This window comes from Neofelis nebulosa, chromosome 8, assembly GCF_028018385.1.
Source record: "Neofelis nebulosa isolate mNeoNeb1 chromosome 8, mNeoNeb1.pri, whole genome shotgun sequence".
Classification (NCBI taxonomy): Eukaryota; Metazoa; Chordata; class Mammalia; order Carnivora; family Felidae; genus Neofelis; species Neofelis nebulosa.
In genome coordinates this window covers 34,259,371-34,836,086 of record NC_080789.1, presented here as the reverse complement: position 1 = coordinate 34,836,086, position 576,716 = coordinate 34,259,371, and the positions used below count along the sequence as shown (strand labels likewise).

Below are 576,716 nucleotides of genomic sequence, written 5' to 3'. Positions count from 1 at the left end.
AGCAAAAGCAAAAAACCCTGAACTTTAGAATATGAGAAGGGACTGATGGCTGGAAGGGCTTGCCACGATCCATGGAAATTTGTTTTAGATGAGAATAAATCATCTACTCCACAGACTTGGGAGCAATGATACCCACTTGAAGTTCACACCTTAGCATGGCTAGTAAAGACGTGGGTCTTCAGATGCTGTGCTTTTTCACTGCCTGAAATTATCCTCAATGAAGTTTACACTGTGAATTAGCCCAAATTGAAAATAAATGTGATCCTGAGAGTAGGACTTATCAGATTATTTGAATCCTGAAATCAAAATCTGGATAGTTTTTGAGTGAATAAAACAAAAAATGATAATTTTTATTAACCAGGAATGTAAGGGGAGCTGGCATTGGAGCAACAGCCATTTAAGCCACAAAACATTCAACAGGGGTCAATACAAAATTTATTTTCCATACTTGAAGATGTAGTGGCAGTTGGCATATGGAAATTACCAAACAATGAGCTCCCCATAAAATTTTGGCTGCTGTCTTTCACTTTATCCATTATAGTCTTCTAATTAAAGATATTTTCCCTTTTTTCTATTGTTAGAAAAGCATTCGACATCTTGAGGTGGAGAACTGTATGTGAACTGTAAAATTCCCAAACGTTACATCATATGATAATAGCACATTTACTGGCTCTCACAGAGTTGAATATAACTTGTCTGCAGCTTCCAGCTGGAAAAATGGTAAGACTGTTTTGAAGCCCCAGTCACCACGGTACCTTGTCAGTAGATAATTTTTTGAGTTATTCATTGGTTTTCAGTCAGGTGAAAACGTAAAAAGCAGAGCAAAATACAAAGCATGTGCACTGGGAAACTATCATTTCTTTTTGACACTATGGTGCAAATGCATTGTAATGTGCTGTTAATATTTGACTAGGTTACAGTATAATGAGCTCCGACAAATATTACATGTCATTCTACTAAGAAACACTTCACTTATACAGTAGCTAATTTATTTTTAATACAGCTGCACTGAGGTATCAAAAGCTAATAGACAACAAGATTATGTTTAGAGCTCAGGCTCCAAAGACAAGGAGACTGGCTTAAAATTTAGCTACTGCCATTTACTAGCATGTGACCACGGTCAGGCTGTTAAAGTCCTGAAGCTTCAATTTTTCTTTAATCTTTAAGATTAGTATAATAATAATACCTATCAAATTCTATTTATGTAGGGGTTTTATTAAATAATGTATATAAAGTGCTTGTAGAGTGTGTATTACCTTTCAATAAGTAATTACAGCTTTTATTGGAACATGACTGTAACAGGGTAGAGGTGAGGCATAGGAGCACAATTAAAGTATTGTGGACAACACTTTAAACATCATGCAAAATTGTTTCCTTTCTCCTAAAAAATATGGCTGAATTTATAACAGTATGCTGTTAACTGACTCATGACGAGAGAATTTTGTTATTGGTTTTGAAGATCTGCTCAAATTGCACCTTTGAGGAACAACTCTTTTCTACATGTTTTATTTTCTGACACACTTCCCCCCTAATTCACAGATAGTAAACATCCCCCTTCACTGTACTTTCTTAAGGTGTAGATAAAGAATTCCAAGAAGAAAAATAGATTTAGCCACATAATATTAAGGTGATATTTGCCATCAAAGAATGAGTGTTATTTTGACAGCAGTTTTCCCTGGTGTCTGGTCATTTATCGTCCCTAGTGACACTAGAAATGCAATGTTATCAGCAGCCCCAAGTTAATTAGAAAGATTAGTAGAGCACTTGTTCAACAAATAGATTGACTTCAGAAAGATACACTTGAGTCCTAATTTGATTTTACACTTTCTCCATAAATTGTAGCTTTATTGGTTCAAGAAGCTATATTGATTAAATAAAGATAAACACAATTTCTCCCACTTCCACATTAGCAGTCAGAGAAAATCCTGCTTGAAACACACAAGGATCATGAGTTTATCCAGATACAAAGTATTAATGAAGCTTTAGGGGTAACGTGTCAATAATAAATGTGGGGAAATGCAGTAAGAATGGGAGGGTATTGAGTCTTGACCCATCAGCAAGTGCTAGAAATAAAAGGAAGGTCATAAAAAAGCAGTGATCTTCCATTGTCTAGCTTTTTTTCTAACTTATTTACAAAACTAGCTACAAAGAATATAATGTAAAAGCCCAGGATTGAGGTTTGGAGTTGTGTCATAACAAATGAGTCAAAGAACAGAGTAAAAGAGTGCTACAGGCTAAACATGTCCCCCTTCCATTCCTATGTTGAAGTGTAACCCCCAGTACCTCAGAATTTAATAATATTTGGAGATACAGTCTTTAAAGAACCAATTAAGTTAAATGAGGTCTTTAGGGAAGGTCCTAATCCAATAGGACTGTTGTTTTTATAAGAAGAGGAAATTTGGACACAGACATGCATACCCACAGATGAAAGACCATATGAAGACATAGAAAGAAGACGGCCATCTCCTGCAAGTTAAGGAGAAAGGCTTCAGAAGAAATCAACCCTGCAGACACAGACATCTTGATCTCAGACTGCTAGCCTCCAGAACTATAGGAAAACAAAGATTTAAGTCACCTAGTCTGTTTGTTTTGCTATGACAGCTTTATCAAACTAAAATGGAGAGAAAAAGAAGGGGCTGGAGAGGGGAGAAGCTGATGCCTCCCACTTCCTCCAAGGTCATCCTGTGCCATTGTCTTCTTGCCAAGGTGACCCTTATCTGGTCTCCAAGAACCTTAGGTCTTCAAGAGGTTATTTGTGGCATAAACCTGTTTCCTGATCTTCTGAGCATCTTTATTTAAAACTCTGTCTATGTTATTTTGGAACTGATCATAAACAATTCCTGTCTATTGAAAATTTTCCTGTAATTATCCTCATACAAAAGTAGAAGCCTTTGACCAGTTGAATGTTGGCACAAGAAATCATGGAGGTTGACCATGGAGGTTGATCAATATGTAGGTTGGCCTTCTCAGATGTAATAAAATTACTTATAAACACTAAATTATTCAATTATATATGTTAGTAAAATTTTTCAACTGTAAATTCGTTTTCTGGCATTCAAGAACAATGAACGAAGATAACTTATTGAAATAGTAATGTCTGCTAGTCTTCCTTTCCTTTTCTTTTTGTTTTTGTTTTTGTTTCTCTGCCACCTTTACTGTCTTCTACCAAAGTAGATAACCAGAGTTTAAAAGGCCAAAAGGGCACCTGGTGGCTCAGTCAGTTGAGTGTCCAACTTCAGCTCAGGGCATGATCTCAGGGTTCATGAGTTCAAGCCCGATATCAGGCTCCATGCTGACAGTACAGGGCCTGCTTGGGATTCTCTCTCTCTCTCTCTCTCTTTCTCTCTCTCTCTCTCCCTCTCCTTCTGTCTCCCACTTTCTCTCCCTCTCTCTCTCTCTCTCACCCTCCCCCCCATCTCCTGCCCCTCCCCACTTGTGCTCTCTCTCTCAAAATAAATAAATAAACTTTAAAAAAATGTCTAGGGATTTTGGTAGAGTGGAAAACTTCAGAAGTAAAGTGATATCATAGATAACTTTTTGTCTTTTGAAAGAGAAACTTTTAACTGGAGCTTAAACAGGCCAACAGGAGTGTTGACATAGTTAAAAATATGAGGTTCACAACAAGCTTCACCATTCTCTAATATATTCAGTCTGATTCCAAGAGATAAGTCAGCTCAAAATCTCTGGGCCCTAAGCCAATAAAAAAGATTATGTTACATAATATGGGCAGAGTTTGAAGAAAGAGTGTCTTTAAGAGTCAAGGGGCAGAGGAAATGGATTATGGAATGAAAGAAAAGATTCTAAGTTCTACAGGTAATGGTGATCTAAGGACTGTTCCATGCTAGACCAGGGGAGCTGACTCAATCTTTATAGAGATGGTTGTATGACATATCTAGGGAAGTGCTATATCTGTTACAGAAAGACAGAAAAACAGATCCAAATCTCGAACAGAAAGACAATCTATTCATTTACATGACTGAAAAGTTTAGGTGCGATTTTATCAGTAGTTGAAATAATGTCCCAGGATTCAGTTCCCCATTCTATTTCAATTCTATTCACCATAAAATCAGTGTTGTTTTCCAGCAAGCTCTCCCCTCTTTGTTTTAAAACAGAGTACACAGCTCCAAATTGTACATGCTCTGAGTTTCATATTTTGTTTTTTTTAAATTTATTTATTATTTTGAGAGAGAAAGAGAGAGAGAGAGAGAGAGAGCATGAACAGGAGGGGCAGAGAGAGGGAAGGAGAGAGAGAATCTCAAGCAGGCTCCACACTGTCAACGCAGAGTTCAATGTGTGTTTCAAACTCATGAACCATGATATCATGACCTGAACCAAATTCAAGAGTTGGATGTTTAGCTGACTGAGACACCCAGGAACCCTTGAACTTCATATTTTAAAGGAAAGAGTGAAATTTTCTCAGGCAGTACGCTTGGCTCCCAATAAGACTTTTCATTCAATTCAGTACCTCTGAGTATGTCACATATTCATCTATGAACCAATCACTGTAAACCAGAGGAATGTGCTGTGCTGACTGGCCAGACTGAGCTAATATGTATATTTATGGGTCTCGAGGATAAAGTCAGCTTTATCCAAACCTCATTGAATAAGACTAAGATAAGTGACAGTTTTTGTTTTTTAATATTTATTTATTTTTGAGAGAGAGAGAGCAATCAAGTGGGTAGGGGCAGAGAGAAAGGGAGAAAGAGAGGATCTGAAGCAAGCTCTGTGCTGACAAGAGAGAGCCCTATGAGGGGCTTGAACTCAGGAGCTGTGAGATCATGACCTGAGTAGAAGTCAGATGCTTAACCAACTGAGGCACACAGGCACCCCAGTGACAGTTTTTAGGGGCAAAAAATGGTTTCCGAAAAGAATAAATAGATCCTGTGTCCAAAGATTTCTATATCTCACGCCCAGCATAAAACAGCACTGCCTGACATCAAAAGAACAGTGCAGATTTAGACAAAAACGGTATTAGTAGTAAATAGTAGGCAGGAGCTTACAAGTCATTATCTCATTTTGGAAGTAGTGTATAGATCTCCTGACTTCCGAGTGAAAGTTGAAGCGGATACCCTTAAAATGTCGGAGATGAAAGTCCCATCCAGCCTGGGAGACGTACAGCTCTGAGATAAATCTAAATTGATTTAATGGTATATACAAAGTAATATTTCTTTTACACTTCACTTATGGAGTAAGATTAATATCCTTTCATAACTATCTTAGACTTGCATAGTAAATGCTATCCCAGAAAAATTTCTGAACTTGTAAGTTTAAATGTTGTCACTGGATTCATGGAAAGTCACCACAGAAAGGATGACATTTGATGACTATGTATGACCCAGGGTATTTTTCATTGTGACATATGCATAAATTAATGAATACACAAAACTACAGCCATCCAATAATGCAGCCGTTTACTGAAACCTTGCTTACAAGCTAGACTTTTGACTCTACAGAGTCATCACAAAAGTTAGAGAAAAATGAATAGAGTGGTTGGAGGGGGGTGTTTTACTTAAAGACAAAGCCTCTTTAAAGGAAAAAAGATTCAAAGAAGAAAACAAAATCTTGGATGATATATCATATGTTCTCTTGATACCTCTCTGATTTAACTTCTTTTTTTGGAAATATTAAAAGTACACATCTGTACTTCAGAGAGAAGAGATCCTTTTGTTACTAGCATTAAGGTTGTGCTTTAATGTAAAAACAATGAAAAACTATAAATATGGTTCTAACCGTAAATATATATGGAACATTTTAAGTACTAGAAACACACTTTTTTGCCTACACATTCCAGCAGAATATATAATGAAACCAGATGACCCTCAGTGGTGACAGATGGGCTCAGTTTTTGACAATGTGATTTTTACATTTGCTCTAAGCTACAACATCTTTAAACTTGATGAGGAATCAAATGAGAATTTTATTGCACAATATGAAATAAGACTCAGTCATATAAATTGAGCATGGACCTGGAGCATTAATTTACAATAACTTGAGCTACATATAATTATACAAACACTTATTCTAAGTCAGTAAAGCAGAAGAAATTTTACAATATAGTAGTTCAGTTTCCTAGAATTGTGCAGACGTGATGGTTAGTTTGCTCCTTTATTTCACAAGAATTTTTGAAAATTAATGTTATTTCTCTTGGTAACTTGGTTAATTTAATATCTTTGATATCTTTCTCCAGGAGGTATCTACCATGCCAAAGGTTAGTGCCTTCAAAAGTCTAAGAAAGTGTCTTCATTCGATTAGCTGTATGTTTATAGTTTAAAAATCAGTTGCTTCCTACAGGAAGTTTATTTTATCAATGATTAGGTTATGTCATTTTCTTTTTTCCTACTTGTACCTAATGCATTTATTTAAATTTTTTTAATTTTTATTATTTATAATGTTCTGAGTCAATAAATAAAAAGTCTAAAGAAACTAAAAGTTAGATGTTTTACATATAGTTTTCTTTACCCTTCAATATACTGAGATAGACTAACTGCCAAACATTTATGTATTTACTTCATGTCAAGATACTCAATTTTCCTTGTTTCTCCCAAGTTATTATAGCTAGCCAGAAATCTTTTCATTTTAGTTTTAAATTGAATCAATGGAGGGCAAATGTGCATATATATACATATATATATATATACACATATATATGTATATATATGTGTGTGTGTATATATATATACACACATATATATATATGTATATGTATATATATATATATCAAAGAATATGTCATGGAATGATTTTCCACTATAACTTCCCTATGGGGACAGTCTGCTACCAAAGAAGTGTTTAGCTGCTTTCCACCAGATCATCTGTACTCAGTTATACTATGCATAACTACTTTGAATCCTGGTTGATTTTTTTTATTAGGTTGAGATGTAGAAATGAATATCTTGGTTGCATTTTTAAAAAGTATGGATAAACCAAGTAGTTTGGTTTTTGTCTCATTTGAGCATATTATATGCAACAAATTTTGTGTTTGATTAATTGAAATTTTTAAGCTAAATCAACAAATTCAGCTTTCTTAATTCTTCTCTATTTCTTAGCCTTTACCTGTGCAGGGGAAGCTATATCCAATGGTGAATGAGAATATAAGTTCTTTAGGCTACCTGAGTCATAATGCTTATTTCCTACTGCATACTGTGTTAATCAGAACTGGCATGATGCAAATGAAGAAACCTAACTTCTTACAGAGAAAGAGAATTTATTGAATCCTATAACAAAAAAAGACACAATGTATCCAGGCACACAAAGTCACCAGAACTCTGTCTTGCCCCTTCCTCCAGCTTTTCTTCTTTCTATACTGTTTTTATTTTCAGTTTCACTCCTCATGCTATCAAAGATGGCCACTGGTTTCTCTAGGCTTACACTATACCTGCAACTCAGGGAAAAATATTTCTTGTGAATGAATGATTGGCTTGGAACGTTCTTTTTTGAAGTGAATCAGAATAGTTAGATGAAAAGAATGGTGGGTAGCATAGACCCAAATACTAGATTGACAACTTGACTAATTAACAGAGCAGTTCCAAAAAGGAAAAGATTGCAGGCAAATAAAAAGGCATAGATAACATTGTATGACAATCTTGAGCAAGTCACTGCACCATGAGAGTGACTCCCTCTTCAATATATAAAGAGAATAACTCCATAACCTCTATCATAGTAAAGAGAAAAGGAGAGATGGAGATCATCAGTAGAGCTAAGAGATATCTTTTTTTAACTCTGGGAAATAAAAGCAAAAAGAACACTATTAATGATTTAATAAAATGAGTGAAAGCACAAAGAAAATACAGAACGTGCCTTTAGAAAAAACAAGAGTGAATCTGTCCCCCTGAAAGAACCTTGGGCTTGAAATCATTGGAGAATTAGAAGAAGAAATAAACCCAAGAGGGTGAATTAAATGCATGCTTAAAAGGCAAGTCATGTTTCTACTTCTTCCTCTTCCCTAATCCATCTATTCTACCACCTCATATAAAATAAAATATAGGTACAAGGAGCTAAGTATTTACTCTTAGTCAAAGCGAACAAAGTTTTCCCTGAAGAAATGGGACAAACCTCTGGGGGAAAGTCAGAACAGGGTATTCCTGTCTCAGGGCAAAGCCTTCCCAATCTGGGTTAGGTCTACGCCATACTAAAGGCCAACCTGCATTGCATAACCTCAAGTGAAGCCTGCAATAGATCAGCACACAATGTGCACTATTTTCCCAGGCAGCCCCAATCTTCCAGAGGAAAGAACCCCAGAGAAAATAGAATGGCCTATACATACCCGCAAAGGAAACCCACGCCACTCACCAAGAATAATCAGCTCAGGTTCTTCTAAAACATGATGAAAGTATTAAAAATCACCAGACATATGAAGAAAATCCGAACTACAGGAAGACCAAAATAATATAGCAATTCGAGCCATACAGTATAGATAATTCAGGGAACAAAAACAACTTTAAAAAAAATCAAGCATCCTTGGGGATGCTCAGGCCAGAATATTGTGTCCTCATAAAACAGCAACAGGATATTACTTTAAAGCAACAATTTGGGAATAATAAATTCTAAAAAGAAAGGCTAGATACAATAGGAAAAACTATCAAAAATAACTGAAGAAAATATCCCAGGCTTAAGAAAATTAAAGTCTGAAGATTTTAAAGGTCCTTACAGTGCCAAGAAGGGTGAATAAAAGATACATCATAATGAAATTTCAGTATATAAAGAAAACACAGAGAATCCTATAGGCTATCAAAAGAAGAAAAAAGTAAATGCCGACTATAAAGGAATGAGAATCAAATTCCTATTATCCTTCTCAGTAGAATACCATATGGTTGAGGACATTGGAGCAGAGAAAACGAGTTTTGAACCAGAATAGTCTATTCAGTGAAACTACCAATTTAGGAGATGAAAATAAATACTTTTTTGCTAACAAATAATATACTTAATCTCATTTTCAGATAAGGTAATGCATGAAAACAAGAAATTAAGCTCAGTGGTTACCTACTCTATCCAAAAAAGAACAAAAACTCAATTCAGGGAAAAAAAAAACTAACATTCCAAGATAACAGCTTTGCTGTACAAATTAGAGCAGATATTTGGTGGGATCAAAGAATAGTGTCTTCACAAAAATACTGGAATAGATGTAAGCAATTGATAGTGTCAAAAGATATTTTTTGAAATGTAAATTTCACTGTCATATAAAATAAAATATGCCCAAGATTTCATTTTCTCATTAACTTATGAAGTAAATAAGATGTTACCAGCAATTCAAAGAACATATAAATATATGGACAATCAAAAATGCTAAAATGAATTTTTCAAAATGCAAAACCGTTCAATATCCACAGGTCAATAATTGATTTCATTCCACTTGATAAAACTCATTTATATTTTTATGGACATGGATGATATACTTTTTAAATCAATTTTATACAACTTGGAGCAGTAAAAGACCCCAAAGAAAATCACAGTTAACCTAGCAAGGTGAGTTAGACAAGATTTTCAGGAATCTTTTTTTTTTTTTTTTTTTTTTTTCTTTTTACCATTGCAGTCTCACAATTTTTCCTGACAATGGAATGGACAAGAAGCAGGAGCTTATTAATTGTTTGGTGGAAATAGCATGTTACACCTTCCAGATAAAGAAAAAAGTAAAGGAAGGATGGAAGAGGGCAAAAAAGTAGGACAGAGGACAGGAGGGGAGGAGAGGGAAAGAAAAACGGGCAGGCAAATAGAAACTTCACAAAGAAAAAAAAAATAATGGTCCAAATATGAAACAACTAAAATGTGGCATGACTGGAATGACAATGTGATGTAAGAAAAAATAATGGATTCAACCTTGACTCTAAGAACATTCTCTTTCAAAGGGCCATCTTGAATTTACCAGACCTTATCTGCAGTGGCTAAAGCTTACATAGTCATAATAACAAAAACAGAACTTATTCGTATTCACCTTTTGGGATCTGTTACAACCAAAGTGAAAGATTAATTCATGGCTGCCCCCAAATACACAAATGTTAACAAAAACAAAACACATTGCAGAATAAACCAGGTATTTCTTAGCGTTCAGAAAGGAAGATAACAAACAGTATTTCATTGTTAAGCAGTAAAAATAGTTCACATTTGTTTAACATGGGAAAGACACCTCAGTAAGCACTTTAGATTTATCATGTCATTTATTCCTCACAAATCCACTATCAGTAGGGTATATTTTTATTGCCAATTTGCTACTAAGGCAAATGAGACACAGAAAGGTTTTAGTAGCTGGTGATTACACAACGGAGTGTCAGAATCAAGTCTTCACACCAGGCAGTTTGACACCAAGGCTAATACAGAAGAAATTGGATACTAAGATTTCTCAAAAAAACAAAACAAAAAAAAGCTGCAAATACACTGAAACCTAGACATCTATATTATAACTCTTTTTGTAGTGAATACCAGGAAATAGAATTCAAATTGGATTTAGCAAAATGAAAATTTAGTGGCTAACAGATCTGACAGGCCCAAGAGTATATAAGAAACTTCAAGAATAGCTTGATTCAAGGGCACAGAAAATATTGTATCTCCCTCAATCCCAGTTAGTTTTCCTCTATCATGGCTTTTGTATATAGGTTTCATTTGGTATCTAGATGGTTCTAAGCAGTTAGAAGTCCACATCTACAGGTTTCATTCCAAAGAAAAAAGGAAGGAGGAGAGAGAAGGGAGAGACAAAAGAGTGATATTTCCACAGAAGTCCTAGCCTGTGTTTCTGTCAAATTGTTATAAAACCATCCTGAACCCATCAATGTGACTAGCACAATGTGATGTTCTGCTTGACCTGGTCTGATTTGCATGCCTTATGGACCTAGAATTTAAGCCAAAGCAGCTAAATCCTCACAAACTGAACTTGGACTTTTATTTCCTAGAGAAAACTTAGGATCTAATACCTAGAGTGCAAACATTAGTCAATAAAAAGGAGATGTCCAATAGACAGATGGATGCGATCTTGCTTTAATCTGTAGGAATGACAACTCTCTACTTGTATATATACTGGTGTCCTGGAAAATGCAAAGTGTTGACAACAATCAAAAGGTAGCCTTATATATAGAAGAATATTGGATTTTTGTTCTCAGAATCTCTAGCAGCATTGTAATTTCTATGTATGAAAACGATGAGAGTAACTTTCAAGCACTAGACTGATTACTTCTAAAAGATTATTGCTTGTACCTAAAAATAAAGGGCAATGGGATAATTTCTCATTTGACTCTAAGCACAAAATAAGAGAAGAGTCTTATTTTTATCAGTTCTTCACCATAGACACTCCAGCTCCACAGTTGGGAACATTTGGCCTGTACTAGTAACGTACTTACCATGACATAGGACATGTTACAAGAGTTAATCTAACCTCCCTTTTTGGTACACTACTTCCCAAAAGCACTCAGACTCTCAAACACTTCATCACTTTTAAAAAACTCTGTTCCTTCATGCCTTTATGTTTTTATACTTTCTGCTTATTTGGTTAGACAGTTCTTTTCTGTCTCCCTGTCTTCTCAACCAAGTGAATTGATAATCACTCTTCCTCACTAAGTATAGGCCACTTCTTCCTGGAAACTTTCCCAGACCAGACCAGGTAAGTTTAGATTCCTACAGAGGGGCCTCACGAGGCATGATTATATTACTGATTATACCTATGTACCTGGCATATTTCCTTCCCCAAATTTGCACTTTCCAATGGCAGGGACTGTGTTTAATTCATAGCAGGGTGTTGAGAGCATAGTAGGAAATAATAAATACCATATTTCATAAAATCTAAAGTGTCATTGGCATAAGATGAATCATTACATTATATACCATCAAAAAGGGAAATAATAACTTTAGCAATTAGAATTCTTATTTTATACTTTCTTATGGTATTTATTATATATTCCTGAAACATCTTCAGATCAAGTTTGGCTTTTCAGAATTTTTTCAACTCAGATAGATGTCTATTTTTTTCCGTGCAATATCAGCCTCTATGCCACTACCAACACTGATGATGAAACATTTTTAAAAAGGGTTCTCAACAATTACTCGGAATTTTCTTTCAAGTTACTGACATGCATTCTGCATGTTTTTGTACTGATCTTAATAGATCAAGGATTCTCATGCCACCTTCAAATAGTACTTAAATGTTTACTGATGAAAATAACAAGAGTTTACAATTGTCCTATTATCAAGAAGAATAACCAAGATAGTGCATTCATTAGGCTGAAGTATGTTCAAAATGAATAAATGACTAAAATAAAATTTATATTCTACATCCATTTCTTTTTTCTGACATAGTAAAAAACTTTTTAACATACAGGAAAGTTGAAAGATTTTTACACTATGTACCCATATACCTAGTACCGGGTGATACAATTAATATTTTATTATACTTGCTTCATCACATATCTGTTCATCAGTTCATCTCTCTATCCACCAACCTGTTATTTTTGATGCACTAAAAGTGAGTAGCAAACATCAGTAGACTTCCTTTTAAGACTTCAAAATTGATGTAATTATCTAGAATTTAAGCTGTTTCTTTTGAGATAAAACTTATAAGCAACAAAATGAATAAATATTTAGTTCACTTACCTATGCAATTCAACCAATGAAATATTACTACCTATTCATTTCAACCAATGAAATATTACTATCACCCCAGAAAGCTCCCTCATGTCTCTTCACAGTAAAGCAATAGGGTGACAACTCCTCAGAGACAAATACTATTTTGCATGTTTTTCTTATTATAGAATCTCTTACAAATGTAATCATGCAGTATTTGTTCTGTACAATTTCTCTTTTGCTCAATGTTTTTGAAATTCATCCATGTTGTTACATGTATCAATAGTTCATCCTTTTTATTGCCGAGTAACGTTCAATTTATAACTATATCACAGTTTGTTTATTTATTCTCTTATTGATGGATACCTGAAGTGTTTTCAGAAAGTTTAGGCTATTATAGGGGCGCCTGGGTGGCGCAGTCGGTTAAGCGTCCGACTTCAGCCAGGTCACGATCTCACGGTCCGTGAGTTCGAGCCCCGCGTCAGGCTCTGGGCTGATGGCTCAGAGCCTGGAGCCTGTTTCCGATTCTGTGTCTCCCTCTCTCTCTGTCCCTCCCCCATTCATGCTCTGTCTCTCTCTGTCCCAAAAAATAAAAAAAATAAGCGTTGAAAAAAAGAAAGTTTAGGCTATTATAAATTTAACTGGTTTACATATTATTGTAGGTGTTTTGTTGTTGTTGTTATCAACATGCTTTTAATTCTATTAGATAAATACCTGGGACTGGAATTTCTGGATCATGGGTAAATAATGTGTTTGGTTTTCCAATAAACACATATTTTCCAAAGCAATTGTTTCATTTTAAAGTAACTATAACATTTTAAGGGTTCCACGTTCTCCACAATCTTGCCAATAGTCGGAGTGGTCAGTCTTTTTCATTTTAACCATTCGGGTCATATGTAGTGATTTCTCTTTGTGGTTGTAGCCTGATTTTTTATGATTACTAGTGATACTGCACACTTTTTAATGTGTTTATTGCTTATTCTTATATGTTTTATTTGTGAAACATCTATTATTTTTTTGATAATTTATATTGTGTTTAGATAATATTTACTTTTTATTTTTGAGTTGTTGAAGATCTTCATATTTTCTGGATACCCATCCTTTGTAAGACACACATTTTGCAAATACTTTAAATATTTTTTTCCATGTCTGTGTCTTTTATATGCATTTCTTTAGTGACATCTTCTAATAAACAAGTTTTATTTGATAGGGTCTAATTTGTCATCTTATTCTTTTATAGTATGTTTTTAATATGCTAATAAAGCTTAGCCTACTTACCCACAGTTGTGAAGAATGTATCCCTTCTCTCTCTCTCTCTCTCTCTCTCTCTCTCTCTTTTTTTTTTTTTTTTGAGATTTATCGTCTGGTAAATATTTTGAGATTGTGTCTTGAACATTATGAATGAATGATACATGGTAGAAGTTTTGCTTTATATTCCTCCAAAGTTTTGTTTTGTTTTTTCACCGGGGACTTGATTTGACCATTAAAATTGCAAATTCTTGTTTCCCTTTTAGTGGAAGATAGACTAAATCTCAGATCAGTTCATTTGGCCCTTTCTGGGCTGCTTGGAGTCTTTCCCATACAGACGTACTAAAGGGTCAATTGAGATACTGGCACAGTTTGCACACAGAACTTCAGTTCCTCCTTCTGACTTTGCTCTTCCTAGGATATCACCTCTAGCTTTCCAGCAAGTTTGGCCTGATCCCTGTCCTCTTCTTCAAGATAGCAAGACAAAGGATTTTCCATCAAAGTTCTAACTGACCACAGGTATAGTCTAGGACATGTCTTCAGGTGAAAGCTATAAAAATAAAAAATTTACCCAATTCCATTCTCTTTTTTCCAAGTGTCACTTCTTTTTCAGAATCGACTTACTTTTGTCCACTCTCCAACCACAGGTAGTTGTTTTATACTGGATTTGTGGTTATTATCTGTTTGGTCCAACAGGAGCTACATCATCATAGCTGACATGGAACTCATGAATTCAGTTTTTACATACATTTATATGTAATTAGCTTTTTCCACCAATAAAACACATTGTGATACAGTGTGATTTTTTAAAATAAGATTGGTAATAATTTTATTCTGTTTCCATAAACCTAATAGGAAACACTAAATTAACAGAATATGAATGAGTAGTGGAAAGATGAGTTATTCAGAAAAAAGAGATAATAAACATTTTTTTGTTTTATTTTCTTTGATAAGTTTTGCCAATTGTGTGAAAACTCCCAAAACAAGAATATTCTTTGTTTTTTCTTCTCTTGGAACTGGAGATATTTCATATGCCTAATAGATAACTTTATGTTACTTTAAAAATTTCTCAGTTGTATGAAAGATTGTTTAAAGCCAATGCCTTTAGACAAGATACCAAATTTATCAAAATTTTTGAAATGTCTTCTTGTTTCTCTAATACTTCCTAATTTTTTAAAGTTTATTTGTTTATTTTGAGAGAGAGAGAGAGAGAGAGAGAGAGAGAGGCAGAGGGGAAGAGAGAGAGGGAGAAAGAGAATCCCAAGCAGGTTCCACACTGTCAGTGCATAGCCCGATGCAGGGCTCGACTTCACGAACCATGAGATCATGACCTGAGCCAAAATCAAGAGCTGGCTACTTAACTGACTGAACCACCCAGATGCCCCTGTTACTCTAACACTTTTGAATACTGAAGGATATCTTTAAGCCCTTTGTATACAAATGAATAACTTTTTGTAAATTTAACAGGGAAATAATAGAGTATTATAACAATAAAATCAATAAGTAATACAAAAGCCAGCTAATCTGCCATTATTAGTTACTTTTTATTGAATTACTGACACACAATATTATATTAGTTTCAGGTGTACAACACAGTGATTTGATATTTATATACATTATGAAATTATTGATCTTTTCTCTTAGCAATTTTGAAGTTTATAATATAGTATTGTGACTATAATCATTCTCCCGTTTATTGGATCTCAGAACTTACTCATCCTCTACTTGCAAGTGAGTGCTCTTTAACATCTGCCAATTACCTCACCGTTATCAATTTCATGGAGCCAGCGCCAAAACATTGGAATAAGTGTGAACCTATCAATCACATCTGTATAAATTTTACCAAAAAATGGCCAAATGTAGCTAAATAAGCATCTGAATGTTTTAGCATATTATGTAATAGTTGTCTTGGATTAGTTTTTGCAGTAATCCCATCAAGCAGCCAGTATTTTTTGAGTACTCAGCTGTGCAGGCAAGAATATATACAAAGAAAGGGTTACTAAAAATTTTTAAAAGCTAAAATATGATAAATTAAAAAAAACAGCAAGAAAGGACAACCATAAGAAACAAAATCACAAATGGCTTTCTTTTTTTTTTTTTTTTAAAGATTAAGACTGGCATTTGGAAAGAATTAGAAAACAGGAAAGGAAGTTATCAGCTTAAAAGTTTAAAATGTAAAAATAATGAAATACAAATAAATGAAATCCAAATAAGAACCAGCTTTGCCAGAATGAAATCAAATACCAATTACAAGGGGGAATTTGCGTATAACAAACCAACGGTCCATTGCAGGCCATGTGAATGTGAAGTCCAGTTGATACAAATACTTAATAAACAGATAACTATAGTGAAAATTGGAAAAAATAATTAAGACTAAATTGGTTAGAATATAGGTTTAAAAGATATCCACCAAATGAAATCAAGAGTAAATGGTCTATCACAGGTTGAAATAAATGGTGCTTGAAATATACCACTTCCAAAAAATACAAGCTGGAAGTTGACAGTGTAAAGATATACTCTCACTAGAGAGAGAAAAGAGTACAATTTGACATTCATTTCTTTCCAAACTGCATCCTTATTATAACATATTTATTTTTCTGTCTTGTGTATATAACTTAAATAAAAACCAGACACTTGTTTGTTCTTTTTTTCTATAAGAACTTATTTTTCACATATATTTGGCATGAAGTTATATTATACTATAATTTTTCTTAAGCTGATGATGTTAAAGAAGACTTCATTCCCAATCCTAAGAGAATTGAATGAAATTTTCTTTCTTGAACTCGTAAAAATGAATAACCCTAATCAAATAATGAAAACAATAAAACAAAAAGTGTTCCATTTTGAAAGACCTATAGAAAGATTTGATCTCTCTCTCTCTCTCTCTCTCTCTCTCTCTCTTTCTCTCTCTCTCACATACACACACACACACACACACACACATACACACACAAATCTTGGCATTTATATGCTCCTAGAATTTCCATCTAACTACTGTCTACATTTGATTTATGGACCTGCCTTAGATTTCATTACCTAAAGTAGATAAACTATGTAATAAATGATTTAGTTTCATTCTTCAGTATGATTTTTAGATAAGAACAATATAGCAAAGAAAAACAATGCAGCAAAAATATTCAAAAACAAAAATGAAAATAATTGTATTTTCTCTATTTATTTTCTTTCCTTCATAGTAACTGAAATATTATCACTATTATTGAAAATTAGAAAAAGTGTTTGCATTTAAATTAGTAACTAGACTAATTTATATTATTGCATATGCAGTAAATATACCTATCTATATCTATCTATCTATATCTATATTTATAGCTATAGCTATATCTGTATCTATATACACACATACGTATAGCATCTTATGCTGCTAAAGAGGGTGAGTTCTGAGGTCAGACATTTTGAGTTCAAATCCTGTCTCCAAATGCTTCTGCAAATTATTTAACTTTGTTATGTCGCAGCTTTTTACTTATATTGTAAGGATAATAATGTTATCTCATAGGCTTATTGTAAAGTTAGTGTGTGTAAAGGGATTACAGCAATGCTTCCTGTATTATTACTATTATAATAATTATTATAATTATTTGTATATAATACACAAGAAAATGGAATTGAAATTAAGAATTATGAACATTATAAATTATTGAGTATTTACTTATCAACTTTTTCTGATTTTCCTATCAGCATGTGATCTTTGAAACCAAGAGTGAGAAGGATAAGACATGTGGAGGAATATCAGAATCAATGGAGGGTTTTTTGGTTTTTTTTTGAAATACATTTTCCTGGAAGTCATATAAAGCCCACTGGATTAAAATTCAGAGTGGAGGGGCGCCTGGGTGGCGCAGTCGGTTAAGCGTCCGACTTCAGCCAGGTCACGATCTCGCGGTCCGTGAGTTCGAGCCCCGCGTCGGGCTCTGGGCTGATGGCTCGGAGCCTGGAGCCTGTTTCCGATTCTGTGTCTCCCTCTCTCTCTGCCCCTCCCCTGTTCATGCTCTGTCTCTGTCTGTCCCAAAAATAAATAAAAAACATTAAAAAAAAATTAAAAAAAAAAAATTCAGAGTGGAGATGAAGAAGAGAGGAGAGGTAAGTTGGGTGTGTCCCCTTTTCCTCCCCAAACTTTGAGCGCCATTTTTCAACTCTATAGATTCCAAAATGACTCACTCAGACACTGCCTGACTTTAGTCATTGCAACCTTACTTTCCTGTTTCTCCACAGGTAATCCAGAAGAACAAGGTGTGGCATATTTTCTGTTATTCTCTCCTCTATAAAGGCAAAGAGAAGAGGAATTTAATAGCTTATTCCTCTCTGTGTCTTTTGCTTCATCAAAGTCTCACCTGAATTATAATATTTCAAAACCCTGTGACTCTTCATCTTTGATAATAACACTAAGCACATTTCCTTTACGTTACATTTCATAGATCAAATGAATCACAGAAGTAGGCATTTGGGTTGCTAGCTTTAGATTTTAAAAAACAATTTTAAAAGATCAGTTAATCCGTAATGACTATTGGTATGATCTTTTGTGCTTGCTCTGAGAAAGGGAAAGCAAAACATTTTAACAGCAAAAAAGTGGAAAACTTGAAAATCTATGACTAAAGATATGATTAAGAGTGGGCACATAGGCTGTCTTCTCAAAAATGTTATAAATAATATTCAAACATGATTTTCTGTTTTAAAAATAATTCACAATAAATTTGGGTTATCCTGCTTATAAGCAACTTGTGTAACTAACTGTAACTCTATATTGAATTTTAAAGCAGGTTGCCTTTTCTATGCATTTAGAAGCCTTGTTAAATGGAATCTTTAACCTTAACCAGGAATTCAGAAATTAAATTTAATATCTACTCCGTGTACTGATAGACATGACTAAACAAAAACCCCCATATTTAGATGCAATTTATGATTTTCCTAACCTGTAGCAAATATATTATTTCCTCGAACTGACCATAAATAAAGTAGTGTTGGGCTCCTCTAATGCATATAAAGATCACTGATATGTTAGTTCCATTTGGTTCTCTGTTTATTTGGTGACTGTTTGGGTTCTGTTTATATGGTTATGTATGGATCCTTCACCCATGTATTCAAGAAAATAATTTGTAAGCCTATTATGTACCTGGCAAAACAAAGAAGAACAAAGTACAGTTTCCTGTACTCTGAATCACTGAGGGGAAAGCCTAAAAATCACTGGGAAGAAAGTCTAAACTTTTTTTTTTTAATTTTTTTAACGTTTATTTATTTTTTGAGACAGAGAGAGACAGAGCATGAATGGGGGAGGGCAGAGAGAGAGGGAGACACAGAATCCGAAACAGGGTCCAGGCTCCGAGCCATCGGCCCAGAGCCCAGATGCGGGGCTCGAACCCATGGACCGCGAGATCGTGACCTGAGCTGAAGTCAGACGCCTAACTGACTGAACCACCCAGGCGCCCCAAGTCTGAACTTTTAAAAAAGGCTAGAAGGCAATTCTCAAAGTAGACTTACTTGAGGGTATGGTTTAGTTAGGAACCGGGAATTTCATGTTAAGATCTAATATGAGGAGAAGCTCTCTAAGTCCAACGTTGTGAGGGAATTTTCTCCCCTGGTTTCTAGGGGTCTTTAGAAACAAGAGCATAGGAATCTCAACAGAATGAAGAGGGACAGAAGTAAATGTTTGTTTTGAATAGATTGAGGAGGTACATGGAACAAATTTTAGTGTTAATAAAGTACATTTAGTGAGGAAAATCCATACATTTTATTTAGCCAGGCATTTAACAAATGGTTTTGAGTGCCTGTAATGTTTGTAGAACATTCCTTCAAAGCTGAGGAAAAGATACCAATCAAGTAAACACACAAATACACACACCAGCACAAGCTACAAAAGGAAAGTATGGTGGGTCATGTGAGAGTACATTAGGGGTTAATTGACTGAGGTTGGGGATTTAGGGAAGATATTCCCGAATAAACGATGACCAAGCTGAAAAGCAAACCATCATCAAGAATTAACTAGTAAGGAAAGATGGAAACTGAGAGTGGGAGAAGCAGGCTCAGCCCAAGAAAAGACTTTTAGCTCCAATGAAGATAAGCTCCAATGGCCTGATCTAACACCTGCCAGAGCCTGAGTTCTAATCTACCATGTTGGGCCCAAACTTTACGGTCATTCCCCTTCACCTTGAAAAGTGAAAGGCTGGAAGAGACTATAGAAAACTAATATCTGGGGAGAAGCCATTCCTTGCAGAATTCTATATGGAGTCTTATTTTTTCCCCACTCAAAGCTATTAATGTGAGGTAAAAAGTCCCTTTGGGGTGGTATCAATAATGCAGGTAGCATACACTATGGAAATCTGGAAAAACAAGTGGATGCCCTGGTGTAGGTAAGGGTAAGTACTGCCCAATCCCAAGGTACTGCCCGGTGGTTAATGTTTAGCTGCTGAATCTCATATACCTGCTGGCAAAAATAAAAGGGAAAGCATGAAGCCTGACAGATTTTAGGATACCAGGTGACCAAAAAGTAAAGCATAGCTTATTAAATAGCAGAAGTAGAGTGCAGTGTGGGGCAATTAAAATAAAGCAAAAGCAATGCCATGTTCAAAGTAAAGAGGCCAAGCGAGCATATAGCAGCAGCAGCAGTAACACAAGAATCTGTGATGGAAAGGGAGGGATTTTATGGATTAATTTAGCAAGCCCTTGGACTATGGCAATTAGATGCTAAAGAAATTGTGTTGAAATTTGAAAACAAGACAATATAAAAGCTCCAGCCTTAACTGTAATAGATTAATGTATTAATTAATCAGTTTACAAATACTGGTTGAGTTCCCACTCTCTTCTAGGTACTATTTAGATATTAGGGATTCAATGGTGAACAAAAATAGTCCTTGCCTTCTTTCTATTAGAGAAGATCAATAGAAACAAATAAATCGTTGGTATGGCAGATAAATGATAAGTGGAATGGGGAAAAATGGGAGGGGTGGGGGCCAGAAAATTCTGGGAGTGGATAGTTAAGCATGCTCTATTGGCAATGTGGCATTTAAACAGGGGGGTTGAAAGAGGGGAGGGGAAAGGTGACAAGGATTCTTAGAGAAGCACCTTCTAAGAAGAGGAGAAGAAACAGTCAAGATCTTGACTCCAGAGCTTTTCTAGTGAGTCCAGAGATTACGTAGGTGGACAACACTAGAAAATAATCCTAATTATTTATGTAGCGTTTACTAAATGCTAGGTACTGTTCTTAGTGATTTATAGAAATATACTCTGGTGACTCACTGCAACTTCACGACAATCTCATAAGGTATGTGTTTTATCATCACCTCTATTTTATAGATGAGAAATGGAAGAAAAGAGAAGTTTAGCAGTTTGTCCAAAGTCCCACGGTTACTGGGGGAACATTTCTGGGATGTGAATCCAAACATCCTGGGTCCATACTCGTCTCCAGTCTTTCTCATATAACATCTCAACTGTTCTGTGCCCTAAACACATCTTTTGATTCTGTCTTCTTTGACTTCTTTTTCCAATTTGAAAGGCCTTTGTGATTATACTGGGCCCACCTAGAAAATCCAGGAAAATCTCCCTATTTGAAAGTCAGCTGATTGGAAACCTTAATTCCACCTGCAACCTTATTTCCCCTTTGCCATGTAGCATCACTTCTTCATAAGTTCTTGGTGTTAGGACATCAAAGTTTTTGTAGGGGGCATTATTCTGCCTACCAGAGGCTCCAAATCTGTATTCTCACCACTAATGACTCAACACTTACAAACATGGACAGAAGATAAATGGTTTCTGTTTGGGTCAGTCAGACTGTCTCATAGCCTGTACATAGTCCAGGATACTAGGATGATTGAAGCCAGACAAATCTGGGTATCTGAAATGCTTTGAGTCTAGTCATAAATTCAATAGGTACTGAGCTGAAATATAGGGGTGAAATATATAGTAGCCAAATATATTTGCTACTCACAATGGGTCTGGAATTTGAACCATAATGCAATTATTTAAAACATAATTTTATTCTTTCTATATTTCAAAAATATGCAAATATTCTTAATTTTTTAAAAAATCTGGTAGTATGTTCATTTTCCACTTCTTTTAGTCCTATTGGCATTGGTGTAAGTCGTTTCTTGTAGCCTTTTCTCAGTCTTTTTCTCTGCATTCATTCATTTCTTTTCTACCTGAGAAGCTCCTAATGTTATTCCTGTCCATGATCTATGTTCTTCAAGAAATTTAACAGTAGAAAAATTAAGAGTCTTTATCTACAAACATCATTTCCCTCCTAAATTGAGACCATTTACCTTTTCCTAAATATATCCTATACTTTGTCTTATGTGTGACCTTTGCTCATAGTTCCCTCATCCTCTCCCCAGTTCTCCTGGTTCTACCCATCTTTCGGGCCTGCTTCTCCTCTGACCAGCTCTTACCAGCCCTTTGTTTTCCTTTATGATGCCACATACTGTATTTTGTCATAATTTATTGTTGCTATGTGTATCCATTTTTATGTATTCCTTACCATATTTTATATGTAGCAGGATATGGACTTCCAAATAATTTTAATTCAAAATTAATGTACCTTTAAAAAATATTTTTGTTGACTCTGTACTGTGGTTTTTGTTTTTCAGATATGTAAAAATTTCTCTTTATGATTTTCTAATACCCCATTACATCCCTGAAATTAAGTTCATAGAAAAAATAATGATTTACCTGTAAACAATTTAATGCATGAGTTTTGGCATTTGTGAAATAAAAACAAAAGAATTTTATAATAAAAATAAAAATGTATAATAAAGCACTGCTTTCTTTCCCTCTGTCAGTGATATTTAGGGTGGCAGGTCTACCAGAAGTGATATGAAGTGGTCAAAGAGTTGAGCCTTAGGCAGACTCATAACTACAGATGTTGACCTCTACTGTGCCTATTGTCTTAAATAGTATCATTGGAGTTATTATTATTTAGTTTATCTCCCACAGTATGAAATACTCTTGGGAAATTCCAAAACGGAATAGTGTATAATTTTCCCTTGATTTTTACAATAATTCCATTTCCATACAATTCAGTGTAAATTAAAATTATGCAAAAAAAAAATGCTTCGTGTTTTTATGTAACACACAAGGAAGTTCTAGTCTCAAGTAATAATAAGTTTTTCATCTGAAAATTTGACTACGTACATGTTTAAAAGGCATTACGACACAGTAAAAATCGGTTTTGTGTGACACTCTCCCCACGCCCTTCCCGGATGTCTAGCACTCTGGCGGAAGGCCTGGAAGGCCAGCAGTGCCAAATAACAGTGACAACAAGAAACCTACTCCACAAAACTTCAACTCCTGTTTGGCTCTCAGGAGTGAATATGACTTTTTGAAGACCTTATGTTAAAATTAACTTTACTTTGGGAGAGGTGCCCCAACAGCACCATCACCATCCAGAATTTGGTAAAGATATTCCTTAGTAATGGGAAGGTCTTTGAAGACTGATCCCTTCCTGTTCTCTAGGAACTAAATACTTACACGGTAGTTTCATGGACCAGCAAGTCTATTTTGAAAGAGAAAGGGAGTATGCTTGTGGAGGGATAAAAAGAGTGTGAGACAGAACCCCAGCACAGCTTTCCAAATTGTGTTTCGGTAAAGAAGGAAAAGACATGGACTCTCACTGCTGGGGAAGTGCTGACTGAATGGAGCATTCATTCATTCATTCATTCACTCATTAATAATTAAGAGGCCAGGTTTACTCTGACCTGCTATCCAAGTGATCCAAGATAAAAGACATTCCATCTGCCTCACCCAGGCTGACCACGGAAGCTAACTAGTCTCCTAAACCACTCTCTCACTTGTTAGCTGCACAAGTGAGGCAGGAAAGCCGGGAGATTTTACTCTGATCTCTGGCTGGCTACCCTTGAGTACATTATTTCCATAATGTATCAGAATGCATGTCCACCTAAAAAGGGCTCCTGGATATCTAACAGTGCAATTCTACTGGGGGGCAATTCCCATATCTGCCTTTTTTTTTAAGTTTATTTTCATTTATTTTGAGAGAGGGAGCTTGTGTGGGAGGGGCAGAGAGAGAGGGGGAGAGAGAGAATCCAAAGCAGGCTCTGCACTGTTAGCACAGAGACCCATGAGGGGCTTGACCTCAGTATCGGTCAGATCATGACCTGAACCAAAGCCGCTTAACCGACTGAGCCACCCAGGCAACCCCTCACCCCGTATCTGCCTCTAAGAAGACACTGCAAAATTGAGTACATTGAGACCCTGGAGGTGGGATGTAACCTAAGTCCTCTTTTCATATGGATTGTAAACTCTTTGAAAACCAGATGATAATTTATCTTCATAATCCCATACCACCACAACCACCACAAAATCCTAACACACTCTGGCAAAGAGTAGATTCCAAATATATTTGTTTTTTATTTTATCATTTTAATTTTTTTACATTTATTTTTTAAATTGATTCTTTCCTGTCTCTTTTTGAATAGTTTATCTCCCTTTGCCAAGAAAGAGTGCTATAGACTGTGATTTTACATCATTGTCTCTTCATAACATTCTAGGATCTTTCTCCATCCAAACTATTGATAGATTTTAAATTCATGTGTATGCAATATGTAGCTCATAATTAGTCAAACCAGCCAACACCAATTTGTGTGTGTGTGCGTGTGTGTGTGTGTGTGTGTGTGTGTGCATGTGCTACATTTTGAGCACAAAATAGGTACCTTAATAAATATTTGTTGAACTGGATTTAAATTCATTATAATCATTTTCTCCATGTTTTTTTTATTATAAGTTTTTTTTCATATTTTATATACCTAGGATTGTTGAAAATTTGTCCCTAAATGCCTTGTACAACATTGTGTACATTGCAGGATTCACTAAAAATTCTTGAGTGAATTAATAAATGAATGGCTGAATAAATGACTACCAAATTTAGACAAGAAGCTTAGCAAAGAAACTTGCATTTAGCTCTTGTCTTGTCAATTCTGAAATGATCACTTTGATTTTAACTATTACTGTAACTTTAGAACATAATACGATGGGGTTTTGAAGTTGAAATTTAAGCCTCTTTTTTTTCTTATACATACTTGTTTTTGTAGTTGAATCAACAGAAACAATACATGCACATCTATCTTTGGATCTTTTGAACATAGTCTCCTGTGCCACAAATTGTGTAAATAAAACAACACAACTGGATGATCTAGGTCAGGAAACAACACACAGACACCAGTTTTAAATCTGGTTAGCAAATCTGTGCATCAATGTCTCATGTATGCCATGTTAGTGTGGGCAATTTTTTCAGTTACCGGGTTGCTAAAGTGCTTTATAAAGGAAAACATATATCTCTTTGGATCAAAAGTAAACAACTATGAAATAGTGACTTCTTGATATACCACAAGTGTATTTAAATACAAAAACATGTGATTACTTTAGCCAGCTGTGTGAATTTGCCTTGAGCAAAGCCAGACTCTTTGCAATGCCTATTCCTCACAAGCAGAACTGTGGGTATACATCTTGGGGTCAAGAAATGGGATGGCAGAAGTGGAGGACTCTGAACACCTGGGTGTTTTTGGACAAGCAAACCAATTGGACACAATCAGACTCTAAACTTTGCTTGGGAAAAAGATGAGAGCATAAATGTTGGGAATGAATGTCTAACAGATTTGTTCACCCCTGCTCACTTGAATAAAAGAGCCCTATATCAGACATCAGTGCTGGACAATGTTTTCTATCCAGAGAAATGTAAAACAGAAATTATTCATTACATTAAAGTAATGCAGACAAGTTAAAATAATATCTTTAAACTCCCCCTACCTATGTGTTTTAGCGTCAACCAATATTTATTACCCATCTACTCTGTGCTAGGAGGTGTTATGCTTGTTTAGTACATAACTCTGAAAAATTGCCACTATCCTTAAAGAATTTATGTTCTAATAAGAAACTTAAAAACAAAGAAAAATTAAATATGTGTATGTGGGGGAGGAGAGGGAGAGAGAAAGGATAAGAAATATAAAATAAAGAAATGTAATAGGTTACTACGGTAAGGAGTGATGAAGATAGAAGTTTGAAGGGGAGTGTTTCTTTTACTGGAACAGATAGAGAAGGACGGTTTGAAGTGACAGCTAAATTTATATACATTCATTCATTTATGAAACAACGTAGCATGGGATAGGCAGTTTTCCAGCAGTTGGACAATATCTGTGATCCCTGCCATCACTATCTTCTAGTGATGGTAGAGAAGAGGGGTGAGAACCAGGAAATGACCAGTAAACATAATCAATAAGTAATATGATAGAATGTGATATGTGCTATAGAAACATCATGTAAGTAAGGGGATTCAGAAGAGCTAGTAGAAAGTTGTCTTTTGAATAGGGTGGTCGGGGAGGCTTCTTGAGGAGACAATATTTGATCAAGTACTTGAAAGAGGTAAGAGATCTGCTGTGTTCAGGCTGAGGAAACAGCTAGTGCAAAATTTTGGGGTGGTATTGATTAGGGAAAAAATACTATGGAAGCCAGTACGACCAGATTTGGAGAAGGGCAGAGAATTGGGAGATGACTTCAGAGGTCTTTGCACTGTCTTCTTAATAATGAGGCTGTGACCATGTGTCAAATTGATTTTGCCTGCAAGTGCCTCTCTGGGAGGAAAGAAGCTCCGAAAGTGGGAGGTGTCCCTGCTCAGAATAAAATTCCCCTTCCCTCTCGTGACCTCCCCAAAATTTTCACCCCAAATCCTCATCCACGCACCTCCCCAACACACATATGTGCCTATGCTTACTCTTGGTAGAGAAACTCATTCATCTAAATCAGTGGTAGCTACCCTGGCTGAGACTCAGAATCGCTGGTCTTATTAACTGCACACATGTCAACGGCTCAACTGGGTGACCCAGATTCAGATCTAGGTTATGGCCCTGACCTTGCCTGGATGAAAACCTCCCTAAGGCAACTTCTCCAGGCAGTCAGGTACAGGATCCACAGTTCTGAATCCTAGGTACTCTGAGAGTGTTTTGAGCGATATGAGCATGCTCTGCAAGCGTGTTAGAAATGCAGAATCTCAGACCTCATCAGATAAACCATGGAAGCTCCATTTTAACAAAATCTTCAGGTGATTTGTATGCACATTCCATCTCAAGATACACTTCTCTAAGTAATTGCCTCAATTCTTGATTTTTTCACACTTAGTCTGTGTAGATTTGCCCAAGTACTGTAAATCCATTTCTTGGAAGTAAAGATAAACCAGTAGAATGAAAAAAAAAAAATCTTCCCATAGAAACTCTTCATAGGACTTCTTATGTAAATCTGTTCTGTTTTCTCACAGTATTTTTATAATCTGGAAACAATTTGCTAAATAGTTTAGGTGAAAAAAAAAATAGTTTCTGTGGCCAGAAATCTATCATACTAATTTTGTGATATATGATATCATAATTATATAATTATTTGTTAATTCATGGGTGAAACATTTTTTGTAAGTTTCTCTGAAGCATTCTTGAAATTGAATTTTTCTCTTCTAGCTTGGAAATATGAGTAGGCTCTTTTGCATGTTGGAAATTAGAAAATGATCAAATTAATATAGGAAAAAATTAAGGAGTATATTTCTCAGGGTCTGGAAAACAATGTAACTTCTTTGCATTTTGTTCTCTCTTTGTATGTAATCAGTAGACATGAGTATTGTAATTATGGGTTCTGAATTCTTCTCCACCTAAGTTTTTAGGAATAAATAGCAGCCTATAATTGAAATAAAATATTTTAAATTAAACAAATACATTGAAGAAAAGTAGGATTTCTTCATTATATATGTATATATTCTTATGTATGTATTTCATATACATACTGTGTTAAATGAAATGACATAGTCAGCAAAAATAAACTTCAAAACATATATAATTATACCCACTAATTTCCACAGCTGTCAGAGTGATATCTAACAAATCCCAAAACCACCACCAAGGGACAAAAAAATATATCAGAGAATATCTTTCATTTTAGCTTCATGGCAAAGAGAACTTATAATTATTATTTAAATACCACATCTGAAAGTAAAAATATTGCAGAAATAGCAACCTGCAATATTGGCCAAGGTTGAAAATAAGTTGGAGCCATTCTTGGTGACTCACATTAGTTTCTTCACCGACAGCCAGTTGAAAAACTGGTGGGTCTACTTCATATCTAATTTTGAAGCTGAAGGTGTTTCTTCAAATAGAGCATAGAGTCTATGCTCTATGACATGGGACAAATTTCAGTTGAAAAACGGACAAGGCTGATTTGTTAAATGATACCTAGCCCAATTCTGTAGGGTGTACTAAAGACTATCACTTGTTGGTAGGGTAATCTCTAATGATAAAGATAGTTAATTGAGCCACAAATCAGCAAAATAAGTAACTGATTCAGGAGAGCAAAGTACATAAATTATTTTGCAAGAGACATAAAAATTCAGTCACAAATGTTTAAAACTGGCCTGTACCTAAATGCAAACTTGACTTAAAACTTTGGTAAAATATATTGCATATAAAAAGTATTACTTAAAAACAATATTTTTTTCTGTCTTTTCTAGGGAGCTTTTATGTACAATATTTAATTTCAGCCACACTATAACTCTATGAATTTAGGAGGACTAAACTTTAGGATTTCCTTAGAAAACACATACTCCTGAACCATTTGTTAACCCGTCCTCCATCTGAATGTACACATTCCTGAAATAACTTCCTTGTACAGCCCCTTCCACATCTTCCAAAGACTCAGTGCTATAAGGGGCATGGAAAGATAAAAAGAATGAATATTATCTGTAACTTGATCTACTGGCATAGATTCAAAAGGAATCCTTCCATTTTTAAAACTACAGAAATTGTTTACTATAGTTAAATTTAAGTGTCCTTGATTTAACTAAAACCACCAGAAAGCCTAATGTACAATCATAATACCAGAAATTAGAACAAAACGAGCAGTTTCCAATATGGTATTAAAGTAGTTTTAATAATTCAGGCAAGAAACTTTTTACTGAATTATCTTGGTAAAAGAAAAGCATGGACTGGGGTGGCTCAGTTGGTTAAGCCCTCACTCCTGATTTCAGCTTAGGTCATGATCTCACGAGCCCTGCATCAGGCTGTCTACTGACAGTGCTGAGCTTGCTTGGGGTTCTCTCTCTCCTTCTCTCTGCCCCTGCCCTGCTCACACGCAGGCACACATACTGTCTCTCTCAAAATGAATAAATACAACTTAAAAAAAAAGAGAGAGAAAACTACAGTTTGTTTTCTTCAGTTGCATGGAAATTGAAAAGATAAGAAACAAATTAATGACTACCTATTTTTAGCAATTCTAAACAATATTATCAAATCTTTCTCCAAAATGAAACCTTTGCAAAACCATACATTTGATTGAGTCCCTTACAATCAGGAGGGTGTCATCTGGGGAAAAAGATTCAGGGAGGAAGTTCAGATATGTTGAAGACTATTCTTAAAGGAAAACAACTTCTTAGTAACACCGACATCTTTTGCCCTACCTTAGTAGTTCTCAAACTTGACCACACACAGGAGTTACTCATGTTATTTAATAAAAATGCAGAATTCAAAAGTTAATTTCTGGAGATTCTGATTCAGTGGAATTCTAGAAATGAAAAAATTTAAAACTTTTCAACAGATTTGGATGGGGCTAGTCTAGATATAAGGATATAGGATCTATGTCAAAAATACAAATGTATAGGATCAATGTTATAGAGAAAACAAACCACCACCAACAACAAAAACAACAAAATAGGTAATACATAACGGTTGCCTAAAAATCTACCATATTGTATCTGAGTGCCATTGATACTTGAAAATTCAGACAAATTATACTGTTTTTCCCCCATATAAACTATTTAACTTGCTTTAGACCATTTATTATCTCAGAGATCAACTGTATTGACCACTAAGTGCAAATGGGGGCTCGTGCCAGTGTCCTGTGGTAAAAGGAATGATTTCAGGCAAGAAGAAAACCTCAAGTAAATATCTTTGAAATTATTATTTTCCACACTACATTATGTCATATTTATTTTTACTAGTTTTTCCTATGAAATTGATTCATCTATGGTTATTTCAGGATTCTGCTTAGGAAACAAAGTGTTTGGTGTAGACATTTTAGGACTGTTTACAAAAAGCTTATTAAAATTTTTTCCAGGTTATTTTCTGGTTACTGGGAGTATGGATGATTTACTTTTATTATTTTTTGGTATTTTCCAAATTTCTATAATGTACATGAATTACTTCAATGATTAGAACAAAAATTAAATATATCAAATGGGAATTGTGAATGGTATGACCACTGTTATAATCATCAAAAATATCAATACCAGTAGATTTACTCAGGTGACATGATACTTTATTGATTCCATAGTTTGTGCATTTTTTATTCTTGCTAGTTCTCTTTTATCAAGTCATAACTGTGGGCTCCTGTGCCTCAGAAGCAATGCAAAAGTTGCTTGTAGTCTGCCTACCCTACTTTTCTCTCATGCAGAAAGTTTAGTTTATTGGAAGTGTAAAGATTTAATGTTTGAGGGTAGAAAGGAAGCGAGGGAGAGAATTAACCAAAGGCTGAACGGTGGATCTGAGGAAGCAAGATTCTTTGGACCCATCAGGGTTTTCTTGCAGTATGTTAGAACTAAGAGCATTAGGTAAAGTGAAATAATTTGCGTGTCTGAGTTAGTGGAACATGATATATACTCACTACACTGTTTGCTTCACTCAATTACTGAAGTTCATTTTATGTTTACACTCTCTGACAAAATGAAAGTAAATGAAGTCAATGAAGATCATTTGCATCCAGATCCCCAGAGATATTGGTTAAAAATCATGCTGATCTTGGGATGAGCACTGAGTGTTATATGTAAGTGATGAATCACTAAATTCTATTCCTGAAATCATTATTACTCTATATGTTAACTAACTTGGATTTAATTTAAGAAAAAAATCATGCTGATCACTGAGTTCCTCTCAGACTTCTTCAATCAGAACTTCTGAGGACCAGAAATCTATAATTTAAAAATAAGCTTCCTAAGTAATTTTACTCACATTAAAGTGTGAAAATTATTATTATAAAGACATAAACTAATATTTATTAAAGACTTTTGTTTTCATTAATTAACATCATATCATCACACATGTAATTTTTAATACTAGGAGCAAATCTTTCCTACTTCTGTCAGTCTAGGAGGAAATCTTCTCTGGTCCACTGTAAGATGGGAAAATGAGGATAATGCAGTGAGTATGTGTGTAATTGAGTGATCACCTTCTCCTTTCCCTTATTCTTGACCCATTGGGGAATGATTGTTGTGGACAGAAGGATAGTAAATCCTTATACTATCCCATTCACTTACATCAATTTGTTTTCCTCTAATCTAAGGTAAGTATCTCTTTTCTTTCTAAAGGAGTTTTGTAGAAGAACGTATCCACAGGTGACAGAGGCTTGCAAAGTTCATAGCAATTGTCCATAGTCATTGACTATTGACTATGTCTCATTGACCCATAGTCCTCTGTAATTGGGAGAAGGTGAATAGGCATGCGTGATAACATGTTAGCATCGACATGATAGGTGAGGTACCCTATAAAGAATATAGTATATTTAATATGAATCTGGACCATCCTGATCGTAAATTATTTCTTGTCAGGTGTGAGTTTATGATCATATAAACATTTTACATGAATTATCCACTAACAACTACACATCAGATTGTGCTAATGGAGGGGAAGAACTGATTTTAGAATGAGGTTTGACTCTACAATTATGGATGGAGTTTTCTAAGGGGAAGGAAATGAGACTATGGTAGCTTAAAAGGAAGTGTCTTTCAGGATATGGAGAAAGGAACAGTCTTTGAAATAGCAGAGCATGGCTAGGTTCTGAGAGTCAGTCCACAGTGGACTAGATTATTCTGAAAGGCCCTTGGTTAAATAGTTTATAATAGCATAGAGGTTTTCCTAACGTTCATCATACAAGAAAATACATTTTTTCCTATTCTCACAGGTTCAGGCTGGGATTTGACTTTTGATTATTGACAATTGACCTTAATATCTGCATAAACTTTTGCAGATGAAGGTAAATTAACCATAGTGCAAGCAACATGTATTGATTCCTTGCTATGTTAATGTCTTTGGAGAAAAAAAAAAAAAGGGACCACCTGTTCACTAACCCTGTCTCAAACGAGGTGATGGAATTATGGTTGCCTTTTATTATGACCCATTGTTTTTACCCAAGAGAAGTAATAAAAGTGGCCAAAATGCCTCCCTACTTTGTAACCGACTGTCACCTGGTTGTAAGCAAAAACACTACGGGAAACCTAGAACTGCTTAGAGTTTTAGAAAAGGAGAAGCAAGAGAAGGAGTTGTTTTTATTAAGGCTCAGGGCTGAAACATGGTAACAGAACCTGAATGTGTTTATAAACCGTGTGTGGGGTGGTAGAAGGGTAAATAATAAAGAAACACAGTGGATTGGTTTTTGCCTCTGTGTAAATTTTCTTCTTTAGAAATTTTCTTTTAGGGGCGCCTGGGTGGCGCAGTCGGTTAAGCGTCCGACTTCAGCCAGGTCACGATCTCGCGGTCCGTGAGTTCGAGCCCCGCGTCAGGCTCTGGGCTGATGGCTCGGAGCCTGGAGCCTGTTTCCGATTCTGTGTCTCCCCCTCTCTCTGCCCCTCCCCCATTCATGCTCTGTCTCTCTCTCTCTGTCCCAAAAATAAATAAAAAACGTTGAAAAAAAAAAAAAAAAAAAAAAAAAGAAATTTTCTTTTAGAAATAAAATTACAATTGTATGACTTGTGAGGTTTACTTTAAAATACTCCAGAAAAAAAGTTGTAGAAGGGAATAAACAAGATAAGCCAATCCTTTAAAATTATTCAATTATGGTGAATGAAATCCATGAGCATTTATTGTATCCTACATCTTCCTTGCATATACTTCATATTATATAATAAAAAATTCAATGTGTTTTCTACCATAAAATGGTACCATCTTTTAGTTTTAGTCAGCTTTAAAACAATGATCCTATTAAAGTTCTTTTTTCCACATTGAGCTATAGAAGAAATCATATTCACTGTGAAGTTTCATATTTTTTCTTTTATGCTTAAATTTCCTAGTTACTCCCAATTTCTCAGTAAAGTCTTATAAACCTATAGCCTTTAATAGGGAACACAAAGATAAAGCACAATAAAGTTTGACCTTTTGCATATCAATATGTCTTATAGGCAATTGTAGCAGCATTCTGGGGAGGCCAACGATCCATAAATTTTTGACCATTATCAGCAAAAAAGTTGCAACGAGAGGTAGTCACTTTAGAAGTGGGAGAATTGAGAAAAAACACTAAAGAAATCTGCTCTCAACTAATCTATAGCCAAACATATAACTACTTTTGTTCCCAAATAATGGAAGAGAATGATCTTTGAGGAATGTCTGTGGTATGTCTGCCTGTGTCGATGTTGAGTAGTAAGTTACTGCCATTTCTATAGAAGGAATGACTTCGATTTTGACAGTATTTTATTCCACCATTTATATTAAAATGATTTTCTTTATGAAGTGATGATGCTAACATATGGTAACATGGCAAATATTTTTCAGGTTTATTTTATATTAGCCTCCATAATAGTTTCAGATTTCCCCCCCAAAATCAAAACCTAGGAATCATTGTCTTTTTTTTTCAATCTCCATTTAATCTATTTCCATCTCTTCATCTCCTTTCTTTTTTTTTTTTTTTTTTTTTTTTTTTTATTTTTGGGACAGAGAGAGACAGAGCATGAACGGGGGAGGGGCAGAGAGAGAGGGAGACACAGAATCGGAAACAGGCTCCAGGCTCCGAGCCGTCAGCCCAGAGCCTGACGCGGGGCTCAAACTCACAGACCGCGAGATCGTGACCTGGCTGAAGTCGGACGCTTAACCGACTGCGCCACCCAGGCGCCCCTTCATCTCCTTTCTTTAGTCATCTGTTTTCCCAATGTCTTCACTTCTATGATCATTTTCTTTCTCTAGTCCATAAAGCTTAATTATGTTGACCTATTTATCATATCACAGATACCTCTCGCTCTTTTTGATGACTAGTGTCTGCAGTGCTTGTCAAAGACTCCTTGAGGCACACAATAAACATGTGCAACAGAAAGATGTATACTACATAGAATAACTTGATCTTCCATTTTGCAACAGTGAAGAATGGTGGACAATAAGCAAATATGTTCAACTCTGTACTTCTAACATTTTCCCAGATGCACTGGTTGATAGTATTATTAATAAAAGTATGTTTAAGAAAACAGAAACCACACTTATTATTTTATTAGAGGGAATTTAATATAGAGAATTGGTTGAAGAGATTTGAGAGGTTCAAAAGATATTTTGTAAAAAATATCACAAAGATAGTACATGGAGACAGCAGTTATCATTATTAACTTGGGGGAAGGGGAAGAGGCTGAAAAGATTAGAACCCAGTTAGCTTGGAGAAGAATTTATGCAGATGTCTCAGTCCTCTTAAAAAGGGAGTCGTCTATCTGGCCTGTAGGAGGGTCTCAGCACACCCAGAACCCACACCTTGGAATAGAAAATGCTGCCTGGCTGATGCTGGTACCTCATGACCTCAGAGCCATTGCTTTGCAAAGGTGAAGCCCAGACTTATAAGGAAAGAACTCTACTAAGCTGTAACTGGTATTTCTGAGGGGATATAATGAGGCTATTTTGGGAAATGTATATATAAAAAAAAGCTAGAAACTTGAATGAAGTGCTGTTCCCAAACTGAGAAGCTGGCATCACAGAACACAGAATGCAAGGATCGGTTTGGAGATGAGAGAAAACAGATTAATTACCAGCGTGGTGAATTCCCTCTGCTACTCATCACCTCTGTATACTCTTACAATACACTAGAATATCATATAACAACTTTAACAATGTTATGCTGTCACCTAGAAGTACTCAGTTGTCCTTTATACAATGAAGATGTTCTCATCTACTCCTCCAAAAGTGTGACACAAAATCCAACTGGTCATAGAATCTTCCGCTAGATTTTGTAATTACTTTCTATTTCCAATCATGTTCCTACTTGTATATTCCATTACCTAAAGACTATATTATAAAGTTAACCACACACAACAATCCTTAATAAATTCATAAAGATAGGAATAGAAATGGGACACAAAGTAATTAGCATACACAGACACAGCATACTGAAGAAGACAGGCATAGCTGCTACGATACTTGCCTTGTAATAAGTCATAAAATAATAAGTCGTACAGGCTCTACCTTGCAGCATTTGCTGATTTCTGTGGTGTAAATACTTCCAAAGGCTTATTTGAAGCTCACAAGGCTGTGTCACAAAATATGGAGTGAGGAATGATGCACATAGTCAGCTTTTGGGAGTCCATATGCACCTGCTCCACAGCACCACTGCTTTCATAGTCCTGGAAGTTGAAACCTGGCCATTTTGCACTCCTCATGTCACTCAAGCAAGAGGCAAAGAAGGTAGTATACTGGCCAGGTAGGAGTCCCTAATGAACAAGGAGAAGTTGTGGTTGCTGCTATACAATGGGGGAAAGAAAACCTTCTCTGGAATCTCTGGGCTTCTCCAGGGTTACTTCTCATTGCTTCCATTCCAATCAGTAAAGGTAATTGAAAATTAGAACAAAACGAAGAAACAATCAACCAAGCAAACAAACAAACCACAAAACAAACTAATGAGGCAGGTCCACTCATGACTCAGACGCTTCAGAAACAAACATGTAAATCACTATCAGGTAGAGACTTTCAACCAGCTGAGATCCTGACATTACATAAAGGGTATGGGGAATGTGTAATAGATAAAGATCATTGCCTATTAAATTTTGTGTCCCCAAAACCTAATAGAGTTTCCGATACATTTAAGTACTTAATAAATATTTGGCAACTAAATAAAATTCACCTACCAAGTCAATTATCTAAATTGTCATTAGACCAAGTTCTCTTTTCAGAACTAAATTATCAGATACATTAATGACTTGGGGTTTGAAATTCCATTGTTTGTTCCCCATAAATGTGTGCCAAGGTGTAACAGAATAGTGACTAGATTAACTTTGCCATTATGATAAAAATCTGAGTAATCCTTATTATATATTCCCCAGTTCCTCACTTTGCTTTTTCATTATAATGATATAAGGGATTCTGGAGAACTACAGACAAAACATTCACTTTCAACTGACTTTAATAGCAGGTGCAGAGAAATAACAAGCCATTAATTTGAGTATTGAGCGCAAAGAATAGCATCAATCTACCTGTGATAGATATCATTTGCTGATCCTCAGCACTGTCCTCACCCTTCAAAGATCTCCCAAAGAAAGCCAAGAGCCACATTTCCCAGACCTCTTGATCAACCGGGAGGTGGAGAAGGCGAGAAAAAGGAGTATTTACCACTGCAGACGGGTGTATGGGCATCAGTAGGCAAGTAGCAGATGAAGACTACTTTCAGCAGTCTTTGGATTTTTTCCTATTACCAAATTCAGTGTTCTATACCTTTAGGATCATTAATGGAAGCCCCCAGAGGCTTCCTGGAGTCCTCCTGAAAATAACCCACACTCATACTGCAGGCAACTGAGGTCACTGGTGATGATTTCCCTGTTCTACCATTATTTTTCCATTTCCTGAAAGTTCTTTTCCTGACGCTCACATCCTCAGGGGCTCGGAAAGCCTCTAGTTATCCATTTAAATGTATTTTCTGTATCACATTAATCTAGAATGACCGCTGAATGATACTGTTCTATCCCACACTTTTTCCTTATAAATCATGTGATCAAGATGGATGAAGCACAAAGAGGCAAAAAAAAAAAAGGCAGCAGAGATCAATATTTGTTGATTAGTCTTTGAAATTCATGCGTATTTCCTGGTACCGGGATCCTTAGAGAAGGATCAGATGAACATTTGTCAGAAAACACTGAAATAAAGTATTGTTTTAGTGGTCACTTGTAAAATCACTTTTAATGCTACCATATTGTAATTCAATGAAGCATCAGCTAGCAACTAAGGAGTGGGTGTTCTTAACCATCCTGGAATTGTTATTAAATTATATAAATGTCATAGAATGATGGTGGCAATCATACGGATAGCTTGCATTAGTACTTAAAATTTTTTCCAGGTAAAAAGTCCACACAATCTCTTCATAAAACATTCACCATAGAGGCATTATTCTATAATTTTGTCTGCCCCTCCAATTATTTTCAAATGAGATAAAATTATCAGTTAGCAGGGGCACCTGGGTGACTCAGTCAGTTGAGCCTCCAACTCGATTTCAGCTCAGGTCCCAACCTCAGGGTGGTAAAAATTGAGTCCCACATCAGGCTCTGTGCTGGGCCTGGGGCCTGCTTGAGACTCTTTCTCTTCCTCTCCCTCTGCCCCACTCCTGCTCACATGCACACAAGCTCTCTGCCTCTTAAAAAAAAATTATCAGTAAATAGATATAAAACACACAGGAATATTTCCTATATGCAAGGGCCTACACTATGCATGTAGCTTGGGACATACCAAAGAGCATAATTTACATGCTCCCTATTTCACAGAAAACCTCAGAGTCATTATTAATCCCTTCATTCAATAGATCAGCCTGTAGCTGCAGGTTCTAACTCCAAAATACACCTAAAATCGACTCCTTTTCATCTACCTTACAGCCACACTGGGTAAGCTAGCATCATCTCTCACAGACTTGCCTCCTTACCACAGCTTCTATACTCCTCACTCCAGCATCAACAACCCAGTTCACACTCAGCACACACAGTATGGTTTCAAAATGGAGATTGGGGTGCCTGGGTGGCTCAGTCGGTTAAGCGTACGACTTCAGCTCAGGTCACGATCTCAGGGTCCGTGAGTTCGAGCCCCGCGTCGGGCTCTGGGCTGATGGCTCGGAGCCCGGAGCCTGTTTCCGATTCTGTGTCTCCCTCTCTCTCTGCCCCTCCCCCGTTCATGCTCTGTCTCTCTCTGTCTCAAAAATAAAATAAACGTTAAAAAAATTTTTTTATATAAAAAAAAAATAAAATGGAGATCAGATCATGTCAATTGCCTGTTATACAACTTTCAGGGCTTCTTCTTTCTTTTATGATGAAACCCAAATGCCTCTGTCCAGCCTAGTCTTGCACAATAAAGCTTCTGCATAATTCCCAAGCTTCATCTGGTACTCACCACACACCTCTCCTCGCCATGCTCAGCTACCCTGCCCTTCCGTCTTTACCTTCCTTCTCTGCTCTAGCATCTTGCATTTGATGTTCTCTCACCCTGGTAAACTCTTCCCTAGCACTTTTTTTTTTTTTTTTTTACTTTTTATTTTGAAGAAATTTCAAATTTATATAAAAGTATCCGGATAGTATTAAGAGCTCCCATATACCTTTTTTTTTTTTTTTCAGATTAGGACACTTGCTTTCATAAGCACGGTAAAATCATTACAATCAGGAAATTACCATTGATTAAAACTGATTAGATATTCCCATCTAATTCACAAACTGCATTTGAATTTTACTGATTGTCCTAATAATATGCTATAAAGGCCTAAGATCCAATCTAGAATTTTATGATATGCTTAATGGACATGTCTCATTAACCTTTTAAAATCTGGAACAGTTCCTGGGGCTCCCTCATATTTCATGTCTTTGACAGGTCTAATGAATACAGGCCAGTTACTTTGTAGAATGTTTCATATTGATTTGTGTTCTCCTTAATACATTGTATTAGAAAGTACACCAAGGCTAATTGTATTCCTGGTGATGCTGACTTTTACTGTTTAAGATAGTCCCAGATTTCTTCACTATAGAGTTCATTACTTAATATATCTATTAAAAATAACTTCAAAGTATTTTGTTGAAAAATACTTTGAGATTCTGAAAATATTCTGTTCTTCGTTAATGTTTGCATCTATTTATGATTTTATATGAATTACTTGCATGATGGTTGCCAAATGCTGATGTTTCAATTCCAGCATTCCTTTTGCACATATTGGTTGGAATTCTACTGAAAGAACTTGCTGTCTCTTCAATTTAACATATAATTATATACTTCTGTATATATGCATTTTGAATTTCTGTTTTACCCAAAATGTTGACAATTGTTACTGTTGTTATTTAGATGCTCGAATTCTCCCCTAGTTGGTCACTGGAAGCCTCTTCAAAGTTGTTGCTCTATCCTTTTGACCCATTGATATCATTCTCAGAGCACTTCCTTTCTCCTAGCCCAATGAGTTTTCCTGAGCTCATCTTGCTTTTTCCCTGTCCAATCCCTGGAGTCAGCCACTTCTTCAAGAACCTCTGGTTCCTTTTAGCGGAGAATAGTATTTATAAACCAAGGTCTGGGTGCTAGTTGTGCTCATTTCAATTGGGACATCATTACCCATTGGCTGGCCAGTGGATAGAATTGGGAAATACATATGCACACACACACACACACACACACACACACACCTAAAGCTATTTCTACACCTCCTTATCTACCATTTATTGTTAAAAGTCATTTCACACTGTTACCTACAATTCTACCCTCCCCTTTCTATGTTGGTAACTCCATTTTTAACATCTTGGAATTTTATTCCCATTATCCTCAATTTATTTGCTTATTTTCTCCACCCCCCCCCCCCCCCCGTATTGTATCTACGAATCTTTCAGCACTCTTGGCAAAAGCTCACTACCGATGGAGGGGGAAAAGGGAGGGGGAATGGGAAAGGAAGAAAGGAGGAGGAAACCTCACTATGTCTTTTAACCATTTCAGTCTCATTCTTAGGTCTTAGCTCAAATGTAACCACCCTTTACACTGGATTCTTTTCACACAGGGACACACAGGTCATAAGTAAAAATATAAAAAGATTGCCTATCTAGTTTTTATAATCTCCTATTTTTTTAAAAAAGTGTCAAATGTTTAGTGCTTTATTCTTGCAAACTGGTTGAAGTCTCGGGCTCCTTGAGACCTGATTCTGCAAATTACTAGCATTGTGATTTGGGCAACAGGTTTTAATCCTTATAAAAAGACGATCATAGTATTAAGATGGCTAACTGAAAGAGAAGTTGTGAAGAATAAATGAGATCAGAACCATAAAATTCTGCCATGAGCTTTACCTGGCATGTAACAAGCACTTAGCTAAAAAATGTTGCCTGTTGCTGTTGAAATATATTTTGGGTAGTATTATTGATATCAAGTTCAATTCATGTTAATATTAACATTAACACTCCTCAGATTTATTTTCTTCAAGAATGTGTGTATCCCCCAAATCATACCTTAAACAACTACCATTAAACTGTCTGTACATTTTTAAAGAAACATTACAAATCTACATCAATGGAAAATATTATGTACTTGTCAGCATATTATACAAAATAATGTGAATACATTTATTTTGGTAAACTATCTATTACAAAGAGGTACTATTTATTTTCAAAGATGATTCCGGCATTCTACACACTAATACACACATACGCACAATAAATACCTAAACAATGATGGAAACTTATGTAATATTATTTAACTACTTCTATTTTAATTTAAAGTGTTTTTAAAATATTTTATTAATGTCCAGAAATGTTATTGGAATATCAATATATTATGTCAATTTTCTTGATGGTTGCCTTCATTTAAGAAGACAAGATTTTTAATGATTATTTGTATTTTGTTTTTAAGAATCAATTATGTTGATCTTGTAATTTTATAAAGGTTTATTTCAGCATAGAAATAAAAGCATTTTTCTTTAAATTTATAAGTAATAGAGATGTAAAACATAAAACTTCAAGCCTTAGAAAACAAGATTTTTTACATAAACATACACTTTCTAAAGCCCTGTCAATTTACTTGGACATAATGGGAATGAAAATATTTGAAAACCTTCTATTGATATGGAAATGTGCTACTGCCCTCTTATGGAACATACTTGAATGACAGTCAGGGATTTTACACCTCTCTTGAAATAGAGAGAAATAAAAAAATATTTTTAAAATATGATTCAATTCATTATACTCAATTCTGGTCATTTAGTATTTTCTTTTGTTAATTTCCTGACCACAACACAACACTCTTAAAAAACTTATTTGTATATACTTTTTTCCCTTGAGCTAATCAGTATAGAATTTCTACAGATTTCCTTCTCACATGGTATCCTTTGAATTTGTATCAAAATTATAATAGTATATTTAATGGAAAATGGAAATATAATATTTGACCATAAAGTTTTGAAGGTGGCTGAAAATACTCATTTTAATGTTTAAATACTGGCTGGTTAAGATGTCTAGTTAATCCAGATGGAAAAGCTAGATAAAATAAGAAAATTATGAAAATATTAATTATCATTATATAATGTACTGTTTGATATGCATTGATCTAGGTGCATGGCATTCTACATATATTAACTCACTGTATTCTCACATCAACTTATGAGTTAGGTGCTGTTATCATCCATAACCCACAGGTGAAGAAAAGGAGGCAAGGAGATGTGAATTATTCAAGGTCACTTGGATACTAAGTAGCAGATCTGGCATTTAAACCCAGGCAACTTGATTCCCTGTGTTGAATTCCAAAACTCTCCTGGTTCTCTATGATCAAGGTATTTTATTTTTTATTTTATTTTATTTTATTGTATATAATTTATTGTCAAATTGGCTTACATGCAACACCCAGTGTTCATCCCAAGTGCCTTCCTCAATGCCCATCACCCATGGGTTTCCATCCCAAGTGACTTCCTCTCTCCCCCATCCCCCATCAACCCTCAGTTTATTGTCTGTATTTAAGAGTCTCTTATGGTTTGCCTCTCTCCCTCTCTGTTTGTAACTATTTTTTTCCCATTCCTTTCCCCCATGTTCTTCCATTAATTTTCTCAAATTCCACATATGAGTGAAAACATATGACATCTGTCTTTGACTGACTTATTTCACTTAGCATATTACCCTCCAATTCCATCCACATTGCTGCAAATGGCATGATTTTATTCTTTCTCATTGCCATGTAGTATTCCATTGTGTATATAAACCACAATTTCTTTATCCATTCATCAGTTGATGGACATTTAGGCTCTTTCCATAATTTGGCTATTGTTAAAAGCGCTGCTATAAACACAAGGGTACAAATGCCCCTATGCATCAGCACTCCTGTATCCCTTGGGTAAATTCCTAGCAGTGCTATTTTTTTAACATTTATTTACTTTTGAGACAGAGAGAGAGACAGAGTATGAACGGGGGAGGGTCAGAGAGAAAGGGAGACACAGAATCTGAAACAGGCTCCAGGCTCTGAGCTGTCAGCACAGAGCCCGACGCGGGGCTTGAACTCATGGACCACGAGATCATGACTGAGCCTAAGTCGGACACTCAACCGACTGAGCCACCCAGGCGCCCCGGGTAGTTCTATTTTCAATTTTTTGAGGAACCTCCACACTGTTTCCCAGAGCGGCTGCACCAGTTTGCATTCCTACCAACAGTTCAAGAGGGTTCCTATTTCTCTACCTCCTCTCCAGCATCTATAGTGTCCTGATTTGTTCACTTTAGCCCCTCTGACCCATGTGAGATGGGTCTTTGACCCATCAGAGTGGCTTTGACTTGTATTTCCATGATGATGAGTGACACTGAGCATTGTTTCATGTGTCTGTTGGCCACCTGGATGTCTTCTTTGGAAAAGTGTCTATTCATGTCTTCTGCCCATTTCTTCACTGCATTATTTGTCTTTCAGGTGTGGAGTTTGATGAGTTCTTTATAGATTTTTGGGTACTAGCCCTTTGTCTGATATGTCATTTGCAAATATCTTTTCCCATTCTGTAGGTTGCCTTTTAGTTTTGTTGATTGTTTCCATTGCAGTGCAGAAGCTTTTTATCTAGATGAGGTCCCAATAGTTCATTTTTGCTTTTAATTCCCTTGCCTTTTGATACTATCAAGGTAATTTATATAAAGATCTGATATATTTATCAATGATCCTGAAAAGAACCTAGAAATTGTCAGCTCATCTCTATATAGATAATTTGCATAAGTTTAAAAAAATTGAATAGGTAGACTAGTTGATTCTATTTAATAAGAGTGTGGGCATTCAGATATATGTTTATTCTCTTCTGATGCTTCTTCCTCCTTCAATACCTCCTCCTCTCCTATTCCTCTTTCATTAAAAAAAAAAGTTGCATGTCTATTCTGTGCCAAGAATACATAACTTCAGGAAATATAATTCTGAATAATATAAAACATCTAACCTTTGGGAATTTATAAACTAATGTGGGAAACAGAGGACTTGAATGTAATGTGATGAGTGTTGTTCCAAAGGGAAGTAGAACATATAAATAGAGCAAACAAATCCACAAAGGAAAATACCTTCTAAACTGAGAACTGAAAGATGTGTTGATTCTAGCCAAAGACAGAAGGAGGAATGGGGAAGAATGGAGAACAGTCTGAATCCGTAAAACAATATGTACAAAGAAATGGGTTAGAAGGAATTTAGAACATTCAAAGAAGCATAAATATAGCAATAATATATGGTTGGGATGTAAAATGTGCTAGGAAAAATATGAGCCAGAGGTAAGGCAGAAACTTATGAAGAACCAGGTCTACCATTTTAAGTAGTTTGTAATTTATCCAAAGGAAATGCAGAGCCTTAGAAGGATTTTTAAGAGAAGGATCAGATCAGGATTACACTTTTACATGCTCTTGCTATCTGCATTTTTTCCAGAAATATGAAGGAAAATAGTGAAGTCTATTCTTTTATTATTACTCATAGCAGTATCAGATTTATATTTCATCAGGGAAACTGGACATAAATGAACACAGCCTCAACCTTCTCTGTTGTCAGTTGAATTGTGTCTCGCAAAAAGATATGTCGAAGTACTAACCCCTGCTCCTGATGAATGTGACCTTATTTGGCAATAGGGTTGTTGAAGATCAAATCAAGATGAAGTCTTACTGAATCAGGATGGGCCCTAATCTAAAAGCACTGGTGTCCTTATAAGAATAGAAGATATACAGACACATGAAGGGAGAACATCATGTGATAAAGGAAGTAGAGATTGCACTGATACATCTTCAAGTTAGGGAGCACCAAGCATTGCTCAAAAGCACCACAACTAAGAAAAAGGCATGGAGTAGATTATCCTCTAGAACTTTCAGAGTTGAAGTTTCCACAACTTCAAGAGAATACGTTTCTGTTTTTTAAGCCACCCAATGTGGTACTTTGTTTTGGCAGCCATAGAAAATGAATGCATTCTCTCTCCTAGTTCTGCCTTTATACTGACTTCATATACAGAATTTGCCAAGGGATAGTCAGTTAATTGACTTATGTGAAAAGGCCATCATTATATTTTGCAAGGCATTTTTATATAGTATTTTCCCCTCTCTGAATTTTCAATGTGGCTATCTATTTAGGTGAATGCAATTATCTAATCACTCAAAAGTTTTTATAAGTTAAGTCTAGTGTCTTCTCATTTGCCTGCCAAGACAATAGCGTATGAAGAAATATTCCTTGGCCATGTGATTCCCAAGACTTTATACGGACACAGATGAGATATTGTGCATGGATGTAGTTATAAGCCGGCAGCCTGTTAGCACAGTCTGGCCTTCAGATATGTGTTATTCCTTTAGCACATGTGAATCTTAGTTGCTTTCCTTTTTAAAAATCATTTTGAATGATTTAGACATGGAATCCAGTCCCTAACATTCCCTCCTGCTCTGTAGATTATCAAATAACTTGAAGTGTCTGAGTTTATCACTATCCAGCATCCACCTTGCTTTCCGTAGATGTACCTGTCATCCAGCCATATTATGCCAATAGAAGGCAAGGAGGGTTGGCACTGATCTGGTTTTTAAGCCAATGCAACAAACCATTGCTATTCCCATAGGAAGGGGACCTTGGTATCTCCATTCACAAAGCTCTGATCCCTCAGACCTTATTTTTTCTTCTGACTCTTAGCTCCCATTTCTTCCCTGGGGCTCTGATTCTTGACTTTTAGGCCACATCTTTAATCTTCAGCCCTGCATTCATTGGTTGGATATTATAACTTATTCTGTATCTCTAATTTGACTATAATTTACATGTGGCATGGGCTTGGGAAATGTATTTGTAATGTAACAGAATAGAAGTATGTAATGCCTTGGCCATTTCCAAATAAAGAAGCCTAATGTGTCTTGGCATCTCAAGACTAGTATTACACATAGGAAAAATAGGAAAATTTAATATATGGTTTGATTTTTAGGGATTCTGAAAAGCCTCAAGCTTGCAAAGGATAATCTTCAGCCTTTGATGAATGCCTAAATATAATGATCATTTCATATGGGCCAGCAACTGTGCTGAATATTGTATCTCATTATCTTCTTTAATTTTCAAAATAGCTATCTGTGGTAGACACTATTATCAATCCCACTTTACAGATAAGGAAACTGAGGTGTAGACTGGCTTGGTAAGTTGTCCAGAGTTACATCATAGTGAGCGGTAGAGCTTGTAATAAGAAAAAGAAAAATCCGACTCCAGAACCATAGTGTTATTGTATATGTGTGTAGTTTGCATATAGCCTCTTGTAAACTTGGAATTCATTTCTTTAATGAAATGTTGTCCAACTTAAAAAAAAAAAAAAAGTGAAGCTGCTTTAGTTGAATAAAAGAGGGGAGGTAGAGTTGAGTAGAAGCCCTATCCATTGCCTCCCTAGGCACTAGGGGCTTTACGGATTAAAGGTGGAACTGATTTGGGGCACCTGGGTGGCTCAGTTGATTAAGTGTCCAACTTCGGCTCAGGTCATGATCTTGCAATTTGTGGGTTCCAGTCCTGTATTGGGCTCTGTGCTGACAGTTCAGAGCCTGGAACCTGCTTCAGACTCTGTGCCTCCCTCTCTCTCTATCCCTCCCCCACTCACGTTCTGTCTCTCTGTCTCTCAAAGATAAATAAAATGTTAAAAAAATAAAATAAAAATAAAGGTGGGACTGATTTATGACTGTACTTGCTAGCAAACAGTAGGTGCCTATCAGAGCGGAGCTAAAACCTAAATTTTTTCTAGTTATTTATTCCCTGACTGATGGATAAGAGTTAAGGAAAAGAGGAGAGGAAAGAGCAGAGAACACTACCCTGGAAGTGGGCAAAGTAGGAGGAAAAAGCTGAGGGAAATTTGGTTAGCTTTGAGTTTAGGACTACCCAGCTAAACTATACAGATTGTCCCCTACCCAACGATGGTTTGACTTACGAGGATTCAACTTTATGATGGTGCAAAACCATATGCATTCAGTAGAAACCATACTTCTCCTTTTGAGTTTTTTCCAAGCTGGCAATATGTAGTATGATACTCTCTCTTGAGATGCTGGGCAGTGGCCGTGTGCCACAGCTCCCCATCAGCCATGTGATCGTGAGGGTAAACTAATCCACACATGACCACTCTGTGCCCCTACAACCATGCTCTTTTTCCCGTTCAGTACAGTAGTCAATAAACCATATGAGATATTCCACAGTTTATTATAAAATGGATTTTGTTAGGTGATTTTGCCCAACTGTAGGCTAATGGAAGTGTTCTGAACAGCTTAAGATGGGCTAGGCTGAGCTATGATGTTCAGTAGGTTAGATGTATTGGATGTATTTTCGACATATTTTCAACTTACAATGGGTTTATCAGGATGTAACCCCTTCATAATTCAGTGAATATCTGTAAATACCCATTTGAAGTGGTGTTCATAAAGACTAGGGATGTGATAGGTAAGTTCTCTATACTTAGCTGCCCAGGTCTCAATATTAGAGGTCTTACCTGGAATGTTTACACTTCACTGTTTCAAAAGTTTGGATGGTAATTTTCAGTACCTGAGTCTCTAGCCTTTCAAATCCCTATTACCTAAAACATATTGTGCTTCTTAAAATGTGAGTAACTTGTGGGAGCTACTTTTCCAGAATTTCCATAGGTTATGCTAAGCAATGACCCTGATCTCAATTAGTTCCTATGTGCTTTTTAAGATGCGGCTGCTGTTAGGGCTACATTCCTAGTATTCCCTTTGTGTGAAACCAGCTGGACAAATCTGAAACCTGGACAGCAGAAGCCTCTGAGTTAGCCCTGAGAGTTAATCAATAAAAGCAGACAAAGCTGCCATGCCTGGCTGATCAGTGAAAGGTATCACGGCATGGGAAAGGAAAGCCAAGTCCCACAGTCTGTTCATCCATCTAGTGCACACCAGGAAGCTCTTCAGCTGGAAATATCTCCCTATTTTCTCTGAACGGACCAGAGCCAATGTCTTTCTTTAATGATATCACATCGGCAATCTTTTTTTTTTTCCCCCTATTAAAAGACAAAGACTCATTCACAGATAAATTGCTTTCCCCTCTGATGACTGGAACAATGATGTAAAGACAGAGATTCAGAATTCATTTCAGACTATTGTCGAATAATAATCAGCATTATTTTTATTCGGAAATGGGACTGTTTAATGCCAAAAAAATTTTCTCCCTATTATAAGAACTTCCTTTATGCCCTTGACATTACCTGAAATTATTTGATTATAGTAAAGAAATACTTGTGTCTTAATCATAAACAGCTATTAAATTCCAATGAGACAAGCTACTTATGAAATTCTGGGTACTTTTTCATTTAATCATCGCAAAATCAAGACAAATTCTCTGGACTAGTGCTTGTCAGCACTGTATGCATTATGAAGTTTACTTTTGTAATAAGAATACCAAAAAAAAAAAAAATGATGCTTCTATCTGTCACTCCTATTCTAGAGGTATTTTGCTTACTCTGCCTAAAATAGAGAACCAGTTTTAAAAGCCTTATTTGAAAAACTCTGAAATGCAAAAGCTTAAAACTTTGAAAAATTCAAGTTTAGGAGACGGACCTAAAATAAAAAGAAGGTAAAAATGTGTGTGCTGTTTTGCTATTGTAATTCATCTGTAAAATTCAAGAGGAAGGCAGCTTAATCTATTGTTTGGGTTGGGATTTGTTTGAATATAAATATTTTATGAAGAGGTGGGAAAAAACTAAAAGTGAAAGAGTTTTGGATGAGAAAATGCTCTCTATTTTTAATGGATATGAGTCATAACTACAAGTTAAAAAGTGAAAATAAAATAGATAAGAAATTCCATATCATGATAAAGGGTGCATTATATCAATAATTAGATTTATTCTATTGAATCTAAGTCTCAGAATGAGTTTATCAGTGACCTCACTTGGACAAGGAAATGGAGAGAAGACATACTTATTTAGAACGGCTGGTTGGATAGTTGTTTGGTTGTCTACACTGATACTGCGTTACTTCATACGGTAACCCAGAAGAAAAGGATTGAGATGATTAAATCTCATATGATTGTTTATAAAAGGCTGAATTGAATGATTCTACCCAAAATTGTATTTAAAAAGTACATAATGAAGAAACTTTTATTTGATTAGCTAAGCAGAGAGATTGGGCCATCCGGTTCCCTCTTGCTCGGAGGGGGTATCTTCCTGGTTTAATTCTGCCAGATATTGACTTAACTGACCCTGAATGTTCTCGCATTGATCCTTTTAATAATTATTCAAATTACAGCAAAGCTTTAAAATGAAGGGGGAGGGGAAACATAATCTTGATAAGAGAGATACTACGCTAGGGAAAATGAATATAAGCCAGGCACCTGCATCTATGAATTCTGTTGACCTGGTCAACAATGTGGGTGAGTGCCAGTGATGAGCAGATCAGATGAATGCCACCTTGCTACCATGCTTGAAAATTTTAAGCTTTACTCAATCTTTTCAGATTGGTCCTGCTTTTTTGCTTTTTTTTTTTATAAGCATCCCTTTAAATAACAGTAAAATTGGGGCACCTATGTGGCTTGGTCGGTAAAGCACCTGACTTGGGCTCAGGTCATGAGATCTTGGTTTGGTTCATGAGTTTGAGTCCCACTTTGGGCTCTGCACTGACAGCACACAGATACTGCTTCAGACCTCTGTCTCCCTCTCTCTCTGCCTGTCCCCTACTTGCTCTCTCACTCTCTCTCAAAATAATAAACATTAAAAAAAAGAAAGAACAGTAAAATGATGTTTTTGCCACACTTTTAATGGATTTTTCTTAAGAAAATTGTATTTTCAGAAACATTAATGCCACTCTTCTCTAAAAACCTTTATCTTCCTTACTATGCAACTGAATATAGCCTGAAAAGGCAAATAGGGGGAAAGAAAAGCAGCAGGGATACCACCATTAATTCATCTATGCGGCATGGTTCTTTATACGTACATGGTACCTCACGTGGCACTGCCTGGGTACCACAGGGCATGTTTTTGCCCAGTCATATAAATCAGGTGTTTTGATTGTGGTATTTATTATTGGTGGTTGCGGTGGTGGTATGTGTGTGTGTGTATTCTTTTTAAACGTTTATTTATTTTTGAGACAGAGAGAGGCAGAGCATGAACAGGGGAGGGGCAGAGAGAGAGGGAGACACAGAATCCGAAACAGGCTCCAGGCTCTGAGCTGTCAGCACAGAGCCCGACGCGGGGCTCAAACTCATGGACCGTGAGATCATGACCTGAGCCGAAGTCGGACGGTTAACCGACCAAGCCACCCAGGCGCCCCTGTGTGTGTGTATTCTAGTGGGAGTGCTAGGAGTGACTGGTGTGTTAAAGCAATAGCAGAGCCCAAAGGGCACTGAATTTAGGACAAGATAATGTCCCAGGCTTTTTTCTCTTTTAAAGAAAACCTCCACATGATAGGCATCCTTTAGGCAATGTTTCAGATGGGGACATATGTCCAGTAACTAGACACAATGAGCCAATTTGGGAGTCAGTCATTTGAGACAAAACAACATATGAAACCTTTTACTTCAGTGGTAGTTATAAAGGTAAAGTATGCTATACTCAGTAATGACTAGCTTATGGAAAGTTTTATCTTTAATACTTCCAATAGTTTTCTAGAGTTTTACATTTTTTTTCTTTTTATCAAAACTTTATGGCCCCCAAAATTTATAAGTAAAATTTAGGGGAAAAATCCATATAATTGATATAATCAGTATTGATTTTATTCATATTCAATCGACATAGATATGGATCATTTCTGGGGAGTGTTCAGGCAACAGTGACTGGAATAAACTCAAAAGGAGAAAGATATTTTACTTTTCAAATTATTTTTCAAATTATGAATTCCAACTTCTATCCACATAAATTATTTTTCTCCCCAGTTCTCACAGCTATAGCATCTTCATTTTTATTCTGAGTGAAGACAATTAGAATTCACATTTACTTGTCCTTCTTCTCATTTTCTTCATATCCACAGTTCCTAACCAAGAATGCACACTGGAATAAGTTTAAAAACAAAAACCAAAAAAACAGTCATTGTTTTTTTGCATCCAATCCCGAAAGAATTCACATTCAATAGGTTGGAAATAGTGTCTTCAGTAACTGTAAGGCATAATTACAGTTAAGAAGCACTACATCTTACTCTTAAACTTTCTGGGATCACTTGCCCATTTGAAGATTCTATAATGTATCTTCCTCCTTTAAAAAATGCACATAGACATAACCACATGGAAATGCAAATATACTTTCAGAAAATTACATCCCAAGACTTTGTCGCATCAAACTATTAGACTCCCTCCTTATGATTCCAACACCTAACAGTGAGTACATCTTCTCCTTCTTTTTGCCCCACACTGAACGTTCTATTAGCCTTACTGTTCCACTCCCCAGCCTCCTTTCCATTTAAAAATAGACAACCTTGACTATGTTACATCCGAGCACAATTCAGGCCAGAGCTTACAGACATAGTGAAAATAATACGAAAACAAGTAAACCTCAAATTTTAGGGCACAGAGAAGGATAACTCGTACACACTACCTCTTATTGATTAAATACTGTGCTGTCCGGGAAAGCGTGGGAAAGGGGTCTCCCAGACAAACAGGAGAAAATAGGATCAAGATAAACAGTTCACGCTGATTACAGTAGTCCCTTGGCTTAGTACTAAGAACAGATTAGATGCTTGAAGAGATGCTCAAGAAAAAGTGGGCAAATGAGTAAATGAACGAACAGCTGAAGAACTGACGGAATAAAAGCAGCAGAAATGAGAGAAGACCTTGCTCTCTTCACTGTCCAGTTGCCTCATTTGCTAAGTGGGGGCATTAGAAACAGTTCAGATTCTCTTCCGTTCTACAGGATTCCTGCATTCTTCACATTACTGGGTGAATAGAAGAGAGGTCTATTCGCCAGCGGAAGGCAGGAATCCAAACTGTAGATAAATGGCTTATGGCAAGAAGGTGAGGAGCAAAGGGGGATGGTGCTATTTGACAATCTATAGTCACGACAAAGTAAAGGCCAGCAGGTAAAATAAGTATTTGGTACAAATTCTTTAATATTGGGGAAGCTTATAAAAACTATTGCTTCAACATAAAAATAAACAAAATTTATTACTTCAGCTTCTGAAATAATCAGGCAGATCTATGTGCTTTCACATGAAACACTGTCCAGAATAAATTATTCACTGAAATAAGATCCAGAAAACAGAACACAGAATGCTGTTATTTACCTCTACATAGAGCATCTCCAAAAGGACACATAAGAAACTGGTAATGGTGGTGCCTTGAACAATGGAATCGGGTGACTAGGAGAACTGTTGGAAGGGAAATTTACACTGAACTGGTATCAATTTTGAGGTCTTTATAATGTGCATACATTGCCTATCTATAAAATATTCCTAAGTTTTAAAGTGATACAAAATATAATATTTACGAAAATGTAAAAACAAAACCAAAAGTTTTGGTCACCGGCGGAATTACATTTTAAATGCTACGACGTGGTGTGATAACATAGTCTATAGCAGACCAAAAATATTTGACCATAAATAATACATATGGTAATGTGCCCTACCTCTCCTATTTTGCTGTTGTATTCATTGTTATTTTATAAATGCACTAATCTAGTGGTAGGACAGCTATAAATAAAAGCCTTTTAGTGATATGGTACTCAGTGGAGCTCTGCTTCATCGAAATTCATATATGCAACAGTTTCATTAAAAAAAAGTCACAATTAGGGGCGCCTGGGTGGCTCAGTCTGTTGAGTGTCTGACTTCGGATCAGGTCATGATCTCGCGGTCCGTGAGTTCGAGCCCCGCGTCGGACTCTGTGCTGACAGCTCAGAGCCTGGAGCCTGTTTCAGATTCTGTGTCTCCCTCTCTCTGCCCCTTCCCCACTCATGCTCTGTCTCTGTCTGTCTCTCAAAGATGAATAAACGTTAAAAAAAAAATGTTTTTTTAAAGTCACAATTTCTTACACTTCAGAGACAATACTGACCCTGCAAGCGGTCAAGTGTACACATGGTTTCCTAGGAGACTACTTTTTCAAGAATTGTGAGACTGCATCAGAACACCGTTTAACCATAGCATTCTATTTCTCCCTAGTCTCTAAAGTGGTGGTAGCTATATTAATCAATTTATTAATCCTTCTTGGAATGTGATGATTACTTATTATGAAATGCCTAAATCCTGACTGAAATGCAAGATAATCCAGTATAGGTGATACAAGAAAAATCAATGTGGAAAACAAATATCATTTTTAACTTCATTTATTTGTAGCTTAAAATGTAATGCCATACAATCTTAACAATCACTTAAAAAAGGATTTATATTTGCATAAAACAGAAGCAAAACAGAAAGATATGAAATAAAATGCCATCTTGCTTCAAGTTTTCAAATCAGTACTTAGAGTACTAATATACATATATACATTGCAAGTATATATAAATATACTATGAGTAATCTTGAAACCACAATAAATATCAAGTAGGTTTTTAGGCACACGGCATAGGAAAATGCAGAATCTGCATAATTCTTGAGAGCGCTGAGTGACTCATTCTTAGATCACTTTCACACACATATTTTACACAAAATATACAGCCATCGAGCACATGATCCCCAGTCACCTCTGAATCTAAACTGTCATCCAGCATTAGTGCCTTCTTATTCTTTGATACTATTGCTCTATACAGCTATTACATAAGAAAATATTTGCAGTCTTCTTCAGTTAATTGTCTAAGAAGGTATCAATGCTACCAAAATAAGTACAGCCTATCTACACAATATGTTCATGGAAATGTGCTTAGAGGCACCAACTTACAGAAATGTTTTTTTAATACTGGGATTTACCCTGAAGGCAAACTTATACATTTTAAATTATACCATTTTTGAATTGCCAATACTATTAAACCAGAAATCATTACAAACTGAGGTAACACCTGTTTTTTTTTTTGAGATAGAAATGCTTGAAAAAACACCAAAAGTATTTTTAAAAATTCTGACACACATGGACCTCAGTCACTATAAGCTTTATCTGTAACTCTTTCTGCGCAAATGTAAACCAAAGAATCTGAAGGAATGCTCTAGTTGAATTTACATGTACTTAGGATTAAAGATCACAGCCAAGGAACACCTGAGATCACCCTCTGATAAGTGAAGCCCAATGCTTCTCTTAGTAGAGCCCATGTTCATTCATACAAATGAACCAAATAGAACCCGCTGACGTTTTCCCCCTGGCTACAAGTCGGATTCTGGCATGTCCGGCATATCTGCCATTAAGTACCCTATTCCATATCGTCCATTGGGAGCAGTATCCAGAGTTGGTGATCCACTCTGTTTTCGATAAATATTTTTACCAAAATTTGGAGATGACATCTCGCTGGGTATCTTTCCATGAATGAGGCTTGCATCATCTCCCTCTAAGTTTACAGGCTCTTTCAGGACCCTTCCTCTCTTATAGGTCACAGATGCTAAATTGCCAGAGCTATTGTCTATCAGGTTGCAGCGACGAATGACGAAGACAGCTGGGACAGGGAGTATTGCCAGGACCATCAGCAAGATACAGACAACCATTCCCCAGGTTGGATAGCTCAGAAATTCTTCAGATGCCTGTTAAAGTCAAAAAACCCATTATTGGTTAACTTGCTCTAAAAGTATGTGGAAAAAAAAAAACCCTGTATTTATCTTGGGTTTGTAAGCAGAGTCTTCGGATGTGCTTTGACCAACAAAAGTGTCATCAATCAACTTTCAAGGCTAGGCATTACAAGCCTTGCAGTTTCTGCCTCTGTTTCTTAGAATGCTGTCCTCAGTCAATAATGCTAGGAAGAAGCCAAAAATGAAAGATTACATGGACAGAGACCAACCCTCCAAGTTTAATCAACTGTATGAGTTAGCTCAGGAAAAACCTAAAGAAGAATTGCCCGGCTCAACTGCAGAACCCTGAGAAATAATAAATCAGCATTGCTGTTGGTCATTAAGTTTGGGGATAGTTACATGTTACATGTGCCACCTGTCTTTCTAAAAACTGAAAATCTAAATTTTGTGGGTTTTTTTTTCTTTTTAAAAGTTTATTTATTTATTTTGAGAGAGGGAAAGCACGAGCAGAGGAGGGGCAGAGAGAGAAGGAGAGAGAGAAGCCCAATCAGGCTCCACGCTCACCGTGGAACCCAACACGGGGCTGGATCTCACAACCGTGAGACTATGACATAAGCCGAAATCAAGAGTCAGACACTTGACCGACCAAGCCACCCAGGCACCCCTAAAAATCTAAATTTTGGCCCCAAGATTTTTGTAAGAGTTAACAGACTTGTTTATGCCCCAGTCATGAATTTAATTGTTGTTATATAATTACTGACAATAGAAGAGTTAAAGGTCAGAAATATCTCTGAAAAATAAGGATTTTGGTTTTATAACAGCTAATATGTACCTTTATTATTATGTGGATAATTTGCACCTTGAAAACAGAAATTGAAATAGTCTTTGATAATATAAAGCAATTATAACAAAACTTTCCTTCAGTATTTACTTAAATTATGTGTACACGGTCACTGCATATTCTCTTATTATATAGTATCTGGGATATGATTTAATAAATTTATGTAGGCAGAAATATTCCTGGTGGTTTAGGCAATATGTTTTCTAGAGTCAAAGGCCCCATAATTATTGGTTCATCTGTGGTGACATAAATACAGTTACTTTAATGAGGACCAAATCAGTGTTTCTCATGTATTAAAAAAAAACAAAAAACAAACTACAATGTACAGCAAAATCATACATGTTTGGGGTCAAACAAAATATAAATCTCAAGATCCCTGCATAAAAACACCACCATTTATTAAACAGCAAAATATACTGTGAAGAAAGCAAAAGACAAAAACCCCTAAAATAATATTTTATGTATATTTTTCATAGCTTCCTTATTTTGTATTTTACCTTATCTTCAATCCATGCATTATAGCCAGGAGGACTTAATCCCATATTCACAACACTAGCTATTAGCAGTGATAATAGCATTAGAGGAGAAATATATTTCCACATATAGTAGTAATATCTGTTGGGAGCAAAGCCCAGCATATCTTTCAGGTCTTCCATAAACCTAAATAAAAAGAAAGTATTTAATTATGCCTCAGGTAATTATTTCTATGCCTTAAAAATGTGCATTATCCATAGTTTGACAGAGGTTTCATCGATGATACCCTATGACATTTTATACTGAATCAAAAAATCATATTGGAAGATTACTTACAAATTAAGAACATTTATAAAGTAAAATGGAACCAGTTAAGTACTATGATTTTCATTTAGCAAAAGCCTTCTTAAACCAATTACTGAAAAGTCTCCTACTGGTGACTTTCTACTCTATAAACACAATATTTGCAATACATTAAAAATTCCTAGTCTCTTTTTTTACTTAGCAATAATAAATTAGTATCATTCAATATTCAGTCTTTATATAATCTAAACTTTCACTTCTTTTCATAGTCTGTTTATTTGAATTGAAAGAAGGTCCACACACTGTGACTGACTGATGTATTTCTCAAGTCCATTTTTCATCTCTAGGTTCCTCCTACTTCTCTTTTTTGTTTCTTCCAATTATTTGTTAAATCAGCTAGGCACTTTATCTCATAGTACTCCTACAGTCTGGAGTTTTCTGATCACATCTCCAAGTGTTGCTTCACAACTACACTTGATCCTCCTGTTTCCTGTAAATTAGCACTTAGACCTAGTAATGATCAGGCTTATGTTGTTTTAAGTAAGGTTGTTGTGGTATCACTTACATGAAATAAAGTTCACCCTTTTAGGTAAATGATGTTACCATTGTCAAAGCATATAATCATTACATACTAGTCCATATCCCCTAGTATTTATCTAGAGATATTTACTGCCCACCCACCAGTCCTTGTAGCAATGTTTCTGCAGACTTTTTGATTTTGTAAAGATAGTTCTCTATTAGATTCTTCAAGGAGAGATCATAGTAGCTATATTCCCCAATTTCTTGTTAAGTTCACAACTGTCTGTGGTCACTACACTTGAATGTGAGTTTTGCAGGATTTAAAATCTTTGGCTTATGTTTTCTTTCCTTGAGAACTGTAAATATTTCTTAACTATATAATATTGTTACAAAAAAGTTTGTTGATTTTTCTCTTATACATAATTTTGATTGTTTTGTTTATTTGTTTGTTTTAAAGGAGAAAGTGTGAACACAGTCCCCTGCTACTACAAATTATGCAGTTGAGTTTCCCACGTTTGGGGAAATCACAGCGGTCAGCGCATCCAGAGTGCACTAAGTCTCTCCCTGGGAAAACAACCTTCATGATCATGGTATCTCCCCAGCCAGGTTAAGTATGATCGTTTTGTTTCTTTATTGTTTTTGCCTGGATAGCCCTTTATTTTTTCCCTTCTTTCTATCTTTGTGGGTTTTTTTTGTTTTTTCTTTTGTCTTGAAGTAATAACCTAGACTATGTCCTAGTGTTGGCTATTATGGGCATTTTTCCAAGTATATCATGTGCCTTTTCAACATTCAAGTTGTCACTTATTTCAGGCAAGTTTCTTGAATTACAGAGTTTGATACGTTCCAGCCACTGCATTTAGAGGACTTCATTGTACACATGTTGAGTCATCTTTGTATAACTCCTGTCTCTATTCCTTCCCTTTGCTCCTTTGTTATTTCTTCTTGCTTAAAAAAATAAACATTTACTCCTTTCTGGCTTCTAATTCTTGTGGAACTAGTCACTGTACTTATTGTTTTTGTGTTCATTTTGATTTGATCATCACTTTGGAAGTGTTTTTTTATTGTTATTATTCGCAATTATTTCCTGAGTTCTATCGCCTTGTTTTCAAATCTCCCTTTTCTCTAATTGTCATATTCTTTATTTTTAAAATATTTTGTAGCTTCTATCACTTAAAACAATTTATTTCAACTCATTTTGAAATATGGTTAGTTTTCCATCTATTTTGCTTGTGTGTTTTTGTTGTCTGCAGGGATTTATTCTCCTCCTTACCTCTTTAAAAAAAAAAATTTTTTTTTTCCTAACATTTTACACCACAATCAAGTGAAGTGAATTTTCCTGCGTTTTCATACACTAAGATATACACTGAAAGATGGCAGAGCATTTTTTTTTTCGGCATTTTAAAAAAACAGAATTTCTAGGGGCGCCTGGGTGGCGCGGTCGGTTAAGCGTCCGACTTCAGCCAGGTCACGATCTCGCGGTCCGTGAGTTCGAGCCCCGCGTCAGGCTCTGGGCTGATGGCTCGGAGCCTGGAGCCTGTTTCCGATTCTGTGTCTCCCTCTCTCTCTGCCCCTCCCCCGTTCATGCTCTGTCTCTCTCTGTCCCAAAAATAAAAAAAAAAATAAAAAAATAAATGTTGAAAAAAAAACAAAACAGAATTTCTATCGTGAAGTTATTGTTAGCCTCATAGGCAATGCGTGCAGAGCACACGGCCTCACATACAGTAGGAATTTTGTAGACACAAGTTTAATAACTACTATTAGTAGGAGTATCATTTCTCCTTCTGTTGTTAACCATTATTATTTAGGGACACTACTAAAAGGAGATATTTTGTACTATGCCTATTGTAAATGACATACTGTGTAAATGGAAATCTACATTATGATCTTAATTGATCCACAGATCAGTGCGATAATAATATCAAATGCCAACACAATGCAAGTTAGGGGTTGAGGGTAGCTTGGTAGAGATACCTAGTTTTAAAATTAAGGTCTAAATTAAAGTCCTGGCTCTATAACCAACATACTGTGTTCTCCTGTATAAATAAGGCCAATTTTCCATTTGTAATATGGATATTAGTTACTACAGGGTATTTTTATGAGGATTCAGATTTTAATGCATGTTAGACAGCTATTACTACTATCGCTATATAGTACATGACTACTAAAAGTCCCTCCCCATGCTTGCCTGGAGCTTTTGACAATAAAAAAAATATTTTCCAACCTTTGTCACAAAACTCCTTCAATACTGATAATATTCTCAACGTTGTTTGAGAGGACTCTGGTCTTCATGCAACACACTCATTCTTACTTTACATATACTTCCAATAACCTAATGATCTTAGTGCCTTAGTCCATATATGTTAACTAGAGGCAACAACTTTAAAAAATACTGTACAAAGCCTCTAGTAACCCTTTTCTTCTGCAATTACTCTAATGCCTCATTTCACGCCAAGTATATATACTTTTGGCATTAAGCAGGTATATAATTCAGAGGTAATTAGGAAGTAATTAGGAAGATAGGATTTAAAGTTAAGCAGAAATAGCTATGAATCCCAGATGTGCTTCTGTCCAGGTGTGTGATGAGTTAGTCACTTGGCGTCTCATAAGCCTGAGAAATGTGAAATGTGGACAACAATAATAACTTCAAACAACTTAAACTTGTTGGTTCTTGGACCATAGCCATTACTCATTAATCTTGGAAGTTACTATTTGATAACTAGAATTAAATCAAAGCTCTGGAATCCTAGATTATATTACTATCTACACAATTCTATCTAATCACCTAATAGGGGAATATACTGTATTCAAGGGATTGAATGAAAAAAGAGCCTGCAAAAGATCTGATGTTGTTGCAAAGCATTTTCCCCTCTAATCATTTCCCTCCTCTTCTAAATGAAATAGGTATTGATGATTGGTCTTTCCAAAATAGAGATGAAAAATGAATGCATAGATACTTACTTATCTATGCCATAAACAAAGGATACAGCAATATTCTCCAAAATGACTACAATTAGCAGAGGCAGTGTAGCAGAATAATCATCAAACATTGTAACGAAGTAATTTCCAGAACGTTGCACAAATATCAGGCCAATACAAAATGCCAGAAGACAACAGATAACTGTACAAAAGAAATAGATGAAAAAAATTAAGCTTTTATTCACGGGCATCTTTTAAATTTAATTATGAATTACCATGTTCAAACAGTTTTGTTTTCACTTTTATAACTTGTCAATCATATAAACAGGCAACACCTTTCTTGATACTATGGAATATAATACATTGGGAGTTAGTTAGCTGGAGCTACGCCCAGATTTAATAGGAATCCATGGTAAGACTCAATTCATTGCCCTGACTCTGCAGAAACTTACTTACAAGCACAAATAAAAAAGACAGAAAAACTGAGAAGATTTTAAAAGCATAAATCTCTGTAATATACTTCTCTTTATTAATAACAAAGTGACCTTTTCAGGGGCTCCTGGGTAGCTCAGTCGGTTAAGCGTCCTGCTTCAGTTCAGGTCATGATCTCAGGGTTCATGAGTTTGAGACCCGTGTCAGGCTCTGTGCTGACAGCTCAGAGCCTGGAGCCTGCTTCAGATACAGTGTCTCCCTCACTCTCTGCTCCTCCCCCACTCATGCTCTGTCTCTCTCTGTCTCTCAAAAATAAATGTTAAAAAAAATTATATATAAAAAAATAACATAGTGACCTTTTCAGGCAGCAAATGTTCATAGGTCTTTTCTGCTTTTAATAATGTTTTATAGTTTTGGAAGCTCTGTGGAAGTCTTAAATTAATAATGAGACTAATATAGCTCATAACAAGATTGTGATAACATATATATTTTTATATTTGACTGAAATACAGTTATTTTTAAAGCATAACTGAAGAAATCCGATCAGATCTTGCCTGAGCACCAACGCAAATCTCTATCTTGATATTGCATGAATAGATAAGTTGAGAATACAATTATGACAGGGTTGGGCAATCTCATTATCCAAGTAACAGAGAAGAACCTTCAAAAAGGAGTTTCTGGAGTAGTATCTAAGAAAGAGGCAAAAACTTCTGAGCACCTACAGTTAATATAAAAACTTAGAGAGGGGTGCCTGGGTGGCTCAGTCGGTTAAGCATCGGACTCTGGATTTCGGCTCAGGTCATGATCTCACGGTTTGCAAGTTTGAGCCCCGAACTGGACTCCATGCTGGCAGTGTGGAGCCTGCTTGGGATTCTCTCTCCCTTTCTCTGTCTCTACCCAGTTTGCTCTCTCTCTCTCTCTCTGTCTTAAGTAAACAATACAAAAAAAAAAAACTTTATAAAATTTTCTAAAAAACTTAGATTTCTGGAATCTATATAATATTCCCATATTTTCATTAGACTATTCTCTCACACACTCAGCAAAGGACCTGTCAAAAGTAAAAGATGACTATGTTGTACTTCTCAACCACCTTTTAGCAGAGGTGAGTGCAAATAATTGAGCAGGTAATGGCAGTTTGGGAGGGGAGAAAACAGACATCCTTGGGTTCAATCAGATGAGGGTTCTCTAACAATCCCAGTAAGTATGAATTAAATGAAGTCATTACCTCTATCTCTTAAGCACTATGCTAGTGGTATGAGTTACACCATATGGAAATGAGTATTATATATAAACATATAATGTAGAGAAGGAAAAGTAACATTTGTTTGGAGTCTGTCACACACTGAAATAGTTAAATGCTTGCCGTACTATTCTGTACTCAAAGTCTCCGGATGATGTAGCAGGGTTTGAACCACAGCCTGTGTCACTTTCACCCTCTCCTACCTACACCACAGTACACGGTAAATATGAAGAAAGCATATTGTAGGTCGTATAGATGGTAAAAGTTTTGCTGGAGATGTGAGAGGAAAAGATTATAAATAATTGACTCATCTAAGTCCTACTGGACTGTCAGGGAAGACAAAAACATGCCTGGCAAAGGTGATGGAGGAACATTTCTTCAAGGCGAAATATGACTTTAAGTATAGGTATGATCCCAAAGGACAGGTAATGGAGCAAGAGAGGACATTCGCTTTGCTCTGAGCAAACAGGTCCTCCAGTGGGATCACCAAATACTACCTTGTGTGCTTTCCCTCTACACTGTTGCTTTTCCCTTAATTGTGCAAGCCCTCTTACTACAGAAGGGGTTAGATACAGGGCAAAGATGACGAAAGCAGCAAAACGTTATTTAGCATGAACACCAGGCAGGATATTGATAGCCTTGAATGAAATAGAAACTTTAGAAGTAGAGACTGCCTTTTGGGAGAAGATAAGGAAGTTTCTCATTTACGTTCAGCTGAGTTGAGGGTATTTAGATATAAATATTTCACAAACTGCTGAAGTTGCTTTACATATACATACACAAACTTAGCAGAGTAGTAAGTGATAAAGATACATACTTGAGAGTTATTTACACGTAAGTCATTACTAAATCTTTCAGAGCTAAAAACTGAACTTTGAGGAGCTTGTATACTACTGCCCAGCATTCAATATCATATATGCATTCTTTTCCCAATTTGTGTTTGCATCACTTACCAACACTGCTCCTGCATTCTGGTCTGGCTGGCTTCCTTAACAGTTCTCTTTATATCTATTTATATATGCTAACCTAAAGCTATTACTAAAGCTATCCTCTGACACCAGAAGACCTTCCCCCTTTCCAATTTAACTTCCATCACTTTTACTGATAGTTCCATCATATATTTAGATGACCTTTGTTGCTTCCTTATTCTTACAGCATGTTAAATCACTGTTATGCTATCTATCAGTATATTACCTGGTGTAAGTCTTATCTACCCAAACTTGGTTTTAGTTATCAGTACTATTATTTTTGGAGACAAGGCTCTCCTATATCTCTGTATCTCTTTTCTAATTTCTCTTATATCCTTTACATTCTTCAAATGCAAGGATGATGCAGTACATAACTGGTATTTTAATAACTGCTTGCAGACTGGACTTATGAATAACTATAAATATTGGTAAACTGTTTTATTATCTTTCTTACTTAGAAGTATTAACTACTAGTAGGCCATAAGGGCTATTTTATATGAGAACTGAATTTAGATTTATCAATTTCAACTATGCATTTTTTGGAAAAGGAATATCAGATCTGAACCTTTAAAAATATTTGTCTTGTTGGGGCACCTGGGTGGCTCAGTCAGTTAAGCGTCCGACTTCGGTTCAGGTCATGATCTCACAGTTCGTGAGTTCGAGTCCCACATGGAGCTTTTTGCTGACAGCTCAGCGCCTGGAGCCTGGTTCAGATTCTGTGTCTCCCCCTCTCTCTGCCCCTCCTCTGCTTACACTCTCTCTCTCTCTCTCAAAAATAATAAACATTAAAAAAAGAATATTTGTCTTATTTACAAAGTTATGCATAAACATTCTATGACTTTATTCTAATGCCAGTAATTCATGGTAGTGACATTACTATTAATAAAGAGTGATATAATAAGTAATCATTAACAATCAATTCAACCTATTTTAAATCTATAATTTGCATAGTATATAAATACATAAATAACAAATAATAATATACATATTAATAGATAGGAATGAATAAAAAATTTTCCTAAAATGGCCTGTATCAGTTCAATGAAAAGTCAAATGCATAAAAACTCACCAGTAAGAATTTCTTTCCTCACTTTGAAAGTGTCCACAACAGGTGTGATGATCCCTTCAATGGTTCCAAACATGCTGCCAAGCCCTAGATTGACGAGCATGAGGAAGAACATCACTGACCAGAAGGGAGATGCAGGGAAATGTGTCATTGCTTCCGTAAAGGCAATAAAAGCTAAGCCAGTCCCCTGAACAGCCTGTAAAATATATATAAAATAGTGACATTAGTACCAAATAATATTAAGAGATAGCCATATATATATGTGTATATATATATATATATGTGTGTGTGTGTGTGTATATATATATATATATATATATATGTGTATATATATATGTTACAAAGAGGAGGGAAACACTGAATAATGTTTGGAAATACTGGAAATAAATAGGCTGATATCGTGTTGTTGTCTCCTAAGAAACTGTGTCTCCAACCAAACTTAAAAGTCAATTGTGTTATCTCATAAAAACAATATACCAGAATTAAAAAAAAAAAAGAACGTTTAAAAGTAAGTTGGTAATTAAATCTTTCTTTACAGAACTCAAGATTTTTATATAAATGATGGCTCCTTCCATAATTTCCTGCACATGATTCTTTATGCTTAGTCTCATGTATGGTTAACTGTCTTATGGCAAAGAATTAGTAGCCAAGCTCTCTGTTATATTTTCCTTTTTGGCAATACAGGGAAAAGGCAACAACCAATACAATGATATTTATTAATGTTCACCTATATCGTGTCTATTAAAATAAACGACAGTGCCTGAAGAAAAGGACTTAATCAGGACTTGTTAAACATAAATACTAAAATGGCCAAATATTCATGTGTCAAAGCAATTATGCAATATATAAATGATAGTCAAAATTCAAATTTTGTATTAAAATATGATACCAGGAAAAGTATCAGACTAATTTCATTTTCTATGATGAAAGTTTATATTTTATTTTAAATTATTATGGCTTAATCAATGGGATTGCTTTTTAAAGTAAAGCAATCCTTCATGATTTAAGAAAGTATGTTCTTTTGATTTCTCTCTTGTTTTTTCCCACTTCATTTGTTTGTCTTCTTTCTTAAATTCCACATGTTAACTGGTAGTAAAATAAAAACTTAAACAAAAAAAGAAGAAAATATCTTCTCTGAAATTAAAAATGTCAGTTTTGAAACAGCATAATCTTCCACAGGCATTTTAAAGGTCATTTTCCTAAAAGACGTTTTCTGGATAATGCATTAATTGATTGATGACTATTGTATTGCTAAATATAACCTACTAACTTTATTTAGCTCATCCTCAATTTGACAGGAATTGAGATGAAGAGCAGGAAACTCTTCTTCTTTCACTTTTTGAATGATGTCATAAACTAAATGATAATCTTCTGCAGTAACAGCTGACAGGTTGATATGATGAGGAATAATATCCTGACTAATGTTGCCCATTCTCAAAAATTTTACGATCATTTTCGAATTTCTGGAAAACAGAAAAAACGTATTAATGAACATTTATGGGCTTGGGAGGTTATACTTTTCATATGCTTATGCCATCAAAAGCTAAAGGAAATGAATATCCATACTCTGCGATGCATTTCTCATTTATGACATTTGCTTTGAAGCCCAGAACTGCAAACACCACCAATGTTGCCAGGACAGATGTAAAAAAATTAATGAAGGACACCAGGACAGCATCGAAGTGGCAATTGTTGTCTCTTTTGTTGTAGCTTGAAAAGGCGATGACGCCACCAAACCCCAGCCCTAAGGCAAAGAACACCTGGGTGGCAGCTTCTCTCCAGACCTTGGGCTCCAGCATCATTTCAAGCTGTTTAAAATTAAACATAACAGAAGTCAGCTGCAAAATAGTATTTAAGAATGCTCTACATGGAATCAGTTCTACTATTTAAATATATCATAATGATACTTATGATATATTTAAGGTTATTTAAACTGGGGTGATAATCTGTTCGTAAGTAGAAATAATAAATTTTTCACCTAGTAACGAAACAAGAAATATGAAGAAAGACTACACACAAACATGTAGATGGAAATTTTACTTACGTGGAGGTTTTCTACCTATAAGGGAATTTTTAAATATCTTTAAGACAAATAAATCAAAAGGACTATTTCAAATTAACTATCTTCAATCATTTCTTACTTATGCCTTTGTTTTCTTTCCAAAGTAAAATAACTTATCAATAAAATCTAATTATTTAACTAATACCCTACGTTTTGTGTTTTCTGGTGGAAGTCTAATAGTCAAAGCAGATAATAAGCAGATTATGAGCTTGGTTAGAGCTATTTGTACTTTGCATGTTCATATATGTATTGTTGATTCATTTCAACAGTTGCCTGAAAATGGAAGAAGTGTAACTATATCATCTCTAAGACACTTTCATATCCAAAGTTTTAAAGTTCTAAACCTGTGCTGAATATATATTTCAAGTAACCCAGCTTCACTTCTTAGGCAATTATAACTGTATATAACAATCAAACCTTTCAAATGGAACAATTAATATTACCCATATCTGACACAGATGTTAATAAAGTTAAGTTTGATTTCAGTAACAATAGTGTTTAAATTGGTATTGTATCTTTTTACCATTGCAGTGAAATTGTTCTCATTGGGAGCAATGTCAAACATGGCTAAGAACATGAGTTCCAGTTTCAGATCCTGATTCTGCCATTTCATTATCTAAAAACAGTGCAATCTACCGTAAGTGGCTGCTCTCTCTGAGTTTCAGCTTCCTCAACTGCAGACGGGGTAGCAAGGCATATACCACTCTGTCACATTCCTGACCTACCACACTCTAAGTGCTCAATCATTTTGGACAACTATGGACTGTACTGGTAGGCACACTGATAAGCACTTTATATGGATTATCTCATTTAATCTTCAGAACAATTCATGAAATTTGTTGCTACTATTATCTGAATGATAGAAAGATTAAGGAATCTGCCTGAGGTTACACAGCAGTTCTGGAGCAGAGCTGAAATACGAACTCAAGTAGATTCCAAAATGCCTATTTTCTCAAATACTAGGATTTATTGTTCAATTAATTTAGTGATTACTATTGAAATATAATGTAAATATAATATTCTCATGAAACATAATCATGATCATATGTATAATTTATGAAGACTTAACTAAAATATTCATATTGCTTATTGATTGTTGCTACATTACTATTCTATCATGAATACTGATCTAAAACACACTTAACAATCTATCTCTACTCTTCCCACTAGATGGCAGGCAATACCTGTTTACTAAAGATATTATTCAGATTACTTGTGTCCTTTACTTTCTCCCTTGGGCAAACAATGTAAACTAAAAAGTAATTGACAACTTATCATTATCAGAGTAACTATCACACCCACATCTATCCACAGTCAATGGAAAATGAACTGAAGAAAGAATTAACTATATTTTAATAGTGATTCCCCAGTCCTGGTTTAAAATGTTAATAATGCTACAGTTTTAAATATGGAGGCATGTAAAAGTGTCCTATCAAACTATTTACACTCTAAGATATTTATTTAAATCAAATATTCAGAATTATGTCACAAGCAATACCCAACTTATAAAAAGTGATATTCCAGAAGTTTACACCGAAGTTTGTTGTTTTAAACTCAAAAAGCTTTATTTTTTTTAACATTACACTATAAATGTTTTTAGATATTAAGTATGGCCCATTTGAAGCCGATTTAAATTATAATACAGCTGAAATCTATAAATCTTCAGTAGTTACTCACTGAGGAGTTCCAAAAACTCTAAATGCTAACCAGGACTTTTGAATTAGTCAAGAAAATCAGATATCAATGGCAGCATTTTTGCTACTAGAGAATGAATTCCAGGTTCCAGCTTGGGAACCTGATACCCAAAGAACACAGCCTCTTTTACATAGTATCAAGGCAGCTGCCAGGACTGACAAAGAATTCCAGGGAAGCTAATTTCTGCCCAAATCCCACAGCATGATGCTGGCTGCACATTCACCCTTCAGATAACTTCCAATTTCTGAACTAATTTTGAAACGGTATTTTTGTAACTCAGTGTCTGCCAATAAAAGTGTTAGCAAACTAATAGTGAGGTATAACTTCATTACTAAAATTATGTACATCTCAAAACTTGTTTTTGTTTCCTGCCAAATCAATATATTTAATCCACAAGGATTCATTAAACAGATTCAAAGGGCCCAGCATTGGGTTCAGCTCTAACATGAATTAAAGAACATAAGTTCTGAGCCTTTTATGGAGCCTCATGAGAATTCTTCTGAAATGTATATTCAGAAAACTTCCCAAACTTGCCACTATAAGTATTATTCTAGGAAGTACAAAACCTCAAAACAAGAACACTGATTTTCTCGAGACAGGATTTACAGCACAGAAACGCCCTCAGCCCCCATTCATGGATTTTAGGTAATCTGTCAATCTTCTAGATATTAAGCAAATCATTATGTTCCTTATGTTTTTCTGGTAAGAAGATCTTATTATCGGTTTTTTCAAAGCAGTCAATTACAAAAGGTTAAAAACCACTGACTTAGAGAAGGAAGAAGAGTAAAGATGGAAAAGTCCTAAAATGTCTCAGTGTAAAAAACTGGAAGTTAATTTACTATAAAAGAGGAATTTTTGAAGTTTACATAGCGAGTCTTACTCTAGAACTAAAATGGGACATATAAAATTGGAAATAGATGGATATAATTATAGATACATAAAAGCCATGTTTTTTTCTAGGCTGGTTAACATAACAGCTATAATTTAAAAGGCTAATGTACATATGTTAGAACAATTGTCCCTTAAGTCTAACTGTGGGAACATTTTAACAATGGACATAATGCTTTTATGATCATAAGCCTTGAATAGAAATGCAGTACATACCTTAGGGGTAAACATGTGGCGGATGCCATCAATTGAACCATTTAAAAGGAGTGCTCTGATTAGGAAGCATATAAGTACCACATATGGGAAAAGAGAACTAAAATACATGATCTACAAAGAAAAAAAAATATAGGTGAGACACACTAACATCTACAGTCCTTTCTATAGTTAAGATTATATGTCCTCTTCTATACTTTGGCAGTCTGTTTTTACAGCATGATTAATAATACTATTAACACCTTGTATAGCCATCATATTAGAATGGCTTATTAGTCTTAATGCAATGCAACTTAAGATCCTATTTGAGATATAATGAGAAATAAAGACTCTCTCTTACTTACACTCCTTTAAAATAGTCCATAGTTATCGTTAACTTGATTTCTTATAGTTCACAAAACAAGCAAGATTTAGGAGAAATTAATGGCCACTGACACCCTAATAAATCCTTACTTATATTGTTTTAGGTAAAAGAAACAGCAAAAAAGTCTTTATTTTTTCATTAATCAAAATCCCATTATAAGTCTGTAAAGCTTTTGGAGTAAGGAGCGGCCCGTTAAGTCTCCCAAGACTGAATAATTAGCAATGCCAAGGTTGTACTTTCCGCTTTACAAGTTTTCACGTTTAAAGTTAAGCAAATGTTTAACCATAGAAAAGCAATTGTCCTAACCAGACATTTACAGCTTCCTTGACATCTCCATGTAGAAGCCTAACAGGTCTCTAAAACTTTTCAGGTCCAGAAAAGAACTTCTGAATTTTCCCCACAGATGTCTCCACCCGTCTCCGCCTCTACAAATAGCCCAACCATCCATCCAGGTGCAAAAGTCAAACACCCAGAAGTAGTCCTGCACCACTGGTAATATTCTCCTAGTTTTCAGGCTACCACTCAGGGCATCTTATTCCTGCTTAACACATTCCCAGGATTTCTAATATAGCTGCAATACAATGTGAGTTCCTCCCTCTGACCTGCAAAGCCTCACATTACAGCACCTCCCTTCCCGGCCCCATCATTCTTCCTCCAGCTGAGCCCCACACCGAGGCCCTTGCTAGCTGCCTCAGACCCCTCTCTGCAGCTTCAGGACAAAGCAGGGCTGCACCCTCACTCTGCGGCACTCATCTCCTGAGCCTCATGACTCGCTCTCCTGTTATCTATGTCTCACCTCCATCTTCGGTGAACTAAAACATGAGGGTCAAGTGAATGAATAGCAAAAGTAAAGATTGTTTAGTATTGACACAAATTTCAGGAAAGATCTTTGATGAAATAAGGAGATTACGTAACTTCAGATTTCACTATCAAACACATTTTTATGGTCTTTCTTTAAACACATTTTTAAAAGCACCACTTTTTGCCAATCTGTATTTCCTAGAATGACATGGTACTTGTAGTTTGCCCAGACATTTATAGCAGAGCTTGAGGGGTGCGTGGAGGGCATGCAGGAGTGGTGATTAGCATAATCAGGAGGGGCTCTAATATACTAACTTTTCCAGAAGATTGAATGCCTTTGATCATAGCCAAGCAAACTACAACCCAGGCGGCCAGCAAGCAGACGGTCATCTTCCAGTTTAAGCCCCCACTTTCAGAAATGGAACTGGAAATATTCAGGGCTTCTCTATACCAGTAATAGGTGGTGGCAGAACTTTTTTCACATTCCGGCTCTACGACTGTACAAAGAAAGGTAATACAGTTATTTCAGACTAGAAAGAGGAATGAGGCATTTTTTTCTCCAGTAAGCCTATAAATCAGTTCTTAACATTTCATAGAAAAGTACTACTATTCTCGAGAAGTATTTACATTCACAAGGAAAACACAATGGTGCAAAATTCACAGACATGTATCCTTGTTGAAGTTTCTTTAGTTTTTTTTTAACGTTTATTTATTATTGAGAGACAGAGAGACACAGAGCATGAGCGGGGGAGGGGGAGAGAGAGGGGAGACACAGAATCTGAAGCAGGCTCCAGGCTCTGAGCAAGCTGTCAGCACAGAGCCTGATGTGGGGATCAAACTCACAAACTGCGAGACCATGACCTGAGCCGAAGCTGGACGCTCAACCAACTGAGCCTCCCAGGTGCCCCTTCCACATTATTTTAAAAGGAAAAAAATCTCAAAGTCTCACACTTTTAGCAACTTTATGATCTTTATATACAAAAACAGTACATGGTACATGTCTTACAAGTGTGTGAAGCATTTTTCACCAAAGGACATTGATCCCAAGGTAGAGGTTGCTGAAAAGACTGAGAAAAATAAAACAAACTCCAGCCAATGATGACATTGTAGTAGAGAGCCACAAAAAAGCACACCTGCAAAACAAAACAGTGTAATTACATCTCTCATGCCCCTTCCTTTGAACAAGATGAAATGCATACAACCCCATTCAACATTTTAAAAATCCTCATTTCATTTTTACTTGAAACACATCATCTTTTCTAAAAAGATGACTCCTATAGGTCTTAACAGGCATTATCAAGGTTGAACTGTATTAATATTTACAGCTTGGTTTGCATATTAGTGCAAACTCCAAAGATGTTTTTTAAAAACACGATTAAAGAGTTGAATAGAAATACACAAAGATTTCATATAAATGAAAACTGTACCATTACAAACCCTGTAAAAATTATATGGCATACACCATACCAGGAAACTTACTACACAACTTGCAAATCCAATGCCACCCAGTTTAGGGCTTATGTAATTCCATACACCAATGCTTCCTCGCCGAATTCTCTGACCCACAGAAAGTTCCAGGAAAAAAAGGGGAATACCTATTACCAGAAGCAGTATTAAATACGGCAAAAGATATGCACCTACAGAAACAAGGACAAATAAAATAGATTACATTTTTAATAGTCACAGTAGACAATGCACTAATTTTGAAAATCTCATAAAAGACAATATTTGAAATTCTATATAGTATAATTCTAAAGGACTTTGAAGAAAATGAAATTTCATCATTTTAAACTTTCTAGTATTTGAGGGGCGCCTGGGTGGCGCAGTCGGTTAAGCGTCCGACTTCAGCCAGGTCACGATCTTGCGGTCCGTGAGTTCGAGCCCCGCGTCGGGCTCTGGGCTGATGGCTCGGAGCCTGGAGCCTGGAGCCTGTTTCCGATTCTGTGTCTCCCTCTCTCTCTGCCCCTCCCCCGTTCATGCTCTGTCTCTCTCTGTCCCAAAAATAAAAAATAAAAACGTTGAAAAAAAAATTTTTTTTAAAAACTTTCTAGTATTTGAAACCCAAACTTGACTGCTACAAAGGGCGTCTGATAAAAAATAATTGTGATTAAAGTAAGAATACAGTTTTTAGTTTCATCTTATTGAAAGGGCATGACTTCATTTTCCATAAAAATAATTGATTTCTTAAAATTATTTTCTCAAGTAGGTTTCACAAACTCCCAAGAAATCTTATTCACACATTGCTCATCAAGTGATTTATTAAATCTTATTCAAACTCATCTAAATCATGCATTCCAAATCATATAAATTAGAGTGAACGAGATTTTCTAGTATTACAGCTGACTTTTCTCCCTAAATAACAACAGGGGAGAAGAGGCTGCCAAGATCGAAAAAGAAAAAACAAAATAGAAAAATAATAAGAACTTCTACCTCAGACAAATGTTATTTTTTCCCATATATACTTCATTTACAAGGTACATTTCAGGAATTTTTTTGTTTTCCAAAATTCTGTGAAGGGATGGTGACATTGACTGAAAAACTAAGATATTTAATATATATTGTAAAATACATGTGCAAATATATATGTATATATTATCCTTGAAGTAAGGTTTTCATACTTAAAAATTATTTTATAGCAACATCTCAAATTAAGACATATGACTAGTTATTTTAAAATGTGAATAAGTTTGACAATGTTAATATTAGATCCTATTAATTGATAAAGTTAAATGTGAAACATATTCATTCCTACATAAGAATACATATGCAAATCATTCATTAAATAACCCCTAGGATGGACTTCCTACATTCAAATTTCTTATCTGAAGTTTTGTCCAACCAGATACTGTCAAGTAAATCATGCAACTGGTGGTGTCAATGCATCAAATGCATTAATAATAAAATAAGAATCCATTTGTTGTATTTTCCCATTAAAAACACAACCTATTTAATGGAATTGAATAGATTTTGGAAGTTGTTCAAATTGTTCTGGTGGTTATTCTGCTGAAGAAGTAAACATTACTTTTTTTCAAATTATTTATCTTAGTATATATCTCTGAAATAATGACCACATACAAGAATTTCCGTAATATAGTGGTCCATAGAAAATCTCTACTTTCTTATGATGGATTTTCAGTCTTTCTGACTTAAGTTGATTCTACAAACGGGTATGTAATGTAAAGCATGGATTCATGAGTTTATAAAACAGAATTATCAAAAATCTAATTCTTTAAAAATTTATTTATTTAAGGTCAAGTTAATTAACATACAGTGGAGTACTGGTTTCAGGAGTAGAAGCCAGTGATTCATCACTTACATATAACACCCAGTGCTCATCCCGACAAGTGCCCTTAAAAAATGAACAATAAAAAAAAAATCTAATTTTTAAAATGATTAGTAACATTGAGGTGCTAATGACCTGAAAACGTTTCCCAAAGGACTGAAAGAGCATTTTAATACATGCGCTTAATCCTAGAATGTGAACGCATTGACGTATGTGTGCATGACTAGAGAGGGAGAGAATGAATTAAAACTGGATTCATTGTTGATAATGCCTCAATTATGTGTGCACGACATGCTATTAGAAACTTAGCTTTATCTTCTAACTGAAATTAACACTAACCTCCATGTTAAAAATAGTCATAGCTAAGATATAAATGAGCATTTGCTATTTGCCAGGCACATTTCTAAGCATGCTACATGTAGTTACTCATTTTTTCTTACAAGAATCCAATGTGGTAAGTACCCTTATTACCCTCATTTTACAAGTGTGGGAACTAAACCAGAAGTAAGTTAACTTGGAAAAAGTCATATGGCTACTGTGGGAAAGAGCCAGGCTTCAAGGCCAAATTGACTTCAAAATGTGAGCTGGTAGCTTCTATATTACACTATTTACTAAGCTTACCCATTGTACTTTAAATTTAATATCTTCAAACAAATCAACTTATGCTGGGTTTACCAGTTTTTAGTTCTATTATTCATAAAGTGCCTCAAGTGACAGATGAATGAGATTCAACTAGTCTCAGGTTATCTGACTAAACAGCCAGAAAATACAACTCAAATACCTGTAAGGCTCAATACTATACTGCATGTTGGGTACAGCCTTTTGTATTGACAGCCCTTTTGAAATGAAAAAGTCCATTGGCATTTTATATCGCTGTCCAGTATTTTTTTATTTGAAGAGAGGAAACAATGGTAGGAAGAACGTTTTGACTCCTATTACATATGACAATAAGGAGGAGGAGCCATTCTGTCTAATAACTAATCTCTAAATATGAAATCCTTTGAGTTCTCCACCAAAACAAAATTTGCATTAAATGGATGGCAACCTGACTTCAGGCAGTACAGCCTTCTTCCTCAACAGTATGGCCAGTAAGGCTCATAAAGTGAAAGGCTTAAGATCAGAATTCATCTTCTTCTAGTCTTGGCAAATGGGATGACTCAGGAGAAACAAAAAGCAGGCTAGTATACAGCTACTTATAGCTGATTTGATAAATAATTCCTATGTGATGTTCATGACTGGCTAAGGAGCATACGGTTTCAGTGGAGTGATGTGTAGTGCATCACATCACTGACATCAAGAGGTATCGATTCTTACCTCTCAGGCAGATTTGTCTAACAGGTTACTATTTCCAAACCTGTTGTTTTGTGCCTGGTTGAATTAACTAAGCAAGATCTTACATATATTTTGTCATCAGAACACCTTAGCTTTTTATCTTTTAATCCAAAAAGAAATTTCACAAATTAATGGTTATATTATCTCAATTGATTTGTACAGAAAGTATAAAACCATATTTTTGTCCAGTCAACTAAACTATCACAAATTGGAATGAAATACCAAAATAATCTTTCTACATTTTGTACGATGAAATTTAGTTAATATTTAGTTTTTAACCGCATTTATTTTCACAGCTTCCATGTACATATATAGATAATAAAGTTTCAACTCAAATGTTAGTTAACTTAATATTACTTGACTTTGGTACCCTATAGAGCTTGTGTCCTACATGAACAAGCCATTCCCTTGAATATGTTTTTTACTGATTTTTAAGACAATTTTTGCTAAGTAACCCTTATTATTATATGCACAAATACAAAAAGCTAGACTATTAGGTTGATGGATTTATTTTTGTTTAAAGTTATGGATGCTGATTTCTTTTTTAATTTAAATTCAAGTTAGTTAACATACAGTGTATCAGGAGTAGAACCCAGCTTGGCTTCAGGAGTAGAACCCAGCAAGGATGCTAATTTCTTTACAGTTTTTTTTGAAACTAAACATTGTCCCCAAATACTATAGAATTAGGAATCAAATATATATGGTATCTAAGGATGAAGAATGCCTAGCAATACATTAATTATCTGGTTAAATCCCTTCCACTGGGATCTACAAAGTTTTGGTCAGCATTTGAACACTATAATTACTCTAAATTAAATACAATTTTTGTGTGGTAAAATGAAATTATTTCAAATTCAGAGTTCATAAATTGTGTGGAAAAAATTCTTTGTGACTTGTTTTACCAGTATCGTCTTATATCAGAAACTTTAGGTTTTTCTCCAAAGAGAATAACTGACAGGCATAAGGAATGCCTGTAACATTTGTTAGAAAGTTCAGTAATTTAGAGATGTTTAATAACATCCACAGAAAGAATTTGAGAATGTATTACCCTTAAGAAATCTTTCTTTGAGTATTCATAACAAGCCATCTGCCTCTATGGAAACCTAATCTGAAAACAGAGGTGAGCTCACTTCCAACAAAGGAGTCTCCCTGGCTTTACAATGGAATTCATACTTTCTGAAATAATGAGACTGCAGCAACAACAGGAGCTATTTCAAACAGTCAATTACAATTTACTTAGCAACGTATCACTGAACAACAAAACAAAACCCCCCAAAACTTACCACCTCCGTTCTTCTGACATAGGTATGGGAATCGCCACACATTTCCTAAACCCACAGAAAATCCAACTTGGGCCAGGATGTATTGTAGTTTGCTGTTCCAAGCTGGTCTTTCATCTTCAACTTCTGATTCCTCTTCAACATCTATATCTTTTTCCTCCTGAACATCAACAATTAGTTCACTCTTCTTAAAAGCATCATCAGCTGAGTCTTCATTGGAAAGAAGGTCTTTGACAGACTCAATAACTTCATCATCTAATTCTCTTTTTACCACCTTGCTATTCTTCGGCATTGGAAAATGTGGGTAGTATTATTTTTTAAAAATTCCCTTATGGTGAATTTTTAATTTTTTTTTGAAAAATGTTAATTGATATGAATAAAAGATGGAGGAGGGTATCAATTAAATCCTTTTTTCAAGGTGATAGAGTCTTAATGGATCCTGGATCTGAATGTCCAATATTCTACAGGTACCTGTAAAATTTTAAGTTGAAAAACAATTATATTTAATGAGAAAAAATATTTAAAATACTGAAAACTCTTTATTATTAGTTTGTATGATGAAAACTCTCTCTACCAAGTATAAGACATATGATTGTCCTTGGCCCTTCATAGTTTAATGTTGCCAGAAGTATAAAAATTGTAAAGTACACATGTGCTTCAGACACATTTTCTTTTAATGTTTATTTTATTTATTTTTTGAGACAGAAAGAGAGAGAAAGAGAGGAGAGAGAAAGAGCGAGCACAAGCAGGGGAGGCACAGAGAGAAAGGGAGACACAGAACCTGAAGCAGGTTCCAGGCTCTGAGCTGTCAGTACAGAGCCTGATGTGGAGCTCAAACTCGCAAACCATGAGATCATGCCCTGAGCTGAATTCGGATGCCTAAGCAACTGAGCCACCCAGGTATCTCTGGACACATTTTCTTTTAACTAACTACTTCCTTCTTACATAAATCTACTTTGATTTCAGATATACTCCAATGCATAATGTATATGGCGTTCATTAGTACTTAAAATTTTTTGACTTTTTTTTAATTCTTCCTTTTCTCCTCTCTGACTAAAGGACATCCTTTACTTTATTCCTCATAGAATTACATACACAATTACATGTCATCCCTATAAATTTGTCTTATATAGACTCTCTTCTGTTCATGTATTCATCTGTTCACCCACTTGATATTAATTCTAATAGGGCTACAATTAAGGGATACAAACATTCACAAATTATACAATATCTGCTTTAAAGGAGCTTATATTTGATAGAGCGAAAGGTACATTCCAAATAATTACACTACATTGCATAATTTATATGACCCAACATCATTACTATAGGAGAGATCAGAAACGTTGCATAAAAGCAGCATTATAGTTGGGCAGAAATGGAGTTGAGGACACACCAAACATAAGGAGTAGGATAAAAAGATGCAGGAAAAAAAAAAAAAAGGAAAAAAAAAAAAAAGATGCAGGAAGCGGTAAAAATTATTATTTGTGTAAACATTCTCTCCAATGACCCAAAAAACATACTACCACCACTTTGGAATTTTCCCTTTATTTCATTTTAGGTTATATCTCATTTCCTTTTCTCTGTTCAAATATAGACCAAGTAAATCTATAGGGTATGTCTGCAGACTGATCAGATTGTCTATTTCAAAAAGTGCTTAAACATATCAATGCTTCTTTTCAAAATTAGGTCAGAAGACTTAGAAATAATATCCCAAGAAGTCTGCCATTTGTTGCTAGAAAAAAACAATTCTTTGATGGAACTGTATTAGATTTACATTCAAAGTCAAAGAAATAGCCCATCATACTTTAATTTATAAGCTTCATGAACAAGACAGGGGGCTAGATAACTCAATGAAAAAGAAAAAAAAAAAGAAGGAATTCATTAACTTGACCATGTAACTTTTACTGGTTGCCTTTAGGTAAACAACTTTTATTGGAGGTGTTCAATTGTTTCCCAATTAAAATATATACCCTAAGAGCAAACACTCATTTAGGATTTGGTGAAGATTAAGAGTTAGACTGTGAAGAAAGCTCTGAAAAACAGCATTCCCAAAATACTTTAAATAATAGATACATCTCTAGAATAAGTGAAAAACTTCTCATGGTAACTATCGTAAAGAGACCAACAAATTTTTTATGTGGAAATAGTTTTAAGAGGTTAGAGATTATGTTTGTTTAATTGCTTCATTTTTCCCGAGAGTTCAGTAAATATTAGTTGAGTAAATGAATAAATACAGCCAGTGAAAAATTGAAATAAGCTAATTATCCAAATAATTTTTGCTGAAGAAACAATCTGACATATAGGAAATTGTGAGACAAGAATTATGTAAAGATCTACATTTGTTGAATTACCTAAAGATAAATTGTTGGCCAGTGATTTAACTGACACACAGATAAGAGTATTGGCTTTAATCTGACAAACTAGGAGTTGTGTCCTAGTTCTTTTATTTCTTAGTTGTATAACTTCCCGTAGTTATCCCACTCAGCCCTAGTTTCCTCAATAAACTAAGGTTATCAGCTATTCTTTTCGCTTTTTCCACACAAATAAAAAGGTAAGGAATGTATCAAAGTTTAGAAATACTACTACAGTAAAAACAGCCACCATATCAGAAAAATTTAAGACAGTGTTACTCATGAACCTCTCCCAAATTAATTATCTCGGAAATTGTAGTATTTACTCTATGTATTTCCAAGTCTTTGTGGAAAAAAAATACACAAACAAAATGAAATGAAAAATAACAATGTTGGACACTGCTGAATTTTTTAAAAATATTAAATGAATAATCATATCAACGTACAAACAATATCCTTTGGCAAAGTTTACATTTAAAAGTTTCTATCAGAGGAGCGCCTGGGTGGCTCAGTTGGTTGAGCGTCCAGCTTAGGCTCAGATCATGATCTCACAGCTTGTGAGTTCGAGCCCAGAATCAGGCTCTGTGCTGACAACTCAGAGCCTGGAGCCTGCTTTGGATTCTGTGTCCCCCTCTCTTCCTGCCCCTTCCTCACTCGTGCTCTGTCTCTGTCTCTCTCTCAAAAATAAATAAACATTAAAAAAAATGTTTTTAACGTTTCTATCAGAGTACCCAGAGTTCATATTTTCCACGAAAAAAAATCGTCAAATATAAACAAAATTTAAATACAATGGTATATTATAAATGCCTAAAATATATCTAATATATGAAACCTATCTAACTATATATACAGATTATATGGTACAGTAGTCCTAGGCAACCTTTATAATATTAAACATACTAAAAAGGATGTTAAACAGGTTGTTTCACTTATTTAAAGCTCTCTTCACTAGGCCATAAGCTCTGCCTAGAGAATGGCTTTATCTTACTCATCTCACATTCTTAAGGTTTAAACTTGTCTGTGAAGTGAATGAACTCTAAGAAGTAGGACAGAATAATATTGTTATGATAACTACAAGTATTCTGCACTATTACACATTTGGTTGTTTTGGGGGGGGGGGGGTTGATTTTTTACTCCAAGGACCTATACTCATTGAGTCAGAGACATTCCTTTCAGAGGCTGCATAAAACCAAATGTAAAGATATAAATTGAATTTCTGGATGGATTTGTAAAAACTCAGTATGTAAGACAACAATTTGGAAAGTAAATTAACTTCATATTTTCAAGACCTAACTTTTCTAAATTATATCATTTTTTATGATGCTCAAAGCTTACCTGAAGATCCTAGTTAATAAAAGTAGGCCATATATATAGATTAAAAAGAGAATAAAAAGCCAGGTTGACTACTGCCAAAAGTATATTGGTCATTGCTACATCTGGGAAAAGAAGAAATGAAGCCGGAATGTCCAGGAAGGAAGTGAGATAGAAAGTAATAAAGTATCACTACTCTACAGGTCACACAGGAAGGTCACACAGGAAGTAGGATAATCAGTTTCAAGGAACTGCACAGCTTCTGCCAAGCTAGCACCAACCATTCCTGTGACAGAATCAAGCTATCATTTACTGCACTTCACTGTACCTATGAGTTGCATTATCAGTCTACATCACTACTGGGTAAAGGCCTCCTCTCTACCCCTGAGCAACAGATATTCAAGATCCAACATCAATAAAATACTGCCCATGGATCAAATACAACACACTGTCTGATTTTATAAATAAAATTCTATTGGAACATAGATAGCCATGCCCACACATTTACATCTTTTCCATAGGTAATTTTGTGCTGCAACAGCAGAGTCACTTTGTATGTACTGCAAAGCCTAAAATATTTCTCACTATCTTGAAAAAAATTGACAACCACTGTTCCAGAGAATAAATCTGAATTGAAGATGTGGAGTTTCCTAGACCACTCAATCTAGGCTCCATTTGAATGACATGAATTTCTTTATAAAATAGTGTGACAAGATAGAACTCTACACATTCAAAGGTAAGCAATTACTAAGAATGAAAGGGTTTTATATGGAACCAGGGAGATGGAGTGGTAGTATTTGAGAGGGGAAGAAACATAAGCAAAGACAAAGGTGGAAAATATATGTCAGGAAACAGAATGCTCAAGAGTTTCAAGTAGATTACTTATTAAAAAAAAAAAAAAACTCAGAGATTCAATAAATTAAAGATTAAAAAGTTCCCTTTTAAAAAAATCAAAGAAAAGATATTAAAGATGAATAGAAATAAAAAGTTAGGTGGATGAATACTAAATATAGAAATTGGAATATTCATTATAGGAATAAAAGGCATATTTGGAAAAAATAAAGGCTGCTACAAGTACATCCACAGACATCAGAATAGACTTAAGGAAACTTCTCAAAAAGAATGAAAAGAGTCAAATATTTTAAAGTAATTCAGAGAAAAAGCTAATGGAAATGGAAGTCAGATAAAGGTGATACAACAAACATAAAATTGGTGTACCCAGGAAAGAAAATAGAATTAATATAACATAAAATACTAACAGAAGTTTTGCTTATACTCATATTTTCAAATAATAATAATACAGAAGGGTCAACACTGAAAAATCTGGCATAAAGATTCCCAAGCAGAGTAGAAAGGGGAAATAAAAAGACTTCCCAGTATACTTAATAACCTCTAAAACAAAACAAAACTAAACAAAACTAAGAGGAAAAAATACTTTCTAATTTTTGTAATCAATTATTTTATATTCTAATTATAAAGGCCACAGGCAAATATTCTTATGTATAAGAGATCTGATGATCCCTATTGGGGAGGGAGAGAAACAGATTACATGATCGTGAACTTTGGCCAACCAAAAGAGAAAACAAAGTATCTCAGTAATAGAGAAGGCATGTTAAAGGATAGAAGTGAACATTAATTTAAACAAGAAATAAACTTTAAAATCTATATGAATTATGTTTAGGGGAAAATATAAATTAAAATTTAAAAAATAACTGACAAAATTGGGAATTAAATGGGAGAAGACAGAAAGAAATAAAAGTATGAGGATGTTCTCATCTTTCATATCAGGAAGCAACTCAGGGTACCTTCTAAATATGAAACCCATAGTTGAAAAAAATGATAATGCCCAACCTCTTCACATTTTCATATAATCCTCCTGATTTACTTTTAATGGGATCTTGCTGAAATTAATATTTCTTGCTGTGAAGAGACATGTATTGATGCCAAACACTTATATCTAGTTTCTAGAATCAGATTGAGTTCAAATCCTATTTCTATCACTTATGGTTCTATGAGCTTGGCTAAATTACCCTGTTACCTAATAATAAAGTGCTTGGGTACATGCCAGCACGTTGAGAGAACTCAATATACGTCTTCTTTCATTACTATGATTATCAGTCCTCTTACAGTTGTATTATGTTACAACTGGCTTGTTGCAAATTATTCTATTAAGAATAATGGTAAGTCCAGAGCCAATGCTATATGTTTAAATTGTTGTAACATCACTTTGTTGTCTAGTAACAGTTTTCTATTGCTGCATAACAAATTACCTCAAAACTTAATAAACAAATGTTTTAGTTGCTTATGATTCTGTGTGTTTGCAATTTGAACTAGGCTTAGATGAACAGTTCTTTCATTCGTCTTGACTCAGGTCATTTCTCCACTACAGTCATCTATCAACTGAAGTGGGGAAGGATGGTCTAAGATGGCCTCAGTCACATTCTAAGAGGAGGCAGTCTATAAGCCAGAGCACTTTGGTTCTCCTATATGTAGTCTCTACAAAATGCTAGCTCCAACTTGTTCACATTATAAACTCAGAGTTCCAACTCTAGCCAAAAGAAGTAAGCCCAACCTGTGGGTGCTAGTAAAGCCTCTGTTTGTTTAGCATTTGCTAATGTTTCACTGGCCAAAGCAAAATCACACATCTAAGTCCAGATTGATTACAGAATGGATAAACACCACTTTTTGATGGCATGAGCAACAAAGTCAGATTGCAAAAGTACAAGTAGAGAGAAGAGAAAAATATTGCCACCATCTTTGAAAATAATCTACACTTGTCCAGTTAGAATTCCTCTCTTTGGATTTTGATTCTTGAGGAGAGGAACAAAGAGATCAAAAGGTTGGCATCTCACTCAATTCCAAAGGCATTACGCCCAGGCTGTAATTACTACTGTAGTCATGGATTCTGGTTCCTATTTTTAAGAACTGTTTTCATTCTTGCCCTTTTCCATCTCATTGCCAAGCACCCCATTGTTCCTTTGAGCCCCTGAGCTCCTGAGCCTTGCCAGTGTTTCTTCCTTATTTTACTTTATTTTTACCTCTTAGCCAGCATCAGTTTCTGCAACTTTCAAACAAAGAACTCTGAATAATACAACATTATAAATGTAAAACAACTGGTGTCTTTCTATTCATCACAGTAAATGTTGGGGATGTTACATTACTTAAATTTGGACTTATATTTACATTTTTCTCATTCTCCTATCTTTGTATTGCTTTAATTATCTTCGTATGTAATTTTTCAGAAAAAAAGACTAAATCACTTAAAACAAGATTGAAAACATTTTTATATCAACATAATAAATGTATAACTCAGTGCTTCTCAACCCTAAGCATTTTTAATGTCTTTCTTTTTTGAGATTATTTCCTTGCCTTTCCCATAAATTTTGAAGTCAGCTGGTTAATTCTACACCCCTCCACCAAAAAACTAAAACAAAAACAAAAAAAAAAACCCAAAAAAACAAACAAAAAAACCAGCTTGCTATAATTCTGACCGGGATTGCATTGATTCTATAAACCCATTTGGGGAGCACTGACATCTTAAAACATAGAATTTTCCAATCTATGAACTTGGTATATCTCTTCATTTATTTATATCTTCTTTAATTTCTCTCTGGAAAAAGTTGATTTTAAATACAAGTTTCCTATCCTGCAACAATGCTGAAATTGAGCTGATGCTGTTTTAAGATCCCTTAGGATTTTTATATACACAATATGTTAAAGGTAAATAAAGACAGTTTGGGTCTCTCATTGTTTACCTTTAATTTCTTTTTCTTGACTTACCATACTGGCTGTGACATCCACTAAAATTTTGAACGGAAGTATTAAGAACAGACATCTTCATCTATGCCCCGATGCTAATCGGAAAGTACTCAATATTTTACTAAGTACAATGTTAGTTATGGATTTTTTTTTCATAGATGCCTTTTGTCAGTTTAGGACAGTTTCTTTTTATTCCTAGTTCAGTGAGGGTCATTATTATTTTTTTTAATCCTGAGTCACTATTTAATTTTGGTGCATAATTTTTTACCTGTATTAGGATAATCATATAACTTCTTAATCTATCAATATAATAACATCAATTGTTTTTGTATTTTAGACCAATTTTTCATTATGAAACAAACCCACTGGTCAAGATGTATTACCTTTTTAATATGTTACTGGAATCAGTTTGCAAATATTTTGGTAAGGATATTTTCAACTTTATTTATGGGAACATGGATCAATAATTTTTTCTCTTGGATTTTGCTTTTATGGTTTTGGTAGACTTATAAATGGAGTTTTAAAATGGCCTCTCATTTATTTTCTGAGAGAGTATATGTAGAATTAGTTTTATTTCTTCCTTACATGTTTGGCAGCACTCACCCATAAAGCCATCTGGGCCTGGAGTTTTCTTTCAGAGAATATTTTTAATTAAAAATTCGATTTATTTCATTGATATACAGCTACCGAGACTTTCTTTTTCATGTGTTATTTTTGGTGACTTGTAGTTTTCAAAGAATTTGTCCATCTCATTTAAATTGTCAAATTTGTTTGCAGAAAGTGATTCATAATATTCTGCAGTTTTTTAATAGCTGTAGGCTTTGTAGTCATATCACATTTTTAATTCTTGATATTGTTAATAGAATAGACAATATTCTCAGCATTTGTCTTAATTAGTCTTGCTAATATTTTCACTTCACTATATAATTAACTCAAAGTTTTGTGCAATTCTTACCCTATCTTTCAAGACTTTTTAGCTCCTAAACTATTGTTACAACCTCTTTGGTAACTTAATTAAACTCTAATTAACATTTCCAGTGAAAATATGCAGACTTAAAATAACAGGCAGGCACTTGCATCTTAGAGACAAGAGAGGACTCAAACAGACATGTCTGCACTGGCTAATTACTGGTACTTGCCACAAGCTTAATATTCTATTAATAAAGAACTAGAACAACAGCGAATTATCTCCCCGACTTGGGCAATTGCAAATTTTACTGAATAAAATTTTCTTTAAATACGAACCAATTATGAACACCGAGTCTGACATTTATTGTGGATCCAAATGAAATTTACTTTTCTAATTCTTAATATATAGGATAAAAAGTAAAGACTATTCGAATAAAAACAAAATGTGAAACCAATTGCAACACCCAAGAAAAAAATGACACATCTTGAGACGTTTATAGTTAGGGAATAATTGTGAGAGAAAAAAAATAAGAGATTCTACAACACACAGAATTAATGATCTTCATAAGTAATACAGAAAATTTCAACAATACAGAAATCAACCTAAGCATTTCTTTTGCAAATTATATCCCCTTTACATAAAATGTTTGCACTAAGCAAAAAGATGACAAAAATCACAGAGCCAATCAAAAGAAGAGAAACAATTTTTTGCAAATGACAATACAAAATCGTAACTTAAACTTTATATATTTTGCCCCCAAAAAGGTGGACTATAACACACCAATCAGGATGGCTAAAATTGAAAACAAATTTTAAAAAGTAAAGAAACCAAAAGTTGGTAGGCATGAAAAGAGGCTAGATCAATCATATGTAGCTGATAGAAACATAAAATAGGACAGCCACTCTAAAAAATAGCTGGCAGTTTCTTTTAGCACTAATAATAGAGTTATCACACTGACCAGCAATTTGCACTCTTAGACATATATCCCAGAGAAATAAAAACTTATTTTCAAGTAATAACTTGCACATAAATGTTCTTATCAACTTTATTTATAATAGCTCCAAACTGAAAACTACCTAAATGTCCATCAATGAGTGAGTGGTTAAACAAGTTGTAGTACATCCGTGTCATCCAGTATCAGCAATAAAAAGCAAAGAATTATTGATACGTGCGATAACTTGGATGAACCTCAAGGAAATGATGCTGCATGGGGGAAAAGCCAATATTAAAAGGATACATACTGCATAATTATTCACTTACATAACATTTGTAAGGTAACATAATTATGTAGATGAACCACAGAACAGTGGTTGCTAGCAGTTAGGGGAGAGAAGGGCCGGTGGGTGTGCTATAAAGGACAAAGGAATCTTGTGAGATGGTACAGTTTAGTGTCTTCATTGTGGTTAAGGATCACAGGAAGCTACACATTTGATAAAACTGCAAAAAACCATACACATATATACACACACAGGCAGGGACCCTGACAAACTCTCTGGCTATCCTAATATCAATACGCTGGTTTTGATATTGTACTGTACATTTATACAAGATTGTAAAATGAGAGAGCCCAGGTGAAGGGTACACAAAGACCTCCTTTTGTAACTTCCTGTGACCTGGCAATTATTGCAAAATTATAAGGTAATTTTGATAAATTGAAATATATTTTTTGTTGATTTCTATGAATCAAGGACAGAGTTTAAATCTCACTTAAGTATTTTATTTTTTTTAAATTTTTTTTTCAACGTTTTTTATTTATTTTTGGGACAGAGAGAGACAGAGCATGAACGGGGGAGGGGCAGAGAGAGAGGGAGACACAGAATCGGAAACAGGCTCCAGGCTCCGAGCCATCAGCCCAGAGCCCGACGCGGGGCTCGAACTCACGGACCGCGAGATCGTGACCTGGCTGAAGTCGGACTCTTAACCGACTGCGCCACCCAGGCGCCCCCACTTAAGTATTTTAATAAATCTCTTAAACATTGTAAAAATAGACAAAAGTTCTTCTGAACACTTAAATTACATATTGAAAACACCTCAGATTTAGACACTATATTCATTTCCTAAGAATGCTGTAACAAATTACTTCAAATTTAGTGGCTTCAAATAGCATAAATGGATTCTTCAAAGATCTGGAAATCAGAGATACAAAGTAATTTCAATAAACCAAAATCAAGGCATGGGAAGGTCCCTCCCTCAAGAGATCTAGGGAATAGTCTGTTCCTTGCCTTTTCTAGCTTCTGGAGACTGCCAGCATGCCTTAACTTATAGCCACATCCCTCCTATTACTACCTCCATCCTCACACTGTCTCCTCCTCTTCTGTGTGTATCTAATCCCCTTTGACTCTTTCATGTAAGAGGACATTGTGGTGACATGTAGCACCCATCTGTACATATCAGGATAATCTCTTCATTAGAGGATTATGTCTGCCAAGACTCTTTTTCCATATATGGTGACATTCACAAGTACCAAGAATTAGTAGGTAGACATATTTTTTAGCTGACTACAGACGTAGAATATTATATCACACTTATTTATATAGTTGTATTGTCCTATCATGAAAAATGAATTTGGAGGCAAATGTTTTATTCATCACCATGTTTTATTCATGACCATCATAAAATATCAAGTATGATCTTTCTTAGTTTTTCCCATAGTAGATTGTTTGCAAAAAGAATGTTTTTAGTTCCTCTCAATGCTGCGCATGTCTGCCTGCTACTCCTCCCATTAGGAAACGGAGCCTATTTCCTCCTCTTAATTCTGGGCTGTACCTGAACTTGACTTTGAATTCTGGAAGTAACTGAACCTGCTTGGACCAGTAGAAGGCAGAAGTGACACTGCGAGTTCCAAGGCTAGGCCTGAAGAAGCTTGGCAGTTTGTGCTTTCACTCTTCTGGAATTCAGACACTATATATAAAAGTCCATATGCCCTGCTAGAAATCTCACATGGAAAGAGAGAGATAAAGTCTCAGTCAGCCACCAATTGTTCGGCCATTTAAGCTGAAGCCCTAGGCACAAGAACAAAGGCACTGACATTCTAGCCCCAGTCCAGCTGCCAGCACATACCAAATGGAACAGATGAAGTACTCAGCTGAGCCCAGACAACACACAAAATAATAAGAAATAATAATTCATTATTGTTTTAAGTTATTATAATACCAGAAAGGTAACAGACGCTAAAGAGGCTAAATAAATCATTGTTTCAAATCTATTGAAAAAAAAAAAAAAAATGGCGTGTGTGGGGGAGGGGTGCAGTTTGCGATGTAGCAACAGATAATTTAAACATTTGCCTATGGGGGAGATAAACTGAATATTCACTGAATTTAACTGGAAGTATAAATATTTAACTCTACTGAAATTTAAAATATTGTCCAAGGAACTGTTCACAAAGGGGCTAGACCCATGCAAAAGGGATGCAACTTAGAGTTTAAACCCATGCAGTGATTTTCTTTTAACCATAAGATAAATATTAATCTTAAAAGACACATTTAGTTATTCTCATGTAAAGTTCCATGTGGTCAGCCTTATGTTTAAGGCAGTTATATATCAGAAATGAAACAGGAATTATAATAACAAAACCTGCAGACATCAAACTGATCATAAGGGAAGAGTAGCAAAACACTCTATACACATAAGTTAACAACTTAGATAAAGTGGACAAATTCCTTGAAAAACACGAACCACCACAACTTACCCAATATCAAACAGATCATGTAATAGCTCTATATCTATTAAGGAACTTAAATGAATTATTTTTAAACTCTCACAAAAGCAATCTCTAGGCCTACCTGGATTCAATGGGGAACCCTATCAGACATTTAAAGAAGAATTAACACCAACTCTGCACAATCTCTTCTAGACGATAGAAGTAATGGAACACTTTAGAATTCATTTTATGCAGCTAGTGAAGCTAGTATTACTCTGATACTAAAACTATAAGCAGATAATGCCAGAAAAAAATGTTTAAATGTAAAATATAAAACTATAAAGATGTCTTAAGTAAATCATTGGAGAAATCTTTGCAATCTAGAGCTAAGCAAAGAGCTCTTAGATATGTCATCAATAGCAAAATCCATCAGAGCAAAATTTGGTAAACTGGACTTCAAAACGTAAAACTTTTACTCTGTGAAAGAACCCATTAAGAGGACAAAAAAAAAAGCTAAAGACTGGAAGAAAAATATTTGCAGACCACATATCTGGGAAAGGGTCTGTATTTAGGACCTATAAGAAATTCATAAAACTCAACAATTAAAAAGATGGGTAAAAGACATACAGGGGCATTTCCCTGAATACAATGCCTGGATGGCAAATGAGCACATGAAATGAGGTTCAACATTATTAGCCATTAGGGAAATGCTAATTAAAACAACAATGAGATGTCACTGCATACCTCTCAAAACAACTAAAATATAGGAATGACAAAATTCTGGCAAGGATACAGAGAAATTGGATCATTCATACTTTGCTGGTGAGAATAAACTAAACAAGCAACTATCATATAACCCAGAAATTGCATTCCTGGGCATTTATGCTGGAGAAATGAGAATTTATCTTCCATAAAACTTGTAAATGAGTATCCATAGCAGCTTTATTCATAATAACCCTAACCTGGAAACAACCCAGATGTCATTTAATGGGTGAATGGTTAAACAAACTTTGGTAAATCCATACCATGGAGTACTACTCAAAAATAAAACTAAACAAACTAGTGACATACACAACTTGGATGAATCTATAGACAATTATGCTGAGTGGAAAAAGCCAACTTCAAAATGTTGCATATTATATGATTCCATTTTGATAACATTCTTGAAATGCAAAATAATAAATATGAAGAACAGAGTGATGTGGTTGTAGTTATAAAGGGTAACACAGGGATCCTTACAGTGATGGAACTGTTCTGCAACTTGACTTTATCAATGTCAATATTCTGATTATGATGTTGTAAAACAGTTTTCCAAGATGTTACATTTTCAGGAAATTGGGTGAAGAGCACATAGAGCTCTCTGTATTATCTTTGAGCAACTACATGTGAATCTATAACCCTCTAAAATAAAAATTGTTTTAAAACCCTACTCAACTCACTAAAAACAATTTTCTTTGTATTTTTATGCTAATAAAACTGGCTAAATTTAATGATTCCACTAAATCTCATCTGCTGCTCTAATATAATTTTACTATTAATAATGTTGAAAGTAGAGACTTTCTTGTAAATTCAGATACTAAAAAAATCATGGAGCCAAAATACTCATTGGCTTTTATACCTTACTCATTTGGCAGCATCTGATGCCTGGAAAGGCTCCACACCCAATGCCATGGGGCTTGAACTCACAACATGTTCTACCAACTGAGACAGCCAGGCACCCCAACTATTGTTTTTACCTTAGAATATATTTTAATCTATACTTGGAATAAGTAATACAGTTATATAGTATCAAACGGCATAAAGTGAAAAGTATTCCCATTATTTCCCTCAGCATATCAGTTTCACCCCCATCTCCCTGTAAGTCACCAAAGTCTTCCACAGGTATTGGTATATATTCAAGCTAATAGGTGTGTTCTTCCACCCACCCAACCTGTTTTTTTTTTTACACAACTGTCACTATATGTATAACTCTGCCTTTTCGTTTTTCACTTAAAAATTCTTCAAAAACTTTTGCTCTCATTACAATTGCTCATTTTGCCTTTTGTTTGTTTTGTTTTGTCTTAATAATTATATGATAGACCATGGCATGAGTATACATTTAGGTTATTTCTGATAATCTGAATCAATGTTCAAGAAACTGACTTTGTGTATCTGGCATTTGCATATCTACAGAATACGTTGTTAGAAGAGGAACTACTTGATAAGAGGTTATGTGCTTCTATAATTTAGGTAAATACTGACAAGTGGCTCTTTATAAAAGTTGTCTCAACTTGTACTACAACTAGCAATGTATGAGACTGCCTGTTTCCCTCTGCCCTCTTGAAGACAGTGAGTCATTTTTTTTTATCTTTGCCAATCTGACTAGTGAAACAACTCCCAGTGTAAGCATTTCATTCAAAGATAACAATCAATGAATCTTATGTGAAAGGATACCTTAGTGCATTAATCACAAGGAAATAATGTGACCTTCAAGACTGAAAACAGTTCTCTAACAAGTGATACTGTGCATTCAAAACCACCCTGGAGCCCAGTCTCTGGGGCTTGTTATTCACAGAGAAATATAAGTAAATCACTATTGGTCAAAGTTAATATTTAAGTCGATAAATTCATTAAAAGTTTACCATATGCATCCAGAAGAGTAGTTCGGGTTTATTTTAAGTTATAAGGGAAATTGGAAATAAATATAAAGAGTCCTGCCGTGTAACTTTAAATGTTTTCATGTGTCAGACTACGCCCATGGAATTCTGTTAATGGCATCTGCTCAGAAACCATTTTAATATTACTCTGCATAGAATATATTAATATATCCAATCATGCATATGTATGTAGTAATAAAGAGTTAACACATTACCCAAAAGAAGTGGAGAAGTAAATTGAGAAGCAAAAGTTTTCAGAGCTTTTGATAATCAGCAAGGTCTCTTTCAGGTCTATCATTCTAAGTCAATGTCTTTTTAATTACCTGGGAAATAAACCCAGAGTTCAACACAATACAAATTTCTTACCTATTTATACACAAGTTTTATTTTATGACAGGACAACTGTATTTTCTAACATGCACACAGCAAAATTTGAACACTGATCCCTGGGTAAATTAATGATTAGAAACATAGAGTTTAGGTTTTAGTAATTATTCTAACTTAAGTTGATAATTGACAAGTAAGGCATTTCATTTGATTATTAGTATCTCAAATAGCTATTAGCCAATTTAAAAATTCTTCTACTATTTGCTATGATTTGAATGTTTGTGTCCTCCATTCCAAATTCATATGTTGAAATTCTAACGCCAGGATGACTGTATTAGGAGATGAGGCTTTTGGGGGTAATAAAAGTAACTTCAGAGAGCTAACTAGCTCCTTCCAACATGTGAGGACACAGTGAAAGTTGCCATCTATGAACCAGAGAGCAGGCTCTCACCAGACACCAAATCTGCTGGTACCTTGAATTCTAAGCCTCCAAAACCATGAGAAATAAATTTCTGTTGTTTATAAAGCTCCCAGGGTATGGTATTTTGCTATTGGCAGCCTCAACAGACCAAGACGGTATTTCTTATTTATGTTATTTGGATGACATAGCACTTATTTTCTAGAAACACATAAAAATAGCTTTCTTAATGCCATTAAAATACTATCTCTTGAGTTAACATATATTGGAAGTACATAGTAATTCTGGAATCAAGAATACAACATACAATCAGAGAAAAGAAAACTTGTCAACATAAGAGACTGTCTTCCTTTCAGAATAGTGTTAATTGCTGCCTTCCTGGAAAAAAAGAACACATTACATGTTTCACTTGGATGAAAATGTCCAATGAATTCAATAATATATTTTACTCCAATAAATCAACACGGATCATTGATCATGTGGATACAAAGGGTACGCACACAAAAATAAAATATGATTCTCATGATCGAATATGCCGAATATAATGAGACACTCTTCAAGGAAAATTCATTGCATCAAGTACTTATTAAGTACTTACTACATAAGTCAAAACTAGTAGGAGGCGTCAAAGACAGAAGTAGGTCTGCATGTCAACACTGTTGTTGCGGAAAAGAAATGCGGCGGGGGAGGGGGGGTAAGAACCTCTACAAGGTTGCTTCGTCAGAGAACGATACTTCCTAAAGCAAACAGTTTGTTTCCTGTATCCCCGGAAAGCAACCAGGCATAAACAGTTTTTAAAACTGGGTGATGAGGCTCTTAAACGCAGTACACAAAGCGAACCCTCCAGTCCTCTTGGTGCTTTCGGGCAGTGAACCATACAAACGATGCAGGCTAAGAAAGCCTGGGTCTACCTTTAAGACCTGGAAGGAAACGACCCGGCTGGGAGCAACGAACGCAGCCTCATTTGCATAAGCACCCAAACACTGCTGACGTCACCGCGCCGGAGTGCGGACCCCGCCCCGTCTTACTCCAACCTTTCCCTGGGAAGGAAGAGGATGGAAGGAGGGAAGGGAGCGAGACGCCACGGAGCGCGAGCCTGGGGGCTTCCCTCTCCCACGCGCGGCAAACGCCGCTCCTCGGCTTAACGGAAAAGAATTCCCGTTCTTGCGGCCTCTGCGACAGGGTGGGTCCACACCTGTCCCCGGGATGTCTCGGCTCGGCGTTGCGATTCGTTCGTTTTTACGAGGCTGGTATGCCTGCATGTTTTGATCCGGAAGCCCCTCCCTGTACTCCAAACCGTCCTCTGCCCAGGCCACGCACACACGAGCCGAGCGAATGGTGTAGAAATGGTCTGGGTTTCCCGTTCCGCCCATCCTCTCCTTCACATCCCCGCACCACCATCTCACCGCCACACGCTCAAATTCCTGGATGCGCAGAAAAACACACAGGCTGCGCTTTCTTCTGGAGCCACGTGCCCCGTGCGGCGAAAGGCCCGCTTTAGGACCCTTAATCCAGGATGCCTCAGGCTAGGGGGAACGGGGGGTCACGTGAAAACACACAGCCTCGGGGGATCGCGTTCGGCAGTGGCCAAAAGCAACGAGAAGCGAATGAGAAATGAGCCTGGCTCCTCTCCCCGCCCCGCCGCCCACCCGCACGGGGATCGGCTGCTAACTCCCCTAGAACCTCGGAAGCGCCTCGCTCCGTCCAGACCCTACCAACTTTCCTCTCGGGCTTGCCCCAGTCGGACCCCCCGCCCCCACGTCCAGCCCTCACTGGACTTGGAAGCCACTAGTTTCTCGGGGATGCTGTAGGCGATTTCCACCACGAGAAGGAAGGATGGCGGAACGTTTCAACCCATGTGCTTCCCCTACTCGCGGCTCTCGCCTCCTCCCCCCATTGTGCACAGGTGCAAGACACAGCCTGGAGGGTCGCGCGCCGAGCCCAACTTCACCCTCAAAAGCTTTAGAGCCGCCCGCCCCCCCCCCCTCACCCCAGGACCCAGCTCGAGTCCTTCCCGGGATCCATCCATCAAGTCCGCTCGCGCCCCTGTCCCCGGGCTCCGGGGTGGCTAACGGGGAGCCCCGCCCTGCCTAAAACCGTGCCCTTAGCTGTAGGAGCGTGTCATTACCGTTCCCGTGTCTCCACCCGGCGCCTCTCGCTTCTCCCACGTCCCGACAGCAGGGGCAGTGGCCAAAGGGTCGGGTCCAAGTGGCTGCGACAGAGGCCGCGAAGGAGCTGTCCAGAGAGAAGCAGCCGCTGGCCTCGGGCGGGCCCTGGGGCTGGGCTGGAGCCGGGCGGTGGGGGTGTCGCTGCCCGGCGGGCTGGCTGCGAGGGACTAGCGAGCGCCGGTGTTTCGGCCAGGGAAGGAGCACGAGATGCAGGCGCGCGGGTGCGTGCGCGCGGGTGTGTGTGAGGGTGTGAGTGAGGGTGTGACGGAGGCGCCCACGTGCCCGGCCCGCCCGCGCTGCGGCCGCCGACCCGCTGCGGGGGAGAGGGGGAGGCTGCGGGCGCCGCGGGGGAAGGGAGCCAGGTCGTCCGGCTGGGCGCCGCACCTCCCCGCCCCGCCGCTCCTTGACGCAGAGGCCGCTGCGGCTGCCCAGCCGCGTCCACCCTGCGCCCCGGGATGGGCCGGCCGGGGCGGCACCGACAGAGCAAGTCCGCTCCGAAGCAAAACCGAACGGATCCCCCCCCTCCTCCGACCCCCTGCCATCCCAGCCTCCCTTAACCCATCCAACGCAAAGGACAGGCACCAGTTGCCCGCCCCGCGCCTTTGTCTCAAAGAGGATAACAATAGAAATGGTCCTGCCTCACACCCTCCAATGTTCTCTTAGAGTCACTGACGGGACTAGAAGAAGTGGGTGACCCAAAGAACCCTTTTCCCTGGCTGTGTCCCCAAGCCGGTCATTTACATCTCTTGCAAAAGAAAAGCAACCTGGGCATTTGCTTCTCCACCAAACGTTGGCCTGATAGCGCTCAGGGATTCTGGCCAGGTTAGGAAAGCTGTTTTAGGGAGCTGGTCCTCACCCTGTGTTGGTCCCTTAGCATCCGACTCTTCCTCTAGGGGGTCTCATTACAACACGAAGGCTGACTCACTTCTTGTAGCAAACAAGACGTACTCATAATTAAGCCACGTGGAGAATCTCTAAAATATACATCAATGAGCACAAAGCTTAGCTTTCTTTTGAAAATGGCTGAACCTTCCCCTAAACGGGGCATATGCTCTAGAGATTAAATTTTATGTCCTTGAAACTTTCAAAATTGAAAGAAATGCAAAGTAAGCCTACAACCAATTATAGTGGAAAGGTTCAGTGACTTGATGAAGGACATTTTTTCACTTCCAAACGATTAATGTTACCATTAAAAAATACCTTTGTGCACTTTTGGGGCTTTCAACAATCCCTCAGATTTTGACGGTTTGTATCCAATTAAGATTGAATTAAATAACAAGGCCATTTCAGACAGGTTTTTCATGCAGTGAGAAATCTCCTGGAAAGAAATCACAAGACCTAAATTTCAGGTCAGAACACTGCTACTAATCCTTAGCTTTTATTGCAGCCAAGACAGCTTTTTCTCAGTCTCTTCCAATCCCACCTTTAAAATATTTTTAAATATTAAATTAGATCTGATTCCCTGGATGCCCCTCTGCCATGGGTAAATAAATACTCTGACAGATGTCCCATTGGAAAAAAATAAAACCAATTCCAATAAACCTCTTATGGAACACCTTTTATAATTTGCTTTTTACTTCACATACTGGTGACAGGCAAATATTTCTGTTGATATATATAATTTTTTTATATTCTGAAACTGATGCACAGTAGAAATAATACCAATAACAACTGAGAAGAATTTAAGAAAATAAGTAGGGCTATGTCCCCCATAATCAGGATTAGGCTTATCTGTGGGAAAGTTTTTGTATGCTTGCAAGAATGGTTTATATAAGTACAAAGAAGGCCCACTTGCCTACAAATACTCCCTCCTCACATTTTTTTTTTCACTGAAAATTGACAGCTACCTCAGATACATGTGCAAAGCTACAAGTCACAAAATATTTGTGGAGTGATACCCTCAAAAATGACTAATACTAATTCATGTCTTGAAGCCAATGAGAATAAGAGCAGGTATTAAGTTTCCCACTAAGTACCTGGAGTTTAAACTAGCTCATTTAATCTTCTCAATTAATTAATGAGGTGATTTTAGAGATTAGACAGAGGTGATACTCAAGAGAAAAAAAATTGCAAAAAGCCACACAGCTATTTCAATGACAGAATGGAGATTTTAACCAAGATCTGGTTGGCTTCAGAGTTAATGTTTTTTAATGCTACCTTGTAAACCTTTAGTGAATGAATAAATTTTAACAGGAGGAAAATCTAGAATTAACACAAGAGCTAGGCACCTTTGAAAATAAGAAGTGGAGGGGTGCCTGGGTGGCTCAGTCGGTTAAGCATCTGACTCTTGTATTTTAGCTCAGGTCATGATTTCACAGTTTGTGAGTTCTCACCCCTAGTCGGGCTCTGAGCTGACAGTGCGAAGCCTGCTTGGGATTCTCTCTCCTCTCTCTGTCCCTCCTCTGCTCATGCTCTCCCTCTCTCTCTCAAAAAGAAATTAATTGATTAAAAAAATAAAATAAGAAGTGGAGTGAGACGTGGAAAGATTCCAAAAGAGAACCTAGAAACTCTAGTCAAAGAGATAAAAAAGTATCTATTTCTAAATTTTAACAATAAAGACACTTCAGTGATCTAATACCCACTTGCTAATATCTTTTAGCTAACAATTATTGAATGCTTTCTTTGTCACACAGGAAGACAAATGACCACATGGTGTTTTGTGAGAGAAGAGGCAGAAGGGAAAGATTAGAAGATTTGAACCTACAAGTAAAGGGAGATTAGTCTTTTTGGCCACACTGTATTTAATATTAGCAAGTATTGATCTGAGGTTAAGTATGTACATTTGCAATGTACAGAATAATTTAAATGCCATATTTTTCTTAACTCTTATACCAACCCTAAGCAGTAAATATAGTTATTAGCCACACATTGCAAAAGAAAAAAAAGACGAGACTTTGGTTGTCCATGTTTATAGTTAGAAGGCATCTGTTAGATACTGTAAATAAATACCCACCCCTATCTAGATCACTTTATGAATTTGATATCTACTATATAAGCACCAAATCCCTCAAAATGACAATATTATATAAAACCCCCCAAAGATATGGGCACCTGGGTGGCTCAGTTGAGTAAGTATCCAACTCTTGATTTCAGCTCAGGTCATGATCTCACAGTTCACAAGACAGAGCCCCACATCTGGCTCTGAGCTGACAGCATGGAGCCTGCTTGGAATTCTCTCCCTCTTTCTCTCCCTCTCCCCTGTTCAAGGGCACGCACCCTCTCTCTCCCTCAGCCCCTCCCCTCTCCAAAAATAAACATAAAAAAAAAAAAAACCTCTGGAAGATAAGCACCAGTGCTCAGAAATACAATGCAAGGGGCGCCTGGGTGGCGCAGTCGGTTAAGCGTCCGACTTCAGCCAGGTCACGATCTCGCGGTCCGTGAGTTCGAGCCCCGCGTCAGGCTCTGGGCTGATGGCTCGGAGCCTGGAGCCTGTTTCCGATTCTGTGTCTCCCTCTCTCTCTGCCCCTTCCCCGTTCATGCTCTGTCTCTCTCTCTGTCCCAAAAATAAATTAAAAAAAAAAAAAAAAAAAAAAGAAATACAATGCAAATATTTACCAAAAAAAAAAAAGATTTAAAAATTACAGTACTAAAAGAAAATATTTAAATCAATTTACACTATAAGTTTATGTTAATTCATTTTCTTATTTGTTATATATGTAGTATATTGTGGAAATTATTTTTTCTTCTGATAAAAATTTATTATATTATTTCCCATACTAAAAGTTATTTGATACATAGTTTCAAATCTTTTATGACACCAAAGTCTGCACAATCCCAAAATATCTGGTGAATATTCTAGTCATCCTACATTTTCTTGGCTGATGAAGAGCTAAGAGCACAAGCAAGGTTACTAGATTAACTGATCTCTCTATAGGTAGAGGATGGGGTAACTAAATTGACAAATGTCAAAGCAATCAAATCAGTTGGTATGGTTTACAAACTCACAACAATATTGTTTCAACAATTTCAACAGTCATTTGAGGAAAACAGGACAAATAAAAAGTTTTTTCTTTTGACTTTTATGAAAATAAATGCTTGCAATTTTTTTTCCTACATCGTTCATAACTCTATCCATCTTCTTTATATTCTCTTTCTAAATGTTAATGGCTTTGGGGCTCTGTCCTTGGTCCTTATGTCTTTTTTTTTTTTTTTTTTTTTTTCTTCTTTTCTCTCCGTACTCTCCTTAGGTGATTTCATTCAATTACCTTTTTTTTTTTTCATGTTTTATTTAAAAAATGGTGATATTAAAAGTATTTAATTTTCTGTAACTAATAACTATAATTGTCACTAACCAAAGGAAATTAAGCCTAGAGAGGACCAGTATCCCAGGAAGGGAGCCAGGGTGACTGAAGTAGCAGAAAGGAAGCACTTGGGGGACTTAGGCACAGCTATATTTCCAGCAGTATGAAAATATTTCAATATTTCTTCCACTGGTACAGCTGAGTAATGTGTGATAACTGAGAAATATTCTTCGTATTGAAGTGTGTTTTGGCATATACTATTTCTGATAATAACATACTGAGTTTTCAAATCATGAACTATTTCATCCAACGAATATTTATTGGGTACTTATTATATAGCAGGCATAGTCCTAGGTGCTTGAAATATATCAATAAACAAAAGAGACAAATATCTGTACCTTCATAAAATTTATAATCTAGTGGGGTGGGGCAGGAAAAGGCAAGCAATTTACAGTAAACATAATAAATAAATTATATGTTTAAAAGAGCTAAGTGCTATAACATTTAAAAAAAGGTAACATAGGCTAAGGGGGTTAGGAGATTCAGGGGGAGGAGGGTGAGCGTCAATTTTAAACTGAGTGATCAGGGTTAAGTCTCACTGAGATCTTATTAGAGCAGTGGTTAGAAGGACTTGCATAAGTTGGCCTTGCTTATGTTCAGGCAGAAGAGTCAGTCAGTGAAAAGGCCCTAAGAGGAGTTTACCTAGCATGTTTGAGGAACAGAGAGGAGACCCAGAGATAGCAAATTCTTGCCTTACTACTATTTTTTTTATTTAAATCGGTAAATCCAACTTTTTCATAGTTTTTCATCTATATAAAAATGAAGTTATTTGTGATTTGTTTATGTTCACCTTCCATTTTTTTAAAAATCAAGGTTATTCTAGCATTGTAAAGCAAGACACAGAGTTTACACTCTTAGTCTCTCAAATACTCTTACATAAGATAGAAATTGTTTATTACTCATCTGGGAAATTGAGGAGAGTAGGAAGAAGATGGTAAATAGAGACACTTTATTGTTAACTGAATTTTTCTGTTGGTTTATTTCAGTTAACTCTTCCATAATTGAGTAAATTTTGGTAATTCCTTTCTTTTAAATTGTTCATTTCACCTAGTTTTTTAGTGTGTTTCAATAAATTTGTTAGTACTATTTTATTTTAAATCCTACATTATACATGCATTGTAAATACATGCACTTCTCCATAGCACTATTTTTACCTTATCTCTTTCTTTTCTATCAATCTTGCTAAACTTTTATCTCTTAGTCTTTTCAAATAATCAATTTTTGATATTGTTAGGAATGTACTTTTTGCTTTCTTGTGAATTCTTTTCTCATTGTATTTATATATTTCTTCTAGTTGTCTTCTCTAGTTTTTGGATTTGAACAACTACTATTACATTGCTTCAACATTATAATTTACTCCATATGTACAACATTAGTTACAAACTACAAATTAATTAAGTGATCTTTTTAAGTAATTTCAATTCTTACCTGCATAATTTATAAGCACATCTTTAAAATTAATTTTACTACTAATCATTTATGTGGAGACTGTAGTGAGATACCTCGATCTTTGTATTGTCAATTCTTTTGGAATTTTTGAGATGTCTTTTGTAGTCTAGTATTTGTTCAGTTTTTAAAAAATACTTTATATTGAACTAAAAAGAGTATATATTTTATTTATTAGATTAAGCTTATTAATTATGGATTTTAAGTGTTCAAATATGTAGCATAAATGTTAATGTCCATATGATTGTATAATTCTACTCCAAATAGATTTTTAAGAAACTGTGTGTTTTGTTTATTTTTGTTTAGTTATTCTGGATCATGTTCTTATATCTGAGCCAACTAACATAGCTCTGGGAATGAGATTCATAGTTCCATAATGATCATATTGAGCAGACAAGACTTCTTCCAGTGAAAGAAGACACTATTAACAGAAAAGGGGTATGAATGAATAAAAACATTCTAAGTAGCCAAAAATATGGGCTAATAGAAGAAGCCCTATAAAGCATAGAATGAAAATAACTTCTCTAGGCAATATGGTTATTGGATTCTAGAAAGTAGGTGTTAAAAGAGGTCATTGAGAGTATGTGACTGCTGGTTGACCCATGAACTGGACCCAGGCAATCAGAGTCTCCTTACCTACAACCCTGTCCTTGGAATGTGTTCCCATAGCTGGAGACATCTCAAGAATTCAACCTCGAGAGAGTAGTGTGTTGTTGAGACCATCTGGAGCATATATGTGACTGAACCTCAGTAAAGCCTCTATAGAAACTTTTAAAATTCTGGTGGGCAGGGGCACCTAAGTGGCTCAGTCAGTTAAGCCTCTGATTTGGCTCAGGTTGTGATCTTGCGGTTCCTGAATTTGAGCCACGCATTGGGCTCTGCAGTGGTGGTGCGGAGCCTGCTTGGGATTCTCTCTCTCTCCTTCTTTCTCTACCCCTTCCCCACTTGTGCTCACTCTCTCGCTCTCTCTCTCAAAATAAGTAAATAAACTTAAAAAAATATGAAAATTATTTTAAAAAAATTCTGGTGGGCAACTTAGAGATTTACTTATCTTGTAGCAGTCTTAGGCAAGCCTCATATGTAAGCTTCCTTGTTTATTAAACTTGCCCTCCTACCAATCTGGAATAGTCTGCCTGTTTCTTGGGTCTCTCCTTGTACTCTGTGTATGGCAGCCTAGTTTCAGATTTCACCTGGGGAGCTCCTGAAGTTTCAAACCAACAATTGGTGACCTAGCCAGGGTCTGACATATGGGCCACCCCTCCTCACAGAGAGGCCAATGGCTAACCCAGCATTTTCCCCACAATACCTGTTTCCCAAGCTGCAGGAAGGGTAAGTAAAGTTGCATTATAACAATCTTCTATAGAGAATTTTCCAGGCCTTCCAATGGTAACTTTGTAAAATAAAGACATGATTATGACAGTCTCTGTTGTGTGAAGAACCCCAAGACAAACACAGGAAAAGTTACTCACTATGTGGTAATGAGAGATAAAGGGAGAAGCTTGTATTTAGAAAGGAGCCACATCATTCATGGGCAACTAAGTACGGAGCAAAAACAGTTGAAATCTAAATCAAAGACCGAATATTTGAGGTTCAAATATTGTAAATTTGTAACCCCTATAGCTTGAGTCCATACTACTCAGACTTCTCAGACTCAGTTTTGTCGCTGTTTTTTAGTCTCTTTCCTAATATTAGAGAGTATCAGAATCCCTTCTACCCATTGCAGGGGGTTTTGCAAAGCCCTTAAACAGAAGCAAATTCTAGAATCAATTCCAGACTACCCTCCATACGATTCCGTTCCCTTAGAACGACTCTGGTATGAACATTTTTATTAGTCTTATTTTGGTCAGCAGAGCAGAGCCGTTATAAACGTGGAAGGCATTGGGGCAGGGGAGTAAAGGTCTAGATCACTAGAGCCAGAGAATTAGAGAAACACTCACTAACAATTCAGCCTGAAGCAATGTAGCTGCTGGGGGTTTCCAAACTCACAAGGAATTCCAAGAAGCCGCAGCATCCGGCTGGGCGACCTGAGAGTGGGGATTGCCACTTCACTTCTGTTTTCCAAATTACACATGTGTTCCTCCTACTTGCAAACCCTCAGAGTCTTGAAAGAAGGAAATTCTTAGAAATGTAGTGCCCACCTTAGGGAAGTGATGATGGGGTCAAATTGAAAACAGCCAATCTACCATATAACATTTCTAACCATAAATGAGGTGTGTGTGTGCGTGTATGTGTGTGATATTTTTGGTGTTTTTTTCTGTGCCGACTTTACAAAATGAATTGGGTAGGTTTTACATTTTACTCATGTGTATATACCTTCTTGGAAGTATCTCTTCTTTAAGAGACTGAAATGAATTAGCTTGTGAAACCATCTGGGCCTCGTAATCTTTCAGAGGTAATTCATGGTTTTTTCCAAGGGCTTCTAAAAAATCTGCCTATTTAGGTTGTCTTCTTCCTTTTTCGTCATTTTGGAAAAAAAATTTTTCAGAGCCTATTCTTTATTTCAACCAAATTTCAAATCAAGAGTTGGGCATAACATTATTTTATACTTTAAAAATATGTTTCCTAGCTATGCTGGTATTAGTAACCTTGTTGTATAACTAACCACCCAAGAATTGCAGTTGCTTACAATAAGTTATTTCTTTTTTACTCATATTACTTTTGGACAACTGCAGTTAGCTCAGATTTTACTTCCCTAAAGCTTCATATAAATGAAATCATACAGTAGTAATATTTTATTATGTCTTCATTCAGAAATATACTTTTAAAATTCACCCATGTTGTGGGAGTAGTTCATTCCTTTTTATTACTCAGTAGCATTCTTTCGTATGAATATAAATATACAGTGTTTATCCATACATCTATTGATGGATACCTGGCCTACTTCCAGTCTTGGCTATTAGGAATACATTTGCTATAAATATTCTTTCACACTTGTTTTCATTGATATATATTTTCATTTTTCTTAGGTAAATTCCTAGGAGTGAAATTCCTATGCCCTACAGCAGATATATGTTTAGTCTCTTAATTATTATGAAATAGAGTGAAAATGAGACGTGCAAGAAAAATGGGATTTTTCCAGATAAGAAATTTAGGGAAACCTATTTCAGATTAAGAGAATGATATTAACAAAAGCACATAGTTGTGAGAATGAAGTTTATTCCTGAGAGGAAAATGAAATATGTGTCTGATATGGTTAAGAGATGAGATTGCAAAGGTAATTAAGTCATGTCCTGGTGATCTATTTGATCGCAGTACTAAAGATGTATGGCCTAAGGGCATAAAAAGGGGGGGGGAATCATGAGATTTTTGGAGAAAGAATAATCATTCATTCGTTCACTCTCTCCAGTAAACATTTGCTAAGTCTGTGCAAGCATCACAATGGTCTTTGCAGTGTTTTAAGAAGTGCTAAAGGTCTTCTAGAACAATGCCAGGAAAGGGAAAAACATCGCTGAGAAACACTGAAAAGAACAATTCCAAGGCATTTTGTGGTTAATAGACTTAGTTTCCCAAAGGAGAGTAAGGTCTTACTATGAGCCACAACTTGAATAATTGGAAAGTTGATATTGTGCTTCACCACAATAAAGAATTTAAAAGACAATCAAGTTAGGTCTAAGAAGCTGAAAGTGGAATATGTTTTTGAAGACATGCCTTCCAGAGAACACAGTAATTCTGTTACAATACCGAGTACTTTATCATAAAAAGTTCTAAATGTAACAGAGTTTACCTAGCCCAGGTTTTTACATGAAAAAAAAAAAAAAACAACAAAACTTGTGTAAACTACTCTGCAATAAACAGAGGGCAATTTTAATTCTAAGCTAGTATACCACAGTCCAATTACATTTACAAGTTCTGTCAAATAATTTCTTAGAATAGTATTGTTTGTTGTAGGAAATAAAGCCAAGAAGATCATATTTCCTTTGAAAATAACAATATTTGGGGATTAAAAATTGATTTCAGGGCTTTTAAATTAAATAATGCATAAGTATTGGTGCTGCTTTGGACTTAAGCCAAACTAATTTGCAGAACTTAAAAGTAGAGGGAGGTATAATAGCATATCTTTCAAGGAACAGCAGTGTGCAATCATATTTAATAATATGTTAGTTTAATGTTATGCCTATAAGGATCAGGGAAAATGTATAAAACATGAGTGAGTCAGATGAGACTCTATAGTCTAATAAAAATTCTTAACAGCAATTTTTCTCTTCTATTATTTTCACACACCCTTACTCTAAGTCTAATTGTCATATTTTAATCTCTTAGTTATTTTCACATACTTCTCTTATGAGGAATACTTGAAAATTACATTTCACACCCAGCAAAGTAGATTCTTACATTAAATTAAATTCTGCTTTTTTCTCAACTTCGGATTCTCTCTGTATTTGATAATGCTGGGGACCACCATTTGATGATCTCTCTCTACCTATTTGTACAGCTCTGTCAACTTCTGATTATGAAAAGAAGACTAATGGTCATAATTCAAAATAATAGCATGACAGGAGTAAATGAGAGAGGCTGGACCAATTCACTTGAAAGATAGTGCTAATTCAAGAATAAGTGAGAAGCACTGAGGAAGACAGTTATTGCCACATTAATATTGCAAAAAGCAAATCGTTCCCAAACTCGGTGGCTTAAAACTACAATCACTATCCTCATCACATATCTTTGGGGAGGTTACGTTATCTAGACTGATTTGGCAGCATTGGTTCTAAGCTTTATTCAAGGCTGCTCCACATGTCTCGCACCTACCTTAGACCATTAACTTCCAAGGCATGGTCTTCTCATGGTAGAAATGCAGAAGTGCAAAAAAGTTCCAATAGAAACTGGATTCCTCTTAAAGCCAGAATTAGAAATGGAACACCTCAAAACTTCCCACATTCTATCAGCCAAAGCAAATCACTTGGCCAAACCCATATAATGGGACAGAGAGGTGTATTTCTCCTGTAAGGTTAAGGAAAGGAGTGAAGATTATGAGAAATTAATCTAATAAAACCCAAGCACTTAAGTAATCTAAAGTATTTTCTGTAGTTAAACTTCTCTCTGGTTTTGCACCCATATATTGCCCTATCTAGCTGTCCCCCAGGTAGTTCCACTTCTCTGTCCTTGGCAATTCCAATCTTGCCCAATGGTATGCCTTAAAGACCTTCCATCTGTAGGTGGAGCCTTGCCCAGCCCAGTCCTTGAGTCATTATAATGAAGAAGGCAGTTTATTAGTCATTCCATTTCTATTAAGTCTTGCTATAGAAAGTATATATCATTTTGCCTGAGTTGGGACCTATAGGCTTTCTGAGCATTGACCTCTCTTTCTCTAAAAAAATGCTTGCAGGTGTGCACTAAAACTGCGTAGGTGACTGATGTCAGTCTTCTGTGACCATCTCAACTGACCTCAGGGAGATATTGAAAACAGGAAGAACTGGAAAATCAGTTAAGTGGAGGCATGCAAGCAATGTTTTGGACAATCAGATACGATAGAAACATAACGTATTAAGATGACCTAAGGGTCTTTCACGTGTCTATGTAGAAATCAGTAAACCTTAATTATTAAAACTGAACAAATTATACCTTGTGACATCCAAATATTTGGAGAACTGCTTGTAAGCACGTACACTTACTTCTTCTTTTCCTTACAGCTACTGAGCTTCAGAGAAGTTCTGCAGAGCAATCTGAAAGACTGTATCTGGGCTATACTCCCTAGTAAGATAACAAATGAAGCATTTACTAGCTTACTTTGAGGTTGACTTTCTTTTTGTCAACACAGGGAAGTGAGTGGCTTTTAAACTCTGACTCTGCATCAGTTTTCTTAACTTCCAAGAAGGAGGTAACAGTAATTCATCTTAAAGAATGCATTGTATGGTGTCAACATTTTAACACTATTAATTCCAATTCCAGTCCATGATCATGGAATATCTTTTCATTTATGTATGCTTCTTTAATTTCTTTCATCAATGTTTCACAGTTTTCATTGAACAGATTGTTCTCTTCCTTGGTTAAATTGATTCCTAAATATTTTAATGCTATTGTAATGGGATTGTTTTCTTAATTACTTTTTTGTACAGTTTGTTACTAGTTTATATAAATGCAACTGATTTTTGTATATTGATTTTGTATCCCATAACTTTACTGAATATATTTATTAATTCTAATAGTTCTTTGGTGGAACCTTTAGGGTTTTCTTTATATAAGATCATTTAAAAATAGTGACAACTTGGGGCACCTGGGTAGCTCAGTCAGTTGAGCATCCAACTCTTGATTTCAGCTCAGATCATGGGACAGAGACCAGTGTCAGGCTCTGTGTTCAGCCTGGAGCCTACTTAAGATTCTCTCTCTCTCTCTCTCTCTCTCTCTCTCTCTCTCTCTTTCTGTCTCTCCCTCTCTCTCTCTCCCTCTCCCTCTTTCTGTCTCTCTCTCCCTGTGCCCCTCTCCCCAGCTCACTCATGTATTCTCTCTCAAATAAAAATAAATAAATAAATAGATAGATAAAAAATAATTAAAAAAAAAAAAAGAGAGAGACACCTTAACTTCTTCCTTTCCTATTTGGATGCCTTTTATTTCTTTTTCTTGTCTAATTGCTTTGACCTGAACTTCCAGTACTATGTCGAGTGGAAGTAGTATGAGAGAGCATTCTTGTCTTGTTCCTCATCTTAGAGGAAAACTCATATTTTTACCATTGAATATGATGTTAACTGTTGATTTGTCATACATGCTCTTTATTATGTTGAGGTACGTTCTTTCTATACCTAATTTGTTGAGAGTTTTTTGTCATAAATGAATGTTGAATTTTGTCAAGGGCTTTTTCTGCATCTATTGAGAAGATGATGTGATGTGATTTTTATCCTTTGTTCTATAGTGTATCACCTTCATTGATTTGCATTTGTTGAAACATTCTTGCATCCCAAGGATAAATCACTGTTTGTTTAAATTTTTTTTAATGTTTATTTTTGAGAGAGAGAGACAGAGACAGAGAGAGACAGAGACAGAGTGCAAGTTGGGGAGGGGCAGAGAGAGAGGGAGACACAGAATCCGAAGCAGGCTCCAGGCTCTGAGCGGTCAGCACAGAGCCCATCCTGGGGATTGAACCCATGAACCGTGAGATCATGACCTGAGCTGAAGTCATACACTTAACCCACTGAGCCACCCAGGAGCTACAAATCACTGTGGATTATGGTACATGATCCTCTTAATGTGCTGCTGGATTCAATTTGCTAGTATTTTGTTGAGGGTTTTTGCATCTATGTTCATCAGGCAAATCTGTCTGCATAAAGCTTACAAAAACAAAAATATGCATTTCTATACACCAAAATAGCACATACAAAACTGAAAGTCATTGAAAACTAAAGACTGCATTGTTATTACAATGACAAGGAAAGAAACCATTTTTACTAATTTAATTGCTAAATATATATATTAAGAATCTAGCTTCTTATAGGCACTCTTCTAAATTCTAGGTTTCAGAGCTGGAGAAAAAAGCATTTGGACAAGAAGTGCATTTGGGGGCACCTGGGTGGCTCAGTTGGTTAAGCATCTACTTCTTGATTTCAACTCAGATCATAATCTCATGGTTGTGATACTGAGCCCCATGTTGGGTTTCCCACTGAACATGGAGTCTGCTTAACATTCTTTGTCTCCCTCTCTCTCTGCCCCTCCCCTGTTGATGCTCTCTCTCTCAAAAATAAAATTAATTAATTAATTAACTAACTAACTAAATGATAAAGAAAAAGAAATGGATCTTGAATCTGGGAAAAAAAGAAAAGCAAATGGTAGTGTCATTCCAAAAATAATTATTTGTTTTGGTTTTCAACTCAAACACACTTTGCTCTGCAGCAAGCTTTATATTATTCCACATCCAAATCTACAAAGTCAAATGCAGATTAAAAAAAATAATGCCTACCAAAAATATCAGTCAAACCCATGCTCTTTTTTAAAACCTCATCTTTGAATATTAGGAATGTATTTAATTATTCAAATTGGTGAAAATAAAATGTTCCTCTATACTTTAATTTAGAATATTGGTGTTTCATAACACACTCAGTGCATATTTGAGATGTCTATGATATTGAATCAAAGATAAATCTTTACCTTTGAATTTTGAAAGTCAAAAGTTATCCCTAGTCACCTTAGAAATAAGTGGATAAAAGGTACAACCCATCGTGTTTTGCAGAAAGATCTATATACTGTTTAGGTAAAATATAAATGTAACAATAAACTTTATTCCCTGTTCTGTGGTAAAGGTTGAGTGCATTTTCCCATCCTCTCTGAGGACACTACTGTACTCCAGGTATTAAATCAGGAAAGTAGGTCCATGTACACAAAAATACAGTCAGAGAACAAAGAGCCTATATGTAGTAAGTATTACACTTCATTCTCAAAAGAATGGTCATTTCATGGCGTAATAATGAAGTAACTTGCACTTGGTAAATAACTGGGTACATTTAATAGTTGCTTAGTTTGTGATTTGAAAAATATTGGCTTATAAAATTAAAAAGAATAATTTGCTTCAGCATCAAAAGTAGCATTTTTATTTTGTACTTTGCCTTTCTAAAAAATGATTGATGTGAATATACTGCCTTTAAAGTGGGTACTGCAAGAATATGCCAAACTCACTACATTTAATTAGTAAAAATGTATTATTTTATAATACTATTAGTTAAAAGGAAAAGTAAAGTGTACCTTTAGCCTATCACACCTTTAAAAACAATAGTTCTAGGGGCACCTGGGTGGCTTAGTCGGTTGAGCTACTGACTTCAGCTCAGGTCATGATCTCACGGTTTGTGAGTTTGAGCCCCACGTAGGGCTCTATGCTGACAGCTCAGGGCCTGGAGCCTGCTTCGGATTCTGTGTCTCCCTCTCTCTCTGCCCCTCCCACTTGTGCTCTGTCTCTCTCTCTCTCTCTCTCAGAAATAAATAAACATTTAAAAAAATTTAAAAAAAAAACAATAGTTCTGGCAGAATTTTTTTTTCTGTTTCATGGCAACATTTATTCAAATTAGAGACTGAATGAAAAGCAAGCTAAATAAATAGATTTTATGAAGCATTTTGCCATTAAAAAATTTACTCAAAAATTTAAAAAAAAATTCATTTTGTAGTTAAAAATTGATTAGAAAGATCACTGATTTACATAAAGACTGGCTCATTATCATACCAGCTGCTGAAAAATTTGTGAAACAAGTTTCATGTTGCCAAGCAGAGCTGCAGGCTGTCTTAGATGTAAAAATATCTGCAGGCATGAAAGATGTTCTATGCAATTAGAGTGGAAGGTACAGATCCAAATTTTGGAGCATTTCTCTTGTGGGTGATTTCCATTCCCAGTGAAGATGGAAAGTTATAAGGAAAGCTTACCTGACAAATGTGTACGTCTGGCAACTAAATTGACCTATTCTCAGATGAAAGTATTATTGTAGATAAGGGATCACAGAAACTTAATATAAAAATCATATGAGCTTAATGAATTGGCTTGCCACCAGATGTAAATGTGCATTAAACACTTTTCATAATAAGCTGGAATCAATGGGCGTTTCGGATTTTATTTCAAAGTCTGTATATCCTTTATTCCTGAAAGAGTTAAGGGTTTGGAAACATCGCCATGTGGCTCCACTTGAATTATTTTCCACTAGATAGTAAAATAGTCAAAGATTAACATATCTTTATCTATAAAACTTCTCAGATTATTTTGCTTTCAAATGGTAACACACATACATACATTCACACACATACACATACCAACCACACCAGAATGTTGCTAAAATAGCTTTATGATTTGCATAATGTTATTATCCATTCTGTGAAGGCTACTAAGGTGACTTTTCAGAAGAAAAAAGTGATGGAATTATCCAATGAACTCAGATTTTGAAAGAGCAGATGCTTCACAAGTATTTTTAAACAGAATTACTTTTGTTACATGAAGTTCTACAAAAACTTGTTATTAATCATTTTGTCCCGTGCCCTAAATAGCTCCAATCTATAATGTATAGTTACAAATGTTGTCATTTTTTTAACACGAAAAATTCTGGTTTTAATCACATTGAAATTTAAATAGGAATGTAAAGGAATATGTAAGCTGAGCTTCTATAGGTAAAGTGTTGTTATCCCAATAATCCAAGCAAGAGTTTTGCTTCTCTATTGGTTAGACATTATGTCAAATGTACTTTCTGCATAATTGTCTACATCCTTCAAATTCTTGGATTAGTCACCTTCACTAATATGATGGGCTTTAGATCAAAATGACGAAAAATAAAAAATAGATTAACTTAATTTCCATCTTATAAATTCAAATTATACTTTGTGTTGAATATTTTTTTACTTTAGAACAATGTGTATTTTCCCAGATCCAGGTTAAAATGCATATTGCCCTACATAGAGGGTAAAAACAGGGTATACATTTTCAATTTGTTGTCAGAATTGAAAGCAATATTATATCATTCATCTTGTTACGTGGCTTAAATTATAAGTTTTTGGACATTTCTGTCTGTTTTGTACTAAAGAATAATGTAACCTTATTTATTTAATTTTTTAAAAATGTTTATTTATTTTGAATTTGAGAGAGTACCAACGGGACAGGGCAGAGAGAGAGGGAGAGAGAGAGAACACCAAGCAGGCTCCACACTGTCAGTGCAGAGCCTGATGCAGGGCTTGATCTCATGAACTATGAGATCTTGACCTGAGTGGAAATCAAGACTCAGACACTTAACTGACTGAGCCACCCAGGTGCCCCAAGAATAAAAAAACTTTAAAATCAGTAGAGACCAATAAATTATATTTATTGCACTAATTTTCATATCTTTATGAAAAGAACTATATCCAAGCATGCTGTATTAACTGCTATCAGGAACTTCTCATGAACATAAATATACATCTCTTTCATGGGGCAAATTTGGACTTAAACTAATATTTTACTCTTTTTTTTTTCCATGTTTCTTTTTCACCGGTAGGTCTCCTTATTGATTGCATATTTACATGAAGAATACAAAGAATATTAAATTCTGTCACCATAAGAATATTACAATTGATGACAAGATTAAGTGAATTAACCTTCGTAATCACAATACTTTATAAAATAATGAGTATCTATTGCCATAAAACATATCCTTAGATCTCACATGGTTTTTTTTTTAATTTTTAATGTTTTTATTTATTTTTGAGACAGAGAGAGACAGAGCATGAGCAGGGAGGGGCAGAGAGAGAGGGAGACACAGAATCTGAAGCAGGCTCCAGGCTCTGAGCTGTCAGCACAGAGCCCGACGCCGGGCTTGAACTCACAGACTGTGAGGTCATGACCTGAGCTGAAGTCGGACGCTTAACCTAGCCACCCAGGCGCCCCAATAGTTTTGTTTTTGTTTTTGTTTTTAATGACAGAAGACTTGATAAGCCAGGGAACTACACAAAAGTGGACATTTTTATTAAGCTTTCTCAAATCTTCATTTAAGAAAACTAATCCAAGAATATTTACTGAGTACTTAGTACAATTAAGGCAGAGTTATACTTAAAATTTGTGTCATATCCTCAAGCAACTCACCATCCACATGTGAGATAATACAAATATACTTGAAAGGAACAGTAAGTGCAAAATTTTGAGGGAGTATTTTAGCATTACATGAGCCTTTTAAGACTTTCATGTCTAGCTGAGTTTATATAAGAACAAATTAAACAAATTAAACAAATGAAATCAAATTAAAATATGGATAAACCTTCAAAATATTTCCAGAAACTGGCTTCTTCTGTCTTCTATCCTTCCATCTCCCTGGTGTGAACCACCTTCTGTCTCTCGTCTATGCTACTCAAATAGCCTCCTACCTGGTTGACTTAATCTTGCTCTATCCCTCTACACTTCATTTCTAATAGTAGCTGAAATAGTACTTTGAAATATAAGTCATAACCTGTCCCTCTCATTTTTAAAAATCTGCAATTTCATTCAGAGTACAGTCAAATTCCACAAAATGTCCTACAAGGTTCTCCATCCCTGAACACACTGCACGAGCTTATGTGCAATTCTTGTTCATCCCCTTTGCTCACTCAGCTCCTACCATGTTGGCTTCCTTCGTGCTCTCAAATACACTAAACATGTTCCACCCTTAGGAGGGACTTAGCAATGGTTGTTCCCTCTGCTTGGAACACTTCACACCAAATATCTGCAAGTCAATGTCCTCATCTCCAACTCTGTTCAAGTATCCTTGATCATTCTGTTTTAAATTGTATCCTGCCCTTCAGCACTCTCAATTCTCCCTAATTATTCTTTTTCCATAGCATTTATTGTGTTCTAGTTAACTATAATTATTTGTTATATTTATTGTTTTTTTTCTTTACGCTCATAAGGTTAAGATTCTTTGTATTTCCAGCTGATGTATCTCAAGCCCATAGAGCAATGCAGGATTCATAGTGGGAACTTCATAAAAATGTGTAGGGTAAATAATCAAATGACTATGTAAACAAATAGGAAATACAAGAGGCTTTTTTTTCCCCCTGAAAAGGTCAATTTTTACTAAAATGGAAGTTGCCTATATTGTGTTTGGATTTTGTTTATTTTTTAAAAAATATTCTTTCATTTCCAATTATAAACTTTTGCTAGAAAGGCTAAAACACTTGCACCAATGCATGTAGAAAGGGCAAGAAATCATAGAAAAAATATCAATGAACTTCTCTTCACTATTATTGATCAAATTCAGAAGTTCAAAGTTAAAGTCTAATTATTTTGCTATTTACTATTCAAAAAGAAATATCTCTTGTGATGCTATATTAGATAAATTATTAGTTTGATTTTCTAACAGGTAGATCAAAGCTTGGGCTTTGGGCCACTTTCAGAGAGGAGACACCTTATGTAAGTTTATGGAATGAAGAAACTGAATAGCTTCTTCTTTTTGATGAAAACAGACTTCTGATACCTGTTCTGTTCCTATTCCCCTTTCACTGGTGCTGGCACTTCCATTTTTTTCCCATCAGGACGTACATCATGGGTATATGCTTAAGGATATAAACCGAATTATATGAAACACATCCTTATGTTAACTAAAACTCTACTCCTTTCTCTTCTACCAACCCCCCCCCAAACCCATATTGGAATACTAGTATAGTAAATAACTTTGTAGCTAATCTCATTTATTTTCATAAAAATATTTATAAATTCACAAACATTGGTTCTTTGCCTACCTGTGAATACAAGGGAGGGATATAGAATAGATGCCAAAGCAGCAGTAAAAAATCACTACTTGGTCAAATTCTGAGCATGTCTTTCAGAAGAACAAAAGTAGGTGTTGTGTTCAACTGCTGCATACTGGCAGCTGACTAGAACTTTGATTAATTGTTTGATTGATTGATGCATTTATTCAGTAGTTACTGATTTTCATGACTCAATATATTGTTTAACAGAGTGCAAATATAAGACAAGACATGGTCCTTGTTTTATTTAAATTTTTTTTTTTTTTTAGAGAACACAAGCCGAGGGGTAGGGGGGCAGGAGGGACAGAGAGAGAGGGGAACAGAAGATCCAAAGAAGGCTCTGAGCTGACAGCAGGGAGTCTGATGCGGGGCTCGAACCCACAAACCTTCAGATCATGACCCGAGCCAAAGTAGGACACTCAAACGACTGAGCCACCCAGGTGCCTCAACATGGTCCTTGTTTTAAAAGAGAAAAAAAAAATCATTAACTATTAAGAGAAGGAGGGGACATAAAAAGCAAAATTAGAGTATAACATACTAATTTCCAACATGTAAGCAAAAATTCCATAGAAGAAATAGAATGAAAATTTCTCCCTGCTGGAAACAAGGAGCCAATGTTCACTAAAGTTTAGCTCCATGGGTACCATATTCTGAGCATTTTATTATTTTGATTTTGTGATAACTTCTTTGCCTTAAATTTACATAAGAATATGCACTTGTAAACCAAACCTTCCATGCCGATATCAATATGGCATTTCTGGAATGCACACCTAAGTACGTCTGTGTGCTTAGAACCCTCCAATTCCTCCTCCTCCTACCAGTGACTACAGGCCTGTCCTAACTCAAACCTCAGCCTTTATGTCTCTTATTCCTCTATCACACTTTGCTTTTCTAAGATCAACCAGCTCACTTTTCCAAGGACTGTGCTCCTTTTCGGTTCAACAATATGGAAAACCTTATAGCTTCCTCCAAAACAAACCATGCTTTTTCGAATCTTTGCTTATGCTGTTTTTCTTGCCTAGAATAAAATCACAACTTTTTTCCCTAGTAAACTCTGTTTATCTTTTAAAATTTACTTATGTCCGTATTTTACGAAGCCTTCTCTGAGGCCACAGTCACGCATTTCTACTTGCACCCCTGGAATTGCATTTAAGTTTTTCTTTTACATTCATCATAATGTAATTTAAATGCTTTTTTTTTTTTTTTGAGAGAGAGAGAGAGAGAGAGAGTTCAGGCATGAACACACTAGTGGGGAGGTGAGAGGGAGAGGATGGGAAGGGGGCTCTTTGCTGGATTCAGAGCCGGCACTCAACAGTGAAATCATGACCTGAGCCAAAATCAAGATTTGGGCCCTTAAACGACTGAACCACCCAGGCACTCCTCATCACAACACATTTTAAACGTTTGATGATTTCCCTGTGTCTGGAGCACCTTGAGAACAAAAGGCATAACATTCATTTATATTTCCATTATCTCTCACAATACTGGCATACACTACCTGATCAATAAATACTAAGTAATTAAAATAAGTATAACTTGGCCATTTCATAAGTTGTTGTTGGTGCCAATAGAAATGTTTTTAAAGCATCTACGTTTATCATTTACCTCTCAATAAGAGCTAGTTTACCAGAATCTCCTGACCTAAACAAATTCATGATTTTATGTTAGATTCATAGGAAAAAAACCACATTAGTACATTAAGGTTACTCTTTAATTTTTTTTTAAATTTATTTTTATTTTTACATTTTTTTTTAATGTTTATTTATTTTTGAGAGAGAGTCAGAGCACAAGTGGGGGAGGGGCAGAGAGAGAGGGAGACACAGAATCCAAAGCTGGCTCCAGGCTCTGAGCTGTGCACAGAGCCCAAAGTAGGGCTTGAACCCAGGAATTGTGAGATCATGGCCTAAGCTGAAGTTGTATGCCCAATCAACTGAGCCACCTGGGAGCCCCAAGTTTATGTTTTATTTCTGAGAAAAAGAGAGAGAGAGAGACAGACAGGGAACAAGTGGGGTAGGGGAAGAGAGAGAGGAGGCAGAGAGCCCCAAGCAGGCTTTGGCTCAAAGAACTGTGAGATCATGACTTGAGCTAGAATCTAGAGTTGCCTGCTTAACTGACTGAGCCACCCAGGCACCCCTAAGGTTACTCTTTAAAACAGGAATTATGCCTTAGAGAATGTGATCTCCATGTAACTAACTACTTTTCAAGCTTACAACTTTGAAATATGTTATACACAATTAACTCTCTTCTATTATATCTTCATCTGGAATCACTTTTCAAAACTATCAACATTTATCTAACTTTCATTCACAACTCCCAAGTCAGGAAAGTATGTATCTTTGTTTCCAAGTGAAGTAATTGCTAGATACCCCATGAAATAGTTTCCAAGTGATGGAGTACCCAAGCTGGCAAAGAAAATTTGTTACTCTAAAAGGTGTATATTAGGGGCGCCTGGGTGGCTCAGTCAGTTAAGCGCCCAACTTTGGCTCAAGTCAGGATCTCAGGATTCCGGAGTTTGAGCCCTGCCTTGGGCTCTGTGCTAAGAGCTCAGAGCCTGGAACCTGTTTCAGATTCTGTGTGTGTCTCTCTCTCTCTCTCTGCCCCTTCCCAACTCACACCCTGTCTCTCTCTCTGTCTCTCAAAAATAAATGAACATTAAAAAATTTAAAAAATAAAATAAAAGGTACATATTAACTTTCTATTCGTAAGAAAGATTGACACCTGAATTGCCTAGATTGTTATTATTTCAGGTGGGAAAGGAAATATAAAAAAACCCAGTGATATTACAACAAAAGTTGATTCTACTGCTCGTTGTGTATTGACTTATTTCAGTGCATCATATTTCTCTAATCTCACTGACTTAACACATTGGCCCATTGGTCCGGGTTTACAGATCTTTACCTCTTGAGAAATGATCCCATATTTGTTGCCTGACAATATGTGAACCATTACTATTAAAGTAATTCATCTGCTACTGAGAATTAGTTTTGTAGTCATACCAGCGAAATAGTATGATTAAATTAGAATGTTGATTTCTAGGTCAGAGGTTTCTTTAGTTATTGTAGTGATTTGTCTGGGGGTAGGGAGATAAGTTGAAAGGAAGAATTCCTTACTGCCCTCATATTTTAAAAAATCGGGGGCAAAATCTTAATATTCCTAAATTACAGATTAATTTTAATACAAATAATAAAGTTAGTTTATAATACAAAGAAAGTGACACACAAAATCTATAGCTCGATGACAATATCCACTAGACGAGTCTGACAGGGGTGTAGGTCTAGTATAAACTTTAAGAGACAATTTATCTTACACTGGTTCAGTTTGGAAACTACAAAGTCGGTAGCAATTATGATTTCAACCTACTTTTGAAGACATGTATGAATCTACAATCAAGGTATAGCAAACATCAGCACATCTTTTTACCCTTAAACATGGTCACATTGGTGTTTGGAATTGAAAGCAATGTTTTGTGATTTTGGACGTGTGGCTGGGAAAAGAAAACAGAAGACTGTGTTAAAAAGCCAGTTTCACTGATCAACATATTAGTACTAAACAACGTCTGGACTCTGTGATTTTGTTTCCTTTCCTGTGTTAATATCACGATCTCCAAAATCTGTATTTGCGTCTGTAATTGTCATCATCCACCACCCAATTTCAAAAGCAATCTCTGCATATTCTGTGTTCCTCACTTTGTATTCTAAACCCAGATGCTATACTAATTTTACAATCCCATTTCCCAATAATATTATTGCCTAAAACTGGACACTGAATATGATTTTATATACAGATATTTATAGATAGAATTAAAAAAAAAAGAGGCTAGCGACATAGAGATGTTATTTATCTGGGCAATACAATAGTAAAAGATGGGCATTATAAATCCAGCTTTGTTACCAGCCCTTAAGTCAGTATTGAAAAATGTGCAGGTCTTCCCATATACCCAACATAATTCTCCATAAACATTTCTGCACATACATAGATGTCACTCTGGTAGGGGTATGTGTTGTCTATTAGAAATTAAAGCCTGTAAATGATGTTTGATGGAAGCAAATTAGGTAATTGATAATTAACCAGGAGCAGAGGGAGGGATAAAAATTGCTACAAATTTGTTGCCAAGTTCAATACCTCTGAAAAGGATGGATTTGTTAACACTACTACCTAGTGCTTTTTGCCACAATTATTTGTAGCCAAGCTTTCTAAGCATAGTTAAATAGCCCACTGTTGGCACTTTAATCCAGTGTTGTATTTTCTCAGCAGCCAAATGTGTTGAGTCTATACACAGATGCTGGCAGTAACCAGAGGCATTGGAAACAGTGAATGCATAATATCCTTCCTGATATAACCTCATAAGATCATCAAATATGGTTATAATTTTCACTCTAGAAATTAGGCCATTCTTTAATAACTTAAAAGTCCATTGCTAAGGAGATTAGTGCTAATAGAATACTTTGTATAATCAAAAAACACAAATGATCAAATGATCATGTATAAAACCACATGAAATCATTTTATCTCTACAGTGATTTTCACGTTTATACCATTTATATTATATATTACATTAAAAGTGATTGACCACATGAAGAAATAAAAAATACTATTTCAGTAAAGTTAATATAGGTTTAAAATGGAGCAATTAATGTGTTTGTCATATTGTGCTGGTACTTTTTAAAAATTTTATAAATGCATTTTCTTTTTATTTTAGTTAAATTATAACCCAAGCCATCAAATATGGTACACATTTCTTTTAAAATACAAATCATGCTTCCAGGAAAATTTGTACAAGCTCAAAAATTTCAGTTAAATGTTAGAAAAGATAAGAAAACCATAGTTGGGTAAAATGAACTTAACTATATTCCTATTACACGGCACTTATGTGAAACAAAATTAAGATTTTTAAATGAATGGAATAGTCAAATATTCTTATGGTGTGGTATACTTTCTTCTAAGACATGCCTCCTTTTTTCAGCTTAGTGTATACTTAATATTGCACAGCAATCACTTATGTAATAGAAATACCTTCGTTTATTTACCTATTAAGCTCATATTTATTCATTCCCTTCTATATGCCCTACATTGAATTTTTTTTAAGGAATGAAGTACATAGTGTGTGTCTTATGTTTTGTTTGTAGTTAGCATCAATTCCTTTGAGAAAAATGCTCATTTCTTATACCACGAAATTCTGATAAAGTGGCCCATTGAGGAGCCCTACCTCTCCCATTACAGTGGTGAGCATGTGATCCAGGCCAATAACAAAAAAAAAAAAAAAAAAAAAAAAAGATTTCATTTCTCTAGCTAATTGGCGTTCTTTTTAGGGTTTGATATAAGTGCTGAGAGAGAGCGAGAGAGAGAGATGCTCTCTCTCGCTCTCTCTCTAGGAAAGTAAGCTTCATAGATGTAAGCCCAAAGGTGCTAATAGCTGAGAGAGGTTGCCCGGGAATGAAGTCTACACAGAGGTAAGCTTAGACAAGATGTGCAAAAAGCAACTGCAGCCACTTGAGAATGATCAGAAGAATCAAAGAATTAGTCAAATTGGAACATGATCTTGAGCAATAAATAGGATACTAATACGTATAGATGAGTGGGAATATTTCAGGCCTGAAGGAAAGCACAGACACGTGTGGAGAAGTAATTAAGTTCCTTCCTTGTTTCCTTCTCTCTTTGCTGTCTGCCTTCCTGCCTTCCTTCTTTCCTTCTCTTTTTTCTTCCTTCCCTTTCTCCACTGCCCTATACATTCCCCCCTTTCTTCCTCCCTTAAGTATTTTGGGGATAACCATAAACCATAATGGATATTGAGAACAAAATTGGAGAGTAAAATTGAGAATAAACTTGGAGTCCCTAACCTCTAGGATTGTAGGGTCCAAATGCAATACCTCTGTATTTCTTTGATGGAAGTGAAAATGATTTACACAAATCCCCCCCCTTTTTTTCTGTCCCATCTAAAATTCAGGTAATAGAACAATTCTAGAAATAGAAATATATATGTTTTTAAAAGAACACATTTCATGGAAAGTGGTTTTAAGTCCTTGAGCTATGTCAAGAAACCACAATTTATAAATTAACTTATCTATTTAGAATAAGATAATTTAGATAAGCAGAAGATAAATGAATTGTTTTTTACATAAAATGTCTAGATTTCTTTGAAAGTATAATATAATTAATAAATGCTAAGTTCTTCTGACTCTACTGCTATGCCACATGACATGCATCTTGAAAATAACATTTTCAGAAACTTATTTAAAAACTGTGATGCTGATGATTTTTAATATGACTTAACTAGTTACCAGATGAAACTTGTGAGTAGAAAGTCAAGTAGAAAGGTATTTGTTTCCAAAAAGTGGATAATTTGATGATAAAAAGAGAGGAATAATAAATAAAAAAATTTTAAATTACACACACAGACACACACACACAGACATACACACACAGTGGAAATGTTTCCACACTGTTAAAAGATCAATCTCACCTTAATGTGACAAAAATTTAACTTCAATTAATTTTAACAATTCTGAGAAATTAAATTAATAGCCAAACTAGAGAGAGAGCCCAAATGTCCATTGGCTGATTAATGAATAAAGAAGATGTGGTATATGTATATGTATATATATATATATATATATATGATGGATTATTACTTAACCATCAAAAAGAATGAAACATTGCCATTCGCAACGATGTGGATGGAACTAGAATGTATTATGCTAAGCAAAATAAGTCAGTCAGAGAAAGGAAAATACCATATGATTTCACTCACACATGAAATTTAAGAAACAAAATGGTAAACATATGAAAAGGGGGGGGGAGAGGAGAGAGGGAAGCAAGCCACAAGAGACTCTTAACAATAGCGAAAAAAAATGAGGGTTGATGGAAGGAGGTGGGTGGGAGATGGGCTAGATGGGTACTAAGAAGGGTACTTGTGATGAGCACTGGGTGTTGCATGTAAGTGAGGAGTCACTGACTTCTCCTGAAGCTAATACTTGCACTAAAATTTAAATAAATAAAAAAATAAACAATAAAAACAGATAAATAGATCGATGATAGATAGATCTTCAAAATCGTGGAATCTTCTTTTTTTTTATATTCCCATCTATGAAATTGCTTGCATTTTATGGCCAGAAAATACTGACAGATCATCAAAAATGTTAATTTCATAACTCTTCATGATAAAATGGAGAATGGAATTAAGATTTAGATATTCAAAGTTATTTTTATTCAATATGCTTTGGTTTATTGTTTCCCCAATTTGACCTTGGTCTATAGCTAAAAGTATTTTTTCTATTATAAACTGTATTCTTAAAATATGCATTTCACAAATTTGCCTCTTAAAATAGAAAATAAATTTCCACGTAAATTACTCTACTTACTTACTCTACTTACTCTACTTACCTAAAAATAAGGACAGTAAAGTGAAAACTTTGCAATTAACTATTTCATTTAATATGAAATTTACACAATATTATTTTAACAGATGTTTGCTTCACCATTTACACTGTTTAAGCACACAATAACCAATTTTGTCAGGTTTGAACTGAAGTGTTTTCAATAAAAATTTAAGATAAAAATGATGTTTAACTATAGTAGAAATAGGCATTATTCTATTATTTAATGAAGTGCCCATAATTATACATATATAGGTAGTTCATAAATTATAAACATAATTTTTCCAAAACTTTACTTATGCAAAGAAAAACAATGGTGACTTTCCTAAACAACTCCACAAATATTTCATCCACAAATCAGATGTCCTAGAACACATGAATACTGTATTACTCTCTGTGTGTAGGGCTACTCAGAGAACATAAGATTAAAAATTGAAACTGTAATGGGGCACCTGGGTGGCTCCATTGGTTAAGCCTCTGACTTTTGATTTTGGTTCAGGTCATGATCTCACAGTTCCTGAGACTGAGCCCCGCGTTGGGCTCTGTGCTGACAGAATGAACCTGCTGGGGATTTTCTCTCCCTCTCTCTCTCTCTACCCCTCCCGTGCTTGCACACACACTCTCTCTGTCTCTCAAAATAAATAAACATTTTATAAATGAAAATTTAAGAACAATGTAGTTGAACAAAATGCAATAGGAATTACTGATGAGAAAGAAATTGCAAGGAGCATTTTATTTGGTTTTTCAAACATTTCTCTGGGTAAATACATACTATTAAAGCAAGGATATGTTTTTACAACAATATTACAGTATTGGACATTGTGGTAACCTCTAATTATCCATAACTTTCTTTCCAAAATGTTAGCCCAGTGGTTTGTAAGACTGATCTCAGCTCTAGTTAGTTCTGTGATCTGATTAGTCTAAGCACTTGTCCTCAATGCTGCCAGCACATTAGAATGAACAGGAAGGGTTCATAAAACTGCTGATGCTACAGGCTCACTTCTATGGCCTCCGATTAGTAGCTTTTGCTTCTCAGGTCTCTATTGTGTAGCCGTAAATGAGAATCACTGGTCTAAGTTAATCACAATACTATTAATCTACCCAGTGAGTGTTTTGGGAATCAGGATTGGTTCAGATCTGGATATGATTTGTAGGTTCTTGTTAGACCATGGCCCTTTGTCTCTCTGGGCAAGTCAGAGACCAGATGGCCATTACAGATGAAAGCTGTAATGCACTGTCTGTGGGTGAGGCTTAGTGACTACAGATAAACTGCATAAGACATAGAAAGATGGGTGAAGGTACATTTTTAGAAAATACATCTGATATTCACATTTTAGATCCCAATGTCATGGTTTATTAGAGCCAAATTTGGTAGTTTTGTAAGTTAAGGAAATGAGAACATCACAGTGAGCTGGAGAGGGATATAACTTGGTAGGCCCACCCTCAGGACTTCCCACAAGCTAGAAGGACTGTAGTATTCCACAACATGACCAGACACGACCAGGAAAACTAGAAGACATCACTAATTACATATCCCAGCTGATATCTCTCCTCAGTACGGGCGTTCTTCCTTGGTGAGCTGACTTACCTGACAGAGATGTGATGTGAAAGGTATGCTTACGCAGGACACGACCTTTTCCATCCTAGGAAGAGTTAGAAGACTAAGGTGGAGTTTAAGACAATACCTTAGTTACACGGAAGACTAAGTAGAGGAGGCCTAATTTATGATGAGCCCTAATATTAAAATATACATTTTAAGATTTCTTCCCAGGTGCCTGGATAGCTCAGTGGGTTAAACATCTGACTCTCAGTTTCAGTGCAGGTCATGTTTTCAGTTCGTGAGTTCGAGCCCTGCATCGGGCTCTGTGCTGATGGTACGGAGCCTGTTTGGGATTCTCTCTCTCTCTGCCCCTCCCACATCATTCTCTCTCTCTCTCTCTCTCTCTCACCTCCCCCTCTCTCTCTCAGGGGGAAAAAAAAAAGAAGAAGAAGAGAAAGAAGAGATTTCTTCCCCATGTCCTATGATTAGAGTTTTTCCAGGTCAACTTGTGACTGTTCTCAGGGATTTTTGAGGTGCCCCAAACCTGGTCTCCCAACTTCCAATGTTTGTCAAGCTGTTGGTTTTAACAGCTATCATAGTTGGGAAGCTGTTGGTTTTTCAAGGCTACCGTAGAGTTGGGAAAGGGAAAGATAAAATGCTGCAAAGCTCGCTGTTTTTCATCAAGATTCTGTAATTTCTCTTGAGTAAATACTCCTCAGATTACTGCAAGCCTTTAATTAATCATTGAAAACGTGATTTTTAATAATTACCTATAGTTTTCTCATTGCTCTTATGGAGAAAGAGATTTCCATTGTCTTTACTGCACCACTCCAGAAATACTGTGTTCCACCCATTTTGAAGGACTTTTATCTACTTTATCTCCAGTGGGAATTTGATATAAACATAGATGCTATCTCCTTACTCTAGATAGTTAGAGCCTTTCCTGTGGTTATAATTAAATCAAGACTTAAAATCTTTGTGTAGCTTCTGGGGTCAATTATAAAGAATATTTCAGTGATTATGGCATTAAATGTGATAGACTAGAAATAATTTTAGATTGCACTGACAGATGATGAATTTCTTTTTTTTAAATATTTTCGGAGAAGAAGGAATTGAGATAAGTGGGGAATACTATTTGTCAGAACACATATATAAATCAAGAATTCTAAATGAGAGAAGGCTGAAGTCTAGAGCTAACAAATTAAATAGAACCCCATATGATGTCATCAGAGCATTTCTTCCTGGAACTTATTAAGATGAGTATGAAAATTTGTGGGAGGAGAGAGCTACTCGGCACTAATCATCTAGAACGAATAGAATGAATAATCAGAACCTACTGATTAACAAAAATGACATAAAGAAATCATATGGCAGTAGCAATGTAAAGGCAAGGAAGGAAGTTATAATCAGAAAGGAATAAAAGCTTTCCCCAGGAGAATCCTGAGACGTGGACTAAAATAAATGATAATATCCTATATATTAACCAAAGTAATTAATACCAGTTTCTGCAACAGATCACCCCCAAAGTTTAGATACTTACCACAAGGTTTGTTTCTCATTCACATCATATCCAGTGTGGCTCAGGTGGCTCTTCTACAAGAACTTTGCTCTAACTAAAGTCTGAACAATCCAGACTGTTTCCGTTTTGCAACTCCACCTTCTCAAATTGTTTCCAGTGACACAGAGTAGAAAAAAGATGAAGTGAAGACACTCATGCACTCTTGGCTGCCTTAACATAAAGTGACCCATATCTTTTTTTTTTTCCCTCACGGTAAATTGGTGGCAAGTTATCCCATTTACCCTTTACATGTGAGTTTTCTGAAATATAGGGGGACACTTGGATATTCGATGAACACTGACAATCTCTACCAGACTTTTACAATCTAAAAACTGAACACTCAACAGTGCAACTAACTCTTCTATTGTCTTGCTGGTCTAATTTGATGTTTCCACCTTTCACCTTGTCATTTCTATTAGTTAGGGTCAGTTTCTGCTGACTTTCTCTTCTTAGTTGTTAATTGCTGAAACTTAAAAAAAGTATCTACTTAATGCAGCTTGATTTTTTCTATATAAATGATTGAAATGATTGTAATTATATATCTGCTCCTACTCTATAAGAAAAGTTATAGGAAATTAGATATCACTTTAAAGTAGGGAAGAAAGTAAAATAACATTTTGAGCATTTGATCATGTCTCTTATAATCTTTTTTATGCTACTGTCAATTGTTATTTGACCAAATCTACATTTTACACATGCAGTACAATCTTCTTTACCCTCCTAAATCTAAAAGATGATTTATACATTATACATTTGCTGAGACTCGTTTGTTCAGAGAATTTTTTTCTGTATATAATACTGTAGTAACAAGTTATTTCAGTAGACATTAACTCTTTAAGCTGAACAGATTCTAGACACTAATGACTCGCAGTTTCTAACTGCAGTAGAAAAGGTTATTTGATTTGAGCTTAATTTGTCATTGATACAAATCTGGATTGTAAGACTTAAAGGGGCAGGGACAGTGCCTCTTTTTACATTAAAAACTTCTTTTTAGATTATAGTAAAAACACGTAACATGATACCTACTCTCTTAGAAAATGTGAGTACACAACAGAGTATTGTTAACTCTGCACAACAATGTTGTACAGCAGATCTCTGGAACTTATATCTTACATAACTAAAAGTTTATACCCTTTGAACGACAATGCCCTACTCCAGCCCTTGGCCACTATTACATTCTTGGTTTTTTTTTTTTTTTTTTTTTAATGAGTTTGACTATTCTAGAAATCTCACACAAATGGAATCACGCAAGATTTGTCCTTCTGTGACTGGATTATTTCACGCAACATGATATTCTACAGGTTCCTTCATGTTGTCGCATATGTAATAATTTTCTTCTTTATCAGGGATCGGGCCTCTTTCCATTACTGTTATGTCTAACATAGTGCCTGGCATGTAAAATTCATTCTGTAAATACTTGTTGAACAAGTTAATTAATTCTAGATTAAATATGAATACCATAATCAGATCTATTAATTCTATGAGTCATTGTTCACTTTTTTATCTCATTAATTAGCTAAAGGTACGTATTTTCCTTTTTCTAGCTCCAAGTTTCCTTTGTCTTTTCTCCGAATCTGACTGACACTTTCTATCTGTGTCTATAACGTCATGGTGGTGAACCACAAATATTTGGTGTGATAGAGCAGGAGCAGTAGTTCACATACACACCCCATTTACTCTCTGTAGGCACTGAACTTGATGTAAATGAACTCATTCCTCCAGATGAAGATTGTTCTTAATATGCCCATTTCACAGGTAATATATCTAAGGTATGGAGACACTAGTAATGTGCTCAAGGTCACATAGCTAGTAAACAGCATGACTAGGATGTTAATCTCGCCTATCAGACTCCAGAAAGTGTATTCTAACACAGAGGTCTAGCCACTGTAATGTTATGCTGCCTCACTCCTACGCTGTGACTAAAACCATGATTTACTTTCAGTCAACATAATTCTCACGGGTGTCATAAGGGACTTTTCTTGGAGAGATGACTATAAAGAACTGATGTTTACATTTCAATTTGTTTTCTTTAAAAGTTAATGCCTCTATTTTAAAAGTTATGTTTTCTCTCTACGAAATTTGGAATCAGGCTCAGATTTAAAGCTTTAGATTTGCCTCATTTCAGCTATGCCCTTTTCAGTAGTTACTTATTTTTACCCCTTTTAGCACAATTTTTTTTTAACCTGTGACATAGCTAACTTGTAGGCTTTCTATGAGGTTAAATAAGACAAACAAACAAAAATGCCTTAAGTTTTAGCAGTGTGTGAAATGCAGCCACCTTTCAATAAATATAAGTCATAATAACAGTTCTTTAGGACTTCATCAACAAGTTTGGTTTTACAGTACTAGGTAGGAAAGTGGTTTTCAGCAGAACATAATATCCATTCCCATAAGGATTATAACATAATTATTATTTTTGCAATGTTTGTGCCAAATATTCTCCCATATTTAGTTAAGGTTTGTGGTTCAATATCCTGAGTAGCCTTCTATAAAAACTCATGGTTAAATAAATGGGTAGCATAGAAAGGTTACATAATGCTTTATTATTAAGTTGCAATGATACGCTTTTATTTCAAGGCAGGTGAATAAAAAGGCCTCTAAGTAAGCTTGTCTTTAAATATACGATATTTACATGAACACATAGTATTAAGTATCACATGAACACATATACTGAGATCATTACATTGATTCTTTAAAAGTACATATGCATCAACAGTGCACTTCTAGTTTTATTTCCATTGGTAACCTTGTTTAATGTCAGATTTATTCACATCTTTAAGAAAAAGGACATTAAAACCCCTTAATTCCATTTTATACTAAAAAAAAATGTCAACCAAAAAGCTGTCTCCTACAGGAAATAATAGCATGTTTAACTTGTAAATGCCACAGGATTTATTTTAGAATTGTAGACTAATGTTCAGTTATGAATGTACACTTTGAGGATTAGCCTGTGGGTACAGGAAACAACATGTTCAAGAGATCTCCTGTTCAGAACAGTAAAATACCTAGAGCATTATGAGGCTTAATTGAATAAAATTTCACCATAGACACACATTTATGAGCTTACAACTCTTGACAAGTTAAAACTTCATCAAGAATTCAACATCAAATAGAAATTAATTTCTACCAGCAACGTTGCGTGAAACCCTAAGCTAGACAGGACGATTTTACTGACACCTACGTTCTTTGTCCAAGTTGCAGTTGCCCCAAAGCTAACTTAAAAATGAGTCTCTGTTTTCTTCATTCTTTTTTAAAGGAGGTATCATAAATAACTGACACCACATTCTCAGGAGATTGTTTTCCAAAGGGCAAGATTTTTAAATTCTATCTTCCTAGAACAGAATCAGGATAGTAAAACATCCACATAGGTAGTTCCAAAATACTCTTAGTTCTTCATCAATTAATAGTAAGGAATGTAAGAATAAATATATTAGCTATATTAAAAATATTTTTTTGTTTAGACAAATTTAGTCCTTATTCAAAATCTCCTCGAACAAAACATGGCTTATAGGTTAAACAATCATTAAACGTCAGTTGTGTATTGATTGGTCTAGTATGTAAAGTGCATATTACTTTCTTATTAATTAAAAATCCCAAATGTCCATCATCTGATGAATGGATAAAGAATATGTGGTTTACATATACAATGGAATACTACTTGGCAATGAGAAAGAATGAAATCTTGCCATTTGCAACAAAATGGATGGAACTGGAGGGTATTATGCTAAGTGAAATAAGTCAGAGAAAGATAGCATATGTTTTCAATCATATGTGAAATTTGAGAAACTTAACAGAAGATCATGGGGGAAGGGAAGGGGAAAAAATAGTTTCAGAGAGGGAGGCAAAGCGTAAATGACTCTTAAATACAGAGAACAAACTGAGAGCTGATGGGTGGGAGGAGAGGGGAAAATAGGTGATGGGCTTTGAGGAGGGCACCTGTTGGGATGAGCACTGGGTGTTGTATGTAAGCAGTGAATCATGGGAACCTACTCCAAAGCCAAATACACTATATACACTGTATGTTAGCTAACTTGGCAATAAATTATGTTTCAAATAAATAAATAAACAAACATTAAAAAATATTATTCAGCCATAAGAAACAAGGAAATCCTGCCATTCATAATAACATGGATGAAACCTGAAGGCATTATGTTAAGTGAAATAAGTCAGGCAGAGATAGCAAAATACTGTATGATCTCAGTTGGAGAAAGGGGGGTCAAGATACAAACTCCCAGTCAAAGGACAAACAAATACTAGGAATATAATGTACAATATGGTGACTATAGCTAACATTGCTAAGTGATATACATGAAAGTTTAAGAGAGTAAATCCTCTCTCATTATAAGAAAAATTTTTTTTCTTGTTTTGCTTTCTCTATATGAGATGATGAATGCTAACTAAACTTATTACTGAAATTATTTCACAATATATATAAGCCAAACCATCATGCTGTACATCTTAAATTTATATGGTGTTGCATGTCAATTATTTCTCAATAGAACTGGAAAAAAGAAATAAGGATAGTACAGACTAGGGCAGAGCCTATTGAGTTTATGAGTTATAGAGCGTGATTTCATAGTTTGAGGTTTTAAAGACTAAGGTATTTTACTCAATCATATAATTGCTTCTAAACAATATAATATCTACCTTAAGATGGATTATTATGGGGGCGCCTGGGTGGCGCAGTCGGTTAAGCGTCCGACTTCAGCCAGGTCACGATCTCGCGGTCCGTGAGTTCGAGCCCCGCGTCAGGCTCTGGGCTGATGGCTCGGAGCCTGGAGCCTGTTTCCGATTCTGTGTCTCCCTCTCTCTCTGCCCCTCCCCCGTTCATGCTATGTCTCTCTCTGTCCCAAAAATAAATAAAAAGCGTTGAAAAAAAATTTTAAGATGGATTATTATGAACTAAAACTACTCATGTCACTATAGTTTTAATAAGTGCATTCTGTGTCACCCAGACTATCCATGAGGGGCAGGTGATGTTAAATACATGCAGTTGTTTGTATGAGAGAGTTTTTCTCCCTCTTGCTCTGTTTTGAATGTGTATTCAGCTTGATATGATACTGAGAGAATAGAGTTATTGTGACTTCACCTGTCTTACTTGTCAAATGATTTGAAGCAGACAGCAGGTCAACAGCACTTAAAATTCCAATTGAATAATGAACGGCTGAAGGAATTTTCTGATTAGGATGGAAAGAAATGAGTATACTCATGGAAAAGGCAGGCTGTGGAAAATGTTCTTTATCTTCCTCATACCTTTTTTTCTTTCTTTCCCCTATAGAACCTATTAAAAAATACGACTTTTGCTCTGTTTCTCTGTTTTTTAGGAAGAACTGTTTTTAGAATAAAAATAGGTCACTTATTAAGTCACTAAATCTCTCAGCACCTCAGTTTTCTTACCTGTAAAATAAGGTGGTAGGATTAGAACATGTGACCCACAAACTGGAGTGTGTGTGAGCCAATATGGGGAGCTTGTTAAAATGAAGATTCCCAAGACCTGCCTCAAAAATTCTCTTTCACTAGGACTGGGTAAGTCTCTGAATTTGCTTTTGTTAATAACCCCCTAGAGATTTTTGAAGCCTGTAATCTGAAGACCCCACTGTGAGATCCTGAAAATATGACAAATTCTCTCCAAGGCTCCTCCCACTTCTCACAAATCCCCAAGACATTGTTTCATAGAGATTCCATAAAAAAGAATGAGAACTGATTTTCTGGCCTGCAAAGGTAGACTAAATAATTTTCACCTATTATTAAAGTGTTCCAATTAATCCACTCAGCTTTTTAACACTTTTTTGAAGGACTTTCTTCAAGTCAACAGAATATTGCAAGATAAATATATCTTTGCACAGTGATTATATTGTAGTTTGTGAAGGATTTCGTTGAATATTACAAAACTATACAGGAGTGCTATTATGCTATCCAAGCAAGCAGTCTTTTTGAAAGTGCGTTACTCTCTTAATAGTGTCTGGGTTATAAAAGAAATAAAATTAATGTGTAGCTTGTCCTTTTCATTTTGAATTTCAGTTTGTATTGGAACATCAAGGGGAATCCAAATTACAATGTTTTAGAGCTAAAGTATACTCTGGAGATTATTGCAAACATTTCTGTTCCTTTAAAGTGTTATCAGTCCTATCATACCAACAATCACAATGTATTCATGTTTATATTCTCATTATACAGTGCCTGCTCATTGTGGACACTCAAAAAAGTCCACTAGTGAATAAATAAATGGAATAGAATGAATGAATTCCATCCTTGAAGTACTTAAGGAGAAGCTAAGTAAGGGATCTGATATCCCTCATTTGGCAAGTGGCAGTTTTAGGTTTAGAGTCCACTCTAACATCCCGAATCCTAAGTGAGGCCTTTAAATGTTGGTGCGTTGCTTCTGTGGATGAAGAGTTCTTAAGTCTTCAAAAAAATGCGTTGAAACCTGCTTCTCTTCTTCAACTCATTTCCACCTCCCACCTTTGGTAACATAGACTGAAATACCCAGGGCGGTGACGTTTTACATAAAACATCTTTCTCCTCATAGCCTGCATAATTGAAAACCCAGACAATTCCAGATTATAGTAGGTCTTTCTGTTTACCAGCTAATGTAACTCTATCATGTGACAATAATATAAATTCAGTTTGTAAATCATAGCTAGTAGCTTCTGAAATCGTGTGATTCTTAAGATTCCTTTTTATTTCTGGGATTTGTATTATGAAATGAGGCTTCGTGTTTTACATCACACTAGCTCAAATTTGCAGGATTCAAAGCTGCACAAAACGTAACCATGCAGTATCATCATTTTAATTCTGGCACAGTTTCAAAGCAAATGGGCTAAGTCTTTCTTGGCTGTCTCTTGTCACTCTACTGGTTTTCTACAAGGCCTTACTTTGATAGCAACATTTTTTTTTAATGTTTATTTATTTTTTGAGAGAGAACAGAGCACAAGTCGGGGAGGGTCAGAGAGACTGGGAGACAGAATCCAAAGCAGGCTCCAGCTCTGGGCTGTCAGCACAGAGCCCTATGCAGAACTCGAACCCATGAACCGTGAGATCATTACCAGAGCCAAAATTGGATGCTTAACCGGCGGAGCCACCCAGGCGCCCCTAATACCAACATTTGTAACTGGAGTGGATAGTTGGTTAATTTAGTTATTTGCCTCTGAGGAAAAGGGAATACTGTAGTCCATTTGGTCATGGTGTATCAGGGATGGGATTTTTCATGTGATATGCTATAGGTAGGTGACACTCACAGGTGAGGTAAAAAGTCAAGAACCAATTTAAAAAGTGATTTTATTTCTTTAACAATGGTAGAGCTGTTTATTTGTTTGTTTAAAAGAAGAAACTGAAATTCAACATATACAACAGGAGACAAGATTTAGGGGATTCTTACTGTTTCAGTTATCTACTGGTGTGTAAAAAGCCATCCCAAAATATAATGACTTAATATAATAACCGTTTTGTTCTCGCTCAGATTCTGTGGGTTACTTGGGGACCAGACGTGAACTTTCCCTACTGATTCTTCTTAGAGTCTTCACATAGCTATAGTCAAATGGTGGCTGTGACTAGATGTCTGGCTTGTCATTGGTTCTCCATGTGTCCTCTCACCCTCAACAGACCTACCTAAACTTTGTTGTGGGGATCAGTGCTCTAAGAGAAGGAAGGGGAAGTTGCAAGACAAGTTGTTTAAATTCTAGGGTTCACAAGTCCTAGAGCATCTCTCCTCTCATATATTGTTGGCAACTTTGGAATTGTTTCATGCTATCTTTGGAAACTAGCCACCTCACTCTGTGTTCTTCCAGCTAAATATATCGATACACTCAGATTATTGATGATCTGGAGACAGTTGTTGAATGTTCTCCAAAATTATTTTTTTGATTTTGAAACAGGCTATTGCAACTCTTTCTGGCCCACTTCTGTGGTGAAACTACACTATCCAGTATTAACCTGTGTATTTTCCCAACAACAACAATAACAACAACAACAATGGAGAATAGCTTTTATTGGTTGCATGGAGAATGTAAAGAAGAAAAGCTAGGAATCCCATTACCATACACATAAAAAACTCCAACCCATGCTAATTTTGTTTGATCCCACAGTGGAAGATTCTTGTGGGTAAAGGCACTCTTCCTCTTTGAATTTATATACTTTATAGAGATGTGATATGAAAAAAAAATGCTTACCCAATTCTTTCATCCTAGAAAGAGTTAGAGGAATAGAATAGAGATTAAGACATCATCTATCCTAGATAGATGGAAGAATAATTAGAGCATTCCTAATTTGTGGTGGGAACTTATACATTTCTTCCCCATCTCCAAGCAGTCCTTTTTAATTTGATCAAACCTACTTTAAATGGTCCTCCTTCATCAGAGCTATACCATAAGAAACTACATTTCTTTCCCTCTCTGTCCATCCATCCATCCATCCATCCATCCACCTATTTCATAGGTTTGCTTCTGTTTGAGACTAATTTGGAGATATTGGATGTATTTTGTATTTACTCAACTCTTGCTTCATAATAGGGAGATTAAGTTTAATATATCAGAACAATCATCTGGTGAGGTTTAGTTTACAAAATTGCCTGATTTAAAACACATTTCGAAGCAAATCATGTTCTTTAATACCTAATCATTAGCATTAAGTTTTCTTCCAAAGATATCTTCCAAAGATAAAAAATATTGTAGAGGAAAAAAATTCTCAAGGCATAGGCTGACAGCTGCTTTACTTTAAAAAAAAAATCTTAACTACCAAGAATACATAATCCAAAAATTACTTTAAAAATATGGTGTCAGTCCACATACACCTGAATGTAATCCTCTCCTTAAACCATGGAAGAGAAGAAAATAGCATGCTTGTATGTCTACAGTAGAAAAGTAAAAACTACCAATGTGCTCTGAAATCTTGGTGCTGTGATAGAACTGCACCACATGAGCAGGAAAAATGGCTGGAGCATGACCTCAGGAAACCCTGGATTTTTTGACGTCCTTCCTTATAACCTGCACATTGAACGAGTGGGTGTTATGAAATGTAATCAGAAAGCAGATTTGCTTTTGCTTCTGTGGGAGCATTCTTTCTTGCTTCTAGGTAAAAATGAGGGCAGTCTCATGATTTTACACCTTGCTCTTAGGTAATTACAATTTCCTTGGCTTCTCTAAATCACAGAAGAACATCAATTCAATATTTAGAACATCTGGTCCTATGTCTAAGTCAAAGCTGTTGGTTTCATTCAAGGATGTAGCCAATCTTCTTCTTGCCTTCGGCTTCTAAGTCTCTTTTTATTACAGCTGATTCCCCAGAATTGAAATAGGAGGAAGCAGGAAAGTGAGAGGAGAAAGCCAGGTGTTATTTTACCCTGGTTTCATTCTTTATGGGCATACCCGGTATTTAAAGCTGACAATATCCTTTTTAGCTGTGTTTGCACATTCTTCAGAGTCTCCCTTGTTTTTATGCGTTCCTTCCATCTGTTTAATGCTTCTCTCTCTCCCTCCCTCTCTGTCTCTCTCTCTGTCTCTCTCTCTCTCTCATGACTTCTTGCTTACTCTTGCAACCCCTGAGAATATAGTGATATTTGCTAGCCATTACTAAGGTTCTTTTGCTCCTCTAAAACTATCTTACTGACCAAGCCCTGAGATTATTTCCACACCAAATCTCTTTTACACGTGGTCCATGTGGCCCTCAAGAAACACATACACATTTTTGTTCCTATAAGTAGTGTGAGGGAAAGTACGTTCTAACTAGGTGGCAAAATCCTTTTACTCTTGCCTTTGGAGCAGCTGCCCAGCCCATTTCTGCCATTTAGGTCTACGTCAGGAGAGGCTGGAAGGCTTTCCTAACTTTAGGGGACAAGTAAGATTTCTCAGATCCATTGAAGCCTCTCTGTCTTGACTTGAGAGAAAGGGGACCCCAAACTAACTCCTGATTCTAGTCAAGATCTAGTTCCTCAGTCCTTTTATGTCTATTTGCCCAAAGGGTTAGGGGCTTCAAAATTCATATAACCTTGGTTTTTGGTTACAGCCCCTTTGAAATTCTTCAGCTCATTTGCCTTACTTCGGCATCTGAGAAGCAGAATAGTGTAATAGTTAAATAGTTAAATAGTTAAAGATTCTGGAACTCGATTCTTCAGCTTCAAATTCCAACTTATTTAACCTGGCTAGCTTCAGTTTCCTCTTCTATAAAATAGGCTTACCTGGCTGATATTAATAATGACTACTTGCTAAGTTCATTGCGATGATTAAGTAAGTTAATAGGATAGGACACTGAAAAGAATGGCCCGGAAGTCAAGACAAGATGAATATTATTTTATCAACCTGTTAATGGTCTCTTTATCCCTGGAAATGTCAATTAAAAGCTGGCAAATGCAATACATTGGAGAATTTACCTCTACACGAGGTGGGAAAGTGGGACTCTAAGAGTATTCCAACTTTGAGACTAAAATTCAATTAGTCAGGAGACTGACCAGGGATTCAATACTGGCCAGAAATTTAATACTGCTCATGAGTAACTTGTGAGGACTTCAGTATGTCCTTTAGTAACTTGTATGTTTGCTTCTCTCGTTTATATGTAGGATTAAAAATGTTTCCCGTTTCAGAACATGAAACTTCTTTGTCAAAGGAAATTTATTCCTTTAAAAAATACTTATTGGGGCGCCTGGGTGGCTCAGTTGGTTGAGCGTCCGACTTCGGCTCAGGTCATGATCTCACAGTCCGTGAGTTCAAGCCCCGCGTCAGGCTCTGTGCTGACCGCTCAGAGCCTGGAGCCTGTTTCAGATTCTGTGTCTCCCTCTCTCTCTGACCCTCCCCCGTTCATGCTCTGTCTCTCTCTGTCTCAAAAATAAATAAACGGTAAAAAAAAAAAAAAAAAAAAAAAACCAACTTAAAAAAAATAAAAAAAATACTTATTAAGCATATTCCAGGTTTTCTAAGTACTGAAGATACGGCAGTGAAGAAAAACTGAAAACAAACAAACAAACAAAAAACAAACATCCCTGCCATCATGGAGCTTGTATTCTATTAGTAGGACCCAAAAATTTAACTATGTGTGATGTCTTATAGTTGCCCCCCTGCCAATAGAACCACAAGGAGACTTGAACCAGGAAGAAGAGGGATGGTCTGGGTGTCCTCACCTCTTCGTGACACAAGTAATCCCGTGTTTAGGGCATAAGAAAATGAGTTCCGATCATCCCCATGCGGTCAGTGATGGGGAGGCTGTGAATAGTATTCAGCAAAGGAAAGAAGGAGGCTTTTGCCAGGAACATGCAGAATTTTGGATTCCCATTCATTTGCTGGATGGTGATGATATTGAAGCTAGCAAGAGGAGGTCTTACGCGGAGTACGCAAATATTCTGACCTCCCTTTTGGTCTCCCAGTGGAGTCTAGAGACTGAGAAGGGGCAGCCCTACCTAGAACTCCCTTATCCTATGTTCCCGTGTGATTCTTACAGCAAGAAATCTCTGAGTCGCTGTGGTGTCTTGCAGATGGTGGCATAAGGAAAAGGAAAAAGAATAATCAGTTTAATAAGATTATATGTGTTTGGAAATTCTTTCCAACTAGAAGGAAACACTGTTTCTATGACCTATAAAAGAACCTAGAAATACAAGTGACATTTAAAAAATCTTATATTTATCGGAATGTCGCACACTAAGAAAGACTGACAGCAACAAATGTGGATGAGAATGTAGATCAAACTGAATGCTCACTAGGGGAGTCCTGGGTGGCTCAACTGGTTAAGCGTCTGACTCTTGATTTCCACTCAGGTCCTGATCTCACAGTTTGTGAGTTTGAGTCCTGCATTGGGCTCTGCGCTGACAGTGTGGAACTTGTTTGGGATTCTCTCTTTCTCCCTCTCTCTGCCCCTCCCCCACTCATGCTGTCTCTGTCTCTCTCTCAAAATAAATAAATAAATTTAAGAAACCCCTGAGTGTTCATATATTCTTGGTGAAAGTGGAAAGTGGTACAATCACGTAACAAACGGTCTGCTATATTTATGAAATTAAGCCCACAACCTCCCCTGTGGCACAGAATTTACTCATGAGAAATGAAAGCATACGTTCAAACACACAAACATATGCAAGAATGTTCATAGCAAATTATTCAGAACAGCTCAAAACTAGACACAGCCCAGATGCCCACCAATAGGAGAATAGATAAACTGTGCCTTACTCACATGGTGGAATACTACTCAATAATAAAAAGGAAGGCAACAGTATAGAGAAATCTCAAACACAGAGTGCTAAGTGAAAGAAATGTTATATACATACTGTATGATCTATATGAAGTTCTAGAACAGAAAAATCTAATCTATAAAAAAAATTAAAACGAAATTGTTTCTGGGATGGTGGGAGCAAGAATGGATGGAGAAGGAGTATGAAGGAAATTTCTGGGGTTTCAGTAACCTGTATCTTGATAGGAATTTGGAGTTGCACAAGTGTATGTATCTGAACTTACTGAATGGTACACTTAAGGTATTTGCATTTCATTGTATGTAAAATTTAGCTCAGAAGAAAAATTTCTGTAAAACAGTAAATTCTGGTTAATGTTATACATGCTTAAACATTTAGGGAAATGTACTGATATCTGCAAGTTATTTGGAAAACCATAAAATAAAATGGTTTGATAAATGGATAGATAATTATGTTATCTAGCAAATATAGTAAAGAGTTTATATTAGAATCTAGGTGGTTGGTACATGTTTATATACTATAACCTTAATTTCTTTAAGCTACATAAGTTTCAAGATAAAGGTTTAGGGGAAAAAAGTCTAGTTTGAGGTGGGAATAGGATATTTTATTATCATGCCTCATGTATTATAAAATTTCAAACATCATGATATTTCATAGTTTTCTCATGTACCTCTCACTGAGATGGTAAAGATGATAAGATATGCATTTATTTGCTCAATAAGTTATTTATTCAGCAATTCATTATCAGTCCTCAATAGGACAGGCAAAAGGTAGTCTGTTCCTGCCCATAGAGTCTTTCTTTTTGTAATTTATTTCTGATATTTTATCCAAATGTGTAGTTTGTCCTTTTTATCTTTTTATTAAAAAATAATTGACTCACAACATTGTATTAATACAATAGTGATTTAATATATACATTACGAAAAAATCCTTAAAAAATATTTAGGGACACCTAGGTGGCTCAGTCAGTTCAGTGTCTGACTTTGGCTCAGGTCATGATCTCACAGTTCGTGGGTTCAAGCCCTGAATCAGGCTCTGTGCTGACAGCTCAGAAGCCTGGAACCTGCTTCGCATTCTGTGTCTCCCTCTCTCTCTGCCCGTCCCCTGCTCATGCTTTGTCTCTGTCTGTGTCTCAAAAATGAATAAACATTAAAAACATTTTTTTAAATAAAAAAAATTTATATACATTATGAAATGGTCACCACAATAAGTCTACCTACCTACCATCTGTTGCCACACCAAGTTGTTAGAATATTGACTATGTTCCCTATGCTGTACCTTACAGTCCTGTATCTTATTTATTTTATAACTGGAAGATGTACCTCTTAATACCTTTCACCTGCTTCGTCCATCTCCCACCCACTTCCCCTCTGGCAACCATCAGTTTGTTTTCTGCTTCTGCTTTGTTTTATTTGTTTGTTTGGTTTGGATTTTAGATTCCACATATAAATGAAATCGTAGTATTTGTCTTTCACCGTCTGGCTTATTTCACTTAGCATGACACGCTCTAGGTCCATCCATGTTGTCACAAATGGCATGATTTCATTCTATTTTATGGCTCCGTAATATTCCTTTTTATCTATATACACCACGCCTTCTTTATCTGTTCATCTGTTTAGGTTGCTTCTGTATCTTGGCTACTAGAAATAATGCTGTAATGAACATAGGGGTGCATATCTTTTTTGAATTAGTGTATTTGGTTTTTTGGATAAACACCTAGAAGTAGAGCTGAATCATATGGTAGTTCTTCTACCAGAAGAAGAATAAATCTTATTTTTTAATCAGTCTGTTAATAATATAGCATTTTCCTTTAAAACCCCCAATCCTGCTTAGATATGTTACTTGTATTCGATTTGAAAATTTTAAATAAAGAATAATGAATTATTATGAAAACCAGCTCTAGCAATAGATCTTATGGTGCTTTCTATATTTAACCAATAGCTAGCAAATTATCTCCAATTAATATTCTTCATGTCTTTCATGTAAAGTACAGCCATAAAATATTAGTTTTGGAAGTGAATTAATCCAAAGTAAAACCAGTTGAATAAGTAACTTTAAAAAAATTCTCCCTTTCTCTCTCTCTTTTTTTCTGAAACATAAGCCAGCAACATCACAAGGTTTTTTCTTAATACCTACATAATGTAAATTATATCTGGCATGTCTCCTTACTAAAACCACAGTGCCCAGACATAACTAAAGTAAATAGCTTTAAGCAAGTTAATTTATAATCTCATCCAGTGAGTGTATATGCAGCTGTCAAAAAACATTATTCTTCTAGTTACTGACTTTAAATACAAATCCTATTATCTCTATTATCGAAAAGCTAGAAGCAGACTTTGGGCCAGTTAAACCTTGTGTCCAGTCCTCAGTCTTCTTTCTGTTCTTTCCTTCTGTGAATCTACTTACCTGACCCTTTCCCTCAGCAATAGTTCTATTTTTCCTATAAAATACTGAATATTTTCTTTAAACATTCCCAGCTCCAAATTTTTAAGAAGTCATGCAACTTTCCTACTTTAATCATAGCTCTACTATTTCTCATCATCCACGTGCTAATAATCCATTCTTCTCTTAATCTAGTGTATTAAGCCACTGAATTTTGTTAGTTTTCCCCTCAAAAATTTCTCATCTCTTTCTTTCTCTTTATTCTCATTGTCAGCCTACTTCAATATACTTAATTAAACTATGGCAATAGCTTTTATTTTTAAATGTATTTATTAATTTCTGAGAAAGAGAGAGAGAGAGAGAGAGAGAATAGGGGAGGGGCAGAGAGAGAGGGAAAGAGAGGATCCCAAGCAGGCTCTGTGCCATCAGCACAGAACCAAACACGGGGCTTGAACTCAAGAACCATGAGATCGTGACCTGAGCTGAGATCAAGAGTCCTGCACTTAACCAACTGAACCACCCAAGCACGCCACAACAGCTTTTAAAAGTAGAAAGTAGAATTTATTGTTGCTTTTTCTCCAATTATTAAAAAAAGTCACAAAATAAAAAAAATTAAAAAAATAAATTTAAAGCATAATTTTTGGTGTAGCTATGAGCTAGGTAAAAGAACTATCCACATTTTGTTTATACGCTTCTGGTTGTTTATCACATGTTTTTCAAAAACATGTTTTAATTATGCATATTACTTTTTCAAAAACATACCCAAATTCATGCATTTAATCCCCACATTTGCATATTTATTTCATTATTAATTTCTTCTTGTTATAAACAACACTAATATGAGCATCTCTGTATATACGTTTTTGTGAATCTCTGATTATTTCCTACAGATAAATGCCAAGAGGTGGAAATAGTGAGTTAGATAGTATAAATTATCAAAACTTTAAAAATAATCTTTCCAAATGTTTTTTTTCTAAACCTACTTGCAGCAATGTATGAGTATCTGTTTTGTTACATTTCCAAAAAATCAGCATTATCATTTAAAAATTATCAGTTTTAGGGGCGCCTGGGTGGCTCAGTTGGTTAAACGTCCGACTTCGGCTCAGGTCATGGTCTCGCGGTCGGTGAGTTCGAGCCCCGCGTCGGGCTTTGTGCTGACTGCCTGGAGCCTGTAGATTCTGTGTCTCCCTCTCTCTCTGACCCTCCCCCGTTCATGTTCTGTCTCCCTCTGTCTCAAAAATAAATAAACGTTAAAAAAATTATTTAAAAATTATCAGTTTTATAGCTTACAATGGTATCTCAATTCTCAGCCCTATTTGGTAACAGATAAAGTTAATTTCTTTGTAAGAAAAAAATCTTTTTTTCTTGTCTTCACCCTATTTTCTTATTGGAGCTTTTATCTTTTTCTTATTCATTTTGCCATAATTTTATAATGTGTTTTTGTTTCCATTTTCTCCCAATTCCAAATACCCCTCACTCTCGCATACCTCCATTCCAGAGAAATATAACGAATACACCATTTGCTTGTCCAAATTGTAAACGGTTCTTCAATCCCCTACAGAATCAAGACTGACATTCAATGTTTTTAATTTGTCTGTCTACCTAAGCCTATCAATAACTATCATCATCCTCAACACCAGTGATGTGTCCATCCGTACCAAGGGTGTGTGCAAAGATATCCTTCCCTGATGGACTCCCACCCTGCACAAATCTTATCTATTTACCCCAGCTCACACCTATCTTTCCTGGCAGAGTTTCTATTTACTTTTCCAATATTTTACCTACATGCTCCTGCCAGAAATCTGGGAGCCTTTGCTGACACTTTCCTCTTTACCTCACATACTTGATCTATAACCAAGTACAGTTGACCCTTGAACAACATGGGTTTGAACTGTGGGGGTCCACTTATATGCAGATTTTTTTTAACAATACAGTACTGCCAATGTAGTTTCTCTTTTTTTTAATGATTTTCTTAACTTTTCTTTCTCTGTAGCTTAATTTTTTATGAGTATAGTGTACAATACATATAACATACAAAACATATGTCAAGCAACTGTTTCTCAGTAAGGCTTCCAGTCCACAGTAGGTTATTAGTAATTACGTTTTTGGGAAGTCAAAAGTGATATGCAGATTTCTCACTTGGGGGGGCGGTGTGGGAGGGTTGGTCGTCAGTGCTCCTAACCCCTGAACAGTTCAAGAGTCAGCCGAACTCTTAATTTCCTTCATAAATACAGTTTAAATTCTCTTGCTTATCGGAACCAACACTGCCACCATCCCAGGCCACGACTTAACCCTGTACTACCTAGAGTATGAAGAGCCCCTCCACTACCTATCATTCATCGCTTTTTAGTACGCCTGTGGGTATTTCTAAAAGGCAAAATCGATCACAGTTCTTACCCTGGCTTAAAACTCTATCAATAGATTTTTATCGCACTTGGGATAGAATCCAAGCCTGCTCTGTGTAGAGCAGGATCTGGTTGCTCTTCATCATCACCTTTCACTACTTCCCCTCTGGGCAACCTTGGTCACTGTCTTCTCAAATACAATACAGCTTCCTTCTCATCAGCACTTTCCTATATCCTTTGTTCCTCCCTGTTACTTCCTTCCTTGTACCCACATCCTATTCCTCCTGCAGTTACCAACTTAAATGTTAACTTCCTCAGGGCACAGCTCTCAACTGTCTAGATGAGGTTGAGTTACTTTCTTACTGAGTTTTACAGCAGGATGCTTTTCCTCTGCAGTGCTTATGATCATTTTAATCACTGCCGCAGTCTTGCAGTTTAATATTTGTTGCCTTTCACAAGGGCAAGGACCGTGTCTGGATTTTTCAGCATTCTATGCCAAGTATTGGGCAGAATGCCTTGCAAAAACAAGAAACTCAATAATATTTGTGGCCTGGAAAAAAAAAAGGAAAACCTGATTTATTCAATGGACACGGTACTTACTTGTTATTCCCCAAATTATCCTTGTGGTTAATTTTTATTTCCCCAAGTATAGTTCATATTTTTCAAGTCAAAGACCAGGTTCTATACTTCTCTACAATCCCCATAACAGAGAACAGTTTTGCAAAACAGCAGATGTTAAATATATAGCAGTTGAGATAAATGTGTGGTTGAATAGTCATAACACTGACCTCTTCAAAAGAAATTGAAGGACAGGTAGTCAAAACAAAATTTGGTACTGAGGGAAAATAGAAGAAAGGGGATAAAAACATCACTACTGGTCAACTGGAGGTTGATTGATAATCAAATTACGAGTATTGATGATGTTCTCAGTTTTCTAGTTGCTTATGAGGAAATCTGTTAATGCAGAAAAATCAATTTGCTTGAATGCAATTCAAATAAGAGTTTGAATTAATTCAAAACTTGCCATTTTCTCTTACATAATGATAAGCATTATTAGCTGTTTCTTATTGTCCCATCAAATGATTCTTTTAAGGAGCAGCTGAATCAGGTAAAGAGGCATCGGAGAGTAGGTAATAAGGTCAAGGAAAACCCAAAATCAAATTGTAAAACAAAAATACAGTTAAGTCTGAATTATTTAGCAGCAACCTAATCCAGTTAGAACATAGGCCAGATCTGATACCTTCTCACTGCCATAATTAAGCATAGGCAGGAGTCCAGGGCGTTACCTTCGTTTAGAACAGAAAGGCCAGGGGCCAGCCTCAATCCTCAGATCCCGGGTGGAACCTAAAATCAGCATCAACTAGCCACTGCCAAATTATTCACTATCTCTGGGTGTGTATTTTCCCCAGGTTGTACCATGTCTCAGGTTGGAACTTGCCCTTTCTTCCTGCCATCCACATCTACCTCAAAGAGTTTCTTTGTAATATGTGGATACAGTGCGAACCCTTCTTTTGAAACAGTGTAGTCATATGAACCCTTGACCCCAGTTGCTGAGTTCCTTGCAGGGTGTCAGAATGCAAATTTGAGTCCAGGGGCCAAAGAGAACTGATTTGCTCTTCAGAACTGAAGAAGAATTAAACACTGTAGGAGGGAACTTGAGGAGTAAAAGAGAATGGCCAAGCTGGCAGTTGGGAGGGAGGGAGGGTATGCAGGTGTTTCGGTGGCGGGGGGAGGGGAGGGGTTTGGAAGACTGCCACCTGCTTCAGCAATGATTCCTCCCAAACCTCTAGTTGAGTGTACCAAAGCCCATAAAACATGTCATCTAATGGGCTGATTGTGCAAACTATGGAAGGGCCTGAGAGTTACATCTGAGAGAAAACAGGGAAGCCAAAAGAGACAGAGTCCCTGGCAGAGAAGAAGAGAGTGTGTAAGCCTCCACAGTTTACGCTTAGTTTCCGTGGCTGCACAGGGGTCAGTGTCTAAAACTGACACTCCTCACTGAAATCTGTGTTTCTTTTCCTTTGAGAGAAAGTAAGACAATTTCTTAAGGGAAGCTGGGTGAAACTCAGTGACATTACGGGTAACTTAGTTAAAATAACAAAGGAACCGAATAAAGAAGCAAGTTAAAATCATGTAAGTTAATTTTAAGGGAAAACAATCCTATGAAAAAGTCAGTGTTTCATTGAAATATTATGCAAATTATAAAAATATAAATTATAATCCTATTTCTTCTGTTAAAGGTTTGATCTTGAATCCTGTTCAGACTGTTTTATTTATAACACGTGATTGATAATATTTGCAGCATTGTGACAGGGCTAGGTGATCTCCTGAGACCATTCTCTCTCTCAGAATGATGATGCTTATCTGCATAACTGAATTGAATCTTTAAATGTATATTTTGTTTCCATTACTAGGAATTCAATTAGCTAAAACAAGCCATACTGATTACTAAAATGAATATCATTAAATAGTTCAATTTTCTTAATTTTAGGAAAGAACTCATGAAAAATGGTATCTGGGAGGGCAAGGGAAAATAAAAGCATGTTTTCCAAGAGTTCTGAATTATAATATTATTTCCCATAAATAGATAATTATTTATTCTATCCTCATTTAAAATAGCTTTGCTATATTTTGAAATAAATCAACTCTGTCTAGCAACAAATACATGTGCACTTTTATCTGTTCAATAATATTTCAAATTATGCTTTTAAGCAATATTTTTCTTTCAAAACTTAGATAATGTTGTTAATTTCCGGTTTTCTGTTTGTTTTTGTTTTTTGTTTTTGTTTTTGTTTTTTCATTTTGATCTGATCCTATTTTTCTCTGAATGGAGCTACCTCTGTTACAGTCCTAAAACAGCCAGTACTTAACAATAATACATGTGCATGTGAAAAATGTATTCTTTAAAAATATATTTACATGTAAATGTTCCAAACCCATGTGTTATTGGGTATTTTTATTTACAGAAAAGGAAATGGAGAGAGGTTAAGTGAAGTTCAATATCATATCGCTGTCAGTGGGAGAGTAGAAATTCAAATCCTGATTTCTAACTTAAGTTCATCTTCTTCTGACTTTACCAAAAAATGGAGAACACAGACGTGATGCAGATATACATAAATGGCACCACAAAATCATTTTTTGTCCCCAAATATTTAGAGGTTTCAGATGATTTATATTTTCATAGTATTATTAATTCATATCTGCAACAGCATGTGAAAACCAAGTAACAACTCCGTGGGTTAGATTAGGTAATGTGCTCCATCACTCTCTCTTTAATTAGCTGAATAATTGCTTCAGCTTTTCAATTCTTTGTCCATAGAGACCTGAGATTCAACTTTCATTGCATGAAAATCACGTTCAGATTTTTCAAAGGTAATTTGTTCAATTTTGTTCACCAAAATGATTGACAGCTGTTCAGAAAGAACAAAATCCAGACAAAGCCAAGCACTGAGAATCACTGATCCATGAAAGAATTTTTTTTTTTTTACTCTGGGAAACACCTACCTAGATTTATAATTATTAATATTTTATGTTATTTTGTATATTCATATACTTATATCAAATGCTATCAACTTGCTTATATTTTTATTTTTATATATCTACTTCTGAATCATAATTAGTAAGTGTTTTTGAAAGACATACAGGATCACCAAGACTGAAACATATTTAGTCAAAGTAAAATCAGAAGGAAGGCAGCATGCACAATGGACTATGCAGAGATACAGAAATTAGAAATTCAAATGCAATATAAACTTGACCATACCCTTTTTTATACATGACCTTGTCTTTTATGTTTTTTATATATTCTTATTGTCTTTGAAATGAGGTTCAGCTTAATCATAAAGGCAATTAATTGATTCCACAATAACAAGAGAGGAAATAATTTTATTTAACTGGATTCGGCTCCATATTTGAAAGGTCGTATAATCACATAGCATATAAAATCCTAACACTTAGAGGCAAACTGCCTTTGAATGGTTTAAGCTGTTTCAAACCATCATGTGTTTGTGTGTGTAACATGTGACGTACAATAGCCAGTTTTGCCATCTGTAGTGTTGCCCTTAGCAACAGAAAAACATGTGACAGTGCTTATGTGACTCTGCTGGCCTGCAACAGTGTGTAGAAGGATTTAAGCAAAATGAAACAGACTGAAATATTGATCCAGACAACTGGAGTTTTCAAGTGTTAGTGCAATGATAATGCAGACTGTTAAGAGAAGTAAGGAGCAAAGAAAACAAGCAGGGAAAACTGAAGTGAGAGACTTTGGCAACAAAAAGGAATACGTAATTGTAAAGTTAAATTTAAATTCTGTACCTGTAGGGCAATGTGATCATTTTACTCCTTTGTCCCCATCGTTTTATAACTTATACTCAGCAAATAAGGCCAACCTGTATTCTGCTGCTTGATTTGAAATAGGGTAGTTCTAGAATCACAAACACCTTCCTCTGTTACCACCATAGTTAAGTATAAGACTGAGGATTCCGTTAACAACAACTATGTTCATTTAAAGAAATCTAGGGAAATACATTTTCAGGGGAGATTCTTTTTCTAGAGTTCATAGAACATCTCAAATTGAATAAAATTATGAAATTGCATATAAAAAGATATGTTATATGTATTATATAATCATGCCAAATGCAAAACCATAAGATGTTTTCAAATGTAATCTTCTAAAAAATTTTTTTGAAACAAGAACAAAACTATGAAAGGGAAGATTTTACAGTGCACATGATAAACTCAATTTTACTCTATTAAGACACTCTGGTTGGGGCTCCTGGGTGGCTCAGCCAGTTAAACGTTCGACTTCTGCTCAGATCATGACCTCACGGTTCGTGAGTTTGAGCCCCGCATCGGGCTCTGTGCTATCAGTTCAGAGCCTGGGGCCTGCTTCAGATTCTGTGTCTCCTTCTCTCTCTGTCTCTCACCCCACTCACGCTTTTTTCCTCTCTGTCTCTCAAAAAATGAATAAATGTTTAAAAAAATTTAAAAAGAGACACTCTGGTTATATGTCTTTAATCAGAAAGAAAAAAATGCAGACATAATGACGTAAGGACCAATGTTAGATACATATCATGTAGACATATAGGCTTCTGTGCTCTGTAATCCTTCTGTGTAAGTTTCAATACATTTAATATTCTACCTTAAAGAGAATGACATTGTGAAGAGAACTATTGTGAAAAGAACAAATCTCAAAAGGAAAAATACCCTCACTTTTACTCTCTTATGTTTACTGTTATAAAGAGGACAGGAAATACCTGAACTTTACACTTACCAAATAGTTCAATGGATGGGAAAACCAACAAATACTGAGCACGTGTGATATTTACATTTCTTTATATGATCTCATTGCAAAAGCAGTATGAAGTATGTGGTGTTATACCCATTTTATAGACGAGAAACTTGAAACTTTAATAGCTTAAGTGACTGTCCCAAGGCTATTACTTAAGAATCAAGTCTATATTTTCACCCAAGCCTTATACCACACCCTTGCTTGCCACTAAGCCACTTAGAAGGAAGTCTGTGTGTACTCACATTCAACATCATAAGGTTTTGCACAGATACAAGAGGTGGGCAGTATATTTTAACTCTGAGCTTCCAAAAAGTCAATCCAGTAACATAAATACATCATCAGTTATAATTCTCTAATTTTCCAAGAAATATTTATTCAGTACCTACTCTATGTGTACAGACATGCTACTAGGTACTAGATATACAATGGAGGGAAAGCAGACCGAGTTGTTCCCTTCTATACTAATCAGGGCTCTCCAGAGAAACAGAGTCAATAGATCTATTTATCTATCTATCAATCTATCTATCTATCTATCTATCTAATATATTATCTATCTATCTACCTATGTATCTATGTATGTATCTATCCATCTGTCTATCTGCTGAGATGTCCCATAATCTGTGCTTTGCATGCTGGGAACCCGGGAAGGTGGGTGATAGAGATAGTCTGAATCTAAAGACCTGAGAACCAGGAGCACTGGGGCAGGAGAATACCATGTCTAAGCTCAACAGTCAGAGACAGCAAATTCAACCTTCCTCCACCTTTTTGTTCTAATCAGGCCCTCAAGAGATTTCAGGATGCCCATCCACATAAGCAGGTGTGTGTGGGGGGCTGGATATTGGAGGGCATCTGCTTTTTTAGTTCACCAATTCAAATGCTAATCTCTTCCAGACACACCGTCACAGATACACCCATACATAGCGTTTAACCAGGTATCTAACATCCTGTGGCCCAGACAAAATGACAAATTAAATCAGCCATCACACCTTTCGAGCTTTGCCGCATGGAATCATGGCCTCATGGAATTACCATGCCCTGCCTTCTTAGTCCTCGCTGAAATGATGAAATAAAACATTAATCCAGTGTTTTATTTCTATCTCCTCAGTAAGAATACAATTCTCTAATTCACCACCCAAAACTCTGACCCCATAATTATAATTCAGTGAACGATTACAGTAATCACACCTAAATACATCATTATAATCTATGGAAGGAACTATTTTGGTTTTATAAAGTAGGGAGAAGGGGGTGGGGAAGAGAATGCCAGACAGCTGTAGGAATGAGAAAGAGGTATGAAAACAGAGATGGATTGGAAACAACACTTAAGAAGTTTGGCTACAAATGGGAAGAACAATGAAGTGAGACAATAGCTGGAAATTAGAGACAAGGCAAGCATTTTAAATGTTTTTGTTTAATTTTGCTTTGTTGTGACTTTTAAGGTGGGAGAAACTTGAACATGCTTACTTACATGTTGATGAAAGTGGGGCAGACTGCTAATGGGCCCTCAAAAGTTATTCTCTCCTTCCGCAGAAATAGAATTTTATAGAACTTCCCTACGACCTGGCAATTGCACTACTGGGTATTTATCTCAGGATACAGGAGTGCTGATTTGAAGGGGCACATGCACCCCAATGTTTAGAGCAGCACTATCAACAATAGCCAAATTATGAAAAGAGCCCAAATGTTCATCAACTGATGAATGGATAAGAGGTGATATATGCAATGGAATACTAGTTGGCGATGAAAAAGAATGAAATTTTGCTATTTGCAACAATGTGGATGGAACTAGAGCATATTATGCTAAGCGAAATAAGTCAGTCAGAGAAAGACAGATATCACATGATTTCACTCCTATGTGGAATTTAGGAAACAAAACAGATGAACACCGGAGAAGGGAAGCAAAAATAAGATAAAAACATAGAGGGAGACAAATTATAAGAGATACTTAATTTTTTTTTTTTACTGTTTATTCATTTTTGAGAGAGAGAGAGAGAGGGAGGGAGAAAGCATATTGGGGGAGGGGCATAGAGAGAGAGGGAGACACAGAATCTGAAGTAGGCTCCAGGCTCTGTGCTGCAGGTACACAGTCCGATGTGGGTCTTGAACTCACAAACCGTGAGATCACCACCTGAGCCGACATCGGACACTTAGCTGACTGAGCCACACAAGTGCCCCCATTAGCGACTCTTAAATACAGAGAACAAACAGGGTTGCTGGTGGAGTGTTGGGTAGGGGGATGGGCTAAATGGGTGATGGACATTAAGGAGGGCACTTGTTGGGGTGAGCACTGGGTGTTATATGTTAAGTGATGAATCACTAAATTCTATTCCTGAAATCATTTTTACACTGTATATTACCTAACTTGGATTTAAATTAAAAAATATAGTTAATATATGTATATATATTTTACAAAATAAAAACAATTAAAAAAAAAGAAGTAGAATTTGGCTGGGCACATGGTGACTCAGCTGAAGATTACGTTCTTCCCCTTGCCTTGCAAGCGTGTGGCCATGTGACCAAGCTCTAGCCAATGGTATATGAGTGGAAGGGATTTTTGCAACCTCTGCAAGCCTTCCTTAAAATGGAATTTTGTGCTCTCCACTTCTGATCTTCCCCACTACCGACAGGGGGCAACATGGAAGATGTGGTGACTTAATTCAACCATGTGGGACAGCATCAGCATGAAGGGAAGCCAGGTCTGTGAATGGATCAGAAACACTCTGCACTCCATCTGCAGACAAATTAGGGAAGAGAGAAATAAGCACTTATCTTATTGTGCCCCTTTGTGCTGGAGCCTCCTTTCACTAGATGCATAGCCTACACTTTAAGTAGTACTGAAAGGATTAAGTAAAGAGAGAGAAGTTAGAGGGACCACAGTAAAAAGAAGTAGACGAGATTCATAAGAAGTTACAAGAATTAAGAATTTAGAATTAAGAATGACACTGTAGGGGCGCCTGGGTGGCGCAGTCGGTTAAGCGTCCGACTTCAGCCAGGTCACGATCTCGCGGTCCTGAGTTCGAGCCCCGCGTCAGGCTCTGGGCTGATGGCTCGGAGCCTGGAGCCTGTTTCCACTTCTGTGTCTCCCTCTCTCTCTGCCCCTCCCCCGTTCATGCTCTGTCTCTCTCTGTCCCAAAAATAAATAAAAAACGTTGAAAAAAAAAAAAGAATGACACTGTATATTACCATATGAGTATTTTGGTACTCATAACACATAACAAATATATACCTTTCTGGGCTCTGGGACTTGAAAGAAGTTTTGGGGGAGATCTTCATGTCTTCATATATTAACAAACATTGAAAAAATACACATGTTGCATTTGGTACAACTGCTTATCGATCATTTCTCAGTGCCTATATATGAACTAATGTCAAAACCCTATTTAATAAATATTACTCTGTGAGGTTCCGAATTAATAAGGGTATAGATCTTTGATAATCTGGCTTGATATGACATATATTTGTAATATTTAGAGACACAGATGATTGCCTCTTTTTCTTATAAACAAGCTTTTAATAAGAATTAGCAAAATATTAGAGTGCCTGGGTGGTTCAACCGTTTAAGCCCAACTCTTTTTGTAAAAAAATATTTATTTATTTATTTATGAGAGAGTGAGAGAGAAAGAGAGAGAGAGTGGAGAAGTGTCTGACTGTTAATTTCAGCTCAGGTCGTGATCTCATGGGTTCATGAGATTGAGCCCCCCATAGGACTCCTCGCTGACAGCAGTTCGGATTCTTGGGATTCTCTCTCTCCCTCTCTATCTGTTCCTCCCTCCTCCCTCCCTCTCTCTCTCTCTCTCTCTCTCTCTCTCTCTCTCAAGATAAATAAATAAACATTACAAAAAAAGAATTAGCACAATGTTTAAGGTTTTATCCTTAACCAAAAATTAAAATAATTGAATTCTTATTTGAATACCAATTCAAATACCTATCTTCTTAAATCAAAGAGCTATCTAACTCAAATTTTATCTAATATACTATCAAGAAGTAGTTTAAAGAATATACTAATGGCATACCAACTTATAAAGGATTGCTTATTCTATCTCGTGCTTGTGATTATAGCGAATTCTGATTAAATAGGATCCTGACTCAAGACCAAGTCCTAAATCTAATTGTCTTTGTTTGCTTGACATGTTGCCCCAGGCAGCAGCCTCTAATTTGTTCGTTAAAAATGTCATAATCAGAAGCTCCTTTTTTAAACAAACTTCTCCAACTTACAAAGTTGCATAAATTTGAATATTCTGTCTATCACAAAAGGATGTCATCTCTGCCTGTCCCAGGTTAACAACATTAGCATTCACTAGTATGGTATTTCTATGGCGCTAGAAACAAAGGAATGAGGATATAACCTTCCATAAACTTTCATTTACCCTGTTCAGTTCAAGAGAAGATAAGCTTTTGTATACTTGACAGTTTGCTACAGTGTTTCTCAAATTTTAGTTGGTTACATACAAGTTCCATGACCCGTGTCTGGCTGGCTCCATGCAATATTCAGCACATAGAAGAAGCAAGCTTACTCTATAGCCAGTTTGCTTGTTCAAATCCCAGATCTTTTCTCTTCCTAATTACAAGTCATTGTGCAAGTTAACTTCATGGCTCCCTCCCTGCCTCAGTTTCCACATCTGTGGATAGGGAACCTACTAGAAAAATCTGTGATGAAAGTTAAACAAGATAATTTATAGAATTATAGTTGAAGAATATTCAAGAAATAGAGTGGTAAAAATATACAACATTTTTTACATACATACTGTCATTATTCATTCTACATATTTGTTTTTTTCCTTAGGAATAAATATTAGCTCACTCATGCTACACTGTGGTTGCCAAACTTTGTAATTTAAGAAGCAGTGTTAAAAATACCTTTGAACACATGAAATACTCCCCTAAAATCTTAGGAAGGGGTTTTAAAACATGTAGAAAGCTGAAAGGTCACATACAAAATAATATTTCTACGGGGTACCTGGGTGTCTCAGTCAGTTAAATGCTCTACTTAGACTCAGGTCATGATCTCATGTTTCATGAATTCAAGACATGCATCAGGCTCTCTGTTGTCAGCGCAAAGCCCACTTTGGATCCTCTGTCTCCCTCTCTCTCTGCTTCGCCCTTTCAAAAAATTGTTTCTATACTAAGCTTTAGCACTATCATACCTTTGTCATAATTTAAGCTTTTAAAATAATAAGTCTAGGGGTGCTTGGGTGGCTCAGTCGGTTGGGCGGCTCAGGTCATGATCTCGTCGTCCGTGGGTTCAAGCCCTACTTCTGGCTCCATGCTGACAGCTCAGAGCCTGGAGCCTGCTTTGGATTCTGTGTCTCCCTCTCTCTCTGCTCCTCTCCCATTCTCACTCTGTCTCTGTCTTTCAAAAATGAATAAATGTTTAAAAAATAAAAATAAATAATAATAATAATTCTAGGGGCACCTGGGTGGCTCAGTCGGTTGAGCGTCCAACTTTGGCTCAGGTCATGATCTCGCGGTCTGTGAGTTCGAGCCCCACATGGGGCTCTGTGCTGACAGCTCAGAGCCTGGAGCCTGCTTTGGATTCTGTGTCTCCCTCTCTCTCTGCTCCTCTCCCATTCTCACTCTGTCTCTGTCTTTCAAAAATGAATAAATGTTTAAAAAATAAAAATAAATAATAATAATAATTCTAGGGGCACCTGGGTGGCTCAGTCGGTTGAACGTACGACTTTGGCTCAGGTCATGATCTCACAGTTCATGAGCTCTAGTCCCGTGTCAGGCTCTGTGCTGACAGCTCAGAGCCTGGAGCCTGTTTTGGATTCTGTGTCTCCCTCCTTCTTTGCCCCTCCCCTGCTCACACTCTGTCTCTTTCTCTCTCTCAGAAATAAATAAACTGAAAATAAATTTAATATAATAATTCTAATAAATGTATGTAACACGTAGAATTGCATAAAACTGGGATTTTAGCTCAGTGTTCAATTACATCCATTGAGATTACTTATTGCTGTTTTGGGTGTGAAACAGACAGTGCTTATGTGTGCAATTTTTTCTTCTCATTTTTTCTAAACAAACTAGCTAAGACTTATGTAGAAGTGAGGAAAAAAAATTGCAGGCACTAACGTTGGTCTCTATCTGAATTTGGCAAAGTTTAATCCATTTGAAATCCACAGGTTCTAAAATTGCTGAAAACCTGTAGCTATTTTGCCCACCTCGTTTACTCGTTCTGAAAACTGGGTTTGTGCACAGACAGATGACTTAAGGCTCAGAAAAAATATTTTGGAGTTTATTCCGTCACATATCTTTTAACGCCATACTGCATTTTTGCTCTCTGGGGTAATAAAATCTTCATTTGGGGTTTCAGCCTGGGAAGTTCCACAGGTAGGGATGGCAAGAAGTTATTGTGGGCTTACAGAAGAAGAGACAGGAAATAATTCTCAAGGCCTTTTCAGTATTGATAGGAATCCTTAAAGAATGTATTGTGTATGACATCATGCTCTTTTTCCTCTACTGAGATCAACGTGCCAAGAGAAACATAGCAAAAAACAAACAAACAAACAAACAAAAAAAGATAAAATGATGCAAAAGTACATGGACAGAGAAAAATATAGTAGATAATTTGTGGGTGTTTTTTTTTTCTGGTTGAGAAAAAATGCAAGCCCCCTTTTCTCTCTAAACAAACAAACAAACAAACAAACTGTGGTGCTTTTAAAAACCATAAGACTTCTGATCAACAGTTTCTAGCACTAATCTAGATCCTGAAGTTCTAATGTTTGGTAGAGAAAAACAGAGTAAGTTTAACCTTTTCCAAGTTTTTTAAAAGGCTGCCATGTTTCTTTAGGACTTGGATGTTACGAATAATTTTATAGTTGACTTTTATTTTAATTTCTTGATCTTGGACTTTCCAACTTCCAGAACTGTGAGAAATAAATTTCTATTGTTTATAAGCCATCCAGTTTATGGTATTTTGTTGTAGCAGCTCAAATGGACTAAGAAATTGGATTAGGGCTCCACTCTTATGATCTCATTTAATCTTAATTACTTCTTTAAAGGCCTTCTCTCCAAATGTAGTCACTAGGGATTAATGCTTAAATATATGAATTTTGTGAGGGGACATAATTCAGTCTGTAACAATGGCTGATATATATTAAATTTCTTTAACATTTTAGTTTTCCTTTTCTTTCAGGTTGAATAAATGGAAATATTGTTAGTTTTAATCCCTCTACTGTTAGTAAATTGCCCTTAACTATGAACTATTTTTTATAAAGGACTCTATGTGCTTCTGTTATTTGGTGAATTTTTGATATCTATTCATTCATTCATTCATTCATTCATTCCATTCTCTTTCTCCAATCCTATTTCTTTTTCTTTTTTTAAGTTTATTTATTTATTTTTGAGGGAGAGAGAGCACGAGCTGGGAAGGGGTAGAGACGGAGAGAGAGAATCAAGAGCAGACTCCATGCTGTCAGTATGGAGCCTGATGTGGGTCTTGAACTCACGAACCATGAAATCATGACCTGAGCCGACACCAAGAGTTGCACCCTTAACCAACTGAGCCACCCAGGCACAACACCCCCCCCCCGCCCCCCGTTCCCCAAATCCTATTTCCATCCATGTTGTTTGCAGTTGTTCATCCTTGAAAAAAAAAGCTTATTTGTGAGCATCTAAATGCAGTTTACGTAAGTGGTATTGTGTTATATACCTCATTCTACTTCTTAATTTTTTAAGTTCAACATTGTATTTTTAAGTTCCACCCCTGATTCTCAATGGCATTGTTCTGCCTCCTAGGAACTACTTGGAAAACTGTGGCAACACTGTCATAATTGAGAGAACCATAGTGGTTTTTAGTAGGTAGGGTTCAAGGATGACAGATGCCATTATAATGTGAGGACAACCCACACAAAAAGGGTCCTATACTACTTTTGAATGTCCCATGTTTATAATTATCTGAGCCAGAAAATAACTGAGTTTTTATATAAGCTTGAGATATTCTATGTAGTTTTTTTTTTAATTTTTTTTTAACGTTTATTTATTTTTGAGACAGAGAGACAGACAGAGTATGAACGGGGGAGGGTCAGAGAGAAAGGGAGACACAGAATCTGAAACAGGCTCCAGGCTCTGAGCTGTCAGCACAGAGCCCGAGGCGGGGCTCGAACTTACTGGCCGCAAGATCATGACCTGAGCTGAAGTCGGACCTCAACCAACTGAGCCACTCAGGTGCCCCTATGTAGTTTTAATATAAACTGATTATTATTATTATTATTATTATTTTTTAGGAATGCTACTGCCACACAAATCAAAGGATATCTGTAATTGTGTTGATTAGAATTTACCAAGATTTGGTCACCATTTTGTAAAATTCTCTCTCATGTCAGTGCTGTCCATGGTATTTGAGTTACCAATGCAACAAGCCTATCAGTATGTGTTTGTATCTATCACATTCACAGTAATTGCAAGCATCTGACTGCTTTGTTATGTCTTCTCTTGTGGTCATGCATAAACATTTTCATATTGAAATACGTATTATTTTTTCGTAATTACGTTCCTGTCATTTCTTCTTTATTTTGTAATTAGGGAATAACATAATTTTCAAATAGTGTAGATGGATTTTCTTTCTTTCTTTCTTAGGTATCATGAACATTTTGTTACAAAAAGCGATATTGGGTCTGATAGGACTGCGAATCATTTATTTAATGCATTATTTCAAACTGTTACATAGTACTCTAAGGTGTGCATCCACCACGTTTGCTTATCAGCTCTCAAGTGATGGACACTAAGCTTGTCTCCCAACTCTCCAGAGACCCAATCCATGCTGAGATGAACATCTTGCTAATGTCCCCTTGTGCAGGCATGTGGGGGAAAAAAAAAAAAAAAAATATATATATATATATCATATTATTCTGGTCAAGACTATGTAATTCTAATTTTCATATCATCCTTTATGCCCCCTTTTTAAAAACAATTTTACATTTTCTTTGTAGAGCTTTCATGCATTCTGAATTATTTTATTTGAATCATAATTTGTAGTTATTTTTGTTATAAAGGGTATCTTTATTAGATTTTCTAATTCATTATTATTGGTGAAGCTGACAGTGCCCATTTTGCACCTAGAAAATTACCTCAACTATCTTATTCTAAAAGTATTGTCATCGGTTCTATTATTAAAAAATTTTTTTTTAACGTTTATTCATTTTTGAGAGACAAAGAGAGACAGAGTGTGGGCAGGGGAGGGGCAGAGAGAGAGGGAGACCCAGAATCCGAAGCAGGCTCCAGGCTCTGAGCTGTTAGCACAGAGCCTGATGCAGGGCTCGAACTCACAGACCACAAGATCATGACCTGAGCTGAAGTCTGATGCTTAACCCACTGAGCCACCCAGACACCCCTGTTCTATTATTTTTTTAAGCAGGTGATCTATCTTCTGCAAATTATGAAAGTTTATCTCAACCCTTTCAATTGTTGCATTTCTGTTTGGCACCCAATAAACACTTTACATTTTAGATATTTTACTCTGTTGAGTTTCTTGTCCTTTTGTTTCTCTGGGGCTATTTTCTGATGTCGGCACTTCTAATTTTACCTTCCGTATTTCTCAGGTTTTTTCTCATATGATATTCTTCCCTGCTCCTTCTCCAGTTCCTCAATCTGAATTTTCCAATCCTCTGCTTCATTCTTCAGCAGCATGTATCTTGTTTTTTCCTCCATTGATTCTGTTTATTTCAAAGACTGTATTTTTTATACTTAATGTAATGTATCTTAACTTGGAATTTTAGGGGGATATTTTGTTCTAGTCTCAAGGTGTCCTTATCTTTTTTTTTTTTTTTGTCTCCTTAAGTTTACTACCAAGCTTATTTTAAATTCTCAATTTGTCTGTTCTGATAATACTTTCTCAGATGACAAATATTATTCAGCTTTTGTCTTATTTTTGCTTGTTTGTTTTCCTTCATATTGTAGTAACTGTTCTTTTTTGGTTTCTGGTTATTTTTGTCTGTGAGGTCATATTATTCAAGAAGGCATCAGTTACTCTGTTTGGTAACAAATATAGGAAAGGGCCAAAAGCCAGGCCCTGGTCTGTGTCCACCCTGGTGAGTTTAATGAGATTAAAGTACATGACACCAAAAGTAGAATGCAAAGAACAACTGTTGTCCATTCCTAGTTCCTGATATTCCATACAGCAAATCTTTTATACTTCCTGATTTATCACCTTGGACAATCTCTTGTCTACGTCATTGCTTCCCATTTCAATGTAAAAGGGAAAATACTGATTATTTAAAGGAAATTTGCACATAGAAAAGAGCAGAACTAGTAATCAAAATGAGAAACCCAATCAGTGTGAAAAAAATAGAATCAAGAAAGAATAGTTCAAGAAGGAATTAGTGAGCTGGAATGCCAGATTGAGTAATTATTTCAGAGGTAGCAAGAAACAATAATGAAAATTTTTTGAAATTAGTTTTAAAAGCCCTGAAATACATGGAGGATATAAATAGAAATGTATGGGATATAGAATGGATAAACCACTTAGCTTATGAGCAGGCCAGCCAAGCACATCTAAACAAATATCAGAGTATACTTTAATTCACATGAAATTATAAAACTGCATTTCTTTGTAAAAAAAAAAAAATGAACAAGAAAAAAAGAAAATTCCAAAGGTCAATGATAAATATAAAATGAAAGTCAAGAGGTCAAAAAAATGGATACTTTTTAAGCTAGAAAATTTAAGTTTAAAGAATGGCATATCAAATGCCACTTCATTTGGGTGAGATTCAAAGAACTGTTTCAGAGAGCATTTCTTTCCTTGCAAAAGATGTTCAGCAAAGAAAAGATAGAATTTTAGTGATATTTAAAGTGTGGTTAACTACCTATATGAGGCTACATTAAATTTTAAAAGAAATGCATGAGTTTTCACAAATAATTCCATGAGACAACAAGATGCTAAATTTACTTGTACTGCCACTGAACTTTACTGTAAGTTGGTTTGAAATTTTTAATTGCTTTTGAGTAGACAATTTAAACCATAAAGAACTGGCATGTTGCCATGGTAGCGTTTCTTCCCCAGCTGAAGAAGTTACAGAGAAGAAAAGATATAGGACAGAAAGTGTTTACACTGAAAACAACTGCATTTTGTAAATGCTTTTGTAAATGTCATATACTAAAGGAGATCTGTGAATCCTGGTTTCAAGTTACTAAAGACAGACTGATTCATCTTCGGGAAGGTATACCAAGTTGTGCTGTGAGACATGGGCCATTCAAGTTCAAAAATATTCTCTTCCCTGCATATTGGTAGTTCAATAAAAAAAAAAATTGTGGCCATGATAAACTTTTTGCTACTGGTTTCATCTGTGTTCCTTGAAATAGAGATACATCCAATTGAAGAACTCTCTCAGAAGGCAATTCAGAAGGATCAGCTCTATGATCAAGAATTATATGTTGGTTATTCATTCTGTACCCTGATTAATGCCCAAAATTTTGGAAATGCAATTGAAGCAAGATATAACTAAAGGGAAGGAGGGAATAAGGGTGAAAGTTGCAGGAAGAAATAAAGTGAAGTTAGTCAATAATCCAGAGGCAGGAAAAATGAAAGAAAGATATAAAAATAAGAAGGAAAGAAGTTTAAAAAATGGTATATCAAATGCCAGTAGGAAGTGCAAAATAAAAAAGGAAGGAAAGAAGGAAGGAAGGGTGGGAGGGAGGGAAGGAGAGAAGAAGGAGGGAAGAAGGAGGGAAGGAAAGGAAAAAGAACATTGGGAAGTATCAAAATCCCTCTAATAAAAGAATGAATATAGCATTTGCAAGACAGTGGCTGAATGGAAATGTGTAGGCTACCTTCACAGCATCCACTGGTTTCCACAACACAAGACAACCATGACTTTTGTCATGGGGGAATTCACACTTTGCAGTTTTACTGAATTTTGTTTGGATAAGGTTAACTAGATGCCCAGTTTGAAGGGTAGAGTCTGATTGGCTTAAGTTAGTAATATATTCCATTCTCCACTGAACGAAGTGATTAATTCCAAGATTGGCAGATGATCCAATCTGAGCCAGTACTTACACATACTTTGAAGTTTCTAAAAAAGAAAAGCTCTTTTAACCTCCTAAAGTGCAATATGAAGACATGAGGTCTTTCTGCAGCCATCTTGGGACTACCAGAAAAAGGTTGAAGCTAACAGAAGCCTTCAGTGGAAGCTGGGGATAAAGATACCTCGGAGGAGATTGAACCAAGACATGGATTAAGTGATATTTCAACGTTGAACCAAAGCACACTAGAAGACAGAACTATGCAGAGACTTTTCAGTTGCAGGGGCAATTACATTCTTGATTTTCCCTAAGCCCTTTTGAACTGGATTTTCCAATTTTTGCTTTTGGGACAGAATTCTGATAAAATTTCCTGTAATTCCAAATTATTTCCTTTCCTTCAAGCCAAATGGAGATAACTGAAGTAAATGAAACACAAAACGCTTGTTACATCCTTGGGTTCAGAATCCATGAAAATCTCTGGAACATGCATTTATGACCTCCCTTGTGCAAGGCACTAGAAAGGATATAAAAATGAAAAAGACAAAGCCTGTGACATTCAGAGCACAAAAATGAGCATGGGACTAGAATAGGTAACACATCATTAGCAATGAGGTAGAGATTTTATTTTTATCATTTACAAATAAGAATAAGTTTAATTTAATTTAAGAATTAAATTCAGGCACTGAATTTAAGTACTTGCCTCAGGATGTGCACTAAAACTACAGTGGGTGGCTGATGTCAGTCTTCTGTGACTGTCTCAGGTGACTTCAAGGAAGTATCAAAAACAGGAAGAACTGGAAAACCAGTAGAGCAGAGGCACGCAGGAAATAATTTTGAACACTCAGAAATGATAGATACATAATGTATAAAGAGAGCCTAAAGGTCTTTCTCCTATGTGGAAATCAGTAAACCTTAATTTTTACATCCAAATTATACCTTACAACTTACAAGTATTTAAAGAACTGCTGCAAGAATGTTTACCTCTCTTCCAATTTTGTATATATAATCCCCTGTGGCTAACAAGCTTTGGAGCAGTTCTTCAGAGCAGTCTGATAGACTGACTTCTGGGCTATAATCTTCAATATGACAATTAATAAAGCATTTACTAACTTGCTTTGAGGTTGACTTTCTTTCAGTCTGCAAAGAGGTGACAGAGCTGATGAGGGATGGAGCTGTGAAGCAAGGCACTTTGACGTACAATTGCCGGCCAGTCAATTGTAGTCAATATTATGTACTGTCTATATTAAATTCATAATCCACAATTCCATCTGTTTATTGATACGTCTATCACTAGTAATAACAGCGTAACCTTTGTTATAAAGAATTTGACTGGTTTTTGTCTCTGGTTCCTAAGAGGGGAACTAAATCCCAGGGATTTCCTCTGTGATAGGACTTCTTTGTGATGCATAGTGAGCCCTGATAGTTATACCAATGACTCCTAGTGGGCCTCTAGTTAGTTTTTGCTAACAAGATGATTTAAGATAGGGCACTAAAGAAAAACCAACCATGTGATTAAAGGCTTGAAGCTTGAGCCACATAATAGCCAAAGTCCTTGACCTCTAGGAATGAGAGGGAGGCTGCAGACCAAATTCAACCAGGCGGCCAATTATGTAATCAATTGTGCCTCTGTAATGAAACTGCAATACAAAATCTGGGCACCGGGTGCTTGGGTGGCTCAGTCTGTTGGGTGTCAGACTTTGGTTCAGGTCGTGACTTCACCATTTGTGAGTTCCAGCCCCACATCTGGCTCGCTGCTGTCAACACAGCTTTGGATCTTCTGTCCCCCTCTTTCTCTGTTCCTCCCTCACTCATACTCTCTCAAAAGTAAATAAACATTAAAAAGAATAATTCTGGGTGCCAAAATCCTGTGGAACTTTCTATTTGGTGAATACAGTGATGTGCTGGTTGGGTGATTATACCCTGATTCACAGGGAGAGGACACAGATGCTCTCCGTTCCTTCCCAGATCTTACCCTCTGGGCTTTTTCCATTGACTGGTCTTCCTAATTTGTATCTTTCATAATAAAACTTAATCCAAAGTACAGTACTTTTGTGAGTTCTGTGAGTCATTCTAGCAAACTACCGAACCTGAAGGAGTCATGGGAACCTGCAAATTTATAGCCGTTCAGTCAGAAGTGTGGGTGGCCCCTGGTGATCCCTTAAGTGTGCTGGCATCTGAGGTAAGTTCAGTCTTTTGAGAGACTGTGCCCTTTAGCTTGTGGGGTCTTTGCTAAGTTTATGTGGCTAGTACCACAATTGAATTACAGTATATTTGGTTAGTTTTAGACCAATTAGTTTGACATGGAATAATAACATAACACCATAGTGAAATTTCAGGGCTAAGAAAATACTGTACCTCAAATAGTTTAATGCGTTAGTATTTAAAGAAAACAATAAGTTAAGTGTTCCTTAATCTTTTATTCAGTAAGGCATAGTCAGGGTTCCAGAAGACCTTGAGGGAATGTCTGGAAATTTTGAGAGATAATTTGATGAAAGATTTCTGAAGAGGGCTATATTTCAGCCGCTTCTAAGTTGGAGCTAATGTTGTTCAAAGTTAATAGTTGGAGGAAGAGAGACAAACAAAGGAATTACAGTTTCACATGAAGGCAGCCAGACATGAATTCCCTTCTGCAACTCATTCTGTAATGGGGACAGAATACTTTCAAGGTATTTTGCTTACTGTCAAAGTTAAATGAGGTAGGTTGGGTGGGAAAGGAGCTTCTGATGCTCAAGTGATTATGTGATTCTAGAGACTATATGGAGTAGATCAGAGCTAAATTTCAAGTTATTTAATTCCTAACCCTGTGTTTTTTTCTGCCATAACATAGTGGTCTAGGAATTAAGACAGGCTTGTGCTAAAGTCATAAACAGGGAACATGTATTTACACATTGATTATTTATGACCATTTGTATAGTTACTGAAAGAGTACTTCCTCCCTTTTCCATTCCATAATACCCTGCACTCAATCTTACTCCCCATGAGAGAGGGACATTACCAGAAAACCACTAGGCATTGCCAGAAAGTACTGAGTGCTGATTTGATGTCAGTGATCATGATTATATAGTGTTCTGTGCCATTATAATATTTTCTCCGGCCAACTTCAATTACACTGAAGCCAGCATAGACTTGGGTTCTGAGATTAAGATAGAGACAAGAGTGATTGTAAAAAAAAGTTACTAATGAATTACGAATATGATGAAATAAAAAAGAAGGTGAGGACAGGAGGTGGCTGTGAATAGTGGGGACATGGGGGTATCAATAGTCTAGAGAACTGCAAAGGTAGAAGAATTGATTTTATGTGACACTTACAGGCAGAGTGGCTTCAAGTGTGGGGCAATGCCAAGATATTTTTCTAGTCTCACCTTAAGTCTTCTGAGTTCGGAGTGCCAAGAGGCCCAAGCACCCTAGCTTGTTGCCTTTAGGAGAAAAGATTTATAACTAGAAGTCAAGACTGATGGACCCTGAAGTAAAAACTAAAACTCAGTTTATTTTCAATATTTTTCAGACTTGAAAAGCAAACTTTTTTTTATGTAAAGTTTTACACACTCTACAAATGTTGAATTAGTTAATCTTAGCATAGTATTACCACTTTTTTATAGGTTTATTTTCTTATTATATGCATCCAAATAAGGAAACTGAGCTACAGAAAGGAAAAATAATTTGCTCAAGGTTATAGCTAGTAACTGGCATGATTTGAGCCCAGAGCAGCTAATTCCAAAACCATATATTTTAACCACTCTACCTCTCTCAGTGGTCCTTAAAGACATTAGGTTTTTGCCAAAAGGAGAGTTGGAGGAGGCACTCAAGGTAATGGGAACAGAATGAATAAAGATAAAAACAGGAGTGAAAGAACTTATTTGAAAACTGCAGTATACTCAGACTGATTTAGTGACTTATTTTATAATGGTATAAAATAAAGCTGGCAATTAAAAAATAGTTGTATACTAGTAATGATGTTAGCTGTCAGAATAAACATACAAAGCAAATAGTTTGGATGAAGGTAATACATTTCTGTGTATTGACAGCATCATTGCTGAATCTCTGGCCTCAAGTCCTTTGCTAAAATAGAATTCTCCTTTTCAGGGAGTGTGTTGATGGTCACCAAGACTGATCTAGGTTCGGTGATTCAATAAATGGATTCACAGGACTCAGTATATAATTTTACCTATATCTAAGCTTTGTTACAGTGAAAAAATACAAAGCAAAATTATCAAAGGGAAAATGTGCATGGGACATAAGCATGGAGGAAACCAGGCACACATTTCCAGAGTCCCCTACCTGTGGAGTCACAAAGGACACAACTAATTCCTCCAGCATTGAGTTGTGATGACACATGTGAAGTATTTTTTACTAGAGAAGCTCATCAGATGCTCAGCATTCAAGGTTTAAACTGGGGACTGGTCACATAGACACATTCTGCCTATCATGTATCCAAATTCTAGAATTCCAAAGGGAAAGCAGGTCTACAGCATAAACCACGTTGTTTACACAAACAATGAGCCACTCTTATCATTTAAATAAAGTTTTGTATCAGTGTAGGAAACCATTTATCAGCCGAGTCACCAGGTGCAAGCCAAGGGTAACCTTGCAAGCAGGAATTTCTGAGGATAGGCAGTCTCAGGCCTGTTATGTTAACTCTTTTTTTTTTTTTTTTTTTGCACAAAGGGTCTCCACAAAAACGTTCTTTATAAGTAAAGGATATTGCTTTTTATTCTGAGGCTGAGATGTCAAGTGAAAGAGGCATCCATATTTTTTTTAATAAATTCGTTTCTTTGATGTATGCTTGTGAAATGATGGGGACACTAACTCACAATGCTCAAAGCTGGCCTACAAGTAGACTGAGGCCTCAGACCGAGAAAAATATCTGCAAAACACCCTTGCACTTGAAAGTATAATGCAAGATATTCTTTCAAGTCTTGTAGAAGAGGGTGGCCCAAGTGGATTGGGCAAACCTTAGCTTATCCCCACCTCAAGAGTTTATGGAGTTGTGGTGGTAGAGGGCTTAATTAGACTTGGATGTTCTTTTTCATTCTTTGGGCAACACATGGGTCTCCCTGTAGAGGCCTAGGGAATGGGAGCGGCAATCCAGCAATGGCTGTGATATTGAGGCTCACGGATTCAATTTAGAGAAAATGAAGATAGGTGGTGTTTCTGAAAGACTGAATTTTCTGATGACAAATCTACATCTGGTAGAATGAAGAGAAATATCAGAGATATTATAGAAAAAAAATTGGTTGGCTTTGAAATAGATTAAAACTGAAAGATGGAAAGATGGAAAGATTGGGCAAACCTTAGCTTATCCCCACCTCAAGAGTTTATGGAGTTGTGGTGGTAGAGGGCTTAATTAGACTTGGATGTTCTTTTTCATTCTTTGGGCAACACATGGGTCTCCCTGTAGAGGCCTAGGGAATGGGAGCGGCAATCCAGCAATGGCTGTGATATTGAGGCTCACGGATTCAATTTAGAGAAAATGAAGATAGGTGGTGTTTCTGAAAGACTGAATTTTCTGATGACAAATCTACATCTGGTAGAATGAAGAGAAATATCAGAGATATTATAGAAAAAAAATTGGTTGGCTTTGAAATAGATTAAAACTGAAAGATGGAAAGATGATATTGGTAATTTTTTAATCAACATGAATGAATATGTGATATGTAAATTTATAATATAAATATAAATGTATAATAAACTGGCATGATGGGATTCAGGGTTATCTGTTTCTTGTGTTTAGTAAGAATTTGTAATTAAATGCAGTTTCAGGCATCTAATAATAATTCAAGCAGATTGGATTTAAAAGATAAATTTTACACCTGAAAAAGCCAAACACCAATAGACATACAGATAAACACTAAACTCAGTATCCTCATATCATACAAACTTAAAAAAATAACCTTCCCAATGTTGTGATTGTTTTGCTTATAGTTCACTTTGAGGTTGTTGGTAATGTTTGACAAACTTTGTTGTAGAATTATGCTAGATCTTTTAAAATATGTTGTATCTTTTAATACAGAAGAAATTCTTACAATCTCAATTGGTTTAAATTTGCAGTCCCTGTCATGCTACATTTTGATTTACTGGTATTTAGAAACACTAGTAGTGTTATACTTAATATAGTATGAGGACTGCTGATTTTATTGTTAAATCTGATTCTGTTGTTTAAATATTTCCTAATATTTCCCATTTTTTGAATCTTAATAGTAATAGCAATACCATTACAAAGTGAAAAAAATAGCATTTTCTCCTGAATGAAATAAAATAAGTGATTAAGTAGTATGAATAAAGAAGATGTGGTATGTATGTATATATATATATATATATATATATATATATATATGCATATATATATATATATATATAATGGAATATTACTCAGCCATTAAAGAATGAAATCTTGCCATTGGCAATGGCACGGATGGAACTAGAGTATATTATGCTAAGTGAAACAAGTATGAGCAAGACAAATACTGTATGATATCACTGATATGTGGAATGTTTTAAAAGTTTTTTATTTTATTTTATTTTTTTTATTTTGACAGAGAGATCATGCACACAAGAAAACTGGGGAGTGGCAGAGAGAGAGGGAGAGAAAATCCCAAGCAGGTTCTTTGCTGTCAGCACATGGCCCAATGTGGACTTGAATACATGAACCATGACATTATGACCTAAGCTGAAATCAAGAGTCTGAGGCTTAGCTGAGTGAGCCACCCAGTCACCCTTTATATGTGGAATTTAAGAAACAAAACAGATGAGCATAGGGGAAGGGGGGGGTGGGGACAAAGAAGGAGGCAAACCATAAGAGACTCTTTTTTTTTTTTTTTTTTTTTTTCAACGTTTATTTATTTATTTTTGGGAGAGAGAGAGACAGAGCATGAACGGGGGAGGGACAGAGAGAGAGGGAGACACAGAATCGGAAACAGGCTCCAGGCTCCGAGCCATCAGCCCAGAGCCTGACGCGGGGCTCGAACTCACGGACCGCGAGATCGTGACCTGGCTGAAGTCGGACGCTTAACCGACTGCGCCACCCAGGCGCCCCAAAGAGACTCTTAATTATAGAGAACAAACTAAGGATTGCTGGAGGGGAGCTGGATAGGGGATGGGCTAAATGGGGGATGGGGATTAAGGAGGGCACTTGTGTGCTGAGCACTGGGTGTTATATTGAAGTGATGAATCGTTAAATTCTACTCCTGAAACCAATATTACACTGTATGTTAACTAACTAGAATTTAAATAAAAACTTGAAACAAACAAAAATAATAATAAACAACCTACATTAAAATATCAGTTACAAAAATCTGATTTGGTCACATTTTAATGTGTCTAGACCTTAGAAAATTAATCATAAAATGACTGAGTTTTTCATGTAATATCTTCTAATTCCACTACATATGATAATTTAAATCCTATTTACACACATATTAAACATATTACACACATATTAAACACACATATTCACACATATTAAACATTTGTTTAAGAAAGTTTCTTAAACTTTTTGTTTAAGAAAAAGTGACATTTTCTTAAAATACTGTAGAGATCTTTACAGGCATTCTGTTTTCCAGTATCTCTCTGATACAAAATCTGCAACTGTAATGAACTATTAATTCAGAAAATCAGAAATTCTGTATCTTCCATTCCATAAATCTTTTAAGACATTCAGGAGAATTTCTTCTGTACTTGAATGCAATGAGTAATAAGCTTTAATATTTTTAAAATGATTACACATTCATTTCACATTACAAAGCTCTTGTACAAAATTACTTCCTTTTACTTTGTCCCAAAATATTCTGAATACTAGCAAAGGCTTAATCCCTATAATTTAATTTATCAAGGAGTAGCTTCTGCTCTCCCAGGTTTTATTGTTTGTATAGGGTTAAAATCCTACATGGCTCAATAAATATTTATAGATTTACTGGATATATGACATTATCTTCTTTCATCTAATGGGTGACTTCAAAAATACAAAGGGATACAGAAGAAAAATAAATAACAGAGGATAAACTATGATAAATAACAGGTGGTGTGAAATGTGTTTTTAAAATTTATTTTTATTTTAATTAAGAACATTTTTTTTCCAGCCTTATATCATGGCAGCAAAAAGATTAGATTTTTGTGTTTTCCTTTTGCCAGGGACTCTTATGCTGAAGAATTACTCCTCTAAGATCAGAAAAATAAAACAAAGGTATAAAAATATTACACAGATGTTGCAAACATTAAACAAACACTTAGGGCTGCCTGACAGTATTTCTGGTGCAATATTTTTTTAAAAATGTGTTTCAGTGAAAACCTTTTACAGGAGATTTTGCACTGCCAACATCTCTTATTCAGGTTCCTGGAGAAATGAAATGTGGGTAGCAGTGACTAATTAAACTAGCAGCTACTGTTTCCCAAACAAGTTTGGACAGATTATTTTTACGATGCGATGGCCAGATGAAATCAAAACCATTGGGTATAGTCAAAGTGAGACAATCTAAGAGGGCAACTGAGTTTTATCTGATAGCATACTGATTAACCTGACTTAATAAAGTTCAATGGCCTTTGGTGGCCACCTACATTGTCAAGTGCAGAGTGAGGCCTTGGAGTTGCAAAGAGGACTCAGTGACAGATGGTGACTACACTTACCCTGGTGAGCAATGAGTAATGTACAGAATTGTGGAATCACTATTTTGTACACCTGAAACTAATATAACACTGTATGTTAACTATACTGGAATTAAAATAAATAAAAATGAAAACATTAAAAAAATAAAATATAAAACATTCCCAAAAGAATCTCTCTCAAAGAAGTGAAGGCATGTGCATTTACAGGTTGCTTTAGAGAAAATGGTTATTCTGTTTCTTTTTGCACTGCCTTGTAAAAAGTTCATAGGTCTCTGAAATATGAAATGTACTGAACAGATGGATGAAAAGACAAATGACTGAATTAGTAAATGACAGTGAGCTTTCCATAGGATTGAGAGCGATGCAGGATCTTCAGTTAATTTATCTTTTCTTGATTTCCTCAAGGTCAAGGTAGTCTTTTTGCTATAAAGAACAACAATGATATGGTAATGCCTTTCATTTGTATAGCACTTTTTATTTGTCAAAGGATTTTTTCTCCTGTTCTCACAATATCACTTTTAGGAAAATAGAACAGGTAGGCTATTTTTATACCCTTCAGAGAATTGTGCATGTAAGCCTGAACAAAATTTAAGGAAAAAGAAGAAAATGAGTAGCAAGTTGAGTATGGGAATCCAGTGATCATTTAGGACATTTATGCTACAGTTAAAAATTGTGATTTTAATATTTTATTACTGCCACTAAAGTATACCCAAATCTCTAAAATTTTATTATCCACTTGCAAACATTAATCAGAAGACAGAAATAAATGGTTAATTCAGTACAGAGGTCAGTGACATGAAGATTTTCAATCTTTTTTTTTAAATTTCCCACAAATCAGTATCGTTTTCTTAAAATTTGCAAATGCAAGGTAGATATTATAATTGTTTACTTAATTAGTGTTTTCTAAGCATCATATATATATCTTTTCTATATAGGAAACTCAAAACATATAGTGATACTTCACATTTTGAATTCAGTGTATATAATGACATCCTTGAATTCAGAAAATAACTCAAGGTAAAGTTCTGAACTGCAGAATTTGATATTTTGAAAAACAAAATGAGAATTTCATGGAGTGATTTCTTATAATATTCCATAATTCTATGTTACATATAACCAATGACTTGAATAAGTTCTAAACTTAATTAATGTAATTCAATTTTTTTTTTTTTTTGGAGTAAAAGAACACAATGTGCTTATTTTGAGAATTAGCTGGTTTCTTCTGGGTAAATTAAAGTCCAGAGATCACATTTTTGCATATACTCTATTCTTGATGTGTCTGAAGAAAGAAACAGTTAATGTGATTTGCAAAACCTAGAAGAAAAGGAAATGATAAGATATCAAAATAATAAATAAGAGTAATTCGCAAAGTTAAAACTTACAATACAATCCCCTACATGCATGTTTTATAGGGAAAGGATCAAAGAGTGGCCAAGTTTTGAAGTAAGGTACATATGGTTGCCAATAAGAAGTCTGCAAAGTGAGTCTTCTAGAGTAACCCAGGTGTCACCAAGTTCATTTATGAAGGGACTAACGAACAGACTTCAATTTTAATTACATGAGCTATCATTGGGCTAGGTGTCATGATGAACTGTGATCTGGTTTTTGTTCATCATCTGTGTCATCAGTCCTACAAAACTGCTTCATTTTGGTGTAGAATCATTAAAGGTGGTGTGCAAAGAGTAGATGATAAAATGGACCACAGGTACTATCTCCCATTTAGTCTTGTCTTAAATACCCAAGCATGAACACAATGGGGAATAAACATTTTGAAAGAACATCATTAATGCATATAAAAATGTTTTAATCACCATTCTGAGACTATAGTTGTTACCAGTTGAAGAAAATTTATGGAACCTCGGGCAATGCCTTTTTGGATCAGCATAAAATTAAACGCGGTATCCTATTCTGAACAAACCATGCATTATATATTCATTGCAGTGTTTTAGTCTACACTGTGATAATACATTCATTCTTCACAGTTTTGTTAAATCCATAGCCTTAACCTGCTTTCATCAGTCTGCACTGAGACTGGAGAATGAAGTTCTGCTTCTGAGTCTCAAATCTGTAGTTGGCACCCTACAGGTCAGCAGGTCATGGAATGTGTCTGTTTTGCTTCCCATTGAATCTCTGACCATTAATACAGTACCTGACACACAGTAGATGTTCTCCCTCCTCCAAATTTATTGACTGACTGACTGAATGAATGAATGAATGAGTATATGAGTAACTAGTACATTTACTAATGTCAAACATTGGTCTAGATTTCCAGAGTCTGCCAACTTGAAGACTGCCGAATGTGGGCTCTCACTGTTGAGATATGAAGTATTTTATATATATATATATATGTTATATATATATATATAAATATATATATATATATATAACATATATATAAAACATGTATATAAAACATATATGTGAAGTATATATATACTTATATTTATTATATAATATATATTTAATATATAAATTTATTATATATTTATATATTTATTATACAACACATAATAAATATATAGAATATGTTTATTATATATTATTATATATTTTATACATATATAAATACTTCATATCTCTCTCTCTCTCTCTCTCTCTATATATATATATATATATATATATATCACAAGGCAATGAAGTCACTACCTTCCAGGATGACCATTTATTAACAGGTCATCCAACTTGGCTGATTTAAGGGTATCGCCCCCCTAGTTGGGACCCATACCTCTCTCAGATGTGAATAGTCTCAAGGTCCTGACTCCTTTTGTATAATTTGTCTGATTAGGACTCCAGCTGGTTTTTCTGCAGTTTGTTATGTATGGTTTATACTCAACTATTTTTTATCTTTAAACATATGAACAAAAGCTTACCTCTGAAGCCAAAAGTCCGAAGTTAATTCCAGTTAGTGTTAAAGCATTAGCGTTATACCATGTGTTGATTTTATTTTCACAACCCTAATGAAAGAAAAGTTATTTAGACTGACTTGGGAGAGGAAAATGGTCTTATATAGAATTCTATCACAAAGAAGAAGAAACATAATACAGTAATTCACAAACTCTAAAAAGTCATTGTCTAAGTGGGGGCTAGACTTTTTAGTCCAGAGAACTTCCTCTCATAGCAGAACATCTCTGTTACTACTTTTTAAGTTGCTAAGATGTTGTGATGTAATTGAAATCAGAAATGTATTAAGTTTAGAAAGGGCTCTAATTTTCTGCACACTACTGTAATTCAGCAAGGTATGTACTATGACCGAAAATGATTATTTCCCAAATAGGAGAAGCTTAAAAAAAACCCATAATGCTCTATTTATCTGTGAATGAATTATGTAAATAAAAAATGTGTCTTACAATTAGAATAACATCAGTGTGTGAACTATATAAAATATTAGAAGTTCTTGGGATGGAAATCTTGTTGATCAGTATCCCATACCTGTAAGTAACAGACGAAACCCTGTTCTTGCTTCTACTACATTTATCTGAACGCTTGTTAACTGCTGGGGTCCCCTCACTTCAGTTTTTGCCGATGCTCATACCTTCTTACTTTTGGTATTGTAGCTACCTTACCAATCCTATATGCCAGAGATTGGCCAAAAGTGCCTCCCCTTTCTGCAGGGATTCAGTAAGGAGGGTTGGGGAGAAAGGTTGATGGTATCTCAAGTTCTAGGAGCACTTAAATAACATACTCTCAGAAAGTTAAAATAATAATTATTCATTAATTATGAGTTCAGTTTCATAAAGTAGCTTAAGAACTTAATCACTGTAAATAACAGTGTTTGTATATAAAACTTTTGTTCAGCATTCTAAATTGACTTGCAAAAACAAAACAAAAAAAGGCACTGTAAACACTTGGAAAGCCTTATCTTTACCTCTAGGTAAGTTGCATTCAGTGGCTCATCACAAAACCACTTTCTTAATGTAGAATTTGTGCAAGAACATGGCACCTGTTCTGAATTTTCTTTATTTTTATTCTTTATCCAGTCTGTGTAATTGTACTGGCCACAACACTGCAACTAGAAAAGAAATCTATAAATTTTACTATAAAATATTCAAAAGGCAGTTAATTGTGATTCCCATGTACGTTAAAATGTTTTTTCTGAAAAAGCTATTAATTCATTCTGCATTAAAATGCAGTGAAAATATAAGTATAGTTTTGTTTGTTTAATCCATTACTTTGTTACTGCTTTTGTTGATGTTAACCAGAACTAAAGATCTTTACAATATAAGTGGGCTATGTTTGGATGAAATTGTTAGATCTGAATTTATCATAAAGGAACCCAGGATGGAAGGTATACCTGATTTACTGAAGCTACAAACTATGTTTGGGACTGAATACAGAAAAGGAAATCACTGTAGGCATATCTTTCTCTCCACCATAGCAGTAGCTATATTTTTTCTCCAGAATATGCTGCCATTTTTATTTAATTATACATAAAGAGATTCAGTGTTATTTTTACTCTCTTAGGACTAATATGTTAACTTGCAATTTTGTATTGTGTGAAAATTTTCCACAGAGAGTCAAAAAAGATGAAAAGGCAAATTAGCCATAGAAATGATAAAACATTGGAAAGATCTCATTTCCAATCCCATCAAGTTGAATATGGAAGATGTGAAAGAATCAACATATATATTTATCACCTAGAATGTAAGACAGAGTTGAAGTGAATACTTCATTGTTTTCTAAACTTGTTGTTGAATGTTATAACATCAGTACTGCCTATGTCACAATATGTACCAACCATCATGGAAATGTTGAATGACTGAAATAATTCTTTAGAGTGTGAGTACTGAAAATGAGTTCAGTCAAATCTACATGTCTTGTTTCAATTATACTCAGGACTAAGAACTGTAAGCTTGATTCTCATTAATAATAGCAATGTCACACATAGAACTTTTTTCTTGTTTATCAGTTTATGACCATAGGAAGGTTTGGTTCTCTGCCATCAGTCCTAATGCAATCTAGAGAGGCAATACATGTACACATCATATGCGTCAGGGGAAAAACAGTACGACTAAAAGCATTTATAGTTATATTTCAACTCTCCTAAAATGCCTTTCTGTTATTACATATACTAAAAATAATAGCTATTTCTTTTTTTGAATTTTTTTATGTTTATTCATTTTTGAAAGACAGAGACACAATACAAGCAGGGAAGGGGTGGAGAGAGAGGTGGGGGGAGGGGTGTGGTGCACAGAATCTGAGGCAGGCTCCAGGCTCTAAGCTGTCAGCACAGAGCCCAACAGAGCGGGGCTCCAACTCACGAACCGTGAGATAATGACCTGAGCCACCCAGGCGCTCCAATGATAGTTATTTCTATGTGAGGCACCTACTATAGTAGTTAGAGTACAAAATCTAGTGCTACACTGTCTGGAATTGAATCATGTTTCTGCAGCCCAATTAGCTCTATGACCCTGGGTAAGTTACTCAATTTCATAGTCCTTCATCTATAAAACGAGGATAATAGGTCTTACTTCATTGGGTTCAGAGGAGTAAATAAGTTAATACATATAAAGCACTTACAAAAAGTAAATACAAAAATTATTTTCTTTATCAAGCATTTACTAAGTTCCAGCTGGTGATCTATTCCTGTAAACCATCTGGGCAACCATACCCATTCCTGTACCCTGACTAGAAATATTTGATGTGCAAAATAAGAATCCTAATAACATTAGCTAGCAAGTATTAATTGCTCACTATTTTCCAGATCCAAGGCTTTCTGTACATTCTATATATTATTTCATTGATTCCTGCCAACCAGAGGTAAGGGTTATTCTGTCCATTTTAAGAATATGGAATCTGAAATTAATAAGGATACTTGTCCAGGGTCAAAAAGCTAATATGTAGCAAACCTGACATTCAGGCTTAAATGGTAACTACCATGTTTCTCTACTGCTGGCAAGAACTGTGCTCAGACTTCTGTCCCACAGGTGCAGCAGGGAAGATTACCCCACCAACACTTTTATAGGTGAGACCAGGTTAAAATGCACATCAGTTAACCAAGAATCGAAGATCTAATTTACAAAAGGAGGATAAAACTCAAGATTTGTAACTGGGAACAGTGCTATTCCTCTCATTCCTCTGTCCCATCTCCCACCCTTCCCCATCTCCCTTACCCTATAGTGATCATGTTTGACACCTAATTTTTAGTTTTATGCTAATTTTCTCTTACTGTTTTCTGTAAAGCATTCAGAAAAGTCCACTTGGGTATATCTTCAGGCATATCTTTAGATCCATACTCAGCAATGATTAAGTCAACTTTATCATGCCATACTTGGTGAATCTGTTGAAAATTGCATCAAAGTCAAAATCTGAAATCCTATGGGATTTGTCTTTCTCTGATTTCGCTTAGCATAGTACTCTCTACTTCTATCCATGTCATTGCAAATAGCAATATTTCATTCTTTTCGATGTCTGAGAAATATTCTATTGTATATATAATCACTAATTTGTACACCTGAAACTAATATTACACTGTGTTTTAACTAACTGGACTTTATTTTTTTTTTAATTTTTTAAAAAATGTTTTTTTATTTATTTTTGCGACAGAGAGAGACAGAACATGAGCAGGGGAGGGCCAGAGAGAGAGGGAGACACAGAATCGGAAGCAGGCTCCAGGCTCTGAGCTGTCAGCACAGAGCCCGATGCGGGGCTGGAACCCACAGACTGTGAGATCATGACCTGAGCCAAAGTCGGACACTTAACCGACGAGCCACCCAGGCACCCCTAACTAACTGGACTTTAAATGAAAACTTGGAAAGGAAAAAAAGTCCAAATCTGAAGGAAACTTTCCTTATGGTTCCTAACAAAAGAGTATTCTAGTCATTTTGCTGTTCTCTGATTATTCCTGTGTTTTCTGTTTCTTTAACTACTTTTAGCAATCTCAGTGAGTGCTGAGGCATTTGGTCTTTTGCATTGTGACCTACAAGAGGAATATATGAGACTTATTTTATGACTGAAGAGAAAGTTATGTGCTATTCTCCTGAATGTCTAAGGATTCTGCTTTTCTTCTTGTACTCTCAGGAAAAATTGTGAAAAACTCTGAAATGGGCCGAAAAAGATTACTGAGTATCTTTTCAATGAAAATTAGGCTTTCTTTAGCATAACTTCAGGGTCTTCTTATTTCATGAGGGTCTGTATCTTTCTCAGTTTTTAACTTATTTAACAACTTTGTAAGTTGTAGGAAACTACTGACAACTGATGCTTTATCAGAGAAATGCAGATGAATTTTTCCTGGTGGGGAGCAAATGATATCTCCTCTACCAACTGTGTTTTGTATATGTTAAGAGATAGCCTTTAAAAGTGTCTTCTCTTTGGACTCTCCTTTGAACTGGTTTTTATTTCTTACTGATTCCCACATTAATCAAGATGTTAAATAAAATCACTGATCTGTGCTTGCTGTATATTTATACAAGAATTATGATTTTTAATTTAAAAAATTAAATTATGTTTTCACAATGCTATAACAAAAACAATCAGATTTGAAAGAATGGGGTGAACGTGTTATTTCAAAACCTAGATATTGCAAAGGTAAATTTTAATAGTAATCTACTTAAATATTTAAAAGTTCAGGTGACTTTCATAACTAAGGTAAAACGTAGAAAGAACAGATACTATTCCGTTTTATGAACAAGGAGATAGATCGAGAATTTAGTTATTTGCTCTGTTTACATGAATAAGGATGTGGAGATGAGACTTTTAAATATGGCTCATTTGAATTCTAGTTTAGTGATTTCTCATTGTATTATGCTATCTTTGAATAATGAAAACTAATTAACTGGTGGGAATACTACAACCATTAAACGATGTGTACAAGTTAACTCTAATGTAGTCACTTATATATCTATGCTTTAATGCATTTAAGAAGATTAGAATAATGTAGTGTTATTTAGATCTGTAAGTTATTTAATTTATTCTCTAAGTTAATTTTTCTTTATTTTCATTTTTAAATGTGCTTTTTTTTTTTAAAAAAAGTGTATTTATTTTAAGAGAGAGCATACGTGCACATGAATCAGGAAGGGGTAGAGAGAGAGGGAGAGAGAATCCCAAGCAGGCCCCATGCTGCCAGCATGGAGCCCTACCCGGGCCTTGAACCCACAGTGAGATCAAGACCTGAGCCAAAACCAAGAGTTGGATGCTTAACCAACTGAGCCACACAGGCCCCCTAATTTTTATTTAGACTAGAAAATATTTTTCCATTTTATATTGTTGTAGGAAGGGGCAGGCTTATGTCCTTATTTACCCTCTGAAGCATTATTTGGGAGATCCAGAGAGCAGATAAATCACATCTTAGTACACAAGAGTATCATATCTAATCTCCATGACTTCTATATAAAGAAAATCCCCTCATACATATTTATTTTGACAAGGATCCTTTGTAGCCCTAGTACACCTTGAACACTGTTGGGTGCTGTAAGTGGCATAAAAGACTTAGAAGCTCCTAGGAGCTTAATCTAGTGTGAATGTAGAAGGAAAATTGATGTAAACAGAGCTGTTACCTCTAGATTCAGTTAATAAGTGTTTGAGTCCAGACTCTGTCATTTGGCCATGATGCATTTTAGCAAACATTTCTCCTCTCAAAGCCTCAGTTTCCTGTTCTAGAAAGTAGGATTAACAATGCCTCTCTAGGGGTTGTTGTGAGAATCAAAAATCTAATGCCTATAAAGTGCTTATCACAGTCTCTGGCACATGGTAATTATTCTCAGGTGATCATTTTTATTCTTAAATTAAGTAGAGATGAATATGTGAATAATACTTAAGAGAGCATGGACAACACTGATAAACTAAATTTAGGTGTTAAGGATCCTGAGGTGTTATATTCAAGTTCTATCACCAGATCCAAAAGTTACAGGCCGATTGGTTGGGATGTAGTGCTTTGCCACCATTACAGCTTTACAGAACTCACATACTGTGCACACACATATACACACACACACACGCACACACGAGAAGACATTTTAGCTCTAAATGTCAGGCCATTAACAACAAGTCCTGGGTGGCTAGATATCCAGGATAGATGCCAAGCACAGGAGAGCAAATGAAGTTGGAGGGTGATGGTGTTCTACAGGAATGAGGTTTGGTCATTACTTAGGACTCTACATATAGAGAGATTTTTGAAGGCTAGGAAGTGTAGGAATTGATCAGGGGTTCCTTTAAAATTAATTAAGGAAAGAAAGGAAGTTCTTTTTTAAAATATTAAAAAAAATTTAAAGTTTTGTTAAATTCATTTTTGAGAGAGACAGAGTGTGAATGGGGGGGGAGGGAGAGAGAGAGAGAGAGAGAGAGAGAGAGAGAGAGAGAGAGAGAGAATCCAAAGCAGGCTCCAGGCTCAGAGCTGTCAACACAGGGCCTGATGTGGGGTTTGGACCCACGAGTTAGGAGATCATGACCTGAGCCGAAGTCGGACACTTAACCAATTGAGCCACCCAGGTGCCCCAGAAAGGGAGCTTTAAGTAGCTACTCAGTGACAGAAACTTTTGAAGTTGTCAGTTAGTGGTGACTCTCTAAGGGAGTTGGGTATTAACCATGCTGTACAAATTAAGACATAGGCTTAGGACTGCTAAGTAGCTTGTGGACCTCTAGTTATCTGCAGATCTGTATGACTTCAAGGCCATGCTCTTTCCTACAGGAAAATCTCCCATAATACAGAGACAGAGCATGACTGCACTGAAACAATGACATTTCTTTTTCTTTTTTTGAATTTTTAACTTTATTTATTTATTTTAAGAGAGACAGAAAGTGGGGGAGGGGCAGAGAGAGAGAGGGAAAGAGAGAGAATCCCAAGCAGGCTCCGCACTGTCAGTACAGAGCCCCATGTGGGGCTCCAACTCACGAACCATGAAATCATGACCTGAGCCAAAGTTGGATGCCTAGCTAACTGAGCCACCCAGACACCCTGAAACAATTAAATTTCTTTAAAAATAGAGGGTAACCATTGACCTTAGTAGGCAGTTTTTGTTACCCAAAGGTTTTTTTCAGGCAGTTTACTATATGGTTTTTTTCTTTCTTTTTTATTTTTTTTAATTTTTTTTTATTTTTGGGACAGAGAGAGACAGAGCATGAACGGGGGAGGGGCAGAGAGAGAGGGAGACACAGAATCGGAAACAGGCTCCAGGCTCCGAGCCATCAGCCCAGAGCCTGACGCGGGGCTCGAACTCACGGACCGCGAGATCGTGACCTGGCTGAAGTCGGACGCTTAACCGACTGCGCCACCTAGGCGCCCCTGGTTTTTTTTTTTAAACTTAATTTGATAAATATAAATCTCGTTGTGATTGATTATATCACTCATGACCATACCTGTACCAAATATTTGAATTATGCATTTCATTTCATTTAAATAACTAAATTTCAAATTCATACAAGTCTAAAGGTATTTCTTGACAAAAATAGAATATAGTAAGTCTATATAGAAAAATAGAATTGGGTTAATCATGGGAGCCAGGGTTGGCCGGGAGACAAATTTTGGATTCCTTACACCCACTATCACCCCCTCTTCCCCCATGTTCTTTGTTATTTACAACACTGTCAATATTCTGCTGAGTTAAAGACAAATTTCCTTATAGTCCACCTTTTTGATATGACCTTATATAGAATTCTGTAATATGTCCATTGAATCTTTTTACCCACAAAGACATTTACTTTTCGCTCTTAATATAGACTCATAGGTCTTAATAATTTAAGATGTCTGATTTTCTTTAGGTTTCAAATAAAAAGATGATCTTTCCATACCTCTTTTTTCTTTGTGAAGATGAATCCTGAAAGTACAACTTGAACACCAAAGGCCCACATTAACAGTGCTGCATACTAAAACAAAAGAGACATAGAGATGGTAACTGTGCTTCTACTAGGTACTTTAGATATTACAATGATGGGGAAATGCACATTATATGAAATATCCTGTCTTAAAATACACACAGGTATTGCTGGTTTCCAGCCCTCATATACATGAGTGATGTTGTTCAAACAAAAAGGCAAAGAAAAAAATCATTGAACATTTGGATTAGAGTAAGACAGAAGTGATAGTATTCAGTGGGCACCCTAACAGACCACTTGGTCTAATGAAATTGTTGATGATCTTCCTTCATTTGGATCTAAAACTGTCCTAGAGGGGAACTCACTTAGCTGGATCTCCACTTAACGCACCATGACACTCACACTAGAAAACTCACTGCATTGTGACCTATTAGGCGAATCCAAAATGGACAAAGTAACAACAACAACAGAAAATAACAAAAGTATCTGCTACAATAAAATTAAATTTGTATGTACATTTAAATTATTCCTTTGAAAACTGAAAATACTTCTCTTCAAGGCCAAATGAAATTATTTGCACATTTATTTAACTATATTTTTTAAACTTATGGCCACTGCAATCTTCCTCATCATAGCAGCCATAGTAGTATATATTATCTAGAATTTATAATGATCTAAAAAAATTAGCAGTCTGAATATTTTACTAACTAAAACATAAGAATGACTCACTGTTAGTATTCTTAATTTCACATATTTTAAACATTAATACTTTAAAATAGTTAAAATTTGTTTGTTTGATATAAGTTACAAATCTTATTTTTAGAGACAAATGTTTCAGAGACAAAAATACGGTCTTTAGATCTGTTTGGAAGTTTAGATTTCTAATACTTCTACATACATCATCTCACTTAATCTTCACTAAAAGGAGATTTGTAGAGACAGGAAAATTGTAAAACAATACTTCATTATAAAATATTGTAAGACAATATTTTAATGTAAAACAATAAAAAAAATTACTGGGCTTCTTTTTAATGGAAAGCTGGTTGTGGTCCAGTGGACCTTCCCAGTTTTCTGATCCTATGGACATATGCAATGTTACCTTTGACTAAACTATTATTCAACTCTGTATGGGGTAAACTTACAGAATTCTGGTAGTAATACAAAAGTTCCTCTTCTTCAATATTACTTTGGCTATTCGGGATCTTTTGTGGTTCCATACAAATTTTAGGATTGCTTGTTCTAGCTTTGAGAAGAATGCTGGTGTAATTTTTATTGGGATTGCATTGAATGTTAGATTGCTTTGGGTAGTATTGACATTTTAACAATATTTATTCTTCCAATCCATGAGCATGGAATATTTTTCCATTTCTTCATATCTTCTTCAATTTCCTTCATAAGCTTTCTACTGTTTTCAGCATACAGATTTTTACATCTTTGGTTAGGTTTATTCCTAGGTATTTTATGATTCTTGGTGCAATTGTGAATGGAATCAGTTTCTTTATTTGTCTTTCTGTTGCTTTATTATTAGTGTATAAGAACGCAACTGCTTTCTGTACATTAATTTTGTATCCTGTGACTTTGCTGAATTCATGTATCAGTTCTAGCAGACTTTGGGTGGAGTCTATCGGGTTTTCCATGTATAATATCATGTCATCTGCAAAAAATGAAAGCTTAACTTCATCTTTGCCAATTTTGATGCCTTTGATTTCCTTTTCTTGTCTGATTGCTGATGCTAGAACTTCCAATACTATGTTAAACAACAGCAATGAGAGTGGACACCCCTATCGTATTCCTGATCTCAGGGGGAAAGCTCTCAGTTTTACCCCATTGAGGGTGATATTAGCTGTGGGCTTTTAATAAATGGCTTTTATGATGTTTAAGTATGTTCCTTCTATCCCAACTTTCTCGAGGGTTTTTATTAAGAAAGGATGCTGAACTTTGTCAAATGCTTTTTCTGCATAGATTGACAGGATCACATGGTTCTTACCTTTCATTTATTAATGTTATGTATCACATTGATTGATTTGCGAATATTGAACCAGGCCTCCAGCCCAGGAATGAATCCCCTTGATCATGTTGAGTAATTCTTTTTATATGCTGTTGAATTTGACTTGCTACTATCTTGCTGAGAATTTTTGCATCCATATTCATCAGGGATATTGGCCTGTACTTTTTTTTTGCTGGGTGTCTGTCTGGCTTGGGAATCAAAGTAATGCTGGCTTCATAGAATGCATCTGGAAGTTTTCCTCCCCTTTCTATTTTTTGGAACAGCTTGAGAAGGATAGGTATTATCTCTGCTTTAAATGCCTGGTAGAATTCCCCTGGGAAGCCATCTGGTCCTGGACTCTTATTTGTTGGGAGATTTTTGATAACTGATTCAATTTCTTCACTGTTTATGAGTCTGTTCAAATTTTCTATTTCTTCCTGTTTGAGTTTTGGAAGTGTGTGGGTGCTTAGGAATTTGTCCATTTCTTCCAGGTTGTCCAGTTTGTTGGCATATAATTTTTCATAGTATTCCCTGATAATTGCTTATATTTCTGAGGGATTGGTTGCAATAATTCAATTTTCATTCATGATTTTATCTATTTGTGTCATCTCCCTTTTCTTTTTGAGAAGCCTAGCTGGAGGTTTATCAATTTATCAATTTTGTTTAATTTTTCAAAAAAACCAACTCTTGGTTTCATTGATCTGTTCTACAATTTTTTTTTTTTAGAATCTATATTGTTTATTTCTGCTCTGATCTTTAAACAAGCAATCCTAAAATTTGTATGGAATTGCAAAAGACCCCAAATAGCCAAAGTAATATTGAAGAAGAAGACCAAAGCTGGAAGCATCACAATCCCAGACTTTAGCCTCTACTACAAAGCGTTAATCATCAAGACAGCATGGTATTGGCACAAAAACAGACACATAGACCAATGGAATAGAATAGAAACCCCAGAACTAGACCCACAAACGTATGGCCAACTAATCTTTGACAAAGCAGGAAAGAATATCTAATGGAAAAAAGACAGTCTCTTTAACAAATGGTGCTGGGAGAACTGGACAGCAACATGCAGAAGAATGAAACTAGACCACTTTCTTACACCATTCACAAAAACAAACTGCAATGGATGAAGGACCTGAATGTGAGACAGGAAACCATCAAAACCCTAGAGGAGAAAGCAGGAAAAAACCTCTTTGACCTCAGCTGCAGCAATTTCTTACTTGACACATCTCCAAAGGCAAGGGAATTAAAAGCAAAAATGAACTATTGGGACCTCATCTAGATAAAAACTTCTGTGCTGTAAAGGAAACAATCGACAACACTAAAAGGCAACCATTGGAATGGGAAAAGATATTTGCAAATGACATATCGGACAAAGGGCTAGTATCTAAAATCTATAAAGAACTCACCAAACTCCACACCCGAAAAACAAATAATCCAGTGAAGAAATGGGCAGAAGACATGAATAGACACTTCTCTAAAGAAGACATCCAGATGGCCAACAGGCACATGAAAAGATGCTCAATGTCACTCCTCATCAGGAAAAAAAAATCAAAACCACACTGAGATACCACCTCATGCCAGTCAGAGTGGCCAAAATGAACAAATCAGGAGACTGTAGATGCTGGAGAGGATGTGGAGAAATAGGAACCCTCTTGTATTGTTGGTGGGAATACAAACTGGTGCAGCTGCTCTGGAAAACAGTGTGGAGGTTCCTCAAAAGATTAAAAATAGATCTACCCTATGACCCAGCAATAGCACAGCTAGGAATTTACCCAAGGGATACAGGAGTGCTGATGCATAGGGGCACTTGTACCCCAATGTTTATAGCAGCACTTTCAACAATAGCCAAATTATGGAAAGAGCCTAAATGTCCATCAACTGACGAATGGATAAAGAAGTTGTGGTTTATATACACAATGGAATACTACTTGCCAATGAGAAAGAATGAAATATGGCCTTTTGTAGCAACATGGATGGAACTGGAGAGTGTTATGCTAAGTGAAATAAGTCATACAGAGAAAGACAGATACCATATGTTTTCACTCTTATGTGGATCCTGAGAAACTTTACAGAAACCCATGGGGGAGGGGAAGGGGAAAAAAAAAGTTAGAGAGGGAGGGAGGCAAACCATGAGAGACTCTTAAAAACTGAGAATAAACTGAGGGCTGATGGGGGGTGGGAGGCAGGGGAAGGTGGGTGATGTGCATTGAGGAGGGCACCTGTTGGGATGAGCACTGGGTGTTGTATGGAAACCAATCTGACAATAAATTTCATATTAAAAAAAAGTTCCTTGTCCATAGCAATGCAATTCCTATTAATGGAAATGCAAACAAATACAGTCTATAGAGAATATAAATCTCCAAAATCTTATTCTCATTCAACTAGTTGTTACTTCTTACTGGTTCCCTTAATGATTAATTATTTAAATAAAGTCTCTGACACATGTTTGTGCACATATATATGAGTCATGATTTTTACCTTTGAAAATTCTCTTCTAGTAGTAGTTAGATATTTATAGTAATAAGAAAAATTCAGTGTTTTTTATTTGTTTTAGCACTTAGAGAGTACAGTGAGAGACTGCCCAAGAACTTCTAAAAGAGGGAAGTAAAACTGCCCCTAAGACTTAAATTGTGAAACAATATTCAATTGGAGTAAAGTTACGCAAAATCGCCATTAAGCCAAAGAAAGTGCTTAGGCGTATAAAATTTGCCCATAAGATGACTGCATGAATTAACATGGTAATGTATCCATCAGAAAAGTATTGGTAAATTCAGAGAATAGTAAACGTGACATGATTTCAAAAAGTAGTAGTGCCCTTCATTGGAGCCTCCAGACAAGAGTGTGGTGTCTTGGCTTCAGGACCTACTTTGTCCATTCCTTATGATGGGGTCTATCAGGCTTTCTCAGTTATAGGCCATTAATATCACAATCCCATAAGGCTGAAACTTATAAGATGTTTGTTTCCCTCCCTCTAGATTCCCCCCTTCTTTTGTTTTGTCAAACAAATACAATATTCAACTGCAGCCATTGTGTCTCTTACCAGGAAGAATGCAGAAATACTTAGCTTTTATGTAGCACTGAAAGGCTGGGTGGTCACTCTGGACACTGGTTATCAATCTACACTGGCTACCACAAAAACTCTCACTTTCCCAGCTCATGTGATCCTTCGGGGTCTACTCATTCTGCTGTTTGAATGGCCTAAGGTGGCAAAGGCAGATCTGCTCTTGTTTGGCAAGAGAGCTCCTGTGAATTAAAACTGATTTGATTTAAAGAAAATGGCAAAAGCCATATTTCATCTGAGCCTGTGAATCGTGATCTTTAGCTGCCACATGTGTGGTAAATGGCTCATGTTCAGGTCTATATTCCTAATTATAATTTATCTTTCCACATATATGGCTAGGGAGAGATAGTGTGCCAGCCAGATGCCAGAGTCTGGCCCTCTCAGCAGTTATATTTCCCTTTGTTAAATAATAAATTGCAATCTCAGTTATAAGTTAGCTTTCCACATGGCAGTCCCACAGGGAGATGTGCTAACTGAAGGACATGGTTTCTTTCGTCTTGCTAAGCTACATTGCTCATTGACTTTAATCGTTTATTTGGATTTTAGTCTTCAGATTGTTATGTTTGGTTAATTGTAGTTCACCCCAGGAGATGGATTCCTATTGACTTTGTTTGGAAAATTAACATCTAAGGGTGCAAGGGCAGAGGTCCAGATCCATGGAAAACTCACCAAGAACATTCTATCTAGGAAAGTTTCTTGAGAGGAGGTGCTTAATTTACCTTATTCCCTGGGAAACACTATACTGAGGTGTTATGGTGATGTAAATGATTATTGCTCATTTCGTGACTTGGACACTCTAAATCGAAGATACAGATTAATTCAGGCTGTTAAAATGAAATACATACCAGGATTAGGAGCCATCTGATTTCATTGCGAATTCCCAAATAACCCAAGAGACAAAGAAGAACAATAGCAGATCCAGTTCCAGTCAAAATTTGAAAAATATATACTATCAGATGATTATTTTTATCTGTGGAAACCACAAAATAAATGATTATCAAGTGGTATTAAAATCCTACTTAACAATATATACAGTAACCCAAGATTTCTGTAAGCAGTTGTCGCCAACCAGTAGGATTCTCTTTCTCTCTCTCTCTCTCTCTCTCTCTCTCTTTTTTTTACTTCATTCTGGAACCTCTTATTTAGTCTTGGCGACTTTTCTTCCATTAATGACATGATGAAAAAATTCTTCAATCTCAAAAGATCTCTTTTCTTTTATCTTATTGATCTTCACTGTCTTCTATGAAAGAAATTTTTTTCCCCCTAAGGTGAAACTCTTTTATGTTTAATGTATATCCAAACACTTATGAACTTATTTGAGTATCTAATATGTGTGGGTCAATTTTCTTACAAGAAACTGAGTTTATTGGTAAATATGACTACACTGAAATTGTATTTTATTCTCTCTCCACCTAGACTGAGCTCTCTGTGCTAGAGACTATATATATTTATACAGTCAACAGACTAACTGTTAAATGCTTAGTGTTATGACACAGACTGTGGAACACTGAGTGCTTACCAAATATTTGTTAAAAAAAAAAGGAAGAAGAAATAAATTAAATATGCCCTAGGTTTTATGGGAGAACAGTGGAGGCAGTGGTGTGCTGGAGCCAGTTTGTTCTGGCTCATAAACGCCAACTGTTAGATTTTCACAAAATTTGTAAGCCAACTTAGCTCACGGTGACACTGTGAAATCAGCCATCGTGACATTACGTATTTAAACCACAGAAATCAGTAAATACCATAAATCAAGACTTTCTCTCCCAGAACTGGTTGTTAAATATTTACCAGCACACCCCTGGGTACATGAGCATCTGATCCAGGAAGGGGAGGAGGTTGGAGAGTAAAGGTAGGCAAGATTGCTGGAGAAGGAACACTGAGCATGGGCTTTAAGTGATAACTGAATATATCTAGATTGGAATGATAGAAGCACAGTATGTGTAGGAAATTCAGCTTTGCTGGCACTTAGGGTTTGAAGCAGGTGAAATTGGGCAGGTTTTCAGGGGCCACATTATGCACACTTTGTATGCTCTAACCCAGCCTTTCTCACTGAAATTAAACTCCATGAGGACAAAGTATTTACCTTTCTTGTACACTACAGTATCCTCAGCTTACAGGATCATGCCTAACATGTAGAAGACACTCTGTAAATACTTGTCATATGAATGAATAAGTGCAGTGGGGAGCCAGAGAAAAGCTTTTAATGTTTTATGGATGGATTTTCATCTTAAATTATTTCACGGGCCTCTGGAAGATGGTTGAGGAAAGAGATCAGAACACAAGGCTATTGGATGCTATTACTATGGCAGAGGGAAGATGGGAACCTCATGTAGCATGGTGTTATTACAAATGGAGAGGTGAAGGCAGAATAGTGTTTAAAAAAGGGTAAGTTAATTTAAAGTTGCAGATAAAAGGGAGGGGAGGACCCAACCAGTTTCTTGCCACAAAATGGTTATTTTCAGTTCCATGTCTTGAAACCTTAACTGAGATTTCACTAAATACATACTTTCAAATATATAATTTTTAAGAGAACTATCTCTCAATTCCATAATGGAGGGAAAGAAAAAAGGAAATGACTTTTGCTCCACTGTAACTACTATGTTACCAAATTAGATGCTGTATGGGAAGTGCTTAGCCCAGTGTCTGGCACAGAGTCAACATAAATAAGTGGAAGCTATTATTGCCTCTCTTCTGGGGAAGGAAAGAAAAAGACAGAAAGGTTGTCGTAAGATCTCCACACACCCCTTTACTCTGAGCAAACCACTAATGCACTCAGACATCATGAATACTTTTCCATAAGCAAAGTATGCAAATGGAAGAGAATAAAGTTACTAGGCACTTAGGTGTAGCTGAAGTTTAAATTGTTCAATACTTTCTAGCACTTTATTACCTATTAAACATTTTTACTCAGCTTTCATTTTCCTAAAAACATATTTTATCTTACTTGAAATCCACTAAGAAAGACGTTGGCCTGCTTTTTGTCATATTTTTAAGGATTAACAGTACTGTTTAATAAAACTCACTGAGGTAATGGATATAATCTAACTCTGAACTTGTCTCATAAGGTAGCCATACCCAACAGCCACATCTGGCTATTGAGCACTTGAAACTGTGGCTCCCTTCCCTCCCACCAAAGATATGTATATAAAAATAATCTTTAGCCTATTAAACTTCAGTCCATAGTGACCACAGCATACCACAAAATGGCAAAATAAAGATTTTTTTTATCAAGTTACCTGCATTTAATTATTTTATTCATTTTGGATAATATTATATTTTATTTGTAACCATGTGATGGTGAGAGCAGATGGTAATTGAGTTTTAAAAGAAATTATTTAACCTGGGCACTATCAAATATGTGGATCTCCATTATCTTTTCATCCAGAGTTTATTAGAACAATCCAGTCTTCCATTTCTCTCATAGCTCTTGTCCAGCCAAAGTTCCTAGTTCTCTCTCACCAGCTTTATTCTCCTTTATGGTCTTGGTTTTAAGTCCTATTAGTTAGAGATGTTTCTAAAACCGATTGGCAAAGAGCTTCATAGGGAAAAAATTGAACAATACTCAATGAAGTTTAGAGAAATACTGCCACCTGCTGAATAAATCATGTATGCAATTATTTAAAATGGAATGCCTGAGTTCGCAAAGAGAGCAAAAGAAAAATAGATACATACCCAAAGCTGTGAAAAAAATATTTCTATCTAATAAAAGCCATGCACCAAATCCCAATAATAAAAGTCCAAGAACCTACAGAAAAGACAGTTGATTATATTTTTGGGATTGCCAATAAAAATGCATTACATTTTCTTTACTAAATAATTATAAAGAGTCTTACCAAGAAAGCTCCATTAATGAGATTAAGAAAGTATTTAAAAATTAATGTTTTGTTTTTTCTTAACATTCTTTTTCCCTCCAGATATTGGTGTTTCTGAAAAGATAACCACAACTTTTACTATTAAGTCACCACAGTACAACTTTAAATAGTTCTGCCTATTCACATCATTTATTTACACATTTTTCTTCTTATACCAGTTGTCAATGTAACATTCCCCTCCACCCTCCAGAATATAGGGACATGCTGAAGACATCTTGAAACGAGGCCTGTCTTTTCCATCTGCACCAGGGAGTTGAGAACAAGAATTTGTATAACAAATTGGCATTTGTATAACATGCCAATAGGCACCTTACTAAACTTCTTGCAGTTTTCAGAAAGTAATATATTTTATTTTGTTCTTATTTTAACACACCTTCCTTGCTGGGAAGCTTTCCTTCACCTCTGCTTGTCTCTCCTTTTTTTCCATAATAATGTCAATTCCTCAGTGAGGTCTCTGTGAGACCTCTGAATAGGTCTTGTGTACCAGTATACTCCCAGAGTTTAGCACATAGTAGCTACTCAATAGATATATGTTGAATGAATAAATGAGTAGATGAATTAGATTATTTTATTAGTGCATAATTTAGTTTAGTGTACAATGGAAGGAATAAAACCAACTTACGGCTGTGTTAATTAAAAGTTACTTATTTAAGGGTGCCTGGCTGGCTCAGTCAGTAGAGCATGTGACTCTTGATCTCTGGGTGGCTCAGTGGGTTGGGCGTCTGACTCTTGGTTTCAGCTCTGGTTGTGATCTCACAGTTTTTGAGATCAAGCTTTACATTGGGCTCTTTGCTGGCAGTGTGGATCCTGCTTGGGATTCTCTCTCCCTTTCTTTCTGCCTCTCTCAAAATAAATAAATAAACTTTAAAAAATCTCTAAAAATTATTTAATTTAGTTTCCTAAAACTTTTATGGGAAAGTCAACTCCTAGACCATTGGTTTTTGGTGCTTTATTAGATATGAATGCTTTAAATTTTCTTGGGCATGTTTCTGGGTCTTCTCTTTTCCTTCACTGTTTCAATTCTACCTAGTACCATAGTTTACAGCGTTTTAGCACATGCAGTGTATAATTAAGATGATGAAAGCAGATTTAATAAGACTAATTTGAAGCTACTTGTCTCTATTTGCTAAGATCTATTTGTTGAATTGAAGGATGCCCTGAAAAGTGGAGGACTAAGAGATGTCTAGGTTAGAGTCTACACACTTCCCCTCCCTACTCTCACTTGAGGTCACATTCCTCCCTAAAACTCCACAGTTCTTCTTCCCAGCTGAAGGAGTCTCTCCAGGTTTTGTCTTCTATCATCTTCTTTGAAGTCTCCTACTGCCATTTAGTTTCTCCAGTTTCTGTCCTCCAGTCTTATTTTTAGGTTCCTTCAGTGTCTGGCCTGTTTGGATAGAAGAATCAGTTGGAAAGACTAACTGGTTTTTATTTCAGTTTCTCCCTAAGATGCTGTAGATATATGATTGTGGCTTCACTTCTATTTACTTCAGCCTATGAGAATATTGGGATGCTCTCCTACAGCCTAAACAAGTTCTCAGGGCTAAAGTCCTGGTCCTCTGTGAATGAGAAAGAGAAAGTAGACTAGTGAACAAGAACACTGAAGTAACTCTGGTGTGAAGTACTGAGAGACAAAGATTTGGCCGTTGATTTGGTAATAATTAGTATGTTAGAATCAGGGCTAAAATGCTTTATCAAAAGATCCAAATACAAAAATAAACTGAAGCTTATTTCTCTTTCAGTCCAAGGTGGGTAACTTGTTCTTTTCTAGGAAATCATCTTAGGGACTTGGGGCTTGCTCCAGCCTATTCCATATCTGGCTCTCAGATTTGTTCACAGGGTCATGCTTTATAGCCAGCAGAAAGGAAATGGGGGGGGGGGTTGCACCTGGGTGGCTCAGTCAGTTAAGCATCTGCTTTCAGCTTAGGTCATGACCTTACAGTTCACAGGTTCGAGCCCCATGTCAGGCTCTCTGCTGTCTGCACAGAACCTGCTTTGGATTCTCTGTCTCATTCTCTCTCTCTGCCACTCTCTGCTCATGCTCTGTCTCTCAGAAAGAAATAAACAAGTAAACTTAAAAAAAAAAGAAAAGAAAGGATGAGCAAACTCGGCAAGCATCTTTTAATCAAGTGGGATGAAAGTTGCACACTTCTCTTCTGTACATATTCCACTGGCACATACTTAGGTCTCAATGGAGGTGGAGTCAACTATGTGCCCAAGATGAAGGAAAGAACTGAATTAGGGTGAAAAGAGCCAAACAAAATACCAAGCAGTTAGGGAAGGGCATTGTAAGAGATCATTATAGGGAGAAATGGAGGGCTTGGATACAGTTTCAAGATGCGTTACCATGAAAAAGAAAGAATCAGAGATAATCAGAATGATTCCTGTAGGATGGGTAAATAAAAGAATAGTGATAATCACTGGCAATAGAGAAATTGGGGGAAAATTATAAATTTCATTTTTAGTAAATGAGTTTGAATTAGAAGAAGATATCTCCTAATATATCTTGTGGTTAACCACTGGAAATGGAGTGCAAGTAAATAGATATCATAGGCAATGTGGGAATTATTCACAGGGAGCTGATGTCATGGAAATGAATGAAAGAGAGTGGGATTGACTACAGATAAAAGTGAGCAGAGATTTGATAATAAACAATGACATCATTAGGAATTTCAATTTTTTAATGCAGACTTCTACAAAATGAGAACATAATGAAAGTATGATCTCATGGAAATCAATAGAGGAAACATTTTCTAAAATAATGTTGCATGACATAGAGGTAAAAACGGTAAGAATGCAATATTCTCAAAGTCAGCCAACTTGGTAAGAAGGCTGCTCATGGTACCTTCAAAACAACAGTGTTTTAGTCTGTTTGGGTTGCTCTAACAGAATACCACAGACTGGGTGGCTTATACACAAAAGAAATTTATGTCTCACAGTCTTGGAGGTTGGAAGTCTGAGATCAGGGTGCCAGCATGCTTGGGTGGAAGCCTTCTTCCAGGTTTCAAACTTCCTCTTGTATCTTCCTGTGGGGAAAGGGGCTAAGGAGCTCTGTGGGATCTCTTTTATAAGAGCACTAATTCCACACATGATGGATCAACCCATGACCTAATCACCCCTTAAAAGTCCCATTTTCGAAAAAGTACCCTAAAAGTACTATCCCATTGTGTATAAAGATTGCAACATGTGAAGTGTGGGGGAATACAAACTTTCAGATCACAGCAAGCAGTTCACATCAAAGAGTTAGAAGACAACAAATAGGGTGTCTAAGCAACAAGTCAAGGAAGCCTGTAGCCATATTTGCACAGAATGAGAACAGGGGATGGTCATATGCTGATCTTTCCAGTCACAAGCCCCACATACTGGAAACAACATCAATGAAAATAAAGACGTGCTAACACAAAGATACACAAGTTCTTATTTAAATATTTGTAGTGTGGAAGAACTTTGTATTATTATCATTATTTTACTATAGACAGAGAATTTGTTTTTAACTTAATCAAATAAGGTCCTGGTGTGGCATTTCTTTTGTTCATTTCCTGATTAGTTAATTAATGGTCCAATAGCTGAGATATTTATTAGTAGTATAAAAGCTACAGGGAAAGACAATTTACAATGATTTACCTATTCATAGGTGTTATTTTTCACTAGTTAAGTAATAGTCTAATTACTTTTTATTATCATTTTTAAGTTGCTTCTGAGTGCCAGGAGATAGAGGCAAAAAAATGAATAAACAACCTGTCAGGGAGTCAAATATCAAAACCTGGGGCCAACTCTTAATTCTGTGTTTGAGGTGTGGGGACAGGGAATAAGCACAACTGGGAAGTTTCAGAGAGAAGATAAATTTGAGACAATCCTTGAAGGATGCTTAAGAAGGTCCCAGTCAGACAAAAATGGGGTAGACAAAGGAAGATTTCAAGACAGATGGGACACTGTGTTCACAAGCTTTACAATGAAGGGTGTGGGGGCATGGGTCGAATGGCAAGAGATGAACAATAAGGCTAGAGAAGTAGATTCAGTAAAGATTGTGAAAGATCAGGTACGCTTTGCTAAGAAATGACTTTTATTTTTCTGCAGGTATTGGAAACCATATTTCCATCATCAGCATGGAAGTCAAATTAGAAAAGAAACCTAAGACAGCGAGATACTTTATGAAGCTGATGTACTAGTTCACAACAAATGAATGTAGTCTAAAGTACAAGATAGTTGTGGCGATGGAGAACAGTACCAGGATGTGAGAGAAACAACAGGAGGTAGAATTGCCAGCAGTGGGATGTTAGAAAAAGCCCAAAACAACACTTGAAACCAGGTCTATAGAGCTTAAGTACTTGGGCTAGCAACATTATGCCTTGTTTTACAATATGTCATTTATATGGGTTGCCTTGACCATCAAAGTTTATCCCCAGGATTGTCAATGACCAAAGAGACTCAGGAAGGTAAAATAACCTTCGTGAGTTCACCTAGTTAATATTTGGCAGAGCTGAGAGTCAAACCCATAGATATAAACCACTTTCTTGCTACTCTTTCCAGGCCCCCATGTCATCATCTGCAAATGTAGATTATAGGAACATCAAAGGGATGTTGTGAAAACAAGATATGATGTGTTAAACAAGATTATGTTTGTAAAGCACTTAGTCTAGTACTGGGCTAAATGTTATTATGGTACAGTGATCTTTTCTTTGAAAAAATATATTAGAGAGAAAGAGAGAGTGTGAACAGGGGAGAGGGGCAGAGAGAGAGAGAGAGAGAGAGAGAGAATCTCAAGTGGGTTTCATGCTCAGCATTGAGCCCAAGGCAGGGCTCCATCCTATGACCCTGGGATTATGACAGGAGCCAAATTCAAGAGGCGGATGCTCAACCAACTAAGCCACCCAGGTGCCCCTAGAATAGTAATCTGATACAAGGGAGATGCACACGAGGTTGGGAAATGGGATGGGAACTGTAGGAAAGTGATGAACTCAAGTAGGTAGTCATGTCAGCTGCAGAGAGAGAGCACCAAAAGGGTTAGAGGAGGAACTTGAGAGTCCGCAATAGTCTTTAAATGGAAAACGAGAAGCAGAGGTCTAAGAATCCAACACTACAGGTCACATATTAAAACTATTATTACTCAATAGTCATCCTCAAGAAAATATAACAAACATCTGGTATGCAGCTATTTAAGTACTATAATGATACTCTGGGATATTTAAATTTTATCACTGCTGAATAAAAACTAAGACAACTGTTGAACAATGTTTTTAAACTAAAGTAATCTCACTACTCAACTAACATTTCCAAGAAATCTTTCCTTGTTAGGTATCAGAAGAACAAACAGTTCTCTTTCATCCTTTTATTTCCTCAATGAATATTATGTGCTCTCTAAGGGAAATATATTGTGTTAGGTCAATTGGCTATAGATACAATCATTCAGATACTTTTCAAAACAAGAGCAGAATTTAATGAAAAGAAAGTTATGTATTAAAAAGGAAAAAAAATGCAGGTGAAAATGTTATAGACAAACTAACCTGCTCAATTTTAGACTATGCTTTCTAGGAAGATTTCAATGAAATAAATTTCTTAAATGCTGCATAGTTAAGCAATAGTTTCTTAAAAAAATTTTTTTTAACGTTTTATTTATTTTTGAGACAGTGAGAGACAGAGCATGAACAGGGGAGGGTCAGAGAGAGGGAGACACAGAATCTGAAACAGGCTCCAGGCTCTGAGCTGTCAGCACACAGCCCAACGCGGGGCTCGAACTCACAGACCGCGAGATCATGACCTGAGCCGAAGTCGGTGGCTTAACTGACTGACCCAGGCGCCCCGTTAAGCAATAGTTTCAAGTTAAATTGACTTATAATCTATAACTATTTGGGGTGCTTGGCTGGCTCAGTTGGTTAAGCAGCCGACTTCAGCTCAGGTCATGATCTCGCAGTTTGTGGGTTCCAGCCCCAGGTCGGGCTCTGTGCTGACAGCTCGGAGCTCAGAACCCAGAGCTCAGAGCTCAGAGCCTGAAGCCTGCTTCTGATTCTCTGTCTCCTTCTCTCTGCACTTCCCCTGCTCTCTTTCTCTCTCTCTCTCAAAACAAAACAAAACACACAAAACATAATATGTAACTATTTGAGATAATTGTTGTATTTCATTTCTTAATTCGTGATATTAATTAATGACAGCTAAGTAATGACTAATTGATAGGGTTGTCAGTTTTCTTCCAAGGTAAAAAAATAACATAAGAATATAATAGGTGTAGTAACATGCACCATGGATGAATTTATCCTCAGAGGAACTCTAAATATTTTTCTTTTTTGCTAATCAGTTTGTTTGTCAGGGTAAGATTTAAGAAAAAAGCAATTTAGACATTACATTCAAATAAGTTGACTACTAAGTTAGCTATTTAAAATTAGTTCTGGAAATTAATTGATTACTAATGGATTTGATATTTTTTAAGAAAAGCGTGAATAGTTTCATAATTACAAATAAAACCAATCTTAAGATTTTTACATGTGAATTTCAATATGATTCCATAGCCTGAGTGTTTTCAATGAAGAATTTGAATAGTCTGCAAATTTGCAACAAAACTACACTAAAAACAAAAGAAAAAATGGCACTTGAGCATGGATTTTGATAATAAAAAATATCCTAACTTTTAATTAGATTTGAAACCAGAGGTAGTTTATTTTTCAAAATCATTACCGTTCTTGAGTGAGGCACTGTGTTTTTTAATATCAAAAATCTACTTACTTCTCATTGTATATTATTCATTCTTGTGTTGATGCAATGTTAGTTGTTACCAGGAAATAGTCTATTTTCTTTCAAAGTCTCAGTGAAATGTTTGCATTTAGTTTATCGTATGTCAGGTATCTTTTACAATTATGCTTAGACACTTCCTCTTGGAATTTAATACTTTGCAAACTTAAACAAAAATAAAATCAGAAATACCTGTTATTAACTAAAATAAAGTTCACATTTGTACACTATGTATTTGCTCCACAAAAAAAGAAACTTAGATGAATTTTAAAGTTAAAATTAAATAGCATGATATATACTTAAGCTTAAAATTTTATATGAAAATAGTGGGTGTCACTGTCAATATTTTACAGTAAAACATATTCCACAAAAGAATTTTTAAATATTTTCACCCTATACATTGAGAGGTTTTTGATAGGCATTGAGTGATAATTGACTTACTTTTCCTTTTAAAAATAAACTGCTGTCGTGTAAAGCAACGGCTTTATTGGATTCTTTTCCACACTTCCCGCCCCACAAATCACTATTCAAGATTAAGGTTTAGTGTCAGGACCAGTTTATACGTGGACAAATGAACATTCTCTAGATGGAAGTAATAAATATAGATCAGAAACAGTTAAAAGGTCAGGCTGCCTCCACTTGGCTAATTGTAACAAAATGTTTCTTTATTAAATACTTTCTAAAAGTGTTTAAATGTTAAAACTTACCTGGAAAAAATGTGAAGTTCCTCGTCCAACTCCTGAGATGCAGCTTTCGTTCCAATTTCGAGCGGAGACAGTTTGTCCTACTGGGGCACCGGTAAGAAAAGACCGGTCCATCTTCCTTGGGATTGGCTGTTGTCGTGGTTACGCTTTGTTTGGAGTCTCTGCGCGCTGTCTTCCAACCCAGCCGAGGGATTTAGCCGCTGGTGGGTGAGCCGGCACCCTTCAAAGCTGGGGTAAGTGGCGCGGGAGGCGACACAGAACTGTGGGAGCGGGGAGCGCAAACGGGGCCGGACGCCTCTCCGCCGAGGCCAGGCTTTAGGACAAACGGTGGGGCCCGCGGGCTGAAGGGGTGGCTGCGCGAGTCTAGGCTCTCTTAGATTTTGGAGATTTCGTGGCTCACTCAAAACTTGGAGATCCACCGTAACGATCTAGGGAGATTTCTATAATTACCTTTCTTCCCCCTCCCTAAATGACACTTCCTTTCTTCCCTCCTTCCCCTCCTTTCCTTTCCTTTCCTTTCCTTTCCTTTTTTCCTTCATAATTTGTAGTTGCCTTTTAAAGTAGATTTCCCTCCCTTATCTTTATAGTTGAAGAACAATAGTTGAAAGTGGAGTTCCTTAAGATTTCCCATCTTTGGCAGCTTTAAGTAGTTTACTGTAGCCCATTTACAGTGGGATACATCTAAGGCTGCACTGTCCCATCCTGTCACCACCAGGTGGCCGCTGAGGACTTGAAAGGTCTTGAATTGAATTGAGATGGACTGTAGGTGTAAAACACACAGCACATTTTGAAGAATTAGCATACAAAACAAAAATATAAACTTTTTACATTAATCTTAATAATTACTAATTTTTGTACTGACTACATGTTGAAATAATATTTTAGATATATTGGGTTAAATAAAATGTTATTAAAACTAATTTCACCTGTTTCTCTTTACTTTTTAAAAAGTTGTTACTAGACAATTTAAAATCACGTATGTGCTTGGATATGTAATTGGGCAGGCTGATCTAAACATCCAGGAGATGAGCAGAGAGGGACATATAATGGAAAAGTCTCTTACCTTTACCCTATTCTACTTCTTTTCTTTCTACATAAAGTTTTGTGTACCTGTGCATTTTGCTTTATAACTATGTTTTTTTAAAAAAAATCTAATTTTCCATCTAACAAATATTTTGAATTGCACTTTAAGTGAGTTTGATAACAAGATAGCATTTTACACTGGTTCTGTTTTTTGTTTTGTTTTCCTTTGGAGGAGGGAGATTATGGGTAAAATTGAATATATTAAAATGAGCTTTTAGAATTACAAAAGGAGTACCTACTCATGATTTTAAAAATCACTCAACATAAAGGTATGAAATGAAAATTGAAAGTTCCTCAAATTCTTCTAGAAAGTTTCTGTGTTTAAAAAAAATGTGTGAATGTGTGTATAGTTACACAAAAGAGATATTACTTTACATATTTTTTGGCCATGTGCCTCTTTTCAATTATTTCTTCCTTGTTACCTTTCCACAGGAGCATAGTAAATATACATATTTTTAAAAAGATTTGTATAGTATTCCATTCTATGAATCCATCATAATCTATTTAACTGTTTTCTTAGTATTTAGGAGTTTTTAATTACATGTTTTATTGAGATAATTGTAGATTAACACCTAGTTTTAAGAAATAATGCAGAAAAATCCCTTGTACACTCTGTCCAGTGTCTCCTCATGGTAACATTTTTTAAATAAATTTTACTTTTTTAAAAACGTTTCTTTATTTATTTTGAAAGAGAGAGAGAGAAAGAAAGAGAACGAACATGTGCACAAGCAAGGGAAGGGCAGAGAGAGAGGGAGAGAGAGAATCCCAAGCAGGCTCTGTGCTGTCAGCAGAGCCTGACACGGGGCTCGAACTCAGGAAACATGAGATCATGGCCTGAGCTGAAATCAAGAGTTAGACACTTAACTGATTGAGGCACGCAGATGTCCCCAGTGGTAACATTTTGTAACGATAGTCTGATATCAGAATATTAATATTGACACAGTCTGCTAATCTTACTCAGTTTTCCTCAGTTTTCCTTGTACTCATTTGTGTGTATGATATATAATTTTTATCATCTGAATATACTCACTTATCTATTACTACAATCAAGATACTGAGCAGCTCCAATGCTACAAGGATCTTTCATGTTGCCCTTTCATGACCATAGCCACCTTCCTCCAACTCCATCCACCCCTTACTCCTGGGAATCACTAATCTTTCCTCCACTTATAAAATTTTGTCATTTCAAAATGTTACATAAGTGGAATCATATAGTATGTTACCTTTTGGTTTGGGCTTTTGCTCAACATAGTTCCCTAGAAATTCAAGGAGATTTATCAATATGGTGACGTGTAGTAAAATCTATTCCTTTTATTTCTGAGTAGTATTGAATGGTATGGATGTGCTAGAATTGGTTTAACCATTCATCTACTGAGGGACATTTTGCTTGTTTCCAGTTTGTGGCTATTATGAGTAAAACCATCGTGAACATTCATGTACAAGTTTTAGTGTGTGAAAATAAATTTTTATTTCTCTGGAACAAATGCCCAATAGTATACGCAATAAGTGAAGATCAGTCCAATTAAATCATCTGTATGTGAAAGAAAGATATGTAATATGTATAGCTATAGGACAGGCAGGCACAGGTTGTTTGTTTGATTTTTGGATGGGGGTTAACTGATTGTGTTTATGTGTAGAAGAGAGGCAAGTGGAATAAAAATGTATGGTGAGGCAATAAACAGAATAGTGGATGGAACACAGTTCAATATGTGAGAAATTGTCAGATTCAAAGCATAGGTACAAGATTATACTTTATTAGGAAGGGGTTCCTCTCCAAGTAAGATGAATATGAAAAGATTTCAGGAAAAGAAATAGGAAAATGAGGATGTTTCATTTTCTTTGTTAACTAGATCATAAACTATGAACACAGGATACTGTCTTATTTAATCAATGTATTTCTATCCCTAGTAGTGATGTTAATGTACCTTGTGGGCTCCCAAAAACTTGATTTTGAGATGAGTAAAAGAAGGAAAAGAGGAGGGAAGGAAGGAAGGAAAGAAGGAAGGAAAGAAAGAAAGAAGAAAGGAAGAAGAGTCAAGAACACAGCACTGGAAAGGCCAGGGACCTGAGGAAAGAATTAAAGTTTGGAATAGTCTGGAAAACAAAATACTAGTACAGAATTTTTCAAACTTTTTTTTCTTAAACCAAGACCCACAGTAAAACAAATACACAACTACACTGCAGCTCATGTACACATGCATACATATATACCCATTTACAAGTGAAACAAAAGTTTTAAAAACTATTTTTATCTTTAACATATATAGTTAACTTATAGTTTCTTTTATGACCTACCCTAATTTTTCCTATCCTATTCCATCATTAAAACTTTATGATCAAGAGCCACTGAATTAATTTCTGGATTCACGAGTTATCATCTGAAATTTGTGTCTGGTGTAAGAAAGTGGTCCAGGTTCATTCTTCTGCATGTTGTACAGTTTTCCCAGTACCACTTGCTGAAGAGACTGTCTTTATTCCATTGGATATTCTTTCCTGCTTTGTCAAAGATTAGTTGGTCATATGTTTGTGGGTCCATTTTTGGGTTCTCTATTGTGTTCCATTGATTTGAGTGTCTGTTTTTGTGGCATATCATCTGAAATTTGAAGATTGTTGGATTAAGAGATGTTAAGAAAGATTGCTGCGCAGATGAAGAGCTTGACTAAGTTTGTAGGACATGTTGTAGTGGGAAGAGTCCTGGCTTTGTATCTCTCAGTTAGGGTCCTGTTTCCATTGCTTATTAGCATAATGACTATGCACAGTTAAGTAAATTCTTCAAACCTTGGTTTTCTTATTAATACAATGACTATAATGACCTTAATCCTGTTAATTTACTCTGATAACTATTAATCACACAAGTGTCTTCTGGTGCCTGGCTTGTCACAGATACTCAATACATGGAAGCTAATGCTGGTTGATGATGTGATGATTATGTGAAGATATACTGTAATGTATTGCTTGATCCATAGCCATTATAATCATTAAAGATTTAAATAAAATAAGTATTGATCTTATATACTATCCGTATATCCATATGGATATCCATATATTGTCCATTATTATGACATCCATTATCCATTATGGATATCCGTATATTATCCATTATTATAACATGTTGTTGTTGTTAAAAACAGATGACTATCTATAGTAAAATTGACAACTATGAGTTAATGAGTAGAAAATAACCATATATTGCCCCATGTATAGACTTGAGTTGTTCTCTTTTGAGTATTCGAATCTTCGAATATTCAAGCTGTTCAGAGGTATTTTTCCCTTAATTATACCCATGAGGATGAATTTTACTGTGATGTTTCTTGGTTCAGGAAGCTAAGACAGTCCATTCCACGTGACTTTTCCCTTACAGAATTAAGAGATTAGTTTTAGAGTTGATCATTTTGTAGTCACACATTAAAAAAATAATGAATTAATGGAGAGAGAAAACAATGTTTTCTAATATATGGTACTACCATAATAAGATATGATAAAAGTTTCCTAGATGAAAACATGTTTACACAGAACACTGGTATGACACATTAAACAACCCATAGTTTTTACTCATTTTAGCTACTTCAGTTCTCTTTATTTTTTTTAATTATTTATTTATTTTGAGAGACAGAGAGACAGAGAGACAGAGAGAGAGGGAGAGAGAGAATCCCAAGCAGGCTTCATGCTGTCAGCAAGAAGCCCAATGCAGGGCTCGATCCCACAACCCTGGGATCATGACCTAAGCAGAAATAGTCAGACCCTTAACTGACTGAGCCACCCAGGCACCTCTCAATTCTCCTTAAATGGTTTTGTGTTTTATTATGAAAGATGATGGAAAACAGCAATGATGATGAAGCAAAGCTTGAAGAAGAAATAGAAGCTGAATTGGATAAAATCAGCATTTCTTCATTGGAAAAAGATGATGATGATAGTGATTCAAAATCAGAAACCCAGAGTGTTGATAGTGATACAGTAAGTGTTAAATACTAGACTTTTAGGAACCTTTTAACTGGAGTAAACTTTTCAGGAGAAATATTACTTTTCTCAGTGTGTTTTACATAGTTATATAATTTTTTAACTTATGATCCCTTTTAAACAATGTGTATTGTTAGATATTTTAATATAAAAGTGAAAATAGAAATCACATATAATTTCATATGCATATGTGTGGGGTTTTTTTTTGCAAAATTGGGATTATATTATACATATAATTATTTATGTCCTGCTTTTTTTTTACTTCCTCGTGAGTGTCTTAATGTTATTAGATATACATGAAAAACAAAATTTATGTAAACTCTTTAGATCTATAGAAATAGTTATTTTTTTGTAAATCAAATATATCTTCTTTTCATTTGTGCATTTTCCCCAATGTTTATATGCTTAGAAAATTTATTCACAGATTAATTCTTTTACATCAAAATCCTTAAACTAATGGGAATTTATTTTCAATTATGTTATAAAATGTAGATCTAGCTAGAAATTTTCCTGCATGTATTTAGTTAATATTATTAATATCACTTGGTGAATAATTTACCTCTTCTCAATTGATCTGCCTTTTTTTATAATTAAATTTTTTAATGTTTATTTTTGAGAGACAGAGAGAGACAGCATGAGCAAGAGAGGGGCAGAGAGAGGGAGACCCAGAATATGAAGCAGGCTCCAGGCTCTGAGCTTTCAGCGCAGAGCCTGACGCGGGGCTTGAAACTCTGGAGCCCTGAGATCATGACCTGAGCTGAAGTCGGTCGCTCAACCGACTGAGCCACCCAGGTGACCCTGAACTGCTTTTTTTTTTTTTTTTAAGTTTATTTATTTATTTTGAGAGAGAGAGGAGAGAGAGAGAGAGAGAAAAGGAATGTGAGCAGGGGAGGGCAGAAAGGGAGGGAGAAGGAGAGAGAGAGAGAGAGAGAGAGAGAGAGAAAGAGAGAAAGAGAGAGAGAGAGAGAAAATGAGAATGAGTCTTAAGCAGGCTCCATGCTGTCAGCACAGAGCCCTATGCAGGGCTCGAACTCATGAACCATGACATCATGACTTGAACTGAAATCAAGAGTCGAATGTTTAACTGACTGAGCCACCAAGGGACCTCTCAATTGATTTGTCCTATCTTTTGTATATGTTTAGCTCTATCTAAGATTATCTATTCTTTTCCATTATTCTGTTAGTTTTGGCCTATTGTAGTTTTTTAAGTATCAAATGGGTAAAATTGCTTTAGTTGTTTTGCTCTTTGAAATCTCCACTAAGCTTTTTCTAAAAACAAAAACAAAAACAACTCATTTGTTAAATTTCAAAAAGCAGTTCTACTTTGATTTTCAATTAGGATTGAAATAACCTATATACCACTTTTGGAAAGTTAATATTTTTACATTATAATGATAATAGTAATGATATTCAAATGAGACAAACAATTCTGAAATTTTTCATTTAAATGTGAAATCCAACAGAATCATGGATGTGCTTCATAACCACTTGAAAATGAAGAGCAAATTTTAACCAATATACTTGTTTGAACTCATTCACATACTTTGCTCAAATTTTTGGTGTATCAAAACTTTTATCAAATATTTGATACATAGGTTTAATAAACAATTTAACTATTGGTTTCATGTTTTTTAAATTTGAGGATGTGGATGAGTTACCTGAGTCAGTTCTTCACTGTATTGATATCATAAAGAATAAGAGTAAAACTGTTGAAGAGCTCATTCTTCAGGACTTGGAAGATACAGAGGTTTTAAGTAAGTACAGTTGTTAACTGCTTGGCAGATAAGTTTTCTGTAAGCAGGAATGATTTATAATTTAGAAAATTATATTGTTTCAAGTTCTTATCTGTTGTTATACACATGTATGTGCATTTGTCTCTAGTATATAATATACGAGATTTTTATTTACTCCATTAATTTATTTCCCGTATTACTTTCCTTATATGTCTAATAAATAGTAGCCACCAACAGTTTGTTTTACCAGCCTTAATTAAAACCAGAGATTGTATTATGGCTGATTCTTTTTTTAAAAATTTTTTAATGTTTATTTTTTTGAGAGAGAGACAGAACACGAGCGGGGGAGGGGCTGAGAGACAGGGAGACACAGAATCTGAAGCAAGCTCCAGGCTCCATGCTCTCAGTACAGAGTCTGATGTGGGACTCAAACCCATGAACCTCGAGATCATGACCTGAGCCAAAGTCTGAAGCTAAACTGACTCTGTGACAGTTGGTTCTTGAACAATGCTGGTTCAAATTGCATGGGTCATTTATGCACAGATTTTTTACAGTATTATAAAATGGATTTTCTTTTCCTTATGATTTTCTTAATAACATTTTAATTTCTCTAGCTTACTTTGTTGTAAGAATACAGTACATTATACACATAGTATATAAAATATATGTTAATAGACTTTACGTTATTGGTAAGCTTTCTGGTCTACAGTAGGCTATTGGTAGTTATGTTTTGGGGGATCAAAAGCTATATGCAGATTTTTTAGTACATGGGGGGTTGTCACTTGTAATCTCCATGTTGATCAAGGATCATCTGTACTTTGCATTAAAGAAAAGAAAATTGGTTGCAGGAATATTTTAGAAGTATCAGTTTATACATCTTTTTGGAGAAAAACAATTTATATCAGAAGGCTAACAAGTTTTACTTGATTCAGCTGAGCAAATTTACTTCTTGAAATTATTCTAAGAATAATAGAATGATTAAAGATTTAATTAGAATTAATCAAGGTTTAGTTTATAATGAAAAATGGCAACAGCCTAAGTGTTTAATAGGATCTTAGTGTGTGCAACTACACCCATTAAAAAAGATGGCTTAGATGATATTTAATAGCATAAAAATATTCATGATGTAGTGTTTAAAATTATTATAAAATTCAGTGTTATTTATGCAAATATTAGTGTGAGTTACAATATGGATATTCATAGATATTCATTCAACAAATATTGCTGTGTGAAATGATCTGTTTTAGCTACTAAGACTATAACACAGAACAAAATAGACAAAGGTCCTGCTTTCCTATTCTAATGTTCCAGTGTGGGGAGATAGACTATAAATAAATAAATATGTAATATTTTAATCATGATAACTTCTATGAAGGAAAAAGTTTAAGATAGGGGATAGAGATTGGAGGTTGCCATTTTAGATAGGGTAAGTCAGGGAAGGCCTCTCTGAGAAAGTAATACTTAAGCAATGACTGAAAGGTAAGCCACATGGACATCTCAGTGAATGAGAAGGTGAGCTACGTGGATATCTAGAGAGACAGTGTTCCAGAAACAAGGATCTGTAAAGGCCAAAGCACAGATCATAGAAGTGTCAGATCACAGAGGGCTCTTATAAATCCTGGTCTGGACTGTGGATTCTACTCTCTGTATGCTAAGGTTTTTGAGTAAAGAGTGACAGTATCTGACACATTTTGAGACAATCATTCTGGTGATTATGTAGAAAAGATGCCTTGAGGTAGCAAAAGTCTCCTACAAAACTGTTGTAATAGTGTGGTTAGAAATGAGAGTGATTTGAGTAGAAATGATGAAAAATAGTCATATTCAAGAAACCATTTTTAAGGTAAAAAGAACCAAATGGATGTTTTATTGGTGGATTGGAATGAAAGGAAGAGAGGAAATTGACTCCCAAGATTTTTGTCCTGAGAACCTGTGTGCATATGTAAATACTTACTATATGTAGATACTTCAAATTTTGGCAGTGACTATCTGTAGTTGAGTTATAGGGAATTTTAATGTTTTTTTTAAATTTATATTTCCTGAAGTAAATATAATGAAAGTATATTATAAATATATTAGCAATTATATAGCCTAATTAAGAAAAAATAGAAGGAAACACAATCATAGAAACTTAGTTACATAAAAAGTTATATAATTACAGTTGTAGCAGTGGTTTAGAAAATTATGAGATCTTATGTATCATTCTAATGAAATAAGTTTGATAGTATCAAAGAATAGAATAATTTTTCAAGAAAATTCAAATTATCAAAATTGTTTGAAAAGGGTGGAAAACATGATTAAATTGATGACCTGGCAAGAAGGTGGAAAAGGTTTCCTTCTCAAATGTCATTAGAAATTAGTATGATTTTTGGGGCACCTGGGTGGCTCAGTCGGTTAAGTGTCTGACTTTAGCTCAGGTCATGATCTCAAGACTTGTGAGTTCGAGCCCCACATTGGGCTGTGTGCTGACAGATCAGACCCTTGAGCCTGCTTTGGATACTGTGACTGCCTCTCTCTGCTCCTCCCCTGCTTGCGGTCTGTGTGTGTCTCTCTCTCTCAAAAATAAATAAACATTAAAAAAAATTAAAGAAATTAGTATAATTTTAAAAAAGAAAAAAAGAAATCAGTATGATTTTACAACTGATTTCTTACAATCCACAAGGATAAACAAATCTGAAGATTATATTTCATTTATAAAAAGCTACATATTTCAAATATAAATCTGTACAAGCATAACACACATACAAAAGAAGCCAGAGGCTAATTTCATTTTTGAATGTAGATATTTTGTTTAGGGCTCTCATTTGTAGACAGAAGCTACTTTAGCTCCTTTAAGCAGAAAGGTTTTTGGGGTATTTGTGTGTTTGTTTTTATGCATAGAGTAGATGTTTTTTTTTTTTTTTAATTTTTTTTTTCAACGTTTTTAATTTATTTTTGGGACAGAGAGAGACAGAGCATGAACGGGGGAGGGGCAGAGAGAGAGGGAGACACAGAATCGGAAACAGGCTCCAGGCTCCGAGCCATCAGCCCAGAGCCTGACGCGGGGCTCGAACTCACGGACCGCGAGATCGTGACCTGGCTGAAGTCGGACGCTCAACCGACTGCGCCACCCAGGCGCCCCAGAGTAGATGTTTTGGTTACTTATTGCTGCAAAACAAACTGAGTGGTTTAAAATAACAATATGTTATTATCTTTTATGGTTCTGTGGGTTGACTGAGCTTAGCTAGGCAGTTCTTGCTTAGATTTCTGTATGCATTTACAGTTAGATCTTAATTAGGAATGCAGTTAGCTGAAGTCTTTAGTCTTCACACGTAATATTTTTAGGAAAATAAAGACTTAAATATATCACAGAGTCTAAATCACCCTCTGAAACCTGGCTTCAAAGAAATCTGTAGAATGTTATTTTTGCTTTCAACCTCTCACATAGGAAATCATGCTGGTAAGGCTGTGAGTAGGTGTTGAAGACAATATATGCTATCGGACAAAACTGGTGTGAATAGGTAGTTAACCAGCAGAACAGTCATCTGTAAAAAATAGTTTACTAGTAGGAGAGGTTCCCAGGATAGAACACATTAGCTGAATAAGGACAAAAAAAAAAACTACATCTACACAAATGGTAACAGGACAATAAAATTCAACAAAAAACACATAAAACCAGGAATGAAAGCTCACTTCATTCACATTAGTAATTATAATCTTTTAAATTAGTAATTTTATTAAAGTATTTTTAATATCTTGTGCAAGCTTATATTGCTAGTTTTTGGCAGGTAGAATTGAACTTTTGTTTATTTCTAATTAGGGCGTCATTGCAGTATAAAACAGCATTATTCTGTGTACATGGAAAATAAACTTCAGTATAAAATATGAAAGGTGATCAAAAGAGTGCTTTATAAATTTATTACTTTTATTTTGAGGACAAAGATTACAGATTTCCTCTGTTCTTTATTTTTCATTATTTTCCTATTGTTTTGTGTGACTCATCATTGAGTCACTGATAGAGGTTCCTGGATGACTCAGTCGGTTAAGCATCTAAGTCTTGTTTTCTGCTCAGGTCATGATCTCATGGTTCTTTTTTTTTTTTTTTAATTTTTTTTGTTAACTGAGACAGAGAGAGACAGAGCATGAATGGGGGAGGGGCAGAGAGAGAGGGAGACACAGAATCGGAAGCAGGCTCTAGGCTCTGAGCCATCAGCCCAGAGCCCAATGCGGGGCTCGAACTCACGGACCGCGAGATCGTGACCTGAGCTGAAGTCGGACGTTTAACCGACTGAGCCACCCAGGCGCCTCAATGATCTCATGGTTCTTAAGATCAAGCCCTGTGTCAGGCTCTGCATTGACAGCATGGAGCCTGCTTGGGATTCTTTCTCTCCCCCTCACTCTGCCTCTCCCACACTCATGCGCATGTGCACATACTCTCTCTCTGTCTCTCTCCCAAAACAAATAAACATTTTAAAAAAGAATATACTATGATAGAATTTGAGATTAAAGGATGACGAAAGCGTTTGAGATTTTAACATGTTTTGCCTTGTTCTCTAATATTTAAAGCTATAATATTTTTTTCTTTCTCTAGACTATAGTTATGGAGTGGTTTCTAATAATCATATGCATTTAAAGATAGAATTACCAACTGAACATAAAGAAAATCCGGAACAATTAATAAAGGTATATGATCAATATTTGACTGAAAGTACTCAATATTACAGTTAGAAATTTACCTTTCCCTCTTATAAAGGATGCTAGTTCCCTGATTTAAAGTTCACTGACTAAAAATTAAAAATTTAATTATTTTTAAGCAAATAATTTTTAGTATTGTGCTTTTCTCTGGCATGTAATAGACAACAACTCAAATTTCAACCTTTAAAAATATTAGAAATAGTGATTTGAACCATCAGTACTTGGAAATTTAACTATATTGTGTGATTATTTTTTCCCTAAAATCTCCAAGGAAGAAAACAATGACTATAATATTAATTACCTTGCTTAGGAATGTACTGTTACAGTAGAGACTTTAAATACCCTATGGAAAATTTAAAAATAGAACATCTTATGTTAGTTAAAAAAAAAAGATAAAATAAAAACATTCTTAAAGAAATAATATGAAAGGAGAGCCTAGCATTTTTGGTTAAAACCTCTAGAAATGTATTTGAGAAAATTTCTTCTACAGGTTCAGCATTTTGGACTCTTTTACTTCTCATTTTACCCAACTATGTCTAAGTTTACTAACTCTATTCCTGGTCCCTATGATGTTTAGTGAAATTGGAAAGTTGCAGATATATATATACATACATATATACATACATATATACATATATATATATGTATATATGTATGTATATATGTATGTATATATGTCTCTTGACTCCCTTTTTTTGGTAACAAACTTGAAATATTAATTTTGAATTATCATACTGCTACTTCATTGAAATAGATGTCCTATATCTTACCAGCTAGAATTTGGTGCAGGTCTAATTATGGAAAAGTATTCATCAATATTATGACTTTTTCATAATTTAGGTTAAAGTAGCAAATAGTTGTTTTTTAAATGTACTGAATGTATCAGCAGTTTGTATATGTGAGCAATCACTCTAATCGAGAAATATAGAAATATATTAGGAAGAAAACATTAGTAGAAACATTTGGAAATAATTTTTAAGGAATTTCTTTGTTTTCATTTGAGTATAGTTAACACACAGTATTACATTAGCTTCAGGTATACAGTAGAGTAATAAAACATCTCCACACATCATGCTATGCTTACCACAAATGTAGCTACCATCTGTTACCATAAATGGCTGTATACCATCGACTGCATTCCTAATGCTATACCTTTTATTCCTATGACTTATTCATTCCACAGATTTTCAAGCAGTTTAACTGAATAGTGCAGATGAATAACAGAGAGTGCTTAGAATTCTGAAAAATAAGGAGGGCAAAATATAGTCTGTTTGCATGGGAAAAACATTTTTAGTGTGCTATAGAGTTGTATTTGAGAGAGATTCAAAGTAAATAAAGTTCTAGATATGTGTATGTAAATACTTGATACATTATTAAAGCGATTGCTTGACTCTTTCTTTAATTATTGGCATTCTTTTTAACCTCTTAGATGTTATCTGAAATAGAAAAAGAAGAATTTCTGAGGAGTAAAACCCATTGTAGCAGTCCTGATTCTATTCCAGAGCCTGGTCCTCATGATTTGCCTGTAGATGAACATGTTTTGTCAGGTGGGCTAAATGCTCAATGATAATTTTGATAATTTTAATGTGATTTACTATAGTTATCTGAAAAACGATTAAGAGTTTTCTTTTGAAATTTAGAAAAATACAATCCTGATATTTGAAAATTATTATGCTTTACTGTACTTATTTAATTTCATATTTTCATAGTTTTTAAAAAAATTAATGTTTATTTATTTGTGAGAGAGAGAGAGACAGACAGAGCACAAGTGGGAGGGGCAGAGAGAGAGGGAGACACAGAATCTGAAGCAGGTTCCAGGCTCTGAGCTGTCAGCACAGAGCTTGACACAGAGCTTGAACTCATGAGCCACGAGATCATGATCTGAGCCGAAGTCAGATGCTTAACCGACCGAGCTACCAAGGTGACCCCGTATTTTCATAGTTTTTTATACCTCTTAAATTAACTTGATTTAAATATATTTAAAATTTTCCATCTATATAGCTGACTGAAATAGATATACTCAGCCTTGGATTTTTAAGTGTCCTTTAACTATGTTCCTTAAGTATCTTTTAAGTACAGCACACACACACATATTATGTTTTTACATTAAGTTTTGTGGTATATAGTCTAAGGCAAGTTATGTAATTTCTTAATTGACTGAAATGGAACTCCCTTATATATGACTGCAATAGAATTTTTATGTATATTTAAGAATGTATTTTTTGCATATTGTCCCTTTTACTTTGGTAATACATTGACATTATTTCTTCATTTCAAAATTACCCTTATACTTTACATTAAATCAGTTTTGAGAGGTTAGATTTTTTTTTTCTTTTTTGAGAGAACGAGAGTGTGAGCTGGGAGTGGCAGAAAGAGGGAAGGAGAGAGAATCTTAAGCAGGCTCCATGCCCAGCACAGAGCCCAATGTGGGTCTCAATCCCACAACTCTGAGATCATGTACTGAGTTGAAATTAGGAGTTGAAATCAACTGACTGAGCTACCCAGGCACACTGAAAGGCATTATTTTAATAATAATAATAATGTTTCTCTTCATGAATGCAGATGATACTGATATAAATTTTGGATACTGTGAAGTGGAAGAAAGATGTAGGCAGTCTTTTGAAGCTTGGCAAGACAAACAGAAAGAACTGGAAGACCAAGAGAAAGAAACTCTCAAAGCTCAAAGGGATAGAGAACAAAAGCAATTTGAAGAAGAAGAAGAAAAGAGACATTGCTGGATGAAACAGTTTGAAGTTGAAAAGAAGAAATTAGAGAATATTCACAAGGTAAGGATTTTTTTTTTTATTTTTGTTGTTTTTCATACATTTTTTGAATCAGTAACTACTTATGAATAGTACTGGTGTTTTGGATTATGGCGTGGATTGAGCTATGTTCTGTGTATTTCTTTTAATAGAATTTTACTTTTTGGACCAAATGACATTAGAAAATATTTTTTTAATATTTATCTTTGAGAGAGAGGGATAGGGGGTGGGGAGAGCCTGAGTGGGGAAGGAGTACAGAGAGAGGGGAACAGAGGATCTGAAGCGGGCTCTGTGCTGACAGTAGAGAGCCCGATGCAGGGCTCGAACTCATAATCTGTGAGATCATGTCCTGAGCAGGAGTCAGACCCTAACTGACTGAGCCATCCAGGTACCGTGTTCTGTGGGTTTTAAGTACTTCTGATAGTTGAAGCAATTGACTGTGGTAATAGGATTTACTATGGACTTCTTGATTAGTTTTCACTGTAATTCATTGGAATTTCAGATGCTTCTTTGGATCTTGGGGGTCCCCTGGGTCTATGAAGTTACAAAGATTGTCCTAGAAAGGCTGATACTTAGAGCATAAACTGTTGTTTTTTCATACACTTCTTATCATGGAAGAAGGCAACATAATTTACTTGATCATGAAATGTCCTTGCTATGTGGTCTAATATATAGCAATTACATGAAACATTTGGTTGAAGTGGTTCAACCATGTAGGTGATGGCCTATGCCTTGCTCCCATATTGAGCTAATTCCTGGGCCAGAGATTTTTTGGTGTGAAGGAGTTTTATGTTGTTGGTTTTTTTTTTATTTATTTATTTTTAACATTTATTTAGTTTCGAGAGACAGAGCACAAACAGGGGAGGGGCAGAGAAGGAGACACAGAATCCGAAGCAGGCTCCAGGCTCTGAGCTGTCAGCACAGAGCCCCATGTGGGGCTCAAACTCACAAACGCAAAATCATGGCCTGAGCTAAGTCAGACACTCAACCCACTGATCCACCCAGGAGCCCCAGGAGTTTTATGTTTTTATTTTTGTTTCCTCCTAACCCTACCCCAGGGGGTCCACAACTTCAAGTCATGGTAGTGGTGTATTGAGAAACTGGTGAATTTTTAGGACTTGACTTTATGGGCATCAGAATGCCCATGAGCTTAGAATGTGTGGGTAACAGGCAGGACTGACTTCCCTGTCTTACATTACTAAAATTGACTTACATATTACCCACAACTTAATAGTTTTGACTGTTCTGTGTAGAGAGCATTGGCATGTGGTCACTTATGCAGTTCAGGGTATTCTAGCCCTCCATGTTGAGTACATTGCATTTCCTGATTTTATAGAAAATAAATTAAAAGCAATTATATTACAGAGCCAGTTTGGTTGTGGCTTTTTCTAATAGTGAACTGTGCATCCTTAACTTTCCTCTCATTATGTTTTCCTTCCCACAGACCATTTTAATCAGTCATTTCTGAAAGTCAGAAGCTTTTTTTTTTTTTTTAATTCCAGGAAACGCTTTAATGTAATTAAGATTTTAGAGTAGTGTTTGCTGTCTTGTGCTTAAATGCATCATTGTTATTGATTGTTAGTGGTGTTTTCAGATTTAGAAGACATCTGACTTTTAAATTCTCTTCAAATAAATTGACATTTTTAATTGTTTTAAAGCAAAAATATATTGACTACCTCATTGGCAAAGGATTCAGGTATATGCTTAGATGACCCAGAGAGATCTAACACTTGGGGCCCACCCTCAAAGATTCTAACTTAGTTTCTAAAAGTAATTTGTGCTTTATCATAAAATTATAGTTTAGAATATTTTAATGAATTCCTAAATGTATGCTTTGTTATGCCTTGAGGCTTAACACTTTTCCAATGGCCGTTCCATCATTTTATTATGATGGATTCTAAATATGAAATTTATTTTCTTTCAGTAGTTCTTTTCTGTGTCCTTTGTTAGCTTCCTCTTGCATTCCACTTAACAACTATTGTAAATCTCTTTCTTTAAGAGTTCTGCCCAACTTCTCCCTCCTCATTATTGGCAAGTAATCACATAGCATTTTTGCATCAATGGCAAACTTTATTTTCTAATCCTGTATCAGTTTGCATCTACCTTTATATTCACCCTGCTGTTTTTTCTTGCCTTTGCTCCATTCTCAGTAGGAAAGGTTTCTTCTACTAAAGGTTAGCTTTCCCTGCTCTGCTCTATATCTGTCATTTTCCAATTTACCCCTGCTTTGTTAGTTTTACCCCGTATGCTGAAACACCCCAAAACACCCCTATCAACTTCTTTCTTTCTTACTGTTTATACACATGTTCAATTTTCTCCCATCCTAGAAACAAAACACAAGAAAAATCATGAGATCAGCTTTGATCATATATCTCAATTTAGCTTCTCTTTAGCTCTAGCTACCAGAGTCAGGCTTATTAAAGAGTAGTTATTTTTGCTGTATTTATGTCCTTGTCTCTCATTAAATCCTAAGCCTACTAGGTGTATATCATCACCACTCTACTAAATTAAACTGCTCTTAACAAAAATAACCAATGACTTCTCTATTTCCATACTCACAGGTTCTTTTTCAGCTCTTATATTGACCTCTGTAGCGTTTTGTGCCAGTAAAATTTTGATTGTTGACCATTTCTCTCTTCCTTGTCTTAAATCGGACCATGCTGCCTTGATTCTCTTCTTACGTGTTTGACAATTCCTCCTTTATATCCAGTTTAGCCTTCTCTGTCTCTGTCTCTCTCCCTGAATATGGTACGACCAAGGATTTCTTCCTTTGTCCTTTTATTTTTCTTCATATACTTTCTCTCTTGATAATCTCAGCCACAGCTACGGCTGTTCAGAAACAATGTCAACTACATAACTCTTCTACAGATACTTTACACTCAGAACTTAATATGTTTAAAACTGAATGCATTGTCTTTATTTCTTAATTGTGCTTCTCCTCAGGTATTTGTTATTTTGATGAGCTACACTATCATCATAGTCCAAGCTGGAATGATAAGGACCCTCTTTGACTCTTCCCTCTCTTTATTATCCTCTTCCCTCTAATAGTTATATTATCCATCTTTTCATCCACACACTTAATCTACTGTTACTCCATGGTTCAGGGTGTCCTAATGTCTAGCTTGTCTAAACTCTCTAACCGATCTCTCTACTTTTGGCCTTGTATTCCACAAACCCATTCACCATAGTCCTGTCAGAAGGATTTTTTTTAAAAAAATATTTATTTATTTATTTTGAGAGAGAGAGAGATTGAGAGAGAGAGAGAGAGAGAGAGAGTGAGAGCGAGGGAGAAAGTGTGCAAGCAGGGTAGGGGCAGAGAGAGACTCCCAAGTAGGCTCTGCACTATCAGCACAGAGCTGGATGCAAGGCTCCATCTCAGGAACCCTGTGATCACGACCTGAGTGGAAATCAAGAGTTGACCACTTAACCGACTCCACCCTGGCACCCCTAGAATGATTTTGTTATTTCTGTGCTTAATTCCCATCATGTAAGATTATATCCAAAGAAATATTCCCATTTCCTTTATTTCCAATCATCTGGTAGTTTATGGAAATTTTATGTTTACATTGTCTTTATATCTGTTCTCACTCCTGCCACCCTATCTACAGAGGGCTCTCCTTGATTCTTACATGGACTTTTCTAATACCTACTTTATTATCTCTTTAGTGACTCTTGCTTTCTGTCTTTACCTCTGTCTAAGGTAACCTTTTAATTTTCCTAAAAGCAGAACTATAGTCATCTTCCTAGTTGAAAAACATTTAATAAATGCTTAACATGTCTGTTTAACTTCTTGAAAGCCTAGTCATTTCAACTAGTCTTCTGCATGAAGCCTCTGATGATCCTCCAGTTATAACATCTATTTCTGCTGTGATCCTTTATAGTCTTCTCTTGCGATAAATTTATTCTGCTAAATTTGAGATAATATGGGAATTTATGATAATGTTTCCATAAAGTTTTAGAGGAAAGAGATTACATTTTACTGATCTTGTTTATTCTGCAGAGCCTTAACAAAATAGATGCTAATCAAAAAAAAAAACATTATCCACTGAACTGAAGGGTTATGTGAGTTAAATGGGATGGTGAGGAGAGAAAAATATTATGTAATGCAAAACTCATCTTACAAACATTAATATTTGTAATTTTTGTGTTGTCCAACAGCATATCTAGTGGATACATTTTACTATGTACATAAACATACTCAAATAAGCTTTCCCAGGTTGCCAACATCTTCATGTGCTCAAAATGGGAACTATAGGTATCATTTATGTGACACTTTAGGTTGAGATTAAAGTTGTTATACTACTACTAATAACAGAGAATCATTGGGTAAGTTTTTATCTTTAACTATTATTTACAAATACAGGTTTGAGAACCAATTATAATAAGTATATATATTTTTTTGATATTTGAATATAATATCTCAATATTACCCTATGTTCAGCAAGAACAGGACAAGATGAATGATGAACTCCATAAAGAAGAGAAAATATGGAAAGAGAAATTTAAACAGCATGAGGTATCTATTTCTTCTTTTTAAACATCATGATAATTATTCTTCATTTGGAATATTTATTATACTTGAAATGGACATTTAAAAGTAATATTGCCTAGCTGATATAGGATTTAATTTACTAAGACTTTAAAAAATTCATTAATCACCAGAAATTATCCTTGAAATATAATGCCCTAAAAATTAAAATAAAGTGGGTCAGTGAGTGAACATGTCTATGTAAAATTATAATTCTATAATTTTTTAAGATTTGAGGAAACATGCTATTATATTTCATTATGACTGAAGATGGTTATGAAAGTTACCTCATTTCTTGAACACAATTGAATGTTAAATAATTCTTGTGAATTCAAGATCATTCTAATGATATTTATTAAGTTTAAATTTACTTAACTCATTTTTATATAAGATTTATTTATATATATAATATAAATATAATATACATAATATAAATATACTATATATAATATAAATATAACATGTTATATAATATGAATGTAATATATGTTATATATAATATAAATATAAAATAAATTTATACGCAATATAAATATAAAATAAATTTTATATAAAATTTTATATAAAATTATGTTTTTCTATAAAACAGTTTTTAATAGAAATTTTTATATAAAATTATTTTAATTATAAACATGAAGTAGATAAACTTTTTATAATCCTGATATCCAGCTAAACATTCTACCTTTCTTTATCTTTCAAGTATTTTCTTTATATAAACATACTCCTGAAAAAGTAGGTTTCTACTATCCATTTAAAAAAATATATGTATATTTGACATTTAACATTGCATAAGATTGAATGGTACAGTGTATTGATTTGATGTTATATATTATAATATGATTTTCTCTATGGTGCATATTTATTTTTTTTTTTTTTCAAAAATTTTTTTTTTCAACGTTTTTTTATTTATTTTGGGACAGAGAGAGACAGAACATGAACGGGGGAGGGGCAGAGAGAGAGAGGGAGACACAGAATCGGAAACAGGCTCCAGGCTCTTAGCCATCAGCCCAGAGCCTGACGCGGGGCTCGAACTCACGGACCGCGAGATCGTGACCTGGCTGAAGTCGGACGCTTAACCGACTGCGCCACCCAGGCGCCCCTATGGTGCATATTTAAATAAAAAAGTTGGTTAGGCATGTGAACAGACAGTACATATGAATGACAAGGGAAAAAAAAGACAATAGTAATTTACCTACAGGTAACCCAAATGTTGGAGTAGGAGAGCCATTAAAATACCTATAACTATCATGCCATAGCAACATGTTAAACAGATAGATGCTAAGAAAAGAGAACTAGAATCTATAATGAAATATCAAGTATACATTACAAAGTTGAAAAGTTCAGTATGTAAATTTAAAAATTCAGGGCATAAGTTTGACAGTTTGACTCAGCAAATGAGAGCATTAGTGAAACTGAAGCAAGGTCAGCAGAAAATATCCAAATTAAAGCACAGAGAGGACAAAAAAAAATGGGAGGACAGAAGAGAGTACAAGAAATATATGACGTATAGTGAAAAGATGAAACGTGTATACTAGTAACCTTTGAAGGATAGGAGCAGAAACAGTGGGTGAAGAGATAATAGTTGAAATAGTTTAAAAGAAAATCGATCTGAACATTCAAAGTTGATTAATGATCTGTATACAGAATCAATACAGAGAAAACCACACCTGGGAGTTTAGTAGTGTAATGATTGAAATTCAAGACAAGGGGGGAAAGTTGTAAAAGCTGCCAGAGAAAAAGGCACATAACCTAAAAGGAGCTACAGTGAACTTAACAGCTGACTTCTTAAGTGGGATAGTAGAAGAAAGTAGAAGATAGTGCTAAGTGTTAATGGTTTCTTTGATCATTCGTGTTCTTTGAATCCTGAGTTTCCCCTGATTTCTGGACTCAGTTTTCATTTTCTGGAATGCATGCCTAAATACCTGTCAAAAAGATTTTTGGATGGCAAATTTTCTTTATTTTGCACACTTGAGAATAATGTCATTTTGCTTTTACAATCGAATTATTTGTTTCATGGGATATAGAATCCAGACTTATTACCATTTGGTTTTAACAATTTAAAGATCTAACTCATGTGCACATTTAGATATTTTTGCCTGTATTATCGTTGTAGATTTGACACTCCTTCTTTACATTCTTTTGAAGTTTTAGGATTTTTCACTTTTTGCATTTATTCACACAAATTTACTGATTTCTTACTGCATGCCGAGCACTTCTGAGTGTTCAGGGTACAGCAGTGGATAAAACAGAAATAACTTCTGCCTTCATGGGACTTAACGTTCCTTAGGGTTCTGAAATATTGCTGCATCTATATGAGTGTATCAGGGCATGTGTGTCTATGTGTATGTGTGAAAAGTTAACTCCACTCTTTATCTTATCTTATGGCCTTTTTTGGTTTAGAAAACATTTTTGTATCATTTTTTCCCCTTTAATCCTTCTCAGGTCTTTAGCTGTAACTCCTACTAGTGGTGTTGGAGTTTCTGTGTTGATCCTCCGCTTGAAAGTCTCTGTCATATATTTCATGTCTTTGTTGTTTTGCAGGTTGTTTTGGAAAAACACCTAACTTGGAAGTTTTTCTTTAGCCAACACCTATTTAAAGTCATTCTAGTGTGATTTTTTTGTATGAATGAGTCATATTTTTTTATTTGAATATTTTCATTTTATTTTTATTTAAAGTTATTCTTATTTAAACATATTTTTCCTAAAAAAATATTTAAATTTTTATTTAGTACCTACCTTTCCTCAGAAACTAGTTCTTCCTTCTCCTTGTTCAAGTATTTTCATTGCCTCACATCCTTTGTGTTAGCTTTTCTCCAATAGTTGCTGAATTTTGTTGACCTGTTTACTTTTGTTTTAGGACTCTAGTGACAATGACGTTTTCTCACCTAACCCAATGATCTCATTTGATGTAGTATGTGCTTATCAGCTCTCGTAATAGTTGAGAAAGGATAAAATGTGTGACTAGGCTGGTTCTTCATATTGCTTATATGTATGCTCTACCTTGCCTTCCTGGTATCATCATCTCACCAAATAATTCCCTGTGTCTGCAGTCCCTGTGCTAGCTCTGGGAAAGTTTAAAGTCCTTTTCCCCTACACAAATTTTGGCTTGTGGTTTTTCTCGCTTTTTCTCTGTACTATTCTAATTTCATATGCTTTCTATCTTCAAGGAATTCCCCAATTTATATCTGAGTGGCTTAATATAGTCATAATATTAGAATGTCAACTTACTAACTTGATCAAATCTCTCAAATATTTTAAAATATTATATCCTTTAAAATAAATGGCTTTTGTTCTTCTAAGTGAATTTTATAGTAACTTCATTATGACTTCAAGTTAACTATTTGTTTTCAGCCTATATTTTATATGATATTTTAATAATATTGTTCACTTATACTGGTATTTATCTTACTTTACTTTAGGAGTTTATTAAAAAGTTGCATCTACAAATAGAAGAAGAAAGAACAAGATTTAAAGATCTGCAAGAAAAAGAAAAAATGCGTTTGTTAAAACTGCATCATAATGCAGCTGTAAAAATTCAAGCTAAATATAAAGCATTTGTGGTCTACCAAAAATATGGTCCAATCATAAAAGAACAAATAGAAAGTAAGAAAAGGAAAGCACAAGAGTGGAAAGAAAAAGAAGCAAAAATACGACAGATGGAAGAAGAAAAACGAAAGAGATTGGAGGAAGAACAAAAGATTGAAGAAGAGATAAAAAAGCAGAAGCAAGAGGAAAGGGAGAGGAGAGAAATAGAATATGAAGAAAAAAAGAACATCGTGAGAAGAGAAAAAGAGCAACTATTAAACAAGGAAAAATTAAGATTAAGAAGAGATGCAAGCAGACAGCTAATAATAAGTAGAGCATTAAAGAAAGGTGAATATAATGCAAAACATTTAACTGTTGAAGATACATCAAAGAATAAGGATGATATAGCCAAAAAGGTAGGGGAGGAAAAGTCAAAGGAGTGGGAAGATGTTCCCCTCTGGCTAGTTGAACAATCAACTAAGAGAAAAAATGTAGGTAGACAGCTTGTATTAAAAGAGCCAATGCAAGTGCAATGGAAAGATTCTATACCAAACCAGGTGATTTTGGCAGAAATAGAAATGGAAGTAAAAAATGAAAACCTAGCAAAACAACAACATTCCACAAAAATCGTCACGCAAGAAAGAATATGTGAAGATGTAGACAAAAAAACCGAATTGGAATACCCAGGTCTGAAAGAAAACGTGAATGAACAGTTTCATCTGCAAGAATTAAAGTCTCAAATGCAAAAAGGGGAACATGTGAAACCTGCCATAAATGAGAATGTGAGACAAGACACCCAAACAATAATATTAGGACATAGTCAAGGAATTAACAAGGTGAAAAACAATGAAGCACAGAAAATAATCAAAGATAATCAACAGAATAAGGTACAAAAAGTAGAAAAAGAAGAGATATCAGAACAGAATGGACCACTATATGAAGAGAATAATATTTTATTAATTTCAGTGAAGCAACAACCACTAAAATTAGAAAATCCTAAAGATATAGGGGAAAATGTGATACTACAAGAACAAGAAGTTGATTTAATTTCCAAAGAAACTGAGGAGAACCGAGAAGGCAATACTCTGAATAGTGATGTGATTTTTAACAGCAGTGATTCCATGATAAATACAGAAAACAAAATAAATGAGCAAGATTATACTTTAGGAGGAAATGCTCTTTGGGAAGATTTGGGAGGTTTTGATGCAAAAAATTCCTTAGTTTTTAAAGAAGTAAACTCTCTTAAGTCTCAAATTAAAGAAACCGCAGAAGAATGTCATAATAATAGAGCTGAATGTGAAAATATTGTGACCTGTACTTTACCAAAGTCAACACTTCTATCTTCTATTGAAGAAAAGAGGCTAGCTTGGATAAAATCATTTAAACCTTGGTTTGAAATTTTCAAGCAAAATCAACAAAAGGAAATTGTTAGGACAAAGAGACCTGTAAAATGCCCAGCCAACACGATGCCTCCTTTGAATACACTAGACATTCTTCAGTGTGGCCCTTGGAATACTTTACAGCAGGTATTTTATAACTTTATAATACTTTTTCATATTTAATTACAATTAGTTCTCTAAAATGTAACTTTAAAAATACCAGTAGAAGGCATATTTTGTATCCAAGAATTTTGCCTCTTTTTAAAAAAAAATAATATTTATTTATTTTTGAGAGAAAGAGAGAGCACAAGTGGGGAAGGGCAGAGAGAGAGAGAAGGAGCCGCAGAATCCAAAGCAGGTTCTGGGCTCTGTCTGCACAGAGCCCAATGCGAGGCTCTAACTCAGGCACCATGAGATCATGACCTGAGCTGATGTCGGACCCTCAACTGACTGAGTCACCCAGGTGTCCCAAGAATTTTGTCTCTTAATCGGTGATATTGCTAATGAGATATTGCCCCCATTTGAGAGGAGATGTATTTAAAAGATCTCAGTTAAAATTATTCAAGTCATCTTCTTTCTCAGTGAAGCACTATAAAAAGTTTTGGTTTATATCTTGAAGCCATGTTCAGGGTTCCTGTAGCCATTATTAAGCTTCTAAGAATGGAGGCAGCTGGGAATTTAGTGTTGAATTAGAATAGGAAATTCCAAAACTGACACTCAGTTACTTTGCTATAGTTTTGGGCACAATACCACCTACTGGTTTGTTTTGGAATGAAGTGGATTTCTCTGTACTTGACAAGGGCTGTGAAAGAAGGGCTTACAATAGAAGACTCTAGAATTTAGTCATGTGCTATATAAACACGGTGCGTATATACTGACATTTAAAATAATTGTCATCAACTGCTACTAATTTCTATGTTTATAAAGCCCATATTTCAACCAAAATTAATACAGAAACTAACAGATATGTAGAAAAACAGTAAAAAAAAATATTTCAAGTGGTATAATACTAGAAAGGACTTCATGATTAAAATACATATATTTGTCTAGGGCCGGAAACTGAAATGTATTCACTAAAATTTATTTAGTTTTTTGATATAGACAGATGCCTATGAAAAGAAATATTCATGTTAATATATATGAATTTTTAAAATTCATTCACTCAACTAATATTTATCTGTCCAATATGATAGATTAATATGTATTGTTGAAGGGACAGAAAGAAACCTATCTTTGACCTTATGGAGCTAACTTTGGTACACAAAAAGGCTTTAAACAAATAAATACACTGTTAAATACATTACTACAGATCTGGATAATTGCTATAAATAAGATTTCAGAGATTCTGTGATAGGGTAATAAGATAGTTGGCTTTAAAGAGATCTCTGGAATGTGAAAAAGCAGTATAAAGAACAGAATTACTTTAAAGTTCCTCTACTTCCTAGGCAATGTATTTTTCATTTCCATCAGATCTGTAGGGCTACCTATAGAATCACTCATTAACTCTTCTATTAATTTTTTTCTTTGGCTATGTTATCTCTGGAATCATTCTTTTTCTACTTTCCCTAAGATGTTAGTGCAGGCATTCTTTTTCTTTTTCCTTAAAAATTTTTTTTTTAAGTTTTTGATAGAGACAGAGTGCAAGTTGGCGGGGGGGAGGGGGGTGGACAGAGAGAGAGAGGGAGACACAGAATCCAAAGCAGGTTCCAGGCTCTGAGCTGGCAGCACAGAGCCTGACGTGGGGCTTGAACTCATGAACTGTGAGGTCATGATCTGAGCTGAAGTCTGATGCTTAGCCAACTGAGTCACCCAAGTGCCCCTAGTGTAAGCTTTCTGAATTTATAACATTAGCTACTAATTTTTACTTTGGGTAATTTTCTTTATGTATATGTTTGAGCTAGGCCTGAGTGACAGATTCATGCTCACTGTGTACTTGTTTCTAATGTAAACTGAAGTTAGAAAAACAATGGTGCTCTTTTCTTTCATTCTGGGTCTTTGCTCTGTTCAACAAGAAGAGCAGTGAGGAGGTTAAGATGTGTGAACCTGTCTGCTTGGTGTTTCTTCTCCTATCCACTCTGTTTCTTTTGTGAAACTCTTGTCAATGTGTGTAAAGTGAGGATTAACCCTCTTATTTCTTAGAGCAAATCCTTGCAAACTGTACTGTGTATACAGATCACCTGGAAATTAAAAAAATTTTTTTTTCAACGTTTTTTATTTATTTTTGGGACAGAGAGAGACAGAGCATGAACGGGGGAGGGGCAGAGAGAGAGGGAGACACAGAATCGGAAACAGGCTCCAGGCTCCGAGCCATCAGCCCAGAGCCTGACGCGGGGCTCGAACTCACGGACCGCGAGATCGTGACCTGGCTGAAGTCGGACGCTTAACCGACTGCGCCACCCAGGCGCCCCTTTTTTTTTTTTTTTTTTAATTTTTTTTTCAACGTTTTTTATTTATTTTTGGGACAGAGAGAGACAGAGCATGAACGGGGGAGGGGCAGAGAGAGAGGGAGACACAGAATCGGAAACAGGCTCCAGGCTCCGAGCCATCAGCCCAGAGCCTGACGACACCTGGAAATTTTAAAATGCTGATTCTGATTCATTGGGTCTAGTGGCTAGTCTCAATGCTCTGCATATTTTTCAGTGCCCTTGGATGATGCTGTTGGTGCTGGTCCATGGATTAATTTGAGTAGAAATGTTGTAAAGGACACTGTAATCCTCTAACCACTACTCACGCAACTATTTCAAACATTTAATTTTTCTTTGAAGCATCAAGTATGCAGCATAAAGTTGAAAGATATTTATGAATGTGTCTACAAATGCAGCAGTGTTATAAACTACCATCTTGTAATGACTCTGGTAGATGGTTTATCTTGGTGTCATTATTCACTACTACTACTGACCCATGACTCCCTTACTTTGATTTTCTAATCTCTTAGCTCCACGTCTTTGTCCTTATCTTGATCAGTTGCTGCCATCTTTGGAAGGCCCTTCTGGAGGAGACCTTTAGAAGAGAAAATTTTACTCTTCTAGAATTTCACCCAATGATGAATTCATTTTGCTTATATTAATCTCTCACTTTCAGCCTTTGGCTCATGAAATTGGGTCTGCCTCTTTTCTATACTGCTTTACATATGGCCAGGCAAATAGTGGTTTTCATTACTCGACTGTTGGATGAATGAGTGGGAGGAGGGATAAGTGGATGAATAAATAATTCCAACTGAATGTTGACTTTATTCTCCATATTACTACTAGCTTCACAACTTAGATAGAAGGTATTAATGAAAAAAGAAATTAACAGAAAATTTATTTAAGTAAAATTTAATAAAGTACTAACAAGCCCTATATCAAGTAAGATCAGGGTCCTAATTCTGTATCTTCCATTTACTGGCTGTGTCACCTTGGGCAAGGTGCTTGATTTTTCTGAGCCTCAGTTTTATCTTCTATAAACTGGGAAGAGCAATATCTATTGGATAGGATTGTTGAGTTTTGAAACAATATATATGAAGATTATAGCCTAGGACTCCTAGTATATATAATAGTTATTGTCAAACTTGGATCTCAAGCAAAGATTATTGATAACTAATATACATTTTTTTCTAGTTAATTCATTTTTATTTTATTTTTGGTATTTTGTTACTAACGATAACTTGCTTCAAATAACCGTAAAAAAGGTACTAAACTTAAGGCTTTTCTTATATGTCTTTATAACATGGCATGAAGGATAGCATCTCAGCTGTTGATTAACTTCTAGATCAGAATCTTTCACATCCTTATACAAGGCAAATTGTAATAAACTGGTGTTGTAATGGTACATGCACTACTAAAAGTTAGATTCTGTTTCATTTAAGCCAGTAATTACTCAGATTCAGTCTCTTTGCAGCTGATTTTTCAAATGATATTATTTAAAGAGATTTAAAATTGTGTCACTGAACAGATGTTCTGCCAAAAGCAAAACCAAGAGTCATGACTTTCATTATTTTTGTAATTACAGTTTACATAGATGACTGACACTCCTTATGTTGAACTCGAGAATAATTGAGACTGAAATCTCTAAAATCATACAGCTATTTTAGGTCATTTTATGTACCATGATCTGTCAAGGATTTAGGGACCTATAGATGATTATTAAGTAGAAAACTGATTTGTTATCTTGTATTAAAATATAATGAATGGGTCAAAGGTTCTATAGGTAGAACAGTTTTTTCAAGTTATAAGAGTTTGAAAATATTAGTATCTGAAATATCTTCATATTACTCACTATTAAGGAAAGAAACTGTGAATGCTATTAGTACATTTTAGTTTTGCCGCAGGGCAATTTATTCCTTCATTTATTTCAGAAGCATTTAGTGAACATCCACTATGCTTCAGTTGCTCTTTTTCAGGCTGACCATGAAGTGGTGAATGCCTATGAGTATTAATTTTATATTGACCTTAATATTTGGGGCATAAAGCAGTTTTATTTGATTATTGCCATGGATAGATCAATACATGATTAATATAAAAATTTATTTTGATCTCATGTTTGGCAAAACCTAGGGTAGGATAGATAATAAATTGCTACATCATAAGGAAATTTTAAAATCTTCAGTAAAAGGGAGGAGGAAATATTATTGAAATGCCTCATATTCGAAAGTGGATACCATTAACAAGGACACTGGAGCAGTTGTCACTTCTTTACTGTAATTAAATTAAACTAGAGAAATGACCACATCATAAAAACTAGAACCTTATTGTTTACATAGGTGATTGTAAGCAGCGTATTATGAAGTCAAGCAAGGTAATATACATTAGAAGGTAGAGAAGCATTTGTTACTATAAATCTGCAGTTGTGGAGTTTTCAGGGTTTTTTTTTTTTTAATATTTATTATTGAGAGAGATAGAGCGTGAGCGGGGGAGGGGCAGAGAGAGAGGGAGACACAGAATCTGAAGCAGGCTCCAGGCTCTGAGCTGTCAGCACAGAGCCTTACGAGGGACTTGAACCTACAAACTGCGCGATCATGCCCTAAGCCAAAGTCAGACACTTAACTGACTGAGCCACTCAGGTGCCCCAGGAGTTTTCAGTTTTTAAGTGCTTAGTTCTAAATAGTGTTTTCACTTTTTAGTATAGAGCTAGCTTCCCAATTACAGAATTTATAGGTTCTCTTGTGGACAAATTAAATGGGTAATATTCTGTGGCTTTCTCAACACAAATGGATGAATATTTTTCTTTCTGAGATACCATAAAATAGAAATTTGTTTCAAAAGTTATTTTAGATTATAATAACTGAAAAATTCCTGAAATAATTATACTAAAAACTTATTTCACCTGAAATTTAAAAAATATTATTACTTTTGCTATTTAAAGTAAGGAGTGGGCTTAATTCCTTCCTTATACCTCCAGGACCATATGGTCTTCCATTCACTTATATAAACATGTAAATTTAAAACTTTCAGTTTAATTTAATGCATAGGAAATATTCCATATGAAGAGGAGTTACTGTACTTAGGAGTTTTGTACTTTTTCTAGATTTTTCTGAAGCAATAGTGCTTTGAATTTCAATAGAACATTTTTTGAATCTCTGTTTTCAGTATGATATATACTAGACTCTTCTTATGAAGCTAATAATATTAAAATTTCTTTTCAGTACATGGGAAACCTGGCCTCAGGTAGGATTTTTGATATGAAATGTGTGAAAGTATTCTTACTATACAATGATTTAGCATATATAGTTATTTCAGTGCATGGACTCTATTATACTGAAGAACCAACATATTATATTTATTGTTCTGCCATTTTACTTATGTGAGAGTTCTTGAGTTTAATAAGTAGAGTGCTTTTCAGCAATCCAAAAATATTCCTGTTATCTGACATATTCTTGTGGAACTTTAAGTGTAATCCTTAATATACATACCACAAAGTTGAGCACATTCTTTGATATTGAATTTTCTTCAGTTAAAAAGACTAAAACCAAAAAGAAAAGTTGTTTAAGAAAAAAAGCTTTGTGAAGTATTGAGTCCACAGTAATATCTCAGTAATAAGAAATTTCATAAATGTATGGTCTCCAAAGTATTTGGAAATACAGGAAAAAATATACCATTCATGATTTGTTGTATCACAGATTCTATATGCTTTGAGTATATTAGTAAGGAATGATTCATACCATTATAATTCAGAGGACTTGTAAAATGAAATTATTTTTATTACATGGTTTACTTATTATTGCATGGTTCTATTTTTTTTTAAGTTTTTTTTTTAATTTTTTTTAACGTTTATTTATTTTTGAGACAGAGAGAGACAGAGCATGAACAGGGGAGGGGCAGAGAGAGAGGGAGAAACAGAATCTGAAACAGACTCCAGGCTCTGAGCGGTCAGCACAGAGCCCGACGCTGGGCTCGAACTCATGGACCGTGAGATCATGACCTGAGCCGAAGTCGGCTGCTTAACCGACCGAGCCACCCAGGCGCCCCTTCATGGTTCTATTTATTTCAGGTTCTATAATTTCTCAAATTTTCTTTGTTTTTGGAAGATAACTGAGCTATTCTAGTTGAAGCATGGAGGGTTGGGTACAAAATCTATCCCCTGACATTTTGTGGCTCCTATTACTATCCAGGTATCCCTAGGATACAGATCTTAAACATTTATGTAGTATAGTCCTCAAAATAGTGCCAAAATAATTCACACAGAAAGTGAATTTGGTGAAAAATCAGGGAGTGAGCTAATAAACGATTATATTATTGCTTCTATGCATGTTGCTTTTTTTGTATTTGAATTGGTCATGGATGATGCATTATTTGTCCTTTCTATGTGAGGAAAAAAAAAAGAGGCCAGATAATTTAGTTGAAATTGAGTTGTTAGTAAGTCAATTTTCAATATATAGCCTTAGTGTTTTAGATGAATTATTTTAATTTTTTTATTAAAAAATTTTTTAACGTTTATTTATTATTGAGAGACAGAGTGCAAGCGGGGGAGATGTAGAGAGAGGGACACAGAATCCAAAGCAGGATTCTATCAATTCTGACTATCAGCAAAGAGCTCTATGCGGGGCTCAAATGCATGAACCATGAGATCATGACCGGAGCCAAAGTTGGATGCTTAACTGACTGAGCCACCCAGGTGCCTCTTAGATGAATTTTTAAAACAATTTTGCAAGGCTAATATAGTTTATATTCATTATTTTTAGATAATATTACGCGCTCCAATTTTCTTGCATTCTCTAGGTTACAACAGTTACATTTGAAGATTTGCCAGGTTGTAGTCTTTCCACACTGGCAGAGTGTCCAAATCTTCAATTTCTGTCTCTTCGACGCTGTGGATTAACTTCTTTGCACAGCCTGAGTAACTGCAAAAAGCTGAAGCACATTGATGCACAGGTATGTCCTCCATTCTCCTCATTATTTATCCTATAATAAAATATAAAATGGACTTATGCTTACATGTTAGAAATGATAATTTTAAATAAATGTTTTCTATAATAACCTATAACTCAGGGTCTAAGGAGATCAAGGGCCAAAATTTGTGAGAACCATTGAGGAAAGATGATTAGGAAGTATGACCTGGAATCACTTATCTCTATTTGCAGATGTTTTTGTTACTTTTTGCTGCATAACAAATGACATTACTTAGTAAATTAAAACAACAACCATTTTATTTGCTCTTGGTTCTGTGGGCTGTGAATTGACGCCTGGGTTTTCTGGGCATTTCTTCTGCTTCATGGTTTGTTGACTGAGTCTCTTATGTAATTTGAAGCTGGGGCTGGAATGTCCAAAAGGCCTTTTCTTGTATATCTGATGCCTTGGGAGGTTGGAATTTCAATCTTTCTTTCTCTCCTCTCTCTCTCTCCCTCCCTCTCACTGTGTGTGTGTGTGTGTGTGTGTGTGTGTGTATGTGTCTGTCTCTTCCATTTTGAGCTTCTTTACAGAATCGCCCAGTCCCACCAGAAAGACAAATCTCCAATATTCAAATGCTTATCAAGCATCTGCTGTCATCCTGCTCACCAAGTCTGAATTTGTGTGAGAGGGGACTGGGTCGATGTGTCAATACTGGGTTGGTGAAATTTATTGGGGCCTACCAAAGTTACCCATTGGCTCCTAAAGAGTCACATCCTTCCCACATGCAAAATACACTCATGTGCCAGAAACCCCCAAATCTCACCACCTTGTGGCATCAGACTTACACTCGAAGCACAGAATTTTCTCATCTAAATCAGACCCAAGTGGAGATAACATGCTCTTATAGAGTTCTTTCAAGTCCGAGATCTGTGAGATAAAATGAGAAGTTATCTTCTCTCACTGTTCTCTCCCCGGTAACACCCTCACAGACCGTGGTGAGATAGGGCTTGATTAGTTACAATAGTCATTCCCATTCAAAATGAAAGAAAACAAGAAGCCCATAGCAGTGCCTGTTTCATAGCTGAACACATATCATTTCCTTAATGAGGACTCAGTTCTGCTCCATAAAAATAGTTTTCTATGACTCTGGGTTCTGCCCACTGGAGCAGACTGAAGTGTTCTTCAGAATTCTGAAGAAGACTTGAGAAGTATTCTCAAGGCATACTTCTTTTTCCAGAAGGAGTGCTGTTTGCACCTGAGAATTTTTCTCAGCCTGTTTTTTTCCCATAGAGGATGGGGGCAGGTGTTGTTGCTTGAGGCTTCTTTTCATTTGACTTATTCTTTTCAGTTCACACAGGCAGTATTTCCACCAATCTGATTTTCTTTTAAAACTTTCTGGATTTCTTATGCTTCTTATTAAGTTCACTCCATTAGACAAAGGCTTTATGCTCATAAATATTTCGAGGGGGGATGCTATGAGACTACTCCCTTAAGATTCTTAAAAGCCCATTTATCCTTCTGTGGTCTTAAAAAATAGAATTGCTGGGGCACCTGGGTGGCTCAGTGGTTAAGCGTCTGACTTCAGCTCAGGTCATGATCTCACAGTTTGTGAGTTCGAGCCCCACATCAGGCTTATTACTGTCAGCATGGAGCCCGCTTTGGATCCTCTGTTATCCTCTCTCTCTCTCTGTCCCTCCTCTTCTCCCTCTTGTGCTCTCTCTTGCAAAAAAAAAAAAAAAAAAAAGAATTGCTGTTACATCCTAGACACATGATCTTGACACTGAACCAGTATTATGTATTGCAGAGATATGTATGTGTAGTAAAAATATAAACGTACACATGAGATAACATACCTAATTCACAATATTGCTGTTCTTTGGAGAGGAAGGGAGCAGAAGGGACTGAGGAAGGGAAGTGGGGAGATTTCAACTTGTTGCAGTCTTTAAAATGATAGTTTTAAAGGAACTATGACCAAGTGTTCACTTTTGTTCATTTAGATTGCTTGAAATGTTTTGTTACATGATCATCTGTATTCTTTATTTTGAAAGATTATTAATAAGTACAAAATTAGTTAATAATTTATTAGATTACTTACTATTTTCATCTAGATACCATAACATTCTACATATTTGTCTTAAAGTCAGAGATTTGGATGTATGCTTGGAGATCACATCTCACTCTTTCTCTTTTTGTAAGCCTTAAATGTTTCATTAATAAGCCATTGAAATAAAACTAATTACATTTGTTCTTTGTTTTAGGAAAACCATATTGAGTCTATCAATTGTGAAAATTTGGAAAATCTCTGTGTTGTTCTTCTTAATAAAAATCAACTGACTTCTTTTCATGGTTTGGATGGCTGCACTAATATCCAAAATCTTGAACTTTCACATAATAAAATCACTCGAATTGGTAAGAGCAAGGGAATTTGAATATACTGACATTTATTTCTCATTATTACATTTTGTTTCATTTATTCCTTTTCAAGAACAGGCCGCCATCACTAATTTGCTTATTTTATTTGTGCCATACTTACCTAATCTTTTATCCAGGTGCATGAAGGAAGTAAAATTATTTTTAAAATATATAAAGGGAATATGCTCCCACCACTGGTAAATGGCTAGTTATTAGTAGCTCCTTAAATTACTGTATTCACTGACCTGTTCCTGTTTTTATAACCAGTAGTGATCTGAGCTATACTACAGAATCTAATACCCTGGCTTGGTTCCATCATATGTTTATGGATCCTATGCTTTCTGCACTTAGCAACTGTCATAACTGTTCCCTAAAAATCCCTGTCATCACTCCTTTCCTTGCCTACATACCCTACTTGTACTAACCTTTCCTTTTTTAGATAAGGCTATCACCACATGAAAGAAAGAATTCATCAGTTTGCATCACCCTAATCTTTTCCATCCTTCCATCTGTATATCTGTATCCCTTTTTATCTATGTCTGTTTCTACCCTCATACTTTATAATCCATATAATTCAGCAATGAAAATGTCTTTTCTTGTTTAAGGCCAGTCCTTATATTTTCTAAGACTGTCAGTTTCCTTTGATACTTTATTCTATCATTTATCACCTGTCTTGTGTCAAACACTTCCTTTTGCCATTCACTTCTACCATTGCCTCATTGCTCTTACCCTTGACTGTCAAGTTTTGTGAAAGTGTTCTGTTTGTGCTTTCACTTTTTACTATCCAACTTCCCTCCTCTTCCTACTGAAATTCAACTTCAGCTTACTTCTAGACTGCTAACAGTGGGATCACTCTAAAATAAAAATCTCATACTTCTTAGTGCCTGGCTTAAAATTCTCTGTTCGGTTTTCACTTAACTTGTGAAATTCTCAAGGGCCTTGATAGGGGCTTAAATAACGGTTAATGTATAATCAAGATTGCCAAAAAGTCAGGAACTTGATAAAAATTTTACTCTGGGGCACCTGGGTGGCTCAGTTGGCTAAGCATCCCAATCGTGGCTTCAGCACAGGTCATGATCTCCTGGTTTGTGAGTTTGAGTCCCACGTCGAGCTCTGCACTGTCAGTGTAGAGCCTGCTTGGGATTCTCTCTCTCCCTCTTTCTCTGACCCACTTGCTCACTCTCTCTTTCAAAATAAATACATAAACAAGTTTAAAAAAAACTTTTTTACACTGGAATAATACTAATAGCTTAAATTTTTGGACCCCCCAAAAGGTAGTCCTTTCCACCTTCTCCTTACTATAATCATTAGGAAATGTGATCTGGACTGAAATTTCAGCGAGTGGGATGGGAGTAGATGGGGTAGTGGAAGAAAGCTCACTTTCCCATTTGATTCTATTTTATTTTTGATATGTGAAACAGACTACATTAGTCAAATTACATTAAAAAAGGCATACTCAAAGAGATCATTCTTTTTTCCCTGTCTTTTTACTCTGTTTCATATCTACTTTTTATATAGATATTTTGTATATATGCACATATAACATGTATATATGTATACAATGTATGTATATCACTTATGTGTATATATGTATATGTAAATATACATTTACAACATATATCTAAGAGATACATGTATACATGCTAATCCTTTCACAAAAGAGAATATTTGGGGTGCCTGGGTGGCTCAGTTGGTTGAGTGTCCGATTCTTGATTTCAGCTCAGGTCATTATCCCACAGTTCTTGAGTTCTAGCCCCATATAGGATTCTGCGCTGACAGTGTGGAGACAGCTTGGGACTCTCTCTCTCTCCCTCTCTCTTTGCCCCTCCCCAGCTCTCACTTATGTGCACACACACACACACTCTCTCTCAAAATAAATAAACAAAACTTAAAAAAGTAAAAAACAAAAACAAAAGTATAGAATATTTTAAGTACTGTCCATTATGTTGATTTTTTTCACTTAACAGCATGTTATGGAGTTCATAGCATTCTTTTTTCATAGTTTCATAGTATTCAGTTCTGTGGATGGATAAGGTTTTATTCCACTGGTTCCTGGTTGAGGAACATTGGGTGGTTTCTAATCTTACACATTTGCCATAATACCTAATTGGATACCTATATCATTTCATACTTTATCAGTTATATCTTTAGGTTAATGTTCTGCAATATATATTGCTGATGCAAAGGACATCTATAATTTGGGAAGATAGTGTCAGGAACATTCTATGGGTTTAATTCAATTATTTTTATTCTTTTTCACTCTTGTTAACATAAATGTTTTTTTTAACAAAGTTTATTTATTTGAGAGAGACAGAGACAGTGCAAGTGGGAGAGGAGCAGAGAAAGAGAAAGAGTAAGAGAGACAGGGAATCCCAGACAGGCTCCACACTGCCAGCACAAAGCTGGACACAGGGCTCGAACTCACAAAACCGTGAGATCATAACCTGAGCCAGAACCAACAGTCAGATGCTTAACCAACCCAGCCACTCAGACAGCCCAGCGTAAATACTTGAAGTCTATACATTCTCCTGTAAGCACTGTTTAGTCCATAACCTCTGTGTTTTCATCAGTTCTACAATTTTATGACATATTTTGCCTTTTACCTAAGATTTAAAATTTCTATATGGTAAGACCATTTTGTGTTGTTGCTGTTATTCTTTTTAGTTTTATTGTATTATAGTGAGAGACTTATCTTTGTGCTGCTTCTGCTTTTTGTAACTTACTGTGATTTTCTAACGTGTGGTCAATTTTCAGGAATGTTTCATGTGTACTTAAAAAGGAGGTCATTGTTTTTAGTTGGAGTATGGAGTTTACATTTTTATCTTTATGACCTACTTTCGTGATCATTTGTTGGAGATCTTCTATGTCTACTTGACCCATCATAGACTGAAGGAGTTGAGCTAGTATAAATATATTTGTTATTATTCAGTCTATTTACTTTTGTATATTCTTTGGTTTCTTTTTTATGAGTGTTGCTTTATGCTGTTTCACTGATATTCTTAACTGTGTTATCTTTATTGTGAATTTTAGCCTTGAAGTTTATAAATTCCCTTCTTTCTCTCTTTAATGCTTTGAGACTAAACTTTACCTTGTCTAACAACATTTTATTTTTGTTTGTATTTGCCTACTTGGCCATAAAACACAAAACAAAACAAAACATCTCGGAGCACTTTGTTTTAGGTATGTACTTATATACAGCATAGATTTGGTTTCTATTTTTGGATCCAATTTTAAATTTATAGCACATGGCCATTTGCATTAGTAATTAATCGTAGACACTTGGTGTTAGCACTGTCATCACACTCAGGATGATGCTATCTCTTTCTGGGAGGAGGCCTTGTTGACAATACATGGGTTCTCCCACCACTGGAGCATTTCCATTTCTTACTTATCTATTCAGTTTCCATAGGATTCCCTCTGTACCAGTGTGGAGTAGGGTGGATTGTATTGGTTGTGGATGCTTACTACCCCACTTAGAAAAAAATCAGCTTGTAATTTCATCTCCCATTTACACTGGAAGCATAGGTTGGGGTATGTTTATTTAATTGTTGCTCATTATGGATTTCTGAAGGAGATACAGGGAGAGTTGGATCTAGGCAGTTACCATCATCTTCTTTTTTTTTTTTTTAATATGGGAAAAATATAGTTGTTTTCAAAAAGCAAGCTTTTGCAGACATTTCAAGGCACACTTTTGAGAATATAATGCATAATATTCTTTAATGTGTTTATTTGCCTATGTGTCCGTGCTGCCTGCTTTGGGACTACTCATATTTTCTCCCATATGGAAATAGTGATACCTTTGATACAATTTTTATTTTAAAATTTTAGTTTACAAGACAGAAATAATTTTGTTGTTGCTGGAATGAAGGCAAGTGCATTGATAATATATGTTGCTATATTGGCACACACTGAAGCAAGCTTAACAAAAAAAAAAAGGGGGCTGTTTGTGAGAGAGATGCTTTAACTCCCATTCACTTCATTTTCATTGCCAGCAAGGCTGTATGGGATTTCTTGTAACCAGTGGATTTCCTGGGATAGGATATCTGCGTGATTTATGTGGAAACTGCCATGGTATTAATTGATGTACTTGAGGTATCTTTATGTAGTACAGAGCAAACAAGGTAAAAGACATCTTTGCTGTCTGTTGGGCACAATGAAAACACTGTATTTATTGAGTGTGAGGAGAGTATACATGAAAAAGTAGATTTTTCTGAAGACCAGTTGGAGTCTGTTTTTCATCTTTAGGAACTGCTTACAGAGATTCTGGTTGAGCTGAGGGAAAAGCATAGATTTTGTCTTTCAATGATGTATTGATGCTAAGAACCCTTATGAAGGAGCACAAAGGTAGATTTGTGTTTATAAGTTAATAGGTTACTATTCCATGCTATAATATTTCTTAAGGAGGTGAAATAAAATTGGAAGAAATACCATGTATTCTACATCTGCAGTTTCAAGTATAATTTGTTCCTAATTTTTACTAAGCTGTAGTTGTTGCAGTAAATATGTAAGGTTAGCTCTAATTACTCCTTTTATTAGAAAACTTTAATGCACATTTTTATCTGACTTCCATTGCTTTTAAGTGAATGAGAATAGAAACTGTCAATCTGCTTAGGGCAATTCATTTGAAATTATTCATTGAAATAAATGTTTTCCGTTCTAATTAAACTAATTACAGAAATAGAAACACAATGTAAAATATACTTTTTAAAAGTAGCAACTTAAAATGTAATTCTATAAATTCAAAGTTACAAAGTTAATAATATATTTTTGTTATTGCCATTAATGCTTAAACATATTGTGTGCCATGAGTAATTTGAAAACGACCATATAACATTTTTATGTTATTTTCTATAATTGGTTCTATTTTGGTAGCAAGTTTTTAAAAAATATTTATTTACTTTTGAGAGAGAGAGAGCAAGTGGGGAGGGGCAGAGAGAGGGAACTATAATCAAAGGAGGCTGGTGGCTCCAAGCTGTCAGCATAGAGCTGCTTGTGGGGCTCGAGCTCAGGAACTGTGAGATCATGACCTGAGCCAAAGTTGGACCGTTTACTTACTGAGCTACCTAGGAACTCCAGCCAGTTTTTGATTATAGAATATTTTAACTTGATCTGGAATTATTTTTGCATATTTTGAGTGTGTATAATAATTGTTTAAATTTATTAAGCTCACTTTAGTTGGTGATTATAAATATGGATTTATTTTGAACAAACAAGAGATTTTATTATACTTTTTATTAGTCTAAAATATTTTATGTTTGAGGTCCCTGGGTGGCTCAGTCGATTACGCATCTGACTTAAGCTCTGGTCATAATCTCATGGTTTGTGGGTTCGAGCCCTGCATTGGGCTCTGTGCTAACAGCTCAGAGCCTGGAGCCTGCTTTGGATTCTGTGTCTCCCTGTCTCCCTCTCTCTTTCTGCCCCTCTCCTGCTTGTGCACACTCTCTAGCTCTCAAAAATAAATAAATAAACTTAAAAAAAAGAAAATGTTTTTTTTTTTTTCCTGGAAACTTTTTATTTTCCTGTATTATTTTTTTTAACTGAATTTAATTTGGGTGATTTGCAGTTTAAATTTTAACATTTGTTACTATCTAATTATTCTATTTCATGCTTTCATTTGCCTGAAATTTCCCATAAGTAAATTTTAAGTAAAATTGATAAAACATTTTGTTTTCCAGAAGTAATGTGGAAAAACTTTCCTTGAAAGGATGTTGAATATCTGTGGGAAATTTTTCGTATTTTGAGTTAGTATTTCTGACTTAATTTTTTAGTGAATAGCCAATAACAAATGAAAAATCAGTGATTTATAATTTATAATGTAGTTTTCTTTGTTTCTTCTATTTTTATGTTGAATTTTATTGACTTTCTAAGGGAAACATTCTGAAACTAAATTAATTTGAAACAATTCATGCTGTATGGCAAAATTGTTTTACACATTTTGTGTGTAAAAAAATATAATTTAATATGATAAACGTAGTAATAGATACCTTTTTTAAGCACCATATATTTATGTGCTTTATACATTTAACTCATTTGCTTTTCACATAAGTGCTATAAGTTAGTTACTATTAAATGTTCCTTTCCCCCCACCTCAGGTAATAATTGGGGCACAGAGAGGTCAAGTAAATTATCTAAGATCACACAGCTAGTATAAATATAGAAGTAGGATTTGAAAACTCAGCAGTCTATCCCTAGTATCTGATTTTTTAATTGCCTCATTCTACTGCCTCTCTAATAAATATGCATTTAACGTTTAAGATTATTAGTATTTTTTGGACGATATTAAAACTATGATGAAAAAGTAATGATATTAAGGTTCTTTGATTAATAAATTCATCAGCGAGCAAACTTACTGAGGACCTATGATATGTGAGCACATTGCCAGGCACTGGAACACAGTAGTGGAAGATTGGCGAGGCTGCAGCAATAAGGAAAACAAATGAGTGTCCTGACTCTCACCAAGATTATCTAATGATATTTACACAGAGAGAGAGAGAGAGACAAATGGGAATAAATTGCTATCTTTCATTTATTATTAATTAAAAATGCAAATAAGTATGATGTTAATGTATAAAAGCAAATAATAATTTCTGTCTCCTCATTTCATGACGTTTCTATCTTTGCTATTTGAAGGAAACTTTAATCTGGAAAAAGTGTTTCTTTAATGTGAGCAATTAATTTGTTAGTTTATATATTTCAGGTAACACATTCCTAGAAGATGTCACTGTAAGTAGACAGAAGTACTAGGAGAGTTTCTTCCCCCTGATGCTTTGTTTTCTGATAATATTGCTTTCTGGAAAAATGACACTAGCGTTCTAAGTATGAAAGATATTGAAATAATGCAACATTTTTACGTAAGCTTGATTACTGTCTTGGCTCCTGGAGGAAATGTGCCTGGCTTAATTCTTGCCCATGTTGTCTTTGGACAACAAGTGTTGTCTTTGGAACATTTGAAAAAAATAATGAAGTAAAATAAAATAAACCCTTGACATTTGCTTGTAGAAATGGATTTTACTATTATATATTTAGTGAATTTTTTTATAGTCCACTAGATGGTGCTAGCTTACCCTTCAGTTTTGAAATGCAACAATGCCTAGTACAAAGCTGAAAGGGATTTTACAGATCTGCCAGTTTAGGCTTCTTAAGTTTCCACATGAAAAAACAGACCCACATAATTTGCATGTAGGTCCTAGCAGAGGTGAGGCTAGCATCCAAGTTTTCTGACTCCTGATTTAGCATTCCTGTTCTCACACAACATATGATCCTGAAGGAGTTGTGCATTGAAATTAAAAATCTTAGGTGCCATTCAGCATATTTGTATGTAACTATCAAACATAGCAATCACTGAGCAGCTAAAGAAGGTAGACCTTTCCCAAACACTTATTTAGTGAAAACCTCCAGTGTAATTTAACATCTTTAGTTTGCTGTTCCTTACAGGAGAGGTTTATTCCTCCCAAGTGGCAGGAATGTTTTATTAGACCATTGGCTCATTTCTGTGGGAGAAATTCTTTGAAATAGATATTTGTAGCAAGTATGGCCAAATGCTAATTTTGCCATGGGCAAAGGCCTTTTGAGGGATAAACACATTTGACCTCAGTGCTATTTTGTGGGACCTAGGAAACTTTTAAAGAGTTAATAAAGATTACATTGAAGCAGTGGACTCAAGAGTATTTAAGTGACACTTTATCTTTATATTTGTTATATTTACATCATGTGTAAGAAGCTCTTGAATAGTTTTGTGGCTACTGTTTTGTATTGTTTGGGATGGGGAGTGAAATAGAAACGTTGACTGGAAAAGAATCATTTTCTTTGGTATGTTGAGGAAGTAATGATACCCTAAGGTAAGGCTTGCTGCACGCCCCTTTTGTTCAGTTATTATCCTTCAGTTGATAGAAAAGAAGTTGTAAGAATAAAGGAGGAAGAATGGCAAGTTATTGTGACTTACGTCCTGTCTAGATTCCCCGTTTTGAGCCAAATGCGTTGCCTGGGTCAAATTACTGATTAATCAATTGTATGTAGACTTTTAAAAAGTGTGTGTTAATATCCAATTTCTTCATGGGTTAGCTCAAACATTTCTTTTTGAAGCCTTATTGTTCACCACAGTTATAGTTTTTTTTAAATCATTTTTATTGAGGATTATTGTTAGGAAGCCATAATAGTACCTCATATGTGAAAGTGTGCAAACTACTTTATGATACTGTTTTTAATCCTCCCAAGAACGTGAAATCACCCTTGCTCCACAAATACAGGAATAAAAACTCAGAGAAGTTAAGTAACTTGCTTATATAAATGTGGCTAGTTTTGGAATAGGCCTGAAATTCATGGAGTGCCTACGTCAGAGCGTATTCGGTTTTTATTACGCAGTAGTGCCTGTAATCCGCATGCACTGATCATGTCAGCATCGCCATAGAGAAAAAGTTATATATGTGACTCCCATGATGATTGTGCATTGTGGCTCTTTATTCTTAGAGCCTGTTTTTTTTTTTATTGCTGTAAATATTCTTGAGGCCATGCTATTTGTCGTATATAAATTTGTACTGTTATAAATTCTTTTGAATTCACCAATTTTATCACTTTTAAATGTCCCTTTTCATCTGTAATAAAGCTTTCTGCCTTAGTCTTCTGTGTCTGATATACCCAAACTACCTTTCTTCTGGACTCTGGAATCTTTTATGCTCATAAAAACTATTGAGTACCCACCTCAAACAGGTTATATCAGTATTTACTGTATAGAAAAAAATGACGAAAATTATTGTTTTTATTTATTAATTCATTCAGAGATTAAGATAATAAAGCTTTTCCATTAGTAACAATTTTTAAATAATAAATGTATTTTTCAACAAAAAGATATGGTGAGAAGAGGGTTATTGTTACACATATTTGCAAATCGCTTTAATGTCTAGCTTAACACAAGACAGCTGGATTTCCGTATTTCCTTCTGCATTTAATTTGCTACAATATCACACCTCATGTAGCCTCTGGAAAACTCCACTGTAAGCTCTTGAGCAAATGAGAGTGAAAAGGCAAAAAACATCTTAGAATTATTATGAAATAGTTTTGACTCCACAGAACCTTTAAAAGCGTCTGTACGAGGGAGATCTCTGGACCACACTTTGAGAATCACTGGTGTAGTGTGTATAGAACATAATTTTTTCTACCCTTTTACTTACAATATTTCTGCAAGTTCTATTTTTGAGATGTCTGTTGTATGTAATGTGAAAATGTGTTGCTTTCGTTACTGTTTTCTGTAGGCTTCCTGACAAATTCCAGCTTTGTTTCCAGCCTTAGTTTCCAGCTTAGTTAGCCTTTAATAACTAAGGTTAATTAATAATTAAGTGCAATTATTGATATATTTGAGCTTAAATCCACTATCATACTATTTGATTGTATTTGTTCCTCCTGTTGTGTTTTCCTCTTTTCTTGCCTCTTTTTGTTTTAGTTGAGGTTTTAAATTATTTCATTTTTCCTTTCTATTATAGGTTACATATTATTTTACTATTCTTTTGGTTTATTATAGATACAGCATGCCTTCTTGATTTACCAAATCTGAATTTATGTGGTACTTTTTCTTTTTTTTTTATTTTTATTTATTTATTTATTTATTTATTTATTTATTTATTTATTTTTATTTATCTATTTTTATTTTTTTTTATTTTTTAATATATGAAATTTACTGTCATTTTGGTTTCCATACAACACCCAGTGCTCATCCCAAAAGGTGCCCTCCTCAATACCCATCACCCACCCTGCCCTCCCTCCCACCCCCCATCAACCCTCAGTTTGTTCTCAGTTTTTAACAGTCTCTTATGCCTTGGCTCTCTCCCACTCTAACCTCTTTTTTTTTTTTTTTTTTTCCCTTCCCCTCCCCCATGGGTTTCTGTTACGTTTCTCAGGATCCATTATGTGGTACTTTTTCAAAGCAGTACTAGGGTCTTAGAAAATTGAAACTTTATTTACTTGCTCCCAAATTAATATACTACTGTTGTCATGCATTTTAATTGTATGTGTGTATTTAGAATGACTTAAGACAGTATAAGTTTATAATATCAATACTTTTGGATTCACCCACTTTTTATAAACCTTCCCTTTGTTTTTTTTCCTTTGTTTTTTTATTTGTGTGTGTGTGTGTGTGTGTGTGTGTGTGTGTGTGTTTAAAGTATTTTCTTTTTAAAAAAATTGAGATAAAATTGATATATAACATTGGGGTGCCTGGGTGTTTCAGTTGGTTGAGTGTCTGACTCTTGATTTCGGCTCAGGTCAGATCATAATCCCACAGTCCTGGGATGGAGGCCCTGCATTGAGGTCTGCATTGAGCATGGAGCCTACTTAAGATCGTCTCTCTCTTTCCCTCTGCTCCTTTACCCCACTTGCACACACACTCTCTCTCTCTCTCATAAAAAATTGGTATATAACATTATATTTGTTTCAGATGCACAACATAATTTGATTTTTGTATACACTACAAGTGATTACTACAGCACATCTAGTTACCATCCATCATTATACAATTGACTCCCTTTATTCAATTTGCACTCCCCTTTCTCTCTGATAGCCACTCATCTGTTCTCTGTGTATGGGAGTTTTGTTTTGGTTTATTCGATTTTTTCAGACTCCACATATGAGAGAGGTCATATGACATTTGTCTTTTTCCGACTTACTCCACTTAGCATAATGCCCTTGAGATCCATCCATGCTGTCACAAATGACAAGATTTCATTCTTTTTCAACTTTAATTAATTAATTAATTAATTAATTAATTTTTATTGTATATATTTGTATATCACAATTATTTTATCTGTTCACCCATCAGTGGGCACTTAGATTGTATCCATATCTTTGCTATTGTAATGATACTGTAACGAACATGAGGGTGCATATATCTTTTCAACTTAGTGGGTTTTTTTCTTTAAATAAATACCTGAAGTAGAATTGCTAGATCATAAGGTAGTTCTATTTTTAACTTTTTGATGGAAACTTCGTACCGTTTTCCATAGTAGCTGCACCAGTTCACATTCACACATTTACAGTGTGAGAGGATTCCGTTCCCTTCTCTCCACATCCTTGCAGTATGTGTTATTTCTTGTCTTTTTGGTAATAGCTATTTTAACAGATGTGAGGTGAGATCCCTTTGTGTTTGATTTGCATTTCCCTGATGACTAGTGATGTGGAGCATCTTTTCATGTGTCTGTTAGCCATCTATATGTTGTCTTTGGAAAAAAAATATCTATTCAGATCTTCTGCCCATTTTTAATCAGAATTTTTTGTTTGTTTGTTTGTTTTTTGCTATTGAGTTGTGTGAATTCTTTATTTTGGGTATTAGACCCTTATCAGACATATGATTGGCAAATATTTTATCCCATTCAGTAGGTTCCCTTTTCATTTTGTTCATGGTTTCCTTTTCTGTGCAGAAGCTTGTAGTTTGATATAGTCCCACTTGTTTATTTTGTTTTGGTGCTTTTTCTTTTGGTGTCAGATTTAAAAATTTATTGCCAAGACCTCCTATGTCAAGGAGTTTAACACCTATGTTTTCTTCTAGGGATTTTATAGTTTTATGGTTTCAGGTCTTACATTCAAGGCTTCAATCCATTTTGAGTTGATTTTTGTGCATGGTGTAAGACTGTGGCCACGCTTCATTTTTTGCATATGGCTGTCTAGATTTCCCAAAACTATTTATTGAAGAGACCTCCCTTACCTTGTTGTATAATCTTGGCTCCTTTGTCATTAACTAATTGACATATGTGTATGGGTTTATTTCTGGGGTCTCTGTTCTGTTCCCCTGATCTATGTGTCTGTTTTTATGCCAGTACCATCGTGTTTTGATTACTATTGCTTTGATATATAGTTTGAAGTCAAGGAGTGTGATATCTCCAATTTTGTTTTTTTCTCAAAAGTGCTTTGGCTATTCAAGGTCTTTTGTGGTTCCATACAAATTTCAGAATTATTTGTCCTATTTCTGTGAAAAATGTCATTGGGATTTTGATAGGAATTGCATTGGCTGTGTGGATTGCTTTGGATATTGCAAAGCAATATTTTTCAGTCCATTTTTGGATTTTTCAATCCATGAGCTCAGAATGTCTTTTCATTTATTTATGACTTCCTCACTTCCTTTTATTAGTGTCTTATAGTTTCCAATATACAGGTCTTTCACCTTGTTGGTTAAATCTATTCTTAGGTATCTTATTTTATTTTTGGTGCAATTATAAATGGGATAATTTTCATATATGCATTATTAGTATATAGAAATGCCACATATTTCTATACATTGATTTTGTATCTTGCTACTTTACTCATTATTCATTTATGCTAGCAGTTTGGTGGATGGAGTTTTTAGGGTCCTCTATATATATTGTGCCATGTCTTCTGCATATAGTGATAGTGTTGCTTCCTTCCCAATTTGGATGCCGTTTATTTATTTTCTTGCCTATTGTTCTGTCTTTCCATATTGTTTTCTGCCTTTAAAAAAATCACTACTGTAATATTGTTTTGTAATTTACTCTATGCACTTCACAATAAAGTGTTAACGTTTTTACATGCTATAGTTTTTTAAAAATGTGGTTGAAGGGATCCAGTAAGATATTTTAGCAGAGATTCCGCCTTTATTATTTTTCTATTTCTGTGTGGACACAGCACAGGGCTGATACTAGTAAAACAAGTCTCTGATGAATTTTATATTACAAGTAAAGCCATTTTTGAAAAAATAGGTTTTGATATTTGTAGTAGAAATATGGGGAAAATAAATGATTTATATATATGTGTTAACATATGATACTCTATGCTTCTTATTTCAAAAAATTAGAAAAAAATTACCATATACTACTTATTAAGAAAATAAAACTGTGATAAGCCTAGCTGACACCTAAATAGAAACCACAAACTCTTTGAGGAATAACAAATACAAAATGGTAAACAGAATGTCCTTCTATATATAGGAGGCATTTATATGAAAGAAAAAAGTAATTGAAATAAGAAATCACTTGAAATGAATATGGTAACTCTTCAGCCAATCATGCTTAATTTTTCTATATGAGTAAGTATACTTAGGGTAAAGTTTAATTTAAAAAGTTTAGGTAGTTAATTAAGTAAAGTTTAATTAAATGGTAGAAAAAGTTTAATATCTGTGGTTATTATACTGTACTTACAGAGATGAGCTCTAGGCATATATTTTATATTAATATTAAAAAAAGTCAACATTTTAGTGCTGCTTTTGAGATAATGCAGACATAACTTTAACCACTACTGAGTTGAATACCAATATGAGTGTTTAAAAAGTACCGTGATTGTAAAGTAAAGCAATCATTAAAATATATTAATGCATACAAAATAATTTTATGATGAACAACAACAAAAAAGTCATTAAACTCATATTTTAGGGGTGCCTGGGTAGCTCAGTTGATTAACCTTCAGACTTCAGCTTAGGTCATGATTTCAAGTTTTGTGAGTTTGAGCCCCGCGTCGGGCTCTGTGCTGACAGCTCAGAGCCTGGAGCCTGCTTCGGATTCTGAGTCTCCCTCTCTCTCATTCCCTCCTCTGCTCATGCTGTTTCTCTCTCACAATAAATAAATAAACATTAAAGAAAAATAAACTCATACTTTATTATGAAAGTAACACTTTCACTTGGTGCTGTGTGACAATACATGATATTGTGTGTTGCTATTGCGAGAGGCCAACTTGATTTTCTACCCTCATAACTGATTTTTGTGTAGATACCTGAATAACATTTCCTTGTCCTTGATTCATAACTGAACCAAGAAACATAGTCAAGAAATCCACATTAATTTGTTTGGAACGCAGTGTCCCTTTCAAACTACAGACTAAGTTATTATATTGTTTTTGAAAAATTTTGGTTTTTTATATTTGAAAACTTTTTGCCTTGGTTCTATTTTTCAATCATAGATGGTTCATATGTTGGTTAAGTTTATCTGTCTTTCATGTTTATTATTATTTAATCTAATCTATGTATTCATTTTCAGCTTCTTATTTTATTCTTCATGTGATGATCTCTTTTTTTTTTTTTTTTTTGTGGGCAATTCAAGCTTTAGTTCTCTGTTCTGTAGAATGTTGTTCCTAAAGTATTTGCTAGTTCTGTCATGGTGTTATTTTGGTCCACTTGTGTACCCATCTGTTATTTTAATATCTTTGAATTCTTGCTACATTAAGTTTCTTTAACTGTCCTTCTACCGCCCCGAGGATTTTCAACATATTTTCTTCTTTCTCATATTTTCTTCAGAATGTAATCCTTACTGTATTAGTTGTATGTTGTTGTGAAGTGAAGTACTCTAAAAGAGCAATATAAAACCACAAACACTTATTACTTCATATTTTCTGTGGATCAAGAATCTGGGAGTGGCTTAACTGGGTAGTTCTGTCTCAGGATCTCTCAAGAGGTTGCTGTCAAGTTGCCAACCAGGACTGCTGTCATCTCAAGGCTCAATGAGGCTGAAAGATCTTCCGAGCTCATGCACTTGTTTGTTGGCATGCCTCAGTTCCACATATTTCACATATTTTTTTAAAATGATTTCCTTTTTTTTGTCATTAAACTAAGTTTTAGGCTATATATATACATATATATACACACACACACATATACGTATATATACATGTATATACACATATGTATAACACATATATATACATATATATATGTATATATACACATATGTATATATATATATTCATATACGCATCCTCCCTCAGTTATATTTAGGCCAGTGCTGTAGAGATCTTACCCAGTCTCTGTCTACTGTTTCATTGCATTTCCTTTAAAACTTTTATCTTAAAGTCGAAGAGGTATGTCCTCTTATCTAAGTACAGAGTTCCCCTATTTGGCTATATAGCAAGCCCTTTTAATGAATAGCAGATCAGGTTTTCCAAGGTTTTCTTCAGTTAAACAATCATTGTTGGTAGTGGTGGTAGTCAGGATTAAATACAAAGTAACACTTCTATTCAATACTTGCTCTGAGTTTTTTCCCCCAAATAGATTGTTTTTAAATCTGTTATGCAAGAAGTGCATTCTCATTTAAGCATTTTTTAAAAATAGAGAATTATATAATGTAAGCAATAAAACATTCTCTGTTTAAGCCTTCTTTTTTTTATTTTGTAAGAGTAACCATGGCTCATAATTGTTTATGAATCAATTAAGATATTTTTGCAATACCAATATAGATGTATAGATTTAAATTCCAACATACTCAAATAGCTAAAAGCCTATGTATACAAATTAGGTTTTACATATAGTAATAGATCATGGACATCCTTCTATGTCAGACTACTTCATATTGAAGATTAGGTGTATTCATTTTTAGATACTCCATAATTTATTTAGCTATTCCCTTACTGATAGACATTTAACTTATCTCCATTTCTTTGTTTTAAATAATACGGAAAGTAGTTTCTCTACATTTTACTTTGTAGTTGTGTGTGTATTACTATGTAATGGATTCATAGAAGTACAAATGCTCTGTCAAATATTCCTCGGTATCGGAGGCTTGAAATCATGGTAATTCCACTAGATTGGAATCTCAAACAGATTATTGAATGGACTCATTATACCTTCTCTGTGTACTGGCTGAAAATCATGGTGTCTTAATGTTTGAAATTAGTTGGTGGGCATTACTTAATTCTTCCTAGACTAACATGTTCACACTCTCATATTGCTTTTTACATATACAGACAGCCCTAAGGTGGAAGTGTGTGTGGCATGTTTGAGGAACAGCTATGAGGTTAACATGGTAGAATGAACCAAGATAATGGGATAGTAGTAGAGGATGAGTTCAAATATAGGGTTTTGTGGGCCATTTTAAGCACTTTAGATGACCTTCTCTCCATAATCAAATATCAAAAAAACGGTCTATACGCCTTGCCCCCACTTCTACTGCCCTGTGACTTCCATCTTGATTATGTTATTGTTGCCTCTAACAAAAGTCTTTAGCTACTTCATGACTGCCAAGACAGTGGCCTCTCCATACTCCTTTTCACACTATTGGCCATGTATAATTTAGTGTGAATAAAAATGCCTTTCATAATTGTAAAATGTATATTATTTTATTTTTTTATTTTTAGTAACCACTGTCATCATCACAGAATTCCGTTTGCTTTTTCCTCGTGTTCTTTCCCAATTATTCTGCTGCTTTGTCTGCTATTTCCTATTTCTTTTAGGCTGCTTCTGCCAAATCCTTTAGCTTTACTCAGTGTATGACTAATGTTTCATTCTTGGTTCTCTTCTTGTGTGACCTTTGAAAAGTTTTACAAATGCATTCCCAACTCTAAATGATTTAATGGAAGATTCTATTTCTGAATAGCTCTGAAAAGCTTAAGAGCAATGTGCATGGCTTTTAAAAATATTAAGCTTATGGAAGTAGATTGCTTAACATGTGTAAATGTTTGATAAAGGAAATTTTATTTTACACAATTACAAATTTTTACTAGCATTTCCTTCTGCCTTGAATACCTTTAAACTACTTCAGTGGGTTTACTGATATTCATTAGAAGTGATCATAAGACATACTAAATTCCAAAGTATTTTCTATTTCAGCAAACTTTAAATTACATTTTAACGAATATATTATTATTAGAATATGTAATATACTATTTCTAATACCTTAGAATTGATAATATATAATTGGTCTGTTATTTAAATGGTTAGTCATTTCTTATAGGGCAGACCAATTCACTCCTTGAACAACAACAGATGACAATTTTTCTAAGTTATGCTTGCTATTTTACATTACAAGAAAATACCAGTACATATAATCCTAGATAAGCAGTTAAAAATGTAAGATTACTGCCTACATTTAAATTTCAGTCTCTCTCTTCTATAGGTCTTCTATGCATTTTCCTGCTTTTCTTAGATATTATAAAATTTATTTATCATTATAAGAAAATTTACTCTTTAGCATAAAAATATATTCCTTTTCATAAGAAATAATCATGCATAATATCAAATTATTTTGACTTAAACTATTAGAAATACTGAAATTTTGGTATATAGTTTTTCTTAAAATATATCTCTGTGAAATATTTGTACAATATTTATCATAATTCTGAATTTTATATATTACATATTGATATTAGATATATTTTTAAAATATGATGCAGACTAAGCTTCCTTGTGAAATCTTGGTAATGTTACTTGATTTTTCCTTTTATTTCTCCATTTTGATATAAGCAGTCTTTCTGCCCTTTCTTTCTGTAAATTACAAGGTATAATCAGAAGAACAAACCTTGAGTTAATGCTTTAAATGTCTCCAGGATAAATTTATTACATAAATTCCAGATATTATTTTTATACATAATGATGTTTCTTTCAAGATTACCTTTCAGTTTATTATTAAATAAAGTTTTTTTTTTTTTGGTTGAAAACTCATGCCTAATCCAACATTTAATTAAGAAAAATATTTTGGGGTTTGACAAGAAAATCACAATGAAGCTTGATTCTCCAAAGTTTAGCCTCAATGACTCCCATATGTGTAATACTCACTGAAGACATTCTGCTTAACTGTACTTACTTTAGACCATAAGCCATACTTCCAGTTTTTAAAACTGCCTATTTCATATAATAGCGTGATGCATAGAGAGATCATATATAGTTCAATATTCAATATAAATAACATTTTCTAGATTTTTAATATCTTCCATGAAACTTTTACAGACTTCCTCAGTGTTTCTTTCCAATGCTAATTCCTGATGACTTACTTGAACGACATTCTCAGTTTTTTCCTTATGAGCACTGAGCTGTAGTCTAAGGCTCCTTTGGTATTTTTCATATAGTATCATATTAGTTTGAGCTCTATCTGGGTTAAAAGCGGACCACTTGTGACAATGTTGAAATAACCTGAAGAATATGTTAATATTTCATTGCTGTTAATATGGTTGCACCTACATCATTTGGGAATCTAATATAGATATGTCAATGGTAGGAAAATGGCATTCCAATGTTATATATTCAGACTTAAGTAAGGATTCAAACTTTAAAGACCCTGAAATTGAGTTAAAAACTATTTAAAAAAAAAGTCCTTTTATCTCTCCCTTGTTCAATTGTCATTTGAAAATAAAATTTTCAGTGTTAATGTATACTTTTAGTATTTTGCTCAATTTTAAATTGGCACACAACTACGTCATTCAAAAATATCTCTCCTGGGTACAAGTTTAAAAAATAATACATTTTACACTTACACACATTTCATAGGAATATGGACTAAGTCTTCACTTGTAACTAGAAATATTGGGAAATATAAAGATGCAATTATTTAGAAAAATATGGAAGCTCTCCTTTCAATTCTGGAAGAATGTACAATGCAAGTGATCTTGGAAAATTTTTCTTTCAGGTGGTTTAGAATCTTTGAAAAATCTTCAGCAACTAATTGTGGACCACAATCAGTTAATTAGCACAAAAGGCCTTTGTGATACTCCTACCATTATATACCTGGATTGCTCACATAATCATCTTACTAAAGTTGAAGGTATCGAAAAGTGTGGATTACTCCAAATACTGAAGTTACAGGGAAATTATCTAAGTGAGGTAATTGCTTTGAATTATTGGTTTCTGTGATTAATGAAACATTTTCCTGTTAATAGAAATATCAACTGTACATTTAAAAGCAAGTTTGATTAATTTTTCTTTATTTTTTTTGCCTATTATTGATATGTGATTTCCAGTTTACTTAAAACTGTTACATACTTCTATTTAAAAAAAATGTTCAACATAGAATATTTTATAAAGAAATCTAATTTAACATAAGTTTTTCAGAACACTAAAATAAATAGTAACTACTCAGTTAAAATATAACAGTATATAAATGGGGCCAATTTATCAAGAAATTCTAATTAAAATTTATGATGAGATAACTTGTGTAAAAAATCAAATTCTAATTATGAAGTTAATTCTTATAAATTTAATTCATCCTAAAATTCTTATAACATTATACTCTGAATTTAACAGAATATGTCTGTTGTTAGTTTTAGTAGGTTTTATGTTTTTAAATTTTGTTGAATGACAAAATATTTTCTTAATATTAGCTAATGACCCAAATTTAAATATAGCTTCCATCCTTGGAGAATCATGTTCTACTAAGAGAATTGCACTTGGATGATAATAGCATTTCAACTGTGGAAGCACTTTCTTCATATTGGTTGCCTTTACTACACAACCTGACTATCTCTCAAAACAGGTAAAAACAAACTGCTTAAGCACTAAATACATTGAATGATTAAAGTAAATGCTTGATCTTCATAACAAGTAGAAAAGTTGTTAGTTTTTCTCAGCAATTTAGTGAAAGTGCATCACAATAAATTAATATATATGTTAGAAATATAACCTTAATGGATTTGAAAAAGTAGTGTATTGACATACCCTTGAATTTTAGTAGAATTTTAATTGCCACTTATCCTACTCATTTTATTTCTTCTGAAAGACCTACTTGTAGAAATCTCCCAGAGCAGGTTTGTTTATATTTGTAAAGAATATAGTCCTTGGAAAATGCAGGAGGTAGTTAATTTAATTCAGAAGGATGTCTCATTCTCTCAAGTGGTACTTATTAAGTCCTGGAAGAATGATTTTTAATCTGCTCTCAACTTGCATGTCTTTTTGTAACTGTTAAGATTGATTTAAATTCGATTTCCCTAAGGATATAAAGTAACACTTAAAAAAATACCTTAACATTAAATCGAGATGGGTACCTGACACAGAAGATCCATTTGAAACCACCAAACATCTGGATCTTTGCAGAGAAAAACTGTCTAAAACCAAAACAGGAGTACAATATGCGTATGTCTCCTTCTGCTTAATATTTCATTGAGACCTATTCACTCTAATGTGATTAATTTGTTCATCAAAGTCACATGGAGTAGGGGATAGAAACCACCTTTAACAAGAAATTGCTTTTTTGAGGTATACAATTCTTGAGGAACAAGTGAACAAGTACAGCCTGATTTTAATACATATATATTTTTCTCCTAAAAGAATCATCAAATATTCTCACATTCTCTGCCACAGAAGTGCTCATCCTTTGAGCATGTATGTCCCAAATGATTTAACATATACCTATTAAACTATTCCACTGTTTGGTAAAGCAAAAACTGAATCTGTATTCAAAAATTCTCTCAAATTATTTTAATCAGCTCTATTATATGAAAGTTGACTTGGTTTTAAAAGGACATTTATGGTAGAGCCAGCTCTATTAGACACCACTGTTTAAGTAATGTGGGCCATCCACAAACTCACTGGATCTCTTCACAATATTTTCCAGGTAAGAAACACAATTTAAATGGAAATGCTCAGCTGTGCTTTGGACATATGCAATAAATCACTCAGTAATTGACATACCTCACACATCTTATAGAAGTGGATCTTAAACCACATCAATGAGCAAAATAATATTTAATGAGTTTAAAAAATACTCAAGTCAATAACATTTTTTGAGAAATAATGCCTTTCACTTTTTTGGACAATTTAGATTATCAAAGAAATCTTTCTGATAGTCTTTTGACCTATCAATCTGCTATTACTAGGAATTATATAAACTTGATCACTAGATGTTTTTTAGAATTGATAATAATAATTGGGATACTTAATCCAAATAATCCTTATTTATAAATTTATTTGCTTAACCTTATAACATTTGGTGGTGGTGTTTGCTATTCTGGGGGACACAGAACTGAGTAATATATGTTCTTAGCATCAAAAAACTCTTAACAATAAAAGAACTTAATCTTTTGAACTTAACTATATAAAAATAAGTAAATTTATTATATAAATATGTTTTTTTTGAATTTTCTAATACTGTCACATATTTGATTTTTTCTTTATGACTCTCTCAAAGTTCTTTGCACATTAGGCCTAAAGACATCAGGGATGTGACTGATAGAAATGGACTCAAGGGCAGCTGATCTGGGTTTGAATTCTGAACCTACAACTTACCTGTCAGTTGACCTTGAGCAATTCTCTTCTTACTGCCTGAGCCTGAGTTTTTTTTTTACATATAAAAGAGGTAGTAATACCTACCTTACCTATTTCATGGGATTCTAATGATGATCTAAAAGGAAAATGTATGTCAATATATTTTGCAAATCTGAGAAGAGTTTTATAAATGCGATTTGATATACAATCTTTTAAATTGTATATATTTTTCTCTTAATTTTTGATATTTTCACCACAAGGAAGAAATTATGTGTCCATATGCTTTTCCCCCCCAACAAATGAAATACAATAAGGAATGATACTTAGTACATATTGTTTGAAATACATGTTTCATCTTGACTTCTGTTTTAAATTTTCATTAGGACATATGACTGTTTTAAGTTTGACTCAGCGGAGTCCTAACTGGAAGACTCCCGGCTTCATAAGTCTTTCTACTTCCAGTGAGACTCTAAGTAGGAGCAGAAAGTGGAAACTATTACCCATTGGCTGCTCATTGTACAAATCTTTTGCTTTTTGTCGTCTTTGAAATTTATATCTTTTTTATGCCCAGGGCTAATGTGACAAGGTCAAATGGTATTAGGTTTTCACTAATGTCCTTTGTCTTTCTGGTTTGAATTTTCTTGGAAAAAATATACACAGAATGTCAGTAAAAGGAAAAGTTCTAGAAGTTTGAAAAAAGAATTCCACTATTAGGTTTCTACCATCCTAATGAATAGTCATAAAGGTGAATGAATAATCAGTTTTCTTGATTAAAACTTTTAAAAAAGAAAAAGAACAGAATTCTAAAAGCATGGTTATCTGAAAAGATAAAGTTTTAATATTATAAAAATATTCAGTCAAACCAATATTTCTTTACTTGCATTGATTTTTGAAAAGAGAATTTTATTTTTAATTCTAAGACTTTATTGGTTATTTTACTGGAAGTCTTCATATAACCTATATGTTACCTACACTTTACCATATAACTTACTGGTTAAAAACATGAAATAGTCTGAAAAAAAAGAATAAAACTCATTATCTGTTAATCTTTCAAAACCCTTTTAGTAGAAGAACAAAGATTTAGTATTAGAAATTTATTAAAGGTACAAAACAAGTAAGAATTTTCTTGTTGATAAATACATTCATTAGAATTATATTGAGGAACTTAAACTTCCTGTTTGTAATGATAATGATCCAAAACATGCTGAGTAGGAAAATCATAAAACTAGGACTTAAATCCACTAATTATGTAGCAACAAAGTTTTAGGTTGTTTTCCCTCCCTCCCTTCCTCCCTTCCTTCTTTCCTTCCTTCCTCCTTCCCTTCTTTCCTTCCTCCCTCCTTCCCTCCCTCCCTCCCTCCCTTCCTTCCTTCCTTCTTCCCTTCCTTCCTTCCTTCCTTGCTTCCTTCCTTCCTTCCTTCCTTTTCATTGTACATGTGACATTTCATAAATTTGACTATTTAGGAATATATGTACAAATAATGAAGTGTATATATAAATGTAATGGCCAACATTTTATCACTCTTTCTTTTATTATCTTGGATTTTCTTTCCTCCTGGAAATTGTATGTAAGAAGTGGTGTTGTATAGGCTTAACATAAATAGTAATATTGTATTTAGGTTTAGCTACAGTCAGAGAGAACTTTTTCCAATCTCATATTTAGTCTGTTTTTTCATCGGTAGTATCTTCTGTCTCTCTGCTAATGCAGAACAGGATAGTATAAGAAAGGAGTCAAGGTCAGAACAAGGGTTAGTTTTGTGCCAGACCCCATGAGGCTTCTAGTCACAGTATTATTCTATAAGATTCTGACCTTAGAATAATAGATTTTTTTTCATGACAAGGAGATAGTAGAAATAAAGATGTAAAAATGTCTGCCAGGACAACTGGAAGGACAGTATAAAAAACAAGAAAAGAAAAGAAGTGGAAATTAATACATACTTTTTTTTTCTTTTGTACCAGAAATATTCTGTTAGTCGAGGCATATTTTGAACTGTTAACGGAGTTCTGACATTTATACGGAAGATTAGTTCAGGAGACTTGTGTTTGTAATGAGAATATATTTCAAACAAAGGAATTTTTCTGTTGTTTAAAGATTTAGAAAAGCTGGCTTAATTTTTATTTCTAAATAGCTATGGTAATGTGGTTTTGTGTTACAGACTAAACTGTAGACTTGTCTTAGATGGAAATGCAAATCAAACTAAATTAATTTTCTCTTCATGGCTTTTGTTTCCAGTGATGTGAATATTTTGAATATCACTTATGTTCCTGGCTTGAATTTGGGTTCTTACTGACAACTATATCTTAGAAAATGATAGAAACTTTTAGATGTAGGAGGAAAATTCATTATTGCTAGAATTTGAATATGCATGCCTTAATAATGATTATTAATTTAAATGTTTGCATATTTCTGCCAAATTTAAGTTCATTCTATCTGTATAAAACATTTTCTATTATAATGTTGCTTAGATGCATATTTCTAGTTTAGAAATAACCTTAGTGTAACTTTGGATAATTGCAATACTTATAATACTTTTGATCTGGAAAACAAACAAAATTAATTACAAACAAAGCTAGTAACTCTAATCTGTTATGCTGTTGAAAAGTGAAAACAAATATTTTTTATATTTGTAACCTCTTCATGGTTTAAGTTATGTTTTTGAGCCAGGACAAAATATATCTGTAATATAAATTCTCTGTAAATTTGGCTTTATACAAAAACCAAACAAAAACAATAATAAAAAAGTTCACTTATTTTTATTTAAATAACATGTACACATTAAAATCCATGATATTTGTCATCGAACTTGATAATACATGGTGTTTTCTCTTAGAAATGAATACAAATGTTCTATTATAGAATAAATACTTAGAATTTTATGATTACTACATTTTTAATTAGCACTCTTAATGTTATTATAATTGTATTTTATTATACAAATATATAATGATATATGTATATATAATCATATACAATTGCATATTATCACATAATTGTGTTATATTAATACGTTATTATGTGGTTATGTCATAATAAGGACATTCCAATTTAAATTTTTATGAATTCTATTTCTTTGTTTCCAGCTTGACAAAAATCATACCACTTTTTCATTTTGTTTCTTTGGAAAAACTAGATGTCAGCAACAATTGTCTTTCTGGTAAGTTTAGAATAATATATAATTTCTAAAAAGTACATAATAAGCTTTTGAGTTTCTTTTCTAAATGTGGTAAGGAATGGTTTTGGATAGATGTGTTAATGGTATTTACAAATAACATATCTATACAATAAGGTGTAGAGGAGGAAAAATTTCTCCTGTATCCTTTTACGATTTTAGGGTAGGCCTAAGAAGTAAACTGACACAAGACAGATTTAGAAGCAAAGGATACAATGTTGTAATGTGTTTGTTGTTGTTGTTGTTGTCGTTGTTGTTTTAAAAGTTTGGTTGTAGGCATTTCTCTTGGCTTCTCCCTCCTATCCTTTTGATAAGAATGTCTCTTTTAGGAGCACCTGGGTGGCTCGTTCTGTTAAGTGTCTGACTTCAGCTTAGCTCATGATATCACAGTTTCATGAGTTTGAGCTCACATTGGGCTCTGTGCTGACTGTGTGGAGGCTATTTGGGATTCTCTCTCTCTCTCTCTCTCTCTCTCTCTCTCTCTCTCTCTCTCTTTCTCTCTCTCTCTCTCTCTCTTTCTCTCTCTCTCTCTCTCTCTTTCTCTCTCTCTCCCTCCCTCTCGCTCTGCCCCTCCCTGACTTGTGCTTTGTCTGTCTCTCAAAATAAATAAACTTAAAAAAAAAAGTGTTTCTTTTAGTATAGGGAGGATATCTTTCATTTAGGAATTTCATCTCTTCTAAGGAAACGAAGGAAGGTCACAGTATACTTGCATCTGATGTGTTTTAAATGCCTTTAACTCAAAATAGTCAATATGCTAGAGTGGTATATTTGGGTGGAAATTTCTGAATTCCTTCAAAGGCATGGTGAAATCATTCAATTAAATTTCCTTCCACTTTTAAAATCATAATTCCTGTATCTTTCTGATAGACCTGGCAAGTATCACAATTGTATTTTTATTTGAAATTCGTATATCTTTTACCTATGAAAAATATAACCTAATGAAGATAAATAAACAAATTTGTCTAATTTGTTGGCTCCTAACATTTATAAAGCAAACACCAATTAAAAATTCATTAAAGAATGATCAACTGATTTAGTTGATTAATACCTCCCCAAATTTCCCCATCCCCATTCCCCTCACGGAGACAACAATAGTTCTAAATTTGACACCATAGGTTAACTTGACTATCCTATATATTAATGTCCTCAAACAGTATGTTCTCTTTTGCCTCCAGCTTTCTTAACATTCATGCGACATTCCACCATATCCGTGGTCTGTTCTTTCTTTCTTTTTTTTTTTTCCTTTGGCTGAAGTGTAGTCTATTGTACGAATGTATCATACTTTGTCCATTTTCCTGTTGATTGATATTTTAATAATTTGTGGTTTGGGGCTACCATGATCATTATAGAATTTCCTGGGGAAATTCTTATATAAATCTTTCTGTAGACATATGTTTTCATTTCTGTGGGATAAGTATATCAGAGTGTAATTGCTGGATAATATAGTATGTGTATGTTTCTCTTTAGAAGAAACTGAAAAAACTGTTTGCCAAAGTAGTTGTAACATTTTACACCAGTAATGTACTGGGTTTTCAACTGCTCCATTCTGGAGGATCTTTAATATTTCATTGTGTTATCTCATTATGGTTTTAGTTTACATTTCCATGATGAATAATGATATTAAGGCTTTTTTCATTCATTTATTGATTATTTTTGTATATTCTTTTGTGTCCATTCAAATGTCTTAGCATTTTTAAAATTTGGTTATTTGCGTTTTTCTTATGTATAAGCTTTTTATATATTCTGGATATAATTCTTTGTCAGATATATATTTTGTAATATTTTCTCCTGGTCTTTTAACTATGAATTTTTATTAATGATATTTTCAGGTGAGGAGAAGTTTTAAATTTTGATGAAATTTAATTTATTATTTTTAATAGTTATTGTTTTCTATGTCCGTGTAATATTTTTCTGCCTCCAATTTGAGAAGATGATTTTATATACTTTCTTGCTTTCTTATAGAAATTTTGTACTCTCAGTTTTTACCTTTAGGTCTATGATCCATATCAAAATATTTTCTATGAATGATACAAAATAGAAAATGAATTTAGTTTTTAATATGGATATCCAGTTGTTCCATCAACATTTGTTAATCAACCTTTTTTCATCATTGAATTACTTTGGTGTCTGTCAAAAATTTTGATTTACCTTTGACTTTGGGATGAGTTTCTATTAACTGCTTTTCTTTATTAACTGATCTAATGATAAATAATATTTCCTATTTTCTTATGTATTTAGTAATTTTTATGAGGTGTTTTATTTAATTAAAAATTTGAGAAAAGCAACATATAGATCAAGATGCTAAAAAAGGAATTGAGGAAAAGTCTCCTTAGCCTTGCTTCCCCAGCAGCAACCAAAGTTACTAGCTGTTCAGTGTACAATAAAGGTATTCTGTGCGTATACAAGCAGATGAAGAGTGGAGTCATCTCTGACCTTGGCTTGTACTACACCCCCATCTCCTTCCTATCATGGTAGTGCAGCCTTGGCCCCCAGATGTTCTTCACAGATCAGGCTGCTGGGTCCCGAAGGCTTCTTTTCTCAAGGCCTTTCCTTTTCTCTCTGGACAAAATTAGCTTCCACAGGGCAACAGTCCACTCAGGTGATGGAGGTGGTAGTTTTGAAAATGAGAAACTTAATATATTAGAGAACAAAAACAGCCATATTACCAAGGGCAACTTCAGCTCTGTTAGCCGATCACTGGGAAAACTTTGAAATGACTAAAACAATAAATCGTTCAAACAGATCTGTACAGTTATGTACATAGAACAGTTCCAGAGAGTATGGATAGATATGTTGAGTATCATGGCAAAGGGTATATGGTTGCAAGAATATGTGGTAATTCCTATATAACTGGGACATACAGTGTGAACTAGAACTAGAGCTTTTCTTCCAAATTCTCATCCTACAGACTCATCTTTCTCTAAACAGTTCTTTTTGGTGCTAAAATGTTATCCTTTGATTTTGGAGGTGACAGGAATTTACATGATAAACAGATATCTTTCAAAGGATTTTTTTTTTCAATTTATTTAAACAAACAAAAAAAGAATTCATCCCTTTCTTCCACCCCCACCCCGGGTCTGAGCCTTTTTTGTTCATTTGTTTTGTGTTTTTGTTTTTGTTTTAGATTCCACATATGAGAGAGATCATATGTCATTTGTCTTTTTCTGACTTATTCCACTTAGCCTAATGCCCTTGAGATCCGTTCATGTTGTCACAAAGGAGAAGATTCCATTTTTTTTTTATGGCTGAATAATAGTCCATTGTAGATCTATATACCACAATTATTTTATCCATTCATGCATCATTGGACGCTTAGGATGGGTACATACCTTCACTATTGCAAATAATGTTGTAATGAACATAGGGGTGCATGGGGTGCATGTATATTTTCAAGTTAGTGGGTTATTTTTTAAAAAATAAAATATCCTGAAGTAGAATTGCTGTATCATAACATAGTTCTTTTTTTACTTTTTTTGAGGAACTCTATACTGTTTTATATAGCAGTTGCACCATTTACATTCACACATTTACAGTGTGAGAGGGTTCCCTTCTCTCCACATCCTTGCAACACTGGTTATTTCTTATATTTTTGGTAATAGCTGTTTTGACAGACGTGAGGTGAGATCCCATTGTGACTGGGATTTGTATTTCACTTATAATTAATGATGTTGAGCATCTTTTCATATGCCTGTTGGCTATCATTTTGCCATCTTTAAAAAATGTCTATTCAGATCATCTGCCCATTTTTTAATCAGATTAGGATTTTTTGCCATTGAGTTGTATGAGTTCTGTATTAATTTTGGATATTAGATAATTATCAGACATGTAATTTGCAAGTATTTTATCCCATTCAATAAGTTGCCTTTTCATTTCGGCTGGGTTTCCTTTGCTGTTCAGAAGCTTTTAATTTGATATGGTTCCACTTGTTTATTTTGCTTTAATTGCATTTTGTTTTGGTGTTAGATTAAAAACATCATCACCAAGACCCATGTCAAGGAGTTTACCACCTATGTTTTCTTCTAGGAGATTTATGGTTTCAGGTCTTATGTTTAAGTCTTCAATCCATTTTGAGATAATTTTTGTGCATGGTGTAAGACAATAATCAATTCATTCTTTGAATATGACTGTCCAGTTTTCCCAACATCACTTATTGAAGAGACTGTCCTTTCCCCAATGTATATTCTTGGCTCCTTTGTCATAAGTTAATTAAACATATATGGGTAGGGTTATTTCTGGAGCTTCTCTTCTGTTGATCTGTATGTCTGTTTTTATTCCAATACTATACTAAATTTTAGTTGCTGTAGGTGTGTAATACAGTTTGAAATAAAGGAGCATGATGCCTCCAACTTCATTCTTTCTCAAGATTGCTTTGGGTAGTTGGGGGGAATCATGGCTCAGGTCATGAACTCACAGTCGTGGGATCGAGCCTTGTGTTGGGCTCCATGCTCAACGTGGAGCCTACTTGGTTTTCTCTCTCTCCTTCTCTTTCTACCCTCCTCCACTTACTTTTACTCTCTCTCTCTCTCTCTCTCTCTCTCTCTCTCTCAAAATAAATAAATAAACTTAAAAAGAAAAAGATTGTTGGGGCACCTGGATGGCTCAGTCAGTTATGTGTTTGACTCTTGATCTTGGCTCAGGTCATGATGATCTCATAGCTCGTGACATTGAGCCAGCCCCTGCATTGGGCTCTGCACTGACAGCACAGAGCCTGCTTGGGATTCTCTCTTTCCCTCTTTCTGCCTGCCTCCTTCTCTCTCTCTCTCTCAAAATAACTAAATAATCTTAAAAAAAATTACTTTGGGTATTCAGGGTCTTTTGTGGTTCAATATAAATTTTAGGATTGTTTGTTTTATGTCTGTGAAAAATGCCAGTGGGATTTCGATAGGGATTGCATTGAACCTGTGTATTGCTTTGGGTGTTATGGACATTTTAGCAGTATTACTTCTTCTGGCCTATTGCGTGGCATGTCTTTCTATTTATTTGTTCTTCCTTGATTCCTTCATTAGTGTCTTACAGTTTTCAATATATAGATATTTCACCACTTTGGTTAAGTTTATTTCTAGGTATTTTATTCTTTTCATGGAATTATAAAGGGATTGTGTTCTTAATTTCTTTTTCTGATGCCCTATTACTACCGTAAAGAAACCCAACAGGTCTTTGTGTATTGATTGTGCATCCTGCAACATTAGTGAATTTGTTTATTAGATCTAACAGTTTTTTGATCAAGTCTTAAGGGTTTTCTATATATATATCATGTCATCATGTCATCAAATAGCTTCAGTTTTACTCCTTCCTTTCCAATTTGGATGCCTTTTATTTTATTTTCCTGAATAGTTGCTCTAGCTAGGACTTCCAAAACTATGTAGAATAAAGTTGTGAGAGTGGGCATCTGTGTCTTATTCCTGATCTTAGAGGAAAAGCTTCATCTTTTCACCATTAAGAATGATGTTAGCTGTGGGGTTATTCTATATGGTCTTTATTATGTTCGGGTACATTCCTTCTATACCCACTTTTTGAGCATTTGTATTATAAGTGGATATTGAATTTTGTCAGGTGCTTTTTCTGCATCCTTTGAGATGATCATATGATTTTATCCTTCATTTTGTTGATGTGGTATGTTACATTGACTGGTGATTGTTGATAAATCCCACCTGATCATGATATATTAGTTTTTAATATATTATTGATAAATTAGTTTGCTATTATGAGTTTGATAATATTTTGCTGAGAATTTTTCATATCTATGTTTATCAGGAATATTGGCTTATGATTTTCCTGTGGTGCTCTTGTCTAATTTTGGTATCAGGGTAATGCTAACTTCATAAAATGAATTTGGAAGAATTCCCTGCTCTTCTAGTCTTTGTAAGAGATTAAGAAGGATTAGTATGTATTCTTTTGTGAATGTTTTATAGAATTCACCAGTGAGGCTGTTGGATCTTGGACTTTTGTTCGTTGGGAGGTTTTTGATTACTGATTCAGTTATCTTACTAGTAATTGATCTGTTCAGATTTTCTAATTCATGATGATTCAGTCTTGGTGGGTTGTATGTTTTTAGGAATGTATCCATTTCTTTTAGATTGTCCCAGTTTGTTGGCATATAATTGTTCCTAGTAGTCTGTTATGATCCTTTGTATTTCTGTGGTATCAGTTGTAACATTTCTTTGATTTTTGATTCTATTTATTTGAGTCCTCCTCCTTCTAGTGAGTCCAGCTAAAGGTTTGCCAATTTTGTTTATCTTTTCAAAGAATCAGCTCTTAGTTGTATTGATCTTTTCTATTGTCTGTTTTTTATTTCATTTATTTTTGCTCCAATCTTTGTTATTTTCTTCCTTCTAATAACTTTGGCCTTCCTTCTTTTTCTGGTGTCTTGGGTATAAAGTTATGTTGTTTATTTGAGACTTTTCTTATTTTTTGCAGTAGCATTTATCCATTTTATCTTCCCTCTTCAAACTACTTTTGCTGTATCCCATAAATTTTAGTATGTTACATTTTCATTTTCATTTGTCTCAAGGTATTTTTTAAATTTCTCTTGATTTCTTCTTTGAAACATTGGTTGTTTAGTAGCAGGATGTTTATTTATTTTTTTAATTTTTTAATGTTTATTTATTTTTGAGAGAGAGAGAGACAGAACACAAGCAGGGAAAGGGCAGCGAGTGAGGGAGACACAGAATTGGAAGCAGGCTCCAGGTCCTGAGGTGTCAGCACAGAGCCTGATGTGGGGCTCCAACCCATGAGCCTTTGAGCCGTGAGATCATGACCTGAGCCAAAGTGAGCTACTCAACCAACTGAGCTACCCAAGCGCCCTGGTAGCATGATGTTTAATATCCACATATTTGTGAATTTCATTTTATTCTTGTGATAGATTTCTAGTTCCATATCATCGTGTCAGAAAAGATGCTTGATATGGTTTCAGTCCTCTTAAATTTATTAAGACTTGTTTCATTGCCTAACATATAATCTATCTTGGAAAGTGTTTCATGTGCACTTGAGAAGAATGCGTATTATGTTGCTTTTGAGTGGAATGTTCTATAAACATCTGTTAAGTCCATCTGGTCTAACATGTTGTTTAAGGCTGATGTTTCCTTTTTGATTTTCTATCTGGATAATCGATTCTTTGATGTAAGTGGAATATTAAAGTCCCCTATGATTATTGTGTTGCTGTCTATTTCTCTCTTTAAGGCTGTCAATATTTGCTTTAAGTATGTAGATGTTTTTGTGTTGGCCACATAAATATTTACAATGTTGCATTCTCATGTTGGATTGACCCTTTTTATCATTATGTAACACTCTTCTTTGTCTCTCATTACATTCTCTGTTTTAAAGTGTGTTTTATCGGGGCGCCTGGGTGGCGCAGTCGGTTAAGCGTCCGACTTCAGCCAGGTCATGATCTCGCGGTCCGTGAGTTCGAGCCCCGCGTCAGGCTCTGGGCTGATGGCTCGGAGCCTGGAGCCTGTTTCCAATTCTGTGTCTCCCTCTCTCTCTGCCCCTCCCCCGTTCATGCTCTGTCTCTCTCTGTCCCAAAAATAAATAAAAAACGTTGAAAAAAAAATAAAATAAAGTGTGTTTTATCTAGGCGTGCCTGGGTAGCTTAGTCAGTTAAGCATCCAACTTCAGCTCAAGTCATGATCTCATAGTTTGTGAGTTCTAGCCCCTCATCGGGCTCTGTGCTGACAGCTCGGAGCCTGGAGCTGCTTCAGATTCTGTGTCTCCCTCTCTATCTGGCCCTTCCCCTCAAGCTCTGTCTCTCTGTCTCTCTCAAAAATAAATAAACATTAAAAAATTTGTAAAAAAAAAAAAAAGTGTGTTTTATCTGAAGGAAAGTCTGTTTTGTCTGATATGTCTAGTAATTTTTAACTGTATGTTGGACATTTTACATAATCCAGTTGAGTGAGTCTGGATATTGTTGCCTTCCTTTTAAACGGAGTTAACTTCAGTTGCGGTAGGCAGTTAAAGCCTTTATGGATATATTTTTTTCCTGCTTTAATTTCATTCTCTTTTAGGACAAGCCATTTTAGTTTCCAACTCTTAGTGCATGCCCCTACCCCAAGGCATTGTATTCACTCCTACCGCACACTCTCTGAGATACTCAGTTAGGTCTCATTTTGGCTGGGCTGAGACTCCAGTGTCTTTCACTGATGCATGCACTTAGTGTCGTCATGCAGCTCTTAGCCTTACAGCTGGTGATCTCTGCTAGGTTTTTCAGTCTTTCCCTGTGTGTGTGACACCGTGTACTTGCCCACAGACCTGTGGTGAATTCTCACATAGACTTCTTTCCCCAATTTCCTCCCTGTAACATGTATATATACACAGCTTCTTCTCAGTACTTTCCATCATAAATTCCAACTTCAGTTCTAATCTTTGCCTCCTCACTCAGCAAAAGAGCTTCTTCATTTGGTCTCTACTATTCTGAAGTGGTAAGCTGCTTTCAGATGGGAAACCACTGTGAGTGTAGATGCACCATATATGTTTCCCATCTCTGAGAGGCAGGCTTAAAAACAGGTACTTCATATGTATTGTCCAGTTTTCTGATTATCTGTGGGAGAGCAATTTTATGTAAATTCTTCTGTAATATACCCTGGATGGACTTACTCTTCTTACTTTTGAAAGTAAAAAAAAGTTCATGTAATTCTCTTTAGGTATGTGTTCAATTTTACCACTTATTACTTTAGATTTAACTTCTTTAGATTTTGTGATAACAATCTGGCACAAACTGTTCTAAATTCTTTATACACATGATCTCATTTAACCCTCACCCAGTAAGAGGAATGAGCCTGAATCACAAAGCAATTGTGGGAAAAATATATATTCTAACAGTGGAGTCTGTATTCTTAATACAGCCTCTTTTTAAAAGCACACTGTATTCTGCAGAATAAATAATTTTTGTTGCTTTCCTTTATTACCTAACCAATAAATAAATTGTCATTTTTAAATGATTATTGTTCTTTCTCTGTATTACCTTTCATAATGGTTTTTATTTTTTATTTTCTGTAGATCTTACAAGTGCCATTAAGTGGTTTAATGCATGCTATTCTCTCCACGAATTGTCTCTCACTGGAAACCCACTTCTTCAAGAAGTAAACTGGAGGTAAGAAACATTGTTGCACCCTATTATGTACTTTATTAGTTACAGAAAACACAGTGTGATGAAAATTTCTCTGTGCCTATTAATTTCTTGGAAAAAGTTAATAAAAATAATTTAAAAGTTATTCAAAACAAGACATTTTTTGTAAAATTAGTTTTAAAAATATCTTCAACCTACAATAATTTTTTTGCACATGTGTGAAATAATGCAAATTTAAAATGATTATTTTGATCCATACCATTAATTATGTGGCAATTTTAGTATGATGTTCACTTGGGTCTTGTCTTTATAGAAAACACATTTTTATTGGGAGTGACTTTTTATAAGTTATCTAAATCACATAACTTGCTAATTAAAATTATTTTTTTCCTCCCAGTAATTTGATTTTATTTTCTTAAAAGAGAAATTTGGTGTCTGTTAAAGTACAGATTATAAGATATGTGAATTCATACCTCTCTTTAAAATATTGCAGTACCTAGACCTAATAGAAGAAAAATATTTTATAATTTTTTAGAATGGATTTTTGTTTATAAACAAAGTTTCCCTAATTTGAAACTCTCATATTATGCTAATACCATTTCCCTCAAAACTGACCAACATCTTTTTTCATGATGAGCTTTTTTTAGATAATTTTCATATGACAAACTCCATCAGTTTTATTTAGAAGTATGAGTATGGTGTACAAACCACCACAATCAAGACATTAAACATTTTTACCACCTTAAAAAATTGCCTAGTGCCCCTTTGGAGTCAGTCACCTCCTCCAGTTCTTTAAAAAAGTCTCTCCACTCTCATGGCTTTCATTTTTTTCTGATGAGAAGTCTGCCAACATTCTCTTGGGAGATTTCTAAGATTTTTCTATCATGGTTTTCAGCAATTTGATCATAATGTATTTTGCTGTGGTTTTATGTAGATTATTTTTCTTAAGAGCTATTGAATCAGGGCCTCTGGGTGGCTCAGTCAGTTAAGAGTTTGACTCTTAATTTTGGCTCAGGTCATGATCTCAGGGTTGTAAGATCAAGCCCTGTGTGGGGCTCCATGCTCAGTGTAGAGCGTGCTTAAGATTCTCTCTCTCTGCCCCTCCCCTGCTTGTGTGCGTGTGCATGAGATCTGTTGAAGCTCTTGAATCTGATGAATTTGTAGTTCTCATAAAATTTAGAAAATTTTTGGCCATTATTTTTTCAAATATTTTTTCTGCCTCCCCCCATCTTGTCCTACTAGGACTCCAATTTTACCAATATTTGGCCACTTGATATATTCTAGAAGTTGCTATTGCTCTGTTCATGATGTATGGTGTCTGTGTATACATATATATATATATATATATATATATATATATATATATATATTATACTTTTTTCTGTTTGTACTTCACTCTTAACAGTTATTGCTATATCTTCAGGTTCTCTGATATTTTCTTCTTATATATCTATTTTGATATTAAAGTCCAGAATTAATCAGTTCAGAGTTCAGATACTGTGGTTTTCATCCTAGAAGTTTCATTTATTTTTTTTAACATTTGCAGTTTCTCTCCTAATCATACTCATGATGTTTTCCTGAATCATCTTGAACATATGGAGAATATTTATAATAGCTGTTTTAAAATCCTTATCTGCTAGTTTCATCATCCATGTCATTTTGGGGCCTATTTTTATTGACTTTCACCCCAATTTTGGGTCGTATTTCCCTGCTTCTTGCATGCTTCATCATTTTGTTGGTATTCTGGACGTTTTAAATTTTATACTGTTGATTTCTTAATTTTGTTCATTTTTTTTAGATAACATCTATTTTGTTTCTGACATGTAACAGCTATGTTAAATTAGGGAGATGCTTTTAAAGCTTGCTTTTAGTGTCTGTTAGGGAAGTCTCAAAGAAATCTTTTGACTGGTGCCAATTTAGCTCTACTGCTATGGCACTGACTTCCTGAGTATTTTCCCTACTGCTTCTTATATACATCCTTTCAATTTTTGCTGATAGGAATTACTCCCAGCCTTATATATATTCTTGTAATTTTTCTACTTTTTCTTTCCCACTGATTCCTGCCCTTGGCTTACATGGTTTTTTCTCATACACCCTCAGATCATTTTTCATTTACCCAGATCCAATTGAATTAAATCCCAGAATTCTGAAAAGCTTTGAAAATGCTCACTTTTCTAGTACTGGTGATGATTCTGATCTAAATTCTTGTCTTTTGTATGTCTAGCAGTGTGTATTTGTAAGATGGTTTAACACTGTTTATTGTACATTTGACATTTGTATCATATCAAGTCATGGGTACATCAAAACAGAACAAGGTAAGAATAGACAAGACTTGTAGCCTAATTTAGCAAGATAAGTTTGACAACACACTAAGTATAGAGAAAGGCAAATATTTACTGAAATTTTGGTAGAAAACCCATTTCAGGATACTCAGAGTTTAGATCAAATATGTAAATCTTATCAATTTGATCAGGTAGTGAAAATACAGCATTTATGAATAAAATATAGACAAAAAGGAGTGAATAATTGAAAAAAAAAAAAAGGTTGTGACATCCAATCCTAGGGCATAAGCAGTTGACTGTTCTGATTCGATTTTCCTATGATGTGTGGCCATAGCCTGGAAGATCCTTGTTCTGATGACTTCCAACAGAGTATACCTTACAGGAAAACCAATGATCTGGTCATGCTTAAAATTCCTATATCTGACTTAATCCACTTGTAGAACAGGTTAAGAAAGTCTAGGAAGTAATCTCTTTCCCTCCCTTGTCTGAGGCCACTGCACACCTGTGACACCCTCTTTCACATGTATTGATTCTGTGAATTTGTTAATTGGTCTTTGGTTAAGAAAATAGCATTTCATATCAAGTCAAACACCTGTGTAATTTGCTACTTGTTGATAGTTCATTTATTACAGAAGAGTTATCTTTGCAGTAAATCTGTTTTTCTATATTCTTTAAAGCTCTGTTTCCACATTAATTTCTAATGCTATACCATTTTTTAGGGAAACCTGATATGTTTTACATGTTTTAGAACAGAACTTGCCAACTTCTACTTTAGAAATATATTTTTCCAAGTGCAATTTAAGCTGTGTACTATAGAGGAGAGAGGACAACCCATTGAAGTGGTTTTTGAAGATACATCCCTAGGTGAGAAACTTCATCATCACTTGGAAACTTTTAGAAATGAAAAATCTTGGACACTGTCCAGACCCACTTAATCAGAAGGACCTAGGGGATGATGTTTATTAATGTGTGCTTCAACAAGCCCTTTGGATGATTTGATGCACGCTAAACTTTGGAATCACTGTATTTTTAAACAAGGACATCCTGTTCTTGCCTCATACCACGTGGTCCTGGACAAGTAACAACTTTCCTATGTCTCCAAATCCTCACTGGTAAAATAAGGATAATAATAGTACCTATCTTATGGGGTAGTTATGGTAATTGAATGGAACAATACACATATTTTGTTGAGAATAATTTCTAGAACATGGTAAGCATACAGAAGTCTACTATTTTCCATGTCTAGGCTAACCACACTATGGTGTCTCACTAAGTCACCAAATATTTAGTGTATGCCTACTATATCCAACCAATGTTCTAACATTTTGGACTCTCTAAAGGAAATTCTATATAGTCCATGATTTCAAACCATGTTTATAATCTTTATAGGGATTTAAAATATATGCAAAAAATGATAGCCATGAAAACTAATAATGATAACAAACACTGTTATAGCATTTACTTTGTGCCCATTTAATACAATGTATAATAAAATAGCTACCTAGTGTCCCCATTTTACAGGTAGGGAAACAGAATCACAAAAGGGCTAAATAACTTGCCCAAGTTTACACAACTAGCCACTGGAAGAGCCAGGACTCAAACAACCTGACTTCAGTTGTGCTTTTTAACACTTAGATTTCAGTACCTAATCCACATGTCAGATGATTGTTGTAGGCAACGGATATGCTTTAGAAATCCCACCCTAATTTAGAGTGACCAGGAAAACTACCTTTGCTGAAGAGGCAGACTTTGGATTAAACCTCAGAATTTTAGTAATATTTAAAATCAAGTTAAAAGAAAAAAAAGCACTTCCGCTGGAGGAAATATCCAAGAAAATGAGGGAATATGAAAGGCGGGATTAGGCTCTGGTCTATTCAGGTGTAACGTAGATATAGTGGAAAATACTTTTGGAAGTAAATAAGAAATCAAGTATATACATTTACAATGGGTCAAGGAATGGGCTAAATAGCTACACATATTACTTCACAGCAACTCAGCTGAGTTCTGTAATTATCATTCTGATTTTATGGGGGTATTTACTGAAGCTTAGATGCCTTGTGATTTGTTCAGCTCTGTAAATGTCAGAGAAGGGTTTTGAGTTCTAAAGCCTGGAATTTAAACACTTGCTTTACTGTTTCATATGATATATTGCTAACAGATTGTAAAGGGCCTTGTATGCTCGGATAAAGTGTCTTCTTTATCCTGTGGTCATGGAGAGACCTATTAGCATACTGGGTGTACATGTAGGTGTTGTGAGTAAACTGCTCGGGTGCATATCTAGTTCCACCACTTCCTAGCTGTTTGCCTTGCACAAGTTGCTTAATCGTGCTATGTCTCAGTGTCTTCATCTATAGAATGGGTATAATAATAGTAGCTACCTCAGGATTTGTTCATTAAGGTAATAGAGGTTGTACCACACAACAGCAAACCCAAAAATCTGTGTGGTTTAATACAATAGAAGCTTATTTTTGGTTTATATTGCATCTGATGTGAGTTCATCCTGTCTAATCTAAGCAGACGTGGAAACTCAGGATGCTTCCCTTTTGTGGCTCTGTGTCATGTAACTTCAATGTAATCTGACATTTTTAGATAATAGATTGTGGTGAGAAAGAGGGGGAAAGACCACAGGGAAAGCACATCTGATATTTAACTGCTCTGCTTTCAGAAGTAGCATTGGTTAGGGCGCCTGGGTGGCTCAGTCAGTTAAGCGTCTGACTTCGGCTCAGGTCATGATCTCGCGGTTGTGAGCTCGAGCCCTGCATCAGGCTTTGCACTGACAGTGTGGAACTTGCTTGATTCTCTCTCTCTCCCTTGCCCTCTGCCCCTCTCCCACTCACGCTTTCTCTCTCGCAAAATAAACATACTTTTAAAAAGGTGGCATTGATCATTTCTCTCATATTCCACTGGATGTAACTAGTCGTAAAGCCAAACTAACTGCAAGACAGAAGCATTTTATAGTAGTGCCTGGCATATAGCACACTTGGTAAATGTTAGCCTTTATTTTTAAGGAGCTATAGAGAAATTTTGAATAGTTGGATGAAAAGGAAAATAGTATTTGTGGAAGATTTCTTTTAAGCATCAAAGTGGTAAGAGATTAAGGAAGGTAGCCACGTTCAATGTTAGTAGAAAGTCCAGGAATTAAAAAAGGACTAAAATTAAGTAGTGGAAGTGATCCCAGATATTGTACAGATCCTTCTACTTTAGAACTGGAAGAATGACCTTAGAGTAACATTTTCTACACAAAAAGAAGAGCAATTATGTCTAATAGGCTCTGCTTTGCAGGTGATATCATTTATAATGAAAATATCTGATAGATTATTTTTAGGTAGATATCTTTATTTTCCTAAGTAACTATATAGACTATGTGTAGTTATTATACACACACACACACTGTATGTAGACTTATGCAAGGCAAGTATGTCTGCATGACATCTATAATGTCATAGATAACCAAAATTATTTATTGAAGGAATACATTATAGAAATTTACATTGTAATGTGTAAAATCTTGAAAAAAATGCATGTTTCACCCCCTCTAATTTTTCTCTTGGATTTTTTAATGTTTGTTTGTTTATTTATTTATTTATTTAGAGAGAGCATGTGCACAGGGGAAGGGCAGAGAGAGAAAGGGAGGGAGAGAATCCCAAGCAGGCTCTGCACTGCTAGCATGGAGCCCGATGTGTGGCTCCATACCACAAACCATGAGATAATGACTTGAGCTGAAATCAAGAGTCAGATGCTTAACTGACTGAGCCCCCCAGACTCCCCTCTATTGAATTTTTAAAATTTACTTCAGGGATTGAAAGTATTATTACCCATAAATTGACAATTGATACTTATTTATCGGTTTGCAGTAATTATCAATGTCAGGAGTTCTACAACTGGAGTCTTTAGACTTTTAGGGACCATAGTGTTTGTGACACTCTTCCTGTTTTCTGAAAACCTGATCTTAGGACAAGTTACTACTACTATACTACTACTATACCAACTATTAGTTAATATCAAATTATAAGGAGATCAGACATTGCAACTATTTAAAGAAGGTGTATATATATGTGAAACAAAACAAAAAAAAAAAACCTTAAATATGTTTCTAGACCTTTTTCCACCTGGGAAAAGGACTCTGTCATCCAAAATAGAAGTAGTCAAGGTCCCCATCTAGATGTACTAGCTCAAGTTCTGGGGCCATGCTTTTCTTACACTGGGATTTAAAACACTAATTCCCAGGATTTGGGTCCCCGTTTTTAGAACTTAGACCTTAGAATGAAACTTCCCACACAAAAGGTAGAGTGTAATTATGCCTGCCAAGAAGGTGATTATTATTTATATAAGAAGGTGTAATTATCACCTGCCAAGAAGGTGATATTATTTATAATGAAAATACCTGATGGGTTGTTTTTAGGTAGATATCTTTATTTTTCTAAGTAACTATATAGACCAAATCTATGATGACAAACAGAAATAGGTGGCTGTGCCCAATATTCAGAGCAAGCTCTTTTCAGGCCATGGTTTTTCTATTAGGAGTTGGGCAAATAGGACATGAATTCTGTTGCTGATCTGGTATGAGTTTCCATTCAAACAGCTGCCATATTGCCAGTTGCAATAACTAGAAACAAATCTATGTCCTGAATAATCTTTGAATTGATTGATGTTCTTTTTTTTTTGGTATGAAGAATAAATACTTAGTTTGTTGGATAAAATATGCTCATAGTGAAATATATTGATATAAATCTGTTTAAATATATAAAGATAAACATTCACATTTTACTACTATGCTAAGTATATATACTTAGTGCTATACTAACATATACTATACTTACTATGTATATATACTTTACAGTTTTAAAGCAAATATTTAATTAAAAATAATATTGAAAAAGGGTAGTATTTATATTATAGACATGTACAATTATTTAGCTATTATAATTTCTATGTTTAAATAAAATTTACTGTACTAGAGTAAAACCAACTTAAAAATTTTGCTTATCAAATTTCCTTAGATCAGTGGGCCTAATACAGATTTCATAATTTCAAGAAGAGATTCAGTTATCTAAAGGGTTTAAAATCTGGTAATCTATAAAATAGGGATTTGTTAATGAAAGGATCAACTCAAACTTGGGTAAGCAGTATGTTCCAATGAACTTTACATAACCCCGTGATACCAACAAAGGGATTAGTTATAGATTTTCCCAATTGGCTTCTTACTTTCATGTCTGGCCAGTGATAACATGGACAAAACTGATGTACTAAAAAAATCTCTTTTTAAAACTTAATCTACAAACTCAGTTTGGAATCTCCTTTGGGAATGTGTTTCATTCGTTGATGATTAATAGAGTCTCTTAAGTGACAGAATATTCACCAGGAAGTTTTCACTAAATGAAATATTGATTCAGCCCTTGGCTAGGAGGACCCCAGCTGGAAAAACTAATGTTGAGATCTCACAGTATTCTTATACTTCATTTCCAACATGAATCAACTTGTTACAGCACTTTCTAATATATTCATCATAGAGTCTTCTAAGGCTGCATTTGAACTGAAGGCCAACCTACTACACTACTGATTTATATAGTTCTGATAACTATTCCTTTAAAAAAATAAATAGCAAACAATTTTTAACATAAAACACCAAATCAAATATGGATATTTATTATATAAATCATAAATATCAAGATATTGTCATGGTCTTGAAGATCCAAACAAACTAATTTTTACATCCAAAGAAATTTCAAATATTTTGACACAAATAAACTGTTTTGGACTTTTTCTTATGTAAAGGTGATGAATGTAACATCAAAATATTTTCAATGTAAAAATTCAAGCCCCATTGATCCACATTTTCTGTAATTATTCCCTATAGCTATAATATTGTACATAATTATATCTATATTCATAGCCATATTCAAAATGTAGTATTTGATGACAAAATTATCATTTTGCCCCTTGCTAATCTGGTTAGTTAACATCCAAACAGCTTCCACATAATGCCACTTGCAATACCTGCAAATAAACCTAATGCCTTGTATTAGTTACCTTTGGATTTACTTATTTTCTTATTATTTTGGTTGTCTAGGGCATAAACAGTTGTTTTGTTAAATAGAGTATAATTGTGGTAAATCATTGGTCCTTCCATTAATCTGATAAGCAAATTCTTATATTTTGCTTCTAGGATTATATTGGGTCATTTAGTTAAAATGGCTCTTCGTTTTGTCATTAATTATTTCTGAATAGAAAACTGGTTTCTCTATCTATTTGATATGTACTCTGTAACTTCAGTGTTACAAGAATACTTTCCTAAGAAACTTTTGCACCATTTATGTAAAACCAATGGCAATGTTAATCAGTGAACAGATCATTGGAATGTAACTGTCCAGGCCCACAATATCTCTTATTTTAGCAAATTCTCTGGCATCATTGATATATATAGGGCATGCCTCAAGTTTACAAGAAAGCTATATTTTTCTTGAAAATTTAAGACAATTCCAGAATGATAAAATTTCAAATTTTTTTTTTTAAGTTTAAACCTGAACATCTCTAATTTTGGCATAACTTGTTGTAGCCCATTCCCCGCTCCCCCCCCCCCCCCCCGCCAATGCATTGGTTCTTTAAAGCCATAAGAAAAGTTATATTTTAGGGGCGCCTGGGTGGCGCAGTCGGTTAAGCGTCCGACTTCAGCCAGGTCACGATCTCGCGGTCGGTGAGTTCGAGCCCCGCGTCAGGCTCTGGGCTGATGGCTCAGAGCCTGGAGCCTGTTTCCGATTCTGTGTCTCCCTCTCTCTCTGCCCCTCCCCCGTTCATGCTATGTCTCTCTCTGTCCCAAAAATAAATAAAAAACGTTAAAAAAAAAAAAAAAAAAAAAAAAAAAAAAAAAAAAAAAAAGAAAAGTTATATTTTAAAAATGCAGGGGCGCCTGGGTGGCTCAGTCGGTTGAGCATCCGACTTCGTCTCAGGTCACGACCTCACTGCTCTGTGAGTTTGAGCCCCAAGTCGGGCTCTGTGCTGATAGCTCAGAGCCTGGAGCCTGCTTTGGATCCTGTGTCTTCCCCTCTCTTTGCCCCTCCCATGCCCATGCTCTGTTTCTCTCTCTCAGAAATAAAGAAACATTTTTAAAAAATTAAAAAAACAAAACAATAGTTCTGGCAAAGAGAGGGGGAGACACAGGAAGGGGCACCTGGGTGGCTCAGTTGGTTGAGCATCCAACTTCGGCTCAGGTCATGGTCTTGCAGTTTGTGAGTTCGAGGCCCGCATCAGGCTGTGTGCTGACAGCTTGCTCAGAGGCTGGAGCCTGCTTCAGATTCTGTGTCTCCCCCTCCCTCTCCCCCTCCCCTGCTCATGCTCTGTGTCTCTCTGTCTCTCAATAATAAATAAACGTTAAAAAAATTAAAATGCAAACCTCCCCAGAACCTACCAACAGAGGTCTTTGGTGTAAGTGAATTTAAAAAATTATCCCAGGTACTACTGATACAGTAGTTCAAGGAAGATCTTTGGAGAGACCCTGCCCTGCAAGGTTGGAGACACACATAGAGATTTAGCCTTGAATTACCATCACAATGGATTTAGAGAGTGACTAAGATAAAGAACACATATGTGAGACTCTGTGGTTCTCATGATTGCAGCATGAGTATTTTCTTCATTTTGTTGACATCTTCTTAATTAGACAAAATGACACCTGAAAGATGGCTGTTCAAGAGGGTCTCAAGTGTTACTTCATCTGCAATATCACTGTAGGTCCAGGATCCCATTGAAAAGTATTATAGATCCAACAGCTTATTGTTATTGTTCAACCAGAACTAACTGAACAATAGAAATAAAAAAATCAGCTTTACCTTTTTAAAAAAAATTTTTTAATGTTTATTTTTTTAAGGGAGAGACAGAGCACGGGCAGGGGAGGGGCAGAAGTAGAGGGAGACACAGAATCTGAAGCAGGCTTCAGGCTCCAAGCTGTCAGCACAGAGCCTGACGCGGAGCTTTAACTCATGAACTGTAAGAGCATGACCTGAGCTGAAGTCAGTCGCTTAACCAACTGAGCCACCCAGGTGCCCCAGCTTTATCTAAGTCTTAAGAGATCCAAATCATAATAAGAAAATCTGCTTTATTAATTTTCCTTATAAGCAATATACCTATTTTAAAGACCAAAGCAGGCCATTAGCATACCTCATTCCTTCTGCTGATCAGGTCCACTCTGGAGACCAAATTGTCAGAGAGACATTTGCATGGTACACAAGGAATTAAAACTGTTGGTTATTGTCTAGGGCTGGTTCCATCACATTATTGAAGCCTTATGTTTGCTCTTCTGTATTTTAGGAGATGATCTAATGAAATAAGATCATCAATAGGATTAGAGCATGTTCTTTTTTAAGCTGTATAAACACCAATACAGTTTTAACTTTTACTACCCTTTATTATCACATTTCAAAAGCATCTTTATTTCATATATGGCATTTTATAGCCACGTTATTCTGACATGTCATGTCTTGAAGAAAACTTGACTGTATACTTGAGGGAGATTTAGACTGCAATATAGTTTCATTACTAATGTAATAAACAATTTGATAGGATAGAATATGGATAGTTAATCTCTCCATTATATTTTAATTATTACCAGCTTCAATTTCAGAGCTTAACCTTTCCTTGCTTTGATGGTAGCCTCAGTCAAAGATTTCATGTTATATTTAGTATTGTACCTCTGTGATGAATAGCCATTATCTTAATTAGCATTCTGTTTTTGAACCACATCTTAAAATGAATCCAAACAGAAATGCAATATATGCTAGCTATTTAACCTTTTATAGTAAGTGCGGTAGTTTATGATATGACCAATATTGGTATCTTCAAGCCTAAAAAAAAAGAAAAAAAGCTTTAAAAAGTTCCGAATAAATGGACCCTAGTCTTCACTTGATTTTAGCCAAAAGGCCAAGAAGTGATGGACCCAAGTTTTCTTAACTAGATTAAGCCCTTTAACACTGTAAAACATCTGATAGTTATCTTAAACATAATCTGTTTGCTTTCCCTCTTGCCTTATTTAAATATCTGCAAGAGAAAAAAGGTATTATTTCTCAAAGGGTTGAGGGAGGTAAGCATGGGAAATTAATCATGTATCCTGAGTAAATGAAAAACTGTGACGTTCTTCTCTTTTTTTGCTTTCATTAAAGGAAATGTATTTATACATTTCTTGTGATTATCTTTTATTAAATACCAAGACTATCAAGATCATAACTATACATAGTAATGTGTTATGACTTTAGTTGGGCCTTGGCATTTTTGCCTCAGTGGACCACTTTCTTTATTTATATATAAAGTATACATAAACATGTAAATATAAATCTATATAAATATAAGTTATATATAAATTATTATATAAAGTATTTCTATAAATATAAAAATTATATTTTACAATTGTGTTTGTATAAATGGATATGTTGATCCTGACTATATACCATCTAGGTGGAAGGAGTACCTGACTGGAGTTTTCTTTCTTAAACCTTGGCATTTTTGTAATCTTATCTTGCTGTCCTTCATTTAGTTTTTAGAGAACTGTGAGTTTGTCTTATTTTGTGTTTTAATTAAAAACTTTATATTTGGGGGCCATGTGGGTAGCTTAGTCAGTTAAGCATCTGGCTCTTGATTTCAGCTCAGGTCATAATCTCATGATTCATGAAATTGATCCCCGTGTTGGGCTCCACACTGACAGTGCAGATCCTGCTTGGGATTCTCTCTCTCTCTCTCTCTCTCTCTCTCTCTCTCTCTCTCTCTTTCTCTGCCCCTTCCCCACTTGTACTCTGTCTCTCAAAATAAATAAATAAACATTAAAAAACTTTATATTTTAGAGAAGGTCAGGTTATCAAAATTAAGCAGAAAATACAGACAATTCCCAGGTATACCCTGTCCCCACACATAGACAACCTCCCCGACTATCAGCATCCTACACCAAAGTGGTATACCTGTTATAATTGATGAACCTACATCAACATATCATTATCACCTGAAGTCCATACTTTACATTAGGGTTTGTTCTTGGTGTTGTGTATTCTATGGATTTTGACAAATGTATAATGACATGTATTCGCTATATAGTAGTATCATACGGAATAGTTTCACTGTCCTAAAAATGCTCTGTGCTTTGCCTGTTCATCCCTCCCTTCACCTTAATCCCTGGAAAACACTGATCTTTTTACTGTCTCAGTTTTGACTTTTTTCAAGAATTTCATATAGTTGGAATTGTACAGCATGTAGCCCTATCCGATTGTCTTTTTTCACTTAGTAATATGCATTTAAGAATCTTCCCTACTCATGGCCTAATAGTTCATCTCTTTTTAGTGCTGAATAATACTCCTTTGTATGGATATAACTCAGTTTATTTATCCTTTCACCTACTGAAGGACATCTTGGTTGTTTCCGGGTTTTGGCAATTACAAATAAAGCTGCTATAAACATCTGTGTGGAGATTTTGGTGCAGATATAGTTTTTAATTCATTTAGGTAAATCTGAGAAGCACATTGCTGGATCGTATAGTAAAAGTATGTTAACTTTTGTAAGAAACCACCAAACTATCTTCCGAAATAGCTGCACTGATTCCACATTTCCACCAGCACGAGTGAGGGTTTTTATTACTTCACGTCCTCACCAGTGTTTGGAATTGTCAGCATTTTGAATTGGCCATTCTAATAGATAATAGTATCTTGTTATTTTAATTTACAATTTTCTAATGACAAATGATGTTGAATATCTTTCATATACTTACCATCTGTATATTTTCTTTGGTGAGGGGTCTATTAAGTTTTATGGCCCATTTTTTAATTGGTGTATTTATTTTCTTATTGAGCTTTAAAATTTCTTCATATATTTTGTATAACAACCCTTTATCAGATATTTTTCCTAGTATATGGCTTCTCTTCACATTCTCTCGATACTCTCTTTCACAGGGCAGAAGTTTTTAATTTTAATGAAGTCCATCTTATCAATTATTTCTTTCATGAATTGTATCTTTGGTGTTATTATTATCAAAAAGTCATCATTATACCAGTGCCGTCTAATTTTTTCTCCTATGTTATCTTCTAGTAGTTTTATGGTTTTGCATTTTACATTTAGGTATATGACCCATTTTGAGTTAAATTTTTGAAGGATACAAAGTCTGTGTCTAGATTCACTTTTTTGCATGTAAATGTCTGATTGTTCTAGCATCATTTATCTTTGTTCCATTGTATTGCCTTTGCTTCTTTGTCAAAGATTAGTTGACTGATCCACTTTAGTAGATTCATGGAGGTCTACTTCTGGGTTCTCTCTTCTCTTCCATTGATGTATTTGTCTGTCTCTCTTCCATTGATAAATGTGTCTATTCTTTTGCCAATACCATACTGTCATGATTACTGTGGCTTTGTAGTAAGTGTGAAGTCAAAAGTGTTAGTTTTCCAACTTTTTTCTTCTTTTTCAGTGTGGAAATGACTATTCTTGTTTGTTTTTTGTTTTTGTCTTTTTGGATTTGTTGTTGTTGTTTTTTGGCTTCTTTTTGTAAATTTTAGTATCATTTTGTTGATATACACAAAATACCTTACTGGTACTTTTAGTGAAGTTGCATTGCATCTAAAGATCAAGTTGAGAAGGAATGATCTCTTGAATAATTTTGAACTTCCTATCTATGAAAATATCTTCATTGGACATCTTCCCATTTATTTAGTTCGTTGATATCTTTCATCAGTTTTGTACTTTTCCTCGTAAGAAATTTAGTTTCTAACTAAGGGGGATTTATTCATTCAAGAAGTCCATTTTACCCCTTTGACCATTAATGGCCTTGTGAAAAGAGGCCCACAGTACCCTTGTGAAAGGATTGGGTAAATACTTATAAATGGCTAGGCCTGGTGGAAAGCTCTTGCTTTCTGGTTTGGTTTTTCACACCATTAGCCTTTTAAATTGGTACAGACTTCTGTGCCTACTTTGGATATTTTTATTATCATAATTTTTAGCAAGATTTAAGAAGAAATATAAGTTTAGATTTTTCAGATCATGATAAACAAGGTGATTGTTTACTACTCTGGTTTTAGCCCTACTCTTAACTATGTTTTACTAAGAGAAACAATCAGAATTTACCTCTACTTCTAAAATAAACAACAAATTTCAGTAGTTTTATTTTAATCATCATATTTTTAAAATACTGTATCTGATATTATTTTTTTATAATGTAGCTTTTTATTTACTCCCAGCCCAAGTTTCCATCTGTTAAATTTCCCATTTATGTTATAGAAGAAAATGGTTAAATGTTTGTCAAGTCTCTAAAATTTAACTTTGTACATGACATGATACCATAGAAATTTTTAACAAATTTAACAGTATCATTTTCTCTACAAAATCAATAGCATTTTCTGAGATATACTCTGTGTTTATATTGTTTAAATAATAGGTATATGGTTATTTTAGATATAAACTTCAAGATTATTCATTTTTTTCCTGCTTTCAATAGGCATTCTCTACTTAAAGTGTTACCGGCTCTAAGAATCCTCAATGGTGAAATGATAAACTCTTGTTCAGAAAGGCAGACTGAAGAATACTATCAATCAGAATTAGGACGTTTCTTGGTACTTTGTCAGTCCCAGATTCAAGAATTCAACTTACTAATTGAAAAGTATATTACTGTGAAAGGGTAAGACTGTTCTCTTCTCATAATTTAAAGAAATAATGCAATTTATGTATATAATTTAAAAAATATGCTGATTAATACAGTGATTTTTTTTAAAATTAGTACTGTGTGTTTTAAGGATATTCTCTTAAAAACACAATTTAAAATATAATTTCAATGCTAAAGTGTTAGATAAGGTAAGTGAAATCATGAGGATAGCTTCAAGACAAGAATCAAACATCCATTCAGTCAGTCATTCAATGAATCAGTCATAAATTTATTTGACAGTGATTGTAAACAAAATACACAATAAGCTAAGTTTTATACTTTATCTTCAAAGAATTAACAGATTAGCATAAGAGAAAATTAGACAAACAGTTACAATGGAGCAAGGCATACAACATTTATTATATATTAGATATATTGTACATATATTAATATATTCAAATATTATGAGCGCACAGTAGATAAGAGCAGTCAACACATGCACATATTCAGAAGAACAGAAGTTGAGAGTAGAATCCTAATTAGATATAAAAGAAAGAGAATTTCCCATTCCCCATCCAAAATTCAGGGTACGTTACTATGAATGAAGTATATTTGATCTTTCTATAACTGTATATTCTTTTATTTTTAAAGATTTTTAATATTTTTTATTGAGAGAGAGAGCATGAGTGGGGAAGGAGCAGAGAGAAGGAGAGAGAGGATCTCAAGCAGGCTCTGCACTGTCAGCACAGAGACCAGTGTGGGGCTTGATCTTACAAATCATGAGATCATGACCTGAGCCAAAATCAAAACTTGATCGCTTAACTGACTGAGCCACCTGGACACCCCTCTATAATTATATTTTCTAATTTGCATTGCTCCAGAAAACACAAATGAAAAAGGAAAGTGATTTCATATTTCACTTATGATGACTCTCCATTAAAACTGGAATTATAATTGTAATATGCGCTTCTAAATACCTAAACTTAATTTTTAAATTATTGCTCTTTGCACTTTCATACATGCCCATCTACATAAGATTTGGTTTTTCTATTTAAATATTTTTGTATGTAGTCCATTCATATTAAAAACAAATCTCACAGCTTTTAAATAATCCCAATTGTCTGGGGCACCTAGGTGCCTGGTGGCTCAGTTGGTTAAGCATCCGACTCTTGATTTTGGCTCAGGTCATGATCTTGATCTCACTGCTTGTGACTTGGAGCCCCACCTCAGGCTCTACACTGACTGTGCGGAGCCTGCTTGGGATTCTTTTTCTCTCCCTCTCTCTCTGCCTCTTGCTTGTTCTCTCTCTCTCTCTCTCTCTCAAAAATAATAATTGTTACAGATAATTAATTTTTACTTTTAATAAAGACTAAGGTTATTTACATTTATTTTGTGCAAAACTAAACATACTTCCTTGAATATGTATGGTAATATGAATTTTTTTGTTTAAAGGTGACCCTTGATATCTCTCAGGTTGAAACATTGATTTCTCAATTCCTTTGGATAATCCATTGTCATTGCAATTTGTTTCATTTTGGCATTGATAATGGAAAATATACTATATTTTATATTAATAATAAATGGTGAATTCAATACCTAATTAATAACCACTTGATATCCCAATATTGAATTGAAACTTTTATACATTATTAGCCACCAAAATGAATGAAATACAAAATATCAAAAATATATATTGGAGGAGACTATGCTAATGTCTGATAATACCTTTGTGAACACAAGACTATTTATCTCTACATATAGGAACTATAACTTTCATTTTTATGGTATGGTTAAAAGTCTTGTATTTATTTATATCCTGCAAGAAAAAGATAAGACAGCTTGTGGCTATATATTAAATATAGTTAGAAAATATACAGTTGGAGTAAGTAAAATTAAAAAAAAATAAATAATGGGAGGTAAATAAAGTGTAGCCAAGAAAAAGGCTCATACAAGTGCAAAGTTCTTTATATTTGCTACTGAGATCCTCAAATCTGGCAAACAGAAAGTTTGATTAATTACATAAGCCATAGATAGCCTCCATAAGATAAAAATTCAACAATTGTTTAAGAGAATCACCACCATTTATATCTTAAAGTATTTGAATTCTCTTTGCAATGGATTGTTTTTCCAGAGAAAAAGGGGAATAAAACTTTCCCATAATATAAATTCTTTGTTTAAAAGTCCAATACAAATATTTTGCATGGCAAGAGTCAATGTAGAAAGTACTTTTAACTTTGTTTCATAAATAACTTCTCCAAATTTAGGCAGCCATGATCTCTCATGTTTATGGTAGTAAAAGCATGGATTTTTCTCATTCAATTGTACCAAAAATACCTAGAATAAAAATGGTTCTAAAACTTCCAGACATTTTGTCTGGATTGACGGATCTAAATTAGCTAAACAAATATTTTCAAATTTTGTTAGAAATGAGATCAATTTCTATATAAACAACCAGAAATAAGTTTTTAATGAATATTGTAGTAAAGCTTAATTTTCATGTCAAACCACACAAGGGAAATTTCCAAAACCTATATAAGTTTTAATATTGGTGATATAGTTCTTATTAAATGTCTTCTTTATTTGTTTAGAAATTTGGTCACCCTGGATGCTGCAGAAAATCTCTGCCATTATTTTAAGAAATTAATGACACTTAGTAATGAATGCCGATATGCACATGAACACGGGGATGCATGTATCACCCAGAGAGAAGAATCAGAAGTCCAGCAAAATCATTTAGCTACAGATAGTGATAGCATCCTGCAAAATAGAGTTCTCCGGTCTTGTGCAGACAGGTATAAACTGGAATCACCAGATATTTCTGAGAAATGGATGAATTCTGACTCTAGTCATTCTACATCAACCAAATCCTCTTTATGTGAAGATACAGAAGGAAGAAATCAGGGAGAAATAGCAGACCAGAAGAGAGAAGACAGCAAATTAAACAGTATCCCCACTAAAAGAATCCCATTTGTGGAAACAGTAATGACAAGTTCTCTGCTGAGGAATTGCCAAAATATTGGACATCGTAATAAAATGTAAGACTTAATACACCGTTTTTCTTTACATTGTATATTTTGTATTTTTTATTGATAGTATTCATCCATGTTTTGGTAAAGGATTTAAATCACTATTGTATTTCATATGAATTCCTTTAATTATGTTTTTATGATGTGTACAAATTATTAATTATAGTATGTATGAATTTGAATTTTGGCAGGTTCTGATTTAGTTGACTAGTATTTCATTGAAAATAAGTACATGTAAAATTATTCTTTCTGCTTTCTAATCTTTAAACAATTAAAATGAATTTTTAAGAAAAAATAAAACACTCTGCTATTCTAAAAATAATATAAAGAAAACTTGCTGAATAATCAGGTAATTTCATTTTTAAAAGTATACCTTTTCATGTACTATGTCTTTGCTTCTTTTTTTTTAATTTTTAAAAAAAAATTTTTTTCAACGTTTTTTATTTATTTTTGGGACAGAGAGAGACAGAGCATGAACGGGGGAGGGGCAGAGAGAGAGGGAGACACAGAATCAGAAACAGGCTCCAGGCTCCGAGCCATCAGCCCAGAGCCTGACGCGGGGCTCGAACTCACGGACCACAAGATCGTGACCTGGCTGAAGTCGGACGCTTAACCGACTGCGCCACCCAGGCGCCCCTGTCTTTGCTTCTTGATCTCAGAATAATTTAATAAGCATCTATGCAAATATTTGAATGCATGTGCTATAATTTTTGTTGGCATAACAACCTATAAAGTATGCCAATATTCTTTGATATTAATCACATAAACCTCTTCCAACTATTAAATACTTTAATTTTTAATTTTTTTCTTTCAAGTTTTTATTTAAATTCCAGTTAACATACAGTATATTAGTTTCAAGTGTAGGATTTAGTGATTCATCACTTATATACAACACCTAGTGTTCATCATACAAGTACCCTCCTTAGTACACATCACCCATTTAACCCATCCCCCCACCCACCTCCTGTTCTTAATAGTTAAGAGTCTGTTTTATGGTTTGCCAACTTTTAAATACTTTTATAAAGCTAATGGCTTTAATTTTTTAATCGAACCAGAAAAGATAAATATTACTTCAGCTTGTCAACTTTTTTCTTTTTTTACTGTTGGCCTCACTGTCAAGCCAACAAATAAAAAAAATGGTTAAATTTAGCTTTTCCTAAAATAACAGGTGCTGAATAGGGCAGAATGCAGAAAATCACAGTAGCTGACCTTATTTTTCCCAGTCTTTATTCTTTCAGAAGTTGTCAGTGTGAATGGTGATTTCTTTTCTGAAAGCTATATTAAAAAGTTTGATATGCTAAAACTAAGATGTATTCCTTGTGCAAAAATTTTTTAAATTTTCTTGAAAGTGGCTCTAGGGGCGCCTGGGTGGCGCAGTCGGTTAAGCGTCCGACTTCAGCCAGGTCACGATCTCGCAGTCCGTGAGTTCGAGCCCCGCGTCAGGCTCTGGGCTGATGGCTCGGAGCCTGGAGCCTATTTCCGATTCTGTGTCTCCCTCTCTCTCTGCCCCTCCCCCGTTCATGCTCTGTCTCTCTCTGTCCCAAAAATAAATTAAAAACGTTGAAAAAAAAAAAAAAAAAAAGAAAGTGGCTCTAATATTTTCTCCTTTATATTTCATCAGTTTATTTAATCAATTACTTTTGCTCTGTAAGGGAGGAAAAATATCATCTTTTACTTCCACCCTTCTAAGTTCTCAGCTGGTATCCCTGAAACAAAAGGTAAATTAATAAGAGAAAAGCATAAAAATGTATTTAATATGTTTCACATGACATGGAAGTCTTCCTAAAGAAGTAAGACCTGAAGAAATAGTTAAACCTGAGCAATTTCGTATCAGGTTTGATAAAGAATAGAAGGTTGTGGAAAATATAATTAGGGCAAAGGGTATAAGCTAAGTGTAGTAAACTGGGGTAAATTTAGCAAGGCCTGTTGATTCAGATTCTTCTTGTCATCCATCTTCAGATGAGAATGCTTCTTTTCTCTAGGTACATGAAGGCCACCTCTCACAGGAGGGTCTTATGGCCTGCTTCTGGTGAAGGTCAAAAAGTCCTTCCTGGACATGCTGTTTCTCAAATTCCTACAGCTTAAAATATTTAGTATACCAGGATGCCGTGTTTTGAGGTAGCATATTCTGAACCCCATCAACTCCAAACACTCCAGACCCTGCCTATTGTAATTTCATATAAACAACATGTAGAACTTCTTAATCTGTTATCAATAAAATAACTAAATGATGATAATAAGGAAGGATTGCGAACTGAAAATATAGACAAGCCAAGGAGCTAAAGAATAACGAGAAAAGAAAATGTACCCATTTACTGAACCTCACCATTCAGTGTTTCAGGAAGATTCACTGTCAGTTGTGTAGATATTTCCTAAGTATGATTTACATGTGTTCTTATGCTAAGGGCATTTTATCATTATGATTTTTGCCAAAAAAAAAAAAAAGATAATGATGGTGATGGTGATGATGGTAGGCACCTCTGATACAAGCTGTTTTTCTCAACATGGAAACATCTTACATTCAGGAAGCCCCAAAGTCATCATGTTTACCTGCTTTCAGTGTAGTAAAAAGCAGTCTTTGTGTTAGTGTAACTGAGGAAAATATCCCTCACTGTTGTTGTTTCCCTTGGGAAATTTTGATGATGTTGGGCTGAGGAATTCAGGCACTCAATGACTGGTGAGCTTTAGAAGAAATTTACAGTAACAGTCAGTGAAACTTGTATGCATTTGTAGAAAAATACAAGATGCTGTCTGAGCTTAAATGAGTTTTCTTACAAGCCTTTCACTTTTTACCAGTTATAAATGATAAATACATTTTCAGATTATTTATCAGCCAAAATACCAATTATAGTGCTTTAAAAACTTCCTAACTTGTTTCTGTTCAAAAGAAGAAAGAATGAATTGATAATTGAACAACTGAATACAAATTAAATCCATTGCAAAATTTATAGTTCTGTTTACCCTACAGAAGGACATGATTTGTTGGAATGTGATTATTTTTTCTAAGCATGTGGAGTTCAAGTAGTTTATCTTAGGTCAGAAGTTTTATCCATTAACTTTAACTTTCTATTCATAGCAAAATAGATTGAAGTCTTCTACAGGGTTTAAGTAAAATTATGGATGATAACAATAGTGATAATAAAGCAAAATAATGATAAAAATGGTTACATCATTCCTAATTTCCCACAAATATACTACTATGAGAAAAAACAATGTGTGATCTTGTCTGGCAGAGTTTATGACTCAATTCCACTTTGCCTTAAACTTACTAGTATGAGGAAGGAGAAAATTTCATTTGAATTGCCAATAATTATAAAATTACTGAAAACTGTTTTAATGCAAGGGATATATATATGCAAGAATCACTTCTCCTTCATGTGCCTTTTAAACTAAACTCTGGAATTTAAAGAGCACTTAAGACAGAATAACTAGTATTTTGACTATACTCAGTACCTTGATAATATTCCTGCAATAATCTGTGTGGAAAAAGGGAAATTTATCCAATTAGGAAGAGTTAAAAGGTGAAGCACACTGAGAACCCACTTACTATCATTGTTATTCAAATTTTGCTAATATTGCTGGGCAGCCTAGGGGGGTGTGGAAAAAACACAGCATTGATTGATTCAGTGCCTGAAATTGGCAAATAGATATAGGCTGGGAAAATGTTAGAATTTACTACTGGGTTTGTCATGATTTAATATTTGTCATGGGCAGGGAGGGAAGTGCAGCTAGTAATAACCTCACGGGTCCTTTCTCTTACAGTGGAGGGGGCCCTCCCTTCTGTCCAAGGCTAGTCTCTCCACTGTGAAGAAGATCACATCCTCTGTTGCAACTCAGCATAGGCTCCTGCATTGTCCCTTTTTGCAACATCATCACTTTCCCCCCTTTCTACTTGATCAACATATTCCGTTATCATACAAAAATCTTGGTATTATTTTCCTCCTTAAAAGAAACAAACAAAAACCCCCTAGTCCTCACATCCCTCTCTAAATTACTGGCCCGTTTCTCTTCTTCAGATTTGAAGGTTTTCCGTACCATTTTTACCTATATGCCTATTGTTAAACAAAAGATGTTCTTATTTTTAAATAATACTTGATGCAGTTCATGTTTATACATACAGTTTATGAGGACCTCTTACCTACAACTGTTTTTATGGGTTCTAACCATGTTTTCTTTCCTCTTCTGAATAGTATGGCAGCTTTGGTAATCCAGGCACACTGGCGTGGTTACATGGTACGCAGACAGATTAATTTCTCTACAAGGCTACATACTGCTGCAGTAGGACCCCTGACATTCCAACCCAATGACTGCATCAAGAATAAAACTATTTTAAAGGAAGAAAAAAGGGAAAACACCGTGAATATCCAAGAACAGAGGGAAAAGGCTGCTATTCTTATTCAGGTTAGCTTTAATCTTTTGGTGAAATAGTCCTGAGAGATGTAGTTGTCATCTTTCACTGAGTAATTCTATATAATGGACAACCCACGGATGTCAGTGATTTACAGCTACTGGATTTGCTTCTTACTTAGTTAGGTGACATGTAGGCCATAGGTTGGCTGTGCCTGTGCTTAGTATCTAGGGTGAAAGAGTAGCCTATAATTTAGAAATACATTTCTCATGACCAAGGGCCAAACTGAGCCACACAATCATATTTAAAGCTTCTGATCAGATATGCCATTTGCCATATTTGGTAACATTTGATTAGCCATAGCAACTCTCACTTGGCCTAATCTAGAGCTCTTTTTAGAAGCATGTTTAAAAATCTACTAAAATAATTGTTAAAGTTCTCCAAATACACGTTTTAATGAGAAATTCAGGGAGCAAGTATTGAATAGACTTGATTCAACCTCACCAAGATCAGATTTTGAAGTGAAGTTCAACCTAATCACATTCATCCTATTATTTATTTATTCATCAAATATTTTTTAGAATCTACTATTCGTCAAGCACTATTATGGGCTTAGGAACCATAACTATAAACAAACTGTATAAGTTCTCTGCCCTCATGGAATTTACATTCTAGTGGAAGAGGCAGAACTAAAAAAATACATAAATATAAAATAAACTAAATAAATACATAAAACTAAATAATGCTAAATAAATACATAAGCTAAATAAACTAAATAAATACATAATGGTACCGAATTGAAAGAGAGTAACCAAAAAATTAGTTTTTCCTTTTATCCATTCTTTCAACAAATATTTCTTGGCACAAAAATCTCACTAGCTTACATTCTGTTGGGATGTGCAGTTAGTAAATAAATATGTTAGTGATAAGTACGAAGAGGAAAAATAAAGCAGGATAAACAGGACAGGAGTATAAAGGGAAAGTTTATCATTTTAGATATGATGGAAATGGAAGACCAGAAAACGTGACATTACAGTGACAGATTAAGCCATTGGCTATCTGGGGGAAGAACACTCCAGACAGTGGAATATCTGATCAAAGGCACTGATTTAGGAGCATACTGCAGTGTTTATAAAGAGCAACAAGAAGCCAGGGTGACTAGACAGTGATGGAGGGGAGAAGGGTAACACTTACAAATCATAAGTCAGTGTAAAGACTTTGGCTTGTCATCTGAATGACATGGGAAGATATAGGAATCTGAGCAGTAGGCTCACATGATCAAGTTTCCTTTATGTTGTGATTATACTGTAGGAAGGCAGGGGTAGAAGCAGCAAAATCAGTTAGGGGATATTACAGCAATTCAGACAAGGGATAATGGTAGCATGAGGCCAGAGTGTTGCAGTAGAAGCAGTAAGAAAATCACAGGCCAGAATATATATTGGTTTATTTTGAAGGTAGAGCTGATAATATCAGTTCATGGGGGTGTGGTATGTAAGAGAGCGTAAGGAGTCACGGATGCCTCCAAGGTATTGGAATAACCAACTAGAGGAATAGCCTTAAAATTAAGTTGCTGGCTTTTACTACAAAAGCCATAGTTTTCAACATTATCTTTGCTATGGTTCTAATAAATATATTCAGTATTTCAGTTGACTTAATTTGTCTGAACTGTATTCCTAAGGGCAATGCATAGACATTACTAATGCCTGAATGGTGGTGGGAGTGGCGGGAGGGGATTCAATGGATTCAAGGAAACTCTGAGGAAAAGAAAGAACCTCAGTTACTATCTCAAAATATTATTCTGCAACATGAGAAATGAATATATCATGCAGACCAAACTCCCTCCTGTCATCAGTTGATAAGGAATACTTTGTTCAGCATTGATGGTACATGGATCTGAAACTTTTGCTTCATTCTGTTCAATGAAGAAACAGAAGTTTATCACTTTGTGAAACAGTCTAGTTCAGGGACTGATATCTCTGATGAATGTCCTTTTGTTGAGCTTCTGTGTATCATGACAAAAGTAAGCATAATTCAGCCTTGCAGCTTAGAGCAAGTCTCTTTTATTGTACACCATGGTATTTAAAATCACCTGAAGTGATCTCAGTTTCATTTTCTCTTCTCTTGCATACAGTCATCTGGTTACTTACAGCATTTGTATTAGTATGAATTCTAGACTGACTTACCATTCTAGAAAGCAGAGCACAAAGCAATAGAAAGAGCCTGGGCTTTAGAAGGAGCAAAATGAACATTTTATGATGGATGTGGTAGAGGCTGCTCTCTGCTCACTAAAACTCACATTCTCCCCTTCTTCCGAGCATACAGCCAGACTAGATATCCCACCTTCTCCTGCACTTTAGTATGGCTCTTTTTCTGAGTTCTAGTCAATACATTGTACATGAAAGACATGTACGCCACCTCCATGTCTGGATCATTAAACATTGCACAGATATCCCTTCATATTCTTTTCCCTTTCTGGTTGGCTGAAATGAAGACAGGTTTTGAGGCATCCTTGACAGCTGTCTGTCAGGATTACAGAGCTAGCAAGGTCTGGATACCTGAATCACCTTATGTTAACGTTTTGCCCCATGGTCTTTCTCACCCTCTTGTTGTTTGCCAGATGATTACAAAGTAATCCTTTAGGAGAGAACAAGTGTACAGTATGTTTTGGGAATGGGAGTTGATGGGAGTTGGAGGGAAAATAGATACAATTTCTTGGCCAGGGAATTAATTTGAATATGTGAGAAACATGAATTAATTGTAGATGGATTACTGGGGAAAAGTTAAGATCTTGACAGAAACAAATAAGCTAGAAGATGAATCTGGACATCTATAATACCTTTATTTCTCATAAACTGATCAGAGGTGGCTGGAGGAAAGTATCTATATATATCACACCAGAAAGACACACACTATATATTGTACTGTAGAGCTTTGGAGAAGTCCTGTCCCTGATGAGTTGGGCTGGATCCGTTGTGAACCACAGTGAGCTGATCCTTATTATTGAAAGCCTGGATTTAAGTTTCCCTTTATACCCTGTTTTCCCTAGGTCTCCATGTCACCTTGATATCTTCTGTAACCAACCCACCTCTCCCCACTCATCACTAGATTATTTGAAACAAATTCCAGATACCATTTCTTTTGTAAATATTTCAGTATGAATTTCCATAAGACCTATTGCTTTAAGTAGAACTACATTACCAACCAAAAATTGAAACTTATTTTTCAATATCACCAAATATCAAATCAATATTCAAATTTATATTGTTTTATCAATGTTTGTTTACAGATTTTTCTTAATCAAAATACAAATAAAGTCATCACTTTGCCTTTGGTTTAAATAATACTTAAAAGTCTTTTAAATACATAGTAACCCTCTCTCTTTTTTCCTTACAGTTTATTAAGGAAACTAGGTCTTTTCTCCTGTAGTTTTCTGCTTTCTGAGTTTTGCCAAATGTATCCCCATAGCATCAATACATGTTTCTTGGTTCCTTCTTTTTCTGTAAGCTGAAAGTTATAAAATTTGCTATTATTTGGGTGTTTTGTTTTGTTTTGTTTTGTTTTGTTTTGTTTTGTTTTGTTTTTTATCAAGAATACTTCAGGGGTGCCTGGGTGGCTCAGTCAGTGAAGTGTCTGACTTCAGCTCAGGTCATGATCTCAAGGTTCATGAGTTTGAGCCCCACATCGGGCTCTGTGCTGACAGCTCAAAGCCTGGATGGAGCCTGCTTCGGTTTCTGTGTCTCCCTCTCTCTCTGCCCCTCCTCTGCTCGTGCTCTCTCTCTTTCTCAAAAATGAATAAACATTTTTTAAAAAAGTTTAAAAAATGGATACCTCTAAGTGGTTGTATGTATTACAGTGAAGAAGCACATAATGTCTAGTTGCCTCTCTTTTAGGAATATTAGTGACCATTGATAATAATTGCCTAGGTCAATTCTTGTAAATAGTTTGCAAAATATTGATACTCTATGTGTAATTTCTTCATTTTTAAACAAAAAAAATGTCTATAGAGAGAAACTTTGTTTAATTGACTATGTAGTTTACCTTGAGGTGCAATTCGCTGGAAAGGCAGGTTAAATGCTTGATGCTTTTTTACCAAGTTTTAGATTAATAAGGTTTCCCAGTATCCTTCAGAGGTCACCATAATGTGTTCTATCATAATATACACATAAAATTTTTAAATATATGATGTTTAATTCCATTGCAATTTTACTCTTACTGATGCTCAAATTGTCCCTCATTTGGCCAGGTTAGCTTCAAATTAGCTTTTGTGACACAATTCAGTAGTTTTTAAAAACTTCCCTTCCTTTCTAATGTGCCATTATGTTTCAGGTTCATTTTGCATACATTTTGTGCCAGGCCTAGATTCAGACATTGCGCCAAAGATCTTTGGTTCCTTTAATGGAGATAATATTTAGAAACCCAGCCTGGGTTTAGGAGTGAATTAGGATCTTAGAGGTGTTGTTGTTACTGGTATGGTCATGGTTTCTAGATGTTTTTTCATTGTACGGAGCTTACAAATACATATTTTTAAGAAAAAGTATACCATGGGTTCATACTGATATTTTAATATTAAATTTAGGACTACAGGATTTTTACTTATTCGATTTTATATTTGCATCTTTTTTCTTCTATGGAAATTTCTGGTTCCCAATAACATTAACATAATTGTTCTTTATTTTTTTCCTCCTTTTCACTCTCCTTTCTGTGTGTGTGTGTGTGTGTGTGTGTGTGCGTGTGTGCGTATCTGTGTTTGTGTCTGTGTACACATGCACATACTTAGTGAAAATAAATAAGGACCATACAAATAAGAAAAAAAAAAACAGGCTATTTATTCAGAGACTGCTATAGCAAGGGACTCAGCCACTCTCAGTTGCCTTTGGCATAGTCTCAAAGGCAGGGGGGAGAGTAGGAAACCTTTAGTGGAGAAAGAGAGAGAGAAAAAAAAGATCTTCAGGTATGGTCTAATTGGAGGGTTTGGGCAGGGGGAAGGTATTAAAGCGGGCAGCTAGAAAGTAGGACATATTATGTGATTGGTTGGGAAGCTTATTTGGCTAGCTTTGGTTGATCCTGAGTTGGAAGTAGGAACAAAAGTAGGGAGGCTGACAGTCATTGACAAAATCTGGACCATTCTTGGCTACTTGTTGCCGAGGTTGTGGTTTGGCTTTCAAGGCTAGTTGCTGCAGAGGTTATGAGTGACTTCTATTGTCATGTATGTTCTGGCTATTGTCCATATGTTCCAGTTCTCCATATATAGATTTTCCATGATAACAATACCAATATTATTACTAACAATATGATTATTGAAAACATATTTAAGGTATCTTCTGTAGTTAAATTTGTCTTTTGAGTATATTTGACTAGGAATAAATATATTTTAAAGTCACTTTAAATAACTTCCGTGTGTATATGCCCCCAGCATAAAATATATTTTTGTATCTCTTCAGGACTTCCTTTTTATTTCATATTTGTTTGTTTTATAGTTATTTTATGCATGTGCACAGTTCCAAAGTCAAATCTAAGAAAGGTATATTCAGAGAAGTCTGGTTTCTGTTGCTATATCTTGCATCCTATTTTCTGCCTCTATACTTAATGATTTTTAAAATTAATTTCATAACTTTTATTTGTAAATATTAACAACCACATATACATATATGAATATATTTGAGTGTATATGTTTATATAATTTATGTATTTATTGTATATTTATATGCAAAGTTGCATAAAAATGGCAGCATACAATATACACTTGTTTCTATCTTGTTTTTTTTTATACTTAATGGATCTTAGAGCTCACTCCCTAGTAGTATATAAAAGTACTTATTTAAAAGCTACAGAGTTCTTGGAGTTATAGTTAGGAAAGCTTTCTCAACTCCAAGATTATTAAGGAATCTGAATGATTTTAATTCTATTTTTATGTGCTTAGTTTATTTTAAAATGAAATTAGTTAATAGTTATGGGAAAAGATTATACCTTTCTAATATGGCCATTTGTATATGTTGAAATTTTCCTAAATGTGTGTTAGTTTATTTTATACACAATTATTTGAAAATGAGAAAAATTGGTTTTCCTTTGTATCTCTTTCTTCTTAGTTTAGAATGGGTCCTGGAGGAATTGTCAGATAATTGATTGGTTGACCTACATGTGCAGTTGAGGGAGTTTTAAAGATTCTTTTCTGCTTACCAGAAGGAAAGTCTCCTGAGATTCAGAACTTTAGACACATGCAGTTGTTTAATTTATCTTACAGTTTTAAGTGTCACATAAAGTTCAAAAAACAGATTATTGAGCCATTAAACTAAGGGCTTAGATGTTTTATCTTCCTAATGGGATAACACAGAGAATCTGGTTTGTAGTTTGATCTATAACCTTGTATAACATGCTTTAAATTTTTGTTTAGGCAGTTTGGAAGGGCTTCCTTTTGCGAAAGAAACTGACAACAGCTTTAGAGGCTATTAAGAATGAAGAATCTGAAGAAGAATATGAAGAAATAAATTTGGAGGATTTTACATTTGATGAAGTAAGTACCAACCACAACGTATAAATATAGGTCTTAAAAATGTTTAGTATACTGTTTTGGAGCTAAATCAGTTTTTAAGATTTTTATCCTCTTAACACTATGTCATAGATTATTTTAAACAACACTTGAAAAGGTATGCTTCTGATTTCTTAATATCCTCTTTATTTACTCTACAAGCATGTACAGTATGTGACTGTGCTCCGAGAATATTAACAAGAGTTTGTGCGTACTCTTTGACAAAATGATTTGCACAATGTTTTGTTTATCAGTTATCCTTCATTAAATACAACTCTGAGCTTATGTATGCCCTGCTCAACAGTCTTTTGTAGTTCTTTGTTGCCTCGCAAAATGAGAACACCCTCTATATTGTTAATGTAAGAGTCCACAGTAAGGTACCAAAGTGTAAAGACATCTATACCACTTCTGTGACTTCCAAATGCTCCAACCAAATCGAGCACTGTTTTATCATACAGAGCACTAGCCTTTTACATTAGTTTTACTCGCTCTGTTTCCTCTTCTCTAGACAGTTACACCCACATAAACACCACTCCAATGAAGATGTAAAACATATGAACATCTCCAGACTTCCTCATGCCTCTGCAGTATTCATACCTCCATCATCATAGATTAGTTTTCCCTAGTTTGAACTTCCTATAAGTGGAATCATACAGTATGTCATCTTATTATTTCATGTAATATTATGTCCATAAGATTTATCTATGTTGTTGAGTATAGTTGTATATATACCAATCTTGAAAATACCCACTTTTTGGTGCACCTGGATGGCTCAGTCAGTTAGTTAAGTGTTCAACCCTGGATTTCAGCTCAGGTCGTGATATCCTAATTTGTTGGATTGAGCCTAGGGTTGGGCACTGTCCTGACAGTGTGGAACCTGCTTGGGATTCTCTCTCTCCCTCTCTGCTCCTCCTTGGCTTGTGCACACACAGGTGTGCACATGCTCTCTCTCTCTCTCTCTCAATAAATAAATAAATAAATAAATAAATAAATAAATAAATAAAATACCCACTTTTTATCTATTATTTGAGTACGCTACTTTTTAAATCTATTATTTGAACACACCATTTTTTTATTTGAATACATACACTTTGAATAGTAATCTATTCTACTATTGGAAGATATTTGTTGTTAATTATAGTATTGCCTATTAAAGCTAAATGCTACGAACATTCTTGTGCATGTCTTCTGATGTACATAGTCACATTTCTTTTAGGAATAGAATTTCTGGGCCTTAACATTCACCTGAGTTTAGTTGATAGTGCCTAATGGTATTCCAAAGTGATTATATCAGTTCATAGCCCTATCAGAAGAATATGGGTGTTTTAGAGGAGCTCTATCTTCACAACACTTTGTATTTTCATGTCTTTTTCTTCCATTCCAGTAGGTGTGTGGTGGTATAGCTATTGTTTTAATTTTCATTTGTCATAATTAATAATTTTGAATACCTTTTAAAATGCTTATTGGCTATTTAGATATTCACTTTTGTGATATGATCAAGTGTTTGCGTATTTTTTCATTGGGTTGTATATCTTTTCTTCTTATTGATTTGTAGAAGTTCTATATATGTTCTGAATACTACTCTCTTTTCCCTTGCAAATATTCTAACCTCTGTGGCTTACCTTTTCACTGTCTTTATGGTTAATTTTAATGAACAGAATGTTTCTAATTTCAAATAAAAAATTTAATTGTTGTGATATATGAGAAATCTTTGCTTACTCCTAGATCATTAAGATATTCTAGAAACTTTATAGCTTTCAGCATTTAAATCTAGATGCACCTGGAATTAATTTTTGTTTATAGTGTGAAGGAGGGGTCATGTTCTTCTTGGGTCAAATGAATCTATAAATCAACTTGGGAGAAATAATATTTTTTAGTCTATTACTTTTTAAAATCCATGAACATAGACTATCCCACAATTTATGTAAGCCATTAAAAATCTCTGTAAAAATGCTTTGTAGGTTTTATCATAGAGGTCTTTTACATTTTTGGTTAGATTTTTCAGATATTTTCTGATATTATATTTTTGTATATTGACCTTATATTCAGCCACTTTGTTAAAATCACTTATTAATTTTAGTAGGTTATCTCTCAGGTCTTTGGTATTCTGTATACACATCATGTCATCTGAGAACAATTACAATTTTTTTTTCCAGTTCTTATGCCTTTTATTTGTTTTGTTTGTGCATTTGTTTGTTTTTGATTTACTGTTTCTGGTAAAATGTTGAATAGTGGTGATATTAGTTTTCATCATTTTCTGGCTTCTGGTCTTTGGGTGAAAGCTTTCAGTATTCCACCACTAAGTAAGAGTTTTAATATAGGTTTCTTGTAGAAACTCTATATTTGATTAAGGAAGTTACCTTCCTTAACATATTTTTACCATTCCAAGAGGCTAATATGATGATGATGATGATGATGATGATGATGATGATGATTTTATATATGAGTTCGATTTTATCAAATACTTTTTATGCATATAACAGTGATTTTCAAACTTTAACTCTTATATTCTTAGAATAAACCAACTTAGCTGTAATGTATTATCTTTTTTATTATCTCTGAATTTGGTTTACTAGTATTTGTTTAGAATTTTTGCATTTATATTCAAGAAGAACTTGGATGTATAAATTTTCTCTTTTATAAAACTGTTAATTTAGATTTTGGTGTCAAAGTTATGTTGGCCATATACATTTCATTGGGAAATGTTTCCTCTGTTTTGTTTTCTGAAAGAGTTTGATGTAATATTGATTTTGTTTCTTAAAAATGTGTCTCAGCATATAATATATTTGGGGAAATGTTCCATGAGCATTTGAAAAGAATTTTAAGTATATTGTTACTAAAATCACAGTTATTTCAAGTTTATTAATGTGGTTGTAAAAATCTTCTGAGTCCTCAGTGACTTTGGGAGGAAGAATTCTGTTATTGACCGAAGAATGCTAAAATCTCTTACTATGATTGTGGGTTTCTCTAAATGAACTTATAGTTCTGTCAAATTTTGCCTCATACTTTGAAGCTACATTATTAGGGCATCACATTTTGTATAGGAAGTGATTGTATCATTGACCATTTCATCATAATAAAATTCCCTTGTTTAACTCTAGATTCCCTCTTTAACCAAATGCCTTAGTGGCTACTTCCTCTGATATTTCATACCTACAACAACTTTCTTTTGGCTGGTAATTTTATAGTAATAGATATTTTTCTAACCATTCCCATTTAACATTTCCGTGTTTTATATTTAAAATTATTATCTCATAAGAGACTATAATTAGGTTTTGCTTATTTTTATATTCCATTCTGATAGTATTTCATTAACATATTCAAATTATTTTAATATTTTTTATAGAATATAATTAGATTTATCAATACCATCTTTGTATTAGTTTTTTGTTTGTCGTATGTATTCTGTGTATATTTTCTTAGGTTTTTATTGCCCTCTCTTGCATGAATCAAGTTTTTGTTTTCCTTTTCCCCCCTTCATTAGCTTGTTGGTTTGTGGTTATGTTTTTCCATGTACTTCATTTTTTCCTGCATTAAAAGCTTCCATCTGCATTTATTTTCCTTCTCTGAAGGATTTGTTTTAGTAATTTATTTAACTTTAGATGTGTTTTTTATCATTTGAACACTTCTTTTACTTTAAAACTTGAAGGATATCTTCTCTAGGCATAGAATTCTAGGTAAAGTTTTTGTGTTTAAAGATGTTATTTCATTAGTTTCTGGCTTTCATAGACTCTGTTGAAAAGTCAGTACTAAATCTTAATTTTCTTCTCTGAAGATATCCTTCCACTCGTCGACTACTTTTAAGGTTCATTTTCTGTGTTTGTTTTTCAGCAAAGGTGTGATTTTCTTTGTATTTACTCTGTTTGTAGTAAGGAGGTTGAATGGCTTCTTGAATCTGTGGTTTATGTCTTTTACCAGTTTTGGAAATTTCTTGGCCAAGTATTTCAAACATTTAATCTTTTTCATTATTTCTCTTCTTTGAGGTAAAGTGCTTCCAAAAATGTATATGCTAGAATTTCTCATCATTTCACATTAGACTTTTCAACTCTGTTTTGAATTGCTACCTATTTTTGTGTGTGTGTGCTTCTGTGTTTTAATTTGCATGTTTTTTACTGACCTATCTTGTAGTTCACTAATTGTCTCTCTTGAGTTACCTAAGAATTTGTAGCCTATATTTTGAATTCTTAATTTTAGTTATTCCATTTTTTATAGTTTTAGAATTTCTACTTATTTATTGTAAGTTCTAGTTACATGTTGAAGTTTTCTATCATCTTCTATATTTTCTTGAATATACAAAGTATGGTATTTTCAAAATTTTCTCGGTTAATTGCAACATCTGGATCACTTGTAGGTTTATTTCTATTGACTGTTTATCTCTTGTATTTTGAGTTAGTTCTCCTTTTTGGCATTCAATCTTTGATTAAGTATCAGACATGAATGAAAAAAGTGTAAAGAGCCCGAAAGGTGTTTTCTTTCTCTAAAGAGGATTTAATTTGAATCTTGCAAGCAGATATTGTATGGAAGAGTTTCTTTGAGGCTTGTTTTCAAGCTTTATTGACTGGTATTTTTCTGGTTTCTCTTGGGGGCTGAGCTAATATGGTGTCTCAACTAAGAGTGACATATTTACCAGGTTACCCTCACCTTGTTTGTCCCTCGATTCTAACCCCCTTCTTCACAGCATCCAGTGACTGAAGAAGTTCCTTCTTAGCTTTTTAGTACTCCAGGTATTCCTATTGCCCTTTGATTCCAGGTGTCTCTCCTACACATATTCTACATGGAGTTGGAAAGCACATGAAGGGGAATTTTATACATTACTTTGAGCTCACATTTCTGTGGCTCTTTCCTCTTGAGGATCTTAGTCCAATCCTAACTACCTTGGCATCCCTGCACTTTAACTTCTGTGTCCTCATTCCAGTGAAACTGCTACAAGAAACTTCATATTTCTGCTTGGCTTCTTTTTCCTGTTAATAAAATTAAGAATTTTCCTGAGGGAAAATGTGGAGGGAAATATAGGATTCATATCAGCATGACACTCTACTTTCTAGGATCTTGGCTTTTTAAGTCCTGGATGCTTTGATTACCCTTGAGTGCCTTCAGCTCCTTTTTAAATGTAATAATTATAGATGTTCTCAGGATAATTTTAATTCTAATTAAAGCTATGCCAGAATGAAATGGACAGAACGAAATTTTTATAAATGAGTATTTCAAGACTGTGGTTATCTTAAATATTTCAGGCATTGTTCTCACCACAATGAAGAAAACAGGTAAGATCCCTAACCTCACAGAGCTTACATTTAACTTGAAGTGATAAACAGTGAGTAAATACATAAATATATAGAATGCTATAAAAATACATTTTTACCTCTTTTTCATTGGCACTGCTTTATTTTATTATTTTTTTGAAATTAAGAAAGATGTCCCTTTTTTTGAAAACTAAACATATAAATCATTAATAGAAAAGATCTCAAAGTTAGCCATTTGAAAAGCTTGGCATCAAAACTTCTTACCATTCATCTTCTAGGAAGTTAGTAATATGTAATGACTTTATTGTACAATTTGGGAAATTAAATGCTTCTCTTGAGTCTGTAGGATTATTTATGCTCATTACTTAACAGTAATGAGTATCATAACAGGCTATGAAAGTACTGTGATGGCTAATGAATTATAGGTTTGAGTGACAATGTAGTATCAACCACTTTCCATGAGTTACATAGTATTTTCTTTTTATATACTTCTGAACATCAATGCCAAATTGCAGAGGGTACATGTGTCTTTTCTCCTTTTCTTTCTCTTCTTTGCTAATTGCTTATTTCACCTTAGGCATTTAATATATAGAATATGAAAACATTTACAAATTAATACTTATTTCTTTACTATTTTCCTTTCCAATGAGTTAACAACCATTAAGTAGCAGTCTAGGAATAAAGAACAACAAACTTTCAACTACTGCATTACAGCTGCTGAAAAGATCATGACTAGTCACTTAATAAGAAGGTATCAATGACTGGCAAGTGCAGTGTGGAAATTACCTAAAATGAACAGGCAGAAATAGAGACATGGGGACTGAGGATTCAGTGAATGCATCAAACAGCGTCACCACTTTATTTGAAAATCATCTTACAACTTAAGATGTCATGATTAAATGACCATGGAGTCCCTGTATCAGAATGTCTGTATGCTGGCAGAAGAAATAAGACATTTATTACTTGTCACATCAGGCAGGAGGAGCTTAGTGCTCCTATCTGTTCCCCTTTGCCCCCAAGTTGCACAGGGAGGAATCCAAAGAATTCCCCCCTAGGAATCCCAAGCCTAGGAAACCTTATATTTTAAAAAGGGCTACTACCAAACCTTTCCACTCCATGATCCAGAGGAAATGATTATCTTAATTATACCAGACAGCAAAGAAATTTTTCCTTCTGCCCTAGAGGGAAACACTATACGATTATCTCCATCTTCTGAGTCTATTAGCTGTAGTAACATCTTTGAAAAGATAGTCCAGAACAACAACTCTTGTACGTTAGGCAGAAATGTTAGAAACCTATAAAAAAATTGTCTCCCAATAATATGTAGTCCTTGTGTATACATGGCAAATTTTCCCTTAAGACCCATTCTAGTAGGTCCCCCCGAATAATCGGACAGGAGCCAGGACAAAATCCATTGGGTTATCCTCATAATGCATTTATTAAGGTTACTATCAATAGCCCAGGTATTTTCTCTTTAAGTTTCTGTACTGACTGCCACTAGGGGCTTTAATCCAGGTACAGCTGGAAGTATTAGCTACTGCACAGACTCTTGGGCCTCAAGGAAGAAGTTTAAATTCTGCCATCTAAAACAACCCTGGCCAGTGAGTCAAAACTGACTTGAATGATTTCTAGTGGTGTTTTCTTAAACATTTGAAGATGATTTATGACCAGAACACCTTCCAGGTGGCATTTGTCCATCCCATGGGATGACTGAGAATGGGTATAGGGAAATGTCTAGTGGTACAGGTGGTACAGGTTCTGGGCCTATCCCTTGATATCCTGATCAACTTCTCCGGAATGTTAAGGGGAATCACTATCACACTGTGGTCACAGCCTTCTGGAAAAGAATGGCAGACCCAGCAATAAGTTAAATTTAAGGTTCTTGCAGCCACTTGGAAGGGCCATACAGCACATTTTCTTGTGGAAGAAGGCTTCAGGGGTAGTTCTGAAGGACAAAAAATTATCCATGCCCCCCCTTTCCTCTACCTCTCAGAACGTAAGGTGTTCATTTCAAAGATGCTGGGTGGTGGTTATCCTCCACCCTCTCAAAATTCAAGTGTCCCGTTGCAGTAACTGCAACCTCACTTTTTTTTTCCTAATCATTCTCCATTCACACCTAGATCTTTTGTGTGGAAGGTTTAGGACAAGAGGAATAAATGCATTTTTAGAAAACTTAGCCAGGATTAAATTTGTATACCTTAAATCTCCTGTGGCCAGGCTGTGCCGTGAAGATGAAGATGTGCCAATCATGCTGGTCTGGGACTCACTGTTAGGGAAGAGGAATATGCATCATGCCCAGGAATTGTCAGGACAGAATCCTGAGTTGTCAAAGCAGGTCTGTCTTAACCTCGGTACAGTTTTTCCTACTCATTGCCTAGGAAGTAGCTGCAAGGGTATGATCCTTTTCTGGGGACAGTCACATTAACTGCCTTATCAGCGTGTTTGAATGGAAGGAAGTAAGACTGGTGGAATCAGACTATCAGCTCATTGTTGAGTAGCTTTTGTGACAAAAGGCAGTACCTATCAGTCTCCAATGGTCCAGAAAACCGTAAAATTATACAAACAAATTTCAAGGCCCGCAGTTAATATGGCCAAAGTCACCTGGCAACCTGAAAAGATATCAACAGTAGGGTATTGAAAGTTTAATGTAGTCAATTTTTCAATAGCAGACAGGGGCAAGGATCCATGCAATGTTACCTCTTTCACCATAGATGAAGGGGTAAATTTAGTAGAAGTAATGGGGCACCTGGGTGGCTCAGTCAGTTAAGCATCTGACTCTTGATTTCAGCTCAGGTCATGATCCCACAGTTTGTTAATTAGAGCCCTGCATCAAGCTTTGCACTGATAGTGGGGAACCTGCTTGGGATTCTCTCTCTCTCTCTCTCTCTCTCTCTCTCTCTCTCTCTCTCTCTCTATCCCTCCCCTTCTCTCTCTCTCTCTCTCTCTCTCAAAATAAATAAACTTAAAAAAACTGTTTGTAGAAGTCACAAGTCTAGCATGCATTAATAGCCTCAAACATAGAATGAAGCCTAATCGGTGATTTGATTCCAGTCATCTCATCAGGGGATGGGACTTTACATTGGACATCCATAAGAGTAATCAAAACAGTAATCTGTAAACAACTGTGATTTGATTTTCCTGTGTGAGGACCCAAAACAGGTTGTCTGTAGTCAGCCGGTCTGTAGTTTTCCACATGGCAGACCAAACTGTGGACTGTTGGCCACAACCCAAGTGTCATTTGGGTTTCAGCTTATCTGAACCATCCCTGAACCAGACCAATAGGGGAACCTGGGTGAATTTAATCTAAGCCAGTAGCTCCAAGCCAGTAGCTCTGGTTCAGGCCATTGAGTTGAGGTAATGTTTCCCTGAGGATTATAGCTGCTACTTTTTCATGTCAAAGCCAGGATTCCACTGAGGCCAGGATGGCTATTTCTTTTGACAAGTGAGGCTTTGGAAGACCTTTCACCTTGTTAGTCATTGAATCTGAGCTGTTTCACCCCAAACCAGAACTATTAGGTCAGAGAGTCACAAGGCCTCCAACGGTCAATCATTTAATTTCTAAGAGTCCAGCAGGAGCTTTTTTTCAATGGGAATATACCTGGTATCTGCGTTAGAAAGGACACAAACCCAAAGCCACAAGGGATGCCTCTAGGTGGAGGCCAGAGGGTCCAATTGATAATATCATCAGTCACAGAATCTTGTATTGTTTCCAGTTCTGAAGGGGCCCAATAAGATATTGGACCCACTTTTTTGTGGTAAAAAGCTGTAGAGATAATAGGGGGTTTTTTTTGTTATTGTTGTTGTTTGTTTGTTTGTTTGTTTGGCCAGTGGAGAGATTGAGCAGTATATTTCTTCCATAGTCCCAAGAAATTACTTGACTAACAATCCCTGAATGCTATCTCCAGAATTTTGTTCAGATTTCTCGGTCAAGTCCTGCTGGCAGAGGTGTGATAATTCACTATTATCAGGACAGTTGAAACTAAGACTTTTTTTTTTTATTGAGATATAATTCACATACCATTCTGACATGACAACCAACAGGATATCATCTATATAATGAAAGCTTTGGACATCAGAGGATAGACCCAATAGTCATCCAAGAGATGTCAAGTTAAGAGTTTGTCACACTAACATTTCTCTACCTGCAACTCTTCCCCTATTGGGATAATTGCCTCTGGCACTTATGGGATACAAAAGTAAAACATGTGATATATCAACTTCTACTCTACAATTCAGATATAGAAGCAGCAATAGTACACTGAATTAGCCTAAAGAGCCCCACGACAAGATAACTTCAGCGCCTTCCTCCACAGTGAACCATGTCCAAACCCCGTCAGTTGAATCAATGTGGTCCATACCCTGTGAGTCCAGAGTAGCATAGTGCCCTCTAGCACAGGAGAAAACACTATCTGTATCTTCCCAGGGTGTTAGCTATACACAGGTCCTTGAAAAGATAGTCTGGAAAGAAAGCTGTCATAAGGCATGCAGAAATGGAGACTCATGAAGAATTGTCTGCTGGCATTAAGCACTGATTATATACCACTCATAATGAACTTCTGAAATAGTGACGAATAGGACATTTTCTTGGGTCTTGAGTTCACAGTGCAAAGTGGATAACCTTTTTAAAATAATTATTTTAGCGGAAGCCTTAATAAGCCTAGGTCTCAATCTCCTTTAGAGGGAATTTTGGCCACTTTGCCATAAAATATCTATAATAACTTAATACATGTCTAAATAATAAGTATGTTAAGTCTAATGTGGCATAGTGATCTACACCAGCACTTTTATTTTTATTGTTTTTATTTTTATTTATTTATTTTTAATATTTATTTATTTTTGAGAGAGAGAGAGAGTGAGGGGAGGGGCAGAGAGAGGGAAACACAGAATCTGAAGCAGGCTCCAGGCTCTGAGCTGTGAGCACAGAGCCCAATGTAGGGCTTGAACTCACCAACTGTGAGATCGTGACCTGAACCGAAGCCGGATGCCTAACTGACTGAGCCACCCAGGTGCCCCTATTTTGCACCTTTTAAATTACAGTAATTTTAGTTGATGCTTTTATTTGCCGATTTAAATTAATAAGATTTTCTCTGTTACTTAACACTGTTTAGAAGCCACCATATTAAAACAATAAAGTTATCTTTAATTTTAAACCACCAATTCTGTTACGAGTCCCTAAATCTAGAGAAGATGAGAAAAGCTAATATAACATAAATATAGAAAACCACAACAGTCAAATCGGATCTTTTTTTCTCAGACTAAAGTAAAACTCAGTAAGTTTTCAGGAATAATTTTTGAGACGGAGACAAAGGTGTTAAGCTGGGCAACATTCTGCTCTGGAGTTTATGTTTGATCCTTATCGCAAATTAACTTCACGGAGTGTTACATATTACAGTACATTGTGGGGAAATAAACAAATGCAATCTAAATTATAGGCAAAGGAAAAGACTACAGTGACATTTTGTTTAATGAAAAAAGGTATGCATGGCATATATAAAACAACAGTCTTAAACAATATGAGCCACCGTGCTTTTGCAATGAGGATGGAAGATGGTTTAGAAAGTGAGATTTGAGATGTGTAATGGGCCAAGTTTCCAAACTATAAGGATTCTAAGATGCTCCAGAAGTTATCAAGAAGTATTAGAAAGAATTATTTTGGGGATAGCAAGAGACAACTTGGGCAGAAGAGGAGGAAAGTGTTGGGGCACGAGAGTAGTAGTGAAGGGAGGAGGAAAAACATCAAGTCATGGCTTTTAGCATTTCTGGGACTTGCTCAATTCTAACTGACTTGTTGCTTAGGGCAAGTCTGAACCTAGTTTCACGCATCAAATGAAAGGATTACACGAGATGGCCTGAAAAATTGTGTATTTATACACCCAGATAAACATGAATGTTATTTGTAGTCCTTTCTCTTTCTTTCTTTCTTTCTTTCTTTCTTTCTTTCTTTCTTTCTTTCTTTCTTTCTTTCTTTCTTTCTTTCTTTCTTAGCTCCTCTTTTTAACATCCTTATTTTCTAGACTTTCAAAGTTGGATTATAGAATAATGATTTCTTTCCTGATCAAAAGCCAAATACATGATTAGAGTGCTTTGGTGGCTCAGTCAGTTGAGCGTTCGACTCTTGATTTGAGCTCAGGTCATGATCCCAGGTTGTGGGATCGAGCCCTGCATCAGGCTCTGTGCTGAGTGTGGAGCATGCTTAAGATTCTCTCTCTCTCTCTCTCTCTCTCTCTCTCTCTCTCTCCCTCTCTCTCCCACTTTCTCTCTCTCTCAAATAAAAAAAAGACAAATACATGGATATCTGGTCAAACATTCAATTGTGAACACACAGTTACAAATCTAAGTTCAAGTTTATTTTTAATATGTAATAAATTTGTTAGTAGTCTTCTAATAACTAGAAAGCTTTCCAGATCCTCAGTTGTAAGTTAAAGGATATCTGAACAGAAGGTTTTCTTAAGCAATAACTGAAATTTGTATAAATGTCCAGTGGTAAGCATGATATATTAATATACATTTTTAAAACAGTAGTATATTTATAATCTTGGCCATTTCCTCCTAACATTTTGAAAGTTTTTTTCAACATTCTAAGTACTGCCAAATATACTTGATATTAATAAACTTGAACTCATATAAATCAGTAGTCTTGGTAATATTTTTTGGTTGTGATTATATAATTACTAAGAGCATCTTTAGCATTTTATATTAAACCTTCTCTTCGTGCTTCTAGAAACTTCTGAGATAGTAGTTAAAGAATTGTTCTGGCATCTTATAAAAGTTTGTGACATTGAATTAAAAACCAAGAAAAATGATTTTCAAAGTTTTCTTCACTTTTATGTATCAATTTAAAGACTACATTTTCCCCCAGACTTTAGATAGCTTTTTTTAAGAAAGAGACTTCCATCTACATCTATGTGAAATGGCAAAGAAATCACTCTGCTTTGTGAGTCCCTGTCCTGCTGTAGAAAGGAAACAGCTGGAGTCCCAGAGAATGTAAAAAGGAGGTGGTTGGCAGGTGTTTAAAAGAAAAAAAAAAGTTGTTTGTTTGTATATTAAAAAAAAAAGCAAAAACTGTATAAATCAAGCTTCTCACCTGGCAATACTGCTCCTTTTCCACAGTCAGTCCTTTAGTGGCACATTACCTTTAAAAATTTCCCCCCAATTTTTTTTATTGTAGTAAAATACACATAACATAAATTTATCATCTTAATTTTTAAGTGGTATTCAGTGATATTAAATACATTCATAAAGTTGTGTTACCATTAATCCATATCCAGAACTCTTTTCATTCTGCAAAACTGAAGCTACATAGCTATTAAACAATAACTCCTTAATCCCCCTTAATATCCTAAAGCTGTAACATTCTAGTTTGAATTTATACCATCTTAACTTCAAAAGCATCCAAAAACTTTCTCCTTTACAGTTCCACCTCCACCACTTTTGGTTGTTGATATCACAAAATTGCCTCTGTATAAACCTAAACTAATAACTCCTTTAAATGAATTATTATCTTAAATTATGTGGGGAACTAAATGTGGAATTACAAGCCAAAGTAACAATAATACTAGCTTTTAAATTAATAGTTTTGAAATATATTAGTCTCAAGTCATATAGAAAACAAAAAGTAGAGTTACAAACCGTTGTTACAATAATATTAGCTTTTATACTTTCCCACGTATTTCTCTTTACTGAGATCTTTGTTTTTTCATATGGCTTCGAACTGCTGTCTAGTCTTTTCATTTCAACCTGCAGACTCCCTTAGGCATTTCTTTCAGGGCAGATGTAATGATAACAAACTCTCTCAACCTGTGTTCATCTGGGACTATCTGAATTTCTCCCCTGAATTTGAAGGACAGTTGACAATATACGATTCTTGGTTAACAGTTTTGTTGTTCTTCTCTTTCACCATTTTGAATATCTCAACCCATTGCCTTCAGGACTTTAAACTTTCTGATAAGAAATCTGCTGGATGTCTTAGTGAGGATTCCTTACATATGACAAGTTGCTTCTCATTGGCTCCTTTCAAGATTCTCTGTATCTTTTGCTTTTGAAAGTTTGATTATGTGTCTTGGTTTGGGTCTCTGAGTTCCTTGTACTTCAAGTTCATTAAGTTTCTTGGATGTTTATATTCAGGTCAGTCACTGAATTTGGAAATTTCTAGCCATTGTGTCTTCAAACATGCTCTCTACCTCTTTCTTTTTTTCTGTTCCATCCGTGACTCCCATGGTACATGCGTTGGTACATTTGATAGTGTCTCACAAGTCCCTTAGGTTCTGTTCACTTTTCTTCAATCTTTTATTTTTTCTTCTATTCCTCAGACTTGATAATTTCCATTGTCCTGTCTTCACGTTCACTGATTCCTTTATCTACCTACTCAGAAATAGATCTCTCTAGTGAATCCCACTAGTGAATATTTTATTTTGGCTATTGTGCTTTTCAGCTCTAGCATTTCTTCTTGGTGTCTTTTTAGATTTTCTATCTCTTTATTGATATTTCCATTCTGTTTATATACCATTTTCTCTCCTTTTACTTCTTTGAGTATCTTTAAAACAATTATTTGTAAAGTCTTTGCCTAGTAGATCTCCCATGAGGTCTTTTTGTAGGGGTAGTTTTTGTTGATTTATTTATTTTTCCTTTGAATGGGCCATAAACTTTTCTGTTTCTTTGTAAGGCTTGTGATTTCTTTATTTAGAGTTGGACATTGAATCTAATAATTACAGTAATTCTAGAAATTAGATTCTCTTCCCCAAGGTTTGCTGGGGTTTTGTTTTTGCTTTTATTGTTTTTGTTTTTGTATTGATTATTATAGGGTATCTCTGTGCTGAGGGTCACCCTGAGTTACAAACTTAAGGTCTTCTCAGGTCTTTTCTGAGCCTGTGCCTTTCCCTGGACATGTATGTTGACTTTCTAATTTCCTACATATATACAGATGCTTTTTAATGTTCTAGGCTTAAGAAAAAAAAAGCATATCTTAGTCTTTAATGGCTCCCAAAAGATGAAATAAAGAAAAATGAAGGGGTTGGAGAGAATAGCAGTCCATGAAATCCCCTGGAGATCACTTAGCTGGTAGGGCAGGGGCTTGCAACAATAGAAGTGCAGCAAAGGATACCCACTTCTTTGCACCTCTGTGATCAGAAGTAATAATCAATGATCAGTGCATAGATACCGATACTTGGAGGTTACTGTCCTGATTGTCCACCCTGGCTCTACAAGCTGTGTGCAGGCTGCTCCTGGAACACATGAACAGCTGCCTGCCTCAGAGCCCCGGAGTAGAGAATAGCTGCTACTGTGCTAAAAGCTGATATTGAATAAAATTAACCACAATTTACCATCCAAGTCTTCCCCTGGAAGTTATAGCCTTCAATAGATGCCAGAATTCCAAAATAATTACATCAGATGGATTCTGCCAGTGCAATCATTTTCTAAGTTGGGAGACAGGTTCCCAGTTCTTCTTACTCCGCCATCTTCCCAGAATCTTCTGGGACTGCCTTTTATCATATCATCTCCACATTTTCACATGTTCTCTTCACTTTAGTAGTTTTCACCAGATTAAGAATTCGAATTTGATGCTAGCTGATATGCCATAGGCCTTGGTCTTTCCTGGGATGGAACTGGATTTTTCTTTATTTGTCATACACAAGGAAGAATTAAAAAATCTGAGCTCTAAGGGAGCCTGGGTGGCTCAGTCAGTTAAGTGTCCAACTTCAGCTCAGGTCATGATCTCACAGTTTGTGAGTTTGAGCCCTGAGTTGGGCTCTGTGCTGACAGCTCAGAGCCTGGAACCTGTTTCAGATTCTGTGTCTCCCTCTCGCTCTCTGCCCCGTCCCTGCTCACACTCTGTCTCTCTCTCTCTCTCTCTCTCTCTCTCTCTCTCATAAGTAATGAAATAAACATTAAAAATTTTTTTTTAAAAATCTGAACCCTGAATCCTGTTTGCATCATAAATAGCACTTTTTAAACAAGATACATATTCTTAAACCATATGTAACTGATATATAACTGTGATATATGTGTTAAAATGTTTGCCTGGAAAAAATTGGACAATGTACCTGTCAAACAACTGAGTAGAGGTTTCCTATTTATTCAAATAACATGAATTTAAATAGTTATTCTAAGTTCTATAAGTAAAAATATGTCATTGCACTGCTAGCCTATAGTCAGGGTTTCTTAGTTTTTCCTTCTCAGTGGTCTTTCAAGAGATGGTCAAGAAACACTGAAATTGTATAAATGGAAAATTGCATTTAGTTCTCCTCAGAATATAATCATTCTAGTTTTTAAATCCAAAATGTTTGAATATTTTACAACCTTTTAAAAAACAAGTTCATGAGCATCTGATCTTTTCTTGTAAAAATTCCCGAAACGTTATAGAACCACAGAAGTTTATTCTAAACCATATTAGATAATGCAAGCAAAAAAATTTTGGATAATTATATCCTAATTATATAACACTAGCATAATTAGTATACCATTGTGAAAATATAAAATAAATTTGATAATTACATAAATGGAATAAAGATAAGATAAAAAGTGAAGGGACTTAAATAGAATCATTTTAAAATTTAAATTTATATATTTTTTTTATCATTCACACACTTGAATTAAAGACTATAATGTTAGGATCCATGATTTTTATGTTGCCACAAAATTCATTTTCCATCTATTCAGAAAATTTGTGAAATATTTGAAAAAATTAAGGAAAATCTATCTTATAGACTGTGTACATGGAAAAAATGATAGTAATATTAAAATAACCATAAATTTTCAATACTGAGGTTTGGTTGAAAATATTAAAGTTTGCATTAAAAAGAGATCAAAGATTCTGTCCCCCAGTCACATCTAGAGTTGGCTCAGAGTCATAATTATCAAACAGTTAAATACACGGAACAGTCTGCACCTCTTTATTTTCTGTAACACTTGAGCAGTCACATTCTCACTTTATCCCACTTGGGGGTGAAAACTCTTCTATTTTTTACAATGTTTGCTTTAAATAGATGCATAACATCTCACAATAGCAAGTAGCACATTTTCCTATAAATAAAAATCCTGCTACGCTCTCTTAATATTTGTAGTATAAAAGACAATTTCAAAGATTCTTTGTAAAATTTATGCAAACTGAACTATGTACATTAATGTTTACTATTTGCAGGCTGCCTTAGATAAAGAATGGCTAGCTTTAGATTCCGCCCGCTTCCCTTCACAAACACTGCTTCTCCCGAACCAGCTGCACTGGCCAAAGGTAACATGTCATGGAAATCTCTTAATGCTCCATCTTTGTTCGTTTCTTAAGGTTATGCCGTGCTGCAGTGATTAATAATGCAATTTATTGACTTGAAAAACACAATTACTTTTAGAAGCCTCTGACTTCCTCCTCATCCCCAGATGTAATTTTTCATGTAGCTTTTCTTTCGTTTGCTTCTAATTTTTTTCTTTATTTTGGATTTCTTTCAACACTTTATTTCACAGTAGCAAAAAAAAAAAAATGATATACTTCAGCTGCATATTTGGCAGCAGACTAAAATCACTAGTTGACAGCACTTTAAAAATACAAAAATATGCATTAAGAGGGCAACAGCTGAAGATTCTCAGTCAGAGGTCAATGGACTGCAATATCTGTTATTTATTTGATAATCTTTGAAGTTTTTGTTTTTTGATATTTTTTAAGATCTTTGCTATTAATCACTCTGTATATGCAAACTGTACCAAAAAAACATATCCCTTACCACTACAATAAAGGACATTTACATGTGTATTACATAAATTTAATTTTATTATAATTTTCAGTTTTTGTATGTGTTTCCCTTGGGAGGCTACTGAATAATATGCATGTAAAGTAATATGATATAAGTGCTAGAATTTTTCCATTTATTTTATACTTAATATACATTATTTTTCTGATAAGTTCTGTGGAACCCTAAAATATGATGATACTTCACTGAATTTACCAAGCCATCCAGCTCAAGCGTGGCTATGTAATGAGAAAGAAAATTTGTTTTCATCAGAACACTCACAGTTTAATAGCAGGTAAGCTAAATTACTCTTTTAGAGGATCAACCCATAACGAGAATACTATACTTATTACAAAAGTGATAAAATGATGAAAATTAAGTACAAATTTATCTGCTTAGAAGATGGGAAAACATTCAGTGTTAAAATGTAATGATTTTTACGGAGTTTTCAGTAAAAAAAAAAAAAGTGTGAGGTAGCTTCATTAAAACAACTACAAAAGTGTCAGTGAAATAATGTCATTAACTGTTGTAAACAACTGAACTTTAAAATACTATGATATAGGTAGAGATAAGGATTAGAATAAAAATTCCAGGGCTGCATTTCTTTCGACAAAAGGATTGAAATATGCTTCAAGTAATTGAAATGTAAACATTTTAAATTAATGGCAGACTTTTATTACTTTTCAAGATAAAGTTTTTCTGTAACTTAAATATATTTTATTTCCAAGTTTGAAACAACATAAATAGCTTGTAGTTTTTTAAAACGTGCTGATATTCTTGTGTTGATTCAGTTACTGTAGTTTTTTCTATTGCCAGACCAGAACACAGAACTTTGTCCTGGACACCTGAATCAAAGATCAGCAGAAAGAGTTCGCTAAAATCTGAAAAAGAAGAAAAAATTTCGAAAGAATGGTATGTGGTATATTTTAAACTAAAATATTAAGAAATTGAGAGACTTTAAAATTTTTAGGATAGACATTTTTCAAGACTTTAAGAATTATTAGTTTTTAAGAAACTATACATCTGTTAAATTACAGGTTCTTAAAGGGAATCTAATTTATTTTAGTATGCTATAATTCAGATATGTGTGTTTGTATATCTATGTATATATAAATATGGTCTGAATATTTGTTTTTCCTTTATGCAATCTATTAATAGGGGCTTTAAGGACATTGCTACTGCTCAGCAAATGTTGAAGAGAGCACAGAAGATGAAATCAAAGAAATTAAGGAAAAAATTAGGTGGGTTGTGAATGCTCTTTGAATAATAATGTGTGTCTGATGTTGAAGATAAATTGTCTTAAAATATTCTTTACCAAATCGTATTTAATAACATTTAATAAGAACCAAAATGAAATGTGCAGTTATGAATACGTCTAAGGTAATAATTCTGAAAACTCAACCAAGGAAACTTAGAGAAAATTATGTTATTACGTGAAATGATTTGTTATACACTTAAGTGCTATTTTCACTTTCCCTCTGTTTCTTATCTACTTTCTCATTGATTATTCTATCTATTGTGCACTGAGAATTATGCTGTAATTTGTTTCTAAGTTGGTTCATTTTGACAAATGTTGATTCTAGAGTGTCTGCTTCATGTGGTTATTCCTTTGTTTTTAAATTGCTTGATTATTCAATAAGCTATTTCTATAAGTTTGTTTGTTCCATGAACATTAGCTCTGAAGGCTTCACAACTTGACATTTAGGAAAAGAAGTACAGTGTATATATTCACAATTATGTAGAACTTGGGAAATGTTCAGTGGCACCCTTTTTTTCTATCCCACTTGATTCTTCAAATCATTCTTTGGATACTTTTGATCATTTTAGTATCATTACCTAATATGTGGAGTAGTTTATAGGTGTCAGAGCAAGAAACAGCACATTATTATGACTTCATAATTAAAACTACTTAAATTATTAGCATATTGTATGTAACTTTGCATTTACTTATAATTTTATAAATATTTACTCATGGACTCATAGACTTGATATAAGTAATGTGACCTTTTTTTTAAAAAAAACTGGTTTTGAGTTTTTCTCATTCATTAGCTTCTTTTGTAGATTTTGAGAATTTTTGAGATTTTAATGGCAATGAAATGTTTTTGTAAAAGTACCATCAGTCCTGAGAAAAGCAAAGAATCTATATTTATCTTGTAGTTCTAGCTTATTTAAGTATACAAAGAAGCATTTAGAAGATTAATTTTTATCTTTATTAATTTTCCTATTTATTATTTAAAAATTATTTATTATTTCCTATTTATTATTTAAGTAATACTTAATGATGACTCCTTCTATTTATTATTTTAATCATTAATTCCCTGGTAGAATTCTAAGAAAAAAAAATATATATATATTTTCTTTTTTTAAATAATAAGGGGTGCCTGGGTAGCTCAGTCAGTTAAGTGGCCAACTTCTGCTCAGGTCATGGTCTCATGGTTTGTGAGTTCGAGCCTTGCATCGGACTCTGTGCTGACAACTCAGAACCTGGAGCCTATTTCAGATTCTGTATCTCCCTCTCTCTCTCCCCCTTCCTCACTCACACTCTCTCGCTTTCTCCTCTGTCTCTCTGAAAAATAAAGGTAAACATTAAACAATAATAATAATAGTAACCAAGATACTCTTAGTTTCCAAGGAATAGCTGATATTTCTTGGCACAGTACTTTATTGATAAATTTCTGATGATTTATTTTTATATTCCAAAATGTCAACTTTCCTTTTTTTGGTGCTTGTTATATTAGTGACATCGTTTATCTTTTTGAGATAGCTGTAGTACTTTTTTTGTGTGCTAACAGTTTGTAAAGTTTGAAAGATTGAAATTTTAAACATTTTTAAAGAAAATGTAGCAGTGCCTGAGTGACTCAGTTGGTTAATTAAGCATCTGACTTCAGCTCAGGTCATGATCTCTGGGTTCCTGAGTTTGAGCCCCACGTTAGGCTCTGTGCTGACAGCTCTGTGCTGACTTGCTTTGTGCCTCCCACAGTCTTGTTTTATAAACTCCTATTAAGTTCATCAGGACTCAGTGAACACAATACTACAAGGTGGTTCCCAAGGATTAGTAACTCCAAACTCTTAACAATAGTGAGACTTTGTTTCAGTCCTAGGGAAATGGAATCCAGTATAGTAAGTCAGGGTAGTTTGACAAACTTTTTTATTGCTTTGATGTATATATTTTTTTCATCTTCAGTAGTACCAACAAACATTCTTCAAATAGCTGTTTTGAGAATAATAAAAGTTTCTGAAATTCCTGGGGGAAGTTCAGATATTAGAAGTGGCATAAGTACTATTTCAGCCAATGTTCAACAAATAATTATTACTTATGTTCAAGGTCTATTTTTTAAAAGATATTCACAATGTTTGTAATAGTTTCTGATAGTGAAGCTAAGAAAAAATCTATCTTAGTAGAATCTATCTCTGGAAATGTATAGATCTTTCTTGCTCATTCTTATAACTAAGTGATTTTTGTTGTTAAAATCATTTTTAATAAATCAGCATAGTAAATAATATGTTTTAGCAAAAGTTTTAATAAGGAATATATGCTCATACAAAAAACCATTGTGTTAAAGGACAAAAATTAGACTTAATAATTATCAGGCAAAATCAAACATTTTTTATCTGTCACAAGGTGGCATGATAGAGTAACAAATGTAAAAGGACAACCAAACATACAAATTAACAACCTAATTTTAAATTTAACATTTTGCCAGTGGCCATTAAGTAGACCTGTTAGGTAAAGGTCTAAAATGGCAATTGTATAATTTTTATGGATATCATTACTCTAATTGCATGATTGTAAACCAAATTGCATTCTTACTACTGAGTTTGTACCCTTGTTAAGCTTTTGTTTTGCTTTTGTTTAATCAAAATATTATTAGATTAATGAAATACAAGTAATTTTTTTCTTTTAAATTTGAATTCCATAATGTACAACTTAATGATGACATTTAAATTCTCCTCATTCTTTTTCTCTACTGCCTCGTCACAGCAGATACTCAGAATAGAAATACTCAAGGTAAGATTAAGGATGAAATAATGAACAAGAAAATCAGTGGGATCTTCTCCAATTATAATACTTTAGTCTTTTACTAGATTAATAATGTAGCACTTATGTCATTTTGTATCTGTGAATGAATCGTATAAGATTGTACCTCTGGTTTTCTTCATACAGAAAAAGAACTTTCTAGTACATTTCCAGTTTACAATTCAATATGTAAAATCCTACTACCTTATTTAAATCTGCCTAAAATAATGGCCATAATTTTAAACTTTTACTAAGAAGTTAAAATGATGCTTTAGATACTTCAATTATATTAAACACTTAAAAATTAATAGTAATTTTCAAATATTCATGGATATATATATATATATATATATATATATTACATGGATAACATGCCAACTTGAAAATCATAAGCCACCAGAGGGCAACATTGTCCATAAAACTACGGGAGACTATCCATCTTTGTGGGGGTAGGGAGGGTGGTAGGTGAAACATCAGAGGATAGAAACTTTTAATGAAATGGAATCAATTATGTCCTCCAACCTAACAAAGCTGTAATCCTCAAGGAGTGGGGTATAAATGCACAGGTTATGGAAGCTTTAATTCAAATTTCTACCATGAAAAACCTTAGCACAAGTTGCTCACTAACATAATACTTCCCGTTTATATCTTATACGTGTATTTATTAGCCAAGGGATACGAGTCCACAATTTTTGTTTGAAGATGAGAGTGAAAATAGGGCAAAAGGCTGGGGGTCAATTATTCAAAGAAAGTTGCAGATAGGGGAGGAATACCACTGAGTTTGCTGATTAATAAAGAAGCAAGGGGCCAAGGAAACATACAGTGTAGGCAACCATCAGGGGAGAGTCAGTATTAATGACTTCTACTGGGATAAAAGAGGTCATCTGCTTTAAACAGAAAAAGCCAGAAGAGGAGGGGGAGAGGGAAGAGGAATTGATTGGAAGTCAGAGGATGAAATCTAAAATTGTGAAGAGTTATATTTACTTAGTTTGAGTTTGGGTTCTGATTATTGTTATTCCTAGTAAGTTACTGCTGTTTTTCTCATGATGGACATAAGCATGAACCAGTAATGACTAGTCTTATCTTTATGGAGTTTTTATTGGTTTGTCTTTTTGTATTTACTGTTGCCTCATGCACAGAAGTAATTTTAGAATTTGGTGATCTGTGTTGGAATTTAGCGAATACGCAGGGAAGGTTAGGGTGTATAACTACCGTGGAAAGCATGATGTGCAAGATGTGAGTTGCTGGTTTACTGAAAACATAAGAGTCAATAACCTAAAAGTAATGAGCTTGACTGGTAGCAAGATTGAGAGGAACAGGGTCAGGGAAGAGAGTAAGTGCTTTGTTTTGATGTGGAACACTTCTCAGAGAGGATAAGTTCTGAGTATAGGGATTTGGGTGGAGAGCCCTTAAAAAGTTTAAAGGCTAAGAATATAAGGACAAAAACACAATGTGGTCTTTCAATATTTATCATATTTATGCATATCACATTTCGAATTTCATTGAGTGAAGAAAGAGTAGGATGAAGCAAAAAAAGTTAATTTAGTTCTAAAGGTAGGGCTACACTAGGGATAAGAATCATCTTGCAGCAGTTTGTAACACCTAGCACAGTGTCAAGTACATAGTAAGCACTCAATAAATACTTGTTCATTTTATTTCAGTGATGAAAATAGCTTGAGACTGTATTGGTAACATGTATTTGTAGTCAAGAATCAAGCCAGGTAGAAAATAAGTTAGACGAACTTTTTAATGTGACTTGAGCAGTCATGGGCTACCACAAAGAGATCAGGTTGCAAAATGATAAGGTAAACAATGAATGTGAAGGATCAAAAGGGACTAGAATAGATAGAACTGTGACAAAATTAAGTTTATTGATAATTTGTTTTGTTTACTTCAGTGATTTCTAAAAATAATTTATAAGAATTTTGGTCATGTGGTGCCTGGATTAAGCGTCGGACTCTTGATTTTGGCTCAGGTCCTGATCTCACAGTTTGTGGGATCATGCCTGGCGTCAGGCTCTGTGCTGAGCATGCTTGGGATTCCCTCTCTCTTTCTCTGTCCCTCTCCTGCTCGTGTGCTCTCTCTCTCTCTCTCTCTCTCTCTCAAAATAAATAAAATAGAAACATTTTTTGATCAAACATTAACTTCGTTGCGCTAGCAAAACAATAATAAAATCCATTTGAATAGTAAGATCCTTGAGGTGAAGACACTCCTTGTTCCCCACCTAATGTCATACCTGGCATATGGTAGATATTCAATTAACAACTATTAACTGAATCAGCAGTAAATGAGATAAAAGTTACTAAATACCTTTGTGTGTATGTGTATGACTGGGTATGTATATTATAGTCATTTAAATATATGTTTCTATTTGGGAAGGCAAATTTAAATTAGTAAGTAAATGATGAAATAGTCATCAGACTTAAAACATATTTTACAGCACAGCTGTACTTTGCACATACAAAAAATGGGTAATAACCAGGTTTTTATGTATGAAGTTAACAAGAATAAGATCAACCAGTGAGCTAAGATTAGGACTGTAGAAACTGAAAAGAGATTATATAGGAGATGAAATAATTTTAAGGTTATTCTAATGCCTAAATAAAGTTATGTTACTTAAATGAGATAATGAAGTGTTGAGTATGGAACCACATACATAATAGAAACTCAACTTACTTATAGGTTTCTTTAAGTATTTTATAAAGATATATTTAAAATCTATTTCCCAGACATTGGGCAAGCCATACTGGGTGACAAAAGATTTTTAAAACAGCAACATAGACTTGCCATTGATGACCTCAGAGGGTAGATTTAAATGTACAAAATTGATTTTATGATGCAAGAAAAAGGTTTCACAAGCTGAACTCTTTACAATAAGTTTGTACCCTAGCTTATTTTTTGAGGGTATTTTTTGAGGGTAAGAGTAGTGTCTTATTTCACAGTGGTATTTCCAGGGGCTATCAAAATCAAGTGATTTTTTTCCCCCATCTAGAATACTGTTTCTTGCTTCTGTATTATCCCTTTGAAATTTGAATTAATGTAAGTTTTAAATAAATTAAAGGTTGCAATCAGAATGTTTTAAAATGAAAGGATATTGAAAATATAACACTGTTTATGTGCCCTTGTAGAGTAAAATTTTTTTTTGAGTAAATTGAGCTAGACAACTTTTCTAGATATTTTTGTATGTATTCTTTAATCTTGATAATAATATGAGGAAAGTGCTATTTTTTTCTCTGTTTTACATATTAAGAAATCAAGTCATGGAGAGAATATTTGCCCAAAGGAGTACCAAAGTATTTATAAAAGATCTACAGCTATTATTCTGTGTGCTATATAAATAAAATGGGTAAAATGAAGCCAATTATGGACCATCAATTAATATCATCTTATTCTATGGAGGATTTAAGATCTTTTCTGAGAATAGAATTGCCAAGTTGGAAATATTATTCTTATTTATGTTGTGGTTATATGTTTACTAGCCAGCATTTGTTGAGCACTGACACTTTGCAGACATGAGTCTTGATGCTTTACATACATTATTTCATTAGTTCTCGCAGTAGTATTTCAAAGTTAATATTATTTCTCTTGCGTAGAGAAGTGAAGGAGAGAGGGCAATTTGCCCAGAGTCACACAACTAGTAAAAATTAGGTCTCAGGTCTAATCCAGTTCTGTCGAATTGTAATGTCTTTGCTCAGGACGCGCATAGATGAAATGGAATAGCAAGAACAGAACATGTAGAAAGATCAGTAGGTTATAAGGTATCATACAGAACATAAGCCCATGGTAATCTGTCTTCCCTGACTGACTAATGCTCCTTTTGACATGTCAGCATTGTTTTTCATAAATGACTTAGACAATATGTAATATATGTTTTATTAAATACATAGACACCATTTTTAAAAAATATGTTATTCTTATTTCTAATTTATGTTGAATTTGTATAGACACACCCAACTCTTACAATACCTTAGGTCACATATAATTATGAGACATGCCCAAATATTGACTAGTATTTTCCCTAATCTTGAGAAATATAATCTCTGTGAACCATGGAAATCATGCTTATTAGTAAGGGTAATTATTGCTAAAAGACTAATGGAAATCTTCAGTTTCCACATGCTTGAAAAATAACTCTACAACTACTATTCTGTTTTTCTAATAATATTCTAAAAATATGCTATCTTAGCATTTAATTGAAGTATGTAGTTTGAGCTTTACACTATTTAAAATCTTATTTTTCTATTTAGCATATTCAATGTTACTGCATTAGATATTAATTAAAGATTTTAAGTTATCCTTTTGCAAGATGATGTAAGATATTAAGAAATGTATGCTGCCCTTAAATGTGGTTTTATGTTAACCTACTTGAAATGCATAAATTTCCATTCTTTATTCTACTCCATTACTTACACCACTATTTTCTTTTCTCACAGTTCTTCAATAAGCAAAAAGTACAACTGCACCAAATCTCCAATTTACATTCCATAGAATCATTCATTACCAGTAAATTATAGGGCCCTATATTTACAATCATCCCATTTATTTTGTAAAATTAATAGATTTAGAGTGCTCTTGGCTATAAAATGTATATAGAATTTCCATACATTCTTTGTTATGTAAATATAATACATTAGGACAAAAGCAAAACCGTTATTTTATCCATAAAATTAATGAAATGATCTTTGTCTCTCCTATCAGTTGTCTTGCTTACATCTCCTTTCTCACAGCTCCTCATATGTAGAGGAGAGAATAGTAGGGTATATGGCCTTTCCTGTAATAATAGCTTTCACCTATTATGAATTTATAGAAATTTTACTTTATTCCAGCAGAAATCAGGAATTTAAGAAAGGAACTAAAATAAACAGTAAAACAATTCCCAAAATAAAAAGATGATGCCATTACTAGAAAGTGTTTATGTGATTTTTTCACATTATTAGCATTTCTGTGCTCTGCATTAATTATTGGCTATGTACTTAATCAGAAAACCAAGAATATGTGAATGGTTAGTTACTATTTCATATTATGAAACTTTGACATAATTACCAATATCACAGTGATTTATAGAGTGGGTATTATTTTTTAATACTATCATAAAAAAATATAGCCACTTCAGAGATAGAATGAGCCAGAGCTGAACTTTTGTCTTATCTTGCTCTTTTTGTCTAGATCCCACTGTTTGCCTAGAATTATTCAAAAACAATGAAAATAAAGTTTCTGTTACAAAATCACCAAAGAAGGCACAGCCCAGAAGAGATGATTACTTTGAAGGTATGGTTTAATCATAGACACATAGGTAAAAAAGGTAAAGATGGAGTATGGAATTGTTGAATCACCGTGTCATACACCTGAAACTAATATAGTACGTTAAGTAACTAGAATTAAAAGAAAAAGTTAAAAAAATAAATAAATAAAAGAATTTGTAGAAAAAAGATAAAGATGGAAAATTGTATCTCAAATAAAAATTTTAGGGGTGCCTGGGTGGTTCAGTTGATTTAACATCTGATTCTTGATTTTGGCTCAGGTCATGATTTCATGGTTTGTAGGATCAAGCCCCACTGCACTGATAGCAAGGAGCCTGCGTGGGATTCTCTTTTTCTCCCTCTCTCTCTGCCCTGATAGTGCGGAACCTGATGCAGGGCTCAAACTCACGAACAGTGATATTATGACCTGACCCAAAACCAAGAGTCAGATGCTTAACCAACTGAGCCTCCCAGGCACCCCAATAAAATAAAAGTTTAATTCTCGGTAGTCCTAAAGTACATATATGAAATATTATATATAAGGTATAATTAAATAAAAGTCAAAATATGTCTCTTGGAGCTAAAATACTAATTTAGTGCATCAATTCATTAGCATAGTAGTTTAGTATTTGTATCAGTGCTTACATAAATTTAAATTTCTTATATTTTTATGTGAAATCTTATAAAGCTATTTCATCAGTGTTACTAATTTTATTCAAATTTTACACTGACTGATATTAGCCAATATCAGTGGAAGTGAACCCATGTGGAAATGATATTCTAATATATTTACTTTACTGCCAATATACACAAATTGCATTAAATGTTATAAATTAAACTATGGAATTTTAAATATTTTACTATATTTGAAGCTTGCCCAACTGACTTTTGGGGTAAAGGATTTATACATCTAAATGGCAGATTATATTTCTGATTTCAGCATTTGGAAGAATTATGGACTTACATTATTGAACAGAAATATTTAAATATGTCAGAGAAGCCAACATGACTTACAATAAGTTTGCCATTGCTTTCTCTTTAATATTACAATATTCATAATTTTATCTATACTTTTGGATTATAATTTCTAATAGGAAAAATACATTTGAATGGAAGTAAACCACTTAGAATTTTTAATACTCTTCTATACATTTTAAATAAGTCTTAAAATTTATACATTATTGGAGCACCTGGGTGGCTCAGTCGGTTGTGTCCATTTTTAGCTCAGGTCATGATCTTGTGGTTTGTGAGTTCAAGCCTCACGTCAGGCTCTGTGCTGACAGCTCGGAACCTAGAGCCAGCTTCAAATTCTGTGTCTCCTTCTTTCTCTGCTCCTCCCCCACTTGTGCTGTCTGACTCCCTCTCTCAAAAGTAATTATTAAAAAATTATGTATTATTATAGCATATTGAAAATAGATATTTTTATTTACAGAAGAAAAATTTGATAAACCCCAAATGTATACTTTTCTTTAGATGCCTATTAAGTATGTAGCAGTGGAAGACATGGGGTCTAGAATTTTCTTTAGTAGTAAATATATACATAAGAAGATAGATAAAATAAGTATAGAAATTATTGAATTTTTTGGATCAGTAGATGATGGTATATGTAGGCTTGCTCTACCATTCAATTATTTTTTAATATTAGAAATTTTCCTTAGAAAAACATTTTTAAAAATTCATGACCATTGAAGATGTCAAAAACCAATATTTCAAAAAATACTTATCAATTAGTATTTTAACAAAATTAAAATATGTTTTCAATATAAAATAGGGCTTGGGTTTTAATTAGTTAATTTCCTTATTACAGTCTTAATTTCACCATTTCACTGTGAAAGAAAGAGATGAAATTCTGCTAAAATCAATAACAATACCACAGCTATTATCTGTTAAATAGAAGCATTGTTACTTTAGAAAGGCAATGCCTAGTGAAAAAGATAGTTGGGGCATTTTTGCCCTTTAAATTAGCATACATCTCACAATCAAAAGAGAAATCTATCCCAGCCTGTTCTATAGGTCGCATTATCTTGTTCTGTGAAGTGTGAAGGTATGCTACCAGCTAGAATAGTGTGTATAAAGATACCATATATATGTGTATTAATATAAAATATGCTAGGAATAGTTCAAATACTGACAGAAATAAAGTGGACTATAGAACATAGAACATTTCTACCTATGCTTCATGATATGAAGTTATATGTTTTTGTTTACTTTCATCCATATGAAATGCATTTAATTTACTTTTTTTTTTCTTTTTGCAACCTCAAATATATTTGTCATTTCATTAATTTCACTGAATGGTCATTATGTATTATGTGGGTACCAGATAATCTAGTGACTGACAGTTACTTTCAGCGTTGGTGTTCTTTTTTTGTTTTTTTGTTTTTGAAGGAATAGGCTTGGCAAAAACAGCTGTACATGGAAGAACTTTTTTTACCTAGTATGTTTATTTCTACCTTCTTTTAAGAGGAAAAGAGTGAGGCAAAGGTAATTTGATCATTGCTGGCCAGGTTGAATCCCAGGGTGACTTTACCTGTCTCTCTGGCATCACATGCTTCCTGGACTCACATTATTTCCTGACTTGCCATAAGTAAGGGCCAGTCGGTTTCCCCCTGAGTAGCCTGACTCACCCCAGCTTCCCAGTAGAGGGCACATTTTAAAATCAGGCCTTTTGAGATACAATTTCTATAATATAAAATGCACCAGATTTAAGAGTACAATTCAATGAATTTCAATATATTCACAATAACACAACTATCATCACAATCTCATTTTAGAACATTGGAAGGACTTTTCCCTTAAAAATTTCAAATTAAATTAATAGTTGGGCATCTTACCCCCCAAAAGTGCGGGAGATCAGAATTAAATCTCAGTGTAGGTTTAGATTGAATGTTCTATCTGAAACATTCTCTCAGCACAATGGCATCGCAGCACTGTCTTATAATTCCCTTGGTTTTGTTGAGATTAGATGATAGTATTATTTGATGATTTCTCCCTATAATTCCCATTTATAATAACACTGTGTGATTTTTTTAATGTTAAGTTTAAAAAATATTTTCTTCTCCACTTTGCAATATTATCTGTGGGGTATTTCCATGATTTCTCTTATCAATTATACTAAAATTATTTAGTTATTATTGCTTCTTTTTTCTGAATGTCACTAATAGGACAGAGAGGGTGGTACATATCCTCTATTAGGCAAAAAATACACTTAAATTTGAGGAATATTTGATGAAATATCAAATAATATTAAGTGATATAAGGTAAAGAATTATTCCCTTTTAATAGACCATGTTTTACAAAGTATCCTTCTATTTTGCGATAACATGAAATATTGACAATTTTTGACTAGCTGCCAGATTTAGAGCTGTAACCTTATGAAGGCTGAGGAACTTTTGACCACACCTGGTCCCAGGGTAACCTCATACATGTGCAGTATGTTAGGTATCAATCAGTTATTCCTGTGAGACAAAGCTAAGAGTCTGAAGACTTTACAGATTCAACATTGGTTTATTTGATTGACTTGTTTATTTATTTATAATTTATTTAATGTTGGATTACTGTTTTCCTTTACCCTAGGTCACCCATAATCTTTACTTAGGCTTCAATATCTGATCTTGCCTTAGACTTTGAAACACTTTCTTGATTGTTACCTCAGAGATCTCCTACCAAGTTTCCTTTTTTATGGTAAAATGCTCAGTGTAGCATCCTGACATCACTCTTCCATAACTATCACTGGTATAAAAAGAAGCCTAGCTTAATAAATGTAAGTCTAGATTCCAGAGTTAGTCTAACACTAACTGCCTGAATGGAACTGAATCTTGATTCCACCATTTATGGGCTGTGTGGCCTTGAGGACATTATTTAACTTCCCTGTTTAGACTTATTTTTCACATGTAAAATTGGATACTAATAGTACCTAGTTGTTGGGGATTACATGAGATCCTCCTTGTAAAATGCTTGAAATACACAGTATACATATATAGTTAAGTCCTCAAAACTTGTAACCATTTGCAATAGTCATTTTAAAAGTACAGCTTTATTCTTTTTTCCTCTTGCTTGCAATTGGTAGTATTTATTGTATTTCTTGCGAGGTAGGTACTGTGCCAAGAGTTTTACTTAAATTCTCTGATTCAATCTTCAAAAACTCTGAAGAATGTATTATAACTGGCAACATTTTACGGATGAGGGAACTGGTTTTGAGAGTTTGATAGGTGATTTGCCCAAGATCATACAGAGAGTAAGTGACTGAGCAGAAATGGAGATAATTTCTTTATTAAAACAATGCTAGCAAAAATCAAACAAAATGCAGACACTGAAGAGCAAAGGTTCTTGGATAATGCTGAAATGTATATACAACCTTAGAATCAAAATATTTAAGAAAGAAAATAAAGACTAATGATTAAGTTAGGCAAAACTCTGGGAAACTAATAGCCAATTTCGTTCTTTCTCATAGCTTGCATTAATATAAATTAAGAAACAGTTTAGTACCAACATGGTGATAAATGTCTAATTTGTGCCATGTAATTAACTCCTACCTCATCTAATATTGTTATTAATATTATCATGATTATCTAACATTATTAGGGACCGTATCTGTTAGACTCTAAAAGTGACCATATTTTTAATCACCTATTTTAATTTTCAGTTAGATGAGAACATCTCCACACAGCCCAAAAGTAAACACTCTACTTTTGCTTCATTTTTTCTTATTATTATTTATTCACAAATTAAGTGACATTCTTGCCCTAATCTGCTCAAATTTTAAAATTTGCTACTTCTAAACCAATGCCAAATTCAGACTTTTGGCTTTAGCCAAGGAAGGAAGCTAGACAAGCCAGGAAAACAATTGGATCTGGCCCAACAACCTTCTCAGAGAGGCAAGTTTTGTCTTCGTTCCTCCATTCCCTGGGACATTTTACTTGATTTTAATGTCAGGTTTTCTTAATTCCCAGTCTGATGCTGTCATCACTAGCATGCTTTCTATTTCTCCTCTTATAAAACTGAAGATTTACACACACCATATGTCCTTTTACATCATAGATGTTCAAATATTTTTGTACTAAATTTTTGAGCATTGAAGACATTAAAAGACCTTCAACTTCTATAATTTTTACTTCAGAGCATTTCTAGCCAAACCATCTTCCTTTGTGGTATTTTTTATTGTATGATTACAAGCATTTTCTCTTCTAGCTTTCTTCCTTTTAATACCAGCTTAAGGCACAGAGTCACATTATGTAGATTGTTTTAAAGTACGTCTTGTATTTCTGTAGTTGTGTAGAGTACTTGCTATTAATGCCAATGTGATTAGGTATTAAGAGCTGGGAGAATAATTGCAAGCAACCAAAGAATACCTGATGTCACACTGTAAAGAAGAGATGTTTGCAATCTTATTTCTACTGAGCAAGACTCAATATTAGTCAAAATAAAGAAGGATCTGAATATTCATAAAATGTGCTCTGTCCATCAGTATCTCAGTTTGCAACAATGGCTCTACTTCAAATTACTATTTTCTTACTAAATGTTAAGCTACATGTATCTCCTTGGTATTCCCAGCCTTTAGGATAACACCTAATGCATAATGGATGCTTCATAAACTTTTTTAGTGAAGAAAAACACAAAAGACCATACCCTTAAATAACTTCAAATGTAGATGGAGCTACATGATGCTTGCATAACATCTTTGAATATGCTGTTTCCTTTGATGAACTGGACTCACTGTCCTATGCGTTGAAGGAAATCTCTTCACTTGGCTAATTCTTGTCACCTCAGGCATTAATCCCTTAAGAAAAATTTTCAATTCTAGCTTACAACACCACTTACTGTGTTCCCACAATAACCAGAATAAACTTTTATCTACCATATGATATAATTAATATAATATAATATAATATATAATTATGATATGATATGATATGATAATAGTCTCTTTACTCTTGCTTGTTGCTCACTACTTGTACAGGCATTGTTCTATGTGCTTTACTATAACATAATGAAATCCTTACCACAGCATTTTGAAACAGGAAACAAAACTTCATTCATATTAGAAAAGTAAAAGTTTGCCTGTACCTACAAAGAATTAAAAATCAACTAGCAAAATCTTGTCTAACTTTTGTATGAATGTTTTTATTTTTCAACCTGACTAATAGAAAAGGATCTGGGGAAAGAGTCAATAGAAATTGGAAAGTAAGTGGGAAGCTCAACTTTAAAGAATATTGAAGGTCAGGTGCTGTATTTTAACCTCCTTTATAGAATTTAATATGATGCATTTTATATGACTTAAGTATTTAAAATCTTCCCATGATCTCTCATTGCTCTTAGAACAAAAGCTATCGTTCATATCATGGCCCACCTGACTGTAAATGTCAGAACCCTTTCCAGTTCCTCAAATATGATAAGAAATTTTTTACTTTGAGGCTTTTATACTTTATTGTTTTGCCTGGAAACTCTGCCCTCCACACTTCGCACAATGACCCTCTCATTGTTCAGTTTGTGTCTCCAGTCCCATGAGAGGGCTTTCTCTTACAACACTACCTTGGTAAATTTTTCCTCTCTACCTACTAACTCTCTCACCCAACACCTGCCCCATTCATTACATTTATCTGCTATTGTCCTATTTAATCTAAATTGTTAAAATTTAACTTAAATGTTGTGTTTCCACTAATAGAATGTAAGCTCTACCAAGGGAGAACCATGTTGGGAAGATCTTATTTAGCTATATCCTCAGCACTTAGAATAGAGCCAGATATATAGTTGGCACTCAATAATATTTGAATAAGAAGGAAAAATATGTGTAAGCGACATAATTAAAACTCCCTAAATATATTTTGAACAGTATCATGGTATTTTTTAATATAAGGTTCAGAATCAATTTAACTTTCTTTTTTTTTTTTTTTTTTTTTTTTTTAAATTTTTTTTTTTTCAACGTTTTTTATTTATTTTTGGGACAGAGAGAGACAGAGCATGAACGGGGGAGGGGCAGAGAGAGAGGGAGACACAGAATTGGAAACAGGCTCCAGGCTCCGAGCCATCAGCCCAGAGCCCGTCGCGGGGCTCGAACTCACGGACCGCGAGATCGTGACCTGGCTGAAGTCGGACGCTTAACCGACTGCGCCACCCAGGCGCCCCTCAATTTAACTTTCTACAGAAAAAAAATCTGATTAGGAATTCAGTCCAGTAGAGCATGAAGCAAACTGTAAATTTTTAAAAAAATTATCTATGGAGGGGCACCTGGGTGGCTTAGTCGGTTAAGCGTCTGACTTCAGCTCAGGTCATGATCTCGATCTAGTGGTTCGTGAGTTTGAGGGTTGCCTTGGGCTTTGTGCTGACAGCCCAGAGCCTGGAACCTGCTTTGGATTCTGTGTTGCCTTCTCTCTGCCCCTCCCCCTCTCATGCTTTGTCTCTCTCTGTCTCAAAAATGAATAAACATTTTAAAAAAATTTAAAAAAATATCTGTGGATAAGGGGGATTCAGGAAATGGTAATCCCAAGTTAGAAAACAGCTGATTAAACTCTTCCTTAACCACATTAGTTATAAAGAGTTTGTATTTTCTACTTTCCCCCAAATTCAGCCAAAATAGAATATTTATTATATATTTTATAGTGTGTATATATACCTTATGTACAGATGATTTACATATACATATATACTTTATATGTATTTTTTGTGTGTATATGTATATATGGTGTGTATATGATTTAAAAATGGGAAAGGATTTCAGAGCTCTTAAGGTTTTTTGAAATAAACCATGTTATGTAGACTATGAGATGTTAGTTTATTTTCCATTAAAAAATACAAGAGGACTTCTACTTCTGGTAAGAGAAGACTATGTAATTCAAACCAACCCTCCTGCAGAGAACAACTTTAAAAGCTAGAAAAGTTATTTTTAAGAATGTAATTGAAGTCATTAGAGAACTAACAAGTAAGCAAAGAATTATGAGTCAAGAAGAAAATACAAAAATGTGAGAAGCTAAGCAAAGCATTTGATAATGTCACCAGTCTAGGTGCATTGCAAATAGACTTTCTAGTAGCCTTTTGCCAGAAACAAACATAAAACATCTCCAGAAATAGATAACATCCCAAACTTCAAATTATCTCTGCATTTTTTCCTATGCAGTGTTTGGCACACACACACACACACACACACACACACACACAGGCATAGAAAGAGATGAGACAACATTGAACACCAGGAGAAACAATGGATACACATAGAGCCAACAAGATTTCAGATAATGGAGATTTTTAAAGAAATATACATAATAACTTTAGGGATATAGAAGAAATTGAGGATTTCAACAGATACTGAACTTATAAAAAAAATATCCAAAAGAAAAGTATAACTTAAAAAACTGAAATTAAGAACTCAATGGATAGATTTAACTACAGGTTAATCAAAGCTGAGGAGAGATGGGAAAATAGGTCTGAAAGAAATATCTAGGGGCGCCTGAGTGGCTCAGTCATTTGAGCGTCCGACTTCAGCTCAGGTCATGATCTCATGGCTTGTGGGTTCAATCCCCGCATCAGGCTCTGTGCTGACTGACAGCTCAGAGCCTGAAGCCTGCTTCAGATTCTGGTCTCCCTCTCTCTCTCAGCCCCTACCCATCTTGTGCTCTCTTGCTGTCTCTCTCTGTCTCAAAAATAATAAACATTTTTAAAAAAATCTAAATTGAAGCATGAAATGAAAGAGAATCAAAAATACAGGAAAGAGATCAGACATGCAAGATACAGCAAAAATGTCTCACACACATGTAATTACAGTCCAAGAAGTGGTGAGAGAGAGTGTCATAAAAGTAATGTTTGAAAAGTTAATGGTTGAGAATTTACTAAAAGTGAGGAAAACTTCAAGTTGTAGATTTAAGAAACTCCATGAACCATAAAACATAAAACATATACATTCAAAGAAAACTACACTGCAGCATATCATAGTAAAATTGCTAAAAAAGAGAGAGAGAAAGAAAAAAAAAGAAAAAAAGAGAGAACTTTTTTTTAAAGAGCCAGAGGAAAAGAAAAGTTTGTTATCTTCAAAGGACCAGTAATAATAAATAATGAAGCTGGCTTCTGAATAGAAATGATGAAATCCAGAAGACAATTGTTATATATTATGCCACCCCCAAATTCACAGGTTGAAAGACCTAACCCTCTCATTATATTTGGAGATAAAGCTTTTAAGGAGACAATTAAGGTTAAATGAGGTCGGGTAAGTGGGTCTCTAATCTAAGAGGACTGGTATACTTATCCAAAAAGAAAGAGACATCAGGAGTATATGCTCACAGAGAAAAGACCATGTGAGGACACAGTGAGAAGGTGGCCATCTATAAGCCAAGGAAAGAGGCGTCTGAGGAACTAAACTTTTAGCACTTCCATCTTAGACCTGTAGCCTCCAGAACTATAAGAAAATAAATTTCTGTCCTTAAAGCATCCAGTCTGTGGTATTTTGTTATGGCAGCCCAAGCTGACTAATGCACAATGTAATGATATCTTCAAAGTACTAAAAGAAAATAAGTTCCAGTATGAAAGTCTATACCCAGCAAAACTTTCATCTTGAAAAATGAAAAACAAGGCACTCATGCCATCCAGTTCCCCATCTGCTGCTTCTCTGTACAGTCACGAGGAATAAGGAGGAGAACACCTGAATTCCTGAGCTAACCTTCACAAAGAAAATGGGGAAAGATAGTGGGTTCTGAGATAAGAAGTCCATGGCAACCTTTTTTTTTTCTCCTTATCTTTGTTGTCCCTTGCTCCTTGAAAACAAAATCTCTCTGCCCATCTGTATTAGATGCCCACCTATTGCTATATAGGAAAATTTCTGTCCTTTGAGATAGCCAATAATCCTGTCAAGGTTTCAGAGAATTATTACAATACCTTAGAAAGTTCATCATAGAGAGCATTAGTCTTCTATCTAAAGAAGGCTACATAAGATAACAAAGTACCAACTGTTTTGCACTGAGAAGTCAGGTTTGAATCTCATGTAGATACACTAGCTGTGGACTCATGCCTTTGTTTTCTCATCTGTAACTGAGAACACCAGTCTTTACTTCTCATGATATTTTAAAAATTAAATGTCAATCTAAGACTTCCTAGCTAAAGATGATTGATCTGGAAACCCTCACTAAAACTTCAGGGAAGATATTTTTTAAGACACATATTAACAAATATAGGAAATGGGCAACAGTAATATAATTTTATAGACCAGAAAACATACATATGTGACTAACAGTGAGAAAGCAAAAGCTTAAACTATCAATGAAATATGAGAACTATTTCAAACTCATAATTTCAGGATGATGGTATTAGGCCCAGTGGAAGTAATGTGAAGAGATCTGGATTACCTGTGCAAAATTTTTGAACTTAATTTTTTTTAATAGGATAAAACAGAATCTGTGACTTAGGAAATCCTTGCTTGACACCTCGCTAAAACTAAGAAGAGTAGATGTAGGTATATGTTAAATGCTAAATTCCCAACCCCTTCCCCTGTTCAGCTCCCAGAATTCTGATAATCATGTTTTTTGGTCCAGATGGGCATAACAAAATACCATAGACTAGGTGGCTTAAAACCCAGACATTTATTTCTCACAGTTCCAGAGGCTGGGAAGGTCAAAATCAAAATACCAGCTAACATAGTTCCTAGTGAGAGCTCTCTTTCTGGCTTATGCATGGCCACTTTCTTACTATCTATGCACATGGCTTCCCCTTGGTTCATGCATGTGGAGAGAAGAGATCTCTCCATTCCTCTTCTTACAGGGCCACTAATTCCATCATGAGGGCCCCATCCTCATTACCTAATCTAACCCTAATTCCAAATGCCATCACATTGAGAGTTAAGATTTCAACACAGGAATGTTGGGGAAACATAAGCATTAATTCCATAGCACCATGCCTTTAGCCTCCAGGAAAGAGATGATAAGAGTGTTTCTGGATATTCTTATCAGTCCAAGAGGAAACATTTAAATATTGACATCAGGTATTTCCAATACAGGACGCTGGTAAGTCGTCTTAAGGTGAAGCTCTCAGAAAAGGCCTCATTCACTGGTGCAGAGTTTCCTATCAACCTTACAGACCCCCTGCTCTAAAATATAAGCACACAAAGGAGGATCTGAAGCAAATTTAAACATGAAATATAGAGAAAAAAAAACTAACAAAAGTAATAATCAATTTAAATAAACACTGTACCAGGTGAACAGACACTACCAGGTGAAAAGATTCTTCAAATATACAATGAATATTGTCATTGATACAAAATTGCATCCATGAAATAAGAATGAGATGCTATAATAAGAAAGAGAGGTCAGAAAACCAAAAATATCATTCTGAAAACAAAAAATTGGTATCAGAAATGAAAACTTGGCAAAAGATTAGAAGATAGTGTTAGAAGATAGTGTTAAAGAAATTTCCCAGAAATTGGAACAAAATTACAAAGTGATATGAAATATGAGAGGAAACATAGAAAAGAGACTTATTCCAGGAGGTCCAACCCTTGATAAATAATAGGAGATCCAAAAAGAGAGAAAATTCAATAACAAATAGATTGAAATAAATGATCAGAAAAAAAAGCATTCCAAAAAACCCCCAAATTAAAAGATACCAGTTTCTAGATCAAGAGAACCCATTGAATGTCAGGAAAATGAATGTAAATAAACCCATCTTTATGGCATATCTTCAAAAAATGTCATAAATCTAGGGACAAATGTAAGAGCCTGAAAGTCCTCCAGAAAGAAAAACAGGTCACATGCAATGCATCAGTTATCTAAAAGCATTGGATTCCCAGCATTAATCCCAGAATCCAGAAGATAATTCAACATTCTTGGAAAAAGTTATTTCCAACCTAGAATTCTGTAAACATAGAAACTATTAATAAAATTTAAAACTGTAAAACATGCCAAATCTTAGGTTATCTCCCTTGCAACTTGCTCAGCAAGTACTGGAGGAACTACTCAAAAATAAAGAAGTCAACCATGGAAAAGGCATACATGAGATCTCGCAAGGAAAGAGACAAAGGAATATTTATGGTGATGGTGAGGAGAGATCCAAGGTTGCATGGGCTTAGAGATTAAATACTTCACAATGACAGAAAACATCATGAGCAATTTCTCTGAGGAGAAAAACAATATTCCTGATTGTTGTATGTGCTCAAACATAAAGGAGGTATATTCTGTAAGAAAAGAGTTTTGGGGTGACCTGTGGATATGTGTATAAAATACTAACACATGAACATATAGTAGATGAAGCCTTTTACTAGAGAATTTGGAAACTAATGAACTAACATACATAGAAAGCTAGCCTAATGTAAAAAATGAGATAACTAAATGTGAGAAAATAAAAAAGTTGTACAAGGCATGAAATGTTATCTGCAACTGCTGTGCTGGTTTTTCTCAGAGCAGCTGTGTATTTTGAGTTCAAATGAACACTTAAATTGATGAAACACAATAGGAAGCATACAACACTAAATTTACTCAGCTTTAAGGAAGGACAAAGGAGAGCAAACCACAAAGCATGCTTAGTATAGAGAGGACATTGTGATACCTGGGCAGAGCATCTGGTGTGTTTGGTCCTTCTTCACTTAGGAAACACGGGGGCGTGAGAGATGAGGCTGTAAGTGTGTGGACAACTTCAGTTAAAGGAAGCCATCAGCTCTGGGGATCCCAGGAGCTTTTTATAATCATTTAGTCATGTAGTCTTCTCAACTAGTAACCCAGTCTACTTAGGGGTATATATCTAGCTCCCATTCTCTGGTTCAGTTGCATTTCATTCATCCTGCTTGCTTATTGCTTAAGATTCAATCTCAACAATGAAGTAAAAGCACTTAGTCTGATACAGCTGAATTCTCATTGATCTTACATGTGGTATAGATTAAATTCTAACAGTTTTTTGACCCGAGGATCAAATCCTCATACCTTCCTGCAGCTGGAGGAAAACCATAGAACAAGCTATTAACCCTTCTTTTTCAGTACCTTATATGGCTGAGTGGTAAACAATACTTACATGTCATAAAAAGATAAACACTGAGTCATGGTGTAACCAAAAATTATGGTCTTTTTTAGGAACTGGGAAGAAGAGGTATATATGTGTATGGTAGAGATGTTGTAAAAGGGCTAAATCTTTATACTGTGAAGTCAATAGGTAATATAGATATATAAAAATAGGACATCAAGATACATTCAGACCAGTAGTAGAAGAAATGACTAATGGATGAATATGGTTGCCTTTAAGAGTATAAATTGGGGATAGGGAGGGGCAGAGCTGAGGATAACCATTTTCCATTCATAAAGACATGCCATCTATAACCTTGATGCTTTTTTTAAGTGATTACATGAGATATTTTTTAAATCATCCATTAAAGGGTCTGGGTTTTAATGAACAGATAATAAATGAAAACATATTAAGGTAAAACAAGAATTTTATAACAAGCAAAGCAGAATTCTTCTTCAATAGACCAAATCTAAGATAAATACTAACTGGTATCCTTGAGACAAAAGGAAAAAGATTCCAGATGAGATCTTGGCGATACAAGAAGTTATAAAGAACAAAGAAGGATGGATATGTAGGTAAATCCCAATGAACTTAGACCAGGAGATCTAATAATGATAGTAATTTCTGGTGAATTTTACATATTTATAGATGGGTAACAACATTTTTGCATTGTTTTCCATAACTCCGCATCACATCATTTACCTAGTTTTTTCTTTAATGAGTCTTAAATTCATCTGATTCTATTTTTGCTTTCTCCACCCCAACAGAAACACATACACTAGGAATTATATAGAACTGAATTTGGATCCCAGCCCAAACCTATGTAATTTTGGTGAATTAACCTTTCTATACTAAATTTCCTCATTAATTAGTTGGATCAAATAATATATACCACATAAGTCATAGGGTAAATTGAATAAAAATGTTTAGAAGATATTAGAATGATCTAGCCTTTAAATGTGGGAACTAAGACTTAATTCCTTACATTCCCTGTTTAATCTACCAACACATCTTTATTGACTATCCACCATGAGCTTGGCATTGTGCAAGAAGATGAAGATAGGGTGGTGAATGAAATAAACACAGATCATGGGTAATATAGTTCACTATCTGGTTGAAGTGGGAGCTGGGAGTATTTATAAAAACTCATGTAAGTATATAATGACACAAATGAATAAAATTCTATGGAGGAAAAGTAAAGGGAGTTCATTATGAATCTAGCCCAATCAGATAAGGGAAGAAGTGACAGTGAATTTGAAGTTCAAGAAGCAGCAACTAGGCAAAGGGGGAAGTTGTATATAACAAGTGTGTGGGCCTGTTGAAAGACTTTGAAGACAAGGATAGCCTACACCATTCAAGGAATTGAAAGAAGGCTGGTATGGCCAGAGATGACGTTGGCAGGAAACAGAGCAGTTTTAGTCCATTACTTTTGGTCCATGTTGAAGAATCGACCTTCAGTATTACAAGAACAGTCAATGTAAGCAAAAGATGAAATGGTCAGATTTGTTCTTCAAGTTGCGGTTGTGGAACATGTGTTGTAGAGAACAGTTAGAAAGGAAATAAGAGTGAACATAAGACCAGATTGAAGGTCACTGCAGTAGTCTAGCATGGAGATGGTGGCTTAGACCAGGGGAAACACAGTAGACATGGAGGGATAAGGGGAAAAAGCAAAGAAATCATGGCCACAGGGTATGAATATATTTCACTTGCTCTCACCCATTGAATGAGAACAATAATACCTATCCCATAGAATAGTTGTGGGGAATGAAGTCACTGCTGAGCATAGTGCTCAGTATGTGGCAGCAGTCGTTATTTTTATTTCCAGTAGCAGTTACAAAGATCACTGCAACCTGCTCTTTCTGAATAAATGGTTTCCCACTTCCTTCCCAAAGCTAAAATTTTCCCCCTTGCTTTGGATGTTATTCTGCCTGATGCCATGATACTCTGCATGTTTAGTTATCTCCTGTCTTTTGTTTCTTGGCCTTCCTAAAATCCACCTATGAGGAAGCTACAGGTCTGCCATTGAACATGTGATGCTCCTTTTCAAGCTGTTACCCTTCAAGCTACGTGTATCTCTCTCTCTCTCTCTCTCTCTCTCTCTCTCTCTCTCTCTCTCTTTTTTCTTAGCAACCTCCTTAGGCAGTCTAATCTGGGCCTTTGTTCCCCACCTTCTAATCATTCTGCATTTTTTATTTCTTCAGTAAGCGTCTTTGAGCTTCTGTTTTCTTTCATTGTACCTGAGACTGGAGGCACAAGTAAAAATCAGTTCCTGCTTCAGAGGCTCAGCCTACTGAGAGACAAACTAATAAGGTGAAACTGAGCATGTCATGTACAATACATTTGTAAAGTTATGCAGACTGTACACTCTGGTCACATCAGCATCATTCTCTTCAAACTGTATCCATTACAGTAATCAGCGTTTACCTCTTAATTGCTAAACTCAGGAATCTCTTTTCTGCCCTCATTCTCCTTTCCCTTTCTTCAGGAATTTCTCTACCTAGAATTTCTCTTCTCCCTTTTTATGTTCACCCTGCTCTCCTGAATCTCCTGTTTATTGGCCACTCTTTTTTAGCTGTCTTCTGTGCCTCTTTCTGTGTCTTAAATATCAATATCCCATGGAATTTTGTCTCTGATCTTAGTATATTCAATCCACATATTTATTTACTCATATAGCCAATGTTTACTTGGTCAGATGTTATACTTCGATATACATATGCAAAAGCAAACATCGTGGAAGTACAAATCATACCTATTCCACTGGCATCATGAAAATATCAAGATATAATGCCTAATCCTCTCACATACTGTATGTTTAGAGGCAAAGATAACTAAATGTCTATCTCCATCCTTCCCCTTTTGATTTGTCTAGGCACTTCAAACCCAGTAGGTTTAACATGAAGTGTATTTCTTCCACTCTCTCTACCTGTTTGATACTTTCTTTCCATCTGTTAGTAGTACCATTAGGTATTCACTCAACCTAGAAGACTCAAGATCAATCTTAATTCTGTTCTCCTCCTTACTCACTGAATATAAGCACCACCTCACATCAGCCAATGCCTGCAATGTCTCTTACTTTGAAATACTGTAATAGCCTGCTTTGTAGTATCTGCACTTTGTTCAGTGTTGTAAATGCTGTCATCTATGTTTGCACTGCAATGTCTTTCTAAACTATAATTCTGCATATAGCATAACCCATTTTAAAATCTTGTAATGCCTTTCTGTTTCCTCTAGAATGAATTCCGAAGTCTTAAGCATACAGTGAGCTTTACATACATTTCCCAGCCTACCTTTCCATTACTACCTTGTAGCATCTCCCCACTCCCTGAAATATCCTCTAACCATATTGAACTTTGTATACTATATCTATATGATATATCTCTAATGCTTATTCTTACCTTTCTAGTTTCAGACTTTTGCTTATCCTTCATGACTCAGATAAATGTCATTTCATCTGTACATCATTCCTAATACCACCTCCCATAGGCCTTTGCCTATCTTTCTTTAATATTGTCCTATAACTATATGTTTTTATCTATTTCCTCCCCTGACTATAAATCTTTCCAAGGTCATGGATCCAGTCTTAGTCATATTTCTGTTTCCTCCGATCCCCAAAGCCTAACCTAACAGTATTAGATTCATCTATACTAGGCACTCAATAAGTATTTGTTGAATTAATAAACAGTTCTGACTTTAAAAAAATATCTTTGATTCTCAGAAACACTCTTCCTGCCAATTGGTATTACTCAAAGTCAGATATTGGCCTGTTCCCAACTTAAACTTACAACTCATTCAGTGTTCACATTCAAGCTTTAGGTCCCACTGTCTCAGCCACCCTTTGGGTCTATTTAGCAAACTTTGGAATTCATTTAATCATTTCCTACTTAAGCCTCACCAGCTGTGAGGGTTTGGATCTTGAATAATTTCATCATTATGAACAGTATCCCTTCGTTTTAAAGCTTCCTAGTTTTTTAAACATTTTTTGGAAGGATAGAGATGAGTAATATATATTGAAGTCAAGGTATGTTTTTGTGTTTCTAGAAAACTAAGTATTTTCTATTTTCCATTGAGATTTTAGAGTAGTTTAATAGACTCGGGAGACCCCATGTGTTTCCCCCAAAGCTTCACTACCTTCTCCAAGATTTTTCAAAATCATTACTTTAATTATAAAATGATACTCAACCCAATGGGTAAGAGAGTAATGTATGGAGCTGACTGCCTAGGTTTAAATCCCAACTCCACCCCTTGCTAGAGGTATGACTTTGTCATACACTTACCTTTCTGTATGTCTTTCCACATTGATGAAATTGGCATAATGATGTGAAATAATGCACAGGTCTCAGGGTCAAGTAAATTGATCAGTACATATGAAATGCTGGGAATAGTACCTAATGCATAGCAAGCTCAATACATTTTCACCGTTGCTATTATCAGGAACGGTAGCCATTTTCAATGAAACTTGTACAATTTAGAATTCGATTATAGTAACTGGATACATTTTGAAACATTATACTTTAAGATATGATGTATGTGTGTAGGGGAAATTTATTATTCTGTTTTGCTGATCATTTTTACATGGAAAGGGATTTTCCAGATGAAGGTAAATGCATATACTTAAATGAATAGACAAGATACTGATTGTGGTCAGTGATTCATTCTATTCTGAATTTTAGCTGGACAAATTTGACAGGCAGCCTTAATCCAGACTTTTAAAAGTGATGTCAGTCAATCAATCAGTCACACTTCTGGCATTAACCTCCCACCCCCAATGTATATGCAATCTCTTGTCATTTCTTTTCTTCACTCTGTATAAGGTCTTGAACTTAGGTAGCCCATTGAAGCATGAATTAAAGAAGAAAACTGATATCTTTAAACATTCCAGTAATAAATCTAATTACAAAAATTAACTTAGTTTTTATCCCCCACTTAGAGATAAAATATTTTGATTCAGATATTGATATATGTTTTGTAAAGATAAAATTTATTTTGCAATTTTATTCAAGAGTAGAAGAAACTAACTTTCAGAATTGCTGAACGAGGGCAGTGAATTGATTTTCTATAATTCTTGTGATTCTAAGATTTATAATTTTTAATAGTTTTGAGGTATTATCAATATTATATAGAAATAAAATTATCCCTTGAAGCTTTCCAAAATATATCCTGTGTTTTTTTTTTGCATCTGTGAGATTTCCCTATTTAAAGAGAAAAGATTATATCAAGTACTATTTACAAATTAATTAAGTGAGTTACTATCATAAGTAATATTTAGTCTTAATTTTAAGAAATTAAAACCTATTTACCATGGAACCATCATATAATCATCACCCAAATGCTCAGCTCAAAGTTTATATCAGGGTCAAAGTTGCTGGTCACTCAGAATTGCCACTTGTAAATGACATGCTTGTGTTTAAATGGAATTATTTGTTTGTGCTGGTGTATACCTTGAAGTTGCTTTCCAATTTCATGTTGTGCTTGCTTCCATTATCGTGTATCTGTATATGTGCATACATACAAACTTCCATCTGATAAACAGAGTTCTTATTTTTGGCATGCAATGTTAAATTGGAATCTATACATGCTTCCTTAAATTGGCTTGTCTTAACAGATACTATATCCCTTAAATCTAACTTTATGTGTTTTTTTCTTTGATATATTTCTGTTAATTTTAGGAGCATAAATGTTTAAGTATATTAATTATGTAAGCTTTTTCTCTTGCTGTATGTATGTGTTAATTTATACATTTGAATATTTCAATATTTAAAATATGTAACTTGAATGTTCATAGTAAAAATGCCATGCATTTGGAGGCTTAGATCTAAGAGATTTGAATGTGTTCTCCAAAATATCTATAAAAATCTTACCCGTCTGCACCGTTTCTTCGAAGAGGAAAAATGTTCTTGTTTAAAAAATACTAATAGTCATCTCCAAAATAAGTGGTCCAATCATCTCTGAGTTTAAAATGTTTTCCTTTGAGAAGTATGTAAAAACACCTGAATTATTTTCCTATAACTCATCTCACCCATAATAATAAGAAAATGTAGAAATAGAAACAATGACAGGGGTTGGTAAATAAGAAGGAGAATAGAGGCTTTTATATTTTTTTATTTGACTATTAGCTAAAATTGTATGTGCCAAGATTTAGGTTAGTTGAAACCCCCTACAAAGGGGCTTATGGAAACAGTAACTGATCCTTCTAACATTGTGTTTTTTAATACACCACGAGAATGCACTTCCCCAAAAGTCTAAGATCCCTATCTTGGGATGTGATGAAATGCTTTTTAAAAATCTATAGTAGAGGAGAAACACCTTTCTTAAAATTTTAAATCATGTCTTTAGCATGAGTTCTCACAATAGAGCCCAGCAGACTGAAATATTTTCTCATTTTTTAAGGGAATTAATGGCTCTCCACCAGCCCTTTAACATGTAAAATGAGTAAGTTACTTGTGTCCAGTACATCCAAAAAAGAGCCAGGATAAAATAAACATAAGGGGTTGGATATCTTGGAAAAAATCTGTCATGGGTTTGGGTTAATCATCTCCAGAAGAAATTCAACTTGATGCCTGAAATGTAAGACTTCTTGGAGAAAGCAGAAAGGCCTGAGGCAGTGTTGATCTGAAGGAGTGCTCTCCATGGGTCAGAGCTGCTCTGCTGGCAGAGTGCAAACCCAGTTCACAACCGAGGCCTCTGAAAAGTTGTAAAAGACTGCAGGGGCCTTCCAGTGCACGCACTCCAGCTTTGGTTACATAGTTTTAATAGCCTAGTTTCTTATTATAAAATAAAACTTAAAAATAAAATCTGTGCCTAATTTTCCAACTTTCTGTCTGTCAGTGATAGGATTGCTTCCTTTAACATTTGTGGAAGAAAACATCGACTTTAGTGATCACTTTAGTGATCATATATAAAAGTTATATAAATATGGAATACCTTTATTTGGTGCAATTTTCATAATGTCCTATTCTTGGGCACCCAAACACTGGGAAAGTGAGTTTTTCAAGTGATACTTTGGCTTAATTCTCTTCTACCACTTTTCATCCATTTTTAAAATATATTTTTTCCAGCCACAAACTCCTCTTCTCTCCTAAAATCCCTAATACTACATGCCTTGGAAGCTGTGCAAAATGATAACTTTGATTTCCAATAATGATCATGGACTTCAGGGAAACTGATCTAGTGCTAAATGACTCAGATCCAGTATTTACTCATTTTGCACCAACTTCCTCTTATTTTGCCTATTTCCATCATCAGAGGTAGACTGTATTCACTTGAAATAATATCAGGTGAATATAAAAACAGAAGACCTATCACAGGCTTCACTTAATCATTATTATACCGGAATAACTACACAATTTTATCCTGTGTGATAGTAAAATCTGCTGCAAACTTATATGGCAAGTTTTAAGTGTACTTCAAAAGATATGTAACATAGAGGAATAATGTTTATGTTTCCTTTGCTTTTACCCCCAGTTATATAGCACCCTACTGCCCAGAGACTTATATTATCCCTAGACTTAGATGTTAAGTAAAATATCTATGCATATTATGCATATCCTAAAGACTGTTCCTTTTTTGCAGATGTATAAGGCTGTTCATGTGCACTCTTATACTCATAATCTTTCTGTTTATACTCTGTAGATTTTTCTTAAAATTGCTGTAATCATATAGGCATAAGCTGACTAATTCCAGTAAAGAAACTTCAACCTTTTAACAACATAGGAGTCAATCATTTCAATGAATAGAGTTCTAAGTGCTGAAGCATTTCAAATCCTTTTTCATTTGACCACTCAGTGACCTGATAACTATTTCCTGTCCCTAAATAAGGTTGTGACCCAGGTCTTAGAGTGCGAAACTCAGATAATTTTAGAAACAAGTCAAATGCCATAGAACTAAAGAAATAGAAGACAGTTTGACTAAAATTATTCCTTTTAAAGTGGAATTATTTATCTTAAATATGAAAGAATCAAAATTAAATATATTACCTTCTATTTGTTCATCACATTTAAAACTATCAAAATCATTGATTTTATTGCCCAATATGATGGAGAATCACCAGCTGTCTCTAAAATATTATAGTATAATTTCTAATTTCTATTCCTTTAAGGTATTCAGATTATAAAATGAATAATTAAGTAAATAAAATACAAATAATAATATTTCAATAACTCACTGAAATAGTTTGAGAATGGTGATGTTACAAATTAACTCCAATTAGATGTGTATATATGTATGGGTGTGTGTGTGGATGAATGTAATCTTCTGTTTTCATTAGAGTTTAAAACTACAGAAAGAAGAAAATCATAAAAGAATAACAACAAAAAACTAAGTACATTTCAGAAAGTATGGCAGGAATGTTTCTACTCACCTATTTTAGCTGCTAAAATGCCTTTGGCAATTGGATTAGGGGAAGGAAGACTCTTACAAGTGCATTTTGCTGATCTGAAAATGTAATTGACTATAGTTTGTTTTGATAATTTTTTTTTTTGCTTTTCCATAACTTGGATGTGAAATATAATGTTATGAAATGTTAATTATTTTAATGAGGTCAAGAAGTGTTTCCTTATAATAACAGTTTTAATGTTTAACATACATTTGATACTTTTCCCCCTTGTATAGTTAATAAACTTATGAATTAAGAATATATTAGAACTAAACTTCAAAATATGATTTTTAGAAAGTAAATATTGGGAAAAGCCTCTGAAATTGACACTTAGTCTGAGCCATTTAAGCTGAGATTTACACTTTTCACAGGGATCACGCAATTTATCAGACAATTTAAATTGTCAGTTTTGATCTCACACATTCTAAAGAATCATTACAAATTAAGTAACTAGTGCTATAGGGCTGATTAAATAGTAAGAAAACTATTATCTTAGACTGTGTTTAGAATATGATGTGCCATATTATTCTTAAGCATGCTTTTCTATTGTTAATATACTAATTATACAGCCATGAAAAAACAGAATTTCACTCTTACTCAGTTGAATGTCAAACTATTGCCAATTTTAATCTTTCAGTTTTATAATTTGGATTATTGTATGTTTTATTGAACCATGTCATGCAGTTGTGTATATGTATGTACACATTGTGTGGGTGTGTGCAATTTAAATACTAACTATAAGAATTTTCAGGAGTGAAATATAAATTAATGTAAAATAAATTCAAGCATCAAGCCCTTGCTTTTCTTGTTTCTTGGAATTTATATGAACAAAAGAGAGCCCAGGAATGTATGATTTTTCAGCGTGATTTGTGGAAAATATGTAGAGAAGTAAAACTTATAGTAAAAATAATCTCCCAAGGATTTTTATTTAAATTAAGCAATAACTAAAATGGTAGCACAACTAAAGATATTTTAAACATTAAGTTAAATACATGGACTAAAATGAAAAATAAAATAAATTTGCAAGTGTGATTTGAAATTTCTTAAAATGTGGTGGTAATAATTCATAAACTCCAAATTGCTGTAAGGAAAATGTGAACTAATATTGTACATTATGTATCTCATATAAATACCTGAATGCAACTCTTTCCCATATATTTTATTTTCCATATTTGATTTAAATGCATGTTTTAGCTACTTATTTATAACTATACCTTTTGTTATATGTTAATTACTTTTGTAAGTTTTGCAACTTGTATCCAAAATTACTATTCTGAATTGACTTGCTTTTACATAAGGTATATGCAATGATACATAAATGGTAATTACCTGACAAAATTTGAGATTATTTAATTTGAATATGAGACTATTTTCCTTGTTATTTAAGTATAAAGCACTTTATGCATTAACAGTATGGAATTTAAATTTATTATCACTATGGTCAAAATTTTAAAATTACAGTTTAGAGCGAATAATAAAATAGAATTAAATGAAAAATTCATGCATTTAAATGAAGGTTTGTTGTTGTTAAGGTCAGAAAACAAAAAATTATTAAGCATTCACTTGATCTAAAGAAAATTGCAGTGGTAAATTTAAAAACTGTAAGGGATTAAGACTAGAAAGTAAGCTCTAAGTACCAGGAAAAAGAACTCAGATTTAACCTACAGATGACCTGGGCTTGTTTGTTCAGATGACAATTCTAAAAGTGTGCAGGGAATATTCTTGTTTAATACAATTATTTGCCGCAAGCCTTGACCTCAGTGACTGTCAAGGAGCAGATCTGAATTGGCCCATTCTCTGATATGGTGACATTGCTTCTGTTGCCTCGATTGTGACCTCTGATTGCATGGTACTCTTGAGAGTTCTATGTAACAAGCGTAACTCCTGGTTCTTAGCCAGGAAGGTTGATCTGCCTGCGTGTCAGCCCCCTTATTCTGAGTTACACATGCTGTCTATCTGTTCATGATAGATAGCTATTATTTTGAGTATATACACCTGAACATTTTAAGAGTAGTGTTCCACAACTAGTGAAATATGCAAGCATCTTTTTTTTTCAAATATGTTGAAGCCTGTGTGTTGTATGAGCTTTTAAAACAAATGCTCATTTATTTTCAAGCAGGTTTATTGTATTACATCTGTGCCTTTCCCCAGCTCAAAGAAGTACACACTGCTTCTCATCCCCCATCTCTGTAATGTAACCATATCTAGGGTATAGAAAATTGATGTAGAAAAGTAACATGACATAGTGTAGTGAGAATAGGGTTAGAAAAGACAGACCACTGACTTTAAATTATAGTTTCACCATTGTCACCGTGGGCAAACTACTTAATTCTCTGAACCTCCTTTTATCACTTTGAAAATGGGGAGCATCACTCAAGAGTTTTATAAAGATTAAATGAAAATTAATGTAATGTGAAGGGCATGTCACAACTCTCAGCACATATTGTAATCATTATTATTATGGTGATTTTTTTTTAATACGCTCCCCAAAGGAGAGAAAAACATGGATATCCCTACACATAATGGATACAGGATAGTTTCAGAATTCTTATAATCACAGCATGGGATGAAGGCGGTTCCATGCACAGCAACCCAAATAGAATAATTTGCATAGCTTTCTTCACAGTTTAACTGAAAGCTACGATCAGAATCATTTGGAATCATTTGTTTGTCAGTCATGTGTTTAGACGTGGCTTGGTTATTTGAAGTCAAATTATAAATGGGCAGCAGAGTTGGAAATTTAATTTAAACATTTTCATGCTGAGATTAGTGCTTTGTCCACCAGATCAATGGTTTTCAAACTTTATACTTTAGCAGAAAACTTCTTTCTTCAAATGAAATATTACCCAAAATTCAATATAGTGTGTAAAACAGCTAAGAGTACATCTGCTCTGGTTTAGGAAGTGGGTCTGATCTCTTGGCGACTTCCCATAGCAGCCACTGAGATGCATTTGAAAAGCCTCTACGGCTTTTCAAAGCACAATATAAAAACGGTGTACCTGATTAGCCTTTACCAAAAAATAATTCCCTTCTTATATATTCTCATCGAACCCAGGACTTACTACTTGTTCTTAGTGCTTATCACTGTATGCTGCTGAAGTTCAGAACTCTATTGGTTCACTGCTAGGGTCTCAGCTCTCAGAATAATGCCCAGCAATAGTAGGCACTCAATAAAAGAAAATTAAGCAATTCAGATAAAATGTACCAAGTGTGTATCACAGTAGTAATCAAAAATCATGTAGTATAGGGGCGCCTGGGTGGCGCAGTCGGTTAAGCGTCCGACTTCAGCCAGGTCACGATCTCGCGGTCCGTGAGTTCGAGCCCCGCGTCAGGCTCTGGGCTGATGGCTCAGAGCCTGGAGCCTGTTTCCGATTCTGTGTCTCCCTCTCTCTCTGCCCCTCCCCCGTTCATGCTCTGTCTCTCTCTGTCCAAAAATAAATAAAAAACGTTGAAAAAAAATTAAAAAAAAAAATCATGTAGCATAACTCTTATTCTTAATGATCCAAGATGGACAATTATGGATAGTTACATTTCATATTATACGGTATGCTAATAAAATAATAATTTATTCAGTATTTCATTTATTCCAAGATGTGCATTTTTTTTTTTTACGTTTTAACATCTCTGAACTCAGAATGCATCTTGTAGTAAATGGAAGCTTAGAAGTTGCTGTAAGCCACGTAGTAGTTGACACGTGATGTGAATACCTTCAATTGTCATTTTTCAGCAAGATCAAGATCCAAGCATCATACATACTGTGACATAATATAGTGCTCTAAAATTTGGAGAGCATTTTTATTATTTTATTATTTTTTTAAAATGTTTACTTATTTTTGAGAGTGAGCGAGAGCATGTGAGCAGGGGAGGGTAAAGAGAGGGGGACAGAGGATCAGAAGCAGCCTCCACACTGACAGCAGTGAGCCTGTGAACCATGAGTTCATGACCTGAGCCAAAGTCAGATGCTCAACTGACTGAGCCACCCAGGCGCCCCAAATTTTGAGAGCATTTTAGTAGAGTTGACATAAGACTGGCATGTGCAAGTATGACTGAAACAGTGGTTAAAATACTGAAATACATTCTTATCTGATTGGTAAAAAGCTACTTCCTTGAACCCTTTCCCACTACTGCCACCCCACCCACCGTGGCTGCTTTAGCTTCTTCCCTGGAAATCCTCTCCCAAGTCTATGATATTTGGTAACTACAGGATTAATGCCCTGCATAGTAAGGACTCTCCTGGACTCTGCTCCAGTTCAAAGCCAGTGTCCTTTCTGATTGTCAGTGCCCATGGTGTAAAGTGTAAAAATTGTTACTATCATACCTATTGTGCATCATTTTTTTAAAAATATGGTTCAACTGTGAGGGTAGGCAAAGAAATCATTGTGACCCCCAAAGTTTATATATGAAGAAATAAGGCTCAGCACAGCAAACCATATTCTATAAACCTTATTCCGAGCTGATGCCTTAACTAATAGAGACAGAACAAAGTGGATAATCTCAGATCGAAGCAAGCACAGGCACAAAATTTGTGAGATTGAAAGATCAAGTTAAAATAAGCAAAAAATGTCAGGGCACCTGGGTGGCACAGTCACAGGAGCTTCTGACTCTTGATTTCGGCTCAGGTCATGACCTAACAGTTCCCAAGATCAAGCCCCACGTCGGGCTCCCTGCTGACAGCCCAGAGCCTGCTTGCAATTCTCTCTCTCCTTCTCTGCCCCGTCCCCCACCTGTCTCAAAATAAATAACCATAAAAAAATAAGCAAAATTCTCAGTACAAGATAAACAGACAACTGATTCAAAGGCATTCCCTCAGCCAGGGGATACCAGTGTATGCTTCCTGTTAGTGAAGCAGCTCATATCTAAGAATAGCAAGCTTGGGGCCTACAGATGCAGCTAAGAAAAAGCCTATGACTAGATTCAGTACAAGTGAGAGGACACACTGGATATCCGCACTCTCCTGACAGTTCTGACATTTATGCTATGAATGCAATGACCGCTTCAAGAAATGCCTTTATAGGCTGTACCTAAGCTTCTTTCACTGTTGCCAGACATGTTTTCTGTATTCTTGCCATAATATGAGCACTGAGAAAAATGTAGACTAGAGACTGTTGAAGTAAAGGTGGGGAAAAAAATAGAAGATGAGTAAAGAAAAAGTAGGAAGTAAGTGAAGAATAAAGAAAAATAATGAAAAGCAAGATAACATAATACATGGTTTATGGCTTCGAGTTATTCAGAAGTGTGAAAGTATGTCTTTCCAATACTATCTAGCCTCAGAAAGCATGAAATGTAGATACAAAAAAAATCTATATTTTTACATGTATCCATCATTTTGGTATCCTGTAGGATACTGTCACTTCTCCAAAAATTCTTTATGCTCCACCTGTTTATCCTTATGCTTTAACTTCAGGCAGCTACTGATCTTTTTACTTTATAGTTTTGGCTTTTCCAGAACGTCACATAATTGGAAACATACACAATGCATGCCATTTTCCTACTAAAGGGCATCTTGGTTGCTTCCAAGTTTTGACAATTATCAAGAAAGCTGGTGTAAACATCCATGTGCACGTTTTTGTGTAAACATAAGTTTTCAACTTTTGGAGTAAATGCCAAGGAGACTAATTGCTGTATCATATGGTAAGAGCTTTTTAGTTTTGCAAGAAACCACCAAACCGTCTGCCATTTTGCATTCCCATCAGCAATGACTGAAAGTTCTGTTGCTACACATGCTCATCGGTATTTGGTGTTATCAGTGTTCTGGATTTTGGCAAGTCTAAAAGAAACATAGTGGCATCTCAATGTTTTAAATTTGTGCCCATCTTTAAAATGAGGCTGTTTGTTTTCTTACTGTTGAGTTTTTAGGATTTCTTTTTATATATCAGGTACCAGTCCTTTATCAGATGTGTCTTTTGCAAATATCTTCTCCTAGTCTGTGGCTTGTCTTCTCAAGCTTTTGGCAGTGTCATTCACAGAGCAGCAGTTTTTAATTATTTATTTTCTATATTGTATTTTATCTGAACAGTCATCACCAAACCCAAGATCACCTAGACTCTTTACTCTGTTATCTCCTAGAATTTTTTTGTTTAGTTTTGCATTTAGGTCTATGATCCATTTTTAGTTAATTTTTAAAAGTTTTATTTTAGAGGAAGATTGAGATAATGAGCAGGGGGTAGGAGCACTGAGGGAGAGAGAGAAAGAAGGAGAAAGAATCTTAAGCAGGCTCTATGCTCATCATGGAACCCAATACAGGGCTCAATCCCATGACCCTGGGACCGTGACCTGTGCTGAAATCAAGAGTTGGACACTCAGCGGACTGAGCCACGCAGGTACCTGGTTTTTGAGTTAATTTTTATTAAGGTGTAACATCTGTGTTAAGATTCTCTCTCTGTCTCTATCTCTGTCTCTTTTTAAAAAACAATTTAATGTTTATTTATTTTTGAGAGAGAGACAGAGCACAAGTTGGAGAGGGGTGGGCAGAGAGAAAGGGCGACATAGAATCTGAAGAAGGCTTCAGGCTCTAAATTCAGCACCAGAGCCTGATGCAGGGCTTGAACTCATGAGCTGTGAGATCGTGACCTGAGCCAAAGTCGGACACTTAACCAGCTGAGCCACCCAGATGCCCCATCTCTGTCTCTCTTTTTTTGCATGTGGAGGTCTAGTTGTTCTAGACAATACTTGAGAAGACTTATTTTTTTCTCCATTGTGTTGCCTTTGCTCCTTTTCAAAGACCAGTTGATTGTATTGTGTGAGGTCTATCTCTGGGCTGTCTGTTCTCTTCCGTTGATCTATTTGTCTATTCTTTCACCAACACCACACTGTCTTGCTTATTGTAGCTTTATAGTAAGTCTTGAAGTTAGATAACATTAATCCTCCCAAAGTATTTTTAAATAAAGTTTAAGCTGGCAACATAAGTAGAGAATTCCTGAGAAATCAGAAACAACAATAAAGATGAATAACTCTAGAGATCGAATGTATACCATAATAACTATAGTTAATAATACGGTACTGACTACAGAAAATTTGCTAAGAAAGTAGATTTCAGGTGCTCTCAGCACACACATAAAGAATGGTAATTATCTGAATACATGATAAGTTAGTTAACTTGTCTGTAGTAATCATTTCACTTCATATATGTCCATCAGATCAGGTCGTACACCTTAAATATCTATCTATAATTTTTATTAAAAATAAAGTAAATAAGTGTTAAAAATTATAAAAAGAAAAAAACACAAATATATAGGTGTAGCAAGCTTAAGAGTTATCTCTTAGGGTAAGGGGGTAATGTACACTCTAGAAACTGGCAGAAGCAGCCAAAAATCTTTTTTGAGTGGATAATTTAAACTCCTACCTCCAAAAATTTGCATTAGTATGGACCTAAAGAACATAAACTAACTAAAACAATAACAAAATCACTAAACACCTTGGAAAACAAGTTACTAGAGTGAGAATCAACAGAAGAAAACAAACTAAAAAATTAGTCCATTGAATCATACAGGTAGTAGTTTTATCAGATACAGAATTTAAGAATACTCATCTTTGGGGAGCCTGGGTGGCTCAGTCAGTTAAGCATCTGACTTTGGCCCAGGTCATGATCTCTTGGTTCATGAATTTCAGCCCTGCATCAGGCTTTGTGTGGACAGCTCAGAGCCTGGAGCCTGCTTTGGATTCTGTGTCTCCCTCTCTCTCTGCCCCTCCCCTGCTTATGCTCTGTCTCTCTCTGTCTCTCAAAAATAAATAAATGTTAAAAATTAAGTTTAAAAAAGTCATCTTTGGGGCGCCTGGGTGGCGCAGTCGGTTAAGCGTCCGACTTCAGCCAGGTCACGATCTCGCGCTCCGTGAGTTCGAGCCCCGCGTCAGGCTCTGGGCTGATGGCTCGGAGCCTGGAGCCTGCTTCCGATTCTGTGTCTCCCTCTCTCTCTGCCCCTCCCCCGTTCATGCTCTGTCTCTCTCTGTCCCAAAAATAAATAAAAAATGTTGAAAAAAAATTTTTTTAAAAAATAAAAAAGTCATCTTTAATTTGATGAAATACATAATACATTTGGTATTTGTGTACAGAAAAATGAATTTGAAATACAACGAATCAACAAAAGACTAGTAAGATTAGGAAGCTTTGAAAAAACTGGATAGGAATTCTGGATGAAATATGACGGATAAAATAAAAAATTAACTATAATTGATGTAAACACAATAGGTAGATTAAACATAAAATTAGATTTACTAAATGAAAAACCATTGAACCTCATCTACTGTTATTATTCATTATCTACACAATTAGCTATTAAATTCCAAAGACAACACACTCTATTTTGGATTGTTACCTAATGTCATACACCTGAGGACTCAGGACTCAAATGGCCAAAAGTATCTGCATTTTTCTGTAGAGACTTAAGAAATTCTTTCTGTCTTCTGGCTTTACAACTCAAAAGGATATACATTAACAAGTGTTCTTGACATCTATGAACATAGGGCACACTCAAACTGTGGCCTCAAACAACTTGAAACTCACCAGTTGTGTTAGTATTCACAATACAGTGAAAAGGGCCCAAGTATAAGACGTAGAAGAAGGTTCCTGATTTGTCACTACCTAGCTGTTGCATCCTGGGCAAATCACTTAACTTTTCTGAATCTCAGTTTTCTCATTTGAAAGAAAGTATTTTTTTTCTTTTTATTATGAAAGAAATACATTTTCATTTGTGAGTTTATCTCTGAGTATAGCTAAGTAAATACATAAAGACTGATTCCCTATCCTTAAACTAGTAATTAGACAATATGAAAAGAGCTCTAGTAAATATCTTAAGTGAGGAATTAATGTCTAAGATTTAGTCTTCATATTTTGAAATAGCTGCTTCAGGAGAAAAGAGAATGCTATTTGCTGAACAACAAGAATGCTCTCTAGGGACTTTATGTCTCTCATTGTGTCTGCACAATATCCTTATAAGAAAAATGTAATAATCCCAATTTTTTTTGGAGAATGAAACTAAGGTTTTGAGCTTATGTAAGAGTTGTATGAATTTAAATCTACATCTGGCTGACTCCAAAGCCCGGTCTTTCCGTTTCATCAGGAAGCCATATTTTCCCACAAAATACTTCTTAATGTCATATTTCTGAATATGGAAATGAATGACATTTTAAAATGTTCCTAATATACCAGCTGTAATAAATAACACAGAATTTCTTTTTCTCTTGTGGATAACTTTTGGAAAATAACGAATAATTTTGAAATAAAATTTTCCATATTTGGTCTCAGAGGAATTTGTAAATTCCTACTAAACCTATTCAGATGTTAAATTATGGAAAAGCACAATAAGCATCCCAGCCATAAAAACTTTGTACGAATTGGTCAGAAACCACAGTATTCTATAGTGCTGTATTTTATTATGGGAAATACCTTCCGAATATTAGCTTTTTCACACATTTAAAGACTAAGTCAATAGTGACTATTTGAAGCATACTTCTTATCTATGCTCACTGAAAACCTCAAATAATTTTTACTTATGTTTCTGCCTATAAAAGAATTATAAACAGCATATTTTGACCTGAAGATAGTAGAACTTGTTGATTTTTTTTTTCCTTTTTTGTTTTCTCCTTTTAAACTCAAATGTCAATGGTTTGGCTTAGTTGTTTATTTGTTTTTCAAATTAGGAAAACAATTTTATAAAGAGAAAAACAAATCTAACATTCAAAATCATAGACACATAATATTTTGGTTAGATTATTTCTTGGGGTTACTTTAGTCTGAATTCTAATAGAAGAAAATGAGAGTTTTCACTGGTTTCATATCCAAAATTGACCGGGTGGTAGTGTGGTAGAATGATTCTCTTGCATTTCTGAATATCTCGAGAGTGTGGCACTAACTACCCTTTTGTTCCAGACCATCTTTTCAAAAATATTTGTATACCAAACATCCTTAAGAGATAAAGATAGTCTCCTGTGAAGCAAAGGGCCGATTTGCTTGCTGTCCAATATAACAGAGGTAATGTTTTCTCATCAGGACAAAAAGCAGCTAATTTGTAACTCAATACAGAACACTTGAGCTCTCTTGGCTTAGGATGTCTCAGGTCTACCATGAGCTTAGTATCTATCTGGACTTCCTTCATTGCACCCTTGTGGAAATTCAGGGGCAAAACGAACCACCAGAAATATGCCAGTACTCATGCTGCTTCCTATGCTCCGAATAATAAAGCCCTTTGTCCCTGACCTAGAAGTCTTCTTTCTTCTGCCAACATTCATAAAACATTCCACCTGAAAGCATGATCAAATCTCAAGAACCCTCAGAGTTCTTGACATAGAAAAACTTTAATTTCACAATTTAGGAAAGAAATGAATCGTGAACTTTATACTATCTTCCTGATTGATTTGTTTCTTGGAATGCTGTCCGTAACCATGAGAGAGTGTTTTGTGCTTATCGAATATAGAGTAGTTTTAAAAAAACACTAACTTAATATGTTTTGGAACTGTAATAATGTGTCTCATTTGCCTGATTGTGGCTATGATTTCAGGAGAGGTGTTATGTGAATCAGCACAGAAAAACTTTATTTCAGGAAACATGTAATCTTCTATTACAGAGAGAGAAAAAAGTCTTGAAATCACATAGACCTTGGCTCAAAAATAAAAAGTGCCATTCCTTAAGGTTTGTATCCACAAGAATCAAGAAAATGATAGTAGTTTCTTATTTATAGTACACAAGTGAATTCACAAGTTTGCCTCATGTTTGGCAAGATGCGTTTCATTTCCACTTCACAATTGATGAAACTAAGATTTGAAGTGATGATGACCAGTTTTCCTGATTTTTAATTCAATTCTCTCTCCACCAACAAAGATATATTAAATTGGCATCATTCAAAAAAGATAGATAGTGTTTTAATAATCTATTTTTCCAACTTAGTGAAATATATTGAAAGCCAATCATGGTTAGTATATGTTGTGTATAGACTGAGAATCCTTTCACTGTGTGTGATGCCTTGACTTTAGGAAAGGTGCTAACAGTGAGTACATAGAAAACAAAAGGTAAAAATTGTTAAAACTTAAAGTACAGAAATACTTTTGGGCAAAGAAGCACTATATGAGTGTTATGATATTGGGATAGAGGAGTAAATTTAGATAGAAAAGGAAAGAATTAGAAGGCTAACAGATGGTATAGAACTTGTATGTGGGGAAATAAAGAAGGATGGTATTTTTTTTCTGAAACAAACATAAATTCAGAATATAATTTAGAAAACAATCTGATCCCAATCTGAAAGCACCCCTATGTACCTGGCAGAATTGAAAACCTATCATCTCTGGAAAAATGCATTTTTATTTATAAGAAAAATAAGATACCATGAGTCAAACCAATAGAAATAATAGACATCACAAAAAATATAAATAATTTATATTAATTTTTATTAGACACTTATTATAAAATACATATGCTTACTTTAAGGATTAAAATATATTTTGGAAATATCAGCAAGAGACAGTAGATTAGAGAAAACTGAATATAAACTTTAAAATGAAAAATAAAATAATTTAAATTAAAACCTATAATATAGGTTTACCTGCAGATCAGACAAAGTTGAAGAAATAATGAACTTGGAAATATGTGAGAAAACATTATCTAGAATCTAGTGAAGATAAGCCAATAGATGAAAAAATTAGGAAATAAAAATATATGGAAAAAGTTAGGGAAGGTTTAATTATGTCTAAATGGAATGAGGCAATGGCAATATCCAGTAAGATAATGACTGAAAATTTTTCTGAGCTGGATGAAAGGCATCATCAACAGTTTCAAGAAATTGAATTATAAGCAGGATAATTTTTTGTCCCCAAAATCCAGAGCTACTCATCAGAGAAAAACTTTATACATCAGAAAACAAAAATCTTACTGAGAAAAAAAGGAGACTCATTACCAATGAAGTTGCAGTTAGACTAACAGCTGATGTCTTAAAAACAATACAAGGCAGAAGAGGTAGAATATCTCAGTGATCTGTAAGTTGTATGAATGGAAGTTACTGTCAAGCTGAAATTCACCAGAATAAGAACAGAATACAGACATTTTCTTTGTTTAAATATTGTTTTTGTTTGTTTTCAAGGCACAATTTTGTATTTTACTTACTTTTTTCACTTGATTTTATGCTTTTTCTCATCATGATAAGTGTGTTTTTTAATCCCCACCCATTATTTCCCTCATCCCCCCCCCGCCCCCCAACAACCTCCCCTCTGGTAACCATAAGTTTGTTCTCTATAGTTAAGAGTTTATTTCTTGGGGCACCTGGGTGGCTCAGTCAGTTAAGCGTCTATTGATTTCGCCTCAGGTCATGATCTCGCAGTCATGAGATCGAGTCCCCTATCAGGCTCTGTGCTGAACATGGAGCCTGCATGGGATTCTCTCTTCCTCCCTCTCTCTCTGCCCTTCCCCTGCTCACTCTCTCAAAATAACTAAATTAAAAAAAAAAAAAACAGTCCGTTTCTTGGTTTGTCTCTCTCTTTCTTTTTTCCTTTGCTCATTTGTTTTGTTCCTTAACTTACATATATGAGTGAGAGCATTTGTATTTGTCTTCCTCTGACTGACTTATATGGCGTGTGGCCGTATACTCTCTAGCTCTATCCATGTCATTGCAAATGGCAAGATTTCATTCTTTTCTATAGCTGAATAATATTCCATTTTATGTGTGTACCACATTTGCTTTATCCATTCATCTATTGATGGACACTTGGACTACTTCCATATTTGGCTATTGTAAATAATATGGCATTGAACATAGGGGTGCATGTATCCCTTTGAATTAGTGTTTTTGTATTTTGGGAGTATATCTCCAGTAGTGTGGTTCCTGGATCATATGTAGTTCTATTTTTAATTTTTTGAAGAACCTCCTTATGTTTTCCATTGTGGCTGCACCAATTTGCATTCCCACCAACAGTGCAAGAGGATTCTTTTTTCTCCACCTTCTTGCCAGCACTTCTTGTTTCTTGTATTGTTGATTTTAGCCATTCTAACAGGTATGAGTTGATATCTCATTGTAGTTTTTATCTGTATTTCCCTAATGAGGAGTGATGTCGAGCATCTTTTCATGTATCTGTTGACCATTTGTAGGTCTTCTTCAAGGAAATGTCAGTTCATGTCTTCTGTCCATTTTTTAATTGGATTATTTAGGTTTCGGGTATTGAGTTGTATCAGTTCTTTATACATTTTTGATACTAATGCTTTATCAAATATGTCACTTGCAAAGCTCATCTCCCATTTAGTAGGTTGCTTTTTGGTTTTGTTGATTGTTTCCTTCCATGTGCAGAAACTGTTTGTTTTGATGTGAATCCAATAGTTTATTTTTGTTTTATTTCCCTTGCCTCAGGAAACATATCTAGAAAAATGTTGCAGTGGCTGACTGCCTGTGCTCACTTAAAAGTTTTTATGCTTTCAGGTCTCTTATTTAACCCCTTAATCCATTTTGAGTTTATTTTATGTATTGTGAAAGAAAGTGGTCCAGTTTCATTCTTTTGCATGTGGCTGTCTAGTTTTCCCAACACCATTTGTTGAAGAAACTGTCTTTTTCCCATTGTATATTCATTCCTCCTCTGCTGAAGATTAATTGACCATATAATTGTAGGTTTATTTCTGGGATCCCTTTTCTGTTCTATTGATCTATGTGTCTATTTTTGTGCCAGTACCATACTGTTTTAATTATTTATGCTTTGTAATATAACTTTAAGTTTGGAATTGTGATGCCTCCAGTTTTGTTTTTTTTTTCCATTTTCAAGATTGTTTTGGCTATTTGAGGTCTTTTGTGGTTACATACAATTTTAAGATTGTTTTTTCTAGCCCTGTGGAAGACACTGTTGGTATTTGATTGCATTAAATGTGTAGATTTCTTTGGGGATTATAGACATTTTAACAATATCTGTTCTTCCATTCCATGAGCATGAAATGTCTTTCTATTTCTTTCAGTCATCTTGAATTTCTTTCATCAGCGTTTTATAATTTTCAGAGTAAAGGTCTTTCACCTTTTGATTAAGTTTACTCCTAGATATTTTGTTGTTTTGATGCACTTGTAAATGGTATTGTTTTCTTAATTTCATTTCCTGCTACTTCATTATTGGTGTATAGGAATGCAGCAGGTTTCCATGTGTTGATTTTGTATCCTACAACTTTACGGAATTCATTGATCAGTTCTAGTAGTTATTGGTGGAGTCTTTAGGGTTTTCTGTATATAGTATCATGTCATCTATATATAGTGAGAGTTTTCCTTCTTTATATTGTCTAATTTCTGTGGCTTGGACTCCCAGCATTATGTTGAGTAAAAATGGTGAGTGAGAGTGGACATCCTTGTCTTGTTCCTGACCTTGGGGGAATAGCTCTCAGTTTTCACCTATTGTGTATGATGCTGGCTGTGGGTTTTTATTATGTTGAGATATGTTCCCTCTAGACCTACTTTGCAGAGGGTTTTTATTATGAATGAATGAATGTTGTATTTTGTCAAATTTTTTACTGTCTCTGTTGAAATTATCACATGGCTTTTTTTTTTAATATATGCAACCTGATATTTATTGTAGCATTATTTACAGTACCCAAGATATGAAAGTAACCCAAGTGTCCACTGGTAGATGAATGTATAAAGAAGGAGTGGTATATACATATACAATGTAATATTACTCAGTCCCATCACCTATGACTCTTTAGTAAACATACCCACTGGGGGTGCTCTATACTATGTGTGAATGCGGGAAGGGGAGAAGCCCAAAAAGGAGGGGCTAGGAGTTAACTCAGAGGGTGTCCACTAAATGTTGGTCTATAAATTTCTGTTGTAGGAGAGAAATTAGAAATGCTAGAAACTACAGGTAATAAAGACATTTCAGAGGAAATGATGCGAACTCTGAGATAACAATATAACAAAAATCTTATTAATTTAGGACTATGACTTTATACCTTGCTTCTGACCAAAAACTGACGTGAATAGAAAAATGCTTGATTTGCAGAATTTTATTTTACCAAATATTTCTGGGGCAGGACATATCCATTAGTAAAGCAAAATGTCATAGCTGTGGTTTATATCAAATTACATTCACACTTGACTATTCCTAAAATCAGTATTTATTTGTGAATTATTAATATAACATATAGAACTGAATTCTTTTAAGAAACTATACTTCTTCTAGTAGCTGATATTGAGTAAATGATTTTTTATAGATTTAACTTATCCTGCAACTGCTGACTATGGGATTTAGAAAGCCATAAGTAAGGTGTGTGTCTACTGCAAAGATTAAGGTCTAATCTCATCATTAGTTCTAAAACTATAAAGATTTCTGTCCCTAGTAAACAAATAAAATAACAAAGTGAGATTGTATGGTTTTATTCTTTCTCTTATTGATGTGACATATAACGTTGAGTGATTTGTGAATATTGAACCACCACTAGCAGCTTGAAAATAAATCCTACTTGATCATGATGTATGATTTTTTAATACGTTGTTGGGTTTGGTTTGCTAATATTTTGTTGAACATTTTTGTATCTATGTTCATGAGAGATAATGATCTGTAGTACTCTTTTTGTTGTTGTTGTGTCCTTATTTGGTTTTGGTAACAGGATGATACAGGCTTCATAGAATGAATTTGGAAGTTTTCTTTCCTCTTCCATTTATTGGAACAGTTTGAGAAGAGTGAATATTAACTCTTTTTAAAATATTTGGTAGAATTTGCTTGTGAATTGATCTGGTCCTGGACTTTTGTTTGTTGGGAGTTTTTTGATTACTAACTCAATTTCATTGCTAATAACTGGTAGTTTATATGTTTCTAGGAATTTATTTCTTCTAGGTTTTCCAATCTGTTGACCTATAGGTTTTTATAATATTCTGTCACAACTATTTGTATTTCTGTGATGTTGGTTGCTATTTCTTCTCATTCACTGGTAATTTTATTTGTGTCCTCTCTCTCTCTGTCTCTCTCTCTCTCTCTCTCCATAAGTCTGGCTGGAGGAATCAGCTCCTGGTTTCATTGAACTTTTCTATTTTTTTTAAGTTGCTATATCACTTATTTCTGTTCTAATCTTTATTATTTGCTTCCTTTTGCTGGATTTGGGTTTTGTTTGTTCTTTTTTCTACTTCTTTTAGGTGTAAAGTTAGGTCTTTATTTGAAATTTTACTTGCTTCTTGAAGTAAGCCTGTATTGCTATAAACTTTCCTCTTAGAACCCCTTTTGCTGCATCCCAAAGATTTGGGCCCCTTGTGTTTTCATTTTCATTTGTTTTCATGTAATTTGGGATTTCTTCTTTGATTCCTTGGTTGACCTATTCATTGTTTAGAAGCATGTTATTTCACCTCCATGTATTTGTGGCCTTTCCAGATTTTTCTTTTGGTTGATGTCTAATGTCATATCATTGAAGTCAGGAAAGATACATGCTATGACTTTGATTCTTTTTTTTTTTTTTTTTTTAATTTGTCAAGCCTTGTTTTGTGGCCTAATGTGTGATCTGGTCTGCAGAATGTTCCATGTGTACTTGAAAAAAATGTCTATCCTGCTGTTTTAGAATGGAATGTTCTGAATATATCTGTTAAATCCATCTGGCCCAGTGTGTCATTAAAAGCCATAGTTTCCTTGTTAATTTTCTGTTTGGATGATCTGTCCATTGATGTAAGTGAGATGTTTAAGTCCCCTGGTATTATTGTATTACTATCAAGTATTTCTTTTATGTTTGTTATTAACTGTTTTATGTATTTGGGTGCTTTCACAGTGCGTGCATAAATATTAATAATTGTTATATCCTCTTGTTAGATTGTTCCCTTTATTATTATATAGTGTCCTTCTTTGTCCCTTGTTACATTCTTTGTTTTGAAGTCAATTTTGTCCAATATAAGTACTGCTACCCTGGCTTTATTTTGGCATCCATTTTCATGATAAATGTTTCTCCATCCCTTCACTTTCAATCTGCAGGTGTCTTTCAGTCTGAATGAGTCTCTTGTAGGCAGCATATAGATGGGTCTTTTTTTTTTCTTCCAAAAAAAGCATTTAGTCCATTTATATTCAAAGTCATTATTGATAGATATGTATTTATTGACATTTGTTACTCCTTTGTAATTGTTTCTATAGATTTTCTCTGATTCTTTCTTCTCTTGTTCTTTTTCATGGTTTGTGGCTTTCTTTAGTGATATACTTAGATTCCTCTCTCTTTATTCTTTGCACATCTATTACCGGTTTTTGGTTTGTGGTTACCATTAGGTTTGCATATAACATCTTCTGCATATTTATATAAAGTTGAAAATTGCTTAAGTTTAAACCCATTCTTCCCTCCTTTCCCTACCCATATTTTAGGTATGTAGTGTCTTATTTTACATTCTTTTATTTTATGAAATCTTTGACTAATTTTTGCAGAAGTAAAATCACTAAACTAAGAAAAATTTAAAAATATTTGGAACTTAATGGAACTTTTAAATTCAATGAAAGTGAAATGAAGACACCACTTATTATAAAATGTGTGGGATGCAGCAAAAGCAGTGCTTAGAAGGAAATTTATAGCAAAGTGCATATATTAGAAAAGAAGAGGGGTGCCTGGATGGCTCAGTTGGTTACGCATCCACCTCTTGATTTTGTCTCAGGTCATGATCTCACAGTTCGTGAGATCGAGCTTCACATTGGGCTCTGCACTGACAGCAAGAGGCCTGCTTCAGATTCTCTCTCTTCCTCTCTGCCCCTTCCTCTCTCTCTCAAAATAAATAAATAAACATTTAAAAAAAAAGATCTGAAGTCAATAATCTAAATTTCTACCTTAGGAAACTTGGAAAAGTAAAGCAAATTAAAAGTAAGCAGCAGAAAAAAAAAATTATTAGAGAAGAAATCAATAAAATTGTAAACAGGAAATCAATAGATAATGAAACCAGAAGCGGGTCCTTTAAAAAGATCAACAGGATTAATAAGCCTCTAGCCAGGCTAACTAAGAAAGAAAAAAAGAGAGGACACAAATTACTAATATCAGAAATGATAGAGGGGACATCACTCTAATTCCATGGACAGTAAAAGAAAAATAAAGGTATGCTATGAATAACTCCATGCCCATAAATATAATAACCTAGATGAAATAGATCAATTTTTTGGAACACAATTTGCCAAAACTTACATAATAATAAATGGACACGCTGAATAAGCCTATATCTCTTGAATAAATTAAATAAAAAATTAATCACTTTCCAAAATGGAAAGTGCCAGGCCCAGAGGGGTTCCTGGTGAATTCTATCAAACATTTAAGGAAGAAATTATACAAATTTACTACAATTTCTTTCAAAGGATAAAAGCAGAAAGGATACCTTCTAATTCATTCTTTAAGGCCAGAATTACCCTAATCCCAAAGACAGACAAATACTTTACAAGAAAACTACCGACCAATATCTTTCATGAACATGATACAGAAAATTCTCAACAAAATATTAGTGAATCAAATCCAACAATTTATAATGAGAATTATACACACTATTTTGGGATTTATCCCATGTATGCAAAGCCAGTTAAACATTGAAAAATCAATGTGTCCATCACATCAACAGGCTAAAAGAGAAAAATCACATGATACCTGTAGAAGCCAAAACACATTTCACAAAACCCACCATTCCTGATAAAATTCAATAAACTAGGAATAGAGGGGAGCTTCTTCAAGTTGGTAAAAAATGTCTACAAACAAACCTACAGCTAACATCACACTTAATGGTGAGAAAGTCAAAGCTTTCCCACTAAAATCAAGTACAAGACAAGGATGTTGCCTGTAACCACTTCTTTTCAACCTTGTACTGGAAGTGCTAACTAACGCAATAGACAAGAAAAGGAAATAAAAGGTATACAGAGTGGGAAGAAAGAAATGAAATGTTTTTGTTTGCAGCAACATGATCCTCTATATAGAAAATTTGAAAGCATAAGAAAACTTCTGGAACTAATAAACAATTATAGCAAAGTTTCAGGATGTAAGATACAATAGTCAATCACTTTCCTATGTACTAGCAATGAACAAGTGAAATTTGAAGTTAAAAACACAATACCGTCTACAATGTCCCCCCAAGTTAAATGTTAGGTGTAAATATACAAAATATGTATAAGATCTATATGAGAAAAGCTACAAAACTTTGATGAAATAAAGCAAAGACCTCAATAAATTGCTAAATATTCTATGCACATGCATAGAAGAACTCAATATTGGCAAGATTTCAGTTCCTCTTAATTTGATCTGTAGACTCAGTGAAATCCCAGAAAATCGTTTTGTGGATATTAACAAACTGATTTTAAAATGTATATGAGAAGGTAAAAGACTCAGAATAGCCAACACAATATTAAAGGAGAACAAATTTGGAGGACTGACAATACTTGATTTTCAAGATTTGCTATAAAGCTACAGTAACCAACACAGTGTGGTATTGGCAAAAGAATAAACAAATAGATCAATGGAGCAGAATTTAGACAGCCCAGAAATAGACCCATACAAATATGGTCAATTGATCTTTGACAAAAGAGCAAAGACTGTCTTTTCAACAAATGGTTTTAGAAGAAGATGACATCCACATAAAAAAAAAAAAAACCTAGACATAGACCTATACCACTCACAAATATTAACTCAAAATAAATCACAGAGCTAAATGTAAAATGCAAAACTCTTAAGACTCCTATAAGATAACATAGAAGAAGATCTGTATCTAGATGGCTTAGGTCATAGCTATGACTTTTTAGATGCAACACCAGTGGTGCAATGCATAAAATAAATAAAATCAAAAACCTGTTTTCTGCTGAAGACAATGTCAAGAGAATGAGAAGAGAAGCCACAGATGAGGAGAAAAGAATTGCAGAACATTTATCTAATAAATGACTACTATCCAAAATATACAAAGAACTCTTAAATCTCAATAAGAAGAAAACAAACAACCCAATATCTAAAAAATGAGCCAATGACCTTAACAGACATTTCAACAGAGATATACAGATGGCAAATAAGTATATGAAAATACATACCACATCCTATGTCTTCAAGGAGATACAAATTGCAACAAGATACCACTACACACCTGTTAGAATGGCCAAAATTCAGGGGCGCCTGGGTGGCGCAGTCGGTTAAGCGTCCGACTTCAGCCAGGTCACGATCTCGCGGTCCGTGAGTTCGAGCCCCGCGTCAGGCTCTGGGCTGATGGCTCGGAGCCTGGAGCCTGTTTCCGATTCTGTGTCTCCCTCTGTCTCTGCCCCTCCCCCGTTCATGCTCTGTCTCTCTCTGTCCCAAAAATAAATAAAAAATGTTGAAAAAAAAAATTAAAAAAAAAAAATAAATAAAAATAAAAAAAAAAAAAAAAAAAAAAAAAGAATGGCCAAAATTCAGAATTATGACAACACCAAATTTCGACAAAGGTACGGAGCAACAGAACTCTCATTTATTGATGATAGGAGTGCAAAATGGTTCAGCCACTTTGGAAGACAGTTTGGAACTTTCTTATAAGACTAAAAATATTCTTACTGGAGGATCCAGCAATCTCAGTCTTTGGTATTTATCCAAATGAGTTGAAAACTTATGTCCAAACAAAAATCTTCACACAGATGTTTATAGCAGCTTTATTGATAATTGCCAAAATTTGAAAACAACCAAGACATCCTTCAGTAGATAAATGGATAAACTGTAGCACATCAGGCAATGGAATATTATTCAACAATGAAAGCAGATGAGCTACCAAGCCATGAAAAGACATGGAAGAACATTAAATGCATATTACTAAGTGAAAGAAGCCAACCTGAAAAGACTATGTATGATTCCAAGTATGTGACATTCCGGAGAAGGCAAAACTTATGGAGATAGTAAAAAAATCAGTATTGCTAGGGGCTGGGACTGGGGAGAAGGAGTAAAGAGGCAGAGCATAGAGGATTTCTAGAGCAGTGAAAAACTACTCTGCATGATACCGTCATGGTGGATACAAGTCATTATACATTTGTCCAAATCCATAGAAAGTACAGCATCAAGAGTGCACCCTAATGTAAACTGTGGACTTTGGGTGACTATGATGTTTCAGTGTAGGTTCATAGATTGTAACAAATGTACCACTGTGTGGGAAGTGGCAGCATGTTGGTAATGGGGGAAGCTTTGAACATGTAGGGGAAGGGAGTGTATAGAAAAATGTCTCTACCTTCAAATTTTGTTTTAAATGTAAAAGTGATCTAAAAAATGAATGTTATTAATTAATTTTTAAATAATATAAGATAAATATTAAGGAAGTAGCAAAGAGAGGTCAAAAATTCTAAACTATATTGGGAGAATTTTATTATATCTTTTTTAGCAATTTATAGAACAAGCACTCAAAAAATCAGTAAGGACATGGTTTGATAAACCAATTTAATAGCATTTGCTTAAAGGACATATATAAAATACTCAACAACTGGAGAATGTACATTACCCTCATACACATACAGGAAATTTACAAAACTTTAACTTATACTGACCTGAAATGAGGTCTCAGAAATTTCTTAAGGATTGAAATCATGTGCAGTGTGTTTTCTGAATAAAATGTAATAAACCATAAATGAACCATAATAAGATAACCAGATAGTATTTATTTTCTTGAAAATTAAGAAACATCTGAAAAATTCATGAGTCAAAAAATCATAAATATTAAAAAGTAACTTAACAATAAAAAAATCTATGTATTGCAGTATAAAAGCAATAGTTAATACAATTTTTAAAAGTAAAACAATTAATCAATAAAGATACATTTTTTGAAAGAAATTTGATTAACTCCTGGCAAGTCTCATTATGAAAATGAAGGAGAAAGCACAAACAACCATATCAAGAAGGAAAACTGGGACGGATGACAAATGATACAAACTAAAACAGTAGTAAGGGAATATTGTGAACAACCATATGGCAATACATTTGAAAATTTGGAGAAAATGAACAATTCGTAGAAAAATATAATACCCAGACTGACCTTAACTCTAATATTAAACCTAACATTCTAGGCAAGCAACCAGAATGGAAAAAAATTTCAAACTGTGATAGTATTTTTTAAATCATGTGCCAAAGAATGTGTCTCACAAAAGAGGTACAAGACCTTCCCAGGGAAATTGTAGAACTCTATCAAAAAATGTTAAAGAAAAACTATAAGTAAATCTATGAATTGAAAGACTCAATTTCAAAGATTTAAATTCTCCCCAAATTAACAGTGGATACTATGCTCTCTCAATTGAATCCCAAGAGGTATTTATGGACATTGACAAGCAGAATCTAAAAATGTATGGAAAGTCAAAATCCTCAAATAGCCAAAACACATTCAACAAAGATGACTAAATCGAGAGGCCTTGCCAAACACCATAACTTATTATTAATAAGCTCTTATTATAGAGCTGAAGCAAATAGTATTGCATGGTATGGGTGGTACGGTATGGACGGGATGAGATGAGGTAGGATGAGATGGTAATTCCAGGATAGGGTAGGACAGGGTAGAGTAAAATAGTACAGAAAATAGTAACTGATGGAGACCCCTGCATATATGCTTAATTGATATTATAAGACAAATTGCATTCTAAATCAGTGGGGAATAGATAGACTTTCCAATAAATTTTAATAAATTACCTATATTAAAAATTAATTGGGGTGCCTGGGTGGCTCTGTCGGTTAAGCGTCCGACTTCAGCTCAGGTCATGATCTCATGGTCGGTGAGTTCGAGCCCCGTGTCGGGCTCTGTGCTGGCAGCTCAGAGCCTGGAGCCTGCTTTGGATTCTGTGTCTTCCTCTCTCTGTCTCAAAAATAAATAAACATTAAAAAAAATTAATTATGTCCACCTTAAAGAACTAAATATAAGAAGCAAAATCATAAAACTTAACAGAAGACAATGTGGAAGAATATAACATTGGATATGGAATTATTTCTTTAACAATATGCAAAAGTACTGGTCATCTTGATAAATATATTTACATTAAAATTAAGAATCTCTATAAAGCCAAAATGTCATAATAGTAGTGAAACAACCCACAGAGATGGAGAAGGCATTTGCCACACATATAATCAACAAAGTTCCAGAATGTATAATATCCAGAGTGTATAATTCCTAAAAGTCATTAAAATACAAATAGCCTAATAGAAAAAAATAAATAAGAAGCCTTAACATATTTTTCACAAAAGAAGAAATCCAAATAACTTGTGAACATATAAAAAGGTGTTTAGGGGCGCCTGGGTGGCGCAGTCGGTTAAGCGTCCGACTTCAGCCAGGTCACGATCTCGCGGTCCGTGAGTTCAAGCCCCGCGTCAGGCTCTGGGCTGATGGCTCGGAGCCTGGAGCCTGTTTCCGATTCTGTGTCTCCCTCTCTCTCTGCCCCTCCCCCGTTCATGCTCTGTCTCTCTCTGTCCCAAAAATAAAAAAAAAAAAAAAAAAAAAAAGGTGTTTAATCTCATTTTGTAGCAGAGAAATACAAATTAAATCTGCAAAGTTTAAAAAAAAAATCCTAACAAAAATAAGATTTGGAAAACACATAACCAATAGGACTTATATTTTGCTAATTGAAGTATAATTTAGTACAACCATTTGGAAAACGTTACATGTGGTTGACTTGAAGATATCCATTTCATACAGTCCTTCGAATACATTCTTAGATGCTTGCCCTATAGGAATTTGTACAAGGATAGGGCAGTATTTTTCTTAATAACCCAAACTGGAAATAGCCCCTGTGTCTAACAACAATGGAATGGATAAACTCTAATACATCCATACAGTGGAAAACAGTATGGCACTGAAAGGTAATGAATTGCACCTATACACAGCAACATAGATGAATCTCATAAACAATATTGAGCAAACAAACACAAAAGAATAACTACAGAATTGTTGCAAGCAAAGCTATACTATAATGCTTATACATAGGTAGTGAAAATTTTAAGGAAATCAAGAAAGTCAAGGTTATAAACTTTAGCATAGTGGTTATCCCTAAGAGAAGAGACTTTTGAGCAAGACTTCTTGTATGCAAGCAGTGTTCTATTTTTTTTTAAATGATCGGAGATCACATGGAATATGTATTTATATTTTTATTTATAGAATAATTGTAATATATATTAAAGTATATAATTTTATATAAACTATAAATATATATAAACATAAATATTTTGTTTATATATATTTTTGTGTCTATATTTTTATATCATATACTTATATAAATATAAATATAAATATAAATATATAAATAAAATAAAATATATGCAAAATATAAATTTTATATAAAAGAGTTTATATAAAATGTAATTTATATAATATTTATGTATGTATAATTACTTATACACCTTGAAATTGTAAACACCTGCTAAAGCCATACTTTGTGTACATTGTATATTTCACAACAAAATAAAAATGATTAAAAGGAGCTTTCCATGCCCACGTGGCAGCACATATACTAAAATTGGAATGACATAGAGAAGATTAGCATGGCCTACACAAGATGACACGCAAATTCATGAAGTGCTCCATATTTTGCTTTCCTTCCTAATGGTCTATGTCTATGATACACAAAGTGTATCTATGTCTACATAATATGTCTATGATACACAAAGTGACTTGATCAATTGAAGTCCCTTCCAGCTTCAAGCCCCACCCCCAATTTCTCCTCAGAAAAGAGCTTCCACATACCAATATTTATATAAGTAGCTTAAAGCCAAAAATTAATTTTGTAGGGAATACTTGTAATGCCTATCTTGACTTTTTTCCTGACTACAATGTAAGTAGATCAATAATAGTTTCACCTATCTTTTCAATTAAAAATGAAATCAGTGAATAGAGGCCCTTATTCATTTATGAATGAACTTCTGCTAGCTAAAATAAAAATCTGTCTTTCTAAACAAAATATGATGAAAGAAAAAATTTTGCATCAATAAAGTATACACTTAGAAAACTCTTAAATCTTCAGTGTATGGAGATATTTGTTTAAATTATAACCTATGGAAAACAATAAGTTTGGGACCAGGTTTATTAGTCTCTAATATGTTTTTCATTCAAACTATGAAAGAAAATTATTTTTACTTATATTTACTTATTGGTTTTTATAATGCAAGCAATATTTTAATATATATTCAATATTTTATATGATGTTAGCTCTGTAACAGAAGCATATCTGTATTCTTTTTGACAAGTAGAAAAATCGTCACATGCAGAAAACTAATAGTCAATGAGCAATGCATTATGAATGTATTAACATACGTACTATGAGTATTTCTGTTTTGTAGCTATAAAAAAGCAGTGATTATAATGATATAAAAATGTTTAATTGGGTCCATCAAGTCTCTATCATTAGTGTATCAATATAAAACTATTTATTGGCTTCTTTTGAAGTAAAACTAGTAAAGGAAATTAATCATGTACTTGGCCCTCAATTAAGATATATACATAAATGAGTAGAATTAGAGATGTCTTTTTACCAGAGTAGAAGCTTTTAGATACAGCAAGAATCTGAAGTCCAACTATACAAACAAACAAACAAAAAACAGGTGGAAGTAATATTTATGTGGCCCTATGGCCATGATATTTTGAGGGCCAACCTACTTATATCATCAGCCTCTCCTTTATTCCATTGGGTGGGCCCTAGTTTGGATGACCTACTATATTAACACTCCCTGAGGGAGTCTAGATTGGATAGGGGGATATTTTCCAACAGTAATTAAATTGAGAGAGTGAAACAGGAGAGAATCATGTCAATGGAACCTCCTTCATGGTTATTACTGAGCAATTGCTAAAAATTATTTGAAATAACTTGAAATCAATTAGGACTGTGTACCCTTGTTATCTTCTGGAAATTAACTTTTTTTTTTTTTAAAGACACACTAAAATCCTCATATATTATGAAATAAAATACATTAAAAAATACCTGTTACAAGGTTTAGAATTCTGGTAAGGAGGACTCCCTGGACTCCCCCAGAAAATTGTTCTTTCTAGTTTTGTGGTTAATCCTGGAATCTTTCCAGTGACCCCCTGGAACCTTAGTCTTAGCCTGGATTTGAAGACTCCTACAGATAGTCTTACCTCCTGCATAGCTAAGTCTAGGCCCATGGCAACTGAGGTAGCACTAAGACTATGCATAATAGCCTTTAACTTAGGGGTAAAAATAGCAAAATGGCTACAGTAATTAAATCCTTACTATATGTTAGGCATGATATGTATCCAGTTATTTTATATTATTATATATATTTTAAGAGGAAAAAACTGAGGAAGAGAGAAGGTAGATAAATTGCGCAACATCACACAGTTAGTAGGTGAAAAAGCCAACTTATAACATGCAAGATAGATGCTAGCAGATAGATCACTGAGGTGTAGCCTCTCCAATATAGACTGAATTAATTTATTCTATAATCAATTTCTCAAATGTCACAATTCCAGAACCTCTTCTAATGAAAAATTAAGTGGTGTGCCAGATTCATAGGAAACACAGAAAGCAATCTTAGACAATGGCTACCGGGTAGTTCTAAAAACATCCTGTTAACACTTAATATTACTTAGAAATGGGTGAATCTGCCAAAGCCATGACAATGAAGGATGAGCACTTATTTTTCCTTTTACCTCAGGTTCCAATACAGCTTGGCACAGCACTGTTACTGATCCTGTCATTTAAAGCTTTTTTGTTTATCAGGGATTTTTCCATTAATTTTTATTTAAAATATTACATGAAAATATTTTTAACCTTGATTCCTGACATTTTTGTTACCCCGTTAAATTTTGTGCCTGAGGTATTTCATTTGCCCCACTTGACTTACCCTAGTCCCAGCCCTAGTTAACAGCAAACATGGGGACAAATTACACATTAATGTGACTATACATATGACTATATAACTTTATATTGCTCTCGCAGAAGAAAATGAAGGACTACTAGTTTTGTAATATTTGATACTCCACTATAAAGATATTAATGAGATTATATTCAACTGAACATATAAATGGCAAAACATCTCCTTTCTGGTAGAAATATATATTAGTTGAATACAGAAGACCTATTATAAATGGTTAGTAAGCACAACTACATCCACTTTGTGAATGTTTCTGTTATTTCAGAGGGATTCACTTAAATATAGCATTTCTATAATATTGAAAATTGCATCTGCAAAATCTATATATTTTAAAAGATAATTTAGTAACTAACTTTCCTTTGCTTTCTCATAAAGATCGTTCATATACTTTACGTATCACCCAACCCCCCAGACAGAGAAATTTTGAGAATTAATTTAAATGTCAAAAACTAGCAAGTATTTTTCATTCTAGTACTTTTTTTTTAAACCTCCCTGCCATAAAATATAGTGAAATATGTAAAGGAGTGATTAGTGCTGCAGTTAGCCTTTGACCCTTACATACAAATTTGGCTCTATTCCCAAAATTTCTGTTTTTAACGTTTTGCAACAACAATCCTCTTCTTTATTCATGAAATAATTTTCCTTAGTGATCAATTACATATTTATTTAAATATATCATAAAAGAATAGGAATGTTGCTTGTCACACACAAATGGCTCTTAGAGTTACTGGTTTCATGCCAATGCCATCAACTTTCCAACAACAGATTGGATTGGTTAAGGAAGAAGCCATAAACAGCCTATCAACAAGTATTTATACAGATGTTAATGAGTTTAAAATTCTGTTAGTGCCAAACTCCAATTTTATTTGTGCTTTATTCATGAGGTATGATGCAATAACTTCTTTTAATAAACATGTACAGACCACTTATACTTTATAATGGAAACATATTTTTAGTGTTTCCAGCATGAGATACATAGAATCAGCCATTTATCAAAGTTACCAAAAATAGTTCCATTGTATGTAGCATTTTGCTCATCATGTAACTATGTCCTCCAAAAGCTTTTGGTAAAGAGATGAACTCATCTCTATCCATGAAACCAAGAATATTTTTTTATTATATTACTAAGAAAGGCCATTAGGAGAAAAGAAAATAGTCATGGGAAAGTTGCCATATGTATTTAAAATATAAATAATTAGCTTTTTTTGTGTGTCCCAAATGATAATTGAATCTTAATCTCCCTGTGTGTAGGATATTATGATATACTGAAAATTTAGAAAACATTTATTTGAAGCATATGGGTTTAATGAACACTTATTTTTTTCATGAAGAAAAGAATAATATTTCCATTAATTTCAAAAGAGACTTCATTTCTTTTAGTGAGCTTTTTAAAGCTGAACTGATTTCCTCTAGGATTGCATACACTGTGGACATTTTATAAAGTAACCTTATATGATGGAGTAGTTTTTGTTTGTTTGCTTTTTAATTTGCCACCTTTCATTGGCAGTTTTTATCCCAAGCTAATTATGATTTTTGGGGCTGAAGTTTCTACTGTAATGATTAAGTTAATTATATATAGGAATGTGTTATCCTCCACAATGCACAGGTTTATCTACATGCTAAAAATCTAAATCCCAGCTCAACACTTCTCAGGTCACTTATAGAACATTAATCAACTGTGACAATTATCACAGGTATTTATTGAGCACTATCCTACTATGTACCCCTTAAATAGTTTATATATAGTAGGAAAAACAGACACATGAATAGGAAAGGAAAATATAACATAATAAATGCTATCATGGAGTCTTTATAGGAACCTTTGGAGAACATCTCCAAGTTAACTTGAATAGGAAATATAGTGCTGACAGATCAAGGACTTACCCCAAAGAATATAATTTCCAAACTGAGACCTGAAGACAAATCAAAAACAAGATTGGCAAAGTGGGTAATCTGAAGCATAGGTCTATAGGCAAAAGAAACCATTTTGAGTAATTATAATATTTTTGAGTGATTGAGGCAAGAATCTAACATGTGTCTGAAGGTATATGCATGGCTTGTATGCCATGCAAAAAATAAAAATAAAAAAATGAACTTAATCCAAGGGCAATGGAGAATCAGGAGTTTAACCTATGAAGCAGCAAAATTAGATTTATGTTTTAGCAAGGCCATTTGCAGCATGGAGATAGGTATACGGGAGCAAGACCAAAACAAATTGACCAGTGAAAAGGCTGTTAGAGTAATTCAGAAGAAATGATGGTAGCCTGATACAAAATAGTAGCAACAGGAATCCAGGAAATTTGACAGATTGAAAAGAATTTAAGAGGTAAAGTATTCAGTTGTAGGTTGAGGAAGAATGCTGGTTCAGTATGACTCTGGTCTCTGATTTATACATTGACAATGGTGGTACCATTTGGGGAATTTGGAAAAAGTGGAATAATACACGAGTTCAGCTTTTTTACATACTCAGTTTAAATTATCTGTGCAATGTCTAAATGGCAAAGCTTTGGATGGATACATGTGTCAAAAGGAGATCATGAAAATGATTGAAGAACTTGGATGAATATCCTCATACAGGAAAATTATAGCCTAAGAAAAAAAAAATGGGGCCAAGATCAAACCCAAGAAGAATCCTGAGATTGGAAGGGATGGCAAGGGCAGAGGAGCCCTTGAAGGAGATTGGGGTTTAGAAAAAGTCAGAGAAAAAACAAGGAGAATGTAATGAAACAAAATACAAAGGAAATAAGACTTCAAATTAATGAAGCAAGACCCAAAGAAGTAGGAAAGGAGAGGAGGTAAAAGGTTTCAGTTTCTGCAGGCAGAATGGTGCCTCTTCTACAACGGAAAGGTTTTACTGAGCAGCCTGACTAATGACAAGCATCCATTAAGTTATCCATATCACCATTATTCTTCTTATGCAAGATACTAAAAACAGAACTTCCTCTGCAAGTTTAAAAGAGTTAATTGTCTTTTCTTCTTCTCAGTGACAGGAGTAATCCTGAAATAGTTTAACCAAAACAAAATCAATTTCTTCAGTATATGAATTGCAGTATCTTCAAGTACATCCAGCCAACTTCACCAACATACTTGTTCTGTTTCTTACACTGAGCACACGCCAATCTACCAATCTATGCCTTAGGGTTAGAATGGTTAATATGAATTGGGCCCTTACAGTGAAATCTCTCATCTTTACTCAGGACTGTTGTTTAGAACTTTGGCTGAGGTCTGATGTGAAACCACTTAGGATTTATGGAGTGTTATTGTAGAGCTGAGGAAAACTTTCCAAAATGAGTACTTTAAAAAGTGACTATTGCAAGTATATGTCATTATTTAAAAAACCGGAAAGACACAGATAATTTTTTGTATTTTAGCTAAAAGCACAATTAAAAAAAAGCAAATAAAAATAAAAAAATAAAAGTACAATTGTTACACAAAGATTCTCCACATACCAAGAGTGATAAGGTTCTAGCTATAGGCTCAGTTGATTATCAGTGGTCACTGAGTCCTCACTACTTTCTATCACTGCCCTTACAGGCCCAACATCTGGTTTGGTTAACCAAGAAAGGCTGATAAAAAGTTCGGACTCTGCTGGAGAAAAGACTTAACGCTGTACAGTAACTGGAAGTGATAATGCCAAAAGTTCCCTTTGTTTGAGTCTCCCGTATAGTTTCTACATACCTATATGGTCAGTTACCAGAATGGTGTCTCCTCATGGATTCAACGGTCAGCTCTCTCATGGCAAGCGATTGCTCCTCCAATATAGCAAACATGGAGAGGTTGACTTAAGCTCAGGAAGCAAGAGATAGGGCCTTTTAGAAACATAAGGTGGGGGGGCGCCTGGGTGGCGCAGTCGGTTAAGCGTCCGACTTCAGCCAGGTCACGATCTCGCGGTCCGTGAGTTCGAGCCCCGCGTCAGGCTCTGGGCTGATGGCTCGGAGCCTGGAGCCTGTTTCCGATTCTGTGTCTCCCTCTCTCTCTGCCCCTCCCCCGTTCATGCTCTGTCTCTCTCTGTCCCAAAAATAAATAAAAAAAAAAAAAAAAAAAAAAGAAACATAAGTTGGCATGAGAAGCAACAGCAAGTTAACTTCACTAAGTTCACATAGTTTAGAGAAATAAACACCTTGATTTTTAGCTTTCCTGAGAAGTGGCCACCCTATCTTTTTGAATTGAAAACTAGAGTCATTTCGCCAATTTCAACAGCAACTTTTAAGGAAAAAAGACATGATAGGTATTTCATCCTCAACATGCAGAATGACAAATGTATGTATGAGTGTGTGTGCCACATGCATCAAGCATTTGTGGTTGGCCTTGTGTCATGCTTCATTTGTTTTCCAAACAACTTGCAAATAAATATAAGGTGACTTTCTGTGTGCAAAGATCTACACTGAATTAATAAGATAACATTTTAAATATTGGGTTTTAAATTATAGAATTCTTGTTAGCTTGATTACCAGGAGTTAGTTTTTAAGAAGTACCTTTCTCTGGTGTACTGTCAATCAAACTACAAAGCTAACAAGTCCCTAAATATGGTAATGGCTCAAAAAAAGATCAAGTCTATGGAGGAAGGGTCTAAAACAGCAGGTGTTTGGAGTAGTTCTGAAATGCATACCATTGACGTAGTAGTAACATCCACAGATTAAAACAAACAAACGAACAAAAAAACAAACACAAATGTATAAATGTTATATTTGAATATAAAGGTTGGATTTTTAATTTTCTTTTTTCTTTTCCTTTACTATTTTCATTGTTTCCTTGTATTCTTACCTTATATAAATTTCTCCTCTTGCATATTCCCATATCCATTTACATTGTTATGCTTCCCACCTCCTTTTTTGAAATAGCTACTATGGCATAAGCACAGGTTCCCTAAACCTCGTATTATTATATTCCAAGCTTAAAATATTGCATTAGCTTACACAAACCAAGCTGAGTTTTATGCAAAATTAAAACTCTGTTTCAAATACCCTCAATATAATTTATGAATTCTACATACGTATAAAGTTAGTATAAGAACAATTGACTTTAAAATAAGCCTGAAAAAACATCATAATGGACAGATATTCTTTTCATACTAGAATTGTACTCTACCAAATTTGATCTTTGTATTTTTAATGTAAAAACTAAAAAACAAGTCCTATAAAATGTTGGCTACAATGAAACATTTTCTTTTTTTTTTTTTTTAAGATAGATGGGTTTGAAACTCAAGCAGGAAAATTACTGAAGTGACTGACATTTTTCTTACAGATGACCTGACTCCCATGAATTAATCCTTTTTTTTCCCTTTCTTTCTTTTGATAAAATTGTTTGCCTAGACTGAACTACTTGGCCAAAATTTGATCTCTTTAAATAACAAATAAAATTTCCATATTTTTCCCCAGGTAAGGAAGAAGAATTTATCTACAAGGATGCCACTGCAAATGAAAAATTAGAAAGGAGTAAAGAATACACATACCAATGGCTTCACACACAGGTTGGGATTCATGAAACAACTAGTTCCAGAAATATGAAATGGTGAGGTCATTTCCTTTAAATTAGATTTTTGTATTGTAAACACATCTTGAAAAGTGAAACCTAGGTTAATTGTGCTAAAACAAACATGACTTTATAGCCAAAGGCCAATACATCACGTTGCCAGGTTGTAAAAGGCCTCTTACATAGAATAGATTTAATCACTTTTTATATTTTTTACCCTAAAATGTTTGAGAACTCTGTTTCTGTAATTCTTAAAACTAAGAGATGAACCACACAAATGATTCTACTGTATAAAGTTAAATGCATGGTATCCATTAACTGTTTAAATATCATATGTATTGGAGGTGGTATTTTATTTTGTGTCCTTTTTATGTTTGGCAGTTAAAATTATAGTTCAACACTGCTGCTGCTGCTTTACCAGTAGTATAACTAATTTTCAAGGATGTCTCCATGCTACAGTTTCCTCTTTTATAGTAGATGATAATATGTTATCTATCTCACAGGATAGAGGTGAGCTCACAAGGTGGAGAATATCAGTATATATTCTCAATAAACACATCCTTTAACAATAAACAAGATACCTTGAATCTAATAGGTAATTAATTTTTGTTACATTAATGTACATATTAGTTTGCTAGGACCTTTGTAACGAAATACCATAAATTGTGTGGCTTAAACAGCAGAGATTTACTTTCTCACAGTTCTGGAAGCTATAAGTTCAAGATTAAGGAGTCAGCAGGTTTGGTTTCTTTGAAGGTCAGTCTTCATGGTTTGTAGGTGGCCACCTTCTCACTGTGCCCTCACGTCATCATCCTTCATTCTCTTTGTGTTTTAATCTCCTGTTTTTATAAGGACACTGGTCATATGGGATTGGAGCCTACCAATATGAACTCATTTTACTGTAATTACCTCTTTCAAGGCTCTATCTCCAAATATATCACATTATGAAGTATTGAGGGTTAGTACTTCAACATATGAATTCTGATGAAACAAAATTCAGCTCACAGCAATTTAGTATAAACCACTGAACCAAAAGTTATAGGAAAATAATAAAAGTCCAGAGATAATATTTTGGAAAATATTTTCAAGACTTTTGTTTAACTACATGTGTCCAGAAAAAGAATTTAAAAAGTGCTATTATAAACACTTACTAAATATATAAATCAATATTGAATCTAAATGTAGCTGACACTTTGGAAATGTTTCCAGGCATTATAGTAACTATTTAAATGACTAACAAAAGACAAACAAAATCCTACAATCATGAGGGTTAACCCTTAATTTAGAAGCGAGTTAAAATATGTTAAAAAAAATGAAATCTTTTTGTAATATATATAAATTGAAATGTTCATGTGGTCAATTCTATCCATATAATTCCTTTAAAAATATGGAAAAGGGAGTGAGGAATGAAAGTGAAATTAAAACAATATTTTATAATTTGGATTATTTTGTCCTATTTCATTGTGAGCAAAGAAAATAGGAATAAATCAATCAACATTTGAGAACATTAAGTATTATAATTAATGCAAGCACAATTTCTTTTACGTTGGTGTTAATTTAATGTAATTCATAAGATGGCATCCTTAAAACTATAAACAAATATAGTGTAACTTATAGTTTATCATCGATCTTAATCAGATATAAGAGGTATTATTCAGAGATTTTTAAAGTATTAGGATAGATAAGGTGAAAAATATTAGCAAAATGTTTCAGGATATATTTTAGACATATTTAAACACTTAACAATATCCTTTACCCCTAAATAAGTTATATTTAAACACATGATATAACAGGAAATTGTTCATAGGTTTTCTCTCTTGAAAATATATAAAGGAATAAGTAGATACTCTGAGAGAAATGTCAATATTCTAGTTTTAAACAGAAATGAATTGTGAGCATTAGTATAATTCTTTAAACACATTACAGATATTTTAAAAATAAGAACCTTTGCCTTTCTCATAACACAAATAAGATATATAAGTAAAAGTAAATAAAATATTTATATGTTCTATAATTTATTAACTATCATTGGTACTTTCAAATTTTTGCCCTTTATACCTATTTGTGTTTGGCAAAGAAGAGTGGCATTAAAGTGGTGTTTAGAAATTTAAATTTTATGACAAATTGAATTTTCAAATGACTATGGAAAGACACATTTGTATATATGTTTGCATACAGCCCAATTTAATAAAACTATTATTTCCACTTTGTAAATTACTGATTCCTCCCAAACTTTTCACGGGGCATTTCTTTAATTTTCTTCCTCTACATTTATATAATAATATGATTTTTGTTTTTGTCACTCTGCAGCAAACACTTCTTGCCTGAGTTAGATCCAGATATACTTAACGGTGGAAGAGTTCAGCTTGTGGTAAGAAATGTGTTTAAAGTTACAAAAAAATGTTGTAGACACTAATCCTTAGTAAATGGCACTTTAAAATACGTCCATAATTAGTGTAAATTATGAAAATATCACAACTCTATTTGGGGAGATCTCAAAATACTGTATATTAAAATAATAACCTGTAATAATATGTTTTCTTGACTTGTAATATAACTTTCAAATCTGATTAAAATCTTGATTCTATATGACAGATTTTAAAATATTAGCATACTGCCACATTTAAAATAATATTACTATGAATAGGAATTACATAATGAACTTATTTACTTGAATATTTTAAAAGAATAGGATACTGAGGGAAACATAAAAATACCCTCACAAGTTGGAAAATCAAACCAGATAAAAATTAACAAGTAATTGTGACTCAGCCACTCTAAGTAATGAAATAAAAGGTATTGGAACTTTAGGAACAACCAAGTTTTAAACATGGTGACCAGAGTGTAAGACTCTAGACAGTATAACTATATGTGCATTGCAAAAGTCAATTGGGCTATACGCTATCAGAAGGAAGACTATGTTAACAGAAGGAGAATGGCAAATATGGAGTCTAGAGAAATGGAGCCCACAAAACAAGCAATTGTCAGTATGTTTCCAAAAGTTTCCAGAGAAGAGGGTACCCTAACCAATGACAGAAGTGTGTGGTCTCTTTGGCAGGTGAAAATGGATGCATTAGGTGACCCTAACTTTATGACACCTTTCATTTATAGCAACCTATTAATACTCCTTGCACAGATTCTACATTCACCAAAAAAACTAAATATAATTTAGCTTGCCAAATAGCACTTAGCATAAAAAGATAATGCACTTTCTGATGGAACCTAGTATGATGGTATCAAGAGCAGTTATAGTCACCATTCTTATGAACAACTCATTCAAGGAGTTTTCCTGAAAAGGGAGCAAAATTAGGGCAACAGCTAAAATTAATGTGTTATGAAAATATTTATAGAATCTATACATAAATTTAAAATAATCATTAAGCAAATATTTTCTTGCATTTTAATAGAGACTCCTCTGGCAGAGTGGCATGTTGATTGCCCTAGGAAAATTGATACTTCAAGCTATGAACACCATGCATATTACTAACAATTGAGGACAGATTGTTGAGTTGCCACTTGGGAGGAAGAATGTCATGATAAAGAAAGTGATTTTATATTTAATCATTATACTTCCTAAAATTAATGAAAACAGACTGGGTAGATCACTAATCAAAATGGTTCTATGAGAGTAATGCTCTGACTTTAATCTCTCTCCTCCTATATATATCCCACTGTATTGCACTATGTTCAAATATGTCACAAATACATATCAATGATAAATGCTTTTCTGATATTGAAGAGGTACAGGTGAACACAAAACAAGGTAAATGGTAGTATATAAGAAACACAGTTTTTGTTTGTTTTTGTTTTTTTGTAAACAGAGATAGGAGAAGGGTTAACTAAGGACTTACATCAAAAGGATACTGGACTAATTGAAGGCCCAGAGCAGAAAGACTCTTGCAGAGTCTTGGGAACATACTGGGGAATGTGCCGATAATTGCACAACTGGGACCAGACCATAACTAAGAAGAAAATTAAAAAACAAATCAGCAATGGCTACCACTAAAATCCTTAAGACATAAGGAAAACACTCATAATAGAAGGACAGACAATCATGAAACAAAGTGATCAAATTTTAATTAGAACAAATCAGTAAATCAGCCTACTATAAATTCTGAATATATAAAATATTACCATTGAAATAAACTCTGCACTGGACACCATAAAAGAGAGACTTAGTGAATTGAAAGATGATCTACAGAGGAATAGTAATTAGATTGACAGCTGACATTATAGCAGAACTAATTCATACCAAAAGGCAGTGGAATTACTTCTTAATAATAAAGATTGCTATAAATATTATCCAAAATACTCTTCACTAACTTTCAGGAGAAATAATGCAATATAATCCAATACTCAAATTCTGGGTTTTGAGGAAGCTAATAAGTAACATCTCTGTCTTCCAAACAAGATCAAAGCATTTTATGTGGCAGACAGGATTGAGAAAAATGAAAACAAGATATCACTTTACTTATTTCCAAATACATATCAGAAGGCATGTCATAGATTTAGACAATTGCTAATTAAGTTTATTCCCCCAAAACTCCAGGATTTTTCTGCAGAAGGTGGTCTTAGTTCCCCCAGAAAACATATTCTGAGATTCTTGTATTTGAGTGCAGGACATTCGTTGGGGAAGGCTTTCAGAAACGACTCCCTTGAGTGGTGAAAGAAACAGGATTGAGCAGAGGGAAAAGATAAAATGCAATAGAGTTGCAGCAGGAGAAGGGAGCCCCAGTGGTAAGAAGGCCCTTTTAAATTGTGTTAGCATATGAGGTAAGAAGATCAGGCTTTTACGCTACTGCATCTCCTCAGAAGAGGCTTTGGCTTAGGCAGGGCAACCATCTTTAGCTAAGGACAATTTCCAGAGATGTATTCAGCTGAGAGCCCATAGGCTTCAACTTTCTCAGCAACTGGAAGAATCTGATTCAGTTGTTACATGTGAGATATGATAATACCCAGTATACTGACCAAGTTTATCATCCATAGATGCAACAACTTAGCACCTAAAATGTGTCAACTGTCTCCAAATAAATCTATAAAATTGCAAATCTATCAATTTGCAAATCTGTAGAGCTGCTTGTTTTAGGAAGCTGAAAAATCTCATTCTACAGATTTTTTTTCCCTAATGTTTATTTATTTTTGAGACAGAGAGGGAGACAGAGCATGAGCAGGGAGGGCAGAGAGCAAGAGGGAGACACAGAATCCACAGCAGGCTCCAGGCTCTGAGCTGTCAGCACAGATAGTGACGCAGGACTCGAACTTATCAACTGGGAGATCATGACCTGAGCTAAAGTTGGTCACTCAACCAACTGAGCCACCCAGATGCCCCTGAAGAATCTCATTCTAAAATGCGTATTAATGAATAACAGCCCAATATTATGTAAATCAACTTTGAAAAAGGAAAGCTAACTTGCATCACAAGATATAAAGACTTAATATAAAACTAAACTTTATGGTACAAATATACCAATGGATATAAATAGTTTAGAAGTAGACCTGTGACTGTATAGAAAAATATATGATAAAGATGAGAAAGTTCAAAATTTTTAGTACACAGAATTCAGTAAATTAGCATTAAGAAACCATATTCAAATGGAACATAAACCGTATTCAAATGGAATTTAGAAGATTTGAAGTCTCAAATGTGAAAAGTGAAGTTATAAAACTGACCAAATAAAATAATTAAGAATATATTTGCAACTTATCAGTAAATAAAGACTCTTTTAAAAGATACAAATGATACAAATTATATGGCAAATAAAATTGATTGACTTGACTATGTTAAATTAAATATTACTTCCTATGAAAGATTTTATGGAAAAAGTTAACAGACAGATTACAGATATGGACAAACTATTTTCATTGCCTAAAAGTAACAATAGCTTAATATCCATATAAAAAGTAAGCTTCTGCAAATAAACAATATAAAGTCAGGTAACCTAATGAAAAAAAAGTATATACATACAATAGAAAATGTGTATATAGACAGTTTACAGAGTTTATGCCTAAATGCATAAATGTACATAAAGAGGTGCTCAGTTATATGACCAGAGAGATAAAAATTAAAACTAAGAAGTTGCATGACTATCCTCATCAGAATGGCAAACATTAGAATGTTGGGTAATGCAAAGTGCTATTAATGATGTGGAGACACTGATGTACAGCTCATGAAAATAAAAGCTGGTACAGTTATTTTGTAAAGAAATCTGTCAGAATTTATTAAAATAGTTCCTTGTATGCTCTATCAGATATTAGCAGCAAACTTTAGAAAACTTTACTTAAAAATAGTCTATTTACCGGGATGCCTGGGTGGCTCAGTCAGTTAAGCGATTTCAGCTAAGGTCACAATCTCATGGTTTGTGAGTTTGAGCCCCATGTTGGACTGTAAGCTGACAGCACAGAGGAATTCTCTGTCTCCCTCTCTCTCTACCCCAACCCCGACTTGTGCTCTCTCTCACTCTTAAAATAAACAAATAAAGATTTTAAAAATTAAAAAAATATATTCTATTTACCACAATGTAAAAACATAAAATATTTAAGAATAAATGTTAACATTAAGATGTTCAAAGATCCTATAATGGTAACCACCAAATATTGCTTTAAAAATTTCAAAAAAATATACCACACTCATGCATAGATTCAAATTGTAAGATGTCAATTCTCAACAATCTATAAATTCAGTAGACTCTTAGAAAGATTTTTAGTAGAAATGGACAAATTATAAAATGTGGAAATGCGAAAGACCTACAATAGTCAATACAGTCTTGAAAAATAAGACTCACAGTACCTGATCTCAAGACTTTCTATAAAGTCCCAGTAATCAAGACTATCTGTTATGTGAATAAAGACAGAAAAATCAATTAATAGAAAATAATAGTCCCAAAAATACCACACTTACAAGGTTAGTTGATTTTGCTTAAAGGTACTAAAGCAATTAACAGAGGGAAAAAATAATATTTTTCTCAACAAATAGTGCTGAACCCCTGTATATCTACAAGGAATATGAATCTTGATTGCTACTTCACACTTTAAAAACCAATTTGAGGGGTGCCTGGGTGGCTCAGTCGGTTAAGTGGCCGACTTCGGCTCAGGTCATGATCTCGCGGTCCATGAGTTCGAGCCCCGCGTCGGGCTCTGTGCTGACAGCTCAGAGCCTGGAGCCTGTTTCAGATTCTGTGTCTCCCTCTCTCTCTCTGACCCTCCCCCGTTCATGCTCTGTCTCTCTGTCTCAAAACTAAATAAACGTTAAAAAAAAAGAAAAAAAAAGAAAAAAAAAACCAATTTGAGGTGAATTATGGGCCCAGATGTAAATGCTAAAATTATAAAACTTCTCTGGGCACCTGGGTAGCTCCATTGGTTAAGCATCCAACTTCAGCTCAGGTCGTGATCTCGTGGTTCATGAGTTAGAGTCCCACATCGGGCTCTGTGCTGATAGCTTGGAGCCTGGAGCTCGCTTCGGATTCTGTGTCTCCCTCTCTCTCTGCTCTTTCCCTGCTTGCACTCTGTCTCTCTCCCTTTCTCAAAAATGAATTAACATTTAAAAAATGTTAACTATAAAACTCATCAAAGAAAACAGCAGGGTATTTTCATCTCCTGATACATACAGCAACATAAGTGAATACCGAAAACAATATAGTGAGTGAAAAAAGCCAGACACGTTAAGAGTATATACTGTATGATTGTATTTATATTAAGTTCAAGAGCAGAGAAAACTAACCTGTCCATGGTGAAAGAAATCAGAACAGTTGCTGCTTCTGAGGATAAATTACTGGAAAGAGGTATGAAGGAACCATTTGGTAGTTACATTAGTCAGGGGTCGTCAGAGAAACAGAATCAATAAGATACCTATATCCATATCTATATCTATATCTATATTTGCCTATATCTAATATGTAAATTCATGTTTAAAATCTCTTTGTGTATATAGAACCTACAATAGCCAAAGCAATCTTGAAAAAGAACAGTAAGAAGTGTCACACTACCTGATTTCAAGACTTTCAGACTTGGCCTGAAACTTACAACATTGACCCTCTGGAATTTATAAATATATTCTGTATTTATTATAATAGATTATATATTATTTATTATAATAATAATAAATATTATTATTTAATAATATAATAAATTACATATAATTTATTTTAAGGAACTAGTTCATTTGATTATAGAGGCTAAGAAGTCCCATGGGCTGCATGCTGGAGAGCCAGGAGAGCCTGGGAGCATAGTTCCAGTCGGAGCTGAAGGCCTGAGAACCAGGAGAACCGATGGTAGAGGTTCTAGTCTAAGTCTATATGCCTGATGGCTCAAAGGGCTGATAGTGTCAGATCCAGTCCAAGTATAAAGGCCTAAGAACCAGAAATGCCAATTGTGTAAGTTCTGGTCTCAAGAGAAGACAGACAGTCCAGCTCCATCTGTCAAACAGAGAGAGTGAATTCTCCCTTCCTCCACTTTTCTGTCCTATTTAGGCCCGCAGTGGATTAGGTGATGCCAGAGAGGACAATCTGGTATACTTTGTCCACCCATTCATATGCTAACATCATCCAGAAGCACCCTCACAGACACATTCAGAAGTAATGATTAACCAAATGTCTAGGTACTATATGGCCTAGTCAAGTCGTTAAGTGAAATTAACCATCATGGTAGTCATCTGTAAAAAATAATTAAATTGAACAGTGTAATTAGAAAACGAACAAAGGGCTTGAATAGATACTTCATATAAGAGGCTTTTTAGAGAGAAATAAGCACATGAAAAGATGTTAAACATTGTTAATCACTAGGAAAATTGTTAAAGTGACTATATAATATTAATATTAATATCTTAATAAGGTCTTTGGTTTAGTAATGGTATGGTACCAATGTAAATTTCCTGGTTTTATGAATCCCCCCTTGCTTATATATCATTGGGCAAACTGGCTGGAAGTTATACAGGGAACTCTCAGTACCAATTTTTACAACTTCTGTAGGAATTTTAAGTTACTTCAACATAAAAATTTTGAAAATGATTGAGCTTCATGTTTAAAGTCTGTGCATTTCATTGCATGTAAATTATAGGTGTATAAACCATTTAAAGTGTCTTCCATGCCCACATATGTTATATAATGAGGCCTCTGCCTCATATGAGAAAGGGGATTTGTGCAAGATGATAATGTCTATAAATGGAGGGGTAAAATAAATGAACCAAATCTAGATCTTACAAATATAATAGTGAAAAATAAGCAAGTTGCAGAAAATAATATTCTAAAATTTTTGAATACTTTTATAAGATAGGTTATAAGTGAACTTTGCTTTATATATTTTATTTCTCTTGGGGTGGCTTAGTCAGTTAAGCAGCTGATGATATCAGCTCAGGTCATAATCTAACAGTTTGTGGGTTTGAGTCCCACATTGGGCTCTGTGCTGACAGTGTGGAGCCTGCTTAGAATTCTGTCCCCCTCTCTCTTCCCCTCCCCCATTTGCTATCTCTCTCTCAAAATAAACTTAAAAAAATAAATTTTATATCTCTTGTTATGTTATTTTAAAAAATGTTTATTTATTTATTTATTTATTTATTTATTTATTTATTTATTTATTTATTTATTTTGAGAGAGAGAGCTAGCAGGGGGAGGAGCAGAGAGAGAAACGAACGAGAATCCCAAGCAGGCTCTGCACTGATAATGTGGGCACCATCTCATGAACCCTGAGATCATGACCTGAGCCAAAATCAAGAGCCACACACTTAACTGACTGAGCGCCCTTATTTCTCTTTTAAAAAATAATCTAGGGGGCGGCTGGGTGGCGCAGTCGGTTAAGCGTCCGACTTCAGCCAGGTCACGATCTTGCGGTCTGTGAGTTCGAGCCCCGCGTCGGGCTCTGGGCTGATGGCTCGGAGCCTGGAGCCTGTTTCCGATTCTGTGTCTCCCTCTTTCTCTGCCCCTCCCCCGTTCATGCTCTGTCTCTCTCTGTCCCAAAAATAAATAAAAAAAAAAAACGTTGAAAAAAAAAATAATCTAGGGTGCCTGGGTGGCTCAGTTGGTTGAGCCTCTGACTCTGTTTCGGTTCAGGTCATGGTCTCATGGTTTCACAGGTTCAAGCTCCACATGAGACTCTGCATTGACAACTCAGAGTTTGCTTGGCATTCTCTCTCCTTCTCTCTCTGCCCCTCCCCCACTTGTGCTGTCTCTGTCTCTCTCAAAATAAATAAACTTAACATCTAGATAATAAGGAAAAAATATTTTTATGTGTGCAGTTTAGTATGTCTTAACTTATAATATGTTAAAAATAAATATTTAATAAAATATTGTTTATGAAAAAAAGAAGAAAGAGGAATTCCCTGTTCTTTATTAGATGTGAGAGATTCTCTGTTTGTAATTAATTTGCATGAGTTGGAGGTGAATCAGGCTCCAGATGCTTAGAAGTAGTGTTCAAAAGGAGCTCCTGGGTTACTCAGCCTGTTAAGCATTGCACTTTGGCTCAGGTCATGATCTCACTGTTCTTGAGTTTGAGCCCCATGTCCAGCTCTGTGCTGACAGCTCAGAGCCTGGAGCCTGTGTCTCCCTATCTCTCTGCCCCTTTCCCGCTTGTGCTCTGTCTCTGTCTCTCTCTCAAAAATAAACATCATTAATTTTTTTTAAAAGTCATGTTCACATATTCATGCTCCTCATTTTATTGTGAAAATATGGAGAAAAAAATGTTACAAATCTTGCAGGTAGGGGCCACATAAATGCACCCAGTTCAGAAAACAAAGACGTATGAGAGTTTTGCAAAATTACTATTTAAAAAATATTTGCCATTGAATTGCACATAAGAATATTCTTATCTAACCTTGACTCAAAACAGTTTATTGTGTTATAACCATACAAAGTGTCTAATATTACAGTGTTTTAGAATTAAGTATACATTTTTTTGTAGAATAAGAAAATCATGGGCAGTCCTATTAAGTTTTTAAGTATATCCATTCTGCATGATATAGAAGAAAATAAATAGAGAAATAATAAAGAAAGGTCAGTTAAAGGAAGAATAATGTTCAATTTAAAAGGCAATGTTTTCAGAAAGAGAATCTGAATATTGATGCATATGTGGCTCTCAGATGCACTGCTGGACCTTTCACTAACCCCTTTATAAAACATATGGGTTTGTATTTTAAGCTGCCACGTGGCACTATTGTGAAATTGTGTATTCCTGTTAAGTTTCACTTCTAAATTTGATTCCTTGTTTTAAGGAATATAACCCAGTTAGTAACTGACATTAATTATTTTCTTCTTTGGAAGAAACAATCTTTTGGGTGTTAATGGTTAGATGGTAATGGGATTTATGGAAGGCATGTGTTCTCACATATTTTCTTGACATGTAGGTATGATCATATTTGGAGGATGGGTGGGATTTCTTTTTTCTTTTAATTTTTTTAATGTTATATATTTTTGAGAGAGAGAGAGATCAGGGGAGGGGCAGAAAGAGAGAGGGAGACACAGAATCCAAAACAGGCTCCAGGCTCTGAGTTGTCAGCACAAAGCCTGACACAGGGCTCGAACTCACGAACCATGAGATCATGACCTGAGCTGAAGTCGGACGCTCAACCAACTGAGCCTTTTTTTTTTTTTTTTTTTTTTAGTGTTTAGGAGGAGGTATTTCTACTTTCTAAATAGGTATGTGAAATTATGTCATCAAATTGAAGCAAATAAAACCTGGTTTTAAAATCTTGAATCTTGTAGTTAAAGCCTCCTTAGCTAGCAGGAGGGTCTTTAAGTGGTTAACATGTTTTTCCTTGTTTTTTAACTGATCTCACCAGAACTGTAGTATTCATTGGTACTTCCCCCTTATTCCTAACTGGTTCTTTTTTTAGTAAAGTTTTATTTGTTTATTTTTGAGAGAGAAAGAAAGAGAGGGAAAGAACAAGTGGGGGAGAGACATAGAGAAAGGGGGACAGAGGATTCAAAGCAGGCTCCACGCAGACAGCAGAGAGCCTGATGATGTGGATCTTGAACCCACAAACCGGGAAATCATGACCTGAGCTGAAGGCAGCCACTTAACTGACAGAGCCACCCAGGTGCCCTATGACTGGTTCTTTCTAAGTCTGAGTACTGATGGAGCTATACTAATGGAAATATTAGATACATACTTTTGTACACTAATTGAGATAAATTTAGAAAGAATGTATAATATTTTTCATACTAATCACAGGTATAAGTTAGAAGCCAATTGTTATTTATTTCATTTTTCAACAGTTTTCTACTGTGGTCTTTTGACAATGCAATTGTATCACTTAGCCAGGTACATCAAAAAGTGACTGACATAGAATGGTGTCTATTCATGCACATGAGAGTGCGAAGAAGTTGGGAGGGGTATGTAAAGGAAAAGTGCAAAGATCTGAATTTGAAAGAGAATAATCTTTAGATTCTATTTTCATGAGATTTTGTAGCCCATTATATGAGGATAGCTTTTTAAGCACAGTGATGGTTTTATGATATTATTTTGCTCTATTTAAATTTGTCTCACATCAAACATTAAGGACAATGCTTTCTCATAGGAGTTCAAGCATCTTGTGGTTTGGGTTAAATCCTAGTTATTTTGAGGCTGCTTTCCTTTCCATCATGGCATTTTCCCTTACTTCAGGGCTGTATCCTGATAAATCTGTACTTAATAATATTAGACATTATGTAAAATAATATTCTATAGGCAAGAAGTGATTCTTTCAACTGTTAGGTTCAGTCCAAGGTAGTAATAAAAATTCAAATGGTAATTTTAGATGAAATAAATTATTTAATTCTATGTCCTTAAAATAATATATCTTGAAATTTCTATATATTAACCATTACCCTTAAATTAGCCTTACTGCATAATATTTTTATATTAGTAATAGTTTTAACGAGAAGGCATAGATCTTTTATGACTTTGTAGTATACAACTATGGAATGAAAGGCATTTTGAGGAATATTATTGAGAAGACTAATACTTATAACTGGTGAAATACAAATATTGCAGAAAATAATCCAATCTGACATTTCTAACATTCAATTAAGAATTAAATAATATACTTGGTAAATAAGTGATGTTAAGCTGTTTCAAGTTTCACCAGTTGCCTTTAAGATTGATTTTCATCAAAATTACTGTACTAAAATGTTTTCTTTTGTTGTACAGACTCAAATAGCAAACCTCAATTTTAAAATCGGCTCTTATTTGCAAGAAATGCTTTGACATAGTGCATTTGTTCTGCCTGGGCACCAGTAAAGGATTGTGGTATCATTTTGAAGAAGGTTGTTTGACAGAGCCTGTTTGTTTATTTGGGGTAATGTGAGCTGCATTCAGAAAATGCCATATTTTGTTTCATGATTGTATACATTCTCTCCCATTGCTCCCAGGCAAGACTTGTAAGCAGAGAAGACACGGATTTAGACCTTTTTTCCATGACCAGTGGAAGTGCTTTGTCTGTAAAGAGAGAAAAAAAAAATCAGGCACACAGACACTCAGCGGGATCTTCAAGTAAGTTGTGGTTTCCTTCAGAATTAATTTAGAAATCACAAACGAATTGATGGAACATAATGCCAACAAGCATTCTTTTTTAGATAAGGGGTAGGCTGCCAGCAGCCAGAACTGCCTGAAAGTGTGTATTGGAAGTTTTTCTTTCTTTAAATGTCTTCTTTTGATATAAACCAAATTAAATCATTTCTAAAATTAACGGCATCAATTTTTATTTTAATTATAATTCTGTGACTCCATGTTCTACTTTCCTCACTTCCCATGAATATATTGAATTGTTTGATCATTTAGCTCTAAAACAAGTTTTAGGCTAATTGCAAAAAGTTGGATTTATATATCAAAGTAGTGTATTTTGGCCTTTTGTCACTGATATAATAGATGTTATAGGTCACCTTAACTTTTAAAGGAAACTTTTTAAAATAACAGACTTTTAGATAATAATATTATTATCAAAACTGTCAAAACCATGCTTTGGACACTATTTCTTTCTTTTTCTTTTCTTTTTTTTAATGTTTATTGATTTTTGAGAGAGAGAGAGACAGAGCATGAGCAGAACAGAATCTGAAGCAGGCTCCAGGCTCTGAGCTGTCAGCACAGAGCCCGACGCAGGGCTCGAACCCATGAGCTGTGAAATCAGGATCTGAGCTGAAGTAGGATGCTCAACCGACTGAGCCACCCAGGCGCCCCTCGAGCTTATTTCTGTTGAATAGATAACAGTTCACATTTATTAATGATGAATTTTTACATTTGTTAACTTGACACACCCATCTGTTACCTTCAATATCATGATTTCAACAAGAGCTGCAGTACAGTTATTAACTGAAAAAAAATAAGCATTTAAAAATATCTATATCTTGTAATAATAAAGTCTAATTTTTTCAAACTCTTCATATACCATATTTTGAAATATCTTCTAAAATGTTTTAGTATATTAGTATAAAATATGTTTTATTTAGATATCATATTTTTTTAATTTCCCCAAAGTATAGTAAACCTCAGAAGTCCACGCATAAACTCATACTTCATTATAAGCATTAACTTTTTCTTGAAAAAGTTTTATTGCTCACTAGTACAATAGTTTTATAGATGCAAAATCAATACTTGATTGAATGTGAAAAACTCAACGATCCAGGTGGTGCTCTACAGACAAACAAAAGCTTAAAAATGATTCTCTTTCACTTTTTATCCAGGTACATGGCATTATTAGAGTCCAGTGATTTAAATCCATTAACAAATTTACCAAGTTCATTTTGGTAAATTTTAATTTGGTTTTGAAATAATGATTTCAGTATATCTAATTTAAAACTATTTTCCAGGATTCAAAGTTCTTAGAATGCCTGAATTTTCTTTACTTCATTATAGAATCTGGTCACAAAAGGTTCTAGTCAATATGGTTAAGAAAGAAATTGGGGCGCCTGGGTGGCTCAGTCGGTTAAGCGTCCGACTTCAGCTCAGGTCACGATCTCGCGGTCTGTGTGTTCGAGCCCCACGTCCGGCTCTGGGCTGATGGCTCAGAGCCTGGAGCCTGCCTCTGATTCTGTGTCTCCCTCTCTCTCTGCCCCTCCCCCGTTCATGTTCTGTCTCTCTCTGTCTCAAAAATAAATAAAATGTTAAAAAAATTTAAAAAAAGAAAGAAATATTTTAGGTTTATTAACTAAGTAAAATTATATTATTGATCTAATATAAAATTTTTGCATTAACATAATCTGTTACATCAAATTTCAAAATAGATACAACATTTCAGAGGTAATCAACCTGTGTCACACATAATAATAAATGCTATCTTGATTTTAAGTACTGCATAGTATGAACTTATTATATATCACTTTGGAGCAGTAATACAAAGCCAAAAAAATTGCCTTGTCAAAGTCTTTATTCATAATATATCTTCTGACTATTAAAACATGAACAGCTCAATAAATCAGCAGCTATCCTAAAATCCTCTAGCTTTACCTTTCACTTATGTGACATCAAATCATAGATTCTAGAAAATATGAGATCATTATATAGATTTAACCTCTTTTTTTTAATAGTCTTATTTTCTTTTAAAATTTTAATTCCAGGATAGTTACCACACAGCGTTATATTAGTTTCAGATGTACAATATAGTGATTCAACAACACATTCTCTAAAGAACAAACTGTAATATGGCTATCCTCACTGATTCCAATTAGTTGTCAGTAAATAACATTATAGCGAACACTACTCATCACTAAATCTGTTCACTGACAATTAAGACAAACAACTTTAGAAAAATAGAGTTTTGATTAAATAATAGAATTATTATGAATAAAATAGCACTTACTGAGTTATTGTAGCTACTAGTTTACTACAACATTTGTATAATATAATGGTGAAATGTAGGCTCCACCATCAGTCTGCCTGGAATTGTATCGTGACAATTTCCCCATCCTTAAAACGGGAATGAGAAGTACTGTATCTACCTTGAAGAGTTATTGTTAGGATAAAATGTATAGCATTTAAAATAATATCAGGCACAAAACAAGGGCTTAATAAATAGTCTTTATAATTGACACCTAAACATAGCCATAAAAAAAAATCAATTGAAGTAAGATATTAACATCACTGGGCACATGGGCTAACTAGCTCAGCTTATAAGAAACCTACTCTTAATAGTTACTTAACTAAAACACTTGGGGTAGCCTATTATCCATAGAACTCTTTTAACCATCAAAATCCTTGGGTCATAGGCCTCCATGGCCCTGAGCCAACCACGTTCAGCTTTGGTATTTTGAAAGCTCTTTTTTCCTCCAGCTTTTTCTCTCTCTCTTAAAAAACTTATCACCTTATTAAAACTAAAGCATTTCTTTTAGCTTTGCAAGCCAAAGCTAAGGAGTAGTTTATGGCTGCAGCTATAAAACTCTTTCAGCCTTTGAACTAGATATTTCTCTCTCAATATTGCTATAATATTTGTAACATGTATTCTGTAGCATCAGATAATTTCAGGTTTAAAATCCCAGTTCCACCATCACACATAAGTTGTGTGATCTTAACTCTAAGAACAAGTTGACTATCTGTAAGATGGGAACAGCAATGTTTATCTCATAGAGTTTGGTGGGGAAGAAATGAGTAAAAATAAAGGTAAAGCATGTGATACATTTCCTAGCATACAGTAAATACTTGCTGTTTGTATTGTTTTTGTCTCATGTTGCTGTTGCATAATTTTAAACAACTTTAAAGTAGAATTGCCTTCCTTTCCTGTGTCAAATAATACCAGAACCAGCTTCATGACAGTCATCTTAAGCAATGCTGTCAGAGAATTTCCTAAATTCTCTCTCCTTTTCCTTTTAGTTCTGACTGCTTTATTTTTTGTTTTGTTTTGAATGTTTATTTATTATTGAGAGACAGAGAGAGAAAGAGCATGAGCATGGGAGGGGCAGAGGAGAGGGAGACACAGAATCTGAAGCAGGCTTCAGGCTCTGAGCTGTCAGCCTGATGTGGGGCTCGAAGTCACAAACTCAACTGACTGAGCCAACCAGGCGCCCCTGACTGCTTTCTTAAAAGAGGCCAAGGCAATCTTCTGCTACTTGGCCTTCTAGCCTACCTTATGGTTTAAAAAAAGATGTAAGAGGTCACATTCTTATTTTTTTTAATGCCATTTACAAAATGAGTATGCAAATAAATTCCTTCATTTAGACAATATTTAAACAAAATATTTGGTTTTCTTAAAAGATTTTGGTTTTCTCAATTAATTTTTCCACGTAATGCTTAAGATAAAGGATGCATTGCAGTAATAATAATTTTATTGCTGTAGTAATTTATAGCTTTACAAATTTATTTTCATTATCTTTTCTTATTTATAATGACTATTTATCTTTGACAACTAATATAAATAAGTCTCAGAGTTTATTTAATTTGCCTTGGCCCAAAAAACTTAGCAAGGAAAAGCAGAAACTTGAACCCATCTTATTGCTTTTTATTCTTCCGTGGACTAAAATAGAATAGCTGAATTGTAAGAATAGACCACAATTAATGTAGTTCTTATTTATTCATTCAAGAGCCATCTGCTGAATGATCACTGCTCACTATGCACCTAGTTTAGGTTTTCAGATACCTCTTCCTAATCATCTTTCCACTTTATAGGACATACTCCATTTTCAGAGTTAGCCAGGGATTGAAGATCCACAGTACCCCTATAATAGTGCATAATCAGCCCAAAGTCAAGTTCTTCTTTAGGCATATCTAAAGTCTTATGAGATGTAAGCCCTTTTAATATGATACTGAATTTTCTGAATATGAAAGAACCTATTTTTTACAAGCAAAGCAGCTAATATCATTAAAGTGTGTGATAAAGGCTTCTTGGAGGCAAAATATTTGATTTGTACCTGGAATGACATTTGGGATGTAAATAATGAAAGAAGTGGAAGAAAGTCACCTTAACAAAAGTAAAAGATAAAATATGAATATATGTTCATTGAACTTTGAGGAGTCTCTCTGGACCAGAGTTTGCACATAGTAAAGTAATGCAAAATAAGATTGAATTAAAGATGAAGCCTAGGTTCAGGTAAGTTTGAAAAGCCCCTCAAAAAATTAAAAATAGAACTACCCTACAACCCAGCAATTGCACTACTAGGTATTTAGCCAAAAGATACAAAAATGCTGATTTGAAGGGGCACATGCACCCCAATGTTTATAGCAGCACTATCTACAGTAGTCAAATTATGGTAAGAGTCCAAATGTCCATCTACTTATGAATGGATAAAGAAGATGTGGTATATAAATACACACACACACACACACACACACACACACACACACACACACAATGGAATACTACTCAGCGATCAAAAAGATTGAAATCTTACCATTTGCAACAATGTGAATGGAACTAGAGTGCATTATACTAAGTCAGACAGAGAAAGACACCCCTGCTGGAGGGGTGGTAGATGGGAGGATGGGTTAAATGGGTGATGGGCATTAAGGAGGGCACTTGGGTGTGTTATATGCAAGTGATGAATCACTGGGTTCTACTCCTGAAACCAATACTACACTGTATGTTAACTAACTCAAATCTAAATTAAAAAAAATTAAAAATTTTTAACGTTTATTCATTTTTGAGAGAGAGAGAGCATAAGTTGGGGAGGGGCAGAGAGAGAGAGGGAGACAGAATCTGAAGCAGGCTCTAGGCTCTGAGCTGTCAGCACAGAGCCTGACACGGGGCTCAAGCTCACGGACCACAAGATTATGACCTGAGCTGAAGTCAGACACTTCACTGACTGAGCCAGGTGCCCCTAAATAAATAAAGTTTTAAAAAAGTAAAGTGGAGGAATTGGACTACCCTACTGGTAATGAGTAACTCACAACAATTTCTAAAAACACCTTAGTGTTTTAGAAAGCTCAAGATCAGTTGAAGAAATGTAGTCTGAGCCACTTTTAAATTATACAGTGCCTCCAATATATTGGCAAAGTAATTTTACAGTTTTTATTAAAAAAGAATATTTTTGGTTATCAAAAGTAAAAAGTGAAATAGTTTACTAGATGTCAATATCCAATAATATGTGCAGATAGAGACTAAAGGTGATAGCTAACACAAAAGTAGATTCCAAAGATTACTAGTAAAGTTTACTCCAAATTTACTCTAAGCACATTCCATTAACACAATTTTTAATTTGCAAATAAAAACTTATTAGCATGGTGTATATTCATGTATTTCTCTATGTATATATGCACATATATATGGATATCTAATTTGGTATTTAGCTGCAGTATATATACATAATATGCATTTTTAATCCTTCACTGAGTAAGTACTTAAACATTATTGCCTATATCGGTGGGTCATCATATAAACCATGCATCATGATCCAAACACATATATGCTTACAATGTACAAAGCACTATACAGGCCAATAAAAAAGCATAAAGATGGAGAGGTACAGACCTAGAATAGCCAACACAATATTGAAGGAAAACAAAGAACAAAATCCCTTTAATACTATAAAGGGGAATGCAAATTAAAACCATGAGATATCACTAAACACCTATTAAAATGGCCAAAATCCAGAACACTTACAATACCAAATGCTAGTAGGGATGTGGAGCAACAGGAACTCATTCCTTGCTGGTGGAAATGCAAAATGGTACAGCCACTTTGGAAGAGAGTTTGGTGGTTTCTTACAAAACTGAACATCTATTAATATGTCATCCAGCATTCGTGTTTCTTGATATTTACCCCCAAAGGAATTGAAAATTTATGTCTACACAAAACCTGTACATTGATGTTTATAGCAGCTTTATTCATAACTGTCAAAACTGGGAAGCAACCAAGTTGTCCTGTGGTAGGTGAATGTCTAAATAATCTGTGGTACATCCAGATAATGGCCTGTTATTTCGTGCTCAAAAGAAATGAGCTATGAAACCATGAAAAGACATGGAGGAAATTTAAGTGAATATTACTGAGTGAAAGAAGCCAATCTAAAAGGCTATACGTACTGTATGATTCCAACTATGTGATGTTCTTGAAAAGGCAAAACTATGGAAGGTATCATAGGTTGCTAAGGGTAGAGGGGAGAGGAGATGAACAGGTTGAGCACGGGGGATTTGAGGGGCAGCAAAAATACTCTGTGTGATATCATCATAATAATACATGTCATTCATTATACATTTTTCCTAAACCCATAAACTGTACAAAACCAAGAGTGTATTGTAATATAAACTATGGACTTTGGGTGATTGTTTTGTGTCAGTCTACATTCATCAGTTATAACAAAGGCATTGGGGGGATATTGTTAGAGAGGCTATGCATATGTGGGGGCAAGGGGTATATGGAGAGTCTCTGTATCCTCTCCTGAATTTTGCTGTGAACCTGGAACAGCTTAATAAAAGGCAAGGGTGGGGGGGTGGAGAAGAAAAAAAAAGGGAAGAAAATCTCAGAAAAATGTTCCTTGCCAGCTATTAACTGGGATTTACTTTAGTAATAAATGGTTATTGCTATTAAAGAAAGGTTGTAATATATTATAAATAGCACTCTATTGTGAATTCAATCAACCTGAAACCAGAATTTTGAAGGTTTGGTCTCTAGCGGGGAGAAAAATCTCTCTCAGTAGTACTAAACACACTTTCTTTCAGATTTTGTTGGCCACAACAATGTCATACTAGTTTTTTATCTTTACGGTTTATTCTCCTTCTTCCCTACTAGCATGTATGTTCCAGGAGGTCAGGAAATTTAATGTGGTATCCTAGGTAACTAGAAGAGCTCCCTGGCATATAGTAGGCCCTGTAATGTATGGATAATGAGTGAATTTATGGATGACTGACTGACTGACTGACTGACTATGGTCCACTATGGAGCAGAAAATGTGAGATAAGAGCTAGAAAGAGAGTATTTGTCATTTTCCTGCTCTATAGTGGGAGGCAGGCTGTACTGACAAAAAAGAAGGGTAAAAGATTGATTGTTTGGTAGATCTTCAACAGTGTCTGCCCAAGCTTCTAAGAGCACCTGATCTGGCCATAATCCTGGTATGTACAATTTATCCAAACAAGTGAGGTTTTCCTCCCAGGTGGGTCTTTCAAACAACTCAGTCATGAGATGCAAATTCCCATGGATCCAGGCTACCTGGAGCCAATCCTGTTACTTGTTCACTGAAAAAAAAAATTATGGAGTGCTCTTAAAGGCTCAGCGCATTACACAGGCGAGAGAGTGCCGAGCATCATGGCCTTCATGGAGCTTATAACTTATATAAATATAAATTATAACAGTCTGGGTTCAATCAGGAGACAGCTATGATACAGTTGGTTAAACAGTGAAGTTTAAGTATTGTTACCTATACTAAAGTAGTATCCATATCAACTATTGAAATAAAAGGAAACCCTATGTGGTACCCTAGGGCTGAGGGAGATCACCCAAGGAAGGACAAACTTAGAAACGGTTCAGACCTCGTTGGAGAAGGTGTGGTTCAGCCACCAGATAGCAGACAAGTTCCCCGGTTTGACCAGACCAAAGCTGGTCTGGAGTTACCAGGCAAATAAGAGGCGATTCTCTGGAGGGCAGGAGTCGGGGAAAGGAATGAGCAATCAGTAGCACAGGCATGCAGTGAGAATGGGTCTTGATAAGGCAGAGGTACAGCAAGCTTTGGTTTCCCTATGGAGAGGACAGCACCCAGGTTATCGCAAGGGCGAACCTGCCAGGTTGCAGAGGAATCCTATTCTGGGCCTGTGGCTCAGGCAGGCTGCATCAGAGGTCCTGAAACCCACGAGGCCCACTCCACCCCCACCTATGCCAGAAACTGCAAAACCGGCAGTGTCCCCTGAGCACCCTCTGTTCAGAAAGCTTAACACTTTTCTCACTTTAAAGGAGAAATGCTTAAAGAAATTCTTTTATCACAAATCATATAATGAAGGGTGTATTCATCGCCTATAAATCGATAACTGACATATATGCATGCACTGAATTACTACTCTCCAGATATAATAACTTATATATGTGCATGAATTATAGGTATATATATAAAACACATCTTTATAAAAGTAAATTTGACTCACTATTCTTGTCCTTAAGAGAGAGTCACAGCTTGGACCAAATTAAGACCTAGTATTATTTTACTCATGGCCTCTAAGGCTAGGAAATTTTCACAATTGAGAAGAATTGAGGAAAAAGCATAAGAAGACCTCAGACTGTTAAAAGAATGATGTCCCATCATTCTTTTTCTCTAAGTTTTATAGGCTACTTCCAGCCTATGAAACCATGTGGTTAATTAACTAACGGATGGCTTTAATAAAGTGTAGCATAGCCCTCACTAAACTGGAATTATGAAGTCCAGAAGTAAGAGATGATAAATATGCCAGTTCCGTTTTTAAACACAGTGAGAGACTGTGTGGTATTGGTAAGAGTATGTGTTAAGAGACTGGGAAATAAATGTCGAGTCCTGGTGTGGCTCCTTACCAGCTTGTCTGTGACCTTAATTAAGTCACTTACAACTCCTTTGTAAATTTAGTAGATAAAAGGCAGCCTGAAACGAGGGAAAGAAATTTAGAGTGGGCTAGATCTGAATCTGAATCCCATTTCTGACACATGTGCTTTTGTGAGCTTGGAAGAGATATTTCAGGTTTGGTTTGTCCATTAAAAAGTATCATGGAAAATTAGATGAATATATAAATATCTATTTTGCTCTCATGTGGGAAAAGAGGGAAAAAGAATAAAAATAAACAAAGGAAACCCAAGAGTCCTGATAGCTTTAGAATTCCATACTCTGCAAATAGAACAAGAAAACTTTGTATATGCTAATTTCCCAATTAAAAAAGCAACAGAAACGATTATTTCTAATATTTTATAGTGTGAAAATCTTGTCTGTAACTGAAAATTTTCTCCACACTAGAATGCTTCTGACTGATTTCAAATGTTTTCAAATTGTCTCTAATTACTTTAGCTAAACAAAGTCAGCTGAGATGGAAAAAAAAATTAAACATTTTCTTTAAATGTTTTTTAAGTAAAGATCAAAAAAGCCCATCATCTATGAGAAATGACAGCTATTTCATAAAATGAAGTTGAATTTCAAAAAGCCATAAGTGATTCTGAAACTCGGCATACCTATTATAAAAACTTGGCTTAAGGATATTCTACTATAAAGACTTAGTAATGGATATCTTGATGTCCCAATACATTTTTTAAATGAGAAAAAACCAACAAGCCAATAAAATTTCCTATGAAGAACCCAGTCAACATTTCATAGTATGTACTTGGAAATGATCTTTAGCTTAATCTTAGCTAGATGTTTACTTTTAGAAATTGTTTGTAAATTTAGTGCTGAAGACACTAAAGAGGGAACTAGGTATAGATATATAGCTATAAGGTAATTTATGTGAATAGGTTATCCTGAAAGTAATTTGTAAAAATCTATGATGTTTTATACAAATGTAAAATGTTACGATGAGAAAAACATAGGAATAACATGTCAGGCAGCTGTCCTCTTTAAGAGAAATTTCAGATTTTCAGTTTATAAGACCGTGTGAAAGGGGCACCTGGGTGGTTGAGCTTTTGACTCTTGGTTTTGGCTCAGGTCATGATCCCAGGGTCATGGGTCATGATCCCAGGGTCACCCATGTCAGGCTCCATGCTGAGTAGAGCCTGCTTAGGATTCTCTCTCTCCCTTTGCCCCCCTCCCTCACTCATGCATGTTCTCTCTAAAATAAATTTAAAATTACATGTGTATATATATATATATATATATATATATACATATATAATTTTACAGTATATATAAATTTATATATAAATTTAAATATAGTATATATAAATTTATATATATATAAATTAAAAATTATATATATATATGTGTGTGTGTGTATATATATATATATATATACATATACATATGTATATATGTACATATATATATATATAAAGGGGTACCTGGGTGATGTGACGTGGTTGGCAAGTGTCCAACTCCTGTTTTCAGCTCAGGTCATGATCTCAGTTTTGTGAGTTCAAGACCTGTGCTTCCAGCACAGAACCTGCTTGAGATTCTCTCTTGCACTCTCTCTGTCCCTTCCCCACTCACTCTGTCTCTGTCTGATAAATAAAAACCAGGAGAGCCTGGGTGGTTCAGTCAGTTAAACGTCCGATTTTAGCTCAGGTTGTGATTCACGGTTCTTGAGTTCGAGCCCTGCATTGAGCTCTCTGCTGTCAGTGCAGACCCCAATTTGGATCCTCTCTCTCCCTCTCTCTCTGGCCCTCCCCTACTTGCTCTCTCAAAAAAATATATAAACATTTATAAATAATAAAAATAAAAATAAAATAATAAAATAAAAATGTAAAAAATACATGTAATAACGTGTTAAAGGTGACCATTTATTTATTTATTTATTTATTTATTTATATTTTTAATGTTTATTTTTGAGAGAGAGAGACACAGTATGAGTGGGGGGAGGAGCAGAGAGAGAGGGAGACACAAAATCTAAAGCAGGGCTTCGGGCTCTAAATTGTCAGCACAGAGCCCGACGTGGGGCTTGAACCCACAAACTGTGAGATCATGACCTGAGCTGAAGTCATATGCTTAACCAATTGAGCCACCCAGGTGCTCCATGGCCTTGCTTTTAAATCTGAATATTATCACACAGAATATAATAGAGAACCAGGCCTATAGTTTCTTCTGAAGTATATTTTGAAGAGAACTCTACTATATTAATGGGCCAAAACTAGAAAGAAAGAGAAGCATTCTCCTTTTATTAAGGGTTCCCTTTTTGAAGATGGGGTTAATATTGATAATATCTTAAATTCACCTTGAATGAATTGTACTTTGGAAGTTATTTGTGGCTGTCCTATGTGATTCTGTGTTATAGGGATAATTTCACATTCAATTAAATATCAAAATTCTAACTTTTTAAAGACAGAGGTCAGCTTCTCTACCTTAATATAGCAAATGTTTTAAGAAGCAAAGCTTAAATTCCACATAGGAGTGAAATCTTATGGTATTTGTCTTTCTCTGATTGACTTATTTTGCTCAGCATAATACTCTCTAGCTCCATCTATATCTTGGAAATGGTGGGATTTCATTCTTTTTTATGGCTGAATAATATCCCGTTGTATGTATATACCACATTTTCTTTATCCATTCATCAGTCAATGGGTATTTGGGTTCTTTCCATAATTTGGCTATCTGCTGCTATAAACATCGGGGTGCATGAACATTAGGGGGGAAAAAGAGAGGTAAACCAGAGAACAAACTGAGAGTTGATGGAGGGAGATGGGCAGGGGGATGGGTTAAATGGTAATGGGAATTAAGGAGGGCACTTGTTATGATGAGCGCTGGGTGTGGTATGTGATGAATCACTGAATTCTACTCCTGAAACAATATTACACTGTATGTAAATGAACAGGAATTTAAATAAAAACTTGGAAAAGAATAAAAAAGTAAGGCCTAGGTTTATTTTCAAAAATTAAACGTCATTATTTTGTCATTTCAAAAGTACAAGCGATATCTCTTATGTGAAATGGCTTTGGTTTTTCTCTGAAAGCATTAATAACAAACTCCACCCAATGCAAAGATGTGTTAAGGAGTTGCAGTGTTAATTTTTAAGATGAGAGGACCCACATCTGTAGTTACCAGCTGTCTTTCTCCACTCCTACAGTAAGAAAACTTGACTGGGTGAGAAAGATAATTATATTCTCCAAAGAGACACTTCTAAATTTAAACACATGGATTATTCTAGGCTATCCTCCTTAGGAACTTATCTTTAGTAAGTCAGTCTGAGTAACTACACTTGTTTCTAAGAATATCCTGAAATAGACTACACAATGGGAGTCATTCAGTTCTCTCAAAACTAGGGGCTCTTGGTATTTTTTAGCAAATTATAGCTCTGGTAATGGGCTAGCTCCTATTGTGCAAAACCATTTAGGGAACATTTTCCAACAAAACCTACGTGGAGATATTCATGCTTTTTATTCTGCTGGCTAGAATAATAGCATCCCCATCATAGAGTCTCTTATTTTTAAAGGAAGAGGAAATCATAATTATGTAACACTTTCATATTACCAAGCTTCTTACTTAGATCATAAATTTAGAATTTTACATAAAATACCAGGTCAAAAAAAGATAGATAGATAGATAGATAGATAGATAGATAGATAGATAGATGATACATAGATAGATAGATACATACATACATACATACATACATACATACATACATAACAGAAGTTTACCTCCTAATTCTTGACACGTTACCATTTCCACTCAGTTAGTTACAAGCATGGTCTTCAAACTGTGAAACAGCAGAAGTAATAGTTGTAAGTATAGTTATAAATGATTTTATGTTAATTTAAAGATACAATACCGATTACTGACACTTCATTGCTGGATTTGCCACCCCCCCCCCCCCGCACCTTTGTCAGCTTGTTGCTTTGCAAGGCTTCCGCCACCCCACTCTGAACCTGCATCCCCTTCAAACTTCACCTTTTTGAAAGTCCGAAGATCTCTTGTTAGCAGTCTCACCTCTTTAGCAGCTCTGCTTTCTACTGATCCCTTACCATGTGTAACTCAAATTTACAAATCAGTGGATTTTTCTCACTCGATGTCTAAAAATGTTTGACATATAAATTAATTTTTGTCACATAGAGTGGTCAAAAGGTGAGTAAAAGTTACGTTTAATCATGTACCTACTTGCATGTTTTTCAGTATAGACTGAAACTATATATGAAAAGAATAAATTAAGTTTTGGTTCAGTTGTCAACTAATTAGCATATTGGTTTTACTTGTAACTGGCCTTTCAAAAATCTAGATCGTTACATCGTTCTGATATATCTTCTTCATATACTGTCTTGAAAAAACATATGATCTCTAGTATTCCATATCAAATTTTGCAAAGTTCACAGGATATGCTGCTCATTAACATTACTTTATTAAAGTATATGTTCATGTACTACAGCTAAAATCAACTCAAATATGGGGTATTCTTTGAACAACTTCAAAAATTCTGGTAACAACTAGTTTACAAAGTAAACTAGTTGAGTAAGCAGAGTACTCAAATTATGTAACACTTTACATAAGTTTTACATAAGTTTTACATAAGCAGAGAGACGTCACAACTGAAGGATAAAGTCTGAAAAAAAACTTTTGGTCATTCGTAAATTTTAAAAAAAAGCTGTTTGGCGTATGAGATCATATGAAAATATAGGTGAGTACAGATATGTCTACAGGTATAGAAATATCTTTCTCTTGTATTTCTTCACTTACGAAAATTGAAGATTGTGTTGCTTTTCATTGATACATTTTATTCATTTATAGTTCCATAGGCCTTATTTCCAGGTAATGGACAGTTCCTTCCCATCTGACATTTGCTCCTAATGATTTTCTTTATGGTACTATTACACTAGAGGCATAGTTTATTTCCGACTATTAAACATGATGTTGTCTTCTTTATAATAAATCTTAGTCATATGAAGCCGAGTTTCAACTGTGTTACTGCCACATACCTTTGGACAAATAGTTTAATAGTGTTGCCTTAATTTCCCCATTTTGAAAATGAGAGTCATGTGTATCTTGTAGAGTTGTAATGAGGATTGAAAGAGATGGCAAAATAAAGTGCTGAACAAAAGGGCCTGGGACGTAGCGGACCCTTAAACCCCTGCAACGTGACATTTTGAGGGAAGTTATGAGTGAACTGACAAGAGAATTGAAGAGCCAAGTGAGTGATGAGAAAACATGGGCAATGATACATAATACTTCTAATAGTTTTGATGGTAAAAACTAATATAACTGTGCTCAAACAAAAATGTTACTGATTTTAAATGCACAATGAAGACATTGTTAAATATGTGCACTTTAGTAATACTTTTAATTACCTGGCATACTACATACCATTTAGTATGACGGTGTTCTATGTACAAAATCTTCTAATAAAATAACTGCATGATACCACTATCTATGCCAATTGTTGCAAAAATTCATTGGGCAGGAACTAAAAATTGACTGTCATAATTCCCCTTTAAATGATTCAAACTTCCATCGTCCACCATGGATGTTATGTTTTCGCCCAGATAAAAAGAAGGTCAACATAAGACTTTATAAACAATCATGACCAACTTTAACTTTTCTTGTTCTGTATTTGAAATCTGACTTTGCTTATCCTCTTTTTTTTTAATCTGAAGTGTTTGATTTAAAGTAGGGGCGCCTGGGTGGCGCAGTCGGTTAGGCGTCCGACTTCAGCCAGGTCACGATCTCGCGGTCCGTGAGTTCGAGCCCCGCGTCAGGCTCTGGGCTGATGGCTCGGAGCCTGGAGCCTGTTTCCGATTCTGTGTCTCCCTCTCTCTCTGCCCCTCCCCCGTTCATGCTCTGTCTCTCTCTGTCCCAAAAATAAATAAAAAACGTTGAAAAAAAAATTTTTAAGTAAATGTCAGTAAAGAAGAGCTACATCACACAGATTTTCTTTTTCATTTCTGTTCATCAAGAGTTGGTTGCTAACAATGTAAAATTTTAAACTGTAAGGCTCTTTTTACTATTGCCTAACCCATTAACTCTGACTTTTCTTGGTCTCAGTTTTTCTTGGCAGAAGCCTTAAAAATAACAATTTGTTAGGTCTTGATATTTTGATCCTGAACTTTTAAAATTAATCAAACAAACACATTAACACTAACACTTTAACCCTTAAAACGTTCCCATAATCAGAACTAGATAATCAAAATTAATTACTGGTACATGAAGAGCATGTTTACAGGGTTGGTGGGAATCATCTAATGCATTTGCAACTACAAGTCTAGTACAAAGTAGATATGTAATAAATAGCTGTTGATTTAATGTCCTTTAATTTGAAAAAAAAATTTAACATTTATTCATTTAAAAAAAAAATTTTAACGTTTATTTTTGAGACAGAGACAGAGCCTGAACAGGGGAGGGGCAGAGAGAGAGGGAGACACAGAATCTGAAACAGGCTCCAGGCTCTGAGCTGTCAGCACAGAGCCCGATGTGGGGCTCAAACTCATGGACCGTGAGATCATGACCTGAGCTGAAGTCAGACGCTTAACTGACCAAGCCACCCAGGCGCCCCAACATTTATTCATTTTTTGAGAGATAGAGACAGAGCGTGAGCAGGGGAAGGGCAGAGAGAGAAGGAGACACAGAATCTGAAGCAGGCTCCAGGCTCTAAACCAACAGCACAGAGCCCAACATGGGGCTAAAACTCACAAACTGTGAGATCATGACCTGAGCCGAAGTCAGACGCTCAACCGACAGAGCCACCCAGGCGCCCCAATGTCCTTTAATTTAATGTCTATCTCCAAGATCCGAGACAATGTAATGAAATAGTCAACAATGATTCCAGACACAGTTAAATGTAACAGTATTAGTAACCACAGAACAATGCATATAGATCTAAAACAGTAGTTACTTTCATCAGCAGTTGACATTATCCACAGAATGACATTATTTCAACTGTACTTGAGTGAGGAAACTAGTTGTACTACATTGTACAACTAATACAAATGTACAAATGTAGTTGTCAACTACATTTACTCTTTGTAAAACAAACAAACAAAAAACCACACATTTTTTCACATTTTTGAGGACAGGATCCATGTATGCTCTATTGATAATAGATTAAAGCATCATGTTTCTAACTGTAGTATTCTAGTTCTTATGCCTTTCCTTCATGTTCATTTCCTTTTCTTAAATAAACTGCTATACTCTGACATATTATTTTTTATTTTTATTTTTTATTTTGGTTGTTATTGTTGCTTTCAAACCAATTTCCTACACTAGCTAATGTGCTGAGTAAATAAGTGGGTATGGTCAAATGTGAAATGCATTTGTCAAGTGAATGAAACTGAAGTGCAATAATATAATAAATCCTCAGGCTAGCCATGTTTATTGTTGCCAAATGTCTCCCTGCTAAGAAGTAATAAGCATGTAAAGGGATAATGAAAGTTTCCATGAAAAGTTTTTGGGAAATCTATCCACAAGTCTTCACTATCTGGGAAAGTGGAAATAAGTATTTGTTTTATACAAGTTCCATATGAGGACTGTAAAGATGAACCATTAGAATAAAAAATAAAAAATCAACTACAATGTGATAGTTACTAATATGATTTGGCACATGGAAGGAAATGGACAGGGAAGGTCTACTACACGGAAGAATAGAAGAGTGCCTGCTATAAAATATGCGCTAAATAAATAAGTGTTGAATGAATGTGTAAATAAAAGGAAGATTTTACATTAAAGCTTTTAAAGACCCCACGTGATCTTGAAAATCTAATTTGGGTTTTAAATGTTTAAATTCCAAAGGATAACTGCTTAATGATAAACATTTCAAGATTCACTTGAAGTGCATATTTTTGCTAAAAGTTTACTTTGGCTAAATTAATTAATGGGAAAGTGAGGGGGAAAACAAGATCATTAGAAATTAAAATAGAGTTGTTATATAGGAACTGAATTATTTCAAAGAAATAGATGTATCAATTAAGGTTAGAAAATACTCTCAATTATTAGCATCATTTATACCATCATTCTTTAATTACAAACACTTAAGGACACTTGATTGTAAATACAATGAATGGAATTGAGTCCTGCAGAGAACAATTAAAAAAAAGTGATTAAAGGAGTTGGGAATAGACCTTACCTGAATTGACAAGAGTAAAGGGACATATGACCTGATTTTTAGAAGCAACAATGTGCAGTAGAAAATGGATGGCTGGGTAGCTTATAGATTAACTCCCTAGTGAGTTACACTTTTTTTCCCCTAATCAATTTAGAAGTTTAAACACTCAATTAGTATCTACTCGTTTAGTCGGAAGCCAGAAAATTGCACTAACCAAAGTTATACAGAATAGTTAACAATGGAAATAAAAGTGTTAGTTAATTTAAGGGCCACATGACAGAAGACAAACCTAGTTCTGAAAAAAAATCACAAAACTTATTTATATTTTACACCCAAAAATAAATCGCTCAAAAAAATTTCCTCCAGAAAAAAATAAAAATAATGCTGAACAACATTAGTATGAGGACCACAGAATTTATACAATCAAGACAATATTTTTAGCACCACATCCTAGTCATCTATGTCTGTGCAGAGACAGCGACAAGGTATCTTCAAAAAGAAATCAACACAACAGTGTGTTACGAATAGTAAAACCTGGCGAACAGTGCATACTATAAGGAGGCCTCAAAAATTCTAGATCAAATATGAGGCATAGCTATTGTAAAAGATCAAGAAATATGCAAAATACCAAAATAAAAATCTATACAATATCTATCAAGATTCCTCACTCTATTTAATATGTATTAGCTATTATGCTCATTAGGAATTGTTTTTCAAATAAATATACATAGCCAAAATATATTATATGTGTCTGATTTAGAAATAATAGGCATCATGATTTTTACCAACAATAATGAGTACTGTGGCTATTTTGTTTCAAAACCTGATTTTCTTAGTCATTTGTCTCTTAAATATTGGGCAAGAAGAATAATTGTAAATGCCATTGTCCAAATGAAATATTGAGAAACAGAATTTTTATTAGTATTGTTATGTCATAGAAAAAATTTTAGTCACTGAAAAAGCTTGAAAACAATTTCAGAAACAAGCAAAATTTCTGGGATTTATTGAGAAAATCTGAATATAATATAAACAACCTGTTATTTGTTTTATTTTCATTCTCAGTGTTAGACTTTAAACTTTAACTAACTGAAGTTCACTGTGAATGATCATTATAATTCAAAGTTGGACATAGCAATGACCTTAAAAAGCAACTGTTATTTGAACACTGTAATAACTACCTCAACCCCAGACTTACCCAGTGTAACTCATTTACAGCACTTAAATTGATGTAAACGCTTTGCTGCTAAAAATTTGTTCTGGTCACTTTCATTAAAATGTTGAATTTTTTTTTTTCTCCATGCTTTACTTGTGCTGTATCTGCTGTTAAGCAATACAATATGGGAAGGACTTTGAAATGATTTCTATATCCAGACACATAGTGTTGGGTTTATTGATGAAAATCCAATGACGTATCACTATACATCATGAAATTTCTATTTTGACCTGTTTAACAAAAAATTTTTTATACATACCAGGAGAGTCATTCAAAGCATTTTACATATTAAGTTACTTATCAAAACATAGCATATGTAGACCTTGACATTTGTTAAAGAACCAAGGATTTAACCAAAAAAAAATTTTAAAGGACCAGAACAAATCTTTAGCAGAACACAGATTATGTGGCAAAGAAGTGACTTATTGGAAGATAGAGCATTCTTATCAAGACCTACTTTCAGCATATATGTAAGAAACTGATTGGTTAATTTGTATGATCACCTGCAAATATGTGCCAGACTGTTGTTAAAGAAACATAAAATCTATAACGATAATGTAGCAGGAAAGAGACAAAAACAGTTAGAGGTCCTTCAGTCATAATTTTTTTATTCCAGGAGCCTATCAGTAGGTCTAGCTCTCATGTCAGTTTTTTGAGGTAAGATTCTCTCACTATTGTATTTTCATGTGGGTAATTTTAGAATGATTATACATTGACTGTATTAAATTGCTTCTTTATTTTCTTTTTTTCCATTTCTAGAGTAGTTACAGGACAAAGTAATGGCTTTACAATGAATGCCAATATGTGGTTCCTTTATAGATGTGTTGTTTTACTCTTCGATTTATGTTCCATGTATCTGGTGGTTCAAGAATTTACATGCCAACAAAAAGACTCTCACTAAATGCAATGGGAGAATACGCTATATTGATTACTGTGCAAATTATTTATTTATAGGTAGCAAAACAATAAAATGAAAGCCTTTAATCACATCAAAAATATATTTTTTAAAAACTATATGTATAAATATAAGTATTTCTGTAATTTTAAACACTAATTTCCTACAGCATTTTCATTCTACTGAAAATATACTTCAAAATTACTACAAAGCTGTTTTATAATACCACGTAATATGTTTTTAAAATTATTTGCCAAAGGATGTTTGCCAAACAATGAAAAATTTACAAGCAGCCTCTTAAAAATGCAGTTACATTGTGGGTAAGTACAAAAAGACTTGCAGATTCATCAACGTTTCAAAATAACAAAGACAACAGAACAATATTAGGGGGAAAAATTGTACCATACAATAAATTTATAGTCAATAGAAAAATCCTTTAGAATGCAGACTATTAAAAGTGAGCAGTTGGTCTAAAGAAAAGCCATGTTTTAACACAATTCAATTTATTTCATTTTGAAATAATTATTTTAGAAGTATATGAAATTATAACTATTTCAATACTTTGTACAGAAAGTGTCTCCCTCCTTACATATTATTTATCTTTGATTAAAAAACTTATATTAAGAGTAAAAGCATTAAGTAATACATCTGTATACTATTAAGATACTGTCATTAAAAAATTAACCAATAATGAACTGTTATTGGATTATATTTTAAAATGCATACTTACTTGTGCATATTACCTTGAATAATGCTTGCAAGGAACTGTAATTAGCTTTCTTTGTTGGAAGAAAACACTTGTGTCAGCCATTTGTGGAAATCTGCTTACTCTTTTATTAATTTCTGTTTTTGTCTTAAATAAATATATCTGAATTCTGAATGTGTCCCAGTTCTCAAACCTCCCTGCTTCCCTGCTCCTTCAGCCCCAGCTTTCTCCTGAAATGATATATTCTCCTAAAAAAATACTTGCTATCCAGGAAATTATTTATTCATTAAAGAATTTTTATTGCTGAGGCAAGGTGAGGGTTTGCTGTTACTGTTGTTTTCTAAAATAGACCAAAGGAGACATTCTATTCTGTTTCTTGGAAAAAAAAAATATTTTCAATATGTAACAGCAAGTAGAGAGGGGGTGAGCTTTTAGGATGCTTTCTTACATTTTTTTAGGCCACTATTTTATCATTAGGAAATTCTCACTTTTCTGCACTAGTAATACTCCTGCTGCTTGAAAGTTCTTGCGGTGTCACAAAGGACTACTGACTGACTTGGAGGGAATGGCTTAAAGCAGGCTAACTCTGGTCAGCACTTGAAAACGAACTTTACCTGGCGTAGCTGTTCGTCCCTCTGCCTCTGATTGAGTGCCAGCTGGGAAGGTCTCTGAACTCCCAAGCTATGTTGTCTACCAATTCCATTGCAGGCTTGTGCTGGAGCCACACGTATTACCCTCTCTGTGCCCAGCATACCCCGTCCCGCTTTTTCTTTCATATTCTTTCCACAGACTAAAATATTCTACCTTTATAGAGGTTCATCAACTACTTTGAATTTGTTTTCCTACTCACAATTTTGATATAAATACCCGAAAAGCAAGAGCTTTTACATATAAAGTGAAATGAACCAATATTCACCATCATGCTGCACCAAATTTGAAATTAAGGCAAATTTCCCCAGACGGTCTAGTGTTTCCTAACCTTTCTATTTAGATTTATATATTTGTAAATATTTTAAGTTTTGGTTGGAAAAGTATTATTTAAAAAAAAATAGATATTTCCCCTCCTGAACTTATTAAAGCACAGACGCATCACACTGAAGAGTCACGTGGTTTGAACCTTTGCCTCAAGCCAGTACTAAAGGAGCTCTGGATTCCTCACTGCTGCTTTTCAAACCCTTTCCCCACAGATGCAGCCCTGTGCTTGCATAATCATCAGGAGATTTAAAGCAGATGATCATAATTCTTTAATAGTATTTTTGATATGGCATCTTGGGATCTTGCTGAGTAAAATATTCCTAATCCACTATCCCATTCCTTCAACTACTATTTATTTTTAGATTCTAACAATTTTTGATGCTTTTCTCTGGATAAATTCTAAATTGTTGACTATAAATAATAAACTTTTCCATTTTATAGCACCTGTTTACAAAGCACTCTGATAGACCTTACCACCATTGCAATATAATAAAAAAGGCAATCTTCACAATGACCCTATACTGCACAGATAATTTCCTTCATTTATAAAACTAAGGCTCAGAAAGGTTGTAACCTGTCCATAGTCACAAAGTTGTGTCTTACGCAGCCAGACTAGAACCCATGAATATCTTTAGATTCTAGAATTAATATATTTTCTGTTTTACCAAGAATTCTTCTTTCTGAAGAAATCCTAAATTCAGTAGAACCATTTCTAAAACTAATTAGATTATATTTATGAAAATAAAAACAGTTAAAAATTTTTAAACTATGAAAATTTAAATACCTAAGAACTAGGAAGATATATCATCTCAGTCTTGAAATACCAGTCTTAATTTGTAGATAGAAGAAAACATATCTATTTGATTTTTTCAATCATTTCCTTTCATTTAACCTAAATGTACTTTATACCAAACCTTGATTATTTTTCAGACAAAAGTGAACTCAATATGCCCTTCTTAAACCCAAAGATCATAATTCTAAAATGCACATTGTTGACAAATATATTTCTTACCTTAAAATATAATTTTGCTTGGATCAAGTTAAGTGAAATTGTACATTTAATATCACTGTCTAGGTTTTTCAGTTAAGGGAATACTTGCACCAATGATAACAAATTCGAGACCTTCTAAGAAAGAACGTATGTCATTTCGTGACTATCCCGTACAACTCAGTGGTGGATGGGGAAGTGGCAAAAAGAAGGAGAAAACTTCAAACTAATTCTTCAAGCTTCAGCATTCAAAACATATGGCGCACGGTTTTCTCAAGAGATCTACGGATATCTGGTCATGTTACCAATTGAATACAAGGTTTTAGAGCACTGTCTTTAATTTGTGTTACTATACATATTCCACAGTTTTGTTTTCTGATGGAGTTATCTGATTTCCCATCTATAAAAAACAGGTTAGCTATTGTTCCTATGTTTATGAGGAATGGCCTCCAGAATTAATTCTTAAAATATTGTAATGGAATTTGCATATCCAATTTCTTCTTTTGTTTAAAGATTTTATGACGTATGTATTAAAGATGGTTTTTGTTACCAGTAAGAAGTTGTAATACCGTACACATATTGTAAGAGAATATAACTAGAATTTATTGACATTGTTTATAGTATTAATGAATAAGTTATATATTAATAAATTTTATTTGACTAGATTATTATTTGGATATTTCAAAGATAAATTGATGTGTAAAATATTTAGAATAGATAATGAAAATGGCCTTTAATTTAATTTTACTTTAAATCATCTCAAATAGATAAGTTATGTTAAGAAAATATACTTTATGTTTAAACTAAAATGAAACATAAATTTAAATATATCAATTTAATAAATTGGATATTTTATATGTAATGTTTCATTCAAATGTATATTAGCCTTATAATTTTTAAAAGGTAGATAATAATTCTGATTCATTCACATGATTCTACTGACCCAAAAATATTCTTTCATTTTAATTTTAGCTATGGCGCCTCAGAATGATTTTAAAAATCTTTTTAAAGCTCAATTTCAAAATTTTGTAATATTAATATATTTTCTAAAATCACAGGCCAGTTTTATTAAATTCTTACTACTTTGTGGTTAATATTCTGTGATGTTTTAGTAAATACAGTGTGCAAATGCTGCATTTACCTTTCACGCTCCTTGGGGTCCTTTACTTTCCTGAGTCTGGAGCTTCTTTCCCCAAGCTAAGTTCTCTCGTTGACTTCCCAGTGTGTGGCTTTTAATAGGATCCAGTGAGCTTTAGATTCTTCCTCTTTGTTTTTCCTACTCTTTATTGAAGCATTTCATCTAAAAATGACTAAGCAGATTTAGAGATACATTTATCTAGTTTGTGCCCCCTATCTACATTTGGAGCTCCATTGCATTTCAGATCTATAAATCTCTTTCAACTTGATTGAGATAGAAATGGTAATGAACCTTGAGCTGTCAATCAAAGAAAACAGAGATTCATGTCTTGTGGCCTCGAAATTGAGCTTTGGAACATAAGCTCCATGTGTAGTTGCTTTATGAACACGCTGTTAGGTCATCCTTTTACTAAGAGCATCCACAAACCAACATAATGTAATGATGGAAAATATTTTATCTCGACTTATTGTGAACCCTGCAAGAGAAAACCACATTAGAGATGAAATTGATGGGGTTTTATGGTTCATATGTTCAAATCAATGATATGAAAAAGTACGAGAAGTGAGATGTTTATGATTAAACTGTTTTAGTGCCTAAAAATAATTCAGTCTGTAGTTTCTGTAGTCAGTGACTTGTGTGTTCCATAATATTAATTTTGAGGAAGATGATGGGTGCTGATGCTTCTTAAATTTGTAGCCGATGGTTGATGAAGATGTCAATAAAATAGTTTCCTGACTATGGTGTTAAATTGGAAGATCTTTGTAGTGTTGTTTATTATGTCTGGCCTTAAAATGATCATTTACAAAATCAAAGTTCAAACATTATTTTTAACACTAGTTTATCTGTGTTTGTGAAAATAAAAAAGGTAAATTTTAAAATTGAATAAAATTTTAAAAATAGTTTAATTTTTTTTAATTTTAAAAGTTAAATAAAACCTAAAAGAAATCGAAGAGATATTCTTTCTCCTGTTGCCTTGGGAAGATATTAAGGCAAATATTTGTCTTTGAGATTTGGATGAGCCTATATTTTCACTTAGTTGACTGAATTTTGGATTGATAGCTATGGACCCAAGTAATGTTGCTATTCAAATGCACAACCCTAAATGACCTTTTGTCTTTCCTTAACCCTTCCCAACCCAATGCTCTCCTTCCTACCTGCCCTCCTCCCCAGTGCTATCACAATCACCAGTCATTTCCAATGAGAATGGTAAAATGAATCCCCAATCACAAGAAGGCTGGTGGAAGGCAGTGTTTGGAGATTCCAGAATGTCTTAATATGAGAGTTAACTATATTGGTTTATGGGGTATCACCTTCCCAAGTTTCAGTCTGCCAACATCTTTGTGTACATGGTGCTTTATAAGAGAGCTTATTAGGTATTTTGAGAAGCATTCCAAATCCTAATTTCTTATTGTGCTCATGAATTAGTTGTAGGTACAGCTACCACATTAAAAAACAGAAAAGCCAGAATAATAGAACGAAAGCCAAAGAACTGTTAAAGGCAATGCTGTGCCTTAAAGGCAAAAGGGAGAATACACCAGGATTCCTGGAAAATAGTTTTGAGTTTTTCTTTTTTGGAGAAAACAAGGGATGCTGCATTTTAATTAGGAAGAATAAGTTGGAAGGCATAGACAGGGTTTAAAAGTTTTTTTTAATAAAAATTGTGAATGAACAATAAATACCAGTGGTTTAAGAGATCTCTGTCTAATTTTAAATCCTCACATCATCAGTATAAGCAGCTTTAGATGCTACATGCTTTGAGTATGCTGTTATTGAATTGGCTGTTGCCATGATCTTAGTTGCTCTTAATTTACTCATACTTTCTCATTTTTCTCAAAATCTAGGTTAACATTGAGCCAAAATTGAGAATAATAAACATGTAGGATATATTTTGACAATATTTTACTGGTAGTATGCTATAATTGAAGTAACTGTAAGTTTCTTAGAAAAGAGAAACATTTTTGCTTATTCTTTTGAAAAGAAAAATAAACTGGTAAGGTCAGCCCTTATTTCCTTTATTATCATATTCCCTACTAAATGCAGTTTCTATCATCTCTGGAGTTCAACAAATAATTCACCATCTGAATTTATGGTTTTCATGATTATACTGGGAGAAAGTGAGAATAAAGAATATTCTTTAATGTAGGGGAAGAAGTTCCCTATGCATTCTATGGAATAATGGTTTTCAGGATTAATTTCTAACTAATTAATTAATTTAATTAATTTCTCACTAATAGGAGAGGTAATTCTGTCTATTTCAATACAGAATAATATCCATTATCTACCAGGATATTTTTGTTTGCATAGATGCAGTTTTGTCAATGACGATTGTGAGATTCAGAGAAAGCCTCTTTTCAGAAGCTAAAGAACTATTATCTAGACTTATGCTGTCAAAAACATTGGTCACTAGCCACATGTAGCTACCTGGTACTTTTAATACAATTAGTCTGAATTGAGAGATGATGTAAGCATAAAATACACAGCAGAGTTCAAATATTTAGCATGAAAAAAGAATTCAAAATTGCCCAATAATTTTATGTTGATGTGTTAAAATAATAGTATTTTGGGTTAAATAAAATGTATTATTAAAATAATTTCTTTTTTATTTTTAATATGTAAGCACTTGAAAATTTTAATTGTAAAGTAATTTAATGACATGTATATTTAGCATTGTATTTCTATTGGATAGTACTGATTCGGAGGCTATTGTGTGACATAACTTAGGTAGGGTGTATCATTGCAGAAAATAATTGGGAAGATAGTAGACAAAAGATAGTGACCAGAGAAAACAGGGCACAAAAATTCTAGTTTACAAAAAAAGGAAACTTTGATTCTGCTAAACATAGTGAATATTATGAAATAAGAAGGAAAAATAACCTCAGTTTTGGTTCTAGACTTTAAGATGGTGTAATTACATTTAACTCTGCGTTAAAATTAACATATATATATATATATATACACACACACACACACACACACATATATATGTATATATATGTGTATATATATATATATATATATATATATACATATAAAGTTTGTTTTGTATTTGTTTTTAATAAGAGACCATCTCATAAAGTCCGGTCAAAGTCTTTTATGTTACCGGTGGTAAGAAATAGAATTAGCACCCACCTTGTAGTCTTTATGTTATCTCAGGCTTTACATATGTATAGCTGTTAATTTTCAAATGGCATGACTTGAACTGTGACATAAATAAGGTCTTTTAATGGGAACCATATTATATTTGGCATCTTACTGTATTATAAATCCAGTTTTAATCTACATAAAACACAAAAGCCAATAACAGTTGTGTAAATGAATACATTCGGAAACAGTAAATATAATGTTTATAACTTCTAAAAAGCATGTAGTCAAAAATGCTTTATTTTTATTTTAAATGTGTGTGGGGGGGTTGTTTGTGTTTTGGGGTGGGAGAGCACAAGCGGGGGAAGGGCAGAGAGAGACAGGGAGACACAGAATCTGAAGCAGGCTCCAGGTTCTGAGCTGTCAGTGCAGAGCCCAGTGTGGTACCTAAACCCATGAACCTGTGAACCACGAGATCATAACCTGAGCGGAAGTCAGACGCTTAATCAACTAACCCACCTGGGTGCCCCAATCAACATATGCTTTAGGTGGTACTACCTGACCACCATCTTTCCTTCCCCTCCAAATAGTATGCAGTTCTTCTGCTGTTCCTAGGAGCCAGAATTTTACCTAAGTCAGAAATTGAAATGAAACCTTCCATATGACTTTTCATTTATGGCATATCCCTGCCAGCACTTTAGAGCAAGAGCCCCCTCTAGTAGATCTGGAATGGCCACCTGCAGAAGGGATCATGAAGACTCTAGAGCTCTGTGAAGAAGAACGCGTGGAGCAGCATGAAAGAGGGCCACTACTAGGAAGGTCTGCTTTAGCATTAGGAGTTTAGAGTAAAGGCTTCTCTGGTACTTGTTTGTCATCTTTGTTTTCAAACAGTAACTAGCCAAGGAGCTACAGAAGATCCTTTATAGGAAGCTTTCGAGAAAAGTGAGCTAATTAATATCACTACAGGTAAAGTTTTCCTTTTTTTTCTTTCTTTTTTTTATTATTTAATAATTTTGAGAGACAGAGAGAGACAGAGCCTGAGTGGGGGAGGTGCAGAGAGAGAGGGAGACACAGAATCTGAAGCAGGCTCCAGGCTCTGAGCTGTCAGCACAGAGCCCCATGAGGGGCTCAAACTCACAGACCTTGAGATTATGACCTGAGCAGAAGTTGGACGCTTAACCAACTGAGCCACCCAGGCGCCGCTAAAGTTTTCCTTTTTGTTTTTATTTGTATTTAAAAATTTTTTAACGTTTATTTATTATTGAGAAACAGAGAGAGACAGAGCGTAAGCATGGGAGGGGCAGAGAGAAGGGGAGACACAGAATCCAAAGCAGGCTCCGGGCTCCCAGCTGTCAGCACAGAGCCCCACGTGGGGCACAAGCTCACAAACTGTGAGATCATGACCTGAGCAGAAGTTGGACACTCAACCGACTGAGCCACCCAGGCGCCCCAAGTTTTCCTTTTTATTTCAAGGTTTATTTTTACCATGACTGAGAGTAATCTTCACAACATCCTTACATTTTAGGTATTGGTATAACCACTTTTTCAATGCAGAGGACAAGATGAGAAACTACTTCAAGTCTATGATTTCTTTATGGAGAACTGAATGCATCTACCAGAGGTAACCAGGTGAGTAAATGTAAAGCTGTTTTTTAAATAAATAGGTCATTAGAATTTCCTAAAAATAATTTTCTCTTGTGAAAGCTATAATAGAAATGTCAAACTTATTTTTGTGATACATAGAGAATTGTTATAGAATTGTTTTAGATCAGCATTCTACAGTACAAATATAATATGAACTACTTATGTAATTTTAAATTTTCTGATAACCACATTACAAATGTAAAAAAATGTAACTGATAAAAATTAATATATTTTACTTAGCCCAATATCTCCAATACATTTCTTTTATGAAATGGAATTATGAAGACATTATCTTACAGGAATAAAAAAAAACTTCAGCCATACTAGACCCTAAAATTACAATGTTTGAGAAAAATAAGATGATTTCTCACTGATATGTATCAAACATAGAAGTAAAGGTAAATCTGTTTCTTATCTCTCCTTGAATCATTCAAATTTTGTCTAGCCAGGGACCTTCTGTTAACTTCGGAATGAATCTGATACTTAGAATAACTCAATATAATACATAGAACAAAATAAGAAATCAGCACAGCAGTTTTGTTCTGCTCAGTACATGTTTCAGAATGAGGCCTATGGAAGAAAGTGAAGAGATCATATTTTTTGTAATCTGCCTTGTGTTCTGATCCTTACTCTGTTATGTCATTTCAAACAAGTAGCAAACTATGAGCCTGCTTGCTTACCATTAAATTAGGATCTTAACTCCTAGGGTGCTGTGAGGTCAAGTGACAAAGTATATGAGAAGCCCCTGGCTCAGAACCTCGGGTATCATGAGGACTCATTAAATGATAGACTTGGCAAAGAAAATCTTTCCAGATCCATCTTCCAAAATTAAACCAACAACTGGATCAATTCCGCATACCTTATTTAGCAAGTATTTCTATGAAATGATGGAAAATATTTTTCTTTTTCTTTTTTCCTTTTTTCTATTTTTTAATTTATTTTTTTCCTTTTTCTGTTTTTTTTTTTTAATTTGAATTCAAGTTAGTTAACATGCAGTGTTGTCATGGTTTCAGGAGTAGAACCCAGTGATTTATCTCTTACATATGACACCCAGTGCTCATCACAAGTGCCCTCCTTAATATCCATCATCCATTTAACCCATCCCCCTCGCACCTCCCCTCCAGCAACTCTCAGTTTATTCTCTGTATTTAAAAGTCTCTTATGGTTTGCTTCCCTCTGTGTTTTTATCTTATTTTTCCTTCCCTTCCCCTGTGTTCATCTGTTGTGTTTCTCAAATTCCACAGATGAGTGAAATCATATATCTTTCTTTCTCTGACTGACTTATTTCACTTAGCATAATACCCCCAGCAATTGCACTACTAGGTATTTGTCCAAAGGATACAAAAATGCTGACTTGAGGGGCACATGTACCGCAATGTGTCTAGCTGCGCTATCAACAACAGCCAAATTAGGGAAAGAAAAATGTCCACTGACTGATGAATGGATAAAGATGTGGTGCATATATATATACGTATATATATATACATATATATACACACACACATATATATATATATACGTATATATATATGTATATATATACACACACACACATACATACACAATGGAGTACTGGTGATGAAAAAGAAGGAAAACATTTTTAAAAGATCTTTAAAACTTGCTTCTCTAAATTTGCCTTGAAATGACAACAGAATTCAATGCTTCAAATACATATATGTTGAGCACTCTCCACTGAAAGGATGTAGAATACTTAGGAAATGTAAAAGACATACATTTCTAATAGCATGGTCATTTATTTTTTCACATGGATAAGTAAAACAAGCATTTCTAGAAAATAGGTTAAAACGCCACCACCACAACTCTGTAGGCAGTGTTCTGTGTTCCAAAATAGATCCACAAAATGTTTCCACTTCAAACCAGGTCCCAAAGGGGATGCCAGGTAATTGGCTAGACTGGTGCACTTTTCCACTTGTCATCCCCTTCCCTTCAAAGGGGGATAACTGGCTCATTGTCTCTCTAGGGAGACAAAGAAAAGCATACCCATCCCTTGATTATTTTTTTTTTGATTAATCAGAAACTTGTGTTTTGGGGGCACGTGGGTGGCTCAGTCAGTTAAGCATCCGACTCTTGATTTTGGCTCAGGTCATGATCTCAGGATTCCTGGGTTCAAGCCCTGAATCGGGCTCAGTGCTGGCAGTGCAGGCCCTGCTTGGGATTCTCTCTCTCTCCCTTTCTCTGCCCCTCTCCCGCTCTCTCTCCAAATAAATAAATGAACTTTTAAATAAAGAAACTTGTTTTCTTATCTTCATAAATATAAACTAACTTTAAATATAAAAAGAAATGTTTTGGGCATGGGGAGTATTAGTTTCAAATGAGAATGGACAAGAAAAAGGTGTTTTCATATTCTATTTAACTGCCCTTAAAGGATGAATTGATATCAAGGAAAGCATTTTAGGCAAAGGATACAGCCTGAATAAATACCTGGAGACAGCCAACAGTGACATGTCTAGGGAGCGGAAGATAGGACAGTCCAGAGACTGGATTATTGGACAGAACTGAGAAAGCCTGGTGAAAGAGAGGGAATTAGTAGGAAATGTGATTGGGAAGTAAAATTGGATAAAGTACCCTGAAATCTGTCCTGCCTATAGATTTTAGATGGAAAACTGCTATGTGATGGTTTTCAAAAATAGTAAGACAATGTTATTATTACTAATAATTACAGAGATAATCTCAAAATAAAAATAGACATGATCAGGGGGAAATTTTAATCTGATTCAAATATGAAATGATCACAGTAAAGTTACCCCCTCAAAAGTCCCTGATTAATGGATGCACTATTTTTTTTTTTATTAAGTTAAGGGGGAGAACACTCGAATGACCTACAAAGGTGTTAGCCTGTGGAAGTCTGTTGAGAGTTAGTTTTACATATGCTGATGTTCTTAAATCTAATTGAAGCCACTTCCCAGTATAGACATGGGCTGAACTCTGTAAATGCTTTCCTCACAAGGATATTGATACAGAGAGTGATATCCTAAATAACCTGCTCTATGCCAGGGAATGGGTTCGTTCCATAAAGGCTTCAGGAACACTATGTTGAGTCTTCTAAATTTAGTAATTCCTAGAAAAAGCTAGAATTTCTATTATTTACTTGGAATATATTAAGATCAAAGAATTGTAAGGCCTCTCTCTGTCTCAGTTGGCTTGGGTTGCTGTAATAGAATACCATTTATTTCTCACAGTTGTGAAATCTTCAGTTCTGAGATCAGGCTGCCAATGTGGTCAGGCTCTTGGTGAGGGGCCTCTTGCTGGTTTACAGATGGCCATCCTCTTGCCATATTCTCACATGGCAGAGGACAAGACCTCACCTCTCTTCATCCCTTTATAAGAGTATTAATCTCATCATTAGGGCTCCACTCTCATGATCAAAAACATAACTCTAATCACCAACCAAAGGCCCCACTTCTAAATACTATCACATTGGACATCAAGGTTTCAACATATGAATTTTGAGGGGACACAAACATTCAGTCCATAGCTGAATGTTTATAGTCCTAAAACCATGGTTTTATAGTCCTAAAAACCATATAATTTATTTAAATGATAAGAATTGTATTTCTAATAAATAACTTCAATGTACTATTTTTTTTGAAGCTTATTGATTATTTTGAAAGAGAGAAAATGAGTGGGGGAGGAGCAGAGAGAGAGAGAGATTGAGAGAGAGAGAGAGAGAGAGAGAGAGAGAGAATCCTAAGCAGGCTCCACACTGTCAGCGCACAGCACCAAGAGGGGCTCCATCTCAAGAATGGAACCCTGAGATCATGACCTAAGCTGGGGCCAAGGTGCTTAACCCACTGAGCCACCCAGGCGCCCCCGGTGTAGTCTTGTTTTCAATACATGACTCATAATGGAAATATTTTATTAGGAGAAGCTGAGATTTTAATAGTTAACTGTATTTGTTTTTGGTTCTACGGACCGATGGTTAGTGATAGAGCTGGGAACAGGACCCCAGTCTCCGGAGTCACAAAAATCCTGGAAAATTTATTAGAGATGATACTTATGTTTACAACGTGACCGACTTATAGTCTGCAGCAAATGCACTTACCTCAAACCAGTACACATGTCAGGACAGAAGGTCCTCAAGGAGCTTTGTTTCACATACGTGATCCTCTCTCCTTCTCTTTCTTAAAGGATAATAATTAGAGGTATCATTTTCTTCATTTAAATAGTCAAATTTTCTTTTTTAAAATCACTTCTGATTCCATAGCACAACTTGTTTATTTCTACTATGTCCATAATCCTTACCAAGTGCCTTCCCATTCTGAATTTTAAAAATCGTAACAGTAAAAACAGTGCTTATGATATGGCCAAGCACTGTCTCCAAATGTTTGAGATACAATAACTCTTTTTATATTCACTCTCATCCTTTGAGGTAGGTATTATTCCTGCCCCCCCTTTACAGAAGATGATACTGAATCATAAATGGTTACATACCTTTCTTAGCATCACACAACCAGCAGGTGGTAGAGGTGGACCCAAACCTAGTGAGTGTGAATCTAGCCTGCATTTTACTACACTTTTGATGTTATAAACAAAATGGGTATGCACATATACCTTATCGCCGACATTCCGGGTAACCAGTTAGCCAAACTTGCCATCAATAGGTAAAAGTTACCTAAATAGCAACAGTACAGGCAGGCCAGAGTGATATTATGGTAATTTGACAGAGAACACTTTCTTTCGAAGTGTAGTCTTCAATTTCGGCTCATAATTAAGGCAAAATATGAAAAAAACATTTTTCTCCTTCGAGAAAACTAATCCTAATTTTGAAATTAATAGCACAGTAATTTGTTGTGAAGGAATCTTCACAGATGAAATACTATGTTAAGCGTGAAGGACACCATTCGGAAGCTTTGATTTGGAAGAGGCTCCTACAGCACAGATTTACCTCTGTCACCTCTCTTGCCCAAGAGCATGCAACTTTGAGAATCAGCTCACTTTAATCACAGAGAACTTTCTTGTTAAAACACTTGCTTTTTACATTAAAAAACCTGTTTTCTAACTGAAGCCAATCCATCTGGGCCCACCACTGGGGCTAAACTGAAAAAATGTAGTCATTCTTTTGCGTATGTTCTCTTCGCTAAAGATCACTAAGTGCTCTAACCATTCTCTGCATGACATCTTTTCCAAATGCCCTTTGACTCCACCCACTGTACACTAGAGAAGCTCAAAATGCTCAATTTCTCTTGGTAAAAATAATGTTAGGGCGCTTCTTAGTTCTCTAGACTTCTGCATAGTAAAGTATGTAGTGAGGATTGATCTTTCTTGATAGGGGGTGCTTTCTTTCTGCTAATGTAAGTGAAGTTTCTTTTACCTGCCTTAGCAACTAAATCATGCTGTTAGACTCAAAATATCCTCAGATCTTTAACGTATGGACCCTTATAAGCCTTGCTTCCCCTCTTCTGCATTTACTTTCTTAACCTTAATTTTAAACTTTGTATTCGTCTCCGTTGACTTAATTCCACTATTCCACCTTCTCCAGAATATCTGCCTCCCAATTTTTCTTGTATTCTCAATCTTCATTCCTCTTAAGAATACCTACTTTATCAAACTTTGTAAGTGCGATATCTATAGTTGAGCTTTTGGAGAAAATATTGAATAAAGGACCATGTTTAATAGAAAATACTTGAGGGAATTTTTTAAAAATGATTTAAAGGATTCTAGTGTTCACTGATGGAACTAAAAAGTTGCATGAGATACTTAGAGAAGCCCTTCATTCTACACCATCAGCCTCCACTCTGACTCAGCAGTTAGAGACACCCACAGAAGCTTATGTAGCTTAAATGAGACATTCATTGCTTATAGACCGATTTTATTTCATGAAAAATAAAATTACACTGATAAAGCTTCTCTTATTAATTTTCCCAAGATTTATATTACTTTTTAAACTTGGAGACAGTATTCAAAGTTGTATTAACCTTAGAAATGCAGTTGTATTAACATGCAGAATTAAAGGATGTTCTTAAAACAGAATAATCCATTATCGAGATCTTGCGTAATTCAAGTGTTGAACAATTCTTCATGCAGCAAAAGAATGACTGTAAGTCCCTCTACCCAAAAGTAGCACATGTGAATCAAATACAGTGCCAAAGAAATAATTTCATTAATGTTAATCAGAAATGAACTTTATTTGAAATATTTGAATTCCCTAAAATAACTGCATTAAAGAGATTCCCCCCCAAAACAAGTTCCTTTTAAAATTAAAATCTTCCTTAAGAACACAGCTGATCCTACATACATATATATATATATATTACATATGTATAATATATATATTATGTATGTTATATATATAATATATATATAATATATATATTGCACAAGTGGTCGAAATCTCACAAAAAGTCTAATGTAAATGAATTGTTTACAGCCATTATTTTCTTTTTGGTAACTTGAAAAAGAAACGCTCCCTTAAGTTTGAAAGAATAGCAGTAAATTTTCAATGCTTGTTATACTTGAACTTTATTGATAAATTGTGCATTCATGAGGTTTTGTTATCTCAGAGCGCAAACTGTGAAGGTAGCAAAGTGTTTAATTGCTCTGACTTCATAACAAAGGAACATGTGATGTGGGAGCTGAAAAAATGACGTAATCCGCTGATGTCCTGGGGATTCCTTTTTAGCACAAGCCTTTGAAAGTGTTGGGCTATCCCCTGCTCTAGGGGTAGTGCGTCAGCTCTGTTTAACAAAAAGGATATCAAAATTACAGTAAAGGTTAAGAAACGCTTACTGTAAATCAGGATCTTAAAAGGGAATAGACAATTGCCTGCTGTTTAACGTATTCACCAGGAACCTCTTGCAGTCAGACTGAAACCTGGCTTTCCCCAACCAGGAGAGGGGCTCTCTCGCTGTGGAAGGCAGGTAGAAAGAAGAGTGATGTGTGCGTTACTTTACACACATGCATACACGCTGTCCAGAAGGGTTAGTTACAAGTCTTCTGCTTTATCCCCTAAATCTGCAGCAATTTGCGATATGGATTAATTCTGATCGCCAACTTGTGAAACAAAAAGGGCACTGTCCTTAGCAGGGGACGGTTGGATGATCTATTTGCCAATATCAATATTTGGATGGAAAGCTTAAAATATGTTGTTTTTCCAAGAGTTAGACTTTAAAGGAGGGAAAGCACCACTGGTGAAATATTAGCAGCAAATCGGTTAACCACTAACTTCTTTCTGTAGTCGTAGAGGCGCTTTTAAGTTTGCAGGAGAAGCGAAACTTCATTCTCTTTGCTCAGAATAGAGACTCCCCCACACATGCGCCCCTAACCGCAGCGTCGTCCCGGCCGTAGGTGACTTCGCACGCAGCCTGGAGGTCAAAGCAGGCGCCGTTTGGAGACTCTGACTTCACCCCGCTGGGCAGGCCAGGGCAGTCCCCTGCGGCTCCCCCGGGCCAGCAGCCCGGACGGTCGTCCTACGCCGAGGTGCGCACCAGGTGGCGGCCCACCGGTGTAGGGGGGCGCCCCGACTTGCCCCCGGGGAGTTTGCTCCGCTCACAGCCTGTGCACAACTTCCCGACAGGAGAGCTTTGGCGTGAGGCCGAACTGCGACAGCCACCGGGCTAGGTAGGGCACGGGATCCGGGGTGCGGTCTAAGGGGCAGGGACGCCACGAGCGGCCACTGGTCGCGCCTGCATCCCAAGGAGGGGCGGCCCGCGGGCTCGGCTTTCCTTCTGCGAGCCGCAGAGTGCATTTGGTTCCCCAAATCTGCGTACGACACTTCGCGAATTAAAGCACACTTATCAAAATTCACATCAGGAATCCACGTTTGCCAGGGGCGGACAGGACAGGTTGGGAGGAGAGGAGAGAGAATCATCTTTACCTTTCCCTATAGTTCTTTAATGGTTTTTCGAATAAAAAGAGTTGGCGCTCTCTCCCCTCTCTCTTAATAATCCTGGGTGTAACGAACACGTTTGTGTTTTTCTTCCTTCTGTCGAATCTGTAAAGCACCTCCGCAGAGAGGTTAATCCAGACTGCGCGTGGTTTTCAGCAGCTCCCAACGAGGTGCGTTCTAAGCGCACCACTTGGTCTTGCGAGCCCTGCGCTTTTCCGGTCCCGCGAGGTAAAGGGTACTGGTGGGCGGGGGACAGGTACAGTACGTGGGGGTCTATCCCACAGAGAGACAGCTGCTTTCTCTTTGGACCTGCGTCGATTTCTTAATCGTAAGAAATTTCTAAATCGTAAGACGACCTGCTGCGTCGTCTCTTAATCGTAACCCCTGGTGGGGGTTGCTTAATGACCGTGGACTTTTACACTTACGTTGTATACAATTCCAGGGCAAAGGGGTAACGTCCGTCGTGTTATTTTGCCCCTGTCTATATCGAGACGTGCTTTAAGTCGTTACCTGAAACGTGAAAACGTAATGCGTGGATGTGTATGCACAACATCTCAAAGAGAAGCAGCCCTTGTCTTTAAGACTTATCCACATAATCAGCAGGAAAAATGGACCTAAAATACATTGGATGGAACTTTAAACAACTCCTGCCTCAGATGAAATGGTGGGCGGCGTGTTATAGGCGAATGATTAATTGCCAGTAAAATCTGAGCAGAAATTCAATACAGCTTAGTGTAATTATAAACGATTTAAAAGCACATATGTCCTAGAAGAGATCTTACTTGAACGCTCTTTTATTTTATTGTATTCACAACTTCCTGGAGCGATGGTAACAGCTATAGTGAGAAATAAAGGTGACTCCATTATCGTGGCTGAATTATGACGTTTTTATGTTTGTAATAAAATACATTTCTCTAGCAAATGTAAACAATGTCATAGTAAATGTAAACCATGACATGTTGGATAAGTCAAAATATTTCCACGTGGGGAAAATAGTCTTAGATTTTTTTAGATTTAATTTGGACCCTTTAAGAAAACAGAAGTCAAATCCATTTCTCTATTTAAGAAAAGGGCAACTATGTGAAAAACTATTACTGAAACAAGTTGAAACTCAAAAACAAGCACAAGTCTTTGAAAAATCGCGTGAGTTTCTAAAGTACCAAAATACTTAATATTACTATTGAAATCACAGGTAAATTTAATCTATTGTAGTTGAGAGCTTTGTAACAGGACACTTGACAGACTGACAGGATTGATTAAAATCCAAATAATTTCCTTTCAGATTGAAAGACAGAAGCTTCAAAAACGTGACGAAGTTACAAATTAGTCTGTAGGTATGTTTTCTGGAGTAGATGATGATAGATTGGGACATGCATTTAAAAGAAAAGCTTAAATAGTTCTTCGTGCATGTATGTATTTGTATTTTGATGGAAACCTCTTGAGCTGCTTCGTTGCAAAATATATTTCTGTATCTGTTATGTCTTCAGAGCTGTGGGGAGGCTGAACATGAAGCCAGGAAGGGAAAACAGCAGCAGAGCACACACAAACACGAAGCCACCTGGCTTCTTGCCATCATACATGACATTCAATTATTTTAGTACTTTTTCATGAAGTATTCCCTCCACCCATCTTTCCCTCCCCTCCCCAGACCCTTGCTTTTCTACATTTGGCATGGTTCATCTGATAACAGCACGCATTGTTCCTAGCTGTACTTAGCAATATGCCTCAAACTCTCGCCACAAAAAGAAAGTGCTAAGACTAAAGTTCTTGCAACGCTATCTTGACAGTCCCACTATTGCTATAGAAGTGTGACGTTTCTTTCAATACGTTGAGAAAGAAAGGAACTAGAGTGATCTACACATTGTTTCAACTGCAGCTTTGATGTATGTACTCAAAATATTTTTCATTTCCCACAATATATTCTCTTGGGGGAGGGGAGCATTAAAAGCAGCTTTTGGACCGTGAGATTTTTTTTTTAATATAAAATAAGTCAAGCTGACAGAGAGCCAACCTCTTATCTGAACTTGACTTATCTGAATTTACATGTGTGTGTCCCTGTCTGAGGGAATCAAATAGTCATTTCAGTGGATCTCTCAACGAGTTTTAACTTATTCAATTACTTCAATTCTAGGCTCCAAAGGGAGCTAAATAAAGAAAAAAAAACCCACCCCAAATTGCTGTGTTTGGGGAGTGGGCATCTAACAACAGCAACAACCACAAACTGATTGCAGGAATGTTAGATGTAACTTCAAATCAGAGCGTCAGAGTCATTTCGCAAAATAACCTTTCACCTGTTAGCATCTGATGGTGCCAGGGGAATGAGGAGAAAACAGTGTTTTGGAAGAGGGTGGCACTTGAATCTACAGTAGGTCTGAAGCCCATCCTTTGGCTTTCTGGACTGGACACATTACATATTGACGCCTTCCGCAGGCACTGCGCTTCATTCCCATCAAGGACATGTGACCGAACCAATGTCAATGTCTACCCAGCACTTAGAGGGCTGAAGGAGCTGGCATCCTAAGATGTTCTAAGTTTTGTAAGGCTTTAAACGAAATTGCTGGCTCCCCATCTCCGTCCCTTTCCTACCCACACTTTCCACCATGCCCGTTGAGAAAGTTCATATTTGAAGGAAGCAAAGGAGAAAAGGAGCTACAGAAGCTTTATTCCTTATTTCTAGTAGATTTCTTGACTGACATGAAAGGTGGGGAGCAGAATCCTGAGTTTAGAACCAGGCGTAGAGTGTAGAGAGAAACAATACCCTCAAAGACAAAATAGAAAGGTGGGGCAAAGAAGGGAACGGTAGCCCGGGGGTGTTGGACTGAGCCTGCTGAGATAAAATCCCTATTAGGACCTGGCTTAATAAACTGGGTCTTACTTGCCAGCTGATGGTTCCTCAGAACACTGACCCCTGGAGTCCTGGCCAAGCTGACTGGTTGGAATTCAGAGCTGGGATAAGGAATGAGGATTAGGAGGGGTTTTAAAAGCCTGCTGAGGAGAGAAGAGTTATGCCCGGTTTGGGGAGAAAGTATGTATGGAAGTGTTAAGGTCAGTTGCCAAGAAAGTTATCCTCAAAGCATCAAGCAGAAAAAGCCTAGGTAGATCTCACAGAAGGAGAGAGACCCTCCAATCTAATTTCAGCTCTCTTCATTTAATGAGTATTATTTTAATTAGTATTATTCTAAATGTATTATTAACGCTCCAATGGCTAGAGCTGTGTCATTACCATAAACTCCTTCTCAAACTCTCAAAATCTATTTAATGCAGCTTTTGGCAACCAGAGACCCAATTTCTTGCCAAAAGCTGCAGATTAAGCATTCGTTATGGGAGTCTGCCATTAGCTGTTCCTTCTGTTATGGGCACAAGTGGTTACATGTCTCAAAACACACAGCATTCCGTGTAACAGATTTGCATTTGCAGGAGGCTCCAGGGATATTAAGTGTGGTTGGTAACACCTTGCACCCATCGGTCCAACCACTACCATCAGAAATGCGTTTGAGGTATGGGATAGGAACGGTTTACTCAACAGCTATCCTCCTTGGCTCCCTGTCGTTTCCTCTATGAGCTGGATCTTTACTGGTATACGAGTACTCTAGAGCTTGCATCATATGTCTTTCATTTAAACTACATCGAATGTTTTTCAGGAAATTTAGGGCTCTTAAGACGCATATTTATAAACAAGCTGACAGAGCTCTAGGACATAACTAAGTTTATAGCTAGGAGTTGTTTGTATATTTCCTCAAGTCAGCAAGGCGTTATTCTTGCTGCTGTTAAAAATTTAAAAACTTATTAAATGACCGTTTCTTTTATCCTCTCCATGTTTATTATAGAAAGTCAGACTTTCAGAATATCTCTGCAGGTAAAGTACAGAGGGGATTAGGAGAGAATCAAAAATCATCAACCCACACAGAAATGAGTGGATAACTCAACACCCAACTTTCCGACTGGGGCAGGTAGAAAGTGCCCAGGAAACACACTGTTGCTAGTCAGTCTTAAACGCGGTCCAGACGCCTAGGGCACCCGCCTGCGTTTCCTTTTTTTTTTTTTTTTTTCCTTCTGCCGTCGATGCCAGGATTATTCCCGCGCCTCCTTGCAGTCTGGCTATCTCCTGGAGCGCAATCCCGGAAATTTTTTCTTTGACCGCTCCCACTTGAGATTTAACATTTTGCTGTAGGTGCCGGTTGCAAGGCTCAGAAGATAGCAGTAACAATACAGAAAGAGCCATATAATTCCAGGAGCAGTGTCAACTCTCCAGAACCCGACAGCTCGCTCAAGGCCATGCTGAGCGAGGCGCCACGTGAACTGAGCTGGTGCCCCCACCCCTCCTCGGAAGAAGCGTCCTGGAAAAACAGAGGCTGATGCTCCGGGCCACCCGCTCCCGCTCCGTTCGTCCCGATCTGGGTGTTCAGGGCCGGCACGCTTCTAGGGCAGTGCTAAGGGGCAGCTCAGAGGTGCGCAGCGTTCCATGGTCGTTCCTCCGAGGCTGCGGCCTGCCCTGGCCTCGAAGAGGGTCTACCAGGGAGTCTTGGGCCAGCCAATGCCCCAAAGAGGCTGGAAATTCTCGAACCCATCCGACGCCTGCCAGAGTTGGACCTGGCCTCACCACTCGCAGAATTGGGGCTGCCCAGTTTGCCCAAGGCCGCGGCGTCGGTGCCAGGCTGGCCTGGGGAAACGCTACGGGTGCGGAGGCCTGTGCGATAAAGGCTGTCAGGACCCTCGAAAAGAGTCCTCCCTGGGAAGGTGCAGTCCACAGACCCCAACTTGTGGGACCTTTTCACCAAATTTGCCAGTTCCAGAGCCTGTTGCAAATGGCTGCCTCTTCGTGCCCAAGGCGCTGAACACATTTCCCTCAGACGCCGCGGGCTTCTCGGAAGCCAGGGTCAATCGCAAAGCCACACGTAGGAGGTTTCAATCCAGCAGTGCCTTCCTGCCCTCAGGGAGCTGCCAGCTCCCCACCCACCCTAGCACCACCCCGGGGCCGAGCGAGGCCCCGGCCTGGCCGGCGCCCGGAACGCCGCCGCGCTTGTGCGCCCAGGTCTTGCGCGCCCCTCGCTCCCCACACGCGCTGTTCACAGGGACTCCGCCGCCACTCTTTAAAACATAATTGTTTTAAAAACCAGGCGGAAGGCCTTCCTCTTCCATAAGCCCCTTTGTGTAAAGAGCCTCCCCCCCCCCTCCCGCCCCCGGCCTATACTAAAGGGCCCTTTGGAGGAGGCACTTTTCCTAGTAGGTTTTCTTAATCTGGATCTAATGATAAAACCGTGGACCAAGGGGGAGCGGTGGGGAGGAGAGTGAGGAAAGGGATTGGTATTGGCATAATGCTTTCAATGCCCCTTGCTCGGCTCCCCTCTCCCACCCGTCGCCAGCACGTCCACACGCCGCGGCATTCCAGAAAGAAAGGAAAGGCCATGGGCTCCTAAGCGCCAAGAGCACCGGGACGCCGAGCTCCTCCGGGTTAGAAGCAGAGCGGCCCCTCCACCACCGCCAACCCAGTTAAGAGCTGCCAATGTTTCTGGCTTCTAGGGATTCCGATTTATGTGGATCTTCCACATAAACGATTTACGGATGAAATGAAAGCCCTTTAAAGCAATACTTCCTTTCAAGTTCTTAAGACGCCTCTAAATCTTTCTGGTAGTGAGTGGCCGGCGTGGGGGCGGGGTGGGGACCGGGTGTCGGGCGGGCTGCCCGGAAGGGCGCAGAGAGTGGGGAGTGGAGGGTTAACTGCTTTGCGATCTCACCAAGCTCTTCCGAAATGCCATTCCACTGTCGCGGCGACAATGTTTCTGGGTGTCGGGGCCTCGTCCCTCCTGGCATTTGTCTGAAATGGAGCTGTCTGTCTAACCTAGGCCTGGACGCGCCCTGCCCGGGGAAGTGAGGGAAGGTGGGGGTAGGGTGGGGGCGGAGGGGGGGGCGGGGTGGAGTTAGTCGCCTGCCTATTTTCATATTCATTAGAACTGGGAGGTTGCCCGAAGAGCCCAGCTGAGTTTCAAGATATAAAAGCGACTTCGGGTGCCCCCTTTCCAGCCGGGACGTATTAAAGGGCTCGGAGCCGGGCAGCTCCCGGCGCCGAAGCGCTCGCTTCCCCTTCTCTCCTCTGCCCTCCCTTCTCCCGCCCACTTGCTCCCTCCCCCAGCGCTCTCCAGCCTCCGCGCCCCTGGAGCTCCGCAACAACCTTCCAGGATTATGGAGTTTCTGAGCGAGAAGTTTGCCCTCAAGAGCCCGCCGAGTAAAAACAGTGACTTCTACATGGGCGCAGGAGGCGCATTGGAGCACGTTATGGAGACGCTGGACAATGAGTCCTTTTACAGCAAAGCGTCGGCGGGCAAATGCGTGCAGGCCTTCGGGCCCCTGCCCCGCGCAGAGCATCACGTGCGCCTGGAGAGAGCCTCGCCCTGTCAGGACAGCGGCGGTGAGTCGCCAGCCCGAGCCACGGCCGCCCTTCCGCACACCCAAGTGCGGGGACCGGTGGGGAGCGGCTGGCAGGGAGGAAGGGAGGAAGGAAACGGGGAGCGAGAGAGCTGGAGGGCGGAGGCGGGCGGTGGAACTGCGAGCGTTTTAAGGAGTAGTGTTTTGGCTGCAGCCGACTTTAAGGGGCAACGGAAGGATTAGGCACCGGATCGCGTCTGCGCGGTTCTCCTTTGGCTGTCGAGCGTTGTCCCTTGGGGGTCCCGGAGACCCTCTATCTGGGACCCAGGCGTAAACTGATAGGGCGGTAAATAGAGTGTAATTGAGTCAAGACAGCGCGCTTCCTCTGTGAGCCGGCCGCGCTGCCCCCGCAGGAGCTGAAATCGATCACCGCTCCTTGGAGGACGTCAGTGTCGTCTGGAGTAAGACGTCTTTGAGCTCCTTTAGATGAAAAACCTTAAAAAACAGTTTTCCCAAGACGTATAGGTATTTTTCTTTGTGAAGCTGGAAGGTTGCTATGCTGGGTTAGCTTGTGGGAAGTTGTGATTTCTGATTGTTTGGGTTTACAACACAACGCACATAACATTTTTGTTAAACACCAAATCGCTTTCAGTAGCTTCGGGTAAAGAATCTCCAGTATAATCCCTCACTCCCCAATACCGTATTGTCTATTTTTCTGACTCCACATTCAAAGTCACCTAAGAACCCTTTCGGAATGCTTCTGGGTGAAATCTTCAACTTTGAACGGCCAAGTATCTCAAAGTCAAAATGTTATCAAAACAAACCATCTATCTTTTCTATCTTGTAACCCAATACAAACCTATTTTTTTTCAGATCGCGACAGCTAAAGCAAGTTTACAATTCCAAGAAGACTTTTCCTTATCATTGTATATATTCCACAGTTAAGCTGTAAGGAGCGGGTTGCTTTAAAATAACAAACGAATTAAGTGTGAAATATTTACAACAAGCCTCCCGCCCCCTATTTTAATGGAGGGTCAAAATCTGGCAAGGTATTGGCTCATAGGGGCTGATTTTCGAAAACTTGTACACAGTAAGTTTAAAAAAAAAAAGAAAAGAAAAGAACTCCTATATTTTACTTATTCAGCGTTGCGGATTACTTTTGACTTGCAAAGTTAAACCAAAAATATAGGCGGGAACGATAGAGAAAATCAGCTAAATCGTTTCCAGTCAAGTATATAGACAGACAGATGCAGTTTTTATTTTTAATATGCTAAACTTTGCCTTTCTGGTTGTATTTCAGACTGCAGTATCTTTATTTTTGGAATTCTTTTATGTATACGTAAAGTTATTTAAATGGACAGGATTAAAAAAAAAAACTCATGACTCTCTTGTCCTCTGTTAACTGCTGGGTAGGACTTCATCCTATTTTAAATTGTCGGGGATCCAAAATAAGAAGAGAATAGGTGATTGTTGATACGTTGACAACTTTTCAAGGAACATCACACTTTTAGGATGAATTTTAATAGGACAGGATTAAGTAAGTTGGATGTGTGCAGCAGTTAGCTAAATTCAGGAAAGTTCCTGTCTTTCTCCTGAGATGCCCTCAGCCTCACGACTGCTTCCCCTCCCCCCTCCCTAATTACCGAAGTTCCCTATTTCATTCTGCTCAAGAAGACAAAACCGTATTGTTAATCAGTCATGGTTCTTCTTTATATCTACTTTTACATCACATCTTTTACATAAAGGATATTAGGCATTTAAGTTATATAGTGATTAAAGTTCAAGACATTTGTGTAATGATTAGAGCAGTTGCTAAGATACATTACGAGAAAATTTAAAAACAGACAAAAACGAAAAAAAGTGTGACAATTCATTGGAAATTATTGTTCTGGCTGGGTTCACTTTTTTTTTTTTTTTTTTTTTTTTTTAGTTTTTCCAGTTTCATTATATGCACCCATTGGATTTGGGTGTGTGTGTGTCACCATATGATGTATTTTTGTTTTATATCATACAGCAAGCATGCAACCAAAGCTGGAGGGAAATCACTGAAGTTAAAACACCTCTAAACAGACTGGGAGATGACATCTTTTGTAATCTTTTCATAGATGTTTTAATTTCTCTGCTTTAGGGAAAAAAATAAAGCTTTCTGTCTCATAACATATTTCATGCACGAAACATAAATATCACATATTTAGAACCACCAAATGAGCTTTTACACTAAAGTCTACTTAAATCTTAGGCTGTTCTATAGGAAGCACTTCCAGAAACTGATATGAAATTCATTTTTTAATTTAGTAGGTCACTTTTTGAAAAAAAAAAGATTAAAAAGCAGAAATGAGTATAAGTCAAAATATTCAAAGCATAGTAGAGACAATACCATATCTTAAATCTATAGTGTGTACATTTTGTGTGGAGCAGAAAGATATGTTGGGAAGAGTCTGGATTTGAGTTTACAGATATTCCTTAAAATTGAAATATCTTTCTTGAGCCATGTAAGTAGCTTGATTTTGTCTGCTGTGAATAAATTCATACATGATTTACATTAAATTTGGTTCACTTTTCAAAAATTGTGCTCATTATTTTTTTAATCTAGAGCATCTTTTAATTTGATCACCTTAATGTGATTATAAATTATGTGCATAAACATCACATTATTCCTGTAAAATAGAACTGTAAATCTGGCAAATAATGACTTCCATGTACACATTTTTAAATGGCCTTAACCCTGCCCAAAGTGGATTAATAATTGTGCACAGTGGGATGACTGAATTAATACTGGCACAAGAAATCATTAACAGACTGCTTTCCTGATGCTCTAAATTCTTTCAACGTAATTTCTTCACCGAAATGTTCTACAAGCCTGAGAATTGTTGTTTTCCCCCTCTGGGTACAGTGAACTATGGCATCACTAAAGGCGAAGGACAGCCTCTTCATCCCGAGCTAAACAGAGCTATGGACAACTGTAACAGTCTCCGAATGTCTCCCGTGAAGGGGATGCCAGAAAAGGGAGAACTAGATGAACTTGGGGATAAATGTGACAGCAACGTATCCAGCAGCAAGAAGCGGAGACACAGAACCACCTTCACCAGCCTGCAGCTCGAGGAGCTGGAGAAGGTCTTTCAGAAAACCCATTACCCGGATGTATACGTCAGAGAACAGCTTGCTCTGAGGACTGAGCTCACGGAGGCCAGAGTCCAGGTAGGAGCCAACTGAAGGGCGTGGGTGTGCGTGTTGGGGGCCGGTGTGTGGAGATACTGTTAGAATAATCCAGTGGTTGCATTTTGCCAAAAGGAAGAAACTGATCCTCTAACTAAAGACTAGAACCATGTACTATAGGCATGTAGGTCTACTAAAATGTCTTTTTCCTTGCAAAGGATTTAATCATTCACACAAATACATAAAAGAACATTGGACTGATTACATAGATATACAAATTAACGATTATTTAAAAAGAAGGGAATTTCACAAATAAATCTGATTAAAAAAATTTTTTTTAAAGTGCAAAAAACCCAGAATCATAGCTATCTATTTACTAATACATTTGTTTTATTTTATTTTATTTTTCTATTTCATCAGCCATTAAGGTTCTTTTTAGGTTACATACCAGGTGTTGGTAAGTTATTTGTGCAATGTCCCATTAATCTGTAATGTTATTGAGGTTGGAGTTATAATAAATCAAAGAGAAAATGAAACAATCTCACAAATTCTTGACTGTTATATATACCGTAACTTATTTTCACTATGCATAAAGATCATATAGCTCTCTTATAATTTTTCTAGATCCTGTAGTTACCAATAGTGCCGTTCCATTTTAATTTTTGAATGTAGATAGCTTACATCCTTTTTGCAGAGGCAATAGGAATAAGGATCTTGAAATGATATTAAAATATATACTCAATTACATTTATAAGTTACATTCAAATTATCAAATTGGATGGTCCAATATACTAAACTTTTAAAATCATTTGAAAAAGGAAAGTTATACTAGGTAAAGTTCTATTTCTTAGACATATTTTTATTTTTACTAGAGTTGGTATGCTTAAACTATATTTTATTACGTCTCAAGTAACATCAATTTCAGGGAATGGCCTGTTTCTTTGTTTTTACTACGCTAAATGGGAAAATACTGAATTTTGCAGTTCCCATAATATATAAGAATAGACTAATGAATAAAATAGTGAGAAATTTTGTTCTGGAAGAGAGAAGAGTAAGAGTTCTTCTGAAGATTAAGCCATTGTAAGGCTTTACATCATTAAGATCACCATCTGGGGGTGCGGTATACCAAGCAGCAGGATTTTTCTTTAGTTTGTGGAGACAAATAACTACTTTATCGTAGTTCAGGAAGTAAAGATACAGAAAGGTGATGCTAATGAAGAATTTTAGAATTGTCAAGTATTAACACTAGTCCCACGTGTGTGGGTTTTTTTTTTTTTTTAGTTTGTCTTGTATTTATATATTTAAATTAGTTCTACTTGTAACCATAAAAAAAAAATATGTTTATAGAGTGATCAGCTGGGCACAATGGATGTTTTCTCCTTAATGTTTCCTCAACTCCTGATTAATTTTTGTCTAGAAACATGCACAGAGAGCCAACCTGAACCTAATTTACTCAGGTTTTCTCTTTCCTGCTTTTCATATCAGAGTGGTAATTCACACCTATTTTAAGGAGATTATAAAGACCTTTTTCTCAGTCAAAAACCGAAAAACAAAACAAACAAACAAACAAACAAAAACCATTCAATACTAAATTCCTTTAGTTTGCTCCTGGTGCCTCTGGAGACAGCAAGAAAATGTTTTGTTTTGTTGTTGATGTTGTTGTGAGCCCTGGGCACTGTGTGTAATACATCTTTCCCATCAATGTCCTAAGAAACCACACTGAACAGATAGCTCTCATTGCCTTCTTTTAATTGCTGGAAACTATAAAGTCCCACCTTAAATTCTCAATACGTGCTTACACATATTAAATTGTAGGTTAATATGTTTCTATAAATGTGATGGTAAAGATATAGAAGATCACAACTGAATATGAAAAAAGCAAAAATTTCAAGTAAATTTTAACAGTTTGCATTTTCACATTTGACTTCCAGCTTCTTTTCTGTTTTTTGTATTCTGGATACAGTTTTGTAAAGACTGAAGAGCTTCTTGACAGCTGCTCGTGAAATGTCTACTCAGAAATATCAAATGATGCATACTGAATATAATTTTCTGTCTTTCTTTAATTCATTAAAATATTAAAGTGAAGATTCTGGAGAGCTACAAGTGTGAATTAGTGATTATTTAACCCTCTGAAGGAGGTGGTTGTTATGATAAATATCATTAATACATAATTAGAGAAATTTGGATGACAGCTTCATGACCTTGTAGAGGCTGTACTAACTCATAGGCTTTCTTAATACTTGGTTATAACTTCCGTTGTTCTTTTATTGTCTATATTACCTGTAAGTCTTTTAAATTAGGGAAATGATTTTGAAGATTTCTGAGCATTTTCTGTAAGGGAAGATGAGTATTATAAGTGGTATAATTTATGTAATAAGCACCCTTGTATATTTTAGAACCAGAGTTCAATTTCAGATGGTTCCATTTACCTGTAGTCTTTTTTATGCTCAATATAGTATGTAATCTTAATATTTTCTGTTACTGAATAATCATGATATTTCTGCCATTGCCGTGTGTTTTGGATGTAATCTTTGTGTTTAAATTTTTCTAAGATTATCTAAGTATGGGTACAACCCAGAAAAGGCGTCACTTTGTGACATGTTTTAAACATAATTGTTTTGACAGACCCAGATATTAATTTGGTTATAGTTTGGCTGGGTTAATGTTATGTGCATAACCCCAAACTAGAAAGTTATGAATGTCTTCCATATTTGCAACATTCTCTAAGAGGAGCATTATCTATAATAATTTGGAGACATAAAGAGTCTTCAAAATCGTATAATCGAATTCCTTTTTATTTTCCAAAATGAAAAAAAAAAAGCCCAGAGCTGAGACATATTAAATAATTTTTAAAGTATTTCATCCCTTTCTATTAATTTATATTGCCTCTTATCAGGTTAAAATAAAAAGTAAAATTTGTGGATACTTTTCTGACATAAATTTCTTTATTAGTGATTTTGTTGACCTGGTTTGTGTCTTTCCAATTTATGTCTTTTAATGTCACCATTGCATTATCAAATATTTCTCAGCTGACATTCTACTTTTTAAAAAATTAGGTTTGGTTTCAAAATCGAAGGGCCAAGTGGAGAAAAAGAGAGCGTTATGGCCAAATACAACAAGCTAAAAGCCATTTTGCTGCCACCTATGATATATCAGTTTTGCCAAGGACTGACAGCTATCCACAGGTATGGTAAACTTCACAGAATACTGATCGAGAGAAACAGATGTGGTTTGTACATTCTTAAAAGGGCTATTATGATTGGCTTCATTATAGCTAATAGTCAAGAATGAAAATTTTAACCCCCAGAAGAGTTTTTGCATGTTTTTTAGATTTTTATTAGACTGAAATATTTATTTTGTTATTTTCTTTCAGAGCCATTCATTCAAAACTATTTTAGGGTCTCTTCCTTATTGCAACCACTGAAGTAGCCTCACTCATGGTCTAAGGCTTTTAATTACTCTACATTTTTAACTATTCACACTCACTTCCTTTGTTAACTTTTAAAAATAAATAAAGCGTTGCTTGGCATGCTGTCTCTGTGGCTAACGTTTTATGAACTATCCCATAACCTAGTGTCAAGTGTGGTCTATGAAACATTCCGTCCCATTTTAAAAAGATCTCTTTTCCTATGTTGTCTTTTCAGCTTTGAAGTTACTCATTGTTTCAAGGAAACATTTAGCCCTTTGTTACTTAAAGCATACATAGAATTAGTACTGGACATAATTTTAAAAATTTATCACATTAAAAAACACATCCATCCTTTTATAATGGGAGCTCTCATCTCATTTTAAAGAATATTTAGACATTCATTTTCTTCTAATTTTTTCCATTTAACTTAGAAGGTTTTTTTTTTCTTTTCTTTTCACACATATAATTAAGACAGTTTTTCCTAGTACTGAGTAATAGTATTCAGAACTGTATTTGATACATGATAAGGAACACTTGTATTCTAAGGAACAAGACATTTGTTATTTCATTCCTTACTGGTGAAGGATATGCATTGTTAGAGACCATTTTGGTTTTTTTTTAAGTTTTTTTTTTTTAAACGTTTATTTTTGAGAGACTAAGAGAGAGTGTGAGTGGGGGAGGGGCAGAGAAAGAGGGAGACACAGAATCTGAAGCAGGCTCCAGGCTCCCAGCTGTCAGCACAGAGCCTGATGCAGGGCTCCAACCCACGAACCGTGAGATCATGACCTGAGCTGAAGTCAGATGCTTAACTGACTGAGCCACCCAGGTGTCAGGAGAGCATTTTAAACACAAATACATGACATATATGCCGGTGGAATACTGTGATAGTTCAGTAACCGGTTCTTCGCAATCCCAGACTTACGGGTATTCATTCTCTTCATCTATAAATTCATACCTTGTGAGCATGAATTCATCCTTAAGTTTTGTGGGTCCTTGTATTCTGATGCCTTTTATGATTCTTAAAAACTTATTCGGAGACCTTCACTCTTCCACATAAATTCACCCAATTTATTAATGTAATATTATATGTGAGTAAAAGTCTTAGAGATCACCTAGTGCAATCTTTCTAAAAGTCCGAGACCCATGGGAGTTAAGGAATCCTTCCATGATTCTGTTCCTTCTAGGACAGTCTATAAAGGGCTGTTACCGTTAAGCCTTTCCACTGCAGTTTACTAGAAGACCAGCAATACCTTTTGAATAAATGTCCGTACCTGCCTTTAGAAGAACCTTGTTTTACTTACTCTTCAAAATTTATCTGAAAGTAGTTCCTTTATTTTTTTTTCTCCAGTTGAAAGCATGTGCATACTCCTACTTACCATCATAGGGCTAATGAACTTGTATTCACCAAATACTGCTGAGTATCCTAGTTGAGTTCTGAACAAAGTGCCATGAGGAAGTTTCCTCGGTTGGCTACAAACTCCATGAGAGCAGGCAGTACAGTGGTATTCCTAGTTATTAACACACCATAGTCCTGACTCTACCAGGCATTGTTCTAAGCAGGTTGTATATATTAACTCATTTAATCCTTACAACAACTTTATGCAATAGGTGTTATTAATTATCCTCATTTATCGTATGAAGAAACAGAGGCACAGAGAGGTGAGGTTTTTACTCACTTTCACTAGTGGAGAAGCCCAGATTTGATCAGAGGCAATCTGGCTCCCAAGTGCAAGATCTTAACCCTCACAATAGACTGTTTCTCCCAATGACTATGTTTAAAAGGTTGAATAATTAATAAATGAATACCAAAGGAGCATAAGGCTTAAGTTGCATTATTCAGGTCTGCAGTTTAGTTCAGGTGAGCAGACACTTTACTCAGAATAAGTGAAATAATGAAAATAATAGAGATAGCACATAGTTTATAAAATTTTGAACTTTCACTATGACGAATTTACAAATAATAAAGTTACAAACTAGTGAACTCCTTTAAAATGGACTTTAGTCTTACTAAATCTGTTCGACAACACCTATGATATATATATGTATGTGTATGTATACATATTTTTTTGCAGCTTATTATTTTCATCTTCATTCCTTTCCTTGCAAACCCCATTTCAGTTTATGTGTTGTTGTTGTTGTTTTTCCCCCCACTTCTCTGTGCTTTGCTGGTGTTGCCTTATCCTTAACTTCCCTTTCTTCTTCTGCACAACATAGAACATTTAGAACAGTGCCTGGCACAAACAAAGCTCTTTGTAAGAGCTTAATATTATTTAATACACTTCGTCATGCTTTTTTTCTAGGATTGTCTTGCCATCATGTTATTGTGCCTCACAACTTTAGATGTTGTCAGTTAACAGAATGAGGTAAGTAGATTGAGTAGGAAGGGAGATGGTAAAATCACATTATACATTTGATAGTCTTTTTCACCCCCACAAAGAATCAATTAAAAATATCTCCTCACACATCATGGGAATTTTGCATGAATTCTCCCTGTGGTTTTTCTGTAATTTATGTCCATTGGTTATACCACCTCATAACTTAAGTATGGCAGCAAAGATATCACATGTTGAGGTTGTTTTGACAGTATAATTCGTCAACAGTAATAAAAATCACTACTGTAAAATCCATAGTAATTTTTTATATCGAGAAGTCATTAAATGTTTGGTTGCCAAAAATACTGAAATCAAGTGTCTCTCACTCCCCATTGTGGGTATTGGATAAAGTCAAGAAAAGTCCATTTTAACTTAAATATGTGGTTGGCTTTCTTATTTTGCAAAAAATAATTACGCTAAGATCTTGTCTCTCAAGCTTTAGCCTGAACTAATTTTTTTTTAAGTCATGTGTCTTAAAAATAGAACTTATAATCAGAAAAATAGGGACCAAAGGAGAACTCAACAATTCAATGCCATAAGGCACTGATCTTGGTTACTGTTTCTAACTATGGAAAAACATTATTAATTACCAAAAAGTTGGAAACAAGAAAACTGTTTTAGAAACAGGACAGAAATAAAAAATTAACAATTTGGCAGGAAAGCAAAAGCATTCACAGAAATACTTGAGAAAACAGAATTGGGTGAGAAAATTGTATCAGGTCTGCTCTGTGAGGATAATAATCTTGTCAACTATGGAGGTATCTATATGTATAACATATAATAGGTTTAGTTATGAATGCTAATTAACATTTTCTAAAGTATTCTAAATACTTCGTTTCCATTCCTCCCATTACAAAATAGTAACAACCGCCCTGATAGTAAAAATAATACCTACCAATTGAGGGCTTATTTTAGGTCAGGCTTCTTTCTTACAGCTATTAGTTCATTAAATTGAAGTCCACGGGTTCAGAGCTCTTTATGCAACATTATCTCTGTGACCCATCACTCAGCAATGAAATAGTTCAATTTTGACCCTAAAGTACCAAATCACTTCAGAAAGCAAAAATGCTTTCATTTTTTTTTAAATGTGTAAAGTAATGATATAAAGCAGTTTAAAACCGTAGACACTTTTCAGACTGTTTTCAGGTATTTTTCTTAATCTTGTCCATATTTGATAGCAAACAGAAGTGTGATACCAGTAGTATACTTTAAGGTAGTATGTTTTGATGTACTGTTTTTTTTAAAAGCCCTTTATTTGGGCTCACAATATCAGTTGTCATTTGGCAACACTATGAGTTAGTTAAATGAAAGTGCTTGACTACTTGATGTTCTCCAATATTTTAAATAGCAACCATATGCTGAACCTATCCCTTGTGCTATGCTGAATCTGTTCCCTCTGTGTTGAATTCCCTTCCCCTCACCTAGACTGTATTTCCTCCAGGAAACCTTCTCTCAATTCTCCTTCAATCAGCACATGACTTTCTCACTGGCAAAGTGGTAGACTGTATACGGTCCACCCCATTTATAATATAAAGTATTTATATTTTAAAAAGATTATTTGGTACTTAACTTTGTATTACAACAGTATTAAGCAAATTATGTATACACTCAATAGATGTGAAAAAAAGTAGTTTCACTTCAATATTCTGGGGTACATTATGAACCCAAAATTAATCAATTCTCAGGAAAACAGCTGATTTCTGAATCTCTGCCATTAACCACCTCTGTGGTGTTAAGCAGTTAACTTCTCCTCTCTGAGTCTCAGTTTCTTCCTCTGTTGAACAGAATAGATTAGGAAGATTTTGCAGACTCCTTTTGGCTTAATTCTTTTTCTTCCAGAGTTACTCATATTTAGGCAACAAATATATGCTAGGTACTGTTTTAGGTATGGAGGTTATGTAAATTATCTAGACAAAATCTCTTGCTTTTTGGACAGATTACAAACTAGGTCATATTCATACCAAATTCTGAAGACACTTCCTGATGCAAACTATACCCAGCAGATCAAAAAGGCCTTTGTGTCTTTGAATGAAAAAAGCAAGCATCTATCAACAGTAGATTCTAATTTGCTTCTAATTCATTAACGCCAAAGCATTTCTTCCAATAATTATTTTGTTGAATAAAATATTTTGTCAAGGTATAAACATCTCTAGAGGATGATAGCCAGCCTTCATTCTTATAAGAAACCCTAGTTTCATGCCCTCAGGTTTGGCTCAGATCACATGTGCATTAGCTTGATCATTTACTTGCTGGAAACTTTGGATACATTTCCTGACTTCCTTATCTTCAGATTTCTTTATTGGTGAAATTGAGGTATTGTTGGTGCTACAGCTGGCGGTGTGGATGATGATAAGGACCATTATCCTAATACTTTTTCTGTTAGTGAGAGGATTATATTCATTTCCTGTCTGTGTAACTAAATCATGGGACTTGAAAAGGGCTAAGGTGTTAATGTTTGACTATGAGCTTCACAATCAGGTACTTGTGGGTCCAAATCCTGCCTCTGCTACTTAACAGATTTTAGACCTTTGGCAAATGAATTAACCTCTAGGAATGTTTCTCCTCATTTATAAAATGGGTATAAAAGTTCATATGATGTTTGTGAGGATTAAACATAATAGTTTCTGCAAAGTACTTAGGACATTGCCTAGTAAATAACAAGTGCTCTATAAATAGAAATAATTCTATAATAGCCATTAGTCATTATGAATTCTACAGTAGAGATATAGCTAAGTGGTGTGAATGTTCTGTTATTGTAGCATTTAAACTAATCCAATTTTTTAGTAACTTTACTATTTAAGGATCTAGGGAAAGACCAAATTCAGTTATATGTACTTTCCTCTTTAAATTGGGACAACCAAATATGGTAACTTAAGGAATGTTTGAGTATATTCTTAATCCACCAAAATTATTTTCTCATGAAGAAAATATTTTCATCAAAAATTTTAGAAGGTTTGAAATTTTTTCCCACCAAAATTTTCGATGTGGTTTTACTTAGTGGATAGTGAGAATCACAACTAATTCAATGTTTACCTAATATCCAAGGGGACCCGTGCAGTACCTTGCTTTCTGTTGTTTAATTGATGACTTTATAAATATATGCCACTTGGAGTTAGAATATACCAGAAGTGGGATTCAAGTTATAAATAACTGGTAGTCATTGGAGTAATTTAAAGCACCGATTAAAGCTGTACAACATTTCTAGTTTAACAAAGTCTGTTTCAAATGTCGTAATCATGCAGTCTTTTTAAAGGAAATGTTAAAGTTTCTATAAGCTAGTGATTGCGAAAATACTGTTCACTCCCCCCTTCTTCCATCATCAGTGCTTTCTGTTTTTTCCCCAAACATTTGAAAAAAGTAAATAACCAAAAATCTTTTTTAAATGTTCAAAATATATCTATACTTGATGCATTGTATAATAAATATTCTCATATCTATGTAACAACCAGTGAAATGGTCCCATAGTGATACAGTGAGGCTTCCCTTATGAGGGATGGAGGGGTAAAATATTAACATCATTAGGTTAGCAAGTCATATCGATATAAAATTGATGATTTAATTAAATGTATAAAAATATGTACATGTTGTATATAAATTTGTATGAAGAATATTTCATATATATGTATAAGTGTATATTTAACTTAAGTTCTGTGTAGCATAAAGGCAGGTCTTCTCAGCATCATTTAAGTGAATATGCAGCTGGACACAAACGGAATAATTTTTATTTTGTTGAAAACACAAACACTTTTTTCTTCAGAGATGAAAAAAATTACCCTGCAAAAGAAGCAAAGTGCATTCAAGTCTTAGATTATGACTATAGACATATTTTTTGAAAAACGTGATATTCAATTTAACATGACTTAATGACTTTAAACACTAAGAATTACTTAGCTGATTGTTTTTTTGTGGTTTTTTGTTTGTTTGCTTTTAATAGGCAATTGGTGTTAAAACATTGAATTTATCTGAATTGGTCATAAGTATTTTATATTTTGAGAGGAAAGAACAAATTAATAAATTGAATAGATTTCCAAAATAAATAATTAGAAAAAATGTAAAAATAAATTATTGAAGAGTGCCATTGCTGTTTATACATATAAAAACTGCTTTGCGGGTGATAGAGAAGGACCGGGGGAAAATTGAACCTGGGAAATCTGTGGGTTAAAACCTGTAGTAGACATTGTTATTGTTAGTGTGAACCTACGCTATATAGTTTAATACAGAATTTTATGCTTGCCGTATTTATTAAGCCTCATGTTTGTGTGTTTTTTTAATTCTAAATCAAGGAGCATTAAATAAAAAAAATTACACAAACTCACAGTTGATTTAAAATCACAAAAATAAAATTCCAACTTTGTGGTTAACACATATACAAGATGAAAATAATGGATAAATTTAGTCAGGATTTTAACAATAAATTCAAAGCTCGTATATGACACCAAGTGGTAATCTCTAAGTTTCAAAATATTTTGCGCAAATTAAAACATTTGCATATTTGATTCATGTTTTAAGTTATTAATTCACAAGGAAAACTTGATTTATATTTTAATCTTTGTTTCTTATAATTGTGGATTTTGCTTTAATTGGGAAATTGTGTCATTAAAAATGAATCAAGCACCATCAACAATGGCTGTCATGCATGTATTAAAATACATGAAAAATAGTGTTACAAACAATGGAAATGTGACTTTAATGGAAAGTCACTCTTACTTGTCCTAAATCCCTATACACATTTCTAAGATGGAATTTTATTTAAAAAATCAAAGTAGTAGTCAATACTTAACGTATGACCCTTTCTGATAAATAATTACTAATCACTTTAGCATAATGATGCTATATGTTGAAAAGATGTATTTTTGGAATTTTTGAAATGTAAATTGATTTTTTTTAAATTAATAATTATATATTATCTGAAATTTTGTATGTGAAAATTACACCTAATAAGTAGGCACTGATGAAAATGTACCCTTATTTCTATCTTAGGTAGTATCTAAACATGCTCAGATTAATGCTTTTCCCTTCATAATTAATTTCAATTGAGATTTCCGCCCCCTCTCTCCCCCCAGATGGACAAAGTATCAGTGTTTGAGACTTATTCACTTTTTCTCTGATAGCAAGTGAGGCTTACTCACTGGCAGTAAATTCACTATTTATAAAAATGTTTATACTCTTTCTCCCTGCCAGGAACTTACTGATGTGGTGACTATTGATGTAGTTACTATAAAAGTTAATGGGACCCTGAAATTAGTCAACAGCTAAAGTATCCACAAGTTGCTAAGCAAGTTATTAATATTATATCACCTTAATTTTAAAGGAAGCGATATACTACTAGTAAGGAATATAATGGCCTCTTAAAAAATTAAACTGCTTTTGCAAAATGTGATGTTGGCATTTTTTAAGAGACCATATAAAAAATCTGGTAAATTAAATTATATAAGTGCTAATGTGGTAATAAATATATATAGTAGTATTGAATAATATATAAAGTGGTCAGTAAATGTAAACATTCTGTCAAAAAGGAATAACCAAAATCAACTTTTGGATTTTAATGCAAAAAGTTATTGTTTAAACATTATTACAAACATAACTTTGTGAATCCCTGATTTATATCTTTTTAAAGCAACCTTTAACTCCCACAGGGAAGTGTGTAGGCATATGATGGGAGGGCATGAGGGTAGCATGGTGTGTGTGTGTGTGTGTTTGTGTGTGTGTGTGTGTACATATGGACGTCAGGGCCAGGTAAGAACAGTCTATATATAGAGGAAGAGTAAGATTAAATAAACTTGCTTTGGTAGAAAAATATTAGTTTTATAGTGCTTTAAAATTAAGGAACAGTTGTTACTCATTTGTTTTCACGTTATATACTAAATTCTGTAGGGTAGTGTCTTCTAAATAGCACAAACATTAGGATATAGAATATATAATGCTGTCATGAAACTATTTGATGTTTTTTATACATCGTGATACTTTGCAACTAACAGAAAGACTAACAGACTTGCATTGTTTAACATTCTTTAAAAGTACATAGTGTTGCTTACTGCAGTAAAGATCAGCAAATATATTAAAAATATACACCAGGTTTAGTTATACTAAAATTTTCTTAGTAGTTTTGATTTTACAAAGAATATATTTGTATCAAGTTTCTAAGGTAAAGGTAAATGAGATTTATAATTTTTATCCATTGTTTACCATATACTTCAAGTCATGATGAATATATATCCACAGTGAAGAATTGTGTGTGTGTGTGTGTGTGTGTGTGTGTGTGTGTGTGTGTAAAATACACATATATATTGACTCATTCCTACGTGTTACTTTTAATTCCTCAGAAGGAAAATGAGTGTTAAATGAATTTGATTTCTGTTTGGAAAGAATCAGACAAAAAAACCAGCTTTCCTCCAAAACTCAAAGCATGGAATAATTAAGTGTTAACTTTTTATTTGATTAGAAAAACATTAAGGAGCAAATGTTCAAAGTAGAGTATAGTTAAGTCAGCTGAACTTCCATTCATGCTAATGGGAGGCTGTTGGCTACGTTCCCTGGACAATGCTTTGAACGTACCCCTAGAACTTTTTTAAATGTTGTGAAGCACATTAAAGCATGGAATGTTTTTTAGATTTTCTACTCCTTTTAAACAGAATAAAGAAGAAAAAATGTAAAGGCAGGCAGACTTTTTTTTTCTTTTTTTTGGCACATGGGAAAGAAGGATGTGGACATTATTTAATAATGGTGTTCCTGGTTGTGAGTCTCTTGAATGTTATACAGTTAGAAGCCCATTAAAACACCCCCAAATTTATCTGATACTGGACATTGCCATTGTAGATGTCTTAGAAATAGTTCAAAAATGAAAAGTAGTGATCCTATTCAGAAAAACATTCTTTCATTTCAAAATTTAACAACAAATACAATATTTCTTTTAATGAGTCAGCAAGGTTTTTTGTGGCTTCTCTGTTGACAACAGTTTTAGACAAAATGACTTGTACATTCCAGCACATAGTTCTAAAATGACCACTTATATAGGGTGGCAGAGGGATGGAGGGGCCATAGACTGAGCCCGCCTTTAGAGCACTAGATTTCTTAAACTGTAAGCTCTAACAGCTTTGTTCTTTGATCAAATACTGCCTTTGGGGAAGCTTAAGAAAAGAGATTTGTGTCATAATTGCCTAAGATATTTGAAGATTTTCATGTGTAAGAAGGATGCTGCTTATTCTGTATCATTTTAAAGAACAGAAATAGAATCAATAGACAGAGGAAGATAACAGCTCACTTTTTTACAGAACTCTCCAAAAGGGAATGAAACATTTTTAAACAGGTGAGCTTCTTATCACAGGAACCAAACATAGTTGAAAATTTACAAGGGCTTCAGTAGTGTCTCCTAATCCCAGGTGATTTTCAGAATTCATGTATTATTGTCATTATTTTAATACAGATCCCATAAACCACACCCCACGCTTGATGAATTAGAATCCTCAAGATATATCTGTAATGAAGAACAAGTATTTAGTAGGAAAATAAAACAACCTAGGGAAATACAGTCAACAGGGTCTGGGGATGAAATTTTCACAATAATTGTCAAGATTATACAGAATGGTGATTATAGAGCTCAAATCATGAAACAAATTTAGATATACAGTATTAGCATAAATTGTCCATAAAATTTCCATTACACCTCCAAGATGGATCAGTTCAAATTTCATATTCTTAAAGATTTTAAAGTCCTCTAAAAAATTGTATTAAGTGCTTATCATATATTGTGTTAGGCTGAAGGATGAGAAAAGGGTTACGAGCAAACATCGGGGATTTTGCTTTCAGAGAATAGAATCTATGAATACCCCAAAAGTTGGGATTATGAATGTGTAAATAAGCAACTTCAACCTATAAGACTAGTTTTTATATCATTGTAGCATTTCTTAAGATTTCCTGGGTTCATATTTTACCTCCACAATTGGAGTTACATGTCTTGGGTAAGGTTATTAAACTCTCTGTTCTGTTTTATGTTTTACAAAATGGGGATACTAAAAACAAGGAAACATCTTTTAGTGTATTGAAATGATTAGAAGTCTTCACAGTGCATTTAATACCATGTCCGACATGGTAATTAATGAATAACCATTAGTTATCATGAGCATGATTTTGATTGTCGTCATCAGATGTTTAATCATCCAGAGGGAATGCTTCAGAGGAAGCAAAGTCTCAATTCACTGGGGATATTGTCTTTTATGCTTTGCATCGAACTTTCGATATCAAAACCAACGAAAACCCTAAAGTCAAATGAAGACATGCCAGAAATTTTTAAATGAAACAAAGATATGGGAGTGGAGGAGATACAGATCAAGGAAGTAGGACACATCAGTAAAAATGTGCGACAGTATTACTACCCATGGGAATACCTGGGTATCTTTTCAAATCCAACTAAAATATTGCTGTAGTAACTTGCTTCACCAATCTATTCTGTTCAGAAAACATTTCTTTCTATATGCTAGAAATTCTTTCACCAAAAGTAACACATTTAACTTGCTAGATCATGTCTAGGTAAGAAGTTTTGATCAAAGTAAAAATATTTGTCCAGGTCATCAAAAGTGGAAAATTTATTTTCAATTTACAGGTAGATTAATGTGAATTATTTTAGGCATAGAAACCTTCTTAAATTTACATTCATAGATTACTTTCCTTGCCTTTACTGTCCTAATTTTCCTTTTTTTATACCTACTTAGTAAATGTTTCTATGCATTTGGAATATGAATAGATGGTTTTAATAGTAAATTTCAGCAATACTATGTGTAAATTGAGGAATCTTTTAACAAACTTAAAATGTAAAGTCTTTCTCTACCACTATTTTGCCTTTCATTTATTTTTTTCAAAAATAAGCAAGCAAGTTCACTTTCATTTCCTGAAAGCCCTTTTGTCAGACATGTGACTGTGGTTTTTGCAGTGTAGCACAATGTTTGATTGAATGTCAGAGGAAAATCACCCAGATCAAGTTAGAAGAGCTAGGTTGACAGAGTAATGACATTAACAGTCCTTCTTGTTGGTCTGAGATACATAACTCAGCAATCAGTGGCACCAATCATTATATTTTGGCTAAAGTGGGATTCATTTAGTAGAATCAGCCAGAATTAAAACAACATAGCCCATGATGACTTAAAGATTAATAGAATGTGCAAATCATTGTATATATATTTAGACATGTCTCACAGATTTAATATATTTATATAAATACACATATACATATTCATATAAATATAAATATACATACACATATTTATATAAATATATATATTTATATAAATGTATATACATATTATATAAATATACATATATATTTATATGTATATATCTTGAGTAACAGAGTAACATCTCTACCAGTTTAATGTAGAAGATTCATTTACATTTTACGCTATTAATTGAAAATGAGTTGTCTTAAAAAGTACGATTTAAGCATGGGTGTGTGAGACTACATCAGGCCTATATGTAGTAGACTGGAATTTTTATGTAAAAGTAAATATAATAAAACATAATTTGTGTATATGTTAAAGAGAATCGATGATTCTATTCTAATTGTCATGATTTTAAAAAAGGAAACCGGATGTGATAAACATGGTATCTATTGTAATAACATAGCAAAAGGCATACAGGTTTTAAATTTCATCTTCTAAGGCGCAAACTCTGTCCCATGTTCTACCATTCAACATTTTCCCCCAGCTCCTGCTGTTTGTCAGGATTTTTCTCTGTGCTTCTCAGTAATGCATGTGATCACTTTTTTTTTTTCCCTGCCTTGTTTAAATAGCTGGTCTAAGACACCTCCTAATACAAATTTCACTTAGTGTTTCCTTTACATGCTAGTAACTTTAGATAAATTTGTATTTGTTGTTTCCTATATAGATTTAATAAGAAATGTGAATTTCCTGGGTTCAAATGACAACCTAGTTTTCAATCTTATGTAAAATGTTATATATAGTACTTTAACTATACTCATAGGATATTTTTGCTAATACTAGCACATTTTTCTCAGTTTTGCTTTTATGATTTGGTAATGGTCATGTGTTTGAATTTTAAATTATTTTACATGTCATAATTCCATTGCAACCTGACCATATCACCTGTAAATCATAGAACAAATGTTTAAAATATGTATAGTTTGCTCAGATTCACAGAGCTATGTATTTGAGGCTCTAGGAAATAAAAATCAATGAACGGGTAAACATTTCTGATAATGAATTTGATTAAAAGTCTCTACAGAGTTGGGGCGCCTGGGTGGCGCAGTCGGTTAAGCGTCCGACTTCAGCCAGGTCATGATCTCGCGGTCCGTGAGTTCGAGCCCCGCGTCAGGCTCTGGGCTGATGGCTCGGAGCCTGGAGCCTGTTTCCGATTCTGTGTCTCCCTCTCTCTCTGCCCCTCCCCCGTTCATGCTCTGTCTCTCTCTGTCCCAAAAATAAATAAAAAAACGTTGAAAAAAAAAATTTAGAAGTCTCTACAGAGTAAATAGCCTAATATCAGGAATGGTTTCCAACAAAAACTGTCACACTGAGTCTAACTATGGAACATTAAAAACTGCGATTGTGTCATTTTGCTTAGATGAAGACTATATTTAAACTTAAAGCCGTATTTTAAGCTGCTTTACCAAACACATGAATTTGTCATGAATCATGACTGACTCGTCTAGATTTCATATTCAAATCATGACTATAAAAAGAATACTCAAGAGATTGACATGTTTTGAGAGTATTTTATGTGGTCAAGTGTGTGGGTTTTGGTGATCTATTACAGTATAACAAACTGGAAGAATCTTTCAAGTAATTATTTTTTAGTAATCCCTTTATGTACTCAGAATATAACGACAGACCACCCAATGGGAGCAAACAATGAATTGTTGACAAAATTTAGTAAACACTGTTTAACAAATGTAAGGGGACAAAAGTGAGAATGCGTAAATGTAATATTTGTTGTTTTATATATTCCAGATTCAGAACAATTTGTGGGCAGGAAATGCGAGTGGCGGTTCTGTGGTTACTTCAGGCATGTTACCGCGTGACACTTCCTCGTGTATGACACCTTATTCTCACTCGCCTCGGACAGATTCCAGTTACACAGGGTTTTCACACCACCAGAACCAGTTCAGCCACGTGCCCCTCAACAATTTTTTCACTGACTCTCTTCTGACTGGGGCTACCAATGGACATGCATTTGAAACAAAGCCAGAATTCGAAAGGAGGTCTTCCAGTATTGCAGTCCTTCGAATGAAAGCCAAGGAGCACACTGCCAATATTTCATGGGCCATGTAACATAAAGTACTCTTTTATTTTTCTTTTAATGGCAAAGTAAAACATTCTATTTCTCATATTTAAAGGATACCACAATAAGCTGCTGTGTGTGGAATTGCTAAAGGTCAAGATATACAGTGAGACCAGCTTAAATGAATAGTCGTTATTATTTAACATTAAAATCTAAGAATGAACCTCTGGGAAGACTAAATAGATTTACCATCCATCAGTCTCCACAAACGCTGTTTTAGTAGTAACATTTTTTTTTTCTATTGTACAAGTCGATGAAATACGATCATGCAACTTCTTAAAAGAATAAATGTATTAAACAAATTCCTCTGTTATAGATTGATTTATGTCAGTTCTGAATAACAAGAAATCCCTTGTAAAATAATACCTGATAAAGGAGGAAATGCACTGGGGAACAGGTCCAGATACCAAAGCTGTCAGGTAGATATTGAAGCAGCATGTTTCGGGGAGTTCACTGTTATTTCTCCCTCTCTGGCTGCAAGACACAATGGCATAGCCCCTGTTGCTGAGAATTTATCTTCAGGTCTCAAAGGTTTTTTACCTATGGATGTTTTAGTGAATTTCCATTCCGTGAAATAGCACTCTCCTACAATGACCAGCATTTGCATGAAATATTTGGGCATAGTTTCCTGAAACCATGTGGCTAAAGGTGATAACTGAAATATTCCAGTGTGATTTAAAATCTAGTCAGGAGAGTAGTTTCTATAAATGCCATCTTTTACATGAAAAAGCACCGACTCAGCAGAAAAGCCAACACTGACTCACCTCACCGATTTAGTATTAACACACTAGAAAAAAAAGTAAGTTACAAAACCTCCTGCTTTTAAGCTAAAATTGTGTCGATTACACTGTACACACAAACATCTAATAAATACACGAAAAGAAGGATTTTTGACGTGTAACATTATGCTTTATTATATTATGAAACATTTTCAGTTAAAAGAGCAGCAAATCTGAATTTTTATTTATTTCATAGGCTTATGCCAGTGCACATGTGTGCGTGTTTGTTTTTTGATACATAAGCTGTAAGCATTTTTTGCTACTGTGGTTTTGCATAGGGAATTAAAATGTCAGGAGGCTCTCTAAAATTTCTGGTGGAAAAGAAAAGAAAAATACTTTGCATCTGGAAAATTGCTAACCCCTTTGATTTACTTCTCCTCCCTTTCCCCTGTCACATTCCAAGCTTTTTCAGATGAGTGAAATGTCAACCTCCTTAAAATACTCTTAATTCATAAAGGCAAAGTAAATTAATTGAAATGAAGATGCCTCCCATGGCTTGGATCACAGCAAGGTCTGCTCTTTTATGCTCTTAGAATCTTCCCTGTGGCTCCTCCAGCCTTTAGGAGTATGCTTGGAAGCCGTAAAGGCTAAAGGACAGGAATAAGTGAATTTTAAAAATTAAATTTCAGAAAAAAGTACTTAAATCCAGTGTCTACTTCTCAGTGGGAAAATATTTACAGCAGTTAGACATCTTTTGTAATAAAAGTTTAAAATCAAGCAGATGATGAGTGATGTCCTAAACAAACATTCCTTGACTTCATAATAACTCTCTTCTTTATTTTGTGTGCTCCTTTTTAGTGTTCTTCCCAGGACAAACTTGTTCAACTTTGGCCCTGAGAATTATGCTTACATGCAGGAGCTCTTGTTAAGGGATTGTTTAGGCAGCTGTTAAATATCCTTCATGTTTTAAAAGAGAATGACTTGTTTTAATATATTGATATGACTGGTCAATAGGAATTTGTGAACTAAAACAGAAAAGGAAAATGTAAGATTTTCTTTTTAAAAATTCCCCAATTGGGAGGCATGGGGGCTCAGTTGGTTAAGCAGCCAACTTTTGATTTTGGCTAAGGTCATGATCTCACAGATCATGAGATCTGTTCGTGAGATCAAGCCCCACGTCAAGCTCTGTGCTGGCAGCACGAAGACTTCTTGGGATTCTTTCCCCCTCCCTTCTGCCTCTCCCCCACTCATGTGCACACACACACACACACACACACTCTCAAAATAAATAAATTTTAACTTGTTTTGATGTTTACTTATTTTTGAGAGAGAGAGAGCAAGCAGGGGAGGGGCAGAGAGAGAGGGAGACACAGAATCTCAAGCAGGCTCCAGGCTCCGAGCTCACAGCACAGAACCCCAGGCAGTGCTCAAACCCATGAATCATGAGATCACGATCTGAGCCAAAATCAGATGCTTACCTGACTGAACCACCCAGGCACCCCATAAATAAATAAACTTTAAAAACAAATAAATACTCCCAAATTAGTAGAGTTTATGTTCATTTTCTTCTGCTGTCTTAATTGAAATTTTAATGTCCCTTGGCTAATACATTATATTTTTAAAATAAGGGACAAAACTCATTCTTTTTTTTTTTTTTTTTTTTAAATTTTTTTTTCAATGTTTTTTATTTATTTTTTGGGACAGAGAGAGACAGAGCATGAACGGGGGAGGGGCAGAGAGAGAGGGAGACACAGAATGGGAAACAGGCTCCAGGCTCCGAGCCATCAGCCCAGAGCCCGACGCGGGGCTCGAACTCACGGACCGCGAGATCGTGACCTGGCTGAAGTCGGACGCTTAACCGACTGCGCCACCCAGGCGCCCCGGGACAAAACTCATTCTTGAATCCAGTTTGAATTTCACTTCATCCTTAAGTTTTCCTACTGGAGAACCTACCAGAAGGGAACCTAAGGGAAGAAGTGAAATTCAAACTTGATCATCTCCTAGTTTTCTCATTATATTGTAATAATTCATTGGAGTTTCTGTAACTCAACTTCTTTCAATTTTAACAACCTTTTTTTAATTGAAGTTCAATATCTGCAATGCTTTGTATAAATTTAATTTAATCAGCACATTCTTTTTTTTTTTTTTAATGCCTACAGTGTGTGAAGTACTTTCTGGGATAATAAAATAAATAATAGAACTATGGTTTTTGTTCTTGATGAGTTCACAATCTTCCTGGACAGACACACCCATAAAGTTTGTATCCTCAACCATGCCTCACAATTTATGATGGCAATAAGAATTGAATGCATTTTTTTGTGTTAACATTCTGACCTTTCCTGTTCATTGGCTGAATTTTATTACATATTTAAATTACCAAAATATAATAAAATGAACTTCTGATGTAATAGGATAAGATAAAGCTAAAACAAAGAATGCATAAAATGCACTTCCTGAATTTTCTCTTGCTGTTTCTGAACTTAGCTTAAACTAAGTTTCATATACTAGAATTCATATCACTTACAAAAATGTTGAACTTACTTGGGCGCCTGGGTGGCTCAGTCGGTTGAGTGTCGGACTTAGCTTGAGTCATGATCTCACGGTCTGTGAGTTTGAGCCCTGCATTGGGCTTTGTGCTGACAGCTCAGAGCCCGGAGCCTGCTTCGGATTCTGTGTCTCCCCCTCTCTCTGCCCCTACCCTGCTCATGCTCTGTTTCTCTCTGTCTCAAAAATAAATAAAAACATTAAAAAAAATTTTTAAATGTTGAGCTTACTTAAGAGAGGAAAAACTAAGGAGTTTATAATTTACTTTTGGGGGGGGCTCAAATTATTGACAGTATAGAACACTGGGATTTTTGGTCCATTAAGTGGTTGATCCTCTTGGATGTTTGTTCCCATGACATTCCCATCCCCTATTTGCACCTTCTGCACATTGTTCTTGCACAGATGGTTTACAGGATGGTTCTTGTACTCTTTCTCCTGAGCAGTTTGGTTAAGGTTTGGTTTTCATGAGAGGAGCTAAATTTAATGGACAATGAGGTAAGATTTGCTGTTTCTTTCATAAACATAAAATGAAATTTCAGAAAACAGTTTGTGGATTTTTGAAGATATGTAATTTACTTAAGAATATTAAATAGTGATTCTTTCTTATACAACTTCTTATGAAATCAGAAAAAGAAAGCCACTGTAATCTTTGCCCTCAGTCTTGACAATGTATCTCAAAAGAATCACAGAGTTACTTAACCTATATAACCTTGAGGAAACTCATGAAATTGAGTATACAAATTACTGGAGTGTATTAGTTTCATCATTTCAATAGGCTGTTGATTTTTTTACCTCCAAGGAAAGGGAGGGAGGGGCATACCTATGCAGTGAATACAGTTCTTACAAAGATGATATGTTGTTTCCTTTTAGTGTCTTTACTTTCTTGTCTCAAATACTAGCTGCGTATTTGCATAGCACCTCCCTGTGTTTTATATAATGCTGTTTTCTATATAAGGTTGTAGTTTTAGTCTATCAGCAGCTAAACAATGCCTTGGCTAAAAGAGAAGTGGAAGGATCAACTATAATGTTTGTGTAAGCTCTTTGACAAAGTTAAATAATTTTCTAAACTTACCAGTGACCTTGCGTTTGTTTTTCAATATTTAATTGAAATAGAATTGTAAATGATGAGTAATGGTTAGATATAATTTTTAACAATTAATTTGGTAATTTTTTATTTGCTGCCAAATATTTTAGGAGAAATAGAGAAATGATCTTATTTTTAAAATCCGAGTTGGGCTAACTTCTTTTTTTCTCTGATTGGAATATGCAGATGTATTTTTATTATTTAAAACATAATTGCTAATTTTCAGCCACCTCTACTTTAAGAAATTAGGCATCTAAAATTTCAGCAGACATTATTTCCTTATAGCTATTCATATTTTGCATTGAAGAAACTTTTTGTAAGGAAATCTATTTAATAAAATGCTACATTAAATAGTACTTTTGTTCTTAGCCTCAGAGTCTCCTTGCATATATTTTATACAAGCCGGGCAGTAATGTCACTAACAATCCAAATGAAAACAAAACCAGAAATGAAATGCTTAGCAGTAGAGTCCTCACTGACGGCAGGAATCCTCAAAAACAGGTTAAATGTGATTCTGGTTTTCAGGGTATAGAAAATGCTAAAACAGGATTTTGTTTTGTTTTGTTTTAATAACTCTCCTTTGTAAACGAACATATTGCCATTATTTATCCTAGAAATATATTACAAAAATGGTGAACAAGTCTTCAAGACATGGGCTAGCTAATTCTTCAGTTTTACTGCATAAAATAAGACAGGATTGAAAGAAGCTTTTTCTTTCCTTCCTAGCCTTAGAATTGTATATCACTATGCATTCTTTAAGTTCCAGGGGCAAATAAATGACTTCACTTGAGTATTTCATCATGACACTATTTTATAGCATGTCTGGTTTTAGAGACACTACTTACTGAAGTTTTTCATGCATCTTCACAAAATATACACTTGTAATATTTTCTTTACTTATTTACTTTAACATACACTTTAAAGACTTAAGAGAATAACTCAGAATAATCACCAGCATTGTCAAAACATGGTAAGTTTAGTAGAAGGCAAAAGGAGCCCCCTACAGGCTGTTTATGCTGTCCAAAGGGTGGACGTGATTCAAACTCCCCAAATCACTAGAACAGGTTCATAACTTATGTGGGAGTGGAGTTAAAGAAGTCGGAGAGAGTCCATATACTGAGATGCAAAAATAGATCCTTAGTTTCACTAACCCTAGAATGAAACTTGGCATTTTCTTGTACTTATGAATATGGACAACGAATCTCAGTAGTATGGCAGTGATTTTTGTCACCAATAAAAAGAAGAGATATTTATAGATATCTTGAAATAATTATAATTTAAGTTTATCACTTGATCAGGATAGTTTTCAAACTTTTTTAGCAATTGTCAAACTACATCAAAATTAGGGTAATTTCTAGCTCTCTTGTTGGGTCTTGTTGTTTAATCTATCAGTAAAGATGCACAGACACTACATCCTGGAATTAGTTTTATAAATATTTGGACACCCGTATTTCAATATGAGTGGTTTCCCTTTTAAGCCTATTCATTTGATGTACTGAAATACATTCTCTAAGAAGGGGTTCTCACAAGACCACCAAACTGCCAGAGGGCCCCATGGAGCAAAAGAGATTAAGAAAACATTTTATGCACCAGTGTCATTTCCCCATATCAAATAATTTTTTTCATCCCAGAGGATGACCGTGTGTTATGGAAGGGGTACATAAAATAGGGTACATAATAACTCATCAGATTATCTCTTACTAGCAGAGGGTAGGATTGAAAGAGAATGGGGCTTTTTAAGGCAGGCAGCCCCATAGCATTCATTGTTGAATGACTGAGGCAATTTAATGAGGATCACTGAGAAGCTAGGATGCATTGGACAGGAACTAGGTGTTTGGGAAGAGGGCGAAATGTTTGGGTAGTATCATGGAAAGACTATGGCCTTAGAAGTTTTAGTTCTTTCATTTTTTAACTTTAAAGCTTTAGGCAGATCATTCAATTCCTCTGAATTCTAGTTTTCTCATTGGTTAGTGAAAAAGTTACATAAAGCTTTAAGTTAACAAGCCACCTTCACATTTATATTCTCCTCTGACTTCACAGTTTTCTGACAATGGACATTATTATCATCTGCATCTCACAGATAAGGTAACTTACGGTCAGAGAGTATAAGAAACTTCTAAATCCAAAGCCTCTCCTTCTGCCTTCTTATCCCATAGGCTTTCCTTAAACTTTGAAGAAAAAATAACTGAAATATACATTTAAAAATAATTTATTGTGGTCTGGGAAGTGCTTAAATGACATCCTTTTTTTTTTACAGACTCTAATTTTTTCCTCCTATTGAGTCAATGTTAATTTTTTCTTCATTTTTTAATCTTTAAATTCAGTTTTCGATTAACAAGCAAAATTATTGAGAACCTCCTTTGTGCCGAAACCTTAGAGAAACTAACATTCTGGCTGGAGAGGTGAAAAGGTATAATAAAAAGTAGCCGCAAAATGACATGGAAATGGCTCATGCAAGTTACTGTTGGAAATTCAACCCTTTGTAAATCATGGAAAGCTGAAAAGAAGAGGTGTCTTGAGTCAGACATTGAAAAATGAATGGGGTGTGGGGGGGTGCCTGGATGGCTCAGTCAGTAGAGCATGCAACTCTTGATCTCAGGGTTGTGAGTTCAAGCCCCACCTTGGGTGTAAAGATTACTTAGAAATAAAATCTCAAAAAAAATAAAAGGAAAGAAGAAAAAAAAGAAAGATGGATAGGAACTTACAAGAGTACAACATTTTACCTCTTTTTCTCTGAAGGAGAATCCAAATCCATTTTGAAAAGCTATGTTCATGCTAGTTGGCCTGGTCTGAGCCTGCTTGGGATTCTGTCACTCTCGCTCTCTGCCCCTCCCTGCTGGGGTGCGAGTGTGGGTGCACTTTCTCTCTCTCTCTCTCAAAATAAATAAATAAATAAACTTAAAAAAATGAGACAGGTGTGCTTGTTAAAAAATATTTGCAAATTTTTGCTTATATCATACCACAATTTTTCTCTAATTTTAAATATTTATTTTCCTTATTTTAATTTTATTATTTTATTAATTGGACCAAAGTTCTCAGACTCAGCAGAGAAATAATTTGTTTTATTCAATAACGTTTTCCAAGTTTCTACTCTCAAATAATTCAACGAATATGTGCCAACCTCATAATATTACAACGTGGAAGTTGTGAATAAATGCAAGCCCTGACCTTTGTGTTCAGGGGATATTCACTTTAGTTAGATGGGGGACATTTGCTGAAAGTTGCCTAATATGAAAAGAGAGCATACATATTTTAATAAGTTCTCTCTATAAATATATAACAAAAAAAGGGAAAAATTCTAAGTACCACTTCAAAATACACATCTGCAAAAAGTTGATAGAAAAGTTCAATAAGAAGAAGATTTCAGCCTGATATACCCCTTGATCTCTGACCAAGAAAAAGAGAAGATTCTGAGGTCACTGCAGGAAAAATACTCCCCACTCTATGAAAGGGAAAAGAAAAAGAAGCTGCAGCTGGGTGTTGCTTTTGTGTCTTTAATTTAACCCTTTATCTGCCTCAGTATGGCCAAAGCTTGTCTCACTCTATACAAAACTCTGGCCTAAATTCTATAAACAGAGGTTTAACAGAGGAATTGCCCTCTTATCTTGATGCCTCTTTTCCCAGCTGTGAAATTGATCGATGTTTTTAGAGCCCCAAGAAGCCTCCCCTTGTTGATATGTTTTCTGGTTCAAAGGGGAGAAAAGGCAGGAGAAAATTATTCTGAGAAATACCTTAGAAGAAAATTTTAATGACCTAGGAAGAGAGCTATATAGCTAGACATTAGTCAGAGGGTAAACCGTTAATTCAGTTCATGTAGTAAGAATGAAAATAAGAGGCAAGAGAAAATTTACTAGGCTCTTGGAGTTGTGTGACTTAGATTAACTTTTTGTAGCTCGGTGAAAATTTCCTAGATTTAAAATTGTGTAATATTTCGATTGACTTTGGGTGTGATCACTAACAATTTAGCAGAACAGAATCAAGATTCTGATCCCAGATGTGTCACTGATAATCAGTGCCACCTCACCTCCTGGTTCTCAGAGTTCAATTCAATTCAGCAAATATTTATTGAGTGCTTATGGCTGCCGACTTTTGTAAGTCAGACAAAAATAATGAGATGTTAGTAAAATGTGACAAGTCTCGAGTAAGACAGCACTACTTACAGAAAGCCATTATCATCGTTGGCATTTTAAACAGAAGTTCCACTTAATTGCATTAATAACACCAATAAGGTACCTTGCTTTGAGGTACAATAACTTCCACACTGGATTTTGATTTCTATCTGCTTGCTGGATACAAATCACAGTCCCCAAGGTCTGACTTATGAGTAAAATAACACCACCCCCCCTTTCTAGCATCAGTTATGCACATCCTTAATAGCTCGCCTGAAGGACAGCATTAGCCATTATATAAACTAATTGGGTTAATTCTGCTCTGGAATTTAGGCAAATAATGTAACTGAGATAAACAGAGGGTCACTTATACGTCTACTTGTACACATTTATCTACACTTCTTATTTATACTACTAAATGCTTAAAACAACACTAGGCTATAAATTTGCCTTTTCTTTCTGATTCTCTTGGCAGGGTTTCTTACATGCTTAACTTTTAAAGAGTGGAGTTCGGTCTCCTCTCAAATAAATAAGAGAGCAGTGGAAGGAAAAAACTGCAGCTACAAAGTAGTTCTAACCCATTAAACGCAGATGGCTCACAGGGGGTTTAATCATCAGGAGCGAACACACATCACGCTGAAATATAGAGCTGTTTTCTATCACTTGTTACCATTTGAATGTCTGTCTCAGGAAAGTGAATTCCATATATCTTCCTGGCCATCAGTTGCCCTTTGAATACTCCTCTCTCTGATGCAGCTAGATTTCTCTTCAGAACTTACTGAGATGAATGAGCTCTTGCCACACGTAGAAGTGAAAGAAAACATTTCTTTCTCTGCCAGAACAGATGAGATTCGTCATTAGGAGAATGGATTTGACCTTGTAAAGTGGACCAAAGCAATTAACAAACAAACCCTTTGGGGCAGATCGCCTTTATCCTAGTCCTCCAGCAGATTTTTTTTTTTTTTTTAATGCACTCACAGTTACATTGCACAGACTGTGGAATCTGCTCACCTGAAAAGAATCCAAACTGTGGGGTAAGAAATCATCCCTAAGAGATAAGAAAAAATCTCTTTCATGCAAAGAGTATTTCATGGATGGACACTTAAAACATCATATAGATTTAACCCATAGCTATCATACATCAATTATCAATGATCAGAAATCATTAAAAAGATCCATAAAGCCAATTCGATGGCAATGTATAAACCAAAACTAGAGATAAGCATTAGAACCTATTATAAAACAGTGGGAAACTCCATTTGAGGATGATTTATAATATCTAAGGAAAAGATCGGCTGCATTTTGCATCTCTCTCCGCAGCTCATTAATTATCTATCAATTTCCTAATTCATGATCTCTTTTCTATAGTTTCTTGACCTGACTCCTTATCTTTCCCTTATTCTTCTTTTATCTATTTTCCTCCTTCCCAGAACTGATACCTAGCTAAAACCCATTCTTGATGTTTAAAGTCTGAGTGACATTCAGGAAAAGAGCAGCTACCAGTCGCTTCAAAGCAGCTTCCTTGCTTTGCCTGGAGTGCACATTCAGCCGATGCTATTAAAGTGATTGACGTAATCTGGAGTAAACCCAGCTGATAAACCACAGAAATGCTGCTCATCTGTGGACCTGCAATACTTTGGTCTTTTGCTATTTCTTTTGTCTTCCTGACTTTGTAAACCATTTAGCAATTTGGACACTTAGATACAGATTAAAAGTTACTGTTTTATCCCACAAATAAGAAAGTCAGTTCAAGGCATTTGTAGAAAGGAATTCCTTCTAAAAAATTTGTGTGTGTATTTTGCTTATTTTATGTTTTACTTGGCAAAATCTACCTTTGAAAAGCAAACAAAGTATAGGTAATGGTGAAGGATATCAGACTAGTAAAAGATCTGAGATCTCAATGCATTTTTAAAAATTCAGAAACTTTACAAAATGTGTTATGAAGAGAAATATTAAATTCACTTATTTTATTATTACTATTATTAATTATTATTATTTACCAGTAGATGGCACTGCAAAGGTGTAAACAAGCGGTCTACACCCATGTGATTTGGGGGAAGAGAGGATCATCAATCATGCTCACTGGTGTGCAATGCCTTCCACTAGCCTTTCTTTCATAGGGAAAGTGTTGTATCCAAGAGTCCCAACAGGTGTGTGAGGGAGGAACATAAATTCATGAACGCTAATTTTATTTATCAAAACAGGGCTTACTGTGTGACAAATGAGTAGGTCCTCTTATTTCCTTTTTCAGATAAGAAAACTGAAGCAGAGAGAGGTTAAGATTACCAAATGTGAGGCAGAAGGTAAAGCGGTAGGACAAGGATCGGCTCAGGTATCTGATATCGTTGTGCTCTCTCTGGTTTGCTCTCTCTTGATTTACTAACATGGATTATTTCTTCATCTATTCAACACACTTGAAAACCCAAGGTATAGAAGCTGATAGATTCCCATCAGACTAGAGAATCTTAAGGGCAAAGAGGTAATATTGAGGGAAAACAAAGAGGTCTTCAAGAGGGAAGGGATATGGGGGCACCTGGGTGACTCATTTGGTTAAGTGTCTGAACGGCTCAGGTCATGATCTCACTGTTCATGGGTTCAAGCCCTGCACTGGCCTTCCTGCTGTCAGCATAGAGCCTGCTTCAGATCCTCTGTCCTCCTCTCTCTCTGTCCCCAACCCTCTATGCTCTCTCTCTCTTGCAAAAATAAATAAACATTCAAATATTTTAAAAAAAAAAAGGGAAGGGACTTATTGGTCTATTAAGAAGAAACACCATTAAAGAAGAGGAGAGGATGCCATATGTAAAATTCACCACTTCACAACCTTACTGAGATGCTGCATATTTTTCAAACATATATTCTTTAAAATTTTTTTAAGTTTATTTATTTATTTATTTTGAGAGAGAGAGAGAGAGAGCACAAGCAGGGGAGGGTCAGAGAGGAGAGACGAATTCCAAGAAGGTTCTGCAACATGAGTGCAGAGCCTGATGCGAGGCTTGAACTCACGAACTGTGAGATTATGACCGGAGCCGAGATCAAGAGTCGGATGCTTAATTAACTGTGCCACCCTAAAACAAATATTCTTAATATGGTTCAATTATATTTTATTTGTAGCCAGTGTAGAAAATACTTTAAATACTTTTAAAACTTAATGAGCAGATTATAACTTGGTCTGTGTCAGACATCATCCACTGCAGTAACTCTTGCCTCCCCTTTACTTCGGGCATCTACATTCCTCGTGACGGCTCAGAGCCTCAGCCTATCCAGAATTGTGCCATCATGAAATCGGGAATCCCAGCTTCTCATTCTCTGGCAGTACCCTACGTCATTCAAAAGCCTTAACTTAGTTTCTTCCATGTGCCTATTATCTACCTTCACCGAATCCTCCAGTCCTTGGAGGGTTCTTTTCTGACGCTCTCTTCCATATCTACTTTCTTTCCTATCCCTCTTCCACCTCACAGACCATCCTGTCAACTACTCTTTGGCCAATACCGTCAGAGGCCTGCTGTTTTCCTGTTATCACACCTGCCTCCACCTGGGCTAATGAACTCGCTAAAAAGGAATGTGTGCAGATTAGCTCCATTAAAAGAATGTATACTATCTCCACTAACGTGTGTCTTTAGTCCCAAGGGGAGCTTTGCATGGCTAAGTACAGTCATTCCTGCTTCCTATTTTTGGCCATAAACATTATGAAGCTGTCTACCCTCTGAATCTTTCACCTTTATGCTCTCCCACTTCACTGCACCTTCTTCACAAGAAAAAAAGGAAAAAGAAAGCCTTCCTAAGGCAACTGTCAATTTCTTACCACTACCGCTACAAATATACTATATTCATAAGTGGTTTTTCCTTCTGATTTATTTTAGGGAAAGAGATATTCCCTTTTTTAAAATAAATGTTTATTTATTTATTTTGAGAGACAGATATATGTATCTATATATATAGAGAGAGAGTAGGGGAGGGGCAGAGAGAGAGAGAGAGGAAGAGAGAGAATCCCAAGCAGACACCATGCTGTCAGCACAGAGCTCTATGCAGGTCTCAATCCCATGAACCATGAGATCATGACCTGAGCCAAAATCAAGAGTCAGACACTTAACCAAATGAGCCATCCAGGCGTCCCGAGATATTTCCTTTTTAATTCTTATCCTCATTTTGCATTGTATCCCTTCCCATCTTGTCATTCTCCTGTATGTGTAACTTCCCCTTTCAGCCATTTACCCAATTTCATTTGTTAAAAAATAGTAATAATAAAATTTGGTAAAACAATCTTCATGCCTCTTCACTGCTTCCAGATTTGCCCCAAAATGTGCTATGAATGTATATCTGCATTCTACATCCTTACTTTTTCACTTACTCATTATTCAAACCTCTGCAGTAGGTTTTTGAGTTCTACCAATCCATGAAAATTACTTTTTTCAAGATCAACAACCTAAATCCAATGGTCACTTCTCAATTCTTCTGATCAATTCTGTTTTGGATTGAATCGTGTCCTCCTAAAAGTCCTAACCCTCAGTGCCCATGGATGTGGCCTTATTTAGAAATAGGGTCTTCATAGACTTAATAAAATTATGATAAGGTCATACTGAATTAGGATGGTTCTTAATACTAATGCCTGCTGTTGAAGAGAGAAATTTGGGTATAGACAGATAAGGAGAGAATATCATCTAATGATGAAGGCAAAATTTGGAGTGGTGTGTCTGCAAGTGAAGAAACCCCAAGGACTGCCAACAACCACTTAAAACTAGGAGAGAGGTGGGGGACAGATTCTCCCTTGGAGCTGCCAGAACTGCAATGCCTATCAACACCTTGATTTCAGACTCAATATATTCTAGCTGTTTTAAATTACTAAGTGTGCAGTACATCGTTACAGCAGCTTGCAGAAACTGATACAAACTCTCAGATCCATTTGGCACTTCTGATTGTGACTACTCCTTCCTGCTCAGGGGAGCCTTCCATGTGGGCTTCTATGGTACCACACTCGTCCAGTCATCCTATTCCTTCTCCCTCTTTGCCCCAGCCCACTCTTCCTCTATGCCTAAATGTCGGTGATTCTGGGTGCTCTACTCCATCGTCTTCTTTTCTCACTATCAATATTCTTTGCAGATGTTTTTACTGCAGGAAAAACAGGTCTATGCCCTTGACCGCATTCTAGTTCTCCCTTCTGAGGAGTAGAGCTATGTATCTGATCACCTACTGGCATGCTCCAGTAGAGACACAGAAAGCTCAAACCGAACATAAAACTGCAACCCACTTCTGCTTTAAAATAGTATATGAAAATATTAAAAATATGATATTTAATATATAATCATATATAATTAATAGAATTTATGTATGTATGTATGTATGTATGTATTTATTTATTTATTTATTTATATTTTTAAGAAATCTCTACACCCAACATGAGGCTCAAACTTACAACCTCAAGATCAAGAGTCATACGCTTCACCTACAGAGCCAGTCAGGTGCCCCAGTAGAATTTATTTTTACAGCACTTTTATGTTCTCACAAAAATTGAGAGGAAAGCACAGAATTCCTATGTATCCTTCCTACTACTAACATCATCTGGCATTAGTGTGGTATATGGGTTACAATTGATGAGTCAATTTAGATATATTATTATTCCCTAAAGTCCATAGTTTACATTAGGGTTCACTCTTGGTGTTGTTCATTCTATGAATTTTGACAAATATATCTACCATTACAGTAGTATACAGACTAGTTCTGCTGCCTTAAAATTTCCTTTGTGCTCTGCCTATTTATCCATCCCTCCATCTTAACCACTGGCAATCACTGATCTTTTTACTGTTTCCATAGTTTTGCCTTGTCTAGAATGTCATATAGATAATTATCCAGTATGTTGCCTTTTCAGATTGGTTTCTTAGCAATGTGCATCTGAATTTCCCCTGGGTTTGTGTGTGTGTATGTGTGTGTGTGTGTTTGTGTGGTTTGATGGCTCATCTTTTTGTTAATAAACAATATTGGGTGGATGTCATACTGTTTATCCATTCACTCAGCAAAGGACATCTTGATTGCCTCCAAGTTTTGGCAATTATGAATAAAGGTGCTGTAAGTATGCATGTGAGGACTTTTGTGTGGACATAAGCATTCAAATCATTTGGGTAAATACCAAGGAGCACAGTTGCTGGATTGTATGGTAAGAATTTGTTTAGTTTTGTAAGAAGGTGCCAAACTGTTTTCCAAAATGGCTACCAAAATGGCTACTACATTGCGTTCCCACCAGCCATGAGCAAGAAGAGTTCTTATTGCTCCCCATTCTCACAGCATTTGGTATTGCCAGTGTTTAGGATTTTGGCCATTCTAATAGGCATATAGCGGTATCTTATTGTTGTTTTAATTTGTAATTCACTAATGACATTTGATGTTGAGTATCTTCTCGTATGCTTCACTGGTAGAACTTTGGTGAGATGTCTATTCAGATCTTTTCCCCATTTTTGAAATTGGGTTTTTTGAATTGTTGAATTTTAGGAGTTCTTTGTATATTTAGATATTTGTCATATGTGTGTTTTGTAAAGATCCTGTTCTCCTTTTCTATAGTCTGTCTTTTTATTCTCTTGACAGCATCTTTCACAGAGAGAAATTTTTAAGTTCAATGAAGTCCATATTATCAGTTTTTTTTCCTTCTGAATCATGCTTTTGGTATATCTAAAATGTCATTGCCAAACCCAAGGCTACCTAGATTTTCTCCTATATTATCTCTGAGGAGTTTTATAGGTTTGTTTTTTACCTTTGGATCTTTGGTCCATTTTGAGTTGATTTTTGTACAAAGTGTAAGGTCTAGGTCTAGATTCGTTTTTTTGGTTTTTTTTTTTTTTTTGCGTGTTGATGTCTACTTGTCCCAGCACCATTTGTTACAAAGACTGTCTTTTCTCCCTTGAATCACCTTTTCTCCTTTGTCAAAGGTCAGTTGACTACATTTGGCTATGTCTATTTCTGGGCCACCTCTGATTTTCATCTTCTATTATTCTAACTTCCCCACTAGAAGCCTTAGGGATTCTTTACTCCAGTCTCTTCTCTCACATAGTCCTGTGCTAAGCACTTCCCATGTATTACTTCATGTAATACTACAGTAATCTTGTGCTATTGTTAGGATCTAATGATAGCGAGAACCTGAGTTTAGAGACAACTCTATGTATATAAATAGACTGAAGCATCTTTTTTCCTAACCCCTCTGGTATATTACCATGCACAGCTCACAAGCAGCAGGGCAATTGGACTTCTGGATATGAACCTCCAACCATTACACTAATTTCTAAATATATTTTGAAATCATTAATATCTCTTCATCCTTATTGCCATCATCTTAATTCAAGCAACATCACCTTTCAGTAAGTTTACTGACAGTAATCTCTTAATGGGTTACCTGCATCCAGTCTGGCTCTGTTCCAGATTGTCATTTTTCAAGCACAAATCTGATAACATTAATCATAAAATCATCTCATAGTTCCCCATCACCTCTAAAGAAAGCAGACATTCCAACATATGTTTACTACCCACCCCCCATCCAAATATCAAATTCTGCCATAATGACCTGTTTGTACTTCTCCATGGTACTGCCTGTGCTTAAATCTGCATCTTTCTGCATATGGGTCCATTTGCCTCTGTTGGTGGTTTCTGTGTCTTCATCTGCCCCCTTTCCTTCAGACTGCAACTAAAACGTCATGATCTAGTAGAGTTTCTAGTAGAGTTTTATTTAGCAAATAAAAATACAGGACACCTAGTTATAAATATTGAATGATCATACTTACATAAGGAATTATTCATTGTTTACCAAAAATTCAAACATAACTGGTCATCTTCTATTTTATCTGGCAACCCTATGTCCTAGGGAAGACTTATTTGTCACCCCATCACCCAGGATTGGGTTAAGTGCCCCTCTGATCTGTTTCCATAGCTTCTTAGGTGTACCCCATCACAGTATTCACCACTTTTTTAAAAGCTTTTTTATTTTGAGAGAGAGAGAGAACATGGGCAGGGCAGGGACAGAGAGGGAGAGAGAATGGCAATCAGGCTCTGTGTGCTGCTACTGTGGAGCCTGATGCTGGGCTTGAACTTGTGAACCATAAGATCATGACCTGAGCAGAAATCAAGCGTCATGCTTGATGGACTGAGCCACCCAGTCACCCCAAAGTATTCACTTGTCTATTGTTCATGTAATACATCCATCTCTGCCTTCATCCAGAAATTATATATTTTCCGGCAGCATGTTTCCAGTATCTAGGCATCCAATGCTTGGTGCTCAACAAACGTTTATTAAATGTTTTTAAATAAGTGGATTCTACACATCTAAATCTAACTCTTTGTCATTGTACTTGCTATTAGCTCTAGGTACTATTAAGATACATCTCACACCTGATTTTGATATACTTAGTAGAAATTGCTTCTTGTATTTAACTTTGAAATTCTTGGCTTAGAACTTGTGAAATTATATAAATTATCTTTAAGTAATTCCTAGCCAGCCTCAGGACCCCTTACCATAAAGACAATGCACAGTGCAATGATAGGCTGTCAAGTATGTGACTCATCTAGACAGCAGCAAGACAGTGGGCTCCTCTCCTTCCCAGAAGCTGGAAGTGATAGCTGAGATGCCAAATATTGCCCATTCACCCAATCTAAAGTGTAAGAAAAAAAATCATAATTTTGGCATTAGTCATCCGCATTAATATTTGTTGTCTACAGTGTTTCAAGGAACACGAATTCCTCATGTTGACAGTTAGTTCTTCTAATGCAGACATATGGTGGGTTTGTTTTTCAGCTGGGTGGAACAATTTTGAATAGATTTCTGTCTTCTAGGGATTTTCAGAACTTCTAATATGTAAAGACAAATCTTCAGGAGGTGATATAAATACAGGGGATTTTACTAGTCTAACTAATCAGAGTCTTTTCGTTAGTTATCACCTAATTTGGGAATACTAATGTAGATTTTAATGCTCTCCTCGGGGTAAATGAGTATATCGACCAGATTTTATTGTTAAAAACAGGCTCTTTGGAATGCCTGACTCAGAGATGTGATTACATAATTTATCTACTAGACCCAGCTTTATTAGGTCACGTTCATCTGTTTTGAACTAGAGTGCCAAAACGTTTCCAAAATAAATGTCTTCAGGATTTAGCGTACGTGAAATAAAGTTTGTATTTGACACAGAAATTGGTAAGCCCATAAAGAGCTATGGAAAATCCTAGAGCAGTTATATATAATTCAGATTGCCGAATATTTAGTATTATTGGATTTTAAAACAAGAACTTCAAAGGTAAGATACGATTCTTACTAATGAAAAACACATGTGATATGGCTGAAGCCTCCCCAACCCACCCACCCCCACCCTGCCCCATAGGCAACAGTTAGGGCAAGACCTGGTGTGTGATCAGAGCTCCCCACCACCTGTGGGCTGCAGTGTGAGGGCCCTGCCTTCAACATCGTACTTACCTCCATTATTTGAATGAGGTTGAGCGTTACCAGAGGGTTAATATAGATCGTGTTGCATCTGAAAGGTGGCACATCTGCTATTAACCTAGAAGTGAGTATGAGTTTCTTCCTATTATTATTAAATATCATACCACTGATATTTAAAAATAATAATTTCCATTTGTTCAACCACATATATGTCACATATGCCATTCTGCTGGTGGCTTTACGTGACGATAGTGACAGCAGATGATTTTTTTTTGTTGAACATTTAGTGTGCTATACACAATGGTGTTTTCTCTGCGTTATTTCACTTAATTGCTGCAATAACTCTTTGAAGTCGATCTCACTATCTACATCCGCTTCACAGATGGTGACAACTCAAGTGACCTACTCGGAAGGTATAGTAAGCAGCTGAGACGGGCTTTGCAATGATGTCTGTCTGACCCTGCTTATATACTTAAGCAGCACTATGTCCCGTTTGGATAGATCTCAGAAGATAATGCAACTATTCTTATCATTTTTTCTAGTGGAAGAAACCGAGGCTGAGAAAATATATGTATTTTGCCCAGGGTGTTGAGGGAATAGGTACTGGGACAATAAAGGAATAAATTATGTGAAACCGTTAAAGTAAGCAGAAGCAGGGAAGGTAAGGTCTAGGACAGTAACCTGCAGTTTTGGCCACGTTGAGAGGTGAGAAGTAGAACCAAAAACGGAGTAGGATGAATCTCAAAGGACAAAGAGATCTTCCTAACAATTCCGTTGTGGACTTTAAGGAAGAACTCCAGCGATTTAAACTCGATGATATTTTCTATTTAATTTGAAAACTCTATAAATAACAAAATAGGTTTAAAGTAATATGATGGTTTTTTTTTTTTGCTGCTAAAAGCATTAGGAAATAGACCACTTGAGGTCAGGGTAACACCAAGAAGAATTTCCCAGCACTAAAATGAACCACATTGCAAACTCTTCCTAAGTGCTTAGCAACGTCCTGAAATGGCTCTATTTATGTGAGACTTGAAAAACCAAAGGGGCCTCTTGTGAACTTTTCAACCACAGAGAGGAGTGTGCTTTAAGAAAATATATTCAAAGTGATATAGCAAGTGCTGGATATAAGCTGGTGAGTCTCCTTACTTGTAAACAAGTGTCAATAAAAGGTATTCTTCCTGTTGAAAACCAAAATGGTTCAATCTTCAGACATTAAATTTCTGAAAGCCATAATAATGAGATATTGTATGTTTAATGTTCTTTGTATTTCGTAATTGGTTTTTAATTTCTCCCATTATTTTTTTCATATATGTACTACGTCATTAAAGATCTTGTGATTCATTATGCAACATCCTATTGAATGACTGGGTAATATAGATTGATATTAATAAAAATGAACATTTAGTGATATCAGACACTCGGCTAAGAGGCTTTGGAATATAGAAACTAAAAATTTGTCATGGTTATTGCTTGACTTCAAACAACCTCCGTTTCAAGCAAACTTCCTTGGAGAAAATGTTGGTTCCAGCTCCCACAGCCCAGATGCAGGTGAGATTATTAATAGCAGTTGGTATATCACAAAGGTCCATATAGCAAATTATTATTATGCTAAGCACTTCATCAACAACTTTCAAAATCACTCCCATAAGGCAGCCATTATTATTATACCTAGTTTATAGATGGGAAAACTGAGATTTAGAGAGGTTAAGTCATTTATCCAAAGTAAGACAGCTAGTCAGTGGTAGAGCCAGGATTCAAACTCTGGCAACCTGACTCTGCAAAGCAACACATGTAAACATTACGGTATTTATGTCTCCCATGGAAAGAGCATTGTTGCAAAACCAGTGCTGACATGATTCTGACCTTAATTCCTGCCTCTTGGATGCGTCAGCTATAAAATGAGGGGACGATCGAGCTGACTCCTGAGATCCATTGGAAGTCTAAGGTTCTATGATTGTCTCTAATTGTTTTAGCAAAACCTTAGAGAAATGGCTACTTGTGCAATATCCAAAATGGATTATATTATAAATGGAAAAAAATATAGAGAATGAATGGAGATTTATGAAAGGGGAAGTTAAAATCATACATATTAATAATGTATGAAGTACAGTGAACTCATTTAATGTTCCCTCTACATATGAAAAAATTGCTTTTACAGATGCCTTTGGCAACTGCATACCTAGACTGTGGAACTTAAACCTGGAAGACATTTACTTTTTTTGGTTTTGTTTTATGTATTTGAATTCAGACAGCTAATATGGAGTGCCCTTTTTCTCAGTTATATTCATAACTAATGGTAAATTCTTTAGAAACATTTTGCCAGAGAGTCTTTAACCCCCTGATTTTAGAATGTGCTTGTCTGACTTTCTTGGGTGTGACCGAAGGACTTTAGTCTTTGTTTGGACTTTCAAGTGAACTTTTCCTCTTTGTAACTTCATCTTCCATTTTTATGAACAGTCAAGCATGTTTTACTTTACACTGTGATAAGGGGATCAGAAACAGCTTCCCCACATCTAAGACGATCTTAATCAATTGCAAGGAATACATGAGTGGCATAGTGTGGAAGCTTCCTGCCTTGAAGAGGAAGAGATCTCCTCTGGATTATTACTTTTGATTTCATTGATAGAGGGAGAAAATTAGGTAACCTTGAAAACAAGGTACTTTTGATTGTGATCCATTTTGAGAGGACATGAGGTAAATTGTCACCCCCCTCCCTTGACCTTTAACTAACCTTTCACTTTTAACATATGTTTTGAAGTGCCAGCCATGTTGATTTCCATGGCTGTTTGGGTACAAGTTTCAGAGAAACATACTGCCTCCATGTCTTTAATCACTTTTTTGAACTTTGAATATAAGAATTTAAGATGCCTGTAGGACTCACAGAAGACTGGCCAAGTGGCATTGACTACAAAAACTTACCCTAAGGTGTGTTAAGTAGCCCCTCACTCAGCGACCGAACTATGAGGTATTATTACTCAGGATACAAAATGAGTAGTGTAAGCTCACAGTGCATGCATGGTGATGTGGTGATTGAATCACAGAATCTACTGGATATCCTGTATTCTTCTTTGTGGCACAGCCACGGGAAGGCCCAATTGTTTTGGGGGCGTCATTTCGGTGTGAATCAAGCTATTGTGTGCTGATATTTCTGCCTTTCAATGCCATGAGGAATGAGAGATGAAAAAAACAAATGTATAGCTAATGTGATAGGAAACTGACAGGGCAAAAACGAAAGCAGAGTATGAAGCCTACAGTTTTTGCTCTTTCACCGTGGAGTAATCTAAAAGTGCAAATGTGCAATTAATCATAAGCACAGATAACATGGCCCTCAAAAGAGGAGACTAGCAAGGGTTAAACACATTGAATTCTCTCACTTTCTCTTTTGGCTCCTGTTAAGTCACTTTGATTCTTTTTTTCTATTGTCTTTGCTACCAATGCCCCCACCTCTGAAAATCCTACCACATTATTATTATTATTATTATTATTATTATTATTATTTTAAAGAAGATGGAAGGTCACAGGAATGGAATGAAAATCAAGTCTCACTAAGGTCCAGGCACTGGCAGCCTTCCAGGAATGCTTTTCCAAAATACTGGTCTCAAGTTTTCATTGTCGAGGGGGAAGGGAGAGAGGGGATTTGGGAACACTGAGAACCTCTGGGGATTATCGCTTGCTCAGACACCTCATTACAGAGCTCTAGTGGCAGCTCTAGCCACAGGAGAGCCCAGGAGGCCAGGGAGATGATGAAGAGGACTTCATGAAAGCAGGGGTGTAAAAATAAAGGGAAAAAAAAAGTAGAAAAAGAACAAAAGAAAGACAAAGGAATGTTTTTCATTTGTGATAGCAATGGTGTTAGTTTTCCATCTATGTGCCACCAAAAAATCACCTACTGTGCATTGGTATCTAAATACTAATTTCTTATGAAATAATCAGTATAATTATGTTGATAAAATATGGTGATAAGATTTGCAAACTCAGTGCATTAAAAAAAAGTGTCATTCTTTGCTCTTCTGTGGCTTTCTAATAGGCAGTAATACATTACACAATGAATGGCTTATAGGAAGTGCTCAATAAAATTGTTGAATTAATTTAAATTAAATGTCATGCATGGGCCATATAGCTTTTCATCAAATCTGAACATACTTCCTGTCAAGCAGCATGCTAAGTCTCATGGAGAATATACAGGAATACATTCTTCGACAGAGATTCTGCCCTCAAGGGGCTTACGGTTTAACTATGATCATGATACAAGTTTAAAAGAAAGTTTTATGTAACGTTAATTACATTAAATGGATCTTGAGTGAATGAGAAAAGAATCATGCTACCTTAAAAGCATTTAAATCAGATTTTTAGTTGGAGGGATAGATAACTTTAGCTTTTTAAAAAACTCGAGTATCTATGAAGAAACTAAAGTTTCATTATTAAGTAAATATACGTGTGTCACTACCTTGCAGAAGAATTCTCTCGAATAAAGACCCCAATCCCTTTACTATAACAGCACAGGTTTAAAAGCAGCTCTCAATGTGACACATGTGTGCTTGTGTGTGCGAATGTGTATGTGTGTGGTTGTATGTGTGCACGTACATGGGAGAGAAGGAGAGTAAAAGAGAAAAGGATGTTCTTTTTTTTTTCTTTTTTTAAGTTTACTTTTTGCTTTGAGAGAGAGAGCGTGCGAGCGCCATGGGTGAAGGGGCAGAGATACGGAGAGATGAATCTCTCCCCAGCAGGCTCCATGTTGTCAGCGTGGAGCCCGAGGCAGAGCTAGGACTCACAACCTGTTAGATCATGACCTGAGCCAAGATCAAGACTTTGATGCTTCACCAATTGAGCCATCCAGGCGTCCCAAAGAAGGGGATGTTCTAAAGCCTTGCCAAACGTATCTTTCATGAGTTAATGACTAACATTAGTGTCAAGAAAAAGCTGTTCCTAAATACCCCAAGTAAAGCAAGATAGAAAGGGAAATTTCTCCACCTCGGAATAAAAATGTTATCTCTTCACCATGTCTACCTGGTTTACTGCATCTCTGCATCTGGTCTTACCCATAAAGACCTATTGTTCATCTATACTGCAAGAGACTGTACAACTCCCATGTGATCAGGTCATTTCTCTGAAACTTATCAGTGTCTTCAAGTGCCTCAGATTACAGTCACAATCCTGTAACATGGCTGGCAAGGCCTTCTGGGACCCCATATCTGCTAACATCTCTAGCCTCTCTCACTCGATGTTCCAGCCAATGGTCGATTGTTGCAGTTCTTGGATGCACTGTAAGCTCTTTTTGGTTTTCAGGGTTTCCCATAAACTACCTTTGCCCAGAAAAAAAAAAAAATGTTTTCTTTCTCTCCTCTGTGTCTAACGATCTTCCTAAGTTCTAACTTAAAAGTTACGCGTGAGGACGTTTCTGCTGACCCCTTGCTGACCCTTCCTTAATGTGATTCTGTTAGAATCTCTCTAGCACCTTCTGTTTTCCTGGTTAGAACAATTGTCATACTTGGTTAAAGCTATCCCTGTAAGTGTCTATCTGCTCCCTACACTATATCTTTCTGTAAACATAGGGATAATGTCCATTTGTTCACAGTATTTGGAACATCATAGAAATACAATATTTACAGAACTCATTCATCCAAAAAATATTTGTTCATTGATGCTAAGCAGTGTTCTAGGTGCTTGGTATACAGCAATGAACAGAATGGACAAAATCCTCTGTTCTCATGGAGATTCCATTGTAAAGGAATAAATAAAAACAAAGTAGGTTAGAAATGAAGAGTGTTAAGTTCACAAGCAAAGAGAAAAAGGGGGATAAAAGAATGTTGCTAGGATGGAAGAGAATTATAACTGAGATGTTTAAAAAAGGCCTCACGGAGGGACACCTAGCTGGCATAGTCAGCGGAGCCTGTGACTCTTGTTCTCGGGGCTGTAAGTTCGAGCTCCACATTTGGTGCGTAAATTGCGTAAGAAAAAAAATCTTAAAAAAAAAAAAAAAAAAAAAAGAAAGAAAGAAAGAAAAAAGAAAGCCTTATGGAGAAGATTACTTGAAGCCACAGAAGAGGTCAAGGGGATATTGGGAGGCAGGATGCCGCCACACAACAGGTACCTGCCATGTCCTGACTGTCCCTGTTGTGAAGAACATCATGAGACAGGAGATTAGACAGCGAACGGGACCAGATCGCTAAGGTACTTACCAGCTATTGAAGAACTCTGACCTTTTGTTGACTTTTTATTTGGAAAAAAATGGTAGATTGGTAGGAGAGTTGCCAAGATAGTAACCAAATTCCCTCATACCCTTGACCTAACTTCCTCTGTCCTTAACACCTTTCATAACCATAGTGCTTTTACCCAAATCTATTAACATTAGTGCAACGCTATTAACTAAAGTACAAGCTTTATTCAGATTTCATCAGATTCTCCATCGATGCCCTTGGTTTCTTGCTCCAGTTCCCACCCAGGCTGTTGCATTGCACTTTGTCATGTCCCTTAGTCTTCTCTTATCCATCTCTTTATCTTCTATCCATCTCTTCCCTTAACCATCTCTTTATTCAAAGACATTTTCTTAGTCTTCTTTGTTTTTTACTTTGAAGTTTTTAAAGAGTACTAGTCAAGTACTTTGTGGAATATCTCTATATTTGGGTTTGCCTGTTTTTTTTTTTCTTCTTATGTGAGTGGGATTATGGGTTTCCGGGAAGAATACTTGAAGAGGTGAATGCCATTCTCATTATATCACATATATATCAGGTGGTACATCAATCATATCAACGTGGTTCACCACTGCTGATGTTAGCCTCGATCACTTGCTTAAGATGCTACCTAATTTTTCTTTCCACGGTAAAGTTACTATTTTTTCCCATTCTATACTTTATTTGGAAAGGGAATTCAGCCCCACTTCCTGGAGGGAAGACTATCAAATAATTTGTGGAATATGTCGAAACTGCCACAGAAATTAGTAGGTATTTGGTGGAGATACTTTGAAGCCATGCAAATATCCTGTTTTTCCTTGAAGTCTTACCTACTAATTATAGTATTCAGTAATGGACCTTGCCTGCAGTAATTATTACTGTAATGTTCTAATGGTAATTTTCTATTTCCCTCACTTCTTCTGTATTTATTTTTTGGAAATTCTTCCAAAAAGAAATGGAACTACATATAGAGTACATATATTATATAAATGTTATATATGTCCATTTAACTATATACATATATTTAAACTATGTGTAACTTTTCACAATAATTCCATTTCTATTTTTTAAGAGAAATGGGTTTTGAGCATTTTAAAGAGAACCTAATTGTAAAAAAGTAGTTAGTATTCCACATGTGAACTCCAGTGGGGAGTTCTCTGTCGACTTGAATCTGACCAGGTCCAAGCAAGAGGTGACCTAGACTGCTACCTGTGGTTAATGTGTCTCCTAAATACCACCCCAGGGGACATAAATATTGTTCTTTGAAGAGTGCTCCAAAAGGTGTAAAGCTTGATATTTTACCTGATTATGGAGTAGAATAGCTCATAAAAAAAAAAAAAAGAGTCCTTGGAAATCATGACATGTATTACAGTTCAGTGACGATTATATTAGATGTATCTTTATACCAAATAATAAAAATATCGACACTTTCTGAAGCCCAGTCATGGACATAGGCACAATGCTTGAGGATACCATGCTGAGCAAATAACATTAATAAAGAAGTTCCATGGGACTGAAATAGGCTTGGTAAAAACTATTCACTACCTTGTTAAAATTACAATTGTCTTTCATCGTTTATCATCATAAGCCAAAAGGAAACAAACTTAAAATAAAGTAACTTCCTTCAAATTGTCTTAATAAATATCTTTGTATAGTTCATTTTTATTCAAGATACACGTGCGTATATTCAGTGGACAATTGCTACAGGAATTTTAGGATGGTTAAAACATAAAAGCTGTGTCACCTAAAACTTTAGCTAGACACACATGAAAAAAATGAAATTTTCCTGGATGCACACAATCGAAGAAAGCTTTTTAGTGTGAGTCACGTTGTCCTGGTGCCTAAGCCCAACTGTCCTCTTACCCTCCCCACAGGACCTACAGATGTTTCCTCTTGATGTTTCTTGAAAGTTCTTTTCTTCCCTCCAGTGATCCATACACATGCTTTTCCCTCCCTTTTCTTCCTTCTTTCCTTCTTTCTTCCATTTTGTCAAAACTTGCGTTCCTTTCAGCTTTTGACTCTCTCACTGACTCCATGTAATTCCTCCCTGTGTTTCCTTAGCCCTAATAATTCTATTTCTCCATTTACTTTCTTCTTTTCTTCAGTCATTGCAGGGGAAAGAGAACCACCCGATCATAAAATACATCTAACACGCTCACTTCGATCACCTACATGTCTTTCTTTTCTTGTACAGTGTGCACACATATGCACACTGGTTCTTTACAGACACAAACAAGTGTGATTGTTTTTTCTGTACCAGTCACATCAATCACAGACTACCCCCTTCTTTTTTTTCTCCTGACCTGACTGATTAAGTCAGTCAAAACATCAAACTGGTTTATATGACTAGACAGCATCACTCTGTGTCTTGTTTGTTATGACATGCCACGGTTCCCTGACATTTTTGTAAATTTTGAGTTATGACATTTTCTTTGAAATCCGCTGCTACTATTTCTTAAGAAAGATATCTGTGAAGTGTCTGGCTTTCAACTGCCCAGTTGGAAATCATCACTCTCTCCCGAATACTTCTGCTACACTTTGATCAGACCTCCATTATTTCATGTGTATAGTTAGCTGAACATGCAAATGTTTCCTCTGCTAGGTTATACATTCTTCAGGGAGTAATTTGAAGCAATAATTTTAGTATTTCAGAATATTTTTTATTTAGTAGGTGCCCAGGTACATATTCTATAAATGGGTGAATGTTTACATTCTAATTTTCAAAATTAAAATTCTGAGTTAATAAAACCAAAATAAAAACAGATTGTAAACAAATGGCAACAGGAAATAGCATACATAATTTCAAAGAAAAATAGTCACTATGTAACTGTCAGGTCTTATATAATAAGATCATATGTAGCAAAAACTGGGAATAGTTCATTTTTGCCTATTCCTCTCCCTGACTACATCGATCCATAGGAAAAGATTAAATATAGGAGAATTCTGCTTATTTATGGAAAGAATTTTTAAATTTTTTTTTATTGAATTAAAGGCAATGCAAGTTTTTCATAGGCCAACATGCTTTGAAGCTTTTACTTAGATTTAAGTTTATGTAACTCTTAATTGGTAACATGTGTTCTGTGCGTGTCTATGTATAAAAATGTATATACAGTGTACCTATAGATATAGATATAAAAATGATACAAATCCTCCTCATATGTTTATATGCTTCCACTTTACAGCTTCTAAAATTTACTATATCCATCCCAAGTACTATAGTATGTTGACAAAAATCATTTAAAAATGTATTTATGCCTTTGTCTCTCTATATCACACAAGCACATTTGCAGGCAGAGGAAAGAATAGAACAAGAAGAAAGAAGAGGAAAAGAGGAAATAAATATGTATGTGAGTGAATGCATTTGAGGGGAAGCACACTATGTTTGTGCCTCTGGTAGGGGATCCACGAACATTGGAATATATGAACAATTATATCTATATGTTTGTATCTCATTCTCTATGTATCCATATCTAGGCCATCTGGTAATTTAAAATATCTTTTTGCTTATGCATATGTTCTAATTTTGTACATAGGCACATTTTATGTTGCCAAAAGTGACAATTATTAAAAAATTAAGATGTTAATATTCATGCTACCAATGAGACAGATAATGCGAAGTTTAAGTCTCAGTATTACACTGGAGCTAACTAACCAAAATGTAACTAGAAGCTTTTTCTACTGTGAATGAATTTTAAAGTTATAGTGCTTTTGCTTTCTCAAACACAAAATAAGATATCAAATTGGAATAATTATGTAATTCATCTGACCAAGCCAGGTTTTTATTCTTAAGACAGATTGTGCAATGTACCCTTGTAACTTAAAGTGTATAAACAGCCAAAGACTTAAAACTTTTTATTACATAAAACATTTGTTCAGTGTAATTATTATTTTTTTCAATAATCTGATTTTATGTTACATACCAAAGGAACAACCATGTATATGATTTGCAAAGCATAAAAACCAAATGTTTTTCTCCAAGCAGGATACCTGAAAGTCAAAAATACCACAGATTATTTAGTAAAATAGCATATCCAAGAAGCAGTCTCCATCTTTCTTTTTAATTGTGAATTCTAAGTAAGTCTTTCCTTTTATCAGTAGTTCCATGTTGTATATCATCATAAGCAACATCTCTTAAATCCGTAGTATAACCTGACCAAATTGAAAAGTTTGAATCCTAAACATATATAATCAAACAGCAAAATATTTGTTTCTGCGCTAATGGAAGCATAAATGATTTATTCCTAATATATATATGAACATTTCAGTTTCAATAAATTAACTAGAAGTTGTCAGCCCTGAGTATAGTATAAGGAAAGCTTTTATTGTAAAGCACATAGAAGAAAGAATATCTATTTAAAGTAGAATATTTAGGCATTAGTCTGAAACAGATTCATTGCTATAATTTTATTCTGCTGGCATTTAAAGGATGTGAAATAGTAGATGTCACAAAAATAAATAATGGCATGTCTGTTTTCCAGGATTTTATTTTAAGACCTGAAAAGAAAATCTTAATTAGTCATAGCTTCATATTGATGAATCTAATCCTTTTAGCATTTTTCAAAACAGAAACTAATTTTTTAAAGTTTAGACAAATAAATGTCTTTGATAATCAGGCTATAAACAAGATTATTAACCTTTTTTTTTTTTACTGAATTCAATAATTTTCAAAACTTGTGTGTCAGAATAGGGCTGAATTTAATTATAGAAATAGTCCATAAACCATGTCCTATAATATTTGTGGATTAACCATACATTAGCTTTAGTGAGTATAATTTTTTTCAGTCTAATTGTTCACTGTAACCTCATTGTTTCTTCTTCATGATGTACACACACATACACACACACTCATTTTATTATAGGGACAAAAGACAGGGAAAAACTCAAAACCTTATTTCAGTCCTATCAGTTTTTCTTCTGGGAAAAGTGTACTGAAGAAAAGAATGAACTTATGCATTCACTAAGAATAGGACTTGGAGATTTTTGAAAAATGATCTTCTTTGAAAATTGACCTGATAACAACACTTCCCAATTTAGTATTAAGGCCGTAATGAACACACAGATCTACACAGTTGTCTGCACGAATGACACCTGTGTGTCCTTCTAATGCTTACTCTCATCTTTAGAACTGCCTTTTCTCATTGCCTTGTGGTCTTCATTGAGTTTCTCCCTTCTGTACTGTCTCTCTCTCCATCTACCATCATCCTCTTTCTGCTCCTTCAGGAAGCGAGATTGGAAAATGATGTTTTGGATCAAATGGGGGAGATGCAGAATATAAAAGGAAAAAGAAGAAGGGACAAGAGGGGAGAAAGTTGCCTTAGGATAGATACTGAATGACAAGGGTATGCAAAGCAGGATGTGGTACACATTCTTCTTTCATTTCCTCTGTTATTTCTTCCCGTCTTTAAGATCACTTGAGTACATGTAGATAATGAAGTATAGGAAGAAACACAGATTGTTTCAAAACAAACATCTAGTTCAGAAATTTATCCATGAGAAGAGAATTCGGGATCTGAGGGATTCTTAAAAAAAGAAATCTACACTTAAGAAGAATGTGACACTCTGAGCTTTGTATTTCCCTAAAATAAAGCTGTGAATTCTTTTAAAAAAAGAATGTGACACTATATGTTCATCTAATCAGTTATCATTTTCAAATGATTAATCTATTTTGTTCCAATTTTAAATATCTCCCTTGTGAATATAGTATGATCTGTTTCAATTGTTGTGGTTGGTACATTGATAGTATTTAGTTCAAGGCTTTCTACTTTATAAGTACATTACAACTTCCAAAGGCATTGTGTCCTAAAAATACCTTCATAATTGGGTAGACTGGAACTTAATAGACCGTTTATTTTCTCCAACAGTAAAGAGTGTTAAAAATGGTGGTTAAGATCTCAGGATAATTCACAAAGACACATTCAGTCTGACAGTGCAGGTTGGATTTTTCCTAAACGCATAAGAGAAACATTTCCTAAGAAAGAAAGATGTGCCTAATTTTACAATCACACCAGCAGACGTGGGGCAGTTAGATTTTACTGGCTTCTGTAAGGTATCTTCCTTTTGTTTTTCCCTTTCTTTTCTCCTCGCATCACCTTTATTCCTTCTCTTTCTCCCAAACTCACGGTTGTGGGACATAAACCAGCACATGAAGACCTTTTCATCCATAGAGTGAAATCAGTTTATATCTTCCCGATTTCATTAAACAGAGACTACCTGTGTAAAGTAACAGGATGGAAAAGAACCAAACAGTTACCTTGTTCTACCAATGACAGATTTATTTAATGATGAGGATTTTATTTTTCCTTGGATTTTCTCAGGCAGCCAGTTGCTATTGTGTGTGTTATGTCAACTGGAAAGGATTTTGATTATATCTGGCTACGCAGGCTGGGGCATTTATTACATGGTCATAACACAGTGCAACGTGGTGCTGAACTTCTGAGGAATATGCATACTGCATGTGCTTAGGGCTTTGTACATTCATGGAGGACTGGATTACAAACAACCGTTTTTAGATTTCCTTAAAAAAGGCAAATTCTAAAACCAGAAACATTTCATCCTCTCCTGATGTACTTTATAATTCTTTTATGAGAATGATGCTCTGTTTCATGTCTATAAATTTTACTCGATTGCATCCTCAATTTCACTTTAGATGCAGTCTGTATGCATTTAATATCACATCTCTAGATCTGGTCAAGGCTTTCCCTGAAACTTAAAGGAAATAGTTGAAAGGAAAAACCCAGAATATAATATCTTAGGAAGACTCAGACTTGGTCTGGCTGTGTTTAGATTTCTTCCCAATTTTGGCTCGGTTTTAAGCTTTATTGGCAGACTCATTCAGAACTGTGGCTTTATCCTCTTTTTTTTTTTTTTTTTCATTTGCCTAATATGATTTGTTAAAACATTCTCTGTTTATTTCTTCTTGCTTAACATTTTTCCACACAGCAGGCATAATGAATTTTTGTTTATGATGGGCCGTGCTGCCTGAATTATGGTATGGAATCTGGATTTAGTTTCCTTGGAAAGGTATTTGACTGCTCTTTTAGCGGATTTTTGCTGCTTCCGGTGTTCTCTTAGACGTGAGTGTTTCGGAGGTTGGTTGCTTAAGAGGAGTTATTTTTAAGAAAAACTAGGCGGTATCTGGAAATAAATAACTACCATAATTTATTAGAAATAGATTTCTTTGTATAGGTGTAATCATATTCCCTACAAAACTATCTCTGCATGTGGATTGTGAAAGATATGATTTAAAAAAAAATGCATCCTTTTAACTGGTGTTCATCAAAACTCTTTAAACTGCCATGTGCACTGGGCCTGGTGGATGCTGATCCACTACAGAGAACACATACTGAAATATACCCTCCCTAAAAATAGCTAAGGAGATCATATTTCTTTGTACAAGGAATACTGATATGGGCTACATTTTGAAAAGAAAAGTGCTTAGTTTGTAGCTGAAGAAATAATTACACCTCTTTGCGGTACCTCACTGTAAATTGAAATTATATAAAATAAGCTTCTAAAGAGATCAAACTACAGTTTCCCGGCTTCTGTGTCACCAGACCACATAAATGGACTTCACTTGTTAGAGCTTTCCATAAGAAGAATATTCGCTAATTTGTTCATTTTTGAAATACATACTGGAATGGTATGCATTTTCTTTATCAATTATTATGTTATTTTTCTTGAGACACAAAAATAAATAAATAGATAAATAAATAAAGCCCAAACCCTCCAAACCCATTGTGGAATTATTTTTAGTTTATTTACTTGAGAAATGACCATACAAATATCTGATGACTTACAGAGTTCAGAGCATAGATTTTGAAGGTTGGCTGATCTCATTTGGAATGCCGGTTCTACCTCTGAGTAAATTACTAAATCTCTGCCTTGTATCAATTTTTCATCTATAAAATAAAATTAGAAATGCAAAACTTGAAAGATTGTTGTCTGGACTAAGTGATATAATGAATACAAAATGACTACTATTACATCTGGCAAATATTATATGTTCAATAAATGGTGGCTAGTGGTACTTCTATTATTATGCACTCAGTGTTAATTACTGGATCTTGACAGACATTTCAAAGTAGAAGATGGGCATCTATGACGTGTCCTCTGAAAATATGTACCTTGCATTTAATGACTGGCAAACAAAATATGAATCAGCAATATAGAAATGACATTTTAAGACAATCCTGATATAATATTGTAGCATAAGGTAATTTTCCTCTGATGCTGACCCTATTCAAGATTTTGCAACATCGACTCAGGATCAAAGAACTTGAAGAGAATTTCAGTGATTAAATATGATTAAAGCAGTGAAAAAAATAAGACCAGGGATAAATGGAGCAAAAGACCTATTTGTGGGTGTTTTTCATTCCCTTGAGTTGAGAGTTGCATCATTTCCACAGTGTAGCTGTTAAGAGCCCAGGGTTTGAGGTCAGACTGCCTGGTTACGATCTTCTTACTAATTTTGTGATCATAGGTTGGTTTCCTTTTTGCTTCCATTTCCTTGCCTAATATAAGATTGACCTAATGATAATACTCCACAGACTAATTTTTATGTTTCCATATGTTAATACATGTAAAGTTTTAAAAACAGTACTTACTGTGGAGAGTAGGAGATAACAGGCTTTTACCTTTGGAATGAGTAACTCATTAGGATAAGAATTCCAGCACAGGGAATATAGTCAATGGGACAGACAGTAGCTACAGTTGTATAGACTTGTCTGGGAAACTAATGTAACATTGTGTGCCAACTAAAGTAATTAATTAATTAATACATATACATAGGAGGTACTCAATAAATGTACCTAATAAAATTATATAGGGAGGACAACAATTTCTTTCTTTTTAAAAAATGTTTATTCATTTTTGAGAGAAATAGAGACAGAGCATGAGTAGGGGAGGGGCACAGAGAGAAGGAGACACAGAATCTAGAGCAAGCTCCAAGCTCCAAGCTGTCAGCACAGAGCCCAATGCGGAGCTCCAACTCATGGACCATGAGATCATGACCTGAGCCGAAGTCAGACACTTAACCAACTGAGTCGCCCAGGTACCCCGAGAGGACAACAATTTCTATATTTATCTTACTTATACATACAAAAGTCAGAAAAACGGTGAGGACATTTTTCTCATAAAAATGACATTCCTGTGTTACATATGAATCTGATATTTTTTCTTTACATTACTTTCCAGAGAAGATCAGCATAAAAATAAAACCAAAAATTAGTATTAGTGGGCCTACACAATTTTATTTTTCTTAGCATTTTCATATATAATTTTTAGAAAAGAAGAACATAAAATAACGAAAAAAAGTTAATGCCCCTGTGTTTTATTGTTTTCCCTTCCTTTTACTGTTTTTGGAGATTTCCCCCTTCCTTTTGATGTTTTCTGCTATACTACACATTATAAATTTGACGCATACTGTTTTACTGTTCTTTTTCATAATTCTAAAATTATGAACTCGAAAAGTTGAAAGTTTTTGTAACTTATTTGTTAGATAAACCCAATACAACCAAATGAATCATTTGACTACAAAATACGATTTGAAATAGTATGACATCTATAGTCGGTTTTTGTGCACTAAGTATGAACAGGTTATGCTGCAGTAATAAACAGCTTCCAACTATAATGGCTTAAAACAGCATGTCCACTATGGTTTGACTAGAGTCACTCAAGAACCTGGGCAGAGATTACACCCATCACCCCAAATACTGCCAGCTGTCATGCCAGAGGGGTAGAGAGCTAAAGAGGATCTCCCATTAATAATTAATACTTAGAAATGGCACACATTACTTCCACTCACAAACAAAACTAACCACCTGGCCCTTCCCAGCCACAGAAGGTATAATCCTGCTCTGTACCTCTCGTAGGGAAGATAACTGGAAATATATTTGGTAAATGGCACTAATGATTGTCACATTATACTTTACTGCAGAAATATTATTATGTGATTACAGGGTGCAGTGCCCAGTACCTGATTGGGGTCTCATAGATCACACACTGTAAAGACCATATTTTTTTTCTAAAATCTAAAAGATTTTTGGATCCCACCAAGAAAAACATTCAGAAATGGAATTAAGAATTAGTACTGTGTTGAGCTCTAGGAATCCGAAGAATAAGACATAATCTCTATTTTCATAGGACTCATAGTCCAATGAAAGACAAGGACGCGTAGCTGCAACTTTCAATACAATGCATAATGCACTGTGGTAGAGATTTAGTGAGAGTGTGATTGCAGTAGAGGAGGAGGAGTGAGTAGGTAGGCCTGCACTAAATAGAATGGCTTCAGATAGAGGTTGCATTAAGCTGGGGTTTGAAGCATGGCCAATAGGTAGATAAGCATGGAAGGGGATGATAAGCATCTCTGATAGACTTTAATAAAAATGTTTTTGTTGTTGGTGCCAGGGTCTATGCTTTGCTCATACACTGTATATGCATAATTCGATTGTTCACGCAATGTTTGGGGCATATTAAATATGATGGTGGTTCCACCATGGGGAAAGGATAAGAGGTAAGCCTGAAATAAAAAATCCATGTCCAATCATAAAGAGATGCTGTAGTCAAGCAGTTTTAGTATTATTCTGTGGGTAGCAAAGGCACTCAGCCAAGTGTTTTGAAAAACTTGGGGTGTGAAATGTTCTATTCTTTGAAAAGATCCTCTTGAACCAAAAGATGTGATGTAGAAATGTCAATTCATTGGGAACAGCGATTTATGAAAAGAGAAGTACACCTTTTGTTTTTGCATTTCGGTGCTTTTTAATCATGTCTTTTCAATATAGAGCTTATATCCAATATTAAACATGGGAACTAAAATCTTAACCATCTTTACGCTCATTTGAGTAAAAGGTCTTATGGAGGTATTCCTCATGTTTGTGTTTAGATTTGGTTGACGTCAACTTGTCCTTATGTTTGTTGCATTTCTGGAGTCCTGTCTGGTGTCAAACGCATTTGCCACTGTCATTCTATGTTTTAATTCTTGAAATATGTGGGTAGAATATGATGGATGAACTCTGTACAAGAAGTGGTGTAAACACCTCTTAAAAACCACAGCTGTGCTTGCATCCATCCTTGAAGTGAAATTGCAGGAAAATCTCTGAAAATGAGGAAAACATGAAAAAATGGAGCAGTTTACATTTATAGAGGAAACACTTCATTTAGAAAAAGGTATGGTATATTTGAGAAATAATGAAGTCAGAAATTCATCATTATATTTTGCACATTTTATATGATTATAGAATTCACAAAATGTATAGTCCAGTAGGATCATATGCTCCTAACTCATGGGGGCTGTTTCAAAGTTGTTCGAGCTTATATTTTTTAATTGTACATAAAGTTTAAAATGCTTTTCCATACGTTAAGTTCAGTTACTAAATGCTAAAGTTATTGAGGTCATAAAAGTGAAAATTATGTCACCTCTTCATCAAGTAGATAGCACTTGAGAAGTATATTGTACTTAACCAATTAAATAAAACATAGTAAAAATACTACGATATGACTTTTTATTATGGACTTTGTTTTTAGTAAAAAAAAAATCACTTTGTAAGAAACTGATTAACAATTGCTTACGAAATACAATTTCCTTCCTATTCATCTCATCCTATAGACCAACATAGACTGGAACAGTGGAATGAGCTGGAATTTTTACTGAAGTGGTTATGGGTTCATATCCAGTTTGTCACTTATTAGCTATGGTCCTAAGCAAGTTGTTTAAATTCTCAAGTCTCCGTTTTTGCACATGTAAATCAAAGATTGTTACATCAGTATGTTAAGAAACAAAATTCAACTGAGTAAACGTCAAAGATCTTATTGGCTTTATTTAGTGATTTATGAATTAAGCAGTATCCCATTTAGCAGGTAGAAAGCAGCTTGGAAGAACTGAACAAAATGGGAGACTTTCATAGGCAGAAGTGTATCGGGACAAGGAAATAACATATCACCTTATCTTTCTTTGGAGGAAGGTAAGGTCTGTCAGGTGGATTACCTCATTATTACTGACCAGCACATTCCGGATTGCTAGTTTAAGACTGTATTCCTGGGAGAAGTTAAAATTATAGCTAGGTTAGGAAATATGGATTTAGCCCACGTGACTCCATTTTGAGTCTGTTGTCTCTCTCTCTTTTCTTTTTTTAAGATAACCTAAAGAACTGTGCCTGGGAATGAAATAATGCATAGTCACCTAGGTGAATAAAAGTCACTCACAGATGAAGAGAACTATCATGCAGTTCTGATTTCACAGTTAATGGCCTGGCACCTCCTCTCACAGAAATCCCATCTCCATGTTTGTCTTTATTATTTATTTGTTTGTTTGTTTGTTTATTTATTTATTTATTTATCACTCCCTTTTTTATGTTTCAAGTTTTTATTTAAATTCTAGTTGGTTAACATATAGTGTAATATTAGTTTCAGGAATAGAGTTTAGCGATTCATCACTTACATACAACAGCCAGTGCTCATCACAACATGTGCCCTCCTTAATTGCCATCCCCTATTTAGCTTATCCCCCACCCACCTCCTCTACAGCAACCCTCACTTTTTTCTTTGTAGTTAAGAGTCTCTTATGAGTAGCTTCTCTCTCTCTCTTTTTTTTCCCTTCCCCTATGTTCATCTGTTTGGTTTCTTAAATATGAACGAAATCATATCGTATTTGTCTTTCTCTGACAGACTTATTTTTCTCAGCATAATACTTTCTAGCTCCATCCATGTCATTGCAAATGGCAAGATTTCATTATTTTTGATGGCTGAGTAATATTCCATTATACCTATATACATATATATATATATATATATACACATATATATTATACATATGTATATACATACATACATACATATATATGTATATATATACATTATACATACATACATATATACATATGTATATATGTATGTATATATATATATACACACACATACATATATATGTATATATATACATTATACATATATATATATATATATATATATGTATACACACATTATAGAAAGAGCCCAAATGTCCATCAATTGATGAGTAAAGATGTATATACACATACATACACACTGCATCTTCTTTATCTATTCATCAGTTGATGGACATTTGGGCTCTTTCTATAATTTGGCTATTATTGATAATGCTACTATAAACATTTTCAAAATGTTATTTTCCAAGAAGTCTGGAAGAAGAATATTAAAAATAGAGGAATCATGTTGGATCCTTTTATTTTTTTATTATTTTTTTAAATGTTTGTTTATCTTTGAGAGAGAGAGGGAGACAGAATGCAAGCCAGGGAGGGGCAGAGGGAGAGGGAGACACAGAATCTGAAGCAGGCTCCAGGCTCTGAGCTGTCAGCACAGCCTGGTGCAGGGCTCAGACCCATGAACTGTGATATCATGACCAGAGCCGAAGTCTTAATGCTTAACCAACTGAGCAACCCAGGTGCCCCCACATTGGATTCTTTTAAAAAATAGAGTCAATTGACGTATCCGTGGAATAAGTTGTACTACAAACAGAAAGCAGGGATATCAATAAAAAACAACAGAATGCCATGGAGGTAGGTCAGGATAGAAGTACAAAATACCAGTTTGAAATTGGTATCTGTGGTGTTGTGCTTTATTAATAAGAAATATATGCTTGGTCTTCAGTTAGTTCCCCCAACTCCTAAAACACTTGGAATTTCCTTTGATAAGAGTAGTAAAGGTGTCTTTGGTTATGTTAATGAGGAGACTTTTGAAAAGCCCTCAGGTAACCTAATGATGGGGACTGGTTGCCAGGGTAACCAAACATAGGATTATAGGGTTGGAACTTTAGTACCACTCCCCCTTCATCTCCAACCTCCATGGAGGGGAGAGGGACTAGAGGTTGAATCAATTGCCAATGGTCAATGATTTAATCAATCATAACTAAGTAATGAAGCCTCTGCAAAACTCCAAGAGGGACAGTGTTGAAACACCTTCACCTTGGTGAACACATGGAGATGCCAGAAGAATCATATACTTGGATTGGGCATGAAAGCTCTGGGCCCTTTCTCTGTGCCTTGCCATTTGGCTGTTCCTGAGTTATCTCTTTTTATGATACACTGGTAATCTAGTAAGTAAAATGTTTCTCTGAGTTCTGTGAGCTGCTAGAGCAAATTAATCGAACCTGAGGAGGGGATCTTGGGAACTTCTTGCTTATAACAAGTCTGTCAGAAGGACAGGTAACAACCCGGGTTTGTGGTTGGCATCTGAAGTTGGGGGCAGGGAGCAGTTTGTGGGACTGAATCCTTAATCTTTGGAATCTAATGCTATCAACAGGTAGATATGAGTTAACTTTTAGGACACTCAACTGGTGTCTGGAGCATTGCTTGTCAGTGTGGGCAACCACCTCACCTCAACATGCAGTGGAACTGGGTCCAGAACACAATTTAGGATCAAAACTTCACATCAGATGAGCCCCACAACATTGTTAGTGCTTTGAAAAATATATGCTCCAGGATGACATTCTGTCTTCCATTTCCAATTTCTTTTTTTGGCCTAATACCTCTTGCTTTCCCATTCAAGCAATTTTTATTCATTAAATTATAAAAAATCCTGCATTTAAACCTGCTGATAACTTATTTCCATCTTGATTCTGTTTATAATCTTGAGTTCTAACCTTGATACTACAGTTTCCTGGTTCTCCCCATACTGCCTTGTTCATCTATTCCTGGTCACCCATTCTAAGTGTTTTTCCTCTGATTGTTTCCTAAACCTTTGTAATTCCCAGAATACTACTCTCTATATTTTCCTCACACGTTGAGTGTACCTCTAGCAGCATGGTTTTAACTATCACTTACCTACATATTTATTCCTAGAAAATGAATATTTTATGAGTTCTTTATCATGAAATTAGAAGTTCTCCGTGATGCAGCTGTTTCTTTCTCTCTCATCTAAATTTATTCCACAGCAATAACAGAATTCATTCACAATGGCAGATACACTACGTATTCATGAAAATAACTTCTTTCCTTCCTGTTTAAAAAGATGGAATGCATTTCTCAGCCTTCCTTGCAGATAGGAGTGGTCATACCACGGTATTGTAGGTGAATGGAAGTGAGGACAATTACTTCCAGAACCGGTGCATGAAAACCTCCCGTGGGCTCTCTTCTCTTTCTTTCAATTTGATGCCACAAAGCTCGAAGACCTTACCACACATTGATGGTGGTGGAGATTTCATATGGAAGGATCCCGGGTCCCCCAATCACCACTTTGTGAAGAATCTCTTTGACATCAGGAGCACAAGCATGAGAAAAAATAACTTCGATTAGGTTTGGCCAATATACATTTTGGAGGTGGGCTTGTTGTAATAGTTAGCAAGATTTTGACTTATGCACATGCCATATGGAACCAGAACTCTGTGACTTTGTTCTTGCAATCCCCTCTGCCTAGAAAATCAGTTTCACCACCTTCATTATTCAAGATCCAACATGGGTATTACCACTTTTGGAAAAACTTCCTTGGGACCCATGTTTTCGGGTAGAAGCTTCTTGTTCCCACAGAAAGTAAGCTAAGCCTTCTTAGTATGGTTCAACATGAGACTCAGAGTACATTCACCTATTTTGTGAGCAACCGTCTCAACCAAGACTGACATTTCATAAAGGGTAGAAAGCAAAGCAGTTGTTTTGCATCTTCAGCCAAGCTTGGCATTGTGTTCCTGGCGGAAGATACAGAATGATTGCAATAAGGTTGCAATAAATTCTTCCTGGACTGACTTCAACGCAATTTCCTCACCAATAAAAATAACATAATAATTCAGACCCCATATGGTTACCATGTTGATTAAGTGAGGCAATATATGCAAAGCACCTGGCACATAGCAGGTGCTTACTAAGAGTCCTTTTCATTCCCTCACAGAGCCTTCTTAACTACTTTGTTTCATAGTTTCATCTTTTTATCTTAATTGTCTTTAGTTGCAATATCATTTATTTCTTAGTTTTTTGGTAATTATTTTATGTATATATTAATTATCTCTCCTCATCCAAACTGTGAACCACTTCTTGACACAGCTATGCTTTATCCTTCTCTCCAACCCCATTCCACCTTGGACAGAGGAGGTGTTCAATATACACTTTTTAAGTTGGCTGAGATCTCCCTATATGTATTCTATTATGTCGCATTAAAAACAGCTCCAAAGCCTGGTCTTCATGACAGAAAACAAATCTTTGGCCAAGAAATAAGCCAATGCATAAAACATGCTGTCAACTTGGCTTTCATACTAACTTATGCAGGTGTGTCTATGTTTAGGGAGTAGAATATTATGGAATATCAGTGCCAATTTAGAGGGGAGAAGAGTGGTGATGTGTGTGTGTGTGTGTGTGTGTGTGTGTTTGTGTGAGTGTGTGTGTGTTACAGATAATCTGCAACACATAAAACTTTCTAGTGCTTAGAAACCAGTTATGGGATTTAACAGCTATACTTCAAGAGTATGTACTTCAGGTTCTGACTCTAGAACCATATGAAGTTTTGTCAAGACTTGACCTTACACGGTCAAAGATCTCCCTATTTTATATGTTCTAAATTCCTCCAGGACTGCATCCTCTTTTAAGCCCACCCTTCTCTAACAACAATATTCAGCATTGATCAGTTCAATTTGCACATGTTGTCAGAGTTGTGACATTAAAGAAATTCTGGGAATTGGTCCAGTTTACTGACAGTGATGGAAAGGATGGGTATTCAGGATTGAGGTGGAGATGAGCTAATATTACAAGAAGTAACAGCACAAGAAGATGAGGTAATATTATAAGAAGTAAGAGCACAGACTCTGGAGTCACACTACCTCAGCCCTGGTACTGCCCCTTGCTATATGAGGCAAGTTTGTTCATGTTTGTTAACGTATTTGAGAAGTATTTATTAAGTGCCTAATATGTGTCTGCACTGTATTAGTTGCTCAGGAAAAAGTAATGAGCAACATAGGCAGAAATTCCTTCTTGCCACAGAGCTTACATTCTAGTGGTGGGGGGACGGGCAATAGATAGCAATAACAAAAATCTGTAGAATGTTAATAAAGTTTTCTGAGGAAAAATGAGATGAAAATAAGGAAGATGGATAAAGGGTGTGGGCGTAAATGGGTATGAATTTTTAACAAGGACATCGGGAAAGACCTCACCGAGGAGATAGCATTTGACAAAAGTCCTTAAGGACGAGGGGAAGAAGATTCTACAAATATAAGGGAAAAACCTTTCTAAGAAGGGAATAGAAAGAGCAGAAGTTCTGAGCAACATAAGAGAAATGGAAACTGGAGAAGTTGTAAGCCCCTTAGGGCCTTCTGGGTCATTTCTGGGACTTTGGTTTTATTTGGTTGGGTTGGGAAGCAGTGAAAATGTTTTGAGCAGAATTGTGTCCTGACATGACTTATGTTTTCACAGGATCATTCTGGTTGCTGTATTAAGAATAGATTGAGGGGCGCCTGGGTGGCGCCGTCGGTTAAGCGTCCGACTTCAGCCAGGTCACGATCTCGCGGTCCGTGAGTTCGAGCCCCGCGTCAGGCTCTGGGCGGATGGCTTGGAGCCTGGAGCCTGTTTCCAATTCTGTGTCTCCCTCTCTCTCTGCCCCTCCCGCGTTCATGCTCTGTCTCTCTCTGTCCCAAAAATAAATAAAAAACGTTGAAAAAAAAAAAAAAGAATAGATTGAAATGAGGGTGAGGGAAGAATCATGAGACCAATTAGGAGGATATTGCAAAACTTTAGCCAAGAGTTTAAGAGAAGATTTGACCATACGGTAGCAAAGATATTATAATAAAAGGTGAGTTCTGAAAAGATATTTTTGAAAATAGAGTTAGTAGGTTTTGTGAGTAGATTGTAGAATGAGGGGAATGAGAGAAGACAGTCATGCATAACTCAACATTTTTTTTGCTTGATTAAGCAGAAGGGTGGTCAACATTTGCTTATAGGGAAAGGCTGTAGAACACATTTTGTTGAATAAGGAAAGAAGCTAGTTCAGTTTGCTAAGTTTGAAAAGCCCATTAAACATCCTAGACAGTACTATATAGACAGTACTGTATAGACAGTACTATACATGAATGTTAAATTCAGATAGAAAGATTTGAGGATACAAATAAGTCAGATCAGCAGAGAGATACTATTTAAATGAATAAGACTGGATAAAATTAGTATGTGAGTATGTGTAGGTAGAAAAGTTTAGGACCTGTGAAGTGTACACAGTGATGGGACCTGCCTCAATGGATCATGGTGAAGATTAAGTTATACATGTAAAATGTCTGTACAGAGTAAGTCTTCAATGAATAGTGAAGGTGATTGTTTAATAGATAGAGACATCCTTATTTGGATATCATGACCCCCAAATTATGTTGTTGCATGAAGACTGTATGTTATTTGATACAACAACCTTCTCATACATAGTCTTCTCTCAAACATATTTTCCTACATATTCTGTAATAAAATAAAATAATTGACACTTAACATTAGAATTGGAGTTGAACAATGTTTTTATTTATTCTGAGCTTTCCTTCCAAGGCAAGTGGTATTTGTTCAGTATCTCTGTTGCATACATCTCTCATTTCATTTGTCTCTAGATATAATTTGTGTGTGTGTGTATGTGCGTGTTTTACTCACTAGATTATGAAATTCTTGAGGCTACAGATGTGAGGTTGCATAATTTATGCAGGATCTCAAACACTACTTAATAAATATTTGGTGAATGGGTAGAAAGGGTGGGCGGATATCAACTATGTGTTAAACATTATACTAGGGCTCTTTGATGTGATGATTTACCTAATCCATACAAGAGCCTAGCTAGGGTGGCATTATTAGCTCCATTTAAAGTATAGAAAGGGGTACCTGGGTGGCTCAGTCAGTTGAGCATCCAACTTTTGATTTTGGCTCAGGTCATGATCTCAGGGTTGTGGATCAAGCCCCATGTTGGGCTCTGTGCTGAAATGGAGCCTGCGTGGGATTTTTCTCCCTCTCTCCCTCTCTCTCCCTCAGACCTCTCTCTGGCTCATGTGCTCTTTCTAAAAAAAGAAAAAAAAGAAAAAGGAAAAAATTATGCACAAAGTTAATTGATATGCTTGAAACTAACCATCTAGTTAGTTGTAATGTATTATACCACAGGTATACTCTAAGGCCCTCCTGTTCCTTGCTTCATCCTCAAATCTCTTGTTAATACAAAAGTTTCTTTCAAAATAATTTTGGTAATGGGGTACCTTGGTGGCTCAGTCAGTGGAGTGTCTGACACTTGATTTCAGCTCTGGTCATGATTCCAGGGTTGTGGCATCAAGCTTCTCACTGAATGTGGAGCCTGTTTGAGGCTCTCTCTCTCTCTCTCTCTCTCTCTCTCTCTCTCTCTCCTTCTGCTCCTCTCCCTCTGCTTAAACTCTCTCTCTAAAAAAAATTAAAAAATAACTATGATCATGAAAGATAATCATTGATCCTTGACTTTAAAACTTTCAAACATGTTAAGTTCACTAATTATAAATAAATCTGTAATTAGTTCACTAATTACTAGTTCAGTAATTAGTTCACTAATCTATGCTGTTAGATAACCTTAATCAATAGCAGCCCTTACATACCTTAAGTCCAAAGATAAACTATAATAATATTATTAAATATGATTAAATATTATGTATATAATCTGAACGATAACAAACCTACAAAAAATTAAAAGTACACAGCATATAAAATGTTTTTTTCTAAATTATTTAAGTGCAAAGTCTTGAGACAATATCTCAACATCCTCAAATACTTTACTGTATATCATTACCAACATTATGCTATATAACCACAATATGAGCATCACAATCAGGAAACTAACATTGATACACTATTACCATTTAATCCTCAGACAGCATTCAGATTTTACTAGTCATCTCAATGATGTTCGTTAGCACAAGAATCCAGGTCAGAATCATGTGTTATATTTGGCTGTCATTTCAAATTTTACTTTAGTGTTTTTCAGAATGGGGCAATTCCTCAACTCTTATGATCATGACACTTTGGAAGATTACAAGCCATTCATTTTGCAGAAGTGTCTTTCAAACTGGGTTTATCTAATGTTTGAAATGATTAGATTCAGGTTATGCAACACAGGCATCACCACATTCTTATTGCATCCTGTTATATAGTGTATAATTTCAACTAGTTCCATGTGGATATTCATTTTGATCATTTGGTTAAAGTAGATTTTTCCACTGCAAGGTTAATCTTTTGCCTTTTATAGCTAATAAGTATTTTGTACATACCATGCTAATATCCTAGTCCTCAACAAACTTTCAACTAATTCATCTTTTTACTTATAACAAAATGGTCTCAGAGTTTCTTCTACCTTTCAGTGTGTTATAATCTGCTTTTATCAACTATTTTGATGCTCGTATTGTCACTGATTTAGCCAATGGTAACCCCATTCAAGCTGGCTTTTGTATTCTTTGACATATCTCAATCATTTATGAATCATTTCCTGCTTCCTAGTACATGAGAACGTTACAGTCTCATTTATGTTTTCTATTTTCCTTGCCCCAGCCTGGATAAAAATGAGAAAAGAAAAAATAGACCAGCAAGTGATATTTTTAAAAGTCAAAATATACATGCTCATTGCCAATTTATCATTTTAAAATTTCTTATGAAACTCTTCTTTGTGTTATATACTTCAGGTTTTCAATTAAAGCTTTTAGCAAATAATACGCACAGAGCCAGCTTTTGGTAATTTTTTTTTCAACTCCCAGTTCCTAGGTTGTTTGTATTATTTCACTGTGTATTCTAAACATAAGAAGCAAAGAATTTTAGGGCTGAACGAGGTCTTAGGGGCTGTATAATCCCAGCCCTCTCCCATTGCAGAAATATCTCTGTAGCTTTTTAAAAATGTTTTTATTTATTTTTGAGTGACAGAGAGAGACAGAGCATGAGTGGGGGAGGGGCAGAGAGAGAGGGAGACACAGAATCTGAAGCAGGCTCCAGGCTCTGAGCTGTCAGCACAGAGCCTGACGTGGGGCTCAAACCCACAAACCATGGGATCATGACCTGAGCCCAAGTCAGACACTTAACTGACTGAGCCACCCAGGCAGCCCTCTTTGTAGATTCTTGATTGACTGCCACCCAGTTTCTTGAACCATTATGGAGACAATTTCACTACTTTTTGACTACCTTTCTCTGAATTACATAGTTCTAATGTTTCAAATCGAATCAAAACACCTATTTTTCTGACTTCTACTCATTAATCCTAGTTCTACATATTCTTGCAAGAGAGAAAGGATATAAAACATTTTTTACATAACAGCCGTCCAAATACTGAAGACAGCTTTCATGCCAGCCTTCTTGGCCTTCACGTCTTCCTTGATCTTAGTAAAATATCTCGTTTCCTCATTTACAAGACATGTTCTCCTCATCCTTCATTTTCTTACACTATGAAAATATATTAATCTAGTAAGAAGAGAGAAAATACCTCCAAGACTACAATCTTTCTATTTGAATTTAATAATATAAAATTGTTATTTATATCTGGGATGTCTAAGAAACCCATTCCCTGGGTTATTTCAGTAAGAATGAATCTCAGTTGGAACTGGGACCCACCTTGCTACAAATTCAGGAATTTCTTGGGCTGCGATGAATAATGCACTGGGAAGTCTACCATCTGATATGGCTGTTACAGATAGACACATTGCAACATAATCATTTTCTTAGTATTTTAATAATGTATTGCATTTTTTAAATTCTGTATTTCCAATCGTTTTTTATCTTTCGTATAAATGTAATTAATTTCAAATGTGATACTCAAGAATTTCCTTGAAGGAAATTTTAAATTGATTCCCAGAAGTACATTAAAGATGAAAATGTGAGAAAGGTTCAGACCACTAGAAGAACTTTAATTAAATTCCAGACCCATGAGCCCTCTGCTGACAAGAGCTTACTCCTGATCCCTAATTTGAAGCCTTGGGATTTTAGAAAAAACGTATTCAATTCCACTGCCATGGAGGTCCAGTGGGTGACTGCAAACTACAGTGAGAAGGAAATTGTGATTCCCTATCCCTAACTTTTAAATATATAGCTTCTTAAAATTTTGCAACATGTTTTGATGCATTTTATCTTTTCTCTTTTTTTAAGTGACACTTTTAAATGACAGAGTAAATCATCTCCTAAAGGAATGAAGCCTTTCCCAAAGTAATAACCTATTTGTCAATTAAGAGAGTATGGCAGTCAGATACTGGTTATTTCACTTTACATTTCTCAACAATATAGCTTAATTTGGTAGTTTTGACAATTGTGATTAAAAGTTTTGATACTTTTAAGAAATAATTGATCTTATGTAGGAAAAAAGGATTTTTTTAGCTTATTCTACATAGATTGGTTTCATATATGCATATTTTCCTTACCTTCTATTAAGATTATTTAAATTTGGCAATGAAGTAAGAAGAAAATATTTCTTAGCATGTTTCATGACACACGTTAGTATCTTTCTAACTGAAGAATGGTCTTTCAAGATTGTTCCTGTAAGGCTAAACCACAACAATAATAAAGAAATATTAGCATCAAGACCAAATAGAGAACAAATACTTAGTGATTTGCTTAAACTCTGATTCTTAAATCAGTCTATTAACAATAGTTGGCAAACTTTTTCTTAGTTATGTCTTATTGAGACAACCAGATGCACATGTACCAAAGGATTCTGCAAGATACATTTTTCTGAAATTTAAAGTTTACCACTTCCTATATTTGCATATTTCCACCTTCACTAAAAGTAGGTTTTCATATAATGGGTTTCAAACGTTTAAATAAATGTAACACAATATTAAATATCAGGAAAGAATGAAATTTAAATATCCCAAAGTTGATTGAAGGTGGCAATTGTGGAAAAAGGAACAGGTTTACTACTATAAGTCTTGTTCTTAACAATTCACTCATCATTATTAATAGGTCAAAAGTTTTAATTTCAAAATTTATCAGATATTACAAAGATAATGTCAAGTGATTTTAAATGTTTGATATAGTGACTTTTGTTCTGAATTATTGGAAATTTACTGAAAATTTCATGGTTTTAAAGTTTAGTGTATTTTTATTTTTAGGTAATGCCCAGTTCTGCTGTATGTCTCCTGCCATTTGTGTCCTGGAGACATTCTGCTTTCCTTCCCTAATGAAGTGCATTAGTCAAGAGCTCAGTGACCTCTGACAGGCTCAGTATGGGATTATAGCCTGACAGAAGGCAGCTGGAAGGAATACTTGACAATTCACACTTAGAGTAATCCCTGAAAATTGCGGGGCAGTTATGAGGAAGTAACAGTTTGGCTCCCTTGTGAAAAAGACTAATAAAAGAAATTTCAAGTAGAGTTTGGGACACTAACTATAGTCTCTAAATTAAAACGAATGATCAAGTTCCCTAAGCACCAGTCAATAGGGAACACATTTTCATGAAGAGATTCAGTCAACAGCCCTATTTCAAGCAGCAACCACTTTAGTCCGTTGATAGAAACCTCATTTAGCCCATAGATTATCTATAATTGACTAAGTTCTTTAATAGAGTTTTAGCACATCTTACATGTAAAAACATTTCAGCAAGGTCTCACAGAGAATAATAGTTGTAATCAGAAATATCAAATGGTCATTTTCTGTAAAAATTATCACAAGAAATCAATAATACACATTTTCTTGATTTGTATTTTTCTAACATGCTAGTTAATCTAAGACGTGTTTTTTTTTTCAAATAGTAACTGTTCTGCTATAATTTTTCTTAAAAACCCATTGTCCACCTAAAAGCAAAAATATTTTGCAAAAATAACTTTCAAAGATAAAATAAGCTAAATGATTTTAAATCATCATACATATTACATTATAAGCTACTATATAACATATAATTAATAATATACATATATTTTTAAAATTTAGATACTGTGGTTTCTCTAGTAACCTCCTTCTCTCTGTCTCAGACTATCAGAGTTTTCTTCTTGCTACCTGTTACAATTTTCTTGTAGGTGTTCGTGAAATCCATCCCACAACAGAAAAATGAAAACATTAGAATTCAATTTCCTTGGAAAATTCACTATTAAAAAATGTTTACCTATTTATTTTGAAAGAGAGGGAGAGAACAAGCAGGGGATGGGCAGAGAGAGAGAGAGAGAGAGAGAGAAAGGGAGAAAGAGAATCCTAAGCAGGCTCCATGCTGTCAGTGCAAAGCCCAACAGGGGGCTGGAACTCCGGAATCCTGAATCATGAGATCATGACCTGTGCAGAAATCAGGTGTGGGATGCTTAACCGACTGAGCCACTCAGGCACCCTGAAAATTGACTATTTTAACTTTGAATTTTCACCAGGTACAATATATGTTGATTGATTTATACCTCACTGGCACCAAGTAAATGTGTGTTGGATAAAATGCAAAGAATTCATCGGCATTGTTCTCATAATTGTTCAAACCACAGTGAAATAGTTTTCCCAGGTCATTTAACAAATATTATATGGCATCCACTATGTGACAATCACTCTGCTAAATGCTGAATTTTGTTTTGCTAAATGTCTTAAAACATTTTTTGCTCTCTGGTAAACCCAAGGTTTAGCCTCTAAACTTACTCTGAATAAGCCTATAATGAGTTTTAAGAAAAATGGTTAGGGGTGTCTGGGTGGCTCAGTCAGTTGGGCAACCAACTCCTGATTTCCATTCAGGTCATGATATCACTGTGGTGAGATCAAGCATTACCCACCTTTTTGGGCTCAGCACTGGGCACAGAGCCTGCTTAGGATTCCCTCTGCCCCTCCCCAACTTGAAAAAGAAAAAGAAAAAAAATGGTTAACAAACCCATATTTAATCATATTAATATTTGACACTTTGTAGTACTCTTTGTGCACAGATGGAAGAAACTTCTTCCCAAACAAAAAAAACCCACGTGGAATTCTTGATTTTCTACCTTAATCTGCAAACCTAGTGTCTAATTTATTTATCTTTAAAAAATATTTATTCTCTCAAAGAATATCAGAAAACTCACTCAATTATGACCCTAATGAACTATCAGAATCAAGGCTGAAGGTCCACAACTAGGTTTGCTTATTCTGATGGTCTGAAGATGGCTAAAGGAAAAGAATGAGGCAGGATATCGATTCAAATAATGCGTGAGCCACTGGTTTCTTTCAAAAGATTTTGAGGTGTGCTAACCGCTTGAGTGTCGGGGGAAGTTAAGTCTCTGCAGTAACTACCAGGGAGCAATGGCTGTGTAACAGTTGTAGGGTAACATGGTAGGTGGAGGGGTCTCTCCGGTCTCTCCTCTGGTATGTGCATTGAGAGCTACTGATTTAGACCATGTGTCTCTTTAGGTAAGAGAAGTATTTGTTAGATGGCCAAACTCAGAGTTGTTACCTTCAGTGTAATGTTATTCAAGAGAATGGCAAAATCTTGTTTACTTTTTCACTTCCCCACTTTTAATTTACATTTTTAAGAAGACATTAGCCAGAAAGATCTATTCTTCATTTAACAATTTGCATTTACTTAGATCAAATGGGAACAATATCATGCTTACATAAGGCTTGCAGGATAACATACAGTGTATCACATTCGGGGTTCTTGCACATTACTTTAGGTGATTTGTTCTCACCTCACAGGTTGTTCATTTTGACTTTTTTTTTCTACAGATTGATGTTTTTTCCATTCATGATGAGATTCTCAGACAGTCACTCTGCTAGCTGGGTTAAGAGTCCTGGACTTTATAGAGTAAGACACTTACAAGATAACTGGTCTTGAGCTACTTGTTCAATTGCTTCAAGGTCCGCCTACTTCTCTCACTTGTAAAATTGAGATTAAAATCTCATAATTTAGAAGATTGTAAAAGATGAACGAGTGATCACAACTGCACATACTCCGTAAATTTGAAAGCCTCCTATTCATTTAAAATATTAAGGTTTACTGTTTCTTCTTTTAATCTACTTATTTATTTTTATTTTTTAGGTTTCTTTATTTATTTTGAGAACGAGCAAGCAGGGGAGGGGCAGAGAGAGAGGCAGAGAGAGAATCCCAAGCAAGATCCACACTGTCAGCAGAGAGCCTGACTAGGGGCATGAACCCAAACTGTGAGATCATGACCTGAGCCTAAAACAAGTCAGATGGTTAACCAACTGTGCCACCAGCCTCCCCTCATCTATTTATTCATTGCTAATGTATGTACTGAAACTGAAACTAGATTTAAGGTCTTTTTTTTTTTCAGAGAACCTTTGATATAATACTATTTAAAAGACATTTTCTATGACTCTGAAAAAAATTAATACTCTTAACACTGAGAGGTTTGTTTTTTTGGATTTTATGACCACACACTCACTCATACATTATTTTTTTCTATAGCAGTAGAGGTGACTGAAAATAATAATGAAAAACACAAACATTATTTTCTGTTCTGAGCACATCCAATATGCTATGAGAAGTTTTGTGTGAAGCTGATTATTGCTTATAACTTTTGGGAAATGATAAATACAGAAAAGAAATTCTCAGTTGCATTTAATACAAAGCCAATGGACATCTAAATACTGCTTACCAAGAATGCCACATGATTTTTAGCTATTGTTTCATAGGTGTTTAAAATTTCCTTTCTAACCTCACTTTTAAAATGTTTATGCACAACTGATTGCTTTGTTTTTTTAAGCAAAGTATCAATAAAAATGTGAAATCTAGCTTAAAAAACTATATATTTCAAACTTCAGTTTCAGTGAATACCTGTTTCCTTTTAGATGTAGTAAAAAGTTCTGTGGTTCAATTGCTCAGTGGTGAGTACATTTCTTTCAAAATATGCTCAGCATTTTAGGGATGAGAATATGTTATTTATGTATGTATGTTTAAAAGTTTATGTAATTATTTTGAGAGAGAGGGAAAGAGTGGGCAGAGGGAAAGAGACAGAAGGGGAGAGAAAACCCCAAGCAGGCTCTGCACTGTCAGTGCAGAGCCCAACACAGGGCTCAAACTCATGAACCATGAGGTCATGCACTGAGCCAAAATCAAGAGTCAGATGCTTATCTGAAGAGCCACTCAGGTGCCCCAAGGGGTGAGGATCTGTCTTCTAAAATGCTGCTATAGAATACCACAGAACTGTGGGCACGGCTCAGACCTAACAGAGTTTCCTTCATTTGAAATCAGCCAATGTTCCTTTGCCCAGTTAAATTGGCTTTTTCAGACCTCATAACCTTCAATGCAGCAAAATCATAATGAATAACTTGTATATAAGAGTAAGATTGATTATGTCATGCCATGCTTTTACTGAAAAAAATAAAATATATGTATTGTTTACTATTGAGTTTTATTAGGTCCATACTAGCATTTCTGTGATGTTCGTTTTGCATTTCAAACTCATGTAGGTAATCAGAGTTAATGATACTGATATTCAAGGTTTAGCATGTATATCTGGATGTGAAGAATAAATTATTAACTTCTTTATCTCATTGAGAACTGGGTGTAAAAATGCTGTAATTTTCCAGATAAAGGAACCTCAAGATCAGAGACCATTTTTATTCTTAGTTGTCTGTTAGCATCTAGTATAATGACTAACATGGAGTAATGCATACTACACGTTTGTGGAAGGTTTCATTGTTAAACAGGAGGCAAGAGATTGTTGGCGATGATGACTGCGGTCTTAACCTGCTAGCTTTCCATAATCTCACACATTATTGCTTTGCTCAGATAATTATCTTCTGAACCCTAACTATTCCTAGTGTGCTCCAATTTGACTTCAGGGAATGTGTGCTTCATTTCATGGAATGCCCAACTGCTTGATATCCTACAGACCTGGATAGAGACCATATCAACTGTCTTAAAATATGATCAACCTGATACCATTGCCAATTTGTTCAAAATTGATTGAAAAAATTTAATCTGGGTTTTATATAAAGGCAATAAAGTGCATAGTAAGATTTTTCTATTTCAGGGAGAGGAGGAAGAATACCTCATATTTACATAGTACTTTCCCATGCAATTTATTTAACTAATATTTATTCATTAAAAATGAATAAGACAGAGCAACTTTCATGAAATTCTATGTAAAATTGTGTATGCAGGTATAAACTTACTTGACGAAGGTTTTAATATCTTTTGTAAATCAGATTTTCAAATGATTTTCTGACATTCTCTTTTCCCCAATTTAGAATCTTTGATGTTTGAATTTTCTGAATAAGGCAGCAGAAGAAAAGAAACATTTAGCACAAGGTATAATGTGAGTAGAGCTCTGTGTGCAAGTTTAGGATGTGTTTAAAAAAAAAAGTCACATCACTTGGAGTGGTTAGAGAGTAGGGAATGATGGAAGACTGAGAGGAAGTTTGTCAGATGTGAAAAGCCTTATGGTTTAAAGTAATGAATTTAAGCTATATCCTATGACTAAGAAGAGTAATTACAAACTTCAAAGCAGGAAATAACAGTGGACTTCTTTTTCTTTCTCTTTTTTTCTTTTTCTTCCTTCCTTCCTTCCTTCCTTCCTTCCTTCCTTCCTTCCTTCCTTCCTTCCTTCCTTCCTTCCTTCCTCTCTCTCTCTCTCTCTCTCTCTCTCTCTCTCTCTCTCTCTCTCTCCTCTCTTTCTTTCTTACTAAAAGATGGTGTGGGAGGCCCCTGAGCAGTTCAGTCAATTAAACATCCAATTTTTAATTTCAGCTCAGGTCGTTCTCTGACAGTTTGTGAGTTCCAGCACTATGTAGGGCTCTGTGCTGACAGCACAGAGCCTACTTGGGATTCTCTCTCTCTCCATCTCTCTCTGCCCTTCCCTTGCTCTCTCTCTCAAAATCAATCAATCAATCAATCAATCAATCAATCAACAAACTTAAAAAAGAGAGAGGTGGGTGTAGAAGGTGTACTGGTGTAGGAGTAACTAGAGGGAGCAGTAAGGATACTGTAATAATTTTAAAAATGGTGGTCAGGTTGCCTAAGGGAAAATGATCAGTGAGAGTAATGTATCAAACAGGAGGAGTCAAGGACAAGGACAAATTCTTGGTGAGGCAAGAGAGCATATGGAGTTCAAGGAAGAAAGGGAGGACAGTTGGAGAAGTAGAAGAACTATGTTGAAGATGTGTGTGGATCTAAGGGGAAGCATTCTCACTTCTTCTGACACACACAAACCATTCAGTCATGGCTGAGAAATTTATGGAATGTTCCCTTTAGGGGTATCCAATATCCAGAGAGGTCAAATTGTTTAAGGATTTACACTAACTAAAGACCATTACAAGGCCACTGGTGACCTCTCTGAAAGCAAATATAACAGATTTGTGGGCACAGAAGTCATAGTTTAGAATAATGAAGAGTAAATTAGACCTGAGCAAGCTTTCATGATGATGATAAACTGCTCTTAGAAGAAGTTTAGCCAAAAAGAGAATAATTTAATTCAAGAAATATTTATTGATTATCCATTTGCATCAAGTTCTGTCCTAACTACTATGTTCCCCAGTGGGGTTAGAGCCTGGTGGAGAAAACAGGGACTTAATGAGAAAGCTGAGTGTTAAGATCATGTAAGCACAAGAGGACAGGGGCTAATGTAACAAAGGAGCTGACCTACTTTAGATCAAGGAAGACCTCCCTGGCAAGGAGACAACTAAAATCCGGAAGTTTTATGAGTGGGAGATAACTAGCAAATATGCTGTTACAGCATTAAAAAAAGGGGAAAGAATATTACTGGCTGAGAAATATGCAAAAGGATAGAAAACAAGACAGATGATCAAGTTTTTAAATTGCAAGATAAAATCATACCCACACAAGTTTAGGTGTAACTTTCATGGACTAACCACCTCATGTAAAAAATAGAACAATACCAATAATATCGAAGCACTGTGTGTTCTGATTCTTGGGTATCCCTCCCTCTTTCTTCAGTATATACAAGTAGGAACATATATATTACATAGTCAACATATAATTACTATTATGAATTTGCTGTGTACTTGTCTTGCTTTATATTAATATATGTGTATATGTCTAATTCATATGTTGTTCAATGTTAATTTCTCAATTTTATGTAAATGGAATCTTATTACATATGTTATTTTATGATTTTCTTTTTTTCATTCAACATGATGTTTTGAGAGCCATCCATACTTATTCTTGTAGCTGAGGTAAATTCATTTTCATTAGTGTATAGTTGTCCACTGTAAAAGATATCAAAATTTCTGTGTCCATCTATTAGGTATTTTTTTTTGTTTTCAGAATTTTGCTTTACCAACAATATAGCTCTAAAATTCTTTTATATCACTTGTTGCCTAAGTGTGAAAATTTTCTGAGGCATTTACCTAGGAGTAGAATTCTGGGTTATTGGATATAAACATGCTTAGCATTACCATGTAATACCAAAATGTGTTTGATATAGTTTTTGAGGACCTGAAAGAATTTGAGATTATTGGAATAGAGACAGAATGGTTATGAGGAAATAGAATCAAGGGAAAATTTTTCAGTGTGTGTGTGTGTGTGTGTGTGTGTGGTTTATACGTTTTCAGCAAAAGAAACATATAAGCATATTTATGAGAGCACATGGGAGGACACCAGTCGAAGGAAAGATTCTGATGATAAAAGTGAGAAACTACATGATTAATGGTACAAGGTCCCAAAGGAGGCAGGAAGGAGAATATGAGTTCAAGATCATAAATGAGAGGGAAGAAACTGAAGCTCAGAGACATCAAGAAATAGAGATCTAAAGGCTAGAGTGCAAAAACAGAGAATAAAAAGAATCTTCCAGTTACACTCGTGGTGTTTCTTTCCATTGGTTAAAACTGGTAACAAACAAATAGTGCAATTTTGTATATGCACTATATATGTGTTACAGGTTTTCCCATGGACTAACTCAAGTCAACAGAGAAAAAAAACAGTGTAAATTAAGTCCCTAAGCACTGTGTAAATATTTGAAAGCTTCTCTCCTGGAGTTATTCCTTGAAGAATATCTCTTGCAATTGTGCTAGGCACTGTTTTCCACAGGCATTAAGACGGGTCAGTTGCCGTTGTAAAGGAACAGAGCTATATTCTTCAAAAGGATGCATATCTGCTTAAATATTCTTTTCCTTATACTATTGCTTTTATTACAACAATAGTCAGGGGAACTGTATTTGACCTTTACGTTGAACATTACCCACACAAGGACCAACTTGGGAAAATTCAAACATTTGAGATGTGTCCATGAACAGCTATTTGAGTCAGGTGGAATGACTATCTATTAATCAACTGCTCATGAAGAGGTGTGCATGATGGCTTTTACACATTTTTGCAAAATCCATATGTGTGTATGTGTGTATATATATATGTATATAACATTCTGGATGTATATTATCTATAAATGTATATTTCATATATATGTTTATATCAAATATGTATAAAATATTTGTGTTATCTTTCAAAACTATTGTTAATTCTTTTAGATGGTTAGACTTTTAGGGAAAGTTAATTTTTCTGAAGTTGGAACATGTGTTTCAAGATTCTACCTTTTGCCTGAAGAAATGGCTTTACAGGGACCTTTTTAAAATGTGCTGATAGGTAAAAATTAATCAAGGGAAGGATAAATGTTTCCAGACTTTTGCTACTGTTTGTATCTAGGCTAGACAAGCCTATCTTGGGTTATTATTATTCCAGTCTGCCTAATTTTCTTCTCATTTAACGACTCTGTTATATGTATCTGCTTTGTGTTTTTAAAATACTTAATCATCTACTTGTTTTGTCCCAAAGAAACTTTTTTATTTATAGATGCAGCTTGAATATATATGTGTTGCTTCTTCACTATTTGATACTCCTTGAGGATAATCTCACTAAAAAATACTTCCTGTTCCCTTCCCCTTGAAGTCAATATTCATGCCTTGTTTGTGTTGCTGTTGGAGGTCAAAACAGCAAAAATCCTATATATCTGCTGGTCTTAGCTTTAGTTAGAAGCAGGCAGCTATAAGTTTGAAAAACTCTACATAATTTATATGGTGTGGGCAATATCTTTAGCAGTCTGCATGAAAAAGATTTCGAGTAAAGGCTCGCTGCTCGTCCACTCTAATGTAACACCCTCTATATCTCATATGAGGTCATCAGAATCACACATGCATTTATTCCTTTGGAAAAACTGCCATGTGAGGAACATATTAAAGCTCAACATGATTTTTCCATTGCTGCCAGCTCTAAGGTCACAAACAACTCTAACCTTAGCTGGAAAGATAACACTTTATTTCTTATGGTCTTTTAAGAGGAAGGGTTTCAATTTTCTTTATAACTCAGGTCACCTTAGAAAAGATTTGTGATTACTATTTAAAAGAGAGTGTTTTAGCTTCTGGCTAAAACTCCTGATTTTTATACCAGTTTGGTTTCAGCATCTCTTCTGTCCTTTGTTCCTGGTGGGGTACAAAGGGCCACAATACATCATAAAATGATATTTTCTACCTCCACTCACCCACTCCATAGATGTGCTTGAAAATACAAGTTAGAAGAAAAAAAGTTATACAGAATTCATGTGCCCAGATTTACAGTGGGATTTTGAAAAGATCCTATTGCAAACTAAAAAGTTATAAGCTGGCCTCCCCAAACTGGTTGCTGATAACCTGCTTCATCTGTCTTATGTCTGGGAGCCAAGCTTAACTCAGAGATGAGGAACCTTTCCAACTCTGAAGTCAACATGAGAAGAAACAGTGATGGTGTAGGTAGGAGATGATTTATACACCTCCGACTCCTCTTACGTTTCTCAGACACCCATGGAAATATTTCAGTGACTTTTGTGCCTTATTTATGCCCAGAATAGTTTGACTTTTTTTTTTTTTTTTTTTTGCTTTCAGTAGATTCGTGACTACATTGACTCTAGGGGCTCATTTAATGAGTTCTTTTTTTAGAGAAATCATATGGGAAATTTTCAAAGTATGTTCTCAGTCATTCTCTCATTTAGGTACATTAGACAATTACACATTAAACAGATTAAATAAAATTACACCGTTTTCCTATTGAAAAAACTGAAGCTGAAAGTAATTAAAATAACCTTTTCAAGGTCACATGATTAATAAATTATAGAGTGGAATTCTAGATTCCTGACTCTTAATCCAGTACTTTTTATTATGTACTCTATGTTATGTTGAAATATGAAAAATTTTTCTCAATTCACATTTAGAATCTTACCCTGACATTTCATGTTTAATGTCTTTCCTGGTTAAAATCATGCTTAAACAAATTTGCTTTAGCCAATTCTCAACTGCACAAAAGCCCCTTTATCTGCATTAGTATAAATCAATTAACCTTCTTTACTTTCTGCTAAAAGTTCAAAACGTCAAATGAATTGGCCATTAACTTTGACTGTGTGCCCAGTGTACTAACAACAATAAAAACAAACATCTATCTGATGTGCTGAATGTGCTATTATTATGAATTCAGTTTTCTTATGCATTCCTAACGGAGGGCCATTGGGGGTTGGCCCTGGTATATCGTACAGTGGCAAGGTTTTGTTGATAGAGAAGCTGTTACGAGATATTCCACTGCAAGAAAGACTATGATCATTTCGAATAGTTTTCTCTCCCCAAGTTTTTATTGAAATTCCAACTAGTTAACATACAGTCCATTCGAATGGTTTTTAACTAGTCTTCTTCCAACAGGAAGGGGCAAGAATTCCAGCATTCTGTCCACCAAACAAGTGCATATTCAGAGTGAAATTCTCACAAGTACATAATGGGAAGATGCAATTTACACAGAGCTTAGCAAATGACTTATTAAATTTCATTTTTTCTCTATGAGGTATAATAAAAACCATCAACTTATTTCACTGAGCAAGAGGCCATCTGTAGCTGTTTGAAACAACTAAAATTAGACACACTACAAAGAACTTAGCTGGAGTTTCAAAGATGGCATACTTGAAGTTTTCCTTCTTCCCTTTTCTCCTTCCCCCTCTCCCTTTCACTTCCTTCCCTCTTTCCCCTTTCCTGTTTCTTTTTTTTTTATTTTTTATTTTTTAAAATTTACATCCAAGTGAGTTAGCATATAATGCAACAATGATTTCAGGAGTAGATTCCTTAGTGCCCCTTACCCATTTAGCCCATCCCCCCTCCCACAACCCCTCCTGTAACCCTCAGTTTGTTCTCCATATTTATGAGTCTCTTCTGTTTTGTCCCCCTCCCTGTTTTTATATTATTTTTGTTTCCCTTCCCTTATGTTCATCTGTTTTGTCTCTTAAAGTCCTCATATGAGTGAAGTCATATGATTTCTGTCTTTCTCTAATTTCACTTAGCCTAATATGCTCCAGTTCCATCCACATAGTTGCAAATGGCAAGATTTCATTCTTTTTGATTGGCGAGTAATACTCCATTGTGTGTGTGTGTGTGTGTGTGTGTGTGTGTGTGTGTGTGTGTGTATACCACATCTTCTTTATCCATCCATCCATCGATGGACATTTAGGCTCTTTCCATACTTTGGCTATTGTTGATAGTGCTGCTATAAACATGGGGGTGCATGTGTCCCTTTGAAACAGCACACCTGTATCCCTTGGATAAATGCCTAGTAGTGCAATTGCTGGGTCATAGGGTAGTTCTATTTTTAGTTTTTTGAGGAACCTCCATACTGTTTTCCAGAGTGGCTGCACCAGCTTGCATTCCCACCAACAATGCAAAAGAGATCCTCTTTCTTCACATCCTCGCCAACATCTGTTGTTGCCCGAGTTGTTCATGTTAGCCATTCTGACAGGTGTAAGGTGGTATCTCATTGTGGTTTTGATTTCTATTTCCCTGATGATGAATGATGTTGAGCATTTTCTCATGTGTCAGTTGGCCATCTGGATGTCCTCCTTGGAGAAGTGTCTATTCATGTCTTTTGTCCATTTCTTCACTGGATTATTTGTTTCTTGGGTGTTGAGTTTGATAAGTTCTTTATAGATTTTGGAGACTAACCCTTTATCTGATATGTCATTTGCAAATATCTTCTCCCATTCTGTCGGTTGCCTTTTAGTTTTGGTGATTGTTTCCTTTGCTGTACAGAAGCTTTTTATTTTGATGAGGTCCCAGTAGTTCATTTTTGCTTTTGTCTCCCTTGCCTCTGGAGACGTGTTGAGTAATAAATTGCTGCAGGCAAGATCAGAGGTTTTTGCCTCCTTTCTCCTCGAGGATTTTGATGGCTTCCTGTCTTACATTGAGGTTTTACATCCATTTTGAGTTTATTTTTATGTATGGTGTAAGAAAGTGGTCCAGGTTCAATCTTCTGCATGTTGCTGTCCAGTTTTCCCAGCACCACTTGCTGAAGAGACTGTCTTTATTCCATTGGATATTCTTTCCTGCTTTGTCAAAAATTAGTTGGCCATATGTTTGTGGGACCATTTCTGGGTTCTCTAATCTGTTCCATTTATCTGAGTGTCTGTTCTTGGACCAGTACCATACTGTCTTGATGATTACAGCTTTGTAGTATAGCTTGAAGTCTGGGATTCTGATGCCTCCTGCTTTGGTTTTCTTTTTCAAGATCGCTTTGGCTATTTGGGGTCTTTTCTGGTTCCATACAAATTTTAGGATTATTTGTTCTAGCTCTGTGAAGAATGCTGGTGTAATTTTGATAGGGATTGCATTGAGTATGTAGATTGCTTTGGGTAGTATCAACTTTTAACAATATTTGTTCTTCCTATCCAGGAGCATGGAATCTTTTTCCATGTCTTTGTGTCTTCTTCAATTTCTTTCATAAGCTTTCAATAGTTCTCAGCATTTAGATTTTTCACCTCTTTGGTTAGATTTATTCCTAGGTATTTTATGGTTTTTTGGTGCAACTGTAAATGGGATCGATTCCTTGATTTCTCTTTCTGTTGCTTCATTGTTGGCGTATAGGAATGCAACCAATTTCTGTGCGTTGATTTTATATTCTGCAACTTTGCTGAATTCATGAATGAATTCTAGCAGTTTTTGGTGGAATTTTTTGGGTTTTCCATATAGAGTATCATGTCATCTGTGCAGAGTGAAAGTTTGACCTCCTCCTGGCCGATTTGAATGCCTTTTATTTCTTTGTGTTGTCTGATTGCAGAGGCTAATACTTCCAATACTATGTTGAATAACCGTGGTGAGAGTGGACATCCCTGTCTTGTTCCTGACCTTAGGGGAAAAGCTCTCAGTTTTTCCTCAGTGGGAAAATGATATTAATGTTGGGTCATTCATATATGGGTTTTACGATCGCAAGGTATGCTCCTTCTATCCCTACTTTCTTGAGGGTTTTTATCAAGAAAGGATGCTGTATTTTGTCAAATGCTTTCTCTTCATCTATTGAGAGGATCACATGGTTCTTATCCTTTCTTTTATTGATGTGATGAATCATGTTAATTGCTTTGTGGATATTGAACCAGCCCTGCATCCTAGGTATAAATCCCACTTGGTCATGATGAATAATTTTTTTAATGTATTGGTGGAGCTGTTTGGCTAATATCTTGTTGAGGATTTTTGCATCCATGTTCGTTAGGGAAATTGGTCTATAGTTCTCCTTTTTAGTGGGGTCTCTGTCTGGTTTTGGAATCAAGGTAATGCTGGCTTCATAGAAAGAGTTTGGAAGTTTTCCTTCCATTTCTATTTTTTGGAATCCCTTGAAGAGAATAGGTGTTAACTCTTCCTTAAATGTTTTGTTGAATTCCCCTGGAGAGCCATCTGGCCCTGGACTCTTGTTTTTTGGCAGATTTTTGATTACTAATTCAATTTCCTTACTGGTTATGGGTCTGTTCAAATTTTCTATTTCTAGCTGTTTCAGTTTTGGTAGTGTATATGCTTCTAGGAATTTGTCCATTTCTTCCAGATTACCCATTTTATTGGCATATAATTTCTCATAATATTCTCTTATTATTGTTTTTATTTCTGTTGTGTTGGTTGTGATCTCTCCTCTTTCATTCTTGATTTTATTATTTGGGTCCTTTCCTTTTTCTTTTTGATCAAACTGGCTGGTGGTTTATCAATTTTGTTAATTCTTTCAAAGAACCGACTTCTGATTTCATTTGTCTGTTTTACTGGGTTTTTTTGGTGTCAATAGCATTAATTTCTACTCTAATCTTTATTATTTCCTGTCTTCTGCTGGTTTTGGGTTTTATTTGCTGTTCTTTGTCCAGTTCCTTAAGGCGTAAGGTTAGGTTATGTATCTGAGATCTTTCTTCCTTCTTTAGGAAGGCCTGGGTTACTATATACTTTCCTCTTATGACAACCTTTGCTGCATCCCAGAGGTTTTAGGTTGTGGTGTTATCATTTTCATTGACTTCCATATACTTTTTAATTTCCTCTTTAACTTGTTGGTTAGCCCATTCATTCTTTAATAGGATATTCTTCAGTGTCCAGGTATTTGTTACCTTTCCAAATTTTTTCTTGTGGTTGATTTCAAATTTCATAGTGTTGTGGTCTGAAAATATGCACGGTATGATCTACATTTTTGAATGTATAATCTGCTGCTTTAGGATGAAATGTTCTGAATATATCCGCTAAGTCCATCTGGTCCAGTGTGTCATTCAAAGCCATTGTTTCCTTGTTGATTTTTTGATTACATGATCTGTCCGTTGTTGTGAGTGGGGTGTTGAAGTCTCCTACTATTATGGTATTACCATCAATGAGTTTCTTTATGCTTGTGATTAATTGATTAATATATTTGGGTGCTCCTACATTTGGCGCATAAATGTTTACAATTGTTAGATCTTCTTGGTGGATAGATCCCTTGATTATGATATAATGCCCTTTTGCATCTCTCTCTCTCTCTCTTTTTTTTTTTTTTTTTGCATCTCTTGATACAGTCTTTATTTTAAAGTCTAGATTGTCTGATATAAGTATGGCTACTCTGGCTTTCTTTTGTTGACCATTAGCATGATAGATGGTTCTCCGTCCCCCTATTTTCAATGAGAATGTATCTTTAGGTCTAAAGTGGGTCTCTTGTAAACAGCATATAGATGGATCTTGTTTTCTTATCCATTCTGCTACCCTATGTCTTTTGATTGGAGCATTGAGTCCACTGATGTTTAGAGTGAGTATGAAAGATATGAATTTATTGCCATTATGATGCTTGTAGAGTTGGAATTTCTGGTGGTGATCTCTGGTGCTTTCTAATCTTTGTTGCTTATTCTATTGCTATTCTAATCTTTGTTATTTATTCATTTATTTATTTATTCTCTCTCTATACATATTTTTTCATCTTTCTCCCCTCAGAGAGTCCCCCTTAAAATTTCTTGCAGGGCTGGTTTAGTGGTCACAAACTCCTTTAATTTTTGTTTGTCTGGGAAACTTTTTATCTCTCCTTCTATTTTGATTGACAGCCTTCCTGGATAAAGAATTCTTGGCTGCATATTTTTCTGATACAGCACACTGAATATATCTGCTACTCCTTTCTGGCCTGCCAAGTTTCTGTGGATAGGTCTGTTTCAAACCTGATCTGTCTTCCCTTGTAGGTTAGGGGCTTTTTCCCCTTGCTGCTTTCATGATTCTCTCCTTGCCTGAGTATTTTGTGAATTTGACTATGATATGCCTTGTTGATGGTCAGTTTTTGTTGAATCTAATGGGGGTCCTCTGTGCTTCCTGGATTTTGATCTGTGGTTTTCCCCAAGTTAGGGAAGTTTTCCACTATGATTTGCTTGCATAACCCTTCTACCTCTATTTCTCTCTCTTCCTCTTCTGGGACCCCTATGATTCTGATATTGTTCCTTTTTAATGAGTCACTAATTTCTCTAATTCTTAAATCGTGCTCTTTTGCCTTAATCTCCTCTTTTTTTCTGCTTTGTTATTCTCTATAAGTTTGACCTCTATATCGCTGATTCTCTGTTCTGCCTCGTCCATCCTTGCCGCCGCTGCATCCATCGGTGATTGCAGCTCAGTTATAGCATTTTTAATTTTATTCTAGCTATTTTTTACTTATTTTATCTCTGCAGAAAGGGATTCTAATCTATTTTCAACTCCAGCTAGTATTCTTATTATCGTGACTCTAAATTCGGGTTCAGACATCTTGCTTGTATATGTGTTGGTTAAATCCCTGGCTGTCGTTTCTTCGTGCTCTTTCTTTTGGGGTTAATTCCTTCACTTTGTCATTTTGAAGGGAGAAAAGGAATTAATGAGGTAGAAAAATTGAAACTAAAAAAAATTAAAATTAAAAAATAAAAACATACACACAAAAATTGAATAAATGATGCTAGATCCTAGGTGTGTTTTGGTCTGGGTGTTGAAAGTGGTTTGACCGATTAGAGGAAAAAAAGAGGGGGCGAAGAAAAAAGAAAGAAATCATTTGAGTATTTGAAAAATTGAATACACTGAAGTAGACTAAAATGAGATGATGGGAGTAAAATAGAATTTGAAAAAATATACAAAAAATTAAAGAATATAGTAGAAAAAAATTAAAAGATATCTAATAAAATTAAAAATAAATATGAATTTTTTCTGTATTCAAAAAAAAGAAAAACGAAAAAGAGAAAAAAGATTTAAAAAAGAAAAAAGAGGAAATCGTTTGAAAATTTGAAACAGTGAATACACCTTGTAGACTAAATTAAATGAAGGCAGTAAAATAGATTTTGAAAAAATTTACATAAAAGCAAAAAATATAGTAAAAAAATTAAATAAAAATATTTTTAATATAAATTGAAAGTAAAAATTAAGTTTTTATTTTTCTGCATTCAAGAAAAAGAAATGAAAAATAGAAAAAAGAAAAGGAAAGAAAAAAGAGAAAAGAAAAGGAAATTGTTTGAAAATTTGAAAAAGTGAATACACTGAAGTTGACTAAAATAAAATGATGGAAGCAAAATAGAATTTGAAAAAAGTTACACAAAAGTAAAAAACATAGTAATAAAAATTAAAGAAAAATATTTTTAATAAAAGTTGAAAATAAAAATGAATTTTTTCTCTTTCTGTATTCAAGAAAAAGAAAAGAAGTGTAAAAGATAAAATAAAAAGAAAGAAATTTGAATAGATGCACCTGCTAAAAGATTGAAGTAGGACTGGAGTTACTTCGTTTTCCCCTAGAAGTCAGTCTATGTAGCGCTTTATAGTCCATAAACTAAGCTCGTGGTGAGACTTGCGTTCTTGAGGAGCAAAGTTGGCCCAGTGGGTGGGGCTCAGTGTAATGGCTCCGCTCTCCACTAGATGGTGCTGGTAGCCTACTGGGGTGGATTGTTGCGGTGCTTATAAGTGCGTATGCGCATGCGCGGGGGCGGTGAAAAATGGCGCCACTCACCTACCCAGTCTGTTCTCCCGGATCAGTAATCGCGCATCTTTCCTCTGTCTTCAGCTTTTGTCCACGCCCCGCTTTTTCACTGTCTGTGACCAGGCCCCAGGTAGTACCTCTCTCCCGAATTTTGTCTCAGATGAGGCTGTTTTCCCCGGGCCCCTTACTTCTGAAGGACTGCGCTTTGACCTGTCCTGCCCCTCTGCGGAAGGGTCTCACTGAGCAATGACATAATGAGCAATGGCTGAATGTCGGCTGTACCCAGGAACGCTTGCTGGACCCCGCTGCTGTCGGTGCCCCAAGACTATGGCCAGGTGCCAGCCCGCCTCAGAAAACGTTCGCGAGAAAGTGTAGCAGCAGCGTTTCAGGGATTATGAAAAATCACAACACACATCTGGCACCAGGCTTCACTCTCAAGGACCTTGTTCTAGCACCAGCGAGTGTGGCCATTTTCTGGGGTCTGCTGGGACCAGGTGGCTTCAACAGTCTCTACCAAATGTCCTTCCAGCAGTGGAACTGCTTTTCCCTGTGTGGCCCAAGAACCTCCCGGCCTCCACTCTGTTCCTGGGGATTCGCCCTTCTCACCAGAGCACCTCCAGGTATCGAGCTGCGGAGTTGCAGACTTTGCGCTCCCCTTGTTTACAGTCTTAATGGAATTTAAACCCTGTCCTTTCTCCTTTCTCCCTTTTTAGTTTAGTCCCTGCGGCTGTTTCCAATTTTCCACTTTCCAGCTGCTTTTGGGGAGGGGTGCTTTTCCCATATTCTCCCCCCTTCCCCAGTCTCCGTCCTCTCTCTGCCCGCAAAAGTGGCTCCCTACCCTCTGCGGCTTTTTTGCTCCCCAAATTCACCTCTTCGTGCCACGTACCTGCTGAATTCTGTGGTTCAGGTTGTGCAGATTGTTGTGTGAATCCTCCAATCAGCTTTCTAGTTTTGTAGAATGGTTTAGTGTTGGTCTGGCTGTATTTCATGGACGCGAGACACACAAAAAAACTTCCATGCTATTTCGCCATCTTGGCTCCTCAGGCTGTTTTTTTTTCTTTCTTGATGAAAGAAATGTTGAATCTCAAATGCAAACTGTCACAGTTTTATAAAGTTCAGAGCATGTTATATAACTGCATATACTTTCTCCATTTTTTTGTTCTCAGTTGGTTAACAGTTGACTAACTACCCTAACATACCACATGGTGTGTAACATGGTCCTCCTACGAAGGCCTGATTTCTCACTGTTTACACAGGCAACTCACTGCATGAGTTCTTCAAAATCTGAGCTGGTCTACACCTTATGCAAGGAGGCAAATCTCCAGATCAAATGCTTGAATGTCTTGGGACTCACAAATGCTCTAAAAAGTGTCTCAGTGCTTACCCTTAACTTCTGAACTTCTCTCTTCAAGGATTTGTAATCAGCAATTCATCAACCAAGGCATGGTTTCTTCTTGCCTGGCTTGTGCCAATAAGTAGCTTCCCATTCGGATTTATACCTTCTGTGTCTCTCTTCTAATAAAGTTTCCAAGGTGATCTTCTTAAAATGTAAGCAATCGAGTAATTTCTTGCTTTAAATCCATCATGGGTTTCCCTTTGCACTTGATGGTAGACACGTTTGGTTGACCTGAGGACCTTATATGAACTGGCCCCTGAATATCTCTCCCACTGAGGTTCGTTCTTTGTTCCTACTTGTCACTATGGTTCTGCCACTTGGCTCTGTTTTATTTTGGAAATTCTGTGCACGTTCCTCCTGCTTCTGAAAAGCTTTTCCCCTGCCTCTTGCTAAGGCTGAATTGTGCTTATCTCTAAGTCAAGGATGGGCAAAGTTCTGTAAAAGCTCAGTAAAAAATATTTAGTCTCCTGAGTTGTACAGTCTCTGTTGCCAACTCAGCCTTGGGAGAGTGAAAGCTCTTAATGAAAGAGCAGGTTTGTGTTCCAATAAAGTTTTATTTGTGGACACTAAAATTTGAATTTTGTATAATTTTCATTTGCAGTACTTCCCTTAAAATTTTTTTTATGGACACTTGGTGCCTCAGTTGGTTAAGCCTCCCACTCTTGATTTCCACTTAGATCATGATCTCATGGTCGGATCTCACAGGTAGAGTCTGCTTAAGATTCTCTCTCTCCCTCCCTCTCCCTCTGCCCTTTCCACACACATGCATGCACACTCTCTCTCTCAAAAAAATTTGTTTTTATTGTTAAAGAAACATTCTTAGCTCAAGGGCACCAAAATAGGTGGTGTGGCTTGCAGGCCCCTTTGTGTAATGTTTAACTTATAAGTCATTTTGTAAAAACTTTCCCTAACTTGTCTAAGTCTATTCCTTAACTTCAGCACTGTCACTTTAATTTATATTACCTTTTTTTTTCTTTTGGTAATTATTTCCTGATATTTTTTTGTTTATTTATTGTCTTTTCATTTAGTTACAGGTTTCCTGATTTTTTTTTAAATTTTTAAATTTTTTTATTATTTATTTATTTAAATATGAAATTTATTGTCAAATTGGTTTCCATGCAACACCCAGTGCTCATCCCAACAGGTGCCCTCCTCAATGCCCATCACCCACTTTCCGCTCCCTCCCATCCCCTATCAACCCTCAGTTTATTCTCAGGTTTTTTTTTTTTAAATGTTTATTTATTTTTGAGAGAGAGAGAGAAAGAGAGAGAGTGCAAGCGGGTGAGGGGCAGAGAGAGAGAGAGAGAGAGAGGGAGAGACAGAATTGGAAGCAGGTTCCAGGCTCTGAGTTGTCAGCACAGAGCCCAAGGCGGGGCTGAAACATATGAATCATATGTTCCCATATGAATCATATGCCCCTACGTGTTCCCTGATCTTGACTGTTCTGTTAATCTCTATACACTAATTGTATAGTCACAATTAAAATAATGCCTGGTACATGGCAAATGCTCAGTATTTGTCGACTAAATTAATTTTGTTAACTCATTTCAAGTACTTTAAAAACCGAGCTATGTCAAACTATTTTATGTATTTTAAGACACTGAGACTGGAACTTAACACAAACATCCTGTTATCTTTCTCAACGTGTCCTGTCTTCAAGATAAATTTGAGAGAATATTTACTCTTATTTGTTCAATCTACAAATAACAGTGTGCATAACAATGCAAAAAAAACCCCAAAAAACAAACAAAAAAAAACAACAATCCACAACACCATGTATACATTCACACTGTGTACCATATTTTGTTTATAAAAAGGTCATAAAAAGAGACAATGCATTAGAATAGTCTTAAGAAGACTTTTATTTGACCTTCTGATTACAGTCATTGTCACAGAAATGGATTCCTGTGGTATCACTTGAAAGTCTCATGACATGTCTTTGAAGGCATGTCTGGATAAAGAACCAGGAGGCAGCAATAATTTTGGTGGTCAGTGTTGCTGTTCATCTGGTACCTTACTCTTCCTGACCCTTTCTCGGTAGCAGAGCCTCTGTGTGACTGTGTGCCCGGGAAAGCTGACCCTATTTTAGCCTCAGAGTGAATATGAGTGAATATTGATTAGTCTTAGCCAATCTTTTTTTTTTTTTTAATGTTTATTTATTTTTGACAGAGAGAGAGAGAGAGAGAGAGAGAGAGACAGAGCGTGAGCAGGGGAGGGACAGAGAGAGAGGGGGGCACAGAATCTGAAGCAGGTTCCAAGCTCTGAGCTGTCAGCACAGAGCCCGATGAGGGGCTCTAACTCACAGACCATGATATCATGACCTGAGCTGAAGTCAGATGCTTAACTGGCTGAGCCACTGGCCAAGCCACTGATGCTTAACTGGCTGAGCACCCCTGGTTTTTTTTTGAGAGGGGGGGAGGGGCAGAGAGAGAGAGGGAGACACAGAATCCAAAGCAGGCTCCAGGCTCTGAGCTGTCAGCACAGAGCCCCACACAGGGGCTCGAACTCACGGACCCCAAGATCATGAGCTGAGCTGAAGTCGGAAGCTCAACCGACTGAGCCACTCAGGTGCCCCTACTCCTAGCCAATCTTGATAATTTCATCCTCCCTGCTAATGGAATCACCAGGCAGGGGCCAATAGCACCGACAGGGGTTTGTTAGAGGCTTTTGTGAGATATGTTCCTCCCTGTCAAAAAAGAGATGCTGCCTGGGGAGCTAGAAACTCCTTTCCAGTTCTGTGAAATAACGAAACATTCTCTTGACTAGGCTAGTGATTTTCTGACTGTAATGTGCATCTGAATCACTTGGGGATCTTGTTACATCTAGGATTTTAATTCAGCAAATCTGTACGCTCCCAAGTGAGGCTGATGCTGTATTTCCAGGGCCTACACTTTAAGTAGCAAGGCCTTAGGCGTCTGTTTTGACCTTCTGAGAGCTGAAAGCACCTTACACAAACCAAATCTGCGTTAAAGAATGGGAAGCTGATTTCTCTCTGTCTCCATTTATATTAGTTATACTGATAAGTATAGATTATATAACTTTAAGTTTTAATCAGGAAAAAAAAAACAATGACTCTGCCTCTCTCTGAAAAAAGTAGTCAAGCCACTAGAGGCTGTCTCCTGTGATAGTTATGTGAAAATAAAAGCTTTTGTTGAAACTTTAGCATTGTGTTTATACTTGATAGTGATATAATTTTTTCATCATAACTTTTCAAAAATGATAAATGTTGGAAACACATCAGGTGGATTTTGAAAGATACATTTACTAATAGATATGTTCATTTGGAAATTTAATCAATTAAAAGGAAAGTTTGCTCAGCTAAACTTTGGGGTAGGCATGCAAACTACCATTTTTTTGTTGTTACACTAAATTTTTTTCAAGTGTTCTTTTGGAGTTATGTCAGTCATAGACTGAAATGTATCAGAGCAGAGACAAAAGAAGCAAGATAGTAAAAAAGTGAAGATACATTTAAAAACTAAGAAAAATCCCATTTTCTAATTTTAGGACTTTAATTTTGGTATGTTAAGGCATGGCTTGTCTGGAACAATGCAAAGATTGTAGAGATGCTGTTTTAAAATGAGCATGAACAATGAACAAAATTGCATCAGTGCCAAGAAATTCACCTGGGAAGATACAAATGACAGCTTGAGGATGAAAACTGTTTGCATCTCATGGTAAACACAAGATGACTTTCTCCAATTATTGCTTGTTACTCGCAGGATATAATATTCTTTGTATATATTGCAATTATTACTGTCAGTGCAATATCATTTGTCTAATGACTTAAAAATATGTTTTGCATAATGAAAGTGACTGTGGCAAAGAAATCTAATTTTGTCACATTCTTTTCTTTATATTTTCCAAATCAAAATAAAGGTTATGTCAGAAGCAAAAGTTCATTCTTTTCTGAGAATGAGTAACAAGCTAGATTAGCAGCCAACCCACATTCACTGCCAATTGATGGGTCAAGAAACAAGTTCAGCAATCCAGGAACACAATGTTAATTTTGGCCAGTCTTTAAGAATGTTTGTCCAAATATTCAGGGTGGAGCTAACTATAGTTTTTTTCTTTATGCTAGCAGGATGCTTAAAATAAACTCATCTGCAAATCTTCCTACGAGCACTTATTCTCTGATGAAATTGTAAGAGAACGTTTTTTGAAATTTCATAAATTTTCCTAGGCATTTAATCAGATACATTTCTACAAAAACCTAGGATTTGGTCTAAAAGAGACAAGGAATTGGGATGGTTGTCTAGACCCCACCTTGTTAGGCAATCATTACTAAGGACAGATTTATGTTTTCTTGATCCTATTGAATCAATGATAGCTCAGTCCTCTCTGAATTGTAGAATGCTTCAAGTCTCTAACTCTATGCTGACTTTGAGTGCTGTAGATTTATAGACAGCGATATCTACTGCTGTACTCAGTGCTGGATAATTCCCATGCTCTTTTGCTTTTGTGTCGTATGGCTTATTTATGTGTTTTATATACACAGTGCATATTGCATAATTTTAATATTCTATTATAGATATTAAATAACAAATGTATTTTAGAATAAGGATTATAGGCCAACATAGAAATATCACTTAATTCTTTAATAATTATAGTCACATATGCTCACAAAGGAAAAATGTTTAATAAAAAAATAAACAAAATTAACAAAATGTTTTCTAAATATCCTTAAATAAAAAGTTGAATAAAAAGCTCAAGAAAGAGTCTACATCATCACAAATGTTGTGGATTCATGCTGCCAACATAGTTGATTGGATGCAACAATGATAAATATGCGAAAACAGATCATTTTCATTTAAAACTTGTTTGGATGCACTGTATAAAACAAATGTGCTGACACTCAGCCAATTGGAGCAGACAAAGTCTTCTAAACCAAGTTATACATGCTGGGCCCTATTGTGTAATCTCATGCTGGACTACTCTTGTTTCTTTATTGCAAAAGCTTAAAAAAAGTGGTTGGAAGCAATGAAGTTAGAATACTAGAATCAAAGATGTTATTATTCCATTTAGATACAAAGATTCCATAAATTTTTCAAATTCCCTATTGCATTTATGACTCTAGGTTTGATTTATCGAAAGAAAACATTTAACAGTCTGTACTAAATTATTATTTTAATATGGCTAAATGATGAAGGCCTGGCAATTGAACATCACATAGTTGGAAGATACAGAAAAAGCTGATAATGTCTGAATGTGTTTAGCTAAAAGTCTTGTTTTCAGGACCTTCAGATGAAATTTGCTTGCAGTTAGGGTTTTCATTTTCTATAGTAAAAGAGCAGGTGAGCAAATCAATAGATCTTTATTTTAAGTTTAAAAAGATGCCGTAGGCCATTGTTAAACTCTAGTTTACTATGGCTTTGGCAGAAAATTAAAATTATATGATGCTGTTTTCTCTTTTAAAAATCAATAAAAAGCAATTTTATTTGAGCTGTGATTTTCAAAATTATAGCCTACTGGTTTGGATTCATTGTACAACCAATTCAGTGATGAGCAGCATATGACCATTATTAGGATAGCTTTTGCAGAACAAGCTGTTAAAAGAAAAATGAGTTTAGATATCACAGGCAGCCTATGTGTACTTAGCTTTCTATATTTAAAGAGCCACAAGTAAAAAAAATAATAATAAAAATCTACACTGAAGCTCATTTTGTGTAATAGCATTTCCTGGGATAAAAGACTGTAAACCTGTATCAAGTGTAGAACTGGCCTCAACAATTACACATGACACACACTGTGGGCCAGGTGCTGTGCCAAACACCTGATAGAGATCTCTCATTTCATCATACAACAGCCCTTGAAAGGTAGGCATTCTTTTTCCCTCTACTTTAAGGATCTGAAAACCGAGGCTTAAAGTGGTTCAATAACTTGCTTAGCGTCAAATTACTAGCTAGTATTATAGTCAGATTTGAATCTAAGCAGTCTGACTCCAGGATGTAACATAGTTGTTCTTAAAATGTTGTCTTGACCCCAGGTTTGAAGTCCCGAACTAGAGGCTGGTTCGTTCCCTTCTTAATCGTCTGATTAAGTCCACATATCAATGACATTCCTTTTCGGCGCCTCTGTGCACCAGCCCTAATCGCACTAGTGCCCAGTACTGCACAACCAGAACCAGCGTCTTTGGTGGCACAGGTGAAATTATTCAAATTAGCCAATTGCCAGGGAGCCTGGGAAGCCTAACCCCACTCCCCTTGCCTTACATAAGCTGCCTCCCTACAGCTCCAAATGGCCCTTCCCCTGTCCCGAAGTGCAACTCCGCACGACCCACCAACACTTTGGGTCTGTAAATCACAGAGTTCTGCCTTTCTATACCAGTATCATGGTTTGTCCTACCATCAAAAGAATCTTTCGGGTTGCCTGAGTGGCTCAGTTGGTTGGGCCTCTGACTCTTGATTTCAGTTCAGGTCGTGATCTCACGGGTTTTTGGCTCGAGTTCCAAGTCAGACTTCACTGATAGCAGGAGCCTGCTTGGGATTTTCTCTCTCCCTCTCTCTCTGTCCCTCCCCCACTGTTCTCCCTCTTTCTCTCTCTCTCTCAAAATAAATAAAAACCAAATCGGTAAAGCTTATAAACACCAAGAGTCTACTCCCTCAATCTCTACACTTCCTCACATCCAGATGTTGAACAGTGAGGGTATTTAAGTAGTGACTCATTCATTTAGATCTGTAATTATTATGAAAATTCTAGACCAGGACTATAAATAACAAGCCTGCTAATTCTTTTTTTCATATTCACTAAACTAGTCTGGATTCATATTAACTATAATTAGTTATAAGCATTCTACCTAATACTTTTCCCACACATATCAATGAAGGTCATATTTAAGGTAAAATTAATTTAATAGGACAAAAGAGAGGTTACAAAATTTAAGAAGAAGAGTAGGCTTATACTTTCTGGAATGTTTATGAGTAATAAATTGATAAGGAAATCAACCACAACAGGAAAATAATTATAAAATTTAAACAACTCAATACAGTACAAATATAAAATGACTCAAGTAATTATTTCAAATAGGCCCCTTATATTTGGATACTTAGAGATAAAAGCATTAGTGTTGGTTTTCTTTCTTGGGTGTGAGAAAGAAGTGATTGTGGTGAGTAACCTCCTATGAATTACTTTAATAGTCTAATACAGAGTTCAGAAACTATTACCTTTAAACGGTCAGATAGTAAAAGCTTTGGGGCCATATGGTGTTTGTCTCAAATACTCAGTTCTGCCATTAAACCAGTGCACACGTTTGGTCCAATAACGTTATTTACAAAAACAGGCAATGGTTTGGATTTTGCCCATGGGCCACAGTTTGCTAAAAACTGGTCTAATACTCTGAGTTACCATTCTAGCTTCCTTTCTTTTCCATGATTGACACATTACTATAGAAGGGGATCCCAGTTCAGGAAGTATGAGGTCCACATGTTAGGGATGAGGTAAGTCTAGAGTTAACCAGCCAAAGACGTCTCTTCGCAACAGTATAATTATAATTCATTGAGACTTTTAGGACAGTTGGTTTAGATCACATAGAGAAAGAGGGTGTTTTAATATGATACTGGCAGCTCTAGAAGACCACCAATTTTCACAATAAAGTTTACCTGACCTGCTGCTCTGAACTCTCCATTTGGTCATTTGTAAAAATGAATGTGTACCCGCTAAAGTACGTGTCATTCCTGTGCCATCAACTATCAGCTGGAACTAGAAATGAATGATTATCTTTTGTATGTGTGAATAATAGTAATGGTAATAAAAATAGTAGGCGCTAGTTACAGAGTATTTACTGTGTGAGATTCTGCCTTATTCTTCAAGACTCAGACTCAGTCTGTCCAGAAAACCATCTCTGATGCCATGGATTGGGTTCTACACCCTTCTATTCTTCGCGTCTCATCACACCTTGATTTTCTTGTACTACAGTACCAACTACACTCGAAGGGTCTTACTACTAATTTGCTCCTAAACTGGTAATAAGTGCTGTGGGTCAGGAACCCCCTCTAGAGACTAACAGTGCACCCCTGGAGTCTAGCACAGTGCCGGGCTCCTAATAACTCCCATGCTGTAAGTGCTTTCAAAGAAATGAATGAGCAGCTAGCTACATGGAGCCCCAGTAGAGCAGGCCTAGCTGTCGGAGGCCTTGAGAAACTGAAAGAAAAGGCTGAATCCTGGGGTAACATCAAGGCTCAGCTGCATGAAAGAAAGGCCCATCACTCTGAATCATTCTAGCACAAATTATAGGCTTTAAAAAATGGTTTGGGAATGTTACATTTTTGAGTTTCCTGCACTGGAAGGTATCTTAAATTTCACTTTCTTCTCTGGGCAGCACTCATTCTGAGTGTATGTTGGTTAGTTCACTCAAGTGAAGGGGAAAGCCAGTTTGAAAACAAACCACAAATCAGATTGCTTTTCTACCCTGATTCCTTTTCTGCTTGTGTTTATCACAGCTCCAGAAGTAGGATGCCTGTAGAGATGTGTGTGGATAGGCTACCAGGAATGAAATTTCAATTCCAGTTTGGCACTAAGTGAACCACTCGCCCAAATGTCTTTTACAATGTGCTGACTGGAATGCTTTGACCATAAACCACTGGTAATAGCAAGAAATTAGGCCCTGGTTAGAAACATATTACTGCATTGCCAAATCCTTCTGTGGAATTCAACTACTACATATTTTTAGGTTAAAGAAAACTAGATCTCTGCACTTCAGCCAAATCTGGCTTGGGTTTCAAACTACCTCAGAGGGGGAAAAAAAAAAAATTCTTAGCTGATTGTTCATTTGATACGGGTTGCTTCACATGGAGGTATATTTACAATGTATTTGGTAATTGAACATCTTTTCAATTAAAAATGTGATACTTACTAATTAGAAGTTATTCTAGTTAGTATTCTAGTTATTCTCTGGGGTTCGGGGAGGGGAGAGAAAGGGAAGTGGACAGGATTTATGATGTTTTAGGGTATTGGAAATGGGGAGGTAGGGGCTTGAGAAGAGAAAAAAAAATATAAGAGAAACAAACAGAGAAACAATAACAACAACAGCAACTTTGAAGACTCCAGAGAAACATCTGGCTAAGTGTAGGACCTCACGTTAGGGTACACTCCTGTTAGATTAGTACCAAGGCCTCTAATTCTGATAGGGCTTGTTTGGTTTTTTTCCATAGAACACCGATATCCCTTCCACACCAATACTTTTCATTTCTCCTGATTTGTCCTCATTCCCTTTATCCTGAAAACATGTTGATGAAAAAAGACATCCTGGAATATCTCCCCTACACTCAGTTGGGTAAGATATCAATGTGAAGGAGGCTTGCATTTCTCTAGGAACTTGCTGTCCTCAGCATTGTTTAAATGAGCCTATCAGGACTACTCATCCCTCAGAGAAACAGCTTATTAGAATTTCTAATGGAAGAAACAAAACATTACTAAGGCAACAGTTTGTGCCAAGGAGAGCTCACTAATAGTTTACTTATTCAACATGCATCTATTGCGTGCTTGCCATATGGAAACAGGTGAAAGGAGTAATAATAATAATAAAAAGACACTATACTTCATAGTCCCTTCTCTAGAAGAGCTTATTTTGCAGTAAACATTTCCAATTTGACACTTTAAAATTATAGGATCACTGAGAGATTCTAGCTCCCAAATTCCATTATAGATTCTTATTTGTGATACACCTGACCTTTGTATGCATTTTACCTACTTGGTCATTTTTATAATTGATCTTAATTTGGGGTTTCTTATTTTTGAGATCCTTCCCCAGTCATCTCTGACAATTAATTTTGCTGACGGCTATACATAATCCTCTAAAGTGATTTGTGTCTACATGCTCTGAGTTTATTGCCAATCTGAGAGATTTTAATGAGCAAGGATGAATATATTCTCAGCAAAAAAAATTCCATTTTCTTTACCTGCATAAAATACTTTTACTTCCATGATAAAACTGCTAGTATGCTTATCCCTAGTATTTTTTTTTGTTTCAAAAATTTCTCTTGTATTTAAGGAATGAAAACGTTCCAGTTTTAATTCATGATTTATTGAAATCACAAGACTTGAAATTTAGACTAAGTCATAGCAATTATAATGGTTTCTGCTTATTCTTGTTTTATTTTTTTATCATTTTAAATGTTTATTTATTTTACATTGTTTATTTTACATTATTATTTTACATTGTCACTCTGTGACAGAGACATAGAGTGTGAGCAGGGGAGGGGTAGAGAGAGAGGGAGGGAGACATGGAATCCAAAGCAGACTCCAGGCTCTGAGTGGTCAGCCCCCAGTGTGGGTCTCGAACTCATGGACCTCGAGATCATTATCTGGGCCAAAGTCAGATGCTCAACTGACTGAGCCAACCAGGCACCCCTGCTTATTCTGTTTTAAAAAGGAGGTTTTTTAACTGAAGTAGACTATACATACAGATAAATGTACAGAACAAAGCTATTTCTTATTTCTTTGGACTAATTAGCACAGACATAGGTTGCATTGCACATGCAAGGCACTATCGCTTTTTCAAAAACCTAAATATTTAAAGTTTTGGATTCAATCCCCTGGTTTCCTTTCTTAGGAAGCAAAGGTTAGAATAAAATACCACAGTTTCCCTAAATTTAAGCCATGCTCCCCCTTTTTAAAGAGAACTTTAAAGTACTCAGACCATACACTGTGAAGGAATGTAACATCTGTACATAGGCATGTTTGCACTTGGCAAAGAGAAAAAAAAGTCCCCATCTTTCTGAGCATTGTTATTCGGAAGGTTTTCCTCAGCTGTTTGTGGAGGATAATCACTAGGCCAAAATGTCAAGACACTAATGGTAACTGATACCGATGATGTATCTTTGTGCACACTCCTTGGAGATAGACATTCTCTTTGACAGCTAATATTTCCATTAATTAACGGATACTTTATCTACCAGCTACAAGAATAATAAAGAGTTGCAACATACTTAGTAATAGGTTCAGTCACACACACACACACACTCAAACTTCAATTTATTTATCAATCTATGTGTAAATACTTAATGTAACTGATTCATTAAGGTATATAAGGATTTTTGAGGGCAAGTTCCAATTATTTAGACTACAAAGTTTGTAAGGACACATTATGGTGTAGCCAAATGAACACTTAAGTTGTAATCAGGAGATGAGTCCTGATTTATATTCTACTACTGTTAGCTGTGTGACTTTTGGCACATTATTTTAGCTTCAAAGTCCTTGGTTTCCTTGTCTCTTCAATTTCCACCTATTCAGTGATTCCTTCATGGCTGAGAGCCTTATGTAAGGGCAAATGATCTTGTTTGAATGAGTTTAGTGCTTTTAAAGATTACCTAACTAATTGGCTTATGTAAATTTATCCGTGTATTATTTCCTTCATGAGTTTAATATTGCTTTTTGTTTTTTTTCTTTTTTTTCAAGTTTATTTTTGAGAGAGAGAGAGAGAGAGAGAGAAGGCAAGATGGGAAGGGGCAGAAGGAGAGGGAGACAGAGAATTCCAAGCAGGCTTCACACTGTCAGTGCAGAGATGGACTTGGGTCTCAAACTCACGAACCATGATATCATGACCTGAGACAAAATCAGGAGTCTGACAATCAACCTACTGAGTCACTCAGGTGCACTGTTTCGTTTTTCATAGCAACATCACTTCTGATTGTCTAACTGCTTTGTATATTTTGACATAGGTGCTTGATTACCTAACATTTGATTCAGGATAGGTACAGAGTATTGATAGAAGTAGCAAAGATGAGCATAGAAATCCATAAAGATGATTGGGTACTTGAAGTAGAGCACGGAAAAGATAATTTAACCTGCTATATTCATTTTTTAACCTCCTTATCACCATGTAAAGAAATTGGCCTGTAACTATGTCATTTTAGGCATTTGGTTACTTATTTAGACATTTAGAATTACTATTTAGGAAACCAAACTCTGAATTTTCTCTTCACCTTTTACCTGAATTTGCAATTAGAACTTAATTATCATATTGAATCATTAGTATTTATTCCTTAGTTTACTTGACCTGTGCTTGATATTTACACTCCCTTGAATTCCTCTCCTTCCCCCAGACATTTGAAATCTCTTTCTTTTCTCTCTGGCTGTTTTGATCAGAATTCTTTGCTGGTTCGCCATCCTCTGCCTGCACAATCCATATTGATATACTCCATAGCTGCATTCTGGGATATCCTCTGACTTTACCCACTCTTGGGTGAGTTTACGACTTCACTGCAAATACATATCTCTAATTTTCAAACCAGCTCTGGATACCTACTTCTAACAGCACCCTATGGCATTTAGATCTCCTACAAGACCCTCAAATTCAACATGAACACAAGTAAAAGTTAATTACCTGCCCCACCCCAACAACAAATGCTCATCCTCCTTTCATGTGTATTTTTAATACCAGCATGACATCCATGCAGTCATCTAAGAGAGAAATCTGTTACCTATGTTATTCTTTATTTCCCCATGGTTTGCTAGTTATAAAAGCAGACTCTGGAGTCTTTGTCTGAGTTTGAATTATACCTCAACAAGTCCTCTATCGACTATTGGTGTGACCTTGGGGGAGATACTTGACTGCTCAGTGCCTCAGTTTCCTCATCCGTAAAATGGGGGTGATATTGAATGAATATCCTGGGGTTGTTCTGAGCACTAAATGCGTTATGTAAAGTCGTTAGAATGTTATCTGGCAGAGAATGAATGCTCAGTGTTAGCTCTTATTGTCCTCGTTGGCACTGACATCATTACCTTCAGGAGGTATCACATGGCTGACGACCATTGGCGGCTTCTAGGACTTCATGATCTCCATCTGGATTGTTGGGCTATAAACTCCACAATGTTCTCTTGCCTGCCATCATTCTCTGTCTCAACTGATGCTTTGCTTTGCCACTTTAGTGATTCTGTACAGTTTTTAAAATGTGCTTATATTTTTCTTATATTGCTTGTATGTTTCCTTACTTGATTGATGTTTGTAGGGTGTACATTAATACTTTCTACATTTTTATATTTCCAGTGTTGACACAGAGCTAAAACTTAAATCTTTATTAAACAAAATGATGAATGATAGTTTATTTAGAACTATGATGAAATGCAAGGTTCACAATTTCATGGTAATCAAATTAGGCTTACCAAATAGAGCCCTGAACAGACAAAGAATAAAATAAAGCAAATGGTGCTATAACCCTGTGTATATTTAAAACATATAATTAGTCAAATTGTTGGTGAGCTGTAATGGCTAAAATAATCTTTTTTAAGTTTAAACTCCATAGTCCATTTAGAAGAATCTTAACACAGATTATTGTAGGAAGTCTCTAAGTCTAATTTAACACTTTTCTGTCAAAATACACCCCCTCTGGGTAATCTTTTACCATTGCATGAGGCTAATTAGAAGCCACTTTTTAATGTTTTCCTAAAGAATTAAGAATCCATGATAGGCCCTCTCTAACTAAGCCTGCTAGGAAATCCAAGATGAACCTTAGTGTCTGTTGAGCCCAGAATTAGGCCACAGACAAATATTTGACACCTCCCTCTTTGCTGGAGAACCCAGACAACACAGCAGGCTCTCTCATTAGATAAGGTACAAGTCAAAAGCCACAATCCAAGCTGTATTCGGGCTAGTCAGCATCTAATTGACTGCTAATCTTCCAAGAAAACAGAAATGGGGGAACATTCACAGCTATGACTATTTTGAAAAGACTGGGATTTAAGATAATAATTTCTTCTGAGTTTGTTCTTTGGGAATATTCTGGCTGTGCCAAGGGATTCATTAATTCAATCAGTGTGAGCATCAAGTCCACATCATTCTGGAGAAAACTGTCAGTGTACTCAATCATAATTTATCCCAATTCAAATTTGGACATGACTATAAAATTATACACAGAGCAACAATCCTGAAAATTGACTAAATGATGGGTTTGACTGGGCTTGACAATTAATTGGGGCTTTCTGAAAGAAGAATTGTATATTTTTCTCTGGCGGTCAATTACTGCCTGAGATTGAAAAGTCAATTTTCCATGGATTTAGATGCCAAGAACATTTACTTCTAATAGAATCAGGATTTATGCATAGTTACCTTAGTTATAAATACTAACTTGAAATTGTAATACTCAGTCCGTATGGGAATAACTCTGTAAGGGAAATAATTTATGCCTTCTGAAATCATTTCAATTTCTGTTATCCTTCAGTTCCTATATTAGACTTTAAGTTTGCTCTTGTGTATGCTTCTGTCCTTTACTAAATTACATGCTTCTGAATTGAGAAACTGCCTCCTGAATGTATTTGTATTATCTTCCCACGTGCTTTTAACATATTGGACACATAAAGAAGCCCAAAGTTTCCATTTATACCTTTAACCCTCAAAGCCACCTTATGGGATACATATTATTGTGTGTATTTTATAAGTTAAAAATCAGAGATTCAGAGGGTTTAAAGAATGCTTCACCCGATTTCACCAGGGTAGAAAATGTAGAGGATGGAAAGGCCTATGATTCTTTCCACAATGCAATCCTGTATTATGTACTGATTATTACCAAAGGCAAGCACTTAAAAAAAAATAGCGTATAAGTCCCAGAAAAGTCTTTGGTTAAAAGTTACTCAGCTGAATAATTGAAAGAATTTCAAGGAGTTTGATAAAATTTATGTGGTACACTAAATGTCCAAGATCAGCTGGGAGACTTAAGGAAGACTGGGGAATGAGGATTTGCCATAGTGTGGGAACTTAGTATGAAGCTACAGTAAATAAGACAGTGTTGTATTGGCTCAAGGAAAGAAAAAAAATGACAAGCAGAGTTCTCAGAATTCTTTTTTTTTTAATGCTTATTTGTTTATTTTGAGAGAGAGAGAATGAGAGATCATGAGTGGGGAGAGGCAGAGAGAGAGAGAGAGAGAGAGAGAGAGAGAGAGAGAGAGAGAGAGAGAAGAGTCCTAAGAAAGATCTACACTCAGCACAGAGCCCAACTCAGGGCTGGATACCATGATTGTGAGATCATGACCTGAGCAGAAATCAAGAGTTGGGCATTTAATGGACTGAGCCACCCAGGTGCCCCCCACAAACAAATTCTTAACAGGGATCCCAGGAAGAGACCCATTTTGTGACTGTGTACCATGTCACCTTAGCTAAGTCAGAATTGTCCCTTAGAGTTCCCATAGTTTTTCTGGGAATGACATTTTCAAACCTTCACTCCATGTACTAGTTCAAGGGCCGATTCACATTCCCTTCAATAATCATTTCCTGACCACTTTAACCAAAAGCGGACACTACCTCCTCGGTACCTCTGTAATACCTGCTCTATCCTTTCTTCAAGAGAACAGAACTTCTGTAGGAGGTTTAGTTGGATGCCTTATTTCTAGGAAGTAATAACGGGGGAAAAATCCAAACAAAATGTAGAAAGCAACTTATTCCTAGACCATGGGGTTTAAAAATGTGCCGTTATTTTTATTGGACAGATTATAATGTTCTACCGAGGACATGTTGAAGCAATACCACAATATTTAACCTTCAATTTAAGAAAATAACCACAAAAATTTATCATTCCAAGGTTGCCGCCTGGTTGGACATTTTATTAACATAACATTTTAATATGTAGAATAGAATTTCTCAAACTTTGTTCCTTAAGATATTAATAGATATTTTTAGAAAGAGAGAGAAAAGAAGAAAGTAAATTTAAACACATTTGAAAATGCTGCCAAATATTAACTATCTCTTGGCTACTAACAATAACTATCATACAACATTCTCTGAACAACTTAGAGGTAAAGAAGGCCTGCATTTATTCAAGCTAGTCTTTTCCATACTTATTTGTATGCAGAACACATTTTTTTTTTTACAAATTTCTTAAATTCAAGCATTTACAGTAGAAAATTCTTATGTGTTCTCTCTCAATCTCTATAAAATTTCATTTACTTTTTTGAGTAAATAATTCATATATATCATATATATATACACTTATTTTTGTATATATATTCTGTCCTATACTTTATGTTTTTAACTTTAAATATGTATCACAGATTTCTTTCCACATTGGTATATAAGGGGCAACTGTATCATTTTTTAAAGCTGCATAATGTTCCATTGAGTGGACATATTGTGTAACTTTTTCATCCATTCCTTGAATTTGTATAAATATATTGCTTTAAGATTTTTGTTATTACAAAACAAATGTCACAATGAATAAGCTTACGTGTGTCATTTCATAGGTGTGCCAGTTTATTTGTAGGATAAATTCCAAAGATTTCTAGGTCGAATCGTGGATACATTTGCAATTTTGTTAGATATTGCCAACTTGCTGTTCCCAGAAATCACATGCTCCACTACCACAACCTATTTCACCAGAGCCTTGACAACAGAATGAGTTTTCAAACTTTGAATTTTGTTAATATTGTAGTAGAAAATTATAATTTAATTTTTATTTTCTCTTACTGTAATTGGTATTTGGGGGGATATGAATTCTTCCTTTGCCTAGATTCTTTTTTTAAATTTATTTATTTAAATTCAGGTTAGCGGACAGTGTAGTATTGGTTTCAGGGGTAGAACCTTGTGACTCATCACTTACATATAACACCCCGTGCTCATCCCAACAAGGGCCCTCCTTAATGTCCATCACCCATTTGGCCCATTACCCCACCTACCTCACCTCCGGCAACCCTCAATTTGTTCTCTGTATTTCAGAGCCTCTTATGGTTTACCTCCCTCTCTGTTTTGATCTTATTTTTCCTTCCCTTCCCTTCCCCTATGTTCATCTGTTTTTTTTTTCCCCTTAAATTCCACATATGAGTGAAATCATATGATATTTGTCTTTTTCTGACTGGTTTATTTTTACTTAGCATAATACACTCTAGTTCCATCAATGTTATTGCAAATGACAAGATGTCATTCTTTTTGATCACCAAGTAATATTTCACTGTGTATGTTTGTGTATGTATGTGTAGATAGATAGATAGATAGATAGGTAGATGATAGATAGATGACATCTTTATCCATTGATCAGTTGATCGACATTTTGGGCTTTTTCCATAATTTGGCTATTGTTGATAGTGCTACTATAAACATTAGGGTGCATGTGTCCCTACAAATCAGCATTTAAAAAAAAATTTTTTTTTTAACGTTTATTTATTTTTGAGACAGAGAGAGACAGAGCATGAACGGGGGAGGGGCAGGGAGAGAGGGAGACACAGAATTGGAAGCAGGCTCCAGGCTCTGAGCCATCAGCCCAGAGCCCGACGCGGGGCTCGAACTCACGGACCGTGAGATCGTGACCTGAGCTGAAGTCGGACGCTTAACCGACTGAGCCACCCAGGCGCCCAAAATCAGCATTTTTGAATCCTTTGAATAAATACCTAGTAGTACAATTGCTGGGTCGTAGGATAGTTCTATTTTTAATTTTTAACTAACCTCTGTATTGTTTTTCACCAGTAGCTGCACCAGTTTGCATTCCCACAAACAGTGCAAGTGTTTCCCTTTCTCCGCATCCTTGCCAACATCTGTCGTTTCCTGAGCTGTTAATTTTAGCCACTCTGACAGGTATGAGGTAGTATCTCATTGTGGTTTTGATTTGTGTTTCTCTGATGATGAGTGATGTTGAGCATCTTTTCATGTGCGTGTTAGCAATCTGGATGTCCTCTTTTGAAAAGTGTCTATTCATGTCTTCTGCCCATTTCTTCAGTGACTTATTTGTTTTTTGGGTGTTGAGTTCGATAAAATCTTTACAGATTTGGATACTAACCCTTTATCAGGTATGTTGTTTACAAATATCCCATTCAGTTGGTTGTCTTTTAGTTTTGCTGATTGTTTTCTTTACTATGCCGAAGTTTTTGTCTTGATGAGGTCCCAATAGCTCTCTCTCTTTTTTTATTTCCCTTGCCTCTGGAGACACGTCAAGTAAGAAGTTGCTGTAGTTGAGATCAAAGAGGTTGCTTTCCATTTTCTCCCCTACGATTGTGATATTTTCATGTCTCACGTTTAAGTCTTTCATCCATTTTAAATTTATTTTTGTGTATGGTGTAAGAAAGTGGTCCAGTTTCACTATTCTGCATGTCTCTGTCCAGTTTTCCCAGCAACATTTGTCCATTAGATAATCTTTCTTGCTTTTTCAAAGATTAGCTGGCACACATTTGTGGGTCCATTTCTGCATTATCTATTATATTCCATTGACCTATGTGTCTGTTTATTCTGCCAGTACCATACTGTCTTGATTATTATAGCTTTGTAATAAAACTTGAAGTCTGGAATTGTGATGCCTCCAGCTTTGCTTTGCTTTTCAACATTACTTTGGCTATTTGGGGTCTTTTCTGGTTCCATACAAATTTTAGAATTGTTTGTTCTAGCTCTGTGAAGAATGCTGGTGTTATTTTGATAGGGATTGCATTGAATGTGTCTATTGCTTTGGGTATCTTAGACCTTTTAATAATATTTGTTCTTTCAATCCATGAGCATGGAATGTTTTTCCATTTCTTTGTGTTTGCTTCCATCTCTTTCATGAGCTTTCAATAGTTTTCAGCATATAGATCTTTTACCTCGTATTTATTAATGAGATGAGCCCTTTGTGTGATATAAGATGCAGTTACTCTCTGTTTTTCATGTATCTTCTTAACTTTGCTTCTGATCATTTTTTTCACTATGAAGAAATCTTGGTATGTGTGTACTCAAAAATGTTTAATTTTTTTTTTACATATGGCTGCTCGTTTCTATACTTGATCTTAGCCAAAGGCTGAGAAGCAATACTGTGGCTGTTTGTTTCTAAATTTTGGTTCTAGAAAACTGCATTTTCCTAAGTGACTCCATGATCTTCTATCCCACATAATCCTCTTACAATGTAACCGAATTAGTTTGCTAAGACTGCCATAAGAAAGTACCATAGGCTTAATGGATTAAATGACAGAAATTTATTGGCTCACAGTTCTGGAGGCCAGAAGTTCTAGATGGAGATGTCGGCAGGGTTGATTTATTCTAAGGCTTCTCTCCTTGGCTTGTAGATGGCTATCTTCCTCTGCTTTCACATGGTCTTTGTCGTGATTTCCTCTTTTAATAGGGAGACCATTTATATTGGTTTAGGACCTTCCCTAATGATCTCACCTAATCCTAATCACGTATTTAAAGTCTGTTTCTCCAAAGACAGTCATTTTCTGAGGTCCTGGTGATTAGTGAATTTTAGTGGAACACTGTTTAGTCCATGACAGTGGCTTTGACATTCCTGGCCCTGAGAAGTGGAATCTGTTTCCTCCCTTTACATCTTGATGGATCTTTTGACAACTTCAATCAGTAGAATATGGCAGAAGTGATACTATGTGACTCCCAAGGGTAGGTACTAAAAAGATATAGCTCCCAGTTGAACCACTCTTTTTTGGAATGTCAGGCTCAAAGCCATTTGCCTTTAGCCTTTATACCCAAGGGAGAGTTTGAGTAAATGTGAATAAGTTTTATGTGGAATGTTGTTGTGTGGAAGTCTGATGCCAGCCTTTTCTTCTTTCTTATATATGCGATGTGATCATTTTTGCTTGGCTTTTAAATTTGGAAGTGCAATAACTTTACAAAGAGATGTCTCATTGCTCTGAATAAAGTTTCCTTGATCACAATGTCTTTCAATGTATGGAAGCAATATGATTCTTCCATTTCAGAGAAATTTCTTTTTTTTTTTTTTTAAGTTTATTTATTGAGAGAGAGAGAGAGAGAGAGAGAGAGAGAGAGAGCGCACATACAAGCATGAGCTGGGGAGGAGTAGAGAGAGAGGAAGGAGAGAATCCCAAGTAGGCTTGGTGTTGTCAGCACAGAGCCAGACACGGGGCTTAAATCCACAAATTATGAAGTCATGATTTGAGCCCAAATCAAGAGTTGGATGCTTAAGCACTGAGCCACCCAGGCGCCCCTCAGTGCAATTTATTTAATTATATATTGAACTTTTTGTTTGGTTTCATAGTTTCATTTCTGCTTTAGGAATTTCAGTTATATGTACAACAAATTACCTTTTCCTATCTTTTATGTTTATTATTTTGTGCATTGTATGTATGTATATATGGCTTCTTCAGTATCTACCCTCTCTTATTTCTGTAATTTAAGCCTTTATTTCTGATATTTTTCACTATTTTACTTCTATTTCCTTCCTTCTACCAGTTTCCACTTTCCCACTTCTGTTGTTTGCTTGTTACCTACAGCAGCCTGTACACCTATTCTGAGCTCCTATATTTCTGGTCTTCCATTATATTGACAATTGCTACATTAAGGGGATTTTTTCTTGTTATGTGTAGTGGTATTTATGTTGTAATGTTGGATTATGTTTCCAAATGCTTGTGACAACTTTTTATTCTAGTAAATTTTCTCATATTTATGGCAGTTTTATAATCTTTAATTTTTCTTATAATGTATGAATTTTTAAAACTTCCAATAAAATATTTATATTTAAGAGAGATGCATTTATTTGGATAAACTATTAGCAGATGATTTCTATGTGTGTATGTGTAGATTGGGGGGGAACAGTGGGCAGAGGGCAAGGTTAGGGTCAGGATAGCTTCCAAATTTGCAATCCTGGCTCCTTGTCCCTCTAGCTGTGTAGGATTCTCTAACTTATTTAAATTCTGTGGTCTTTGCATAATGGTGCTTATTTCACTGGTTTGCTGTGAAGAAAAAATCAAGCTGAGTTCTAGTTATATAATGAGCATTCAGTATATGGAAATTTTTGTTCTAGCTTTCCTCTGACCTGATTTGACTGTGCTATAAAAGTTACAAAATGGTTGGCTTCTATCGTAGCATACATTTAAGCGCAGAAAGCAAATAAATGTTGAAGTTTGAGTAGCCAAAACTTTGCCTCAATAATTCTGTACTTTTTTTGGCATCAACCTCATTGTCTTAGACAGAAAGCAGATACCAGCTTTGGCCTGCTCCATAGGGAAAGTCTGATACTTGTTAATCATCTCAGTGAATGGAAACTTACAGATGATGGAAGAGGAATGAATGAATATCATCTCAAAAATACTAGTCCTCATCACAGGTAGCACAAACAAGATCCTTGGCTTTAAATGCTGAAAGGCTCTTTTGACATTAAATGCCCTTTGGGGCATATTTATTGATCATCTGTTGCATTTTTCTATGAGAGTCCAGTGGAACATATTAGATCAGTTGGCATGAGATTAAAGATTACAAGTTTTTGACTGATGTATGAAATAATTGATCAGTCAAATGTATCCCATCAATAAAAACATACTTGCTTACATTTAATAATGGAAATAAAGGTTTTTTTTTTTTTATATTTGGTGATAGAATGGCTTAGTTAAACCAAAACAAATAAAGAAGATATAAATTAATTAAAACTAACTAAATCTTTAAAATATATACAAAAAGAAAATTAGCACGTAGACTGCAGTGGAAAAGTTATTATTTATCCTTTATTCAAAAGTAGAATTCTAAGTTAAAAATTGTATCTAATTAAGTTCATTATTTTTCACATATATAACTATGTGAAATTATTTTAGGTACCTGTGTATTTTTTCATTGAGAATTATGTTATCTTGATTCTTATAAAACAAGACATTTATTGATAAACCTTAATAAGAAAATTTTACATCAGAATATTTTAGGAAATAACTTCCAGCATAAACTTTAGAAAACTTAGATAATTTATGTAATTGAACTGGCAGCTCAAAAAAAGAAAGCCAAAATTTATATGCTTTGGCTACTGTATATCAGTAACTTGCCTAGGAAACAACTATTTCATTCAAATATTTTTTAAGGGGAGAAACTAAAATAAAATCAGAATTTGTTGTCAGTTATTGGTAATTGAAATATTCATAGTGTTTATCCAAACATACAGATTTATTTTTGCCTTTTGGAACTGAAGCTAAAAGCTTGGTGAAAATGAACTTCCTCTTCAAAGATTTACAATACTTCATGTTTTTCCCCCATGGAAACAAAATGCTGAAGTATCATTTTCCCTTTAAGAGTACAGGATTTGTATTTTAGAGCCAAACCAAACTAAAGCCATCTGGGGACTTGCCATTCTTCACCTTTCAATTTATTCACTGAGTAGAAATGATGACCCACAGCTCGTACGGTTTGGCAATTTTAAGTTCACCTCAACAACTGTTGAATAAATGAATTCATTTGCCCACGTGATTTTTATCTGTCTTTACTATTTTCAGTTTGTTTTCTATAGGTCTATTAATTGACCCAGCATACTGTAAGTTCTTAACAATATATACTTCTTTTATTATTATTAATCCCCTTTCCTAGTACAGTGCCAGTCACAAATTATACATTAATAATTATCTGCGAATTCAATAGGAAATGATGGCCTGTAAGTCTTAGAAGTTTTCAGCTCCCAAGTCAAATAAACATCCTCTTTCCAAATTCTTTTGCACCTAGCTTGAATTGACACAATACATTATTACAAAGATCTCCTATGTTCTTATGATACATGTTTTCTCCTCTTTGTGCTTGGCCAGTCCTAAACACCCAAGAGTTAATGGTCACTGGGAAAGATAATGGTTGTTACCCATGGAAGTCCAGCCACTTACAAATGATTGACTAAAAAATGGAGTCAAATAAATAAAAGAATTAAAAATTGTGATATACTATTTTGAAATATATTGGGTACTGAGATAGAATGTAACAGTAAGACCTGCTCTTGATTGGGTAATCAAGGAATTCTCTGAGGAGGGAAATTTAAAAGATGAAGAACAAGGAGCCAGTCATGTGAATATTTTGAAGTCACTGTCAGTATTAAGATTTCTTTTCAGTATCTTAATACATAGCTGTCCTCACTGCCTCTCTATTTTTTATGTTTTTGAAGTGCCTTTCCTTCACCTTTTCCATCACTGTTAGATTTTGCTACTAAAACTTCATTTTTGCAGTTTTATTTTATTTATTTTTCTTTTTTCAAACTTTTATTTAACTTCTAGTTAGTTAGCATATAGTGTAATATTGGTTTCAGGAGTAGAATTTAGTGATTTGTGACTTACATATAACACCCAGTGCTCAACACAAGTGCCCCAACTTAATGTTTTCAGGAACAAACTTTTATTTTTACTTTGACTTCCCTTCCAAACCTTTCTCTCAGCAGCCTTTACATACCTCTTAAGAGCTCTCTACCCAACTCCCAAATCCTTTAATTTTTGATATTATTTTCTTGTTCTATTGCTTTGCTGTTTATTTTATATCATCTGTGTCATGATGGCTTCTTTAGAAGCTGATACCACCTTGGAAAGATCTGTTGAGCTACATGCTATAAGAACTATCATGAATTTCTTTTTTTAAAGTTTGTTTGTTTGTTTGTTTATTTATTTATTTATTTATTTAGAGAGTGAGAGAGAGAGCCAGCACACACAAGTGAGCCAAGGATGAGCAGAGAGAGAGGGAGAGAGTGAATTCCAAGTAGACTCTGTGCTGAAAGCTCAGATCTCACAGGGCTTGATCTCCTGGACCATGAGATCATGACCTGAGCTAAAATCAAGGGTTGGATGCTTAAGCAACTGAGCCTCCCAGGTTCCCCATGAATTCATTTCTTAAACCACTCAGTGTCACAAGTGCAAGTACATTGTTTAAGGTTGGATTCCCCCTGGGGAAAAGACTGGGATGGATATTTACATGCAGTCAATTTGTTGGGGAGTGCTCTGGGATTAACTTCTCTGAGGGACAGAGGGAAATAAGGCTGGGCAAAAGGAGGGTTTTAACTGTGATGGGGTTGTAACAAATGTCCCAGTTCATAGGATGCTCTGGAGCTGGTATGGCTCTACAGAGCCATCCTTCCTTGACACAAGGGACCTGGTCTTTAAATGTCCATATTGATCAGTCATTAGATGTAGACTAGGAGACATCACCTGATGTGTGAGTCCCTTTCGCTGAGACCATTTTTTAGGGAGGGACTTCAGTTGAGACCATCAACAACCAACATCCTGAACATCAGAGTAAATGAGTCCCTCATTCTGAAGAGGGGTTCAGAATTCCAAACCACAGTGTGAGAAAAAACAAAAACAAAAACAAAAACAAAAACAAAAACAAAAAGATTTCCTCAGCCACACCATGTTTTTAACATCAGAAATTGTAGACTGTTGTCAAATCTAATCATATATTTTACATATATTAATAATAAACAGTAAACAATTCTATGTACAAATATCTTTTATTTTCTTACAGATTATTGATAATTGCAAACACAAAATATGTAAGTCAACAGTTATAGTTTGAAATATTTACACACATCTTTCAGATATTAAAGAATAAGTAGATTGGGGCATCTGGGTAGCTCAGTCAGTTAAGCATCAAACTTCAGCTCAGGTCATAATCTCACAGTCCATGGGTTCAAGCCCCACATCAGGCTCTGTGCTGATAGCTCAGAGCCTGGAGCCTGCTTCAGATTCTGTGTCTTCCTCTCTCTCTGCCTCTCTCCCACTTGCACTTTGTCTCTCTCTCAAAAATAAAATAAAAACATAAAAAATAAGTATATATTAAAATATAAGCAGATCATATAACTTAATTGTAAATTCAAACCAATAAATCCATAAAAGACTCAACTCCCAACAAAAAGTGAATGCATGAGATGTTCACAAATATTGATCAAATTTTAGGTCACAAATCAGTATTAAATTCCTAGAAATTAGCATTCTACAGAATATACTGTCCTACCTTAACACAATAAAATGGATAGCTTTAAAAAATCCCAAATATCTGGAAGTTCAAAATCATATTATAAATGACCCTTGAGTAATAAAGGACAAGGACAGTGATGAAATGCTTATCACTGAACCACAGTAAAAACAAAATAAATCAAAACAAAAACAAACAAAAATCTCACCAAATTTGAGACATTCTGCTAAACAGTGTCTACGGGGAAAATTATAGTTACAAATACAAATATCAAAAAAAATTTTAAGAGTTTTTTTTTTTTTTAATGTTTATTTATTTTTGAGAGAGTAGGAGAGACAGAGCTAGAGAGGGGAAGGGCCAGAGAGAGAGGGAGACACAGAATCCGAAACAGGCTCCAGGCTCCGAGCTGTCCGCACAAAGCCTGATGCGGGGCTGGAACTCACATACTGTGAGATCATGATCTGAGCTGAAGCTGGGCGCTCAACTGACTGAGCCACCCAGGTGCCCCCCAACCCCATTTTTTAAAAAATAAATAGGTTAAGAATTAAACTTTAAAAAAAAAAATTTGTTTTTAAATCTTTATTTTTTTTAGAGAGAGAGAGAGAGAGAGAGAGAGAGCACGAGCGGGGAGGAACACAGAGAGAGGGAGACACACAATCTGAAGCAGGCTCCAGGCTCTGAGCTTTTAGCACAGTGCCCGACACGGAGCTCAAACTCACAAGCTGTGAGATCATGACCTGAGCTGAAGTTGTATGCTTAACGGACTGAGCCACCCAGGCACCCCAAGAATTCAACTTTTAAAAAGCTTAAACAGAAAAAACCAAGTAAATAAGAAAAATTACAAAGACCAAGGAAGAAATAAATAATACGGAGAACTACAATATAAAATCAGAGGAGGGCTGCCTGGGTGGCTCAGCTGGTTGCGTGTTGGAATCTTGATTTTGGCTCAGGTTATTATCTCACAGTTCATGGGATTGAGCCCCGCATGAGGCTTTTTGCTAACAGGGCAGAACCTGCTTGGGATTCTCTCTCTCCCTCTCGCTTTGCTCCTCCCCTCTGTTTCTCTTTTTTAAAATAAATAAGTAAACTTAAAAAAAAAAGGAATAAGAAAACTAAAAGCTGTTTTTTAAAAAAAATTAACAAAATACTCCGACATTTGTCAGTGCTTATCATGGAAAAAAGAGAATATAATCAGGGCACCTGAGTGGCTCTGTCAGTTGAGCGTCTGACTCTTGATTTTGGCTCATGGTCTCATGATTCATGGATTCGAGCTCCGCATTGATAGCATGGAGCCTGCTTGGGATTCTCTCTCTCTCTGCCCCTCCCTTGCTTGCAATCCTTTTCTGTCTCTCTCGCAAAGTAAATAAACTTAAAAAGAGAGAAACTAATCAATTAAAATACAGAATAATAAAAGAAATAAGTACAGATATAATGATTATTTAAACATTGTAAATGATAAGTATGAAAGAAATAAATTTTAAAAACCATGCACTGGAAATTTGAAAACATGAAATAAAAATTCTGAGAAGTACTAAATTAAAAAAACAAACAAACAACCAAAAACCATTAGCCATTAAGGAAAGTCCCAGAAACAAATGGTTTCATAGATACACTGTATCAAATTCCAAGAGACAGGTGTCATTTCTTATACAAGATTTTCCAGAGAATAGAAACAAATCTGTTGTGTCCGTTTTGTGATGCTAGTAATATCCTGATTCCAAAACGATACAGCACAAAAATGAGAAAATTACAGACCTCCATAAGTTGCAAATATACATTCAACAATTCTAAATAAAAGCTGAAGTTAATAGTTATTAAAACAACATATAAAGATTAGAAAGGGAAATTATAGAAAAGCAAGGATAATTAATATTAGAAAAATATATTAAGGTTGACTTAAGGAGATGGATTTTTTTTAACTTGTTTTATTTTTTAGTTTTTAAAATTTACATCCAAATTAGTTAGCATATAGTGCAGCAATGATTTCAGGAGCAGATTCCTTAGTGTCCCTTACCCATTTAGCCCATCCCCCCTCCCACAACCCCTCCAGTAACCCTCAGTTTGTTCTCCATATTTATGAGTTTCTTCTGTTTTGTCCTCCTCCCTGTTTTTATATTATGTTTCCCTTCCCTTATGTTCATCTGTTTTGTCTCTTAAAGTCCTCATTTGAGTGAAGTCATGTGATTTCTGTCTTTCTCTGACTGACTAATTTCACTTAGCCTAATACCCTCCAGTTCCATCCACATAGTTGCAAATGGCAAGATTTCATTCTTTTTGATTGCTGAGTAATACTCCATTGTGTATATGTACCACATCTTCTTTATCCATTCATCTGTTGATGGACATTTGGGCTCTTTCCATCCTTTGGCTATTGTTGATGGTGCTGCTATAAACATGGGGGTGCATGTGTCCCTTCGAAACAGCACATCTGTATCCCTTGGAAAAATGCTTAGTAGTGCAATTGCTGGGTTGTAGCATAGTTCTATTTTTAGTTTTTTTGAGGAACTTCCATACTGTTTTCCAGAGTGGCTGCACCAGCTTGCATTCCCACCAACAATGCAAAAGAGATCCTCTTTCTCCACATCCTTGCCAACATCTGTTGTTGCCTGAGTTGTTAATGTTAGCCATTCTGACAGGTGTAAGGTGGGATCTCATTGTGGTTTTGATTTGTGTTTCCCTGATGATGAGTGATGTTGAGCATTTTTTCATGTGTCATTTGGCCATCTGCATATCTTCTTTAGAGAAGTGTCTATTCATGTCTTTTGTCCATTTCTTCACTGGATTATTTGTTTTTTGGGTATTGAGTTTGATGCGTTCTTTATAGATTTTGGATACTAACCCTTTATCTGATGGATTTTGATTCCTGGTTTTGGAGAAATGTTAAATGCTTTGCAGTTTTAAGCAAGGGAGTAAAATTTCAAATTCACCTTTTGCAAAGACCATTCTATTTGCAATATTCAATATGAGTTGATGTAGAATAGAACTGAAGGTTTAGGGATTATTTAGGGCACTATTGTACAATCCAGGAAGAATTGACAAGAATTTTAACTGTAGCAGTATCACTGGCTATGGAAAGATGGTAAGGGAAATGAATAGGATATATTTTATCACCACACTTGGATTCCTTATGAGTGCAAAGGGGTATAACCCATATATAAGCTGGGATAACAGGTGAAATCTAGGACTTCCCAAAGCTAGCAAGAATCTGTTGTCACCATGGATATGACAGACTTTCAGAAAACATAATATGCAGGATTGACCAGTAATTAAATGTAGGAGTCAAGGGAAAGGAAAGAGTAAATAATGACTCCCACTGGTGGATAGAGGAAATAAAGGAGGGAAGTTTGGAGGTGCTGGAATGGGTGGGGAAGATAATGAGTTTAGGCTCAAAGTTACTGTGTTAAAGGTGCTTGTGAAATATCCAGGTGGAGAAGAAGACATTGAATGGAATTTTCTGATTGAGATCAGAACTCTATACTGAAGGTATGAAGCTGGGTGCCTTCAATATGCACATGGAAGTTCAGTCTCTGGGAGTAGATGAATCTTTCCAAAAAGTAAATATTGTTTTGTGTAGAAAATACATAGACATCCTCTAGTAGAAAGAAACTCATTAAATTTTCTGGGAAAGAGGCAAGATTCTCAATTCATGGATGTGTGTTTAACCAAAAATTACATAGTTCCTTTTGAGTAATTTTGCTTCCCTTACCCTAAGAATTTTACTGAATTAAAAATATAGTGATTATAAGATATTTCTTGACCTTTCTGTTTTAAAATAACCCATATATTTATATAAGTAGAGTATATGTTGCTATATTGCTGAATGCATTACAGATATAGTATACATTATTAATTGCAAAAATTTCAAAGAAGGTGTAGTTCTGTTTTCTTCAACATGGATTGCATTTATTTTATTTTATTTTATTTTATTTTGTTTTATTTTGTTTTATCTTATTATTTATTTTTTCATCATGATGAATGTAATCTTTAATCCCCATCACCTATTTCACCCATTCTATCCTACCTCACTTTCCCTCTGGTAACCATTAGTTTGTTGTTCTCTCTAGTTAAGAATCTGTTTCTTGATTTGTCTCTCTTTTTTTTCCTTTGCTCATTTTTTTTGTTTCTTAAATGACACGAGTGAGATCATATGTTACATATATTTCTGATTCACTTATTTCACTTAGCATTATACTCTCCTTCTCCATCCATGTTGTTGCAAAATGGCAAGATTTCATTCTTTTTTATGGCTGAATAATATCACCTCTTCTTTATCCAGACCCTGGGGCTGCTTCCATATGTTGGCTATTGTAGATAATGCTGCAATAAATACAGGGGTACATATAGCCCTTTGAATAGTGTTTTCATATTTTGGGGGTAAATACCCAGCAGTGTGATTCCTGGACCTAAACCTGTTCTATTTTTAACTTTCTGAGGAACCTCCATACTGTTCTCTGCAGTGGCTGCATCAATTTGCATTCCCACCAACAGTGCAAGAAGGTTCTTTTTTCTCACCTTCTTGCCAAACTTCCTGTTTCTTGTGTCTTTTATTGTAGCCATTCTGATAGGTGTAAGGTGATCTCTCATTGTAGTTTTGATTAGCATTTCCCTGATGATGAGTGATGTTGAGCATCTTTTCATGTATCTGTTGGCCATCTGGGTGTCTTTGGAGAAATGTATGTTTATGTCTTTTGTCCATTTTTAATTGGATTATTCATTTCTTTGGCATTGAACTATACCAGTTCTTTATATATTTTCGATATTAACTCTGTATTGGATATGTCATTTGCAAACATCTTCTATTTAGTACTTTGCTTTTTAGTATTATTATTTCCTTCATTGTGCAGAAGAAATTTTATTTGATGTAGTTCCAATAGTTTATATTTGCTTTTGTTTCTCTTGCCTCAGGAGACACATCTAGAAAAATGTTGCTAAGGTTTATGTCGAGAAATTACTGCCTGTGCTCTCTTTTTTTTATAAATTTCTTTTTTTTAATGTTTTATTTATTTTTGAGAGCGAGAGAGAGACAGAGTGTGAGTAGGGAGGGGCAGAGAGAGGAAGACACAGAATCCGAAACAGGCTCCAGTCTCTGAGCAGTCAGCACAGAACCTGACACGGGGCTCAAACCCACGAACTGTGAGATCATGACCTGAGCTGAAGTCTGACGCTTAACCGACGAGCTACCCAGGCACCCCTGCCTATGCTCTCTTGAAGGATTTTTATGGTTTCAATGTCTCACATTTAGCTTTTTAATCCATTTTGGGTTTATTTTTGTATATGGTGAAAGAAAGTGGTCCAGTTTCATTCTTTTGCATGTGTGGTTGTCCAGTTTTCCCAACATCATTTGCTGAAGAGACTCTTTTTCCTGTTATATATTCATTCCTTCTTTGTTGAAGATTAATTGACCAAACAGTTGTGTTTTTATTTCTGGGTTTTCTATTCTATTTATTGATCTATGTGTCTATTTTTATGCTAGTACTTACTGTTTTAATTACTACTGCTTTGTAATGTAACTTTGAGTCTGCAATTGTGATACCTCCAGTTTTGTTTTTCTATTTCAAGATGGCTTTGATTATTCAAAGTCTTTTTTGGTTCCATTAACATTTCAGAATTATTTGTTCTTGTTTTCGGAAAAATGCAGCTGGTATTTTGATAGGGATTGTATGAAATCTGTCGATGGCTTTGGATAGTATATATATTTTAACAATATTTGTTCTTCCAACCCATAAGTGTGAAATGTCTTTCCATTTGTTTGCATCATCTTGAATTTCTTTCATCAGTGTTTTGTAGTTTTCAGAGTACAGGTCTTTCACCTCTAAGGTTAAGTTTATTTCCAGATATTTTATTTATTTATTTTTGTAATTATAAATGGAATTATTTTCTTAATTTCACTTTCTGCTGCTTCATTATTAGTGTATAGGAATGCAACAGATTTCTCTACATTGATTTTTGTATCCTGCAATTTTACCAAATTCATTTATCAGTTTTAGTAGGTTTTTTTTTTTTTTTTTTTTTTTTTTTTTGTGGAATCCTTCAGGTTTAATCTATATGGGATCATGTCATCTATAAATAGAGTTTTGCTTCTTACCCATTTGGAAGACTTTTAGTTCTTTATATTGTTTAATTGCTGTGGTTAAGACTTCCAGTACTATATCTAATAAAAGTGTTGGGAGTGGATATCCTTGCCTTATGGCTGAACTTAGGTGAAAGGCTCTCAGTTTTTCATTGTTGAGTATGATGTTTGCTGTAGGTTTTCATATAAGGTCTTTATTATGTTAAAGTATGTTCCCTCTAGACTTACTTTGTGGAAGGTTTTTATCACGAATGGATGTACTTTGTCTAATGCTTTTTCTGCATCTATTGAAATGATCATATGGTTTTTATCCTTTCTCCTATTGATATGATGTATCATGTTGATTATTTTGTGAATATTGAACCACCTTTGCATCTCAGGCATAAATCCTACTTGATCTCAGTGTATGATTTTTTAGATGTACTGTTGGATTCAGTTTGTTATTATTTTGTTGAGGAGTTTTGCATTTATTTTCATGGGAGATATTGGCCTATAGTTCTCTTTTTTATGGTGTCTTTATCTGCTTTTGGTATCAGGGTGATACTGGCCTCATAGAGTGATACTGGCCTCATAGAATGAATTTGGATATTTTCCTTCCTCTTTTGTTTTTTGGAATAGTTTGAGAAGAATGGGTATTAACTCTTTTTTAAATGTTTTGTAGAATTTGTCTGTGAAGCCGGCTGGTCCCGGACTTCTGTTTTTTGGGAGGTTTTTTTTTTTTTTTTTTTTTTTTTTTTTTTTTTAAATTTTTTTTTTTTTTCAACGTTTATTTATTTTTGGGACAGAGAGAGACAGAGCATGAACGGGGGAGGGACAGAGAGAGAGGGAGACACAGAATCGGAAGCAGGCTCCAGGCTCTGAGCCATCAGCCCAGAGCCTGACGCGGGGCTCGAACTCACAGACCGTGAGATCGTGACCTGGCTGAAGTCGGACGCTTAACCGACTGCGCCACCCAGGCGCCCGGGAGGTTTTTGATTACTGATTAAATTTCTTTACTGGTAATTTTTCTGTTTAAATCTTTTTTCTTCCTTCTTCATTTTTTTGTAGTGTATATGTTTCTAGGAATATATCTCTTTCTTCCAGGTTTTCCAGTTTGTTGGAATATAGATTTTCATAATATTCTGTTACAATTGTTTGTATTTCTGTAGTGTTAGTTGTTATTATTTTCTCATTAGTTATTTTATTTGGTTGGGTCCTCTCTCTCTCTCAATCCCCCCATGTCTCTTTTTTTATGAGTCTGGCTAGAGATTTATCAATTCTGTTGGTCTCTAAAAAAAACCCAGCTCCTGGTTTCATTGATCTGTTCCACTGTTTTTGTTTTGTTTTGTTTTGTTTTGTTTTTAGTTTCTATCTCATTTCTTTCTGCTCTAACCTTTATTAATTCCTTGGTTTTTGCTGGGTTTAGGTTTAGTTTGTTCTTTTTTGCTAGGTCCTCTTGGGGTAAGGTTAAGCTGTTTATTTGAGATTTTTCTTGCTTTTTTGATATAGGCCTGTATTGCTTTAAACTTCCCGTCTAGAACTAGTTTTGCTGCACCCCAAAGATTTTGGATCCTTATGTTTTCATTTTCATTTGCTTCCATGAAATTTTTACTTCTTCTTTGATGTCTTAGTTGACCCATTTATTGTTTAGTAACATATTATTTAACCTTCATATATTTGTGTTCTTTCCAGATTTTTTTCTTGTGGTTGATTTCTAGTTTCATGGCATTGTGGTAGGAAATGATGCATGGAATGATTTCATTTTTTTTTGAATTTGTTGAGACTTGTTTTGTGGCCTGATATATGATCTATTCTGGAAAATGTTTCAAGTGAATTTGAAAAAAATGTGTATTTTGCTGTTTTAGGATGGAATGTTCTGAGTATATCTGTTAAATCCATCTGGTCCACTGCATGATTCAGAGCCACAGTTTCTTTGTTGATTTTCAGTTCAGATGATCTGTCCATCGATGTAAGTTGAAGAAGGCATTGTTCTTGAATATTCCATCTGAAGTTATTTCTATTAATAAAAGTATTAATTTATAGTATTTGGTTGATGACTTATTTTCTGCCAAGCACTGTTCTAGGTGCCTTATTTGAATAGTCACATTTAAAATTCATAACTTATTGGTGATATTATTAGTGAGATACTACTATAAACTTTATTTAGGATTTAAGAAAACTGTAGCCCAGAAAGATTAAGTAACTTGTTCAGATTTATCTCCATTAGTTTCTTCATGTTGGGGCATCAATAATCAAAATTTTTGATCATCAAATGAAAGTAAAGTTTTCTCTTTTATGTAAAAGGAATTTGTATAATTTTTATGAAAAGAATTTTTGCTTGATAAAAATTCTTGGAATTAAAGTCATATTTAACATCTTTAACTGCCTTCTCCTCCAGATCCAAGCAATAGCCAGTTCCACTTCCTATAGCAGATCCACTTCCCTGTCTTTGTATACTGTTACTTTTTATTCCTACTGTCTCTGCTATAGGTTGTTGCTTTCTCATTATATCTTTTAAACCACGCTAAGAACTTCTTAACTGGTGTCCTACTCTTCAATTTGTCTCCAGTTTAATTTATTCTTCACACTGCTTCCAGATAAATCTTTGAGATAAATGGACATAATCATGTGATTTGCAATTTTAAAACTCTTCTAAGACTATCTTTCCTGGTGAATTACATTTCTATCTCGTGAGTTTGACATTCAATACCCTCCATACTGTATCCTACCTATGTATTAGCCAATTGAGACAGCTTATACCAGCTCCCAAGAGTGAATGTTAAATTTTCAGAAATTTTATGAGCAAACTGTCAAACAGCCATTATAAAATAATTGCATTATGTACACCTATAGCTAAATATTTTATTAAAAACAAAGGCAGTAAATACTCACAACTGTAAAATTATGCCTCTGAGTTTATGTACATATATTGTATCTGATGGTGGACGTATTCTACAATGGTACGCTACTTTGCATCTCTAACTGCATTCAGAATGTGACCTTGGAAGATTAAAATCACCACTATGGGGATATTTACACCATGGAAATTGGAAAACACTGCAAATCAGGATAAAAATGTGTTTATTTTTTTGAGTGTCTGGAGCCAGGGTCAGCAAACGATAGCCTGTGGACCAACTGCCTGTTTTGAATCAGAATTCAGCCAGGCTCTTTCCCTTATGGGTTGCCTATGAGTGCTTTGCTCTGCAGTAGAGAGTAGAGTAGTTTTTTGTTTGTTTAGTTGTTTGTCCATCTAGACTATTTATTTATTCATTAATTTATCTATTTATTGAAGTATAGTTGTTAAATAGACTAGTTTTAACAGAGATGGTTAAATATGGCTCCCAAAATTTACTCTCTGGTCCTTTAAGGAAACACTTGCTGATGAGGGCTCACCATTGTAGCAGAAAAAGGAGCTAAAGATAATAGGGAAACAAATAGAAGGGGTTGTATTCCAATTATACTTTATTTGGAAAAACACATTCCTGGCCAGATTTGGCCTATGGACTGTACTTTGCTGAGCCCTGGTCTAAGGCTGGTCTATGACTTAAGGAAGTAATAGAAAAAATTGGTAGCAATGCAGTTCAAACTTAAACATGTATCATATCTGTAACCCTTACCCTCATATCATAACAAAGTGAGAAAATATTATTTTGGTACTCAAAAACTATAATCTGTATTCAATTTCAGTGTTCAAAATCTATAATCAACGAAGATGTTGCTCATGTCATTGATGAATGAATGAAAGTTAGCATACATTTTTATTGTTTTACTTTCATCTTACTAGGTAATATAAGCAAAAATATTAACAGTATTTGTATTGAAATTACACTGGATTGTCAATTGCAACTACAGTTTGGCTTTGGATATGAGAGTGCAGGAAAAACTGATGAGAGTGCTTTGAGAGTCATTTGGCTGTATGGAAATTTAATGAAAAGTATTTTATATTTATTTATAATATTGTGAGTTATATACCCTTTTGCATTAGTAAAATTTATTGTAAATTACAGTATATTAATATACATATATATATTTTATTTTATATGCATACTTTATTTAATAGTTGTTAAACAATTGCCAGCAGATTGCTGTATATGTGTTTCTAGCTTCTCTCCTTCATGTACATACATTCAAATTCAAGTGAATATGTACTCCTTCATGGGTGCATTTGTATTTTTCCCTCCTTCCTGCGCCCAGGTTGCTCCTTTCACATGGAATGACTTCACGATCGAATTCTGCTCATCATTACCCTATATGTTCTCCAAGACTTGGCCCACATGACACCTTTATTAAAAATTCCAATATCTCCCAGGTTACATATTTATTGTTTATGCCCTACTTACTTATAGTGCTATTTTTATATTTCTCTATAACATTTGTTAAAGTTTTTTGTGTATCTCCCCAATGCTTGATTAAAAGTTCCTGGAGAAGGTATGCTCTGTCTCTTCCATTTATCACTTGTTATGGAATCCAGTCATATGTCTTATGCATAGTGTTTACTGTCCTTTATTGAGCTGGGTTCAAGAGGCACTGTACAAATAAACCTGCTGGGATATTTTTGTCAATCTTACTTCTTTCTCATAAGTCCCTTTAGTAAAACTAATCTATTCACTTTCTTCTAAAACACATCATTTACATATATGACCCTTGTCCCTGTTGTTTCTCTAACACATAGGTTCATTGCCTCAGGCTGTTTGGGCTGTCAAAATACCATAGACTGGATAGCTTACAAAAACCAGAAATTTATTTCTCACAGTTCTGGAGGCTGGAACATCCAAGATCAAGTCACCAGCATGGTTGTGTTCTGGTGAAGACCCTCCTTCTGGTCATAGCTGATACCTTCTCATTTTGTCTTCACATAGTAGAAGGGGCAGGCAAGCTCTCCAGAGTATCTTTTATAAGAGTGCTAATCTTATTCATGAGGATGCAGTCCTCATGACATAATCAGTTCCCAAAGGTCTCACCTCCTAATTCTATCACCTTGAATGTTAGGATTTCCTATGAATGTTGGGGGAGGGGGGACACAAGCATTCAGACCATGACATTAATCTATTTTTGTCTTCCTCTCTGAATTCCAAGTTGAAAACCAAAGTTAGTTCCCATCTCAAGTGGGAAATATGCTCTGAAAATAGGAGCCAAAGGAGAGTTTCTTTGTCTAAGCTTCAGTATGTTTCATTTATTCAGTATTCTTCCTAAATTTTATGTGTAAAAATTTTATCTGACTAACTGGATGTAGGTTTCTTGAAGAAAGGAATTATGTCTTCCTCATCTTCACAAAGCACAGAGTACTTCCAAAGCACTCAGGATAGAGCCTTGCACTCAGACACTGAATATAATGTTTCACGAACGAATAAATTTCTCCTAAGTTTCTGTATTCCCTACAGTGTTTAATGGTGCTGAACATATTGTAGTCACTCCATAAATAGTTGTTGATTGATTGATATGTTAATGAAACATAAAAACCAAAAGTGGTTGAAAATTAGGCTTATAATTTATTGAGATGCAATAAAACTATCTTCGGTTTCTAAGTATTTTAATACTTTCAACTGTTGTTTCATCTTTACATCATGGACAAATTTTTATGCAATGTCATGAGGCTGTTGTCTGCTTGAATTTATAAGACACTTAAAAATGCTCAGGCCCCATAGCAATGCCAGGATCTAGGAAATCTGCAGTCATTTATGATTAATGATGCTCTGTGTTTTGTGAGGGATTATTAAAAACAGGAGTCTATGACTTCACTGTTTCTGACAATAACTTTGAACACGGGGTCAGTCCTTCAATTTTAACATGTCTTTGTGAGATTAAAAGAAAGTAAAAACATTGCTTTGGGAGTTTCACCCAGATGTGACAAAATAGGAGACACAAGTTTTCAATCTGTTTCTTCCAATGAAACGTCACCTCATTCATAGAATATTGATGATGAGCAAATGTTACTGAAGGGCCAATCTAGTCATCAGAAAAACATAGAGTTCAGGACACTATCAGGCATCACATGGTCAATTCATAGAAGATGTTAACCAAAAGACTTAAGAGCAACTTAAGAGCTGACTCATAACAAATGCAGTTTAATATTTGCATTTGCCTCCAGATGAGTAACTGGTATGAGAGTTATCAGGTTAAAAAAAATCAAAGTATTCAAGATTCTATTGAAAATATAAGAGAGTACTAAATGTTTCTTGAAAAAGAATAGTTGTGTAATATAATGACCATTTTTATTCAATTACTTAAAAATAATAATCATGTGCTCCAGCAAGTAAAAAAAATAGGAACAGCATGATAGTTTGCTTTTAAATGGACACTTGAGATTCAAGAACACACATAGTTCTCCCTCTGTTATCTTATTTACTTGAATGTCTCTAATTTGCCTATAATTATTTATAATAGGTTATTTGATTGCAATGATTTATGTTTTTAAAAGGAATATATGCTTTTACAAAAATTAATTCAAACTTTTCCACTCTGCTTACTGACAGCACTTTATACTCCATAGGAAATAAGAGCTAACTTCTTATAACCATTGATGTAGCCTTCAAAATACACTGTTGGGCTGAATCCCACCTCTGCTAGCAGCTTAGAAGCACTCTCCTAATTGTCAGGTAGTATGGCCACGATATTGAGCATAACTGCACGGTGTGTAACTTCTTCTGGGTTATATGCATCTCACTGGTTGCTAGGCCACAGTCTGACCTTAAATTTGTATGAAAAATTAAGTGGAAGACCAACGATTGAGTTGTGGTTTTTCTCCATTTAATATGATTGCCCCAGAGTCTGGCAAGGAAAGAAAAAACCAGCTGCTTGATAGGAATTGTCACTTTCCAGTCCTTCGGTGAAACAGTACTAGAAAGGATTTAGTTGGAGCCAGCTCACAGCTAATTCTTCTTCCTGAAAATGTGATGACGTGAGGAGAGACAGGCCTAAAGGATGGAATAATTCAAAAAATTTCTTCCTCACTTTATTACTACAAGTTAACTTCTATTTTTTTTTTTAAGGGTTCCACTTACCCTCATTGCTTCAAAGCAGTAAAATGATGTGTCAAAGCTATACAGTTAAATGAAACAGTCCTGGCCTGTAAGAACAAAGATCCTATCATGTCACGTTTTCAGCTGTTACAGTAACCCCAATTTAAGATAATCAAACAGGAGATATCTGAAGAAAGAACACCCATTCATAGCTATGCAGTTCAAAACCTTCTTTTCTATTAAACTGAGCAGGATTTGTGAATTAGAGGGTGTTGTACGCATGTGTTGAAATAAAGCTCTTTGCAGTTAATGTAACAAAGGAAGTGAGTTATAGGCTTTTTAATAAGACACATTTCTCTTTAAGTAATGAGTCATGGTGTTGCTTTCCACCAATATAACAGTAGTCATCAATTTATGGATTTTTTGGTTGCTCTTTATTTTAATTATTTGATCTATTTTTCATCCATACCTTCAGCATTTGATCATTAAAAAAAGTTTTAATGTTTATTTATTTTTGAGAGAGAGAGAGAGAGAGAGAGAGAGAGACAGTATGAGCGGGGGATGGACAGAAGGAGAGGAAGACAGAATCCGAAGCAGGCTCCAGGCTCTGAGGTGTCAGCACAGAGCCCAATGCGGGGCTCAAACTCACGACCTGCGAGATCATGACCTGAGCTGAAGTTGGACGCTCAAGAGATGGAGCCACCAAGGTGCTCCAACCAATCATTTTAAAAATACTGTACATTGTAAATATATCCAAATGTTCTGGGTGTGGATATCAAAAAATTTTGTTAAGCACCAAGAACTAGAAAGTACAAGAAATTGCCTCAAAAACACTGTTGATTGTATTCTCTCATTATATTTGGTGGGCCAAACAAGCTAGAAGCATAATAGAAATGTAAGGTACCTTGCTGTGTTTTAGAAATCCTCCTAGAATGCAGCAAGTGAATCAGCAATATACATTGTACCCCTCCTCACTGCCAAGGAATTCAGTTAAAAAAGGTTTCAATGCACTAATGGCTTTCATTCATTTACTTCTTCCTACCATAAATATTTATTGAGCACCTACCATGATGAAGCATTATTTTAGGTCCTGAGAGTGTAGCAATAAAGAAGGCAGGCATGAGCCCATTCTCATGAAGAGTAGCATTCAGTGATGTGGAATGGATCACAAATAAGTAAGTTGCAAATAATAAAAATATAAGGAAACGATTAGCCCTTCTGACCACCACCCCCGTGGAGGTGATTTATAGCTGAGATCTGAATGACGACATGGCACCAGTATTGGACTGTCTGTATAGAATATTCCAGGCAGTGAATGCAGAGGCCCTAGGGGAGTACGTATGTTTGAGGAACTGAAATAAAGGTACCCATGGTTACAGTCCAGTGCGATGAGGCAGAAGAGGTATGGGGAGATCAGAGTGGGAGGGGAAGCCAGATCACATACTACCTCACAGGCTGGGGCAAAGGAGGTTGGCTTTTCTTTAGCTGTGATGGAAAGCCCCTGAAAGATTTTAAGGAAAGGATAATACAATTTGATTGATGTTTTTAAAAAGATCCCTCTATCAAGTTGTTACAGAAGAGGTAATAAGGCAACTGTAGTTGAGGCAGATTTTTTTTACATCTATTTTAAATATTTTTTTAAAATTTATTTTTTAGAGAGATGGGGGAGAGAGACAGCATGAAAGCAGGGGATGGGCAGAGAGAGAGAGAGAAAGAGACAGAATCCGAAGTAGATTCCAGGCTCCGAAATGTAAGCGCATAGCCTGACTGATGCGGGGCTCAAACTCGTAAACCATGAGATCATTACCTGAGCTGAAGTCAGAGGCTTAACCGACTAAACCACCCAGGTCTCCCAGGCAGAGTTTTAATCACTCTCTTATTGCTGTAGGGTAGACTGTGCAAGACAACCTGCAGAAGGACAGGGATTTGACTGTGTAATGGAATGCTGATAAGGTTGTCTTGTTTTTGTTTTTTTTTTAATCTGCCTTTCATGTGTGCTGTGAACATTGCCCTGCCTCTTTTCCCTGAGATGCTGTTTTCCCTCCACTTCCCAGTCTTTTGTATCTACAAGCTGTAGATACTCACGAAGCATGAGATCATGACCTGAGCTGAAGTCAGATGTTTATTTCTATAAGTACATCTTCAATAATAAATCATAATTTATAATGATATGTAATAATAGTAGCTATAGTAATAATTGCTATAATAGCTACAATAATAACAATAAGAATAACAATATAATATTTGAAGCTGATTCCATTTATCCTAACATTGAAGCAAAAGCTATTCTTCTCATTGACAAATAATAAAGATTCAAAGGAGTCAACACACTGACCATCTGCTTAGTAGGGAGCCAGGGTCTGAACACTGGATTTTCCAACAGAAATGTTCCTTTTTGTTTCACTATACTAAGCTGCCCTTTTAATCAAGAATTCTTGATTAAAGGATCTTTTTTCTTTTCAATTAGAGATCTTGGCAGACATTGACATCTAAGAAAAAGAATGCTTCTGTATATGCTCGCAAGTGTAGGAAGGAGTATCAGTAGGTAAAAATTGTTTTAACTAGTGCTAACATTCTCACTCTTACAAAATATGCAATAGAATATGAAGATGAAATATCAGAACCTTCTTTTAATGGGCCAGGAGAGAGAGGAACACAGAGTAACAATTAATAACATGTAGTTGTGTTAGTGCCTTTTCAAGCAAAAGTCTGTATGTTTCAGCTTTACATCCAGTACGTGAATACAGTGTGGTGCCATAAAACTGCCTTGGTCATCATTATCTCCTTATTTTGTAATAAATGATAGCCATAAATGCCAAAGCAAAATGGGTCAGATAATTAGCTGTTTGTCAATTTCCCGCTTTCATCACTCCATCCCTCCATGGCCACATAAGATAGTAAGAGCATAAGAATGATGCACATACATTTTCTATGAAGACTGATTTGCACATACTTCCTGAAGAATTCTTCAGATAGATAGATAGATAGATAGATTTTTTTTTGGTGGGGGGGGGAGAGAGAGAAAGAGAGCGTGAGTGGAGAAAGGGCAGAGAGAGAGGGGGACAGAGGATCTGAAGTGGTTCCTTGCTGACAGCACAGTCCAATGTGGGGCTTGAACTCATGAACCATGAGATCATGACCTGAGCTAAAGTCAGATGTTTAACCGACTGAACCATCCAGGTGCCCCAAGAATTCTTGAAAAACCATTGGATTTCTTGTATTGCACTATACCAGGAACCCCTTTCAGGCCAAAGGGAGTAAATTATGGTACCCTAGTTTCTTCTTGGCTGTTGGATTCTTGTTATAATCTTAGCCCATTGAGGTAAACAGAGATTACTTCTGAATCAATAACTTGAGACTGAGTTTCATAGGAAGACTAGCGGGAATGTTTATCAGTCACTTCATTTGTAAATTGAATTGCCTACTAAGGGGTTAGCTTTGATTTTGTATTAGCACATAATGGAAGAATTAATTCAAACAATGCCCGATTTCAAAATAGATTTCACTTTAAACAGAGAGAGGTTGAGGAATATGGCCACTTTAGATAGTTTAAAGTGAAAATATTCTACCTCACCTACATAACAAAAGTAGATCTATACTTTAATTTACTTTTAAAAAAATGGGAAAAGTGGGTGAAAAAATTTTCTGTATTTTTAATTGCAGCATGTAATTTATATTTTCTTAATATTCCTTTTATACGGATTTTTCACTTCTGCTAGTGAAAAGTTGCATAATTTGGATTCGTTAAATAACTTATATTTAGTTTTCAGAAACAATTGATTTACGAAAATCTTATGAGTATTTTGAAACATGTTATGTAAAATCCCAAAGCCGTTTTTTCACAAATATAAAGCTGGATCCAACAGTTGAAAAAATGAGTTGGTCATTCTATCAAAATTGACAAATCTTTATTATTTATGATTACTCACAGCCTGTCATGATTCAATTATACTTAAAAGAACAGTTTTAGTGTTGACTGTAGCCTGTTTGCATTATAGAACAACTCATATTCATTTAATACTTTGATTTACAGTTGTTGAATTACTATGGAATTTTAAAAAGTTATATAAATGCATATTTTTAAACAATAATGTGAAAGATTATACTTCAAAAGAGAACCTACTACATATGAACCTACTACTACTACTACCTTACCATATGGAAGATGAAATACCCAGTCATCTAATTGCTTGGACTGTATAACGTCAGATACCAAGATATTAAGGAACATTGGCATGTTATGAAGTATCACCATAATGAAATTTTTATTTTACTTTTTACTTAGATTTTGGTCATCATTTAGAAAGAGTATTAGATTTCAATTCAGTTAAATATATACATTTTTATTTTGTATCCCTTATGCTATGTTTTTTATTCCCTGAATATTTTTTGCAACAGCGTTATGTAAAGGGAGCAGCACGACTCTCTCTTCGTGTTTGAATGGAGATGATTTTTAACGGGGGTTTACTTTGTCCCCCAGGGTACATTTGATAATGTCTGGAGATATTTTTGGTGGTTTTCAATAGTGCCAAGTTTGAGAAACACTGAAGTATTGACGTATTAAAGAAACTTAATACTAGAGCATGCAATAGAGATGAGACAGTAAGAACGTGAGCATTAAGAAGTTAGGATCTGGTTCTGTTTGGTTAACAACTTGTCTTGCACATTGTAGAAACTCAGTAAATATTTGTTGAATAAATACATTCATAAGCAGGTAAAATACAGACAATTGTTCCCTGAAGATTTGTTCAGTTTTTTTTTTTTTTATATACAAAAGGAGGCAAGTAATTATTCTTTTCTATACCAAAATAAGTTAGCAATCATTGCTGTAGGGCAACATATCCTATTCAATGTATGGGAAGCATTTTTAGAATTATGTTTATGACACACTTCAGAATACATGTAAATGAAGAGTTGAAATATGTTTCAGCTTGTTCTAGTATAAGGGATGTATTAAGATGGATTTGGAAATATATACATGTAACCATTTTATTATACTGTGAAATTATTGCTCATTCTTACGGAAAAATAAAATTTGTGGACAGGACCGTTTTGCAATTTTTAGCCATAAATGACAGAATTTTTATATACCCCAGGCACTAATATTACTTATAAATTTATACCATACACCACTTTAAGTCAAACTTTTTTTTCGTTTTATTAAAGGGAGTGATCAGAGTCAAAACCATATGCTGTGGCTTTTGCCCTATGGAACTCTCAAATGTACTGCAAGAATAATTATTCCTACTTAATGGAGTTACCAAAGAGAATGTGGTGCTGGATGGTAAGACACATGTAATCTAATGAAAACCCTCTGTAAGTCCTCTAAAGGCTTGTGTTAAGGGTTTTGAGTTTTGTGGGATTTCTCTTATTAAAAGACTGAATAGCAGTTGAAATCTCTAAGAGAATAAATGGTTGCTAAGGATTGAAAATCTTTCCTTCTCAGGGGAGTCCAACATGAGTGTATAATGAAGAGTTTCCTTTGGGAAATCAGTGTCTTCATGAGAGGGAAGGAGGGAGAGAGACATCAAGGGAGGCGGGGAGAGGGAGATTTTGATTATATTTCTCAAAACGATATCATGTTGAAGTTTTCTTTATTTGGAAACTAAAACATAAATGTAGATCTTCAAATCATTTTCTTTTCATTAGCCTCCTAGGTGTCTTTCTACTCACAGTCTCTTTTCTATCTAGCCCATTTAGCCCAATCCTTCCAAGCTTTGTCTGTTGTTTGTTTTGTTTTCAAAAGCACAGATCTGGACAGGCCTGTCCCCAGCCTCAAAATATTTGACCCCCTTAGCATGGTAGAAACATTCTTTTTAAATCTGCTCCCTATCCTTTTTGCCAACTATGCTCCCACCACTCATGCACTAACCACACATATCTCCCTGTGCCTGTAAATGTCATGCTCTTTAATGCTTTTCTTTTCTTCCTTTGTAGCTAGGTAATGTGAAGATATCCTTCAAATGGCAAATCTTTACAAATTTTCCTTAAAAATTCTTTGAATTCACTTCCCTATGTTGTTAAAAGAATTCCTACGTACCTATATGAAACAATTCACCACACTCAACTAAAATCATGTGTTTGGGTATTTATTTTCTCATTAACTGTCACATCTGTGAAAGAAAGGGTGTGCATTATTAACCTTTGTATTCCTACTGCCAATGCCTGGTACATAAGTGTTTTAAAATTCAAAGGTGAGCCACCTATTAGAATGGCTAAAATTAAAAAGACTAACCAACTCAATCAGTCAAGGAAAGATTGCAAAAGAGCTAGAACTCCCATACAGTGCTGATGGGAAAGGAAAATAGTACAAAAACTTTGGAAAATAGTTTGGCAACTTTTTAAATAGGTAAACATATGCTTATAAATAACCTGGCCATTCCCTTCCTAGACAGTTACTCAAGCGTATGTCCATACAAAAACTTGTACATGAATGTTCATAGTATCTTTATTTTAAGAACCTCAAACAGCAAACAACCCCAATGTCTATCAACAGGTAAATGGGTAAACAAACAGTGGTATACCCACATGATGGAATATTGACTTACAGCAGTACAAAAGCATGAACTATGGAGAAATACAATAATTACAATGAATCTCAAAATAATTATGTTAACTGAAAGCAGCCAGACAAAACCTAGTACATGCTTTCTGGATCAATTTTAATTTGATACTATGATACACTTAAAACCTCCTAAAATGCAGGGGTGTCTGGATGGCTCAGTCGGTTAAAGCATCCAACTCTTGATTTCAGCTCTGGTAATGATCTCACGGTTCCTGGGTTTGAGCCCTACATAGGGCTCTCTGCTGTCAGAGCAGGGCCCACTTCGGACCCTCAGTCTCCCTCTCTCTATCGCCCTCCCCTGCTCATGCTATTTCTCTCCCTCTGTCAAAAATAAGTAAGCATTAAAAAAAACCTCTTAAAATGCAAACTTCTATGGTGACAGAAAGTAGCCTCATGTGTGGTTGCTGGGTTGGGGTGAGGTGAGTAATGGAGAGTTCAGGAAAGGATGTAGAAAAGGATTGTGGAGATTTGAGGAAAGTCTCAGGATCTTAGGTATATTCATAATCTTAACTTTGGTGATGATTTCATGTGGGTAAATATATGTAAAAACTTAACAAATTGTATGTCTTAAATATGTGCAGTTTGTTCTGGGTTAGTTATACCTCAATAAAGGTTTTTTAAAAAAGAAACAAACTTAGAGGACCTCTGAGTCAGCTAAGCATCTGACTCTTGATTTCAGCTCTGGTCATGAGGCCCACATTGGGTTCTCAGCTGACAGCTCAGAGCTGGCTTGGGGTTCTCTCTCTCCCTCTCTCTCTGCCTCTCCTCTGCTCTCTCTCACATGTGTGCACATGCGCTCTCTCTCAAAAAGAAATAAACAATTTAAAAAGAAACAAAATTAGAAGATGCAATCATGAAGAAAAGACATTTTGCAAGTAATTTACAAAGTAGATGCTTTGGGTTTTTTCAAGTGGAACTGAGTATTTATATTTATTGACATGATTTGACAACATACACTCTCCTTTTTCAATAACTCACAGAATGAGACAAACACTATACTCCCTTAAAAATATATATTCTTCTTTGTTAATCAAACATATGATTACTTAATATCTATAGTTACCGTGGTGTAATGGGTAGAAAAATTGAACTGAGAATAAGCCTCATAATTCTACCACAGTAACTATGTAGCCCGTGAGTAGGTAACTTAACCTCGTTGGGCATTAGCACCTCATTTTGTAAAATAAGGTTGTTGCTATGGAGTGAATATGGGTCAATAAATATTGAGGTAATTTTTCACAAAAGCACTTGGGAAAGATGTTAATGATGGAAGTGTTAAAAGATAAACTGAAGTACATTGAAATTTTCAAAAGTTTCTTTGAACAAACATCGATTTAAATCAGGCAGCACGAAACCCAAGGTAGGTGAGGGCATACTATTGTGGCCGTACTGGGGGTGGACAGTACGGCTTTTGTAGAGCAGTTTTGGCTTGCAACCTTGGGAGCTTCCTGGGTGAAATCTGAAATTGGCCCTCATACCGCAAGGGCAAGGAGAGACTGAAGAAGGAGGCAGACCACCCCCAAATTGGTGAGCAGCAAGGGTTAATAAGCAAGAGAACTTATATATGAGGCTGATCTCCACACCTGCCTGCCAGAATCTTAGAAGTTTATATAGAGGCCCAAACTGGGTTTAGTCATGTATATGGCCTAGATAATCTCAACAATACATTACTCTCTCAAGGTTGCGTATTTTAAAAAATTAAAAAAAAACTTTTTTTTGAGAGGGGACGGGTAGAGAGAGAGAGAGAGAGAGAGAGAGAGAGAGAGAGGAGGAGAGAGAGAGAATCCTAAGCAGGTTCTACACCATCAGCACAGTGCCTGATGAGGGGCTCGAATTCACAAACCGTGAGATCATGGCCTGAGAGGAAATCAAGAGTTGAACACCTAACCTACTGAGCCACCCAGGTACCCATCAGATTTGCATATTTAAAAACATCTTCCACTGTGGGAATGGGGGGCAGAATATACCTTGCAAGGACAGGGTAAGGGGCGGGGAGCCTCTTATTGCACAGGTCTGGCTCTCAGTCTCCTCCAAACAGATAAAGATACAAAGTGACGAAGTGATTTGGCTATTGTTTAAGTAGTTGCCTAATTTGGGAAAGCCTAATTGGCTGTTTGTGATTGGTTATTCTTAAATTTTGTTTTCTGCAATGAAAGTGCATTTACAGGAATTGGTTCTGGCTTAGGTTTCACTTGGCTTCTGAAGCTTACCAACACATTAGAGCCACCTCAGTCTAATGCCCTCCTTATTTACTTACTTTAATAGTAGATAAGGCGCACCTGGGTGGCTCAGACAGTTAAGCATCCAACTTTAGCTTAGGTCATGATCTTGCGGTCCATAAGTTCCAGCCTGGTGTCAGGCTCTGTGATGACAGCTCAGAGCCTGGAGCCTGCTTCGGATTCTGTGTCTCCCTCTCTCTCTGCCCCTTCCCCGCTTGTACTGTGTCTCTCTTTTTCTCAAAAATAAATAAACATTAAAAAAAATAAAAAAAAAACAACAGTAGACAGTGTGCATTTTAAACTCCAAAGCAGTTTAAAATCCAGAAGGGAAATGACATCATGCACAAATAATTTTAAAGAAGCGCTAGGTGCAAGTAGGGTATACTATAAGCAAGGCGCAAAGCCTCCCTTTCCAGGGAGACTGGAAAGTTTGTGAACATTTCACTGGATCCAGCCCTTGAAGGATGCGTAAGTTTCCAATAAGGTGGAACTGTGGAAATGGTTTCCATGGAAAGGTGGAATTGTGGAAAGGTTTTCATGTGGAAATGGAAAGAAAGAAAATCTAAACAGAAGTGACTGGTACCAGTGCACAGAGTGGGTTCGATAAAGGGGACTTACTCATGTTGACTGGAGCAGGCTATTGTTAAAAGCAAATAGGAATATGGGGTGGTCTGGAAAAGGTGCCAATCACCAAGGTCCTTGAATGCCATCATTAAGAGGTTTAGATTTGTGTTAAGAGAATCATGTTTCAGAAAGCAGGTTCATGAAATTCTGCACTTAAGCAAAGCCACGGAGTAAACATGAAAAATCTTTTACTCTACCTAGTCTGGAGAACACTGATATTCAAGAACAAGGTAAAGCACATAGTTGGGTCATCTGGTTTATGGGGAAGGTGATTAAACTCGGTTTACACATGTTGGTTCTGAGGTGCTAGTAGAACGATTAGACACACATGACCATTGGGAGATTGATATTAAGAATTTTACTGTATGTATGTATGAATTTACATGAGGCTAAGAATTTTAGGCTAATCTAAGGCTAGAGAGGTCATTATGAATAAAAGATATACTATTTGTGAATGGTTTATAATATACAATTGTTTTAAAAAAGCCAACAATTTTATATATCCACTAGCTCGTGTAAATTCTCACAAGTTCCTCACCAAGGCACGTTTCAGTCTCTTTAACTGGTTTTAACTCACATCCCTGACCTCTAAAGGTGAGGATGAGCCAAGGCTGGGTGGTCTTTGATCCTCTTTTCTTATTATACTCATGTCTTAGATGATCTTGCATCCAATCTTGCCTTGAAGCACAATCTTTATGTTGAAGATACCAACATAAATAGACTTGGCTGGACTTTCTCAGAACTTTGCATGTCTAATAGATATCTTGAACTTAACATAGGAAAAGGCAAATCTTGATTTTACTTTCCTCACCCACGTTTCCTTCTGTTCTTTCATATCTCAGAAAATGGCAACTCTTTCCATTCAGTTACTGAGGCTAAACAAAACAAAACAAAACAGAAGCTATTCTATACTTATTTTCCTCTCTCACACTTCCTCTCCAACCCATAAGTAAAGGCAGTAAGCTCTACCTTCAAAATATATCCAGAATTCATCTATTTCTCTCCACCTTCACTGCTACTACCCTGGTATAAGGCAACATTGTGGCTCATCTGAATTAATATGTTAGTCTCCTTTCACTCTTGACCCATTTCAGCCTATAATCCATAGAACAGTCAGAGTTGTTCCTTTAAAACATTTGTCAGATCAGGCTGCTCCTCTGCTAATAATCCTCAGAATAAAAAAGTCGAAATCTTTACCCAAATGCCTAATGACCTCTTTAACCCCATCTAATATCTCTGCCCTTTGTTCCAACCAGGGATACATTTCTTGCTATTTCTGGAACTCATTGAGTGGACTTCAACCTTGGGGCATTTACACTTGCTGTTTCTTCAACCTGCAATGCTCTTCCCTCTTATATTCCCAAGGTTCACCCCTTCTCTATCTCTAGGTCTCTGCTCAGATGGTGCCTGATCAAAGAATCTTTGCTTAACCATCCTACATAAAAACAAATCAAATGAAACAACAACAAAAGCCTCTCAATTCTATCACTGACACACAGTAGGTGCTCAGAAATACCCGAACAGATACTCAGCATTTCAAAGCATAGTCTGTATGTTGAAAATGAGTACCATGTGCCCTAAACGAAGTTTCTAAGTTTTACATCCAGTAAATTATAGACATGGATTTTGAACTGATTCTTCCTGACTCCAAAACTTTAGTTATTTTATGGAAATTTAAGTCTTAATGGGTAACTTGAAAATCTTTGAAGAGAAATATTTGAAACTGTAGGAAGAGATGGGATTATACAATGGTTAGACCATATACATGGACCAGGGAGAGACACTAGGGTAGGGATTCTTAATTTTTTTCAGGTCATGGATTCCTTTGAAAATGGAAGGAAACCCTTTGGCCCTCACTCCCCCAAATACATGTAAGCATGTACCATAGTCTTGCATAATATAGCATGTAATTTATAGACTCTGTATCATGCTCTAACCGAAAGGGAAAGAAGATAGTAGAAGAGGGTGGTTTGCAGATATTTTGTGCAGATTATTCTTTTGGGAATTTTGAGAACAAATATAAAGGAATGGCTTTCTAAGTCCAAAGGCTATTATTCTGACTTCTCTGTTTATGCCTAAATTATTCAAACATTATGTTCCCATCGAGTCAAAATGGAAGGGAAAAAAGAGTTCATCTATTATCCTCATTTTACACACGAGACAGCAGGGGCCACATGGCCTCAGTTGCTTGCTCGTGTACTTCCAACTGGCTAGTTGCAGAGCAGAGATTAGATTTCATGTGTCCTGGGTCAAGGCCCCTGCTCCTTTTGCATACCATGCTGCCTTCTCTGAAGAACTGGGTTATCCTCCTGTGCTTCTTAGCTGTTCTCAAGGTGCTTTAGTATACAGTGTTGGTGTGTTTCTTCATCAAAATGTATATTGAATATAGATGGTGGACAATGCTTTACACTGGAATTATTCTTTTGCATTGCTGAAACATGCTGGAAAGTCATTTTGTAATTAGTTCATGAGTTTGAGAAATTTACTGGTTAGTTACAGCTGAGGAAAAAATAATTTGATGGTTAAGCGAGAGCTTAAGTATCTAGACAAGGCTTAAAAATACTAGCGCAAGAATTTCATTCCATTATCCAGCTCACTTCAATCTGCAGTTTGGTTTTCATTGTGCATATGGCTGAAATGGTGCAAGATTGTGACATTGTGGTCAATTGTGCAATTATGAGGAACGTTATACATTCCAGATCTTTGGAGAAACACTACAAAATGTCAGTGCATATTCACTCATTTGGAGAAGTTTAAATGTCTAAAATCTTCAAGATCTGATGGTACTACTGAGGCACAATTAAAAGAAATAATTAATTCATGTATTTATCTGTGTAACTACCCATCTATCCATTTATCCACTGATTTAAAACAGGTTTTGCAGATAAAGTGGAAATCCTCAGACATTATTCATGAGGTCTCTTAGAGTGACTGACAAGACTTCCCAGAGTGCTAATGTACACTCTGCTCCAGCTTATCAGTTAACTAGTGAAATTTAACACGAATGGTGTCAGCTTTATATTTACAGTGTAACTGTATAAACAGAGGAAGCCACTAGGAGAACCTTGTTTTAGCATTTTCACCACATTTAAATTCTTAATTTGTCCCTTCAGTTTAGAAAAGACCATTGCAATGTGGTCCTGCTTCCAATTAATGAGCTTCGGGACAGATTAGGTTTGCCTCACTCAGTCTTTCCAAAATAGACTAACCTTGAATCACACAAACTGGAAGAAAAGGTAAATACTCTGTTCTGATTCAAATTAACTTCAACAGAGAAGACAAATCGAGGTTGTTTGTTTTATTATAGCCTCAGCTAAGAGTCCTAAAAGTTAAAGTTGATAAAACAGACATTTTTTTTGAAAGTTAAAAAAAGAGAAATATGAGTTTGGCATACTTGTTACTTTTATTAAACTTTTTCCCCACTTATCTAATGTTTTCTGTTTCTAGCCATTCAATAAAATAGTAGCGGAAACTAATAGCTTGTATCACTCTCATAAGGTTGAAAATACTTGGGTGATTTTGTTATTGAGTTAAATGAATCCCAAGGAGCCAGTTTAAAAAAGCCCCTAATATATTAAGTATCGTAAGCATATTATGAGATTATACAAGGAACATAATTGTATATATATTTGTAAGATCACTAAATATATCTACTCCTCTATAATCATTTTTTGGGGATTTCATAGAAATCAGGACATCTGACAATATCACAGTCTAGTTTCTCTTCCATGAAGGTAGTCACCTGTCTCCCCTTAAACCCATCCCCACATTCACATCCCAAAATATGAACTACTTGTGAGGGAATCTAAAATGGCATCAATTTCTATCTTAATCCATTTTGGGCAATATTTTTCATGTGTTTCCACTTGAGTCTGATTCATTTATTCTTGAATTCTCTGACTTCAAAAATGTTTTGATCATGTTGACAAGCACATGCACATTCTAGTCCCTTCTGTATCTGTATCTGTATCACAATGTGGTCAAAGATAACATGAGATGTAATACTTAAAGTATCTGGTGTAACCTTTGTTTGATTTCTCACAAATATTCTGTATTTTTCTCTCTGATAGGCCTAATTGTGTAGTGCTATATTATCTTCTCATATATAAGTAAGAATTTATGGGGAATCTTGTTAAATCAGACCATTTTAATGCATGGTGGGTCATATTATGTCCTCCATAACAATACACTACTAAATATAGAAATACCTTGATATCATTAGGACATAGGTAATCAATATTCACCTTCTCCAATAATAATAATAATAACAACAGGAGTCTAAATTTTCCAAAAGAACTGGAAGAAACATGTGTCCTATGTATTAACCAAATGTGATAAAAATATTTTCATTGATGAATTTGCAACAAAATAGAAATATTTTGCGTTTTCAATTATTTCTGACTGAAACACAGTCTTCTCTTTATAAAGTACTCAGTCACGCTGTAATTTCCTGCATATTTAAATGTTCATTTTGTTAGAATTAGCAAGTATTGTCATCCTTACTCCCAATGTGATGAGATGAAAACGTCTCCACTGTCTGAATCATTTATCCATTAGTGGCACTGAAATAAAACCATACCTCATATAGAAAATTAAACTCATACCTGATTTATACAAGAGAGGAATGCAATATAGCGGTTGGTGTTTAATTGTTAAGCATTAGATTTTCTTTCAGTAGCAAATAAAGCAAAAAGGAAATTCACTGATTTTGGTCAAATTACTCATGTTGTTAAAAAACATTGATTTTAAAGTTTTGTTTCACATAAGTTACTCAGCCTGGGTTAGGGCAGTCAACACAGTTGTAAATGAAAATATGTTTGAATTAAAACAATTAGGCTTGGTTTTCTTTGTCGTGCATCTCACAGCAGGTATTCAAGCACAGCCCAAACTTGGATGTGCTGACACCTGTAATCAACACAAAAGGTCTCTTTCAAACTAACAAATCATCCCTCCCAGTGGAAGTATAAACAAAACCCTAATTGGGGATTTTGCTAACTATTCTCCCCTGCTGTGAATACTAGTTAGTATCTAGAGTTTAAGCAGTAACTTCAGCTATAATTTATAATTGCCAAAAGATAAGAGCTAATTCTCTTGATTCAGTCAATATTACTGTGTGCTTAAATTGAGTCTACCATTCAACAATTCCCTAATTACCAGCTAGTATCAAGCATCTTGAGATGGCTTTTTAATTGCAAGGAGACAAGTAATTACAAACGCATATAGTGCTGCTAAAATGCGATAGTGTCCTAAGCACTTTTACATATGTTAGCTTATTTAATCTTCACAAACTACATTTGGGGTAGATACTAATATTAATTTACAGATAAAGAAATTGTGGCTATGTAGTGGTTTGTTCTAAGGATCACAGCTATTAAGCAGTGTAGGTAAGATTTGAATCCAGATTGTCTGTGTCCAGGGCTTGCGTCCTGCCTTTGTCACTAAAAATAAAGATGTAAATAAATAATAAGTAGCCACTATTCCATTTTAGACAATTGAAATGAACACATTTGCTGGCCAGATTCTTCACGCTAGCTTCCTGGATCTTATGCTTTCCCCCGGGAAGGGCTTCACGGATTCTGAGATCCATAGTTTGCCAGCAAGGGATATCTTTGATTGAAACAATTGATTTTAGGGAATAGACAAAATCTAAGTACACAATGAATTAACACAAATAAGAAGCAAAGGTGGTACTAACTCAATAATCAACATATGCTTCATTTCATATCAGGGAACATTTCTTCCTACACCACACAAGAATGTGACTTTTTCCTCTATTTCTCTTTTTTTTAAATAATTTTTTATGTTTATTTATTTTTGAGATAGAAACAGAGCATGAATGGGGGAGGGGCAGGGAGAGAGAGACACAGAATCTAAAACAGGCTCCAGGCTCTGAGCTGTCAGCACAGAGCCTGACGCGGGGCTCGAACCCACCAACCGTGAGATCATGACCTGAGATGAAGTCGGACGCTTAACCGACTGAGCCACCCAGGCGCCCTTTCCTCTATTTCTTAATGTGACTGTCAATATGCCTTAACAACTACATTCTTCTGTTCCCTAAAGTATTCTTGGGCTACAAACTAAGAACTTATGAAATTTTCATTAACTCTTTCAGGTATCATACTAGTGTCATCAATTTAAATAGTGATACAATTTTATCCGAAGCCTCCTTTACTTTTTAAGGTCTTGCTACTCTGTGGCTATCAGTCAGCATCAGTATCACTTGGGAGCTTGTTGGAGATGCAGACTCTCAGGCTGCAAAACACAAACCTGAATCGGAATCTGCACTTTACCAGGATAACCCAGGTGATTCATCTGTAAATACGGTTTGAAAAGAAGTGGTTTAAGTCACTCTGTTTAAAGAGGGGAAAAAGCTGAGGTTTCAATTACCATTAGGTAAATTTATAAGAATTGGATATATTTCTCTTCTGCTTGTACAATAGAAAAAGAATAAATAAATCTTTGCAGAAAATATATATGACTTTGTAGGCTACTGGATTAATTAATGAGATTCCCATTTTATTTTTACTTACTATTAGTTATTAATTTTCAGGAATGTTAGTGGGAGTAAGATAGGTGTGGGGTGTTAATTATGAACATCTATGGTTTTAACTTCTCTGGTATAGTTCTGATTTCTTAAAACCCACTCCATCCCCATTTCCAGTCTTCGTGGTTCGGTGGGACTGAAATCTGAGGGTACGTCTTTGACCCTGGCTTAGCCAATAAGAATATATAATGATTGGTCCAGGGGTAGCACGTGATCCCACATTGACCATTGGGAGTTTTACCTAGGGTTTATCCCACCTCTGAGTTTGGTACCTGAGAGGCTGATCCAGTTTGCTGAGATGGTGAGCACTAAGGACCAAGGAAGCCTGGAGTTTCCGTGGTTCATCATTGCCACTGTAAGGGTGGGGGACGCTGCCTGAAAATGAAACCTATAGAGAAAAAAACAAGAGATATTTTCTTGGTGATGTTTGGTCAGACACCTGGATCCAGTTACAGCTTTGAATCCGTCACACGGACTTTTCAGGTATGTGGGACATGTCCATTTTTTTTTAATTGAGATATAGTTGATACATAACATTATATTGGTTTCAGGTGTGCAACATACATGAGTTGATATTTTTATATAGTGAAATGACGACTACAATAAGTCTACTTAACATCTGTCACCATACATAGTTATATATTTTTTCTTCTGGTGAGAACTTTTAAGATTTACTCTCCTAGCAACTTTCGAATATGTAATGCAATATTATTAATTACAGTCACCATGTTGTACCTTATGTTCCCATGACTTATTTATTTTATAACTGGAACCGTGTGCCTTTTTCCCCTTAACACCCGTCTCTCCTCAGCCACCAATCTGTTCTTTGTATCTATGAGCTTGGTTTTTTGTTTGTTTGTTTAGAGTTCACATATAAGTGAGATCATATGGTATTTGTCTTTCTCTGACTTATTTCACTTAGCATGGTGCCCTCAAGGTCTATCCATGTTGTCACAAATGGCAAGATCTCCTTCTCTTTTATGGCTGGATAATATTACTCTGTGTGTGTGTGCTTCATCCATTCATCTGCCGATGAACACTTAGGTTGTTTCCATATCTTGGCTAGTGTAAATAATGCCTTCGTGAACCTGAGTATTATGTATCTTTCTGGTAAGCGTTTTTGTTTTCTTCAGGTGAGTACTCAGAAATAAAATTACTGGATAATATGACAATTCTATTTTAATTTTTTGAGGAACCTCAATACTGTTTTCTTTTGTGGCTGCACCAATTTGCATTTCCACCAATAGTGCACACATGTTTCCTTTTCTCTGCATCCTCGCCAATGCTTGTTAAATTCTTGTCTTTTTGAGAATAGCCATTAAGAAGTGTGCAGTGTGATCTCATTGTGGTTGATTTGCATTTCCCTAATGATTAGTGATGTTGAGCACCTTTTCACAAACCTGTGGACTGTTTGTCTTTGGAAAAATGGCTCTTCAGATCCTCTGCCTATTTTAAATTGGACTGTGTTTGTTTTCTCTGTTGAGTTATAGGAATTCTTCATATATTTTAGATGTTACCCCTTATCATATGTATGATTTTTAAATATTTCCTCCCATTTGGTAGGTTGCCTTTTCCCTTTGTTGATGGTTTCCCTTGTTATAGATTCTCACTTAAAAAAAAGTTTAAAAAAGCTTATCTATGTATTTTGAGAGAGAGACACACACACAGAGAGAGAGAGAGGCAGAAGGAGAGGGAGGGAGAGAGAATGCACATGCATGAGTGGGGTAGGGGCAGAGAGAGAATCCTGATGCAGGACTGGATCACAGGAACTGGGAGATCAAGACCTGAGCCAAAATCAAAAGTCTGATACTCAACCGACTGAGCCACCCAGGTGCCCCTGTGGATTCTCATTTTAAAATGTAGCTATTTTCTAGTTTCTAAAAAAAATGTTTTCCATTTTAAAATGTATTTAATTGACAATGTGTTTGTATTTAGCTCATTCCAAAAAGATTTAAAGGTGATTTACTAAGACACAAGCATAGAGTGTGTGAGCTTTTATGAAGGCATGCTACCTGTATTTGCTATGTTGCCTCTCTTTAGCTGTGTGAACTTGATCTAATGACCTCTCTTTCCTGTATCAGTTTTCTTATTTGTGCCATGTGGATACTACTGTCATTCTATATACCTCTTAGGGTAATTAAGAGGTAATCATTGATCCATATTTTAACTACTTAGTATAGTCCTAACATATGATAAGTGCAATGAGCTTTAGGTACCAGTAGGATACAAGAGTAGAGCTATATAAAATTAATTCAAAATAAGCAAGGAAAATGGGAGAAAGTAAAATAAGGATTGGAGATTCCTTAAAAAAAAACAACCCCCCCCAAAAAAACCCCAAGAAAACCCCTATGACCCAGCAGTAACACTACTAGGAATTTATCCAAGGATACAGGAGTGCAGATTCATGTACCCCAATGTTTATAGAAGTGCTATCAACAGTAGCAAAATTTTTAAAAGAGCCCAAATATTCATCAACTGATAAATGGCCAAAGAATATATATATATATATATATATATATATATATATATATATATATATAACTGGAGAGTATTATGCTAAGTGAAATAAGTCAGTCAGAAAAAGACACATATCATATGTTTTAACTCATGTGGAATTGGAGAAACTTAACAGAAGATCAAAGGGGAAGGGAAGGAAAAATAAGTTACAAACAGAGAGGGAGGCAAACCATAAGAGACTCTTAAATATAGAGAACAAACTGAGGGTTGATGGGCATGGGGAGCTGGGGCAGGGCAGAGAAAATGGGAGATGGGCATTGAGGAGGGCACTTGTTGGGATGAGCACTGGGTGTTTTATGTAAGTGATGAATCAAAGGAATCTACTCCCGAAGCCAAGACTACACTGTATACACTCTGTTAGCTAACTTGACAAAAAACAAAACAAAACAAAACAAACAAAAAAAGGACATTTGGGTTCTCCAACCTTCCCTTCCCTGTACCAGTTTCCCCCATGGTGCCCTTCCATACAGCATCACCTATGCCCAACCGGTTTATATCACCCTGTTAATCCCCTTCATGGCATTTATCAGAATTGAAAATCATCTAATTTACTTCCAGAGTATAAGCTCCATAAGGAAGGCCCTTTAGTATTTTTGTTCAGCCTGTATTTCTGGTATCTAGAACAGGGCTTGCCATAAAGGAGAAGCTCAATAAATATTTAAATAAATACATGTATGTTCACATACCAGATGTAAATTAAAACCATAAAATACATGCCACAAAATCCTGCACCTACCAGAAGCAAGCCCAACTATTTGCTCTCAGTTTCTTACTTGTTAAACTAGAGACCATCAGTTACTTGATTCATAACCCAAAATGAAAATTAAATTGTTTCATATTTATATTATACTTTATATTATAATAAATATTCTCACAAGCAAGAAATAAAATTGCCAGATAATATTTAAACAAAAAATTATGTGTAAAAATAATTTACCTAATATATGCCTTTTTCTAAACGTGTAGTCTGTTCCCAATTTTTCCATGTACCAGACTTATAACTGAGGTATTTTCATGTTTAACTTTTTAACGTGTTCACTATAATTTATTTTGGATAGATCACCAAATTGAAATTGAGGTTGGAGGGTTTAAGAATTTTAAGGTGTCTAATAAAAATTGTATATTTTAAAATATTGCAAAGAGCCCACTGGACACAGAAATATTTTCTCCAATCAACTCATCAGTACATTTTGGCTTTTAGATAATTAGCTATGAATATACTTGTTAACTCTGAAAATGGTTTTCATTTGTAATCTTTGTAATTAGAGAAATTGTGTTTCTGTTATCTATACTATCACTAGGAAAACTATTCATGACAGATATCTTGCCATGGCAATCCAATAATTAATTTTCTACATGAAGTAAATAGTATTTTCCTTTAATACACACTATAATAACATTTAATGAATACCCTATTTTTCCTAGAAGACTAGGAATGTGTAACCTTTTAAATTTTTGACTGTATTAGAAAACGTTTAGAAACACGAAACAAATTGCAAAATTTTAGTAGCATAGCATAATACAAATTTACATTTCACTCACCTAACATTCCAATGTAGGTATTTTTTTTAATGTTTATTTATTTTCGAGAAAGAGAGAGCAAGTAGGGAAGGGGCAGAGAGAGAGGGAGACAATCCAAAATGGGTTCCAGGCTCTGAGCTGTCAGCACAGAGCCCAATGAGGGGCTCAAACTCAGGGACCATGAGATCATGACCTGAGCCTAAATCAGATGCTTAACCAACTGAGCCACCCAGGTGCCCCACCAATGTAGGTATTTCTGATTGGGACTGAGGAGGACCTTTGTTCCATTAACTACACTCAAGGACCCAGGTTGATGGAGGCTCTCCCATCTCTGAAAATTGCTTCCCACAGTCACCCTGAATATCAACATCCAAGAGTTGGTGAAAGAGAGGGTAGAGAAAACGTGCCCTTTTTGGTCTTGTCCCCAAAGTGACAAATCACTTTACCACCATTCTACTTGCAAAAACTAGTCATATGGCTTTACCTAAGCTTGTTTGTATAACCTTGGGAACATTACCTAACCTTTCTAAGTTTCGGTTTTCTGAAATGAGGAAAACACTCGCAGTTTGTTCCCCTGGCAATTGTGAAGTTTAATGCTTATGAATAAAGTACTTAGCTCAGTGTCTGACTCATACTAAAGGTTCAATTAACAACAATGCTCTTATTATTGTCACTTTTAGTATTAGGTAAAACATACAATTTAGACATATATTACAAAAATGTTTTTAAATTACATGTAATTACATCTAATAATTTTAAAAGAACTCCAAGAAATAAGAAAAAAAAAAAACTTACCTACCAAAAAAAAAAAAAAAAAATTGTGGTCTCAGACCTCTCTATAGTACTAAACACCAGAAAGGAAAAAGGAAAAAAAAAGGTTGTGGCCAACAATTTGATCACTGGACTAATGTATAAGGCAATAGGGAGACATGTTTATATATGTAGTTACCTGGAAAATAAAGTATATGCTTCATTTAGAAGAGGGCAAGAAGATTACATTCTAAAAAGCTGAATTTAGGAATGAACAAGATATTGGATAAGAAGGGATGGTGATCAATTCTAATACTTTAAGTTAAGTCTAAGGATTACTACAAACAGTCCAAACTAACTAAAGATTAAGAGTAGTTATTGAAAGATGATATGTGTTGTGAAGTTAACGAAGTAAGTTTGAAGCCTGCCCTGATTTAAATAAAGGAGATGTGTGAGGAAAGGTACCAGGAAGGCTGCTCTGCTGAAAACAAAGGTGGCAGAGAATGAGCCTGAGGAGCAAGTGGGGACCAAAAAGCAGGAAAAGCCTTTGTTAGTGTATTGGAAGCATGCATTTTTAGCAGCTGCTACATGATGAGATCTGAGCTTTCAAAAAATCACCCTAGATGCATTTTGGCAAATGGACTGGAGAAATCTAAGAATGGATGGGGTGCGTCCAGATAGTACGCTGTTAAAGAAGTTAAAGTAGAGTGGCACCTGCGTGGCTCAGTTAAGCTTCCGACTTTCACCCAGGTCATGATGTCATGGTTTGTGGATTCAAGCCCCAGGTCAGGCTCTGCACTGACAGCTCGGAGCCTGGAGCCTGCTTCAGATTCTGTGTCGCACTTTGTCTCTCTCTGTCTCTCAAAAATGAATAATGTTAAAAAGAAATTTAAATTAAAAAAAGCTGAAGTTGAAATGCTGATAGTTCAAACAAGGTGTTTGGCATTAGAGTAGAGAGAAATTGAGGCGATTGAGAATATTTTGACCACAGGAATGGTAGAACTTAGTAATGGGTTGGGTATGTGGATGAGAGCGATGTGAAAGGTGATTCTGGGTGTATGGCTTGTGACCCTAGGTAGTGGGTGGTAATGCCACTCACTATGATTAGGGTTGAAGACTCATGGGAGAGAACTTGAGATTAGTTTGTCACAGCCTGAGTTTGAGGGACTCATGCATGTAGAGGTGAACATGCAAGTGGAGAGGCTACATAGACATTTGGATGTTTAGATCAAAAAGATTTTAAGGAACTATTAAAAATGTAGTAAAAATGTTGATGCAGAGTCACATATATAGCTTAAAGTGGAGTTTCTCAACCTTGGCACTGTTGATATCTTAGGTGAATAATTCTTTGTTGTGCAGGGTCTACTGTGCATTATAGGATGTTCGGAACATCCCTAGCCTCTACCCACAAGATATTAGTAGCAACAGCCTAATAATGACAATGAAAAAATGTCTCCAGACATTGCAAATGTCTCTGGGGGTGGGAGTGGGGAGTACAAAATTATTCTGTTGAGAAACACTGGCTTAAATGATGGTGACTAACAACACAGTATAGAGTAATAAGAAAACCCTATAACCCTATTGAGATGAGTAATTTGGTTCTAAAATATGTGGCTCAGGCAATTTTTCTTAATTCAAATAATTGTCACGGACACAAGAATGGATAACAGGAGGAGGAACACAATATGTTTGTATGTGCTATTGTAAAACTAAAGTAGGATCCACGGTAGGTGGAGAAATAAAGCCAGAAGGATTAGAGATTTCAAAATGGTTGAAGATGGAATTTACTGGAATAGAGAATAAAAAAGGTTCTTGATAATTAGTAAATTAAATTGAAATTGTATATCTTCTTACATAGTTGGTTAATCCTGCATATCCATGAATAGGCTTAAATGAGAGACAGTGATCTTACTTATCCCATTTTCAGAAAAAAGCAGGGCTGGACTGCATCTCCACAGTCACATGGGCATTGATCACACCAGAAGCTTTCTTATTTGAGTTTTGGGTCCTGTTATTGACAATGAACTCTAATGGCTTCATGGAGTATCTTAGTATCTTTGAAGGTTGATAGAATATTAGAATATCATTGAATCCTGTAGAGTAACATTTATTGATACTATTAACAGTATTTCCAATACATAGTTTTTATTCATTGATTTGCATAAATTTAGATTATGTCTGTTAGAAATATTTGAATGGTTCTGATTATTTTGTTGGTAAGTATTTCCTTTATTCCCTGAAATATATGCAAATATATCATTATTTTACCAACTGAAAGTAGTAGATCCTGAGGTCCTGTTAAATTATGCAACATTTACTCCTTTTTTATTAAAGTTCTTTTCTTCATGTACAGATATTCAAATGAATAGTGTTTTCTAAAGTACTGACATTAAACTTTCACTTGACCATTTGTACTCTGGAATGCTCTTGATATTATACATTTCAGAGTTTCTTTGCTGCTTAACTTTGATTTGGAATACTCAGTATGGTGGGTTGTAATTTGCCAATAACTGCCAACTCCTTTGAAAGTGAGAGTGAAAAAAATAGAAATCTGTTTTAAAATGTAAAGATCTCTTTTTTTTTTCCTTAATGACCAGAAATTTCTAAATCCTGTTTTCTAAAAACCGTGCCATTTTGAAATTTATCTGGCGGATAGCACTGCTCTGTTGCGTTACATGTGGTTGATGTTAGTCACATCCTTGATGTAACATAACACAAGCTGGCTAAGGTAATCCAATGTGACATATGACAGCATTTTGAGCCAGTCTGGGATATTTGAAAATATGCCATCTTTCAAAGACCATGGACAGATAGCATGGTGAGCCAAGATTGTGAACTCTGCTGCTTTTATTTTGAACAACCACAAAGGCAAGTTACTATGATAATTAACCGGTGAATTCCAACATGGTAGACTGTAACAAACACTAACAAAAGTGCATTGTTTTGATGGTGAGTTTATGCCTGAAACCCCTTAAGTTACATCATTAATAAAAACAAGTAAAGAGATGTGATTATGCATTATCACAAGTATGAAAAGGTAATGCAGAGATCAACTAACAGTATCTAGTAACAAAGACACAAAGAGATGACAAGTGGGCATCTGGTTCTTTACCATTTGTTAAAAGTGCTCATATCAAGTCAAGTATCACTGTAGTAGTGTTTGAGGAAAAACAATCTAGAAACATGAGCACACAGGCAAAAATGTATGTTTTCTACATATGTTGTTGCATTTCTCTGTGAAAAGTCTCTCTATACTCAGCCTAATTTATTGTGCAGGCTGTGGAGAATTTGAAAACCACGTTTTCTTCTAGGATTACTTCAAGATCAGCTCCTTTGGTTTTAAATTTGTTTCACATTTGTTGGAGCAGAAAATACTAGCACTAATAATACCTGATAAATAGTGATGAGTTACAGAAATGAAAATAACCTGGACACTGAATTAGAAAGAGGACGGAAGAGGAAATTGAACATAATATGTACATCTTAGAATGAAAAGGTAAAATTGAACTACAAGTAAAGGGTCAGCACAACTGTTCTTTTTTGTGAGATTTACCACTGAAAGTTGTAATATGTGATTACCTTACTCAATTATATTTTAAAATATCTTCTTTCATAAAAATATCCTCTTATCTTTCCAGGTAAATCAAAATCATTAAGAATTCTGGTACCAATCTATTAATAATGTGATTTAAGTAAATGAGAAAACAGTTCACTTTCTTGCAAATTAAAAACACATACTTAAAACATACTTTGTGCATCTATAAAGGTGTATGTAAATAGATTTTTTATTTTTTCACATATATTTTAAAATATAATATATTATATTATATATATATATATATATATATATATATATATATATATATATATAATATTATATTATATATAATATATTTTAAAATTGAGGTTTCCGGAACTGCCAAGATGACATTATAGCATATCAAGAAAAGGCTGTTTTGTTTTGTTTTGTTTTTTACTAGGTACAACAGCAAAATTTCCTTACACTTTGATATCCCTCTTAAAATTTATAGTAATGTTTGTCTAATGCTTCTTCTTTGAAACTCAAAGGTACGTGTGTATTACAAAGATAAATTGGTTTATCCATTTTACAGAAAGGAAAATAGAAACTTATGGTTCTTGTAATTTATGGAATTTTAATTTCAATTCAGGTTTGAACTTGAATTCTGCTCTTTTTTATGGTTCTCATAAAATTAAGATTTTGTTAATGTGACCCAAGATATAGTGACTGATGCCAAAATTTAACGTGAAGATAAACAATTTAACATTAAGTGGAAATTGGATGTCACCCTGATGTTATTATACTTTAATAATGCTGAAAGTGAACAAAGTAATTACCTCTCAAATTCTGGCTAATAATTAGATTAAAGGGGTGCTGTAGCTAAGAACGTTATAATATTCTGTGCTTAGGGCTATAGCATGTGTTGAAATAAAAACACGGTAATGCCCAATGAATCTAATATAGAAGATCTGATATTTTTGATTTAATGGAAATAAAAATATTGCCAAATTTACTGCTGTTATAAAATTATCAATAAAAGCCTATTAAAAACAAAACAAAACAAAATAAAACTGTCCTTTTGGAGGAAACTGAAGGTTAAAAGGTGTAAACTGAGGAAAACCAAGGTCAAGCAAATTATTTTATTTGCTGGGCTGGTTTCGAAGATGTTTGAACATTTTGTGAATGCATCTATCAAAGACCTTTTGCCAACTATTCTAGACAGGAGTTGCCTAACCAAAAGGAGAGGTAAGATACTAGAAACAGTATCGTTATATGCCTGCTGTGCCTACATTTTTATAAATTTTTCTCACAGAAAGGCTGTGAAAGCTATTTTCCCATTATATACACCACGGATTGCAGCTCAGAGATTAAGTGACTTCTCCAAGGCAATATAGCTAACCTGTGGCTGACTAGGGATTTGAGCCCAGTTATAGAGTTGAGATTTGAATATTAAAAATATTGAAAAATATATTAATCTTGGAAGAGGTATAAGCAGATGACAAATAACAGAGGACAGAAATGCAAATAAAAGAGCAAAGGAGTTTTTCACACTGATGGTCTAGCATTGGTAAGAGTCTACCCAGGAAGATTTGTGTGATTCAGTTGGATTACAGATAATTCTGTCTAGTTATCTAGTTGAATTAGGAATCTTCTACATCATGAGTTGGCAGCATTTTGGCCTTCTAAAGTACTTTTGGAGAGAATATATTGTATGGAGTTGGGCAACTCTGAATTCAGTTCCTTGATGGTTAGTTTACTTTCTGTGTTACTTTGGACGACATACTTAATTACACTGATCCTCAATGCGTTCCTCTGCAAAATGAATATTAGTGACACTTACTTGCATTCTGTTCAATTATACTGGGGTAGCGAACATTGCCAAAACTTTAATGGCTCACAACAAAGGTTCATTTCTTTCTTGGATTGCAGATCCTTTCCATGTCAGGCACACCTCTGTTCCCTGTGTTCTTCCTTTTGACAGAAGAGGCCTCCCATTCAGCACGTGTTTATCTCCAGGCATAGGGAAAAGAGATGCACGAACCATAGGATGACACTAACAGGGTCTCCTTGTATATTTTGTGCCTCACTGTCCCTGATCTTTAAATGGTCCAGGGGAAGTCACATACCCAAGCTTCATTTGAATGGGGCAGAAAATGTTATCTCATAGGGAAAGGCAGTGAATAATTAAGAATAATTAAGTCTACCATAATGCCCATATTATTATTATGATAATTAAATGAGATGAATAAATAGAGTACCTAGCAGAGTTCTAGACACATAGTACATGCTCAAGAAATTTTATTTCACTTTCATCCCATTTGGGATCCAGAGTCAAGTTGAACAAATGCTCATGAAATATTGCAACTGTACATAACAATTTTCAAGTGTTCATTCTATGACCTTATTGAGTCATTGAAAAAATTACAAATGAGTGAATTATTGTTTCTCATTAGAAACTGGGGATTAAGGGGCGCCTGGGTGGCGCAGTCGGTTAAGCGTCCGACTTCAGCCAGGTCACGATCTCGCGGTCCGTGAGTTCGAGCCCCGCGTCAGGCTCTGGGCTGATGGCTCGGAGCCTGGAGCCTGTTTCCGATTCTGTGTCTCCCTCTCTCTCTGCCCCTCCCCCGTTCATGCTCTGTCTCTCTCTGTCCCAAAAAACGTTGGAAAAAAAAATAAAAAAAATAAAAAAAAAAAGAAACTGGGGATTAAAACATTTAAAGTCCTATTGAAAAATCACAGTAAGTTAAAAAGACTTTAGTCCTCCTATTTAACTCCTAATAGAGAATTGACGAATTAAGATCTGGCTTTTAAAAGTATATTATTAATTTATTAAGAATTCCTAACTTCTCATACACACAAACACACACATTAAACAATTAAATGAGCACTACTAACAAAATAGCACAGCAGTTTCAGTTGGAAGCTAGCATTTGGGATAACAGATGAACATAAAATTTGGTAAGAGTTTTTTTCCAGCTTAAAAAAAAAAACCCTTTTAGGAATTTTGCAAACTTTAGCACAAGAGGAAAATTCCCTATTGAATGTTTCTGAAAAGGTCTCTTTTCTATGTCATGTGGTCAACTCCAGCAAGAGTTTTGTATGAGTAATGGATTTGGTCTTGTAAGTTTTTGGATGAATCCTTGAGGAAAAAGCCAACAAGTCTTGCCTTCCCTCTATGAGATCAAAGACACCACTGTATTTTTGGTATGAAAAGGGTTTTACCATGTTGCCAAAAATATGCTGTTTCCCCATCAGCTGTGTAGTGGCCATGCAGTGATTGACAGACCATGAAGTCTCTCCAGGGTGGCTCCATTTCAACTTAATGGTAGTGTTTAGTTTGCAAAGTACTCTGAGTCTCTTTTGGATAAAAATTGTGACCATACACAAAGTTTTTCCCTCAGCTAAGAGTCAGTCAACAAAACCCACTGTGTGAGGTGTTAGCACAGTACGAAGCAGCCCTTTGTGAATTCATGGGATACATTTTTATCTGTGGAAGACCAAAGTATTCAGATGATGATTTATCTGCCCCTTTTCTCGTAATAAATTCAGTGGAGAAAAAAAAAATAGCTTCAGACGAAGACTAAATTGGTTAAATGCTCCAAGAGAAACAAATTTGAGAATTATTTTTATGGGAAAAAATGTATAAGAAAGTCATTGGTAGGCCGTTTTTCATTATAAACTATTTAAATAATGGAACTTGCTGTCACATGATTTTAACATACAATAGTTTGTAACACATCCTCTCATATAGCAAGTACTCAGCTGATAGGCAATGGACAATGACAAGTGGATATTAGTCATGTCTTATCAAGGGTCCCCAAATATATAAACTTTATTACAAATATGAGAAAATTTTGATAATGTTTGTAGTTTAGCATGTTTATTTTTTTTAATTTCAATGTATTCAACATATTGTAATGTTAGATAACAAAAATAAAGTAAATTAACAAAAGTTAACTAAAAATACCTCAGTACTTGTGGGATACAGGCAGAGTATACAAATAAATAAGACTTCTTTAAAAAAGTGTACCCTTCGGGGCACCTGGGAGGCTCAGTCTGTTAAGTGTCCAACTTAAGCTCAGGTCACCATCTAGAAGTTCGTGAGTTCGAGCCCAGTGTCGGGCTGGGAGCCTGCACCCTGCTTTGGATTCTGTGTCTCCCTCTCTCTCTGCCCATCCCCCACTCACTCTCTGTCTCTCTTTCAAAAATAAACATTAAAAAAACGTTTAAAAAAATGTACCCTTCAAACTGAGGTTCAATATATATATGAGAGCATAGAGTCTAGTGGAGAGTCCAAGAAACCCCAGAAAACATCCTCTGCTAGGAACTACCTGGTCTTACACCAGAGTCTACAACCCTCAGGTCTGCAGCATTCCTTGGCTTTCCTCTGAATTTCAGGTCTAGCTAAATGAAATGATGTGGAGAGAAAACACAGAAACAAAAACACACAAACACTTAAGCACGTTATGCTCCAAATCATGAAATGGAGGACATGACATCCTGAATGATCAGGACTCCTTGGTGACTGCATGAAGAGGTCACCTTCACCAGAGATCTGCTTTTTTGCTTCAGTTCACAGGAGCTATTTAAGATCAGAGGTAGAAAGGGGTTGCATGTTGTATTGCTTCAGGAGTAGGTTTTCTGCTCACTTTTGATGCTCTACAATCAAATGAAACAGTTTGGAATGCAAACTGAAACAGGAGGTTATGGAGGGGTGGCAGGCTCACAGCCTTAACTAGTTTGTAGTATGCCAGTAAGCACCCTTTTGTTCTACCTCTGATATTTGGGCCTTGTTCCAGGAGTATTTTTGAGCAAAAAAACAAACAAAAAAAAACATAATAAGGTCTATGTGAAAATGGTAAATAAAATAGGGAAGTTTTGAAGATTTTTTTTTGCCTCAAATATTATGTATTTCATGAATTCTATTTCATCTGATTTTTCCAAGTTGCATTTTAATGTCTCCACTTCAGTTTGTATATATCTCATCCTAAATATTCTATAGCCTGAAGGGGTCATTTAGGTCTGTATTCTATGGTGCCTAATTCTACGTTTATAACGCACAAGTTATAGTTCAATTATTTAACAATATAAAGCTTTTAAGTGAAATTCATGAAAACATTTAAAACACACTAAATCTAAAGTTCACTTAAACAATTTTAATTTTATTGGCAAATCATTATGCTTTTTATAGTAATAAAATACCATATTGGTGTGTGTGTGTGTGTGTGTGTGTGTGTGTGTGGGTGTATACACACACACATATATATATATATATATATATATATATATATATATATATACATCTTTTCTAAAGTGCAAATTTATAGACCTCTTTCTTCTAATTCCTCTTTTGCAAATGTCCAGTATATGAAAATAAGTTTATACTTGATATCAGAATGATCTGTGACAGAGAAAAAAAAATCCACGCTCTTTGGCAGAAATACATGCAGTAGGCTTCAACTGTTAGATTTTTAAAATACTTGAACGATGGTTATCTATAGCCCAATCTCTTCTGATGTTTGAATTTGCCTTATCACTGCCTGAATCATTTCTAGGAAATACTTTTTTTTTTTTAAGATTTATTTAAATTGGGAAGCTTTCAATCAGTTTTGCTTCCATTACAAATCAAATTCTACCATTGACAGCAGTCAATAAGAATAGTGGCTTTTGCTCTTAACAATGTATTTATCTCTAGACTAATACTATTATTTGAGTTAGAGATTAATACAATATACTATTAACATATTAATAAAACAACTAACAAGTTTAAAATATGCTAAAATGAAACCCAACCCATTTTGTGTTTAAATTCCTAAGGCTTTGATTAAATCCTAATACATATCATCCAGCTGCATTGAATTCATTTGATGGGCACACTTGATAATTGTTCACCTTATACCCTAATCATCCATACACATTCTTTAATACTCTCTACTTGCTATTCCTTGAAATAATAAACTCAAACACCAAAGCAAAAACAAAATGAAACAAAACAAAAACAACACTTAAACAGCAGTTTGAACACTGAAGAAAAAGTAGCATACTCTGAAAATAAAAACAAAAACCTCTAAAATAATATTTTATTGATCACATATAAACGTGTTTTCCTAAGAATTATTTCCAGTATGGGCCACCATATGGAAGTAGAAAGCCATTATAGGAATGAGCTAAGATGGTTTGTATCACCTGCATAACTTGTTTTGTTCTATGCCTTCAGGCTTCAAAATCCACTTCCCATATTTTTTTTCTTTCTTAAAAATAATGTACATCAGTTTAATTTATCCCAGGTCCTGACAGAAGGATCGGATTTTAAGCATTTAATGCTGTGGTTTCAAATCCAATTTCTCAGTGTTCATCGTTTCAAAAGTGGTAGAATTCAGTTTTTGAAAAGGTTCAAGAACTTGGAGAGGATTGGCATACTTTCTAAAGTCTTACATTGATGTTAAAGGCAGCTCTGTACGGAGAGAGCAGTTTGGTCTGAATTTTTCTATAGTGCTCCAGGAAATACTAAACCCTTTGCCTGCTCCAACAAGAGTCTCTTCTTAATGGTGTCAACCTAGGAAAATTTTTGAAACTCATAAAGCATATTGAATAAATAACCTATTTACAGATTTTTCCGAGCTAGGGCACCGATTGGTTGGTACATTTTCCTAAAAGGAGGGTATCAATATATCTGCTTAAGGCTTGATTCCACTGCATGTGTTTAGAAACAACTTTCCTTAAGACCAATGGGATTTTTATCCATTCAGACGCTGAGGCATTAGATCTCTGCACAGTAAATTCATTGTAGGCTCTCTTTATTGGTGGTGGGTGAACCTCAAAAGGTCAGGAGTCCAGGTTGCTTCAAATAAACATCCAGAATCTCAGATACCTTTTTGAAACGGGCCCAAGTTTATTTGAACCTCTTTTCTGGTTTGGAAATCAGGCTGAAAATTTTACAGAAACAGATTTTCTTGTGAGATCTCAGAATGTTGTGGTTTAAGTAAAGTAATAAACAAATTTGAAAAATGAAAGGCAAAATTGGCTCAAACTCACCTGGTTTCATTCTGTTAAATGCCTGAAACTGAGTGGCATTGTGTAATATTTAAAAAAGAAAAAAAAAAAGACTTTGGCTGTGGTTTCACCTAGAATCATCAAACATTCCTGCTGAGGAGGTTTAAGAGAACTTTCTGTCACTCTGTGCTCCTCCATATTTATGTTCCACTAACTTTTCATCTATTTTTTTTGTTTGTTTGTTTGTTTATGTTCAGTTTGGGAGACTTTGGCATTGGTCTTCTATTTTTAAAGTGCTAATGAAGAGTAACTCTTTTGAGGTGGAATAATTTCCATTTATTTATGGGTGTGATCGCCTTGAAGTGCATATTTTGGCATTTGCATGGTATATATAACATGGAAATAAAGAAAGAATTTTTGAAATGCTTACTAATTAATTAAACACCAGGCATGAGTTAAAACTTTCACATACATCAGCCTTCACTGCCACAGCAAAACTATTAAGCAGGCATTTCATCTTTATTTTACAAGTGATAAAAAAAGCAGTTTATGAAGTAATGGTAACTTGCCCAATTGTATAGCTCTGTTACTCTTAGCTAGGAAGTCACAGAGGAAGGACCGAAGCCGAGGATGTCTGACTGACTTCAAAGGCCATACACTTTACTACTACTTTACAAAGTTTCCTGTATAGTTGTTTAGGTTTTCCCGAGACGTTGTTTTTGTAAAGCCCATTTATCCCTACTAATAACTTTAACCCTAACCACTACATATAAGAGTTTATATACATTAGATGTTAGCTGGAAAGAGTATTTGTGTTGTAGCTCTTAGATGTGAATAGGAAATTTCTGTAGTTTAAGAACGTCTCTTATAATCATGCCTTAGATTCGTGAAGCCCTGTACTGTGTACAAAGACCTTTTGTGTTTGTCATCTCATTCTGCTCTGTCCAGCTAGCCAGGAGGTGGGCAGATAAGGCATCTTGATCCACTTGTACAAATGAGAAAACCTGAGGCTCTGTGAAATTAAGATACGTTCCCAAAGTCATGAAACTAAGAGTCATCCAA

General features: G+C 35.2%; 4 protein-coding genes, 1 long non-coding RNA gene and 2 other non-coding genes across 16 annotated transcripts; 3 read left to right on the top strand and 4 right to left on the bottom strand.

Moving 5' to 3' along the window:
- Positions 1 to 52,142: 52,142 nt before the first annotated feature.
- SLC6A15 (solute carrier family 6 member 15) lies at positions 52,143 to 92,142 on the bottom strand. 3 transcript variants are annotated; one of them, XM_058741887.1, is made up of 12 exons: positions 91,640 to 92,142; positions 74,163 to 74,630; positions 69,744 to 69,901; positions 69,271 to 69,397; positions 68,580 to 68,761; positions 67,103 to 67,213; positions 63,808 to 64,049; positions 63,512 to 63,704; positions 62,245 to 62,437; positions 58,578 to 58,737; positions 54,821 to 54,983; positions 52,143 to 53,497 (listed from the first exon to the last, which is right to left on the bottom strand). In XM_058741887.1, exons 2-12 carry the CDS (start codon positions 74,449 to 74,451, stop codon positions 53,126 to 53,128), a joined length of 2,190 nt encoding a protein of 729 aa, XP_058597870.1. In that variant the 5' UTR covers positions 74,452 to 74,630; positions 91,640 to 92,142; the 3' UTR covers positions 52,143 to 53,125. The 3 variants fall into 3 exon arrangements, with proteins under 3 accessions (XP_058597870.1, XP_058597871.1, XP_058597873.1); XM_058741888.1 differs by lacking the exon at positions 91,640 to 92,142 and adding an exon at positions 90,918 to 91,018; XM_058741890.1 differs by lacking the exon at positions 91,640 to 92,142 and adding an exon at positions 90,110 to 90,354.
- On the bottom strand, positions 56,074 to 56,234 carry LOC131484215 (U1 spliceosomal RNA). The gene has a single exon (XR_009248115.1). It is a non-coding gene; the product is annotated as a U1 spliceosomal RNA (small nuclear RNA).
- An 18,701-nt stretch (positions 92,143 to 110,843) lies between the features above and the next one.
- Positions 110,844 to 121,136, bottom strand: LOC131483959 (uncharacterized). The gene is made up of 3 exons (XR_009247959.1): positions 121,023 to 121,136; positions 119,531 to 119,585; positions 110,844 to 111,025 (listed from the first exon to the last, which is right to left on the bottom strand). It is a non-coding gene; the product is annotated as an uncharacterized LOC131483959 (long non-coding RNA).
- A 41,788-nt stretch (positions 121,137 to 162,924) lies between these two features.
- Positions 162,925 to 191,049, bottom strand: TSPAN19 (tetraspanin 19). 4 transcript variants are annotated; one of them, XM_058741885.1, is made up of 10 exons: positions 190,870 to 190,940; positions 190,157 to 190,327; positions 183,404 to 183,496; positions 183,243 to 183,315; positions 180,416 to 180,540; positions 174,496 to 174,570; positions 169,940 to 170,050; positions 167,639 to 167,782; positions 166,644 to 166,727; positions 162,925 to 165,087 (listed from the first exon to the last, which is right to left on the bottom strand). In XM_058741885.1, exons 3-10 carry the CDS (start codon positions 183,467 to 183,469, stop codon positions 165,019 to 165,021), a joined length of 747 nt encoding a protein of 248 aa, XP_058597868.1. In that variant the 5' UTR covers positions 183,470 to 183,496; positions 190,157 to 190,327; positions 190,870 to 190,940; the 3' UTR covers positions 162,925 to 165,018. The 4 variants fall into 4 exon arrangements, with proteins under 4 accessions (XP_058597868.1, XP_058597866.1, XP_058597867.1 ...); XM_058741883.1 differs by lacking the exon at positions 190,157 to 190,327 and having other exon boundaries at positions 190,870 to 191,049; XM_058741884.1 differs by lacking the exons at positions 190,157 to 190,327; positions 190,870 to 190,940 and adding an exon at positions 183,816 to 184,961.
- LRRIQ1 (leucine rich repeats and IQ motif containing 1) lies at positions 191,023 to 406,996 on the top strand. 5 transcript variants are annotated; one of them, XM_058741880.1, is made up of 29 exons: positions 191,023 to 191,099; positions 195,760 to 195,903; positions 197,549 to 197,660; positions 202,207 to 202,298; positions 203,740 to 203,857; positions 204,873 to 205,096; positions 209,514 to 209,588; positions 213,020 to 214,651; positions 221,701 to 221,853; positions 224,070 to 224,220; positions 242,544 to 242,737; positions 243,259 to 243,386; positions 248,195 to 248,268; positions 257,275 to 257,368; positions 272,078 to 272,257; positions 274,810 to 275,256; positions 279,438 to 279,648; positions 285,987 to 286,106; positions 302,502 to 302,591; positions 303,255 to 303,376; positions 303,898 to 303,993; positions 304,240 to 304,322; positions 307,064 to 307,090; positions 312,266 to 312,367; positions 365,780 to 365,912; positions 368,184 to 368,244; positions 379,208 to 379,328; positions 406,259 to 406,333; positions 406,893 to 406,996. In XM_058741880.1, exons 2-28 carry the CDS (start codon positions 195,760 to 195,762, stop codon positions 406,291 to 406,293), a joined length of 5,019 nt encoding a protein of 1,672 aa, XP_058597863.1. In that variant the 5' UTR covers positions 191,023 to 191,099; the 3' UTR covers positions 406,294 to 406,333; positions 406,893 to 406,996. The 5 variants fall into 5 exon arrangements, with proteins under 5 accessions (XP_058597863.1, XP_058597860.1, XP_058597859.1 ...); XM_058741877.1 differs by lacking the exons at positions 406,259 to 406,333; positions 406,893 to 406,996 and adding an exon at positions 401,236 to 401,718 and having other exon boundaries at positions 307,067 to 307,090; XM_058741876.1 differs by lacking the exons at positions 406,259 to 406,333; positions 406,893 to 406,996 and adding an exon at positions 401,236 to 401,718.
- LOC131484150 (U6 spliceosomal RNA) lies at positions 358,002 to 358,104 on the top strand. Its single transcript, XR_009248061.1, has one exon. It is a non-coding gene; the product is annotated as a U6 spliceosomal RNA (small nuclear RNA).
- Positions 406,997 to 420,785: 13,789 nt separating the features above from the next.
- On the top strand, positions 420,786 to 441,745 carry ALX1 (ALX homeobox 1). Its single transcript, XM_058741882.1, has 4 exons — positions 420,786 to 421,263; positions 424,114 to 424,418; positions 427,433 to 427,561; positions 441,113 to 441,745. The coding sequence occupies exons 1-4, from the start codon at positions 421,038 to 421,040 to the stop codon at positions 441,431 to 441,433; spliced, it is 981 nt and encodes a 326-aa protein (XP_058597865.1). The 5' UTR covers positions 420,786 to 421,037; the 3' UTR covers positions 441,434 to 441,745.
- The last annotated feature ends 134,971 nt before the right edge of the window (positions 441,746 to 576,716 follow it).

Coding starts and splice junctions, on each gene's coding strand:
- SLC6A15 (XM_058741887.1), bottom strand. CDS start 74,451: ATGCCGAAGAATAGCAAGGTGGTAAAAAGAGAATTAGATGATGAAGTT. Junction 58,738..62,244: donor GAGGAAAGAAATTCTTACTG/GTGAGTTTTTAT, acceptor TCTTTTGTACAG/TTATCTGTTGTCTTCTGGCA. Junction 54,984..58,577: donor TTTGTTTATGGCATAGATAA/GTAAGTATCTAT, acceptor CTTTTTATTTAG/GTTTATGGAAGACCTGAAAG.
- TSPAN19 (XM_058741883.1), bottom strand. CDS start 190,980: ATGGACCGGTCTTTTCTTACCGGTGCCCCAGTAGGACAAACTGTCTCC. Junction 180,541..183,242: donor TATTTTTTTCACAGCTTTGG/GTATGTATCTAT, acceptor TGGTTTCCACAG/ATAAAAATAATCATCTGATA. Junction 174,571..180,415: donor TCAGATGGCTCCTAATCCTG/GTATGTATTTCA, acceptor CTTTTGTTTTAG/TATGCAGCACTGTTAATGTG.
- LRRIQ1 (XM_058741876.1), top strand. CDS start 195,760: ATGATGGAAAACAGCAATGATGATGAAGCAAAGCTTGAAGAAGAAATA. Junction 224,221..242,543: donor TAATAAAATCACTCGAATTG/GTAAGAGCAAGG, acceptor TTTTTCTTTCAG/GTGGTTTAGAATCTTTGAAA. Junction 303,377..303,897: donor CACTCACAGTTTAATAGCAG/GTAAGCTAAATT, acceptor TTCTATTGCCAG/ACCAGAACACAGAACTTTGT.
- ALX1 (XM_058741882.1), top strand. CDS start 421,038: ATGGAGTTTCTGAGCGAGAAGTTTGCCCTCAAGAGCCCGCCGAGTAAA. Junction 424,419..427,432: donor TCACGGAGGCCAGAGTCCAG/GTAGGAGCCAAC, acceptor TTAAAAAATTAG/GTTTGGTTTCAAAATCGAAG. Junction 427,562..441,112: donor GGACTGACAGCTATCCACAG/GTATGGTAAACT, acceptor TATATATTCCAG/ATTCAGAACAATTTGTGGGC.